At 39.1% G+C, this 471,129-nt stretch overlaps 2 protein-coding genes, 1 long non-coding RNA gene and 2 pseudogenes across 10 annotated transcripts; 2 read left to right on the top strand and 3 right to left on the bottom strand.

Moving 5' to 3' along the window:
* Nucleotides 1–59,021: 59,021 nt before the first annotated feature.
* LOC141516446 (uncharacterized) lies at nucleotides 59,022–74,289 on the bottom strand. The gene is made up of 3 exons (XR_012476709.1): nucleotides 74,212–74,289; nucleotides 70,270–70,428; nucleotides 59,022–59,063 (listed from the first exon to the last, which is right to left on the bottom strand). It is a non-coding gene; the product is annotated as an uncharacterized LOC141516446 (long non-coding RNA).
* A 36,894-nt stretch (nucleotides 74,290–111,183) lies between these two features.
* On the bottom strand, nucleotides 111,184–111,801 carry LOC141516447 (cytidine deaminase pseudogene; annotated as a pseudogene).
* Nucleotides 111,802–161,009: 49,208 nt separating this feature from the next.
* CPLX1 (complexin 1) lies at nucleotides 161,010–268,104 on the top strand. 3 transcript variants are annotated; one of them, XM_074227520.1, is made up of 4 exons: nucleotides 161,010–161,074; nucleotides 164,867–164,976; nucleotides 238,970–239,145; nucleotides 264,350–268,104. In XM_074227520.1, exons 2-4 carry the CDS (start codon nucleotides 164,946–164,948, stop codon nucleotides 264,545–264,547), a joined length of 405 nt encoding a protein of 134 aa, XP_074083621.1. In that variant the 5' UTR covers nucleotides 161,010–161,074; nucleotides 164,867–164,945; the 3' UTR covers nucleotides 264,548–268,104. The 3 variants fall into 3 exon arrangements, with proteins under 3 accessions (XP_074083621.1, XP_074083623.1, XP_074083622.1); XM_074227521.1 differs by lacking the exons at nucleotides 161,010–161,074; nucleotides 164,867–164,976 and adding exons at nucleotides 210,407–210,486; nucleotides 211,059–211,152; XM_074227522.1 differs by lacking the exons at nucleotides 161,010–161,074; nucleotides 164,867–164,976 and adding an exon at nucleotides 210,398–210,486.
* A 14,701-nt stretch (nucleotides 268,105–282,805) lies between these two features.
* PCGF3 (polycomb group ring finger 3) lies at nucleotides 282,806–413,114 on the bottom strand. 6 transcript variants are annotated; one of them, XM_074230106.1, is made up of 13 exons: nucleotides 412,958–413,099; nucleotides 381,332–381,420; nucleotides 367,507–367,581; nucleotides 361,829–361,868; nucleotides 360,870–361,022; nucleotides 339,446–339,563; nucleotides 336,340–336,436; nucleotides 329,782–329,837; nucleotides 317,749–317,859; nucleotides 314,153–314,241; nucleotides 304,672–304,809; nucleotides 301,613–301,693; nucleotides 299,248–299,669 (listed from the first exon to the last, which is right to left on the bottom strand). In XM_074230106.1, the coding sequence occupies exons 6-13, from the start codon at nucleotides 339,552–339,554 to the stop codon at nucleotides 299,622–299,624; spliced, it is 729 nt and encodes a 242-aa protein (XP_074086207.1). In that variant the 5' UTR covers nucleotides 339,555–339,563; nucleotides 360,870–361,022; nucleotides 361,829–361,868; nucleotides 367,507–367,581; nucleotides 381,332–381,420; nucleotides 412,958–413,099; the 3' UTR covers nucleotides 299,248–299,621. The 6 variants fall into 6 exon arrangements, with proteins under 6 accessions (XP_074086211.1, XP_074086207.1, XP_074086206.1 ...); XM_074230105.1 differs by lacking the exon at nucleotides 367,507–367,581; XM_074230107.1 differs by lacking the exons at nucleotides 381,332–381,420; nucleotides 412,958–413,099 and adding an exon at nucleotides 366,773–366,831.
* LOC141518252 (cyclin-dependent kinase 2-associated protein 1 pseudogene) lies at nucleotides 386,738–387,309 on the top strand (annotated as a pseudogene).
* Nucleotides 413,115–471,129: the final 58,015 nt, after the last annotated feature.

A 471,129-nucleotide genomic window follows, 5' to 3' on the forward strand; every position in this document is an offset into this window, starting at 1 on the left:
CAGGATAATGCCTTCATGTCTTGTCACGCTAGAGAAGTTTAAATTGCAGCCCAGAGCCAGGGTAACACTCTCTTCCTGTTGAAATAATTGAAATTATTTCTCCCTTTCAAGCTAAAGAGAGAAGCCCTGCTCCCAGTGTGCTGTCTTAGTGTATTATGTAACATCTTGCCTATGGACAGTCACAGGGGTCTCTATAGGAAATGACAGGTAAACTGAGATTGGGTTTGTCTTCAGGTACAGTCACTGGTAGATCACTGGGAAGTTGGGGAAGGAGATCACTATTGACTTCCACACCAAGATCGACACTGGTCCTACATATCACTCATCCCTGGGCCCCGACAGACCAATGAGACTCCTCAAGGGGGCTACAATTCCTAGTTGATAAATATGACATTTTTCTTCTATCCCCATTAAATTTCTTTTAAATTTTAACCCATCTTTCTAACTTGCTGAGTTGTCTTTAGATCCTGATTCCATCAGCCAGTGTTACAGGGAGAAGTAATAGGACATAGTTGATAACAGGACCCATGAAAACTTGGGTTCATGTCTCACCTCTGACACTATTTTTAAGTAAGTCAAAGTTAAACTTTTAATACCCTCAGGCAACTCTCTAAGTTTTATAAATTATAAAGAAAGAGGAGACTAGCACTGATAGAGGGAGTTTCCTTTCCTGGGAGTACTCTTTTATCCTAAAAAAAAAAAAAAGTTCTTTGGTCATAGGTTCAGTTGTGTCAAATTCTTTAGGACCTCACTAGGGGTTTTCTTGGCAAAGATACTGGAGCGGTTTGTCATTTCCTTCCCCAGCTCATTTTACAGATGAGGAAACTGAGGCAAACAGGATGAAATGACTTGCTCAGGATCACACAACTAGTTTATAAGGCCATATTTGAACTCATAATGATGCATCTTCCTGATTGTCTGCCCACCACTCTTATCTACTGTACCATCTATCTAGCCCATGGGAGCCACTAATAAATGTCCTTATTGAATTGATCATCAGAAATCTTCTCAGTTCCCTACATGCAAGTGAGAAATGGGAGGAAAATACCCAGCATCTCCAGGCCAATAGTTGGGAAAAGGGGGCACTTGGGACTTTTCAGATAAGGAAGCTTGAACTGAGGAACTGGAACAAAGTTCTAGAAGGGAATTTAGAAGTTATTAAGTTCAACCCTCTCATTTTTCGGATAAGCAAGCTGAGGCTGTTACTTAGCTTATAAATATTCAAGGTTAGGATGAGAGGGCTCTTCTTGACTCCAAGCCTAGGGCTCTAGGCTTTTAGGTGATGCAGGGGAATGGAATTAGAAAGAGCTGTGCTCAAATCTGACTTCAAATCCTTACTAGCTGGGTGACTGGGGCAGTCACATTGCCTCATTGAACCTCAGTTTCCTCATTTGTAAAATGGGAAAAAATCATTCTGATCTCACAAAGTCATTGGGAGGAACAAATGAGATACTATCTATCTGTAAGGTGTTTTGCAGAACTTGGAAGGCATCATATAAATGTGATTATTATGTCTGATACCTGGGGGTCAATCTAGCTAAATATGGAAAGGGTCATCATTGGAAAATTGATTACAGGGGAAGAATTCTTTTTGGTCACAACAAATCTCACTATCAGTTATTCTTTTTTTTAAGTCGTTTTTTGAATTTTACAATTCCCTCCCCCCAATTTCGCTTCCCTCCCCCACAGAAGGCAGTTTGATAGTCTTCACATTGCTTCCATGGTATACATTGATCAAAATTGAATGTGTTGAGAGAGAAATCATCCTTAAGGAAAAAAATAAAATGTAAGAGATAGCAAAATTATATAATAAGGTAACTTTTTTTTTAAATTAAAGAAAATAATCTTTGGTCTTTATTTAAACTCAACACTTCCTTCTTTGGATACAGATAGTATTCTCCATTGCAGATACCCCAAAATTCTCCTTGATAATTGCACTGATAGAATGAGCAAGTCCATTAAGGTTGATCATCAACCCCATGTTGCTGGTATGGTGTATGATGTTCTTTCATCTCAGCATCAGTTCATGCAAATCCTTCCAGGCTTCCCTGAATTCCCATCCCTCCTGGTTCTAATAGAACAATATTATTCCATAAAGTACATCTATCACAGTTTGTTCAGCCATTCCCCAACTGATGGACATTCACTCAATTTCCAATTCTTTGCCACCACAAACAGGGCTGCTATGAATATTTTTGTACAAATGATATTTTTACCCTTTTTCATGTCAACTATTTTTTTAAAGGTTTTTTTTTTGCAAGGCAATGGAGGTTAAGTAACTTGCTCAAGGCCACACAGCTAGGTCATTGTCTGAGGCCTGATTTGAACCCAGGTACTCCTGACTCCAGGGCTGGCGCTCTATCAACTGTGCCACCTAGTCTCCCCATGTCAGTTATTCTTAATGCTGCTACTATTCACGATTCCATAATGCTCACTGGCATCTTGTTTGAAAACTGTTGGTGAAAAGACCATCCTGGAGCAAAGTACAAATCAAGGCAGAATTGAGGCCAAACTATGAAGACCTTCAAAATCACATGTGAAAAATGACAAAAATAAAACCAAAGGATTGAGTAAGGCATGATAGCAAATATAGGTAAAATAGCAGGTGTGAGAGGAAGAGAGTAGAATTAACTAAGGAATGAATTATAGGAAAGACATGGGTTAATGGGTGAAAGGGGAACCATTCAGAGTTGGAGCTATCAGTCTACCTAGAATGTGTTCTGCATCAGAGACAGTGTGGTATTGTGTAAAGACTCAAGAGGCCTGGGTTTGAATCCTACATTTACTAGTTTAATTCAATTATTCAGTTGTTTTTGATTCTTCATGATCCTATTTGGAGTTTTCTTGCCAAAGATCCTGGACTGGTTTGCCATTTCCTCCTCCAACTCTTTTATAGATGAGAAAATTGGGACAAACGGGGTTAAGTGTCTTGCCCAAGGGTCACACATCTAGTAAGTGTTTGAGACCAGATTTGAACTCAGGAAGATGACTCTTTCTGACTCTGGGCATGGCACTCTAGCCATTGCACAAATAATTTCATCTCCAAATGCAAATTTCCTTCTCTATAAACAGTTCTACCTCCTCTGCCTGCCTCTTAGGAATGCTCTGTAATTTAAAGCTTTGTAAACTTTTAAGTGCTTTATGTATTACCCACAGGAATATAGGCTTTTAGAACTAAGAAAGAACTCACTGAGTGGTCACCCACTCGCATTCCCTCATTTGACAGATGAGGAAACTGAGGCCTGGATTGAGGAAGTAGGATCACAAGAACAGGAGGTGGCAAAGCCAAGATTTATACTGAGAGGTCTTCTAGATCCAGTATTTTAAAAAGGTTAGCTTGAAGCTTAATATTCGGTAGTAGAAGAATCCAAGGTCAAGATTCCTTCCTCCCTCACTTCCTCATAGTTACTTCAGATGGACTTGTTTTCTTTAGTCTTGGGATTTGAAGAAAGTCAGGAAGTCCACTGTAATGAGCTGGGAAAAAAAATGTTTTTGAAGGAAAAAATTGGCCACACGATGGCGCTACAAGCCCTCAGTTTTCCCAAAGCTATCTTCAGAAATGGGGTAACATCAAAAATTTGGAAGGAAGGATGAAGAATGGACTTGATAAACAACCTCCTCTACCTATACAGATTAATATTCTCTCTCAAATCACATAGCTATTGTGTGGGTCAGAATCAAATCCTCCAGCCACCAAGATTAGTTCTCTATCCACAAGATCATCAGCCCCTTAGGTTTAGTGATTCTTTTTCTTTTTTTCACTCCCTGGCTGTATCTAGATATTCACTGAAATTCACTATCATTTGCGTGTCTTTGTGTTCCATGGAATTTCTTTCATTATTAGAACAACTTTCATCATCATTTAGTACATCATAGTCTCATTGCTTGAGACTCACAAAGTGATAAACTGTGCTTGTTGTTCAGTATTCTATTTTATTCACAAAGCCCAGTGTTCTTCAAACTTTCTTTTAATGTGCTGTTTCCCTAAGGATGACAGCAGCCATCAGTTAAATTACCCATTTGTTTGACAGCCAAAATATGGTCATGAGTTTAGTTTACTAATTTGCTGACAATTATGGAAATTACTTCATAAAATAAAAGGATTTAGAACTGGAACAAAGCTTAGTGATGGTCTTGCCCAATTTCCTTATTCTATAAATGAGAAAATTGAGTCATAAGAAGCCACTAGTCCAAGGTCACACCAAGGCTTGGGTCTGTAGCAGAAAACAATTAGTTGCTCAGTCATCAAATGGGGTTCCCACATTTGTTGTCAAAAAAGGTGGCAGCAGAAAGAACACTGACCTTTGGAATCAGAAGACCTAGATTTAGATACTAGTCCTCTGCCTCTTAATGGGATGAATTTGAACAAATCCCTTTAATTTCAAAGCAAACTAACATTATGAAATTCACAGATTTCTTGTGAGGAAAACACATTGTAAAGTTTAAAGCCCTAAAGAAATGTGAATTCATAATGAACTTTAGTCTGAATTAAACATTCCTACCTTGATTAGGGCTTTTATAGTCCCTGGAAGTAAATGAGAAGGTGTTTAATTTTCCTGTCATAGATCTTTTAGTAGGGACATTGCCTTCATCAATCCTTTCTCAGTCTGAAAGTGAAACTATCTTTACAGCTCAATCTGAGAAATGATTGCCCCTTGAGATAAAAACCATTAACGGGATTCTCACAGTGATTATGCCAATTGATGAGGGAGAAAAAAAATAGACCCTACCTGCAAGGAGTATATAAATGGTGGTGGATGGGTGAGAAGCAAGCTGTGGATTCAAAAGACTCTAATATGCGAGAAGAATAAGGTAAGGGTTGGGGTAGAGGAGGTTAGAGGAGGAGGATTGCTATTTAAGTTTTCACTTGTACAACAGGGGGAGTTTTTGCTCAAATCAGCACCTTAGGAGGGTTTGTAGAGTCTGGAGTTAGCAGGTAATGATGTAATTTTCAGATGAAGACTTAATGGTATGCTTATAAAAATCTGGGGATAATGGAAAACTTGAAAGGATAATTAACATATTGGACAATATAATTAAGATCCAAACATCTTGACAGAGCAGCACCATGGGCCAGATATAATGAGGTTAAATGTAATAGGAATAAATCCCTATTGAGTCATAAATAATCCTTTGGGTTCAGTATCTCAGCTCTACAAATGGGTTATGGGGAAAGCATGACCAATTATTGGCTCCTGTAAGAAAAATACGGAAATCAAAGTGGACCACAAGCTTGATGTGAGTGTGATTTGGCACCCCTCAAAAAGCTTTGTCTGAACTGTTTCATTTGGAATTAAGGATGAACTCATAATAACAAGTTTCTTTGCCTAAAATGGGGAGAAGACAGACACGGAACCTTCCAGGTACAGCTAGTTCCAGACTATCCACAATATCTTTGCCCTACCCCTTCTTCCATGGTAGTAATCCCAGAACACTAAATCTTAGCAAGTCATAGGTAGAAGCATCTCCACTGGGTGGTGGCATCTGAGAGTTAATTTCCCAGTAGACCAAAGTGTCTTATTTTTCAGAACCCTCAATGGGCTCAGAATTTTCATGGAATACTAGGAACTGAACCTCTTCATCCTAAATTAATGATCCAAATCGATCTGGTGTCCTTTACAGTTCAGCTACCTGACTGGCCTTCTTGCTTGGAATATACTTCCATCTCTCAGAATCCCTACTTTTCATCAAAGCTCAGCTCAAATGCACTGTCCATGAGATTTTTACAGATTCCCCCCAAACTACTCATTTTTTTTAACTTTTGTGTATAACTTGCATATATCTGGAGATGTATATCTTGCCTCCCTTGATCACAATTGAGAGTCTTGAGGTTGGGGACTAAAGTTTCATTTTTATCTTTGTCCCCAACAGTTACAATAGTACCTGGCAGATCATAAATGCCTAATAAATGTGAGCTAATTAGGATAATTTAATTTTTTCTGTTCCCTTGGAGAACTGCTGGTATAGAGTTTGCATCATTTTAGAGGCAAAGAGCACAGTGGATAGAGCACTAGACCTGGAATCAGGAAGACCTGAGATCAAGTCTGGCCTCAGACATTCACTAGATAGGTGACAGATCACTGAACCTCTGCTACCTCAATTTAATCATCTGTAAAATTGGAATAATAATGGCACCTCACCCTTTCCCCCTTTTATTGTGAGATAAAATGAGATACTATTTGCAAAATTCTTTGCAAATCTTAACATTATTGTTAATAGTTAATATTTATTTTGCTCTATTGTTATTTACTTTGATCTCTGCACAGAATCACAAAATGTTTGAACTGCTGGAAGGACAAGCCAGGTGCAAATTCAACCCTTTTATTTTTACAGATGATGAAACAGTGACTCAGATTGAGTAAGGGACTGTCCTAAAGTCAAACAGATAGAATCAGGACTAGATTAGATGTCTCATCTTCTGACTCCAAGTCCAGGTTATCTTTCCATAATGAACAACCCTGGGTTTCTCTGGCCCCAGTTAACTTCCTAGGTCACCATATCTTCCTCTTATATCCAGTTCATCTTTCTCTTCTTTCTGCCCCTTAACTGATCTAGAGACCCTCTGCCTCCTCCAGCCTCCAATGCTGTCATGGACTCTGAAAAGATATGACTTCTTGGGCTTAGAGATCATCTGCTCCTTATATTTACTTGACTAAGAAGAGAGCAGTTGGTGTCCCAGAAGGTGAATTAGATGGCGGCCTAACCCCCAGCTTGCAGCTGAGCCTTAGATGGGAAAGAAGACCTTGGGTCCAAATCCTTACTCTGCAAACAAATCCCTTTGTGATTGGGCTAGGTGGCCCTTCTGCTTTTAAATAAACTTGGTCTTGGTCTACCTCCATTATGGGCAGATATTTGGAAGAAGAAAGGAACAATTTTCCAGACTCCAAGTCCTTTGCTTCGTATGGGTGTGTCTAAGTTGGAGTTGCACTAAACTTTTCTCTTCAGCCTTTGGGTTCCCCAAACTTTCTAGACTACAGCTTTGAGATCCTTCAAAGTATAGTGGGAAGAACCCTGGATATGAAATCAAAAGTCTTGAATTCTGATCCTGATGCTTCCACTAACAACATGTTATTTTGGGCACATCATTTAACCTCTGCCTTAGTTTCCTTAACTGTAGAATGAGGGAGATGGATTAGATATCTTCTGAGGACCTTCTAGCTCTAATTCTTTGATTCTAAGGTCATCAAATACTATGATATCTTCCCCTGCCCAGGCTGATTTGGGATTTTTCTAGATGGGTATCTGAGCTGAAACTTGGCCAATTAACATTATATAAAGCCAAGTCAACTAGCCTTTGTCAAGTTTTTATTATTTGTCAGGCCTTGTGCTAAATTCTTGGCATATAAATATAAGCAAAAGGAAGTCGCTACCTGCAAGGAACTGAGGGAAGTCTCCTCATGCCCTGGTAGATGTGGGAATTGTTCCACTGACATTTTTACTTCAACCCTAGTTTGAGAAGAGACAACATATAGTAAAGTAGAGCACTGGCCTTTTTAGAAAGACCTGAATTGAAACGCTGCCTTAAGACATTTACAGTGAGACCCATAGCAAATCTTTTAATGATTTTGTTCCTCAATTTTCTCATCTTCCCATTAACCCATCTCAAGGATTAATGCCAGTTCTCACTCAATCCCTCTGTTAACAGACATACAGAGGACCTAGCTTCCAAGGAAGAGAAGGTAAGGTATCTTGCTCAACCTGAGGTGTGTAGAGGGAAAAAAAAAAACTTTCTATTTTCTATCTTAATGGAAAAGATGGGAGGAACCAACACTTAAAGGGGCAAACTGCACTTAAGGGATGTCAGGGATTGTGTACTAATTGTAAGAACCTCATCAATAAATTAGATTTAGAATTGGAAGAGAACTGGACTCATCTAGTCCCACCCCTTGATTTTGAAGATGAACTGATTGAGTTGTGTGACCTGTAGGATGTCTGATAGGATGAAATGCCATGAGGGGGTCTGCCCTGATGCTGGACCTACCATATCCTGAGATGTTGAACAGAACTATCACCGAGATAGGATCTGGCTTTGTATTGGTGGAATTTTGTATAGGAAATTGGATAAAGAATCAGAAGGGGGGATTCATTCAATCCATTAGCACAGATTTATTAAATGCTAGGTGCTGAAGAGACAAATACAAAATTGAGATAGTCCTTCCCCTCAGGGAGCTTATATTCTACTGTGGGAATACAGAATATCCACAGATAGGGAGGGTTACAATAGGAAGAGAATAAGCATTTATTTATGAAGTATTTACTATGTGCCAGCTTATACTAAGCACCTTACAACTATCTAACTTAATTTCATACCAATTCTTTTAGTACATTAACCCACTTAGTAGTTGAGGAAATTGAGTCAGAGGTTAAGTGACTTGCCCAGGATTTTACAATCTGAGACTGCATTAGAACTCAGATCATCCTGACTAGAGGCCCAGTGCTTTATCCACTGTACCACTTAGTTGCCTCTAGGGTGAATACAAGTTATATTAAAAATATATCATTTTTTTTCCCTCTCTTCTAAGGAGATAATAACAATTGAGTGAATCAGGAAAGGCATCTTGAAGAAGTTGAAATTTGAGCTGAGCCTTTAAGAAAATTAATGGCTTCAAGAAGAAAGAAGCTAAAGTAGAATTTTGATCATGGAAGATAGTCTATGTAATATGGAGCCTAGAGATAGAATGCCATATTTATGGAACAGAGTAGGCCAGTTTATCAGGACCATAGAATGTCTAATAGGATACAAAGCATAATCAGTCAGTCTGGAAAAAAGATAAACTGGAGCCAGATTTTGCTAGGCTTTAAATGCCAAACCGAAAATGAGTTTGTATTTTAACCTTAAAACAATGAGAGGACACTGAATCTTCTTTCACAGGTGAATGACATGATCAGACCTCTTCTTTAGGAATTAGGATTTTAGCAGCTATGTGGATGATGGATTAGAGATGGATGAAACTGGATGCAGGAATCCCCAAAAAAGGATCTGTTGTTGTAGTAGTGGTCCAGTTGTGAAATGATGGGGATCTGAACTGGGATATTTGTGGTGCAGAAAGAGGAAGGTTAGAAGAGATAGAACTAACACTTGTCAACTAATTGAATATGGGGGCTATGAGAATGACTCTTAGGTTAAAAACTTGGGGTTGGTGTTTTTTGTCCTATTTTCTTGTGATTTTTTTTGGGGGGATACAGTTAAATGACTTGCCCATGGTCATACAACTAATAAGTATCAAGTGTCTGATGCCATATTTGAACTCAAGTCTTCTTGACACTAGGACTAGTGTTCTATCCACTGTGCCACCTAGTTGCCGCTGTTCTTTTCTCTCAAAGAGGACCATGACATCAGGGAGGTGATGCCTTGACATTCAAGTGAATTGGATTTAAATGAGGGAGGGTTTTGAAAAACCTCACTTTCTCTTCCAGAACCTTCTGGGTCCAGTGACAAGATATAGTTCAGGAGGACTGGTTGCAATGGGAGACCTTGACCTTTTTAAGCTAAGGTTTTTAACTGAGGTTTTACTGAGCACAACACCTATTCATTGATTAAGGCTAGATAAGAGATGACTCAAAGAATAAGTTCTTTTACTTATACAAAACCTAACAACCCCCCCCCCCCAAAAGCAATCTGGGATTTCAATCAGGATTTCGGACCAAAATAGAAACAACTGCTATTTACCTTCACTCTGAGCCAATCTGGGGCAATTTGGGACCAATCAATGAGAACCAGAGTGATTTGGGTTTAAGTCATGATTTTTTTTTTAGTTTTTTGCAAGGCAAACGGGGTTAAGTGGCTTGCCCAAGGCCGCACAGCTAGGTAATTATTAAGTGTCTGAGACCGGATTTGAACCCTGGTACTCCTGACTGCAAGGCCGGTGCTTTATCCACTATGACACCTAGCCACCCCAAGTCATGATTTTAAAGAAGGAAATCTAGTTGATAAACCCCAAGCTATTTTGTGAGGTTTCTCAGCTATCAAAATTTTTATTCCTTTGGGCAGTGCCCACAAGTAAAGTTGTATGTGAACAGAGAGGAGGAAAGGGAAGGGAAAGGAAAAGAAAGAAAAGAAGAAATAAAAAAAGGATGAATGAAATAAAGGAAAGAAAAAAAGGAAGGAAATAAAGATGCAAGGAAGGAAAAACAGGTGTCCTTGACTGAAAATAAGACTGTTAGAAGAAACATGAATTTAAGAGAAAATTTATTTTTTGGACACATTGAATGAGAGGGATCTCAGACAGACTGTAAGCTCATTGAAAGCAGATTCATTTAATTTATTGATGTATATTCTCCAGCACCTAGCAAAGTGCCTGACATGTTGGAGGGGATTAATAATTGCACACTTGAGTCAGGTGGAGCTGTCCAGAAGGCAGGTGGAACTGTCCAGCAGGCAGATAGGTGAAGCTCAGTAGAAAGATGAAGGTAAGGTGAAAAGTTCTGAGTCTGGGATTTAGGAAACTTGAATTTGGATTGATTAGTGTCATGATTTTGGTCAAATTCCCTTCTCTAAGCCTCAGTTTTCTTCTTTGCAGTGTGGTGGTGGGACTGGCAGACACATACAGACTCTTTCCATGCGTTGAGAGTCCTAAGTATATTCTAAAATTAGACTTTGAAAAAGCATTCTTTAAAGACAGAATTAAAAGTTTAAAACCCCACCTGTCTCTTTTTACAGTTGTCTAAAAAAAGATTGTGTTATATTAGAATACCTGAATAATACATGATCTTCATTTCATGGCTCCCATTATTCCTGGCAGGATGAATAAGGGGGGTATTTTTCAGAAAAGAACAGCTTCCCATTTTTATACTTTGCTATTTATAGAATTGAGGACTTTTAAAAAATAATGAGGACCCTGCATGGACTGGAGAATGGCCATTTATAAGCTGTTCTGGATTCAAACCGTGGAGGCCCTGAAGAAGGCTCCTTCATGCCTTAATAGCCTTGAGCAAAGAAACCTCTTTCAGCATGGGACAATATGCTTCAAGGCTCTAGACTTGGACCAGTGTAGCTTCTGGATGCCTCCCCTCTGTAGTGAGTTCCCTAGGGCTTCCTGCAGGAGCCAGTCACTCTTTAATAATTCATACAACTCCACAATCTGCTGAACTCCTCTTCCCTCTGGTTGTATTTTTTTTTTTTGTAGGGCTTCCTCAGCAGCTGCAGCATCACTCAACGGGGCAGAATTCTCATTTGGTAGAACATGGGCAACCAACCCCTCCTGTCTGGCAAGTCAATCAAATGCCAAGCTCTGTAATTCCTTCATTTACTCATGTTGCCACTATCCTGGTACCAATCCTCAATTCTTTTCTTCTTAACTATTTCAATAGATACCTACCTGCTCTCTCTGTCCCAGCCTCTCTCTTCCCATATCCATCTTGCACAAGCTGCCCTGAGTAATCTATGGACCTCTATGATTACATCATTCCTCTTAAAAACCTTTAATGGCTCCTCATTGATAATTGAATAAAATATAGATACCTGACTCTGGCATTCATTCTGTCTCCTATATACCTTTCCAGTCTTATCTCAGCTTTTTTCCCTTCAAATATTATATTCCAACCAAACTTGTTTTTTCTCCTTTACCGACACAATTGATCCCTCATTACTTGAATTTCTCCCCATCTTTATCTGCTGAAGTGTCCCTAATTTTCTTTAAGGCTCAAATCTGGGACCACCAAATCTCCCTGTTGAAACTGATCACCTCTTCCTCAAATTTCTCATAGTTCATTGATTCTCTTTAGACTCATCACCTTCTTTCTATCTATGATTGTACCTTTTTTGTGTACAGTCCTACTTTAATATGAATTATGACTCATCTAAAGTGTTCACCTGTATTCAAATTCACACTATTTGAAGTTATAATTAGGTAAAATATTGTCTTTGGTTCTAACCCAAAGGAAACATGCAGTGCAAATTCAATTGATGCCACCACTTCAAGGAGATTCATTATTCACACTAATCTCCTGTACTAGACTATTAGCTCCTTAAGGTCAAAGATTTTTTTTTCCTCTTTGAGCACAAAAGCCCTGCACATAGCAAGCACTTGATGAATATTAGTTGAATTGAATTGGCAGAACTATTTTGGCTGAGCTAGGTCTTTTAGAGGGGAGCTTAATTGGATTTATGAGAAATGTATTTGTGTTAAAAATATGTGGTTTTGAGGTGGCTAGGTGGCACAATGGATAGAGCACCAGCCCTGAAGTCAGGAGTGCCTGAGTTCAAATCCAGCCTCCAATACTTAATAATTATCTAGCTGTGTGGCCTTGGGCAAGATACTTAAGCCTATTTGCCAAGCACAAACCTAAAAATAAAATAAAATATATAGTTTTGTATTAAATAATTTAATTGGTTTCATCCATTGTTGGTTGTAGTTCTCATCCAAGTGATACTATTAAGAAAGCAGTAGTTGGTTCCTGAATCAGTAACCTAAGAAGGCTGAATATGGTTGTCTGGAAGTCTTGCAAATCTGACCAAGAAGGCTTTAATTTAATCTGAAAAGGGCAAGAGAAGGAGAAAACTGTCATATAGGGATTGGCAATTATCATATAATGAAAACAATAAACATATCCAGTAATGCAAAAAAAAGAATCCAGTAATAAAATCTGTACACTCAGGTGACTACAGACACATGAACAAAAGAGAATAAATTAACAAGGGAACTAGGCAGCTTAATTCAAACTGGAGGCAAACTGGACCTTAGATGATCCCTGGTGGGAATGTTACTCATGACTGGAATATTGTGATGGAAAGATAAAATTTATTCAAAAAAATAGAATATTAGGGGTGAAGTAGTATTGCACCTTAAGATGATATGCTGTGAGAAAATCCAGGAGTTAGAGGGAAGAAATATAGTGAAAATATTTTAGGTGAAAAATCTTTTTCTTTTTTGCAAGGCAAATGGGGTTAAGTGGCTTGCCCAAGGCCACACAACTAGGTAATTATTAATTGTCTGAGACCAGATTTGAACCCAGGTACTCCTGACTTCAGGGCTAGTGCTTTATCCACTGTGCCACCTAGCCTCTCCTTAAAAATCTTTCAAAGAAGACAGATTGGAATATTCTGGAGCAAAAAGAGGCAGATTGATCATAAGCCTTGCACCAAATATTTCCCAATTATCTAGACATAAATCATAGTTTTCTCTTTGCCTGAAGGAGATCAGCTAATAATTTTTTGACTTGCCTTAATGATGATTTCATCACTCAAACTCTGAAGAAACTAATGGAAGGAATTTCTGTTCTTGATGAGGTTCTTATATTATTCAATCAATCATGCAACAAACATTTATCACAAATCCAAGTATATACCATCATTATGTTAGACACTGGGGATATATAGGCACTAATGAAACAGGCCCTGCTCTCAAGGGAGAACTAGTTGCTAGACTGTATGATGGGAGACTGGGTGGGGGTTTAGTAGGTGGGTGGGGGGGAGATAAGGAGAAGGACTGACCACTCTATATTTGAATTTATAATAAGGAAGGATAAAAAAGTTAGTCTGGCATAATCAATCATGCATCCTAAATTTTTAAAAGCAGATTTCAAAAGGTTTTAAGAAATATTGGGCAAAATTCTTTGATCTAAAATTCTAAGGGGAAGACAGCTAGGGAAGGATGAGAAGCTTAACTCATCAAAAGTTCCCCCCCCCTACCCCACCCCACACACTTTAGAGATCTTCAAGCATTGCCTAGGTGACCACTTGCTGGTAGAGGAGTCTTGTTCAGGTACTTTTTGGACCAGAAGATAATCACTTACTACCCTTCTAATTTTGAGAATTTGTGATCTCATGAAATTTAAGTGTGTCCAGATTTATCTCACAAATTGCGCTGAAGGGGTTATTCCCTTCCTGTTCCTATTTGTCTGTCCTAGTATCTTTCTGAAATAGCCCACAGCCAGCTTAATTTTTGCCAAAATAGAAGGGGTAACCTCAATGAGTAAGGAGTTATCATCATCCCTGGAGGGGTTTGAGCAGGCTAAAGTGGGTACTTCCTGATAGCTTCTGATTACTTTGAAGAGTTTTCCCTGGCTTATAGGGATTGGAACCACCATTTTATTTCCTAGATGTAGAGAAAGGTGTAGTGAACTTCAGGGATGACCTCTTTGTCAGATTGAATGATTTTGAGATAATGGGGGAATATTATCCCATTCACCTTTAAGTATTTCCTTCTTTGTCCCCTAGTGGTCCCCTAAGAAGTACAATGTTAGAAGAAATGTGTATCAGAAGTTCTGTGCTATCCCTATCACTTACTAGCTCTATGAACCCAAGCAAGTCATACATGATGGGATTTAGACTTCTAAGAGATACCACATGACCTAATCCCTCACTCTTCAGATATGCAAAGCAAGATGAAAAATCAACTCTCAATCTCACACCCCTTCAGCATCCCCTGCCCATGACTCCTTCCCACTAATTGGAGGGGAGAGAGGATGGATCTTGAAGAGCTCCTCCTTAATGCTCTCCCATTTAAGGAAGGCAAGCAAAGAATTCACCTCATTTTTCCATTTGGCTGAGCACCTGGACTTCATGATTTCCAGACGCTCATCATTCTGCAAAGTGAAGTCAACCCTGAAATGCACACTTCTTTAGATCATTTTTCACCCTGGATACAGGACCCTCCCCACCTCCTGACCTTGGCTTTTCAGTTTCTTTTTATGGGTTGTCTTTTCCCATTAGCTTGTGATCTCTTTGAGGGCAGGGACTGTTTTATGCCTTTCTTTGTATCTCCAGCACTTAGCACAGTAGGAGCTTAATAAATGTCTATTTACTATGTGAAAAATAGATTCAGTTTTGGGAAGGAACTCGCCCAAGGTTGCATAAATGGAGTGTGGCAAAACCACAGGACTTTCGACTCCAAATTCATGTCTCTTTCCACCCTCATACTGTCTTCCACTTTTGTTCACACATATGTTTCCTCATCCACAAAATGGTGGGGTTGGATTAAGCACCCTCTGAAATCCTTTCCAGTTCTTATAACTAGGAGCCTATGAACCTCTCCAGGCTACTCTATTTCTGAAGCTGCATATTCTCTTTGTTTCTATGGGACTAAACCCTAGAAAATGTATCTTCAGGTTCTGGAGTGTTTGATGAAAGTGGGGAGAAAGGACAGAAGGAAGTAGGTGATGGAAACCATTTATCAATGGCAGGAAAAGAGCAAAAACAATTTGGGATTCTCGGTTGCTCATTTCTGAGCCCCTACATCTGAGCAGACTTAGGGGTCTGGAAATATAGAGAGCAATAAAAAGTAAAAGTAGTGGGATTGAGGCATGCTTCCCTGGAGAGCTTTGAGAGAAAGAGTGCCTAAGAGCTAGGTGTTCCTGAAGATGTCATATGATTGACAAAGGATTTAGATCTAAAAGGGTGCTGAGAGCATTTAATCTATTCTTCTCATTTTACAGATGAGAAATTGAGGTTCAGAGAAGGGAAGGTACTAGCCCAAGGCTTCCCCTTTAACTCCTTAAGCCTAGAAACTCTTTTTGCTTTTCTTGGTTTCCTCATTGCTGGCACAGAGCCTGAACATAATAGGTGCTTATTTAATACATTCTTTTTGACTTGAACCTTGGCATCCTTTACAAGTTAAAGAAAACAAGCTCAGCTATGGTGGGAGAAAGGTACTGGACAAAGCCTTGGGTCTACAAGGGATAGCAGGAGGTGCTATCCTCGGCCCATGGTGCTGAGAGAGGGAGTCCTGCACATGTAGATTTATGACTTAATTGAAAAAAAAAAGCCTCTGTTCTGTGAGAGAGCAAGATTGAATCTATGCCAGAATGTCAGGCTAAAAGGAGCATGGGGACACCTCCTTCAGTTACAAAGCCAGAATACTGTCTGCTGTCTTTAGGGGAAGGTGGAGCAAAGCAGAAAAGTTCCAGGGCACTGCCTTTGTCTCTGCAGAGAAATAAGGCAGCAAAGACATGATGGGTTGGACACCTGGTCATGGGCAATAATAGTAAAAAGATGACAATACCTCACAGCTGGGCAGATTCCACAAAGCACATTACTGCTTGATGAGCAAGATCCTTGCACCCCCCTCCCTACCAAGGTAAACAAGGCTTGTCTGGGGAAGATAGCATGGTGGAATAGTCAGAAGACCCGAGTTCAAGTTCATTTCTGCAGTTTTCTAGCTTTGTGACCCTGGGTAAGTTATTTCCCTCCTTCTCATTCAGTTATACTATTTGTAAAATGAAGATGAGAATATTCACTTTACTTAATTCACAGGGTCTCCTGGTGCAGTGAATATATACATACATGCATATATATATGTATGTATTATTAAAAATTCATTATTCATTTATTTATAGCATTTTTTCTTTTTAAATTTTGAGCTCCAAATTATCTCCTTTCCTCCTGCGCCTCTACTACCCACTGAGAAGGCAAGCAATATGTTATCAATTATACATATAAAGTCATGCAAAAACATTTCCATATTAACCATATTTCAAGAAAAAGCAAGAAAGTGAGAAAATGATACTTCAATTTACACTCAGAGTCCTTCAGTTCTCTCTCTGGAGGTAGGGCAGCAGTTTTTCATCATGAGTCCTTTGGAATTGTCTTGGGTCATCTTATGGATCAGAGGCGCTGAGTCTTTCTCAGTTGATGACCATTACCACATTGCTGTTACGGTGCACAGTGATCTCCTAGTTGTTCTTTACATCAAATCATAAAGGATTTGCTATGTTTTTTTTCTGAAAACAACTCCCCTCATCATTTCCCAAAGCACAATAGTACTCCATCACAATCATATGCCACAACTTGTTCATCCATCCCCCATTGATGGACAACCTTTCATTTTCTAATTCTTTGCCATCAAAAAAGAGCTACTATAAGTATTTTTGTACATATAAATCTTTTTGGCTTTTTCTTTGATCTCTTTGGGATACAGAACTTGTAGTTAATGTTGCTGAATTATTTCCCTATTGGATAAGATAGATTTGCATATATAACCGTGTGTGTTTGTGTGTGTGTGTGTGTGTGTGTGGTATCCTCTGTTTCATTAAATGCCTATTCTCTCTCCTCCCTCCCTCCTCAGAAGGGCTATACTTAGTTTTGCAAGGTTTATGATTTTTTTTAGGTTTTTTTTGCAAGGTAAATGGGGTTAAGTGGCTTGCCCAAGGCCACACAGCTAGGTAAGTATTAAGTGTCTGAGGCTGGATTTGAACCCAGGTACTCCTGATTCCAGGGCCAGTGCTTTATCCACTGCACCACCTAGCTGCCCCAAAGTTTATGATTCTTGATGTAATCTTATATCCTTTATCTTTCAGAATATCATATTGCAAGGGCTCCACTTCTTTAACATGGAAACTACTAAATCTTGTGTGACTTATTGCTTAAATTTTTTTCTCTTTGATATGGGAGCTCTGGAATCTTTTCATTTTGGACTCTTTCAGGAAGTATTTAGTAGATTCTTAAATATTTTTATTTATTTTTCCAACTACATGCAGCAATCTTTTTTTTTTTGCAAGATTTTGAGTTTTACATTTTGAGTTTACATTTTTCTCCTTCCCTCCTTTCCCTCCAACCCCTGACAGAAAGTAAAGTAATATAGGTTATACATGTATAACCATAATTAGTAGATTCTTTCCTTTTCTGTTTTACCCTTTGGATCTAAGATATTGGTATCAGTTTTCTTGATAATTTCTTGAAATAAGATATCTAGGGAATATCTTTGATTGTGGTTTTCAGGTAGGTAAATAATTTTTAAATGATCTTTTCTTGCTCTACTGTGTAGATTGGTTGTTTTTCCAGTGAGATAGTTCACATTTTCATTCTTTTTTCTGTTTTATTATTTTTATTTTTTCATTCTTTTGGCTGTGTTTGTTATTTCTTAATGTCTCATGGAATCATTACCTTCCATTTACCTAGTTCTAATTTTTAAGAAATTATTTTCTTCAGTGAGATTTTGTATCTCTTTTTCCATTTGGACAATTCTGTTTTTTAAGTTGTTGTTTTAATCAGATGTGCATATGTGTCTGTGTGTGTGTCCTTTTTGTCAGTCTATTAATTCTCTTTTCATATCACGTCATCTACAAAAAGTGAGAGTTTTTGTCTCTTTTTCCCCAATTCTAATTCCTTCAATTTCTTTTTCTTCTCCTATTGCTGAAGCTGACATTTCTAATACAAATTGAATAGTAGTGGTGTCTTTCAGGAATTCTTGTTGGGCTTGGGTCTAATTATTTTTATTTGAAGTTTTTTTGCAGCTGTTTTATGTCTTTTTTTTTCTGAGTTTATGTCTTGGTCTTCCTTGCCACTTATAAGTAGTTTTTTTTTTTTAGATTTTTTCAAGGCAATGGGGTTAAGTGGCTTGCCCAAGGCCACATGGCTAGGTAATTATAAAGTGTCTGATGTCGGATTTGAATCCAGGTACTCCTGACTCCAAGGCTGGTGCTCTATCCACTGCGCCACCTAGCCACCCCTATAAGTAGTTTTTTATAGTCAAGTTCTGTTGTTTGCTCATTTTTTTCAGTCTCTTTTTTGAGGTTGAATTTTTTATTCAAGTTGGATTTTTATGTTAAAGTTGTATGTGGTGAGGTTTTTTTCAGGTTTTCTACAAGTTTTTGATGGAGTGATCCTAGCAGAAGTATGGTCACTACTTTCCTGATCTTTACTCTGGTTTTTACCCAGGAAAGGTCCTTATTTCCCCACAACACTAGCACAAGCGCTAGTACTTTCTTTGCTTTGGAATTGCAACCAAGGTCCCGGTTCACTTGTGACCAACCCACCAACCCTGAAACTTAGCTGGTCAATAGAGTTGCTAATTGGTTTAAGCTATACTCAATTCCAGCAAAGGATCCTCTGATTTCTCTTTCTGACTAGTTACCTGACCCCCTTCCTAGGGGACTGAGATCTCCCAAAGCTGTTGCTACTGCTGCTATGGCCACTGTTGTTGCCACTTTATGTGTGGACTTCAGATGGGTTTCTATTTGGGTGTCACAAACTTTTTCTGCCACTCTCCTAGTTTTGTTGGGACAGAAAAAATATCTCACCCCAACCTTTTGTTGATTCTCTCACTCAGAATATTTGCTTTGAAGTATTATTTGAGGCATTATTCACCAGAGAGAAGACCAGGAGAGCAGCATCAATACTTTTCCCAGGATCACACTATCAAAATTTTGTAGACCACCTCCTCTCTCAGAAATAGCTCTGAAAACAGAAACACAAAAAAATCTGAAGCTTGGAACAGTGCCCAGCTTTAACAAATAAAGTTCAAAATCATTAAAGCCATTTGGAGGGAGATGTTGTGAGAATTCATCTGTGTTGCATCTAACCTCCCATTTTGATTATGGAAATATGATAGAGCATCATTAGATTCAGGTCCATGAATTCTGTTACTTTTGAGAGCTCCCTGTGAGGAAAACCCCTCCACTATTACTGATCAGTAACTTTTCTGCAACCTGTGACTTCTGCAACCTGAGAACTCAGAGGCTAAGTGACTTGTGTCAGGGTCAGACAGCCAAGTGTGGGTTAAGGGTGAATTTAAAACTAAGTCTTCCTACCTCTAGGGCCAGTTATACTACACTGCTTCTCAGCTGTCATTATTATACTTAATTTACAGATGAGAAAATCGAGGATCCACTTTTTTTCACATTATCATTCTGAGAGCAAGGCCTTTGTCTTCTTTTTTCTCAACCACACAACATAGCCTATCTTATCACTGGACATTTGATTGGTCTCTTCCTTTTAAGGTACCAAGTACCTGGTAACCCAAATCCTATTTGGTCTAGGAATCCCAGAACTTCCTCTACCATGGGAAGGGATGGAACAGGATTATACACTGCAACTTCAGTGACAGCCTTGCACCATCATTTTATGGATTGAGTATGAGATGAAGGGATCAATTTTCATCCTCACTTATTCCTTGCCCTTCCTAGAAAAGAGACATTTCATTCCCAGGGTCCCAGGCAGAGTTACATCTGTTCTGGCTTAGGGGATAGAGTGCTAGAATAGGAATTGGGATTCCAGTCCTACCTCTAATACTTATTAGCCATGTGACCCTGGACAACAGCGAGTCAGTAGCACTGGAGATATGTAAAAAAAGCAAAAAATAGTTCTTCCTCAAAAGTAACTTCTAGTTTAATGGGGATAATCAACATGCAACTACAAGACATTTAGGGAGTAGATGAAATATGGTCTTGGAGGGAAGGAACTAGCAGTGGGTTTGGGAATGGGAACCAGGAAAGATGGAAACTATCTTCTTCCAGAAGATGGAATTAGACCTGAATATTGAAGAAAGTCAGGAAGTTGAAGTGATGACATAGAGCTTTCCAGGCATGAGAGACATCCAGTGCTGAGATGAGGGATGGAAGGTTCTATGCAAATAATAGCAAGATCATGACATATACAAAGGCAAGTAATGTGTAAGCAGCCTGGAAATGAAGAAATGTAAGGCTTTAAATGCCAAACAGTGTTTTCTATATGATCCTTAAGATAAGAAGGAGCCATTGGAGTTTTATTAAGCTTCTTTAAAAAAAAAGTCACTTTGGCAGCTGAAGGGAGGATAGTTTGGACTAGGAGACTTGAGACGGAGGACAAGCAGAAGGCTAATTCAAATGATTAGACCTATAAATCAAGAGATTGTGAACTTAGAAATGACAAGACTTGGCAATGGGATGGATATGTGGAAAGAGTGTGAGAAAGGGGTTGAAGATGTCAATATTTTGATCCTGAATGACTGGGGAAACGGCAATGTCCTTAACAGTAATAGAGAAGTTTTGGGAAAGGGAGATTTGGGGAGAAAGGTAATGAATTCTATTTGAAGATATCCAGTCCAAGCTGTCTAAGAGGCAGTTGGTAATGTGAAACTAGAGGTAAGGAGAGTGATTAGAAGTGAATAATTAGGACTGAGAATCATCACTATAGATATAATAACTGAAATCACAGGAGGTGAGAAGGTGAAATGAGACATTATAGAGGGAGAGGAGGCATGAGGATAGAATCTTGAGAGGTTTTCAGTTAGTGGACATGCCCTAAAGGAAGAATCAGCCAAAAAAAAATCTGAGAAATTTGTCAGATAGGACATAGCAAAGAACCAGGAGAGATCGATGTTGAGAAAACCTGGAGATGATAGAATATTCAGGACAAGAGAATAATTGATAGTGTCAGTGACACAGAGTGGTTAAGAAGGAAGGACTGAGAAAATGCTATTAAATTTGGGAACCAAGAGATCAACTGGTGACTTTGGAGAGAGAAACTTTAGTTGAGTGGTCAGTATGGAAGCTAGATTGTAGAGGGTTTAAAAATAGACTGCCAGGTGTCTACCTGAAACCATCAACAAGCATTATATGCAATGGAGATAAGCTAGAGGCATTCCCAATAAGGTCAGGATTGAAATAAGGATGCCAATTGTCACTACTACTAGTCAATATTGTGTTAGAAATGTTAACTTCAGCAAGAAGAGAAGAAAAAGAAACTGAAGAAATTAGAATTGGGAAGGAGGAGACAAAACTCTTACCCTTTGCAAGTGACATGATGGTATACCTAGAGAATCTCAAAAAATCATCGAAAACTACTAGAAACAATTAGCAACTTCAGCAAAGTCACAGGATATAAAATAAATCCTCAACTTTTCTATATATTACTAGCAAGATACAGCAGAAAGAGCTAGAAAGAGAAATTCAATTTAAAATACCTACAGAAAATATAAACTACTTTGGAGCTTACCTACCAAGACAGACTCAGAAGCTTTATGAAAACAGTTACAAAACACTTCTCACACAAATAAAGTCAGATTTAAAAAACTGGGCAAATATCAACTGCTCATGGATAGGTAAAACTAATATAATAAAAATGACAATTCTACCAAAACTAAACTACCTGTTTAGTGCCCTACCAATCAAAATTCCAAAAAAAATTACTTTAATGAGTTAGAGAAAAATGTAAGTAAATTCATATGGAGAAATAAAAAGTCAAGAATTTCTAGGAATTTAATGAAAAAAGTGCAAAAGGAGGTGACTTAGCCCTACCAGATATAAAATTATATAATAAAGCATCAGTCCTCAAAACTGTCTGGTATTGGCTAAGAAACAGAGTGGTAGATCAGCAGAATAGACTAGATGCAATAGCAGGAAATGATTATAGTAACCTGCTGTTTGATAAACTGAAAGGGTCCAGCTTTTGGAATAAAAACTTGGGAAAATTGGAAGTTAGTATGGAAGAAACTTGGATTAGGCCAACAACTCACTCCCTATACCAAGATAAAATCAAAATGGATACAGGATTTAGACATAAAAGACAATATTATAAGCAAATTAGGAGATTAAGGAATAGTTTACCTGTCAGATCTATGGAAAGGGAAGCAATTTATATCTAAGAAAGAGCTGGAGAACATCACTAAAAGGAAACTAGAAAATTTTGATTACATTAAATTAAAAAGTTTTTGCACAGACAAAACCACTGTAACCAAGATCAAAAGAAATGTAGTAAATTGGGAAACAATTTTTACAACTAGTATTTCTGACAAAGGACCCATTTCTAAAATATGAAGAGAACTGAGTCAAATTTATAAAAAAAAAGCCATTCCCCAATTGGCAAATGGTCAAAGGATATGCAAAGGCAATTTACAGATGAGGAAATCAAAGAAATCCATAGTCATATGAAAAATTGCTCTAAATCAATACTTATTATAGAAATGCAAATTAAAGCATCTCTGAGGTACCATCTCACATCTCTCAGACTGGCCAATATGACCAGAAAGGACAATGATCAATGTTGGGAGGGATGTAGGAAATCTGGGACACATAGTAATACACTGTTGGTGGAGCTGTGAACTCATCCAATTTTTCTGGAGAGCAATTTGGAATTATGCCCAAAGGGCAATAAAAATGTGCATACCTTTTGATCTAGCAATATCACTACTGGGTCTATACCCTGAAGAGATCATGAGAAAGGGTAAAAACATCACTTATATAAAAATATTCATTCAGCTCAATGGAAATTGAGTGAATGTCCACCCATTGGGGAATGATGGAACAAATTGTGATATATGTATGTTATGGAACACTGTTGTTCTTTTAGAAACCAGGAGGGATGGGAATGCAGAGAAGCCTGGAAGGATTTGCATGAGCTGATGCTGAGTGAGATGAACAGATCCAGAAGAACATTGTATACTCTAACAGCAACATGGGGGTGATGATCAATCTTAATGGACTTGCTCATTCCATTACTGCAACAGTCAGGGACAATGTTGGGGTATCTGTGATGGAGAATATCATCTGTATCTAGAGAAAGAATTGTGGAGTTTGAACAAAGACCAAAGACTACTACCTTTAATTAAAGAAAAAACCCATTATCTTATTATGTAATTTTGCTATCTCTTATATTTTATTTTTCTTCCTTAAGGATGATTTCTCTTTCAACACATTCAATTTAGATCAATGTATACCATGGAAACAATGTAAAGACTAACGGACTGCCTTCTGTGTGAGTGGGGAGAGGGAAACAAGATTGGGGAAAAAATTCTAAGATTTAAAAATAAATAAATAAATAAATTTAAAAATAAAATAAAATAGACTGTGAGAAGAGGAAGTGGAGGTACCTGTTAGTGAAGCCTTTCTCAAGGGGTTTAGCTGAGAAGGGGAGGAGAGCTATAGGACAATATATAGGACAAATAGGGTTGGTAAAATCAAGATAAGATTTTAAGAGAATGTGGGAACGGTGGCTAGGTGGCGCAGTGGATAAAGCACCGGCCCTGGAGTCAGGAGTACCTGGGTTCAGATCCGGTCTCAGACACTTAATAATTACTTTAGCTGTGTGGCCTTGGGCAAGCCACTTAACCCCATTTTCCTTGCAAAAAAAACCTAAAAAAAAAAAAGTAATAGCAGCAGCAGTAAAAGTTATAGTCATATAGCATCTATGTATGCTATCTGTTCTTGGCTAACCATTTTAGGAATACATCTCCCATATTCTCATTTTTTTTTTTTTAGGTTTTTGCAAGGCAAATGGAGTTAAGTGGCTTGCCCAAGGCCACACAGCTAGGTAATTATTAAGTGTCTGAGGTCAGATTTGAACCCAGGTACTCCTGACTCCAGGGCCGGTGCTTTATCCACTGCGCCACCTAGCCGCCCCTGCTGCTGCTGCTGCTGCTGCTGCTGCTACTACTACTACTACTACTACTACTACTACTACTACTACTACTACTACTACTACTACTACTACTACTACTACTACTACTACTACTAAATCATGGCATATTTGTAGACAGCAGGGAAGGAGTCAACAGATAAAGAAATTTAACATTAGAGTGGGCATAATTAAGGAAGCAATCTTCTGGAAAATCTAAGAGGAGATAAGATCAAAGATAAATGTAGTGGGATCTCCCCCCCAAAGAAAACTACCTCTTCTTAAGGGACTTTCTTGAGATTCTGAGGTTCAGATTGAGATAGAGGGAAGATATACTGTTAACAGTAACTGATATATATATATATGTATATATATATGCATATATATATATGTAGATATAGATACACACACATACATAGTGCTTTAAGATATGCAAAGCACTGTATGAATTTTATCTAATTTTATTCTCACAACAACTCTGGGAATTTGTTACTATTGCTATCCCATTTTATGAATAAGTAAACAAAGGCAGGCATGTTTTTAAGTGACTTTCCCAGGGTCATATAGCTAGAATATGTCTTGAGATCAGTTTTTAAAATCTGACTCCAGATCAAGCACTGATACTATCCATTGCAAACCTAGCTTCCTTCACCTGAGAGGGTGAGGGAAAAAGTTCCACGGGTGATTTTAGAAGGAATGAAAAGATGGAATATCTATTGTGGTGAATGAGAAAGCTAAGTGATTAAGGAGACATAATAGCATTGCCTAACTATAATGAGAGCCCAGTGGTGATTTCGTAACAAATTTGTAGTAGACACAGTCATCATATTTTGTGATTTTCTCCAGCTTCATTTGGTAGCATATGAATAGGAGGAAAGGAGGCAGATGGTGGAAGTAATTCAAGAATGAAGTTTAATAAGGCATGACTGACAATAGAAGCAGGGGTCAATGGATTCAAAGGTAGAAGATAGGGTAAGGTTGAATTGATTCATTAAGGCATTGAGATGGGTAAGGGAGGAGATTGCAGCAATGCAGGGAAGGTGACACCCTGGGGAAGAAGCAAGGAAGGAAAGCACTAAAGGTCAGGCAAAGAACTGGGTTGAGGGAGTCATAAAGTAGAAGGAATTATGAGATGCTAAAAGAGTATGATCAGATAAATTTCAGATTTCATGAACATAGATGTAAAATAATAGGAGGAGATGGCAAAATCAAGGGCATGACTATCTCTGTGCAACTGAAGTGAAGTGGAGGAATGAATCTTGAGAAGTGAATACTTTGAAGAACTGAGAACTTAGGCAATTTTGAGGGAGTATCAATATGTATGTATGTTTAAGTTTCCTAAAATGAATTGGAATGGGGGGGGGGAGAAAAGATTGAGCCATCATTGAACTCATTGAGCAAAAAAGAAAAGAGTATGGAATCAAAGTATCTCAGCACTGGAAGATACATTCAAAAAGCATCTAGTCCAGCTCCAACCTAGAACAAAAATCTCCTCTGCAAAGTCCTGACAAGTAGCCATCTTTTCTATACTTGAAAGCCTCCAATGAGGAAGTATCCAATCCTCCAGAGAGAAAATTTCTTCCACCTGTGGGTTAAAAGTTTTGTTGGGTTTTTTTTTCTGAGTTGGAATCCCTTCTCTATAGTATCCTTTCCTGGTACTTGAACCTCTACTTGAAAACTTTTAAGGACTGGGAACTCATTAGTGCTTGAGGTGATAGTATAGTAGAAAGTGTACTAAATTTAAAGTTAGGAGATTTGGGTTCTTTCCATATTTAAAGTCATCAAATTGTTTATAACCGAGGCATCATCTATATGTTTTATAAGGTAACTTAAGGTTTTATATTTATATATATTTATTCTACTGTTCATTTTCCCTTCCAAATCAAATCTGTACTCTTCTCTTCGATGTAATGTGGATTCTACTTAAAAGTAAGATAATTCATGTTTCATAAAGTGGGATAGTAATAATAATTTGAGCTTGAGCTCTCATTCTAGTGCACAAATTCCCTATTCCCTATTCACAAATTGTGCAGAAGCTAAAAATTAAGTAGTAAAGCACAGGAAAGTAAGCAGGCAATAGAATCAATTCTTAGTTCCTTTGTTGGTCAGGTGGATCATCCATTTGTTGCCTGAGTTTAAATTACCAAGTGCAGGCAATGGCTACACAGGAGTGATTATGGTCATAAAGTGAAGTCTATTGCAGAGATACACAGGAACATTTGTCGACCAGTGCAGTCTACTGCAGGCCCTTAATCAGCAGCCCAAATGACCCTGGGCCACCTGAAATGCAGGTTCCTGAGTATTGGGGAAATGGCAGTTCCTATCAATAAACAACTGAGATCAAGGAATGGCAATGGCTACCACTACTTCTAATCCCTTAGTAACTCAATGACCCTTAACCCTTCAGGGAGAAAAGTACTGATAGCTGCATTGTGTTGCTGTTGTTTTTATTTTTTTACACATTTAGGATAGGGTGTGAGAATATAACTGAGCCTGTGACTGAGATCAGGAATTTATAACCATTTCAAGATGAAATACTTTCTAGCTGGGGGTTCAGTAGCTAAGGGAAGCTATTATTTATATCTATATCTATAATTTATATATATATTATATTTACATATTTATGTCTATCTATATATCTATCTAAAGTCTATATATATATGCATATATATGTATATATCTGCCCAATCTTTGAAGGAAAAATCATGAATTAAGAGAATCTAATTCCTGAGAAATCAAAACCCAATCAGAAAACCAAAAGTCAAGACATGAATATCTATCAGAAAATCAGTTAATGAAGTTAGAATAGGATTTAGACCTTGCAAATTGATTTACTGGCCAGTTATAAAATTGGCCACTAGTTTCCTCCCTAAACACAGATGGGTGCTGGTGAGGCAGTAAACCATTCCTCCTGGGCAGAGAAAAGAGGTGTTTCAATGTGAATGCTTATTAACATTGTTGTTGTGGTAAATGAATGTAATGACTTATTATTGCCCCATGATGAAGTTTGTTATTTGTTCTGGAAGAAGACCCTGATGTCAGGGAAAGGTTGACATGACAAGCAAGTCAATTGGATGTGAGTGAGGGGGAGCTGTGCTAAGTCATCAGCCTCACTTTCTCCTCCAGAGCCATCTGGATCCAGTGGCCAGATATGAATCAGTATGACTGGAGATGGACCTGGATTGGAGACAATTGGGGTTAAGTGTCTTATCCAAGATCACATAGCTATTAAGTTCAAGTATCTGAAACAAATTTGAACTCAGGTCCTCCTAACTCAGAGCACTGCACCACCTAGCTGCTCTATAGTAAATGGTGAATATAAAGAATTCAGAGAAACATCTATGAAGATTCAAATGAAATAAATAGGTCTAGGAAAAATATACACAATCACTGCAACAAATGAACAACAAAACAAAAATGAAACTAGAGCCTGAGTATAATGCCAATGCTTAGCACCAGGAAAAAAAAGACAAAAAGGTATACCTCCCATTCTTTGCAGAAATGGGAGGACTTGGTATTGAATGTTTCAAATACTGTCAGATTTGGTTGCTATGCTGATTAGATTTGCTGAAGTACTTTTTTTCTCTTTCCTTTTTAAAGTCCTCCATTACAGAATTATTTTTGGTTCAGAAGAAAGGGAAAATATTCATAAATGAAGATGATGAAAGAAGGTAAAAATTAATAACAACTAGAAACTAAGAGTCACTTGTTTACTGTTTCCTTAGTTTGACCTTGGTAGCCAGAATAGAGATCTGGAGATGTTTTATAGGGACAATTATTTGCCTGTCTGGTACCAAATTCATCAGAGTTCTGCTAGGACTCCTGGTTTTGGGGGTATGATTGCAGCTTCACCTCCATGGCTCCCTTTTCTCCCTTTGGCTAAAACCTCCCTTCCTCTTCAGAATTCTTTCCATTAGCAAGGAAGCTTCATAGTCACTATCATGCTTCCTTTCTATGGGTCTCTCTTCCAATAAAGTCCATTCCTCCAGATAAAATCTGGAGATGCAGACTCTAGTCTCACTGGATTCTGATATCTTGAAATTTCTCTTAATACATGATGTTTCCTTTGCCTCAATCATTATGGACAATGAGGTATAAGTGACAGATCGAATTTCTTTTTTTTAATGTTTTTTTAAATTAAGACATCTTTTTTCCATTTATTTGGGATTTATTAGAGATATTTTATTTAATCATTATTTTGGGATTTTTGGTTTTTGGGATTTTTGGTCTTTTGGTTTTTTGAAAGGCAAAGGGGTTAAGTGATTTGCCCAAGGTCACGCAGCTAGGTAATTATTAAGTGTCTGAGGCCAAATTTGAACTCAGGCCCTTCTGACTTCTGGGCTGGTGCTCTATCCATTATGTCATCCAGCTGCTCCCCACATATTGAATTTCTAAGGCAGAAATGGTAATATGAGTGACTGACAATATCTCCTGACTTCCCTCCTGCTGTGTGGAAAGAATTAGTTAATGTGATATGGTAAACAAAAAGAGTCCTGAATTTGTAGACAGTAGGTGTTGATTTGAATTCCGGCTCTGCTAATCACTTCCTTTTTGACAATGGACAAGTCAATTAATTTCTCTGGATCATGGTTTTTTCATCTGTAAAATGAAAGGAGCTAGACACAATAATATCTAACATCTCTTCCAGCTCTAAATCGTCTGACTAATTAAACTGGAGGAATCCACAGTTGTATAAAGAGAAGGGTATCTGTGAATTCTTGGGGTAACCGACATTCTTGGCTAAAATTGGATATTTATGAGGTGAAGGAAACATGGTTCCTAGTTTTTCCTAAAGATCAAAGGGAATCACCAAAGATTCTTGAGCATAGTGTGTGTGTGTGTGTGTGTGTGTGTGTGTGTGTGTGTGTGTGTGTGTGTGTGTGTGTAGAAGTTGAATTAGGGTAATTGGTGATGAAGTGGAGAGAGTGATGGGTATGGAGTCAGGAAGACCTGGATTCCTATCTCATCTGACACTAACTGTGTGATTTAGGACACTTAACTCTGCCTCAGCATCTTTATCTATAAAATAAACTGGAGAACGAAATGGCAAACCACTTCTTTGCCAGGAAAACTCCCAATGGAGTTACAAAGAGTCAGACTCAACTGAAATGACTCAACAATAAAGAAGGATGAATTAGAGAAGAGAAAGACTGGAAGCAGGACATCTAATTAGGATACTATGACAGTAGTTGAGGTGAGAGGTCTTGATTCCCCAAGCAGGATGAGAGAGTTCTGGGCAGTAGTTGTGTCTTGTGCTTTGTGGTATCCTCCATAGCTCAAGTTGTTCACAAGCAGGATACATACAATGGATACTTGTTGGTTGTCAGATTGAGTTCTGTCAATCATTAAAATTCCTCTGCCACAAGTTTGTGTCCTCAGTTTTATTTTTGTCTTCACTGCAGTTGGAAAACATACATATCCAGATTGATTGTGAACTGTTAGATTCCAGCTGTGTTCACACTCTACTTTGAAATGGAAAGTGAAAAAATTCTGTCACACAGATTTTTCCAAATATTTGTATGATAGAAGCTATTGAATCATCTGGTGGTATTTTCCACTTTGCCAGGCTGTTTGCTGTTAATCCTATTTTTGATGGCTTCATTCCTGCTTCAGAAAGAGCCTGTGCTCTGGAAGATCAAAGGATCAGTGGTTTGGAGGCTGAAATGAATGTTAAGGGGGTTATTATCTAGTCTAGCCCCTTAATTTTACATATGAGAACTGAGATCCAGAGAAGCTGTGCTATTATCCAAGTAGGCAGGTAGAGCCAGGATTTGAACCTGGGTCCTCTGACCCCATATCAAGGATGTGCTGGAGCCAGTTCATAATGGCACCCCAAAGCAGATTGTTCAATTTTCAGTGTGAGCATTTATACTTCAGAAATCAGTAAATGTTACAAATCAGAGCTTGATTTAGTATTTTGTTGATTGTCTAGACTTAAAACAATGGAGAAAGTGTCAAATAATGAAGACTAAACTGAAAAATGTGTCAGCCTCTCTCTCCCATACACACACACACACACACACACACACACACACACACACACACATACACACCTGTACCACACCCCAAACCATGCTTCAATTTATGGGAATAGTTGAGAGGCAATTGGAGGCTTCTAATAATCTGATTTTAAGGGAGAGATGAAAGAGAAGAAAAAGGGTCAAGATGTCAGAGTTGGGCACTAAAAAACTAACAAGAATGATTAAAGTATTGACAACTAAGGAATGAGGTTCTTATTTACAGGAAGTATGAGGTAAGAAGAAATTAAATTATATTGAACAAAGTGCATATTTGTTTTTCTACCTTAGACAAATAACAAAGATAATTATAACTTATATTTATATAGTCATTCACATTCTCCTCTTCCTCATCACTAACATTTCTATTGTCTTTAAGATTTGTAAAATATTTACATTATTTGATCTTTACTGCCATTTTTGAGATAAATGCCACAGATATTATTATACCCATTTTATGAACTAGGAAATTCAAGACCATAAGATTAAGTGACTCACTCAGGGTCACTTAGCTAGTAAGGGTCTGAAGTGAGATATAAATCTAAGTCTTCTTGACTCCAGATTAACTACATCACTGTCTAGAAAGAACTGCTAATTGTAAGCAAAGTGGTCAGGAGAGGTAATGTTCACTTATAGTCCCTGCAGTTTGGAGTTTGAGGGTGGTAGATTGCTTGAGTCTGGGAGTTCTGAGCTTGTGGTGGGGACATTATCATTACCAAATGAGTAGGGTTGCCTAAAGAGTGTAAACCCCCAAACTGAAAGAAACCTCAGAAACAAAGGGTTAAAATAAAATGACAGGGTGGCTAGGTGGTGTAGTGGATAAAACACCAGCCTTGGAGTCAGGAGTACCTGGGTTCAAATCCAGTCTCAGACACTTAATAATGACCTAGCTGTGTGGCCTTGGCTAAGCCACTTAATCCCGTTTGCCTTGCAAAAACCTAAAAAACAAAAACAAAATAAAGTGACAGAAAATATAAGTTAGACTTTTTAAGTTTTATTCTCTAAGATCTTACCTCTAAACTATAGGTAGAGATCATTCAAGATGGTCATACCTTGATTGGGAATTAGATGTTCTTTTAAGCAGAAACAAAGAATAGGGAAAATTATTAACCATCCTTAGTGATCTAACCATGAGATTGCACACTGTCTCTGCCCAAGACTGCTCTTCAAAGATTAACATTAATTCCAGTTATCTCTTCCTGGGAGGACATCTCCTAGCATCCTGCCTATTGTCCTCCCAAGTTTGTAATTAACATAGGGAGAGATATCTTGGAGTGGTAAAGATGAGATGAGGCTGTAAGGGAAGCTAATCTTTTATCACAAAATAGTTTTGAGAAATTATTCTTTCACTAGAGGAACCAGATTGGGAAAGTAAAACAGATTAAACTTTCATACTGACCAATATTGGATTTGGGCCAAAGAGAGGCTACTATGCTTCCAGCCTGGGCAAGAAAGTGATGATGCGAAAATGAGTGGCGCCATCATAAAGATCAGGGTTCTTGGAAGTGAAAAACTCATGGCTAGCTCTTGAGGTGGGAAAGCCCAGAATTTTTATTTCACAAACTTGTGAAGTTCATAAATTAAATTTTTTCCTGAAGAGAGTTGCATGAGGACAGGCTGAAAAACAGAGATCTAGGTGAGAAAGAGAGAAAGGGAAATAGCCATAAGAAGTGACTGGGCCTAGAACTCCAGTGACCTCGAGGGGAATGTAGACCAATATTCTATAGTCTTGTCCACTTCCTATGTAGGGAAGAGTCAGGGAAAATTGAATTAAAAGGGGCATCTACCCACTCTTTGTGACCGGGAGTCAGTTATCCCCTTTGGAAGACTAACTGACAGGAAGCTGGAGGAGGGTTAGAGGGATGCGCTGAAGTTGCTCTTATCTTGGCAAATGTACATTTAACAATGAAGTTATACTGGAGGGAATTTATATCTGATTGGGCTTATGGAAGCCCTTGGAAAATATAGACAGGCACAATTAACATTTTTAATATTAAAAAATGAGAGCAATATTTCTCCTTCAACAATAGGACCAGCCTTAAATAATAACAACCAACACAACAACCGCCATGATGAAGGACAACTTAGCTTCCCCTGTAGAAGAGAAAATAAAAAAACTCATGGAATGCTCAACCATCCTTCAAGTTATCATAGAGAATGATGTGCCTCCATGAAAGAAATGGAAAGAGACCTTAAAGATAAAAACAAAGAAGAAAATTTGAGTAAGAAAAAGGGAATCCTGACCTATGTCAAGAAGCTGAAGATTGTCTAATGCCTAATACCAGAAAAGAGTAAAGGACCACTGAACAATCCAACATAAGTAATGATTATGAAGCTTTTCCCATAGATGAAAGAATAGGATCTCTGAAGAGATGATGATATGGAAATGCTGGTGTTGGCAGGAGACACATCATGCAGTATGAATCAGGGGAAGACAAGATAAACAGCAGTGATTGGTGACTACCTGCAAAGGGGTGTTGAAGAAACTATTTGTCAACCTGTCATTAAAAATAGAGAAGTTTGCCATCTTCCTGGGGCTTGATGGAGAGTTTTCCAAGATTTGTCAAACCTGACGACCACTAACTACTTCAGATGATTCATGTGAAGAAAAATGATACTCTAAGAAGTAACTTAGGAAACATTGCTAGGGATTAGGAAGTTCTGGGAAACAAAAATAAATACCTGATGTTTTCATCAGTTCCAAATCAGACTCTGCCCAGTTTTCCCTCACTTTCTTTTTTTACAAATTTTATTTGAGACCTGAATCTGATTATTTATCAGAGTTTCAGAAGAAAAAGACAGACTAGGAAATGGTGAACTGGTTAAAAAGATGGTATTTTTGGAGATAGTAGCTGGATTTCTAGATCTCAATTTAAAATGTAATGGAGAGGGAGCAGAACCAAGGAACATCATACACATTAACAATGACATTGTGAATTGATCACCTCTGATGGATGCAACTCCTCTCACAGTTCAGAGAGCTAGGATAACCCTGGGAGACCTGTTATGGACAATGCTATCTACATTCAGAAGGAAAAAAAACCCTCCAAAATCACAGAATTTGAATGAATGCTATGTTCACTTTTTTAAAATTTCCTCTTGTTTTTCCCTTCCTATCCCATGGTTTTCTTTCTTTTCCCTTAGTCCTAATTCCTCATATACAAAATGATAATATGTAAACATGTTAAACACAAATATACATATAAAATGTTCACTAGACTACTCACTGCTAAGGGGAAGAGGGTGGAAAGGGAAAGAGGTAGAAAAATGTGTAACATAAATATGTGAGTGGATGAATAATGTTGAAAAACTTTAATAACATATAATTGAAAAAATAAAATAAATTATCAATTGGAAATATATATATATATATATATATATGTATATATGAACATCAAATGAGGACTGGTTAAAATCTATTTGTCTAGAGTACTCTTTGTTGTTCGTCTGAGATTCTCACACAGGACCATGATGGTGATGACTTGACTCACTAGTGAATTGAATTTAAGTGAGACAGAACTATGCAAAGTCATCAGCCTCACTCTCTCATCCAAAGTTATTACAGTCTAGTGGCAAAATAAGAGCCAAGGATGCAGTGGATGACCTTGGCCTTTTAAAATTAAGGTCTTTTTTCAGTTTGTCTAAGGCAGCACCCATTCAATGGCTGAGGGCTAGATAAGAAATGAGACAAAAGATGGTCCACCTTTACCATTCCCAAATTATCAGTCTGAGAGAAAGACCCTCTGAGTTTCTGGCCAGAAGAGAAAATAATTACTATTTGCATACACTCTAAGCCATCAAAACCCAAACAATGAACAATGGAGGCTTGGTCTGGGGGTCTATTATTGGCTTGTCTGGAGTCTTACAAATTGGATCAATAGAACTTTAAGCTGAAAACAAAAAGGAAGGAAGAAAACTGCTTATAGATGCCATGCAAGGTACCAGTTTTAACATGGGAAGAATTATAGTAGAGATACCCAATAACTAAGAAAAGGAGCCAGCCATTCTCAAATCATACTTGAGGATTAGGTGCTTGACTCTGGGGTTTTCTTGGCAAAAATGCTGGGACAGTTTGCCCTTTTCTTCTGCGGCCTATTTTACTGATGAGGAAATTTAAGCAAAAAGGGGTAAGTAACTTGTCCAAGATCACACAGTATTTGTCTGAGGCCAAATTTGAACTCAGATCTTTCAGACTTCAGGCCTGGTGCTATATCCACTATGCTACCTAGCTGCCCCAAGAATGCCTATATCTACCTGTAAAAAGTAGGGGGAAAAACAAGTGGAATTAAAGATATTCATTTAAGAAGGGAGATTTGACCTTTTGAAATATCAGTGAGTCATGGTGAGATGGAACCCATGACTGAAATGTTACTAAGAAAAGATATACTTAAGAAGAAAAGATATACTTTTTCAAAAGAAAAAAAAGAGGAGGGAGTGAGAGCATGGTAAGAACCAGTATACATTAAGAAAATATACTCATGTAAGGAAGTCTAGGAACTGGAATGGGAAATCATGATGGAGAAGATTTGGGTGAAAATCAGTGAAGGAAAAAAATAGAATAGTTGTGGGACAAATGCCACTTAAATTTTGGAGATCTCTCAAGGTATGAAGAGAAAGCTGTATTTGTTTCTCGAGGAACAGGCCACAATCAATTACAGAGACTGAGGCAAAAGCAAAGGACCCAAGAATCACATTTATCCTAAAGTAATCCCCGCCCCCCCCACACACACACTGACCCACCCTCATTAATTAGGAATGTAGTTTTACAATCTAGACATGCAAACTAATCTAGGGAAAAGAGCATAAAATTCAAACCAAAACTAGATTATCTCTAAATCCCTAGGAATTGAATGGTCATCCTGACTTCAACAGATAAGGTGGGGTCAGTTGACTCTTCACCAGTATCCCAGAAATTTGCTTTGTCAAGTGAGGCCATATTGGACTTGAAGGGAACACCCTATGGGTAATGAAAAACTAGTACATAGAACTCCATGCATGGGCATTGAGTACCCTCTTAGCCACTCCTTGCGGATTGCTCTTGTGGTATATGCATTGGAGAATACCTGGAGCCAGGTGCTAAAACCATTCCTTAAGCACCACCCTTGGCCCACCACCATGGAAATGCATTCAAGCATAGATCCAAAGAATGGATCCTCTTTCTGGATCCCTGGCAGGGTTGCCAATCTTTTTCTCTCTCTAAGCTAGAACCATGCCCTCTGGCCTTTGCCACTGGCCTCAATTCCATGTGCCTGGATCTATGTTGATCTAAACTTTTCTTTTCTTTTCCTTATCCCTTCTTCTGAGTTTCTTCCCTGGACCTATGTTAACCTAAGCTTCTCCCTCTTTCTTTCTTTCAATGAAATTACTTTTTCCCCAGCTTGTGATTAACAATATGGGCCCAGCTCCAGACCAGACCTTCTTGGGTCTAAGCCCAGTCATTTCTTATGACTGTCTTCCTTTCCTTCTCTCCTTCCCTCAATCATTATTTTCTTGACCTTCATTATTTAGTTTGTTCTTAAGTAGACCCCTCTCCAGAAGAAGTTTAATCTTTAAACTATTTGTTTTCTATGATATATGTGAATTTTGTAGGCCTGCAATGAACTTCAAAGGTCTGTGAATTAAAGTCTCAAGCCTTTCCCACCTTTGGGGTCAGTTTGTGAGTTTTCCCACTTAAAGAACCCTAATCTTTGGACTCTTTCTCTGATGGCACTACTCATTTCTCCATCATCAATATTATAGGAGCTACCATAGACCACCTGAAAAGAGGGAAGAAATGGACCACAGAGTTCAAGAAACTAAACCCAGTTCTAGCTTGGAGATATACATGGGAGACTTCAATTATCTGCAAGCTAGCTGGAGTTTTTTCTCTGACAAAAGCAAAGCAACTAAAAAAAAATTCTTGGCTTGTTTTTATATGCATTCTTCAATAGGTGGAGGAATAAGGAAACTACAATTCTGGACTTGATTGTGATGAAGAAATAGGAATGTGTTACTGAAGTAGAAATGATAGGAAACTTCATTCTAATTACTTCATTCATAATTACTTCATTCTAAAATTTGTTATAGAGAACAGGAAACAGGGTATAATAATTTGAGGGGAGTCTAGGTGGTACAATGGATAGAGCACCATCGCTGGAGTCTAGAGGATCTGAGGTCAAATTTAGGCTCAGATATTTGATACTTACTAGCAGTGTGACCCTGAACAGGTCATTTAACCCTGATTGTCTTGCAAAAAAGAAAAAAAGACTTGGAAAGGGTTTAGAGAGAGGATATGTAGGATTCCATGGTCTAAAATCATAAAGGGGAAGTTAAACCAAGAAATATGAGAAATTCTCAACTACAAAATTCTGAAAATCCAAAGCTAATAATCTCAATGAAAGAAAAAAATGGGAATATATTAATCAATTTAGATTTTTTTAAAAAAAGATATTTAGAAGATGGAAATGTAGTGAGAAGGAGGATTGAACAGGACACCTCTAGTCAATTGAATCCCAGCCATTTAGTTCATTTGATAAAAATATTGCTAACAGAATCAAGACAATATAGTCTTAGAAGAAAGATAAAGAAGCGCATAAAGTGTTACCTTTATAAGGCTTAAAGAAATTCTTTCAAACATGATGAAATGATAGGGGCTAGTCATTGCCTGGCTTAAGAATGAAGAAAGACCTTTAGTGGTCTTTAACACCCTCTCTTAAAGGGTCAGTTGAGGAGGAAGCTGTCCTTAAGAATGTGCACAATGATGAAGCTGAGGAAGAAAAATTCAGATCTTGAGAGGGGGTTTTTCTTTGCCTCTTGGAAGGTGGGGTAGATATTTTCCCTGACTTTGGCAAAGATTCAGTGAAATGGATCTATTCACCCAATAGGGGATGACTGAGCAGAAAATGGAGCTAGAGAATTTATAGCTGGTGAACCAAGATAGAGTTACACCTGGAACTTAGGAACTGAGCTACAGAGGAGCAGACCCAGGAAATCTTTTTTTTTATTTTAGAGTTTTCAAGGCAATGGGGTTAAGTAGCTTGCCCAAGGCCACATGGCTAGGTAATTATTAAGTGTCTGAGGCCAGATTTGAATAGGAACTCTTACTGAGCAGTTTGCCAAGTAGTAGTGTAAAGACATCATGTCTTTGATGCAGTGTAAAGATAACATGAGAAAAAATAATATTGGAGACCTATTATATCAGAGGCATGAGTTATTATATATAATATATAATATATATATATATATATATATATATATATATATATATATATAATGTGACTCTCAACTGGTATATGCTAAGTATGTTGCAAATTTTCCCACTGACAAACATCATGTGTCTTTGTGAACAGTGTGTCCCAGGTTTACAAGGAACACAGTTCTATGGCCATTGTCCTTTCTATGTAAATACCTTTGCTTCAAGCTAATTACATCAACTAATTTTTAAAAGGAAACACTGGTAGGGGCTCATGAAAAATAGCTTTGAAGTATGGATACATTCTCATCTTGAACTAAAGATCCTTAGGAACCCAATCTTCAAGTAAGATTTGGAAAGCAGCTTCCAGAGGGGTTACCATAGAAGTAAGGACAAATATGAAAAATTACCATAAAGTCTTAGAGTGGTTCTGTAAAAATATCCTAAGGAATTCTAAAGTTCAGTATAAAGCTAAGTATGCTTAGGACAACCAAAGTGGTTTTTGAAAAGATATACTGAGAAAGAGAAATCTACTTCCTTAAGCTAGTGAACTTGACATTGATTCTCGGCAAAATTCCAAAATGCATTTATAAAGGAATGGTTTTTGAATATCTAGAAAGGAAAGCAGTGACCACTTCAAAGTGAATTTGCCTTCATCAAGATTAGGTCATGTCAGATTAACTTCATTTCCTTTTTTAATTTTAATTTTTGATAGTGATAAGACTGACGGGAATTCTGTAGGCATAATTTGCTTTTTAAAAATTCAATTTTATTTTATTTTCAACTCTAAATTATCATCCTTCCTCTTTTCCCTCCTCCAAAAGGGTATACACAATTTAATAACTTTTGGGGCATAGTCCCAGATTATTTTCTAGAATGGTAGGACCAAGTTCAGCAAGCCTTTGACAAACTTTTGTGCTATCCTTGCCTACAAGACAGAAACAAGTGGAATAGATGAATTAGACGGTTTTAGGACTGGCTGAATGATGGAACCTAAAGAGTCTATTAATGGCTTGGTGTCAATTTAGAGTGAGGTCAAACTGTCTTAAAGACCTCTCCCTGGCCTTGTTCTTTTCAACATTTTGGTAAATGACTTGGGTAAAAGCAGAGATGTCATGCTTATTAAATGTTTAAATGCCACAAAGCTGGAAGAGATCATTAACATTTTACATGGCAGATCAAGAAGATATACTAGAACATTGAGTTGAATCCAAGAGGATAAAATTTAATAGAAAATCATCTTTATCAGTGTGGTATTACTATACAAAAGTATGTCTGAAAAAGACATAGGGTTTAGAAAACTCTAAGGGAGGCAATATTCTGTTGTATGGTCTTGGTCAGACCATAGTTGAAGTACTGGGTTCAATTTGGAGTGTGACACTTTAGGAAGGACATTGATAAGCTGGAGAGCTTACTATGAAGGCAGACTCAGATGGTAAGGTATCTCAAAATGATACCATACAAAGATAATAAGACCTGGGGGAGTTTGCCTAGAGAATAAACGATAGTTGTCTTTGAGGATTTGAAGGGTCATCCTGTAGATGAGGGTTAGACTTATTCTGCTTGGTGGCAATGGGCACAACCGGGACCAGTTGTTGGAATATGAAGAGAGGCAGATTTCAACTCACCATGAGGAAAACTAAATTAGAATGCCCAAAATTAGAATGACTTGCTTTTGGAAAGAATAGTTTCCTCTGTTGCTTTAGATCTTGTTGATATCACCTAAAAAAAATAAATCTTTTACAAATATGAATCTTCCCATGGTATCAGCAGTCATTAGATTAGTACCAACATCCTTGGAGGGGAAAGATTCACATGCTTTGTGAAGGTTTTCGCATAACTGATAAGACACAAAGGTCCTTGAGTCCTGACCTTCACAGAAATGGAATTTTTAATATGGAAACCTCTGTAGATGAACAGGATGTTTAATTTCATTATTTACTAAACAGTCAAACTCTTGGAGGTCATCAGTCTTCAAGTGCAAAATAAATGGCCATTTCTCACCATAATGGGAGTCATGAATAAAAAAAATGTTTATTGACTTGACTTATTTTAAGGGATTTATGATCTGGTAGGTGTTGATTTAGATGACTTCCAAGATCCTTTCCAATTCTGAGATTCCACCTGCCATTTTGTTCTAAAAGATCTCTGGAATTGCTTCAGAAAGAACTTCAGTTCTGTTCTTGGGTCAAAATGAATTCTTGATTAAGCTTTATAGAACCATATATGTCTGGAGAAATCAAGGACTAGGTCTCTGCCCTGATTTTGATTTAACATTTATCAAGCATCAACTATGTAACAAGCACCAAAAAACAAAGATGAAATATTCCCTGCCTTCAAGGAGCTTATATTCTACTCATTGTCAGAGTTGGTACAGACCTTATAGACCATGTAGTTCAATCTCTAAATTTTATTTATTTTCTTTAACCTCCAAATTTTGTTGATGAAATTCTATGTAGAGGGGAAATGATTCATCCGAGGTCATACACTGAGTTGATGGCAGACTATAACTAGAACACAGACCTCTGGACTACCTGGTAAGTCAAGATTGCTGTCCTATAAAATTATGAGTTCCATGACCTCTGGTTTGGGTCTCAGCTCTAGCTGCTGTGCAGGCTAAATCGGGGCAGTGCTATTTAAAGACTAACGGATTTGGGGTCAGGGATTCGGGTTCAAATTTTGGGCTATGTGATCATGGGCAAGTCCTTTAACCTCCTTGAATCTCCATTTTCCCATGTATAAAATGAATGGATTGTTTAGGAGCTTTAAATCTGGAGCCCTATGAACCTAACTCCATGGAACACTTCTACTCCTTTTGAGTCTCCTTCTGCATGCTGTCTTCCTCTATTAGATGATAAGCTCCTTAAGGACCAGGGCTCTTTTTCTCATTTCTATTCCTATTCCTACAGTGCTTGATGGTAGGTGCTTAACAAATGTTTATTAGTTGGAATTGCTAGTAATGGACTTTCTCCCACATAGAAGTTATGTAACCCTGGATGGATCACTTAACCTCTCTTTAGAATTCAATTCCCTCCTCTGCAATGTGAGGGGGTTGGTCTAGAGGATCTGCAAGTTTTCTTCCTGTTCAAAATCATCCTAATGATCCTAAGAGGCAGGTCTTATGATAATTGCCTATCCCTGAAAACTCAGCATCTCTCCAAAGACCTAAAATTTCCTAGAATTTTGGCATGATCTGGGAGCCATGGCAAAGCTGGTCCTGGCTAGCTGTGCTGGGAGAACCCTAGAGGGTCCTTGATAGAATCTACTGAGTTCTGAGAGCAGCCCCAGGCTATTTCCACAGTTATTTCAAGAGCTTCAAGCCTCAGGGAAATGGAGACCAAAAATTCATTTGGATGTCAGCAAAGTGATGCTAACCGGCTTTGCCTGTTAGCCGTTGTGTTTCCTGGTATTACAGAGGTTTCAGAGTCATCTGCTAGGTCAGGGAAATGAGAACCCTGAGGGACTTCATCTGTTGAAGGGAAAAATAATTGAAATATACAAACAATGTGAAAGCTGCTATTCACAGCCCCTGAGCAAACACACACAGCTGCTCACCAAGGGCAGAAGGAAATCTCTCCTAGAGTCTCTCTCCCAGGATCCCCCATGGCAGAGACATCTGGACTTCTGTACATTCAGCATTTTTATTTTCCCACCAGCAAAGAGCAGCATGTTGCAGGCTGAGAGTCCTGGGTTTGGAATTTGGACACCTTGATTCAAATCCTGCCTTATCCACTTAGTTTTCTGGCTGTTCTAGGACACTTGTTTCTTTCTCTAAGTTGCTATTTCCTTACTGGTAAATAAAGAGATTGCACCATGTCATTAAGAAAAGTTAATTAGATATTTTTAATGAACAAATATATATATATTTTTTGCAAATTAAAGCATCTTTGAAGTACCATCTCACACCTCTCAGACTGGCCAATATGACCAGAAAGGACAATGATCAATGTTGGAAGGGATGTGGGAAATCTGGGACACTAAAACATTGTTGGTGAAGCTGTGAACTCATCCAACCTTTCTGGAGAGCAGTTTGGAATTACACCCAAAGGGCAGTAAAAAAACCCTTTGATCCAGCAATACCACTACTGAGTTTATACCTTGAAAAGATCATGAAAAAGGGTAAAAACATCACTTGTATGAAAATATTCATAGCAGACCTGTCTGTGGTGGCAAAGAATTGGAAATTGAGTGAATGTCCATCAATTGGGGAATGGCTGAACAAATGGTGGTATATGTACATTATGGAACACTATTGTTCTATTAGAAACCAGGAGGGATGGGGATTCAGAGAAGCCTGGAAGGATTTGCATGAATTGATGCTGAGAGAGATGAGCAGAACCAGAAAAACACTGTGCACCCTAACAGCAACATGGGGGTGATGATCCATTTTAATGGACTTGCTCATTCCATCAATTCAATAATCAGAGATAATTTTAGAGTACCTGTGACAGAGAATACCATCTGTATCCAGAGAAAGAATTGTTGAGTTTAAACAAAGACCAAGTCTATTACCTTCAATTTTTTTTAAAAAGTGTCTTATGTACTACATAATTTTGCTATCTCTAATATTTTATTTTCTTCTGAAGGATGTGATTTCTCTCTCAACACATTCAATTTTGATCAATGTATACCTTGGAAACAATATAAAAGTTATCAGACTGCCTTCTGCAGGAGGGGAGGGAAGAAAGAATAGGGGGAAAATTGTAAAATTCAAAAATAAATACACTTTTGAAAAAATCTACTTTTTTTCTCTCCCTCCTGGACAGTTTTTTAAAGTGATGTGCCTAGTTCAGTGTCCATGAGGGTTCTGGTGCTGGCTATCTCAGTTGTTCCCAGAAGCATCTCAGGCACCAGCCCCATAAACCCAGCTCACTCCAATCCCTAGATGTTTTATGCAGTTCTTCAGGGACTCCTTTCCTTCTGTCTTGGACTGTCAATTTTAGCCTTATAAAAATGACAGTCCCAAGTTTGTTCCAAAAGCAAAGAGTTACTGAGTGGTAGGAGATCAAACAGGGTTTCTGTACTCCCAGAAAGGACCTCTTTCTGGTGCCAATGAAAGAGATTAGACTTACTCTGTTTCATCCAAAAGTAATGGGTAGAAATTTTAAAAAGTAAAGCTGTGTGATGACTCTCATAACTATGTTAAGATGTACAAGTTTCCATGGCAGATACAACCAGTAAATCATTTTAGCATGGATGTCCTATGGGAAAATGGATAGGGTACTGTCCCCTGGTTCTGTGCTATCAACATTTTTATCAATTTCTTGTGTGGAGACATAGGTCTCATGCTTGTTGAATTTGCAGATGACGCAAAACTTTGAAGGATTAACTAAGATTTTGTCCACTAGTCAGAATCTAAAGAAGATCTTAACTGGTTAAAATGATTATCAGAAAGTTGTGAATTGGTCTGACCATGCTGGAAAGTAAATTAAAACCATGTCTTCAAAACTCACTAACCTATACAAATTCTTTGATGTACCTATACAACCACTATGTTTATTCCCCCAAAGAGATAAAAGAGGCCAAGAACCTATGTGTACAAATATACTTTATAGTAGCACTTTTTATTATAATACAAAATTGGAAACAAAAGCAGGTAATCATCAGCTGGAGAATGGCCATAATAACACCATTGCATGTAATGAACTATTATTGTGCCATAAGAAGTAGTAAAAAGGATGAATTCAGAGAACTCTAAGGACTTATATGAACTTCTACAGAGTGAAGCAAGCAGAACCAGAAAAATAATTTATACAATAACACATTGTGAAGAAAAACATCTTTTGAAAGACTTAATTATGATCAGTGTAATGATCAACCATGACTCTACCAAATTGATAATGAACCCTAGACCCTCCCTAATAAAGAGAGAGGGATGCAGATTGAGATAGACATCTTTGGATATTCATGGATTTATTTTGTTTGACTATATTTATTTATAAAAACTTTTTTCTTAATAAGGGGATGGATTTAAGAAAGAGGAGAATAGCAGAAAAGAATGAAAAGAGGGCTATTGTAGCATTTTTTAAATGAACAGAAGAGAATAGAAAGTTAAGGAAATAGCAAGAAGTTCAGATTTGGAACTAATATAGGGAATTTATGTAATTTTGAAATGAAATGCAAGCTGTTTGTAATTGAAGTACATAGTTTCACATGTAACCCTTTTTTCTGTTGTTGTCCTGTACATATGGAGCTGCTCACATTGTTGATGTTTGCAAAACTAAGAATATCTTCCTCCAAAGTAAAAGGGATAAATAAAAAGTTCTACATTTGGATTCAAATGAGTCAGCCACACGAGTAGCACTGTGGAAGAAGTATTGGTAGGGGGTGGCTAGGTGGCACAGTGGATAAAGCACCAGCCCTGGAGTCAGGAGTACCTGGGTTCAAATCCGGTCTCAGACACTTAATAATTACCTAGCTGTGTGGCCTTGGGCAAGCCACTTAACCTCATTTGCCTTGCAAAAAAACCCCTAAAAAAACCCTAAAAGAAGTATTGGTAGACAGAAAAGTTTGTGAAAAAGATTTGCGGGTTTTAGTGGACTGAAAGTTCAATATGACTCAACAGTGATCTGTCAATCAACGCCAAATGTATTAATGGAGGCACAATGTCCAGCATGAGGGTGGTTATAATGCTGATGTCCTCCTCACCAGGTCAAACTATATTTGAAGTATTGTGTTCAATTCCAGGTACCACATTTTTTCAGATGAATTTTGATAGTTCCTTTATTCTATATCTTTTTTTCCCAGTAATTTAACATTTTATTTGTTCTCCAATTATATACAATAGTAGTATCTGCCTATCATTTTTTGTAAGGTTTTGAATTTTACAATTCCCCCTTCCCTCCCCCCCACCATAGAAGGCAATCTGATAGTCTTTACATTGTTTCCATGCTATACATTGATGTAAATTGAATGTGTAAACAAAAAGTAAAGTAAACATAAAAGTAAACATAAACCCCCTTCCCCCCGCCAAGAAGATGAGAGACCTCAAGAATAGTGAGAGAGAGAGAAAAAATGTACTTCAGTCTGTGTTCAGATTCTAATGGCTCTGTCTCTGGGTTGAGTTGCTTTCTTTATCATGAGTTCACCAGAGAAATTGCTTCAATATTTTTCCCACAGTTGTATTACTAGCTGTACCTTCACTCTATTCCTCCCCACTCCCATTTATTCCATTCTTCTCTCTCTCTCTCTCCTTTCATCCTGGCCCTTTCCAAAAGTGTGTTGTATCTGAGTGCCCTCTCCCATGATTTTCCCTCTTTTCTATCATCTATTCCCCCCCACCCCGTTCTCCCTTATTTTATCCATTTTGTCTCATTTTTCTCTAGGGTAACATAGATTTCTATACTATTAAGTGTGAATGTTATTTCCTCTCTGAGCCATTTCTGATGAGAATGTCCATTGAAAAAGCTTTTTCTTGACTCTCATGTGAAATTTCTTAGCTTCTTCATCTCCTTTCCCTTCCTTCAGTACTTTCCTTTATCGTCCATTGACTCCATCTTTTTACTATATTAAATCATTATATTCCGCTCCTTCTATCTATCTATGCTCCTTTTTTTATAATATTTATTTTTATTTTTTTGTACAAATGATGTTTTTTAAACATTACTAAAGTATTCATGTTTAAGAGTAAACATAATACCCTCCCCCCCAAAAAAAATATAGATCCTCATGAGCAATAAAGTAAAGAAAAAAAATAAAATTAAAATGCAGTCACCCAGCTGTGTGACCATGGGCAAACCACCCCAACCCCATTGCCCTGTAAAAACTAAAATAAAATAAAATAACAATAATAATAGGGGCAGCTAGGTGGCACAGTGGACAGAGCACTGGACCTGGAGCCCGGAGCATCCAGACTCAAATCTGGCCTCAGATGCGCAACAACTACCACCTAGCTGTGCAGCCCTGGGCAAACCACCCAACCCCATTTGCCCTGCAACCCTCCCCCCAAATAATAATAATAATAACAACAACAACAATAATAATAATGATGATAAGAAATGTGCTTCAGACTGTGTTCCAACACCACCAGTTCTGTTGAGGGTGGATCACATTCTTTATGATAAATCTATCACAAAAGCTACTTCCATATTTTTCCACTGTTGCCATTGCTTATTTGCAACTCCCTCCATTCATACTTCCCCACTACCATATACTATATTTTCTCTCTCCTTTCACTCTGTCCCTCTTCTTAAATGTGCTGTAGGGTAGCTGAGTGGTGCAGCAGACTGATCCCCAGCTCTGAGGCCAAGAGGCCCTGAGCTCACATACCACCCCCAAGGCCCAGGAACCACCCAACCCTGTGGTCTTGGACAGGCCATCCAATTCCAACCCATTGCAAGAAGTAAAAAAGAAAATGTGTTATATCTGACCACTCTCCCCCAGGGTCCACCCTCTCCTCCATCACTCACATCCCCCCCTTACCCCTGTCCCCCTTCTCTCCTTCTTACTTTAGATGTCTATACCCCATTGAGCATATATGCTGTTTCGTCTCTGAGCCACCTCTGATGAGAGTGAAGGTTCCCTCATTCCCCCTTGCCTTCCTCCCTTCCATATCATTGCAATAGCTCATTGTAATAAAAAAAACTCTTATTATATGAAATATCTTAGCCTATTCCACCTATTCCCATTACATTTCCCTTTTAGCCATTGACTCCATTTTTACAATATATTATATCTTCAAATTCAGCTTTCTCCTGTGCTTCATCTATAAAAGCTTCTTCTACCTACTCTATTAAATAAGAAATTTCTTATGAGCACTATCAGCATCATTTTTCTATGCAGGAAGGCATGCAGTTCACCATTAAGTCCCTCATATTTTACTCTTCTCCTCCACTCTCTATGCTTCACCTGAGTCCTGTATTTGAAGATCAAACTTTCTGTTCAGCTCTGGCAATTTTAACAGGAACATTTTGAAATTCTCCTGGTTCATTGAAAGTCCATCTTTTTCCCTGGAAGAGGATGTTCAGTTTTGCTGGGTAGTTGATTCTTGGTTGCATTCCAAGCTCTTTTGCCTTCTGGAATATTATATTTCAAGCCCTAGGAGCTCTTAATGTAGTTGTTGCTAAGTCCTGTGTGATCCTGACTACAGCTCCACAATATTTGAATTGTGTCCTTCTGGCTGCTTGTAATAGATTCTCTTTGACTTGGGAGTTCTGGAACTTGAGGATATCTGGGCAATTTTCCTGTAGGAATTATTTTAAAATGATGTCAAGGCTCTTTTCCTGATTATGACTTTCAGGTATCCCAATAAATTTTAAATTATCTTTTCTGAATCTGTTTTCCAGATGAGTTGTTTTTTTTTAGTGAGATGTTTCACATTTTCTTCTAATTTTTCATTCTTTTGGTGTTGAAGTATTGTATCTTGACTTCTCATAAAGTCAGCAGCTTCCTTTAGCTCCATTCTAAATCTGAAGGATTTGTTTTCCTCAGAGAGCTTTCCTATCTCCTTTTCCATCTGGCCAATTCTGCTTTTTAAAGCATTCTTCTCCTCAATAACTTTTTGAACTGGTTTTTAACATGTTATCTTCTTCAGCATTTTTTTGGATCTCCTTGACTAAGCTGCTGACTTCTTTTTCATGTTTTTCCTGCATCTCTCTCATTTCTTTTCCCAATTTTTCTTTTATCTTCCTCACTTGATTTTCAAAATCTTTTTTGAGCTCTGTCGTAGCCTGAGCCCAATTTCCATTTTTCTTGCAGTCTTTAGATGCAGGAGCTTGTACTTCCTCATCTTCAAACTGAGTATTTTGATCCTTCTTGAGATCATAGACATTGTATTTCTCAATAGTGTTCCTCTTTTTTCTCTGTTTACTCATTTCCCCAACATGTGCCTGGTCTTTGGGTGCTTCTTGAGCTTTTGAGTATTATTGGGACACCCACATACACACAAGGATCTCAGTGTGTGGCTTTGTCTTCCCTCTTGGTCTGTGAATGACCACAAGTGCACCTCTCTGCCACAGGGCTGAGGTGGGGGGGGGGGGCTGCTGTTCTATGGGGGGCCTAGACTGCGATTAGGATCTGAATGTGGTTAGAGCCCCAGAGTCCTGTTCCAGGGACAGATGACAAATCTTGGAAGTCTCTCTCTACTCCCCTCCCTTTGGTAAGCTGAGTACTCAAGGCTCAGTTGCCTGGGGGCTCCTGCTTATGGACTCCACCTGCTTCCAATTCCTGTATCTAGGCTGCCATGGCCACGCTGAGTGCCCTGAGGGTTGGGCTTCATGTGCTTGCTCTGGCAGAGGTTCCCCACTGATCTTCCAAGTTGTGCCTGGTACTCCCTGGGGTGTAAGTCAGGAAACTGCCCCTGCTGCCATGAGCTGTGGCTCCCAGGTGCCCTAGGGCTGCCTCTGGGAGGCTGAAGTTCCTTCACTCTGATGGGCCACCCCTCTAACCCCATGTAGCTGAGCCTTTCCACTATTTTCCAGATTACCTTGGGCTGGAGAATTGCCTCACTGGATCCCTCTGTGGGTTCTGTCTTTCAAAAATTTAGTTAGAGTCCTTATTTTATAAGTTTTGAGAGAAAACACTTAAGAGAGGCTCTTTTCTTGTCGCCATCTTGGCTCTGCCCCCTGGATTTTATATATGCTCCTTCTAACAACTCTTAGGAATGAGAAAATTCATATGAATTATCAATATCTTCTTCCCATGCAGAAATACAAACAATTCAATATCATTAAGTTCCTCATAGTTAGCCCTTCTCATCCAGCCCCTCTATGGTTCACCAGAGTCCTGTACTTGAAGATCAAACTTTCTGTTCAACTCTGGTTGTTTCAATAGGAAAGTTTAAAAATCCCTTGTTTCGAAGAAAGTCCTTCTTTTCCCCTGAAAGAGGATGTTCAGTTTTGCTGGGTAGTTGATTCTCAGTTGTAACCAAGATATTTTGCCTTCCAAAATACCATATCCCAATCCCTATGAGCCCTTAATGTAGATGCTGCCAGATCCTATGTGACTGACTATGGAGCCTTGGTAGTTGAATTGTTTGTTTCTGGCAGCTTTTAGAATTTTCTCTTTGATTTGGGAGTTTAGGAATTTGGCTATAATGTTCCTGGAAGTTTTTCTTTTGGGATCTCTTTCAGGAGGTGACCAGTGAATTCCCTCAATTTCTATTTTACCCTCTGCTTCTAGGATCTCAGGGTGATTTTGCTTTATTATTATTTCTTGAAAAATGAAGTCTGGGCTCTTTTCCTGATCATGGCTTTCAGATAGCCCAATAATTTTTAAGTTATTTTTCTGGTTCTGTTTTCAAGGTCAGTTGTTTTTCCAATGAGTTATTTCACATTTTATTCTAATTTTTGGCTTTTTTGGAAAAGTTTTATTTCTTCCTGATTTCTTGCAAAATCATCAGCTTCCTTTAGTTCCATTCTGTATTTGAAAGAATTATTTTCTTCAGAGAGCTTTTTTATCTCCTTTTCCAGCTGGCCAGTTCTTTTCCTCATTTGCCTTTTGTTTTGCTTTTTCCATTAGGTTAAACTGGTTTTTAACATATTATTTTCTTCAGTATTTTTTTGTATTTCTTTCACCAAGCTGCTGATTTGTTTTTCATGACTTTTCTGCATCACTCTGATTTCTCCTCAAAATTTTTCTTCCACTTCCCTTAATTGCTTTTCAAAGTCTTTTTTTGAGCTCATCCATAGTCTAAGCCCATTTTCTATTTCTCTTGGAGGTTTTGGATACGGAAGCTTCGATTTTGTCATCATCTGAGTATGTGTTTTCATCTTCCATGGGACCAAAGTAATTCTCTATGGTCAGATTCTTCTTTTTCTGTTGTTTATTCATTTCCTCAGCCCAAGTCAGCACTTCCAAGGCTTTCGTTTTTTTTTGGGGGGGGGACACCCCACTGGGGCCTTTATTCCTCCAAGGTCTTATGCTCTCTTGCCTGTACTTTGATATGTAGTTGACCACCTCACTTACCTCTGTCCTGGAGTTGTAAGGAGGGGTCCTGCTTGGCTAGTTAGCATGGAAGCCCAAATTGAAACCTGGATCTGCATGTAGGCAAACAACAGAGTCCTACCCCAAGGGAGAGCAGAGAAATTTCCAGTCTTCTCTGACCCCCTTACCGCATCTGGGGGTACAGGCTACTTTCTCCAGATTCTTGCTGCAGATTCTGTGACCTGTGCTCTTCACTCCACACTCATTCTGGTGTGACAGAGTTCTCTCACTGCCCCTTCAAGCTGTTGCCGGTGATCTCTGGGCTGGGCTGGGCTGGGCTGCTCTGTGGCTGCAGCTTTTTTCCAACCCCTGGTCCTGGTGAAACACACTTTTCCCGTGGAACTTCTAAGTTATCTTGGACTGGGAAAATTTATCATTCAGTCTTTCTGTGGGTTCTGCCCCTCTAAATTTTGGCTTTTGGAGTTTGGGGGGGGGTAGGAGTTCCCTGGGAAATGTTGCCTTCACTCTCACCATCTTGGATCCCTGGGGTATAAGTCAGGAAACTGCCCCTGCTGCCGTGAGCTGTGGCTCCCAGGTGCTCTGGGGCTGCCTCTGGGAGGCTGAAGTTCCTTCACTCTGAAAGATTTTATTTATTTTGAGTTTTACAATTTCACCCCCATTCTTTCTTCCGTCCCCCCACAGAAGGCATTCTGTTAGTCTTTACACTGGTTCCATGTTATACATTGATCTCAGTTGAATGTGATGACAGAGAAATCATATCCTTAAGGAAGAAAAATAAAGTATGAGATAGCAAAATTACACAATAAGATAATGGTTTTTTGTTTTTCTAATTTGAAGGTAATAGCCTTTGTTCAAAGTCCATAATTCTTTCACTGGATACAGATGGTATTCTCCATTGCAGAGATCCCAGTATTGTCCCTGGTTGTTGCACTGGTGGAATGAGCAAGTCCATCAAGGTTGACCATCACCCCCATATTGCTGTTAGGGTGTACAGTGTTTTTCTGATTCTACTCATCTTGATCAGCATCAGTTCATGCAAATCCTTCCAGGCTTCCCCGAATTCCCATCCCTCCTGGTTTCTAATAGAACAATAGTGTTCCATGACATACATATATATATATATATATCTCACAGTTTATTAAGCCATTCCACAATTGAAGAACATTCACTTAATTTCCAATTCTTTGCCACCACAAACAGGGCTGCTATAAATATTTTTGTACAACAGGTGCCACATTTTAAGAACTATGAAAAACTGGATCAAGGACGGTGAACCAGAGTTGTGAGGAGTCTGGGAGGATCCTGAAGGAACAAGTTTAATTTGGAGAAGAGACTAGGGTGAAGAAGATAGGGGTGGGGAATATGGATATTTTTTCAGACATTATAGCATCTGTCATTTCAAAGAGGAATTAAAGTTGTTTCAACTCTAAGGACCCAGGAACAATTGGGGGGAAGAATCCAATTTGGGTTTGGTGTCTATCATGCATATTTTAAGATTATATCTATTGCAATCAAGAGAAACTTTAGTTCATTGTTCTACTCAGCTGATGTTTCTTTTTCAATTCTTCCAAGGTAGTATATTCTAAGGAGAGGTGTTTACTAATGCTCTGCTTTGTGAGTGACCAGAAGCAGTTTTTTCTGCTCTGGAATTGTAAGGAGGATCCTCTCTCCACTGTGACCCCAAGCTCTGGCATTCTAGTGCTCCTCCTTGCCCTGGGACTGCCACCCAGGACTAAGGTCTGGATCTGAGTATGGACAAAGCAGCAGAGTCCTGTCTCAATGCCCCATTGTTCAACCCCTTTACTGTTTATGGATTAAGAGCCTCCTGATTCAGTGGCTCCTAAGGTCTGCTCCTGGTTGCTGGGGCTCCAATTGAGCTGGATGGAGCCTCCTGGACTGTGGTGGGCTCCTTTATCACCCTGGTGCAACAGACCTTTCCTGCTGACCTTCCAAGTTGTCTTGGACTTGAGAATTGTTTCACTCCATCTTTCTATGAATTCTATAACTCTAGAATTTGTTTGGAGTCATAATTTAAGGAGTGCTTTGGAGAGAGTTCAGGTGAGTCCCTGCCCATTTTAGCTCTGCAACCTCCCTACAAAGATAGCCTTTGAGATCCCTTTCAGTTTTAAATCTATGATCCTAAATGGAAGGAGCTCTGAGGTTGAGGAAAGAAGACTTGGGGAGATATGAATGAATGTTATTGTTGTCTTCAAGTATTTGAAGGATTGTCATAGGAAAAAAGGGATTAGAGTTCTTCTTGGTCCCAGAAAAGTAGAACTGGGATGAAAGTTATAGGAAGGCAGATTTTGGCTCAATGCACAGGAAAAACCTCCTAACTTTTAGGCTATCTAAAAATGGAATGGGTTGTTGCAAGAGCTAGTGAGTTCCCCATGAAAAGAATATGCAAGTGGAGGTAGGATGATCACTTCTTGGAATTATTTTTTTCCATCATGTTCCAGAAACACTTTATCCTGAAAGATTAACTTTAGTCCTTGAATTCATAATTGAATGTACTGTGGCCTCTCCCTTTGATTTGAGGTGATTTGATAAGGGGGGTGTACAGAATTAAGCCTCCCATGAGTTGGAGTATAAGTTTGTATATTTGTGATTATGCTTTTTGAAGTAAATATTGAAATAAATATACATACACATATATATATATAATATACATTGTTATTGTTCAGTTGTGTCCAACTCTTTGTGACCCCATGAACCATAGCACATCAATATGTTCATGGGATTTTCTTGGCAAAGATCATGGATTAGTTTACCATTTTCTTATTCAACTAATTTTATAGATGAGGAAACTGAGACAAACAGAGGTACACACAGTTAAAGAGTCTGAAGCCAGAATTGAGCTCAGATCCTGGCTCCAGGCTTATTGCTTTATCCACTGAACCATCTAACTGCCTACACACACACAGACACACACACACACACACACACACACACACACGCACACACACTTATGTATTTATAAACATACACTCACACATGTGGACAGGTACTGTAAATGGGCAATGAGCTGGGCCTATCAATAAATAGTCAAGTCAAAAAAATATCTATTAAGTGCTTCCCATGTGCCTGGCAGCATGCTAATTGCTGTGGGAAAACAAATAGAAGTAAAAAAGACAGTTCCTGCCTTCAAGGAGCTTATATTCTTTTTTTTTTAGGTTTTTGCAAGGCAAATGGAGTTAAGTGGCTTACCCAAGGTCACACAGCTAGGTAATTATTAAGTGTCTGAGGCCGGATTTGAACTCAGGTACTCCTGACTCCAGGGCCAGTGCTCTATCCATTGTGCCTCCTAATCACCCAAAGAGCTTATATTCTAAAGATGGAAGACAACATATAAAAAAAAGTTGAAAAGGGTAAAAGGGCAAATTGTGGTGAAAATGAATTCAATTACACTTGGGAAATTATAGTGCTTTTGCCTCTAGGTTAAAATAAAAAATTTACTTGTTCAGCATTTGAAATCCTTCACTGGTGGAGCTCCAACCTATCTTCTCAGAACTGATTTTACATTACCTCCCTCAGGCACCCTAAATTTTGGACGAACAAGTCCACTTTATTTTCCATGTACAGAGCATTTTCTCTTCTTTTCCATGCCTTTGTACAGGGTGACTCCTATGCCAGGAAACACAACAAAAAGAAAGAAAAAATAGAAGAAAATGTGAACTATCTCAATGTAAAAAGCAACTGACCTATACAATTAAGAAAGCAGAGATAATTTTTAAATTATTGAAGATCCGTGACCAAAGAAAAAGCCTTGATAATATATTTCAAGAAATTATCAAGGAAAGTTATTTCAATATCTAAGATCCATAGAGTAAAATAGCAATCAAAAGGATCTACCAATTACTTACTGATATATATCCCAAAATTAAAAATTCCAGAACTTTCAGGTCAAAGGGAAAATAATTCAAGCAACAAGAAACAAACAATTCCAATATGTAGAGCCACAGTCAGTATCACACAAGATTTAGCAGCTTCCATGTTAAAGAAATATAAGACTTGGACTATGATATTCTACAAGACAAAAGAGGTAGGATTACAACCAAAAATTACATACCTAGCAAAACTGAGTATACCTTGGATGGTGATGGGGAAGGGATTGGACATTCAATGAAATAGAGAACTTTCAAGCATTTCTGATGAAAAGACCAGAACTGAATATAAAATGTGACACTGAAATATAAGACTCGTGTGAGTTATAAAACACTAAACATGAAAGTAATCATAAGGGTCTCAAAGTTAATTTGTTTACATTCCTATATGGGAAGATGATACATGGAAGATGAAACTCCTAAGAAATTTTTCAACATTAGGGAAGTTAAAAGGCATTTACATAGACAAAGGGCATGGATGTGGATTGATTATCTTGGAATGATCTCCAAAAATAATGAAGGGGAAGAAAGAGCGAGAGAAAGGGGAAGGGAGAGGTAGAATAGGGACATTTTCCTCATATAAAAGTTGTGCTCAAGGAAGAGATTTTAAAGCAGAGGGGAAAATAAGAGCTTGAATCTCATTCTCCTCAGAATTGGTTCAAAGAAGGAAGAAAACATACACACACATGAGCACACAGTTGTGATTAGAAGTATAACATCCAAGAGAGAAATAGGAGGGCAAGGGTATAAAGGAAGGGGAAGATGATAAAAAGGGGGAATTGACTAAGGGAGGCAGTAGTTAGAAGCAAAATGGACTTTTGAGGAAGGTAAGAATAAAAAGAGAAGAAACAGAAGAAAATGGAATGAGGGGAAATATACAATTAGTAATCATAACTGTGAATATGATTAGGATGAACTCACACATAGAGAGACCCTTAAAACAGGAAGACACACACACACACACACACACACACACACACACACACAGAGTTAAAATATCCCAGAATCCAATGTGCTTCAGCTGAACTAAAAAAAGGTATAGATAACAAGCATGATTTCAGAAAAAGCAATGACAAAAATTGGCGAAATCATGGAAACTTTTTCCTAATACATACCATAGACATTTTCCTAAAAGATATCTTAGGCAATGAAGTAATATCACAAAATTTTAAGGGCAACTTTCTCTGATATTGTCCTCAATTCTCAAATGTATATGGTGTATAGAACTGAGTCAATTATAAAAATAAGAGTCATTCCCTAATTGATAAATGATCAAAGGTTATCAGCAAGAAGTTTTTAGAAGAGGAAATCAAAGCTATCTAACAGTCATATGAAAAAAATGGTTTAAATAACTATTGATTAGAGAAAGTCACACCCCATACCTTTGAGAAATGGCAAATGCTGGAAGGGATGAGGGGAAAATAGGTATAGTAATGAACTGTTGATGGACTAATGAACTGGACCAACTATTCTGGATAACGGTTTAGAACAAGGTCTAAGAATCTATAAAACTGTGCTTTCCCTTTAACCCAGCAATATCACCATCAGGTCTGTATCCCAAAGAGACCAGAGAGAAAAATGAAAAAGACCTATATGTATAAAAATATTGATAGCAACTCTCTTTGGGTGGGTAAAGAATTAGGAATGGAGAAGTTTTCCACCAATTGGGGGATATTGAACAAGTTGTGACATAAGATTATGATAGAATACTATTGTGCTTTGGAAAATGATAAGGGGGTGTGATTTCAGAAAAATATGTCAAGGCCTATATGATTATTACAAAGAATTGGGAAGTCATTGTGCATAGTAACAGCATGTTGTAATGGTGATCAACTGGGAAAGTCTCAGCTATTCTGATTAAGAGGATGATCCAAGACAATTACAAAGGTTCCATGATGAAAAAATGCTTCCAACCTCTGGAGAAAGAATTGAGGAACTCTGAGTATAAATTGAAGTATATCTTTCTCTATTTTTCTTGCTTTTACTTAAATTTGGCTAATACGGAAATATGTTTTGCATGACTTTACAAGTATAATTGATATCATATTGTTTGCCTTCTCAGTGGGTAGTAGAGGAGTGGGAGGGAGGATTAGAATTGAAACTCAAAATTTTAAAAAATGTTATAAACAAATAATGAATTTAAATTTTTAACATTAAAAAAACTTGTAGAATTAAGTTGAATTGAACTGCTTTTAGTTATTCTAAGCTCCCTCCAAATACCAAAAACTCACTTTGGAACATTACTTCTGGTGATGCTGTTCGTCATGAATTTTAGAAGAACACAATTGTTGAAACATAACAGTTTTGAATGCCATAATGGACAGTACAGAGAATCACATGATTGCTTCAAGTAGGCTTTAAAAATTTCCAGTGATGACCTAAATGCATAAAGCAACATACAGTGAATGACATTCAGGAAGCACATGATGAGAAAAGGACAAATTGGAGATTTAGTGAGAATGGAAGATAAGACAGTAACAGCCCGAGTAGGACACAGTTCAACCTTTCAGCTGTATTGACATCTGGTTCAGGGGTTCATGAAGTGGTTTAAAAATATACTTTTTGATAACTGTATTTGATTATAATTGGTTTCTTTTTTTAATTTTATAGCTTTAATGAGGCAGCTAGCTGGTATAGTGGATGGATCACTGACTTTGGAGTCAGAAGGTCCAGAGTTTGAATGTGGCCTCAGACACTTACCACTTATTAGCTGTGTGACCTTGGGCAAGTCATGTAACCCTGATTGCCTTGCATCCAGGATCATCTCCAGCTTTCCTGATTCATATCCAGCCACTGGACCCAGATGACTCTGGAGGAGAAAGTGAAGCTGGTGACTTAACATAGCACCCCCTCACTCAAATCCAATTCAGGTACCTGGGATGGCATAACCTCCCTGATGTCATGGTCTTCTTCAAGAATAAAGGACAAAAACAACAACTTATGCTTTTAGAAACCATACTGCCAGGAAAGTTCATGATACATAAGAAGGATGAGAACATGTGATCCATAGGGAGCCCTTCATCATGTTCAGTGGATCCTTAGTGGAGTATCTATAGAAGGACATGGACAAAAATGGTGGGGGAATGAGAAGATGGGGTAGGTTGCATTACACAGGAATGGAGGGGATACCCTCCATCATAGATCTGCTGAACTACAGCAATACATTTATTATGTAATATTGAATCTGCCTAGTAGATTATGAGCTCTACAAGGGATGAAATGGTCTCAAATACAGTCAATACTGTGCATCTCACACAGTATCTGTACAGAATAGGTCCTTAGCACAAATGAGATAACATATGTAAAATACCTTTAAGACATTAAAGAACTATATAAATGTTTTATTATTGTAAATTCTTTTAAATTAATTCATTAATTTTTGATGAATGAATACATATATTAATGAGTCTCCATTTCACAGATGAGAAAAACGAGACCCAGAGATGGAAAGTCTCTTGCCCATAGTTTATGCTATGTAAGATTTCCCTTGGGAAATCTGTTGATGAACACTCTTATTTTGCTGATATATGGTACACATCCCTTGAAGGTTTGTGCAAAAGGATTATGATCCTTATCTTACTGATGAGGATGGCAGAAGTAGAAATTCTAAGTGACCTGCCCTTGATTATGCAACTGATAAGAGTCAGATGCAGCATTTGAACATAGTTCATTCCCATCTACCCATGTAGGGGTCTTTCCATTATATATTAGAGATAGCAAAGGAATGGAGTGAGGAGTAGTGTTAGCTGGAGGGTGACCTCACCAAAAATAGCCTTTTTTTTAAATAGTTGAAGTTAAGTAGGGGAGGAACTGACCTCTCTCTCTCTTTATTCATCAGAGAAGCCACATTCAATGACCATGACGGGCAGGGCAAGGGCATTCTAAAGCACTATTCTATGCAGCATGAGATTTCTTTCCACTTCTGTTTCTAAAAGGAGAGGAGTTCCAAATCGCCTCAATGGCAAATAGCATAATTGACTTTTTCACAAACTTTTCTTCAGGATTTCAGAATGCCAATTAGATTTCATGGTGCCTTCCTGAAAGACCATGGGCTCTCCAAGGAGATGTTTGGGCCTCAGTCCTATCTGCATTGACTCATTTTCAGATTCTCAGATTTGAGAGAAAATGCTTGCAATGCACATGGCCTGCTCCTTACCAACAGCCATCATCAGGGATCATCAACAGGATATTCTCTCTACAAGATCTGGGCAGCAAGGTCTGAATGGTCAAAGGCTGGTTATTTCATGAAGCTAAATAAGATCTTCCCCCAGTCTGTACTGCATACTTCTTTCCCACCTAGTAATCTAAAAACTGCTTTTTTATCTTTCCATTCCTTTGCTCAAGACCCTACAATGGCTCCCAGGTATTTACAAAACACTGAGTCCCAACAGTTCCACCATTTATCTCAACTCATCAAAATGTGACCTTGACATCTCAAGCAATGGCAGCATCATGGAATATAGTATAAAAGGTGGGAGGGTACACTGTGAATAGATGTGCAAGCATGATGAGAATGCATTGCCATTTTCCTAGCAAAACAGGTTTGTATCTAGAGGCTCCCAGGTTTGGGAGGGTCTTTCGAAGTATCTCAGGGGACCTTCTCTTTGGTTGTGCTTGGAGTAAAAGAGCAGAAATACCTGGCTGAGAGAGCAATAATAACCCATGTTTCTAGAACACTTTACAACACATGTAGCACATTCCCCACAACAATCCGGGGAGAGAAGTAGTGCAAGCATTTTATATTTACATTTTTTTCAGGTGAAGAAACTGAGGTTTTGAAGGGGACACATAAACTGCCCAAATTCACATAGCTTGTAAGACTTGAACCCATGTTTTCTAAGAGTGAGAAAACTGTTTTCCCCACTGTATGGTGACCTTTCCATGGGCACAGATGATGTGTACCTACTGAGGGAAAAGATTAAGTTAAAAGACTGTACTTTGGTTTTTGCAGAATCCATGAATCAAAGTTGTTTCCAAAGCCAGAGCAGTAAGTGCATCTAGTCTAAGCTTTTAAGAGCAGTACAATTTTTTTTAATGGAAAAAAAATCTTCACAAAAACAAATCCTGAGTCTATCTCTTGGCAACTCCGGCTTCCTTTGTAGCTGAATCTGAAAGCTATAATTTGAGACAATTGAGGAGATGCTGGCGGAGGACGTCCATTCGCAGTGTGTGGGCAGTGGCACCTAGAACTCCTGGCCCAGATCCTGGTGATATTCTGACCCTTAGGAGCTGCCTCCTCCTCCAGAGAGCCCACTCAGCCTCCTTCTCTGGCTGCTGAAACAGAAGAGTGGATGTCAGACCCTGAAGGGGCCTCATACACTGCCCAGCCGCCTACCTTACCTTAGTATGTGTTCCCTCTTCCTTAATAATAACTAGTATTTATAGAAGGCTTTACGATTTGCAAAGTACTCTACATGTCTTCTCTCATTTGAGATTCACAACAACTTTGTAGAGTATGTTCTCTTATTAGAGTCATTCTCCTTTCCTTTCCTAGTCTTTGTCTGCATTTAAATCCAGACTCAACTGCTCACAGGGAAAGTCCTTCAAATTCTGTCTGCCTCAGTTTCCTTGACTGTAAAGTAATAGTATCTACCTCACAGGGTTGTTGTGAGGACCAAATGAGATATTTGGAAAACATTTCACACTGTCTAATAATTAATACATGCTTGTTCCCTCTTCTCACATATATCTATCTCTTTCTGTCCCTACCTTTATGTATCTTTTTTCTTCTCTTTGCCCCCCTCCCCTTGTCTTTCTTTCCTTCTTTTCCTTCTCTCCCTCCTCCAGAGAAGTAAGCTTCTTTTCTTTCTGGTTTTATTAGTCTTTTGTTTTTTTACATTCTAGCCAATGCCCCCAATATTCTCTTCATAGAACCCCCCCCTTATAACACAAAATAAAATGATTAAGCAAACCCAACAACAGGGACTCTGACAACATAGCTGGCATGTCCTATCTTAGTGCTTTACCTCTCTTCTTGAAATGTAGGAAACGATTGACTTTAAATTGAATGTGACCAGTCTCTTTGGAGTACTTGGATGGCCGACCTTTACTTCTACCTTCTTGGCATAGCAAGTCCCAAACTGTCAATGAAAACAAAGCAAAAACTCCCATCAAAATGACTCAAATGGAAATGCAGAGTAATGCTGAGTCTGGGCTAGTGGTCACAGCTGAGAATGTCATATTCACCAGGGCTGTGAGGACTGTGTTGCCATAGTGATCTCAGGTCTCAAATGAAAGGCAATTGGGCTCCTGGCAAATTCAGGCAAGTTCTGACTGGGGCTCTAATACTGAACATGTAGCTGGGAAGAGGGGAATTTACACACCCATCCAGATGTTTCTAAAGCTCCAGATATTGGTTCTCACTTGGAAAGAATGTCCAGATGACAATGTCTCTGCAGGTCTCCATTCTCACCTGAGCATAGGATTTGGAGTCAGAGGACCTAGGGTATCATTACAGATATAGAACTGAAACAGACCACAGAGGTCCCCTTATTGTATGAATAATGAAAATGAAACCCAGGAAAGGGTAAGTGACCTGCCCACAAGCAGCAAGTAGTAAGTCTCAGAGTGAGGACTTGAATGCAAATGCTCTGTCTTTAGAAATAGTATCATGCCACCAGGTCCTATTCAACCTCCTAATCAGCTATGTGATAAAGAATATTACTTCCTCTCCCTGACCTTCAATTTCCCCATGTTTAAAATATGATTGTAAGCTCTAAAGTGACTTTCTCACTAAAAACCCTTAGAAATATATACTTTGGCCAAAGGTCCCTCTGAGCCCCAATTTCTCTCTCTCAACTTGGATCCTCTTAGTCTTTGCTGCTGCCTCCATTGGGTGGAAGTTTACTTCCTCTCGTCTTCAGGGGCCCAGTTTTCACTTAGTCTCCCTTGGCCAGCCTCCCATCATCTGGTAGAGGGAAATAGAGAGAAAGTTCTCTGCCCCAATGAAGGCTTTTAACCTTCCTAGGAAAGAAATGAAGAAGAAAGAGTGATTTCCAAGATGGATTCCAAGAGAACTGGGCATGTTGGCCAATGTTTTTAGTCCTTGTTACAGTGAGGCTAAAGTTGGTAGGTGGCTCAAATTCAGGAACTATGAGCTAAGGTAGGGCTGAAGTCAATTGGAGGTCTGAACTAAGTCTTGTAATATGATGAGTCCCCAGGACTTCAGGGATTGAAGTGAAAGTGTGACTGCTTGGATACCCATTCAAATTAGCCCTGGTCAAAAATGGAGCAGGTTAAAGCTTCCTTGGTGATGAGCAGTGGGATTGGCCCTTGAGTGGTGACTGCACTTCCAGTTTGGGTAAAATAAAGGAGATTCTTAGCTCCCATGCACCCCTCCACTCCCTCCCTCCCTTCTTTCCCTTCCCCTCCTCTTCTCTCCTTTCCTCTCTTCTCCTCTCCTCATTAAAATATAAGCTCCTTGGGACCAGGGGCTGTTTGCTTTTGTATTTGGACCTTCAGCATTCAGTGTGTTGGTTCATGTTTAGATGCTTATTATATGCTCATTCACACATCTGATACTGTAGGGGACTCTCATTGAGAAATTTCCTTTGACCATACATTTTAGGACATAGTCTTCAGCTTAATGCCCTTGTGTACTGAGAGGTACCTTGGACACCTGGATAGCGTGACTTGCCTAGGGTCACACATCCAGTTTGTTCTAGAAACAGGGCTAGGACTCAGATCTTCCTGCTTTTGGTTCTCTTCCTATTACACTATTCTGCTCTCCTGTCTGGGACCAATAGTAGGGAATGAGCCTGGGGATGAGCCCTTACTGTGATGTTGGAATCTCAGTCATAGCACTATAGGAGGCTGGCCTAAGCCTGTCGTTTGGGGACAAAACAAATGACCTAGGTCAGACCATGTGAAAGTTTGTTACAGAAGATTCTGGGATTCAGGAGACCTGGTTTCTACTACTGGTTCAACCCCCTTGGCTAAGTCTATTCTTTCCTAGCCATGTCTGAGACCCCAGGTTAATCTTTGGTAAGACTGGGGATTCAATGGAGTGATCTCTGAAAGCCTCCTAGTCCTAATGGTCCTGTGAACCTTTGCTAAAATAACAAATCCATCAGCCTACCTTAAGTGGGCATACTCTGCACCTTTCAATGCTTGTAATCATGGCAATTACAGAAAGCTCAGCAATTTCTGTAATTATAGGTAGTCCTAGAGTTTGGCGCAGACAGAGTGAGAGGGAGGGAGGGGAGAGAGAGAGAGAGAGAGAGAGAGAGAGAGAGAGAGAGAGAGAGAGAGAGAGAGAAGAAACAAAGGAGGGAAGGAGGGAATAGGAGCAGAGAGAGAGAAAAATAAGGAGATATGGAGGAGAGAGAGAGACAGAGAGACAGAGACAGAAAGAGAGACAGAGATAGATGGGGGAAGGAGGAGAGAGGAAGAGAAAGGGGGAAGAAGGGAGGGAGGAAGAGAGAGAAAGAAAGGGTGGGGGGAGAGAGAGAGAGAGAGACAGAGACAGAGAGAGATTCAGAGAGAGATATTTGAAAGAGCTCACTTGTTGATCCAGAATACCATGGAACTGAGACATATGGTCTCCTCTAATCTAGGAGGACTGGGTGGGTTCTCATTCTATGATCCAGTATCTGAATTCTAGAAGAATCCAAGGGAACCTACTGAAATCCTCTGATGTTCTTTCTTTGGGGCTTTGCCATTTTGCCAATATTATGTGAATGTCTCCTGTGAGCCACCATATGGACACAATCTCACTGACATCTTACACTTCTTTCTCTAACCAGGAACCCACTTGTGCCTCTGCTCCTAACTCCTGCCCAACCAGGCTCTACACCAGGGTTGTGTCAGAAAACTGGGAAGAATAGTTAGCACCTTAAATAACAGAATCAGCATTCAAAAAGATTTCCATGGACTAGAACAATGACCCAAATCTTACAAGATAAAGTTTCATAATGAAAATCACTAGTGTTTACAGAGAGCTTTAAGGCTTGCAAAACGTATAAGTTATTTCATTTTATCCTTACAATAATGCCAGGAGATAGGTACCATATCAACCCCATTTTATAGATAAGTAAAGGAAGGGCAAACAAGTAGTGACTTGGTCAGCATAGTGTTTAAGGTTAGATTTGAACTTAGTCTTCCTGACTCCAAATCCAGTGCTCTATCCATTGCACCACCTAATAGGGATTGATATAAATTATTATACCTGTGTTGAAAAAAATCAAATGAACATGCACCCAATGCGGCAGCCCTGACTAGAGAAAAATCATATGAAAAAGATTTGGGGACCTTAGTGAACTGAAAGCTCAAAAGAAGTCATAGGAAAGTACAGTTCTTTCTACCCTAAGGATATAAGTAAAATTTGGTGGAGAATCTCATAATTTCCCCAGATGACTTTGGTTTTTCTAGTCCCTGAGCCTCACAATTTATTTTTATTTTTATTTTTATTTTTTTGCACTGGAGCTGTGATGTTTTTTTGAAATATGGAATTTCCTATGAGGAAAATCCCTCTGCCAAAGCAGAATGCAGATCTATACTTGCTTTGTGGACACTGAGATCTCAACTGCCTTCTCCAACGTGGTCCAGAGAAAGGACTTAAACACAAACCTTTCTGACTCTGAGGTCATCGGTAGCTCACAGGTCCTCAGTCCACAAATGCACCAGGCTCACTCTCACCTCCACTTTTTTGCTTATACTGTTCTCCCTAGTTGTCATATCTTCATTGTCCTCTTTTCTACCTCCATCTCCATCTTTTGGACCCAGATCAAGTTCCATCTTTCATGAAACCTTCCCTGACTGCTGTTCCAGCCTCCACCACTCTCTCTATACCCTACTTCATTCTTTGTCACCTGCTCCTTCTTGTTGTGGCAGAAGGATTGAATAAGAGAGATGAAGCAGGTGTCAGAGAGAAGCATTTATTATGTATCAGGTCTTATTCTAGGTACCAGAGTATCTATTCCTGTCCTTAGGCTCTTACAACCTAAAGGGGAAACTGTGAACATTTATAGGAAGAAAAATATGTACAAAGCAGATACAAGACAACTTTGAGGTGGAAGAACATCAAGAAATATTAGATCTATCTTTTAAGAAAAGACTTTCTGCAGAAGGTGGCAGATGAGTTGAGTGTTGAGGGAAACCAAAGACTCCAAGAGTCAGGAGTGAGGAAGAAGAACATTCCACTTCTGGTGTTTAGCTATCTAGAGTGATTCATATTCACCAGTAGATGGAGGGAAGTAAAGTGCAATAAGGTCACTAAGAAGTGCTGCAGGGGATGTAGTGCTTGGCCTGAAGTTAAGACGACTCATCTTGTTGAGTTCAAATCTGACCTCAGACACTAGTTGTATCATAATTTAACCCTGTTTGCCTCGATTTCCTCATCTGTAAAATAAACTAGAGAAAGAAACAGCAAATCACTCCAGTATCTTTGTCAATTCTTCAATATCACATTTCATCTCCTCATTTTTCCTATAGAGAACTTATATTCTTCAGGGGTAAATCTCACATAAATATATATCTATATGTAGATATATATGTGTCTATATATACATCCATCCATACATACAGATATATGTTGTACAGAATCAATGCAAGGTAATTTTTCATGGGGAATTAAGAAAGTTGTCTCTCAACTAGGGATTGCAAGGTGGCGCAGTAGATAGGGTGCCTGGTTTGGAGTCAGGAAAGCCTAAGTTCAAATCCAGCTTCAGATACTTATTAGTTGTGTGATCCTGAATAAGTCACTTAACCTTGTTTACCCCAGTTTTCTCATCTGCAAAATGAGCTGGAGAAAGAAATGGCAAGCTACTCCCAGTATCTCTGCCAAGAAAACCCCAAATGAGATCACAAAGAATCTGACACCTTGAAAGCTACAAAGGATTCCAGGAGGTGAAAGTGAGAAGGGAAGACCTTCCAGGCCAGGGAATATGAGATGGGAAATGGTCACATCCTGTCCAAGGAATAGAAAGATCTGCTGCACTGGAACCTGGAACCTGCAATGTGTAAGGTCTAGAAATATGAGATCTATTTTTTAAGGTAGACCTTGAAGAATGCAAAGTATTTACATCTCTAAGATTATTTTCCTATAAATCACATTTGCTTTTTTGATCTGGATTTCTGGTTTCATTGATGAGGAAATCCCCTCTACAAACTCAGAAGGGCAACTACTATTCTGTGACGTCTGGGGTCATTGGAAGAAGATAAATGACTTGTCCAGGGACAGAAGACTAGTATGTGTCATAGTCATAACTTGTCCCCAGGGCTTCCAGATTGACTCTCTCTAACTATTCTATGGTCTCTCTACCTACATTGCATAGTCTCTTTCCCATGGATGATACTTAACTACATTTCTAATTACAGAAAGGAGAAGGGCACATTAGTTAGAATGGCAGCTCAGACTAGAGCAGGAGGAGTAGGGGCCTGCATCTCCGAGGGCTTCCTGCATTCAGGGGGCAGGCAGGGATGGAGCCCTCAGCAAAGAGAACCTCTCCCTTCTCATCCCCTGCCAAAGGATGAGACTGGGAGGATTTCAGTTCCCTGGGGCATGGCGGAAGTGCTGGGCTAGTATTTCCAAACATCTCCTAAATGCTCCACAAAGCAATCTGCTGAAGGTCTTTTTGTTTTCCAGCCCACGCAGCACTGTGCTTTTGCAGAAGAGTTTATCTCTGAGATCTTTGTTCCTCCCCTGTCTTCTTCTGTCTTCTCCTGTCCTGTCCTTTCCTTTCCTCTTCTATCTCTTCCTCCTTGCCTTACTCTCTCTCATCATCTCTTCTCTCCTCCTTCTCCTCTTCTTCTATTTTCTTATCTTCTCCTCTCCAGCTCCTTCTCCTCTTCTGTCCTCTCTTGCCCTTTCCTTTTTCTCTCTCTCCTCTTTTTTCTCTCTTCTGTCCTTTCTTCCTCACATCTCCCATCTTCTCCTGTCCCCCTTTTTCCTTTCCCATCTCTCTCCTCTTTTCTTTCCCTCTTTTCTGAATCCCCTTCTCCTCTGTCTCTCTCCCCCTCTTCTCTTCCCTTCTCCCCTTCCTCTCCTCCCTTTCTCTCTTTCTTACCAAAGAGCTCACGTGAGTGGGTGGACTATTAACAGTGATTGCTGCATCTAATAAAATGCACTGGGAATAGTAGGGTCTAAAATACCTATTCCTGCAGATTTAAAGACCTGATTTACAGTCATAATTATCCTCATAACCATGACTAAGACAACCCACTATTGAGAAACAAGGAAGGCTTTGACCTGAATTACTCTGACTTTTTTGGACAGAATGTTGGAGATGAGAAGGAATCTTAGATTCTCTATGCTCCACTCCCCTTATTTTAGTCAGAGAAACTGAGGTCCAGAGAGGCAGTGACTTGCCCAGAGCCAAAGAAATAGAATGAAAACCAGGATTCAAATCTAACATCTCCTCTCTTAGGCAGGTGATCTTTCCCCTCTACAGTATCAATGCCCCCATCCCCCATTTTATTCAACTTCTTTAGGTGTGGCCTAGTATCTTATCCTAGAGGGACTACTGCCTCCTTCCCAGTACACACACACACACACACACACACACACACACACACACACACCACTTCGAGAAAAATGATACAAAATCAGGGTCCCTGTCCTTATAACTGTGCCACACTGGCAGAAATAATAGATTTGGATTCAGGTCTCAGATCCTTTCTCTTCCACTTACTATCTGGGTGATCTTGACTGTGTTATTTGAATCTCAGTTTTCTCCTCTGTAATATATCCAAGGAATCTTCTTGTGGTAGATCCTGTGGTCTGAAGGGTCTTGTCTAGTGGCTGCTGGGATAGCAGGTGAGTCATGGGGTTGTTTTCTGAGTTCCTCTTTACTTCCCTCCCTTTCTCCCTGCCTTACAGAAGGCTTCAGATCCTGCATTTCCAGAGGTAGCCTTACTCTTGAGACTGGGAAAATCTCTGGTCTGAGATCAGCATCCCTGCCTCTGCATTCAGGAAGCTCCACTCCTCCCCAATAAGGTGGGTATCTCTAGGAGCATCCCAGATCTAAATTCTATGCATATTAGGGAGAGAGCAATGGGTAAATGTTCAAAGAGCCTTTTCCTGAGTCTCGATGACTCAAGTAACTTGTAATAATGCACGGATGTAAAAGGAAATGAGTTGATGGATGGATGAAACCTGGATCAAGAGACCTTTCTAATACTTGAAGCATTCTAATACTTGAAGAGATTGATGCTGGGGAGGAAACTACCAACACTCCTTGGACAATGATTGAAAGTGAGACTCGGAATGGGAAGCCATCTGGCAGTCAGACTTGTATTGACTAAGTGCTCACTATGTCTTAGGCACTGGGATAAGCTCTGGAAATACAAATAAAGAGGGGAAATAGTATCAAGTTGGGGGAAATCAGTAATATATGCTTGTGCCTCTAGCCCATGACCAAGTCCAACATTCTCATGAGCCCATATTTGGCTAAGAAGAAAGTTACAGAAAAAGAGAAAGGAGCTGAGAACCAAAGTCAACGAATGCATTACCCAGTTGGAGGGGAATGTGTGAGCCCCTCCAAAGAGCTCTCTCACTGGAGCCATCTTGGTTTGGGAGGATTTCTGGGATTTGCCCTTATATAATAGGAAATCCATATCTCATCATAAAGGACAGGACAATGTCATTTCTGGAATTTATAATCAATGCTCCAATTCAATCATTCTTTCTCAGAAGAACCTACTGCATGCCTATTTTGTTCCTTGGCAAAAGATGATACAGAATGCAGGCAATATGTTTCCTTGAATATATCACATTCACACATATAGATAGATATAAATACATATATCTATCACCTTGATATATATCACCTTGAATACATCACCTAGAACTTTGGTAAAGGCAGGCTAGACAAGTCCAGAGAAGGAGAAGCTGGATTCAGGAGTTCCATTAGATCAGAGAACTCCTTAGATGTGTAATGAATTTCTGCCTATCTTTAAAAAGTCAAAATCAAATATTTCTCCAAGAAGTCTTTCTGGGCTCGTCCTTTTCTCTTCCCCTCTTCTCACTCACTTCAACATCTCTACTTTTGCTCCCTTGAGCCCTAACTCATCCCTCTTCACCTTCTAGCTCTCCTACTCCCATCCAATCATCTACCTAGTCTTCTGACTTTGCTTCAGGGCTTTCTCAGAGAGTACCACAGTGGCACTTCCCCTGCCCTGCCACCTACCTCTCATTCCCTATCTTTGCTCTCAGATTCAGGGCTTTATTCTTCCCTTCCACTGTCTTTGACTTGGGACCTTTTCTAATCAGGCCACCCCTTGATGAAAAACTACTCCCACTTCCTTCTCCTGCCTCCCTGTTGGGACTCCCCTGATTGCCCTACCTTTGCCTGTTCCTGCCTACTATGAGGTAGACCTCTTGGTTCCTGTCAGACACAATATTACCACCTGACACAAACTTGAACCTCAAGGGAGGTCTTATCATCAAGGAACAGTCTTATCATCTGGCTACCTCAACAGATCTGAATTACTGAAACCTGTCTAGACTCATTCCTCAATAGTTAACATACTCTCACTGCATCACCTCTCTCCATCCCAGTGATTCTAATCTCTCTTCCATGTGTAAAACACGACCCTTTTCCCATCCCTCTAAATGTGACATTTTAGATCTAACCACCCCTTCCTTTAAGGTTGCCAGAATTTCTACTTCCTAATTAAAAAACTTGCTTTCATCTGCTAGTTCATTCCCTGTGAGAGTGCCTTCTGTTTATGGTGTATATATCTTGTATTTCATAGTTATTTGCATTGTCTTTCCCCATTAGAATGTGAGTCTTTGGCAGAAGGTTACTATATGTTTGCCTTTTTTTGTATCTTTCTTTATATTAGTCCAGTGCTGAGGGAAAATAGTAAGTGCTTAATAAATGCCTATTGATTGATTGACTAACTAGTATTCAGTCACCTTAATTGCCATAATTTGATTAGCCATTCTTCATTTGATGGGTATCTATTTTATTTCCTGTTCTTTGCTAGTGTAGATATCTTGGTGCATGTGGAACTTCTCTTTCTATTTTTGACTTCTTTGACATGTATTGTCTGCCTAACAGAAGGCTCTCTGGCTCAAGAGGTAAGAACATTTTATTCACACATTTCCAAATTGCTTTTTGGAATGGTAAGACCTTTACTTCTTCCCATCTTTATCAATTTTTTTAGGTTTTTGCAAGGCAGTGGGGTTAAATGTCTTGCCCAAGGCCACACAGTAGGTAATTTTTAAGTGTCTGAGGCTAGATTTGAAATCAGGTACTCCTGACTCCAGGGCTGGTGCTCTAGCCACTGCACCATCTAGTTGCCCCCCTCCCCATCTTTATCATTTTGCCAGTTTTTAACAAATATTTATTGAGTGTTTGCTAGGTGAAAGGGAGATGGAGTGCAAAACTGAGGAACTATCAATAGGTCATTTTGGTAGGAATGTAAAAGTCATGGAGGAAAATAACATGAAATAAATTTGAAACAGTTGGTCAGGGTCATATAGACTTAGAAGTCTATATTTTATTTTTGATGGAATAAGGAGTCATTGAACATTTTTGAGCAAGGTAATATGGTTAGACCTCAACTTTAGCTAGATTATTTTGTTGTTTATATAGAGGATAGTTTGGAAGGGGCGGGAAGAAGCAAGGAGACAAATTGTAAGATTATTACAATAACATAAGAGGCAATGAGGGACTGAATTAAACTGGAGACTGAGAATAAAGAGAAGGGAAAGGTATAATATATGTAGAAGTACAATATGGCAACTGATTGTATATTGGATAAGGGGAGGAGAAGCATCAATGACAACTCTGAGGTCACAGACTTGAATGACTAGAAGGATGGTGATGTCCTCAACAGAAACTGATATTTTAAGGAGGTGGTGTATTTTGGCAAGAAATGATGAGTTCTTTGGGGGATATGCTGAGATTAAGATTCTGATGCAACATCCAGGTGGAAAAAATTGATGAACAGTTGACTATGGAAGTCTTGAATTCAGAAAAAAAACAGATTAGGGCTAGGTGTATGGATTTAGGAAGTATCTGTGTAGAAATGATCATTAAACCCTTGAGAACAAATGTGATCACCAAGAAGAAAGCAGAGAGAGAAAAAAAAGAGAAGAGAAGAACAGGATAGGGGCTTGGAGGGCACATAGGGTGGAGGGCAGAAGATGGATGTGGATCTAATTCAGGAGACTGAGTAACAATCAGATAGGTTGAAAGTTCAGTGTCATGGAAGCCAAGGGAGGAGAAAATGTCCTGGAGTTAAGGGTGTTAGATGGTCAAAATCTATGGTGAAGTCATGGAGGATGAGAACTGGGAAAACAAACCCATCTGATTAAATGATTAAAGGATCCTTGACAATCTTGATGAGAGCAGTTTCAGTCAGAATGTAGGATCCAAAGACAAACTACAAGAGATTGAGAAGAGAGCAGGAGATGAGGAAAGGGAGATGACGAGTAGAGACAACTTTCTTAGAAGGTCATTTATGAAAGGAGAACATGGTTGTAGGTAGATAGGGAGGAGTCAGTGGATAAAGAGAAATAGAAGATGAGAGACAGGGAACAAAATGAAGAAGCAATTTCCTAGAGGAGATGGAAAGTCAGAGGATGAAGAGCAAAAGTAGAGGAGATGAGGAGATGATCTAGCCTCTCCTTTGGAGTCTGGAACAAGGAAGGATACACGGGCTAAAAGGGTTTTGTGGTGTGGAATAGGGGAGAAAAGAGAATTCATAGCAAATTGTCTTGGCTGTCTTTGAGTTCCCTTGCTAAGAGGGAGGGGGTAAAAGGTGACATAAGGCTTAAGGAGAGAGGAGAAGGTTTGGAACAGTTGCTGGAAGGAACACCGCAGAAAATCAATAAATAGAGAATAAAAGGATTGCTGTGCAGTAACGGGGGCCCAGCTGAGCTTAGGTTATGGACCTGTGGTTTCATTTGTGTGGGAGCTCCCTCTGACTGCAAATTGCAACCTTTCCATAACTTAGAATCTTCGAGAATTGCTTAAGGCTTAGAAAGGAAAAAAATGAGATGTTTATAGTTGCATAACTAAGAAGGATCAGTCGGAATTTCTGCCTCTAAGTCTTGTATTAGAATATGTTATCTCTAGCTGATTAGCTAGTATAAGCTTATATATGTGTGTCTACATATATGTATATATAAACTTAAGTCATCTAACCAACTATATACATATATAAACATGTTATCTAATTAGCTGGAAATATGTACATACACATTTATTATATACAAAAACACAAGTTAATATAATAAGCAACTATAGTCTGTCATCCAAGAATAGGATTGGTAACTGATTTGATATAGGAGGTGAGGAGAGGAGAAGAGTAAACGACAACTCTAATGTCACTAACCTGAATGACAAGGAGGATTGGTGTTGTCCTCAGTAGAAACATATATTTGAAGGTAGAAGTGACCTTAAAGAAGAAATGATGAGTTCTTTTGGGAATATGTTGAATTTGAGATACTGATGCAATATCCAGGAGGGTGAATTTTGATGAGCAGTTAGTTGGCTATGGAAGACATGAATTCAGAAAAAAAGATTATTTATACATATATGCAACTTGTATATTGTGATGGGTAGTTTAGGATTGGGACTTTGGAAGTATATGCAGCAGTAGACTAGAGGGGGTGGTGGTTGCAATGAAGACAAAGGATGGGTTTAGAAGGAAAGAGGCAGAAAGAGAGATGGAAGGACTTGAGATTATGACTAGGAAGGAGAATTTTAGGATCATGAAATAGCATAGCTATGAGTGATGGTGAAATCTAAGGTATTTCTATTGCTGTGGGTGGCTTGCAGTTGAAGATGATAAGTAGAGAGAGGTCAAGAAGCAGAATGTTTTAAGGGACATTGAGATATTTAAGGGGAGAAGATTGTGTGTATATATGAAAGCAGAAATTGAAACTAGAGGAAGACTGTAAGTCTGTACTGATTTCCTTGAAAAAGGAGAAATGACAAGTTGGGACCATCTGTTGGTGTATGTTGTCACCAAATCCTCTTGCAAGTATATAGTTCATAAGGTCCAGAGAATGAATAGTTTTATTTAGTGATCAGTAAATAAATGGTGCTCAGACATTTGTCTGACAAGAACATGACAAGACTTACCTGTCTATAACCCTTTGCAGAGAGGCCTATAGACCTTCAATCTTTTACAATCATGTCCTGGTAAAGGTCCTAGCAGTGTGTGGCTACCTAGGGTGGTCACCCTTCACCATGTCTTCTATCACAGTTTTTGTAGTCATTCCTCATTGGTGTTCTCTTTCATAGTTCCTTTCACCATCTGTGGAGTATAGCTTTTAGCTCTGCTTGTAATTCTCTGGAGCTCCCAGGGGGTAGTGGACTTTGTGCTGCCCACTCCTACTTCCTACCTTAGATTCTCTTGGTTCCTCTGTTCTTTGTGGTATCACTTTGCCCCACATTCTCCAGCAGATGGTGTCAGTCCTCTTTTGCAACTTTTTGTTGGAGTTGTAGTCAGAGGCCAGTCCCAAAGTAGGAATGGAGGAATGGAGATATCTTAAAGCTTCCTTATCTTGGAAGATTATCAATCTTGGAAGTATTTGACTTCCTTGCATTTAGATTTTATGGTAGGGTTGAATTTCTCCCTCACACACATTTGATCTCTCAGAAATATTTTCAGTGATTGAGGACATACACCCTCTTATATTTTTGAAGTGGGTCACCATTCCTAAGACTGGACTGGGTCAACATGAATTTCACGGTCTGATGTTCTGTCTCTTTCAGCCTCATGATGGTACATCTTCCTCAAGCCCAGGAAATTATGTTACATGGGTCGAGAGATTCAGCAAATTCTCCAAGTCCCACTCCCATTTGCCTTCTGGCTACCTAATCCTCTGAGACCACTTGGTTTGAGTTTATTAAATTACCTACTTCCCTCAAAATGCAAAGTAGAGGTATGGGGAACCAAGTGCCCCAATTTTTATTATCTCCATTCTACTTTCATCATATGCTTCTCTTCAGTTCCTGCCCCAACACCCCCCTTTCTCAACATACACATACACTTCCCCCTTGTTCCTAATTCTCTCCTTTGGGGTCAAGGAGAAGAAGTGTCATTTATCTTTCACATGACAACTTTCCAAAGGATTTATTCAAAGTAAATCAAAGAATAAATATATAACTGAGGGGGAGAGGGAAAAGACTATATCAGAATCTATGTTTTGCTAGTCCTACATCCTTGTGAGGGGGTGGGGTTTCCTGGCCCTTTAAATACCAACTGCAGAGACAGAACAGCTGTGTTTTCTTCCTGTAGAGCAGGGAGGGATGGCTCTCTCCCACATCAGGATTCCCTAAGCGTCTCTAAGCTTTGAATCTAAAAGGTGCTGGTCAAGTATTGCTGTCTCCAATCTGTCCATCTTTCACTGAACTCATAATTTAACAATTAAGACTATAAGTTGGAACTTCTTAGCCTGGAATTCAATATCTGCTACATTGAGATATCCATGGAGTCCTCAAAGCTTCTCTTTTTGTTTCCCCCATTTAGAACAGTATCTGGCACAATCTATGTGCTTAAAATGTTTGTTGATTGATTTCTTTCCACCACTTCTCCAAGGTATACCTTGTCCTAGCTAGGTCAATTGTATCACTCTCGCCTTGAAATCAAGGTTTATTCCAATCCCTGCTTCTTTATCTCTCCACTGATGGAACCACTGGGTCCATCAAAATCTTGGTGTCATTTCGGAGTCTTTCTTCTCCCTCCCCACCCTCATAACCTCTCATTTCCATAGGTCCTCACCAAATATTTATCTAATCTTTACCATAGGCAAGTCATTGGGGATACAAATACCAAAAGGAGCTTCCATTCTACTACTAACCTGGTTCAGATCCTTACTGCCTTTCTCCTAGCCTATTATAATAGCTTCTTGACTAGTCTTCCTGAATCCCATCTCTCTACTCCATCAACCTATCTTTTGCACATCTGCCAGACTAATACAAAGAATTCTGACCATATCAATTTTCTCTATTGCCTATGTAACTTTGTCCCAGGGTGCTAACAAATCAGGGTAGGGAGTAACTTCATTCTTCATATTAACTCCAGCCCCCAACCATCATTTTCTAGTTCTCCAATACAGCTGTGCATCTTCATTTGGCTGCACCTCAGGTGTGACCAGCCTTTGTCCCATCTCTCTTTCCCTCCTAGCCTCCTTCCATTTTTTCCCAGGCTCTGCTACAGTTGCTGCCTTGTTGTCCCTGAGGGGAACATATGTCTCCGTAGGAGTGGATGGGCCATGGAATGCAGACATTCTGAGTCTTAACCTGGTGCTGAGCTTGCTTTAAATCATCCTGCTCCCACCACATCTGTCCAAAGTCTCTCTCTAATTAGGGCTTTTGCTGGCTCTCAGTATTTATAGTCGACTCCATCGTCACCCCAGAAAGCTCGCACTCACAGTGCCATTACTTTGTTACAGGAGCCTTTGGAAAGCACAGACGTGTTTAGCACTCTGTAATTTAAACCAAACTCACAAAGTTGAGAAAACCTGGGCAACTTGTAGATTGTTTTCACCTGTGCCCCAGGGGGCCGGGGAACAGAGAAGAAAGCAGGCCCCACTTGTTTAGGAGTTTTCCAAGCTTTTCTTTCACAATAGTGAGGGGGGTGTCAGAAATATAAGCATTGTTATTATTATCCTCATTTTAGACTCAGAACATGTGATTTTACCTAGAGTCATAAAGCTACCAATTAGTAGCTCCCAGAACTTGAACCCAGGTTTTTTTTGTGGTTTTTTTTTTTTTTGCCTTAAGAGTCTACTCTTTCCACTTCATTAGTCTGTCTCTCTAGGTTTGGCATTCTGGATCTCTATAATCTACTCTATCTTTATCTACTGATCTTGGATGCAGAGAGACCTGGGTTCAAATCCTAATTCTCACCCTTATTAGCTGTGTGACTCTAGGCAAGTCACTTCATTTCCATGACCCTCAGCTACCTCATCTCTAAAAGAAGGGAGCTGAACTAGATGTCTTCCAGAGTCCTTTCTAGTTCTGGATATAAAATCACTTGACTCCCAATGGGGGAAGAGCCTTTTTCTCCATGGCAGAAACTTCCCTCCCACCCTCATCAGAGGATTCTTTGTTTTGTCTAGCAGGAAACTCTCTATAAGGGGTGTAGGATGCAATTCCTCCTTTTCTCTAGTATGGACTCCCATCTATAGATCTTAGCTGGTAACTTCCCTCACATCTCTGGCAGGATATGGGGAGAGTGGGCTGGGGATTGGTTATCTTGAGATTTCTTTCCTTTGGAAGTTGATGGAAATAGGGCTCAAGAGGTAGACTGAGTCCTACATACCTGAGTAAGGTCCTCATTGGTTATCTCTGAAGGAGGGACACTGAGGTTGGATGCTATGGTCTGTGCAGTTTGATCTTGTATTTAAGGAATGTCTAGAGTTTGAGTCTCTGGACTACAGAGAGATTTCAGGGCTTCTGTGAACTTGGACAAGAAAGAAATATTACAAAAAAAGAAAGAAATATTACATCTCTATTTCAATATAATTGATTTCCTTAGTAGTCCTATATATTTTCTTTTATGTATTTGTATTTATATATATTTTCTTTTATGTATTTAAGAACATTATGCTGAGAAGGTGACTGCTAAAGAGGCCCATGACACAAAAGATTAAATAGTTCTGGTCTAAAGTTAAGGCACAAAAGTGGAAAACTTAGGCTCTAGTGGGGGAGGGATGATAAGGGGATGGCCTGATTGGATAGACCACAACTGGAGTATTATATTCAATCCTTGACAATGCATTTTAAGAAGGACATTGATGCATGTAGTATACCCAGAAAAAGTAATCCAAGATGGTGGACTGATGACCAAGCCATACAAGATGCGTTTAAGGAACTAGAGATGTTTAGTATCATAGAGACTGACCCATGGAGTGTGCTTGAAGCTATCCTTCCTGTCAACCCTATGAGAGCTTGGGGAAATAGTTCCAGCAATGTGGTAGCCCAGTGTGAGGAGATCCAAAAAACCACTAAGGGCATTCTACAACCTCCCCAGTCCTAAACCCCAAATCTTCCCAGTGCCAGGACAACTGGAATCAGAAAGGTCAATTCTGGGTATACTCTGAGGGATGTTCTCCCCTCCCCATAATACTATATAAGACTCTGTGATTCTATATTTCAATTCTTATGGATTGGTTAGTGTCAGTTGCTCCCTTATTCAATTACTGATCAACATTTATTAATGTTGTTCCCCCCTAGATTGTTGCCTTAACATGGTGGAAGTGTTCACAAAGCTCATTATGAAACTATGAGCTTTGCTGTGTAGGGTCAGACAAAAGATGATTCACTGTAGAAGGAAAATAGCCAATCATTCTAGTATCTTTGCCAAGAAAACCCCTTCGATAGTATTATGGTCTATGGAGTTATGAAGAGTTGGACATGTGTCAGATACCATGCAAAGTGCTGATGGCATAAATAAAAACAAACTTGCCTTCATAAAGCTCATATTTTACTGAAGGAAAAACATGAAAACAGGTAAACAAAAACAATACATATATATATGAAATAAATATGAAGAAATTCTGGAATAGGGTAGGGAAAGTATTAATAACCTTGGGGATCTGGAAAAGCCTTTTGTAGGAGATGGTACTTGAAATGAGCCTTGAATGGAGCTAGGAATTTCAAAAAGTAAGCATGGGGGGGGGGGGGGAGAACATTCTAGACCCAGGGAAGGCAAAGGAAAGCTTACAGGAGACCACAGAAGGAAAGTCATTTTGACTGGAATGTAGAGTGAAAGGAAGTGGTTAAATACATCAAGAAATAGAGGCTGGATCCAGATTTTTGAAGGGCTTTCATCATCCATTTCAGGCACAGACAGATTGACAGAGAAGCCACTGCAATTTGGGCTGGAGATTTAGCCTCAGTTACCCTGAAAGATTCTCTGCTCATTTGTCACTGTATTTGACATTTCCCTTTAAAAGCCTGCAAGGTGATGATACTTTTGTTTGGCTGATAGCCAAGAGATAAATCTAACATGGTGGTTAGCTACATCAAGCTTGGTTGAGGTCATAGGAGCTAGTGATCAACACCAATTCTTGGCTTCTATCTGCTATGGTGGTTTGCCTGGGATTCTCTCTCTCTCTCTCTCTCTCTCTCTCTCTCTCTCTCTCTCTCTCTCACACACACACACACACACACACACACACGCACACACACACAAACACACATTCTCTCCCTTACCCCCCCCCCGAATTAAACTATCCAGTATGGACATAAGGTGGGACATAGAACAAGTTCTTTCATTCTCTTATAGAAACAAAATGGCTATAGAGATCACATCACTCATAACAGATGTTTAAAACTGAATTCAGTAACACATACTATTTCTACAAGTCAATCTGAGAGGTCAGTACATAAACTTCTTTTTGAGAGGCTAAATTAACTATGTCATCACTGCACTAGCATTGTCCCATGGACAGGCAAGTGTGTATTCTGGTAGTTTCTCTGCAGATGTCTCTTTCCTTTCCTGACCACCACAATTGCTTTAGGGCCACCATTCTGATGATGGTCTACTATTGTTGATGAGTAATACTTGGGTGCCAGGGAAGATGCCAGTGTTTTTTGAAAAGGGAAAGACATGGGAAGGAGGCTATCCCATGTAGTAGAAGGGTGAGGAATCCAATGAGTCTTCTCTACACAGCCCTTTCTCACATTTCAAAGTTAGAAGTAAGAGGAATGGGGTGGCTAGGTGGCATAGTGGATAAGGCACCGGCCCTAGAGTCAGGAGTACCTGGGTTCAAATCCGGACTCAGACACCTTATAATTACCAGCTGTGTGGCCTTGGGCAAGCCACTTAACCCCATTTGCCTTGCAAAAAATAATCTAAAACAAAAAGAAGTAAGAGGAACACTATGAGTAGTTTTTTCCCCTTTATTCTGGAGAATTCCAGTTTAGCAGCTAAAAAAACTTTACCTTCATTCTGTACAAACCCCTCAGTCATGGTGGCCAGCTGGAAGTGGTCAGAAGACACCTATGCATGTTCTAAAGGAAGAATCCATGAACTTGACTGCTAACTGAGCATACCTTAAGAAGAGAGGAAGTGGTGGGGGTGATGAAATATAAAACTTAATAACAAGCCTATCTAAAGGCAACATCCTAGACTGGAAGTAAAAAACCTGGGTTCTAATCCCCAATTTGCCTCAGTTTCCTCATCTGTAAAAGATTCAGTGGCTATACTCAGTGGCCTCTGAGGTCCCTTCCAGGTCTAGATTTTTGATCCTACAACTCTGAGTACCTTTCCATTTCTGAATCTCAGTTTCCCAATTTGTCCATAAAGGTAGATGGACCAGATGATCTCTAAGGGTCCATCAGATTCAAATGTTTTGAGCTGATGATATTTGAAACTGATGGTTTGCCAAAAAAATGTTCAAAGCTGTGATAGAGAAAAGACTTCACTTGAGCTGTGCCTTAGGCATCTCTTGGGGCAGCCAGACCTTGATTAGAACCATTGCTCACTGTGGTAAGCAATGCCATAGTTATTGCCCAGTGTGAAAGGTCATATTCATCACTGGGGGCCCTAAGGAAATTTTGAGAAACCTCAGAGAATCATTTACTAGACAAGGATATAGATGAGTGCTAAGTTACTGGGGCTGATCCAGAAAGCTCAATTAGAAGAGAAGGTCTCTCCTCCTCCTCTCTCCACCCCTCCCCCCATGCTAGCATGGAGAAATTGGAGAAGGAGGGAGGACTTCTATTCCTCTCCCAGCTCAGAAATCAGTCCATAGGAGGAGTTGAGAGGGTGTAAGAACTGGTGTCTTAAAACAGCATAAGCCATAGTGTTTACAAGTGGAAGGGAGATCATAGCCAGCCACAGGATCATAGATTAATGGCTGGAAGAGACCTTAGAGGTCACTTAGTACTATAATCTCATTCTATAAATGAGAAAACTGAAGCCCAGAAAGGCTATCCAACTTAACTAGAATCACATAGTGAATACAAAGGTGCACAAGTTATCTGGTCTCCCAGCATTCATTTTAATATGGTTTGGGTTTGTGACAGCAGTGATCACGTCTGGCAGGGATGTGCTGAGCCAGTTCAGACAGGCCCCCACAAGATGGCTGAGCTGGATGACTAGAACATGCATAGGTGTCTTCAGTGTGATCATTTACAACTCACAAACCTGCAAACATTACAAAACAGGACTTGATTTATTTATTCTTGATTGTCTAGCCTTAAGAAAATGATAGGGAAATGTCATTGATGTATGTGAAACGTTAAAATTTGTTATGCAAACATTCCCTCCATTCCCCACCCCAGAAAACTGGTTGGTAAACATTCACTAGCATACCCCTGGTGTGTGTGTGTGTGTGTTATAATAATAATAATCATAATCATAATAATATTGATAATGATGATTATAATGATAATGTTTGTACATTTCCAAAGAAGACTACAACATCAGGAAAATGAGGTCATGAAAAGCATGTGAATTGGATTTCAGTGAGTGGCTCTATGCTAAGTCCCCAGCCTCACTTTCTCCTCCAGAGCCATCTGGGTCCAGTGACCAGATATGAATCAGTATGACTGGAGATGGCCCTGGATGGAAGGCAATAGGGTTAAGTGACTTGCCCAAGGTCACACAGTTAATAAGAATCAAGTGTCTGAGGCTGAACTTGAACATTTGTCCTCTTGTCTCCGAGGCCAGTGCTCTATTCACTGCACCACTTAGCTGTCTCCTACCTTTTGTTAGTTCTTTGTTAAGTAAGGATTCCATTTTGTGGCAAATACAGAGTTTTTCAGAGATCTCTTTGGAGTGATTTTAATTCTTTTATTAAAAAATGGATATTACTCCAAGGAAATGTGAAAAAGTTGAGGCTCTTAGAATACTTAAGTAATTGAGGTAGGAAAGTCAAGTGTTTCAAGAATGGCTCAAGTCCACAGTGGAACAGAATTAGTCTCATTGAAGTGCAAAGAAAAATGAAATAGAAAGCAAAAATCACCACCAAGAACTAACGAACTATTAAGGAAGAACAACTCAGAAAAGAAGCAGAGCTCTTCAGAGGGACCTGGTGGTGGTTGGGATTGCTGTTGATTCCTCTAATTTGTGGCTTCTTATAATTGGAATAACAATGAAAGGTTGGTTTAAAAAAAACTGCAAACCATTGCTATGAGGCAAAAAGCTTGTTATGGACCAGATTAAAAAAAAAATGGAGAGCTGAAGATGGGGCAAGGTAATTTTTACTGATGAAACTCTGTTTCATTGGCGACTCAACGAAGTCATTGTCAGAAGACCAGATGAACCTGTCAAATCTGGGCATCTTCATCAGACTGTAAAAACTTATACTTAAAAATACATTTGAGTGATTTGCTTTCACCTCTAGTGGGCTTGTTCCCATTGAGAGAATTATGAAACTTGTTTAACGTATTCATCTACTAAGAAACAGAATTGTTCTAAAATCACAGAAATGGTCAAATAGAAATGGAATATGCCATCCTTATTTAAACCTTGTGATGTCAGAAAATGGTAAGAAATTTATTTAGGAGATAGATTAAGAGCATGCTTCTGGGATTTAAAACCCATTGAAAATCTGATTGCTATAATCAAGGCTAAACTTGAGAAAATGGACTGTTTGTTAAAGGCATAGTTAATATCCCATATATTTTAAATGGAAATCAAGTCAATAGGTATTTATTAAATTCTTATCATGTTGTTAAGACCCTATGTTAAGCCTCAAATTACAAATTACAAATACAAAGACTATCCCTGCCCTCAAGGAACTTACATTCTAATGAAGAAAGAACGATACATAAATGGGAAATAAGAGTAAGAGAGAAGTGCAAGTAGTAGGCCTGTAGGAATGTTGTAGAGAAGGTCTGAAGGGGATAAGAATGAAGACCTGGTTTGCCTGGACTTCCTCTTTAAGATGGAGTTTCAGAGAACAACTAGCCAAGCAGACAGAGAAAGTACAGATGTGGACTTCTAGAGAAGTAGTCCAAGGATGGAGTGAGCGACCATGGATGGAGAGGTTTCAATGGGCATGGCAGAGCAAATCCTGTAGAAATGAGTCATCGATGCAGCCTGGGGAGGAACAGTTAATGTGATCAAAGTGTGACTTCATGAGAAAGAATTAAAGAAGATGTGTCAAACCTTGTGAACTCAATGCCAAATTGCATAAAATAAGGAACTGCAGCAAAAAAAGACATATGGCAGATTGAAAACATTTTTAAAGATGTAAAAAGTTGTAAGGTTTATTGTGTCAATAAATTGAATATTTTATTTAGCCCCAGTCAATCTTCACACTATTGTAAGTGGCAGAATTTGAATTGGAATATGATTTTCTGACTCTAAAGGCAGAAAGCATCCATTTGGCCCCTAAGAGAGGGAAGTGAATAAAGTTGCTCTCCTGGAGTCTGGAATTCTCATCTTCCTGAGTTCAAATCCAGGCTCAGACATTTACTAGCTCTGTGAGCCTGGGCAAGACACTTTACCCTGTTTGCCTCAGTTTCTTCAACCATAAAATGAAATAGAGAAAGAAATGGCAAACCCCAAATTGGTTCACAAAGAGTTGAATATGGTTGAACAATAAAGATAGATCATTTAGTGAAAGCCTTTCATTAAACAGATGGGGAAACTAGAGCCCAGAAAGGAGATAGAGATTACCCAAGGTCTAAGGGTACAGTGGCAAATATTTAATTACTACCTCTTCCCTTCCCCCCAAAATTTAATAAGGACACTTTTAAGTTTAATCTGTATTATTAGTATTTCTTTCATTACTTTCTTAAGTCAAGAAACTAATCAAGCAAGCTCTGATTTGTGCCAATTCCTGATTGCAGAGGTATATATATATTCACACACTGAAAATTTAACAATCAGCTCTCTTGAGTCTGGAAAGCTAGTTCCAGTGTACTGCTTTGGGACCTGACAGACCATCACTTTCACAAAATGAAACCAGGTCAAAATTGTTGCCTCTCTCAAGTAATTTGTACACCACTATATTAGCTATATGTTGCACAGCCAGGTAATAAAACGTTTCTGGGCTTCAGTTTTCTCACCTATAGAATGATATGGTGGGCTAAATGGTTAAGTTTCCTTCCAGCCCTTGATTTATGATTCTATGCCATCTTTTCCTCTTCCAAACTTCCTTATTACTGTCCAGGGTACCGACATCCCTCTGCCTAAAAACTTCAGTGTTATCCTTGATTCCTCACTTTTACTCCATATATACAATCCATTGCCAAATTTTGTGATTTTTGCCTTTACATCTCTTCTATACATCCCCTTCTCTTCATTTACAAAGTCACCTCCCTAATACTGGTTTCCATTGCCTCTGGCCTTGACTATTGGAATCACCTACTAATAGGATCCTTCCATTGTAAGAGAAGTAAATCTTGCAAAGGGATGGAATCTTCTAATGAGTCTCTTCCATTCTAAGGGAATGGAACCTTCTAATGGGTCCTTTCCGTTCTAAGGGAATGGAGTTTTTCACTAGGGGATGGAGCCAGAAGCTGGAGTGTTATGTTTGAGGAATGGCAAGTCAGTTAGGAGGGATGGAATACAGAGAATGTACAAAAGAATAAAGTGCATAAGGTAGAAATTAAAGGACAAACAGGATTTTACATTTCTATTTGATTTTTCTCCACACTTGCTGTCTTCTCTGACATTATGGAAAAAATTCTAAATTTTGGAATCAGAGAAATTGTATTCTAAACCTAAATTTGTGATTTACTACCTGGATAACCTTGGTTAAATCCCTTTGCTTTTCTTTATTGGGACTTGGATGACTAATCTGCAAATGAGCAAGTTGGATCAATGACATCTAAAATTCTTTTAGACTCTAAATCCTATCTTCTAATCTCCCTATCTCCCATCTCTCTGACTCCAAGACATCCTATACAATTCTGTCAAATCACTCTTTCTTTTTTTCACTTAAAATTTCTTTTAAAATTTATTTTAAGGCAATGGGGGCTAAGAGTGACTTGCCCAAGGTCACACAGTTAGGTAATTATTAAGTGTCTGAGGCTGGATTTAAACTCTGGTCTTCCTGACTCCAAGGCTGGTGATCTATCCACTGTGTCACCTAGTTGCCCCCCCAATCATTTTTTCTTAATGTGCAGTTATGACAATTTAGGGTGTTTGATCCTGCTCAAGCACCTTCAATAGAACCCCATAGTCCAATAGATAGAATGATAGGGTAGCTAGGTGTTGCAAGCAGCCTTGGAGTCAGGAGTATGGGAATTTAAACCCAGTCTCAGACATTTGACCCTTACTAGCTGTGTGACCTTGGACAAGTCACTTAAACCTGATTGCCTCCCATCCAGGGCCATCTCCAGTTGTTCTGATTCATATCTGGACCCAGATGGCTCTGAAAGAGAAAGTGAGACTGGTGACTTAGTACAGTACACTCCACTCCCCCTCCTCCCCGCATCGAATACACATGCTTGTCATGGCATCATCTCCCTGATGTCATGGTCTTCTTTGAGAACAAAGGACAAACATTTTCACTAGGTAGAATCCAAATTACTTATCCTTTGTCATTCAAGACCCACCATAATCTGTTGCCAGCTTCCCTTTCTAGCCTTATCTCATACTACTCTTTAATCCTCTGACCAAGACCTATGTTGAACCAGAGAAGTACAACTGACAATGTAGCAGGCAATTAGGGCCAGAAGAGATGTACAATATAAACAAAATATTTGGGGGTTTAGGGGAGGACATGAGGAAGTCTTTTCTGACAAAAAGCAATCAGGGAAGACTCTGTGGAGGAGCATTGGAGCAAGATCTTTGGGTCAGATTTTAATGAAGTCAAAGAAGACACAATTATCAAGTTTACAAATGACACAACAAAGGGAGGTAGAATCAGCTCATTGGACCTTAGAGTTGTCCAATAAGGATAAATGGAAAATCCTATGCTTTCTTACAAAAAAAAATTAACTACCCAAATAGAAGATGGGAGCTAGGAAATTTTTTTCTTTGTAACTCTAGCCTTTAGAATACAAATTTTAAAAATGTTTGTTAACTGCCTATTTGACTAAAAATGCTAGCTCAGTCTTAGGCTGCATTAAATGCATTAAATGAATGCTCAAACTAGGGAGCCAATTGCCCCATTGTCTTCTACTCTGATTTGTCCAATTATATTTTAGAGGGCCTTAGCTAGATAGCTCAGTGGATACAGTGTCTTTTCCTGAGGATAAATCTGAGCTCAACACTTAATAACTGTGTGACTCTGGGTAAGTCACTTAATCCTGTTTGCTTCATTTTCCTCAACTGTAAAATGAGCTGGAGATGGAAATGGTAGACCATTCCAGTAGCTTTGCCAAGAAAACTCCAAAAGGAGTCATAAAAAGTTAGAAATGATTGAAAAGCAACTAAATAACAACTTCATTGACAAATTGGAATGTGCCTAAAAGTAGGGCAAACAGAATGATGAATGTAATTCAGGTCCTTCTATCTTATCTCCAAGTCAGAACCCACTGGTCAGAAAGTACCATGATTAAATGCCAACTTAAATCATTTAAAGCATTCTTTAAAGATCCAATTATAAGAATCAGCATGATTCAGTGGCTACTGAGCTAGCTTGAAGTTCAGAAAACCTACTTCTGTTGAATTATTACTACTTATGATTAATTAATTTATTATTATTATTATTGACTATTGCTATTAACTGTATTATTATCTATGTGATCATGGGATAAGTCACTTAACCTTTTTTTTTTTAAGATTTTTCAAGGCAGTGGAGTTAACTGGCTTGCCCAAGGCCACACTCAGGTAGGTACTCCTGACTCCAAGGCCAGTGCTCTATCCACTGTGCCACCTAGCCACCCCCTTAACCTCTTTTTCATCCAAGAAATTCTATAACTCTCAAGTGACAGATGAAGTCCAAATATATATCTGTGGAGGGAGTTTCCTTATGAAGAGTTCTTCCAAAGTTGATAAAAATCACTGGTATAGACCAAAGCCTATAGGCACACACACACATACACTACACATATACATATATATGCACACACACATACAGGCTAGAAATATTAAAGTGTGTGTGACTACTATTTTTATTTTTCTGTGGAATGTCTACAGGGTTCATAGGCCTCAGGATTTGTCAATTAGTTTGGTTTCCCCAATGACTCTAGGAGAACCCAATTAGCCACAGTCAAGTTCCATGCAGGAAGCCTCTTTGCTGCCTGAGAATTTCCAAATCCATCCTTGGTCCCCTCATTGGGTGTCTAGGGCTGCTTGGCCTAATATTTTTCCTCTGCTACAATGATGGAAAGTGAGTCACGTCCTTAAATATCCCCTTCCTCCTTCTCCGCCTTTGGGACTTTTGTTACAAGCTTTTGTTTTTTAACAAACCAAAGTCTTACTCAGCATGAAAAAAAATGATGATTTCAGGGGTTTACTTAAGTTTTTGCAGTACAGAGATAAAAAAGGTAACATGTATTCATTCTGGCAATTAAGACTTCAGCCCCCGGCTGGCTGCTTAGGTTTGAACATGAATGCTTCAGAGGCATGTGGGTTTGGGTTTGCACACTGGCAGAGTGGGCAACTCCAAAGAATCAGTGTTTGTTCATGCCTTCCTTAACATTTATTGCTATGCTTCTCCAGGCCTCCCCTATTGAGTTTCTAAAGAAATTCCTTAGATTGATGTCCTCTACCTAAAGGTGGTCTATTTGTTTGGGGCATATTCAGGCTTATTTCAGAATTTTGAGGCTCCAATTCTTATTTACTCTACCTCTGAAATTTCATCATCTCCTGTACCCCAAATCCCATTATTTTAAATCATCCTATAGGTCCTATAACTTCTTGTCTAGATTATTAAGCAGTCTCTTATCTGACCTCACTACTTCTATTCTCTTTTCCTCTAATTCATTCAGCCAAAATATCTGTACAAGGTACAGCCTATAACTTCAGTTTAAAAATCCATAATGAGAACTGGAGGTGACCTTAGACTTCATTTAGTCCAATCCTTGCATTTTACAGATAAGGAAATTACAGTCCCGGAAGGTTCATTTTCTTGCCCAATGTCACAGAGATAGTAAAAGTGGTGGCTTTTGGGTCCAAGTTCTTTGAATCCAGTCAGAGCTTTTTCCAGTGGACCTGTTTCACATTGCTCCTGTTGCTTAAGAACTCTCCAGAATTCCCCATTGCCTATAGGTTTTAGTACAGGTCTCGCTCCCTCACATTTCTCTACAATCTTATCCATTCTCCATTCAGCTCCATTCAGAGCATAAGTCTGATCATGTCATCCCCCTAGTAAATAAACTCCAGTGGTTCGCTATCACCTCCAGGATCAAGAGCAAAATCCTCTATTTGGTTTTTAAAGCCTTTCCTAACTTGGTCCCTTCCTACCTTCTCAGGCTTTTATACCCTATACTCCCTGGGATCCAGTGACAATGACAACTAGATACACAATCCCCCACTGGACAGCCAGGTAGAGTCAGGAGGACTCGAATTCAATTTCAGATGCTTGAGACTCACTAGCTGTGTGACCTTGGGCAAGTCACTTAACCCTGATTGCCTTGCCTCCAGGGCCATTTCCAGTTGTCCCAATTCATGTTTGGCCACTGGACCCAAATGGTTGCTTGCACAGCACCCCTAACTTAAATCCAATTCATGTGCTTGTCATAACATCACCTTCCCTGAGGTTCTCTTTGAGAACAAAGGACAAACATCATCACTGCCTGTCTGTTCTCTGGCTATCCCCATGCTTGGAATTCTTTCCCTTCTCATCTCTCCCTTCTGGCTTCCAAAACTTCCCTAAGTTCTCAGTTAAAGTCCCATCTTCTCCAAGTCTTCCATGACCTTTAGTGTTTTCGTTCTGATTCTGCCCTGAATTATCTCTCTATATCTTTTTTTGTACTTGGTTATTTGCATGTTATTGCCTCCATCAGATGGTGAGCTCCTTGAGAACAGGGACTGTTTTTTGCCTTTCTTTTTATTTCCACAGTTTTCCAATCAGAGCCTGGCCATAGCATTTAAGAAATGCTTATGAGAAAGGGATATCTGGATATAAGAGGCTTGGTCCAAACCTGGACAGCTACTAATGAGACAAATCTATATCTGTGGGGGGAGTTAAATCTCTACAGCCCTTCCCTGAGCTACTGAGGCATCTGGGGATGAGAAGTAAATCACCTGCCTCAGTGAAAGGAAGGAACTGATGCAGACCCTCCCCCCTCCCACTTCTGATCCAAGGTCTATTGGCCTGGGGAGGGTGAAGAAAGGGAATGGGATAGTAGATTGAGGGTCCTGAGGGAAAGGAGATTGGGAAGGTGAGATGGGGCTCTCTGATGGGAGGCAAAAGTAGAGACATCCCACAGTCTGACAGTTCAAATATTACACCGAGTTGGTCTCTCCTTGCTTTATAGTCAGTATAAATCCATTTCATTCTTCACTGCACAGATTCTAATAATAACAAATCCAGAAATTCTCCCTGATTCATACAAACCTCTTGTGTACCAAACTGCTTGTTCCATTCAGAGAAGGGGAGAGGAAGGAGATGGCAGGATTTTTTTCCTAATAAAAATAGGTTATTAAAGTACTTTATTTTTACTGGACACTGGAGAATGACTAAATGAGTAAACTCACAGCTGAAGCAGAGTGTCAGAATGTGATTTTGAATTCCTGATAAATTTGTCTAGAAACACAATAAAACAAAGCTAGCTGAGAAAGGATAGTGTGTGGGGGGAGGGGTAACCAGAGCTCATTCACTGGAAGTAAAGCCCACTCAAAGACATACACACTCAAGAAGGAAAGAGGTTCCAGGAGCCCCTGACATCTTTTACTTTTAAATTTTCATCAACCCAATCAGGTCAGCCTTTAGCAATTATTTTCAAAAGGTAATCATTATTTATAGATTTTTCTTTTCTCTTTTCCTTGGCTACTGCTCTGTTTTAAGAAAGTCAAGATTCAAATTAGGTAAAGGGACTAGGACTGTGATTTCACTAATAGGATGAACTCCCCAAAAAGTCCCCCTATCAATGGCTCTGCCCGCACCTTCTCTGCAGTCTGTAATTTTAGAAAATTGCCTGTGGTATTCAGAAATCAAGTGACTTGCTCAGGGTCTTATAACCAGTATGCAGTAAAAGCAGGTCTTTTTGACTCTGAAGCCAACTCTATGATCACAACATTAGACTTTTCTAACACTGTAGTTCTATTATGCTAATTTTACCTGTTAACTTTCTTTCTTTCTTTTTTTAAATAATTGGGACTAAGTGACTTGCCCAAAGTCACATTACTAGCAAATGTCTGAGGCCAGATTTGAACTCAAGTTCCTTTCCACTACCCCACCAACTTTCCCTACTTATTGACTTTCCTAGGGAACCTTCTAGAAGATTTCACCAAAGAGAAGACTTCTACCTAGTACTTCTTCCAGAAAGAGAAGGAAAAGTTGGCCCAGGGCTACCCTGTGAATAAGCCTTCTTTTCTATAGTGCTTCCAGGTTTATATAATGGTCTCTTTGTCAGGGTCTAACACTCTTTGGCAAAGATTGCTAAGAGAACATATAGAAGGGCAGAAAAAGTTAACGAATCAACTGCCAATGACCTTGTGACACAGGATGCTCACTGTCCATTTCTGTGACCCCAGGCAATTTACAGTAAAGTCAAATACACAACACAAGGGAGGAAGACAAACACAACTACACAGGAAAAGTTGCTCAGTGAACTAAACTCCTCAGAGATATATTGCTCTATCATGCTTACTGTCCACACATTAGAAATACCAACCTGGAAGATTGTGCTTTTGCTTCTTTAGATTGGCTGCCATAGAAGGGGAAAAGTTCATACCTGTCTCAGGGCTATTTAGCAACTGATACCACCTTCCTACTTCACAGACCAATTATTCTACCTTTCCTGACTGTAGTAGAATTTCCTTTATAACAGGTCCCCAAGGAAGATAGCACAAATATTATCACTCTCATTTTAGGGACAAAGAAACTGAGGCTCAGAGAAGGGTTATGTAATCCAATGAGAATAATTTGTTTCAGTGGCCACGAGAATGGCTGAAGCAGGTGCTAAGGAGTGCTTAGAGCTTGGTCAAAGGTGGAAGATGCCAAGGTCATCTATTGCATCCCGGGTTATCAACAGTCATCTTGATGCTTTAGAGGAGAGACTGAAGCTGACAACTTTGTGCAATTATGCCTCACTTAAATCCAATTCATTCTTGTAAGTCAAGACATCATTCTATGATGTCATCAATCTTCTTTGAAAATGAAAGACAAAAATAGTAATCATACATGTATGATTTATCAGAGCCAGTAGGGATTCAAGTTCATATCTCCTCATTCCAAGTCTAAAACATTTCCCACCAAACCACAAAGCCTCTTAGATACTGTGAGTACTTCTCGATCTCCTTTGTTTCTTCAATTGGGTCATGACTAATGGGGGTTGGATACTGCCCCAAGTCCTCTTCTCTTCTTCCTCTTTCTATATCTCTCTTTGTGATTGATCTTGATAGCTATCATGGGTTTAATGATCATTTCCATGCCTCTCTCCAGAGTAGTATAGTCCCACATTACCAGCTGCCTCTAGGACATCTTGAACTAGATGTTCCACAGACATCTCAAACTCAAAATGTTCACAACAGAATGAAACATGTTCACCCCAAATATCAAATCTGGGGCAAAACCTTGTGTTTTCTTCCTTTACGAGATCTCTTTTATGTATCCCTTTCTTTGCATTCATATGACCATTACCCTAGTTCAGTTCTTGATACTTTTCAGTTAGACTTTTATAATAGCCTTGTAATAGCCTTCTAAGTAGTCTTCTTGCCTCAAGTCTTTCCCACTGTAATCCATTCTCCTCTCAACTTCCAAAGGGATTTGCTTCAGCATGAATCTAACCATGTTAGTCCCCTTGTTCAATAAACCAGTCCTCTAAGATTAAATACAAAGTCTTTTGGTTAGCAATTGAAGCTCTCAAAAATCCAATTCCTTCCCACCTTTCCAGTCTTCTTTTATTTTACTCCCTCTTATGTACTCCACAGTCTAGCAGCAAAGTAATAGTTCCTTAGGCATGATCCTCCTTTTTCTGTCTCTCTGCCCTGTCTCTGCCATACTTGATGCTTGTTCTTCTCCTCTGCCTCTTCCTTTCTCTGACTTTCTTCAAGACAGTTAAAAATCTGTTGCAAGAGGTCTTTCCTCCTTCTTCCAGCTGCTAGTACCTTCACCTCTGAAATTACTTTCCATTTCCACAGTATTTGTTTTATATATACCATTAGACATATCAAACACTTGCTCATAACAGCCCAGAATGCTCTTGGGTGTTGCTTAACCCAAGCTGTAATGTAATTGGGAAATGTTTAACAAAATAATAAAAATACAATAAAACATAAATAGTGTTAATGTGTGGTTTCCTAAGTCAATATGTACCTTCACAAGGATCCTTCTGTATTTAGGATTTAGCATTACCATCTTTCTTTAGTTTGACAACACCAATTTACATGTAGTCTTTACCCTTAGAAAGTGAGCTCTTTAAGGCCAGGGACAATCTTTGCCTTTCTTTATATTCTAACATTTCACCCAGTACCCAAGCACATGGTAGTTAGAGGGCAGCTAGAAGGAGAGAGTTCAAATTTGGCCTCGGACATTTGCCAACTGTGTACTCTTAGGCAAGTCACTTAACCCTGTTTGCCCATTTCCCAGTCTATAAAATGAACAGAAGGAAGTAGCAAATCACTCTATTATCTTTGTCAATAAAACCACAATCATGGGATCATGAAGAGTCACATACAATTGAACAATGAGCACAAAGTAAGCATCTAATAAATGTATGCTGACCTGTTGTGGTCCAAAGGAATTGTAGAATCATGATGCAGGAAAAGACATTTTCTGAACAAGTATCTTCAAGTAAATTCTGAGAGATCATATTTAAATGATCTAAAAGATGGTTTAAAGTCTTCACTTGCAAAACAAAATGCAATCTTAGAGCAGGAAATGCCCTCTTATTTTATAGAGAAGAACCTTAAGCTCTCAAAATGGGAAGTGATGTGTCTAAGGACACAGTGATGATGGTAAATGAGAATGCTAGGATTACAACCTAAGTCCTCTAACACTGAATCCAGAAATTTTTCTCCTAAACCATCCTAATTCATTGCTTTAGGGTGGGTTGGCATGAAGGAGATAAAGGACTCTTTAGAAAATTTGGTCAATTCAAAACAAATCAAAACATGCAGAGGATATCTTTCCAGTATAATGATCCCCATTTCCAAAGCTCTTTAAAGTTTGCAAAATGTCTTCTTTAGAATAATAACCTTGTGAGAGAACTAATGCATGAATTATTATTATCTATATTTTACAAATACAAAGCAAAAATAGATTGTACATAGGCAGTGGACAGTTTCTTGTGGGCATGATGGAAGATGTGGGCTAAATGGTTGTAAACTAAATGAGTTAAAGGCTGGTAAATGACTTGAACCAAAGACTGATCATTAATGGATACATGTTGTATGGAGAGAGGTTTCCCTCTTAGTGGGGTACCTTAGGATCTGCCCTTGGTCTTGATACAGTATTTTTATCAATGATTTGATAGGAGAAAGAGATGGCATACTTGTCACCTTTGTAGGTGACTCAAAACTAGAGAGCTTAGTTAAAACACACTGGATGTCTGTCAATGCAAAAAGCTCCCTTGCTCAGCACTGGTGATAATGTTTTGTCCTTCATTTTTGAAGAAGACCATGACCTCAGGGAGGTGATACTATGACAAGCTCATGAATTGAATTTGAGAAAAGGGGTGCTATGCTAAGTCACCAGCCTCACTTTCTCTTCTGGAGCCATCTGGGTCCAGTGGCCAAATATAAATCAGAATGATTGGAGATGGTCCTGGATGGGAGGCAGTCATGGTTAAGTGACTTGCCCAAAGTCATACAGCTAGTGAGAGTCAAGTGTCTGAGACCATATTTGAACTCCCATCCTCCTAATTCCAAGGCCTTCAGCACAATGAAAAGCAATGAAAATTTCTTTCTTCATGGAGCTTGCATTCAATTGGTAGAGACAATATGTGAATGTATGTACACACATACATATGTATGTATTTATGTATGTATGTATGTGTATATATATATATATATGTTTAGACAAATTAGATATAAAATAAATACAAGTTAATTTGGGGCAGAGAGCACTTGTTGAGTCCCTGTCTGGACTCCCTCAATCTTCCCAGCAAGCATTGGAGAGGCGGGAGACAAGGAAGACAAGTTCTCCCTTTGTGCACCAAGGTCTCCAAGGTCTCCAAGGTCTCCAAGGTCTCCATTTATTGAACCAAATACCAGTGCTTAAATATCCTTCCCAGTCCCTTAATCCATTCCCATTCCCATGGCACTTAGCAAAATAAGGCTCTGGTGCTCAAGGACACCAGGTGATGATAGTTTACAGTGCTTTCTCACACACAATAGTCCCTAACATATCCCCCTCCTTGTCTTTTTTTGAAACAAAATTATTACATAATGAATGCTACATAAGTTGTAAACAAAAGTTCAGAAATAGTACAAATAAATGTCAAACAATAGTAAACCAATATTCCCAAATTCCTTGAAATACAATTTATCCCCAACTTACAAAGATTACAAAGTTTTTTCTTTTACCAACAAAAAACCTTTCAAAGAAATCAATTTCAAAACTCAAACTAAAAGGAGTAACATTTAACTTTACCTAACTATTTCAAATTTGAGTTACACACACACAGGAGTTTAGACACTAATATAAACACAAAAACAACTCTTTTGTATTACATTTACCAAGCTGAGACTGATACCCTAGCCGGTACCAGATCTCAGAATATGGAAACATTTTCCCACCTCTACAGGCCAGTAGAGAGATGTAAAATGTCCTATAGATGTTTAAATACACATATACACACATAACACCAAAATATTAGCCACAAGCCTAGGCTTCATTCGAAAAACAAAATCTAAATTTCCCAATCCCAGAAAAAAAAAGTTTTTTTCCTAATGATGTTGGTTCTCTCTCCTTTGGCGATAATGCAGACATTCCTTTCAGGAACCCAGATTTTTCCATCTCCTGTGGAAATATAAACATATCCTGACCCTCAGATTATTACCTGGTCAGGTCCTTTCCATTTTTCTTCCCTATCTTTCCACATTAGTTTTTCTTGCATAGGGTATTCACTCTTGAAATATCCATTTATTTCATTTGCACTGCTCAGTTCCCCAAAACTTCATAGCCAGAGTAAGCCAATTAGAATTAAATTTCAAAAAATTTATGATATAAGTTGCATAATTCAATCTATTGGCGGGTGTATCATGTATTCCCCCTTTTTGTTTTTGAAGCACCATTTTAAGCATCTGGTTCATTCTCTCCACCACCCCTTGCCCCATGGATTGTAGGGAATTCCAGTAATATGTGTGATAGAAAATTCTGCACAAAAGTTTTTAAACTATTGAACCAGATAGGCTGGACCATTATCAGTCTTCAAAGTCTCAGGAAGTCCACCAAAAGAAAAGCAACTCAATAAATGATTTCTCACATGTTTACAGGCCTCCCTGGTTTGTGGAGTCACCCAGACAAAGCCTGAATAGGTATCAACACAGACATGAACATACTTCAGTCTGCCAAACTCGAATACATGAGTGACATCCATCTGCCAAAGAGAATTTGGACCCATCCCCTTGAGATTCACGGAATCCCTTGATGTTTTCGGGAGAAAAGGCACACAATGAGTACATCATGGCACAATTTTTCTAGCTTGTTCTTTAGTAATCCCATACAAACTTCATAGTGATTGCACCAACAAATGTAATTTATCATAAGCCTTCATGACTTCAAAAATAGGAAAGGTTATCAGCAATAGTATTTCCTTTAGCTACAGGGCCTGGAGCATCAGTATGAGGCCCAATATATAAACAAAAATAAAGGAAAAGTGCATCTTCTAAGCAAAAGTTGCAGTTCCCGAAATAATTGAATGATATTCTGGTTATTAGTGTGTCCTTGATTCTGGAAGTTTCTAAAGAACACCCCAAACATATTTACTATCTGTGATAATATTGATGGGTTCATTAACTGTCACAGCTTGTATTACTGCATAAAGTTCATTTTGTTGAGTGGATTGAAATGAAGTAATAAATAGATCCCTTCTATTTCTATCTGGAATATAAAGGGAAGCTCTGTTATTTTTTGTTGCATCTGTGGAAACATTTATACCATCTACAGGCTCCTTTTTCACTATCTGCTCCACAATCCATGGCCATGAAGAGAAAAACTTACTAAGCACCAATGGTGATTTAGATGTTATTGGCATATTCACCAAAATCTGCCATTCTTACAAGTGCTTAGTACGTAAATCTTAAAGGTCCTTTTCCAAATCACCCTATTACTCTATTTCTAGCCTTTTTAATTAAATGTACAAGCATTTGCAAGTATGTAATGAATACATTCTTTCCCTGTACACTTAAATATATCCATTCCACAATGCCTTGCCTGGATGTACAATTCCAGTAGGACATTCTACTGTGTCCAAAACAGTTATTTCAAGGTCCTACAAATGATGTACTCTTATGCTGTGTTGATCATGAATCAATCACATAATGGTTTGAATGCTAGACTTTGCTTCTGTAATCCATTCCCTCTTTGATAACAAATTCTTGTCTCCTCTCAGCATTTCATTCAGTGGTTTCATAAGACCTTCCAATGATACCTATCATGAGGAGCTCCAAGATTTGTGTTGGGAATAGAAAAGGCAAATTTCTCATAGTCTTGTGGGTGAATGGGAATAGAATAGAAATAATCTTTAATGTCAATCACCCATAATGGTTGCTCTTTGGGAATCATGTTAGGGTAAGGTAATCCCAGTTGTAAAGCACCCATGTCTTTCATAGTCTCATTGATCTTTCATAAATCTGTTAACATCTTCCATTTTTCTGATTTTTTTTATAGCAAACACAGGGGAGCTCCAAGGGCTGTGACTTTTTTCAACATGCCCTTGTTCTAATTATGCCTTAACTATATCCTCAATGGTGGCATCCCTTCTTAAGCCAATCCTTGCTTTCTGACAATCAGCATTTGCATTAGCCCATGCTAATTGTTTTATTAATACATATGTTCCTGCTATATCTCCTAAAGTTCTTCCTACTACCTCCTATAACTGAGCAAAGAAATCTACAAGAATCTCATCATTTCTTTGTCTAACAAGTGCAAATAGTTTTTTCTTATCATTTTGTATTAGAATATGTCCCCAAGCATTCTTCACACAGGTAGCAATTCTTTCATGAATCTCTAACCCATAATTGACCTGTGCCACTTAATTGTTCATAATATGTGGTGGCATTGGGACCTTGTGTATGTCTCAAAGCCATCTGTCTAGATTGTTCTATAAACTTTGTCATCCAAAAAACAGATTGTCTGGGTGACAAACATGCTTTATCTGCTTCCAATCATTAGATGATAATATGGAGTATGCAAGAGTACCCAATTGTAGCCAGACAAAAGGTGATCTTGGTCTATATTGCCCCACTGCCTTCTTTAAATCTCTGACTGTTTTTATATCTAGTGGCTTATGTCTTCACCTAAGGTTTCCTGGATTAAAAGGATCTGGCTGCTCAATAAGAGGATATTACTGAAACTCAACTCTTAGATCCATCAGTCTCCCTGATGTTTTGCTTTTTCGATGGCCTTTTGTATTACTGAAGTCTCTTCGCTAAGTGCTGTAGGGCTGATCTTAGGCTTTTCTTGATAATATTTCTTTATTTCTTCTGCTTCAGACCATGGATGTGAATACACTTTCTCTTTACCTTCACTTTCCTCCACACCTCCTTGTACCAACTTCTTTAACATCAGCCCCATGGTAAACTTGCTACCTTCTCTGAAGTCTTTCAGATGTTGCCTGGAATTTTTCCTTGATTGTATCTGCTGGTCCTTATCCCAGACTTCACTCAGATAACCCTGCCTTCACGTCCCTGTATGAGTGTCATATGTTGAATCCCTGTCTGGACTCCCTCAATCTTCCCCCAGGTGAGGGGTGGAAGATGTGGAAGACATGGAAGATGTGGAAGACGTGGAAGACATGGAAGACAATCTTTCCCTTTGTGCACCAAGGTTTCCATTTATTGAACCAAATACCAGTGCTTAAATATCCTTCCCAGTCCCTTAATCCTACTCCCGTGGCACTTAGCAAAATAAGGCTCTGGTGCCCAAGGATACCAAGTGATGATAGTTTACAGTTCTTCCATACACAACAGTCCCTAACGAGCATTAGCGGTAGAGGGATCAGAAAAGAATCTCTTTAAAGTTGAGTTTTGAAGAAAACAAGAGGTAGAAATGACTGACAAGGGTATTCCAAGCATGAGAGAAAGACAGTGCTAGGAAGTGGAAATGGGAGATGGAGTTTTGGGAGCTTTGATAGAACTGGGAGACCAGTTTTTCTGGACTGTAGCATGCAGGTAGTCTGAAAAGGTAATATGGTGTCAGATTTGAAGGATTTTAAATGCTAAACAGAAAAGTTTCTATTTTATCATTAGTTCACTTGTTGAGCAGGAGAATGACATAGTCAAATCTGCACTTTGGAAAAATGACTTCTACAGCTGAGTGGAGAATGAATCAGAGAAGGAAGAGATTTGAAGCAGGAAGATCAATTGATAGGCTATTGAAATAGACTAGGTAAAAGGTACTGAACTAGAATGGTTACCATATGATTGGAGAAATGAGAAGTCATGGAGGCACAATCAATAAGATTGGGCAACTGGGTGACTAGAAGGACAGATGGAGGTATCCTTAATCAACAATCAACAAGTTTTTATTAAGTGCCTACTTAGTGTCTTGACTGTGCTGTGTTGTTGAAACAAAGACAAAAGTAAAAGAAATAGGGAAGTCTAGAAAGATAATGAATTATGGCATATATACATATATTGTTTGAAAAACCTGTAGGATATGTCTAATAGACAGTTCTAGATTTATAACTGTATAAATAGCTCAGGAGAGAGAAGGGGAATTGAATATATAGATCTGGAAGACAACTATATTGTTTTCAAGTCATTTTTCAGTTATGTCTGACTCATCATGACCTCATTTGGGGTTTTCTTGTCAATACAGGAGTGGTTTGCTATTTCCTTCTCAAGCTCATTTTATAATGAGGAAACTGAGGCAAACAGTTCATTGATTTGCCTAGTCACATGTTTAGTGATTATTTGAGGCTTAATTTGAACTCCCTGTTCCACCTGTTTCAGAAAACAAGGTAAGACCCCTAGCTGTAGAAGGTTCATATGGAGGGTGAGGGGAGTCCTGTTAGATAAATCAGGTAACGTCAGATTGTGGCAGGCTTGATAACTAGGATGAATATTTTCATGCATAGTTAATACTGGCACAAAATGAGTTGGGAGGGAGGAGAGGGAATTGCCACAGCAATTCATTAAGAAGATAAATCTGGCTGCTCACACAGGATGGATTGGATAGATGGGGGATGGAGGCAGGGAGGTTTGGGAGGAGGCTTTTGGAGTAGCTATCCTCTAAGTGGGACTGAGATCACACTCTTAACAGCAGCTGAATGGTGGCTGCCCAGGCATCACCTCCAGGTTTATTTTGGAAAGGAAGAAACCTTTCCCAATCCATCAACAACGAGATCACTCATTAGCAAAGCCGTTCACTCCCCATGAGCCACAGTGGAGGCAGGAGCTAATCAGGTGTAAAGCTCTGTTTCTTGGATTTCTCTCTGTGGCATCCCTGTCTCCCTCTATCCTTCCCCCCATCCTTCCTCCCCACTCTGCTACTGCCTCATGCTGGGGAATACATCTATTTCTTCACACCTGCTTTGCCAAGAAATATTGTTTCATTAGAAATTTGTAAATGCAATTTCTGCTATTAAACATACAGGCAGTAAATAGGTATCATAATATGAATTCAATTAAACCAATTTAATAAGTTCTGTTATATGAAGAACACTGCTCAGCAGTGGGAAAGAAGCAAAAATTTAGCTATGACAAGACCCCCTGTGCCCCAGGCATTTTATAGGGGCAAAGCATAACTATAGGACTATAATATAATGAAATGGGGGTAATCAGAGGAGCCTCTCCACATCTACTATACTGGGGGGGGGGGAGTCATCCTATGGAATACCTCTTTCTGTTATGCTAAAGTATATGAAGGAGATCCTGTTTGTTTCCCATGGTTCCCATCACTGGATAGTGGGTAGGAGTTGGGGGATTGGTGCTATATGAAGATAATGGGCAACTGAGCAGAAAGAGCTATCACTAAACAAGCACAAAAGGACAATCAACTTCTGCTCTACCTCTCTTCTTCTCCTTTGGGCATGGGACTTAGGTCTTTACTAGCTTTCCCTTGAATTTCTAGGAGAGCAGGGAAAGAAGATTTTTTTCCCCTTCCCTTCCTCCCTCCCATCAGCAGCTTCAGTGTCTGTGAGAACCATTTACTTGCCTGGATGTTCCAAAGACAGGCTCTCAAGTCCATCATTATCTTTTCTTTCCTTTTCCTGAGTATAGATGACCAAATAGCCAGACCGAGAAGATGCTTCTGACCCCAGAAGCTTCTTTGGGAGTGTGAGAGGTCTAGAGTCACTGAGAAGTGTGGCAGCTGGGAGCTTAATAAGAGCTGCATCTAGAAACCCCACCCTTCTTGGAGGAGGAGATGACTACTGTCCAGAGAATGAGCTGGGCTCTGGCTTAGATGACCAGAACAGCTGCACATTGAATAAGATGTTGTTTGGGCACAGCTGAGATGGAGTCAAAAGCACGGACCAGTGGGAGACACCCATGACAATGTCAGAAGGTGACAGACTTGTGAGTGAGCCCTTTGAGTCCTGTTAGATTTCTGTTTCTATGCTTTTGTGAGGCCTTTGTTTTGGGCTTCATTTTTTAAGTATTTGCCTAAATGTTCTTTTTTTTTAAGGGTTTTTGTAAGGCAAATGGGGTTAAGTGGCTTGGCCAAGGCCATACAGCTAGGTAATTATTAAGTGTCTGAGACCGGATTTGAACCCAGGTACTCCTGACCCCAGGGCCAGTGCTTTATCCACTATGCCACCTAGCCGCCCCACCTAAATGTTCTTATAAATTTTTTGTTTTAAGCATTTTGGGGATGTAAGAAATAATTATACTATATTTGATATATGCATTGAATTAGTTTTCTAGAAAAACTCTATTCTTTTGGGGAAGACCCCAGTAGTGATCCTATGATATAATATGCTATGTTTAAGGCATAATAAGTTAGAGTAGAAGAAAAGTCTGATTTCTCTTTGGACTAAACCCAGTATATATAGATCCCATGAACAAGCCCTTTTCTGGAAAAGTACATCATCTCATCTGGACTGGGAATAACAATAACAGAATACATGTGTTTTAGAAGGAAAAGCAAAGTGCTACAAGGGGGAAGAAAAGTTGTTACTAATTGAGAAATCAGGAGAGGCTTCCTGGAAGGACTTTTTTTGGAGTTGAATTTAAAGGATGGGTTGGACTTAAGGAAGAAGAAGATGGGGAGGAAGGGTAATTCCAGGGGCAGGGGAGGAGCATGGAGCTGTGTGGGAGGGAGGGGACAGGGAGTAATCAAGGTGAGCTTCGGCATAGAGTTCATGATGGAGCAGGATGAGAGGTAAGTCTAGGAATGTAGGGTCACATCAGCTTGTAGGAGGCTTCAGGAAAAGGTGGTATAACATTATGTGGTAGGTCATAAGGTAGCTACAGAAAATCCACTTCTCCTGAGCAGTGCAGTGACCTGGCCAGGTCTGGACATAAGAAAGGTTATTCTGGCTAAAGTATCAAAGGATGGATTGACTGGGGAGAGAGAAGGTGGGAAGAACTGTTAGGAAACAATGGTCTTAGCCCAAGTTCCTACTTCAAAAGTTAGTTCTAAGGATCAAATGAGATAATATTTATAAAAAGCTGCCTAGTATGTAGTAGGCAATATATAATTGTTGATTCCCTTCCCTCTTTCCTTCCAGGCTGGTGGTGCATTATGTAAGAGCAGTGGGAATGAAGAACAAGGCATGTTAGAAAAATGTTACAAAAGTAGAATCAAAGCCCTTGGCAACTGATTGTCTCTTGGAGGTGGGAGAAAAGGAAGATTCAAAGATAATCACCAGGTTTATGAACACGTGGAACAATAAGAAAGGTGGGCCTATTGAATTTGACATACCTATGGGAATAGTCTATAGGACAGCTAGAGCTCTGGCCCTGGGGTCTGGAGGATCTGAGTTCAAATCTGTATCAGACACTTCCTAGATGTGTGATCCTAGGCAAGTCACTTAGCCCTGTTTGCTTCAGTTTCCTCATCTGTAAAATGAGCTACAGAAGGAAATGGAAAACCACTTTAGTATCTTTGCCAAGAAAACCCCAAAATGGGGACACAAGTCGGTCACGACTGAAATGATTCAACAACAAATGGGACATGTGATAGAAGAATGACAAAATCTTGAGATATATCCAAGGGAGACATGAATTTGAATTCAAATTTGGGGTCCTACATTCACTTCTAAAGGTGTTTGAAACCCAGAAACCCTGAAATTCAAAAAGAGTCTCACTAAAGTCTAAGGAGCCTGAATGCATCCCAGGACAAAGTCCTAAAAGGTTGGGATAGAAGCTTCCCAGAAGACCTGCAGTTAACTTGAGACTTCATTATCCAAGAGACTGGTGTTCCAGATCCTAAATGTTTAGCAGGAAGATGCAGCATTTCTTTTCTTTTTCATGTAATTCTCCATACCCACCATAAGTTCTTTCCTCCCACTCTCACTCTCCTTCCCCAAATTCAAGGAAATTCCTTTACAAATCTTAAGCATTTCATCAATAATTTCTAAATCATTCAAAATCCATTTAAGCATTCAAGAGGTCCTAGGACAATCCTTGCCTTCGATGAGTTTACAATTGACAGTGGGAATTAATAAACAAATAAATACAGAATATATAGAAAGTAATTTGGACTGGGGTGGGGAAGCCCTTAACAATTGGGATCATCAAACAGCAAGTTTCCAATCTGGCTTCCAAACCAATAACCCATGACCCTTTCATTGCTTCTTCATCCACCCCAAAGTCCCCAGACATGATCAGAGAAAAAAGTGGAACAAACCCTGAACATTCTTGACAAATTGCCTTTCCTAAAAGCACTTAAATCAAAACTTCAAAATATCCATGACTTCCTCAATGGGGTTGCTCTTTCCACCAATGCAGAGAGTGGCCTCTCCATGTCTTTGTAGATGCTCTCAAGTGCTGCTGTCATGGAGACTGGTCCTCGGATGACAGACATACAGTCTATCGACTTCAGTCTTCATTGACTTTTCAGGGAAGAAATCATGCTTGAAACTGACGGTCTGAGCATCCCTGGACCTAGTAAAGGGGGGGGGGCTTTCTCCTGGTGGCAGCCCTGATTAGGTCACTCTTTTCAATTTCAGTTTGAAAAATCAGAAATGTCATTTTGGAAAAAATATCTTTATCTAGCCATTTTTCTTCAGCTGTTAGATCTGAAAGGTTGCCTGACTGTGATGTTCCTGGCAAAGCAAAGATTTGTTCCAGCTCATTCCTGTTTATTCTTCTAAAACCTAAGTACCTGAGTTTGTTTCTCACTCAGCCTTTGTTATCAGCTTTGTCACCAAAAAAAATTTTTTTCTTCCTCCTTTTTTCCCCCTAACCTCTTCTGTATCTCCTAATAGCTTAACTTTTCTTACAAGGATTATTTCTGGGCTCATGCAGATTGTAGAAAAAAACATGAAACTGTAGCAGAGACTATTAAATGCTAATAAAGCCCTGGATGTTATTATGAAACAAAGCCCCGAGTTCAGCCAATTAGTGGCTCTTTAATCTGTAGCTGAGCATACACTAGTAATCTACCTAAACAGGAGCTGGAGGGCTCATGTCTCACAGGACTCAGTGTCAGAAAGGTCCTATTGAAATGAGTGCTAGATGCAAGGCAAAACCTCATGTGGAGTCCCGAAACACCCCAAAGGGGTGGCACCCAACCCCTAGTGAGTGCTAAGACCACCAATTGTGACTAGGCAGAAGGAAGGGAACAGCCAGCCCAAGGTAGTTATCTGCAGAGAGCTGACAGATCTATCACAAAGATCAGATCTTGTATCATTGATAGCAATCTCCCAGGGACTCTCATTTCTGTGGGGAATCAGGAAACCTTAGGTTCAAATCTTGCCTCTGAGCGTGGCACTGGTGGCTTGGGCAGCAGTGTGGGATAGTGGCTAGAGCTCCAGACCTGGAGTCAGGAAGATGTGGGTTTGAGTCCTGAGTCAGACAATTTCTATCTGTGTGTGATCAAGGAAAAAACACAAACTCTCTGGGCAGCAGCTTCATTATTTATAAAATGAAAGGGTTGAATGGTTGACTTGGAAGATTCCCTAAATCTCTGATCTGGTCATAAAAAATTTCATTCATATTTTGGCCTTGAAAAATAAGCTTCTGGGGCTTGACTAATTACTTTGGAAAGTCCGTCTACAGAATCATAGATTTAGAGCTGGCCAGAACTTTGGAGGTTATTGCATTTCATACCCTCACTTCAGGATGAGGAAACTGAGACCCATAGAGATTTTTTTGGGGGGGGTCTTTCAGGCTTGTGTCTTTCTTTGTAACACTAGCCTTAAGCACAGGGGCCTGGAACAGGGTAGATTTTTTAATAAATCTTGTTATATAAGCATAAAGAGCCTTAACTTGATTGCAAAGGATGCAGATGTTTCTGTTTCTGCATCACCTCAGTAATCAGTCTGATCAGATGAAATTGGAAGCAGGAGAAAAGAGCCATGCCCAAGGCTGCTCCCAACCTAGAGGCAGCTTCCCAATCCATTCTGACCTCCTCCTCCCTTTCTCCCCACTCCCTGGAAAAATCATGGGCTTTAAGGCTGGAGGAACCCTTAGAGATGGTAATATGTCAAGAGCTTTGCAACTCATAAAGTACCATATTAAAATGCTAACTTATTTTTTCTAGCCTAACCTTTTTCATTTCAATCCTAAATCATAATTGATAAGTAGCAGAGCCTGGATTCAAATGCTAATCATAGGATCATAGAATTTTAAACACAGAGTGGAAAGGGATTTTTTGGTTACAGTGGATAGAATATTGAAAGACCAAAGTTCAAATCCTGCTTCAGATACTTGTTAGCTGTATGATCTTGGGCAAGTCTGTCTTTCTTTGCTTATAAATGGGGATATTTGTAAAGCACATTGAAAACTTTAAAGGGTAATATAAATGCTAGCTATTTTTTTTAACAATTGGGGCAACTAGGTGATATAGTGGATAGAGGGTTGAGTCTGGAGTCAGAAAGATCTGAGTTCAAATGTGACCTCAGTCACTTATGAACTGTGTGACCCTGGGAAAGTATATAGTTGTTTTATGTTGTCTTTTCCAATGTTCCTGAGTTCAAATCCATTTTCAGACACTTACAAGCTTTGTAACCCTGTTTGCCTCAGTTTCCTCATCTGTAATATGAGCTGGAGAAGGAAATGGCAGAACACTCCTAAACCTTTGCCAAGAAAGCCTCAAATGGAGTCACAGAAAGTCAAACACAACTGAACCAACAACATGATTACTATTATTAGTCATCTAGTCCACTCCCTCTCTATATTTTAAAGATGAGTAAATTGAGGTCCAGAAAAGTTTAGTGATTGCCTTTGTCAGTAAGGGATAGGATTCAAACCTAGGCTTCTGACTCAAGGCCCAATGCTTGTGTTGACTCTTGGCCCTTCATAAGCTGGGTCATCCTAAATTCTAATGGAAAGTGCCAAGGGTAGGGACTTATTTCCTAAGGGAAAGATCTTGCCTACTCTGGATTCTGTTTGTGATGTTTTCTAGTTGCATTTACCCCAAGAATTTGGGCATTCTTATCTGTAAGTAAGGTCCTTTGGAAACTGTCTAAATAAACCTACAGGTTGTTATTGTCACTGCTGCTGCTGTTTGTCCTTCCTTCTCAAAGAGAACTGGTTGGTTTCTGAATGAGGAAATAGAAAGGGAAACCTTAATCTTAACTTAGTAATTGATTATTAATATAAAATAAAAATAATCATTTTTCTTGCTAGTGTATAAAGATTGATTAGCTGACTTTGAAGACCGGCTGCAAATGGACAGGCTGAAAGGGAGTTTATTGGTCACATGGCATCACTGGACACTGAAATGAGTATGGTAGGACACATATATTCTGATAACGAAGTCCCCCAATGCCTCCATGGGAACACTATGACAGACTGTTGTTGGTAAAAATTAAAGCCATGACTCATCCCACAAATCTTTCCTGGGAGCCATGGGAGGTAGCTGGCTCCCTGCAGAAAAGGGAGGTATGAAGTTGGAGAGTGGCTGATCTAACCTGAGAAGACTGCAGCAAGGGCAGTGGAGCCACTGGAGATGGGAGATGGGAGGAGGGTGGACTGCCCTGCTCATGTGTTCTTGGAAGCAATTATATGGGATGTCAGTAAAGGCAGTATGTCTTCTTTTCAAAATCATCATTCTCTCAGGGAGAGAACCAAGATGAAACATGGGCTTTCAGTTTGTTTTCTACAGCAAGTAGGAGAGGTAATCTCTGGAAGTACCCATGATAAATGTGCATATCCAGCCTAGTCTTCATTCAAGGATTATTTTTATGTGGACCCCAACCTTGGTCATGGAGATAGAGTCATTGTGTCCTTCTCATCCATAGCCAGGCTCTAAACAAACTAGTTGGGGACTTTGTTGATTCTCCTTTTTGTGTTCCAGTTTCATGATCACTAAAATGATGGAGAACAGACTAGATGGTCTATGAGGTTTTTTCCCAGTTCTAAAGTCTTTTGATTTTATGAAATGTTAATCTCTAGGCTAGCCTAGGAAGAGTCACATAGACTGTAAGTAGCTAAGTCGGGGTTTGAAAACCAGAACCTCTGCCTCTATTTCCCACAGGATCCTAGATTTAGAGCTTGTAGGGACCTTAGAGGTCATCAGTTGCAATTCCCTCATTCTACAGATGAAAAAACTGAGGCCAAGAGAGAGGAAGTGACTTGTCCAAGGTCATACATACTGTAAGTAGTTGGAAATGGATTTGAATCCAGTTCTTACTGATTCCAGTTTCAATGTTTCCCAATAGGTCATGCTGCCTCAGAGTCAAAAGAGCTGGAATCAAGTTCTAACTATAATAATAATAATAATAATAACTAACATTTATATGTGGCAACTAGGTGACAATGTATCTTGAGTCAAGAAGAACTGAGTTCAAATCCCACCTCAACATTTATTAGCTGTGTGACCCCGGGCAAGTCACTTACCCCTATTTGCCTCAGTCTTTTTATCTGCAAAATGAGTTGAAGAAGGATATGGGAAACCACGCAGGTTCTTTGCCAAGAAAATCCTACATGGGGGTCATGGGGCCATGAAGGGTTAGTAATGTCTGAACAACAACTATAGCCATTGATATGGTGACTACTGTTGCTGTATATCTTACTAAGCATTTAAAAAATTTTATTTCATTTGAGCTTCACAACAACCCTGGGAAGTAGGTGCGATTTGCTGTTGGGAAAACTGAGGCAAATGAGTTGCCCAGGGTCACACAGGTAGCTTCCATGGCTTTATTTGAACTTAGATCTTCCTGATTCCAGGTCTGGTGCTCTATCCATTGGGAAACGTGGCTGCTGAGTTCTCGTCTTTTCTGGCTGTGTGACTCTGATTGATCCACTTGTCCTTTCTGGGCTTTAGTTTTCCTTAATTGCCAAAGGCAGAGGTTGTGATTTCTACATGACAGCGCTAAGAGTCAGTGGTCATATGAGGGAGAGTTGTTACCGTGAATGTATTTGGAGGGGGTCTGGGAAGTTTTTTTATCCTAGACATCTGTGCCCCACGAGCTAGCCTGTCATGCACATTTTCAAACTATGGCATAGAGGCCAAAGATGAACATGGGCAAGTGGTGACTGTCTGCTGAAGGTGGCGCGTGTGCACACACACACACACACACACACACACACACACACACACACCCTGAGGGCTTATTACTGGAGAGCAGGGCATGAGACCCCAACTGCTAATGATCTGCATCCTGAGCCTAGCTGAGACTCCTCCAATTAAAGGGGAAAACCTATTGTGTCCCTGGCAGAGGCTGCTCCACCACCAAGTCCCCTGGGATGTCTCTACCTGTTCTCTCATATGATCTTGGTTATTCCTGATACCCTTACATTCCAAGAGGAGGGATACCAGTGTGGGGGGATGCAGGGGAGGTTGGGGAACTGTGAGAGACAGAGGGACAAACCACTACACCACAGAGGACTCATGGTCCTCACTGTCAAAGGAGCTGAAGTAAAGTCTTAAATGATCTAATTTGAGACTTCTTCGAGACTCTTCCACTCTCCAGGTCTTAGTTTCCTCATCTGTCAAATATCAGGGTTGGTCTAGAGGGCCCCCAATAATTCTTCCAGTTCCAAAGATTTGGGATTTTATGAGGAAAGAGTGGAGGGCTCCCTTTCTCAGAAATACCAGTAACATTAGACTATCCCACATACAGGATCAGGGATTCCAGTGTGAAAGCTTCCCTCTTTCAGGTTAAGTATCACCCCTTCCATTCTCCTTTAATGGGGGGGGATGAGGGAGGGGATGAGGGGGGAGAGGAGCAGAGATGTCACATTCAGGAGCGAGACCCTCCGCAGACCAAGGTATTCTGTCTCAGGACTGAGGTCTAGTTGGGGCTGGTCCGACAGAGGGGGAAGGTGAAGTTAAGGAGCTGGCCTCCTCCTGGCCCCCAGACTCACCTATCCTGCAGATTCTGGCAGAGTCATCTTCCTAGGGTCTGACTCTGATCCTCTCCCTTCCCCCCACCCAGTGGCTGACACCCTCCCCACACCAGGGCTCTCCCTAGGGCCTAGCAGCCCCAGGGTCTAATACACGCGTGCACACACACACACACACACACACACACACACGCTCCTTCTGCAGGAGCAGACTCCAGCCCTGGCTGCTTCTCGGCTCTGTTCCCATTTCTGGAGCCTTTAAAATCTCCAAAGTGCTTTCCTCCCTATAATCTCCATAATCTTTAAATACCTGAAGCCCCAGCTCAACTGGGGACTCAGCTGAGTCATCCAAATCATCGCATTCTGTCTGCGGGTTGATCTCTGTTTTTTGCCCCCAGTTCTCCTTCCCGGCCTCAGCCTGGAGATGCTGATCCCACCAAGGAACCCCTCTTTCCTGCCCCCATTCCCCTACCCCCAAATGCAGGTTCTTAGGAGATGTCCCATCTGTAGCTATAGTCACAGAGAGAAAATACAATTACTAAAACATTACAGGTCATCAAAAGGGCCGAGCAGAGATGCACTTGGGCTAGCCTGGGTACATCTCTTCTGGGCAATCAGAGAGGTGATGCACCTGTAGGGAATAGGATGCAGACCTGCTTCCCCACACTTAAGGGATTCTCAGCAAATCATTTAACCTTGAGGAATGCCAGTTCCCTCTTCTGTAAATTGGGGTGGATTTCGTTTGTTTGCTTGTTTGCTTGCTTGATTTTGACCTGGACCAGTGATTTCATGACCATAGGGATCTCCTGGTTTAGAAGACTCCCTCTACCAATATAGAATGCAACCCTATGAGTTTTAGAGAATTGGCAGGGGACCGGAGACATTGAATAGTGACTAGCCCAGGCTCAAACAGTTAGTGTTTGTCAGAAGTGGGCCTTGAACTTGGGTCTTTTTGCCTCTTGAGATTGGTTCTCTAAACCCTGCTCCATGTTGCTGATCTCAAATGGAAATAATAGGTGGAACAATGGACAAAGTATTGAATTTGGAGTCTGGAAGACCTCAGTTCAAATTTGACCTCAACCTCAGTTTCCTCATTTGTAAAATAGAGATAATAACAGTGACTACCTAACAGGGTTGTTAGGAGAATCAAATGAGATAATATGTGAAAAGAAAAGTACATTGCTATTATTATGAGCATTTATACTATCTAACTCATAGGTCTGATCTAAGTAGTTTGCAAATCTTAGAGTAATATAGTTTGACATATATGTAGGCTGTGTGCACATTTAGTGGGTGTCCTATCAGACAGGATGAGATGAGGTTCTACAATGGTGCAGTGGATGGTGTCGGCTTCTGTTGGCCTAGAGAAAGGCAGGGCATTACTTTAATTAACTAACCAGCAAGAGTATGTGTTATTTAATGTGCCTACCAGTCCAGGGAGTTCATCAAGGTCCCTCTGGCCTATGAAGAAGGTCCTCTCTCCTTAGTACTCATTCCCAAGACTCTCATATTTCCACATGAACAGTTTCCTTTGATTCTGATGATCTCTTGTCTTTGTTATAATTGTGTGATTGTAAGTCCCATCTCCTATGCTAGACTGTAAACTACCTCAGGACAGAGTGTAAATTTGGCTCTCCTCTCCCTCAGGCAGACTGTGAACTCCGTGTTCTTTCTGTTCCTTATCTACACCCTCCCCCCTTTTTGGGAGGCTGTAGTAGATTTCCTTTTTTCCTTCTTTACCAATTTTAAAAATGTTATTGATACTTCTACTTTTGATGATACATCCTACCCTAAAAACAAACTAAATAAAACTGCCCCAAAATAGTAATGACTGTTAGTACATGACGACTTCTACTTTTATCCCTTGCATATAATTTGTGAAAAGAAGTAAAGCTCATTTGTTTCAACAGTAATCCCTTGGTACCAAATTTGTCCAATTGACTTGAGTTTTGTTCTAAGTCTTGGTATGCTCATCCTTTTCCTTTCTGCTTCTTAGAAGATCTAGCTTCCTTTAGAGCTCAGCTCATGCCATCCCCTTCCTGATTCCTCTACTAATTAATGCTCCTTCCCCCATACACCAATTCTTTCTATATGATTTATATTATATGCTTATCTGTGTATATGTTGTTTTCTCTGGTAGAATGTAATCAGTGGATCAAAAAAATATGATATGTGCAAATTTAGAACCATCTCTATCCCATGAGTTCATTTGGATTATTTATATCTGATCTGTGGTAGAGACTTCCAAGTTCATATTAGTCTGATCAGCCACAGTTGGACACACTGTACATTGACCTCAGCATAGTGATGCCATTTTAGTCTTCTTTAATTATATATTGTCCTCAACCATAAAGGACAATAAATGTACAGTAAATGGGATGTTAAATGAATGAATGAATGTTTAGCAACACAAGAATTGTGCACATTGTTCTTATAACCCTGCTTTCTTCACTGGGTCCTGCTGTTTCCCATGGACTGTGACCTCTTCAAGATAGTGAGGGTAGAGCCTGGACCTCTCTGTCTTCGAGCATCTGTACCATATTGTCAACAGTGATTGTAGGAATTGATTAGTTGATTGGATTCCCCAGAACTATAGATTCTCTGATGTAGGTTTTCTTTTTAAGAAGAGAAGAGGGGTTCAGTTCTGACTATCCCTCTGCCCATGACCATCACAAGGTTAGTAATCTGAGAAATAATAATCACCTCTCCCCTAGGTGTTCAATTTTTTTAGCCTTCTTGCATTCATCCTGGAAGCATTCAGTTATTCATCCCTGAGAAGTCATTGGAGGAGTAAGACATCTGTTGTCCTATTTGATGGTCTCAGGGATGTTCTGATTCTTGATTCACCTCCTGACTCCCTCCCCCCAAATTTTGATGGCAAAATCTAATGCCAAGCACTTGCCCAATCACAAAATACCCCCTGCCATCACCACCATGTCTTGACAGGACATTGGCTCCAGTGGATTCAGTGGGGATTATTTTGTGTCCCACAAAAAGAACTGGATTAGACATAAGGATGACTCTGGATATCTGGAGTCTAGTCCTAAATATACCTCAGGGAACTGGGTACCCAGCTGGGGGAATCTGATTGATCCAGAGGCTGAATTACACCTAGGTTTCCAAGATTGAAATACTTGGATGACTGGGGGATACTTGAAAATACTGAAGGGTTTTCCAGACTTCCTAATCCTAAATAGGTTAAAAGCAGGAAGTGAGAAGAGCCACAGATCCAGAAACTCATATTCTCTAAGTTTGACTCTGAATCATGATGTGACTATAGGAGAGTCAACCCTTCTTGGAGTCTCAGTTTCCTTACTTGTACATCAAAAGTGACAGAGTAGTTTCTCAGGTATTCCTGTATCTGAGAATCACTGTCCTGTGACTGGGAGGATGGGTGGCTAAGTGGAAGAGCCTCATTTTTAGACAAGGTGCAAACACGACCAGCTCCTGTTTGCTGCTGCTCCAAGCTGCTGTCGGGGTAGAAGCTGACATTTAAGCTTATTCATTAATTACATATTCCTTGTGTTGGGAGGTGGTGGCTGTTCGGCTGCTCAGGACGCTTTTCATTTTTATTATCATTTTTGTATTTGCTGCAGGCAGTGCATAATTAAGATGTAGATGCGAAAAATCATTTACTTATCCTGGTGATGAAAAGGTTTCCTGGGTGAATTCTTCTCTGCTGTGGGGGATGAAGGACGCTATGGCTCACGGGTTCAAGTCCCCAGCCTACAGGAACCCCAGACTGAGCCAATACAGGAAGCATAAACTCCATCATTGCTGTCCTGGGAGAGTCTAGCCCACTGGAATGAAATGAGCGTCATCCAGGGTTCTAGATCTGGTTCAGATTTCTTCTGAACCTGTTTCTTCATTTGTAAAGTGAGGATATTGAACTAGATCATTTCGAGGGTCCTTTTCTGCCTGCTCTAATATCCAGTGATGCCAAGATTCTAATTCACTTTGAAACCCTATTTCCTCATCCTTTGAACCATCCATTTCCATCATATAAAGTGAGGTAATTATTTCTGAATTATTTCTAAAGTCCTTTCCTGCTTCAATATCCAATAATCTCAAGGCCAATAAATAACAGATCAATGTGTCCAGGAGAACCAATGATGGCATGTCAAACTTTCCATCCCCCCTCCAGGTGATTCTGGTACAAACAGATGTTATTGGATTGCTCTAGGCCTCTGCTAAGAAGCTTCCCACTACTCAATAGAAGTGAAAACAGATCCAAGTAGATGACTGTCAATGTGAGGTGCATTTCTGGGGTTATTCACATAGTAGTGAACACCGTGGACTTCCCATTCCAGAATACCACAGTCACCAGAAACTATGATGAGCTAGACCAGGTCTCCACCATTCATCCCTTGTTATTTATCCCGTTATCCAGGGATCCCACCTTAGTATGGATCCTCAAAATTTTTCTTCATTGAACTATTTCAACAGTCTTCTTAACCAGGCTCTCTATCTCTGATCTGAGCTACATGGGTTGTCAGACTTCTCTGATGCAAAGTTCTAATTTATATGGCTGAGATGTCTCCCCACTAACTAAGCCAGGGTTTGTTACCCTTTTGTGAGTTATGGACCCCTTGGACAGTCTGATAAAGACTATGGACCTTGTCTCCAAATCATGTTTTTCAATGTTTTTCAATGCATACAATAAAAGACAGGGTTATGAAAGAAACTCATTTTATTGAAATGCAATTTTTCAAAGTTCATGGATCTCAGGTTTGAAAGCCCTGCTCTAGAGGATAAAACTGGGAAGTCTTTCCTGACATGAACTCATTCTCTTTTGAACCTCACCAACCACCTCCTTTTTTTTTTTTTATTTTGGATCTTTTGTGACACATCCTGTCTTGATTCCTATCATTGTTCCATGCCTCATCTCCCTCAATAGACTGTAAGGTCCTTGAGTTCAGTGACAATGGCCTTCATTTTTTGCATTACCCATAGTGTAATCTAAGTCCAGGGCCTGTACATAGGATCATAAATCTAGAGAACACTGAGTCCAAGTTCTTGTTTTACAGATGAAGAAATGGAGGCTTTGCCCAAGGACATGATGTAGTCAATGACAAAGGCAGGATTTGAATCTCAAGTCCTCTGACTCCAAAGGGAGAGATCTTTCTACTCTATCATGCTGATATTCAAATATAGAAGGAACTTAATTATGGCTTGTTTATGAATGAATGAATGAATGAAAGAATGAATTTCTCCTAAGTCTTCCTGAAAATTTTGTCCCAATAGGAGGCAAACATGCTTACAGTTGATGATAATAAATCCAGAAGGATTTGTTAATAAATTAATCAATCCAGAAGGCCCTCTTTGACTATGAGTAAGTTTGTAGGGCTTGTTTTTTTCCTGACCATATTTTCTTTTTTTTTTTAATTGGTTTCCTTTGTAATGGTATGTATTTTATTTTGTACATTTAAAAACATTCTTATGAGAAGGGCTTCAAAGCCTTCATCAGAGTGTCCCAGGAGAGTCTACGATACAAACAAGTTTAAGAACATTTGTTTTAGGCCAACATTATGATTTGACAGAAAAGGAAAGTGAGGCCTGGAGAGGCTAAATAATTACTGTAAGGTCACATAGGAAGTTAGAGGCAGAGCTGAGAATAGAACACAGGTCTCTTGACTCCCAGACTGGTGTTCTTCCTTCTATTACCATGTAGCAGATTCAAGGCACTTCAAATATAAATGACTTAGAGGTTTCATAGGTTGAACAGGAGATTGAGAAGCAACCAGCACTTTGGGCCTAGTTAGCCCTGGGGTTGATTCATATCAATATTGCTCTGGGGATGGCACTATTGGACAAGATACTTGAAAAGGCTCTCAATTGGACAATTCCATCTTCAGGGTTCACTGGGGCTTCTGCAGGTCATCTGGTCCAAATGATCTAGGCAGTAGTTCATGGACTGTCTTGACTTCATACGTACCATCTGCTTTTGTCATGTAGACATGCCAGTATTTTCCAAACTCTCTCATTACTTGTCTACAGGCTCCACAAGATGAGATAAAGTCATTCTTCAAGTTACTGGTAATATCAATGACCCAGAACTCTTTATACCCTTCTGAGCTGGCCTTCTGAATGGCAGTATGTTCTGCACAGATGCCTAGTGGATAGGCAGCATTTTCTATATTGCATCCTGAAAAAAATCTTCCCATCCAGGGTCAGGAGAGCCACCCCCACTGGGAAATTACTGTAGGGACAATAGGCAAACTTCTTGGCTTCTTGGCCCCTGCCAATGAGCTTCTGAATCTGAACTGGATCTAAAGGCCCTGAGGTGCTTGGATACAGGGCCAGGTCAATGGGTACTTGATCCATGGCTTGACCCTGAGGGTCAGCAGTAGGCTGGAAGCTGGCAGGCAGCAGTGGCTGTCCTGCAGAGAAGGGGACCTAGACACCAAAGGGTGTTGGCTGGAGCAGTCAACTGGAGCCTGGGCTTGAGGCCATGACTCCACCCTCCCCTTCTCCCTCCCTTTATGGCTGTGCTCTCTGACCATATTTTCTGATCCTATCTGAAACTTGAAGGGTTCATGAATACACAGCTTATCAGGCCCCAGAATTCTGGCCAAATTCGCAAAGCTAGTCCTATCCATAGGTGCTGAGTAATGTGATGTGTGACCTGAGGAACCCTGGAAAGGACCCCAACAAAGATCCTATTAACCCAATGCAGAGTGAAGCAGCCAGAACCAGGAGGTCAGTTGACAAAAGGTCATGATAAAGGCAATGCAGAGAAAAACAACATTGAAAGAATTCATAAATCTGATACATGTAGTGACTAGCTAGGATCTCAGAAGACACAGTGAAGCATGCCTATTAAAGAGGTGGGGGCTACAGTCACAGAAAGGAATGTGTTTTTGAACAGGGTCTATGTATTGATTTATTTTTCTTGACAGCATTTATTTGTTACAAGAGAGAATACTACTGTAGGGGGATCACTGGGAAGTGAGAGTAATGTTTTAAAAGAGAGCATTAAAAAAATAAAGAAACCCACCTTCCCTCTTCTCCATTCCAAAACATGATAGGGCCAGAAACCCTGAATTAAGGCAATTCCTTTAGGCTAAGGTTTTCTCTGGTGAAATGAAAATTCCCCTGGGAAGAGGAACACAGTTATTAATTAACACCCCCAGAGTGAATTAGTCTGAAGAGCTAGGAGGGAGATAGACCTCAGTGGGTAAGGCCCCAGGCTTCACTCAGACCCAGAGCAGTAGGTTTACCATGGGCTTAGCTGCTTACAAGTCATTCCTTGGCCCCCCTGGAAGCATCCTTTTCATCAACAAGGAGGGAGCCACAGCCATTTTAGACCAAAACAGTGAGTCAGGGGCTCTGGGTAGACCCAGCCTTCCCCAACTGCTGTTTGACAAACATAGAATGGCTCAGAGCAAACAGAGGGGGCCAGTTCTGAGGCTCAGAGGAGCTGAGTCACCCAGAGAAGAAAGGAGGGAGGAAGGGAGGGAGAAGGAAAGGATGGAGGGAGGGAGGCGGGGAGAGCAGCCATGCTTCTGCCTCTTTGGATGAAAACACAAAACTAGAGAGAATGAACTCATTTGCAATGACCCTTCCCTTTTCTCCAGTAGCTTGATAGTCATGGCCCCCTGAGGTTATAGAGAAAGAGCAGATCCTGGCCCTACACTTGGTGACTCACCCAGGGACTGGAGGAGAAAGGAGACTGCATCTCTAGGGCTTCCCAGTCTGGTGAAGACATATGCCCAGAGTATACAGCTCAGGAGACCTTTAGTGTATAGAGCAGGTGGGACTTACCCTGAGCTTCTGAAGGTGTGTGACCTCTAGATAGTTAGAGAAGGAGACTGTAAAGAATTATCTGAGGTTGGAAGGAACCTAGTGAATTCGGGACACTAGATTTTCTGTAGCAGAATGCTGTTACAGGGATCCCTAGGAAATAAGGCTCGAGCAGACGGGTGGCTCTAAATTTCAGAATTCCTCTGCAATGAAAGGGGTTGTCTTTTGTAAAATTTGGAAATAAACTAGGGTAGAGGTGGGATATTCTCTGTTTTGGATGATGGGAAAACTAGGATTCCTTAAGATGGGGAAAACCTACCGATTCTTGGTTTTCCCTGCCCTCTTTAAGTCCAGGGAGAAGGGAAATATTTAGGCAGACAAGTGATTACCTGGGATTCAGGGAGAACACTCAAAGAGCCCAGCAACCAGGAAGCTTCCTAATTGGCTAAGAGTGAAGCTGGCAAAACAGACCTAAGAATGAGCTCAGTCCAGAGCATCCAAATAGGCCGATCCTAATTTAGGGGGGTGTTCTAAGGTGGGAGATACCATTTTCTTTGGGGGGATAGGTCGAAGCAGAGGATAACAGAAGAGTGTAGGGACCTTGGTCAGGAAAAGAGCTCTGATGGCTGAGATTTCAGTTAGGGGAACCTCGGTGGGGGGGGAAATTAGCATATTGGAAGCTGATCGGTCTGGGCTAAGGAGAATTTTTTATATGAAAGAAGGAAAGAAAAAGAAAGGCAAGAAGAAACAAAAGAAGCAAGATAGGAATAAAAGAAAGAAAAGAAAAGGAGGAAGGAAATGAGAAAGGATAGAAGGAAGAGAAGGAGGGAGAGAGAGGATGGAAGGAAATATTCTTAACTCTTTCAGAGTGAGGTTGGCTATATCTACTCCTCAGAATTCTGGGGGCTACTTCTGAGGGATTGAGGTGTCTTTCTTTATCCAATTTACACAAATTAGTTTTCACAAAGGGATATTTACTTTGAAGATTTTAAAAAAATTAACAAATATCCCCTCTACGCTAACATCTGTGGAGGGTCACACTCTTTCCTAGGTCATGTTAGTCCCTGGAGAGAGAGAGAGAGAGAGAGAACTCAGATTTAACCCAATTTCAACATAACATTCACCCTACTAAGTTTACTTCCAAATATGGCATCTCTGATGGATGGATAAGTCTGCATCTCTGCTATTGCTGGGCTAGGTCAAGCTAGTTCACTAGGGACTTCTCTCCTTACGTCTGGCTTCTGGTAAGTCCTGGCATGGACTCTAATGCTCAAAGTGGTTTGCTCTCCTGACCTTCTGAAGCTCACAAGGTTATAGCCATCACTAGTCTCCTCCATGTAAAATATAAAGGAACAAATACAGAGACTAAGAACAGAGGCTTGTATTTCTGAACTACATTATAGCTAAGGATGGAAAGGCTCTTGGACCTTTCTCCTTATAGCATTGTTGCTCTACTCAGGATGAATTAAAGGCCAGAACTAAGGGCAAGGTTCTGGTTGACTAGTACTTTTTGAATGTATCTCTGTTCTAACTCTATAGTCAGTCTAAAAGAGTCCTCTTCACCTTGTATTTAGCTAACTAGAACCAGTTAGAGAATTGGCCACACATGTTCCAAAGTTCACATAAGGATTACATCAGGAATGGGCTTATTTAGGACAGAGAGAGAGAGAGAGAGAGAGAGAGAGAGAGAAATGGAGAAACAGAGAAAGACAGAGATAGATATAGTCAAAGACAGAGACAGAGAGAGATGAGGGGCAGGAGGGAGAAAGGGAAGAAAGGAAGGAAGGAAGGAAGAAAGGGAGGGAGGAAGGAAGGAAGGAAGGAAGGAAAGAATAGCTCAAGTCCCAAGGTCTATCAGTATGGTGCTTTCTCCTCATTTATGGACACCAATGTCTCACACCTGTATAAGGAACAAGGTGAGAGTGGAAGAGAAGAGAGGTCTGGATCCTTTGAGTCTCTTCAGTTTCCTGGGTTCTACAATGGCTTTGGGCTCTTTCAGACTTTCAGCTTTGAGGCAGAGCATAGGTAATGCCAAACCTACTCTAGGTTGCTGAATAGAGAGTAAGATTCTGGAAAGAAACCAACACTGGAGGAGCTGGCAATCTCCATTGTTTCCCTATCCCCAGTTTACTACATTAGAGACTTCAGGAATTTCTCTGGGGTGAAGTCTTTTGGTTTCACTGAGTTACTTTCCTCTCAAGGAGAGCATTCTTTCATACTGTATTATCTGGTATATATTCTCCTATTTATACTTTCTCTGACTTGTTTTGAACACATGGATTTATTTGCTACAAAAATCAAGACAATCCCTGACCTTAAAGAACTTACCTTCAGAGAGGGTGAGACAATGGCATATAGAGGAACAATGGTCAGGGAAGGATATTTTTGTTTGGATGTTTATAGGTCTAAGGAGTGTATCCCAGTAAGCTTTCTGAAAAGGTCTGCCTGGCAAACCATATTGAAAGGGAAAAGTGAATGCCTTCACAAGAAATAAATAGACATTCTCCTCTCTAGGAAGGAAAGGTGGCTTAAATACTTAATTCTATAAGAAGAGAACAGCAAGACAATGAACCGCCAAGGGATAGACTGCTTTCACATTTTTGGCCCTAACCACTCACCACTCACCAACATAAAATTATCAAAGGAATATGATGACTGAACTAAAGCAAATCACCCTACTGCAAGGATGATGTGCTGGTGGTAAATGTTTAACAACCAGTTCTGGGTGGGGGTGGGGGGTGGGATGTGCATGGGATGTACTTTAAAATCCAGTCTTCACTATTAACATTTTCTCCATCACTTTCTTAAATCTAGACAGTCAGCAAAACTATTAATCAACTTCTGGTTTGTAGCTTTCTAATTTCTGATTTGGAAATGCTCACTCTGAAATTTTAACAATTAGTTATTTTTTGAACTGACTCTAGGATCTCCCTGCAACCTAGGCAACAAGGAATGGATTATATTACAAAGGAAAAAGGATTTTGAGTTAGGAAGAATTTGTTGATAGTTAAGGGCAAGACTTCTCTTATCTTCTTTCCTGGAGGTGACAAATAACCTTAGAGTTAAGGATCTGAGGAAGTCAAAAGGAAAAGCTTCTGTTGATACTAAGCTAAGTTTTAGCTGAAAGAACTCAGTAATACTATAATTGAAGAGAGAGTTGTACTTCCTTAGACTGGTAGCAATTGCCCAGCAGCTCCTCTGACAGAGGGGTCAATACGGACATAGAGGAATCTGCTTGACTCAGCCCAGCAGCACACTGATAGAGACATTGCACCTTAGAAGAAGCAACCCCCAGCTGAGCTATTTGTCCATCAAAGACTGCCCTACAAATTGCCAGCCCAGTTAAACAAGGGGTGACTTGAAGTGAATTTTATAAAGACTCTCCAAAAAGGGTATTGGGGCCTGGACCCATGATTACAATGTATTTTAAGTTAAAATTTAAGTTAAAATTTTAAAAATAATTTAAAATTCCTTCCCTATTCCTCAATTCTGAGTGTTTTTAGTGGGAAAATGTGCCCTTAGTAGTGGAGGAAATGCCTTGTAACTGTTGATTTTGCTATGTAATTTGAATAAATGCCTTTATTAAATAACTGTTGTCTCCTGGTTGATTGTTAAGGGGGGAGCACACTAGTGGTGGCTTGTAAGGTAGAGTATAGGAAGTTAGGGTATGTAGGGTGTTCAGGGAGAATTAGTAGCTCTAAAGATAGGAATCCTGTGCCCTTTTCAGGACTGCTCACCTATCTTGGTGATCATCCATCTCATAACTCTTATTTGTAATGCTTAGGAAGCTGTAGGATGGGGGCAACCAGGTAGACAGACCACCTGGCTCTAAAGTCAAAAGGGCCTGAGTCCAAATCCAGCCTCAGACACTTAATAATTGCTTAACTGTGTGACCTTGGGCAACTCACTTAGCCCTGTTGACTTGCAAAACATAAAAAACAAAAGAAGAAAAAGAAGAAAGAAGAAGAAAGGAGAAGAAGAAAGAAGAAAAAAGAAGAAAGAAGAAGAAGAAAGAAGGAAGAAGAAGGAAGAAGAAGAAAAAAGAAGGAAGAAAGAAGAAGAAAGAAGGAAGAAGGAAGAAGAAGAAGAAAAAAGAAGGAAGAAAGAAGAAGAATAAGAAGAAGGAAGAAAGAAGGAAGAAAAAAGAAGAAAAAAGAAGAAGGAAGAAAGAAGAAGGAAGAAGAAGAAAGAAGGAAGAAGAAGAAAGAAGGAAGAAGAAGAAGGAAGGAAGAAGAAGAAGGAAGAAGAAAAAACTGTAGTATGCACAGCTATTATACCCCAGTAAAATTGTCTTGGCTAAACAAAGTTGAGGATAGCTTTCAGGGTTTAGACCCACTGGTGAGTTAGAGGAATGCCTAATCCAAGCATGAAAATTCTTCTGGTAGAACGTATGAATTAGAACAGTTGGTTTCAATGACCACGGAGACAGCTGAAGCAAGCACTGTGGAGCTTAGTAAGACATATGCCATGGTCATCTACTGTTCCATCTATGTTCCATCATCGTTCATCCTAAACTTTGCTCTTGCCCCTGGATTTTGATGACTGGAAGAGAGAGTCAGACTGATGAGTCTGTCCAGTTCTGACTCTGTAAATTCAATTTACAAATCATGGGGATTACATCAGGAATGGGCTTATTCTGGAGAGAGACAGAGACACAGAGACAGAGAGACAGAAAAAGACAGAGAGAAAAACAGAGAACGAGGGAAAACAACATAGGAAGATAGTCAAACATACATGAGGTTGCCTCTAGTATACTGGGAGTAGCAATAACCATCCCTTTGGGGACCCAATCTACTATTGATGTGATAAGCTGGGTGAGGGAGCCCCATAGAGAGCAATAAGCAGGAAGACTGAGTGGAGACACAAGAAAGTGGATTGTGACATCCATTCTAGTAACCAGTGACAGTATTAATTTGTTTATAATTCTGGAACTGGAAATATTGGGGTGGGGGAGCCATGCAGAAATTGTTAAGCAAAATTTCTCTACAAGGCAGTGTTATATGATAATTCTGGACTCTGAATTTATTTCACCTGTATTCCCTGTCTCTCCTAAAATCCTCTTGAAAAACTCATCTCAATCACATGGAATTATAATTTAAAATCCCTTGTTGTAGCAATTCCACAAAGAAGTCAAAGATAGAAGGAAAGGTCCTATATCCTTCTATCTTTGACTTCTTTGTGGAATTGCTACAACAAGGGATTTTAAATGTATATATATATATATATATATGTATATATGGAAATATTTATAGCAGTAATTTTTTGTAATAGGAAAAAACTATAAAGGAAATGGGAGCCAATTGATTGAGGAATGAGTGAACAAATTGTATGTGGATGGAATATTACTGTGCTGTATAAAATGATGACTAGGAGGAATTCAGATAAGTAGAATACTTAGATGAAGTGCTTAAATATACAAATCCAGAAGAATACTTTCCACAATGATGACAAAAAAGTAAAGAAAAGCAAAATAATTTTGACCAATACAGTGACTAACATCAGTGACTTTGGGGTTCTTTGTTAATGACAGAGAAATGGTAGACAAGAGATACAGGAAAAAGTTATATATTCTTAGGCATGGTCAAAGTGGTTTTTTTTGCCCTTGACTAATTTTTAACAAGGAAATTGGGGGTGGGGGAATGGGAATCATTGGAAGGGACAACAATATAGAGGAAAAAAAGAAAAGAATATTAATAAATTTTTTAAAAACCCTATGAAACACTCCCACCCTCACTGTTTGGTGTACCCAAAGGAAGAAAAAAAGAACCCACACTGGTGCTGAGGTCAGGTGAACAGATTGCAGAAGGAGTTCCATGGAGATAAGGGTTTCCATACTCAGTAGTATCTGATTCTAGAAATAGGAAGGCCCCAGAAGAAGTTTCAAGAACTGATTCGTAGTTGACTTAAATATTTTCTTCCCACCAGATATTCTTATCCCTTAGAGAGGTCGCTGAGAGCAAGGTTCAAGTCTGCTCTTCTTCTTTCTTCTTTAGTCTGTAAACACCTTAGGGAAAGCTCTTGGATCTATTGTTTCCTTTCCCCCATCTTTCCTTCCTGCAATAGCCACTCCCAACACAATCCAACTCAGGGCCTGGCACACCACGGCCCTAGGAGTACTGGCTTCATTGACTGATTGATTGATTGTCCCCACTCAGCCTACAGAGGCTGTCACTGCTCTAATATTTAAATCCCATAATAGTTTGGAGGAAATCTTGACAGAGAAGAAAACTCGAGTTGGAAGAGCCCATGTTACAGTCACAAGCAGTGACATGCTCATTCATTCATCCAATAAATATTTACTGAGTGTCTACTCCTCCTGGGCATATTGCAGAGAACAGCAGGGGCATCAGGGAGACATAAAAAGCATCTCTGTTGTTGAGCAAGAATAAATCCTGCCAAAACTCCTGCCTGGTCTCCCCATTTCCAAAGGTCTTCAAGCAGAAGCTGACAAGAGGGGAGGCTGACAAGCAGATTATTGCTCAGGTCTGATTGGACTAGACACCCTCACCCAGAGGTAGTTGGGACCAGTAGAAAGAGGACCTGGGGTCAAATCTGATCTCTGTCACTTTCTGTGTGACTTTGGGTAAATCATTGAACCTCACTTGGTTCAGGGATCCTATGGTTTCCCAGAGGTCAGTTGGCTATGATGCTATGATTCTAGTGTACAGTCACCCCAGTTGTGAAGCAGGTTCCGTCCCCCTTGTACTCAATTGGGCTCATGTGGCACTTCTCAGAGATGTTCCATGCTCTGACATAATGTGTACACCCCCAAATATTAGGCTTGGCTATGCTCCAGTACCTCTCCTACAGAGCCAGGATGATTCCTTCTTTTTAGTCTCTTTTTTTCCTAAGCTACCCAAGTAGGCTCATGTTTGCCTTTCTGTCCAGAGTTCAGAACCACCCTTTCCAGCAGGACCCCTCCCTGACACCCTCTGGTCCTCTGTTATAGCCATCAGATGAGAGTGGTATGATGAAGTTATTTTTACTAAGCTTTTAAAGAAGGCAAAGGACCCCCCCCCCCAGGCTCTTGGATCAGACAATATCTTTCCCCCTGAGGAGGAAGGGTTCAACTGGGTATTTTTCAGTGACCTGATGGGAGCTTTTCTCAGTTTATAACAAAAATGTAAGTGCCTATTGTCTCTGAGTAAGCCCTTACCTTTCAACCCTTAAGAAAAATTGAGCAGTTAAATTTTCCCTTTACTCCCCTTTTTCTTTGCACTATCCCACCTTAGGATTCAGAACTGACAAGAAGCAAGAACACTGGGGTAGGGACACATTGCTTATTAGCTTTCTAGTATTTACCTCAATTTTCCACCTCTAAAATGAGGATAAGATTGTCATCCTAGGTTGACATTGGACCAAATGACATTGGACAAAACTAATAAATAAAAACAAATGTTAAATTAAAGTGAATATCTGTAGTAAATGACCTTTCACTGTTTTCCTGAAAGTAAGATAAGAAAATATATGAAAAGCACTTTACCTAAAGGGCTATAATATTCTCAGTTGTTTTTCTGGGAGCAAAAGCTCATAGGTGAGGTCTTGTCTGGTCTGATCCAGCCTGGACTAGACAGTGTCTATAAATGAAGTGGCTTAGGACCTGTTCAAACTGATTTGGTCTATTCAGGGAAATATGAAAGAGTTCATCAAATCTTAGGATGTCAGAGCTACAAGGGACCTTAGGGATCCAACCCTCTCTTACTCAGTTTGATTAACTACACCAAATATTTATTAAACACCATCTGAATGCAAGGATCTATAGTAGGCATTAGGGACATAAAGACAAAAAACAATAGTTAATAATCAAACTACTGGGGGACATGACATTAAAAATCAATAAATGGGCAGCTAGGTGGTGCAGTGGATAGAGCAACGGCCCTGGAGTCAGGAGTACCTGAGTTCAAATCTGGCCTCAGACACTTAATAATTACCTAGCTGTGTGGTCTTGGTCAAGCCACTTAACCCCATTTGCCTTGCAAAAACCTAAAAAAAAAAATCAATAAATGTTTTACAAGGTGAGATGTGACTGGATCAAATGAGATGTCAATGATATTAATTATTTGTTTAATAATGACCATTATTGAAACTAGCATTTATGCAACACTGTCTGCAAAGCACTTCACAAAAATATTGTGCTAGGAAAATTTGAGGAGAAAAACAAGACTTTAATCTGGGGGGAAAATCAGGGACATCTTTTCAAAGAATTAGCAGGTGATCTGTTGCAGTTAGTCATTTTTTTCAGTTGTATCTGACCCATTTAGGGTTTTCCTTCTCCAACCCTTTTTACAGCAAGGGAAAGTGAGGCAAACAGAGAGAAACAGCGTGCTAATGGTCATACAGTTAGTTAGGATCTGAGGTTGACTTCCTGATTCCAGGTCTAGTGCTCTATTTGCTGAACCACCTAGCCACACAAATAAATGAGCATTTCCAGCCAAATTAAAATAGAAAGAAGATTGCATATGAAACCATTAATCTTCATTTCCTAAAACTCATATTAAAAGAAACATAATAAATTCCTGCATTACTTTCAAAGCTGTCTTGATCATCTTTTTCCCTCAACTTAATTCTGTTCTCCTTGGCATATTTTCTTTTAAACATTTTAAAATTTTAATTTAATTTTTCAAATAAGAAAAATCTATTTTCTCTTCCTTCCACCTCTTCTCATTGGTAAAAAGAAAAGAAAAAGAAAACCCTTTTTAACAAATATATATAATTCAAAATAAATTCCTTCATTGGCCAAGTAAAAAAAAAAGTCATTCTGTCTGTTCATTTTCTTTTCAACGCTTCAATGATCCATTTTTTTCCTTTAATTTTTTGGTAGATAACACTGTCCACTAGTTTCTCCCTCCCCTCTACCCTGACAAAGATCAATCATTGTTGAATGATTCCTTGGTTTCAATGAATAGCTATGAAGAAAAAGGAAATTCCAATTGTGGAGGACAGCTTGAAGGAGACAGGAAAGGACAAAATCAGGAAGGGCAACTAGTGAAATAAAGCTGAAAAAGTAGCTGAAAATCAAATTGTGTGGAATCCTAAATATCAGGCTAAGGAGATAGTTGAAGATTTTTAAAATAAAATTTTATTGATTTCTTATTTCTTACATTATCATAGTTTCCCCAACTATTTCTCCCCCTCCTACTTCTTCTATCCCTCTTGTCTATAATAAACATTTTTAGAGAGGAGAAAAATCAGCACAGCTGATGAATACATTGAAAAGTCAGAAAATGCAATGGGAACACTTGTAGACCTCCCACTTGCTTGAAGGGGAGGTTGGGGGTATCCTCTCATATTTTTTCATTCTTGTTTGTCTTGATCTTTATAATTTTGTCACATTTACTTTTGGTTTTTTTATTATGTGTAGTTATTTCCTCCATTTTCATTGTTGTAGTTAACGTGTATACTGTACTCTTGGTTCTTCTTGCTTCGGTCTGCATCAGTTCATTTAAATCTTTCCATACTTCTCTGTATTCATCACACACAACATTTCTGACAACACAGTAATATTCCATTATATTCATACACAATCATTTGCTCAGCCATTCCCCAACTGATAGGCATCTGCCTTGTTTCCAATTCTTAGGTATCACAAAAACATGCAGCTATAAATATTTTGGAGCATATGGGGACTTTCTTCTTATCAATGACAATGAAAGATTTTCATGGTAGGGAGGAGAAAGAGGAGTGATATTCAACTTTTGCTTTAGGAATATCATTTTGACAACTGAGTGAAGAGTATATTGGAGAAGTGAGAGATGGAAAACCACGGGAAGATATTACAACTGTCCAAATAAGGAGTAATGAATGAATAAATGAACATATCATTGTTAAGGGCTTACTCCATACAAAGTTCTAAGAAAAGCCCTGGGAGTAAAGATGGAAAATAAAATAGCTCTAATTTCAGTGAGTTCAAATTCTAATGGGGGATACAATGCATATGGAAGGTTTCAGCCACATGTCAGATGGAAAGGTCCCCTGAGCTTTAGAGTACAGTGGCAGAACAGATGGGAATGTCTCCTCTGTAATCACATTTCCATTGTGAAACTGTACCAATTTCTGATGTTGGACTATTTGGCAGTACCAAGGACTTTGGTAGCATAAACTTTATTAATGAGACCCTGAAGCAAAAGGGAGGGGGAAAATATAAGAAATATAATGAAGGAAGAATCTACAGGATTCAGAGCAGATGGCCTCTAGGCAATGAGAGACAGATTCAGTGAAACAGAACCTCTCAGAGTTGGACATGACTTCATCTAGTTCTACTTAACAAGGAAATGTTTTTATTACATCCATATTATATCCATAGTATATCTATTGTATATTCTATTATATCCATATTATATTATTATCCATATTTTATATATATAATATATATTCTATTATATCCATAATATCTGATCAATATTGAAGACCTCCATCAAAGGGAAACCCTACTATCCTCCAAGGCATCCCTTTCCATTTGTGACATCTCCACCCAGTAGGTGGTCACTCCTGCCATACATGCTTGATGTCCTTTGCAGCAATGCTTCCAATGATGCAGACCTTTTGCTAACTTCTATCCAGCTGATACTATCTTGATAATATTTCTCTTTACTTCCACCAAGGCATCTATTCCATATAGAAAGGTTATTTTGAACACTTGGTCTCATCAGATATGATTATAGTTCATAAATATACCTCCAGTTCCATCCTTTTAGAACCTGCTGTCATCCACAGTTCTTGCCTTCCTACTTCAAGGGATCTCAAGGTATTATGGGAATTTTCCCCTGTACATTTTAGAGGGGGGAAAAACCCTGTTTTCCATTCCCAAATAACACAGGGTGAATCAGTTCCATTTTTCTCTATTCTTAACCAATATATGGGTGGTATGCTTCTTTGCATTAGTACCTCCTAACTCCTAATTCCTAACTGAATCTCGAAATTTGGAGAGGGCATCCTACTCTTCCCAATCATCTTTCTTCCATTTTCTAGGAGAGAAAAGTGTGAGTTAATGTAAATCTGTTCTCAGAGTCAGTAAAATCTATCTACCCAGACAAACACTGGCTATATGATCCTGGGCAAAGTATTTCACAGGGTTCTAGGAAACTCCCTAATACTACTATGAGTTACAGATAAGGAGTAAACTTGCATCAGTAGAAGGAATTTTTTCATCCAGATATTTCCTATGCCAACAAAATTGGAGGTTCAATCATTATCCCTTTATTCCAGGTTCTGATCTATTCTGAGGCTGCTTTATTTAAACTGAGGGGAGGGAGGAGGGAGGGAGGAAGGGAGGGAGAGGAGAGAGACAGACAGACAGACAGACAGACAGACAGACAGACAGACTGACTGACCTTGGTGACTGGTCCCAGTGCCAGAGTCTTTGCATAGGGAGAGGAAAATTCTAGAGCTCCTGTTCCATAAACATCCCCATTTCTTTCAACTAATCTCCATATGGCAGGCATCCTTGTTATCTTCCTCTGACGGTGTCCCTCCTAATTTGTGGAACCCAGGACCAAATACGAGGCTCTAGATGTGTTCTGACCAGGATAGAGAAAAGGAGGGTCATCTTAGCTTTTGCTTTAGACACCTTGCCTCTCTTAATGCAGCCCAAAATCTAATTAGCTTTTTTGAATGCTAGAAATGCTTATTATTGACTTCTATTGAGTTTGCAGTGCACTCAAAGCTCCAAATTCTTTTTTATGTAAATTTATATCTAGCCTATATTTTTCCCATTCTGTACTAATGCAGTTAATTTTTAGAAAGTAAGTGCAGGAACTTATATTTACTCTCAGTAAATTTCATTCTATTGATTTTGTTCCATCATTCTAGTCTGTTGAGATATCTGGGAATCATGACTCCACATTCCAAAGTGTTATCCATCCTTTCTAGCTTTGTTTTATCTAGACATTTTATAAACATGACTCCTCTGACTTCATAGAAAACACTGATAAAACTTTTGATTAAAATAGGGTGAAGAGCAGATCTCTGGGACTTCACTAGAGAGCTCCAAGTTTGTTTATATCCTTTAATGAATATTCTGGTTTCATATTTGCCTAGCAGTACTGTCATCTAGCCCAGCTCTCTTTATCTTGTCCACAAGGATATCAGGAGAACATCAAATGTTTTTCTAAGATCCAGTTATACTAAATTTAGACAATATTACATACTCTATATTAATCATAATCTACTGAGCAGCTAGATTGCACAGTGGATAGAGTGCTGGGTCTGGAATCACAAAGACTTGAGTTAAATAAAACAGTCTTAGAAAATCTGGCCAAGTCACTTACCCCTTTTGCCTCAAGTTTCTTCATCTGTCAAATGGGAATAATAAAAGCTTCTACCTCTTGGAGATGTGGTTAGGATCCAGTGAGATAGTGATTGTAAAGTGTTTAACACATTACCTAGGACACTGTAAGTGCTACTACTGTGTGTTTTTTTTCATATAATAGTATGGTATGATACAATAAATATAACTACTATATAACTAAATATTCCCCTGCTCTACCTATCTAGTTACTATCTTTCTAAATGGAAATTAGGTTAATCTGACATGACCTGTTTTTGATAAATCTAGACTGGCTTTCAGTAATTTCTGCTTCACTATCTTTATGCTTAGAGATCATCCCTTTAATAATTTGACCTAAAATTTATTTTTTTTATTTTTGCAAGGCAATGAAATGAAGTGACTTGCCCAAGGTTGTACAGCTAAAAATTTGAACTCAGTTCCTCCTTATTCCAGGGCCAGTTCTCTAGCCACTGCACCACCTAGTTGCCCTAAAATTTTCTAAGAAATGAAGTCAAATTCATTGGTTTGTAGTTTGAAGGCTTTAATTTATTTCCTTTTTTAGAAATTTGGGCTAATATTTGCTCCTTTACAGTCTTATGACACCTCTCCTAAACTCTTATATGATTTAGCCATCGTATCCAACAGTTTGTTTAGTATTCTTGCATGTAGTTCATTGGGTAAGGGATGTGAATGCAAGGAGGGCAGTTGGGTGTTCACCTATCTTGAGTTTCAACCACTTGTTAGCCATTGTTTTCCTAAAACCAAAGATCATTCTCCTAGACAGAGAAAATGGGAGTAAACTAAAATTTGAGTAGTCTTGTCTTCTCACCATCATCCATCATCATAATTCCATACATGTCAGGCAGATGTTTTATCTCTTTGAATTTCCTTACCTCCAACATAGCTTTAAAAAAAATCTTTTCTCCTCTGTTTTTTTAAACATTCATTATCAGTCTCAGCTCATGCATACACTACTCTTCTGTATTCATGCTCATGCCATTTCCTTCTCCCTCTTTCTCTCCCTCTTTCCCTCCTCCTTCTTCCTTTTCTCTCTCTCTCTCTCTCTCTCTCTCTCTCTCCCTTCCTTTCTCCTTCCCTCCTTTCTTTCTCCTTCTCCTTCCTTCTCTCCCTTTCTCCCTCTCTCTTTCTCCATACATATATCTCTATATGAACATATGCTTATACAATACACACATATAAATGTGAGTGAACCAGTGAGTTCCTTGTGCATCCATACTGGTCTCTTTAGGCAACTCTTCCTTTTTCTCAGAATCCTTTCTATTTGTGTCTTCAGAATTTTATTCTTGAGAGTTTTCCAGCTCTCTTGGATTGACATCTCTTTTAGAATTGTAGGTCATTGTTTTCTATGTATTTCTCCACAAACCTAGGATACACATAAAATAATACCCAACTTTCTCCTCCTTGTCCTTCACAGACTTTATGATGGAATAGTCTTTCCATGGTATTTCCCATCATTTCCACTTCAACAGCCAATACCTCCTTGTAGTATCTCTCTGGTTTTTGAAGAATTAAATTATCATCAACATAAATTAAGAATTTATTTGCTGCTCTGCTTCTGACACAGAGAAGGGAGAGAGAGAGAGAGAGAGAGAGAGAGAGAGAGAGAGAGAGAGAGAGAGAGAGAGTTGAAGGCCCCTATCACTACAGTACTGTCTTTCTGTTTCTAGACCTCTTGCTCTCATTCCTCCTTCTGTCAAGGTGGTCTATAGTATAGTCCTACTACAATATTGTTTCTGTTTTCTCTTCTCCAAGCTTCCTCTCTCTTGTTCCTGGATCTCCTCACATGAAGATGTCTCTTTAATACAAAAGGCTACTCCTTAAAAAAAGTTATTATTAAAATAATTTATGTTCCTTTTATTTAAGATCCATACTGCCATATTTTAGTCATAAGTCCCTAAGTCTATAAGTAGGACCTATTAAATCAAATTCTCCTCCTTGAAAAAGGAATTCTGGTTCAAAGATGATGCTAATCTTGGAGCCTGGGGAAAGTAGGGAACAAGTATGGAATCTAGAAAGCATAACTTTACTTTTAATAGGAAGGAAGTTGATTTGAGTTCCATTTGACATGTATCCAGCATATGTCATCCAGGAAAAGATGCTTAAGTGTGGACACAACCTAAGGATATATCCCCATGATAAACTAATTGTTTAGGAGGGAAAACTTGGTCCTTGTCGTGTGTGTGTGTGTGTGTGTGTGTGTGTGTGTGTGTGTGTGTGTGAGAGAGAGAGAGAGAGAGAGAGAGAGAGAGAGAGAGAGAGAGAGAGAGAGATGGTGGGATAGGATGCAGTGCCAAATGGTTAAATTTGAGTCACCAACTCCCTGTGATTTGTCTTCATTAGGAATGGAGACCTCAGTTGCATGGATCATGGATACTAGAAGGAATGGAGAGCTCAGTTGCAGGATACTAGAAGGTCTCATCTCATCCTTCCTCCAGCCTGGCCTGGCCTCCTAGGGCTCCCCCAGGGTATTCCCTGACAGGTGTGGCAGCAAACAGTGCAGTGTGCCAAGGTAAACACCCCAAGCACTGGAGTGTAAACACAGGACTCCCCACAGCTTCTAGCCCATCTCCCTCTGCAGATTCAGCACCTGGGAGTAGGAGGGGGTGGGGAAAGCATGACAGGAAATCCGTGAAACCAACACCAGTTGTCCCTTCTAGTTCTAAATCTAGGATCCTATGACCTTCAACCAGCAGAAGGAATCTGTCACAAACTATATATTTGTCCTTCAAGGCCCCTTTCAAGTACTTCTGCCTTCAAGAGGCCATCCTTGAACAATAGAGTCATAAGACCCTAGATCCTGAAGGTGAAGAGATCCTAGAGCCTATCTTCTCAGTTTCCTTCATTTTTCCAACTGAAGAGAGACGGTGCTTCTAGAGGTTAAGTGACTTGCAGAGGTTTACGCGGGTTAGGAACATAGTGAATGAAGGCAGGACTTGAACTAAGACCCTCTGACTCTAAATCCTGAGCTTCACGCTTATCTTTTTTGGAGGTCCCTTAGAGACAGACCTGCCCACCCCACCTCAGGCACAGGCTGTTTATTTGAGGCTTAAATCTTATCTTCCCAGGCAGACCAAAAACCCCATGGGCAGGACCTGGCGCTGCCCCTTTTCTATTTTCCCCAAACTCTGAAATGCCTAAGGGGAGGGTCCATGGGAGCTTCTTTTAGGCTTCCTCTAGATTGAAAATCCTGAGGGCTGGATCAGATTCTTTGCTTCTCTGCATTTCTACAATGTAGCCTCACGTTGATTAGAGTAAACAGGCAGGAGACCTTCCATAAATGCCTAATGATTGATTCTTTAGAGGAGCTGAGAGTCAGAGAGATTGGTGTTGACTGGAATGATCAAGGGAAAGCTTTCTGGCGCCCACCCATTGGTGGGATTTACGAAGACCCGGAGGACATTCCAGGCAGGGGATAGTGGGCACAAGACTTGTTGGGAGAATGTCATAAGGGAGGGAGAGGGACAGATTGGCAGATGTTGGAGAACCCCTGTTCAGGAAAACCTTCAGGTCACTTTTGGGGTTCTCAGAGCTGGAAGGTACCCTGGAGACCATCCAGGCCAGCCCTTCTCACAAAGGGGGAGAGATTGGGAGTGATCTGCCAAAAAGCACAATTAGGACTAAGGGAGGGGAGGCTAACTAGAACCCAGGTGCCCTGCCTGTCTCCCTCCTTCCCTCCTTGTCAGAGATGTGTCTACCGCAGGATGGGCTCCCCATCTCCTACCCCTGCATTGCCACAAACCAGGCTGCCCAAGTTCCTGGAGCGCTTCCTGCTGATCAGATTAATGATCAGGAAAAAGCCAGCCTTGGAGGAGGTACTGGTTGGGAACCATCCGGCAACAACCGGCACAGGGGAAGATGCTAATGAACTGCCTGGGAGCCAGGCCCAGAATGGGGAGGGGGGAGAAGGGGGAGTGCAGAGGGGTGGGGGAGCTGGCAGCAGAGCAAGAGGCTGGAAAAAAACACACCAAACAATACAGTCATCGGACTCAGGTCTCTCCCCTGCAGGGAAGGGGGAGGGAGGGAGGGAGCTCAGTTCCACCCCCTCCTGTCCCTGCTCTGCAGTGCAGAGGTTCAAGGTCTTCCAGGAAGCCCAGCCCAGTCTACCCTTAGACTGGGCCAGGCTGGGCACAGGACCCCGAATCTGTAACCTGGAGCCCAGACCCCCACACCGCCCTCCAAAGCTCAATACCTGAGATCCCCTTTGGAGTTAAAAAGGGTTTTAGAGATTAGATCCCCTCTTGTTATAGATAAGAAAACTGAGATCCGGAGAGATGAAGGGACTTCCCCAGAGCAGTCAGGAAGCAGCCACACTCAGCAGGCACACACAAGCACTCTGGCATCAGGTCTGGTTCTCTTTCTGCCTCAATTCCCTCGACTGTAAAATGGGGATAATCATAGTAGCTGCCTCACATGGTCATTGTGAAGATCAAATGAGGTAATATTTGTGAAGAAAAAAAGCAAGCAAGCAACATTTAGACCTATGCCTCTTAAACAGTAGGTACCTAATAAATGCTTCCCCTCCCCACCTTTTCTGTGATGCTACAGGGTTTCCCACTCAGAGTCCAGAATGCAAAGCTCAACAGAGGGGTTGAGCCAATTCCCCTGGCCTCCTGGATCAGGGAGACAAGTTTATTAGAATTCGGTTTCCTAATTGATTCCTCCTTTCTTGCCTTCTCATTGAGTGGGGGGAAAGAATTCTGAAGTCAATTAAAAAATGAATTTTTAAAATAAGTGAATAATAAATTTAGTTTTTTAATTTAAAAATTGAATTCAATTTCCTCTTTGCTCTGGAGTTTCCAAACCACATTTTCAGTGGTCAGTCTCTGAAGGATGGACAGACTCTCCAGAGAGAGGGTAGCTGCCTTCCTTCTGCCCCATTCCATATACCTTCTAACCTGTAGGTTGGATCATTTGAAGAAATCAAGTAGTCATCTAGCCAGTAGTGAGCTCTGCATTTCTCTCCAAGTTCAGTCTGAGGGCAGACCTCAGTAACAGGGAGGAGGTAAAGGAGTAGTAGCCCCAGGCTAGTCCCTTAGAAGCCCACAGCCTGCAGAGAAATGTGATGGACAGCATAAGAATCTTGAGAATTTGGGAAAGAGAAATATTGGTGTGATCTGGGCTAGTAAGGCAAAGGTGTCTGGGCTGGGACTGGAGCTAACCTTGAAGGATAACAAGATTATCTAATGCATATAGCATTTTAAGGTTTGGGAATGACTCTACCCTCACTCTATCAGTCCATTCTCCTTTTGGACAATTCTAGATATTGGAAGCATTAAGTATTATACAAGACAGATGGTGATAAGAATAAAAGGAGAGAACTCAATCCAGAGAATTGAATAGGAAAAGGTCACTTTCATCTGGGGAAATCAAGGAAGCCTTCCTAGAGGAGGAGATGCTGGATCTTAGCCCTGAGAAAGTCGGATGAAGGTGGACACCAAAGGCAGATGAGCAGCTCTTAAAAGGGCTTGGCAAGCCCCTCTTACTGGAACTACTAGTCCTCCCTGAACACTGTAATTCTCATCTGTGACTCTAAGAAGCTGTAGCATGTACATCCCCACACTGCTAAAACTTTCCCCATTGAGCACAACAGACAGGCCTCAAACTCATTGGTGAATTAGTGGTTGAAGAGTTCCCCTGGCAGAATGACCAGATGAGAATAATTTATTTCGATGTTCAAGAAGGTGGCAGAAGCTTAGAATTTGGTTAGACAAGATACCAAGGTCATCTACTTCATCTTGCACTAATCCCAGATTTAGATTTTTGTTTGTTTAGATTTTTGTTCTGCTACTGGACTTCAATGACTCTGGAAGAGAGAGGGAGGTTGACAACTTTGTGCAACTCTAACTTAAATCCAATTCACTAACAAGTCAACACATCACCTGTGATGTCATTGGTTCTCTTTAAAAATGAAGGACAAGGTGGGGCAACTGGGTAGTGCAGTGGATAGAGCAGTGGCCCTGGAGTCAGGAAGACCTGAGTTCAAAGCCTGCCTCAGACATTTAATAATTGCCAAGCTGTGTGAACTTGGGCAAGTCACTCTTAACCCCATTGACTTAAATAAAGTTTTCAAAAAAGAGATCTCCAGGAGGAGCTTTAGTTAAAAAAAACTGGACCAACAACAGCAGCAGTAACAGCAAATCAAAAATTGTTCCCAGAGAAAACAGAAGGGAGATAGGATAGAAAGGGAGATAGCCAGATAACTAGACTAAGTGGTCAGGGGCCAACTAAATACAGAGGGTTAAGTAGGTTTTCCCTCTCTCACTCTCCAATCAAAACAGATCAGCATCAGGCAAGAGTTCCAGTGATGAATATATTAATTCAGACAGTTCAAATTTGTGTATTAGGAAGATTATTTTGGTAACTCGATGAAGATTGGATTGGAAAGCACAGAGCCTAGGGAGGCCAGTCTGGAGGCTATTACAATAGTCCAAATGAGAGAGATGAATACTTCCTAGGACCTTACAACCCCCTCCTCAGACTAGTTCTCATTCTTTCCCTCTCTAGGTTCTTTGTTATAGCCTGGCTGGGAAACTATAATGCTGGTAAATATTTAACAACACCCCTCTGGTGGGGAAATGTATACTGGGCCTATGCTTAACTCTGGCATTATTAACATTTTTATCTATCACTTTCGGAAGTCCAGACAATCAATAAAAAAATAAATCAATCAGGGGCAGCTAGGTGGCTCAGTGGATAAAGCACCAGCCCTGGAGTCAGGAGTACCTGGGTTCAAATCCGGTCTCAGACACTTAATAATTACTTAGCTGTGTGGCCTTGAGCAAGCCACTTAACCCCATTTGCCTTGCAAAAACCTAAAAAAATTAAAAAAATTAAAAAAAATTAAATCAATCACTGGTGTATAGTGTTTGCCAATCTCTAAGGTGTAAATGCTCACTTGGGGCAGCTTGGGGTACATTGGATAGTGTGCCAGACCTGGAGTCAGGACGACTTAAGTTCAAATCTGACCTCAGATACTTATAAGCTGTATGACCCTAGATAAGTCACTTAACTTTGCTTTCTTGTTTCCTTGCCTGTAAAATGAGCTGGAGAAGAAAATGGTAAATGCCAGTATCTTTACCAAGGAAACCCCAAATAGAATTGTAAATAGTCAGACATGACTGAACAACAACAAAATGCTCCCGCTGAATATTTTGTAATCTACTTTCGGGAGCTGACTCCAGCACATTATCGGGTGCAATATATATGATTCTATTTGATCACTGACTTCTTTTCCATCAGAGTGAAGCAAAAACATTCACATATTCTATCCAGCCCTGTGGGGGGTGGAATTAGAGACTTGGACACTGATGTCAGATTCGAGGGAAGCTCTCTCCCATCAAAACACTGAGACCATTCAGTGCTCAGGGACTGCTGCATACCACAACCAAGCTCCTGAATATGCAATAGCAGCAGCACTGGGTTAGGAGCCAGGACACCTGAGTCCATAGTTTACTTTGCGACCTTTTCATCTCTGTGTCTCAGTTTCCCCATATATATAAAAGGAGAGAGACAGACCTAGATCGTCTTTTGGTCTCACCTTCTGCCCTAATACTTATAACTATACAAGAAGATCCATAGAAGATAAACTTTGCCAATTTTAACTGCAAAATGTCCTTTCTACCTTGATTTCATTTTGCCTCATCAGCAATGCCAGAACTACTCTCCCCATTTAGCATGTGGGTTAATTAGGGTTTCAGTGAGGGTCAATGGCCTGTGAATAGCACAGTTGGGGCTTGAAGGCAGGTCTCTTTATCCTAGTCTGGCATTCCTTTCCCTAAATCAGGGTTCCACAGAGCTGTCCTGTGGATCTGGTCTGAGCAGTGCCCACTGATAACAAAGATGCCTGGAATTCACATGCCAGTCACAGTAGGGCAAGATGTCCCACAACAGTTTGAGATTCCTTATTGTGGGAATAGTCTGTTTATGGGACATAAGATTTAAGAGAGGTAATAGAATTCAGAGCTGGAAGTAACTGTAATTCTATATCTAGTCTATCATATATATGGAAAGTGAACTGGTTAAGTGTCATTCCCCAAGTTACACAGTAATAGCTGTCTTCAAATTTTTAAAGGGTTGTCTTGTGAAAGATGGATTAGATTTTTGCTTGTGTGACCTTAGAAGATAGAACAAGGAGTCATGGGTAGAGGTTATTGGAAGACCTTTTAGTTCAGCATAAGAGAATTGTCAAAAAAATGGAACGGGAAGGGAAAATGAGTTCTCCATCATCAGAGATGTCCATTCTACACATGAACCCCATCCTCACACACCCAGCATATAAAGCATAGACCACAAGGAGTCTTGATGACATCTAGAAAGTACATGTCTCAAAAAGTTGAAGTAGGTCAAACAATGCTTTGGTGTTAGTAGCCTGGTTACGCAGCAGGACCAACATCTGTTGATCAGTGGGTGGCTCTGAGGAAACTAACTGCTCAGGAAATCTGTTTGGAGCAAATCCAGGTCTCAATGCCATAGAGGAGACTGGATGCAAATACCCCTGTTTCCGAAGTCCTTTGTCCAAATCTATCCCCGAGAGCACATTAACCTTTTCTATCCAACTCTTCTTTCCCCTCTTTCCAAACTATCTCTCTTGCAAACTTATCTATTTCTTTGAAGGGTATCGCCATCCCTCTCACTACTTAGGTTCACAATCTCAGTCATCCTGCGAAATCCATAACCAGTTGCCAAGTCTTTGTCAACTCAGCATCCACATCATCTCACATGGCCACCATCTTAGCTTAGACCCTCTTACCTAAATGATTGGAAGAGTCTCCCCATTGGTCTTATTTCTATTCTTTCTCTTCTCAATCTTTTCTTTACATCACTAACAAATTGCTACTTTTTAAAAGACAGATCTGACCATATTCTTTCTCTATTCAAAGGATACTTTACCACTTCTGGGGTAAAATAGAAAATCCTTTACCTGACATTCAAATTTTCTGGTCCCTTATCTACCTTTCCAGTGCTATTTCATAGAAGCAGTGAGGGTGGCCTAATGGATGGAGCACTGGGCCTGGTTTCAAAAAGACCTAAATTCAAATCTAGCCTCAGATACTCAGACACCAAATATTTTTCTTAGAAAGACACTTAACTGATGTCTGTCTCAGTCTCCTTCTCTGGTAAAATGAGAGTAATAGTATCACCTTGGTTGTTGTCCTATGTTCTCAAGGAGGACCAAAATGATGTCATTATGTTAGAATCAAATTGCAATGTGTCTGACTGTGACAGATCAGATCAATATGAGCTTGGAATGTTCTATCATAGATGGGGCACAAATAGTCCTTGTAAACAATTGGGGTGGGTTCTCTAAACTTGCATATCTAGAGATAATTAGACTGTGCAGTGGCCCTGGGTCTGAGATTTGGAAGACACCTTCCTGAATTCAAATCTGACCTCAGATCAGACATATACTATTTATGCAACCCTGGGTAAATCACTTAATCTCATTTGCCTCAATTTTCTCAACTGTAAAATAAACTAGAGAAAGAATTGGTAAATCACTCCAAGCATCTTTGCGAAGAAAACCCCAAATGGGGTCACTGAAAGCTGGACATGACCGAGACAGCTGAACAAGAGCAGCAATAATCTACCTCTCAGAATTGTTATGTGCATCAAATGAGATAACATTTTTATGTCTGCTTTGCAAACATTAAACCACCATCTAAATGCTAGTTTTATTATTATTAATTACCCTTATCAGTGAAACATTCTAATCTAACAGCTCTCCTAAAAGTTTCTCAAACTTTTAGATAGAACAAGGAGTCATGGGTAGAAGGTTATTGGGAGACCTTTTAGTTCGGCATAAGAGAATTGTCAGAAAGCGGAATGGGAAGAGGAAATGAGTTCTCCGTCACTGGAGATGTCCTTTCCGTACATGAACCCCCTCCTCACACACCCAGCATATAAAGTATAGATTATCCTAAAGGTTTGGAATATATTTCTTTCTCATTTATTTCTATTAGAATCTCTAACTTCCTTCAAAGCTCACAGCAAGTGCTATTTCTTACATAAGGAATACTCCAGTTTCTCCTTGTTGGTAGAGCTCGGTACCTCTTGAAATCACTTTGTCTATTCTTAATATTTGCTTGTCTGTGTATAAATTATAGATGGTAGAATGCAAGCTTTTTGAGTCTGGAACTATATTTTTTTTGGTTTTTGTATTTCTAGTACTTAGCACAGTGCCTTCAAAGAGTTTAATAAATATATTTTTTTGTCCATTAACTTAACATTGGACAGGATGCTTCTTGCCCAAAACTTCATAGAGAATAAAAGGCAAGAAGGGACCTTGGAAGATGTCTTTTCCAGCCTCTTAGTGTTGACAGAAATACTCTACTGTGTCTTTGACAAGTGATTGAAAATTGCCTCATTCCTGAGGCGGTCCAATTTACATTTGGACAGTTCCGATGGACAGAAAATGGACAGAAGTTAATATTGAGCTTCAAGCTATCTATAAACAGTTGCTTGTGTGAGCCTCAGTTTCCTCTTCTGTAAAATGGGATAATAATTCTTGCACTCTCCATCTCACAGAGCTGTTGTCAGTCAAATGCTTTGTAAACCTTTGAGTCTATAGAAATGAAAGGGTAATTATTAAGGTTATTGTTAATGAACCTTCTTTCCCCCTCCTTTTTTAGATAGAGGAGAGATTTCATTATCCTACAGTTATACAGGATGAGCATAACCTCCCCCCCACATCAACCCACAAAGACTTTGCAAGGTTTCCTGATTAACTGAGAAGGATGTTGGGCTTTTAGAACTGTAGTTAGGAAGCTGAAGGACTGTTTAGTCTGGAGCTGGATAGCTTTCTTTTGTCTGCATGTCTAATAACCTTTCTCTAATGTGTTATTTCTGAATCTGTAGATTATCTTCCCTTTGTGAATAAACCTTCAAAAACACACTTATGTGGCCTGGAGTGAGTGGAGAGAAGGAAGAGGGGAGAGTGGTAATAGGAAGCAGGCACTGGGAGATGGTGGCAGTCACAGGAGAACACAAGAAGCCACATGAGAGTGGTCAGGTCTTCAAACTGGGGCTCAAGGATCATAGAGAGATCAAAACAATGGGAAACTTTGCCATGTGTGAGGTTCCTTGGATTCTTTCAAAATGGTGCCTCTAACCTTAGAACTAAATCCTCCTTAATTTTCATTTGCCTCTCCTAATTCTGCCTTCTGGGTCTGAGAAGAATAAATCCAATTTTTCACATGATAGCCCTCCAAAGATTTGAAGCAGCTGTCATACCCTCTATCCTCTTTTTCTCCAAGCTAGACATCCCTAGTTCCTTCAACTTCAATTAGAGGTTCCCTATCACAAAACAAAGAGTCTGCAGGTTGGTTTACTGGGAGCTTTCATATTTAAGAGCACCCTGAAATTGCAAGATGGTACATGAAAGATTTAGACATAGACTTTGCCAGGCTTTGAGAGGATCACTAAATTCAACCTGCCTTCCTAAAGCAGGTAAGCTGAGATAACCTGCCATCCCAACAAGTACATTAGGACTACCTGCTCTTCTGATCACTTGCCCTCTTAACTCAAGTGCATTGAGATCACCCATCCTCCTCAATCAGGTAAACTGAGATAACTTATCCTCCTAACTCTGGTGAGCTGAGACCACCTGTCCTTTTAACTATGGGGAGCTGAGACCACCTGCCCTTCTAAAACAGGTAAGCTAAGATAACCTGTCCTCCTAACATCAGTGCACTGACCACCTGTCCTTCTGACTACCCAGCTCCCCACCTCAGGTGAGTCAGTGAAGAACTGTGCTCCCTATATTAGTTTTTTGGGGGGTGGGGAAGAGCCTGGATATCACTAGGCGCCAAATGCAGAGCCCTCCCTCTCCCCCATTGACCAGACCCCTTCACAGATCATCACAGAAGCAGCTCTGTTTCAGACATGGTATGGTTTACCCCTCCTTTGACAATGTTTTAAACATCGGATTTTATTGGTGGGTAAGACATATAAAATGTCTTCCTATCCCTCCAGGCATAGAATTGTAGATTTAGGGCTAGAAGAGCTCTATCTTGTCCAACCCCTTTATTTTCTAGATAACTTGCCCAAGTCATTTAGGCAATGAATAGCAGAAACAGAATTGGAACTCCAGAACCAATGCTTCTTCCTGCTTCTCCCCACTGTTCCATGGATTTAAGTCTCCTGTCCCTCTACTGTAATGCCATGCCTTGGGCTCCTGGCTGGATCCTCCCCAGCATCTGATCCCAGCACAGTATTGACTTAAGACCCTTCTATGTGACATAGTTGAAGACTGGTTTGGTGAAATCCAAGACTCATAAGATTCTAAAAAGAAACCTAGAGATCACTTAGCACAATCCTTTTTTTTAATTGATGGGGAAATTTAGGCACAGAGAGGGAAAGCATTTTCCCTAGGGTTACAAAGAGTGGCTGAGTTGGCAGACTCTCCTCTGCATTATACTGTGGTGTCATATTCCTTGCCTGACTCTCATTTGGACATCCCCGAATGACTTGGACTTTCCTGTAGTTTTCTACCATAGCTCTCTGAAGTCTAGGAATTTGTCTAGACTTCATTACTTCCACAAAATCTGTGAGTTCTCCAGTGTGGATGTGTGGCCTCTCTTCTAGCCCAGGTCACATGGGATTGAACCTCCTGGAACCTCAGTTTCTTCTTCTTTAAAATGATCTCTAAGGTCTCGTCCACCTCTAATTCTCTGATGCTGTGGTCCAGCTATTGAAGTAATTTGCTTGGTCACATAAGAAATAATTGTTGAACTCAGAATCATACCCAAGTCTTCCTGCTGTAGAGCATCAGGGCATCAGCTCAGCCTTCTTAAGCCATGCTCCTTTACCCAATCTGGTTCAAGATTCCATAGATTCATTCCTCCTTTTCCACTTTTTATTGTTAGTTACCCTGTCACTAGGTCCTGAACATATAGCCCAACAAACCCCATTTAAAGATGAGGAAACTGAGGTTCCCAAAGGTTTGACATCTTGCTAAGGTAACATTGTGAGTCAGTGAGAAAGGTGGAACTAGAACCCAGTTCTTGCAGTTTCCAGTCGAGGACAGACTTGGGCAGCCTGATCTCTATTCCTCACCATCATGAAGGACGGGCAACTCTGTGGACTCAGGTTTAGGAGTGTGTGGGTGGAGGAGGAGGTAGCATCTAGAAGAGCCATTCAGGCTGTTTGCTTTCCCTAAGGATTTGGTTTGGAGTGTTTGATGAGACTCTGGGAAGTGAAACTTCACCTAGGGCTACTCTCATTAAATGAAATCAAAGGCTGGTAGAGAGCAAAGATTCCCCAAACTGTCCTTGTGGTGAGAAAGGCAGAACATTCATCGGTCCTAACTTTATATTGCCTCCAGCCTCCACCTGTTGCATTAGTTACCTGGGGCCCTCAAATCCAGATGTTTCTGGGTTTTTTATTTATTTTGGTTGGTTTGTTTTGTTTTCAGAGACAAAACCTAGATAACCCCTAGTCTCATTACATTTCACTACAATATGCCTCCCTTTCCTTTTTTCCCATACCTTTCCGTCCCCCCCCCCCACTCCAGTCCTGGTGAACTCTTCTCTTGCTTCCCTTTTCCTCCTTGTACACAACTCCCACTGCTCCCACCGGCAAGGCTATGGACCAGATAGAATTGGTTAGGGTCTCCCAGCAGCCCTTGGTGTATTCTCACCAAAAATTGTCTCTTCATGGTAACATGAAGCATCCTAAAAGGCAGACTGAATCCAAACAAACTAGACAACTCGTTATCCTCCTTTCCCCATCCCTTCCCCCGCCTCACCTTCTTCCTTGTCCCTCCCACCTAAAACATTCCCCTTTGTCCCTGTCTCTGCCTGTTGAAATCCTACACTACCATAAAGACCTGGTTCTGGTCTTATCTTCTCTGTGAAGTTTTTGTTGATCCCTCCGGTTATCTTTTCTCTTTCTCCCCATCCTCATGGAATATTCTTTTTATACCTCTCACTTGTTTCATTTTGTGGTTCCAGTTATTGCCTTATCACTGAGGAGATTCACTGAGGGAGGGTACTTAGAGCTCACATCTGCACAATCAGGGCAATGGGGGAAGGAAGTAGCAAACTTGACAGTGACCTTGCTGTGGTGGTAGGGACAAGGAAAGACAGACAGAGATGCAGAGACAGAGATAGAGACAGAGAGACAAAGAAAGAGATAGAGAATTGAAGAGAGTCAGAGATGACAGAGATTTGGAGAGAGACAGAAAGATTCAGAGAGAAACAGAGATGGAGTCAGAGAAAGGCAGAGACAGGGAGACAGTTGGAAAGAGACAGAGGTAGAGACAGAAAATCAGAGGGAGAGAGAGACAGAGAGGTAAAAAGAGATGGAAAGCTAGAGATAGAGACAGAAAAGAGAATCTGAGGGAGGGAGGGGGAAAGAGGAAAGAGAGAGAGAGAGAGAGAGAGAGAGAGAGAGAGAAGAGAGAGAGAGAGAAATACTCTTTATGTGGTTCCTATATGTATGTTCCTGGGGAATTCTTATCGTCTGTGCCAGCCTGTGCTATAAATTGCTCAAAATGTTGGAAACAGATAAAGAAGGCTAGTGACAGCTTTGTCCTTGCCAATGCCTTTTGAGTCATTCTCTCTGTTCTGAAGAGTCTGTGGCACAGGTCATGGGATCCTGGCAGTCAGAGATTCCAGGATCCTATCATTATCATCCTGCATGGCCAGTACAGTGTCAGTATTTGATATTTATTTGCTGAATTAAAATGAATTGAAATCTGTTACCACCTAGTCTGGATTGTACCCATATCTATTGACACCTGTTATCAGTCCCCAGATGTGACCAAAGTGCACAGTTAATCTGAGATTCCTATGAGCAAAGACAAAGACATGGACATTTGGAGCACCCTGGCTCCTTGGGAAGTACCTGCCCCTGCCCCACCCCCAACAAGAATATAGAATTTGAAGGGGGAAGCACCAATTTGGATTGATTATCCAATGACATCTCCACCTTTCCTCAAGGATTTCTCCTGCTTCCCCTGGAGCTTTACTGGGCCCCAGAGAGGCTGAGAGAAGAGAAAAACTATCACAACCTCAAATGGGTCCAGATGGGGCCATTGGACAAGTAGTGCTGAAGTAACTTCCGGGGATGGATGCCTCTGCTGCCAGGGAAGACTCTGGTTCTTGGGAGTTTCATAAAGCAGGAACAAGCAATAAAACTTTTAGAGGTGCAGGTCAAGTTTGTCCAGTTGGTTTTCTCTTCTGTTACTTCCTCTTATGGCTACTGGTTGTGATCAAATCTAAATTTTGCATGTTTTCAAAGCTTTTTAGAAATTATCTGGCTTTACAGGGATCTTCCATTCCTGTTAAACCTATCTCCTCATGGTTTGCAACATGCCAAGGAAATTTCCATTTCAGTTTTCTGCAGATTATATTCTCAGATCTTCTAGAAACCTTAATAGGATGCTTGCTCTCCTATTCCCCCTTGAACCAAATCTTGACAGTTTTAAAAGATCTCACACATTCTCCTCCCATCTTCAAAGCCTTCCCTGATTGATTCTAGTCAACATGGGGCCTTCCCTTCTCTGAAGTCTTATAGCTCCTAGAATTTAAACCCTGATTTAGACCCATTCAGATCAGATTATGTGTTAATCTTAAAGATGACCTGCCTCTAAGCTCTGCCTCTCCCTATACTATAGGGATCCAGCCTTGCTCCTCTGTCTCCTTTGAAGCTGTTGCTGTGTTCTGGGTGGGTTACATAGCAGATTTAGCAAAACTCCAATGATGATGATGATGATGATGATGATGATGATGAAGATGAAGATGATATTTTTCCTTCATTCTCAAAGATCATGACATCAGGGAAGGTGATGCCATGACAAGCACATGAATGGAATTTAAGTGAGGAGGTGCTATGCTAAAATACTAGCCTCATATTCTCTTCTAGAGCCATTTGGGTCCAGTGGCCAGATATGGATCAGGATGACTGAAGGTGGCCCTGAATGTGAGGCAATCAGTTAAGTGACTTGCTCAAGATCACCCAACTAGTAAGGGTCAAGTGTCTGAGGTTGGATTCGAACTTCCATCCTCCTGACTCCAAGCAAAACTCTGGCTAATGGATTGATTGCTATGGGTCTTTATCATCCCTCTTTTTTTAAGGTTTTTGCAAGGCAAAGGGGGTTAAGTGGCTTGCCCAAGGCCACACAGCTAGGTAATTATTAAGTGTCTGAGACCAGATTTGAACCCAGGTACTCCTGACTCCAGGGCTGGTGCTTTATCCACTATGCCACCTAGCCGCCCCTTATCATCCCTCTTTGAAGAAAACCTATATCTCACTCATCTGGTCCAACACTCAAAGAAAGGAAGAAGCTGGCTTCTTAGTTCTAAGTCTAGGGGAAACAACCCCCCCCCCCCCAAGGTAAATGGAGAGCCTGGATTCTCAGTCTCCTTGTAGGCTGGGAAACAGACATATTTTTCATCATCCTCATGATTCAAGATTGGTCTCAACTTCATCAGTATTATAATAATAGCTTCTTTGGTCGCAGAGATTTCAAGTTCACAAAGCACTTTTTCCATATTATAGATGTGAAAACTGAGGCTCAGAGAGGCAAATGATCAAGCAACAAGGAAACATCTCTCTAAGACTGTTCTTTCCACTGCCCCAGAAGTCTTTCTGCCTGCTGCCTCTTGTTAACATCCTGTTCCCGAAACTGGAAGACAGGTTTCTTTCCTCTCCTGTGCAATTTGGAAAGAGGATGGCGTCATGTGCGCGAGACGAAGTATTTCTGGGTGCGCTTCTCACTCAGGGCGGGCGGCACCAGGAGGCACGAGGAGGAGCTATTTTGGATTCCAGTGACACACCGCCCTCGGGAACTTATGGGGGGGTAGGGGGAGGGAGAGAGGTTGTGATATGCTGAGGGGGTGCCCTTCTGCATAAGGTAGATCCAGGCTATGGAAGCTGCTCAAGTGGGATAACCTCAGAGTCATACTTGAGCCCCATGATACAAGGATCCTTGGGTCAGTATGTGCTCTGGTCCAGATTCACTGTGTGGCTGTGGATAAGTCCCTTAACTGAAATGAGCCTCAGAGTCCTCTTCTGTAAAACAGACATGATAAGACCACTCTACTTGCTTTTGAGGTTTGTAGAACTTTGTGCTGTTCAAATGTAAGCCACAGTAAACATTGCCATACAGAACTGTGATTGTTTCCCTAAACCTTGTTTTACCCTATTTTTTACCCTGCTGCCTAGGAGGTAGGGCAGAGATTATTACCTAATTTTCTTTTGTTTTGTTTTTGTTTTGTAAGGCAATGGACTTAAGTGACTTGCCCATGGTCATACAGCTAGGTAATTATTAAGTGTTTGAGGTCCTCCTGACTCCAGGGCAGGTGCTCTCTCCATTGTGCCTCCTAGTTACCCTGATTATTCATTTTAAGGAGAAAGAAACCATGGGCCAGAGAAGGACCTAAGCAAAGGATGCATAGCCTAGACCACAGCAAATGGTCAAGGTCTTTCCTCCCTTTTTTCTTTTAGGTTTTTGCAAGGTAATGGGGTTAAGTGACTTGCCCAAGGCCACACAGCTAGGTAATTATTAAGTGTCTGAGGTGGGATTTGAACTCAGGTACTCCTGACTCCAGGGCCAGTGCTCTATCCACTGCGCCACCTAGCCGCCCTTTTCTTCACTTTGCATTGGAATATGATTAATGTGTGTGGACTTATATTTCATATTCTATTCATATTTCATATCTATAGATATTCTAGTTCATAGAATTATTTTGCTTTTTTGCCTTTTGGTAAGGCAATGGGGTTAAGTGACTTGCCTAATGTCACACAGCTAGGCAATTAAGTGTCTGAAGTTGGATTTGAACTCAGGTCCTCCTGATTCCAGGGCCAATGCTCTATCCACTGGGCCACATAGCTGCCCCCTATTTAATAGAACTATAATCTCATCTCTGCAAGAGTCCTCAAATGTCATGTGGTCCAACCCTTACCTGAACAGAATATCCCTGAAAAATGACTATTTAGTCTCTGCTTAAATCCCTCCAATGATGGAAAACTTACTACCTTTCCAACCAACCCATTCCATTTTTTAGACAACTTTGCTTGTTAGTGAGTTTTTCCTTATGTTTAGCTGAAATCTGCTTCCCTTTAATTTCCGCTCTGCCCTCTGGTACCAAGCATAACATGAAAGCTCTGCAAGCATTTAAAGAATGCTGTTTTATCTCTAAGTCTCTACATCTTCAAGAGAAACAACTCTCTTTTCTTCTCTCCATCTCCCTATGACATGGTTTCTAGTACCTTCACTATTTTTTTTTTTGCTTTTTGTTTTTGTAAAGCAATGGGATTAAGTGACTGGCCCAAGGTCACACACCTAGTTAATTATTAAGTATCTGAGGCTGGATTTGAACTCAGGTCCTCCTGACTCCAAGGTAGTTCCTCTATCCACTGCACTGCCTAGCTGCCCCTTACCCTCACTCTTGATTCTTTTTCTGGATGCTTCCTAATTTATCCGTGTCCTTTCTCAAATGTGGCACATTGATAGTTGATCTCCTTGAGTTTCAAATCTTGGATACCCTTTGAATCTCAGAGCTAGAAGAGAACTCCAAGGTCTCCTGAATATTGAATATGTGAATTCCAGTCCATCTTCCCAGACACTAAAGAGATTTTCCTAAAACAAAGATCTAACCATGCTACTTCCTACTAAAGAAACTCCACTGGCTCCCTATCACTTCTTTTTTTTTTTTTTTGCAAGACAAATGGAGTTAAGTGGCTTGCCCAAGGCCACACAGCTAGGTAATTATTAAGTGTCTGAGATCAGATTTGAACCCAGGTACTCCTGACTCCAAGGCCGGGCGCTTTAGCCACTATGCCACCTAGCCGCCCCTCCCTATCACTTCTAAAAATAAATATGCAGTCCTCTTTTTGATGTTAAAATCTTCCATAATCTAGTCTTTTATCCCTTCCCCCTAAATCAATCAATCAATCAATCAATCAGTCTCCTTACAATTTATTCCCTTTCATATACTCTTTGATCTGGTGCCACTGGTCACCTTTCTGTGCCTGGAACAAGTTATTCCATCTTTTGACTCTGCATTTTCAGTCTGTCCAATGCACCTGGAATGAATTTATAATCTAATAAGAGAGCCAGATTGCAAATAATTAATTTATTTCTACATAATACACATAATATAATTTCTACATAAATCCCTTTAGATTGGGAACTCCTTGAGGGCAGGCACTGTCTTTGAATTCCCATCACTTAGGAGCTTCAGACATTCTTATTGGCTGATTGATTCATATACATCCATCAATCAACAAACATTTATTAAGAACCCAGGATGAGCCAAGCCACTGCTACTAAGTACTCAGGATGCACAGAAAACAGCAAAACAGCCTTGACCTTAAGAAGCTTATATTCTAAAGGAGAAGTCAGCCCATTCATATATGGACATATAAACAAGTGTATGATAAATATAGTGCAATGGTGGGGGAGGCCCAAGTAATTAAGGGATGGGCATGGTTAGTGTGGGTTTCTTACAGAAGGGAGGCTTGAGTTGAGTCTCACAGAAAATGAGAGATCCCAAGCAATGGAAAAGGAGGGCATTCCACACATCGAGATTATCCAGACAAACACATAGAACTGAGTATCCTATGTTAGGGTGCCTATAGAAGGGAAGTAATGTATAGAAAGACTGGAAGTATTAGGCAAGATGGAGGCAGACTTTGCAGAGATAGGTGTTCCAATGGATAGAGAGCTGAGTCTAGAGTCCAGAAGATCCAAGTCCAAATCCAGTCTCAGACATTTACCAATTGTATGACCTTGGGCAACTTCCGTTTGCCTCAGTTTCCATATCTGTAAAGTAGAAATAATAAGGGATCTTACCTCCCAGTGTAACTTGTAAGAATCAAATGAGGTAATATTTGTATAGAGTTTTTCACACAGTGCCTAGCATAATTAATAAATGCTTGTTTTCTTTCTTTCTTAAATGTCAGATAGGGAGTTTGAATGTTACCTTTGAGATAATGTGAGAAGGATCTGGGGATTTTGTGGACCATAAAATCTGTGTGAGTCAACTATGTATCATAGTGGCCAGACAACTAATTTGATTCCCAGCAATTTGAAGAGAAACAGTGACCAGAGCAAGGGGGATGTTTTTCCTGCTGCCTTCTTTGTTGGGTGAGAACCAAAAAAACCTTTATTAAATCTATTTTCCTCACTCCCTTTGTCACTAAAACAACTGGGATGATCTCATGACCTTTCTATCCCTGTCTTTCTCTTGAAGCTCTATAAAACTTCTCCTCAACTTCTTTGCTCTTAAACAATATATTTTATAAATGTCTTTTGTTTTAATATATCAGAGTCACCTCGAAATGTATTCTGTCGACCTAGCTTTGTAGGAGAGATGGCAATGATGATTCTTGTTCAAGTATGGCTAGGGCTAGATGACCTCTACCTTTCAAGGATTTGCTTGGGGAGTGATGGGAAACCCACCACCTGCAACGGCAGTCTATTATATTTTTGAACTATTAGGAAGTTCTTTACATCTAGGATAAATATACTTCTTTGTATGACTTTCATCCTTTGCTCTTGGTTCTATCTTCAGGGACCAGGCAGAATAAATTGAATTTCTTTTCCAGGTGACAGTCCTTCAAAGAGTTGAATACAGCTATCATGTGTCCCTTAAGTCTCCTCTTCTCCAGGCTTAATAGCCATAGGTCTTTCAAACAATCCTCTTATGCCTTGAATTTCACAATACTCATTACTCTTTATCTTTCCTTCAAAACCCTCCCTGTCTCCTACTTTTCCTGTTACTGTTAAGGGCAATATCATCCTCCCGGGTCCTCAGGCCATTCAATTAGGAAAGTGATTTCCTTGGGCAAGTAGCCGGTGTAGTAGATAGAGCACTGGCCTTGAAGTCAGAAGGACAAGAGTTTGAATCCAGCCTCAGACATAGTCACTAGTTGTGTGATCTTGGGCAAGTCACTTAACCCTGATGCCTTGTATCCAGGGATATCTCCAGTCAACCTGATCCATATCTGGCCACTGAAGCCAGATGGCTCTAGAGGAGAAAGTGAGGCTGGTGACTTAGCACAGAACCCCCACTTCAAATCCAATTCATGTGCTTGTCATGGCATAATCACCCCCTTCATGTCATAGTCTTCTTCAAGAATAAAGGGCAAGCATGATCAAAGTGATTTCCTGGGGGCAGCTAAGTGACACAGTGGATAGAGCACCAGCCCTGGAGTCAGGAGGACCTGAGTTCAAATCAGACCTCAGATGTGACCTTAATAATTACCCAGCTGTGTGACCTTGGGTGAATCATTTAACCCCACTGCCTTGCAACCCCCCCCCCCCGAAGTGATTTCTTAAAGCAATAAGGTTACCCAATAAATTCTGTTGGCTACCTATTGCCTACAGGAATAAATATAAAATTCTCTATTTGGCATTCAAAGCCTTTATTACCTAGCCTTTATACCTTTCCAGATTCCTTGATATGTACTCTTTGATTTAGTGACGCTGGTCTCTTGGCTTCACAAACAAGATACTTCATTTCTCTGCTCCAGGCATTTTCTCTGGTTGTCCCCCATGCCTGAAATGTTCTTCCTCCTCTACTCTGATTACTGATCTTCCTTAAGTCCCATTTAAGTCCCATTTAAAATCTCACCTTTTACAGGAAGTCTTGTCCAAGTCCTCTTAGTTCTAATAACTTCCCTCTGTTAATTATTTCTTATCCTGTATATTTTATATATTTTATATATTTTTATATATTTGATTGCTTGTTCTCTCCTCATTAGATAGTAAGCTCCTTGAGAACAAGTACTCTCTTTGGCTTTTTCTTGTATCCCCAGCACTTAGGACAATGGCTTGCACATTGTAGGTACTTAATAAATGTCTATTGACTGATTGATTATCTTTCTCTATATGCTTTCCAACTTATCAGTTTCCTTTCTATAAGGTGGCACACAGGACTGAACACAAGAGTCTAAATGTGCTCTGACCAGTACAGAAGACAATGGACTAGACACCCTACTCCTGGGCTGCATAGCTCTCTTAATGCAACCTAAGATGACATGAGTTTCCTTGACTTCCTCTGTTGATTCTATCTGAGTCCATTATAAACCCAAGATCTTTTTCTGACAAATTGCTATTTAGCCAAGCCTCCCTTATAACTGAGACATGAAATTGATTTTTTGAACCCCAGAATAAGACTTTACATTTAACCTTATTTAAGTTTCATCTTATTAGATTCAGCCCACTATTCCAATCTGTCAAGATCCTTTTGGAACCTGATGTCGCCATTCAATAGTTTTGCTATCCTTCCCAGCTTTGTGCCATCTGTAAGTTTGAGTAAAATGCTGTTCTGCCTTTAAATATCATTGATAAAAAATGTGATATAGTATAGTATTATGAAAATAAAATACTCCATTAGAGATCTCCTTCTAAGTTTACCTTAAACCATCAACTCTCTTGAGTCTGACCATTCAACTCATTTCAAATCCACCTAACTGTATTATCATCTAGCCCCTGAGTCTTTCATCTTTCCTGCAAGAACAGAATGAATGACTTTGTCAAACTCTGCTAAAATGTAGGTAAACCATATCACTTTTCCTACTCGCTGGTCTGGTAATCTTTTTAGAATGGTAAATATTATTAGTATGATATGTTCTATTCTTGATAAATTTATGATGACTTTTGTGATTGCTTCCTCCTTGTCATTTGTCATGCCTTTAATAATACATTCTAGAGTTTTACATGGCATCAGGGTCCAAACACTTTAGCCCCTAGTTTGCAGACTTTGTTCTCTTCCCTTTTCTGAAATTCTAGACCTGCTTTTCTTCAGTCTTGTAGTACTTCTTTCAGGGCAGCTACATGGTGCCATGGATAGAGCATTGGCCTTTGATTCAGGAGGACAGGAGTTCAAATCTGCCCTTGACACTTACTAGGTGTGTGACCTTGTGCAAGTCACTTAACCATGATTGCTATCCAGGTCTATCTCCAGTAGTCCTGATTCCTATCTGGCCGCTGGACTCAGATGGCTCTGGAGGAGAAAGTGAGGCTGGTGACTTAGCATAGCCCCCCCCACCCCACTCAAATCCAATTCACCTGCTTGTCATGGTATCACTTCCCTGATGTTATGGCCTTCTTTGAACATGAAGGACAAAAACATTATTAGTACTTCTCCCATTCTCTATAATCTTTCAGAGATGATAGACAGTGGCTCAGCATTTACATGGATCCATTTTTCCAGTAACTATCAATATGGTTCTGGATGTGGGAACTTGAACTCACCAATGTCACTTTACTTCCTTGAACTTTCTATTTACCATAGATTTCAACTCTTCACTAATAATTTTTGTTCTGTCCTTTCTAGACCAAAACTCATTTGCCTTGGCATGGAAAATAGAAGCGAGATAAGTTGACAGCTCTGTCTCCTCTCATCATCCTATCCCAGTTCTCCCAGAGCTTCATCACAGAGAGCTGACCCTAGAAAGGCACTGACAAAAATAACCCAGCCATAAGATCAGAACAATTGATAATGGTCTACTATATGACAACCCCTCCCCAAGGGGAATTTAGATTTAACCCCAGACTAGGTAAGAAAATACAAAACCCAAAGGAATTATGAACCAGTGGCACTGACACAGTGATAAACTGCTAGAAAGAAATTTGGGTTTTCTCAGCAGCCTCTGACTTCCTGTTCCTATAGATAAACCTACAGAGACTCGGTGGAACTCAATGGACAAACCATATTTTTTCAAAACTATAAAAAGTCAGATTTAAGAGGTATCATGGGACTGAGATGAAGTTATGCTTAGTAAATCTGCTAGAACCTTTGAGACAACCTGACTGACCTTGACTTCTTGATTCTTCAGGTCCAATTCTCCCTCTAAAGATGTCTCCACTTCTGTGTCAGCCTTCTCCTCCCATTGATGAGCACCTTCCGGAAACATCTATTTGAAGATAAGCCAGAGTCAGCCACAGTTGGGGGTGAGAATGGAGATTTACATTCCCCTTACCTCATCCTCTTTTCAGTCCTTGTTCTTTATTATCTTCCTCCATTAGCCTAGTAAGCTCCTAGAGGGTAGGCACTGTCTTTTTTTTTTTTGGCTTAGATTTATATCCCAGTGTGTACTTAGCACAATGTCTGAAATATGATGAATATTTAATATATATGTTATCTATCTGTCATCTATTATCTATATCCATTATATCTAGCTATCTATACCTATATCTATTATAACTATTTATCATCTATTTTATCTATACTATCTATCTATCATCTATCTATCTATCTATTTATCTATCTATCTATTTAACTATGTCTCTATGAAAAACCCAAGATAATGTGTCCTAACAAAAGTCTGGGGGGACTTCAATGTCTTGTACAATCACTGCTGGGGAGTTGGACACCTAATACTATGGCCTTTGATTTGAACAGGAAAACACCTGAATTGAAGGATTCTGCTTCATAGTACAAAATGAGCTTTGTGGACAAACACTCTCCCTCTCCATACAAATGCCAAATAACCACCTGGGGAAGGGTTTCCTGAAGCCAGGGCTGAATAGCTCAGCAGGATGGGTTCCTGTTGTTAGTGAAATCTTAATGCCAAATTTTACATAAATGCTTTGAATTAATGATCATCTGAATGCATCCGCAGTGCCTGCCATATGTTTGCAAGGACGTGTGATTCAACATTGTAGGAAAGGAAGTCTTTTTTTTTGTTTCCAAAATATAGTTTCCTCAAACACTCCAAAGTATCAGCCTTAACAGACACAGCTTGTACCAAGGATGTAAGTGTCTCTAAGCGAGGAAGAACACAAATGGGTGGCATGATCCTGTGTTATGAAAGGGTGTGGAGAATACCAAAACCCAGAGCAAGCTGAGGCTGAGGATCCATAGCAAGGACAGGGACAACAAAAAGACTTTTTTTTTTTTTTTAAAAAAAAGCTATTTAGAGCTCTAGAAGAAAATAAAAAGAGGAATAGACCTACTGCTTAAGGTGCAATAGAAATAATAGAGGATAAAGAGAAAGCAGAGAGAGGTACTCTATCCTTATTTTGTTTCTGTTTTCTTTACCAAAAGAAACTGGAGCAGATAGTATTAAAATAGGTAGCAGGGAGCTGAAACTCATAAGGAAAGAAATGATGAGAATTCCTAGCTACCCTGGGCAAGTTCAAGTTGCTTGACTCAGACGAACTAATAATCCTCCATGGGGAAGGAAGAAAGGATCCTTGTGTTATAATACAATTCAACAAATATTAAGTACATACTGTGTGCACAGCTCTTTGTCCCAGAGGATATGAAGAAGGCACTGAATGAATTGGAAGCTATGAATGTGGAAGCCCTCACTATCACCGACTTTGTATAATCTAGAGAACAAGAAGTTCTCTATGCCTCTTGAGGCCAGACAATTTCAGGGGCTCATTATGTAGCATCTGAACTATTGAACAAACTTTCAAACTGGCCCCTCTCATTAGTCCCTCCTCACTGCTCTTCGTAGAGAGCTTGAAGGATCTCCCCAGTGCATAGATTTGACCTGTCATGCTTCTGTTTGATTTCCCATGATTCCCAAGATGAAGTCCATTTCTTTAGCATGGAATTCAGAACCTTCCAAAATTTACCACCAACCTATCTTGCCAGTTTCCTATCATACAATCACAAGACTGTAAAGGGGGAAATATTCTCCATTTTTATTTTAAAAGGTAGTGTATTCTGGAACCTGTAAATCAGTGAGCTTGTTATTAGTTCCCTATTAAAATTCTAAAATAAATGTTAAAGGAATAGTTTGAGGACACATAGAAGAGTGACAGTGATCCCTGTGATCCAGTGTGGATTTATTGAGAAAAAGGCATGAAAATCAAATTAAAATTTATCTTCTTAAGACAAATTGAAGAAATTGAATAGGATAATAGTATGGCTAGATGAATTTGTAGCCAGTTGAATTCAGGAATCAGTGCCTACCTGGATGAATGTTACTATTCAGAAATGAAATGATCATGTTTGTTGTGTACAATCATTATCTGTGAATTATATCATCACTACTTTGTCATTAGTATTGTAGTTGTCTGTGTGCTTATATCATTATTATATGTTACAGTTATCTGTTTCTACAATATTCCCCTACTTGACTGTGAGGTTCATGGGGACAGAGATCATGTCTTCACTAAACTTTTTATCTATTCTGGGTACTTAATAATTATTGAATAGAGATACTAAGATCTTTTCTTCCTTCCTCCCTTCCCTCTCTCCTGTCCTCCTTTCTTCTCTTTTGCCTTCCCTCTCTCTTTCTTCCACAAACATTCTTTTGACAACTACAATATATGTGTGAGGTAATATGTGATCTTCTGGAGAAAACACAAAGATATTATAATCTAAGAGGGAGGATAAGAAATGTCTACAAAGAACTATTACACAAAATAGGACATGATCAGCATAGCAGATAAAATAATCATTGGTCAAATAAAGAGAGCACTCCTTGATGGGCTATTTGGGCTCATATGTATATCATGGAAGACTTCATAGAAAAGGTGAAACTTTATACTCCATATGTCTTGCAGATGAAGCCTCCCACTCATACATATATATACATATATGTCTCCTGCATTAGAATATTAGTTCCTTGAGAACATGAACTGTCTTTTCTATTTGAATCCCCATTGCTTTGCACATAGTGTATAATAAATGTTTCATTCATTCTCCTAGACATAAAGGATCATTAGGACAGGTGGAGAAAGAGGTTAAGGAAAATGCATTTCAGGCATAAGTAAGCAAAGGCATGAAACCAGGGAAGCACGGCAATTATTTTACGATGGCAAGTAGTCTGCTTTGGCAGGAAGAAATCGTTTGAGGGTTTGTAGTAAGATAGGAAGCTGGATGAACAGGTTGGAGTTAAATTGCAGTAGGCCATGAATTCCATGCCAAGAAATATATTTTGGACAAATGAGGAATCAAAGATTTTTTTAGCAGAATGACAAGGTTGAATCTGTGCCCTAGAGAAAAATCCTTCAAGCATTCTATGGAAAGTAGAGTGAGAAGGGACTAATGAGGGGCCAGATTGAAAGTTTTTGGCAATAGTTTAGATGCTACAAAATAAGAATCTGAAATAGTTTAAGACAAAGAACATGGGTGTGAAAAAATACTGTGAAGGTAGAATGGACAGGATGTGATAACTAGATATTAGCTGACAAAGGAGAGAGTAATTGGACTAGATGATCACAGAGGTCATTTCCATATCTGAGACTCTGCTATCCAATTAACTTTTTTTGTTTACATGGTAACACCTAGAGAAGCATAGAATTTTAATGTGAAAAGGACCTTCTCTTATAGAGAAGGAAATTGAGACATAGAGTGGATAGGGTACTTACTCAAGGTTATACATCTCAGAAGTGACAGTTAGAACTTGGGAGTCCCCGTTCTGAAATATCCAGGAACTGGTCTGACTCCTTGGTCTCACTGAGCTGATGTTAAGTTTGACTATATTTTGCCATCCCATAGAGCAGCATGGAACTCCATCTGTCTTTCCTCCTTCACCAAGACAAGGAGGCAAAACTGTCACAATATTCCCTCAATACTGCCCCAGCTGTGTTATTTATGCCTGTGTTTCCAAATTTGTCAAAATTTAAAGATGTGAGAGGAAGCTCTGGGAGCCAGTCCCCAGAAAAGACTGTCTTCTCATAATACCTTAAGAAAAATTTGTTGACCCAAAGGGCAAGAAAACTGGGCATACCCTTTGATTCAGCAACACCACTACTAGATCCATAACTCAAAGAGATCACAACAAAGGGAGAAAGACTCACATGTACAAAAATATTTATAGCAGCTCTTTTTGTAATGGCAAAGAACTGGAAATTGAGGGGATGCTCATCAATTAGGGAATGGCTGAGCAAATTATGGTATTTGAATGTGGTGAAATACTATTCTGTAAGAAATCATGAGTAAGCAGACTTCAGAAAAGCAAGGAAAGACTTTCATGAACTGAGACTAAATGAAGTGAGCAGAACTGGAAGAACATTGTGTACATTAACAACATTTTGAGATGATTAACTATGATGAACTTAACTCTTCTCAACAGTTTAATGATCAAGGGCAATCCTAATAGATGTGATGGAAAATGCCAAACACATTCACAGAAAAAATTATTGATTTTTTTGAGTCAGAACAAAGATATTATATTCACTTTTAAAAACTTGTTTTATGTTTTTTCTGTTTTTCTCATGGTTTTTCCCTTTAGTTTTAATTCTTCTTTTACAACATGACTAATATGGAAATATGTTAAACACTATGTCTGTGTACTACATATATGAGAATATTCTCTGCTGTGAGGAGTGGAGAGGGAAGGGAGGGTGGTAGGAAAATGAAGGACTCAAAAGCTTACAAAAAGATGAATGTTGAAAACTACCTTAGCATGTAATTGGAAAAAATAAAATATATATATATAAGAAGAAGGACTCATTGAATTGAAATTTGATTGATTTGAGATGTTCTGATGTTTCTAAAGCTTTGACTAGAGTGGAAAGAAAATGTCACCCATGTAGCTTTGCAGAAGAGTGTATCTGTTGACAGATTCCAAGTTAACACCATGTTTGGGACTGAAAGAGAATTTTGCTTATCAGAAGAAATGTTTTCTACTGCAGTTCCTAGAAGGTGGGACATGAGCCTGACAGCTTAACTATGTCACTCAGCATCTACTGTGATTTAAGAAGAAGGAATGATTTCAATATGGGCAACTTAAAAGAAGATATGAAAATTTCAGAGTTGAATAGGGAAGTGTTGATGCAATGCATGTTTTTGGTATCAACCACACATGTAATCCAGGGAGAGACAAGGAAAAATGGCAATCACATCTATATCATATTGAGGGCATTGACATGGATTAAAAGAACCAAGATGACTCAGGTAAAATCAGATGCCAAGGAGCACTAACTTGATTCAGATATCCTAATACTCCAGTTTTCAAAGGGGTGGAACTTGCTAGCATTATGCCAAGAAGGAAAGAAAAGAAAAGTGATTAAAAAGAGAAACTTTTTTAGAAGTGAATTTGAACCAATGTGTCAGAGAATCAGAGGAACTAATTGGGGGAACATTTATGCTCTGATTCAGCTTCTTGTTATTTACCTTACATTGTTTTAATTAAGCATCTTTTGCTCTGATTCATTGTCATCCAATTTGGTCTCAAAAAACCATTGGGTGGGAGTTAGAAACTTAGGTTTTGTATAGACGCTAACTTCAAATAGCACACCCAAATGAGAAGCATTGGCAGATTCCAATGCTACATGGGGAGGAGGTGGAGGTGGGGGTGAAGGTGCTGCACTACACATTTATTTTAAAGCATTAACAATATTGTTTGTTTATAATATGTGGTATTTCTGTCATTTCTCCAAGAACTTTCATATTTAATCTTTACAACAAAGACTATCCTTATCTTCTGTTTATATATTCCTTTTCCCAGAAATATCCTGAAGACACTTTTAAGTTATGTGTGAAATGAGGTGATGCTACAGTAGACACATCTTAGTGTCCCTCTAGGATATCATCAGTACCTCCACCATCCTTGATGGTGCCTGGCAAGCAAGTTCATAAGAGGTTGATGATAACATCTTCACAAATGGAAGAAGCACTAAACAAAGAAAACAAGTGTTTTTTAGTTATATTTTCCTTTTTTTCTTATGGCACCTTGTTCAACACAAACAAACACACAAATATAAGCAAAGACTCACTGAAAATGCTGAGACTATTCCTTATGTCTTGGACTGACCTTTCTTCCCATTCTCCTGTACTTTATATCTTGAATTCCTACCCCTCCTTAAAAACCCATCTCAAAACTACCTCCTATATGAAGCCCTATAGTGTATAATAAATTTTCCCATTAGACCTCACAGAAAATTTTGCAAGGTATAGTCTCTCTCTCTCTCTCTCTCTCTCTCTCTCTCTCTCTCTCTCTCTCTCTCTCAGACACACACTCACACACACACACACACACACACACACACACATACACATTCATCCACATTCTCTTAACATGTAATTGTGCATTATGATGATATGTGATTATCTTTTCTCTCTTAGATTTTGGGGTTTATGAACTCAGTAACCTTATCTAAACTGAGCAAAGGGCTCTGCACATAGTAGCCACTTAATAATTATTTGGTTGAACAAATGAAAGAATGAACCAATTGGAAGGCACTGAGTCAGCACATCTCAATTGTTTGATGAGTAGAGCCAGCTATGAATAAGGACAGATCCTATTGTTTCTCTCTTGTCAAATATGTAAAATCTTACCCTCAGATAAAAAACTTTTTTTAAAGGGGTAGGGGCATTTTTAGTGGTTTAAGTGGTAGCATAATTTATAACTTCAAGGCCCTAGTAGCCAGATTCTCAGAGACCATCTTCCCAGCTCGATATTCTGTTTTACCCCAGTTCTGAGCACCACATTTTATTTTATTAATCATATTTTTATCAATCTTTTGTTTTTATATCACCTTCTGCTCCAAATATGTTCCTCATCCCTTCTCTTTCCAGAGTAAGATCCTTTGTAACAAAGAACAAAAAAGAGAAAGAGGTTCAGCAAAGTTAAACAAACATATAAACCAAGTCTGACAGAATAGGGTATTCCAAAGGAGAGTGCAGTTTAAAGCTTTTTGGGATTCCCCATATTATTCATTATTCCAAACCTATAGTCTCCTAATTCTATAAAAAAATTTTAAAAAGGAAGAATGAATACCTTCTTCTCTTTTCTTTGGGGTTAATCTTACCAACTCAACAATCTTAAGGTCATAGCCAAAGAACCTTGGATCAAGTACAGTATTATAACCACTTTGAATGAGGAGAGCCTTAAGATGAACTTAATCCCTAATCATTTGTCCCTTACTCTTTCACTTTCATCATAACTGTCTGGCCTCTATTCTCTGTGTAAGAAAAGACTTTAGGCCTATGAACTTTGAGAATATTCTGTATATCAGGCTGAATTATTCTGATTTTTGAGGTGATGGCCTGACCCTGAATTGGAAATGAATTCTGAAGGCTCCTGGGGCAACTTACACAATGAAATATCCACATGGTTGATTTGCTGGCCCAAGTATTTTTGAAAGATATTACAGTTTCTTTCTTTGCTTTTTTTTTGCAAGGCACTGGGTTAAGTGACTTGTCCAAGGTAATTATTAAGTATCTGAGGATGCATTTGAACTCAGATCTTCCTGACCCCAGGGCTAGTGCTCTTTCCATTGCACTGCCCAGTTGTCCCTGATATTACCAGTTTCTAGATGACCCTGAGTAATCTTAACTATTTTGCATGCCATACCTCTCAGCCTGATCTATCCCAAACTCCAGAGATGGGCCAGTTGATACTTGGAGTCTGCTCTACATAAATTAGGATTTTTCTTAGAGTTAATGGACCCACCCTTTAAATGGGCTATTTAGGCAAAGGAGCACATGTGAAGAGTGGGCTCCAACTCATTTCGTGGTTGGTGATTACTTTCAGAATGCTTCTCTAGTCTAGGGTCAAACACAAGGGATGTCTTCCAGGCCAGTATTCTTCTCCAATCATATGCAACAGTTTCCTTGTTTTTCTCTAATACACTTTAGGGAATGTAGCATTCTGATGGGGGGAAGCTTGTTCTACCAATGCAAAACATCAACTAGTCTGTAAATTATAGCCTCAGAGAGTTAATTTGGTTGCACTGAATGATTAGGTGATTTACCCACACCTGGGTCTCCTCTGTCCACAGTCAGGATGCATCAAAGAAGGGACTTCAACCAAAACTGTCCTGACTTCATGTCAGTTCTCTATTTGTTATATCATTCTAATATTGTGTATTATAACTCATTATGTTTGTGGCTTATTTCTCCTATTCTTCTGTGAGCATCATGAAATGAAGGACTATGGAATTGTGAGAGCATTCTGGAGAGCAGTTTGGAACTTTGTCCAAAGGGCTATAATATTGTATGTACCTCTGATCCAGCAATACCACCCCTAGGTTTATATCCCAAAGAGATCAACTACATTTCAATTTAACAAGTCTTTCTTTTTATATATTATTTTATTTTTTCAAATTACATGCAAAGGTAGTTTTCAATATTCATCTTTCTGAAAGCTTTCGAGTTCCCCATTTTCCTACCACCTTTCCTTCCTTTTCCCTTCCCCATGGCAGAGTATTCTCATATAGGTAGTCTATGAGCATGTATTTAACATGTTTCCATATTAGTCCAAAATATTTGTAGCAGCTCCTTTTGTAGTGGCAAAGAATTGGAAACTGAGGAGATGCCCATCAATTGGGAAATGACTGAACAAGTTATGGTATATGAATGGGGTTTTTTTGTTGGGTTTTTTTTTTTAGGTTTTTGCAAGGCAAACGGGGTTAAGTGGCTTGCCCAAGGCCACACAGCTAGGTAATTATTAAGTGTCTGAGACCGGATTTGAACCCAGGTACTCCTGACTCCAGGGCCGGTGCTTTATCCCCTGCACCACCTAGCTGCCCTGGTATGTGAATGTTATGGAGTATTATTGTTCTTTAAGAAACTGAATGGTTGGGCTCTAGAGAAGTATGAAAAGAATTGCACAAACTGATGCTTAGTGAAGGAAGAAGAACCAAGAAAACATTATACATATTAACAACAAAATTGTGAGTTGATCAACTGTGATGGATGCAGCTCCTCTCAGCAATGCAAACATCCAGGTTAATCCTGGGAAACCTGTTATGGACAATGTTTTCCGCATCCAGAGGAAACAACAAAAACCAAAACCCACAGGATACTATGTTCACTTTTTAAAACACTTCCTATCCCATGGTTTTCTTTCTTTTCCCTTGGTCTTAATTCCTCACACACAAAAATGACTAATGTTGAACATGGTTGTACATGCAAAACTTTTACCAGGGTGTTTGCTACTGGGATGGGGATGAGAGTGGAAAGGGAGTGTGATGGAAAAATGTGCACCTTATGGATATGGTGGATGAATGTTGAAAGGATTTGGTGACATGTAGCTTGAAAAATAAAAAATTAAAATAAAAAAAATACCAGAGATATAAAAAAAGAGAAAAGGGGGCAGCTGGGTAGCATAGCAGATAGAGCACCAACCCTGGTGTCAGAAGGACCTGAATTCAAATTTGACTTCAGACACTTAATAATTACCTGGCTGAGTCACCTTGGGAAAGTCACTTAACCCTATTGCCTTTCAAAAGAAAAAAGAAAGAGGAAAAGACCCAAATATATAAAAATATTTATTATGACTCTTTTTTTGTGGCGACAAAGAATTGGAAAATGAGGGGATGTCCAACAATTGGAAAATGGCTGAAGTTGTGGTATATGAATGTGATGGAATATTATTGTTCTATAAGAAATGATGAGCAGACAGATTTCAGAAAAAACTTGTGAAAACTTACCTAAACTGATGCTGACAGAACCAGAAAAATATTGTACACAGTAATAACAACATTGCATGATGATCAAATATAATAGACAACTCTTTTCATCAATGCAGTGATCAAAGACATTATCTAAAAGATTAAAAAGACAATTCTATGTAGTCTGAATGCAGATCAAAGCACACTATTTTCTCTTTTTTATTTTTATTCTTTCTTTCTTGTGGTTTTTTCCCTTTTGTTCTGACTCTTCTTTCACAGCTTGACTAATATAGAAATGTGTGTAACATGTTTGTGCATAAATAACCTATCTCAGATAACATGTCATGTTAGGGCAAGGAGAGGGAAGACTGGGAGGGAGAAAACTACACAAATGAATGTTGAAAATTATTTTTACATATAATTGGAATACTTAATTAACTTTTAAAAAATGAAGGACCACATCTTATCTGAATTCTGTAATTCTCATAGCTCCTTTCATAGTTCTTTGAAGACAATGTTGACTATAGTATGTAAAACAGGATGTAAAAAATTTGTAGGATTGGAAAAGGAGGCAGAATCCATGTAGCAGATTTAGAGAGAAACATTATCCTAAATAGTACATTGGTTTCTGGAATATCCTGTCTCTTACTACCTGCATGATCATCTGTAAGTTGAAGAGTTTAGAACTGATTCTGTGCTCTCCAAGGTCGCTTTCAGCTCCAGCTCCAAGATTTCATGAACTTGTTGTCGAACAGGAACTGAGAGCAATGCTGCATGTTGGAACTACTTTTGGTAGATTATTTATGGAAGATAAGTGAGCAGATATGGATAAGGATCACCTTGGTATTTGCCAGATAGGTCATCTCTACTGACAAAAGCCTAATCCAATGAACTACACAGACCCAAAATATTTAGTTTTTTCCAAAGATTTTATGGGTGAATTGGAAAGAGGTGGAACTACTCTTGCTTCTGTACATAGAAGCTTCCCCCCCCCATAACTTTGAATTTTCCCTGAACCCAACAGTAGCCAATAGATTTCCTACTGTGCTGAGGTATACCCTCAAAAATGCACTGTTGTGGCATAGAGTCTGCAGAGTTAGAGGAGAAAATAGCAAGAGGGAGATGAAGCAAGAGTCCAACTTCCAGTGTTGGAAATGGGAGAAGGGAGAGGGTAATTAGAAAGCAGATAAAGTATATCTTTGAGTCAAGGGAACCAGACAGGTAAAGAAGTTAGGGGATGGCATTTGAGACCTTAATGTGGTTCAAATTTAGAAATTAGGAAAGGAAAAAGTCTTAGAATCAAAAGCAAGGGTAATCAGAACTTGTTTAGGGAGAGAAACTAAAGTGCCCTGAAAGCTGATAAAATAAGCAAGGCCTAAGGCAAAGGGCAGCATCTATACTGTACAAACTGCATATGCTATCTCATATCCCACAAATGGATCTGTGAACTAAGGGGATTCTTCCATACATCCAAACCCTGGGTTAAAACTCCTTGAAGGAGGCAGTGAAAGTATCAAGATTTCTGCTTCTGGCTTCCCTGCCTCATTATTCATCAAACAAGGATATATTTAGAACTGAAAGGAACTTTAGAGGTCAACTGGCTCAACCCCCCTCATTTTTACAGTTTAGGGAACTGGAGACTGGAGGGATAAAGTACCCTCCATTCTCTTGCTTCTTCTCTTCAGTGTTTCCTCTTTCCTCAATGACTTTCTCTGCTCTGTTTCAGTCTTTTCCTTTCCCCTCCTATCTTTCTCTGATTTTGTTTCTTTTTTCTTCTCTTTCTGTTTTCTTCCACAATTTTCTTCATTCTCTCCTCCTTTACTTTCAATCTGCCTCTCTCCTTTTTTTTCCAAGCGCTTCCCAGGTTTATTATGTGTGTAGCCCATCTCTGAGAATATGTTTCGACTCTCTTTATTTTCTCTTTCCCTGTTAGTCTCCCCTTCAGTCTTTTCCTCCTTACTCCCTTCTCTCTTCCTCTTGTGTCCCTCCTGTTTTTCCTCTCAGTATGGCTTTTCTTTGCTTTTTCTCTTTTTCTCTGTACCTCTCCTCCTCTTTTTCTCTGTATGTGCTTCTTTTCTCCCTTTCTCTCCGTGTCTTTCCCTCTCCCTCGTTGTCCCCTCCCCGGCCCCTCCTCCCTTCCTGTCATGCTCGGACGCGGGAGGAAGGAGGGCGATAACTTCATGTGACTGCTCCTTCCCCGAACGCCCTTCAGCATCGGCTGCGGCTCCGGAGACACCACATGGCCCGGGCTCCCCCGAGAAAGCTCCGTCACTGACAGGACCCACCAGGAGCCCCCAGCACCGCCCGGGAAGGTAACCGACTTTTGCTGTTTATTCCCTGGCTCTCCTTCCCCCATCTGGAGCTGTCCTCTGTCCGTGGTGCTGATTCTGGAGCCCTGAGGAAGCTCGGCTTTCCCCGGGTCCTGGGATTTCCTTTACCCGCTCCCCCTCTACTTCGGGTCCCCTCTGATCGCTCCGCTAAGTCTGGGGGCTTCTCTTCCCCGCCTGGTCCATCCCTAAGATCTGCCCTGCCTCCCCCAACCCAGCGTGAGCTTCGCCCACATCCCCAGTGTCTTGGATCCCCTCTTTCAGCGCCCTCTGCATCCAGGGTTCGCTGTTCCGAGGGACCACCCTGTCTACTCCCCTTGCACTTCTACCTCAACTGCCCACCCGGAATCCACTCTCCCTGTGCCCCCAGTATCCCGCGATCGCTCTGTTCTCTACCCCTGGGTCCCGGGGCCACTCTGCTCTTACTCTGCTCACTCCCCTCCCGACCTCGGGTTCTTGTCTTTCACTCTGTCCACACCTCCTGTGATTGTGGTCACTTCACTAGCATCCTCTGCGCCCCAAGATTCCTCTCTTCTCCCGGAGTCCCCCATGCCCATATCCCTCTTTGCTTGCACCCAGGGCAACTGGGTCCCCAAGTCCTACTCCAGGTCCGCCCGGGAGAACACAGAGAGGGGAGGGGTTCGGGAGGTAGGGTGGAAATAGGCTGAGCGAAATATGAACGGATCCGTCCAGGTTTGGTCTGCGGGGCAGCGTGGGTTTTTTGGTTGTTGTTTTTATTTGGGGTAGGGGCTGGGGGGAGGCGTTCTGCCAAAGCCGAGCTCCACTATCTGGGTCGAGAATCTCAGAGAGGAGCTCTGTTTGGAGGTGGCTACTCGCGGGCTTCTCTGCTTCCCGGAGGACATGAAAGCAGCGGGATCGGAGAAGTTTGGGAAGAAAAATACTGGACTGCAGCATAGGGCACGCGTCTGGGGGTGCGCGCGCACGTGTGCCTCAGGGGCGCGCGCGCGTGCGCGAGCAGGAACCAGAGCGCGCTGCGGTCCGCTTCTGGCCCCGTGCTTCTAAGCTGGCTCCTGTTGGGATGCGACTGCGGGGGGCCCAGCTTCAGCCAGGCTCCCCCATTCCTTCCCTTCTGCTCCCCCAGGTGGAGTCTCTGCAGGAGGGAAGTCCCCCCAGTAGTACTCCCATGCCCCAAACACCCCCGTCTTGAGTTTGGGGTCTGCGGCCAGGCTGGGCAGCGTCGGGGCCACAAGGAGGGACCGCTTAGGAGCAGGGTCAAAGAAGGGGTAATGGTTGGGAAGAGAGAGTTTGGCGCCTTGGGTGGGGACCCGAGGCGGCGGAGACTAAGCTCGGAGCAGGCGATGGGCATTCCATGACCCCACCCACCCTGGCCTCGGGAGGATGGCGACCCTGCTACTGCGCCCCCTACCCACTGTGCTCACCCCTCCTCCAGCATCCCTCCCAGCCCGGCTCAGCTTAAGGCAGGGAGCTTCCCTGGAGGGGACCCCTGGGCGGGGCGCCTGGGATCCCGGACTTCCCCGGACCCTAACGCCCACGTTTGGAGAGAGGGTCTCCAACGCGGACGGCCCTCCACTCCCGGTCCTCGGGGGGGGGGGGGTGCAACTCGGTCCTTGCCCCTAACTCGGCTCCCCAGATCGCCCAGGAGACTGAACACCCTAGAGCTTCCGGCACCCGCCGCGTTTCCCCAAGCGCAGCGCGAGTCACCTTCAAACGCCCCTTTCGGCACTTCCTCCCTGCTCGCTGCCGCCTCTGCCAAGCGGGCGCGCGCTCCTGGCTCCCTGCGCAGCCCCCGCCCCAAAGCCCCCCCCCTCCAGCTCAGTTCCCTAATCAATGAACCTCCCGGAGCATGCATGGGAAGCCCAAGGGCCTTTCAGGAAAATTGACATTCAATGAACCTGAGCTTGCGGGTAGTTTCTGCCGCACTGAAAAGCCCGACTCCCGCCCCGCCCAGGACACCTCAGAACACCCTTCTGCCACCCCACCGGCCACCGCTACTGACCCTTTCCCCATCCACTCCTCTCTGATCACTCCAAGGGCCGATTCTCCTCTCATTCTCCCCACCAAGCCCGAGCCCACTCTCCTCTTTTGCCTACTCCTTCCAACCAGAGGGCTTCCTTCTTAACCCCAAACCAGAGTCCGGCGAGTGATTCCTTTCACTTTGGCCCCAGAACTCTGCATTGGGAGTCAGAGGGACGTGGCTTGATTCTTCCACTTATTACCACGTGTATTAACTTTTTAAAGTCTCAGTTTCCTTATGTGAAAAATGAGGAATTTGGCTAGACGACCACCAGCTCTAACCTATGGCTCCGTGATCCTTAGATGTTGTACCCGCTAGACAGAGAGACCCCTCTCCGAGTCACCCCTTCTCTCTGATGCCCCAAAGCAGAGTCTGTCATCGATGCCCACCTTTCTGACCTATGCAAGCCCACAGAGACAAATTAGTATGTCAAAATTAAGTGGATGCCTTCACCTGCTCTCCAATCTGCAACAAACAGCGACCCCAGTGGCCAGCCAGTGGTGACTGAGTGCTCTACCTTGTTCGTTCGTTTAGTGACCGAAGCCAAGGGAAGGGACCTCGAACCGGACATCTGACTTCCCAGCTTTGTCTGGAAGCTCGTTGACCTTTGTTCTTGACTCCAGGGCTTTATCCTCTCTCGGTCCTTTCCTTCTCTGCTCCCCCCACTCACTTCCCCTTTCACTTGAGGTTCCCCCTTCCCAGTCCTCTGAAACCTCTCTAAGCTCAGGTCTGACACTCTTTAATTGCCCGGATTCCTAATTACTTCTTTCCTTCCGCTGCGGCTGAGATCATTGAATACCAGCCCCGATTTCGGCTCCGTCTTTCTCTTTGTCCTTTTATGAAAATATATATCTATATCTATTTCTCTCTCTCTCTCTCTCTCTCTCTCTCTATATATATATATATATATATATATAGTCTATTTTTACATATCCTCGTAGTGAGTTTTCTCAGGTTTATTCACAGGAGAAAAGAGTAAGCAGATTCAAAAATAACAAGGGAATATCATTCGATGGGCATATAAAGGCAGGAAAGTGGAGTGGAGAGTTTCTTAAACCAGGAATCAAAAAGGTATGGCTCCTAGTTGGCCCACACTGTGTCACCGTGGGCAAATCCTTTAATCTCTTAGTGTCTTGATGAACTCTCTAAGAAACATAATTGGAAAGTGGTTTCTATACCAATAAGATCAAAATCTCCTTCCCCCCCCACCAAAAAACTCCCCCCACTCCATCCCAGATTAGGTAGCCCTTAAAATTTCTAGATTATTTTATTGAATTTTGACTTCCCAGGTCTGCCTTGGCTCTCAGTAAATCCTTTTAGGTCCACAGGTTACAACTCTTTTATAGACCCTGAAGAGTTCTTCCCTAATACTGTGAGTTGATCCATTCAACAATGGTAGGCCATCAGAAAAGGTGTGACAAGCTTCGTCTTTTACTCAAACTGTGCACTCACTAGTTAGAACCCCTTCCCTCCCTTCCTGCCAAAGTGGAGAGGAAAACAAAACAGTCACCTCAATTGTAGGTTTATATCATCACCCCGATATAGAACCCAGTACCCTACAAAAGAAAGAAAAGATGGTGTATCCTTTCATGTTACCCATTCCCTTTTTTTTTTGCAAGGCAAATAGGGTTAAGTGACTTGCCCAAGGCCACACAGCTAGGTAATTATTAAGTATCTGAGACCATATTTGAACCCAGGTACTCCTGACTCCAGGGCCAGTGCTCCATCCACTGCGCCACCCCCCTTTCTTTTTTGATGACATTTTCCCTTCCACCTCACAGGGTACAATCCAGGACCAGTGACCTGTGAAAATTGCATGTAAAGTCTGTACCAGCCTCATACGGGATCAAAGCCATCATCATGGACTTCGTTATGAAGCAAGCTCTGGGAGGTAAGGGGGGTGGTAGCAATTTAAACACTCTCCATCTCTCTGGGTTTATTTTCTCCTAAATGAGCATCTCTCTCTCCCTCCCTCTCTCTCCCCTCCCTTCCTCCCTCCCTCCCTCCCTCCCTCCCTCTCTCTCTCTCCCTTCCTTCTCTCTCTCTCTCTCTCTCTCTCTCTCTCTCTCTCTCTCTCTCTCTCCCTCCCTCCCCCCAGCCTCGTGCACTCAGACTCAGCCACATACCTTTTTGATTATGAGGCATTGGCACAAACATTCAAACACTCCCATCTTTTATGAGAGTACACCATTAGCACACTCAGAAATACATCATGCGCTTTTGTTACTGGGCACTGGGCACACTCATACCAACCTCCTGTTATTTTTTACACTGCATTGACAGACATTCCCACCGACACCTACCTTTGTGTGTGTGACTACAGTCCCTCATTACAATCCAACTGAACCTATCTCATATTTGGAATGAATATTGACACAAAAGCCTCCACCGGCCTATTCTGTGCAGAGATGATGGGATGTCAGACACTCCCTGATCAATTTACAGTAAGGAAAAGGCAGCAATGGAGCATGCTCTTCAGTCTTTTGGCTTCTCTTTATCAGTGTCTGTGCAGTGGGAGGGTAGGAGTAGAACAGTAGTGAAGGGAGGTTGAGAGAGAGAGAGAGAGAGAGAGAGAGAGAGAGAGAGAGTCTGAGTCTGTGTGTGTATTAGACAGCATGTGTGAATTGGGGAGAAGGTGGTGAGGACAACAGATGGCCAAGTCTTCAGACAATGCAGAGCACCCCCTCCCCAGGTTTGGGGGATGATGGTGGTGGAAGGGTTGATCTGGGGCTGAGGAAGGTTGGGTAAGGTTCTAACTGCTGGGTTCTAACTGGTGCTCTAACTTTTTAGGAGAGAAAGCACTGAGAGGAGTGGGCCTGTAGGACTGAGAACTCAGGCTATGGCTATATCTGGGGAAGGACAAAACTAAAATCTGGTTATTATAGCCCTCTAGAGAGATCCTTTACCTGCACCATACACTCATCCTATAAGGAGAATGGTTTGGGTCATCACCAGTTGTGGAGTGGTGGCATCTCCAGTTCCCAAAGAGTTTGCTCTCTCATCTCCCCTTTCCTAATAAATCCCAGAAAAAATTTTCTGAAAATGTATTATATCCCAGGTTCTGTGATCCAGTGGTGTCTCTGCTTCCTGTGGTGTTTTCTCCCTTCTCTCCTTTTCCTAGCAAAAACCTGAAGAATTTTATGAAACTGAGAGCTCAGCTGTTTCCTAAGGCTCAGTGACACTGGAAAAGCCAAGACAATGGCCCTTGAAACATCACTCCCTCCCTCCTCCCAGTTCCTTTCAATGGCTGATTAACATAATGACAAAAGGCCAGCTGTCTCTGGGCCTCAAAGTTATTTGCCTTTTTAGGTGTGAAAAACCAAGAACAAACTTCCTTATGATGAAAGAAGAGAATTGTCTCATTTTAAACTTTTTCTTTATTTTGTGTGTTATTTTGACATATTATATATATATATATATATATATATATATATATATATATATATATATATATATATATAAATACATGGTTTTATTGAGGAGGGGCCCTTGTCTCAGTGAACCCAAACCTATTCTTAATACCTCCCAGTATATACCCTATATCCATCCTCCCTTTGCAGTCAATTTTCTTTCTCAACACCCAACCTCACCTGACCTCCACACACCCTCCTCTCCAAACTGGGACCTAGGATGCACAGTCAGTCACAAGACAGCACAATAGTTCAATCTCCCCTCCCAGTGAATACCCTGATTTTGAGCCATTCCTAAAATGTTCAGAGCAGTTATTAGATTGTCTAGGCAGAAGGCCAGAGAAGAATGGGAAAGAACAAAGGCTTTGCTCCCCTTTCTGGATTTTCTTTATTCTGTAGATTAGGATTTAGAGATGGAACAGATGGTAGATATGATCGAGTATAACTGCCTTATTTTACAGGGTAGGAAACTGAGGCCCAAAGAGGGTAATTGACTTGCAGCACACAAAAAGTAAATAGGAAAGCCTGGATTTGAAACAGGTGCTTTGACTTCAAATACTTTGACCTTTAAATAGCTTCTTGAGGATACTCTGGTGCCAAGTGGCTAAAGGCTGAGTGCGGTTGTTCCATCCCATCTAAGCTTGGGCAGTGAAGTCCAAGTATCAGGTCATGGGTAAGAGATACCTGGACCACAAACAGTCCATCCACCATGAAGCATACTACATGCCAAATACTACACTAAACTCTGAGGTTAAATAGGAAGACAAAAGACAATTCCTAACTTCAAGGAGTTCACAATCCAATGAAAGGAAAGCAACATATAAAAAGAAACTGAAAAGGTGTAGGGAGGAAAAGAGGACAACCACCTTACTTCCTAGCTTCTAGTTGTTTCGGGGGTATCAACTCTTCATGACTCCTTTTGGAGTTTTCTGGACAGACATAACTGAAGTAATTTGCCATTCTTTTCTGCAACTCACTTTACAGATGAAGAAACTGAGTCAAAAAGGGTTAATGACTTACCCAGAGTCACACAATAAGTATCTGAGGCTAGAGCTGAACTCACAAAGATGAGTATTTCTGGTGCCAGGCCCAGCCCTATTCACTGCATGACCTACCTGACTTAACAATAATAATAACCAGCATTTATCTAGCACCTTCAATGTGCCAGTTATATTGGTGTAGTGGGTGGAGTCAAGAGGACCTGAATTCAAATATGACCTTAGATACTTCCTAGCTGTGTGACCCTGGGCAAGTCACTTAACCCAAATTGCTTTGTATTCAGTGCCATCTCCAGTGAGCCATCTCCAGTTGTCCTGATTCATATCTGACAAATGGACACAGATGGTTCTGGAAAGTGAGGTTGGGGATTTAGTACAGCAACCCCCTCATTCAAATCCAATGTCTAATCAATGTCTAATCCAAAAGCCAATACATGTCATGACATTATTTGTTTTCATGGTCTTCTTGGAGAATAAAGGACTAGCATCTACCCTGGAGGGTAGATGGGATATTCTTCCCATTTTTGAGTTGAGGAAAATGTACAATACTGATTTATGGGAGATAATGTGTTCTGTAAACCTTAACATAATATTAAATGTAGCCCGTTATCTCTTAAGGTCCATTTCTGTTCTGACATAGGTCCTTGCTAAGTCTAAAGGGCTGGGGTTGGCCCCATGGGATGGCTTAAGTAGGTTAACTGCTTGCAGAAGGCATCTAATTTGAGTGGCATCAGAGACTGCACATCTCAAAATCTCTCTCCATTGCCTGAAATGGACTGGAATCATAATTCTATGCAAGAGCTCAGCATTTGCTGTGGACCAGCTCCAGATGGGTGCCAGACTCCACCTGCCCCAGGGAGTGCCCAGTGATTGACATTGATCCACAGTATTCCCCTTCTAGCACTTCCCTCTCTTTGCCTGCCCTGAGGCTCTGCAGATTTCCTCTCTAGATAGAAGGCCTGATATGGAACTGATAGGGACAGAGCTTCTCCATGGTCTTCAGAGATAATTTGATTCATCATGAATAGTGGCATTTCTCATCTACTTTAATTAATTCAGAAGATTTCAAACCTTATATCAAGGCCTCCCTCCTCTGCAAATTTCCTCAGGCCAAAGGACATGGAGATTTCAGATTAATTATGAATACTTAGGATCATAAAATGTCAGAATTAGAAAGGACTTTAGAGAGTATCAATCCAACTTCCTAATTTTACAGATGAGGAAACTGAGGCTCAGAGAGGGTCATGCTGACTTACACAGAAGTCTTCATCCTTATGGTTTAAATCTGGTATGGTCAAGCATCTCTCCTAAAGAATCTCAAACATTACAATTGTCATTCAAGTGATTTATAATTGAAACTTCTTTTGGAGGTTTTGAAAAATCTAACTTTGGTTTCCCCACTGTGGAGATAAATAGGGTAATTGCCTGGAGTTTTTTTTTTTCATCTTATGTCCCAGCATCAGAGCTGTTTCTCCAAATAAGGAGAACCACAAAGGAACTCCTTGGAATTTCCAAAAGGCAGTGTCCCTTCTTTATATATTGACATATGTTCTAGGGATATGCTTTAAGATAATCAGTCATCAAAGGCATTTATTAAACTCCTACTATATATCTTGAACTGTGTTAAATATAAGTGATGAAAAGACTGAAATGAAACAATTGCTGCCTTCAAGAAATTACCTTTGTATCAAGATATTTGCACACACACACACACACACACACACACACATAAATCTATATATAGATTACAGATATATTCATACACAAAGGAAATAAAAAATTATTTGGGACAGGTGTGTGGGGTAGGAGTGGGAGAACAGGGGGTGGCTAGGTGGTGCAGTGGATAGAGCACCTACCCTGGAGTCAGGAGTACCTGAGTTCAAATCTGATCTCAGACACTTTGTAATTACCTAGCTGTGTGACCTTGGGCAAGCCACTTAACCCCCATTGCCTTGCCAAAAAAAAAACCTAAAAAAAGAAAAAAAAGAAAGGCATGGGAGAACAGGAATGGGACTACCAAATGGGTGATACCAGCAGGCAAATTCCAGTGAGTATTGTGGATAACACTCTCCAGGATCCATCCCCAGGAAGCATTGAGTTATAGAGGCTGCTATTGGATACCAGGCACTTGTTTCTGAGGCATGAATTCAAATCCTGATCTGTTCTTGAGTTACTATGTGATCTTGATACATCTTTTTTTTCTTCCCTGGACTTGTTTCTCCATTTGTAAAATGGAAAAGTGGGATTAGCTGAGAGGTCTCTAAAAATCCCTTCCAGTTCTGATGGTCTGTGGTCAATATCCCACATTGGGACAGTTGCTGGTGTTGGTATTGTGATGTAGGTGAGTTGTGCACACCCACAATCTGTGGAAAGGGAGATACTGGAAAGCTTGGAAATACTGGAAAGCTCAACTCTTTCCATCAAGAGACTGAGGGTCTCCACCATCACCCTTAAAAAATCATCTGCCCTTCTGGTCTGCATACTAGCAAATGAGCAGAAGGGAGAACTATTATCAAAAAGAAAATACCACCCAAAACCCCAACAGTTCCCTATCAGGGTACCTATCCCTTCCATCATTTTCTTCTTCTCAGTTCACTAGTCTGTCAATAATCCTTTAAATTCATCGGTCATTCAGGAGAACTGTTGCTAAGGAAGTCTGAGAGCACAGGTCATAGAGCTCTTAAAAAAAAGAACTATAGCTATGAGTTGGAATCTAGTTTGGGCACCTCCCCAACCTATGTTCCTGTTGATTGGTGGCCATCTCTGCTAAGCCAGCTGAAAGGAATGAAACAAGTATTTCATTTAACAAGCAGGTTTTTAAGTGCTTCTTAAGTGAAAAAAGCTTTGGGGAGGAAGTGGACAAAGTCTCTGAATCCATTTACTACTATAGTAGTAAAAATGGGTAAGACACAAAAATAATTCTAATTTCATAAAAGTGTATAAATAAAATGCCCTTTGAGGTCTAAAGAAGATTAGGATAGAAGGTGGGTTTAATGCAGGTGCCAATTTGTGCATTGACTGAGATGGAGGGAGACAGAAGGGTGGACTGTGGGGCTTCAAAATTGCAGTTCCTCTCATTAAGACTGACATGAAGATTCATACAGCAGGTGAAGGGGTTGGATATTTCAGGCTCCTTCTATCTGTGTGACTCTGGGCTAGTGTAGACCTCAGTTTCTCCTCTGCCAAATGAGATCATAGGAGCTATAGGTAGAAAAGACCCTCATTTTACAGATGAGGCCAAGGAAAGTTAAGTGACTTGTCCAAGGTCATGCAGATGATAAGTATGAGGAGGGGGATTTGAATCTAGATCTTCCACTTCATAGCCAGAGTTCTTTCTGTGGTTTTACAGAGTCCCATCATGTTTATGTCCTGTCATTTTATACTGTCTTATAACTAGTGTTTACTGCCAGTGCTATACCTCTGCCCTGTAAAACAAAAAAAAACTCACCTTTTAGTTAGTATATAAGTATAGGGATAGGATTGAACTTGCGATTTTATTACCATAAGGAAATCCCTAGATAAAGAAACTTCCTTCACCAATCAAGACAACACCTTCTCTTATTGACCTATCTTTGTGCTTGTTTGTGAGCAACTAAATGACACAGTAGATCGAGGGCCTGGAGTCAGGAGGACCTGAGTTCAAATCCAGTCTCAAATACTTGCTAGGTGTGTGACCCTGGGCAAGTCACTTAATACTGTTTGCCTCAATTGCCTCATCCATAAAGTGAGCAGGAGAAGGAAATAGCAAACCACTCCATATCTTTGCCAAGGAAACTCCAAATTCGGTGGCAAAGAGTCAGAAATGAATGAATAGAATATCTGTGGGGTTTTTTTGAGCATATGGATTGTTTAGATTTTTATCTTTGCATCCCCACAATCTAGCAAAGTGTCTGCTGTATATTAGGCATTTCATATATGGTTCTTGAACAAATGAATGAATGAAACCTTGTGAGGTTCAAATAAAATGACTGGTGCGCTCTCTTCTTCCAGTGGGAACCATAGGTGTGGAATGTTTTATTTTTCATAACTTTTTTCTTTGTTTCAAGGAAAGATTCATGAGGAGAGGAGGGAGAGGGAATGGTAAGGAACCACTGTGATATAAAACAAAAAAGCATAAATAAAACATTTTTAAAAGGGGGACAATTGTGTGCAGACGTTTTGAATACTCAAGATACAAGGGTTGTTCCTGACCAGGCTTCCCTTCGGGAGGAATGCAGACAGAAAAAGCTCTTGGGTTGTTCTCAGCTACAGCCAAAGATTTCCACAGTTTTGCCTAGCTCCGGTCTTCCTCCCAATACACATATAGCCAGAGGCGATGTTCAGCAGGGAGGCTGCTGAACAGCTCCCCTAGTACCTTGAAGCTATTGGGTCCATGTTTGTTACATTGAATTGAATTAAGTGAGCTCAGACTCACATAGAAAGTAACGAGGAAACCTTTTCTTTATGGATAGCTTAGTTAGAATGTAAACTTCTTGAGGGCAGGCCTGTTCTATTTTGGTTTTTGTAACTTTTGTGGCTAGCACATAACACTCTTAATAAACATTGATAAACTGTTCCTTTTTTGAAGTCTGTAGCTGCTAAATTGTTTCAGTTCCAGATACTATTTGTATAGGCATTGCAACTTCTATCCTAGGACAGCGTTGTTGTACGAAGGAATAAGCTGAGGCCCCTGGGCATCAAAGCATCCTGCTTCTGCCGCAGCCCAGCCTGACTCCTGCGCTATTTATTCAGTCTGTTTGTTGTTCTGAGGGGAGGCTTGGGCTGATCTTGCTGGCTTATATCGGCAGAGCTACCGCAAACATCCCAGGCCCCACTGCTGGAATTCTCAGACTGGATGGTTTTTGTGTGACTGGGCCACTCCATCCTGAGAGTTCCACCACAAAAGACAGGATGAGAAAGGGTAGAGACTGAAGATGGAGAGAGGAGGTAGAAAGGGACATTTCATCAAAGGGGCCAGATCCTAAGAAGTATTTGTGGAGAGAGAGGAAAGAAAGGAAAGAATGGAAAAAAGGAAGGAGGGAAGGAAGGAAGGAAGGAGGGAAGGAAGGAAGGAAGGAAGGAAGGAAGGAAGGAAGGAAGGAAGGAAGGAAGGAAGGAAGAAGGAAAGGAAAGTGGCCCCAAAAGAAATCAGCAATATGAATCAGGTATGAGTGGACCTCACCTCAAATCCATTGACCCCTTTAAACTGTTCATATGCTCTAAAAACAAAGCAGTATCTCTGGGAATGTGGATATAAAATTTTTGCCTGTAGTGAATACCTCTTAGGGTCATAGAATTTAAGGGTAGAAGGGACATTAGAGCTCATCTAGTCAAATCCCCTCATTTTACGGATAAGGAAACTGAAACCTAGAGAAGTTTACCCAGAGTCACATGAAATTAAGTTTAGATTTCACCCTAAGTCTTCAGATTCAAAATCGAGTATTTTGTTTTCTTTGTGCTATATTGTACTTCCTTAAACATGCAGAACTATGGTCAAAAACCAGACAGAGGTGCTAATCAACTACTTTAACTCAGGTGTCAGGATGACCAAACCTTCATAAGCTAGTCTGCTGATTTTTTTTTTTTATCTTTTATGGTCAGGTCATCTCAGAAAGTTCAAATGTCCCATTAAGATGTCTATCCAGCTGGGAATAAGGAGGGTTAAAAAAAAAGCCTCAAATCTAGGTTATTACAGCTGATTCAGATACAATTCATTTCTCTCCTACTCCACATGTACATACACTTGCATGTTTTCTATTGTTCCACTTCCTGCAGAAGATTAGATAATAACTCTCTTGAGATTTGGAAAGATCTTGGACCTTATGATTCTCTCAAAACCTGGACAATTGACCCTTAATAGAATTATTCATGCAGAAATGTACAGAAGGGATGAAGGATGACATCTGCTGCTCCAAGTGGGCTTTGGCAGGCATCAGTTCTGTAGTAATTTCTGGGACTGTAGGATGTACCCCCCTAGTCATCTTCTCTGGGACCTTTCACTGGAAGGTGGTCTCCAGAATTTGTGGCTGGGGGTATTTTCAACTTGGTATTTTCCAAGTGGATGAAGAAGACGGCACACTTGAAGCTCATAGGATGGATATCAAGAACAAAGTTTGTATACTCCGTTACTGCATCTACCTATGTCAATCTGACTTCTTCTGCCAGGTTTATATTTCCTGGGTTTTCATTTATGAAAATAACAGACTCCACCTTTATGTCTGGGACTTTCTGTCTCATCCTTTTCTATCTACCGTCAGTCATGAGAGCTAAATTGAGCAGTAGGGAAAGCTTTCTCCTCACTGATATCATTTTGGACCTTGCTTTTTTCTAGCTTTCAGAATGCTGAAGTCAAAAGGGAAGGGGCCTAAGGTCTGGGAATGACATCAGCCATTTTGTACAGGGAATAGAGATTTTACTTTTATTCAAATAATATTTAAAATGTACAGACAGGTATTATAATTGTTGTTAAATAATGATTCATTTCAGAATTTTCTGATGCATAGATACTGGTAATAGTAAAGCATGATACTATGAATATAAAATACACACATATATATAAAATAGATATGATATTCTAGATATTTTAAATAGTTCTCTAGATATTTATATACAGATGTATATTTAAAGAGATAAATATATAGATATATTATTAAAAACAAAGATAAAATATTTTATAGTAATGTGTCCTCTATAGGATAAAAAAACAGCAATTACTTCTTGATTTAAAGAATAATATCATTATGGGCACAAGTACAAAGGAACTTTCTATTAAGAGGTTTGGTACTATTGAAATAGTTCTAATCTAGATTTGAATTCTGCTTCAGATGCTTACTAACTGTGTGACCCTAGACAAATTACTTAACCTAAATTTCCATTTGCTTATTTGTAAAATTCCATTCAGTGTTGCCTATTGCATATAAGATACTGTAATAGGTTCTCTATCTATAAACTTCATATGGACATTATAAAGATCAAATAAGAGAATAGAAAGCCTTTTGAAAATGTCAACTTTCATTCATCTTCTGTCTGACTAAATAATTGACCAGAACATAGACCTCTAGCATGTAGTATCAGGAAGACTTTTGTCTCTTCTAGACCTTTTGCCCTTGCTAGTTCCTCCCATCTTCTCAGCTTCTGCCTTTTCCAGATGGCTACCATTCTTTGCAAAAATTTGCCCTCAATGAATGGGAACCATGCCATTTGTGTGTTCAGACTTCTCTACTTCCTTTGACCCATGCCACCCTCAGGAGACTGGACTGGCTTTAAAGACATTTGACAGATGGTCAGATGGACCCATTGGAAAGAATCTGTCTTGCCTCCAGATTCCCAAATCAGATTCATTTTCCTTAGCAAACTTTAGAACACATCTTCTCTCAGAAGCTCAATCAGGACATGACTTTACCATTTTTTAAAAATTTGGTTAAAATTCACTGAACTGTAGCAAAAATGGGTTGATTTTCCATGAGAAAAATACTACTCACCTCAAATATTTGGGACAAATAATAAAAAAAAAATAAGTGAGAAATAAACTAGGATGCCAGCAACCAAACACTACTGAAAATCACTTCCCTTCCTTGGGATCTGATTAGTTTTGGGGCTCCATCTTCCAGGAAAGAAAAGATCATAGAATCTTAGAACTGGAAGTGATCTCAACTGTTATATAATCCAAGCTCTACCTGAATAGGAATCTCTACTATAGTGGTCATTAGACTCACTTGAAAGCCATCAGTGATGGGGAACTCACTAACTCTCAAGGCAATGCCTTTCCACTTTTTGGACAGGTTCAGACAGCCTCTCTGTACTTCCCCTCTTCTTATTCTCCCTCTTTGCTCTTAGCCATTTTTATTTCTTTTTGTTTATTCTGTAGCTCCTCTGAAATTAATGGGGACCTAGAATGTGGAACTGATTTCCTTGAGGGTACTAGATGGCTAGGAAATTGGTCATCCCTTCCACAAGCCATTGATCATGGCTTTGACACAGAAAGAATGAGTCAGTCAGAAGACTAGGGTGAATTTAAGCAGATAATCTTTTTGGTCTTGAATTATACATGTGATTACTTTGATCTCAAATCAGACTTGAGTCTAGGATTGCTGAGATATTTGAAATTCTTTTCCATGTCTGGTTTTGCTTGGACCTTAATGTTCATCCCAATTTTTTTTTGTCAATTCCCTTTCCCATCCTTGCATTAAGTGCACAATTTTTTCCAAACCGGTCTAGCCCATCCCTGATGTTTGTAAAAGATTATTGTGAAAGGCCTGTCATCCAGGAGCTATTAAAACTAATGCTGTTTGCTTAATCCTGACTATAATTTCTTGCCAACCAACAAAGCAAAAAATAAATGACTTTATCAGTTGAAGTGTGTTTCATCCACTCTATTCCCATGTTGGAGCTAAAACATTTATAATTAAGTTGCAATTTAATCAACTAATACTCCATCTCTGCAGGAGAAGTGCCATTCTTCAGGGCTTCACAAGAAATGATGGCTTTGTGAAGTGTTCTCCCACATCAGGGATCCAAGTTTTAGGTAAAAAACTCTCACCTTCTTTCCCTTCCACTGCTGCTCACAAAATTCCCTTTTCAATGGACTGGTGTCTCATCTTGTTCTCTAACATACATGACCAAGTCAAATAATTGAATTAAAAGAGTTTCTTTAAAGTTATGAGCTTTTAATGAGTTGCCTTAGAAATCCTTGTTGAGTTTCTTGTGTGCTCAGTTCTGTTCTCTGTAGCAGACCAAAGGAACAGGAAGCAGAGAGCATTCTTAGGGAGGAACTCACATGATGCTCATGAGTAAATACCTAGCTTTTCCAAATCAGGAATGGGCTTTCTGGACTTTTGGAAAGAGAAGTGGCAATTATTAAGATTCATCAAGACATATCCTATGTTGTCTGTCCTTTATTCTCAAAAAAGATCACAACATTGGGGGGGGGGGGTGATGGATGCTATGACAAGCACATGGATTGGATTTGAGTGAGGGGGCACTGTACTAAGTCACCAGACTCACTTTCTCCTCCAGAACCATCTGGGTCCAGTGACCAGTTATGAATCAGGATGATTGGAGATGATCCTGGATGGGAGGCAATCAGGGTTAAGTTACTTGCCCAAGGTCACATAGCTAGGAAGTGACTAGTATCTGAGGCTGAATTTGAATTCCTGTCCTCTTGACTCCAAGGTTAGTGTTCTATCCACTGTGCCACCTAGCTGCCCTTATATACTCTATGCCAAGATAATGTTTGCATGCAAAATGGATACATGATTTAGACATAAAGTGTTATACTATAAGCTAATTAAGAGAGCAAGGAGGCACAGCTAGATGGTGCACTGAATAGAGCACTGGTCTTGGAATTAGGAAGACCTAAATTCAAATCGGACCTCAGACACTTAATAATTACCTAGCTGTGTGACCTTGGGTAAGTCACTTAACCCCATTGCCTTGCCAAAAAAAAGAGAGTAAGGAAAAGTTTACCTGTCAGATCTAGAGAGAGGAGAAGAATTTGTGACCAACAAGAGATAGTCAACATTATGAAATACAAAATGGATAATTTTGATTACATTAAATGAAGAAGGTTTTGCACAAAGAACAGGTTATGCCACACTAATTTCATTTTCTTTTTTGACAGAGTTAATAGACCTATGGATCAGGGCAATGCTATAAATACAATATGCCTGGCAAAGCATGTGACAAAGTATCATCCTGATGGGACAAGATGGCAATGTGGAATAGATGACAGAACAGTTAGGTAGTTTCAAATCTGGATGAATGACTGACTCAAAGAGTAGACATTAATGGATTGATTTCTTCCTTGAGGGAGCATCTCTAGTGGAATGCCATAGTATATGTCCCTGGTCCTGTGTTGTTTAAATATTTTTATCATTGATTCAGATTAAACCATAGATGATATGTTTATCAACTCTGTAGATGAAAGAAAATGGAGAGTAGTAGCTAACATGTATATTGGATGTCAGAGAAAGATCCAAAAATATCTCAGTGAACTAGAATGGCAAACTAATTCAATATGATCCCAAAAGTCTTAATGAAATTTAAAGCTTATTGGGGCAGCTAGGTGGTACAGCAGATAAAGCACTGGCCCTGGAGGCAGGAGGGCCTGAGTTCAAATGTGGCTTCAGACACTTAACTTCATTGCCTTGCACCCCCCCAAAAAAAAAGAAATTTAAAATTTATCTTATATTTAATAGCTTAAACCAACAATAAGATCTTTGGGACACATTATAGTAATGAATAATGTAAGGTTGGAAACTTAAATTCAAAAAATTAAATGCACAAGTAAAAGGTGGAAGTAATAGATTACATTCCATAGATTCAGTCTCCTCCTTTGTAAAATGGGAATACTAGTAATACCAAAGACATTCTTTCACAGACTTGTGAGGGTTAAATGAGATCATATCTGTAAATCACTTTGGAAATCTGAAAGTATTATATAAAAGAAAGCCATTATAATCACCTAAGAATTACACCTGAGGGGATTCAGTATCAAAAACACTAAAATGCAAATTCATAAGATTAGCCTTCAAGCTAAATTATAATAAATATGCTAACTCATTATTACCAACATTTAAGTGAATGTTTAAGGAATGGATAAATGAATGGTTCTGAATTCATCAGATATATATATATATGTATATATATATATATACATATATATATATATATTTAATTATTTCTCTTTGTCTTGCCCAGAAGTGAATTCATTTTAATTCAATTGACTGGTTTTCTGCAAAAATGAATCATTCCAGAGCTGCTTAGGAACATAGGAACACTGTGTATGAGAAAGTGACATATGATTACAGTCACAGGTTGGGTGGAGTGGACAGTGTGAAGGCTTTAACTTTCTTTTTCAACATCTGAACCAGCTGAGTTTAATTTTGAGCTCAGATGCTTATTAGCTATGTGATCCTGGGCAAGTCAATTAAACCTCTGCCTCAGTTTTCTCTTTTGTTAAAATGGAGATAATAATAGTACCCATCTCACAGGATGACTGAGAGGATCAAGTGACTTGGCAAAATGGCTGCCAATCAGTAGGTGCTAAATGCTTAGTCTCTTCACTTCACTACACAAATGTAGACTCAACCCAAGCATCGTAAACTATTATGGGGGATCAGGGCTGGGAGAGGAGAGGAGAGAATGTTATGTAGTGTTTTAGATGTAACATTTGGGCCCTGCTGGCAGTTTTTTTGAAGAAGTATTATAGTTATTTGTACATATGCCTTATTTCTCCTACTGAACAGTAAGCTCCTTGAAAGCAAGAACTATTTCTTATTCAGTCTTTACTACCAATGTCTTGTACTTATTAAATCTTAATTGAATTAATGAATATAGTAGATACATTTCACTCCTTCCAAGACAAGTCTTGTGTGTCATACAGATGACTGAGGAAAAGGGTATATGGACAGAGCCATAACTATGTCTGATCAACCAGAGTTTTGCCTCAGAGCACTGAATTTGGAAGGCATTGACAGCATGCTTTTTAGTTTTATCTAAACTGAAACTGAAAACCAGAAAGGAATTCTGATTGCCAGCCTCAGGGTCCCCATGGAGCAGCCCATGATCTGAGTCACTGTAGGCGACTTCCAGGTGACCTTGCCTAAATCATTTCTCTTCTGTTCTCTATGCCTTCTGTCCCATTCAGGGAGATAAGGAATGAAAAGTGATTAGCCTACCAATGAAAGCACTTTGCACCAATTCTCTGCCACCACCTTCCCAGTTTAAAAAAACTATTTAAAAAATATTCAGTTTAAAATTGGAAAGAAGGCATTATGTAGGGTCTATTTTCTAGGACATGCTTAAACTTAACTCCATTACTTATATTATTTTACTATTATCTAAATATATTCACCCACAAAGCAAGGGCATAATTAAAGAAGATGATTGATATATTCTGTTTTGGAACCATTTTAATTTTCAGATAAATTCCCATCCTTCCTCTGCCTAGCAAGGTATGCTTTGTAATAAGGAAAAAAGAAATGGGGGGGGGGGCAGTTTAGCAAAACCAACCAAGCCACCAATCAAGTTTTTGACAAATTCCACCCCCTTTCTGCAAATAAGACAAAGGAACATTTTCCTAACTTCTCTAGGTGCATGCTCATTGTAACTAGGTAGCCTGTAGTTCCATTTGTTTTGTTCTTTCTATTTACATGGTTGCATTCATTGTATATAGCAGCTTCCTGCTTCTATTTACTTCATTCTTCACCAATTCTATGCCCCTGGTGCCAGGGCCTGAATATTGACAGGTACCATTTTTCTAGTCTGAATCACATGGACAGCCGAGTATGCTCAGCAGGCAAAGAGGCCTGGCACTGGGTCCGGGCATCAACCTCAGTACCTCCCCCTATCCTGACAGCACCAGCCTCCCCTGTCCAGCCCGTCCTAATCGTCCTGCAGGAATTGTCCTTGCCAATGCTCCTGCACTGCCTGCAGTAGGCAGACTCCTTGATGTCTCCTGAAAAACCATTTCATCTGTGCTTTTGAGGGGTGACATCAGCTTCAGGAATCCAACTTTGTTCTTAACAGAAATCAGAGATCCAAGTTTGTTTCAAAGATAGCTAGTTACTGAGTGACAGGGGAGTGTAAAGAGTTTGTGCCCTCACTGTAAAGGACCTCTGGTGCCACTGAGTTCATTCTATACTCTCACAAGGATTTCCATACTTTGTTTTCTCATACTTCTTTAAATTGCTCTTATGGCATCATCTCATGGCACAATAACATTCAAAGGATACTTCTATTTTCTGTTCATTCATTTCATTCATCAGACATTTATTAGGCACTTTCTATGAACCAGTAATTGTGCCAGGTACTGGTGATGCAGACAAAAACTAAAGAATTGAACAAATTATTAGGAGGAAACATGTATACAGGTAAGTAAAAAGTATATAGAATCTATTGGATCTGTAATCTCATGGAGGTGGCCATTGCTTTCAATGATTCACATCTCATCCATCGGCTTACTATACAGAGTATACCCAATACCCTTGGGGTGGGAGTGAGGCAAAAAAACTAAAAGCAACTTCCAAGAAATCTGTACTCATCTTTATTCACATTTCTTTCAGAAAGGGACTGAGCCAGGTTACTTAGATTTAAGGACAAACAAAAGTTGGGGAAAATCAAATGTCTATGATCAATACTCTCAGAAAGCCAAGATGCTCCAGGTCCACCAACTGTAGCCACATGATTGACAAGGGGACCAACAGCAATTGGTGCTATTTCATGCAGATGTGAATGCCACTAATTCTGAAACAGTTTTTTTTTACTTTTTTTTAGCACAGTACTTAACACATAGTAAATATTTAATAAATGTTACCTAGAAACTGAAAAAAACCCACATTTCTCTTGGTTTCATAGTTAGGGAATGACATACAAGAGCAATCTGACTTTCCCTTTCTCTCAACATGTTCCTTAATTGAAAAGAGAAAGTGTATACACAATAAAGATCCCCCTTTTTATTTTACTTTTAATTTTTTTATTATGTGTATATATTTTTTCCTTTTCTTTTTTCTGAGGTTTTTTTTTGGCTAGGCAATGGGGTTAAGTGACTTGCCCAAGATCACACAGCTAGACAATTATTAAGTGTCTGAGATCAGATCTGAACTCAGGTCCTCCTGACTTCAGGGCCTGCTCTCTATCCACCTAGCTGCCCCCATAGTGTGTGTGTATATATATATATATATTTTTTTAACATTTTTATCTTTAAAAAAATTTTAGTTCCAAATTCTCTCCCTCCTTTCCTCCCACCCCTCCCCATCCCATTGAAAAGACAGGAAATATAATATCAATTATACATATGAAATCATGCAAAACTTCACAATACAGATTTCTAATAGATCTCTAAAAAAAATCTTAGTGAACAATTAGGTAGGTGTGTAGCAGATAGAGTGCCAGACCTGGAATCAGGAAGACCTGAGTTCAAGTCCATCCTCACACACTTACTAACTTATGTGACCTTGGGCAAGTCACTTTCACTCTGCTTGCCTCAGTTTCCTCATTCATAAACTCAGCCAGAGAAGGAAATGGCAAACCACACCAGTATCTTTGCCAAGAAAACTCCAAATGGGATCTCAGAGAATGAGATGACTGAAAATAAAATAACCAAATAACAAAAAAATCTGTTGTATTGATGAGGATCCCTAGTATAATTGCAAGGAAGGGCGAGGATGAAACTTTTTTCCCCAGGAAGAGATGACCAAAGAGAGGATATTAATGAACACTATTTCATGAAACTGCCCCTTTTCTTGAGGACCCAAGAGCTGTAGATCATAATTAAAGCCAATTATGGTCACTCCAGACCACTAGTTATCCGAATAGTTTCCTGGTGCTGTCATTTCTCTTCTCTGAATGATCTCACATTATTCTCAAGTCATGGGGAACATAAAATGTTGATAAGAGCTCTGGAAATCAATCCCTAATTGACCAAATAGATGTTTATTTCATGCAGAGAAATTTTAGAATGTTTTTCTCACAAAATATTTTAAAGAGTCCTTTCAGGTCAGTGAGTTCTTAGTACATAAGGCCTTGGTTTTTGGTAGTTGCTTTATGAAGGAACCCTAGTTTGAAAATCTATATTTACAGAATCAGCCTTTGTTTACCCTAAGGGAAGTAATTTGGATTTGATGTTATGATGTTATGATTTATTTGAAGAATTAAGAGAACTATGTTCAGTTTTAGATGTCACACTTTAAAAATATTTTGGACAGACTAGAGCAAGTCTAGAGGAAAATGAGTAGGTCCTGCCCTCAAGGAAATCACAGACTAGAAATGGAGTAAGAAGATTGGAGACCAAGATCTATGAGAATCAGTTGGAATAACTAGTTATATCTTAGACTGAAGGGGGGGGGAAACCACCTTCAGAGAATATGATGTCTTCTGTTTTCAAGTACACAAATAAGTGCCAAAGAGATATTTAGACTGTGTTCTTTTTGACCCTAGAGGATGGAAGGAGGAGCAATGGGTAGAAATTGCAGTCAGCTATTGCTTCTTTGTAGAATTGAGTCAACAGGTATAAAGTCCCACCACTGGTAGCCTTAGAAGGTCAATATGTCAATAAACATTTATTAAGTCCCTCTGTATATCAGACATTGTGCTATGGGAGGCTGGTTGACCACCTTAAGAGAATAATAGAAAAGCTTTATATTCAGGGTTCATTTAGTTCAAAGAGTTTTAATTTCTTTCTAATTTTGAGATTTTGTGAAATTGGGCTGTAATCAAACTCAGGTCTTTCAACTTCAAAATTTTCATCCAACATGACCTCTTTAACCCATCTGCAGACTAATCCTTAGAGAAGGATAGTTATTTACTCTTCTCTATCCAGGACAATGCCTATCTCATCTCTGCCTGTTGTTAGCTGTTTTTGAATCCTGTGGGGGAAAAAAATTTAGATCCTCTCAATCCCAAGGAGACTGAATTTTTAAAATCATCTTTGGTTGAATCTCCACATTTGCAAATGGGCCAATGTTGCTAATGGGCAAATGTTGGCATGTATTTTTTACTTTGAATGATTTAGGATGATTTCCATTTTGGTGAAATTATTCACCAATGCAAGAATTATTGCTTCAGGATACCAGATAAAGAGTCCTTGAATTTACCAGGTGAAGGGAAGACTCAGCAATTATTGATCCTGATGATTTAGACTCAGTCAAGCCATAACATTTAAGTCAATATATACAACTAAGACTCAAAGAATCACCCAGGAATTGCCACATCATGGGGTATTATGTGGTGAATATTGAATTTGAAATCAGACAATCTGGGTTCGGAGACAATGTCCACTTTCTACCCATGTGATCTTGGAAAAATTACTTAATATCTCTGAACTTTAGTTTTCCTGATCAGTAAATTGGGGGATGATGGACTTTATCTCTAGGATCTTCTATAATGTTGGCTCTACTGCTTCCTTGACTAGATTTCAGACCTTTGAATGGCTAAATTCTGCAAAGTTGAATTAATAAACCTTTTTTTTAAAGTACTGACTGTGCTAAGCTCTGGGAATATAAAGAAAAGTAAAATTTAACCCCTGCTTTCAAGGAATTCATAGTATAAGGGCAAACCACATGTACCATTTACAAATACCAAATACCATTTACAAATATGATTTAGTTAAGGAAATAATCTCAGAAAAAGGCACTAGCATTAAAAGGGATTGGAAAATGCATCTTGCAAGAAAGTGGGATTTAGCTAGAACCTGAAAGAAGTCAGGGAAGTCAGGAAGCAGAGATGGGAGGGATTCCCAAGTATTCCAGGGATGAGGGATCAACCAGTGAAAATGTCTAGACTGGAGATAGAACATGGTATTTGAGAAACAGCTGCAAGATTGCCTAGACCTTGACATTTTGCTTTGATTGTTTGCACAGATGATCTAGATGAACTGAGCAAGAGACCTTTACATGGTAAGCCTTTTGTAAGCAGTTCAATTATATTTTTCAGGGACAACCCAGCTTTGTATTTGAAAAAGTATCTACCTGTTTTCCTATTGTCTTATCCTTATCACTAGGCAGAAGGAAAGGCAGGAGTAGGAGGGGAAAGAAAAGAGGGTGGGGCTGATAGAAGAGAGGGGTTGGTCAGAAATAAAACACTGGTGAGGAGGGTTAAGGTAAAAGGAGAGAAAAAAGTATAAATGGGGAAATAGGAAGGAGGGAAATATAGAGGAATCACAACTGTGAATGTGAATGGGATGAACTCTCTCATAAAACAGAGTAGCAGAGTAGATTAAAAACCAGAATCCTATAATATGATGTTTTCAAGAAACACATCTGAAGCAGAGAAATACACACAGAATAAAGATGAAAGGCTGAAGCAAAATATATTATGCTTCAGCTCGAGTAAGAAAAAGAAAACAGAAATCCTGTTCTCAGGCAAAGAAAAAGCAAAACCAAATATAATTAAAAGAGATAAGGAAGGATACTACAAAAGCACAATAGATAATAAAGTAATATCAACATTAAATGTATATTCATTAAGGGCATAGCATTCACATTCTTAGAGGAGAAGCTAAGTGGGGTACAAGAAGAAATAGACAGTAAAATTATACTATCAGGGACTTCAATATCCCTCTCTCAGAATTAGATAAGTCTAACCACAAAATAAGCAAAAAAGAAGTTAAGGGGGTAACTAGAATTTTAGAAAATTTAGATATGATAGACCTTTGGAGAAAAATGAATGGAAATAGAAAAGAATATATCTCTTTCTCATTGGTTCATGGCATGAATATAAAAGTGACTATGTATTAGACCATAAAAACTTCACAATCAAATGCAGAAAGTCAAAAATATTAAATGCATCCTTTACAGCTTATGATGCAATAAAAATTGCATGTAATAAAGGGTCACTGAAAGATAGACTAAAAAGTAATTAGAATCTAAATAATCTAATCCTAAAGAATAAATGAGTCATTCCTACCTATACATCTCCAGATGAGTGACTAATGAAATTAATTTGAGAGGAAGTACAGTTGGATGAGATAGGATCCAGGCATATCCCTCAGGTTTTACAATATTTATCCTTTTCATTAGCACTGAATGCTTAATTCTTCTTTTTTCTTTTTTTTTTAGATTTTTCAAGGCAATGGTGTTAAGTGGCTTGCCCAAGGCCACACAGCTAGGTAATTATTAAGTGTCTGAGGTCAGATTTGAACCCAGGTACTCCTGACTCCAAGGCCAGTGCTCTATCCACTGTGCCACCTAGCCGCCCCCATGAATGCTTAATTCTTTCTTTAGACTGGGGTCATCTCTCAGACTCTGATGAGCCTAGATCACTCCACCTCTTCCAAACCAGTGCAGACTAATTTCTTTGTCAGTCATATCCCATTACATAGGAAAATGGAGGTTTGATCACTTGAAGTACCCACCCTCTCATTACTGGGACCTGAAAAAAGATAGATGTAATTCTGGGCAAGGAGAAAAAAATCCCTCTTCAAAATATGAGATGCGTCATACTATGATGAATAGGAATCTTGTATAGAAAATTCTCACTTTAAATTAATTTGCATTATGACTTTTTGCAAAGAATTTTGAAAGAAATCTGCATGGCAAAAAATAATATTTTCCTTTTTCTGTGCATACTTTGCTCTCTTGGGTCCTGCCCCCTGATTAGGGACTGCCCTCTCTTCCTCTCCCCCCCAAAAAACCCTCTAAATAACCTCCCTCTAAGTGAAAAGAATAGATACACAGACAGACTACTAGATAGGGGACTTAGCTTGATTCCTCAATCCTGAAAAAAGAGATCTTTGCCTATTTTACCCAGCTGCCAGTATGTCTGCCCCTGAGTGTCTGTCTTCTGCCCATCCAATGGGGTGCTGATCATCTGTCCTCTCCTATCTATGTCCACTTCTCTGTCCTCAACCCCTATGTGTCCTTGAGCTGTTTGTTCCCTCCCTTCTTGTGTGGCCTGTTCTCTTCCTTCCTCCCTACGTCTCTGCCTTACCTACATCCAAGGACAAATCCACTTTATCTGTGGAACGATCCCTTTATGTAAAGCATAAATCAACAACTGACATTGGCTTGCGGTGTGACTTTTGAAAAATTACTTCCTGCTGCTAGCCCTCAGTTTCTTCATCTTTAAAAATAGGTGCATGATAACACAGTTCCAGGATTTTAAGACAACACCGTGTTCTGGTGTCCTTGGGCAGATGCCCCCAGTTGCCAAAAATACCTCAACTATGCTGTTGATGGATAAAGAGAGAAAACTCTCCAGGTTTTGATGATTGTGACTTTTCATCTTGTAATTTCATAACATGGACAGGATGAAGCAATTAAAGAGAAATTAGATCCCAAAGCTACAATGGGAAGAGGTTGCAAAAGAAAAAGAAATGCAAAACCTTTTTGGCCAATACTATCTATACCTCCAGCCTACAATGGTCTAATTATCTGCATAACTCCTAGTGCTCTTGGTCTGCCTAGATGGATGCAGGTGATGCTAACATGAAACCAAGTAATCAAAGTTATCATGCATCTTTGACTTGGAAGTGACTTGCAGTTAGCCTCAGGTCAGAATGTGCCAGATCAAATCTTTGTGTTTCCTTCTCCCTAATAGTTTGATGCTGACTTCTTAAGATGATTACCTGAAGTGGTCTCCCATAAGCCAAGGTATGCTAAGACTGCCCTTCACTTCATCAATGAGGAGAGAGAAGTCTTTGTTCTCTCTGCTCTTCATGCCAATCCTCATTCCCTCACTCTTAACTCTTCCCCTGTAGCCTTTTTCTAACCTACCTAAACACTGACCAGGTGAACCCAAACCTCTATAGTCAATAGAAATTCAAAGAAGAAAAGGAACTTTGTTGGTGTCAAGCAATAAATTACTCTTAGTCAACAGGCATTTATTAATTTCCTATTATGTTCCAGACACTATTCTAGGTTCTGGATCTATAAGTTAAAAAAACCAAAACTTTACCTGTTGGGAAGACCAGATAGTTATATCTATCTATATACAGTCCAAATAGAAAACAAATAAATATACTTCTATGCAGAGCAATTAGATGCAGGGTCGTTTAGGGGAAAGGGAACTAGAATGAGGGGGGGAGAGGTGGGAACAGGAAAGTCATCAGCTCAGATGTATTTGTACCACATCTAAAAAGAATGAACTAGAAGTAAGGAGAGAGGAAGGGCATTTTAAGTATGGGATGATGAGAGATGGAATGGGAAGCACAGAGAGAAGGACAGTTTGTAATAGCCTCTTAGCTATCTTCCTGGTTCAATTCTCACCCCACTCCAGTTCCCCCTACACAACTAAGAGGCTATTACAACCAACAGGTGAGAGATGATGAAGGTCTAAATTAAGGTGGTAGCAATGTGAATAGAGAGTCAGAATCAGATACGAGAGATGTCACAAAGGTCGATTTGGTAATGATTTATTAGCACTCAATAAACAATCAATAGCAACAGTCAACAATTATTAAGTGTTTAATTGCACCTGGAATACTGTGCTAGGTGCTGGGTATACAAAGACTAAAATAAAGCAACCTTTGTCTTCAGAGAGTTTCCATTCTTCAGAGGAAGACAACACCCAATCAAACACATCTCAAGGATGTTTCACCTATCCAGCTTTCCTTTTTTGACACTTCTATAGCTCCTCCCCCAATTCAGGTCTTCCCCATAAATTTCATCTATATTATTCTAAAGTTTCTTAAATGGTCTTTAAATAGTTTTTCCTTTTCCAATCCATTCTATACAAGCTGCCTGAACATACTTGAAATCATCATGTCATTCCCCTGCTCAAAAATCTTTGATGACTCCCATTGACACATAGCTACTTAATCTAACATTCAAGGCCTCCCACAACTTTTCTAACTTTTCCAGTTTAGCTCACATTTTTCTTCTTTTTTACATGCTATTCTCTAGTCTGACCAGTCTCTCTACTATTCCTAAGTATGCTGAGTGTCAGTTCTTATCTTCAGAATTTGTCTCCTGCCAATTTCCCCTTGCTGGAAAGATTTATCTTCTACTCTATGACTATTCATATATCAGGTTTTCGTGGCCCCATTCAAGTTCCTATCATTTTCCCAGGCTGTTTCAGTCCAACCCATTTGGTCCCTGCCTACACAGTAAAGCTACATCAGTTCCCTCCAGTTATGCTCATCCATGCCATCTCCTTTTCTCCTGCATCCCTTGTTTTTTTGAAGAGCTCACAACCATTGGCTTGAATAAAGACATTGAAGAATTTTTTAAATTCAAGGCTGACATGAAACGTAGGGACATAATTATCATACTGGAGAACAGATTGGGAATCCACAAAGACCTAGACAAACTAGAATAATGAGATGAATCTAAAAAGATGAAATGCAATTGAGATAAGTGCCAAGTTCTATAATTGGATTCCCAAAACAGGTATAACAAGAGGGAGGCATGATTAAATAAAAGTTTGATTAAAAAGACTTGAGAATTTTAGCAGATTGCAAGGTCAATATGAGTCAATGGTAAGGGATGTCATCTAAAATAAAAACCCACAATCAAACCCCATAACAAACCAACAACCAAACCTCTAAACTTATAATGATAATTTCTTAATGATGTTAATTTCTTATTTTAAATAATTCTTCTTGATAATTTCTTAATAACATAAAGAGAAATATCATTTCTGGAACCAAGAGAGTGATAATTCCATTGTCCTCTGCCCTGGACCTTATCTTGAATATTTTTTGGTTCTGGTTTAGAGAAGACACTGACAAACTGAAGTATGCTTAGAAAAGGATGATCAGGATGAAAATGGTTGGGAAAACATGATAAACAAAGATTGACTGACAAAACAGGGGAGGGGATTTAACCTGAAGAAAAGATTTAGGGGAAATATCTTCAAGATACCTTAAGTATTGAAATGAATATCTGTCATGTGGAAGAAGCATTTAGATGTGTTTTTTTTGGCTCTGGAAGGCAGAGAAGTAAGTGAAATAGTTACAGGTTAGGGCATGGGAAGATTTCAGCCCAGAGTAAATTCCTAACAATCAATTTATCTCTCAAAGTGGAGGTTTTAATTGGAGTCCAGAAGACCATTTTGAGAGGTGGGTTTTATCAATAGGACAAGAATGGTTGAACTAAATACCTCTGAGGTTTCTTCCAATTCTTTGACTGCTAGTTTGCATAGTCCATTCTACTCTGTCATAGTGCCTTAAAATAACTTAGGTCTAATAGGGCAGTGAGGAAGGCAGATAGTGAAACTGAGTCACCTGGAAAAGGTAACAGTGCAACAGTGGATGTTAAGGCTCAGAATTGTACTACTGAATCTTTGGGCTTCAGTCTGCTTGGAGTTAGGTCACTAATAAAATAAATAACCCAGCAGTGAGGCAATTTCTTCATGATAGACTTTCCCCCCATTAAAATGAGTTCTGGAGTAGCCTAAATCTTGGAGAAACTAAAGTGTTCTGGAAGGTTCCACTTTGTTTCTCATAGAAGTTAACTTCAATGCTTAGATTTTATACTTGACTGACTTGGGGATTTTCTTCCCTGACTTCCCAGGTTGGACCTAACATAAGGGCCATCCTTAGCTCACCTGTACTTCAAATTGGAGGCAGTTGAAACTCATTAGTGTTCCTGACCTTAAGAATACATGCTCTACATACCAGAGCACTTGGAAGACTGAGTTTCCTCCCCAAGACCAATGTTGATTTTACTATACACAGCTTTATATAAGATGTCCCAAAAGTCTTAGTCCTACTTTAAACTTTAATAAAATTTCAAGCATACCAAATTACAAAAAACATTCTTCTAAAGTTTAATAATTTACGTTTCTTTTACAGCTATTGGTTTTGTGAATTTTCAATAATAAATGTTTAATTTTAATTTTAACAATATGGAGTACCCTGTCATTTTGCACTGTGTAGGCAACAATTTCTGGATGAAATCTTCTCAGACCCATAGATTGGGAGGGGAGGTCCTCTTGTTTGACATCCTTGGTCTCCATTCAACTTCCAGAACTGTTGTGCATGAATTAAACCTCATCTACTGGATCATTTTAAGACTAGAATTATAAATGTCAACATTGTTGTCACTGAGCAACTATTGAACTTTTTACAAAGTTAAAAAATCAGCCAGAGTAATGTATAGTACAAAGTGGTAGTTTTGTTAAATTTTAACAAGAAACATATCAATATTTTAAAATTTTTTAATAATGAGCCTTTCAACTATTATATTTCTGAAGTCATTGAAGCTTAAAATGTATTACTTTGGCTATATACAGAACAGAAGTAACTGAAGTCCAAAGATTCGATATAATGCCCCCAAGTTCTCACAATAAGGTAGGGACATAATAAAAACTAGGTACCCCAATAAAACCCCCAACAGCAGGTTCTCAGAGGCATGGAGTTGGACCAGACTCCTTTTAGGGATACACTAGTGGCCTTCTCAGAGGTCCTCGGCATTGCCAAGTTCCTGTTCAATGTGAAAACACAAATGAAAAAAGATCTAACAAGCAAAAATGTCTTGTGTCAGGAGTGTTGAAGAATGTGACAGAGGAGGAAGGGAAGATGTGCTATTAGAATGTATTAACATAGAGGAGTATCTTTCAAAGAGGAGGGGCAGAGAGCCTCTGAGGAGGAAATAGCTTCATGTTCTCCAAAGGATGGTGACTTGAATCTTCAGTGGGGACCAAGCAGTAATGGTCAGCAAAATGGTCAGCAGCCAGTATTGGAGTCTAATGACTCCCTGATGCTGCAGATACTGAAGCAGCTATATGTTGATCACATATTAACCAAAAAAATAATCTGCTCTTTTTGAGGAAGGTATCCAGCACATGAGGGAAAACCAACCATATCTTGGCACACCTGATGGCTATGATTTACTTCTAGGAGATTTACATGAGTATGAATAATACTGCCAAAAGAGAGCTAGAAAGCATTGCTAAGGATTGCAGAATCTTAGGCCAGAAGGAAAGTGAAGGCCCCAAGAATGCAGGTGACATTTTCATTCTTATCATCAGCTGAAGGAAAGGATTTCAGAAAAAAGTTAGATTTGGCCAGTGAATGGCTAGTTAAGAAGATGATGAATTAAAATTAGGATGGAAACTGCTGTGCTGTTTAAAATGTAGGAAGGACAATATTAAAGCCAGGAATGGATTGCTTTTGATAATTAATGACAAAAATGTATTTTTCCTGGAATCTTGGAAATTTAGTTAAAAGGAACATCTAATGAAAAGGAAGGAGGAGGATTAAAGCTGCCTACACATAAATAGTGGTTATATTCCATTAAAAATGTCAATGAAGAAAGAAGAGAATTAGGAAAAATACCTATGGATTCAGAGTAGATTCAGTCCAAGAGAGAAGCAGCAATAAAAACCATGGTCATAGATGTCAGTACTCAAATACACAAAACGGGGATATAATATAGGGTAAACTAAATATACTAATGCAAAAGGGTAAATTTGACCTTACAGATATGATTAAACCATGGTGAGATAAGGATGTGGGACTGGAATATGGCCTTAGAAGTATCCTCCTTATATTAAAGAAGCAGGATAGATAAAAGGGAGAAAGACAGAGTAGCATTTTCTACAAAAATTTCATTTTTCATTTGAACATTTGTGTAGTACAATGAGTACAAGATTTGGAATATGAGCATCTGACTCTCTCCAAAGTGGAGCAATGAATATTTTTCCTTAATAACAGTTTCATCCTTCAAAATATGGTGAAATCACCAAGAGGGATGAGTATTCTTTATCTAATACTAAGAATATGGAAGAGCCAGCTGACAGGACTCTTCTGAGATCCATTTGGTAAATATTCAATGTGAAAATTACTCCCTCCAGAATTGGTAAGTCTGGGTTTGAGTTATTGTTTTATTGATTGTCTGTGCTTAAAAAAGTGTTAAGAATACAGATTACATTCAAAAGTTTGTCATAATTCTTTTTTCCCCTGGAAATTCCAGTTTTTAAACATTTGCCAGCTCACCCCTACAGAGACTCACTGGAAAAGAGCTAGTTGGGAGGGAAGCAGGATTGGGGGGAAAAATGTAAAACTCAAATAATATCTTTAATAAAAAAAATAAATTTAAATTAAAAAAAGAAAAAGAGCTGGTTGCTGGGACAGAACTGATGGGAATGTTGGAGAGGGTGTGTAGAAGGAAGCCTGCCTCTTAGAATTTGGGATAAAGAAGAAGAGTAATGCCAAGACTCATCTGACATGAGCCTAGATGTTGGGAGAAGAGATATCAATGAATTCAGAGTAACATTAGTTAGAATCCCATGAACTAGGGGCAGCTAGATGGTGCAGTGGATAGCACACCATCCCCTGGAGTCAGGGAGACCTGAGGTTCAAATCCAACCTTAGACACTTAATAATTGCTTAGCTGTGTGACCTTGGGCAAGTCATTTAACCTCATTACCTTGCTTAAAAAAACAACAAAAAGAATCCTACACACTAAATTCTAGCTTTATTTTTTATTTATTTAAGGCAATAGGGTTAAGTGACTTGCCCAAGATCACACAGCTAGGCAATCATTAAGTGTCTGAGGTCACATTTGAACTCAGGTCCTCCTGACTCCAGGGCCAGAAATCTCTCCACTATGCCACCTAACTGTCCCCAAATTCTATCATTTGATTGAGTAATTAGATTGGTAGATCAGGGAAATCCTCAAAGTATAATTTGCCTTGATTTTAACAAAATATTTGATAGTGTTTCATATTCTTGCAGACAAGATGACAATAGTACAGCTGGGGGTTTTCAGGACTGCCATGTCCTTCTCCAGCTCCAATCATTCCAGTTGAATGACTGGACTCAAAGAAATTAGTTAATGGATTTATGGAGACTCAAAAGAAGTCACTCATAAAGGGATCTATTTGGATTTGTACTATTTAATATTTTTGAATAGCGACAAAGATAACCCCCACTCTGGAGCTATCCCTTCTCCAACATCGCACTCTCGTGATGTTGGTGAGGTTCCCAGAAGGGCAACAACTACTGTAGCTGCAAAGGTGCTCCTGAAGCTTTAAGCCATGAATTCACTTCCCCCACTGGTTCTCTTTCCTTTAATAATTACCTACTGGATAGAATTAGCTCAAAATAAAAATATTTACCAAGATGTCAAAATCAGAATGGTAGTTAAAAATGAATTCTCTTTATAAAATTGGGGTCTATTCTTCCTCGAATGTGCATATCCTCAAAGGGGGAAATGGGCATAAACTTAGAATGCACCAGTAAATGTAGGAAGCACTTGGAATCAAGGTAACACATGATCTCAGTCCTACACTGACCTTTCCCTTCTAGTAATATCTTCATATTGCTCCTCCTGGGGTACAACATCTCTGCTGAACAAGTTGGGTTTCCAGCACTTGCTTTTCTCCACAGCTCAGCTCCCAAAGACCAGAACTCTCTTGAATTCATAGTTGACCTTCTTCTCTGCCTCCAGGGGTCACACTCTTTGGAGTCATCTTCTTCAGTTATTCTAGTTATGTCTGACTTTTCATGACCCCATTCAGTGTATGTTTTGGATTGGTTTGCCATTTCCTTCTCCAGCTCCTTTTACAGATGAGGAGACTGTGGCAAACAGGGTGAAGTGACTTGCCCAGGGTCACACAGCTAAAAAAGTGTCTGAGGTCTTATTTAAACTCAGGTCTTTCTGACTCCAGGTCTGCTGCTCAGGTCATCTTCACTGACCTTCAATTCTCTGTCTCTCTCTCATACCTCACTCCAACCCTTATTAGTAACTACCTTCCAACTATTAAGGAAAAACTTCAAACTTTAAAAAGGGAAGGGGGCACCTATTTGTGCTTCACTTAACACATTAACATCTTTCTGTGATTTTAACAACTGAGCTGGGGGAGAAGGTGGGATTAATTGTTCAGCGACATCTCTTGACCTCCTTCTTATAAACTCTTAGATATAGGCATGCATCAAATTTGCAGATGACACAAAGCTAGAAGGGCTAGTAACACAGAGAGTAGAAATCAAAGCCCTAAAATAAAATCTGTCCTGGTTAATGAAAAGTTGAATCTAACAAGATGATAAGTATATGATATATTCAACTGGGTAAAAAAAACAGCTTCCTAAGTACAATATGAAAAAGACATGGTTAGATGGCATTTATATGAATAAGATTTAAAAAGCTGATTGCTCCATAAACTTCATGGATCAGTAATGTAATGTGAAATCCCCAAACCCTAATATTCTTTTTGAATATGAAGAAGCACAGTGTCCAAGTCTGAGGAGGGTATAGTTCTATTGTGCCCTGAAATGATCAGACAACATAGGAAGTGTTTTGTTCACTTCTGGATAATATTAAAGACCTGAAAAGCTTCCAAAAGAGTTTATTTAGGAGTTAGGACTTTAATTTAGTAAGGTGATGGGTTCAAGATGAGTATCTTTTCAAGGAACTAGGGATGCTCAGCTTGGAGAAAATTATTGCTTTTTATAATTTTACTTTAAATTTTCCACTTAATAGTATTTTATTTTTTAATTACATGTAAAAATAGTTTTCAACATTCACTTTTATAAGTCTTTGAGTTTTTCCTTCCCTCCTCCCCAGCACAGCAAGTCATCTGTTATACATGTACAATCATATTAAACATATTTCCATATTAGTCATGTTGTGAAGGAAGAATCATAACAAAAGGGAAAAACCATGCATAGAAAAAAACAAAACAAAGTGGAAATCATATGCTTTGACCATCTTTCTCTGGTTATGAAAGACATTTTCAATCATAAAGTTTTTGGGATTGTCTTGGATCATTTTATTGCTGAAAAAAGCTAAATTTGATATAGCTGATCATCATGCAATATTGCTGTTGCTGTGTACACTGTTCTCTTGGTTCTTCTCACTTCATTCAGCATCAGTTCATTTAAGTCTTTCCAGGTTTTTCCTGAAATCCACATGCTCATGATTTCTTACAGAACAATAGTATTTCCTTACCTTCATATGTCACAACTTATTCAACCGTTCCCCAATTGATGGACCTCCATTCAATTTCCAATTCTTTGCCATCAGAAAAAGAGCTGCTATAAATATTTCGGTACATGTACATCTTTTCCCCCTTTTTATGATCTCTTTGGGATACAGACCTGATAGTGGCATTGTTGGATTAAAGGGTATGCACAGTTTTATTACCTTTTGATTATAGTTCTCAGTTGCTCTTAGAGAATTTAGGTGGGACATGATAATTGTCTCCAAGAATTTAAAAGATTGTTCTGTAGAACAGAGATTAGACTTGTTCCTTCACATTTAGAAGGCAGGACTAGGAATAGTAGATGGAAGGTGCAAAGAAGTCTATTTAAGCTCAAAAACTTTCTGCCCAATGAATTCTATTTCCCAAAGTGGAATGGCCTGCCTCAGATTGCTGGAGCCACCACCACTTTCCTCCCCACCCCCCCAAAAAAATAAGTCTTCAAATAAAAGCTGGATGAACATGTAGAAGGCAATCTTCTGCACAAACAGATTGGACCAAAAGTTCTCTGAGTTCTGGTTCTTTCAGATTGGAGATTCCATCATTTTCAGGAAAGCACAGAGTAACTGAGGCTATGGGGCTGCTGGGGACAGCTCTGCTGGAAATCTCACAGGATAATGAGACAAGCCCACCACCTGCCAGCCAAAGCTTTGAAAAGTAACTGAGCCAGAAAGAAGATTGTTGATTCAGAGCCCAGGAGGCCAGAGCACCAGACAAAGCATTCTGCAGGATCTGTCCTCCAGATACAGTCTAGACAGGTGCTCTGGCTGCAGGACATGTGTCCAATACCATTTTAAAATACCTTTCAGTGGGAGATTGTGTTTCCTCTTGGTCTCTTGGTGGGATATTTCAGGCTTTAGAACTGGACAGACCTTAAAAATTATCCTTATTTTCATAAAAGGGAAAACTGAAGCTCATTGTCACATAGTACCAGGGCAAGACTTGAATCCAGATGCTCTGGCTCCAGATCCAGTGGTTTTCCCAATACATGATCCTGCTGAGGGGTAATAAAAGACCTTCTCCTGGCTAGATTCCCAAGGAGAGTGACCTGAAATCTGTATTTCTAATAGCCTGAAGTGAACTGGCATTTCATTTGGATGACATTCTTAGAGCATTCAGTCATTACCTACATCTATGTTAAATGTAAAATTTTTGCTGGAAGCTTGTTCTTGGCTTGGAGGACTCAGGGTAGCAGGCAAATATAGAAAGAAAATACAATTCCATTTTAAAATGCCTTTTCACAAATGTTTATATCTTGTTTTTTAGTAGTGGGAAAAACCTTGGGTTGGATATCAGGGGACCTGAGTTTATAGTTGATGTTTGCCAATTACTAACTGGAGAAAGACTCTGTGAGTCACAGATTCTCCAGCTGTAAAATGAGTGGCTTTTCCTCGATAATCTCTGTTTAGACTCTCTATGAAGCCACATTTGTAGTTGACTGGGTTTCTTCAGTACAGTGACATTCCAACAAGGCTTTGTAATCTCCCTTTAGGCAATGATGGGGAAGCAAGTGCCATCAAGCAAACATCCTAGGCATGATAATTCAGAGACGATGTCTAGTTTCCAATTTGGTACAGACGTGACCAATGTTCCAGATGCTTCCATTGGGAGGGTAGCACTGGTGGATGGAATTCTTGGGGGAGGTGTGAGCAAAAGCAGGGAAGCAAGATGTCACTGTCTATATTCAAGAAATGTCCAATTATTCTGTTAAGATAGAGCTCAGAGTATAGAGACAAGAGAAATAATGTGGAATAATACTAGAAAATGAGTTGGGGCAAAAACATGGAGGATTCTGAATGTCAAACTGAAGAGTCTGGATTTTACTTAGTAGAGAAAACTGAAAATTTTTGAGCAAATGGGGTAATGGAATCAGAGAAGCATTTAAAGGAAATTAATCCTGGCAGCCTAATGAAGAACACACAGGAGAGGGGAGATGCTAACGGTAGAAAAGCAAATTCAGAAGCTGTTACGATGCGATGCATGAGAGGCGAGATGAATTTGAACAAAAGTGGTTCAACAGGAGTAAAGAGAAAGGTACATATAGGGTAACTATTGTAGTAGAACCAACAGGATGTGTTGACTGAATATAGTCTATCAGATGTGCAAAATTAAGCCTGCAAAGAAGCAGAGGCCTGAAGGAAAGAAAGATGGTGGAATTAGAGAGGAATTATGTCACAGCTCAGTTCATCTTCTGATGAATCTTCTTGATTTTAGATGACAGGAGATGTAAAAATGATTCATGAAGTATATGTTAATGACAGTGTCACCAACTTCCCCTCTCCGCATATAGCTTCTAGATCCTCTCTTTAAAACAATGCTCATCTATTTTGTACACAGTTTTCAACAGTGGCATTTTCTAAACAAATCCAAGGTTATAGACTTAGAACCAGAAAGACTCCCAGAAACAATTTAGTACTGAATGAGGACCCTACAGAATTTCAGAGTTGGGAGGGACCCCAGAGGTCTCTTTTCCAAAGTGAATCTGACCAGTTATCCCCTCTACAATATCCCTGAGAAGAGTGATGTATAATATCTCTTTGAGTATTTCCAGTATTTCACTGTCTTTTGAGTCAACTCATTCTATTTTGGGGCAGTTCTAACATAAAGGATGTTCATACTTCCTCTGAACCTCTTTCATGTTGTCTTGTTATAAGGGGAACTTTCTGCACTCTGCAAAGGGGGCCAAATATTCCGATGACACATTCCTCCTTCTGGTCATCCTTCTGTCTCTTCATTTTCCTCAGCAGCTTCTCTTCCTCCTCCTCCTCCTCAAATGTGGACCTTCCCCAAGGCCCAGTTCTTAACCTTCTGCTTTTCTCTGACTGTACCACTTCTCATGGAGAGTTTGCTACTTCTCACCACTGTGCAGTGATAAATCATCTCACTTCTCCAGTTCTGACCTTTCACCAGTATGGCCCTTGCTATAAGACTTTTGAAACTGGAATACTTACATTAATAAGATAACATTCAAAAGAGATCATTGTAAAAATCTATTGTCAGGGTTCAAAAAATCAATTGCACAAGTTCAGGATAGAGGAGATATGCATAGATACCAAAGCATGTGAAAAGAAATGAAGGTGTTAGGGTACCACTCATTTGAGATGACTCAGTAGCAGTGTGACTCAGAAGCCAAAAAGAGATTTAAAGGTAATTCTGTAGATGTAAAATATTCAGAGTAAAATGCTGTTCTTTGCCCTGTTGGTACACATCTGAAGCATTGGGGTCAGTTTTGGGTATCACATTTTAGGAAAGACATTGATAGACCAAAGTCTGCTGTCTAGATAACAAGGAATGGAAAACATGAGGAAAGGTTAAAGGAACAAGGGATGCTTAATGTAGAAAAGGGAAGACTTAGAAGAGATATTCAATTCAACCAATATTTATTAAATACCTATCATGTACAAGACATTGTTTTAGATCCTGGAGCCATAATAAGAAAAATAATTGCCCTTTAGAAACATCCATTCTATGGAAGATATCTTCATGTGAGAGGCTCTCATATGTAGGACTGGTTCTGCTTGGTGAAGGGTAGAACTATGAGGACTGGATGGAAGTTGCAACAGCAGAGTTTGAGAAACAGCTGCCTGAATGGAATGGGTGGCATGAGGAAGTAGTGAATTCCTATTTGCTAAAGGTCTTCCAGTAAAAACTGGATGCTATTTTTCCTTTTTTCAAAATTTTAATTTATTTTATTATTTTGATTTATAGTATTTTATTTTTCCCCGATTACATGTTGAAACAATTTTTAACATTTAAAAAAGTTTTTAGTTCCAAATTCTAGCCTCCTTTCCTTCTTCTCTCCCCATCTGCTCCCTGAGATGGTAAGCAATCAGATACAGGTTATACATTTGCAATCATATAAAACATGGGTGAATATTTTTCAAAGCTATTGTAGAGGAAATTCTGTATTCAGGCAAGACTTGGGCTAGCTCTCTTCCAGCTCTGACATCTTTAGTTCTAAATGAAAGCTTTCTTAGAAAGAAATACAGGGCAAGTCATGTTTTCTTCAATTTGAGGCTTCATTTAATAATAAATGCCCCTTCATTCATGGAGTGATCTTGGCCTTCCATAGCATACTCCTCAGTGCTCTTGAAAAAGATAAGAATTGCTCTGTATTGAAGAGACCAGTGACTAACCTTTTGATAATAATGTTTGACCTTTGTTCTCAAAGAAGACCATGACCAGAGAAATCTGATGTGGACCATCAGAAAACTGGATTCAATTAATCTTCCCTAGGAGCAAGGAGAGTTAATCCCTATTTTATGCATAGGACAACAAATCCTTCAGAAAGGAACTGGAGTGGCAGCATTTACTTTCAGGAAGGAACAAAAGGCATCATTCTGTGAACATGAGTGGCAAAAAGAACTGTGACAGCTTTGTCTTAGGAGTGCAGATTCACATCGAGAAGAAATGGAATATCAGAACAGAGCCCTCTCTGCCATTTCTGGAGCTGCAGGGACTAGGGATTTCATCTGCCAAGCAGCTCTCCCTGCTAATCACAGCAAGGTTTTTCAAGCAGACTTTGTGGGGAACTTTGATTAGCTCACATCTCATTTTCCTTTGAAGGCAAGCCTTCAGGAAAAGGGAGCATTGATGATGCATTGTTAGCTCCCTCCTTCAGCAAGTCTTAGACTCTAACGGCAGTGTCTAGGAGTGATCTTTGGTTTTAGCCAGTGGTTTCATGTCCCATGAAGTCAAATCAGTTTGCCCATCCAGTCATCTAATATGATCACTGTCAAACTTATTTGGATTCAAGCTTTCATTGTTCATGTCTTCATTACTTAACTTGCCCAAGGAAGCCAGAAACACACCACAGAGAAATAGAATAGCCACTTTGAGCCCTTGGTTACTGTGACTCCATCCATCCATCCATTAACTCATCCATCTATCCATCCATCCATCCATCCATCCATCCATCCATCCATCCATCCATCCATCCAACCATCTATCCATCCATCATTCTATCTATCCAGCCAAGCATCTACACATTCATCTTTTATTCATTCATGGAATCAATATTTCACAACCACTCATTAGACAAAGATTAACTGACTGTGGTATGCAGGCCTTGTGCTGGGCTCTTAGTCTAATGGGGGAAGGGGTCAACAAGCCATAGGGACTTTCCATATGGAAAGTCATGATAAACGCCATATTTGGAGAGGTGGATTGGTCAGAGGGATATGCAAAGTATTTGGAGTTTCTGAAGTTAAGGCAGGCTTTATGCATTAGGTGAAATTTGATCTGGACAGTGAAGCAAAGTTAGGATTATAATAGGTGATTATGGTGGATGAGGCAAATGCTTGTGATCTCTCTCATGAAAATTGTGAGTAACCTGAAAAGAAGAAACTGTCTTCTGCCTTTTTATCTCCACTACCGAGCATCATGCCTGATCCATGGTAGGCACTTATTAAATGTTTATTGGATGATGGACTGAATATTCTGGGCATAGGAAATTAGCACAGGCAAAAACCTGGAGCAGGAGAGTATGGCTTATAATTAAATTTGACTATAGGACTGAGAGGTGTCAGAGAGCAGGGGAAATAAGACTTGGAAGATGAGCTAGAATTTAAATTGTGGATGACCATGAATGTCTAGCTAAAGCATTTAGATTTTATATGAGAAGCAACAAAGAGTCTTTGGTGATTTCCGAGCAAGGAAGCACATATCAGTAACAACAAACAATTAGCATTCATACAGATCCTATTAGGTCCTAAATGCTTAACAAAGATCTCATTTGATCCTCACACCAATCTTCGAGGTAGATGCTGTTATACCCATTTTATAGCTGAGGAAACAGATAACAAGGGGTTAAGTGACTTGCCAAGGACACATAGTCCGAGGCTGAATTTGCCCAGGACTCTATCTACTATACCAGTTAGCTGCCTCAGGATATGGTCAAAGGTACACTTTAAAAGATTCTCTCCCCAAAATTTTTGCTCTTCTTTCCGAGTTGACTATTGGTAGGGGGAGGCATTATCATCCTGCCAGACAACCAGGCTTTGATAAAATGCTATGTGGGGTCTGAAGGTCTGAGCATCTCCAGGTGGAGATATCCAGGCAAGAGTTGGGAATGTGGAACTGAAGTTCATGGGAGAGTAGGACTAAGCATGATATTTGGGAATCTCTGCTTAGAGGGGATAGCTGATGTTATGGCTAGGAATTAAGAGCAGGGGGCTGCGTGGGTATATATGTAGACAAATTAAGGGAATGGAAAGAGGACAAGAAGTCCAACCCTCTGCTAAACTTTACCAAGGATTTGGGGAGGAGCTGACCTCAGAGACTTTAGAGTCTATCTGAGGAGAAAAGACTCAAACAACTTTGAATGAATGCATCAGAGATGCTGAATTCTGTAGTATGGACCACATTGAATATGGGAGTTCAAACTACGCTTAGTTTTCTATTCCTCTTTGGCTAGTCATTGAAGGTTTTCTGGAAGCTCAACTGTTCATTTAATTATTGGATGTGTAAGGTAATGAGTTCCTCCCAAAACAGAAGTATTCAAGTAATAACTTAGAGAATGTGTAAAACATTCTGGGTCTTTTATATTCTCTACTTTATTTCTGACCATCTGAGTAAAAATCCATATATTTATTTGCTAATTGGATGATTTGTTACCCATTTCGATGCTCTGTGTTTAGCAATGGCTTAAAAATATTGGATTATGTAGGAAAGACCACAAAGGAGAAGGATTAATGATGCTCTTGAGCAGACACATTATTTGTCAATAGTGTATGTACTAATTAGTACTGAGTATTATATAGAGAGAGGGGAAAGGAACAAACCTTTCCATTGGAATATTGGGGTGAAAAGTTTCTTACATTTGGAAGCACAGTATCCCCCCCAAAAAAAGGGATTTCAGTGACCATCTAATCCAACACATGCCTAACAATTGTCATTCAGTCTATTTGAAGACCTTCACTGGGGAGGAATTCTTTACCTCTTGAAGCTACCTTCTCCACTGTGAGAGATCTCTAATTGGTAGGAAGATTTTTCCTTCTTTCAAGCCTTTTGCTAACTTTCCCTGTTGTTCCTGGTGCTGTCTTTTAGGGCCATCCCTTTAATAACCTGTTCTAGAACCTTCCCAGGAATCAAAGGCATTTCCCATTCCCTAACTCCCACTGGGTTCTCATTTCATTCCCTTAGTTTCAATAATCAATTCTATGCAGAGGATATCCATGTTTTTAACTCCAGACCTAACCTTTTCCCTGAACTCCACTCCTGCCTCTTCAGCTAGAAAATCTTCACTTGTTTATCCCACTAGCACCTTCAGTTAACATGTTTAAAAACAAATTATTTTCCTAACTAATCTATGAGTTAAAAACTGTCCTCTTTACTTTTTTGGTGTGTCCTTTTATTCTGTAAAGTATATGGAAATGTTCACTCGATTTGATGTTTTAACAAGTTCAGAATGAAAAATAAAGTAAAAAAGTGGGGGGGGGGAGAAGCCCAAGAAGCAATGTAAAATATAAGCAAATATATGCAAAGTACATGAAGGGATAAATAAGCAATCGCCAAACAAATGAACAGTTGGATAAACAGATTGATAGATAGATGATAGATGGATAGATAGATAGATAGGTAGATAGATAGATAGATAGATAGATGATAGATAGATAGATGATGGATGGATGAAAGAGTTGGACTAGAAGATCTCTAAAGACAGTTCTAAATATAGGCTCCAATGATCATTCTTATTATATTTAGGAATGCATCCAAGGCTATGGGTAATACTGGTGTGCTGTAACAGTTAGTAATATCCTAGATTGGACTCATGTAGCATGGTTCTGTGTGATGGAGACCTTGTTTAAGGACACTGCTCATGTGATTGATTGAACATTCCCATCGAAGAAGTGAATGAACTCCCCTTGCCAACCAGTGGTGACTAGCCCCAGTAGGACACCAAGTGCATGTAGGTGACAATCAGGTGTGTTAAAGCCCCCATGTGATATGGAGGTTGGCTCACCTGTCAGAGTTTGAAGACATATTGAAAATGGCATGTTGGGGGGCAACTAGATGGTGCAATGGATAGAGCACCGACCCTGGAGTCAGGAGGACCTGAGTTTGATCCAGCAGTGATAGACTTGGAACAGATACATTTTGGCAGAATCTTTGAACCTCAGGAAGGAACCACCTTGATATACCATTGACTCTAGTCTTCTGTACTGGATATTAGATATCATTTTAAGATCTCAAGGGACCTTTACTTGGGACATTGCCTTAATTTTTACTCTCTCTCTCTCTCTCTCTCTCTCTCTCTCTCTCTCTCTCTTTCTCTCTCTCTCTCCAATTTCCTATGATTTGACTCCACCCCCTCCCTTTTCTGCCACTACTCAACTGCCAAGTGCCATCATCTATTTTTTCTACTTTTGTTCTCTTTGACCTCTCTGAAATTCCTGCCACTGACTACAACCATATCTGAGATAGTCTTTCTTACTTTGACTTCTATCACACTATACTCTTAGGGTTCTCTGCTTAGGACTATGAACACTCCTGTCTCTTTTTTGAGCTATTCATCTTCCTCCCATTCATTCCTGAAATATTAAAGTCCCTCATGAATTTGTCTTCAAATTCTCTTTCTCTTCTTAGTTCTCTTTTCCCTACTCCCCTTTTTCTCTCTTTTCCTTTCATTCCCCCTTCCTTTCCCTTTTACTCTTTCATATTCCTTCTCTCCCCCCTTCCCTTCTTTCTTTCTCCTCTCCTGTACTCCTCTCCTCTCTTCCCTTCCCCCTTTCCTCCCTCCCTCTATTATCTTAATCACACCCATGGCTTCAATTATCACTGCTATCTAGATTACTTCCAAATCTGTAACTCTAGACCTAACCTGCCCTCTAATGTCCATTTCTCCTAAATCATCTAAGTTTAGCAATCTCAGTATCCTTATCTCTTCCCTCTTGTCCTCACAACTAATTTACCTTCACAATCTCTATCCTAGTCCATCCGGTTGCCAAATCCTATTGATTGTAAAGAATTAGCATGGTTTATCCAATGGAGATCTGGACTTAGAATCCAGAAGACATGCATTTGAATCCCCCTCAGACACTTTTTACTAGTTCTGTGACAATAGCAAGCTACTTAACCTCTTTGAGCCTCATTTCCTCATCTATAAAAAAAGGGATAACAAGATCACTTGCCTTACAAGGTTATTGTGAGATTGATTATATGTAGGGTTTTACAAACTTTAACCTGAGTATGAATATGAAGTTAACTTCATTATGGTTTTAAAAATATTTTATCTGTTTGTCCAACTACATGCCACAGTAGTTTTTAGCAATTTTTTTTGCAAGGTTTTGAATTTTACATTTCCCCCCCTCCCTCCCTCCCCCCCACAGAAAGTAATTTCATATAGGTTTTACATTTATAACCCTGCTAAACAATAGATCTATATTAATCATGTTGTGAAAGAAGAATCAAATCCAAATGGTAGAAAACATTTAAGAGAGGGGAAAAAAAGACATAATATATAAGACAACTTTTAAAAATTGGAGATAATAAGCTTTGGTCTTCATTTAAACTCCACAGTTCCTTCTCCGGATATGAATGGTAGTTTCCATCATAAGTCTTTCAAAATTGTCTTTGATTATTGTACTGCTGAAATGAACAAGTCCATCATATTTGATCACCCTCCCCATATTGTTGTGGTGTATATTATGTTCTTCTAGTTCTGCTCATTTCTCTTGGCATCAATTCATGCAAGTCTTTGCAGGCTCTTCTGAAATCCCATCCCTCATGGTTTCTTGTGGAACAATAGTGTTCTATCACACACACATACACACACACACATTTATACATACACACACACACATATACATATACATATACATACATACATATATATGTGTGTATATATATATATATATATATATATAGTTCAGTTCCCATTTGATGGGCATCCCCTCAATTTCAAATTCTTTGTCACTACAAAGAGCTGCTATGAATATTTTTGTATATGTGGGCTTGTTACCCTTTTCATGATCTCTTCAGAAAATAGACCCCCATTAACTTCACTATGTTTGTTATTCCCCCCTCTCCTTTCCAGTCTCAGTGCCATCACCCTAGGCTTTGCCCAACCCAGAACAATTAAAATAACCACCTAATTAATTTCCCTACCTTTAGCCTCTCCTCTTCCTAATCCATCCTTCCCTAAGCTGCTAATCTGCCTAATGTCCAGCTGATGATTAGTAATGATAACCCAGCATGTACATAGTGCTTTAAACACTTCTGTACAATGCTTTACAAATTTTATCTCATTTTACATTTGTAACAGCCCTGGGAAGTTGATGCTATTATCCCCATTTTACAGATGAAGAAACTGAAGCAGACACTGACTTGCCTAGGATCACACAGAAGCAAGTGTCTGAGTCTGGATTTGTATTCTGGTCTTCCTGACTCCAGGTCCAGTAGTCGATCCATTGTACTATCTACCTCACTGCCTCTCTAATTTCTCCTATCTCCCTATGTCTTCTCTCCAAGGTTCTTAAAGAGATTTGAACTTCTATTAATTGTGTGAATTGTCATTTCTCTGTGAGACTGGAGGCTCCTCAAATGCAAAGATTGTATTGTGGGCATCTCTGTTTCCCCAGGGCTGAGCATGAACTCTTATATAGAATATGCATTCCATAAATGTTTGGTGAATTGCTGTAACTCTCTAGGGATGAAACCATTTTCCCTAGAAGAGGAAAGAGGAAGGAGAAAAGGATGTGGTCTGAGGTGGGAAGAATAAAAATAAGAGTAGTAAAGAAGTGAAGTAAGGAAGAGAGAGGAATTGAGAGGAGGGAAAGGGTGGGAAAGAGAGGGGAACTGAAGGAAGAGGGATATATGAGTGATGTGGATTAGAGGTAGAAAAGGGGTCTATGAGGAGATTAAAGGGATTGAGGAAAGACTAGAGGGTGGAGAGAGAAGAGATAATGAGGGAATGGAGGAGGGGAAAGGGGAGGAGGATTAGAGAAGAGAAGGAAAGGATAAGGGAAAAGGTTGTAGAGAGAATGGAGTCAAGAAAAGAAAAGAGACAGATTGAGGCAAAAGGAAGAAAAAAGTGAGGGGCAGAAGGGAAAGAGGGCTGGTTAGAGTTAGGAGAAAGAGCTGGAGAGAGGTCAGGGGAGAGATGACAAAGAACTGAGGATCAGAGGAGAGAGGGTAGAGGCATATCAAAGGGAAGAGAAGTGAAGGACAAGAAGGAGAGAAGTTGGAGAAGACAGGAAACAGGGAAAGGGTTAGAGAGAATGAACAAGGTCAAGGAGAGAAAAGGTGAGAGACAAACTCAGGATAAAAGGAGAAAGGAGGAAGAAAGAAAATGGAAAAGAAAAGAGGAGAAATGATTAAAGAGAAATCATATAAGGAGAAACATGAGAAAAAGACTTGGGACAGAAGAGAACTCCAAACTAGAAGGAAAGAAAGAAAAGGAAGGAGGAAAAAGGGGAGAGAGGCAAGAAGATAAGGGGAAAGAGAGGTAGGAGAAAAGGGTCATGGGACAAGAGAAAGGATTAGACAGAGAGGTCAGGAGAGGAGAGGAGGAGGTGGGGGTGGGCAAAGAGAGGTACAGAGAAGAGTTGATAAGACAAGGAGGGGGTGGGGCAGAAAAGAGAAAGGTCAACTATGAATGTCCCAGTTCCTCTTCATATCTCTAAGCTCCCTTAAACTCCCTCTCTTTGCTCTTTTCTCACTGACTCTCCCTAGCCCCATCATTAGGGTCCAGTGATACTGTGACTCCCTGACATCCCCACCAGGAAAATGAACTTATTCATTGTAGCCCAGGGAAGACAAGCAGCTCAGAGGGTACAGCAAGGGCTGAAACATATAATTGTGAATGGAGCTTACAGAAGTAGGATTTATTCAAGATGGAAAAGAAATTTCCAGACAAGCTAACAAGGGAGTTTCAAAAACCCTGAAAAGAGTCAGTAAAAAGGGATGAAGAAATGTTTTTTGTGCCTTTGACTGTTTTTAAAGACAAGGAAAAAACCACAGAGAATGGAGCTACTTCTTTTCCTTGGAATCTTGCTTATGTAGGGAAACTGAACCTAGCAAAAAGGCAAGGCTTGGATTTCAGACCTCAAATCCCACCCCCCTCACCATGAGAGAGGTTGGGAGAGGTGGGGTAGTCCTTAACTTGGGGGTTGGGGCAGGGCACATAGTTTCATTCAAGGAGGGAAGGAGAGTTGTGTATCTTCTTATGGTGTGGTAATCCAGAAACACCTCCAAACCAGAAATAAGGAGATTTGGGTTTGGGTCCTGTCCTAGGTTACTTACTAGCTAGGTGATCTTGCCTCATGAAGCTATGATTAAGAAAAGCTTTGTGATATGAAAAGTACTATAGAAATGAGTTAATATCATCATCATCATCATCATCATCAATATTATTGTCAGTCTAATCCTGAGTGAGAGGTAGACTTTGAACCTGACCTCTAACTTGGGAAACAACACACACATTCCACCAACAGGAAATACCTGCAGACTTTCCTGCATAGTTAAAGTGTTTTGTTTTGTTTTGTTTTAGCTGTCACCACTGAACAGAGTCATTGGTGACCCTAGTCTTCTCCTTTCCCAGCAGTCCCCCATTTGAAACAATATAGATCCTATGGTGATAGAGACCAAGGGAGGGGAAGGATTTTCACATTTCTATTCTCATGGAGTCTCCCTCCTTCAGATTTTCATCATTTCCTGGATCCTGGCTCTGTTTCCTTAGCTATAAAATAAGGAGGCTAGATTAGATGACCACTGAGATCTCTTTCAGCTTCAAATCTATGCTCCTAGTTAGAGTGACTAGGATCTTAGAGATCTTCTGCTCCAACTCCACCATTTTACTGATAAGGAATGAAAGGCAGAGTTGAAATGACTTCCCCAAAGTAGTATGGTGGCAGGGTTAGAATTTGAACCCAGCTCTTTTGCTTGCAAACAAATGGAGGTACTGTAATACAGTGGCAAGAATGTTGGAGGGGTTATGTTTAATGATCTCTAAGACTGATGCCAGTTCCAAATCAGTCATACTTTGATCCTCTCTACTCACCATGCTTACTACAGGGTCCTTTCAAATCTGAGAATTTGTGATGCTGTGAATACCATTGTGTTCTTAAGACAGAAAAAAAGAACAGTATTTCAAGTCCTATTGTTATTTGAAAGAAATAAGACACAGGCATAGTTTGGACCCTGCTAACAGTTAGTTTCTATATCTGCCTAACTTTCTTTTGGTTTTTCCCTTTATGAGAATAGAATTAGGACTGGTGGGGACCTAAGAGACCATATAATCCAATCCCTTCCTTTTAATCATGGGGAAATTGAGGTTCAGAGGCAAGAAACTCGCTCAGGTTCACATAGGTGAGCCTCCACTGCCATATCCAGGTGCCTTTTCATTTACATTATAATACTTTCTGTCAGTCAACAAGTATTTATTAAGTTCTTATACATATACTGTGTTAAGTTGAATACTGGAGATTCAAAAAGAGGTAAATAGCAGTTCTTGCCCTCAAGGAGCTTACAATCTAATGGATAAGATAATACACAAATATATACAAAGTGTGTGTGTGTGTGTGTGTGTGTGTGTGTGTATACATACATATAAGTATATAATTGTATGTATATTTATATAAATAAATATTGTGTAAATGATAAATATGAGCAGGGCATTCTTCAATCTTCAATTTCCTCAAACTGTAAAATGGGGATAATCATACTTGCCCTTCAACCCTCAAGATGACCTCACAAGGTTGTCATTACCGAGTTCTTTGTTAAAATAGTCGATACTGTCATCTAATGATCTAATGATCAGGGTAACTTGATCTACTCAGGGACCTCTGCTTAGCCTTTCACTAAACACCCCTTGTTTCTCTAACCACATTCCCTCCACAAGGAATTGGGTATTTTGGTTTCGTTCTTCTCCTAAATTGGAGAAGAAACACCTGTGCACCTCATCCCCCCCAACCCCCCCATAAGAGCTTCCTGCACAGTGTTTCTGAGATGTTTTCTTTCTCTCTCTATTTCTTTGTCAATTGTTCATTCAACACTGAAACTTCTCTGACAGTTCTGCATCTTCCCTAGTGGGGGCTGACAGCAAAATCTCTTAGTTTCTTTTTGAAGGGACCAGTCTTCTTCCCGTTTCCCCTTCCAAACACTTCAAACTATTTTGGGACACCATTTCCTCACAGCCTCTGATAACGAGAGGAAGCCTTGAAAATCACTGACTTTGAGGTGCTCCAACATTGAAGTTTTACCTTCTTCATTAACTCCCTTGGTTAACATGCTCTGTTCTGTTGCTGTCTTTCAAACACAGTGCTGAATCCCACATGCACATGGTGGTCACCTGTGCTTGTTGCCTTAGCTCTTGTCCCATCAGGGTCCAGCAGAGCAGTCACCTCTGGCACAAAGCTAATTATCACTTCTTCAGCAGCCCAAGTGAGTGTGGATCCAGAAATCTAAACAGCTGTCACTGGTACAATATAGTCTGTTCCCATGGTCACTTCATCTTTATCCTGCTTAGTCTTGTGTATAGTGTGATATTGTGAGGAGAGAAAAGGAGGAAGGAACACAAAAAGCCCTCTGTTTTGTTTGGGAACTGGCATCAGTCTTAAGAGGTCATTAAGTATAATGTTCATATGAACCATTGAGACCCACTTCCCCAGACCAATGAACCTGCTTTCTGAATCAAAGGATATCCAGTGGTATATTTTAGTCCACTTGAATACTAGATGTTCATTGAAATAATTTTGACCAGTTTGAATTCTAGAATGATACCCTGAAATTTAAGTTACTAGCTATCTAACTTGGATATAGACATAGTTGCACTATTAACCAGATGAGTATGACCAGGATTTTGTCTCACAGCACCAACATCAGGGAAGGGAGAGGTTCACTTCTTTCTTGTACTGATCACACTTTGCATCTCTGTCAACCCATGGCTCAATTAATCCACTCCTCCTGACACCGGAAGTACCTGTCCATTACTTTTTCTGGGTCCTCTTTCAAGGACCAATGGCTATAATACTAGATGGGGCTGGGAATCTTGGGGAGAAAAAGTTGCTTCTCTCCCAGCACACTTGGGTCTTCCAACCACCGATTGAATTTCTCCTTGGTTCAAGAATCATAGTTATACCTCTGACATGGATCACTTTAGAAATCAAATCTAAAATTCTGTTACAAAGCATATACTAATTTCCTTATTGACTTGATTCTTATTTAAAAATCAGATCTAAAGTGTTATTTATTCTTATGTTAAGAATGCTGAGCTCATATATCATTTCTATTGCACTTTAAGATTTGCCACTTTAAGATCTTAATATCTGGGTCATGTAGATATTTGTCTTCCCATTTTATTGATGAGGAAATGAAGACTTCCAGAGGCACAGTTGACTTGCTTCAGGCCTCTTAGCTAGTAAGGATCAGAGCTTGGATTTGAACTAGACTCTTCTAACTCCAAGTCTCTCTCCCCCCAGTCTCTATTACTTCATCCTGGTCTTTGAAAGTCTTTCTCAAGACCATGTCATACCTACTTTTTACTCAGGTAAACCTCACAATAGCCTTTGACTGAATACAATGACTTTCAATCTGGAAATTTGTATTAGTAAACTTGGCTCAGTGTGGGCTGAAAGGATAGGAGGTTGGAAGGATGTTTTATGAAGCTTAGCTTGACTTGGACATAGGAGAGAAGGCATTGATCTAAGGAAGGTACAGAGAATATGTTCTTCTTTTCTCCTTGTCCCTGATGGGTGCCAAGTCCCAGGTTATATGTTTTCAGACTCTTAGTAAATATAATTAGCTAGCAGAATCAAGATCCTAAAAGACCCATAATAGGTTGGAATAGTCAAAGTTTATGAGATTCAATTTGGTAGAGATTAGTGTGCCAGCACTTAGAAACAAAAACAATTGTACAAGTTCAAGATGTGAATAGTGTAGACAAATAATAGTTCATGTGAAAAAAAGTCTGGATGTTTTAGGGAACTGAAAGGTCAATATGAGTCAACAGCATGACATGATTATCATCAAAGACTGGAGAGATGACACATAGTCCTTTTGTCCTCCTCCATATCCAGACAGGAAGTATTGATTGAGTATAGTTCTGGGTAAAAGTTTTAGAATCAAGCACGAATCAACCAGATGGATGTTGATAAACCAAGAAGCAGCATTTGTAGCATACAAAGGGCTGACATGGACATTGGGAGGACCTGGGTTCAAGTCCAAGCTTTGATTCATATTGGTTGTTTAACCTTAAGCAATCATTTAACCTCTCAATGTCCCAGGTGACTCTAAGATCTAAGTTGCCAAGCAATTGCTGATCTTTATTGGTTGAAGGGATTTCCTTGCCAAGGAGATGCCTCTTCCAGTGACTAACAGGTAAGAGATTTCCATCTTCTGTCCTCCACAGTCCCCAAATCATCAAGCTAGAAAGCATTCAAAGGAGTGTGATCAGGATAATGAGAAACTGGAGACAAGCCCATATAGTGATCATCAGAAGAATTAGGGATACTCATTTTGAAAGAGAGAAGACTCAAAGATAAAAGAATATATATCAGGGACATTAGAAAAAATATTTTTCCATTCAGAAAGAGATCAAACTAGGTATCCTCTAGGTCCCTTCCATTTATAAGTGTTCCATTCTATGAATAACTTCAGATTGGCAAAATCTGGCCTCAGTTACTACTGGCCTTACCAGCCATGAGCTTATAAAATCCCCTTTTGGATTAAATCAAAGACAGAATAGTCACACGCTGACCCAGACTAGGGCTTGTGTGATTGATTAAATCACTGATAAAAATTGACTGCTGCCAAATCAGGAGCCCATATTTAGGAGAGAAGGACATGAAAATAGAAGAAACTGGGCATCAGGCAGGATCACGCAGATTCCCTCAAGGCCTCTCTTCTCCATTCCAATAGCACAGAAGTAGTAACCCTAGATCTGAAATAAGCATTCACTGCTAGTCCCAGTGTTGATAGAGAGGGAAGTGATGGGGTGGAATTTCAGAATCTCAGAGCCTGAAAGGACCAAAGGGACTGTCTACTCTTTCCTATAACTAATTATTAATCTCTTCTATAGTATCTCTGATAGTCACTCATTCACAACTTGAAGACCTTAAGTGAATAGAATACATTATTAAAATTAGAAAGAGTCTCAGAGAGCATCTATTGCAATGTCCTCGTTTTACAGATGGGGAAACTGAAGCTTAGGGCACTTACTCAGAGGACCGATCTGCCTAATGTAAGGACAGACATTATCATATACTGGTGATGAAAGTGCACACTTCAGAATGTAGGATGAGGAAATGTACTTGACCTTGTCAAGAACAGGGTTAATTCTGTCAAGATGCTGAATGGAAATGTGTCTGTGGATGACGACAACAGCAGCACTGTGGTTTCAGGGAAAAGCAACAGTATCTCAGAAAGCCCATGGCTAATTAGATTGTCATCCAGCCAGGGCCAGAACTGAAGGCAAATTGCAGAGGGCTCCTTGCCAAGCAAGGTGAAGTAGGCTTGGCTGGGCTATCCTGATTCTGTTCGTTTCTGCCACAGATGAAGTCTACCCAGGACCATGATAATGCAGCAATATCACAAATCAGCTTTTTTAATTTTATAGAAACCTGTCTCTTCTGAAGTTCTTTGTCCATTCCCATCATAGAGTCATCATTAAAACTGAGTAATGAATTGGCTTGCTTTCTCCCTGGGGATGAATAAGCTGATTCTCCCTCAGGATTAATGATCTCAGTTCTCCCCCAGGATTAATGAGCCTCAACTTCCCACCCCTTCTTCCCTCCTGCAATTAATGAACCTTATTTTCCTCCTCTTCCCCCTCTCATTAATGATTCTGATTCTCCCTTGAGGTTGAATAAGTCTGAATTGCAGACTTGTCCATTTCAGTTCAATTTAAGGAAAAACAAATCAAAATGTGCCCCCTCCCCTTAAATAGAATAGGTTAGGTAATGAGTTTCCCATTCCTGGGGGTCTTCAGGCAGAAAGATTTCTACTCAGGTACTGGTTGGACTAGAAATCTCTGAGGTACCTTCCATTCCTGAGCTTCTGTGATTTTATGAAACTCAAATCTGGGCTTTATGGAAATGAAGCATGCATCCACCATCTCTTTGAGCTTCATATTCCTCGTGTATAACACAGACAATACTTTCAGCCTCAAATCTATTTTCCTATAATCTCACTTATGTAGATATGTGCAATACCACCCATCCACTGGATAAATACACTCATAATCTTATGAATATATCTCTCATCACATGAATGTGCTCACGTACACAAATATACACCCCCACACATGCAACTCTCACGGAACCATTATTTTGTTGCCAATGATAATTTGCTTTGATTAGTACTTGTTTCTAGGGTCTTCTATTTTGAACTCAAAGAAAAAGAATAGTCTAGGAAAAAATAGGATAGCTTTTGAAGCAAGACTTTTCCCACAAATCAGACCATCAGATTCCATCTGACTCCCTGACCCAGAAGCATCAAGACTTGTCTCCTATTGCCAGCCCCAGGATGTTTCTGTGTCAGAGCATCCTGTCCCCAGTCCATGGATATCTCAATATATTTGGGTATCCTGTTCCCAGTCCAAGGACAGCTTGGAGTATCAAAGCTTTTGTCTGTCTCTAAGTCTAGCACAGTTTTCAGAACAATGATAAGGAGGAACTACTTCAAACCCAGCAAGGCCAGATTCAGAATGAAGCAACTTTTATGAATTGAGGTTGATGCTAACATTTATCAGATTCGCTTCTATAGATCTGAAACTTCTAACTCTAGTCAGTCTAAAATATTTAAAATATTAGAGTGAAAAAGCTCAAAGGAACAGTCCTTCAGAGGTCACTAGACCAACCATGATATTTTAGAGATAAGGATATGAGGAGTCAACTTGTACCTGCCTTCAGGAACTCACAGTATGAAAGAGACAAGGGATACATACTTGAACCCTGACATCAGGGACCTAGTTCCAGGTCCAGGTTAAGCAGAAGAAAAGATTTAGATCCTGCTCTCAAGGAGCTTACAATCTAGGACTAGTTAGAAATTCACATATTGTAAAGGTAAAGAATAGTGACCATTCATCTGAAACAAATTATCAGTATCAGTCAAATATATCATTAAAAAACCAAAACAAAAAACAACCTACCTTCACCTTAAAGGTTGTGATTTCCAAAAGGATGAGCTTGTCTGAAGCAATTCACTTAACTCCATTCATCTAATTTCAACCTGAAGGTTGTTAAGTATCCATCTTTTACCTGGCCATGAACCAGATTGCTGGAATGATGGGGAATGAGGAGATCCCAGGATCACAGAATCTGGTTACTGTTCAACCCCCTCAATTTGCAAATGAGGAAATTGAGTCTCAGAGAAATTGTGCTTTACCCAATATCATTGCATTTGGCTAAACTGGGATTAGAGGTCAGGTCTTCTGACATCAAATCCCTGATGCTTCCTAATGTACATTCTCTACCCATCCCCCACCCCCCAAGACAACAAATACTCTCTAGTCCAACCTTGGCTGTCTCCTCACCTTCCTAAGCAGCAAATTCAGAATTATGCTTGCATAGACATAGGTCCAATTCTGGTCCAGAAAGACTGCTGCTTCCCCTAAATGTTATAGCGTGTCTCCCGAGATATACCATAGGATACTTTTGAGATTTAGCATGAGAAATAGGTTCCTGGACCAGAAGTCAAAGGGTCTACAAGTCTAGTCCCAGTTTTTGTCATTGTGTTCCCTTCTGAGACTTGCTTCCTATTTGTAAAATGAATAAGACAAATTATAAAAATTGTCTGGATGAACACTTTTATTGGAGATGTTTGGCATTGAAAGTCCTTTATAACTCCCCTCCCTGCTCCTTCCCCAAATCATTGTTCCAATTCTCTTACATTATAGACTGCTTCTTATTCTTTGATCCAGTGACACTGGCCTCCTGGCTGTTCCTTTTCTGAGACCCTCCATGACTAGGTTCTGGGCATTTTTTTGGATGTTCCCTTTACTTAGAACACTCTCCCTCCTTAATTGACTACTGGCTTCCCTGGTTTCCCTCATGCCCTACTAAACTCTCCTTCCACAGGAAACCTTCCCCATATTCTTCTTAATTCTAGTGCCTTCCCTCTGTTAATTATTTTTCATTTATCCTGTGGAATGTTTTGTGTGTATATATTTGTTTGCTAGGTTTCTCCCTCATTAGATTGTGAACTCATTGAGGGCAGGGACTATCTCTTAAAGTCTTTTTGTTCATATCCTCAGTACCTAGCATATACCTAATAGATACTTAATAAGTGACTACTGAGTGATTCACTGAATGTGATTCTCAATCAGCAATGACTGGACCAGATGCCATCTGAGATCACTTTCCTTACTGACATGCTGGGATTCTGTTGTCTCCCCTTCCATCTCCGAATTTTATAATTCTGGAACTCCCAGAATTCTCACCCAAATGACTGGGGAAAATTGAGATCTTGGTGGAGGAAAGATATGACAAGTCTGGATTGGGCCAGTTGAGCTAGAATTACCAGCGGGACAATGGAGGAAATGCCCTACAAACAGCTGGCAATGTAAGTCTGGAGCCTGGGAAGGGCTATAGATGAGGATTTGGTACTGGAGGCACTGCTTGCAATCTGAAGGATGTCTCTGCCTCCTTCACAGAGATCACAGAGAATCTGCAATAGAACAAACTGACGACCAGGAGGTTGCTTTGGCCATGGGCTGTCAGATGAGTGCTGACTCTCAGTTGACTTTCCGGTACCCACAGCTGAGACAGCTCTGCATCAGACTTCATTTGATTCTAGTCACTCTGATGACACTGCAGAATCCTAGCCACCCTCTGCCTGGCAGCGATCAGGGAGGTGGGAATGGATTTCAGTTTTAATAAGAGGGTGTCAACAGCAGTTAAGGCTGTCAGTGACAAATCCTAAAGGAGTTATAGTTGGATATTGGGGACTGTTTGTTCTCCCATCTCCTGGGAACTTAGCACCATTGCTCCTAGTTTGCAGTTCTTCTTATTCATGAGCCTCCCCTTCATTTCTAGATTGCTTTTCCAGCTCTCTCAATTTATCCTTCCTTTTTCTAGCTTCATATATCAATTTGCCTCGGGAAGTAATCAGTTTTCCATCATTTGGGGTATCCAAGCAGAGGTAGGATGGCCGTTTGTCAGGCATGTTCTAGAGGGAATTCGTGTAAAGGTATGGGTTGGATAGGAGGATATATAGTTCCTTCTAACTCTGAGATGCTATGAATCTGTTATGCTGCCCATCACCTCTCTGCCATCCTTGTGGGCTTCTTGACATGTATAGATATTTTAGCTAAATATACATCATAGGCTAATTTTTAAAAGTAACAAAAATCATTATAAATGGAACATTCCATGGGTCTGTGTCTTCAGTTCTATTTTGAAGGGTCATGATTTGTCACCTTCAGGACTCTGTACCCCTAATATAGATGTAATAAATGAAAATATTGGCCAAAAAACAACCCCGGATCCCTGCTGTGAAAATTTTATTTTGTTTTTCTTCATTTTATTTTTTCTTATTTAATAGTACTTTTTTATAATAATATGTAAAGCATTTTTCAGCATTCATTTTTTGAAAGATTTTGAGTTCCATATTTTTCTTCCTCCCTACCCTCCCCCACCTAAGATGGCAAGCAATCTGAGATAGATTACACATGTGCAATCAAGTAGAACATATTTCCACATTAATCATGTTATAAAAAAAGAAATAGAACAGAAGGAAAAAATGAAAATTGTATGCTTTGATCTACATTTAGATTACATCAATTCTTTCTCTGGATGTGGATGGCTTTTTCCATCTTAACGAGAGGTCTCCCAGAGGGGAATGGGCTTCTTCACAGGGTAATGGGTTTCCCCTCCCAGAGAGTCTTTATTCAAAGGCTGTATGATCACTTTCTGTCATTGCTATCTTCCCCTTCACATGGGCTTGTAACCTGGGTGATATCCTTGACTACAGACTCTCTCCCATGCCTTCCCCCAATCTACTCCCCAACTCTCTGATTGCCAAGACTTGTCAATTTAAGTCAATTCTATCTCTCTACCATCTCTTGAATAATTCCCCATTCTCTTCCCTGACATTACCACCACCCTGGTGCAAACTCCCATTATCTCGTACCTGGATTACTGCAATAACCTGCTGGTTGGTCTTCCTACTTCAAGTATATCCTTATTCTAGTCCATTCCCTACTCATCTGTGCTTCCTTAAGTGCAAGTCTGACTATTCTTCTCTTCTCCCTCCTCTCATTTAATAAATTCCAGGGGCTTCCAATTACCTCTAGGGTCAAATCCTCTCTTTGACTTTTAAGGTTCTTCATAATCTGCCCCTTCCTGGTTCTCCAGAGTTTTTTCCACCACCACCCCTTATTCTTCACTCTAATGATACTGAATTTCTTTTTGTTCCTTGCACATGATACTCCATATCTGAACTCTGGATTTTTTAAATTAATATTTTATTCTATTTTCCAATTACATGTTATGGAAGTTTTTCAACATTGATCCATATGCATATGCATATTTTTAAATTACATGATTTTCTCCCACCCCTCCCCTCCCCTCAGAAGTGAATAGTCAGGTGAATATTGTACATACATATTTGTGTTTAACATGTTTACAGATTAATTATTTTCTGTATGAGGAATTAGGATTAAGAGAAAAGAAAGAAAATCATGAGATAGGAAAAATACATAAGAGAAATTTGGGGTTTTTTTTTGGTTTGTTTTGTTTTTCTTCCCCTGGATGGGGATAGCATTGAGGAGTTGCATCCATCAAAGGCGATCAACTCACAGTTTTGTTGTTACAGTGTACAATGTTCTCTTGGTTCAGTTCCCTTGGCTCAGCAGCATGAACTCTGGACATTTCTATTGACTGTGTTCCATATCTGTAATTCTCTCCTCCCCCAATCTTCATCTCTTGATTTCCCTTATCTTTTTTAAATTCTAGCTAAAAGTCTACCTTCTTCAAGAAATATTTACTGATTCCCCCTTAACGTTATTGCAAATTCATCCTGTCTACATCTTGTTTGCACATAGTTACTTGCAAGTCATTTCTCCTGAGAGCAGGGACTGGGTTTGCCTTTTTTTGCATCACAATCACTTTTTTAAAAAAAATTAAATTTTATTATATTTTTAGATCTACATTTTGGTAAACTCTTAATAGGGGCTTATTGGCTCGATTACAATAATAGCTAATATTTATATATGCAAGGCACTTTCCAGTTACGGTTGAACTGGATGGGTACTGGGGTGCCTTCTAACCCTGAAATTCCATTCTTAGGTGAAATGTGAATATTAGTAATGGCACTGCAGGTGACAGCAGGTTTCAGAGATGAGGCAAGGAGCCAGAACCCTCCTAACCAGAGGGAGATTGATTATGAGCTTTAGTAGAGAGGTTAGACAGAGAAACAGCTGGACCCTGTGCAAGAGCCAAGGTCAACAGCTAGGTGGGCCATCTGGAGTCTGGGGCATTTAAGTCATGGAGATCAGAGCAAGGGGATGAGTTGAAAGCAAAGAGTTATCAGAGGGCATCAGAGGCAGAATTGAAGCCAAGTAGTGGGGCAAGACCAGGCAATGAGAAAGACCACCCAGCTGGTGAAATCAGACACATCAGGAAGGGAGTCAGGAACCAAAAAGATGAAGAAGCTGAAGAGAAAGACCATTTCCTCCTCTCTTCCCCCTAGACTAGAGTAGACAGGCAGGGATGGAGTCCAGACAACAGACCCAGGCACCTGGAGCAAGAAGACCTTTGAGGACAAATTCAGCCCCAGTAGAAGTTGCCTTCCTGATACAAATTCCTCACTTGCCTTACAGCTGCCTTATATCAGAGAAGGTTTGAGGGAAAGCTCAGCTCATACTCAAGCCACCCCACCCTATCCCTAGAGTAGTCATGCCTGGTGGGTCCTTGACCAGTCTGGAACAGCCAAGTGGGGGGGTGGGTATGGCAGCCTTCTATAATGTGTCTAGAAAAAAATTTTCCTCTCAGGGGATGGGTGCCCAGTGTCTCAGAGTCATCATGGACACAAGAATCATGGAATGTGAGAGGAAGAAGGGAGCTTAGAGGTCATCTAGTTTAACTTGTGCTGAAACAAGAATTGCCCTTACCATCTTCCTCCTTATCTCAAATGTAAGGATCTAAACTTTGCTTGGGATATCTAGCATGAGTTCTTAACTTGTTTTTTTATCTTGTATATTTTATTAACTATATTGTGATATTTTTGGTTTCCTTTGTAACCATATATTTTTATGCATTTTAAAATGTGCATTACTTATAAATAATATATCATTATAACATATAATTGCATAATTATAAAATAATATGCATTATTTTAATATTATTCTGGAATAAAGGTCCATAGGTTTCACTGGACTGCTCACGGGGTCCATCAGGGTTATTATCCCTGATAATAAGAGGCAACTCACTAACTGCTCTAGGTGTCTATAATAATTGGGGAATTTTTCTTTTTCTTTTTGAGCTTTTTGTTTGTTTTTTCAATGAACAAATGTTTTTTTTCCATTCCCTTCAACCCACTTCCCCCACAATGGAAAAAAAAATAGAAAAACAAAACCTTTGTAAGATTTATGCAGACTCAAACAAAATAATTTAACTCATTTATTGAGAAGGTTTTTTCTTTCATATCTTTGACTTTCACAAGTTACTGTTGGTCCTGCCTTTTGAGTCTAAGCAAATGAATCATCATCCTTCAGTTGTATGACAGCCCTTCAAATTTAAAGCTAATTATTCTGTTCTTCCTTCTCCAGCTCTTATCTCCAAACTAACATTCTACTTCTTCCAATTTTTCCTGTTATGACAAAATCTCCAAGCCCTTAGTATTCCATTATCTTTGGGTGCTCTCCAGCTTATCACTATGCCCTTCCCCAAAAGAGATTCTTAGAAGAGCACCCACCATTCCAGATGTGATTTGAACAGGGCAGAGTAACAGAAAATAGATCTCTCTCTCCTACTTCTCCCTAATGTAACCGAAAGTTTATGCTAGTTTTTTGGTGGCTTTGTAACATGATTGATAAAATTCTGCTGGGTATTCTTCTCTGGGAACCATTGCCTAACCTCACTTTCTCCGTCTCCTACATAGGAAGTTGATTTTTTGAATCCAAGTGCAGAATGTTACATTTATCTTTATTAAATATCCTTTTATCAGATTTGACCCATTGTTTTAGCCTGTCTTTTGAATCTCCAAACTGTCATATAGTATGTTGGCTGCCCCTTCTGCAGTCTGTGGATTTTATAAACATGCCATCTATACCTTTGGTCAAGTCATTAAATGTTAAATGGTACAGAATCAAGGAGTGATCCCTATGGCATCCCTATGGAGAGATCCTTTCCTCCATTAATGGACTAATAATGGCTGCTCTTGGTCCAGCCATTCAATCAGTTCCAAAGTTCACCTTATTGCCCAGGCAACATTTTCTTATATTTTTCACAAGAATAGAAGGAGAATATCTGACAATTGTTCTCCTTGAAGTATAGGGATGCTATCAAAAAGAAAATACAGATAGTTTTTGTTTAAAAAAAATGATTCCTAATCAAATTCCTTTGTTTTTTCCATCACCTACAATTCCCTTTTTCTCCTCTTCATCTCCCTTCTAGAGAGTAGTTCCTCTTCTTTTTTTTTAGGTTTTTGCAAGGCAAATGGAGTTAAGTGGCTTGCCCAAGGCCACACAGCTAGGTTATTAAGTGTCTGAGATCGGATTTGAACCCAGGTACTCCGGACTCCAGGGTCGGTGCTTTATCCACTACGACACCTAACCACCCCAGAGTAGTTCCTCTTCTCTAAGAATCCTAGAACATGGTCCATTTGAGATAAATGACTCACATACTTGGTAAACATTAAAGCCCCAATTATATGTCACCTTTACTTAATCCTATTATTCTGTCTTCAAAGCCCTTTAAAAGCCATAAGGAACCTGAGAGATCATCTGATCCACTCTACCTCACTTGTCAGTTAAGGAAACTAGAGCCCAGAAAAGTGAATTTATTTGCCCAAGGTCTCACAATAAAATAGTGTCAGACTTGGGACTCAGGTCCAAGGTCTGGGTAATCAACCAGAAGGAAGACCATTGGCTTTTTTTTTAGTGTTTTTTGCAAGGCAATGGGGTTAAGTGGCTTGCCCAAGGCCACACAGCTAGGTAATTATTAAGTGTCTGAGGCCGGCTTTGAACTCAGGTACTCTTGACTCCAGGGCCAGTGCTCTATCCACTGTACCACATAGCCACCCCAAGACCATTGACTTTTGAGGCAGAGGACCTGGGTTCAAATTCAACTTCTGACACTGACTTACTTTGGGCAAGTCATACAGCTTCCCTGGGCCTCAGTTTCCTTAAATGAAAAAGTTAGACTAGATGACCTCTAAAGTCCTTTCTAACTCTATAAACTTCTGATCTTTTGACTCCAAATTCAGGTCTGGTTCTGCCTCACCATACTTATAAAACTATATAGTGACCCACTTGACCACCTTTATGTACTACTGAATTGTTTGGGGACAATTATTGCTATTATTGGAGCAGTTAGGTGGTAACATAGTGCACAGAGTGCTGGGACTGGAGCCAAGAAAATTCATCTTCCTGAGTTCAAATCTGGCTCAGACACTGACTAGCTGTGTAACCCTGGACAAATCATTTCACCCTGTTTGCCTCAGTTTCCTCTTCTGTAAAATGAGCTGGAGAAGAAAATGGCAAACCACTCCAGTGTCTCTGCCAAGAAAACCCCAAATGGGGTCATGAAACATCAACATGACTGAAATACTGAACAACAATATTTTTATAATTATCTAATTTTTTATTATTGTAAGAATTTATAAAGTACTTTCAGGTTTATAAAGAATTTTATGGTGCAGCTAGATGGTGCAATGGATAGAGCACTGACCCTGGAGTCAGGAGGACCTGAGTTCAAATCTAGCCTCAGATATGGCCTAGCTGTGTGACCTTGGGCAAGCCACTTAACCCCATTGCCTTAAAGAAAATTTTTTTTTAGATTTTTTTTTCCAAGGCAATGGGTTTAAGTGGCTTGCCCAAGGCCACACAACTAAGTAATTATTAAGTGTCTGAAGTTGGATTTGAACCCAGGTCTTCCTGATTCCAGGCTGGTGCTCTATTCACTGTGCCACCTAGCTGCCCCAGAAAAATTTTTAAAAAGAATTTTACATATGTTGGCTTATGTGATACATCAGTCTTGCGAAGTAGGTTCTATGGTTAGATGAAGAAATTGAGGCTTAGGCCCAGAATTATACAAATGACTAATAAATGATGAGTCAAGATTCAATCTCATTTCTTTCTGACATTAAGTTAAAAGTTTTATCTTCTCCTGGTCAGCATGTAACTTGGGAAAATACATATTTGAGAATCAACAACCACTAGTTGTTTCATAGACATATAGACACAAACACATACACACAGCAGAAGGCTGCTGTAAAGGACATTGATTAGAATGTGGGTCCCTAGATGCAAAGAACTAGTGATGGAGAATCGGCCGGGGTGGGCTTCATTGTGTTCTGTCCAGCCCCGCTTCTCCTTGGCTGGCTTGTTCAAACCCCCAGGGGCCCATGGCAGGCCAACAAGAGTTGGCCACCTTGAAGAATCCTGATGAAAAATTAGCTTCTCCTTAGGAAGGGAAGCTGGGAGGCATTCTCCCAGGGAATGGAACTCTCAGTAAAATCCTTCACACATTCATTCGGTCAGATGTGGGTTGTCTCTTCATTACAAAGTTGTAAAAACAGTTCTGGGAGTCCTAGCTTCTCAGCCAACCAAAAGAACAGAGATGGCAACATCAAACAATCCCAGATCTAGAACTGTAAGAGACCTTAAAGACCATTCAATTTACAGATAAGGAAACTGAGGCTCTGGTGTTCAGTGCCCAAGATTACATAGTAAGCATGTCTCTGAGTCTGGATTTGAACTTGAGTCTCCCTGGGTAGAGGGCCCAGGGAAGTGAGGGGGTTGTAGGTCCATCCTGGCAATCCACAAAAGAGATAGGAAAAGGACCCTCCACTCCTTTTTATAATCCAGGTAGATCTAAATGTCTCTCCCTGTCTCCTTACTTCTTATGCCCTTGATGATGATGTTTGTTCTTTGTTCTCAAAGAAGACCCTGCCATTAGGGAGGTAAAACCATGACTTACAAGTGAGTTGGATTTGAGTGATGGGGGCTGTGCTAGGTCACCAGCCTCACTTTCTCCTCCAGAGCCATCAAGATCCAGTGGCCAGATAGGAATCAAGACAATTGGAGATGGCACTGGATTCCAGGCAATCAGGGATAAGGGACTTGCCCAAGGTCACACAGAGAGTAAGGACCAACTTTCTGAGGCTGCATTTGAACTTGGGTCCTTGTGACTCCAGGACTGGTGCTTTCTCTCTCCACTATACCACCAAGCTGGTGGGAACTTAAAGAAGTGCCTCAAATAGATTCTCATCTGCTTCCTTATCATCCTCTTACCAGTCACTGATCCTCTGTCTCCCTGTACTCTTTCCTCAGTGATTGGCATATTCCTACCTCATCATCCTCTCCTCATCCCAGGGATTCTGAATCCCCAGAAGTGTTGTACAAACCCTGACTCTATCCCTCACTACCTGGGCCCTTACTCCCATCCCCCTCAATCTTACCTCCTACAATCCACACCCCTACAAGCAGGTAAGACCCTTAAGGCTGTCTTCAACTTGGTCCTCTTGTCGGCAGCCAAGAATTTGGGGTCAGTGTTACACAGAGATTGCTGAAGGGTTAGGATAATAAATGTTCCTCTGTTGTCCATAAATAGCTCCCCAACTGCCTTTTCCTTCCTGAGTTTCTTAAGCCAGGGCAGACTCAGCAAGGGAGGCCTCTCCAGACCTGCCACAGAAATGCCCTACATACGGTGACGGCCCCAGCAGATGTGCTGACTTGGAAGGCTTTGTGAGCTACTTTAATGAGCGTTGTTATTTTTAAAGTTATGTTTGGGGACCAGGAATGACAGGTGATCAATAATGCAGAAACTTGCTTCGAGGCTGGGAGCACAGAGTGTTGGAGCTGTCAGGAGGTTTGATGGGTTGAATTTTCTCTATGGAGTTGGAGAGTGGTGCCATGTGGGGAGGGAAGCGACCATCGCCATGGCCCTCTTCATTCATATTGTGGGTTAAGCACTGTGGATGGGGCAGAGGACTATGTCCCAGGCCCTGCCTTTGAGGAGGAGGCAGTCAGAGGAGACAGAATAAGCCTATTCCTAGGTCCTTTCCTCCAGGATCTCACAGTATGGAAGAAATAGAATAATTCCACCAATGAAATCTTCCCCCTTTTTCTAACCAGATCTGCACAGGGGGTGAGAGGAAGCATAGAAGACTATAGGCTTGGCCTAATCGACTTGCCCCTTCAGAGCCAGACCAGGATGCTATAAAGTATTTTTGTAGACACAGTAAATGTTCTGGTCCACTAACTTTAAATATGAAACACTTGAGTTCCTTTTAAAGATATTAATGACAACATCATTCACTTCTCCAAGAGGGTGGATGTTCATCCATCCAGCTCTCCATCCAGTACTTCTATTTAACCCTTTGCTGGGGTCTCCATTCATTCATTTGTTAAGTACCTACTCTGTCTTAAATGACAGGGAAACAATCCTGGCTCTTAAGGAGTTTCTATTCTTTGGTATGACTATAAAGAGAGGACAGCGGCCAGCAGGAGGGGTGGCCAGGAATGCCAAATACTACAGAGGTCAAGGTGGTGGAGAATGATAGATGAGCACTGGATTTGGCCGGGATGAGGTCACTTCCTCTGCCACCTGCTATTATTCAGTGGTGTCTGACTCTCTGTGAGTCTGGGGGTTTTTAAAGACACCTAAGTGATTTGTCATTTCCTTCTCCAGCTCATTTTACAGATGAGGAAACTGAGGCAAAGAGGGTGAAGTGATTTGCCCAGGGTCACACAGCTAGTAACTGTCTGAGATCGAATCTGAACTCAGGTATTCCAGACTCCAGCTCTGGTGCTCTTTACATGGCCCTTCCTAGCTGCCAGATGACTAGTCTAGGCTTGCGTGGATCTTAGAAACAATTTCATCTGCTCCCCCCTTCCCTGCTTTTTCAGGAGAGAAAAGGGAAACACAGAAAAGAGAGGTGAGTTAAAGGATAATAGATATAAAGATCCTAAGAGTTCATTAAGTCAAATCTCATTTTACACATGTGTAAACTGAGGCACAGAGTGCTTAAGTGACTTGCTTATGGTCACCCAGCTAGGAAGTATCTGCAGTAGAATTTGAACTTCAGATTCCCCAGGCTCCCTCCACTACTTTGCAGCCACACAGGGCTGTATGGGAGACTGAGGCCTGAATTTCATACCTGGGACTCGTTTTCTAGCCCCAAACTCCCTCTTCTTACCTGATTTCATTTGAAAGTGGAACGTCATTCCTAATGTTTGCTTCTGTCTGAGTCTGCCTCTACCAGATCGTTCCGGGTCAATGGGTTTTCTCATTGGAAACAAGGCTTTGCATTTTCCCCCTACATTAATCTTTTCAAGGGCACTTGGAAACAGCTTTATTGATAAAACAGTCAGGGCTGACTTCCATTAGGAAGTCCAGAGGGAATGTTAATCTTGTTCGATAAATGGAAAGCGTAGGATCTGATTCTATTCTTCCTGATGGTTCTGCCTGGCTGAGGAGCATGGGATAGGTGGTATTCAGGGGGTGCCTACCCCAGACAAGGGGTAATTTGGATGGGAGGGTCCTCAGGCCGGACACAGAGGTTTTGAGGTTTTCCCTCAACTTGACTGTTCTTTTTTGCTGAAATTCATATCTGCTTCTACATACAGTAGGTTCTTAATATTGTTTAACAAATGAATGTATTCCTGTTTTCCATTGAGGTTTCTTTGCTTTCAGAGCTCCCAGGTTGTTATCCCATGAACTGTCTTACATCTTTCTTGCCTTTGTTTTTATCATATGAGATCATATTTATAAGTGTGTGGCACACTGTCTTACAATAGTAGGTGCTTAATTAATGCTTATTCCTTTCCCCTTTTAATGCCTTTGTCAGCTCTGGGAGTCAAATAGGGTAGATACTACCACCAGGTATTTGAAAGCCAGACATCAAACACCTCCCAAGGGAGACACCAGCTATATAGTTGGAGCCACCAAGAACCTTGCACTATGAGTGGAAACCTAGGGAGAAATCTGTCTCTGGGGTAGGCAGGGCCAGCTTCCTGGAGGAGCTGGGAGAGTCTAGAGTGTTTGTCTCCTGAGTGAGCTCCTCATCCTGTCTGAACCCCCCAACCTGTCCTGTCCATATTCGGGCAACTAAGTGGTGCAGTGGTTAGAACACTGATCTTGGAGTCAGGGACACCGGAGTTCGAATCTGGCCTCAGACACTTAACTCTTACTAGCTGTGTGACCTTTGGCAAGTCACTTAACTCTGATTGCCTGGTATCCAAGGCCATCTCCAGTCATTCTGATTCATATCTGGCCATTGGAGCCAGATGGCTGTGGAGGAGAAAGTGAGGCTGGTGACTTAGCACATCTTCCCTCACTCAAATCCTATTCATGTGCTTGTCCTGGTGTCACCTCCCTGATGTCCTAATTTTCTTCGAAATGAAGGACAAACATTGTTCCTGGAGAAATTAGAACCTTCATAACAAGAAGGAATCTTGATGTTTCCCACAAGTTCTTATCTTCTTGCTATAGGACCTTGTATTTGCATATATCTGGATGCAGTCCTATGGGAAGTGTGCTGACCATGGGTAGTGCCAGGAAGGTCAGCTTGAGAGGAAACCTGATGGATCATTCTCACCCAATCAGTGATTGCAGTGAGATAACTGTTGTTGAGGGAGGCAGATACTCAGATGTTGCAATGATAAGGGCTGAAATTTCATTCATTCTAAGTTTTCATAAATTACTTGAAGCTCCTTGAGGTTTGGACATAAGTCAGACATAGCTTAGTGCAATACAAGCCTTAGAAAAGGCATTTCTGAAGAAATAGAAGCTAGGACAGGGGATAAGTCCTGGAGGAAGAGATCAGCATGGATGAAGCCCTTCCAGACCAAGGAATAAACTTCATTGAGGAAAGAAATAAGAATTCCTGTCTTCTGGAAGGTAGTGCCATTCCAGATCACTTGTTGTCTTGACAACTGGCAAGTTTCTAAGGGACTCCTGCCTCAAATTGCATCCCCAAGCCAATTCCCAATCTATGCAAAGACTCCTAAGATAATAGCAAAAGGTGAATTCTTTTTTTTCTATTTCATTAGAGGTATTTCGATGGGTACTTGGAAGAAAGGATTTTGTCCTGCTAGAAAATCCTAAAACAGGGTGAACTGGAAGATATGGGAACTGGACAGCATGACTTGTAAGGAGAGGTTGAAAAAACTAGGTTGTATTTACCTAGAAGAAGAGAAGGCAGCATAACTGTCTTCAAAGAATTCTAGACATGAGTTGCTCTTTGGCAAAATGTCTGAAAGACTGTCTTGGGAAAGAGGGATTTAATTGATTTTCTTGGTTCCAAAGAGTAGAACTAGATACGATGGGTAGAAGGCTTCAGATAGGCTCAGTTTGACCTGGCAAGAGAAAGATTTCTGACAATCAGAGCTATCCTCAAAGTGAATTCTCCATCTCTGAAAGGCTCCAACCAGCAGCTAGGTGATCACCCAATAAGCATGCTCTAAAGGAGAGTCCTACAATATATAGGTGACTTGGGGCAGCTAGGTGGTGCAGTAGATAGAGCATTGGCCCTGGAGTCAGGAATTCCTGAGTTCAAATCCAGCCTCAGACACTTAATAATTAACTAGCTGTGTGACCTTGGGCAAGTCACTTAACCCCATTTACCTAAAATTAAAAAAAATTTAAAAAAATCAAAAATATATATATATATAGGTGACTTCTTAAAATATGGAGGTGCTCTAGTTTGCCAGTATTTTCTTACAGCATAGCCAAGGAAACACCACTAGATTCCTAAGTGTTGAGGAGACAGTGGAGTTTCTGGCCAAATATAATGGTAATTTTAGACTTCATCCTTTACCAGCTACTAAATATGATATTATTAGCCACCAGATTTTTCCAAAATACTTTCCAATCTCAGCTTATGTGACCTTTTGTTCACTGGGTCTTCTCATGTTTCTGAGAGATACTTCCTCTATCTCCCTCAGGGAAATAGTATTGAATTTGAAGTCTGAAAAATCAGGATTCTAGACCCAACTCTGCCACCACTCACACTGTGTGACCTTGGGAAAGTCACTTCCTCTCTATGGTCTCAAGTGCTCTTCTAGATACTTGTTCCACAATCAAAGTGCTTATAGTTTTATTATTCAATGCAAAAAAAGTTTCTATTGGAGAAAATCAAAACCAGTGGAATGAGATTTATAATGAGAAGTTTTTTAGTTGACAAGAGTTTTTCTGATGTTGGGAAGCTGAACCCAGAAGACAAGGCTTTGTTGGGACACAAGGTGTCTGAAAGGGAAGTTGTTTTTTTTGCAAACATTCATTAGGCACCTGCTCTGTGCAGAGCCCAGGGAGATAAAAAGATAATTAAGACAAAATCTTGCCTTCAGGGAGCTCCCAGTCTGGCTGGGGAAATAATCAGGTGGGTTAGGCACCGGTGCTCTGATTTTAATTCCAGAACACTAGGAGTGACTCATATAGAGACTTAAAAAGCCAGAGATGTTTATTGAATGTTGCATAGGAACAAAACAGCCCTGTGGTCTATTCCACCGAGCCCTGATGGAGCTGCTCCCACTCAGCACAGCCAGCCCCAACTCTCAGTATCTTTCATGCTGAGATGTACTGCAGATGCACAGAGTCAGAAGTACCTAACAACGTAAGGACATTGTCCCAAAAGAGCCAGCCTGCTATTCATTGTTGCCTGGCCCTATTATAGTCTTCCCGATGAAAAAAGTATTCACAGTAATTCAGATCACTTTTTTAAAATTATATTTTATTTTTTTTTTCAACAAGTACTTATTTCCTTCTAACAAGAATGCATAATCAAAGAAAATAAATTCCCATGGTTACCATGTCCAAAAATGTTTGTCTCATCCCAGGTCCAACCCTTCATTATAACATTCATCATTGCTCCTCCAGAATCATGATTGGTTTTTTTTTTAAGAATTCTTGTTCCCCCCCCCAACTTATTCATCAATATGGGATTGTTACTATGATATAAATTGATCCCTTAGTTCTATTCACTTCACTTTGCATCAATTCATACAAGTCTTCTCAGGTTTTTCTGAAATGATCTTTTCCATCATTTCTTATGGGATAAAAAAATATAGATTTCTATACATAATTTTTTCATCTATTCCCTAGTTGATGAGTAACACCCCCTACCCCACCTTAGCTTTCACTTCTTTGCTACCACAAAGAGATGCATATACATGCACACACATATAAATGTTAGTCCCTTTCCTTTTTATTTGATGTCTCTGGGAGGGATATTCCAGATCACTTGTTGTCTTGGCAATGGGCAAGTTTCCATAGGGCTCCTACCTCAAGTTCACCCCCCAAGCCAAACCCACATTAGAACTCTATCCAGCCTATGCAAAAATTCCTAAACCAATAGCGAAAGGTGGATTCCCTCTCCTATCATTAGAGGTGGTTTGATGGGTACATTAATCAACTAATTATGAGGTTACTAATTAACAGGAAATGAGATCTATTTAAAGGAAAATATCATACATCATATGAGTTATCATTCCAAGTAAGGGTCCACTGATAACTTCTTGGTGCCAATAAATCTTCCCAATCTGAGTATATGATTTCTCTTTCCCAAGACAGTCTTGTGGGATAATCCCTAAATGGAACCCACAGTACAGGAGCTGGAGATAATTGGGAAGTGCCTCTCTCATAAGGGCACAGAAGAGACTAGTTCTAGAAATGGAAATCCAAGCAGAAAATAAAAACTTAATGGAGCATATGTCTGTCACATAGACAATAAATAGTCAGTAGAGGATTTGGGTTTCCAAATCAATTCACTGGTCGAATATTACCACCCTATCCAGACATGGGTACAAATAACTGTAATAATAATAATAATAATAAAATTATAAATAGCAGGAATTTATATAAGACCAGGCACTGGGCAAACTCTTTATAAATTTAGCTTCTTTGATCCTCACAATAATCCTAGGAGATTGGGGTTGTAATTATCCCCATTTTATAATTGAGAAAACTGAGGCAGATTTAGGGTAAGTGATTTGCCTAGGGTTACACAGTGAATACAACTAAAGATTTTTTTTTTAAGTGAGGACAAAGTGCTGCTTGAGACTTGTTAATGGTCCCTGAAGCCCAGACATAAGGGATATCTGATCCATTTGGAAACATCACCCAACACATTTTGGAGAAGGTAGTATTCTGGTCAAATCAGTCAACAACATTATTGGATGCTAAATCTAATTCTATTCTAGGGACACACTACAGGATACTTAGAATTAAGCTCATGAACTAGTTCTTAAAGAACCCTTCTACTAGGTGCTCAGGAAATATTGATGAAATTCCACATAGACTAGACATCTATGATTCTACCCCAGATTATGAGTTCCCTAAACAAAGGGCTTTGGCCTCCTTTCCCTGTCTTCTCCATACTCTGCTCCATTTCTAGCTCCATCCAAAATCAACCCTTCAGTGTCATGACTCACATCTCTTCCTCTCCTCTTCCCTCTCATCCAATGATTTGACAAGTCCTGTCATTTCTGCCTCTGTCTGTCCTACCTTCACCCTTTCTGCTCACAGGGCCATAGTTCAGTCTCCAGAGACCAGCACTCTAGTCCAATCTCCTACCATCATTTCTAGTTCCGGAATCTCATCTTTCAGATTGCTGCCAACATACTTTTCATGGAGCATAGAGAAGTGATGTATAGAAATGAATAGGTCACCCTCCTGCTCAAAAGTCTTCAATGACTTTTTTTTTTAGTTTTTGCAAGGCAAACAGGGTTAAGTGGCTTACCAAAGGCCACACAGCTAGGTAATTATTAAGCATCTGAGGCTGGATTTGAACTCAGGTACTCCTGACTCCAGGGTCCGTGCTCTATCCACTGTGCCACCTAGCCGCCCTATTCAATGACTCTTCATTGCCAGCTGGATACAATTCAAACTCCCTGGCCTAACATTCAAGGCCCTCTGAAATCTAGCTCCAATCTACCAGTCTTTCTGGCCTTATCAGACTCTTCTTACATGTTCTACATTACAGTCAAATTGCAGCACCACTGTCTATCCTGGAATCTCATTCTGAATTCTCCCCTGTCTACACATTTGTACAGGCAATTCCCTATATTTAGAATGTTCTCCCATTCAAAATTAGTATCTTCCTTTAAGGCCCAACTCAAGGGGCACCACATCCATGAAGCATTTCCTGATCCATCTTCTTTCTTCCCCTGCCACCCCAAGCTGAAAGAAACTTCCTATTCAGTTTTTCAACTTAGTTGGTCATGTCATCTCTGTAAAACAGTCCAGAGTCATAACTAGTAAAGCAGAGGAGTAGATAGAAAGGATTGAGCCCAGAGTCAGGAAGTCTGAGTTCAAATCCAGACCCAGTTTCCTCATTATAAAATGAATATAGTTAAAGCACTTACCTCCCAAGTTTGCCATGAGGATAAAATAAATTTTTACTTATAATGTGCTATAAAACTTTATAAAAATAAATGTTGAAAATTACATATAATTGGAAAAATAAATGTTTTTTTTAAAAAGAGCTAAATAAATGTTGGCTATTCTACAGGATACCCTAAAAGTCTTAGTGTAGTTTTTAAGTTCCTAAAGCTCTACAAGTCTGGGATTCTCCATATGGACCAGATTGAGTCTTTCAGCTTTTTCAATAATAAATATTCTTTGTCTCCTTCCAGAGCTCAAATCTTGAGGGAAGGGGGTATTGAGAATATAAATTTGACTCTGGAGGGAAAAATTCTAAACTAGGTTCATTTCTTGCCCCTTTATTTTAAGTATCTCAAATTCTCTTGCAAGTACCAAGTTAACAAGCTAAAATTGAATATAGGATAATTTTATTAAATACTACCAGGATATAAAAAGAGCTTTTACTTGAACTCATAGATAGTCAAAAAAATGTTCCTGTCCAGTGGGTTTCATCTTCTCCAGAAAACTAAAATCATTCTAGACTAGTACTCCCTGGACTTGAGACCCCCTTTCCCTATCATCCATCCCTTGCCAAGTAGAGAAAGACCTCAGGGCTACTAGAGAATGAGTGCACAGTCCATATGACTCACAGTACCAGAATCATAGCTAATACTAGTGACAACAATAGCTAGCATTTACACAGTGCCAGGAACTATGATCATTATCTCATTTAATTTAGTATGGGACAAGGTCCAAGTTCAGCCTTCATAGTGTAGCTCTGAGCCTCATTGCTTCCCACTTCCAGCTTCTGAAGCTCCCAGTTGGCTCCACAAACTCATTGCTTTGCTTCGGGAACTTTGTGCTTTTCCACCCAAAATCTGAGGCCTCAATTGCTGCCATCTGCTTCCCTTTCCTCAGGGAAGGGCTATAGCTCTTCCAGTGAGAGACTCAGATCCCACATACCTCTGGACCATTTAACAGAGCTCAGCTGCTTATCAAATGTAGGTAGTTTAGCTTATTTGTGATAGTCTAAATGTTTGTGCTTGAATTAAATCAATCATCCTGAAGATGTTTTCTGTAGCTGACTGGCTATCAATGTCGTCTATTTTTTTTCACAGATTTTAAACTTTGGGTCTCAGTGTCTCACTTTTGTGATTGTGTCCAGTTATCTAGGCTCCTGGGAACCATTTCCTGATAGGTAGCTTTTGGTAGAATACTCTCTGATGCTGTGCTCTGGGAATCAGGAGAACTCACTTCTAGTTTGGGTCCTGCCCCCATTAATTAGTCTTCTCTGTACCCCAGTTTCCCCGTCTGCAAAATGGGGATTATAGGCCCTGTGTTGCTTGGTCCAGGATCTTCTGAGACCCTTCTAAGGTGTGAGAGTGTTTCAAGAAGCCAAAAGACCAATATAGATGTGCAAAGTAACTTCTATTAATTACATGCTCATGGACCAGCTGTGACCATTGAACTCATGGCCCCATCACTTGTGGCTACAACAAATATTACCAGTCCTGAATTAGGAAATCTGGGCAGATTTAGAGCCTCTGGGTTGAGCTCACCTCTGCAATGGAGATGCATAGCTGCCCATACACCTGGGATATATTTCTATCCTTGACCCTGATGATGTGTTTCCAAGGTGAGGAAGGTGTGGGGTGGAGCAGGGAGGAGGGAATTTCTCTTAACCAGGTGTATATGAAGTTTTCAATAACTGTTCCTTTGGGGTCCCAGAAGCCTGGGGTAGCAGAGCCCCATCTCTTCCATCTGCCTGGCACCAAGCATTGAGTAGGCCAATTACTTTTAAAGGACACGTGAATAATTGGGGAGATAAAAAGACTGTCAGCAGACTATTCTAAGCAAACCTGGTTGGGTTCTGCCTTCTTGAGTCTCTGCCACACAGCATTAACATTTGAAAGACCTCTCTGTACTGGGGGGAGGGGCTGGAGCTGGCATCACCCCAGCACTGCTGCCTGGAGACCAAATGGAACATTAAGATTTTGATGCCAAGAAAATGTTTTCAAGTCATTGGGGTTTCTATTATTTTCTGTGTTTACTAATTCTAACTCCCCAGCGACTTCTCCAGTACCATATGAGCTCAGGAATGATAGATGTATGTTGGTGGCTTTTGGTATTGAAGCCACAAGAAAACTTGAAGAAAGAATCTTTGTAATTGTCTAATAAATCTGTCTCCTTGAAGGCAGATAGGATCCTAGAATTTCATGCTGGAAGGGTCCTCAGAGAGTTTTTCATTTTACAAATAAGGAAGTTGAGACCCAGAGAGAGAAGTACAGGTCCCAAAATCATCTAGAGATCTGGGATTTATTGACTGCAGAATCTGGGAAGCCCCGAACTTCCATAGCAACCCAGGGATCGATGCCTCCTGGGCTCCAGGCCTAATCCGCAAACCTCCCAGGCAGGATTCCAGATGTCTCAGGGGCCATAGAGCTCATGTAGCATCTCAGAGACAACACTGAGTCTGGTGCAAACAAAACTGCTGAGAAACAGCCAAGACGGAGAAGACAGAAACCAGGCAGCTGGTGTGTTGAAGGGAGGAAAGAGCCCTGAGCTTGGATTCGGGAAACCTGGGTTCTCTGCTCAGTCAACAGCTTGTGAGAATCCCTTGGGAAAGTCTCTTTTTCCTCTCTCTGAGCCCCTGTTTCTTCAACTATAGCATGACTCTGTGTGCTTCTCCCACCTCTGAGCATGTCTTGAAAACAAGGTGAAAGAGATATGGGATTCATAATGGAAATAGCCACTTAACTAGTCTCCCTACCTCCAGTCTTTTCCCTTCTAATTCATCTTATACATGCTATTTATAAATAGTCTTAAGAATAGAGCATTTTGATCTTATCACTTTCCTATTCAAAAATATTCTGTGGGTCTCCAACATTCCTCATTGCCTACTAAATAAAACAGATCCAAAACCTTCTCTAAGCTGGCTCAAATCCTACTTTTTAGCTTTATCTCACACTGATGTTTGTCCTTTTTTCTTGAAGAAACTCCATAACATCGGGGGGTAAGTGATGATGATGATGATGATATTTGTCATTCATTCTCGAAGAAGACAATGACATCAGGGAGGTGATATAAAGACAAACACACGAGTTGGATGGGGGGGGGGCTGTACTAAGTGACCAGCCTCACTTTCTCCTCCAGAGCCATCTGGGTCCAGGGGCCAGATAAGAATTAGAATGACTGCTGATGACTCTGGATGTGAGGCAATCATGGTTAAGTGACTTGTCCAAGGTCACACAGTAAGAGTCAGATTTGACCTCAGGTCCTTCCACTGTCTCAGTTATGCCACACTAACACTGCCCCCATCTCTCCATGTCCTCTACTTTGCAACCAGATTGAGTTATCCACTCTTTCTTAAACATACACTGAATTTTTCCTGCTCCTGAGCTTTTGATCACAACGATTACCTCTGCTTAGCATGCCATCTCCCTCAGCTGCCCTTATTGAAATTCTTGTTATCCTTGAAAAGTCTAGACCAAAAGGCATCATTTCTTCACTCCTGACACACCTCAATTGGAAGTAAACTCTCCTTGTAAGCCACCATATCCATTTGTCAGGTCCTCTCTAAGTACCAAACCTTATAAGTACCAAAGACCCAGGGACTTTGAGCCAGGATCATGGTATCTTAGTCATTCAGGAGAGGGAGTCAACAAGATAAATTGGGGCTTAAAACAGAATTCTGAGGATGGATCAGGAACAGAATCTGTGTCAATGCAGGATCAGAAACTACAGGCGGTAAAGTGGGTAGGCGGATCCCAGGTGAATAAACAAATTCAATCTGGTACAAGCAGAAATTTGAAAGTGGGTAGGGTGAGACGCAAGATGTTATGGAACTAATGAGATTTGTACCTGAGGATGTCAGCTGGGCAGCATCATGTCGTAGAAATGGGGCTGAACTTGGGACCAAGGGACTTGAACTCCAGTCAATTTCAACTTGTATGCTTACTACCCATGGGACAGCAGACAAGTTGAAGCAGTGGCCTTGGAGCTAGAAAGTCCTGGTTCAAATCCTACATTAGGATTGACTAGTAATTTTTTAAAATTGAATTTTATGTTATTTTCAGAACTGTATTCTCTTCCTCCCATCTCCAATCCTTCATTGAGGAAAACAAGAAAAACAAAATCTATTATAAACAGTAGCTAAGCAAAGCAAATTCCCACATTGGCTATGTCCAAAAAAATTGTTTTTGAATTGTCTCCATCTGTACCACCACCTACCTCTCTATTTGGAGGTGTCGCATGTTTTATCATAAATAGGCATGTCATTAACCTCTTTGAGAATGTTTCCCCTGGAAAATATGACTAATAATAGCACATTACCTAACAATGAATGCCATTGCAAGGATCAAATGAAAAAATATATATGAAATATTTTGTAAAATTTAAAGCAATATGTAAATTTAGGCTATGATTATTAACTCTGTAAGGCTCAGTTTCCTTATAGTAAAATAAGAGTGCTGGCTAAAATGTTTTCTAGGGTCCTTTAGAATTCTAAATCCTATAATTTTCTGATCTCTTTCATCAGTCTGCCCCAAATGTGCTGTTGTAAGGTATATACCCAGTCCTTTATTTACCCAGGACCCACATCTGCTCCTTCTCCATCTACACCTTGAAGTGGGGTGGGACCTTCCTCTGACTCCCCTAATCTGAGAATTCTATGTGTTCTGAGTCCTTTCCTTCTCTCACCTCTCCCCCATGGGACTAAACTCAAGAGTTTGGTCTATGGGGACTTAGTAAAGATGTGCTAAATGACTATCTGTATATCCATTAAATTATAAGCTTCTTGAGGGACTGTCTTTTGTCTCTTTTTTAATCCCCAGGTGGCTTGGTACGGTGCCATAATAAGCACTTCAAAAAATATTTATGGAATTGAATTAGTTCACGTAATCAAAAATTATAGAACCTGGGTCTCCCAATTCCTAACCATTCATTCACACAAAAGGCTTTTGCATAGGGCCCAATACTTTATTAGACCAAGGGGAGAAATAAACCAGACCTGGCTCTCATCCTCAGAAAATTTCTCATCTAGAAAGAAAAAGAAGAAAGGTAAAGAAGCAATGGGAGTGTTATATAGTGAAAAGTTCTGCCTTTTGCTGTGTTGCCAGGAATAATAATAATAATAATAATAATAATAATAATAATAATAATAATAATAATAATAATAAATGACAACAGCAATAATAATAATGGAGTATTTATGTAGCCAGATACTCTGTTAAGTGGTTGATGTCATTTGATCCTCACCACAACCTTGGGAGGCAGGTATTATCATTATCTCCATTTTGTAGATGAGGAAACTGAGGCAGAGGTTAAGTGACTTGTCCTAGGTCAGATAGCTAAAAATATCTGAGGCTAGATTTGAACTCAAGTCTTTCTGACTCCAGCCTCAGTACCACCTACATGCCTCAAGCTCTAGAGCATGGAAGACCTAGGCTGAAATTCTACTTCCAATGTATACTAGTTGTGTGACCCTGGGCAAGTTATAAGCTTCCTGAACTCTAACTTCCTCAACTGTAAAATGACCCCCTCCAAGGGTCTAGACCCAGGACCCCATGTGTATATGGGTCTCTTCTTCCCAAAGGATTGTTGAGAGGATCAAATGAGAAAAACAAAAAGCATTTATTATCCTCCTGCTGGACATGAATAAGGCTGAGAGCTTGGGATCCAAGTGAAACTCGTCTTGCCCTCAGAGAGCTTACAATCTAACTGTATAGTTGTAATAAGAACTCAAAATCAAATAGATCTTAAGAGCTTTTGAATCTCATAAAGAATGGGACTTGCCCAGGTTTATATACCTGGCAAGTGTTAGAGGAGGAATGTAACCCAGGTCATCTTGAATCTATCCACTTTGCTCTCCACATCAACTATTATATGGACAGAATGGTACCTGGATCATGATGGAGGTTCCAATAGGGTTTGGGGAGGGGGTGGGGGGGTCAGAAAGAGACAGATTCCTATTATAGGGTTTGATAAAGGCTTCATGGAAGAGGTGGCATTGGATTTTGCCCTTTAAAAGCTGCACAGTGTGGACAGTGGCACAGTGGGAAGGGTGCCAGGCCTGGAGCCAGGAAGATTTAAGTTCAAATCTAACCTCAGACACTTACTAGCTGGGAAAATCACTTCACCCTGTTTGCCTCGGTTTCTTCCTCTGTAAAATGAAGGAAAAGGCAAAAAAAACTCCAGTATCTTTGCCAAGAAAACCCCAACTGGGGTTACAACAAGTCAGACACCACTGAAATGCCTAAACAACAAGATTTCAACAAACCAGGTTAGGAAATGGGCATCTCAATTGGAGCCAATAGTACAAACAAAGTCATAAGAGCAAGAGATCACAGCGAGTAATTGGGGAGCAGAAGGAGATAATGTTAACTGGCTAGGACTGCATCAGGTGACTGGACCCTCTTGCTGGGGTCACTCGAGGCAGTTGTCCCCCTCTGGGAATCTGGCCCGTTTATTCCTGGCCCTGGGGATCCAGTTCTGCCTCTGTAGCTCTGGGGGAAGGATTTTCCACATCTCCCAACTTTGGTCTCTGGGGGGTAGATTCCTCCAGACCTCCCTGCTCCCAGGCAGGGGATTTCCTGAGCCAAGAGGCTGGGCTGGGCCTTGGCTGAGCCATGGAGAGGGGTGTAATTATTTGACTACAAGGAGGGCGTTGAGGGCGGCGTGCAAGGGGCCTGTGAATCAGCTGTTCATTGGAAAAGTGGTGGCTGGCAAAGTCAGGGCAGGAGTGAGGACTCTGGCACCAGCCCCTGCAGCCCCCCCTCTACCCCCCAACAGGCACAGCTCCCAGAGTCCTGAGGCTAGGCTCAGGCATGACCCAATCCACCAAGCTCACTAAACCACATGGCTGGAATCTGGAGGGTGTCTGCTCCTGAGCTTCCTATCATTTCCAATCCGGTTCTCTCTGCTTCTCCCAAAACACAGATGTACACGATGAGAAAAACACACACACAGATAAATATACTGAGTCACAGACATATTTTCACACACTTTCCCTGGCCCCTCAAATATACATATTCATACCCATCAATACACAAACTCTCAGCTTGGTCTGAAGGTAAACCAGAAGGGTAGAGTGAACAGGTAGTTTTGGCATACCAAGGATGATGGAGGGACAGGAAATAATCCACTATTTTGCAGTGATGCAGCAGAACACTGGATTTGAATTCTTGAGAACTTGAGTCTTGCCAATTACTACCTAGGACAAGATCATATGTTTTCTAGGCCCCTGTTGTCTCAGCTGTAAAAAGTGAGGGGTTCCCCCCATATCAGGGGTTCTTAACCTGGGGTCCATGGATAGATTTCAGGGGAATCCCTGGCTGAAAGGGGGGAAATTATATTTTTATTTATTTCAATAACATTGGCTTCCTTTGAGATCAGTCCTATGTATTTTACTTATACATCCACAAACATGATTCTGAGAAATGGTCCATAGGTGAGCCAGGATGGGACTGTTATCAGAAATCTAGATTGGCATTAGGTTCCAGGAACCCGTCTGATATCTGTTGGTCACCAGTGTCCTTGCACTGATATGAGCTCACCCTAAACACACAGTAACGTTTGTGTTCATTTTACCCTGAGCCCCCACTAACCCATGCTAATGTTGCTATTATGGTTGTTTGTCCTTTGTCCTCAATGACTCTGCTCCTTGTCCTCAGGGGCCACCAAGGACATGGGGAAGATGCTTGGTGGAGATGAAGAGAAAGACCCTGATGCAGCCAAAAAAGAGGAGGAACGCCAAGAAGCTCTCCGGCAGGAAGAGGAGGAGAGGAAAGCCAAGTATGCTAAGATGGAGGCTGAGCGGGAGGTCATGAGACAAGGGATCCGCGATAAGGTGAGAGGGTCAAAGACAGTCGAGGCCCAGCCCTGCCCTAGCTAGCCTGCCAAGGTCTTGAGGAAAGAGTCTAATGGGATGGCTTCAGCTAGGACCCTGGCCTCACTTCTCCCAACAGTCTCACCCAGCCTTGCCCTCTGGATACATGATGCTCAGGAAAAGAGGGTTCCAAAGACAAGATGTAGCTTCGCCAGAAAGCTAGAACAAATGTTGCTGCCAGAAATGGAAGCTCCCTGGAGAGCCATCACTCACCCAGCTCCCAGGCTGATGTCTCTGCTCTCTGTTATTGGCCCCCAAGGGACACACAGAGCTGAAACCTGGAAATGGGGGTAGGGTGGGGAGATGGATCTTGTACTTTCTGCATTAGGAAATGCAGAGTAGGATAAAATTAATTTCTTAAATACCGAATGATGAGCGTGTCTATATACAGAATAGAATAGAAAAGAGGATTGTACATAAAACTACAGATCTCTGTTATGTACAGCTTACTTATTTTATTAACTATATAGGGTCAAACATGCAGTTTTCAAAGCTATCCTGCTTGTCTGGGCTTATTTCTGGTTTTCCCTCTTTCCTCTTTTTTCTTCCTTTTTGTTTCTTTTCCTTTCTCCCCTTGCCCTTGCACCTCCTACCCATTGCACTGTGTGAGAGACACATCAGGTTAGCTCTCCCTGACTAAAAGGCTAACATTTTTTAATCCATCAACCAATTTTATAAACACATATTTACATTTATATGCATAACAAGATTTTAATACCATATAAATATATTTATATATACATAAATATGCATATATTTATATACTATAAATAAATTTATATGTATAAGTATTAATTATATGCCTGTTATATACAGATAAAATGCATAACATTATTTCTATGCATAAGTATATATAGTATATATATATATATATATATGTCTATATACACATACAGAGAGGGGGAAATATAACTAAAACTCTCTATCTCTACGTCCTCTTCCAAGGTCATGACTAAAGCTGCTTCCATCATGGCCCTGTCTCTAGCTTGTTGAGCTGGCTAGCTATTTTATTGGAGTTTTCATAAATATGACTAAGTCTCTTACCCCAAGTCCCCAAGCTTTTCTGTAGAGCATTATTTCATCAGATTCAATGGCTATCCCTCCTCCCCAAATGACTAAGGACTTGTGGCAGCTGTCCAATGCCTTGCATTGATTGATTGGATCTCTAAAGGTGGTACCACTAGTGCAAGGTTGGAGCAGTAAGTAGGGCATCTTAATTACTTTCATCAGAGGAGGGGATGATCAAATGACTAATTCATTTGACCTTACCAAAGAATGGATAGGAAAGGTAGATTTGGGGCAAGTTTATGCAGGCCTTTGAATGTTAAGGCTATGGGCTTTATTATATGAACTGTGGGAGCTCTGCATGTTTATGAGCGATCAGAGTCATATATTATTAGGAAGATTATTCTGGCAAACATTGAAGGTTGGACTGGATGGGAGAGAGTCTGGAGACAGAGAAATTAGGAATTAATTTATCCCTTAAACCAGGCCCAGACTTTGCCTGATTAGGACCATTAACCCTGCAAGCTTCCTCCTGATAGAACAGGATTAGTGCTTGTTGGCAGAGGAAGCCAAGGACAGGAGTCGGCTGCTGGCATGGCAATGACCTTTGTGAGGGCTGCACATTTGACAATCCTTTCCTTAGCAGGGCTCCTGGACACTGAGCAGTTGCCCCCTTCCCCTTCCTCTCCTGTCTCCTGCCTTGCCTTCTTCTTCCAAGCCAGAGTGTGTAATTAGGGAACATTTTCTTAACAACCTCACCCAGGTTTCTCTGGCCCTCACTAGCACCGACTCCTCTAGGGATCACATCTCACTGCTGGGAACAACATCAGACTTCCTGTTTTATTTTTTAAGCTATTCAAAAAATAACCAGGAAAACATCCACCAACCACCACATGCAACAAAGAGGGCAGATGAAGCAGAGCCCCTGCCACCGAGAAAGTCGAGGTCAGAACAGCCCAGGTACAAAGGAGACTAGAAATGGAACAGACAGCCCCAGAGAAGAAAGCTTTGTGTTTGCACACACATCCTAGTGTGAGCTTGTGCATAGGGGAGCAGATGAGGGGTGCCCATTTGTGTGTATGTTGGCACACACAAATATCCTTCTGAGACCTGGTGTAATGAAAGAGACCTCTCCCAGGGCACCTGCAGTGGAAAGAGCTCCAAGAGCTAGAGCCTCCAGGGGAGCTGGGTCCAGGTCTCCAACTGGGGTGGGGGGTGGGGCGAGGGGTGATTTGGGCCTTAGGAAGCCCATCGTGGTAGAGCCAAGCCCCAGTTGGGAGACTGGCCATTTTCGGTGCTTATCCTATTCTGCTCTGCTCTTCTCAGTCAAATTAATCAGCCAACCAATGAGCCAACCCATCCAGTCCCCATTTGTTAAATGCCTGCTACTGAAACTTGCTTTCACAATGAGGGGGAATGGGGTAGGAGGAAAAGAGAGAATTCAGAATTGAAGGTTTTTGATGTGACTGTTGAAACTTATTTTTGCATGTAATGGGAGTGGGGAGAATAAAATACAATACAATACAAGAAAAAATAAAAATAAATACCTACTATTGAGCTGGGCACTGTGGTAGGGTGCTAGGAAAACACAGTTCAATCCCCATTCCCAGGCACCCCACATATCCAGTTACAAAAGAGTTGGCCTAGATGGCTTCTGAAGGTCCTTTCCCTTCCAATTTTCTGTAATTCTATCTACCCCCAAAGCAGTAGAAGTGATGTCAACTGAGGAGGGAACTGATCCTGCCGATTGACTTCATCCTTTTGTCTTACGTAACCAATGAGGGTAGTTGTCAGTCAGTCAGTCAGTCCACAAACATATTTATAATGTTCCAGTTACTATACTAAGCAATGGAGATTCAAAGCAAAGCTGAAAAAGTAAATAAATAAATAACTATCCCCAAACATCTGGTCCTTTAACTCCTCCTCAGAAGAGCTGTAGTGGATGGAGAAAACCAAAAGGCTACAAATCTTTTTGCTCCGACAGTTGTTCTGTCTGGGCTCTAAAGGGCTCACCTCTCACTGATTGACCAAAGAGCTGTCCAATGACAAAGCTCCATTCTCCTAGTCTTCAAAATATAGCCAAGGATAGGGTCAGGGCACATGGGCAACTTAGTAGAAACAACCAGACTCAATTGAACACAGAAATGTTTAAAATTCCAACTTGAAAATCAGCCGGCTCTAGTGACAATTCAGACTGTTTAATTGCTGATATCAAAATTCAGTTTACTTTGGATATGTGTGGTGTGGCCATTCTGACATCTAATAATAATAATAATGATAATACACAGAGACAAGAGAGGAACCAAGTTTTGATTTTTTGGAGGAGAGATTAAAATGGAGAAAGGTCACCAGGCTTTTTAGTGTTCTCTAACCATGCCAATCATTAGGCTTTTCATAAAAGAAAAGAGCATGGAAGGGGGAGATTAGAAGTCAGTTCCTTATCATCGTTTTATTCAGCTTCTTCTCCGGTAGAAGTGTTACCCTGGGAATACTTATCACAGGTGGGAAATGTGACAAGTAGTAAAATGGGCTTTTAACCATAAGTCAGATGTTATTTTTTGAACAAAAATCAGAAGAGTGGAACTAGAAGAATCAAATAAGACAGTATAGGAAAGAAGACTTTATAGAGTAGATCTGACCTTATCCTGGGTATCTGTTAACTTCCAACTGAGGGTAAATAGTTTATGACCTTAGGCAAACAGGACCACAAATACTCCCCGGATGAAGATGGCCTTATACAGTATCCTTCCCCATTGGATGGGGATACAATAGCAGATGACCCTGCTTTTGTATCAAAGACTACAGCTAAAATTTAATAGGAGGTGGAAGAGTTGTCTGCCTACGACCATAGAGGCTTACTATCCACAACATAATTATGGAATGGTGAATAAAGAGAGTATGAGAAGCCTTTGGGGAGGATAGCCAGATTACTGAAGATCAACTCAAACCGAGTGACACTGAGTAGGGAGCAGGAGGGAGCAGGGGGGAGCAGGCACCAATGGCCAGTTGATGGCAACAGAGAGCAACACCTGGGAAGGAACAGGCTCAGCCAATGCTAGCAGCTTCTACTGGTTTGATGTTGGAGATGCCCCTCATTGCCTGTGTCCTGGCCAAATGGGTTCCCCACATACATCCTTATCCACTTGGACAGTCTGGCCACATGTATTTCCCATCTCTATATAACCCATGTCTTTATGCATGCCTCTCTTCCCACTGAGGATGGATAAATGTGTAGGTGAATAAGCTCCAAATTTTGTTTTGATTTTTTTTTGGGGGGTGGGGGCTGGGGAAGAAACTATGCTATTTCATTTAACCTTTACTTTAAATTGTGTGTCCCCCGACTGAAGTCAAAGTAAACCTTTGGTAGGGGCTAGTGAGCCATCATTTAGAACAGATTCTGATACACAAAGTACCTAGTATCTTTCAGGGAACCACAAGGTAAGGTGACCCCAGGTGTTATAATGATAAGGTGGTCCTATACCACCTGGTTGCCCTAGGTAACATCTCTTACCTCATTTGGGTCTCATACCAATACTATGAAATAGAAAGGATAAGAATTATTTTATAACTGAAGAGATTGTGGCTGAGGGTTAGAATGGGCACAAGAGTACATAGGGATGGAGCCAGGATATTTTCCAATGTTCCTTTTCTATACTGCACCAAATTCCTACCTTTGTGTAATCTAGAAGGGGGATAGCCAGGTGTCAGGAAAGCAGAATCCTGTCTTCTCCCTTGGGGTTCAGAAAGGAAGGCAGACAGGGATCAAGGTTTAAGGCAAAGGACAAGGAACTGAGTTGGATCAAAGTCAATCAGCAAGTACTTAGTAAAAGCTTACTAGGAGCCAGCCTGGGGATGCAGGAACAAAGAGTGAAAGCAGCCCTCCTTGTAAGTGGCTCATATTCTAATAGGAGAGCTGGCAAGCAGAGAAGTCAATAGACCCACCACAAATATAAAGTGAATACATGCAAATATCCTCAAAGTAATTAAACACAAGACAGCTTAGGAAGGAGGACCCTAGTGGTTAGGGAATCGAGGAGAAAGAGATACATGGTCAGACAGGAGCTGATTAGGTAGGGGAGTCATATGGGCAGATCTGTGTGTAAGAAGTAGGGTTCAAAGAAAGGAATGAGAAAGAAACTGAAGAGCAGGGCAAATGACATCAGGTATGCTTGCTCATGTGCTAATAGGATGCTCGTTAGGACAATTCAAGTTTAAGAGTCAGGGGACAACTAGGGAGTGCAATGGATAAAGCACCTGTCAGGAAATCAGGAGGACCTGAATTCAAATCAGCCTCTGATACTTCCTAACTTTATGACCTGAGCAAGTCACTTAACCCCACTGCTTTGCCAAAAATTAAAAAAAAAATGACCCACCACAAGGGGATTTGACCACAAGTCAAATTTGACCTGTGTGTCAAGCAAAACTCTGAGGAAGAATCTTGTCTACATAAATAATGGAGAGCATGGAGAACTTTGTAGTGAACTGTATAGAATGTGGTCTAGCCATGTCATGGTCATGTACGCTGCTTCCTTCACTCTCTGAATCGTTAAGACAAAGTAGTCTAGTCCTTTAAAAATAGATGAGAATGAGGCAGCTAGGTGGAGCTGTGGATAGAGCACCAGCCCTAGAGTCAGGAGGACCTGAGTTCAAATCCGACCCCAGACATTTACTAATGACCTAGCTGTGTGACCTTGGGGAAGTCACTTAAGCCCATTGCCTAGCCAAAAATAAAGAAATAAATAGCTAGATACAAAGAAGGAGAGAGAAGGATTTGAAGTGGCAGAGGGAAGTCCTTGCCCCATATCTGGAAGTTGGAGGATAAAACAATGAGGCATCTAGGAGAAAGGGAAGATGGGAGAACACTGAACATGAGGATCTCTTGAAGAGGAGCACACTGGATCCTCTGAAGAGAAAGGGGCTGCTTGTCCAAACAAGGAGTGAAGATGTGGGTCCACAGTGATGCTATGGATCCGTGGGTGTTATTGGCTGGGAGATTATCCAATAAGGCTTAGAGGGAAAAGAAATGTACTAACACAACTCTGTTTGACCTCACATTAGTAACAGAGAGGACAAAACATAGCAACAGATCTACCAGTGCCTACCAAGTAGCAATTTACCAGGTCACAACTGCAATTTTTAAAAAGAATATAGAAAGTCCTGCTAAGGGTTATGAAGTCTCTGGCAAAAATAAATGGAGGACCTTTTGGTCCTTATGTTATAAAAGACCCAGGGGGTGGATATTTTTTATTGCTTTTGTTGCTTCTGATTACAGGCAAAGATTCCAGAAAAGGAAGTGAACTCTAGGAAGTGAATAACTAGTGAAGAAGATAAATGACTTTTGGAGTTATATATAATGACAAAATAGGAAAGTGATGGGTAGGACATAATATACCTACATAATACTAGTAAAATATATATTTACCTGGAGTCTTGTGGATTTTGTCAAAAGAACCTCAAACTAAAAAATAGGAGGACAGGAAAAAACTGCCCATGAAGATCTGGAAAGCCTGGTACCACAAAGAGTAGGAGGTTCAACATAGGAGGAAAAGAAGCAGAAGGAAATACTGGTGATTCAAGAGTGATAAGAAGAGAGCCAATAATAAAACCCAGGGCTATAGGTGTCTAACCAAATGCACAAATTATGGGTAATATATACAATGAACTAGAGATCCCAATGCAACTAGGTAAATTTGACTTCATAGGTGTCACCAAAACTTGGTGGGATAGGAACTCATGACCAGAATTTCTCTCTGCAAGGGTATATCTCTCAAAAAGAACCTAAATAGATAGAAGGAGGAGGGGAGATGGAATAGCATGATTTATTAAAAAAAAAACACGGGGCAGCTAGGTGGCGTAGTGGATAAAGCACCGGCCTTGGTGTCAGGAGTACCTGGGTTCAAATCAGGTCTCAGACACTTAATAATTACATAGCTGTGTGGCCTTGGGCAAGCCACTTAACCCCATTTGCCTTGCAAAAAAACCAAAACCTAATATTAAAAAAAAAACCTAACATAAAAAAAACATGCTCATGTGAAAACATTCAGGAATCTCAGGGCAGAAACCAGTAATGATCATTGGAGAGAGAATTAAACAGGCGGAAATAAAAGAAATGTTGTTGTAGGAGTATATGCTAGTTCACTTGGGAAGGAGGAAGAATTAGATAAAAAAAAATTGGGAAGCAGCTTGCAAGTTTTCCCTGAAATCATGATATTGTAGTGATAGGGGAATTCCAACTACCTTGATAACTACTGATGTTCTCTCTGGAAAAAATGGAGCACTCTGATAAATTCTCCACTTGGCTCAATAATTATTTTCTACTTCAGAAGGCAAAGGAAGTCACAAGGGAACTGACATTCTGCAATTCTCAACAATCATCAACAGAAGAACTAGTTGATGAAGGAGAAATGAAAGCATTTAAGGGAATGTTGTACAAGCAATTCTTGGTTAGATGTAGGCTGGACTTAATGACCTCCAAAGTACCTTTCCAGTTCTTAGATCCAGAGGTTCACTGTTTCTGTGAGTAAATGAGATCCACAAGGGAGAAAGTCAATATCTAGTGTGAGGAGTGATAAGGGACAGGACCATGGGGAATACTCCAAACTTTGGCTATAGAAGGCAGAGAATGAACCAGAAAAAGAGAAAAGACAGAATAATTAATTAGGAAGGAGGGAAGGTTTGGAGAAAAGTGACATCATGAAAGCCAAGGGAGAAGAAAGCATCCACAGAAAGAAGGTTGTCAATAGTATTAAATGTCACAGAGAAGTCAAAGTGAATGAAGACTGAGAAAATTTTGGTGGGTTTAGGGATGAAGTGACCTTTGGGAAAAAATGTTTTTGTAATGGAATTGGTTTAGAAACCAGTTTGTAGAGGGCTGCGGAATAAGAAGTGAAGAAAGGGAGTGTAGATGACTCTTTTTACAAATTAGATGAAAAAGGGAAGAGAAATGAGAAATATGATAAAGTCAAGGAACTTTTTTAAAAAATTGTTTTTAGGACAGGAGAAGTGTGATTACATTTGTAGGCAGAAGGTAAAAAGCCAGTGAAGAAGAAATATTGAAAATAAGAAAGAGAAGGAATAGTAATGGATAGATGAATCAGTTCTAGAAGGAGAGAAAAAGGAATGAGATTAAAGGCAAGAGAGGAAGTGGTATTCTTGGAAAGGAGCACAGTTATTTCATCCTCTGAAACTGGAGGGAGGGAGAGAAAAGAAGGAAAAAAAAACATGGAATTTTTGATGTGTGAAGGAGAGAGGAGGGAACATATGACCTGTGACCTCAATCTTCTCAGCAAAGTAGGAGGTAAAGTCAATGAAAGTTTAAGACACTTAAATTCCACTTGGAACATCTCAGCAGAAAGGAGTCTGTAATCCTCCTGAGCAAAACATGTTGGAAGCCAGAAGTAGGTCATCAACCTATTAGCCTCCCAACAATTCTATTCACACAACCTTCTGCAGAGCTCTCAAAGTCTCTAACTTTGAACTCAATTCAGTTCACTTCTCTAAGTCTACGGCCTCCTTGTCCAGGACTGCTTCAGGCTACATTACTCTTCTGCCCTCCTCTCAGGAAACTTCCAGTTTTGAGACAAAGAAGGAATAAACATACCCTACCCTTAGGGAGCCTACAGTCTAAGAAACTGGGGTAGGAGGGTAAGGAAGGAGGAAAAGTTAGGAGAGAGACTGGACACATTTGCAAGGGAAAGACAGCACATTGCCATAAACAATCTAAGGTTAGAAGGTTTTTTGGTTTTTGGTTTGGTTTGGGGCTTTTTAGGGTAATAAGAGAGGGGGGAGGACATCTCCATAACTTGGAGTATGATTCAGCCAGAACATCATCTGGTCATCCAGGTTCATGATCATAGAGTCATCTCCCCTTCTCCACATTCATTCAGCTGCAAAATCTTGCCCTTTTTTCCTCCACAATTTATTGTACATCCATCTCGTTTTTTTTCACTTGTATATCCATGATCTTAAATCAAGCCCTTATCACCCCTTGCCTGTGCTATTGTAATAGCCCCCTAATTGGTCTCCCTGAGCCCAGGCTCTCCCTTCTCTAATCCTTTTTATCCACAGCAGCCAAAATAATCTTCCTGAGGCACAAATCTTGCAAAGATGCTGCTCTCTTGCTCAGAAAGTTTCAGGCTAGCCTCCAGAATTAACTACAAACTTTTCAGCTAGATGTTGAAAGTCCTGCACAATGTGATTTTCAACTACCTTTCTAGATTTAGTCTTCATCACTCCCCTTCATAGATTCTTAGGTTCCAAACAAACTGACCTCCCATCTCTGTGAATTTGCACAGGTGTGCCCCAAGCCTGGTCTGCCTTCTCACCTCTACCACTTAGAATTTTTAATGTTTTTCAGTCTGGCTCAGGTCCCAACTAGTGAAGTCTTTTGCAACCCCTGCCTGACCAGAGCACCTTGAATCTGTGATCATCTATTTCCTACCATCCATTCCAGTAGAAATGTCTGCTCTTTGAATAGGAAGACATAGTTTTGCCATTAAACCTAATCTTGCATAATTTTTTGACAGGACAACTTAGAGTCTTTGAGAATGACCAGGAGCACCTGTGTCTTGTCCAGGGTCATACCATCATTTTGGGTCAAAATCTTGGCTTTGTCCCAGTCCATTTGGATTGTCACCTCTCTGTTTACTGCTGGCTCCATATCTGTGCTTAAACAATGTTACCTGAACTCAATTGAACGGGATGATAGCCAGTAGTAACAGTATCCCTGAGCTAACCATTTCTCGAGCCTCAAAGTTTATCTCTCTCTCTCTCTCTCTCTCTCTCTCTCTCTCTCTCTCTCTCTCTCTCCCCTTATGCAGAGGGGTTTTTGGTTTAAGGAAAGAGCCCTGGATTGGGAATCAGAAGACTGAAATCTAGTCCCAGCTCTGACACTAATTCCCTGTGTGAGTTCCTTCCCCTCTCAGGGCCTCAGTTTCCTTCTTTGTAAACTGGGAAGAATAACAATAGTTTGTGTTTGTGTGTGTGTGGAGACATGTACTAGCTGTCCCTTCCAGCTTCTTAGCCTCTATAATTTTAATAAGTTTGTGTCAATTAATTATATATTTATAAGTAATATATAATTTATAACAATTCATATTTAATTAAGCTTATAATAAGCTCCACCTTCATTGAAGTTATCAATAAAAATTTCAGGACAGATTAGAGCCATTGATAGATCCTGGTTTATACACACATATAGAATGATTTGCAATTTTCAAAGTGCTTTTTAATTGGCATCTCATTTGTAAGAGAGTATATTATGAGTATTATACCCATTTTACAGAAGAAAAAAATTGAGGGTCAGAAAAGATCACTTGGGTAGTAGAGCAGAGATTTGAACATGGATCTCCTGGTCCAATTTCTCCTTTTTTCTATACCATTCTGTATGCAGATTATAATGATGTCTACCTTACCTAGCTCACAGCTGTTGTTATCAGTGGCTCACAGGGTCCAGTGCAAAGCTCTCTGGGAGATGAAGCACTTTGGAAGAAACAAAGCCCCATACCCTGCTTTTGTTCAGTGGGGCGGCAGCCACAGCTTAGTCCATTGTCTGCTCCAGCCGGGGCTCCTAGTCTTGCCAGCTGCTATCTCCATCCCTGTGCTCCCCTGCAAGAGGTCCGGGCTCTGAGAGGCCAACTAATGCATGCCTGGGCAAAGAGCCCATTATACCCTTAGGAAATTCTATTTCCAATTTTATTTAATGCTATTCAAGTGTATTCCTGAGCTTAGAGAGTTGATGCAGTTTGAGAAATCTAAAAACACTAGGTTTAATGAGAAGTAAAAATGCCAAAGGATGGATGCTCAGGTCTGAAGGCCCTTGTTAGCAGCATCCAGCCTGGAGTGGTTCATCCAGGGGAGGAAATATTCACTCATAGGCAGACACACAGGAAAGTTCCCCTGGGGCTGCCAGATTCTTTAAGGGTTTATTATTTTCTTTGAGAATCATTTTTTTTTTGGTATGGCCAGGTGGTGCAAATGAGAATAAATATTCAAATCAATCAATCAATCAATCAATAAATAAACAAATAAATAAATAATATGATGTTCTCAGAACAGCAAAATCACTTTCTGAATGCTGGTCTTGGAGTCAGGAAGATCCGAGTTCATGTCTTGCCTCAGACACTTAGTGGCTGGGTGACCCTGGGCAAGTCATTTTACCTCTCTTGGTCTCAGTTTCCTCATCCATAAAATAAAAAGATTCTAGGACATTCAAGGTCCCTTCTATTTCTACACCTATGATCCTATAGCCCCACTTGGTTCTTCACTCATTCACCTTTCATTTTCTAACCTGAAGCTGGTTCTTTTGAATTGCCTGTGAGTTATCTCTAAGGGTCTTGAGTGATCAATGCAAAATCACACTGCTCTCAGGGTTGTTGTCCATTAGTGACTCCCAAGGGAGACTGAGCCAGGCTAGCCTGGCAATTGGTGAGACTTCTTCCCAAGGGCAGTGATATCCATGATCATGGCATTTGGAGAGAGAACCCTAATAAGGGACAGAGAAATCCACAGGGACCCCACGTGGCAAGTTTAAAAACATGCCACTTTCTATGACCATTTTACCCAGAAAAGTCCCAAATATAGCTAACAATATCAGCTACAAAACAAAGAGTTTTTGCCAAGTTTGCTTGTCATCCTGGGGGTTTCAGCACCCTTCTCTTTCTCTAACTACCAGAATACCCCAAGATCCATCTTCTGTCTTATTCTCAAAGGACCTGGCTCTGGGCTACCCCCAGCTAATTCTTACTGAAGTGTTAATGGCTAATAATAACTGAAAGTGTTTTTCCTTCCTGTCTCAAGGGCTATTGGAATTTTTGTGGGGGCCTCTGAAAAACCAAAACCCCATGTAGAACAAACTCTAGCAAGGGAAGAATACAGTTGGAAGGGGGAAAGACTAGAGGTAAGGAGACAATTAAAAGACTGTGTCACTATGGTATAGGAAAGAAGAGATGTTGGCCTCAACTACTGTGGAGGGCACATTACATTAATTGGATGGAGAAAGGAAAAAACAAAACAAAACAAACTAAGAGATGTTACCCAGGCTAAGGAAGAACTAAAAGAAGTTGATACCTAATTAGATGTGAGGGTTGAGGGAAAGGGCTGAGTCAAAGATGAACCTGATGGTGCCACCATCAAAAGAAACATGAACATTTAAGGTCAGAGGCAGCACTGGAGAAAGGTAATGAGTCCAATTTTGGAAACATTTAGTTTTAGAATAGAGATAGCTTCATGATAGTGATGATGAATTCCTGGGAAAAACATAAACAAATAAGCAAACAAAAAGCCCTGAAGGTGAATTATGCCTGTTTTCTCTCTCCTCCTATTCCCCATTTTTTTTGCCTTGTCCTCTTCTCCCCTGCACTCATTTTACTTTCCAAGTCATTATAGTTAAGGAGGTGCTTGTCCCTGCTCCTGAATGATAAATTCCTGGGGAGTAAGGTCTGTATTTTATCTATTGATACATCTCCAAAACTATTTAAAATGATTAGATTGAATGGAAGACATGGTGGTGTTTTCATTGCAGACAATGATTCAGGGTAGGCACTTCATAAATACTTGTCTCATCAGCAATTGATGGATTAATTGATTGAAGATAGGGATTGGTGCATGATCCCAATATCTTACACTGATCTTTAATGTTTGGAAAATACCATCTTTACAACAAGAGGTAAGTGGTGCAAATATCACATTGCCTATTTTATAGAAGGAAACTGAGGCTTGGGAGGTCAAGAGATTTACTTGTTCAGGTATATATAGACTACTAAGTCACAGGAAGGAAGTATACAAAACCACATTTTCTGGCTCCAAGTCTGTAATATGTTTGCCTTTGAAAATGAGAAAGACAACACGAAATGATTGAAAGAGCTATAGACTCAGAGTCAAAAGCCTGGTGTAGAAGCTTTGCCTTTATGACTCTGTAACCTGGTGCAATGATTTCACCTCTTGGGACCTCAGTTTCCTCTTAATTAAGAGGGTGGATTAGATGTTTTCTAAAGTCCAGTCCAGTTCTAACATCTATGATGCTAGGTACAGTGCCAGTTAATGATGTATAGGGTTTTTATATATAGGAATGATAGTATGTCTAACTATGGAATCGCTCAGAGACAAACTTCTAATACAGATGACTTTAAAATGAAAAAGGAAGGGAGAAAATATTCTAGATAAATACCAAATCAGATACTATAGATAAGTATTTCATGGAAAAGAAAGATAAACATTATGGTTACCTTACACATTGCAGGAGGAAGATGGATAGAAATTATACTTATGGTCTCATACATCTATACATCAATGTGTAGAGTATGGATAATGAATAAGGGAGGCTAGAGATCTGAATTCAAAGAGGGAAATAAAAAGTGAGAATCCTATCAGTGATAATCTAAAAATATCACTGAGGTGACATGGAAGTCAGTTTATAACTGGTATATGACCATTCAAAAAGAATAAATTAGCTCTTCCAAAATTAGAAGAAGGTTAATCTGGCATGACTTTTTTTTTTGGGTTTTTTTGCAAGGCAAATGGGGTTAAGCAACACAGCTAGGTAATTATTAAGTGTCTGAGATCGGATTTGAACTCAGGTACTCCTGACTCCAGGGCCAGTGCTCTATCCACTTTGCCACCTAGCAGCTCCGCATGATTTGTTTTTAATGATGCTATGTTGCCACTTTTTAATTAATACTTACTTTTCTTTTTGTGATTGTCCAGTCATTTCTTCAGTTGTATCTGACCCTCTGTGATCCCATTTGAGGTTTTCTTGGCAAAAATATTGGAATGGTTTGCCTTTTTCTTCTCCAGTTCATTTTACAGATGAGGAAACTAAAGCAAGCAAGGTTAAATGACTTGCCTGGGGTTATATTACAGACACATACGTGTCTGAGGCCAGATCTGAATTCAGGAAGACTTATCCTTCCACATCTCAAGCTCTATCCATTGTGGCACCTAGCTGCATTCTTCTTCCAGATGTTCACAAAGCATATCTCTAATGATTCATTTTGGAATTTTCTTGGGAATTGAATCAAGTTCTTGGAACAATAGTTTACATTCTTCCCCTTTCCTTTTTTGGAAAATTGAGTCATTTACCCTTCTCCAATCTAGGGACATCTCTCCTTTTTCCATGATCTTTCAAATATTACTAACAGTGATTCAGCAAACATAGCTGCCTTTTTTATTTTTTTCAAGAGCAGAGGGTATAAGCCTTCTGGGCCAAGTCTTAAATTCATGAAGAAAAACTAGACATGCTTTTACTATCTCCTTCCTTATTTTGGGTATCAACTCCCTGTTAGTCATTTTTGTTCTGTCATTTCAGATGTAAAGGTCATTCTTCTTGGAGGGAAAAATTTCCCCAATATAGTTTTTAACAAACAAAATTTTTTGTTCTCCTGCCAAAAGTCTCATCACATTATGAGTTTTAGCATTACTGATACTATTTTTATAGAGTTGTGTCATTCCATTATATTCATCTTCTGTTACCTGACCTTGCTTCTACCCTCTATACATAAAAAAGTCTGTTTATGAATACCTTGCCCATCCATACTGACCTCTCCAGACAAATCACATTTTTATCTTCATTGGAATTATTTCCCTTCATGTCCAGAATAATCACATTCCCTTTTATGGACAGGTTTACTAGACTGGTAGTTTATCAAAACCTTACTTGAATACTTGAAGTCATATGGTCCCTCTAGCCAATTCTGTGTCTATGATCTAAGGACTGGTCTGGCTGGGCTTCGAGGGACATCAATGGCAACTTGGCCACTTGCTGATGAATTTTTTTCAGCCATAGAAATTTGTAATGATTTCCCACAAAGATGGAAGTGTGATTTATATTAGAAGAGGGAATTCCTACATTAATGAAACGACAGTATCTTGAAGTATTGGAATCTGAACTAGAATGATATCTCTGAATTTCACCAAAGTATCTAACAGAATCTTTACTAATATTAATATGGACAAAATGGAAAGATGTGGATTTGATGATCCTATGGTCAGATGGATTAGGAACTAGTTTAATGATTTGACTCAAACAAGAGTGATCAACATTGATTTGGAGGAGGTATGTCTTCAGAGGGTTTATCCCAAGGTTGTCTCATTAGCCTAGATCTGTTCTGACATTTATTTTTATTAATAAACTGAATGAAGACAGAGCTGACCAAGCTTATTAAAATTGTGGGTGGCAAGAAATTGAGAGGGACAGTTGGTACACTGAATGACAGTCAGCATATGAAAAAAATCACATCAAAATAGAACAATGGAACAAATCTAATATGATGAAATTAAATAGAAATGAATATAAAGATTTATGCTTAGGTTAAAAAAATTACCATTCCTAGTAGATATGGTAAGGAGTGGAGGGGGGGAGACTTGTTTATCACACAGTTCCTATGGAAAAAGTCTGTAGCTTCGATGATCTTCCAGTGCAATATGAATTGGCTGTGGTAATATGACAACCAAAGAAACTTAGATCTCTTAGCTGTATTAAGAGAAAGAATGTCCCAAACCAACATGTTGGTCATTCTGCAGTCTTTACCCAGGTCAGCCCACAACTGGAATATTGTGTGAGGAGTACACTTTAAGAAGGATGTTGAACACAAGATAGTGAAGGGATTGAAGACCATGCTAATTTAGAACTGTGTGGAGGGACTGGAGGTGTTCGAGCCGGGCTCAGAGGATGCATGTTAGGTATTCTTCAAGCAACTGAAAAACTTTCCTATGGAACTGGAAATAGTCTTTCTCTGCTTCTGTTTCCAGAAGACAGAACTAGGTGTATTAAATGGAACGTAAAGGAAGGCAAATATCTCCTCCAGTAGAAGATGCTGCCTTTAGTAGGTGATGAGTTCTTGGATACTGGAGGTATTCAACAAAGGGTAGATGACCATTTGTTAAAGCTATTATAGATGACGTTCACATTTCACCTGAGGGTTGGACTAATTGACCTTTGAAATAGGGTTATTCTGGAGCTTGAGAGAAAGGCCAAGCTCTTATGAAAAGACTAGCAAATCTGTTGCAGTGAACTGGAGTAGAATGTGAGAAGGGGAGTAGATTGAATGGGAGTAGAGTATGAGGTGAGGTGAGATACTGAATTCTTCCTTAAAGGAATGTAAAACAAAGTCACTTCTCTGTCTCCCTCCACACAATTAGGTTGGAGTCAAAAGATGTGACCAACTTAGATTCTTGGGAGACAAAGCTCTGTGGGTGGAGGAGGTTGGCTGATGGTCCGTGACCATATTTTTCTGATTTGGGGAAAACATTTAAATTTCTACAATATTTTTTTGTGTTCTAAGTAAGATTCAGGAATCCTGGATTTCTGACATTCCTCTTCCTCTGCATTACCTAACCACTTGAGGTAGTTTTGGGGGAGAATCAGAGAGGCCAAGGTGTACAACTGACTTTATCCAGGGACTCTGTCTAAGAGACCTGAAAGATTCCCCCAAGGCCCCCACTGTGATCCATTTTGCCAGCTAAAAATTAGGGGAGAGTGGTCACCCTAGGGACCAAACTGTTCTGACAAAAACCAGTCGAGTCTTTTAGAAGCTTGAACCAAGAAACATTAAGACTCCCCAAATCTTAGAAGGGGGTGGTTTTAAAACTGGGATAAATAAAAGTCACTTCCAATGGATCTCTTAGAGAACAAACTAGCCCTGGGGCCTTAGTGTAGTTGCCACTTCCTATTGTTTCTGCCTTTCTTTCCAGAACCCTGAGAGCTCTGCATGTGGGATTGGGGGTGGTGGGAAGGAGACTATGTTGCCTTAGTCCTACAGCTGCTGCCCCTTCCTCTCCTGGCACAAAGAAAGCCCTTCCTACCACTCTCCCTCTCGCCTGAGGGAGACATCCGGGGAGCTTTAAATAGATCTCCCTGCTTTCCACTAAAGTAGGTCGGTGAGGAGGAGAGCGTCCCATCCATGCAGATGTGGGACTGGCAACCCCCAGATGCTAGGCGCAGTGGAGAAAGGATGTCAGCCGGAACTGGGAAGTCTGGGCCATGAAGGGATACTAGCAAAGTGGTGGCTCTGTGTACTAAGGACCACCCACTCTGACTTGATTTTCTGCATCTTTTCTGTCTGTATCTCTCCTGGCCCAGCTGTCTCTGCCTATCTTCTGTCCCATTGATCTCTCTCTCTCTCTCTCTCTCTCTCTCTCTCTCTCTCTCTCTCTCTCTCTCTCTCCCTCCCTCCCTCTCTCTCTTTCTCTCTCTCTCTCTCTCTCTCTCTCTGCATCTCTGTCTCTCACCACTGAACATCCTTTCCTGTCTCTTTTCAGATCACAAATAATTCTCCCTTATTCTCTCATGGCCCTGAACATTTCTGTCTATCTCCTGGGTCTCATATGTATCTCCTTGTAAATTCTAACTCATCTATGATTTAGGTAAAAGATGGCCTGCAAGTCACAGTTAGTCCTGGTTTACCTGAGCCTCAAATTTCCATTATCTTTATATCCAGGACTGAGTCCAAAATTAGCAGTAGAGTTGCCATCAGCCTGTAGATGAGTTACCATCATAGTCTCACAGAATATCAGAATTAGAAGGCCCCATGGTGGTCATCCAGTCTAATTTCTCATCCAGTACACTGATTCCTGCACATATATTTATTTGCAATATGGCAAAAAGTCAACCCCCACTACTCAATCCCACATGTAGCATTCTTAGAGTTCCAGAAAAAAAATACAGAATATTAAAACAAAATCAATGAGGTGAGGGTGGAGAAGAAGGACAGAGAAGGGGATTAGCAGTAATGAGGTATCATTTGAGTATCAGTGAAATCTTTGAGTTCAGGGCCTGGGGCAACTGAGACATTGTGACCAACTCCATGTGGTCTCCAAGACATCCATGTTTGCAAATGGGCTGGCAGATGGTTTGGGCCGACACTCACTTCTGGCTTAGCAAATTTCAGACCTGAATTTCTGGGGCTAAGCCAGAGAAGAAATGTATTTCTCGGGCCACCAACTGATACCTGGCTGAGAGAGCTCAGGCACAGTATATAGCCAGAAACATTTGTCTGTCCCCCTGCTAAGGATACAGCCTTGGGCTTTATGTTTCTGCTAATCTGGGTCAACATCTCAGGGGACACAGGTCTTCAGATCAACCTAAGAGACCTGTGCTCCCAGCCTAAGGCTTTCTCCTTCATTAATTTTAACTACTAGATGCCAGATAGTTTTACATATATCTCATATTAGTATAATTGCCAATGTTATCTCATTGCACTAATCTTAGATTTTGATCCAAAGTCCAGTTAAGGTCTCAAGCTCCCTAGACCATCCAAGGTCCATGGTCCAGCAGGGCCTTTTGAGCTTAGAGATCTTTCCCTGGTACCTCATTTTCTTTCTCCTTCTCATATTGGTGCTCCCATCACAGGGAAGGGGGGGGTCAGCGAGGAGGGCAGAAAGGGGAGTGTACAATTCTGGCTTCTGTTCATTCTTTTCCTTTGCCCTCCTAACTTTACATGTTCCAGACCACAGAATCTGTTTTCTAGCATTAATTTACAAGGGAAAAGGGAATATACAAATACAGAAACAATAGACCAGAGAAAGGATATTAGATACTGGGAAGGTTGGGGGAGAGGGGTAGTAAAACTATTTAATCCCATTCAAAGTGGCCCTTGACTTTCATGTTCTATCATGATTCTTTCAAGGTCAATGTCCACTGCCAGATAACATTGCTCTGTCTCCACTCAGCAGGGTGCTCACAGATTGATTTTCCAATCTCAGGCTTCCTCTCAGCTAATCAATGAATCAATAAGCCTTTATTAACTGTGTTAATCACTAATCAAGAGAACTCCTTAATTAGAGGTTTAGAGGTGTTCTACTCCCTTTCTTAACCAATCATGGCATTTTGCAAACCTTAAAATGCTATTTAAATGTAGGTTATTACTGTTAGCATAACCAATTTCCCTTCCCCAGAATAAAGGAAATGAAGACAGTCCCCATCACCTTAAATATCAGAATAATTCTACCCAGCTCACAAGTTACACCCAAGACCTCCATAAAGACCCATTTTCTTTAGGTCCTGGCCTCTGTGGCCAGGCCTCCCCACCACCTGCAGGCTCATACAGCTTGCTTGGCCAAGTTTCATGAGCCATGAGGCAGAGTCAGTGGGAACCATGTACTTCTGTTCATGTGTACTTGTAATTGGGGAAGCGGCCTTTTGCCATGAAGGCTTGCTGGCAGCTCTGGGTTCTTACCAGGATGATTACAGAGCCAGCCCGCCTCCGCTCTGGAGGAGGGGGCCTGAGGACGGTGTAAGGAAAGAGCTGGGCAGAACACAATTGACTCCTTTTGTTTGTCCCCAGAGACTTCACTCTGCTTATCCCAAGCATAGAAGAGTCTTCCCACTGCTCAATCCAGATACAGGGGGATGTTTTTTGTTGTCTCATGGTACAACTGAAGAGAATTCATTCTATTTATCTTGAACATAGAAGAGTCTTCACATTGACATCTCTCTACCCATCCCCAGCACTAGGAATTTTTTTAGGGGGGGGGAGGGTAGGAGTGATTTTCTTAAGACACAGGGTTCTGTCTTTATCCTAGGCTAGAAGTATTCACACTGATCTTCCCAAGCTCAGCGGTGCCTTTTTCTGGTCATTTACCCAAGGCATAGGGGAGTCTTCATTCTATTCACCCTAAGGTAATAGAAGCATCTTCACACTGATCTTTCCATGCCCAAGGGAATGTTCACTTTCTCCCATGGACAGAGGAACATTTACTCTGCTCCTTCTATGGAACAGGGGGATCTTACTCATCTTTGCATCCAAGATCTTAGATTTACAGGTCACCTATTCCAGCCATTTCCTTTTAGAGGTGAGCATATTGAAGACCTGAAGAGGTTAATTGAGTCTTCTAATTTCAGACAACTATCAAGTGACTGAGCCAAAATTCTCTTTTTGTGACCTGTTCCTCTATGTCAGTCTGATAAAAACCTCTGGACCCCTTCTCCAAACTGTTTTTAAATGCATAAAATAAAGGAAATTATATTAAAATACAATTATCAAAACATATTCAAAAAAACCACCTGTGCTAACCTGTATGGTACTAAAACCATATATGCCCTTCACAGGCAAGGGAATCTAACATACATGATACCACCAAACTATATAGAGTTCTGCTAATACACATATCAATTAATCAATAGACATTAATTATCTACCTACTATATACTAAGCTGTAGATACAAAAAGAGGAGATAAATAGTCCCTGCCCTCAAGGAGCTTACAATCTAATCAAGGAGACAATATAAAAACAAATATATTCCAAGCATGCTATATGCAGGATAAATAGGAAATAATTAATAAAGGAAAGGCACTGAAGTTAAGTAGGGTTAGGCAAAGTTTCCTATAGAAGGTAAGACTTTATTTGAGACTTAAAGGAAGCCAAGGAAGTCATGTGAGGAAGAAAAAGCATTCCATAGATAGGAACCAGCTTGAGAGAATGCCTGCAGCTGAGAGGTGTCTTATTTGTGGGACAGTCTCCTTGACATCATTGGATCAGTGTCAGAGGAGAGAAGGAGGCATATTCAAGAGATGATGCAATGATGAACATGACCAGCCTTGGCAACCACTCGGACATGTTTGTAGGCAGTAGGAAAGGAGCCAATAGAGAAAGAGAGATTAAAATTAAAATGATAGAGGTAATCAGGAGCAAGGGATCAGAAGGAAGGATGGGGTAAAAAGAGAGGGAGAATAGAATAACAGGGGGAAATAGGATAAAGAGAAATACAGTTAATAATCATATCTGAAAAAATTTTGAAGCAAGTTTCTGGAGTTGCTCCTGTCATTCATTAAACCGTTACCCCAACTTTCTATGAACTCATCTACTTGTCGAGGCTCCCACTAGACCAAAGTTTTTTTCAGTGTCTTCCATGTTCCAACATTCTCCTGCCAGGATGTACAGGTTCCCACCAATCCATGCACGATCTCACCAACTCATATATAGTTCCACTATCTTTCTGGGTATCCATTTGCCCATATGGGTTCTCACAGCCAGTTCATAAATGGTTTTACCAGTTCATGCAAGACCCTACCAATCTGTTTGTGACCTTGCAAACCCATATATTATTCCAGAATGCCATACGTGATTCCACTAATCTGTTATGTGATGCCACCGGAACATACAAGATCTCACCAACTCATACCCCTCCCCACACACACACACATACACACTACCCAGTCAGAAAGAAATTCTCTCACTTTTGACTGACCTAGTTTCCCCGAGGTGTCCCCCCCCTCCACCACCCACACACAGCTACAGCCTTAGAGACAGCTCAGCCAAATGTTCTGCCAAGGGCGTCTGATTCCTCCCCCATCCAAACAATGGGAGGAAGGGACGATGATTCCTCAGGGAGCTCCTGGCCCTGTGGCTGCCACCTGTCCCAAGGACAAATAGACCTTCCTGCCCATTTACACAGCAGTATTCTCCTTAGTGCTCTCATTAATACCTCCATTAATACCCTCCTGGTTCTTTCCATCCACTCCCTCTTTCCTGTTCTCATTATCACTCTCCATAATACCCTCATCAATGTTCTTATTAATACTCTAGTTAATGCCCTCATTACTGCTGTCATTAATACTCTCATTACTTCATTAGCATGGTCTATAATGGTTTCATTAGCATTCCCATTAATACTCTCCTTAATGTTCTCATTAGCATGGTCATTATACTCTCAATAATTAATCCTGCTATTAATATTGCCAAAAGCCAATCCCAATTTTATGGTACTTTGCCATTTACAAAGTGAGAAGTAGTATGGAGGTGGTGGGTAGAGCACTGTCCTTGAAATTAGGAAGACCTGGATTCAAATTCTACCTCATGTACTAACTAGCTGCCATGATCTTGGGCAAGTCACTCAAACATTTGTGCTTTAGTTTCTCAGTTTTTTCATCTGTACAACGTACATAGTTCCTTCAATTTAAATTCATGATTTCTTTATGTGATAAGCTTTCTGCTAGCTGCTTTGCAAATATTAACTCATTTGATCCCCCAAAGTCTGGGAGATAGGTACTAATATTATCCCCATTTTACAGTTGAGGAAACTGAGGCAAACAAATTAAATGACTTGTCCAGGGGTCAGTGGCTTTTACTCATTTCTGTCTTAATGTTTTCAATGCTCTAAAATCACTAGCCCTGATGGTAGTTTTTTTTTGGGGGGGGGCGGACTCTCCCTCAGTTATTTCTCTATATGGAGTTCAGCTTGTTTGATTAACCCTTCTCATTTCTGGGTGCTTAATCCTTTTCTATAAGGAATTATGGTTCAGGAAGGAGAGGATTGGATTAAATGGTTTATGAGGGCTGTATTATGGTTGGGTGAAGCTTGTTTGTGGTACAGGGGAGATAAGAGAGAAAGAAGGAATGTGAACAGTATTATCCATTTGTTGGAAACTGAGAAACTATATTCTTGGAAGACCAACCAGCACTAAAGAGACATTATTGGATTTGTGGGACTACTGCCTACACCCATTTGATTGGAGTAGGGAGTTGTTGGGTTGGTCAGGGAGTTGTTATTTAGATTTTAAGGGCCTACTACCTGGGCACAAGATGGGATTTGGGGCTGTAGAAGCCCAATTTATATCCTGAATAGACTAATAAGACTCCAAGCTATAATTACCATTCAAACAGCAAGGGCCTTGGACTTGTTGGCTGACCAAACCACACAAAGAAGAGAGGCCATTATTCAACAAAGATTGGTGTTAGACTACAGGTTGGTTGGCTTAAGAAGGAAGAGTCTGTGGTAAAAAGAATTTACCAAATTGTTGTCTAAAGATAGATGACAATGAGTAGGTGATAAAGGCGATCACCAGGGATATCAGAAAATTGGCACATATTCCAATCCAAACCTGGACAAGCCCATTTAGTATCTCTTGGATAAATCAGTTTACTGGTTCATGGTGGAGACAGTTGCTAGGTATCTTACTATTGGCCCTAAGAGGGATAATCCTATTACCCGTGTATGTCTCCTGTGTATGATCCAGCCAATAACTGGAATAGTACAAAATTCTATCAGTAAATGAGGATGGGTATAGGCCTCGAATAATAAAGAGGTAAAAATATTGATAGAAAAAGTCAGTAGTCCTATCAAGGATGAGGATTGTGAACTAATCTGAGGAAGGCACTGCTGGTGAAGTGTGAAAACCAAGTTGTTATTAAAAAGAAAAGGGGAGAGTTGTGAGGGATGTATGGTGTTGTTGGTCTTAACAGGGTGGAGGCTTCCTCTGAAATCCATTACAAAGTGGGAATGGCCCCAGCCAATCACAAAACTGGGAGAGTTCTCCTAATCCCATTCCAAAAATGACAAACTCAAGATTAGAAGAAGCTAGTCCTTAACCAATCAAGAGTGACCTATAGATCTTGACCTAATGCAACTGAGTTTGCACAATTAAGTAATTCAATATTATCCTCCACACTCCCTGTGATGATTAGGGTTCATAAACATAACATGTGTCATATGATGTGGGGGGAGGATCATATTAGTGACATGTCATGGGATGGGTGGACCTCTTAGACTGTGACTCAAATTCTGAGAGCCTATGAAAATCCTGATGGGAGGGGAAAGAGTTTTTAAAGACTATATAATGCCTGATGTAATTACTCTACCTTGTGCCTCATGCTAGGTGAGGTATCCATATTCTGCAGAATTCATGAATAAAGTGTTCAATTTTTCTCTCTTAAAAAAAAGGAATGTGGAATAGAAAAGGCATGAGGAAGAGACATGTGTACATATATAGGGGAATTTGGGGAGATTAAGACCTTGGGGACAAGGATAGGCAGAAGAGGGGGAAGAAAGGGAAGAAAAGAGGGGAAAGAGAAACAGAGACAGAAATTATGAAAGGGAGGGAGAAAAGGCAAGAAGCAGAGAAGAAAAAAAGAAAAAAGGAAGAAGAGAGGAGATGGGGAGGGAAGAAAGATGAATGTTGTTGTTCAGTGAAATCCTAAGGTCCCAATCTGTTGCCAAGGCCTATGAATTTTGTCTTCCTAACATCTCTTCCATATTCCCACTTCTCTCCATGGCACTGCCACCATCTTTGTGCAAGTCTTCATCACCTCACCCTTGGACTATTCAATAACCTGATTGATGAATTACCTGCCTTACATCTACCCCCCTCTAGTCAAACCTCCCACTCAGTTCTCAGAGTGATTTTCCTCAAGTATAGGTCTCCCCCACCCCACTCAATCTCAATGACACTCTTCTAGGAACTTCTCTAGGAGCAACGTAAAAACATAAAAGTCCTCTGATGTTCAAAATCTTTCATATCCTGCCCTCCTTCCCATATTTCCAGTCATTTTACACTTTACACTCCCCTACTTAATCTTCAATCCAGCGACACTAACCTCCCTTCTGTTTTTCTTTCTTTCTTTTTTTTTGCAAGGCAGTGGGGTTAAGTGACTTGCCCAAGGTCACACAACTAGGTGATTATTAAATGTCTGAGGTCAGATCTGAACTCAAGTTCTCCTGAGTCCAGGGCTGGTGCTCTCTCCACTGTGCCACCTAGATGCCCCCTTCTGTTTTTCAAACAAAACTCTCCTATCTCCATCTCCTGACTCTGGGTATTTTTTCTGACTGTCCCCCCCTTTCTGGAATGCTCTCTCCTCATCTCTGTCTCCTGGTTTTCCTGTCTTCCTTCAAGTCCTAGCTACAATTCCACTTTCTGGGGGAATATATATATATATATATATATACAGGACCAGCATTTTTTACCTTTCTTTATATACTCAGTGCTTTGCACAATGTCTGGCAGGACATTTGTTTTATAAAGAACAAACAGGTGCCTTAGTAAATGTGTATTGAGTAACTGAAGGGTAATAGCTTCCTGGTGTCCTCCTGAAGGATGCTTGTCATAGTCCTTGGGCCTTCTAATTCCTAGGTCTTTCAGAGGTTCTACTCTGAAGGGACAACTAAAGCAACCCAAGGGTGGGAAGTTATTCTCTGGGCCATAGGAACAATGGTTGGAACCATATCAATCCCAGGGTTGGCTCTGGCCCCAGGACCACAAGGTCCCCACCCCTACCAGAGTAAGTAGCATCTCTGGTTTATCTTTAGATAGGAAGACACATTTCAGGGAATCTTGCCATCGTGGGTCCTAGAGAGGAGAGAGGAAGAGCACCTCCAGAAGTTCAAGATGGTAGATGGGATGCTGAAATACTGTATTTGACCCTAACTCTGCTCCTTCTGTCTTTACCATAGTATGGGATCAAAAAGAAGGAGGAACGTGAGGCAGAGGCCCAGGCTGCCATGGAAGCCAACTCTGAAGGCAGTCTTACTCGTCCTAAGAAGGCCATTCCACCAGGTTGTGGTGATGAAGAAGAAGAGGAAGAAGAGAGCATCCTGGACACCGTCATCAAATACCTCCCTGGGCCTCTCCAGGATATGTTCAAGAAGTAATTCCCCATGAACTCTCAGACTGTTTCTACTATGAACAGCAAAGCAATGCCGTTCTCACCACTTGGTGGGAGCTCTCAATCTCGCCACCCATCATGCACCCCTCTGCTCACTCCATCTCCCTGCCCCCTCCCTCCCCTGGCTCCCCAAGGTCCCTTGGCCAGGCCTATTTGTACATAGCCCCTCCTCCCCACTGTCCCCAGTAGATGCCTCCCATCCATCAGATGTCAGGAGCAGAGTGCCGCAGTCTACTCAACTTTAATTATAAGCCATAGTACTAGGTGTGTTAGGAAACTCAGCTAATTGGGCACCTCTACACTCGACAGAGAAAAGGGGAGACCTCCCAGTGGTTTCTGGCCCCAAAATAAGCAGTATGACCTTCCCAGAGAGCAAGCAGGGGCTTCTTTTAATTATCCATGGGATATTTGCCATGACCACCAATGGGCCAACCAACTGGCCTTGGTCACATGGGGCTTCCCCCACTCCTGTAGGTGTCTTTTCCATCACTCCCCTCTCCCAGGGAAAAGGGAATTCGTCTCTGTTCAGGGACTCTTTGGAAAGGCAATCATTGGAAATGCAAATTTCCCATAGGAGGGCCAAGCCTTCCCAAGTTTTTCTTGTGTTAATACCACTGCCACTCAGATCTCAGAATCCAGCCTAGGGTCTTATTCCACGTAATTAAGAGGAGAGGAAAATATGCAAGGAAATGACCAGGGAGAAGGGAGAAAAAAGGTTCTGGGGGTATACCCTGTAGTTTGGTGTCTTCATGTATAGAGCTTCTTGGATGATCTGGGAAAAGAAGAGGCTACTCCTTCTGCCTACACACACACAAACACACACACACATACACACAAACACACATACATACACACACACACACACACACACACACACACACACACATACACACAGATGCCCCTTAGGTCATAGGCTGTTGAACTGTCTTCTCCCACTGTAGACCATATGATGTTATTTGATCTTCAACATTAGCATCTTATGGGACATTTCCCCATTGCCCCAGGGTTTGGGACAAAGACAAACTGTCCTTTTTGTTTTCTCATACTCTTCTACAGGGACATGAAGGCACAGAGGTCAGAGAGCAATTGATAATAGCTAGCAAGATCTCAGAACAAATATGAAAGGCCAAAGTCCCAAAGTCACATCATTCTTCCTCCCCTGCATGAAAGATGGCTCTATGGTTAGAAGGAGGAACTTGGAGCTCATTGTTCTGAGACCCTAATGTCATGGGAACCAAATTCAGAAAAGTAAGGATGAAACTGTCCCCAGAGAAAACTTCCTTCAGGGAGGAAACCTGTGTAGGTGTTTTGCCTCTCTAGGGTAGATTCAGGACTCAGGACTCTCTTCCTGAGCAGGGAATGCTCTTCAAGACAGATTTAGGATATGATGGGTATCATGGTCCCCATCCTGTACTTCACATTCTAGTATCCCAGTTTATTTTTCTTTTTCATTGGACTTTTCAATTTTAACAAATGATCTAAAACTGTCTATCTTCCCATCATCTGCCTTTCTATTTACCCATTTATCTACCTGTGTACCATCTATCCATCTATCCATCCATCCATCCATCCACCGAATTCATCTCTGATTCTTTGTCTGTCTCTCCTATATTTACCTCTTTATCTTCTCTCTTTTAGAGGGTTCTTTCCATTCGTGCCCTAAGATATTTCAGCCTGGAAAATTATTATGACAAATCTCTTCTATACTATGCAGGAAAAATAAGTATTTTTAGGGGGGTGAGATGGGAAGTTGATAAGGGAAAGAAATCAGCTCAATTATACTAGTAACAGGTCGCACATTGGATATTTCCAAATTTCTTTCTAGGAGATTGGCACTCATGGTTGGAGAATGAATTGTGTTGCTTTTGAGAATGAGATGGTGCAAAGGAGACCTGTTTGATAATCTATTAGTAAGGTCTCTCCCAAACTCCAGTCCTAAGGCTATTTTTTCTTACTTTTCATATTTCTCCTAGTAGAGGGGGCATTTATCTTCCCTAGGAGGTCAAATCAGACCATATGTACCAGACAGGTGAGGATAGGGGAAAGGGAGAGGTTGGTATTTGGAGGCTCAGAGTGAGGATACATTGTTTCTGTTCTCAGTTCTGGATTGCTGAGACCAAGAATGATAAGGTTGAAGTGAATGGCTGGGGTCTGTATTGGACATCTTTTCTTCAAACAAGCTCAAGAATCACACTACAGACCTCCTGGGGCTTGAATTATCACTGTGCCTTCTGGGACAACTTGGAGCTGGGAAAGGACAGTTTGTGCAGAACATCAATCATGAAAGCTATTAGTGTCTCCCAAGTTAGTCTGGATCTCACACTGTTCAAGCTTCATTTTCTTCCCAAATGCTCTCTATCTCTTTGTCTCTTAGTCTCTTTCACACACAGACACACAGACACAGACACACACACACACACACACACACACGTCTCTCTCTCTCACACACACACACATATACTGTCTCTCTCACACACACACTCAGACACACAAACACACACACACACACACACACACATATACAAACACACCCTCTGCTAGAGCTTAGTAGAATGTTATTCAACATTCTCAACAGAAGAACTGACCATGTGCTAACTCACTTTGGAGTTTCTCTGTAAACTTTTCTTTCTCCCATCCTTTCCAGAAAGCAAATCTGGATCCACCACCTCCCTTAGAAATACTAATCTATTCCTGGCCTCTTAGTCCCCATCCCTGGAGAGTGGGAGAATATGACGGTGCATAGAAGGGATTTTGCCTTGTTTTAGTCAAAGAATTGACCAAATACATCACCAGATCCCCAAAATGGGCCATCCATGATGAAATAGGCCTTTGGCTCCTGGAATCAAGCTAATTTGACCCACTCCCCCTGTTGCCTTTCTAGAATGGCTAAATGACTAAATCCATCCTGGTGCCCTATTCCCTGGCTCTCACTCTCAATGACAGACCAGAGGCCAGCATGGCATTCCCAGGCTGGATTCTGACCCTAATTTTGTCCTCCATTTTTGTTTGGTTTTCATATACTATGTTGAATCTCAGGTAAGTGAGGTCTTCTGTTTTTGGTGAGTCTTTATTCAGGCAGTTGGGGTCCAGCCATGGTGGGTGATCCACCAGACATCTGGCAAAAGCAACCTCTCTGTTGTGATAAAGGCGCTCTCAAAATCTCTACTTCTTGGAGGGCAAATCGTTTAGTTTGGCACTGACCTTCATGACCTTACATCGATCCTTAGAGAAAGCCATATAAATCAGACTGCAATATTAATTACGAATGCTACTCTACATTACAGGAGAATAGACCATGTGCTAACTCAACTTTGGAGTTTCTCTGTCTGTGTTTCTGGCTCTGTGTTTTAGCCAAGTATCTCCCCCACCCCCTCCCTCTTTCTAGCTATAGGAGGGAGAGACATAAGAATGCTGCTGACCCCTGTGCCGCTCCCTTGTGTGTGTGATGTTTTTAGGAACCTGCTATTGTGACTGGCCGTGGTTGTGACAGTGACATGTCATCTTGTGTGTCCGCACTCTATGTCTCTGCGCGTTTTATCCTGTCCCCCCCACCGAGACGAAAATGCATCATGTCGTCAGTCGGTAAATCATGGGGGTGGGGGGGGTGGGGGGAGGGGAATGTCTTTCCAAAATGCTTGTTTTCACAAATGCAAACTCTGAGTAGATGGGGCATTTCCCAATAGCAATGAGCTTGTCCTCCCAGTTTCCAGATGCATGGAACCCCTCCTGTGCACGATGGGGGGACCAAGGACCACCCGTGCATAGTGGAGACATGTGGATGTCCACCCCATGGTGCTTTGCCTGCTTCTCTTCTTGCATGATGTGGTGACTAATGTGATGTTCTTTTCCAATGGAATCGCGGCCAATAAAGAATTATATGATCTCAGTCCCCTGTGACTTCTCTAATTTTCTCAGAAATGGGACTTGGGGTGGGGGGAAGATGGAAATATAGTCAACCAATTGCTGAGGAGCCTGTATGGTTGATCAAGACCTTCCTGGACATGCAATGGAGGAGGATTAAAGGATTATAGAATGGTAGAGAAATTTTGAGTTTCATCTAATCCAACTCCTTATTTTATGATCAAACAACTGAGGTACAGAGGGCTAGCAGGAGGAGATAGGGGTCCTGGACTCAGAATCCTAAAATCAAGGTGGGAGACAGGATTCACTCATGAGAAGGATGAAGAAAATGGGATAGCAGCTGATCAGTGGGCTAGTGGGTAGACCTTGGTCTTCTGTGGTAGTGAGAGGGAGAAGGGCTAAGGAGAGAAGAAGAATGTAGGATAGCCTATACCATATGAGATGCAGAATCATGGAATCCCAGAACCCAAGGGTTGAGAAAGACCTCATAGGACATCTAGTCCAACCTTTGGAGAGCAGGACCACCACTTCAACATTTCCGATAAAGACCTCTTCTGATGACCCAAGAACATTCACTAATGAGTGAAAATAGATTTTTCTGGAACCTGATTAAAAGGAATTTAAACTAAAAAGAAGGGGGGGGGAGGAAGGAAACTAGCCACAATAGTCTACCAAAGCAAATACTGTGAGGTATAACAAGTAAATGTAACAAGTAAAAAAGCAGGTAAAACAGAAATAAGAACAACAGTAGAGAGGCCAGTAATGCCCAAAAGACGATAACCTAGGAGAGAGTCAGCAATAAGACCCTTGGGCTCAGATACTGTCTTAGATTCAAGGTGCTAATGCTAAGAGTGGAGAAAGTGATCAATCTCTCTTGCCCATTCCCCAATAGTGAGCAGCAAATGTTCTTTGAAAAGATATGGAAATATGTTTAATATGGTTGTAGATATATAACCTATATCAGATTACTCACTGTCAAAAGGAGGTAGAAAAAATAAGAAACTCAAAATCTTACAAAAAAATTGAAATTGAAAAATTGAAAACTATCTTTATATGTAACTGGAAAAAGATTTAAAATGAAATAAATAAAAGGATAGTTCTATGGTAAACATTGCTATTAAACCAAATAATAGGTAAAAGTCAACTCAATACAAGACTCGTATACACTCCAGCTTTGGGGCCTTTTATAGGATACTAACACTGGCCATATCTTACATGGATAGTGAGTTCAGAGAAACTGGAAGCTTCTCAGGTTACCTTGGGTGCCACCAGCTATGGATCAGTCTTCTGCCCTATAGAGCTCCTGGCCTTATATCAGAGATCAGCACACTGAGATAAGTACCACTATTTATATGAAAGCCAACAATGAATCTTCAAAAGCAATGCAATTTGAGGTTGGATGACTTGTAACAATAGATAATTAGATAATAGGTGACTGACAGAGAACTGTGTTTTAACATATGTAACATCTCATACAGGAAACTCCCCTCTTTGAATGTAGAGGGGAAACTATTCTGCAACTTTTAGTTTTAGGTAATTATGAATTGGTCCTGAGAGTTTAAGTGTCTTGCCTGGAGTCAAAAATTAAATTTTAAAAATATCTAGCTTTTTGATCAGCATTAAAGTTTTGGGAGAGATAATTGGAATGGGTTTACAAGTGTGAACCACAGATTTTTCTGATTTTCTAATGGCTTTGAGTGCAGCTCAATCTTTAATTCAACCTTTTCAGGGACCTAAGAAATAGTTGCCTTTTACCAGGAGGAACACCTTTAGTGGGCAAATTCTCATAATTAGTCAAAGGATGACATACATTCAGTGACCTTTGGAAGTAGCTGTTATATCAGGGTAAGCAGCTGACCCAGTTTAGGTACTAATAATTATCCTGAGAATAACCTAAACTCAGGACTTTTGCTACTATAATTTAGAGTGGTGGGAATTGGGACAAAGTCAGACTGCTTGCAAAGAGATACAAAAGAAGAGAAAAAAACCAGAACTTTAATGAAAGCTATAAGGTTACAAACAGTTATGCTATAAAGAAAACTATTAGTTTTAAAAATGAAAGTAAAAACTGATTAAGATAATTTATGCTCAGAAATGTTTCTTCTCCTTAGGGAAAAAAGTCTCCCCCCAATGGAGTTGGACTTGGATTCCCAGGATCTAATAAGAGATAAATGAATCCAAATCCCAGGTTGGGGATTGATGGGTCTATTACTTTTGCAAGCAGAAATTTCTACAATAGCTTCTTGAATTGTAAAGGGATGTGGGTCACAATAGCCAAGTTACTGGCCACCCAGGGCAGATGTTTTCTTATAAATGCACGAAGTATGGGTAATGAGTGGAACAGTGAATCTACAACAAGGAGACCAATTTGTCTTTATAGATACCGCTGAGATTCATGGGATTGACTCAGGACTAAAATAACTATGGAAAGGGTAAGCCTATCCAAAAAAAAGAATAGAATGTGGTTGGTGGAAAAGTCGAGTGTATTTAGAAGACAAAGTGATGATGAAATCTAGCATCTAGGGGAACATGGTAGAGCTCATCTGGGTGAGGATCAGTTAGGAGTCAGAGCAACCTTAGCTCCCTCTGTTCTGTACAGGTCCTTTAGCATTTCTGAATCAAAACTGGGCTCATATTGAATCCTTATTTCTTGTCCCACATATTTTGCCTTCTTAGGAGGAGACACCTGGGTCTTTAAGCTAGACTTTTCCAAGGCTGCCTTGGTCTAATTTGTACATCCTAAAAACTCTCCCTTAGGTCCAGATATCCCCTCTGAACCTATGTTGGATGTGGATGGAGGGTAAATCTCAATGAGCCAATTCAGAGCATCATCCCCAAATAGCTTCTCCTACCAATTGAACTTCTTGTGTTTAGCTTTAAATGTAAATAAATCCTCCTGGCATGATGGTGCCTGCCTCTAATCCTAATACTGGGGAAGCTGAGTGGGTTTCTTGAACTTGGGGGTTCTGAACTGCAGTGGTCTAAAGCCTCAAGTCCAATACCAATAGGATGAGCCTCCAGGGGACTGTCAGGCTGCCTAAGAATGGGTAAACTGGCCTAGAGAGAAAATGAAGCATATCAAAGCTGCCATGCTAATCAGTGATCATGAGACGCTTGTGTATTTCCAGCCTAAGTGAGACAGAAAAAACAAGTCTTAAATTTTTTTAAAAAAAACAATAAATCATCTGAGTTTCCAGTGGAGGCAGAGAAGATTCAGTGTCCCAACTTGCATGATAATTAAAACCTATCACTGAAAAATTGGATTGGAAACCAATTCCTCTCTTCTTGTCTATTCTTGTCTATTCTAAGTCCTTAGGGACTTAGAAATTTCAAAAGAATCACTCTTTCATCAGAGTTGGCCTGTATCTTTATTGATCCAGGCAGGAGCTTTTAGGACAGATAAGTGATGGAGGACTATCTGCCTTCACCAAGTGGGATTGCATCTTCAAACTTCCTCTCCAACTAGCAATCCCCTATTAAGGTCACTTCTAGCCATCTCCACAACTACAGTCTGATCATCATCTCCATCTCCTCTACTCTGCAACCTTGGATACTACTCTGAGGACCCTGGGCTCTGACAGGTGAGTTTTCATCTTGTCTTGCTGGGAACTGGTCCTCCATGCCACCTCTCTCCTACTGACATGTTTAGTTTCTCATTATGTCTTATCTTCTTTTATAATGTAAGCTTCCTGAGGACAGGGACAATCTAGCTTGCTTGTATTCGTACCTTCAAAGCTTAAACTGTTAATAAATGGTACTTCCATTTATGTATCCATCCCCTGGGTCACACAACAGTGATCATTTGATTTGACTGAAAATAACTATTTCCTAAAATGGATCTGAGTGAGCCTTGTTCCTCCCTTTTTCTCATCCCATCCCCAGGGATTTTCCTACTTCTTTTAAGAAGTTGCCAGTAAATCAAAGCCAGAAAGAAAGGCCTCAGATATACTTAAATATTTATAGTGGCATTTTTTTTGAGAGAGTCAAAAACTGGAAACATTAGGGATACAAGGATAAAAATATTGCCAATCTTCTCTGTCCTCAGGGAGTTTACACTCTAATGGATGGAGAGACATATACACAAATAACTATGGTACATGGGAGAAAGATAAGTGAGCCAGAGAGATGCAGGCAAAGTATGATAAGAAATTTAAGGACAGAGAATTCACTAACAGATGGTACCCACTCACAGCAAAGAAAGGGTCATTTCATCCCAGGGCCTTCTAGCCCACTCCTATTGGCACAGTAGCTGTTACCAAGACTGCCAGAATTCTCTATCAGAGGTGCCAGTGATATTTCTTATCAAAATCTCCAGCAGATTGCAAATCCCCGGGTCTTTCAGATGTTGGCGTTACAGCGGCAGATGGTATCTGGAGAGCCACACCCCCACAGATTTCTTCTTGAAAACAGGAGTGTAAATTTGTCAAGAACACAGGGCTAGAGTACACACTTATTGCTTTAGGGAAGTTTTTACTCAAAAACAGACATGCTGCTCTACCAGAAACACTTTTTTGGTGGAGTTACAAGACAGATGAGAGGCAGCTTGGCAGAACAGATCACCTTGAGGTCATGAAGACCTGTAGGCAGCTATGTCCTAACCTCCTCATGTACTGTCACTGTGACCTTATTCAAAGCCACTTAACCTCTCAGTTAATACAGAATCTATAGTCTCATCTGCATTGGTGGAGGCAGTTTCCCCAGTACTTACATAATTGCAAGACCCAAACAAAACCCAAATCAAAATGCTAATCATTAACCTGGTATTTCTGCCCACTTGTTTCCATCCTGTGAATCATAGACAGGTTAAGGGGTAGGGGAGAGAGGATAACAGAGTTACTGCAAAGGGGTATATAATTCATAGATTAAGTATCCCTTTGGTAGACTGAATAATAATGTGTCTTATCCAAAGAGGTGTCACTATTTTTCAGATATATGTATTTGCTGGTGTGGTTAACAAGGCAGAATATGATTAATTCACTTGAAGGTGTTACTTCATTCATAGTAGTATTCATTAGAAAATGTCTTCCCCAGTCTCTGCAGTTTTTCCTCAAAGTCTGGTCTTTCTGCTACCCTTCCATAGACCCCTCCTCAGAATTCCAGTCAAAGCTCCCCAACATGCTATACCAGACATATTTCCATAGAAATATGAATACTCAGTCTGGACATAACCATCCCATCATCTCTCCCATCTCTTCCTTTGATTTCCACCCCCCCCCACAAGAATTAACCACAGCATTTAGACCCTCATTACCTCTCACTTCACTGCACCTCCTAAATGGAGTCCCTGCTTCCATTCTCTTCCCCTCACCAATCCAGTCTCCACAAGTTTGCCAAATAAATATTCCTATGTGAGAGATTTGAAATTGTTGTTCCTCTACTCAAAATCTAAGATGAGTTCCTGTTGCTTCTGAGAGAAATGCCTGGTTGGGAATTTAAATTGTACCAATCTGTACCTATGTGACATCCCCAGGAAAATGTAAGCTCTTTGAGGACAGAGATAATTTAATTTTTGTTTCTACTCTCTAGGGCCTGGGAAAGGATTGGCATATCCTAACTTTGTTGAATTGAATTGCAAGAATAGCATTCTACATTCCAGTCAAACTGCCCTCCTGGCTGTTCCCACCATTGTACAGCCTTCCCCCCTTTCTTGGAAAGGCACTTCCTCTTCACCTCTGCCCTTTCCTTTATCCATTTTCCTCCAAGTTTCATCTTCAGTGCCCTTTTCTGAGGGAACCCTTCCCCAACCTCCCCGGGCTTTAATGTTCCATTCTTCCTCAAATAGCACTGCTTTAATTTTCTTTGCTTTCTTGTTGTATCTGTTCAGTAGAAAGTCAACTCCTTGTGGGCACTCAAATGATTGCTTTATTGATTTGAATTGCTCTTACCTTTTGTAGAGTCTTTTTAAAGTTGAAGCTCAGTGGGGAACTCTTGTTAGCCACAGAGATCTCTTTATGCTCTCTCCTTCCTTTTTCTTCTTCTTCTCTGACATCACCCACAAGTGAATGAGTTGAAGGACATTTTTAGTTTTTCATGCCCTCTTTGTAGTTCTCTGTCCTATGATCAAGTCACTTTTTCTTTTTTTTTGAGGTTTATAAAACACTTTCTTTTAAACAAATGCTTTAGTGCTACTTTAAAAAATGCTATCATGTCCCAATAAACCCAAGAAAACCCTCTTTGTTATTAAAATAAAGGGATAACTAACATATTGACCGCATTCCACAATCATAGCCCCTCACTTTTCTCCCAGGATGAGGAACACATATTTCAATCTTTGTCCTCTGGAGTCAAGACTGTTCATCATATAGACTTGAAGTCTTTGGGGGTTTGCATATTGTTTTCCTTTATATTATTGGGGTCATTGCACATTTTTCTTTCTTGGTTCTGCCTGTTCTGTTCTGAATTCCTCATAGTTGTTTTTATAATATAATAACAGTCTGACGTACCTGCATACCACAATGTTCAGCCATTTCCCCAACCAATGATGCCAACTTTATTTCCAGCGTTTTGCTACCACTCACAAAAAAGGCACTTCTGGACTATTTTGGTTTGTAAGTGACCTTTCTCTCCACCTCTGACCTCATTGAGTTATGTGCTAAGTAGTGATATTGCTAAGTTAAAGAGTATGAAAGTTTAGTGTTTTTTCTAACATAGTTTAAATTTGTTTTTCAGCAAACTGAGAATTTTTCAGAATAGTATCTCTCTGTGAGATACAAAGTCAATTTGGTTTGAAAGTAGAGAGCATGAAGGGAGTAATATATAAGGCTAGAAAGGTAGGTTGGAGCAGAGAGTAAATGAAGGAGGGTAAATGGTTAGAAAGAAACAGTGTGTAACGGTTTTAATGCCACACAGAGGGATTTTTAGTTGATCCTGGAGGTAAATGTGGAGCCATTGGAGACTATTCAGCAATGGAGTGATTTGGGGAAATCATTTCATTAACTATGAGAAGAATGGAATGGAGAGGGAAGTCTTGAAGCAGGGAGATCCATTGAAAGATGTTTTTACTACTCTGGGGAAAGGGTAATGAGGGTGGTTGTGTGAGTAGGGCGAAGGTAAAAATGAGAGCAACACTGTGGAGGCAGAAAATACATGACCTGGAAACTGATTGGACTAGAACCTCAAGAAGCTTACACTCTACAGGGGAACATAATATAGACACAAATAAATTTGACACAAATGCGGATATATCATATACCATCTAGGTAGGGTGACCACTCTCATCTGTTACTGGCTCATTTTCTTTATTTACTCTCATTCTAGGCTGTTAGGGTAACCATGAAATATATTTGGATATCTCCTTATTAATAGAATTATAAATCTTTCATTAATCAGTTAGCTGTGAAGTGTCTCTCTAGTTTATTAAACATTAGTATTATTTAATAGGGTGGAGAAAAATTTTCTCATAAGCTTTTGTCATCTCTTCCACTGTATTGAACTCCCAGATAAAATGCTCTAGAAAGCTTTGAGGGAGGGCAATGAGAGAAGGCTTTGTGGAAGAGCTGAATCTTGAAAGAAAAGATGATTCCCGCAGGCAGAAATGAGGAGGGATCACATTCCAACAGGAGGAATGACCTGTCCTAATGCAGAGGTAGGAAAGGCTAGGACAAGATCAAGAGAACAGCAAGTGGTTTGGTTGAATGTAAAGAGAATTTTTTGTTGTTTGATGTCTGACTATTAAACTCTGGGGTTTTATAGTATAATTTAGGGTTTTCTTGGTAAGATACTGAAGTGGTTTACCATTTCCTTCTCCAGCTCATTTTACAGATGAGGTAGACAGGGTTAATGAGTTGTCCAATCTAGTTAGTGTCTGAGGCCAGATTTGAACTCTGAAAGATGAGTGTTTCTGATTCCAAGCCCAGAGCTCTAACCACTACAACACCTGGCTGCACAATCTATTAGAAGCATTTAAAACAGTTAAGGCAAGAGGCAATTCAACAATTCAACCCAACAAATGTTTATTTAAGCACCCAAAATAAGCAAGGCACTGTGCTAGGCCTGGAGAAATAAAAAGAAAAAATAAACCCATCCCTGCCCTCAAGGAGCTTACATTCTACATACAACACATGTTCAAGTGAATAAATACAAAGTAATTTGAGGAGAAAGAGAAGTCACTAACAACTGCAGAGATTAAGGAAAGTTCCATGAAGGAAGTAGCCCCTGACTTGATCCTGGAAGGATGAGGATTCTGAGAAGTGAAGATGAGGAAGGATAAGTCTGCTTAGATATGGAAACCATCTAGTATTACAATCTAACTAAAATGTAAGGTACATAAAAAGAAATCATATGAAATAAGTCTGGGAAGGTAGGCTGGATCCAGATTTCCTTAACAGGGAAAAAGCTTGCAGTTTATTTTAGAAATGACAGGGAGACATTGAAGGTTTCTGAGTAGGGGAGTGACATGGTCAGATCCATGTCTTTGGCAGCTCTCTGGAGGACAGATGGGAAACAGGAGAGAAGAAAAAGAGAGATTTATTAGGAGGTTCTTACTATAACTTAATTAAAAGATTTAAAGTTTATAGGAGGGGTAAGTTTGGGGGAGATGATGATGAATTTTGCTTTGGATGGGCTAAATTTGAGATTTCAATATAGTTGGAGGCATCCAGCAGTTAGTTGGTAATATGAAAGCAGAGTCTAAGAAAAGAAATTTGGGTTAAAGACATAGACTAGGAATCATTTGAGTTTAGACAATTAAACCTATATGAGCTGATAAGGTCACTAACAGATAGAGTTCAAAGAAAAATGGGTCCAAGACAGAACTTCAAGACATCCATGCTTTTTTGCAGTAACATGGGTGATGATGAAATAAAGAATAATAAGAAACAGTCAGACAGGTAGAAGGAGAAACAAGAGAGAGAAGAATCATGGAAGTGTGGAAGAAGAAAGTATTCAGAGAAAGGGAGGATTTGAAAATGTCCAAAAATAAAAAGAGTTTGTGTGGATTGGTGGGTCAGCAACCAGTTTGCAAAGACTTGTGAAGGAAATAGATGAGACTGGAAGAAGTGAGGTTAGATAAGCAATCTTTTCTTGGAGTTTGACATGAAAGGGACAGAAGGTATGGGATGGTAGCTTAAGGGGAATGGCAATGTCAACTAATGGTAGTTTCATTTTTTTAAGGATGAAGCTCTGGGTTTGTTTGTAGACAATGAGGAAAGAACCATCAGATAATGAAATATCTATGTTTGATGATACATGCTACTATAGGAGACGAGTTAGGATTGAGAGTATAGATAGAAAAGTTGTTTTGGTAAGATGAATGGCTACTGCTTCTCAGAACTAGGAACAACAGAACACCTCAGCAAAGGTGCAACTGTTACTTTGAGGTGTGGAGTAGAGAAGGAAAGAATTTGCAATAGATGGCCTGAATTTTCTCAGTAAAGTAGGAGACAAGGTCATCTACTGAGATTGGGACTTGGTGGGGTATAATAGGTCAGAGTTCATCAGGTTGATCTGGTAGCACAGCTCTGAAATTGTAATCAAATGAGATACTTGGGATCCATCAAATAGTTAACAAAAGGAGGTGAACTCAGCCACAGCAGGCAAAAAGAAAAAGAAAAAACAGGCAAGGGACAGTCAGGGAGGAAAAAGGATATTTACTGAGGTTGCAATTGTTTTCCCAAGCCACTGTTGGTCATGTTGCTGGTCTGTAGGCTGAAGCTTGAAGCCACAGTCTGCCTTGTCCTGGTTGTTTTTGTACTTGGGTGACCAAGAATCTACAACAAAGGCCAGAGCCTTAGGTCCCTGAGTCAACTTAATCTTGAAAAAAGTTTCAATAGCTTTCAACAAAAAACAAAACAAAAAAAAAACCAAATCAAAGAAACCAAAACCAAAAACCTACCCTGACCTGCCCAGGGTGGGGCTTTAGGATATTGTTTCTGAAACAGAAGTAAACTGGGGGCATAAGAAGAGAGTACATAGGGATGACAGAAAATCAATCAAGGAAGGGTAAAGATTTTCTCATAGTCACATGGGAGCTGTTGAGATTGGCTAACCAAATTTGTAAAGGACCCACTGGACAATTGAGTGATCTGCTCTGGTGCAGTTTAGTAGCATGATAATGGGAAGGTGAAAGATGGAGTGGTTCCATTATTGAGAAGACAAATGATGAAAAAATGGGGAGGAGATTCAAAGGTAGAGAATGGTATCTAGTTAAACTGGTTAATTCTGAAGACAAGATTATTATAAGGGGGGGTGGTAGAAAAGAGAAACCTAAGAGATGATGAACTGGAAGATAAGGAGGTCATGAAGAATAAAACAGGAGTGAAAAAGAGGGATAAACTGACTATGGAAGTGTATGCTCAGTGAGGGGAATTTCAGAATCAAAATCATGGAGGTAACAGTTTTGGGTTGATGGTCCGTTTGAAGGAGGTGACCCTCTGGTGGGTGGTGGAGGTGGAGTGAAAGTGTAGATCAGAGCTGCTGAAGAGGTTGAGAGGCCAGAGAGTTTGATAGAACACCAATGCAAATATTGAATCTTCAAGTATGAGAGAAAAGGCAGGGGGTAGAGAGGAAAATTGTGTTAGGTCTTGACTTCCTTGAGAAAGAACAGAGTGGCTTAAAGGTTGGTAGATTATAGCAACAAGAACTGAGACCTTGGTGTTATAGACAGATAAAGTGAATTTTTTAAAAAAAGGAAAGGTTGCAAGTATTTTACTATCTTGTAACTGTGGACTTATTTCACCTTTGTAGGGGTTGAGGGTCTGTGAGCTCCCTTCCTAGTGCCTGGGCACAGTGCTGGCTTATAGTAGGCGCTTAATAAATACTTAGTTGACTGGCTCTAAATTTTGCTATATGATGTTGGCCAGGGGAAAGTCTGGGGGACTTTGATTCCAGTAGGACATGGTGGAAAGAGCAATGGATTGGGGGTCAGAGGACCTGGTTTCAAATTTTGTCTGTATTACAGAGGCTTTTTTATGCCTTTAGACAAGCCACTGAACCTCTCTGGGCCTCAGTTTGATGTGTAAAATGAAAGCATTGGATGTGATAGTCTCCGAGGTCCTTACCAGTTCTCAATATTTGACTCTTTTTTTTCCCTAAGAGGGGTGTGTGTGTGTGTGTGTGTGTGTTGGGGAAGAAAGGCAGTCAGGGAAGCAGTATAACCAGATTTTCCTGAGCACAAGATGGAAAGAAGATAGAAGGAGGGGAATTTAGATGTAGGAGGTTCTGTTTAGGATAGAGTATGGAATTCCAGAGAGCATCGAAGAAAGAGAAGAAGAAAGTACATGATGCCAAGGTGGACAAAGATGAGACACTGAGATTTCTTTATTCCTTCAACAGGCTACTTAATCCCAGAGATCAGAAGACTGGGAGATAATAATGTAGGAATTCATATAAAGGTCAGAAGTTAATCCAGTGGCCCCTCTCTGTTGAGTCCTGTGATAACAGAAGAACTTAGGAGAAGGGTTAGGGCATCTTGATCCAACATATTCTCTCCAAAGGCAATGTGGGAGTGGGGACAGATGGACAGGGAAGAGAAGTGGAATGTCTGGACCAGTAATCACCCAGTGATTGGGTCCCCAAGGACACTTGTAGTCATGATTACATGAAAAGGGAAGGGCAGAAGGGCAGAGGAATTTCTGAAGTTGGTAATGGTAGTGGTGAAGGCCCCTTAAAATTCAAGAACCATGTTTTATTGGGTTTTCTTTCTGGTAGTGGATGATGTTGGTCCTTACCTTACTGATGATGTGAGGATAGAGGGTGAAGATTCTGAAGATGTAGCCTGAGCTAAGGTTGTGGAGGCCACACAAATGGAAACTAGGCAATGGAGAAAGGTGATGGAAAGAGAGTCAGTGGGATTTGGCAACTGATTGGATGTTAGGGTGGTGGGTTAGAATTTAGAATCTAAGAGGGTCTCCTGGTTTGGGGCCTGGATAACAGAGAAAATGGTGGTACCATCAACAGAAATATGGAAGTTGGAAGGAAGAGTGTGTTTTGGGGAAATGGACTAGTTATCAGTTGTTTTTCCAAGAGACTTTTCTCAAAGAGGTCATTTCTTTTGTTTCTCCCTTTTGGACATTTTAATTGCATATTAAATCAAACCCAGCACAGTTGTAGATTTATACAGTGACTTTGTACAAGTCACCCATTGGTTCAAACTAGGGAGCTGAGTGCCCATGAGGTAGCGATTCCTTAACTCAGTCCCATGGTTGTCAAACACACTTCCTGGTAACCTTGTTATCTCCTTTCCACAATTCCTATTTGACCTTCTTGTCCCTGGGATGGCAAAATTATCTGGTTTTGGAAAAAAATTTTTTAGGCCAGAACTATGATTTGATTGGGATAAGAAATTCAATATTTAGATAACCCACCTCTGACAGTGAAGAGTGACACAGTGAATAGAGTGTTGAGCCTGGAATCAGGAAGACCTGACTTCAAATCTGATCTCAGACATTGACTAGCTGTGTGACCCTGGGCAAGTCACTTAACCCTGTTTGCCTTAGTCCACTGGAGAAGACAGTGACATACCACTCCAGTCTCTTAGCCAATAAAACCCCATGGACAAGATTGGAGTGCTGTAATATATAGATCCGACGAAACAACAATGAAATTTGTTCTGTAACTTAAAGAGTTTGCTTGAAGCATTGAGTGGTTGTGACTTGTCCAGGGTCACATAGCCAGTATGTCTTTAAAGCCAGGTTTTCAGACCAAAAAGCTGGCTCTCTATCCACCACACTATACTGTTTCTTAGGTCTTAGTCCTAGGAATATTCCCCTCCACTAGCTCAGGAAATCAGAGGAGGACTAGACTTGGACCCATGACCTTGAACTGATCAGACCTTTCTGACATCCATCATCTGATATCCATCTCCCAGTGGGTACAGAAGCCAGAAGGATCACACTGATGAACTAATATTAAACTCTTTATCTATTATGGGAGCAGCTGTGGTTTCCACCCTAATTCCTGTACTAAGTACATTTCAATAGAAGGGCTGGTTAAAATGGTGTGTTTTAATGATTAAAAGAGCTAAATCTCTAAGAATTCTAATAGGAATTGAAAGGTCTGATGATTCATATTCCCAGTTATGCTGATCCATCACTCAGAGACAAACCTGCCTTAGAATTGCTTCCCCAGGAGCAGAGAAATACAATTAGCACATTGCTGAGAATTCCCCATGACTCAGTCAGGGTCGATCCCTGTCCATTCTCCCTCTTCCCTCCCCTCCTTCCCACCAGCATTGGAACAGAGATTCATAAGTGACCTTTACAAACACCTCCCACCCCTGCTGCCACCCTGGTACCCAGGAAAAGAAGGTGCTGATCATCAGGCAAGAACAGAGGGCCTGTGCAGTATCAGCTAGGTAAAATCTGGGATGGTGAGCAGCTCAGGTCAACCTTGCCTGCCATGCTGGGAGCTGAGAAAGGAGCAAGGAGGAGAATTGGAGGGGAACATGTTACTAATTTTCTGGTCAACGTGTCCAACATGGATCAAGATGATGAGCCCAAGACTTGAGTCACTCAGGACGTGACCCAGAGGTCATGAATGCCTTTCAGAATCACGGAATTCTTGAATCTCAGAGTTTGAAGAGTTGTCAATGGCTATCAACATTGTATTACAGAGTATAAAACTTCTCAACTGCTGGGTCTAGCCAAACTGATCTTAATACTTCTACAAAATCTCTCATTGCCTGGAACATACCTCTTCTTCACTTCTTATTCCATTCATTGAATCTCAAGTGTGACAAGTCTTACCAGAGCCCTCCCTCCTGCATTCATCTTGGATTTATCCTTTATATACTTACATAGGTATGAGAGGCAGCATGGGATAAAACATTGAAAGAACTGGCTGGGGAGTCAAGATCCTGGTTCAAATCCCCTTGTTACACATACTGGCTGTTTAAATAATCTCTCCTTGGCCTCAGACAACTCTAACTCTTTAGAGAGGGGGTAGACCTGTATTTGGTAGAAAACACAGGTCTAGTTGCATGCCAACCATTCTGACAGGGGTGCCCATCTGTCTTGCTTTGGACTTCTTGCTTGAAAACTGTAATATCGATATTAGCATTGTTTCTGTAAAGGCTGATTCTTGTCCTTCGTTATTGAAGACCAAAATGACATCACTACGTTTGGGACAAATGATGGTATGTCCAATTGTGACGGATCAGACCAACAGGGCCTGTTACCTGACTGCCTTATTGCTCCACTCACCATCCCTGTAAATCTGGAGGCTAAACTCCTCTTGGCCTAGCCCCCTTACTGTATTTGTACCAATAAAACATGAGCTCCCTGATTTATAAAATCTTGATTTTATAAATTTGTATCCCCAACTTAGCACAGCACCTAGAACAATAGTGCTTATTAAAGATAAATTCATTCACCCATTTCATTCATTCCTTTCTTTCCTTGCCCCCCCATTCCCCCTCCCCCCCCCCCACCTCGAGGTTTCAGCTCACTAAAACTCCTCTATCTCTGTCAGATGAATTTCTGTACTTGGAAGTAACCTTAAAGATCATAATGTAAAAAAAATATCCAAAGCTAAAATATTCACAGACATTCACAGTCATGAACGTGACATTAACTTGACCTTTTGAAGGTGTCCAAGCAGTAGCTTGGACCTGTTTACACTGAGTCCACCATGACCCGGGGCTAATGCTGACATTTTGTGGGACAAAGAGATGGATGCATAGCTGGAATATCAATGAGGTAGGCAGGAGAAATCCTTTGAAGGGCTCCTGGGGTGCCTCAGCTAGGTCTCAGATTCAGATTCCTCAACCACAAGAGATTAGGACTATATGTATTCAGTTCCACAAAGTACGATTCCTCCTGTAGGGAATGATTCTAAATTTGTGTTCTGCCCAGGGATGTGTTCATCAGACTTGGTCCTATGGTGGTTCTAGCCCACCTCACCTTTCTCTCTCATAACCTGTTTCTGGTACTTTTCCGATAGCTCTCTCAGTTCACCAACCCTTCTCTGAATGAAGCTCTTACTGTATTAAAGGAAATCCTCTCTTAAACTCATGCCCCCTAAACCTGTGGTTTTCCACAAGAGGGTGGGGTAGAGTCACATTTTAAAGATGAAAGAGAGTAATGCTTAACCCAAAGGAATGAATCTCTAATGATGAAAGGTCAGTAACTAAAATGGCACTGGAGCATTTGGAGAGTAATAACAATACTTTCTGTTTCTATAGTTCTTGAAGCTCCTTCCAACACCCTATTTGCAGATCATTGCCAGAAGTTTTCCTATTTTGTCACTTCACTGTATTCCTTCAGCAACCTGGGGAAAGGGTCTGGATTTCCTCCCATTTTCCCATCTACAGGTTACCCTCATTTGTGTATATTTGGTGTCAGGGAACCATAAAGAGATAGAAAGGAAATGCACAATATTCAGAAAAGCGTAATGTCATGAAGCATAGACCCCATATGTGCAAGAGAGATAACAGTGCACAGGATGATCCTGGAGTAAGTGTTGGGGCAGAACTCAGGCAAGACTTATTGGGATTGATTCATTCCTGAAGTTTGTACCAATAAAACATGAGCTCCCTGAAGTTTCTGAAGGAGGCTGAGGGTTGGGAATCCATGTCTCATTAATTAGAAACACAGAGGATAAAATGTTTATTTTTTGAAGGAAAAAAATCTCCCCAGGTAGATGAAGCCTGGCATCTGTCTAGCTCAGATGTGATTAAGCTATGGATTAGCCCAGTTCCAAAAACATCCTGCCAATGTTTGCGAAGGAGTATTCTTGGCACAGTGGCAAACACTGCTCAGACAAGGCTGGCTGTCTCAGATCCTGCAAGGCAGGAAGAGCAGGGATTATCCCTATTCCACAAAAGAGGAATCTGAGCCTAGGTCCAGGGAAGTGACTGCCCCCAATGGTGAGGCAAGAAGCTCCTGGGGCTAGAAATTAAACAACCTTCCCAAAGCATCAAATCTCTACAGTAGAGGTTGTCCATTTGGTCACTTGATCTCCATCAAGAACCTTGGCATAAAGGAAAGATCCCTGGATTCTGGGGAGATAGGACAATGAGAGTAACATCCTGGCTCTGTCACTAACTGGCTGTGAGACCCTAGGGGATTCATTTTGTTTCTCTGGACCTCAGTTTCTTTTCATCTGTAAAATGAGTAAGTTAGAACAGACTGCTTTGTTGTTTTATAAAAACAATACCATGGACCCTTTGGCAATCTTCTTGTGTCTCTGGTGTAGACACTGAGTTTCTGAATCTGTGCATCACTATCAGATATCCCTGGTGCGTGTCTTTGTCATCTGTATCACTGACATGTACCCCTGGTGTGTGTCTCCAGCCCAATGTTGTTGGTGTTTGTTCAGTGGGTTTCTATCCATTTGTATCACCAGTGTAAACCTTGACTCCTATGTTTGTGCATCAGTGATAAGTGTGCCCTGAGCCCCTATGAGTGTGTATGTGTGTGTGTGTGTGTGTGCTGTGCATATATGTGTGTACTAAGCCCATGTCAGTGTACTTTACTGATGTGCAACCTGCCTCTGTTGTTCTTCTTGCCAGTTTCCAGGGTCCTTCCTCAAGCCATGGTCTAAGAATGGTGTCCTCATCAGACTCAATGATACCTTTAGCCCAATCATGGCTTCCTGTAAACGAGAATCTACAGTGAAGTTTAGAACTTTAGGAACTGCCGAGTATTAGCAGGCAAGTCCTAATCCCTTTGTAGCAAAAGGACAAAGTGAGCCACAGCTTGCATCATAGACATCAAGGTGGAAGACCCTCCCAGAGGCCAATGAATTCAACCCTCTCATTTTATAAAGGAGGAAACTGAGGCCAAAGAAATTAACTGGCCTAAGGTCACATTGGAAGTGACAGGCACTTGTTGCTCATCTCTGTAACCTGTAAACTCTGCCTTCCCCATTCAAGGAGCCTACAAAACCCTAATACCTCCCCCCCACCAACTCCTGCCAAGTTGTTGCTGTCTGCAAACCCTAAGAACAATTATCTTGTGTTTTATGTCTTAAAAAAAACTTTCCCCAAGATCATCCTGAAGGTATGGGAGGAAAGGAATGCATGTAAGTGGCCTGCCCATTTTACAGATGTGGAAACTAAGCCCTGGTGGTGTTGAGTGACTTACCAATGGTCACTTGGCCACTTAGAGCATGTACTTGAGCCCAGGACCATTAGTACGCAGTATCTTCTCCCATGAATAATTTCCTAGCAGACAATGCAGAGCCGGTGTTGTGGGACTGGTCAGAAGAGGCTGCTAGAATGACAAGCATCACTTTGGTGGGCTGAAGAGATTTGGACTTGGTCTAGGTTTAATTCATCAACTCATGGATTGGTGGCCTTGGGGCAAGGTTGCCTGGCAGGCAATTCATTTTCAAGGCCCACTAGTAAAGGGAATGCATGGGGGGAAGTGGTAGAGGGAGAGTCCCACCCAACACACAAAACATCCACCATGAATGGAGAACATTTGAGAATACATGTTACTGGACTGCATACACCCTGAAGGCAACTGTCCCTTTTTCCTGATTCCCCAATCATGTAGTGCCATTGGCAAAACTGCCATATCCTCTGGGGTAGGAGGGACTGATAAGAGCAGGTAATTAGAGCTATGAAGGGGAAAGAAGGCAACCCAGTCTAAGGGCAAAAGGGGATGGGTCTTCATTTAGAGTTTAGGTGAATTATCCAAAAGACCCGGTGAGTCAAGTGTCAACCTCAGAAATATTGAGATAGAATTGGGAATTCCAGTACTGGATGGAGAGACCAGGAAAGCGGGTAGACTGGTCTATCTCATCAGATCCTGGATGGTCTATCTTTTTATCTAAACTATGCATCTCCACCCTGTTCTCCTGTTATCAGTAAGTAAGGAGGTTCCCTTGGGTCTCCAGAGTTTTCTCTGTACCACTTTGTGTATAGGGGTTGGGGTTGGGGGTGGGTGTGAAGTTCCTCCCTTTTGTTCTTCTGTGAATAGTTATGATCATAGACAGGGATTGGAGGACAAACAACACGCCTGCATCCCCTAGAAGGCGCAACAGAGGTGGGGAAGGTTTAGAGAATGGTTTTAGGGGCAGGGGTATATGTATGTGTGAAGAGGTAACCCTATGAGGGTACCACAGGAGGACTGCTTACAGTAACTCCATCTAATCTGTACAGATCCCGAATGGTGACTGCCCAGCAGAGTCAGCCCAGTACTGGTCTTAGCTTAGCCCTTCCTCATAGGAAAGTTTTGTTTCATCAAAGCTTAGAGGCCCTAGAGCTAATATGGGCACAGCAGGCATCTAATAAAAGTCTGTTGAATGGAACTGAATTTGTTTTTTGTGATAGCAGAGAAGTAGTTATGGGATTTGGTTGTCAGAGGAAGCCCACACTCAGTATCTGGTGGTCTAGGCCCTCGTTCCCTGTCTTGTGTATCCTGGCTCTGGTCCAGGGGAGGAGTGTAGGGTCTTCTGTATGCCCTGAAGAGCAGGGGCCTCTTTGCAGGCCCCCTGGCCTATGTGTACTGATGAGGGGGTGGAGAAAATTGAATTTGGCCTAAGGTTAGTTCATTAACTCATGAGTCGGTGGCCTTGGACCAAGGTTGTCTGGCAGGGCCCCCAATTCCTGGCTTTCTGCCTCAGACACAATACTCTTAGGCCCACAAGTAGTGAGAGTCCATGAGGAGGTGGTGGGCAGTGAGTTCCAGCCATCACAAGTTGCTGGCTTTGTTCCCTACACAGTCTGGGATCCTGCCCATGCCTGGGTTCCCAAGTTCTGTTCCATCACTGGATGAGAATGCTTTTGACTCTTGTTGTTGGTCTTAGCTTGTGTCCGTCCCTGGTGCTTGATTCCACTCTGTTCCTTGTGGCCTGTCAGCACTGTGATAGCAGGACCTCTTTGGGTTTCAGCATCCTCAGAGTTCATGGTGGCCAATCCCAAATTCAGCAGCAAGGCCAAGGCAGGAGCACCCTGCAGGTGGAACAGACATATGTTCAAAGCATCTTCCCCTCATCTAGGGCAAGAGGAAGGGCAAGAGGTCAAGAAAGGACCAGAGTAGTTAGCAGCATGATGACATGCTGTACCAAATAAGTCACTGGTTTCACATTTCTACTCTGATCCCACCTGTTTAGAATTCCTCCCTGATAAGGGTATGATTGGAAGACAAGAAACCCAATGTATCCTAAAAAGTCTGGGCAAGATGGAGCTATGCTGTTTAGTGATAGCCTTGGAACTGGCTGGATTTGAGTTCTTTTCCATTAAATTACACCCAAACTAATTTGCAAATTACTGAGTAGAAAATTACTCAGAATTGTGAATTCTGAAGAATGTCTGAGAGTTTTAAAATGAAATATCCTAGAGAATATGATTTAATCCAACTTCAGCTCTGCAGCATTCAAGGAAGTAGCTGAGGAGTGCATGCACAAGCAGAACTATTACAACAGTGAGGAAAGCACAGGAATTCTGCTGCATTGGTCTTTCCCACTCAGAAAAAAGTAAGGTCAGTCCAGGCGGCTGAGTTGGTGGTCTATCTTAACTGTGGAACCAAATGTGTTCACAAAAAAAAAAGAGTTGTTGGGACCTCATCATTTCAATTAACAAGTATTCAAGATGTGCTGAGCAGCTGTAAAGGGGTTTTGTAGATTCTGGAGATACAAGACAAAAAGGATAAGATGTCTGTCCCCAGGGAGTTTACATTCTTTTGATAGAATACTGCAACTTCAGGAAATCCTTTTATATACATAGAAAATGGTTTGGGTATCTAAAACACCCAACTCTAAATTCCATTCATTTCTGGGAAGATCATTTCCCAGAAAACATGGCTAAATTGTGTGTATTTAGTTTTCTGTGTAGCCTTAGGCATCTTTTTGAATGTCCTAGGATAAAAGTCTAATGCAGCAGGCTGAACCATGAGCTACCTAACATCTTGGACACAGAATAAATACATCAAAGAACTGGGCAGGGTGGAGAGGGAGGTGTGGTGAGAACATCTTGTCATTATTTCAATGGTAAATGCATCCTTTTTGAATGCTTCTCTACCCTCTTGGGACTCCAGCAGTTAGAAGTCATGGAATATAGGCCTGTGCCACAGCAGGAAAACCTGTGACCCCAATGTATCTGTCAGATGTCCTTTGAAGCCTTAGCTGAAGGCCAGAAAAACAAATGAAAACACATGCAAATATGCCTAGCATGCGATTTTTCAAAGTAATTTCCAAATAAGGCCACATTTCTAAATGCTATTTCTTGAATTTGTTGAAGAATTAAGATGAACACTCTGTGGAGTAGATATTGGAAAGTCAATGATGAGGAAAGACAAAGAAAAGCTTTCCTCCCTGTGAGAGCAACTGTGTAACTACACATTGTATTTCTTTGACTTTGGCTGCTAGGATAAAACACTGTTCTGAGGGACAGGAGTTCCCCTCTTTGGTCACCCTGTGTTATCTGATGTTGTCAGCAGGACCCTGTGTGATGACTGGCTGCTCATTACAAAATGTGGAAAGCATTCTGTATAGCCTAAGTTCCCAAAACAATGAGCTTAACCTGAGGCTTTTACAAAAGAAAGGACTGAGCAAGGCAAGTTCACACCTTGGGTCCCAAAAGTTCATGCAATCCATGATTTACCCAAACTCTCCTGTTCAATGTTCCCCACATATGACATTGGAGTTCACTTCTCCAGGTCTTTATCCAGGCTTTCCAACACCTGCAATGGGCTTCTTCCTCACCACTACCTCACAGAATCCCTAGCTTTCTTTAACTCAAGGGTAACTTTCTGCCAGAAATCAATTCTGATCCTCCTCATTTGCTAGTGCCTCCTCCTTGTCCCCCACTGGTTTGCTCATCTGTAAATGTAAATGATATAGCACCTGAATTACCTACCTCAGGGCTGATGTGAAGATCTAGTGAGATCAAGTATGTAATATACTTTACAAACCTTTGAGTTTCTTATGATTATGAAAAGACAAGTTTTTCATGGAAGACTACCAGAGAATTCAGGAGCCATGACAGATCTTATAAGCAGAGCCTTGAGAGCCAATCAGTAATAGCCCAAAATCCAAGTCCAAATTGGAGAAATCATGCAAGTGCCCAACCAAATGGATTTAACCATTTCAACTTGGTCAGCACCCTTGACAATGTTTCTCCATACATGCCAAAAGTTTGGGACATAGTCAAAGTATTTATCAAGTGCCCACAATGAGCCAAGCACTGGATGTAGTAGACAAGTTCTACCTCTTTGTTGCCTATGCCTCTCTTTTCCTCTATCTCTTGGGTGTTCTCTGAAAAAATATTAGAGTGACCTTTAACTTTAGCAAGGAAACAAATCTGCTTAAAAGCTATTCCATCTCTTGCACACTTGCCTTTCCCTTCACTGATTTGTCCCTGAAATCAGATGGTTTTGTATTATACTGGTATGAATTCCCATAACCCTCCTGTCTGGAACCTGATCTCTGTGCCCATACTCACAATGAAATCTCCCTGGGATCAGCATGGCTCAGGAACCCCACAATTTTCGGTCTAGCCTGGTTTCATTCTAGCTTCTGAGAAAATTGCTTATGCTCGAATGTAAGATCTCTGAGTATTACAGTATACTTAGAGTCTAGAATAGTATTTAATAAATTCTTGAATGAAAAAATTCTAGAGAATCTATTCAAATTCTAGGTGGTATACAGAATTATGATTTTTTTGAGCTAGAAAGGAAACTTGCCACGATTAAGTTGAAAACTCATTTGATATGTGAAGTAACAGATCCCCAAATGAAATTTGACTTACCTGCTACATAGCTAATGGCCTAGAACTCAGGCTGGAGTTTTTATCATACTGCCTCCTTTATATATGCTTCAACATATATAAAAATGATGGCAACAGTCACTATATTTCCAAAACAACTAATAATGAGTGCCAAGGTGACCAACCATCCTAATTGCAAATGAATAAAACTACTGGAAGATTATTTTAATCAACTTTGAAATTGCTCTTAGAGATTTCAGAATATAGAATATGGAAAAACAAAAGATGCAAGAAGAGATACTCAAATGACCTCCATATTCTGCCTCTTGTCCTGGGTCCTCTTCTCTCTATAATCTTGATGAATTCAATAGCTCTCATGGGAGATAACACATAGATTTATATAACTAACCCCAATGTCCCTCATGAACTTCAATCCTGAATGACTAATTCCCTTTATTTCAAACAAGTCCAAAATATTACTCATTATGTTCCCCAATATCCTCATCCCTCTTACTCCATAAATTCCAGTGGCCTCATATTGTCACTAGGATCAAATATAAACTCCTGTTTCTACACAGCTCTCCATCTCCTATTTTGAGACCTTTAAGCAGGCCTTCACCACTTCTGGCACTCCCTCCTTACTTCGGCCTCACTGAATCCCTTCCTTCAAGATGAAATTCAAGTACTACCTTTTCTACACAAAGCCTTCCCTTATACTTCTCCAACTACTTGTACAATCTTTCCCTATTCTTTATTTTGTACTTATTCAAAATACATTTCCATGTGCACATTTCTCCCCCAGTAAAGTCCTTGATAACAGGAATGGCTTTATTTTTGCAGGCTGGCACAAAGTAGGTATTTAATGCTTGCTTATTAATTGTGGTTCTTAAGTCTTATACCTAGGCTAAAAATTGAAAGTTTAATATTGAACCACATCAATAGCACTTTTCTTGGTTTCCTTAGTCAAGGGAAGTACGAGTTTAGGAATGAGATAATACTTATGCTGGAGACTTCTTAAAAAAGTTTTCTTTAAAAATGCTATAAACCTAAAGATAATATCAGGGTAGTTCTATATTATATATATATATATATATATATATATATATATATATATATACACACACACATATATATATACACACACATACATATACATATATATGTTCCAGAAACTGCACTGTGCTACACAGTAATGTGAGGAGTTAATTCAAACAGATATTTGCTAAGTACCTATTATGTACAATTATTTCTGCATCCTTGTGGGATTTTCTATTTGTTTATTGGCAGTGGTAGATACCCAGGGGACATTTAAAATACTGAAAACTCCTCCAAAAATTTGTCAGATTACCCATCAATTATGCCTCGATTTTAAAAAAGTCTTTCCTTTTAGTAAAGTGCACCCTAAATGCACACTCTTTGAAGCCTCTTAGATTGTAAGAGACATTCCATTTTTCTGGGATGCTTAAAGTCTAGCAGTAAACACCAGGACTACCATATTGTTCCCTAGTTCCCATAAACTTAAAGAAGCCTGGCAGCAATACAGGGAACACTCTTATCCACTTGAGATATGTTCCATAACCTTACTATACTTCTTTCTTTACTACTAATCTTTCTTCTGAACAGCTCTGAAGGCACTTTCACCAGTTGCCTGATAAAGACCAAAAACTTTGACATTGCCATTCAGAGCTCTGCACAATTAGCCTTTCTAAACAAACAATCCATACTAGAGGCAAACTGGATTATTCATTATTCTTTGTTCTCTAAATGTCTCTATCTCAATACTTTGTTTTTGCCATTCCCGACACCCCACCCCATCTCCTGTAGCTTTTAGAGCTCCTCAGATATCATGACTTTTCATGAAAGTGTTTTTTCTCAGAAGAAACTGATCTTTTCCTCTCAAAAAAAAAGAGCATCCTAGTTTCTCCTTGGCATATCTCACATTTTAATTATAATTCTAGCCTATTTGGTGACTGAGTCACTTCCCTCACCAGACTGTAAGGTCCTTGGTTTTCATTCACCTTTGCATCCGTTTCCAAATAATCAGATTCTTCAGAGCTGCAATTTTAGCTTGATAAATGATAAAATATCTTCATATCCTTCAGTATTTAGATTCTTTGGAATCAAATCAAACCCCTCAGTGTTCAACAGAGTGCCTCACAGAGAAAAAATACTTAATAGTTGAATTCAGTTATTAGAATTTTGTGCTATCCAAGATCTCTTCCCATTAAAGACTACAAGTTTTCCAAAGTCTATAGTTCCTCCCCAATATTAAGTGAACTCTTTTCTCTAAAGACTTAATTCTTCTGTGACACCAAAGTCAAATTCAGACTTCTCCCACTTATAACCAGCATAAAAATCATAGAAATAAAATGCAATGGTCAAAGAATTTATTTTTATGTCCAAATTAAAGCCTGAAAACAATTAAATTGCTACATTATATATTATACACAAAGCAATACAAAACATGAACTCATAAAACATGGGGGTTTTTTGTTTGTTCTTCTCAATGGGGTACTTCAAAGGTCACAACCACAACAATTGCTGCGTGGTGCCTTTATCCCTTCCTGAAGTGAGGTATATATATAAGCACATCATTTCTACTATAAACCTGAGCAGATTTCGTGCCAAAGACAAGGAAAAAACTGCCAACAAATATGCATTATTAAAAGTTCATTTTATTTCATTTTTTGCTGAGGAAATGGCTTGTAGGTCATAGACAAAAGGATTTAAGCTGATCATCTCAGCAACAAAGGGAAATTATGTGATTTATATGGCATAGTTATACTACAATCCATGACACATGCATCACAACATAAGTATATCTGGGTGTGGGTGGTGGTCATGTCTGCCAATCAGAAATGTAAATTTCTACACTGATGTTTCTGTCCTCAGCCCAAGGGAAGGAGTCCAACAGTACGTAAACTGAGCTGCTGATAGGTGCTCTCCTTAACTTTAGTGTCTTAGGTCATTGAAATAGAGTTCAATAATTTCTCTTGAGAATCAGCAAAGTAAAAATATATCACCTTCTAAGATTCAACAAATGCCATCATGGATCTTAACGGCAAGAATATGGAGTGAGATGGTAGTAGACAAGGACAGAGATGAACCCCTTACAGTCTTGGTGCGTACAGTTTCAAAACTTGACCCAATATTAGACTACTAAGCTAGGCTTTGACCAAAGGTAGATGTTGTGTTGTGGGCACATACTATATAAGAGGGTTCTATTTCCTACATATAATTAAATATCTTATACACACTCTGAATTGTGCTGGATCAATAAAAAGCTTCCCACATAATAAAAAACACAGTGGTCTACAAGGGAAGAGTGAGTTAATGGCTGCAAAACAAAAACATGGGAGATGGAAGAATGCAGTATTATACTAGAATGATGCTAAATTTGAAAGTTGTGATCTTTCCCACACTTCACAACAAAAAGAAAAACAAAAATATTTTCAGGGTCATTTCTTTGTTTCCACCATTATCTACTTGAGTAATTAAAGGTAAATGCCTGACAACAGATCCATTCTCTCTTTGCACATAATCAGTATTAAATGTTTAATAGATGTTATGTATGTATATGTGGTGAGGGAAGGGAACAGAATGTCTAAAGACTTAAGACCATAGCGGTGACCATTTTATTTTACAATAGCAACTCAGTAGCAGAAAATAAGCTCTTTTGAATCTCCCAATATGAAGAAAAGCAGCAAGTGATATAATTTTGAAAATTTACAATGCTGTATGCAGATACTGCAAAGAAATACACCCCAGCGTCACATCTGCTTTGTAGTTTTTACTATGATATCCTAGAGCAACAAATTCTCTTACATAGAATTTCACAAATAAATCTTGATAATCTTAAGAGCTAGCAAAGAATTTATCAAAGCAGGCAAATGAAAGCCATATTTCAAGCCAATTCCTTGATGCTAAAGTTTAATTTTAACTCCAGTTAATGGCCTTAAACCCTTTAGAAGGCATAACTGACCATTATAATCTTTCTTCCTGCTAAATTCACTGTTTTACAATTTTCTGGCAAAGCAACAAGATGATTAAATTATTAACCTTTGAAAATTAAGGATCTGGTCTGAGTACTTTCCCCCTCTCCTTTGTTCAGTGTAGGTGACAGAATATTTCATTCTAATCAGACTGCACACCTACAAGAACAAGCAGAAATGCTATCATTTTACTGTGTTTGAGAGTATTTTCAGTGGTGTACATAAACTGAAGACCACAGTATCCAAATTCAATTTTTTTCTCTATATAACTGATGAAAAACTTTTGTTGCTCTATGTACAGTTTCTGCTAAGCTTTTGGCACAAACATTTGGCCAAGTTAAATGACATTTTATATAGCATATGACATTTTACAAATATCAGTGAGCAGCAAAGGACCGAAAAAAGGACTGAGATGTGTGATCACAGAGGTGGGGAAGATATATTAAATACTGGCTGAACTCTAAGACGAGGCTCTAGGAATGATCTAGCAGCTAACAGTTTTTCATATCACCACTGTATTATCCTAGGAATTCATTTCTGTAATACTCTTATACAAATTTTGGATAATAAACTTCCAGCCTGACAGAAATTTAGTGAGCTTTTTCTTTTGCTTTTATTACAAGCATATAATATTAATTGGCAAAACACTGAATACAAGCTTCACTATCATAAAATCAAAACATTAAGCAATATTCCAAAAAGATTTTGACAAAAAAACTAGCCACCAAGAGTACAAAAATTACACAGCAACACAAAGCATAAAAAAATGTAAACTTTCAAATGAAACAGTCAAAAATATCTGTAAGTCTCATTTCTCTAGACTGCGATTATTTCAGGTCTTTTGTTTGCCACACAATGATGTTAAAAGGCTTAGTGGTTGCAATGTCTATTGTTCTCTAAATCTAAATCTGTCTCATCTGAGAAATTGCTTTCCTTATGCCCAATTAAGTTATTGGGATACTCATTTACACCAATGCTTTACATACATTTTGAGCTAAATTCAAACTTTAACCCATTCTTCAAACATAAAGCTTGTATATGAAGGAATTAAATGCAATGATAGCACGAATAAAATGTAATTCCCCACAACTTTTTTTGCCTTAATCATTTGAGAGATGAGAATTTACCAAAACAAACTAAAATTCCAAGCCAATCTAATGTTCAATTTGTGTAGAGTTCTCTCTCTCTCTCAACTTCATGATTAATAAATAGAATAGAAAAAATATTTAAGACCTAGGCATAATTTGGATTTATAAATCTTGAATTCCAATTTCCTTTAAAGCAAAGAAACACATTAGTTATGTTAAGGTCACACCTGTGAGGTGGTGGAACTATGTAGTTACCTGAGGAAATACAGAAATGTGGATTTTTTTCTGTAAAATAGACAGTTTAGCTGTCTGCATTAAGTTTCTTTTAAAATACTTTTAAGTATAAATTTATCAAATATTCATATATGTTGATGTATAAACTGATTGGCTTGATCCTATATAGCATTTAGTTCAATGGTAAATTTCAAATTATGGTAAAATACAATTATATTTATCTTCCATTAGAAAAAAGTCCAATGAATCTCCAAAGATTAATTATGTTGTTATAAAGACAAGAGCCAGGTAAGCTTTCAAAGGCTTGTTGCCTACTGGAAAAAAAATAGCACCATCATCCTACAGTCTGATATTTTACATGGTCCCATATCCCCAGAGGTTGTAGGCGTTGTGTGTACGTTGCACAACCAATAAGACAATATTCCCATGTTAGATGGTACACAAGATACCAGACATAACAATGGCACAAAGCACTGTCAGACATGTCGCCAGTCTTGCAGAACACGTCCACACTTCACATTAAGGTTTCTTGCCCAATCAATTTATTTTTAAATATTGCTGACAGGTAGTTCTTTCACATGTGTATGTGCACATACTACTTTAATCTCAAAATGTCATTCTTACAATTAGAAAAAGAAATAAAACATAGGGGAAAAACCCCAAGTAGCTGGATGTACACACTTTCAAATTCCACCTACAATTAATTACCTTTCAGTTCAGCAGTGAGTAGATGCTACATTGCCATTTCAACATAGGTCTAATAAATGCACGTTTGAACCTATTGCACAGAAGCAGAAGTCATGCTCTTTATCCATATAAACAAAAACATACAAATCAAAGGCTACTCAAGGTAAAAAGAAGCTTGTAAAACATCTCACAATTTCATTTTATATGCCCGTAAATAAAGCTGGATCACGGAAAACAAAATATTTGGATGGCAAATTATGATAGAAGGCTTAAAATAGAATAAATAATTTTATAAAGTTAAGTTTTCTTCTTTTTTTTAAAACCCCCCAAATCTTAAATTCAATATTATATATTCTATCTGAATTCTCTATTTTCAATCAAAACTCTATATCTAGTGAGACTAATGCCTGGGGGAATCTGTCTCACTGCTGCTGAAGATAATTCAACAAGAGAATTGAGCTGCAACTATTTGACCAGCTAACTAGTGGTGAAAACTACTTCACAGTAACTTCACCTGGATGAAAGTATTGAACAAATCTGAATGACTATCCAAACAGAAAGTGAGCTTGGCTTTCATTCTGGGGAAAAGCATGTACAATTTAACCAATTCCACCTTGAATGAAATGGTTTTTATTTTTTTGAAGCTCCACAGAAGGGAAACAGAACTTGACTGAGGCTTCCCTCTTTCAGTGACATTTACTTAGGCACAGCTCCACTCACTACAGAACGCTGAGCCAAGTGGAGCAGAAAATTCCCCAGGGAAAAATCGTCCTGTTGTGAAGAGATTTTTGACATGATGCAATTTTAGAAAAATAGGTACTTTTGCCACTGAGGTTTTATCGAGTTAACACACTTACAAAAGCAGAGTTAAACACAATTAATAATCAATAACCAGTTGGAGATGTTAATACTGGCTTCCATATATTACCTACATTATCTATACATAGATTACCTATATTTAAACATATTGACATAGCACCATAGCAAATTCAAGTGATTTTAAAGATAGCTACAAACTTACAAATATGTATAATGCAGATTGTTATGAGGCCAAGTTACAACTGACTGTGAATTGTTTTTAACTGAATTTGCATGTCCATACTGTTTAATCCTTTCTCAGTTTCATCATACAGGAAACTACCCAAGTTTTAAAAGGTTTGCTTAAAATTGCATTGCAGTAATTTCTGGTCTTGCAGAATGCTTCAGCAGATTATGTATTTTGAGGTAGACAGGTAACATTTATTATATATACACATATCTAATCATTAAACCCTTACATGGTTCATCTGATTTGGATGGGGCATTAGGCTATGAGCTTGGGTAAGTCAACAGTTCAAACCGTATTTGAAGTGAACTTAACTAGTCTGTATAAATTAATTGATTTTAAATAGTCTGAATTAATAGTTTTATGTTTTGTCTTATTTATGGTTGAATGGATTGAATTAATTTAATTAGCTGTTCTTACAACTAAGATGAAGTTTCATTAATTATTAATTCTTTCCATTTCATGCATTTGAAACATGAAATGGGAAGGAAAAAAGGGAGAAGTATTAAAGGAGCACAATTTTACCTTCAAAAATGAATTCATGAACTCAGTCACCAAAGAAGTATGTGCCAACAAAGCTACAGTTTCATAAGGGCTCACATTGCCAAAGACACTATGCTGGACCAAACATCCTAGAACCACAGGCTTCTCTTCAACCCATACTCAGTTTCTATTACAACTGAGGGGAAAGGTGAACCATCCAAGTTCTCTAGATTCTTTGAGGATGATGTCATTAATGATACATTTCAATGTTTGCTTAGGTAGCACATATACTAAAACTGGTATGTTTTAAACTTGATTCCTCCAGTTCATAACATAAGAAAAAGGGGAAGTAAGGAGGGAGGGATGTATCCAAAAGTGCATTTGAATGGTTCATTTGGTGACTTCGACTTGAATTACTTCAGTAAATTGCTCCATTCTCACTCTTTCTTAGTCACACTCCAAATCATTATTTAAAAGAACAAATGTTTGTGTGTTGGAAAATAGGGGATACTATTCAGCAAAAAAACCCCAAAGATACCCATATTTTGAAGAAGAAAGGGCTTAACAAAACCATATACTGACTGGTGTTTTCAGCTTATCAAAAAAAAAGTCATTTCCATTGGCCAAAAACAATTAGGATTCATTCTAAGTCCTTTTTAACCTTTCTATGCCAGTCAGCAGTCATAATGTGTAGCTTGCAGAAATCATTCTAGATAAATATTTACCATAGAGAATGTAGGCTAGATACACAAGCATACAGGCAAAGATAGGAACCAAGACAATTATGGGGGCAAATCAGATAAAAAATTTTGCCTTTTTAGGCCCAGAATGGACAGAAATTGCCTTATTTTTCCACTTCACTTTTGTGTAACTGCATACAGCCTATAGGAGGTTTTTTTTTCCCCCTTCAACTTGATAACTACTAGCTCAAGCTAAGACCTCAATGAAGCTTTAACTACTCAGTTTGGTAGTTATTACACAAAACACTATCAATTAAATTGGGCCCCTAAATAAGAAAAAGAATGCCATTATATCTCCGGATTGCTAAAGCATACGTGAAATGAAGGGGAGAAAGGACAAGTAGACAAATAATGGTATCAACATATTATATAAATTTTTTTCATAGAAATGATTAAAGGAAAACTAAAATTGTTCTGTAAGCCACTGTCAAAATTACTAAAAACAATATATAACACAGCTCTAAGAATGAAAAAGTTTTCTATTGCACTGTCTTCATGACTAGTGAGATATTTTTTAAAAAGTTACCTACCAAATAACAGATTTCTGCAAGCTCTAACTCTGTATGACACGTCTACCTTAAAATAAGTTCAAGTAACATATTAAGCACTTGTGAGTATTCTTGTTAAGTGATCTGATGATATTTTATGATACATAGTAAAATATAGAGGCAAACTGGGGGAACTATTATCTTCCTTTTTATTTAATATGGAAACTTTAATGCCATGATTAAATTATAAAATTAATGGAATTCCCTATTGATATTCTATTAAATAAAACTTTAATAAAAATCTTCTAAGTCTTCAGGAAGTTAAAGGCAACATAAATATAGTCAATCACCACCAAAAAGGATTTGCAGTGGCTTTGGAAGGTCTGAATAAAAGCCAAAATATTGAGGCAAACAATGAAATCATAAAATATACTGAACTTAATTCCACTTTTCAAGACATGGAAAGCAAGCAAAAGTAATTTGGTGTCAGGAAAGTGACATTTATATCACTATTACATTTATTAATCTGTCTTGTGAAATCGCAGCAAAGAGACAAATGCTATTCAGCTACATAAAACTGTGAAGTGTTTTCATAATCTGTAAACTTAGTGCTGGTAGTGTCTTGTTGAGTTGTGAATTCTTTTTTCGTACAAAAAGGTATAAATATTCTCTTTCAGAAATCTGGTTCCCACGTCACCCAGAAGAAAGATTCTGAAGTGTGGTGTGCTGTGAGATCACTGGTCCTCCAGAACAATTCTACTGGGTCATGTGACGGGAGTTAAGTGACGCACTGAGAAGGTGCCTGGTGATAGTCTCTGCAAAAAACTCTGTCCCAAAGGACACTAAAGGTCTCTTACAGCAAGTCCATTTTGGGTCTGTAATGTAGCAGGAGAGGCGCTTTCTGTAAAAACAAACCCCCCCAAATAGCTAGGTTATTAATGGAGAAGATAACACAACAAAAACACAAAATAAAAAGATCTAATTGATACATAATGTAAGAATAGGCTAAAGAGCTTGGTTTAAAAATGCTTATCCTATAAAGAATCAAAGATGGCACTAATAAGAAATGACCCCTTTGTTTTCTCTGAAGCCCCACAAAGTGTGGGAGGAGAAGAGATCATCTCCTTTGGACCTTCACAACTAGCCCCCCCCCCCGGTGATTCCCTGTGGCCCAGGAGCTCCCAGCTGTGATAATCACAGGGTCACAGACTGAGACTTGAAAGGGAACTAGCAGTCACCTAGTCTAATACTTGTGTTTTACAAATAAAGAAATTGAGGCTTAAGGTGAAAAAACTTGCCTAAAGTCACATGGGAAGTAAATGGCTAAGCCAGGCTTCTAACCCTGGTCCACCCACTGGCTGCTGCAGACTCCACCATTCTGACTCTTCATCCTGGGCTCTCTATGTCACCTGGTTTGTCATCTCTGCTAGAAGCAGTAATCCTTCTTTCCTCTGCCCAGGGATTAACTACAGGAGGGCAGCCAGGCTGCCTGTCATCACAACCTCAGGAACTCCTCTCTCTTTCCTGGATATTTTTAGGGTGACCCATGCTACACCTAGAAGCTTCCTATATTTTCCCTCTAACATGTCAAAAAGACTGCAGTGGTAGAATTTATTCCAGGAATTAGTGACATTAGCTGTCTGAATGAGGTGAGAAAAAGACAAGGTTGGAAGGAGAGAAGTGAGAGATTGTGTGTGTGTGTGTGTGTGTGTGTGTGTTAGAGACAGATAAATACACACACACACACACACACACACACACACACACACACACAAATGTGTGCTCCTCTTCCAGGAGAAACTTTTTTAGGAGAGGTGGGTTGTGTGCCAATGAGGTGCAAACTTGTCCCCTTGCTTGAGTCTTGAAAAATGTGGGTGAGGTTCTCATGTAAAAGGTGAGGAATGACTGAAGAAGGAAAAGGTCCTACTTGTGCCCATCCAGTGCTCTTGGCTCCTACTGAGGTAGACAAGAGACCGAGGAATCTTTACTGGTAAATGTTTTACTCTGGGTTTAAGATTCCTGAACACAAACCGCCCTTGGGAAAATAGCTGTAAATATGTAACCACTAATGTGCCTGGCAGCTATTTCCTGTGTCTGAGAGCAATCCACTGCAGATCTTGTCACTGTGGTGGTAGTAGCACCCCCAGAATGCCTCTGGACCACAGAACACAGGGAGATCCCTTTCTTTGGTTCTAAATCTCTGCAATAAACAGAAGTAACCTTGACTAACCTTTGATGCCCCCTAGGATAATGCACCCAATAGATACTTATCTCATGGAGGGAACAATCCCTGTCAGCTACAACTTGCAATACTCCAAAGATAGAAAATTATCTGAACCTGTCAGTTCCCTTACTGGAGAATTCTGCTGTCAATAGTGATGAGGTACCATATTGCAAAAGACCTCACTCTTTCACAGTGGGAATTCCATGCTTCTACAAATAACTCCCTCTATTTGTCCTTTCTATGCATATTTCTGATGTTTAATCTGCCAACCAGGATGAAAGAAATGGAAAAGGCCAGACAGAAATCCGCTATAAATTTAGCCTTGTAATTAGCCCCATGACTAATGTTTTATCAAGTTCCCACAATCTAACAGCACTAATTTGGGGGCTCAAGTAAACTGGATGGGTTCAGCAGAATTCTGACAATGGTTTTTGAAAACCACCTAAAATGCCACTGTGAAATCTCCTATTTTAAAGCAACCCTTTATTTGAATTTAAATCATCATTCTAATACTTGCAGACAGGCTTAACCCCTGAGAGGAATGAACTACATAAACACACATGACTATTATTCATAGAAGAGACTATAAAACACCTTGTTACAAAACAACTGGGTCATACCTTAAATCTCCATCTAGTAACAACTACAAACTTGAGTGTGTGGTCCTTGCCAAGAATTTCTTCATTGCATAATATATCCAGCTAATAGAAGAGGAAGAAATACTTTAATTTAGGATGGAGTAAATGACAAAACACACCAGTCAACGAATACACATTACTACCCGTTGTAAATAAGTTAGACTAAATCTATCAATGACAAAAACTCTCTCTGTGTTAGAGGACTTTGAAGAACACAGTCTTTGAATGACGAAGATGCTAAGGTTTCTCCATCATATAATGTGTAAGACATTATGACTTCATGTCTCCATCATCAGGGTGATTTGCAACTTTCTTTTCAAAGGTTCAATTAAAGTCCTAATGCCCTAATGCCTAGAGATAGGCTCAGAAGGTTTTTTTCTGCAATCCACAGTCTAGGCCTCTGACTGAGGTGCAGAAGGTGCTTTAGGTGAAGAAACGCCCTCACCTAATGCATGTCAGAGACTGTTGTTCACTAGAGCTGGGGACTTGGGAGAAGGGGTGGTGATAGGGGGCATGGATACGGAGAGCTTTAAGTGCCTTCTCCAGAGTCATAGGGAAAGCCTGTGTCAGAGGCAGGACTTGACCTCTGATGACCCTGACCAGTTAGCTCTTGATGCACTCTATGGGATACCAACAGAGAAGATGAAGTCATTCCTTTATATGGAGAAGGATGTTTATCTCCTTAATATTCAAGAGGGGTCTCACTAGTATTATTTATGGGAATGATAAAACTTTTGATGAATTTTCCTTTCAATCTCCCCTTTATGTGGCTATCTTACAAATATAAAGGAATACTAAGCTACACATAAATGTCTCTGCATTACTTAGAGGGGGAAAAGAAGGCAGAAAGATGCAAAGAATATATTTAAACCCAAATTTTGCTTTCACAGTAAAGATTGTTTTCCAATTCTCCCATAAGGTCTTTTCCCTAAGTGTCACAATGTGTTCTGTATTTGATGAACATTTAACATTGTTGACAAATGCCTCTCTTTTACAAAACATGCTTTCTAGCTTTCTTACAGGAGAGAAGGGTTTCCTTTAGCTCACCACTCTTCCTTCTATTTCTTGTAGTTCCTACTTCCTTAGCATCTACACAAAGAACTTTTGACTTCCTTTAAGAAACAAGACCTTTGCATGTAAACAAGGTCTTGCATATAAACTTTTGCAAATAATCCTTTCTTCAGTAAAATCACAGAACAACAATCATACTATTTAGGGTTGAAAGTATTGTTAAGAGTTCATCTGGTCCTAATATCTCATTTTGCAAATGAAAAAACAGACCTTGAAAAAAAGAAATTGATTCATCTGAAGTCACATTAGTAAGTAAAACTAGAACCCAGATTTCATAATGTGCAATAAATATTCTCATCACTACACTATGCTCTAACATTCTATGTTAAGCAAATAATAACAATACCAATACTAACTCGCATTTATATAACACTTTAAGGTTTGCGAAGTGCTTTCCTCACAACAACCCTGTGAGGTAGGTAAGTAAATAGTAAAAAATAAAAATTTTACTCAATTTTAACCCATGTAAGGAAATGGAAAACTGAGAAATTTGGGGTACTTTATTGCCAAGGCTCTCTTAGGAATCTCCCCAAATACTTAAAAAGAAAAAAAATGATTAGTCATAATATTTGATGACACACGTGAGTTTCAGGAAAGAAAAGAATTTTTATCATGGCTAAGTATTTGATTCTTTTTAAAGAGGCATGAATTATGTAATGATAAGATGAAAAAAGATGCCAATTATCTCTGAAATTTGGGGGGGGGGGGTCTCAACATCTCAGTTTATACATTGCCAATACTGAGTGGAGAGCCTAGGAATAATCTTTTAAAATAGTTAAGTTCTTTCATTTCTAGACTGACAGGTTCCTAGAATGGGAAGGGCCCTTATAGTTAGTTCATGGAGGCAAACTTGTATCTTATTATATTCCTCACAGATTCAGCTTTTGCTTACACTCTTCCAGTGATCTGGAAATTACTACTTGTTCCAGAAGCTCACTCTTTATTATTAGCTAAATGCAGCTGTTAGAAAGGTCTACTGAAGGGCGGCTAGATGGTGCAAAGGATAGGGCACCAGCCCTGGAGTCAGGAGTACCTGAGTTCAAATCCGGCCTCAGACGCTTAATTACCTAGCTGTGTGGTCTTGGGCAAGCCATTTAACCCCATTTGCCTGCAAAAACCTTAAAAAAAAAGGTCTACTTAAGAGTGAACTAAAATATGCTTCTTGGGAAATACTTCAGCCCTCCAAAGCTTTGGGTTAGTGAGTATACCCTCCCTACACACTTATATCTTCAGTCTGATTTTTTCTAGGCTAAATATCCAAGATAATCCTCAAACAGTCATTCTTTTTGTATAGAATGTGGTTCCCAGACTTATCGCTATTATAAGTCATGGCTCCTGAGATAAAATAACTTCAATGCTTTATGACATAAGTATTTAGTATAGTTTATTGGTTACTCACTGAGGAAGGGGGTTGCTGGGTTCCCAGTTTTGCTGAACCTTGCATGGATCCATATTAAACACCTCCCCCAAGTACTTCCTTGTCCTTTCTTGATGCTCTGTCCCCTTTTGTCCCAATTAGATCTTGTTCAGACTAAGTTATTATGTAAGTCTTAAAGATTTAAAAAAAACTGGAGAGGTGGGAAGGGAGACAGTTTCCAGCCAATTACTATATTACTTAACTATAAAATATATCAAGTCCTCCTTCAGTGGATTTAAGCTTGAGTTTTCTTATAAACATGCGGCCCTTAGACAATGAGTATTTATTTCTTATCTATTGCCTTATTTGGAGATGCCTCTTACTGAAAAGTCCTTGCACATCCACTGAGATCAAGCTTATACCTATAACTGTAATGTTGGGAGCAAATGTAATGCCAGAGTGTATATGCCTGTTATAATGGCAAGGAGAATGCAAAGCTATTTACATTGTTTCAAAATTTTCTGGTTAAAATTGGTAACAAAATAAGAAAAAGCTGTTTCTAAAACGTATCTGCATTTACAAGTGTTGTCATTTACTTAATTTCCCATTTTACCTCATTGAAAGATGAAAGATTAAGTTTTTTGGCAATGAACTTCTTTAGATGCAAGACTGTTGCCTGTGCTGAGCAGCGGATCCATTTTCGTTTCAATCCACGTAATTTGCTGCTATTGCATTCCAGGCAGATGCTTACCTTCAAGAGAAAGTGCACACATGTTGGCAGAGCTCATTAAAAGGAATTCCACTGGGCTCTCCCTGGAAATGCTTTCTGAACTATCTATAAATGAAATTACACCAAAGAACTCTGATATCCATGAAGACTACAACTTTCCTTTACCTTATTAGTGAAGCAAAGTAACTCCATCTGTGCTGATTTTATCTATTCATTTAGTGCACTCAAGATCTGTTTATCAACTGGAAAAACAAAATCCAACACTTTTCCTGTTTGAACATGGCTTATCATTTCATACTAAAGCACAATGCTTTCCTACGTCACTATCACTGCAACAAAGAAACTAAAAAAGAGTAGAGCACAGCAAAATACAAGTTAACCCTGCTTCCTATTGTCTCAGTACAAGTTTGTTTTTTGGATTTCAGTAAAAAGATTGAAACAAGAAAATAATCATAGAATTTACAGTTGAAAGGTGTTGCCTACTATGCATACTAGCCAGATAGTATAGCACTCAGGAAACTTTCTGAGTGGGTTACAATTGGCTACATTAGGTAGAAGAACTACAAAAAATTTTTTTTATCTATTTCAATGTGTCCTTTCACTGGCACAAATAATTAGGTGCCTCCTCAGATGGCTGCTTTAATGTCTTCTACAAATGGGCAAAAAAAATGTGAGGATGATTCAGGAATCAGGATTAACCAAATGGGTTAGGATGAAGGAAATAATGTATTGGCAAAGGGTAACAGGAGGGAACCAATCAACAGATGAGAAGATGGTTCAAGAGCTGTTAAAAAAATATGAAAGAATATATTACTTTGATTACCACCCCCACCCCCCTTCACTTCAAAAGGAAATGAGGAAAGATCTTCAGGATGTCAGAAAAAAACAGATCCATTGTCTCCCCCATGTCTCGTACAGAACCTTGAAAAAGCAATGCCCTAATAAGTACTGAATGAATTAATGAACCTATGTTGAGCTGAAATATATGAGATATGAAATGGATCAATTAACACCTGATGGGGTTTCCTAGGAAGGAGGTCAAAATCTAATCTTTATGTGTAATAAATAACAGGAGAGAGAATAAAATTTTGATGAACAGAAATTTAACAAAAGTAGAAGATACATTTGGAATTTCTTTTTTTTTTGGAATAGAATGAAAGGTATACAAAAGGAAAACATATTAGGTGAGTTGAAGTCTGCTTTGAAATGGTTGCTAGCCTTTCTACTTTGTTGAAGAACACTATGTTAATTAAATGGGACAAAACAAAAAATATTCTAATGTTGATTTGTGAAGAAAATTCTGTAATACATTTTCATGATGCAGTATTCAAAGCCTATGTGTATATAACTGCCCTCTCCTCCCCTCATGCATAATATAAGTCAATTTTGTAAGTTTTAAAACACATAAATTTTCCAAAATGGAAGCTGACTCAGTTTGGACTCAATGGCAGCAGAGTTTCTTTACTCAAGCAGGCATGAAGGAATCCTTCACCATATTTGTGACTTTTAATAGAGTCTGACAAGGTTTATCCACTTGTATTATCTAGAGACTTCCTATCAGCTCCTCGAGTGCTACTGGATGAGAAAAGAACCTAGGATCACAGGCTTAGAACTGAAAGAGAGTCCAGCATTTGACACTTTGGTCTTACAAAAAAGGAAAATAACCTCCTACAGGTAGTAAAAAGTTGAGCCAGCACATGAAACCTGGGCCAATAATTCTAAATCTGGTTCTTTTTTCCTCATGACACCACTGAGTTATGTGGCATCATAGCTATGAAATCTCTCTTGTGAATATGTGTATGCTAAGCTGCTTTGACCTTTGTCACATACCTCTATAGATTACTGAGCTGGGAGAGATAATAGCAGCCCTTACCCTTCTACCATTTTAACATCAGATTTTTAAATTTATAAAAAAATGCCAAGAATTTAAAAAATAGTTTTATTTCTTCTACACATTAAAAAGAATAAGAGTTCAGGGCTTTAGGAACTCATTTCTAAAACCTTAAGATATCTTCAATTTTCTGGCTTAATTATTTAATGTAGAAAAACCAACTTGGAATTTGCTCTGGTTCTTGTTTGTAATACAGAGATGCCAGGCTGAATGGAGTAGCCCTGATTTAGTTAGACTTCAGCACATACGAGGAGAAAAAAACAAAGAAAATGACATAGGGTGATATTTTTCAGTGGTTTCTGGTTCTACTGAATCCATGTGGACTTCCTTTGTAAAATGGAAATCTCTAAGTTGGTCATCTCACAAATGATTTCTAAGGATCCCTTTCTAACTTGTTCTGTTATCTTTTTGGCGTCATAAATTATTCTACTGTTCTGAGTTATCTTTTCAAATAAAATACTATGCTTTTACACATAGGCAAAACAAGAATGGGTAATCTGCAGGCATAACTGAGGTGACAAGGAAGAAAAATTCAGTTTGAAACCTAAACTGTGTAATTTACCTTAGAAAACACATGTATATATTGTGCTGGCCTTATTAAAGGAGGAGACCAGATGAAGTGCTCTAGGAGGCAATCTTCCCTACCCTATTTGCATGTGAATGCTCTTAAATAATGGTTAAAACTAGAAATAGTATCAAACCTGTTTTTGTGGTTTTACAACCTCTGTACAATGGGCTGCTGAATTTGTATTTTTTATAAAGCACAAATCCATTTATGAGTGCTGTTACACTGGTCTACCTGATATACATTTTCCTAAAAATTCCTAGATATGCAGCTTCATTCTTAAATGGGACTTAGATTTTTCATTCTTAATTTACATTTTGCATTTCAAAATAGTTTATATCAGTCTATTTTGTACCCAGTAAAGGCATACTGGAGAAAGCTTCATTAGTATACCAGTGGGCTTGCTTTTTTCATAATTGATATTGCCATATACTTAATATCATACATAACTCAGAGTAATGATATTTTAATATTCATTACTGATGTGAATTATTTCTAAATTATTTCTCTGTATAGAGTCAGGTCACAACTCAGCAAAAACAAAATCAGTATTAAATTTTAAAAAGGATAAAAATGAGAAACTTTGGCAACTCATAACCCATTTAAAACAAATTAATGTTCCCCAATTGACAAATGGTCAAAGGATATGCAAAGGCAATTTACAGATGAGGAGATCAAAGCAATCCATAGCCACATGAAAAAATGCTCTAAATCATTAATTATTAGAGAAATGCAAATTAAAGCTTCTCTGAGGTACCACCTCACACCAATCAGATTGGCCAATATGACCAGGAAGGATAATGATGATTGTTGGAAGGGCTGTGGGAAATCTGGGACACTATTATACAGTTGGTGGATCTGTGAACTCATCCAACCTTTCTGGAGAGCTATTTGGAACTACACCCAAAGGGCAACAAAAATGTGCATACCCTTTGACCCAGCAATACCACTACTGGGTCTATACCCTGAAGAGATGATGAAAAAGGGTAAAAACATTACTTGTACAAAAATATTTATAGCAGCCCTGTTTGTGGTGGCAAACAATTGGAAATCAAGTAAATGTCCTTCAATTGGGGAATCGCTTAGCAAACTGTGGTATATGTATGTCATTGAACACTACTGTTCAGTTTTGGGCTGTCTGAAAAGGAGAGTGCCATCTGTATCCAGATAAGGAGCTGTGGAATTTGAACAAAGTTCAAGGACTATTCCTTTTAATTTAGAAAAAAAAAAGATATCTTATTGTCTGATCTTGTTACCTCTTAGACTTCTTGTCTCTTCTTTAAGGATATGATTTCTCTCTCATCACACCCAATTTGAATCAAGGTACAACATGGAAACAAAGTAAAGACTGACAGATTGCTTTCTGTGGGGGTGGGGGGAGAGGGAAGTAAGATTGGGGGGGAAATTGTAAAACTCAAATAATATCTTTAATAAAAATAAATTAAAAAAATAAAACATTAATGAGGCCTCAAAATGGGAACTGGAAAAAGAAAAGGCAGCAACCTAGACATTTACCATTTCCTTAAAAAATTTAATCAATATCAATAAATGTACAAAACCAAAACCAAACAAACAAAAACAAAAAACCCAACCAACAACAAAAAGGCCTACAAGTTACCTTGTTCTCCTTGCAAATAATAGAGATACACTCACAATCACTAACAACAATGCTCACTTATAGAATAGAACTACATGTAAGATCTTAGAAAGATGATTTAAGCTTAAGAGAAGCACTGCCTCATAAAATGCAAGAATTAGTGGAGGGCATTCAGAGGAAAAACTATGGGGTCTGTAGATCAAGTATACTATTTTTATTTTAAAACCTTTTTTTCTTTCTCATGTTTTCCCCTTTAGTTTTGATTCTTCTTTCACAATATGCCTATTATGCAAATGTTAAACATGATTGTGTGATATATATGAAACCTATAAGATCATTTGGGGAGGGGGAGACAGAGAGAAAAATGTGGAACTCTTAAAAGCTTATAAAAAGATCAATGATGAAAATTATCTTTGCATGTAATTGGAAAAAATAAAATTAAATAACATTAAAAAATTTGTTGGAGAGGCAAACTTTAGAAAAAGTTTGGTGAGAAATCCAACTAAGCATAAAACCATTTAAGGATAAAACTGAAAAGGAGCTTAAAAAAGTAGATAAAAATGCAAAATAGTAAGAAAGCTTTTTAACAATGTAAAGACTGGCAAATTGCCTTGGGGTGGGGCAAGATTAGAGGGAAAAATTCAAAATAAACCATATCTTTGAAAGGGAAAAAAGGATAGAAAAAAAGACATCTTATTAGTTATGAATTATTTTCACTGCAAAAAGCCACAAAGTTTAAGATAGCCTTTAGATGTGCAATTACATATGAAAGTGTTAATATTAATAAAGAAAATAAGCAATCTGAGTGGATCATCAGGTACACAGAGTGTTAAGCTTGACATAGCTTGACAAAAATTTCATCTTTGTTATGTAAAAAATATAAATGAGAAAATATTATCAACCATTGATCTGTGTTGACTTCTTTTCCATTTCTACAAAATTTTTATGGAAAGGGGCATCCTTGATGAAAAAATGAATAAACAGGCAAGCTTTTATGAATTACATTCTAAAATGGAATATGTTCTTATAACCTCACACTTAACTGAATATCATAAAGAATATAACATTCCATTAGGTTTATTGTTTATTAACTTTATTTTAAAAGTAATATGGGGGGCGGCTAGGTGGTGCAGTGGATAAAGCACTGGCCCTGGAGTCAGGAGTACCTGGGTTCAAATCTGGTCTCAGACGCTTAATAATTACCTAGCTGTGTGGCCTTGGGCAAGCCATTTAACCCCATTTGCCTTGCAAAAATCTAAAAAAAAAATAAAATAAAAGCAATATGATTCAGTCAAGTAGTGGCTTAAATTAAGGTCTTTCCTCCAAAAAGGTCGCCTGAATTAAAAAATATTACTTGAAAAATTTAAGAAGTGATAACTTCATTCTAAGACCCTAGGGTCACTAATGTTAAGTACAGCATAAAAGGGGGAAACATGTTCAGTTCATCAAAGATATTTTGCCACCATCGTAAGTGATGTAGCGTGTAGAGGACAATGATGATTCAGGTCTTCCAGATGTTCCTGTCTGCAAATGACATGACATCCTACTAATTTCATCAAGCTAGAAATATTGTACACAGTCTCTTAAATTAGATCCATAATCACTCAAGAGAATCTGACCAAATTATATACATAGGACAAACGACACAGATGAAGAATACTATTGTCCAGACCTTGTTTGCAGTTGAATGGACACCTCTAATGCAGGCATGGGTTCAGGTACTAATAGGAGGAAGAGTGCCTTGGGAAACTGCACAGTTCTTATGATGACCAAAAGCTTCTCTCCAAACCAAAGCTCATTTTAAAAAATAATTTATTGTAGGTTTTGTTTTGACACGATATTCCCTATATACCCACAGGAATCCCCCACCTTCATCCTCCTCACTCAGATAGCGTTCCTTTATAACAACCAGTCAAACTACTGACATGTTGATCATATCTAAACACACACATGACATTCCACAGCCACAGAGTCCTAACATTCTCATAAAAGGAAGGTAACCTAAGATCCTTCTTGTTAACCACAGTGGTACTGTAGGGTCACAAGTTTTGGAGTACACAGTCTTCAAAGAACTGAAGTGGAGGGTTACCCAAAGAACGTTGGGCTGAATAGGTTTCAACACATCCCCAACTAATAATCATCTAAGAAGTGGAAAAAGAAGTCAGCAGGAAAAAGATGGGTTGGTTTCACAGTAAGAACAAGAGATAACTGAGGTGGAATATTTTGCTTTATAGAGACTCAAGATTTGAAGCACTATAATATTGTCCTTTATGATTTACACAAAAATCACAATCTTTCCTAATTTGGATTTCTATTTCTTTGTATATCACTAGAAAATGGACGACCAGATAAAGGAAAATAACAAACAAAAACCTTCTAATTTTGAAAACAAATCCCTACTTATAAATTTTTTGTAAGTTTTTTTCTTAATGAAGATTGATATGCTTTTAGCTTTCATTATGCTGCTCATTAATTCAAAAGGCTATGTTTATTTCACAAAAGAAACCATCATTTTCTGTATGCATGCAATACAATATGCATATTTGAAAAATATGGATTTCTGTACACTCTGATCATGTTTATAATCACATGAATTATTTCCCAGAGCAGCCTTTCCCTTGACCATTGAACACTGTGGGACTTGAAATGAAATATATATTGAGGGCGTCCATAAATACAGGCGGTTTAGGAGTAAGGAATACTTCTAGGATAAACAAAAAGTTAGGGAAATCTTAGAGAAAAACAAAATTCTACTTCTGTCCCCCCCCCAAAAAAAATCACCAAATCATATTTAATGAAAAAGTACACTAAAATCAAATTGTCTTACAAAATCCTTACTTGTATAATACAAAACAATAGGGTCCACGGAACAATTTGGGAAACCACATCTGAAGGTAGCAATAGCTCACAAGCACTGTACATACGTTATATCACTGGACCCTCACAACAGCCCTGTGAGGTAGGTGCAGTTGTTATGCCCATTTTATAGAGGAGGAACCTGAGGTTCAGAGGGGTTAAATGACATCCCCAAAGTCAACCCATTAATAGATGTCCTAGGTTAATTAAGAACCCAGGCATTCCTAAGTGATATACAGGCCAAAATTATGGGTCATGATTTTATCTAGGATCAAAAGAATAGATCAATGTTGGTTCCCAGTTTCCTTACTCCTCCTTTCAAAAAATCAGCAGGAGATAGAAGGCATCCCTACTCCTCCAACTATATCAATGATTTCTTTCCTCTCACCTCCTCTAAGATGTGGTTCCAACAGTCCTCCTGTGACTCCACTCTTCTGATAGCAGCGCCTTCATTTCTGACTGCAAGAACATGCTCAAGTCCCTCACAACCTAGCAAAGACATCCTCCTAGCAGATGAACTGGCTGCTAATTTAGCACCATACTTCCTTCTTTTATTGCTGAATATGTCTAACTCCTTTCCTTTCTGATATACTCTCTCTCTCCAACCCCCTTGCCCTCATGCTCTTTTCCACCATCCTAATGACATGGTGGTCTACAAGGTCAGCAATGAGTTCTCAACACCAATTGTCCTGCAGATCTCTATAGCTATAAACACACCAGTGAGAGCCTTGTTCCTCAGTTTCCAAGATCCTATGCTCTGTCAAGTCCTTCTAATCTCTCCTTTGTCTCCTTCACCAGCTCATCATTTTCTTCATGGTTCCTTTATATATCATGAGTGTTCCTCAAGGGGCTGACTTCAGTTCTCTTCTTTTTCTCTGTACTTTCTTCCTTGGCAACTTTATTTTTAACTACAACCTCTATTTAGTTGACTCACAAATATCTCCCATTCTCTCCAGAAATTAGATTTTCATCTCAAAGTATCTAAAGAAAATCTTTTCTGGTATATTCTACTGCCTACAGCAACTCAACATGGACCAAACTGAACTTATTTTCTTTCTCTTTAAACCTACTGCTCCTTATTTTTTGATTTCTATCTGTGTAAGTACCACTCAGATCTTTGTATCTATAATTCTGGAATTATCTTTCAGGATTTCCTTCAAAGATTCCTTAATTTTAGGGTCCTATTCATTCAACTTCTGTGTGTTGGTAAATGTTTAGCTATCAGCTATCAAAAAACAAAAAACATAAAAGAAAAAAACCCAACTATGTATGACACACCTTTGAGTTTAATTTGTAGTATTGACATTTTTCCGCCATCATGTTCATAGGTCTAGAGAATCAACAAAAACATTAAATCAAGTCCTGATTTGTAGCATTTGCCAATTTCCAAAGTATAAAACTCACACTGGAAATTTAACAACTGGCTCTTATTTTCTAAACCCAAGATAGTTTAACAAGCTGGCTTAAGCAAACTCCTGAATATCTTGCATTAAAGCCCTCCTTTTCTATTCCCACCTCAGCTGCCCTTAGTACAGATTCTCTACCCTTCCGGACAATGATAACAATCTCCCAACAATTTTTCCTGACTCTGATCCAACAAACATTTATTAAGTGCCCATTATGGGCAAGGCCTCCACCATGCTTTAAACAGACATCAGGATAATCTCGTCTTAGTTACTCTAGATCAGGGTTCTCAATCTGGGAGGGGGAAGCAGGGGGTTCCTATGACTAGTTAAAAGCTTTAAAAAGTGCATTTCAATAGCCTAGTTTTCTCTGGTTATCCTACATTATTCTATTTCATCCATTTAAAAATGCTGTTCTGAGAAGGGAGATCATAGGTTTCAACGGACTGCCAAAGGATCCATAAAATAAGGGTAAGAATCTGATCTAAAACTTTATACACCCCGCCCCTTGTATTTTTGTTCTCCAGTTGTGCACATCTAGAATGTCTCCCTTTTCTCTCAACACCTGAATTCTTATTCCTTGTTTAGATGTCAATTCAAACATCACCCCTTCCAGGAAGCCTTTTCAAATCCCCCAAGGAGGCACTCTTCTTCTGACCCGAAACAATAAACTAATGTGATTAAATCATGCAATGTTCAACATCATAGTTATCTCCATCACAAATTCTTTTACTATAGCGTAAGCTCCATAAGAACACCTAAACTTGGCACTTCAAATCAGAGAAATTCTAAAAGATCTTAGGAAATTCATTGAGCAGCTAATTCTCTTTAAAATTTGAGTCTAGGCCTAGTGATGGGATAAAATGCTTTTGTGAACCAACATACAGATGGCTTTATGTCATTATCTGTTAAGAATAAAATATAAAGTAAATCCACAGGCTTCCAAAGTGCTTATGAACTTTAAAAATGTGCTAAATGTTACATGTCCAGAAATATAAATTACCAGAACAAGAGCATTTTAAAACATTAATATTGATGGAAAGATAAACTACCTGTTCATCACTTCTGTGATAGTCATTATCCTCTTCTTGTTTTTCTTCTGATGTTTCTTTGTTGGAACTGTCATCGGCTTTTGTTTCACCTTTTAAGACAAAGGTAAATTCTTTACTGATAAAAATTCAAATTGTCTTGTTCATTACTCAAGTCTATGCACTGGAAATCAATATATCAAAACACTTAAAAGTCTAAATAAAATAGTAGGCAGAATATCTAAAAGTGGAATGCAAGCAAAGTCAAAGGCTTTTAGAGTGCAATGGATTCTAAAAGAGCAGTCTTCCTTAAAAGTAGATCATTTACCAGACTTCAGTTAACTTAATATCAGTAAAGAGGCCTCCTGATTGAGTTTGTGTGTGTGTGTGTGTGTGTATTAACACTGAAAATGTGGACATGCTCACAAATAGTGGACACAGGTATATCACCCTACATTATTTTAAAAAATTATCAAAGTTATACTAATATCTATCTTATCTTTTCTACATTGTGAGCTCTTAAAGCATCTAAATAATCTTAATGTTTAAGAGGAAATCATTGATTTTTTTTATCCTAAGTCCAACATTTCTCTTATAAATTAAGAACTGAAAGGAGAAATCATGTCTTCCCATATTTATCTAACAACTTTTTAAAAAAAATTTATTACTGATTTTAAAAAATAGAATAGAATTTTTCTTGTAAAAAAAATCAAAGTTATACCCTTTAAGAATAAAACCATACACATATGTACACCTTAACAGCAACAAGAGGTTGATGATCAACTTAATAGACTTGCTCATTTCATCATTGCAATAATCAGGGTATGTGAGATGGAGAATACTATCTGTATCCAAAGAAATAATTGTGGAGTTTAAACAAAGACCAAAGACAATCACTTCCGATTAAAAAAAGAAGTTATCTTATGTATTATATAATTTTGCTATCTCTTATATATCTTTTTTTAAGGATATGATTTCTCTCTCAAAACATTCAATTTTGATCAGTGTACAGCATAGAAACAACATAAAGACTATCAGATGGGTGGCTAAGTGGTGCAGTGGATAGAGCACCAGCCCTGGAGTCAGGAGTACCTGAGTTCAAATCTGGCCTCAGACACTTAATAATTACCTAGCTGTGTGGCCTTGGGCAAGCCACTTAACCCCACTGCCTTGCAAAAAACAAAAACAAAAAAACAAAAAACAGCCCCCCCCCCCAAAAAGCCAAAAATCCTATCAGTCTGCCTGCAGGGGGGGGGGGGGGGGGGCGTGAGGTGGGGGGGATTGTAAAATTCAAAAAAATTTTAAGAATTAAATAAAAGTTTGAACAGTGGCAAAAAAAAGAATAAAATGTTCCAGGAATTAATATTTAACTAAAGCAGTCATTATTCAAAGGGCAAAAGAGTTAAGGGGAAAACTATTTTTAAAAATTAAGTAATTTATTTCATTTGTCAATGAAAATTATTAATGCATTTTTAGTACTATAGTAACTGGGGGAATATGTGAGATAGCAATCCTTCAATGAAGGCTAAGTCAAATTAATGTTTAGACTAAACTATCTGAGAAGGGCAGACTTCCTTAGTGATAGACAGGATGATAGTCTCTCCTCAACATAGTGAAATCATAGAGACTCATATCTAAAAATCTATCCCATTCCCTTCACATTCACCCTACTGCCCAGACAATTTTTAAACACTTTTGTTGATTTTTTCATCTTCTTTCTCTTTTTATTTAAAAATTAAAAGAACAAAAATTGTTTATCTTATGGGAGGGTTCTCTTGGAAGAGGAAAGGTAGAGATATTGGGAGAAATTTTTTTGATATAAAAACAAAGGATGTCAGTAAAACTTTCTTTGAAAACAAAGTGACTTGTGTCCATTAAGTTGTATAACTGCCTTTTATGAGCTGAGTCATAGGTTAATGTGAAATATTTATTTTAGAACAGCAAGTTGATATATACAACTGGAAAAACTACTAAATCCATACTAATATTCTTGAATCACAGGAAGGACTCCAGATATGGGGTGAATCCTCTATAGAGAATTTATGGAAAAACAAAGAATAGTACCAGATGAAGTGGAATAAAGGTTTGTAATCTATACATAGATGGTATCCCAGAATTATCTATAGTTCTATATGTATCTTATTATCTATAATTTTGACGTGATGGGAACATGGTATGTGATTTATATTTATCCAATTTCCTCTTTGGAGAAGAAAGGAGATAGTAATTAACTAAGCTCTGGGTATCCTGTCTGACTAAGAATGAACTGGTAGTGTGAAAATGAACAATTGGATAAATCCTTAAATTGGGGATTTCATGCTAAAGAAAAGTAACTATTTTCATTTGGGGTCATGGAATAGAAGGATGAACTATGCCTATATTTGGAGAAAATTAAAATGAAAAGGTGCCTCTCAGCCTGAAAGAGAAAGGTGTTTTTCCCCTCTCACATATGTTTAATGATTGTATCTATTCTCTTGTACCTTGAAAATAAAGGCCAGATCACCTAGTGAACAGAAGGATGTTGAGAAAGGTATTATTTTTAAGACCAGGATGGTGACAGTAAGTAGTTTCCATTAGTCTCTGCCTCAATCAGATATTTAGAGTATTTAGGCACAATTCTGGGTACTATATTTTAGGAGGAACATTTCTAAGCTTAGAGTATCCAGAAGAGTAATCAAGATGTTTAAAGGTTTCAAGTTGAGCTAAAAGAACTGAGGACACTAGGCCCACAAAAAGAAAGACTTGAGGGTAAAGAAAAAATAACTGTGATCCTTAAGTGATATCAGAGAAAGCAAAATTATGACAATTAATATTAGTTGATAAAGAGATAAATTTGGTCTTGAAAAAAGATTCTCAATAATTTAGCAAAATCACAAAGTGCAATGGGCTACCTTATTTGTATGTGTATGTGCATGGGGAGGGGGAGGGTGGAGAGTAGGTTGACATGGGACAGTCACTTACAAATTCAAATACAACAGGTCAAATCAGATCAGGGAACAGGCAAATCCAAGGAGATTAGGTCTCAACTTGGAGTTCAGAGTTAACTGAGATCAGTGAAACGTGAAAATTAAAGTGTAAAATCACCCAGACCAGTTCAGAAAAGATATCTGATTCCCAGAAAGCCTGGGACTGTTGACTTGTATTGCCTCAGGAACCAAGGGTACAACAGATACTCTTCTCTGAGAATGCTTCTTTTGGGGCAGCTAGGTGGCGCAGTGGATAAAGCACTGGCCCTGGAGTCAGGAGTACCTGGGTTCAAATCCGGTCTCAGACACTTAATAATTACCTAGCTGTGTGGCCTTGGGCAAGCCACTTAACCCCATTTGCCTTGCAAAAAAACCTAAAAAAAAAAATAAAAAAATAAAGAGAATGCTTCTTTTGCACCATGCTTCCCCAGGGCCCCCACCAACCCACTTCTGAACATTTCCTCTTCCTGAGATATGGGCTCAGACTGTCTTCTTCAGCCCCCTCTCCACAGATCATGCTTCTGTGACAGTGACTACCCTAAGGTTCTCAGGGGCCCATGACTATTCACAGAAGTCAGCCTACTAACAAGCACAGGGTCTGAGCAGAGGACCCAGCCCAATGACTTCCAAAACCACTACTCAGAGAGGACTTACCATTCCGGTGTGAGTCTAAGTGCTGCTTGGCGGAGCACGTCTCGCCTTTGATGTCTCCTGGCACTTCCATGCCTAATTTGTGATAGAACTCCCTCTGTTTCCTCATTTCCGCTATTAAAAACAACATATATCTTTTATTTTAATATGACCAACAGAATGTTTTTATAGCAATAAAACTCTGCCCCATCAACAAACGCAAACTGAAGAAAACTGCTCAGTTAGGACATTGCTCTAGGGTTAGAGAAACAGCCTGATGAATTGAGACAAATCCTGGATTTGAAGTCCTCAGGAATTAAGGGTTCCAGTGCTGATTAAGTCCCTCCTGAGTGGGTTTGGGTTTATTAACCCTAAATAGGAGGGGATGAAGGAAACCAAAGGCCTGATGATAAAAATGAATAACCTGCAAGCCAGCCTAAATAAAAATAAAATTCTCTGTGGTTGTCCATGGACAAGTCTCTTGGAACATAATGGGGCTGGTGGGGTGGTCATTAGGAATACAGAAAAAAAAAACCCTAAATCTCATGGAGATCAGTCAGAGAACAATTTATCCTTAAATAAACTGGTAAAAGGATAGTTCACAGATGGACGTCTGCAACTCATGTACATGTCAGTTTATAGCACCATGAATAAGGTCTTCCACAAACAAGAAAAATTGAATTCATGTTCATCAAACGACTTCAAGGTAACTTCTGATGGTTGTTCAAGGATTAAAGTCAGCAGCACAGCTTGGAAGACAAATTCAATTCGAAGAAACTCTTCACAAATCATTATAGAATACTTTAAATTGACAACAAATCAGATCATCAAATTTAGTTACTAGCTAAAAAATTTTTTGAAAATTAGGATCAATGGGGGCGGCTAGGTGGCACAATGAATAAAGCACCGGCCCTGGAGTCAGGAGTACCTGGGTTCAAATCCAGCCTCAGACACTTAATAATTACCTAGCTGTGTGGCCTTGGGCAAGCCATTTAACCCCATTGCCTAGCAAAAAACTAAAAAACAAACAAACAAAAACAAAACAAAAATTAGGATCCGCGGAATAGTCTATATAAAAGAGGGAAAAAAATCGAACTTAATAACCCAGTGTTTGATAAACCTGAAAACTTACTGAAATAAAAATTCTATATTTCATAAAAATTGTTGAGAAAACTGAAAAGTTAGCCAGAAATTAGGTTCAGAAAGACATCTTACACCAAATATGCTTAACAAGCTCAAAATGAATGAGACCCGAAAATTAAAGGTCATACCATTAAGAAATTAAAGAATCTTTTACAGTAATGGTGACTAGGGAGGAAAAATTCTTTCTCCAACAAAAGATGGGAGCTATAAACTAGTTATTCTGGAAAACATTCTGGAAAGAAATTTGGGACAATGAAAAGCTGTCTAAAATATCCATAACTCTGACCCTAGATATTTCACTGCTAATCATATATCTCCAAAGTCAATGGTAAAAAGAAATACACATCAATATAGTAACTCTTTGCGTAATTGCAAAGAACTGGAAACAAAGCAGATGCCTACCCATTAGAATGAAGTAAAAAAAAAATCATGGCACATGAATAACAGGTTATGATTTGTACTAGAATACCAAATATGATGAATATAAAGATGTATGGGAATACTTATAAGAACTGATATAAAGAACCAGAAAAAATTTATAGAATGTACAATATATAATAAAGAAAAGAAAGAACAATAACAGATAAGCTCTCCAAGAAGAGATATGAGAATGCATCTCCCTATTTTGCAGAGTACTGAGTTTGGTTAACTATATATAAATATCAATTTGTTGATATATTGGTCTATTTTGCTGAACTATTTTTTGTTCACTTTTAAAAGCTTTGCTATATAGGATAACCCCAAGACAAGAAAAAGAAGAAAATAATGTAGATGACATAAAACAAAAAATAGCAATTTCTTTTAAAATTATAAATCTATAGCAAAATTTCTCTTCTCCACCTGTGAGAAAGATCAAAGGATGTCAAGTTATAATTTAATGGATGTAAAGTAACACCTTTCCTGGTGTTCTGAGGTAAAAATCAGACAAAGAATATCTACACACCTTCCTCCTCTCCTCCATCAGGTCCTTTTTTTCTACCTCCTAAGTCAAGGATCTCTGGGGCAATGGACAGTGAGATCATGGCCTTAGGAGATATGGAAGTTCCATAGGGGAGTAATGCCAAGGATGGGCCAGATGCAAGACCAGTTGTTAAAGATAGATGGTATCCAAAGAGATGATTTCAGAACAACTTATTCATCTTCTAAAGTTTAACTCATGACCTTGGCACTGCTGACCCTTGGTTCCGATTTTGTTAAAACCTATGTTCATTTATATTCTTCTCTGTTGGGATTTGTATGGATTGAGATTACACCTTGGTCAATTCTAGTTGCCTACTGATTTCTTTTGGGTAACCCTTAAAAGTTCATTTCTGATTCCTTACTCTCTCACTACTTCTACCTGTATTCCCATCCTATCTTTTTGGCCTCAAAGAGGAACTACAATTGGCCATAGCTGTGAAGCTGCTAAATCTGTGTCCTAGGTATACTCAGAGTCCATGGAAATGTCCTATATACAGCAAAAAGACAGATTGTTTCCATTCAAGTTAAAAGAATTTTAAAATAAAACACTTTCTTGTCTATTCCTAAGGAAACTTCCAAAAATGGTACTTGTTACCATCTCAAGAGTATTGGCTTCAGACCAAAGTCCTGGGTAGAAACCCAAAGTCTATTATTATGTAGACTGTGTTTCAAATTGAATCCTTTGCTACTAATCTTTGCTGTCTTCAACACAAACTCAGGAGAAGACAATAAATAAAAAGGAGCTGAAAAGCAAGGGTAGGGTAAAGAAGATGTAGTGACTTGGAGGTGAAGACCAGAGAATAAAGGATGGCTGGAGAGCTCAAAGAAGGAAAGTCACAAGGGTGAATGGACAAGGCAGCCACAGAAAGAATGGGAGAAGATATGTGAAGCAAGAATATGAGTTTGGAATGAACTTACATCCAGATGTAAATATGCAGGATTCATCAAAGTAATTTATAATTAAACAAATCTCCATATCCTGCTTGTTTTCATAAAATAGCAAGACTTACACAAATCTTCATTACTTACTTATGAGTCTTTTTTATGCTTCTTTCTCTTATCAATCCTCCAACTTCTCAGATTCTTTTCCTTTATTTACAAATGACTTTGCTATCTATCTGCCAGAAAAAATTAAATCCAACCAAGGTAAGATGCCTTAATTATTTTCTCCTCCAAACAATTAACATCTCAGGATCTTCACCTCTCTTACTTTCTTTTTTTGTCTAAGTAGCTTCTGTTTTTCCCCCTCTATTATCAAAGGAAGACACATCACTGATTCCATGGCAAACTGTGAGGCAGTTGTGATTTTTTTCAGTATTAGAAAGTTCTGATATGGGATCTCCCTTAACCAAATACAGGTAGATTATAACCTAGCTATACTTAGTAGTTAGCTAAGATTTAGGGAGTTACACAAGGGAAATGCTGAGATCCATACAACTAGCAAATACTAGGTCCAGAATTCTCTCAACTGAATCAAATTATTTCTATTCCTTGAGCTTTGTCAAGATTAGACTTTACCTTCATCCTTAATCCATGCCAGCCTACCTTCTCCAAAATTCTCCAAATTAGAAACCTGCTGCATTCATTTCTCATTCATTCATAAGCTTTCTCCCCAATCTTTCCCTTTTTAATGACTTTTGTCATCCACCTACAAAACTGCTAATAAAATGTTCCCAAACCAATTAAGGTGTCTTCAAACCTACTATGTGTAAATTTTATTAATTTTATGAATAATAGTCTTAAACGCTTCCAATATCTTAGTATTTAACCTTTGCAAAGTGGATTCTGTCCCTATGTGCAGAAGGCAATCTTTCAAAGGACATTAATGATTTTTTTCTAACCAAATCTATTGGGGTTTTTTTGTCCTTAGTCCTTATCCTTCTTGTCCTATTTTTGATTCAATCAGTATCTATTCAAGCACCTATTATAAGACAGGTACTTTGAGAAATGGTGAGGACAGAAAGAGCATCACAAGACAAATCCCTGCCCTCTGAAAGAGGAGACAACATGCAAACAAGTACACACAGAGGAAAGGCATAGCACTGAAATGAAGAGAGCTGAGTCCAGGTTCCCTCTAGAAGGTGGACTTGGAGTTGGAAGCCCAGGAGATCAGGAGTCAGTCCTGTTCATAGAACACATACCTAGGAATCCAGTGACAATGAAGTGAAGAGCATGAGTCAAAGAATAAAGTGAAAGAAGTCTGGAAAGGGAGGAAAGGGCTAGATGATAACAGGGTTTGAACACCGAGTAGAGCATTCTGTTTTTGCTCCTGTAATCTCCCCCAAGAAGTCACTGGAATTTAGTGAGTAGGAGGGTCACATGATCAGACCTATTTGTAACAGGGACTATGGCCCCTATTTGTCTCCTCAATATGCTGTTCTGTCCCTGAGAGAGCATTCATTTATGAAGTATCTCCACCATGCTGAGCACTAGGTCTCAGAGAAGACCTGTATGGACACTCGGAAGAACTTTACAGCTCAAGTGCTATACTACATAGCCTCCACATACTTGCTAAATATTTAAAAATAAAATCAGACAATATCTGACCATGTCATTTCTCTACTAAAGAAGCTTCAAGATTTTATTTGTCTAAAGGATAAGGGACCAGCTACTCCTTGCCAGTTTCTTCTGTAAGCTACCTTTCTAGGCTTCTTTCCTATTAATCTTTTCCATGCACCCTATATTCCAACCACTTACTTGGCTTACTTAATGTTCTTCAAATTTAGTATTCTATCAGCCATCTCCATACCTTTAGACAAACTGTTTTCCAAATATGGAATGTAACTCCTTCCTCTCCTTTGCCTCTTAAAAATCCTAGGGTCCTTCAAGATTTAGTTTAACTGCTTCCTTCAATAGGAAGATGTCCTACATATCTACCTCCATTCTCTTACTCTTACTGTTCTTCCTTCCTTAAGTTAGTATGTATGTAGTGGCATAATTTGTGGGAATTAAGAACTGGAAAAAGGTGGATGCCAATTGACAAAGGTATGGAAAAGTATGGAAAAACCATTCATTTGATGGAATGTGAGAAATTCAAAGAAAAATGGACAGACGAGTATTAAACCAATGCAAAATGAAATAAGTAGAATTAAAAAAATATATACAAAATGACTTAATAAAAGTTCCTATGAGCAGGTAATAAATTACATTTCCTTCTTGGCTGGGAGGTTGGCAACTTCAGGGTGCAAAACTTGTTTTTTTCCTTAACTATTTTCCTTTGTAAGGTGGGTTTATTTACCAAATGAAAGAACTCTTCTACAAATATTATAAGACTAGGTATTTCTGGTATGAGTTCTTTTCTGGGCTGCTTTCTACCTTTTTGTCTACCTGAGCCACCTAAGTCTCAACTGTGGTTCCAAGCAGCTGTAGCATGCATAGCAACCACACCTCGGTAAATCATTTTGGCAAACAGGTTAAATCAAGTTGAAGGTAACCAAAAGGATCTCAAAGACACTAATTTCATCCAATGCATCTCAATCTATTACCAATTATCTCCACTTTGTCTTATCACCAGACACTTATGACTTTGAGAGAGCAAGGCTGATGACTTTATACAATTCTGCCTAACTTAAATCTAATTTACACATGAATCAAAAGACAATCACTTATGCTATTTTAGCATTCCTACATCAAAATCGTTTGGTGACAGGCAAGTGATCAAGCAGCAGGTGTGAGTATACTGGGAGCTATAGTCACAACCCTACACAAAAGTGGTACAAATTGTAGGGTTGTTTCTCCACTAAAAACAACAGCAGGATTCGGCAGCCCACTGAGAAGGCTTTTAAATAACGCACTGCTAACTTCCTGGTGTGAGGAAGGGGCTAGAAAAGTTGACTTAAAATTGTCTGCTTACCCAACCTTGGGCCTGGTTACCAAGGCAGGCGAAGAACCCTACACTGCAGTCTTTTGACTCAAAAAAAAATCTTCAAAAATGTCTTCAAAGAAGATCCCACTCACCATCACAGTATAGAATATGTGGAAGGTCATACTCAACACCAGATCCAATAGACCTGAATGACGAACATTTCATCTTACAAGAGACCGCAGCAGGTATCATATCCAAATAGCAGCCCTAAGTGAAACAAGGCTGGCAAGGCCAGATAACTGACATTGGAGCTGGACTCATTTTTCTGGCATGACCACAGTGAAGGGGAGTACTGTGAAGCTCAGGTAGATTTTGCAGTCAAAACTAATCTAGTCAATAAGTTTGAATACCAGCCAAAAGGAGTGAATGGGCACATGACAATGAGATTACCATTAGCAGGAAAATGCCATGCCATAATTGTAAGTGCCTATGCTCCCACCCTGAAGAACCCTGACAATGTCAAACAAAAATTTTATGAAGACGTGGATACCCTTATCATCATCAACGTGCAAAAGAGAACAAGTTTAAAATTTTAGATAACTTTAATATTAGAGTAGGCTCAGACTAAGAGACATGGCAAGGAGTCCTTGGGAGGAATAGAGTTGGAAAGAGCAAGAGCAGTGGACAACTACTACTGAAGGCTTGCACATCTCATGATCTTCTCATCATGAAAACTGCCTTCCATTTATCTAAATGCAATGAAACTTCCTGGATACACCCTCATAACAAGCATTGGCATCAAATAGACTATTATGACTGTAAGGAAAAGAAACACACAAGATGCGAGAGTGACAAAGGCAATATGTGTGGTGTAAAGTGCTGGATTGATCACAGACTCATCCTCTCTAAGTGAATATTCACATTCAATGAAGTGGCAGCCCCAAGGAAAATGACAACCAGTAGAATTAATGTCAACAGAGCTCTGTCTTCTGTCCCTGGAACAGGACTCTGGGACTCTGACCACATTCAGATCCTGATTGCAGTCTAGGTCCCCCAATAGAACAGCAGCCCCCCCCCCCACCTCAGCCTGGTGGCAGAGGGGTATGCTTGTGGTTATTCACAGACCAGGAGGGAAGACAGAGCCTCACACACGGAGATCCTTGGGGGGGGGGGGTCCCAATAATACTCAAAAGCTCAAGAAGCACCCCAAAACCAGGCACAGGCTGGAGAAATGAGAAAGCAGAGAAAAAGGGAACCACCACTGAGAAATACTTTGAGCCCAAGAAAGATCAAAATACTCAATCTGAAGATGAGGAAGTACAAGCTCCTCCATCTAAAGACTCCAAGAAAAACAGAAAATGGGTTCAGGCTATGACAGAGCTCAAAAAAGATTTTGAAAATCAAGTGAGGGAAATAGAAGAAAAATTGGGAAAAGAAATGACAGAGATGCAGGAAATGAAATCAGCAGCTTAGTCAAGGAGATCCAAAAAAATGCTGAAGAAAACAACATGTTAAAAACCAGCACAGGTGAAATGGATAAAACAGTTCAAAAAGTTACTGAGGAGAAAAATGCTTTAAAAAGCAGAATTGGACAGATGGAAAAAGAGTTAAGAAAGCTCTCTGAGGAAAACAAATCCTTCAGATGTAGAATGGAACTTAGGGAGGATGCCAATTTTACGAGAAGTCAGGACACAATACTTCAAAATCAAAAGGATGAAAAATTAGAAGAAAATGTGAAACATCTCATTGAAAAAACAACTGATATGGAAAACTGATTCAGGAAAGATGATTTTAAAATTATTGGAATATCTGAAAGTCATGATCAGGAAAAGAATCTTTACATCATTTTCAAAGAATTGCCCTGATATCCTAGAAGCAGAAGGCAAAATAGAAATAGAGAGGATCCCTCGATCTCCCCAAGAAAGAGAACCAACCCCCACTCAGGAATATTATAGCCAAGTTCCAAAACTCCCAAGTCAAAGAGAAAATATTACAAGCAGCCAGAAGGACACAATTCAAATATCATGGAGCTACAGTCAGAATCACACAGGACTTATCAGCAAATACATTAGGTCTTGGAATATAATACTCTGGAAGGCAAAAGAGCTTGGAATGCAGCCAAGAATCAACTACCCAGCAAAACTGAACATCCTCTTCCAGGGAAAAAGATGGACTTTCAATGAACCAGGGCAATTTCAAGTGTTCCTGTTGGAATGGCCAGAGCTGAACAGAAGGTTTGATCTTCAAATACAGGACTCAGATGAAGCATAATAGTGGAGGAGAAGGGGAAAATATGAGGGACTTGATGATGAACTACATGTATTCCTGTATAGAAAAATGATACTGATAACAGTCATATGAACCTTCTCATTTAATAGAACAGGTAGAAGGAGCTTTTATATATGAAGCACAGGAGAGAGCTGAATTTGAAGATATAATATAGTGTAAAAATGGAGTCAATGGCTAAAAGGGAAATGTAATGGGAGAAACAAAAAGGAGAGGTGGAATAGGCTATCTGGATGAATAGGATGGCCTGTCTGGGACCATAGGGTGGGGTAGATGCTGGGCCTAAGGGGTGGTATGTATGTTCTGGGCCTCTTGGCCCCAGGGCCAGGGATCTGTCTGTTGTGCTACTCAGATACCCTACAGCACATTTAAGAAGAGGGACAGAGTGAAAGGAGAGAGAAAATATAGTATATGGTAGTGGGGAGGTATGAATGGAGGGAGTTGTGATCAGCAATGGCAACAGTGGAAAAATACGGACGTAGTTTTAGTAATGGACTTATCATAAAGAATGTGATCTACCCGTGACAGAGCTGGAGGTATTGGAACACAGACTGAAGCACGTTTTTATTATTACTGTCATTATCATCATCATCATAATTATTATTATTATTATTATTTGGGGGAGGTTTGCAGGGCAAATGGGGCTGCGTGGCTTGCCTGGGGCTGCACAGCTGGGTGATTACCTGGGGTGCTCCAGGGCCAGTGCTCTGTCTGCTGCGCCATCTGGCCACCCCTACTATGACTATGATTATGATTATTATTTGGGGTCTTTTTTTTTTGTTTTTGCAGGGCAATGGGGTTGGGGTGGTTTGACTGGGGTCACACAGCTGGGTGATTGTTGAATGTCTAGGGCCAGATTTGGGCTCAAGTGCTTCTGGCTCCAGGGCCGGTGCTCCGCCCACTGCACCACCTGGCTGCACCTATCATTATGATTATGATTATTATTATTAGTAGTAGTAATCTTAATTTTAATTTTTTTCTCTTTCCTTTATTTTATCGCTCATGTGGGTCTATATTATTTTGGGGGGAGGGGGTATCATGTTTATTCTTAAACAAGAATATTTTAGTAATGTATAAAAACTATTTATACAAAATAAGAATAAACAAGTTTAAAAAGAAAAAAAAGAATTAATGTCAACAGATTAAAGAGTGCATCTCTGAGAGGTAATAATTAGTTGTCAAATTGGTGGAAAAATTAAGCCAAACACAGTTTGTAACAGTGGAACAAAAAAGGAGTGGGCAAGTCAGAGTTTTAATGAAAACACTGTATTTTCAGAGTACTCACAAAGATCAAGATTGGTTTGATAAAAATGGTAGGGGAATACAGAAGCTGCTAAATGAAAAATGAGAACTCCAAAGGGTTTACCAGCATTTCAAAGAAGTTAACATTTAATTCCATCAAAAGTAGAGTACGAGTGAAGCTTGGAGATAGGCAAGACTCTTGCCTCAATAAGAGAGGTGAAATTCAGTTTTTGTTTTTATGATGCCCTAAAGACTAAAAGAAGTATGATGCATCTCAACTATTCAATGCTGACAGAGCAACATTGATGAGTGATAGGGACATGATCCTAGAGAGATGTGCTGAACACTACCATAGTGTTCTTAACAGACCATCATCAATCAATGAAGAAGCCACTGACCTTTTACTTGAAGTTGAAGTCAATCTATCCTAAATAAAGTTCTAACTGAAGAAGAGGTTTTGAATACATTAGGGTCTTTCACATAGCAAAGCACTTGGTGTTGATTCTACTCCAGTTCAGATTTACAATCCTCATCCAAAAGTTGACTGAGATTTTCCAGGTTATATGGCATGAGGAGGAGTTCAAGGATGCCTCCAATTTCTATCTCTATAAAGGTAAAGGGAATAGATTGTCCTGTGAAAATCACAAGGGTAATTTTCTTTCAGTCATTGCTAGCAAAATTCTTGCCAGTCCTTCTCAATATACTGACCGTTCATCTGGTAGGTGATCACCTCCTTGACAGCCAGAGTGGCTTCAGAAAGTAAAGGAGCAATCAAAATGCTATTTGCTGGCCACCAACTCCAGGAAAAATGCCAAGAAAAGAACAAAGGTCTAAACACAATGTTTGTGGATCTGAACAAGGTCTTTGAGGGCTAATGGGAAATTATGTCAAAATGTGGTTGCCCAGAGAAGTTCACCAGTATTATATGTCACCTTCATGATTATGCACCTGCCTAGGTTCTGGATGGTGCATGATGCTCTCAAGATTTCCTGGTCACCAATGCAGTGAAAAAAAGGATGCGTCCATGCTCCCATGCTTTTTTTAGCATGATGCTTTCAGCCATGTTATCAGATGCCTTCACTGAGGATGAACACAGCAACCACAATGATGTCAAATTCTTAACTTGAAAAGGCTACAAGTGAAAACCCAAGTGGAGGGAGTGTTGGTGCATGATCTTCAATTTGCAGATGATTGTGCACTCAGTGCAGCCTTTGAAGTTGAGATGGAACAAAAATGTGGATCTGATTCTTTGCTGCTTGTGCTAATTTTGGCCTAACATTTAATACCAAGAAAACAACAATGCTCCATCAGCCAGCACCACACCATTCATATGTGGAACCATTGGTTACAGCAAATGGAGGAATTTTGAGTACTGTGGACAAGTTCATTTGCCTTGGCCGTGTACATTTCAGGGAGGGACGTATTGAGAATTAGGTGGACACAAGAATTGCCCGAGCTAGCAGAGTTTTTGGGAGACTCCAAAAGAAAGTGCAAAAGAGAAGAAGTATTAGGCTAACTATCACAATGAAGGTTTACAGAGCCACTGTGCTGACTTCATTGTTATGTGCCTGTGAAACCTGACAGTCTAGCAGCACCATGCCAAGAAACTGAAATGCTTTCATTTAAATTGTTTTAGGAAGATTCCTGAGAAGATACCAAACACTGAGGTCCTTTCTTGAGCTAAACTGCCAAACCCTCAATTGTTGCTATAGAGAGTACAACTACAATGGACTGGCCACATTATTTGAATAACAAATGTACACTTGCCAAAAAGAGTCTTTTATGGAGAACTCACACAGGGCAAGTGCTCACAAGGAAGTGAGTAAAAGCAATACTAGGACACCTTCACAGTCTCTCTGAAGAACACTGTAATTGATTGTGCAGCATGGAAGACCTCTGGCATAGGAACACTCAACATGGCATATCCTCATCAGAGAAAGTGCTGTGTTCTATAAGCAAGGTTGAATGGAAGTAGCTTATGACATTTGTAAGTTTAGAGTACCGACTCTGAGTGTTCACAGACTATTTGTGCCCATCCTGTGGTAAAACCTTCCAAGCTCATATTAGTCTGATCAACTGCAGTCAGACACAAATAGCTGTGTCATTTTGGTCTTCTTCCAATAATGGACAAAACCCAAGTGTACAAACAAAAGGCACGAATAACTAATATATACAAACACACACACAGTCATGTTTGTATGTCAAACCTCCTTAGGACTGAGTTTTTTAAGGACAAGGACTCTTTTTTCAAGCACCTTACACAATGTCTTGAAGACCTCTCTGAGAACACAACCAAGCTGACCTACTGGGCTCAATCAATTACACCGCCAGGTTGTTCTAGGATAGGTGGAAGTCAGATTGATCAGAGGAAACCTAAAAAAGAACATTTATGTGCATATACAAAGTGATCATAAATAATGTCCTGCAATAGAAGGGAGATCATGCTGGAAAAGTGGCAAGCTCTAGCTAAATGACAAATTATAAGAGTTAAAAAAATTCATTTAATATCAGACATGAGGGATACACAAGATTTGTAGTTCTACAAAAGGAAATTCCATTGACATTTCTGCTATTAGTGTTATATCTATTTAATAACCAAATTTTGACATACTAAGACTCACCTTCTTGAAGGCCTGGTACCAATTTGTAAACAATATCTTGCATTGTCCTGTCATGACTGCCAAAAAAAGCAAAAAGAAAATTAAAATTAAAAACATCTGAATTTATATTATGTTGTCACCTTTAGTGCTCCTTTTGAATATACATTTCTATTTTGCATTGAGGAATACACAAAATGGAAGTAGTTATTTTTTACACTACAGAAGAATCTAATTGGATGTATAATTATTTTTCATTTTAAAAAAGCTAAAAGCCACATAAACACGTTTTTAAAAATTGTAATTTGTTCAGAATACACTTTGTTAAGTGAACATATTATTAAGTTAGGGATATTACATACATGAAAATTTATTACATTATGACAAGGTAAAAATATAAGCATTTTTATCATCTTTATTTCTAAATTATTCTCAGTTTCTAAAAGGAAAAAAATTTGCCTAAAAATATGTATATAGAATCATTTCATAGATTGAGTTAGAAAGTCCTACCATAATTTTTAATATTAAAGTGTAAGGGAACAGCTAGGTGGCATAGTGAATAGAGCACCAGCCCTGGAGTCAACAGGACCTGAGTTCAAATCCAACCTCAGACACTTAATACTCACTTAGTGGTGTGACCTTGACCTTGGACAAGTCACTTAACCTCATAGCCTTGAAAAAAACAAAAAAAAAAAGCACCAGTAGTCATGACCTAAGTTAAGTTTTGCAATAGCACTGGCTAGACATGTGTAATGAGGTCTTTGATGTTCTCTAATGATCATCAGATGACTATATAATTACAATGACTATCTCTTCAACTTAGGAAAATCTCTGAATACTTATCTATGAAGAAAGATATTAATTAGCATTTAACTAATTTCAGTGATGAAAAAGGCCTCTCTTTGACAGAGGACATTGAATACGTTCATATTTTTTTGAAGAATTGTTGTTTTGCTGATTTTTTTCCTCTTCTTTTTTAACTTTTTTCCTTTTACAAATACTCTTTCATCTATATAATTGGGATGATTCTCTGAGAGGACAGGAGAGATACCAGGTGAAATTTTAGTATTGTTAAAAAAAACACCTGTAAGGTATCATCAAAAATTTATTTTAAAAAATAAACAAAAAGTCATGATGATCTGGGAGATTTCCATTGTAATTTATAGAGCTCACTTTGTGTCAGGCCATATGCTAAGTGCTTTAAAATTAAGAGCTAATTTTATCCTTGCAACAATACCATGTATTGTTATCATCCCCATTTTACAATTGAGGAAATTGAGGCAGAAGGCTAAGTGATATTCTCAGGGTCACACAGATCCCAATTGTCTGAGGCTCTCTTTGAACTCCCATTCTCCTAATGCCAGGCTTGGTGCTCTCTCTCCACTGCACCACCTAACTGCAAATGCTTGTAAAAAGCCAAATAATTTTTTTTTTTTTAGTATTTGCAAGGCAATGGGGTTAAGTGGCTTGCCCAAGGCCATGCAGCTAGGTGATTATTAAGTGTCTGAGGCCGGATTTGAACCCAGGTACTCCTGACTCCAAGGCCGGTGCTTTATCCACTATGCCACCTAGCTGCCCCCCAAATAAATTTCTTAAAAGACAATTTTGTGAAATATAAACATTTTAATGACAGCAAAAACTTTGTATTTGGGCAACATGAATTCACACCTTGTTCTCCTTCCAAAAAACCATCATCAATAAGCTACTGTTATCCAAATTCTGATATGCACAAAATACTCTGAGCCTTCCTTGCAAATACTGTCAGAAACTTAAGAAAAGACTCAACTTGAGTTGGGCAGAACCAGAAAAACATTGTATACCCTAACAGCAAAATGGGGTGATGATCAACCTTGATGGACTAGCTCATTCCATCAGGGCAACAATCAGGAACAATTTGGGGCTATCTACAATGGAGAATACCATCTGTATCCAGAGAAAGCACTGTGGAGTTTGAACAAAGACCAAGGACTATTACCTTTAATTTAGGGGGAAAAAAAAAACACTGATATCTTATTGTCAGATCTCGCTCTTATACTTTATGTTTCTTCCTTGAGGATATGATTTCTCTCTCATCACATTCAATTTGGATCAATGTATACCATGCAATGTAAAGATTGGCAAATGCCTTCTGTGGGGGGTGAGGGGAGGGAAGTTTAGGGAAAAAAATTGAAAAACTCAAAAAAAAATAAAATCTTTAAAAAAAAAGATTCGGGGTGGCTAGGTGGCGCAGTGGATAAAGTACCGGCCCTAGAGTCAGGAGTACCTGGGTTCTAATCGGGCCTCAGACACTTAATAATCACCTAGCTGCGTGGCCTTGGGCAAGCCACTTAACCCCATTTGCCTTGCCAAAAAACCTAAAAAAAAAAAAAGATTCAACTTGAGAATCTGATAATTATCTCAAAAATAATAGCTACTGGGGCAGCTAGGTGGTGCAGTGGATAGAGCACTGGCCCTGGTGTCAGGAGTACCTGGGTTCAAATCCAGCCTCAGACACTTAATAATTACCTAGCTGTGTGGCCTTGGGCAAGCCACTTAACCCCCATTACCTTGCAAAAAAAAAAAAGAAACAAAAAAAATAGCAGCTGCCATTGGAACCAAAAGTCTCAGTCATGTTCCAAAGAATATAAAAGTAAAGCGACAAGAATAGTATGGGATCGACTTTTAGTTGAATCAAGAGTACATTTAACTTAAATAAAAGGCTTTATTTACTTGTTTTTTTTTCATAACACCAAAATTTACTTTCAGAGATTTATAAGAAAATTTATATGTGAAAATTTGCAGACAAAAGATTTGATAAAGTCTTCTCTTCCTCCATAACCATCTATCAACCTTGTAGAATACAGGAATACAAATCTGATAGTTAATGGAATCTAAAAACCTGAATCAACAGTTCATTGTGTAGAGTAATCCCTAATCTTTTTAAAAGAAACAGAAAGGTTTCTGCTGACTTCCTTAGATTATTCGATAGTTTCTGTCCTGCTGTGAAATGCCTAAAAACTTTTAAATGCTTAATTCATCCAAAGATTTGTGAATATATTTGTGCAGAACCTCTCCAACAATGTTAAATTGAACTTCTCCATTGCTAGACTGTCTTCTTTGAGTTGATAATAGCCAAAAAATATCTACCACCAATATTTTAAAGATGAACCCTTACAAACTACATTAGTCCTCCCAATGCCAAACACATTGCTGGGTTCACACTTGAAGATTTTCCCAAATGGTGAGATCTACCAAAGTTCCTTTCTCCCCTTTTGTGCTCCCTTGTTTGGAAGAATTAACTTTACAAACAAAGAAGAGGAGGGGCATAGCTAGATAACAGTTCATTTGAAAAAAACTGGGGTCTAGGTTGGGACTGTCAGTGGAAAGCTCAGTGGGTAAACAGTGTCAACTGTTACATTACATTAATTAATACATTACATTACCTCTCACTAAGTCACAGCATAGAACTTAGAAAAGTGGCAATTCATTTCTGTTTTCCAAATTAAGGCGAATTTTAATTCTCTGACAGAACTCTAGTCATCCAAATTTCTGATCCCTTTAAACGGAGGTAATCCCTCATCCTGTATTGTCCTACCCAGATGTTGTTTCCTTAAGACTTTAGAAATATTTCATTACTCAGTTCCAATAGCCGTTGGGGCTCAGTCAGTGGTCAAATATATGCATAGGATTAGGAAAATAAGCATAGTCAAGTCTTCTCTTATAACACCTTATTTTAAGATGCAACTAGTTTCCAAGGAGCCATTATATATTTAAAGAGAAAATAGTTGGATAACAAAAAAAAAAATTCTACTGAGACTGAATGGAGATTTACTAATTTTACATATCTACCATCTTTAGTTTTGATATATTATCTTCTTTCCAATTCTCCATCTCTTCCTAAACATTTCCACTTAAAACTTTGTGGCAAAGTTAGGCAATCCAGGATCACTAAGTTCACATCATATTGGGACAGAAGTCTTAGCAGTTCCATATGATTAATGGCTGGCCAAATTCACAAGGCAAACTCAGGAACAGATACAGTGGTGTTAATGTGAAGGGGCTTCAAATAACTAAAGAGCAGCTTTTTCCACAGCTGCCATCCTGAACACCTGAAAGCACCCTTCAACAAAAACCTCATTTGTGTCTGAGCAGACATGGCTTCCTCTCAGGAAGTCTCACCCTCCTCTCTTAGCTTTCTCTTCTTGTCTTTCTCCCTCCCACTTTCTTCCTCTTATGTCTGTCAAAGGACTCGGAATGCAAATTAAAGCTTCTCTGAGGTACCACCTCACACCTCTCAGATTGGCTAGTATGACCAGGAAGGATAATGATCATTGTTGGAAGGGATGTGGGAAATCTGGGACACTATTACACTGTTGGTGGAGCTGTGAATTCATCCAACCCTTCTGTAGAGCTATTTGGAACTATGCCCAAGGGGCAACAAAAATGTGCATACCCTTTGACCCAGCAATACCACTACTGGGTCTATACCCTGAAGAGATGAGGAAAAAGGGTAAAAACATTACTTGTACAAAAATATTTATAGCAGCCCTGTTTGTGGTGGCAAAGAATTGGAAATCCAGTAAATGTCCTTCAATTGGAGAATGGCTTAGCAAACTGTGGTATATGTATGTCATGGAACACTATTGTTCTATTAGAAACCAGGAGGGACGGGATTTCAGGGAAACCTGGAGGGATTTGCATGAACTGATGCTGAGTGAGATGAGCAGAACCAGAAAAACACCGTACACACTAACAGCAATATGAGAGTGATGTTCAACCTTGAAGGACTCGCTCATTCCATCAGGGCAACAATCGGGAACAATTTTGGGCTGTCTGCAAAGGAGAGTGCCATCTGTATCCAGATAAGGAGCTGTGGAGTTTGAACAAAGTACAAAGACTATTCCCTTTAATTTAGAAAAAAAAACCAGATAGCTTATTGTGTGATCTTGTTACCTCTCAGACTTCTCTTTAAAGATATGATTTCTCTCTCATCACACCCAATTTAGATCAAGGTACAACATGGAAACAAAGTAAAGACTGACAGAGTGCTCTCTGTGGGGGGGAGGGAGGAGGGGGGAGGGAGGCAAGATTGGGGGAAAATGTAAAACTCAATATCTTTAATAAAAATAAATTTAAATTTAAAAAAAAAGGACTCTAATTCATTCCAACCAACCTGGTCAACACTTCTGTAGCTACTTCTCTAAATTCACTACTGCAGGTCAAGCTTTAATGGCTCCCTATTGCTAGGATAAAATCCAAATTCCGTATAATATTCAAATGTCTTGTTGATATGTTTTCTGCCCACCTTTCCAGCTTTATTTCTTACTCTTCTCCCTCAAAGCTTCTCTGTAGTTCTATCCAAAATGGACTATTCCCCATTTAGTCTTCTTCCTCCAAGTACTCACACAAAAGCTTAAACTTGATGGCTAAAGATAATCTCTTCCTTAAGATCTAGTTCAGGGGCCATCCTCCATCCTCTTCCCAGATCTCTACTTGTTAAGTGTTCTCCCATTTGGCTTCATATTGTGCTCCCATAGCAGACTGTAATTTACTTGAAGTCAAGGATTCTACTATGGTTTTGGTTTTGGCATCCCCAGGAGCTGGTTATAAGTAAATGGTTGTGGAATTACAGGCAGGAGCCTCATGTGTCTTGCCCTGGTACCTCATGAACTATTCTTTGCCTACCAGGTAAATGCTGACTGATTAACTAAATAGAGATGTGAAGATGCTGTCACTCCCCATTCTTGAAGGGAGGACCAGGAATACAGGACAAAGTTTTCAGAATTATCCACTTTCTAGGGTAGAAGAAAATATGTACAGGCAAGTCTAATTATTGAATAACTCTTATAGAATTAAGGGCCTCTCTGGGCAACATTCTTTAAGTAGATCAGAACCTTTTATATTAATTTTAAAATATTGTATGGGGCAGCTAGGTGGCACAGTGTTTAGATAAAGCACTGGTCCTAGAGTCAGGAGTATCCAAGTTCTGACCTCAGACTCTTAATTACCTAGCTTTGTGACCCTGAGTAAGTCACTTAACCCCACTGGTTTGCAAAAAAAAAAAAAAAAAAAAAAAAAAATATATATATATATATATATATATATGTATATAGTGTAAACATAAAATATATTACCAAAAACAGTTATTCATTAAATTTCTGAAAAATAATCAATTTTTTTTCAATTTCTTTCAAACTGAAATCCTACATCATCCTAAGAAGTTCCATCTTCCAATTTATATTGTTATTCCATCTGAACAAATATTTGTGGAGTATGAACACAGATTATTTCATTTTAAAGGGAGAAACTGTGTAGTTCTTTAGGAAGTGTCATCATAACCCACAGTAGCAAGCCCTTAAAGCAGCAGAACAGAAAATGGGCAGTTAGCATATGCATGAAAACCAATATTTTAATTTACAAAAGAACATAATATTAATCAGTATAATTAGCCTCAAAAAATTGTGTGTGTGTACATTAAATAGGAAAAAACATGAATAATAATTTTATCATACCAATATACAGTTACCACATCAGTATCAAAGTTATTTATTTTCATGCATTGATAGTTTCATATTTTCTTCTTCTCTTATAATGCATACTTACCCAATGTATTGCAGCGGATGACTCTGATGAATAACAATTCTACACGTAGGACAAGTGTTATTTTCTTCCAAATACTTTACCAGGCAACTTCTACAGACTGTTTTCAAAAGTATATTTAAAGTTAGAAAACCAAATTCCTGTATTAGATAGTGCTAATATAAGCTATTATGAATATCTATCTATCTTTAAATGCCTAAAAATAAGTTACTATCTACTTCTAAAGATTTGAAAAGTTTTCAAATTTTCTTTAAATTTTGCAAACCCTATTCCTGTCTCCAGGCAGAATATATTTAAAGTTAGAAAACTAAATTCCCATATTAGATAGTGTTAATATAAGCTATTATGAATATCTATCTATCTTTAAATGCCTAAAAATAAGTCACTATCTACTTCTAAAGATTTGAAAAGTTTTCAAATTTTCTTTAAATTTTGCAAACCCTGTTCCTGTCTCCAAGCAGAAAATGATTTGACAATGGACAAAAAGTCAGGGGCAATATCACAGCCCTCCTCATGCCTTCACTCAATCTACTTTGCTTGCTTTTCTGTGTTTTGAAGGATGAAAGGTGAAAAATGGAAAACAAGGGCAAACTAATCCTGATGTAAGAAGGAATGCCAAAGGCTATGAGGTAATGAAACTGAAGTTTCAGAATCTAAACATTTTCACTTTAAGATTATTTTTAAAAATAATTTTTATTGAATCAAGCTTAAAAAGTCATAGCCTCTTCTTTGAACTAACTAACTAAAAACCAAATAAATCTTTCATTGATGTGAGTGCTGGCTCAATTGACCAAGCCTGCAACCCATCCCTACTTGAGCAGACTGGGCTACAGAGACTGCTGGGGGCAGGGATGCACTTCTTGTAGTCAAGCTGATCCTTGGTGGTCTTGTATGGCCAGACCTACAAGCTCTGTATAATACTGTACGATACTACAAGACACAGACATCAAAATATTCTGCACTAGTTAAAGCTGAGTATAAGTCAACTGAAATCATTTTGAATAAGCTAATCCATATTAAAAATATAACTAACCTATATCTAAATGAATTTTATTTTCCTTATCATAATTACTGAAAAACATTTCTAATTTGCTTTTTTTCCATTTTCACTCTCTGCAGAGTAGGGGTGGGAGGTAGGCTTTCAACATATTTCAAAGATTCCTTTTAAAAATCAATATTTTGCCAAAATACTTAGATTTTCTATCACCCACTAGCATGTTAACAATCTAGCGTCTCAACAACCCTTAATACATATACCACATTTAAAATGCTTATTATAGAACCACATTCTAAAGTTAAACAGTGACACCTACCTTTCCATTAAGATAATGCAAAAAAAATATTAAAATTGTAGTACAAGTTGAAATTAAGTGATCAAAACAAATAGGCTTATTAATCATTAAAATACACATATGAACATGATACTAAAGAGTATTTATTTGAACATAATACTAAAGGATATTTATATCCTAGTTTATGTCCATGAGAAATTGTCAGGGTCACCTTGATATAAAATATTAACTCCTGCTGATTATGAGATATGTGGCACTTTGCTATCCATTCAAGTTGAGTGCCAATAAAAGGTGTGATAAGCAGTTATGAGTTTTATGATGCAGATGTTATACAGAAAAACCAAGGCAAAAGGTCAACTGCTGCTAGTACAATGATGTCAAGTTCAAGGCTCTCCAGTACTGTCTCTATATGCACAGTTTAACAGAATTTCCTATCTCCTATGTTTTCCATGACTTTTCCTGGAACCCCAGAGAAGGCAGGACACATTATTTCTAATTAGTTTTTGACATTATATAATAAGTTTTACTTATTATAATTAAGATGATATTGAGGGGCGGCTAGGTGGCGCAGTGGATAGAGCACTGGCCTTGGAGTCAGGAGTACTTGGGTTTGAATCCGACCTCAGACACTTAATAATTACCTAGCCGTGTGACCTTGGGCAAGCCACTTAACCCCACTGCCTTGCAAAATCTTAAAAAAAAAAGATGATATGGAGGAAGAAATATTGCCAGTGTTGCAAAGCAGTGGTGTCAAAAGCAAACAGAATCTAGGGCCATTAAACCTTATATACAGGTATACACTGGCTTAGAAAACCACACACTAGCATTATCTATTTCAAACTCCTGAGGAACCAGTTGACCATATGAACCTGTGGAGTTCATGAGAGAAGTACACTGACTTGCAGATGAGTTAGGATTAGAAGCTGGGAATTGTAACTCAGTCTGGTGGCTTCTTCCTCCTTGGTATTTTTAATAAATTTTTCATAGTATCTTCATTTGGCCTCTAATCCTATTTAGACTGTATTAATTTAATACATGAACTCTAATTTAGAGTTCATGAATCTTAGGTACCAATTACCATGAAACATTAAAAAATATTATCACAGTGTCCAATATTTTCATTAGTAACTAACAGTAAAATAAATATAAACTTTGATTACTCTATTGAAGGGTATGTCAGTTCAAAAATATTTTGGACATATTTTTTCTAATACATCAAATTTGCCCATTTTAAAAAAATTGGTCATAGAATGTTCCTTAATGTGTTCTATAATAAAGAACTATGTTTGTTAACCAGTTTTGAAAGAATTAGGTCTCTCTATCTCCCATGTGTCAATTCCAAATGTAACCTTCTGTATGTACCAGGATAACTAATTGGTCTAACTGTCAGTGGCTGACTTCTTCCCTTAAGTAATTTATTTGGAAATTGTTTAAATACCAAAGGTTAACTAACTTTTTAAAAAATCTAATGAGTGTATAATTTCTGCCCAATTTTTAATTTAAGCAACTTAATTTCTCTACTTTCTAAATTTCTGCAATGATTATAAAAGCAAATCTTGCCAATACAGAATTCAATTTTTTTTAATATATTACTTCAGTTATTTTTTATTTTCCCATTTTCTGCTTCTACTACAAATAACAACTACTAAAATTCCAAATGACTAATTTTAGTCCTTTTTCCATGCCCTTCCACTTTCTACTTTGAAATTAAAATGGTTCAATTTTTTCATTTTTGACTCAACTATCTCCAGCACAGAATAATCTTCATCCAGAAATTTTTAAATTTTTTAACATTCTAAAATAACTTCTATACATACAGGTATGCAAACACTCCGTTACAGTGGTAGCATCAATTAGGTATCCATTGCACAGGCGACATGTGATATGGGCATTTATATCCCAAAGCTTAATCTTTCTGGTCAACATCTTTGGTGTCTGTAAGAGGGAAAAGAAAAAAAAAAAAAACACTGTTAAGATCTGAAAAAAAAAGAGCATTATTAAAAGTTCACTTTTTGACTGTGAATCAGCCTTATAAATAAGACTCAAATGCTTCTTGACTTGATTTCATTTGAACATTAGTCTTAGAATGCTAGAGTCCTCTATCACAAAACCAGAGAAACAAGCCTAAGTCAGGTACAAAAAAAAATGAACAAACCTCTTTTGGCAGTACTAAAAGAGGGGGGGCATTTTATCTGAGATACACTGGAAAAAAGAACATTGAAGGTTGTTCTTTGTCTCAAATGTAACTGAAATTGTCAGAATATTCGTTTTTTTCTTCCATTAAGTTTAGGAAGATTCATGCTCCTCAATAAACTTTGGGAAAGATTCAAGTTATCACACTATTTTAAAAATCACTGGATATAATTTAGACTTACTAATTTAAAATCTGCTTAATTTCAACAAAAAGCTATGGAATAATTTTCAAATGGTATGTCAGAAATTTGCTTGTATGCTTTCTTAATATACAAAAAAAATGATTGAAGTTCATAAAATACATTCATAGAATGATTACTCCAAGAGGGATATGGCTTTTAGGCTGAACTATCTCTATAACTGACAACCTCTTTCCTGATCCTCTTGTAATCAGCGGCATTTGATAAAGATAAGACTCATAATCAATGGTAGGGAAATTAATTTTTCCCCCTTAGTTGATAGTTAAGTGGCCCTCTTGCAAAATGAACCCATTATTGTAATGACCTATTTTTATTCAGTTATTTAATTTAGATCTATAACAATTAAACACTGGTCCAGGAGGAAAAATAGGTCTTCTTTTCATAATGTCCATCTATGATCATTTAAAAACCTCCTTTAAGGTTCCATTCAATCAAACTAGCTCAAAACTGTCACCACTATCTATGAGCCTTCCAGATCATTTGCCCTCCTTTCTTTTCTCTCTCTCAAAAAAATAATCTCCTGTTTTTACATTTCCTAGATTTCTTTTTTTTTTAAAGGTTTCTTTGCAAGGTAATGGGGTTAAGTGGCTTGCCCAAGGCCACACAGCTAAGTAATTATTAAGTATCTAAGGCCAGATTTGAACTCAGGTTCTGACTCCAGGGCCAGTGCTCTATCCACTGCACCACCTAGCCGCCCCTACATTGCTTACATTTCCAAATAAATCCCCCATTACGCTCTCCTCCACATGTAACATGAAAGTCACCAACATGAATGGAGAATTGCAAGAAGAAAGGAAAGACAGGGTAGAGAAGACAGATCAAACTACATGCCAAAGTACTTGATAAGGATGGAAATCTTGGAAGATGGCAACATAGTATGGTGTAATAACTACAGAATCTTAAAGTTTAAAGAAACTTCAAAAGTAACCTAATTCTGATCATAATTAGCAAAAATTCCATGTATGGCAGTCTGAAGAAGTGACTTCCTCTTGGCCTGCACTTGAAATTTTCAGTCATGGGAAATTCACTCCTCCCATGCTAAGCAGGTGATTCTACCCTTGAGCAGTTGTCTAGAATTGTATTACACTTTATGTTTTTTCTCAAATCACTTTTATATACAGACACAAATTATATTACAAATTGTAATTTTATACACAAATTATAGATGAAGGAATAAATTAAGTAGACAGAGCAGTTATTATTGACTCCACTTTAGAGATGAGAAAATTAAAGTTGAGCCTGTTACAATAGTCAACCCAGGAGAGCAGCAGGGCTTGAAGACAACTGGTTGACTCTAAACCCAGGATCCATCCTTTGTCCTCTGTTGCCTGCAACATAGTGCCACCCTTCATTCAGAAGGCATACCAGCAACTCTTCTTGGCTTGAATGAGGGAAGTGAGGAAAGAAATAAGAGTCTTTGGGAAAGGTTTCAAGGAATACAGTATCACAGAAGAAATAAACTTCAGTTTAATTTAAAGAGATACAAGAAGAAAAGTATGAATATGTATGGGAAATGAGCTTATTAGCACAGTAGAAAGCTATACCTAAGAGGAGCTGAGAAGGGAAGATTCCAATTCCAGTTAGTTCCGATGTGATCTTAGGTTTAAAAGGGTTAGACTAGATAACAACTCATCTTTATACAAAGCTTTGGGATTTACAAAAGCATGTCCCTCTCAATACCTCATCATCCTGCAAGATCACCACAATCTTGGTACTACCCCCTTTCTCCCCCACAACTCTGACAGGAGGGCAGGGTGGTAGAGCTCTGAACAGAACCCCATTTAAGGAAGCTGCTCAAGCCAGGCATCTCTTCTCCTCCTCTGGATTTCCCCATCATGGTCTAGCACAGGCTGGGATCTTCTTCTTCCTCCCCTCTCCCCTTTCCAGTTTCCTTTTGGGGGTTCTCTTCCCCCATTAGACTGTACCCTCCCTGAAGCCTTATCTGTGCTAGGTTCACAACAGGCACTTCTATGCTCAAGTATTTTTGCAGAGAACATGTCAAGTCCATGCTCAGGCAGCTGGGAGTACGGCCAAGATCTGAAACTGTCTCCTGATTATTTTATGAGGCTTCAATTATCACTAAGATCTTTTCAACTCTGAAGTCCATGGTCCCAGTCTCTCACAAGTGAGGAGTAGAAAAGAGGAAAGGTCTGGAGTTTAGAAAGGGTATTGTTGCTAAAGTGCTTGATGGTTGAGTAATTTAACTATTTGTCTATTTTTCAACTAAAAGATTTTCTACTTTTCTAGAAGCAAATGGAAAGGCTTACATTATAAGTAGGTTTTGATAATATCTGAAATCATAGAAATTGTTTTATTAATTATTTTTCTAATTAGCATTAGAATATGAAGCATGTCTAAAGTTTGGTTCTGTTACTTAATCCCTGTGTGATCTTCAGCAAGACATGTTTCCCCCGCCACCCCCCAAAAAAAGGAGGGGGGCAAAACAAAAAGCAGGGAAGAAGAAGAATGAGAGACAAGGAAGGACAGAGAACAAAAGCGGGTAGATGAAAACAGAAGCTAGGTAAAGATTCATTCCTTCTGTATAAAATGCCCGAGTAATACTAGAAAATCTCTTAAGGTCCAGTATGACAAGGTGATCCAAGTAAAAGACAACTAGATGAGACAAATAAAAATTTATTAAGTTATCTCTGATTACTATATCATCATCTATTTATTTGTTTGTTTGCTTATTTATTTATTTGTGTTTTTGTTAGGCAATGGAGTTAAGTGGCTTGCCCAAGGCCACACAACTAGGTAATTATTAAGTGTCTGAAGCTGGATTTGAACTCAGGTACTCCTGACTCCAAGGCCAGTGTTCAATCCATTGTGCCACCTAGCCACCCCACTACATCATTATTTAAAACAAAACAAAACTGAAGCTCAAAAAGATTCAGTGATTTTTTCCCCTTCTTGCTTAAACTATGAGAGAGAATCAAGTCTGGTCAGTAAGTTTTTTATACCAAATTCACTGTTCTTTCCACTGTGCCAAAGTTTTTGAAGCAGAAAACAATTCATATATTGCTATTGCTACCTGGCTTTTCTTCCCTAAATTAATCTTATACAATAATGTCTAAAAACTATACATTACAAGGATTTCTTCTTTCTGTAAAAATGTTATATATTGGCAAAGCCCACTAAGGCTAGGAGTCAAAAGACCTGGAAAGTGTGAAGATTTCAACTTCATCTCTTTACAACTACTTCCCAAATGTTCATATCCAGTAAATTATTTCCCTACAGAATTCCAAAATCCTGGCCTAATCTCCATCAATTACAAAACATCATCCCTACATGAATTAGACTTCTTCCACTTGATTCCAAAGAGAAGAATAAGACATAAGAAGATATAAATATAGAGCTAAAATGTCCGAATAATGAAGCCTACCTAGTTGTAACTAGTACAAGGTATCTTAGGTGACAAGTTCCCTGTCATTGACGGTTTTCAAGCAGAAGGTGAACTACTTGCTAAGAATGTTATAAAAATTCACAATCTGGATAAGGGGTTGGGAGTTGAGAACTGAGCTCCTTTTCAAACTATCAGGTCTGAAAATACCCAATCTCAATTTCAATTATGGACTTCATGTCATTTAGGCAGAACAAAAATACATAACTACAGAAGTTTAACTACTATCAAAGGGGATATAAAGCACAGCACATGAGATTTAAAGAAAAATTTCCTAATATAACTGTTGAACAACAGTATAGTTCATTGAGGAAAACTGTGAAATCTCTTAAGTCTTCATAAGATAAACACATAGCTTTGTAAATTTGTTTACATAAGCTATTGAAGCAGGAAGATTCCAGTCTAAATTTCCTACCAAGATCCTACCTATTCTAATGATTCTATAAACAGTCCCAGGGATTCTTCTTAAAATACTAAAAAGCACATTTATTTCAATTCTTAAAACAATAATAATCTCTGACCACAAGAGGGCAGTTTATATTAATCTGAGTGTTCCTTGCCACCCAGAGAAAACTTTCAAGGATATTCATTTCACGAAGTTCTAGATTTATGCTACTGTTCTCATTTGGTTGTTATTCATGTTAAATTTGTATATAGGTTCAAGGTTATTTGCATTCTATCCACTGTACCACCAAATTGGTATATGAGGAGACATTGTTTATGTCCAAAAGGCATTGAGGAAGGATCCTGTTACCATGAAACATTAATGTTTGTTTAAAATAAGAAAAATATGCTAGCCATATTTTAGGAGATATATTAAAAAAAACATATTATCCTGTAGTCTAAAATTCTACAAGCTCAGTCAGCCTGAGAACACTGGAACAGAATATCCAAAGAGATGAAAGGAAACAAAAACACAAATGAATCTCCCATTTACATACTTAAATGGATCTATGACTTCATTTATTTGTAAGTCTCCTCAAAAGATGCAGATTGCAACCAACCCATGAAAGTCCATCCTGTATGACTCCTGGCCATGGCCTCTCATAAGTTCAATTCAGGTTTCATGCACCATAATGGAAATTTTTCTCAATTTCTTCTGACATCACTAGGATACCAGGAAAACAATGACTATCTGCCATCCCGTGTTCTTTATCCAGTTCATATTCTTTTTTATTTATTTATTTTTTTATTCTCATTTTGTACAAATTTTTTTTACATTAATAAAATATTCTTGTTTACAAGTAAACAAAATACCCCTCCTCCCCCATGAATATAGATAGACTTGTTTGGGCGAAAAAAGTAAAGGGGAGAGAAAAAAATTAAAATAAAAAAAATAATAATAGTAATAATTGTAGGTATGGCCAGGTGGCGCAATGGACGAAGCACCAGCCCTGGAGCCACGAGCACCTGAGTCCACATCCAGCCTCACAAACCCAACAATCACCCAGCCCTGTGACATGCAAGCCGCCCGTTCCCCACTGCCCTGCAAAAACCAAAAAGAAAAAGAAAAAAAAGACCCAAAATAAAATAAAATAGTAATAATAGTAGGGGTGGCTGGGTGACAGACAGAGCATTGGCTCTTGAGCCAGGAGCACCTGGGTCCAAATCTGGCCCCAGACACCCAAAGATCACCCTGCTATGTGGCCCCAGGCAGGCCATCCAGCCCCACTTGCCCTGCACCCTCCCCCAAATAATAATAACAAAAAATGTGCTTCAGTCTTTGTTCCAACACCAACAACTCTGTCATGAGTGAATCACATTCTTTATGATAAGTCCATCACAAAAGTTATTTCCATATTTTTCCACCTTTGCCATTGCTGATCGCAACTCCCTCCTTTCTTATTTCTCCACTACCATGATGTACTCTATTTTCTCTCTCCTTTCACTATGACTCTGTTGTAGGGTCGCTGAGTGGCGCAGCAGACAGATCCCTGGTCCTGGGGCCAAGAAGCCCTGAGACCCCCTACCATCCCTTAGGCCCAGAATCCACCCGGCCCTGTGGTCCTGGGCAGGCCTTCCATTCCCAGCCCCTTGCAAGAAGTAAGAAAGAAAATGTGTTATATCTGGCCACTCTCCCCCCATGGTCCATCCTCTCCTCCTTTATTCACACCCCCACCCCTTCCCCCTGCTCCTCCCTCCTTCTTACTCCAGATGTCTATACCCCATTGAGTATATTTGCTGTTTCCTCTCCTAACCATCTCTGATGAGAGCAAAGTTTCCCTCATTCCCCCTTGCCTCCCCCCTTCCATATCATTGCAATAGCTCATTGTAATAAAAAAATCTTATGTGAAATATCTTGGACTATTCCCCCTCTCCTTTTTCTTTCTCCTATTCCATTTGCCTTTTTTTCTATTGACTCCATTGTTACACCATATTTTATCTTTGAATTCAACTTTCTCCTGTGCTTCAACTATAAAAGCTCTCTCTACCTGCTCTATTAACTGAGAAGGTTCATATGAGTATTATCAGTGTCATTTTTCTATGCAGGAATACATGCAGTTCATCCTCATTAAGTCCCTCATATTTCCCCCCTCTCCTCCAATCTCCATGCTTCACCTGAGTCCTGTATCTGAAGATCAAACCTTCTGTTCAGCTCTGGCCATTCCAAAAGGAACATTTGAAATTCCCCTGGTTCATTGAAAGTCCATCTTTTTCCCTGAAAGAGGACATTCAGCCTTGCTGGGTAGTTCATTCTTGGCTGCATTCTAAGCTCTCTTGCCTTCTGGTAAATTGTATTCCAAGCTTCCAATGTAGCTGCTGCTAAGTCCTGTGTGATCCTGACTGCAGCTCCACGATATTTGAATTGTGTCCTTCTGGCTGCTTGTAATATTTTCTCTTTGACTTGGGAGTTCTGGAACTTGGCTATAATATTCCTAGGGGTTGGTTTTTTGGAATCTCTTTCTCTGGGGGATCGGTGGATTCTCTCCATTTCTATTTTGCCCTCTGCTTCTAGAATATCAGGGCAATTTTCCTGTAGTAATTCTTTGAAAATGATGTCAAGGCTCTTATTCTGATCATGACTTTCAGGTATTCCAATAATTTTTAAATTATCTTTGCTAAGTCTGTTTTCCATATCAGTTGTTTTTTCAATGAGATATTTCACATTTTCTTCTAATTTTTCATTTTTTTGGTTTTGAAGTATTGATTCCTGATTTCTGTTAAATTCATCAATCTCCCTGAATTCTATTCTTTGTCTGAAGGATTTGTTCTCCTCAGAGTTTTCTTATCTCTTTTTCCATCTGGCCAATTTTGCTTTTTAAAGCATTCTTCTCCTCAATAACTTTTTGAACTGTTTTATCCATTTGACCTAAGCTGGTTTTTAGCATGCTATTTTCTTCAGCATTTTTTTGGACTTCCTTGACTAAGCTGCTGACTTTCCTTTCTTTTCCCAGTTTTTCTTCCAACTCCCTCATTTGATTTTCAAAGTCTTTTTTGAGCTCTGTCATAGCCTGAGCCCAATTTCTGTTTTTCTTGGAGTCTTTAGATGCAGGAGCTTGTGCTTCCTTATCTTCAGACTGAGTATTTTGATCCTTCTTGGGCTCATTTGCAGAATATTTCTCAATAGTCTTCCTTTTGTTTCTCTGCTTGCTCATTTTCCCAGCCTGGGCCTGGTTTTGGGGTGCTTCCTGAGCTTTTGGGACACTCCCACAAGGGTCTCAGTGTGTGAGGTTCTGTCCTCCCTCCTGGTCTGTGAATGACCATAAGCGCCTCCCTCTGCCACGGGGCTGAGGTGGGGGGGCCCTGCTGTTCTATGGGGGAGCCCAGACTGCAATCAGGATCTGAATGTGGTCAGAGCCCCAAAGTCCTGTTCCAGAGGCAGAGGACGGAGCTCGGCAGTCTCTCTTCACTCCCCTCCCTCAGCTCAATGGGCTCATGCCCTGGGGGCTCCTGCTTACCAACTCTGCCTGCTTCTGTTTCCTGGACCAGGGCTGGGGAAAGACCATGCTGCTCGCTGTGTGCCCTGAGGGCTGGGCTCCACGTGCTTGCTCTGGCAGAGATCCCCTGCTGTTCCCCCACTTTGTGCCCAGTGCTCCTTGGGGTGCAGCTCAGGAGATTCCCCCACTGCTGTGAGCTGAGACTCCCAGCACCCTGGGGCTGCCTCCGGGAGGCTGAGCTTCTTTGGCTCTGGCCGGCCACCCCTCTGGCAAGCCGCCTCTCCAATCCCGAGGAGCTGAGCCTTTCTGCTCTTTTCCAGGTTACCTTGAGTAGGAGAACTGCCTCACTGGGTCCCTTTGTGGGTTCTGTCTCTCGAAAATTTAGTTAGAGTCCTTAGCTGATGAATTTTATCAGAGAGCTCCTAAGACTCGATCCCTTCTTGTCGCCATCTTGGCTCCGCCTCCTCTCCAGTTCATATTCAATGAAAATATATTTTACTTCTCAACTTCAAAGTTTCTTATTTGTTATATGTTACAGCCTGCTCACACCTACCTACCATCTGTGTGGTAATCATTTTTTATTCTTCAAAGACTAATTTTGCTACAATAGCAACAGGAAAACGTTGGTATTAAAATGGGCCCTTCTTGCTTTCATGTCAAGGATCATTAAAGGAACTCTACAATTTCCTGAAGGCAATTGTTTTATTCTCTTCTTGATCAACTCTGAAACCAACTCACTGTCAACCAACTGTCTAGCAATGATATATACACTGATGTCAAAATTCAATAAGTTGTTCTTCCAAATGCATGTTATAATCTGGACAACAAAGACTCTCCATCCCCTTATCTTAGTCAGACTCCTTTAGGCAATTACAGATCTTTTCCCAGAGGTTTTACTAAGGCCTGGGGTTTGACATAATCAGCTGTTATCATGTACAGGGAGGATTATCTTTGGAGGGACCCCACCATCCATAAGAAATCTCTGTTCAAGCTGAACTTCACACTGAATATCCTCTATTCAAACATGTTTGGCAAACCTACATTTCCCCAAAATTTGACTGAATGTTTTAATCACTGAATAGAATTATTTGTGTTATCTTCAAGAAATCTTTAATGATTTTGATAAAAGGATGGGGACAATTTATTGGGGGGAAAAGCTTAAAAGACAGCATCTTACAATCAAATGTGGCTTGGTTTTTTTCCTCTCATATTTAGTCAGTGAAATGTAGTAATATCTTTATCTTTCAATTAATAATAAAATAGTAACATATGATCTTTACAGATAGGTGGTATAGTGGATGGAATGCAAAGCCTAGAGTCAGGAAGACCTGAGTTCAAATCCAGCCTCAGACATACTGCGATCTTAAGCAAGACACTTCACTGCCTCAGTTTCTTCATCTGTAAAATAAGTTAAAGAAGGAATTGGGAAATCAATACAATATCTTGGTGAAAACTCCAAATGGGGTAATCAAATACTACTAAAATGCCTAAATAACAATGTAGTCTACTATTGAATATCACTTGAAAATAAGTCATTATAAAAAGTGTTCTTAAGCTATTTTGAAACTTGGAGGTCTGGTGAAGATTATGAATATCTTGTTGCATATAGTCATAAATGAAGGAAAAACTAATTTTTGTGAGAGGTTAGTGAAAATACTACTAGGTCTATATCCAAAAGAGTTCCTAAAAGAGGGAAAGCACTTACAATTGCAAAATATTTATAAATAATACCTTTTATGGTGGCAAAGTATTAGAACTTGAAGGAATGTCCATCAATTGGGAAATGTCTGAATAAGTGATATTTGAACATAATAGAATACTCTCTGCTATAAGAAATGATGAGCAGGCAGATTTCAGAAAAAAACAGAACATACATGAACTGATAAGTGAAGCAAGCAGAAAAAGCAGAATTATTGTACAGTGTAAAAGCAACATTATCCAATGATCAACTGATAGAGCAATCCAATACGATGATTCACATGATAACAAAAGACTCATGAAAGAAAATGATACTTACATTTAGAGAAAGAACTATGGAATCTGAATGTAGATCAAAGCATGTTATTTCACTGTGTTTGTTGGTTATTATGGGGAGTGGGGGGGATACGTGCTTTTCCTTTGTTCTGTTTCTCCTTTCACAACATGACTAAGGTAGGAAAATGTTTAACAAGACTGCACAAGTATAATCTATGTCAGATTGTTCACAGAATAGGAAAGAAAGAGGGACAAAGAAAAAATTGAAAGTCTTAAGAAAAATGAATGTTGAAAACTATTTTTACATGTGATTGGAAATAATAAAATATTATTTAGAAATTTTAAAAATAGTTTTGTGAAAATAAACCTAATTTATTTTCCATCCAGTTTCATGGAACCCCTGAAACCTATCCATAGACAACCACACCCCCCCCCAAAGTCTAAAGATTCCGGGTAAAAGATGTTTGTTTAAGGCGTCATAAAATTTTTATGTAACTTACAAGTCTTTGGCCTGTCTAATTTTGTCTTCATGAATAATGTTTTCTTCTCCATACTCATTATTCCCTCATTAAAGCATCAAGGTGCATATTCATTTAATTTGGAAGGTATTATCAAGTTCTTTGTAGAATTTCTGTAACTTTATATCATCATCAACCAATCTCGGTACAAAATCAATAATGATTTTCAATATGTCTTTTCAGAAATAATATGGTTTGACAAATAAAGATAAGAGCAGGATTCAGACTTAAGAAAGCCTGGGTTATAGCAATGCATCTGACAAATAGTGGCTGAGTAATTCTGGGCAAGTCGTTAGACCTCTCAGTTCTCTAAGCAAATTCCTAAAACACTAAAATTGCAGAGAAAAAATAAAGGTAGTTTCCTCACCTGAGAATTTAATGTATCAACAAAAACACATGGTCTCAAGCCAGTCCCTATTGTGAATAAAATATAAATGGTAACTCAATATTCCACTGTTCCTTGTAACCACTAAGTGTATGATAAAAATCTAATGTCAATGCTTTTCTTTATCTCTCCACAGAGCACCAATGAACTACCTTTTATATAATAGTGTATTCCTTATTTTTGTTATTATGAGCAAGAATATCAAAATTATTGTGATTTGGCTTATCTAGCAATATGTCTACTATGTCATGAACAAAGGTCTGATTTAAAGTACTCGGAATCGGGGTGGCTACGTGGCGTAGTGGATAAAGCACCGGCCCTGGAGTCAGGAGTACCTGGGTTCAAATCTGGTCTCAGACACTTAATAATTACCTAGCTGTGTGGCCTTGGGCAAGCCACTTAACCGGTTTGCCTTGCAAAAAATAAAAATAAAAATAAATAAAAATAAAAATAAAGTACTCGGAATCAGGGCGGCTAGGTGGTGCAGTGGATTGACTGGCTCTGGAGTCAGGAGTACTAGAGTTCAAATCCTCAGACTCTTAATAATTACCTAGCTGTGTGGCCTTGGGCAAGCCACTTAACCCCATTGCCTTGAAAAAAAAACACCAAACCTAAAGTACTCGGAGTCAAATTTCAAGTTTATAGGCAATCTAAAACCTCATCATAGTCTAAATATGATTCTGAAAAAGGAAGAAAAATGGAAGGTAACTGAAAGAGATGCAACAACTCCTAAACCAACTAGCTTAGATTTTTAAAGATACTCATGAAAGATGGAAAAAGATAGGAATCCCAGGTCCAGAAAAAGATAACTATCCAAGAATATTGAGAATGACTAAAAGAAAAAAGGGGGGGCAGTGAGGGGAGAGAAAAGATCAGGAAAGGCTTGGTGGTGCAGTTATTGCTGTTTAAAGCATCTCTTTATTATATTGTTTGTTAACTATTTTGATTTGTTCTTCCCAAGTCGAAATTCACCACCAAGCTACCCAAGTCATCATTAAGTCAGATGAATTATATCCCAAAGTCCTAAAATAATATGCAGATGTGATTACCAAAAAAAAGAGATAAAAGATTTCCCGATTTTTAAAAAAGGAATAAAGGACAGCTAGGTGGCACAGTGGATAGAGCACCGACCCTGAAGTCGGGAGGACCTGAGTTCAAATCTGCCCTCAGACACTTAATAATTATCTAGCTGTGTGACCTTAGGCAAGTCACTTAACCCCCATTGCTTTACAAAAAGAAAAAAAGGAATAAAGAGATTCATCCAATGACAGGTCAATGAGAGAGAGAGAGAGAGAGAGAGAGAGAGAGAGAGAGAGAGTATGTGTGTGTGTTGTGGTGGGGGGGATCAAGAGCAGACTATTAAAGGTTAGTTTACTAGGTATTGGGAATACAAATGCAAAGAATGAAATTATCCCTATTGCAAGATGCTGATAGTTAAAGGCAAAGATAGTTTCATGAAAAAGAGGTAACACCACAATAATCTCATTTCTTTATTTAATAGTTAGCCCATTGACATGAACAAAGGCTGCAAATATTCTGAATTTCAGTATGATTTTGGACAAGAATTTCATACACCATCACTACAGATAAGATGAAAACATATAGATAGGAATGATAACTCATTTTGTACAACTGGACCCAAAGAGTAATGTTTAATAGACCAATTTCAAATTGAAGGGCTATCATTAGTAGAGAGTCGTAGTGTTCTCTGGTTGGTACAACATTTACTTTAATGATTGAGATGGAGGTAGAGATGGAACACTTATCAAATTTGTGAACAATAAACATGCTGGGAGAAATAGAATATACATTGGATCACAGAATCAAAATCCCTAAAGAGCTGAACAAGCTGGAATGATGGACTGACAATTTAATAAGGGTAAGCATAAAAAGCCCTGCTCTTGCATTCAAAATATCAACTACATTAATACAGAATGAGAAACATCTCATTAGACTACAGTTAACAGAAAAAGGAAAATTTCAGTAAACTAAACTATAAGCTGAATGTGAATCAATTGTATGACATAATAGCACCAAAGCCTCCTAGATTTTAACTGAATACCTCAAGGATCACTATGGGTTTGGGGGTTTTTTTCAGCTATACAACATGTAATGGCTTTTTTTAAAAAGTCCATCGTGGGGTGGCTAGGTGGCACAGTAGATAGAGCACCAGCCCTGTAGTCAGGAGTACCTGAGTTCAAATCTGGTCTCAGACACTTAATAATTACCTAGCTGTATGGCCTTGGACAAGCCACTTAACCCCATTTGCCTTGAAAAAACCTAAAAAAAAAGTTTATAACTCAGGGAATAACCACCTGGGAATAAGCTTCTCTAGTAGGTCGATGGGGATAGACAATCTACCACAAGATCTATATCTAGAATGCTGCATTCAGTTCTACACTTTGAGAAAGACACTGACAAATTGGAATGAACAGGAGAGAAAACACTTAAATTGCACCTTATAAAGACTGGAAAAAGTAAGTTTTCATATGGAGAAGAACAGACTTAGTGGTGGGAATGACATGCTTTCCAGTAATGGATAGAAGAACAATTAAGATTCCTTTGTTTGCTTTCTGAGGACTGAAGTAAGAACACTGAAAAGTTGCACTGAGATTAAATTTGGATAAATTTAAGGGAAAGCTTACTAAAAATTAGGAGCAGTCACAAAGCATTTATTACTCAGAAGAGAGAGAAAACTATCAATGAAAATTCTCAAACAAATGTTGAATGACCGTTTTTCCCCCCTCCTTGGAGAGGATGTATAGGGTGTCAGATGTGTGAATAAATAGATAATCTCTCAGGGTTTTTCGATTCTATCACTATCAGCTAAATTATAACTTAAGATGTAAAAACAGGCACACAGAAAATAGGGAACTCACAAAACTTATAGGAAAATTTTGCTTAAAAACACAAATATCCCTGAAAATGAAATGGAAAAAAGAGCTAATGAATTCAAAGATATTTTTCCATTTCTTCTCCCCAATTATTCCTTCCCCTTAGAAGGCCTTGGCACTTAAGATGTAGGGGAAGAAATAAATGGGGAGAAGAAATGGAAAAACTAATTACAGGCATGAGAATGTCTCACTTACACCAAAAATGCAGGTTGAACTCTTACAAGAGGAGGACAGAAAAGTAAAAAAGCTTAACTATCTTCAAGGAAGAAGGGCAATTATTCTAGGATATAAAAATACACTGTAACAAGAAAGCCTAGAAGTCTAAGCACCTTTCAAAAGACCAAAAGACTAACCAAGTAGCCGGAAGATGGCACTATAACTGTTTGCATAGAGAGGAGAAAGGACTGCTGAAGGCTTATGAAACAAAGGGCACTTTAACTAGATATGCCTTGTGCAAAAGCTGACATTTGAAAATTAGAGAAAATGATATCTATCAAAGAGCTGGAAATTGCTATTGATAATAAACAATAACAGTTTAGTTATTCCCCTTTTAAATGAAATTTCTGGACAGATTCATTTAGTGTTGAATGAGACACAGAGGAGTGGCACCATGACCTATTGCAAATATTATCTATCACAACTTAATTCTTCTCAAAAGCAGCCCATGATCCCTTTGATCTACAAATTTTACAAAGTTCTGAGTTATGTGCTCAAAAAGTTCTGTTGACTGAATCAAAGAATCTGAGAACCAGAAGGAATCTTAAGATTTCAAGCACTCCTACCCAACCTTCCAACCCAAAGCAGGAATCCCTTCTAAAACTACAGACAGATGATTATCTAAGGTTCTAATAAAGAATTTTTAGAAAGCTCTTCTGTATACAGACACAAATCTTCTTCCAAATATCTGAATCCTCTTTCACATAATTCCCTTCAAATATTTTAAGATAGATCTTAAATCTCAACCTAGTCTTTTCTTCTTCATCCCTTCAACACAACCTCACACACATGGCTTTCATGGTTGAAATTCTCTATGCAAATTTTTGTTTCTCAATAACTTGTTTTACTTAAGTTTTATAAAGTGAAAAACTTTACTGTGTGGGATCTAAGATAAATTAAATTAAAAAACAAAACAATCCTTGTTTCAAAGGAGTCTACATTGTATTTATATGGAGAGAATAAAAGGGTGGAATGAAGGTACATTTGAATATATTTGAGTATAAGCAAAAAGGAGGATGCAAAGCACTCCTAAGAATACTCAAAAATCAGCTGTGTTCAGTTAGCACTTCTGCCCATATGATTACCTATCAAACTAGATATAGTCTCTCTCTTGAACTCCAATACCAAACCTCCAATTTCCAATTAGACATCAACACAATGTTCATTTCAAACTCCTCATTCAAAATAGAAAAGTATTATTGGTCAGCCCCTCCCCTACACTCATCCTCTCCTCCGGCCATACTCCACTATCGCCTAAGTTTTCCATGCTCAAAACTTCCAGGTCATCTCTGACAGCTAATCAGGTGCCGAGTGCTGTTAAGTCAACCTCCATAGTTTTTTTACATGATTAATCCTTTTCTGTCTATATAGTCACCATCAAGCTAGTTCAGGGTTGTGACAGGACCATTATTATAACCTAATATAGTCTCCCTGTTTTCCAACCAATGAGAAAACTAAGATTGAGAGAGGTCACAAAGTTAGCTGATGGCAGAGCAGACTGATACGCAGGACTCCAGACTCTTAGTACAGAGTTCATTCCTTATACTGCCTCCCCCAAGCCTATCTGCTCTAGTCTCCTGATCTGCACTGAACATTTTCCTCAAGTATGGATGTGTCCACTGACCATATTTAGGTATGTATGGCTTGATCCCTAATCCCACTGGAACATGCATGCATCCTTTGATCTCTTACAGCACTTTGTCTATAACTTTCTTAATTGAATTCACTGACTCCTGACTCCCAGTGCTTTTTTGGTCATGTATAATTTGGCTTTCTTTTTCCTCATCTATAAACTTTATAACATCTCTTTAATAAGTCATTCTCCTAAGTTTTCTTAGCTGCTCTAATCATAAATTTAAAAGGTTTATTAATATCCTTAGTATTTTTTCTCTAGTCTCAAATCATTATGGGTTTTGGTTTATGTCTCTCTTTTACTACTTCTGCTGCTACTAAATAATATTAACTCCTTTGAAAGCCCAATCCCCAAGAAACTATGTCCCTGGGAGTTGGGTTTGGGAGGGATCACAGTAAAATAGAAGAATGCCAGTCAGAGTGATGTGCTTTCACAATTCTATTATATATAGAATTCAGGAACATCCTGCTGTTTCCACACTCATTTGGGAATTTACAAAGTTCCCTTCCTGATCAGATGCTGATTCTTTTTCTTTCACTCAATATTTATTGACAGATATTTGGACTTAGTGGATATGAAGGGTTCAGTCATTTTCCCCCTTCTTTTTTCCCTCACATTCCTCTACTGCTTGAGGGGAGACAGAGCTGGCCTACCTGGATATTGGGTCCTTCCCCTCAGGCTTCATGGAGTGCCCCACATGCTGGAATCCTGTCCCACAGTTCTCTAGCTGACCTCCGCACTGCAGCAAAGATCACTGATATGATGGGAGTCCTAGAAACTCAACATCTACCTTTTGTTTTTCAAGGTCAACAAGATAATGTCAAAAGCAAATACTGGAAAAAAATACTGGAAAATATATTCCTTATATAAGGGGCAGTTAGGTGGTGCAATGGATAGAGCACTGGCCCTGGACTCAGGAGGACTGGGATTCAAAACCAGCCTCAGACACTTAATAATTACCTAGCTATGTGACTTTGGGCAAGTCACTTAACCCAAAAATAAAAAAAGAAAATATGCTCCTTATGGTTCTGTCTAGCTCTGAATCCATTATCATCCCTTCACAACAGAATTAAATATGGTTTCCAAGTTAAAGGAATAGCTTTAAAACATCTAATTTATCACTTGATATGCAAGGATGACATCAAGGTATAATAAAACTACATTAAATGGTTTCTTCATTTTCTGGAATCTTTCTTCAATGACATAAAAATGGTATTTGGGCTTTATATTTCAAAAGAATAAATACTTAATTAATAAAGAAGCATTTATTATACAAATCTTTTTTTGTCACTGTCCCAATTGCTGATAATGACAAAATGAAAAAAATAAAACAGTCCTTGTCTCAAGAGATGGTCATCTATTAGAGGAAAGAACATGAAAAACATATTTATATACACACTCATACATGAATGTATGTATATTTAGTGCCTCTTTGTAACCCTATGAACCATAGCAAACCAGAGTCTTCTTCACTATCTTTCAAAGACTGTCTAGTTTCATCTTCATTGTTCCCATGATACTATCCACCTCATCTTCAGTCATCCCCTTGTATCTACATAAAACAAACAAATAAATGCAAAGTAGTTTCTTGAGGGAAATCAAAGGAGGCTGAGAAAGGGTAGCATAAAATGTGACATTTGAACTGAGTTTTGGGGAAAAAAAACAAAAATTACAACAACTCTACAAGATAAGCAGGGGGAGAGGGAATTCCAGGCATGGGAGAGACAGTGAAAAAAAAATCATGGAGAGGGACTCTAAGAGGACTGGTTTGAGTGAGTAGTAGAATATATGATCAATAATGAGTCATAAGAGAAGTGGAATCCAGTGATGAAAGGTTTTAAATACCAAACAGAAAACTTTCTATTTACCCCTACAGAAAATAGGAAGTCACTAGAACTCACTGAATAGATACATTAACATGATCAAACTTACACTTCTGAAAAGGAGAAACCTGAGCTAAAGAGACTGATCAATAGAATAAGAAATAGTCCAGAGGAGAAGTAAAGAGGGACTGACAAAGATGGCAGTCATGTGAATGGAGGAAAGGGTATGTCTAGGAGAAATGTGAAAGGAGAAACACCATTTTATAAAAGTTTAGATGTGTGCAGATCCAAGGAAGGGCAGGCTCTGCTAGGACCCAGGCTCTATACTAAACACCTAATAAATATGATCTCATCAGATCCTCAAGACAGCATCAAGTGAGTGCTATTATTATCCTCATTTTATAGTTGAGAAAACCAAGGCAGACAGAGATAAACTGACCTGCTTAAAGTCTGAAGCAGGACAGTCTAATATGTCTATTGTACCACACAGCTGGCTAAGTGAAAGGAAGAGTTCGAGCTTGTAAACGTGGTGCCCAGGACAGTAACAGAAAAGTTATGAAGCTGAGGTTGGACAGAAAGATACTAAATTCAGTTTGAAGCATGCTGAGTTAAGATATCTACCACATACATCCAATTCAAAATGCCCAATGGGCAGGTGGTGATGGCTAGGTGTCATCTGTGGAGAAATGATCACTGACTCTAAGGGAATTAGATAGATCATCAAATGAGACAGAGAAGAAAGAAAAAAGAGGAGGGCAGTCTCTCACTGACTTAAGGTGAGCAAGGAAGATGAAATGATAGAGCCTTTTATGTGGGGAGAAAGGCTTTTATCTCCCCAGTCAGGCTGAAATGACAAAACTCTCATGTTGCTACAATCCCTATTTTCTATTCTTATCTGCTCTTAGGCCATGGCTTTCTGAGCTTCAAAAGTTAAGAGCTACCAGGGTTCCAGGAAGTGGAATCCATAGCAGATGGCTAGAATAACCCCAAAGATAATCAGCTTGACAAGCATAGCAGTGAATGAAACCAATGATAAGTTGCCTAAAGGGAGCATCTCATCCAGTAGTTTAGGTTGCGCTGGGAAGTAAGCTAGGTGAGGGCAATGCTTTGTAGCGACTGCTTTAATTCTGTGCCCATTAACCCCAAAGACTGAGGTGGCAGAAGAGAAAACATGTCCCTGATTTTTCTGTATTTCTGTTCTTACACTATCTTCCCAGTAAATATATAGAAGGAAGAACAAGAAGGGAGATGATCTGGGACAGAGCTTTAGGATGCTCTTAGGGGGAGGGATAGTAAGGATGACCCAGCAAAGTAGACTGAAATGAAACAGTCAGATGAGGAGGAGAAACAGGAGACAAAGTAGTGCTATGAAAACCCAGAGTAGAAAGAGTAACCAGAGAAAAGGATTGATCAATGGTGGCAGTTGCTGCAGAGCTGTCAAGAAGGGTTAAGGACTGAGAAGAGGTCAATTAAGATCTCACTGGTAATTCTGAAGAGAAGAATTTCAACTGAATGATAAGATCAGAAACCAGAATGCAGAGGGTTTTGGAAAGAGTGAAGTAGAATAAGAACCAAATGTGGATGGCTTTTCAAGGAGTTTGGCTGAGAAAGAGAGGAAAACCAGAGGATAACAGCAAGCAGAAAGAGTATTAGCATCTACCGATGGATTTTCTACTAAGGCACAATCTATTAATGGTATCTATTGAGGACTGTTAATTGTTTTATAAATAATTGAGTATATATGTAGGTAGCAGGGAAGAAATCAGTAGATGGAGGTGATGGGGAGAGAAATCAGTGTGAAAAGATAGTATAGGATACTATATACAGTGAGATTAGACAAAGAAAAGCTAGTAGCCAGAACTGAATTAAAAAGAAATAGTGGGCAGGAAGTGAAAAGTATGAGTTGAGGAAGTATGAAAAGAAGATGAGGGAAAATGGGAGTTTGAGCAAAGTCTCAAGTTTGAGGAATACTGTGAAGGTTTCTGCTTGAATCCAGGTCACTTTGAACCAATGAGCAAAGGCAAATTTACCTTGAGCTCTTCCAGTCAAGGCACAGCCATCATAAAGACTCACTAGTCATCATTTCAAGACTTACTGGCATCCTGGAATCAAAGTGTGGGAAGAATACAAAATAATTATACCTACATAACACCAATCTTGACATTTACACTTTTGGTACTATGAATGGGTCCATAACAGATATGGAAAGTAATCAGATAAAAGTCATGAAATATTAAGGATATAAGTGACTTCTCACCCTACAGAAACTATGAAAAGATTAATGCTAACTAACAAAAACAAAAAAACCAAGGAGGAGAATTAATAGACATTATCAGTGCACAGGATTAACTGTTTAAAACTTGGGAAAAAAATTTATGGAATCAGGAGATAACAAATTTCAATGAAACAATAAGAACACTAACAGGTACACACTCTTGAACTTATTGAATATGTTGTGAAACTGCTGAGATCTGAAAGAGTGTCATCAAAGGTGATATCCATATGAACTCAAGCAAAACTATGTTGGATAAGAGATATTCCACAAATTACTGTCATGTGAATTTGTATAAAAAACTAAAACACTATAATGGTCACTAAGAATCAGGTTATGACCACAAAAATTTATAAATGGCTTAAGCTTGAAGATCTAAATTTCAGTTTATGCAGGCTGCAAAAATTTAACACCTATGAAATGAATACTAGCAAGAAATGACCCAACAGCTAGAAGTAAATATCAGAAATTCAGTATCTTTCAGAAAGTAACAATGCACAAATATGCACAAATGAGGAGACCTCAAAACATTCTTGATGATTCAATAAGTGTACTGAAATGAGACCATTATGAAAGAACTATAGTCTAACATTTCCATAAAAACTTAAGAACAATATTTTAACAGATGGCATCATACCAAATGCTCATAATCCCCAAGATAAAAGAAACAAAAACTTCTGAGAGATCCAGAAGGAATAAGAACAAAGTAGATACTTATATCTGCTATTGCAATTGCGCCAAATGTTTTCAATCAGCTTAGGTTGCGCTGCACCTCTATGCTTTTAGTCAATTATAAAATGCAGTTAACTTATCTACCACTGCAATAGTTGATGAATAATATATATTAAAAATCATAGCATGATGACATGCCTGCCCCAGGACCACTGTTGTTCCAATCCCCAAAAAAAGATAAGAACAATGATGATGACAACAACTCACACATAGAAAGCACTTTACAGTGTAGGAAACCTGAAAAACCAGGTAGTTCAATTTGAATGTCTCCATTTTACAAACTGGTGAATTGAGTTTTAGCAAGGCTGAGTGACTTAACTAAGATCACATGCATATGCAAGGGATTTGTTTCCCAAGTTCAAGACTTCTTGTTTCTCCCAAGTACCACTTCTTGTTTCCGAAGTACCATAGCTCTACCTCTCTACAACACTATCTCCCCTTCCCCCCCCAATAAAATGAGACATAGCTCCTAGTATAGGAACCTTATACTCCAAAAATGAGATAAAAGAAGTACAGAAATAAATATAAGAGAAGGAAGAATGTGAAGAGTGGTATACTGTAAGAAACTTGGGGAAGGATAGGACATTTTCATTTGGGAGAATCAAGATATATTCACAGAAAGAGTAGCACCTGAGTTGGACAAATTGCTTTAAGTTTTGCAAAGTACTTTACAGATATCTCATTTTGTCCTCACAACTATGACAGATAGGGGGCTGTTATTCTCCCCATTACATAAATGATGAAAATAAAAGTTACAGGAGCAGAGGTTCAGTGACTTGCCCAGGGTTACCATAGGTATTAAATATCTGCAGATTTATTTGAACTCAGATCTTCCTAAGTCCAGGTCTAGTGTTCTGCACTGTGGTGCCATCCAGCTATCTGATCCTCACCATGTCGCAAATGTAGAAGGAAGGGAGAGAGAAAGATGAGACAGTAGAAAAGAGGGGGACAAAACTGAGAGGGAGAGAATAAAGGCAAAAAAATCATCTGAAAAGGTTGTGTTCTTTTTGCTCCCTCCAAGCCCTCCCTCCCACAAAAAGAACAAGAGGAATATTCCTGCTTTCCTGTTTCTTCCCATCACCCTCTGCATGTGTTGTGTGAGTGTGTAATATTGTTTTTTTACCTCTTCTAGATGTTTTCTTTGTCTTCAGTCTGTCTTCTCATTGGGTTTTTATGCTACTGGCTTTACTCTGTTATCCCAGGGAGTCTGTCTTAGTTTGTATTCTGGCTCTTCACCCTTGTTCTTTTCCTCTGTCCCTTGTATATTTTCCATTTTCTAACAAAGACATTGACCCATTATTTTATCTCAGTTCATTTAAGTTTTAAGATACATCACCACAATTCCAAAATTTTCACTTCCTTGTGTACCGAAGTATTGACCACAACCATTACTTTAAGCTCTTTAGGATTGGTGCAATCTATCTCCAATATTTAGAGAAAACCAAACTAAAGTAGCATATCTCAAACTAATTTGAACAAGGAATACTTCCAAGCTTGAGAAATAGGAAAAAGGAATTCACGAATGCTAGTCAAGAGGGTCATATAATCAACAGTGTTAGAAAACACTAGATGTTAAAGGGAAGTTTTAAAATAAAAGTGTTAGAAAACACTAGATGTTAAAGGGAAGTTTTAAAATAAAAAATAAGGGTCTTCCTTACCAAAAAAAAACCTGGCATATATAATAACCATTTTTGGCACATGCACAATGCCACACTTAATAGAGAGGGAAATAGTATTTACAATTGAAATTTTTCCTGCAGTATCTTTATTTACACTTTTGTAGAACATAATTTAGATATACTTATTTAGAAAAGAATCCAAAAGACAAGCAATATGACTTTCGGGTCATTATTAAATTTATTTTCTGTTAAATAAAACTGGAGATATATTATCATGGTTCAAGTCCTTAAATATATACAATCAGAAGTTGTATTTCCTCTAACTAAACTTTAATCAGAAAGGTAGGTCCTTCCTTCCCCTTTTCACCTCCCCCAAAAGTATGCTTAATCCAATCATAAGCATTCAATTAAAAGAAGAATAAACCTTGAAATATTCAAAGTTTATTTAATTATCTATATTTACCTAGCAGACAGACTGGAATCTCATGCTACATTTTGGAAACCTGTAGAAAAGCACAATACAAAAAAAACATATTTTAGACTTCACATACTACATAACTTTTAGGAAAATACATGGCAATTATGCTTATGATAAAAATGACTGATAAAATTATGATAATAATATCCCAAAGTTTATGCCTCCAGCAACCAATTAGATTTAAATCTGATTTAAAGGTGTGCGTATTTCATTTCTAAAAACCCATCAGACAAAAATAGACAGTCAATGAAGGGCCTGAAGAGCTCTAAAACAGTCTTATATTAAAAGAAAAAAAATCAGATACTTTTGTTTAAAAATGAACCACTTAAGGGGCAGCTAGGTGGCGCAGTGGGTAAGAACACTGGTCCTGGAGTCAGGAGTACCTGAGTTGAAATCTGGCCTCAGACACTTAATTACCTAGCTGTGTGGCCTTAGGCAAGCCACTTAACCCCATTTGCCTTGCAAAAACTAAAAAAAAAAAAAAAAAGAGAGAGAGAGAGAGAGCGAACCACTTAAAAAACAAAGAAGTCCACTTCTTCAGCTCAATAACAATATTCATAAATATGGCTATTTTTTTCAACAATGCAGGTTACGTCTAATACATATTTGCCTAACCTCTGTAGTTTTTCCTTACCAGCCTCTCACAAATACAGCACAGGGGTATTTAACCTTATGTACTAGTAAATGCTCCTCAAATTCTGGATGTTCATTATATCACAACCAAAGGAGTTATCAATAGAGTTGTCCATCTCTAAATATCTATGTGTTGAAGGGGAAAACATGCAGAACAGGAGTGAGAAGGGGAAAAAAATCAGATTTTATATGTCTTCTTAGAAAACGAAAACTTCCTTATCTCTATCACAATCTGCTAATTTATATACATGTAAAAATGCTCCTTGAAGCCAGGGACCGACACAAAAGCATGTCTGTTAAACAGAAGGTAATTAATGAATGAATTCTGTATTTATTTCAAAAAGAAAGCAGCTTCCCTTCACAATTTCTGTCATTTACCTAAATATTGATACTAAATTCTCAAAAACTTCTTTGATCAATCAATAACTATTTTTTAAGTTACTGAAAATACTGAAAGGATCAAAAAGTAGACCCACTCTCAAGGAGCTCAAAGTCTAATAGAAAAGAAAAACATGCCAACAACTATGTATAGATAGATAAAGCCAGGTTAAGCTGTAGATAAATTCAAAGAAAAAGCACTATAATTAAGAAGGCTTCTTGTGAATGGAATCTGAGTTGAGACTTGAAGGATGCCAGAAAAGCTAGGAGGGAGAGATGATGAAAAGGTGTGGGGGTGTGGAAGGAAGGGAGAGAGAAATCCTGGAGAGTCAGGAGATGGAAAATATTGTGATAGAAACAGCAAGGAGATCAGTGCCACTGGATCTGAGAGTACAAGAGAGTTAATAAGTTATAAGAATACTGGAAAGGGAAAGGCCAGGTTGTGAAGTGAGAGAATTTTATATTTGATTCCAGAGCTGATAGAGGGGCTCTTAGAGTTGACTGAACAGCAGTTGAGGAATGGTAAGACATGACTTAGGAAAATCAATTTGAAAGCTGAGTTGGTAGTAGACTAGTGAAGAAAAACTTAAGAAAGATCACCAGGCATGAGGTGATGAGAATTTGCACCAGGGTGGGAGCAGGTTTTGTAGGAGGAAGGGGTACAAGAGATTTTAAGAAGGTAGAAACCTACAGCACTTGTTAGTTAATTAGATATAAGAAGTGAAAGTGAAGAGTCAAGGATGACACCTAGGTATAGGAAGCCTGAGAAACTGGGAGGTAGGGATATCCTCAACAGTACCAGGGATTTAGGGAAAGGGGAAAGTTTGGTGGGAAATCAAGTTTAGTTTTTGACATTAAAATGTCTATAGGACATCCAAGTCAAGGTATCTAAAAGGTAGTCGTAGATATGAGATTAGAGGTTAGGGCTGTACAAATATCTACATAGAGATGATAGTTGAATCAAGGAGCAAACAAGAATGGATTAGATCAAGTAAGTCTTTTTGAGAATGGAAAAAACAAGGGTGGGTTTACAGGCAGCAATGAAGCAGCAAATGAATAGGGAAAACCGAAGATTAGTGACAGGGAGATGATAATGGGGTCATCTGTGGGAGAAGAGATGGAATAGGATCACTTCTGCATGCAGAAAGGTTAGTCTTGGCAAAAAAGGGTAATATCTTGTGAGATAATGTTAAAGAGAAAGTGTCAGCCATCATCAGATTGATGTGAAATGAGAAGTGAAGAAGGGAGATCCAGACAAATAGCCTCAGTTTTTTTCAGTGAAATGAGACAAGCTTCTAGGCTAAGAGGATGAGGGGAAGAAGACTCATAAGTTTAAAAAAAGAGGTAGAAAAGCTACAACTGATGAGTGAGAGTGTAGGTGAATTAAAGAAGTATAGAAGGATTGCCTTGACCAGTGAGACCCCAATTGAGAATGTTACATAAATTTCTAGGATGGTTTTACATAAATTTACATAAACAAAATGTTACACAAATTTCTAGAGGAATAGTTTCATGATTTTGTGTTTTTTCAATGTGAATAGAAATTCTGGCAAAAAATAGTGGGAGTAGTGCAAGGTTGAGGAGCAGTATAGAACTGAACACTGTAAAAGTTATTAAAGTATCAAAAATAGAAAAGGGAAAAGTGTGTAGCTAATGCAGGCATGATAGCCTGACAGAAAAATGAAGGGAAGAGGAAATTTTCTCAATAAGGACAAAAAACAGGATTTTGGGGGGTGTAAGGCAAAAAGAGAGGTGATAATCAGATAAAGGAATTTTAGGGTTCATGAACATGGATGTGAAATATTTATCAGTAATAGTAAAATCAAAGATATATCTGTGAAGCTAATGTGGAGAGAAATAAGAAAGTTGAGGAACTGAGAGATTAACATATTATTAATAGGCTTGTTAAAGTCCCCTAGTATGAGGGCAGGTGTTGAGGAAGAAAGAAAGACTGAAAGTCACATACTCTATTCAATGAGGAAGAAGGATATCCCTAGAAGCTGGGAGACAACAGTGAACAGAATCTTGACTGAGTGATAAATACCGATTGAATGAACTTCAAAAGGAGGATAAGTTTCTGAGTGTTAGTAGCAGAGGAGTCTGGAAACTGCAATGGGGAGTAAGGAATAATTTAACCCTCATCCATAACCAGATCTACCTCCTCAATATTAGTAAATTATCTTGCTTCATATATGGATAAGAAATGAATCATAATTTCAATTATATAGGGAACTTCTAGATAAGGAGATTCTGTCATTCAAGACATTCAATGACACAATTCACTGCCACTTAGAAAGTTGGTTCAGACTAAACTAAAGAGGTTCAGACTGGCCAATATGACCAGAAAGGACAATGATCATAGTTGGAAGGGTTGTGGGAAATCTGGGACACTAATACATTGTTAGTGGAGCTGTGAACTCATCCAGCCTTTCTGGAGAGCAGTCTGGAATTATACCCAAAGAGCAATAAAAATGTGCATAGCCTTTGATCCAGCAATACCACTACTGGGTTCTATACCCTGAAGAGATGATGAAAAAGGATAAAAACATCACTTGTACAAAAATATTCATAGCAGCCCTGTTTGTGGTGGCAAAGAATTGGAAATCAAGTAAATGTCCTTCAATTGAGGAATGGCTTAGCAAACTGTGGTATATGTATGTCATGGAACACTACTGTTCTATTAGAAAGGAATGGACTGGAATTCAAGGAAGCCTGGAGGGATCTGCATGAACTAATGCTGAGCAAGATGAGCAGAACCAGAAAAACATCGTACACCCTGAGATGATCAACCTTGATGAACTTGCTCATTCCATCAGTGCAACAATCAGGGGCAATTTGGGGCTGTCTTCGATGGAGAACACCATCTGTATCCAGAGAAAGAACTGTGGAGTTTAAACAAAGACCAAGGACTATTACCTTCAATTTAGGGGGGAAAAATGATATCTTCTTGTCTGATCTTGCTATCTCTTATACTTTATGATTTCTCCCTCATCACATTTAATTTGGATCAATGTATACCATGCAATGTAAAGACTGGCAAATTGCCTTCTGTGTGTGTGGGGGTGGGTGGGAGTAAGATTAGGGGAAAAATTATAAAACTCAAAATAAATAAAATCTTCAAAAAATAAAAAGAACACTTAGAAGTTAAGTGACTTGTCTAGGGTCAAACCACCAGTATATGTCAAAGAAGGGACTTGAATCCTGCTCTTCCTTGTTTTTTTTTGTTTTAGGGGTTTTTTTGGTTTTTGAAAGACAATGGGGTTAAGTGGCTTGCCCAAGGCCACAAAGCTAGGTAATTATTAAGTGTTAGAGACCAAATTTGAACTCAGGTCCTCCTGACTCCAGGACCAGTGCTCTATTCACTGCACCACCTAGCTGCCCCTCTTCCTTATTTTGAAGACAACTCTGTATCCAGTATACCATATTGCTCAAGTTAATGTTAAAAATGAGTTGAGTGGGAGACCACAGAAATATAGGTTAGAGGTGAATAGTGTTCTAGCTCCTCCTGAATCAGGCTTTCATCACAAGGTTCCATATATTTCTCTAAATTTAATAAAATGAATATAAACTAATACTCTTTTTCTCTCTCTCACTCTCTCTTAAGACTGCAAAACCAAATAGAAATGAAATGTTAAAATAATCTATATTTGCATGTCCCTTTAAGAGTTGAAAAATATTTACTTTCAATTATTCTGTGAGGTAAAAGCAGTCTAAGTTTATAGTATAAAGTTTATAGTAAAGTTTATAGTATACAATGTAAAACTGATGAAGTTGACACTCTCAATGTAATTAACTTCTCTATAGTTCCTATTAGATAGTATATGAAACAGGATTCAAACTAAGGTCTCCTGCTTCTCAGTCCAGGGTTTAATCCACTACACCATGATGTCTCTATAATTTATGAGTATTTGGACTTACCTCCATTCTTTCCTTCCCAATCACTAGAGGGGTAATCAAGAACTGACTGTTGTTCCCCACTAAAAGGCAGATAGCAACATCATATATGACTTTACACAACTATGGAATATGTTTAACAATTTACAAAAATAACTTTTTGTATTGATTTTCAGTTGTGACTGATGTTTTGTCACATAAAACAATCTTTTAAGTTTAAAAAGTTTCTCCCATAATAGGACCAGCATACCCTCCAGCAAAGTGTAAAATTTGAAATGAACCAATTCTAGTTTCCAAATAATTGACTTTGAACCAATTTCCTAGCAGCAAAGGCTGAAAAATTTCAAGTGAGGAAGATGTCACCAAAAGTCAAAGTAGATATTGGTACTGAGACCAACATTCTCAAAATGACTTAGTGTTAAATAGTTTTACCTGAGTCTGTTATTATAGTGAATGAAAATGTTATAGTTTTAACTATCTACACAGCCCCTTTCTCCCTTCTAAAAAGGACTTCAGTCAGTCTTCTCCCTCATCTCATTCATCAGCACCCTTCCAGGAGCAGCTTTAAGCCATTCTTTCCACAATGTTACCACCAGAAGCTTACTCAGTGCTGGGAACTATGTTAAGCCTTGGAGATCATCACTGGATGAAAATTATTATTGAAAAGATGTACCTTCGGGAAGAAGGTCTTCCCTGATTGAATAATCAATACTCTATATTAGGAAATAGTCTATAAATAGGAAAGTTTTGAAACTTACTTATTGAATTTATTATAAACTTAAACAATAGAAATGGAGATTCAGTTTCATGTGCAATCCTTTTTCTCTTCTATGCTGTAGAAAGAAAATGTTCATTTTGCTTATTGCTTGTTGAGGTCAGAAAAAAAAATAAAAAGCATATAGTCGGGTGGCTAGGTGGCACAGTAGATATAGCACCGACCCTGGAGTTAGGAGTATCTGGGTTCAAAACCGGGCTCAGACACTTAATAATTACCTAGCTGTGTGGCCTTGGCCAAGTCACTTAACCCCACAGCTTTGCAAAACCTAAAAAGCATATAGTCATACTGGGGGGACTAAAATACCCTAAGTTTATGCCATAAAAGCAATTTCATTGCCCATAGTTTATCAGACAAATTTGTACTGCCTTGGGAAAAATTCTAAGTAGAAAAATAGATCATTCTAGCAGATGCCCTTCTAAAAGGGAAGAATTACTTACTTAACGAAATAAAAGTTGAAGAAAATCTAGGCAGAAACAACTGAAATTCAAGATCTTAAGAAAGAAGGAAACGATTAAACAAGACTGGCAGATAGGAAAGAGAATGAACCTGAATGAAACCTTGGGTTCAAATCCTACCTCTCACTTCTTAGATGGACAATCTAAAGAAACAAGAGTAATTAATGGTGATGAAGATGAAGATGATTACAATGATGATGAATTACCATTTAAACAGGGCATTTAAATAGCCCTTCCTTTAAGGTTTCTTGGCACTTTAAAAAAATATTACTTCATTCTCTCCTCAGAGAAGCCCTAAGAGGTACTAATTGACTTCTTATACATAGGCAGAAACTAAGTAACTCACTCAGGGTCACATAGCTAATAAGTACTGAAGAGTGGATTTGAACCTGGGTATTCCACATTTCAGGTTCAGCTCTCCACTGCACCACCTCACTGCTGGATGTTACTTAACTTGAGTTTCAGTGTCCTCATCTATAAAATGACTACATTGTCTCTAAAGGCTCACCCAGCTCTAAATTCCTGCAATTAGGAAAATGACCTGTAGGAAGGTAAATTTTCACAGATTCAAAGCATTAATTAAAAACCTAAGGAAAAATCAGAGATAGGAGAAGAAGCTAATGATTTCAAGAACATAATTCTATAGTCTCAGGAATAATCTTTGCCTAAGAGATCAAAGATGAATAAATTAGTGGCCATAATTTGACCAAACAGAAAACTCTAGAATGAAAAGATAAATGAGGTAATAGATATGGTATTTAGGTTAGACCATTTAGGATGAATATATGAAGAAACAATAAAATTATATAGAAATGATTCAGTTGAACAATAACTGTGATAAGGAGCTTAGGAAAAGAATTAGGGCTAAAGGGGATCTTAGAAACAATCTAGTTTAGTAGTTCTCAAAGTTTTTTATCTTCAAGAGCCTAAAAGACTCTAAATTAAAATTGATGACCACTATCCCAAAAAACTATTTGTGGAGGTTATATTTATTGATATTTATCATTTTATAAGATGTCTTTTTCTTATGAAAGCAGTTGGCCTCAAAGACCTCAGGGGGTCTTTGAGAACCATTGATCTCATTCAACCAGTTCATTTTACAGATGCCCAAAATTCCTGGAGAGGGAAAGGGATTTGCCCAGTATTATTATAGTGACAAGATGGAAATTTGAATCTAGATTCTCTAACTCTAAAATACTATTCAACATACATTCTTTGCCTACTCTGAACAGCCTCTACCTATTCTAGATATTAAGAATTAAAGAATACTGTTTAAAAAATCTAATTGTAAAAAAAAAAAATCTAATTGTAGCGGTGGCTGGGTGACACAGTAGACAGAGCACTGGTCCTAGACTCAGGAGTACCTGAGTTCAAATCTGCCCTCAGACACTTATTACCTAGCTGTGTGGCCTTGGGCAAGCCACTTAACCCCATTGCCTTACCAAAAAATAAAAAAAAAAATCTAATTGTACTCCTTATTACCAAGACTGGTAGCATATACCAAGATATAAGAAATTAATATATAAGACTCCAGAGTAATAAAAGGTAGGTCAGGGGTGAGGGGGGTGGATGGGGAATAAGATACCTTTTAAAAAGGAAAATGCTTACCACAATACCTGGAAACAAGCTAAACTCAAAAAATCAATCTATTTGTAAGTTCCTAAAAAAGTAAAAGTCCTTGCCAGAAAGTGGCTCTGGCATTCTGAACAACCATATATACAAAGAGATTAAACCAAATGGGCAATAAAGTAATTAATTTTTTAGTCATAGCACTTCTCAAAGTTCATTTACCTAAGTTATAAAGAGAACATGATCTATGCCATCGAGAGAGAATGCCCACAAGAAAATCAAATACTCAAATAAAAACAAAGTATCTTCAAGATGACTCTGTGAAGAAAAAAATTACATGGGACTCTAATTTTAAAATAAGAAGCAACTGATAAAATCATGATTTCAAAGCTTTAAACTCTATTCATATGGACAGTTTCACAATTTAAAAACTATGACCTCCAAAGGAGAAAACAACTCATTACTCAGATAATAGAAGAGAGGGTGCAAGAAGGACAATGACTGTCTCAACTGTCAGGATTCAGGAAAAAGTAGAGCAGAACACTAGGTGCTAAAGTGGATGGAGTGCAGGGCCTGCTATCAGGAAGACACAAATTCAAAAAACTTGGCCTCAGACACTAACTACTTAATCCTATTTCCCTCAGTTTCCTCATCTGTAAACTGAATTGGAAAATGAAATGGCAAACCATTCTTTGGCAAGAAAATCCCAAATGCAGTCACAAAGATTCAGCCATGACTGAAATGATTAAGAAGAAAAGTAGAAAGCAAAGAATCAGGACTGAGACCCATCTTTCCAATATCTAAATTTAAGAGCTGAATAAAAGAACCAGCCTCAGTGAATTTCAAATTATACTGATTTAGATTGGTTTTAATATTGCCAATAAAAGAAAAAAATTACCCGATCAAAACTTCAGAGTCACAGGGTCAAATATCTTGAAATTAAATGAAGAATGTTTATAATTGCAGAGATTGGATTGCTTTCTGTTAGGGGAAGGGGGTAAGGAAGGGGAGAGGAGGAAGGAAGAAAAATATAAAGCTCATTACATTGCAAATAAAAATTGGTAAAAACTACTGTTGCATGTATTTGGAAAAACTAATAAAATATTTGAAAAAATTAAATGTAAAATTGGCCTCTTAAAGACAGAAAATCCATAAAACAAACACAAGGCAACAACTCAAGGATACTTTATAGTTAGGAAATGATTGATCATTTAAGTCAGGTAGTGCAAGTATTATTATCCCCACTTTACAGACAAGGAAATCAAGGATCCAAAAGGATAAATGATTTATCCAGGCTTTCACAACTACTAAGTGGCAGAGCCAGGAATTTACTCTAGGTCTTCTGACTAAAAATCCCAAATTCTTCTTACTACAAAGTATTGTAAACCCAAGAAAGATTGGTTCTGTATGTGGGTTTGGGTGTGGGTGTGTGGTAGATAGGTGTGGTATATGTGGGTGTGGTGTATATGTATGTGGTGTATGTGTGTGGTGTGTGTGTGTGTATGTGTGTGGTGGGTGGGTGTGTTTTAAATCAATCTGAAAGGTCATGGTCAACCATAATCTGAGTGTGAGTCATGTTGAAAAAAAGCTAACATGATACTGAGACATATTAAAATGAGTATGATAGACAAGTACAGGGTAAAAATCCTATCTTATACTCTCTTTCATAGATATTTAACAGAGCTTTGTGTCCAGTTCATGTCACTGTGTTTTAAAAGAGAGGCAAACCATATTGCTAGAAATTCCTAATCTCATAACCAGACCTCATTCCTCAGCTGACCTCCCTTCCCACTCCCCTCATTTATCAATGAAATAGTATGAAAAGACCAAGAAGACATAGTCTACCCTCTTATTAAGTGTCCACCAATAGGGATTGCCATTTGCTTCTCAGGAGAGGTCTTATCAGAAAGGAAATACAGAGATTTAAGGTGACACAAGAAATTGCCTTTTCTTCTTTGTTCACATCATTGATTATTGGCTGATTTAATTAATAAATTGATTTTTAACCTGGAAAAAATAAATAAAAGAGAGGCAAAGAAACTTGAAGAGGATTCAGTAAATACTGACTGTTCTCTCCTCCTTTTCCTTTATTTCTATGCCGTGTTGACTCACATCTCTTCACAATCTTCTTCCCCCAACCCTTAGCCTATCACCTACTGCCAAATACCAACCCTAGATAATACCCACCAGACACTTTTTTTTGTGCCTATTCAAGTGCAGGCGGCATGGTGGTAGAGTTAATCAAGGAACTGGATCATCAAGGTCAACTACAAATTGATGTTATTTAATCCCAGTTGGTCCCTCATTACCCCACTTTACTCCTCTCTAATCATTCTGCTGTCTCCACAGCAGCTATTTCAAATAATCCCATCTTTCCTCCAGCCTTCTGTGACAATACCCTTTGCACCTGGCTAAGAACCTCAACCTATACATCTCTGAAAAAATTAAGGTTGTTCCTTAATGAATTCCCTGTCACATCACTCAGTTATCTTTCCCAACTTATGCACTTTCAATTTGGTTTAGATGACTGAAGAGGTGGCCCTTTAACTTGACCAGACCAACACCTCTCTATGGACCCTTGATTCCATTTCTCTATTAAGTCTCTTCGGGTAAATGACTTCACTTCACTAGTATCTTTATACTCTCATCTCTAATCTCTCATTACCTACCAGCTGCTCCCTTGTTACCCTCAAACTTGACCATGTCTCCCTCATCTTTAAATTGTTCTATTAGAAACCAAGAGGGATGGGATTTCAGAGAAGCCTGGAAAGACTTGCACGAACTGATACTGAGTGAGATGAGAACAGAACACTGTACACCCTAACAGCAACATAGCAGTGATGATCAATCTTAATGGACTTGCTCATTCCATCAATCCAATAATCAGGGACAATTTTAGAGTACCTTGGACAGAGGTATCTCTGTATCCAGAGAAAGAAGTGTGGAACTTAAACAGAGACCAAAGTCTATTACCTTTGATTTTTAAAAGTCTTATGTACTACATAATTTTGCTATCTCTAATATTTTTTTTCTTCTCAAGGATGTGATTTCTCTCTCAACACATTCAATTTCAATCAATGTATAGCATGGAAACTGTTAAGATTATCAGACTGGACCCAGAGCAAATTGGAAACTGAATAACCTCATTTTAAAAAATGAGTGGACCAAAAAACAAATTATAGAAAGAATTAACCATTTTATCCTAGATAATGATAATAATGAAACAACATACCAAAACCTATGGGATTCATTCAAAGCAACTCTCAGGGGATATATTATAGCTCTAAATGCTTATATGAATAAATTGGAGAAAGAGGAAATCAATGAACTAAACATGCAAATAAAAAAATTAGACAAAGAACAAATCAAAAATCCCCAATCAAATACCAAATTAGAAATTCTAAAAATTAAAGGAGAAATTAATAAAATTGAAAGCAAAAAAAACCTATTGAATTATTAAATAAAACCAAAAGTTGGTATTATGAAAAACACAATAAAACTGATAAAGCTCTGGTCAATTTGATTAAAAAAAAGAAAGAAGAAAACCAAATTGCTAGTATTATAAATGAAAAAGGTGAACTCACCACCAATGAGGAGGAAATTAAAGTAATAATTTGAAATTATTTTTCCCAACTCTATGCCAATAAATTTTATAATCTAAGTGAAATGGATGAATATTTACAAAAATGTAAGTTGCCCAGGTTAAATGAAGAAGAGATTAAATACCTAAACAACCCTATCTCAGAAAAAGAAATTCAACAAGTCATTATTGAACTCCCTAAAAAAAATCCCCAGGGACTGATGGATTCACAAGGGAATTCTACCAAACATTTAAGGAACAATTGGTTCCAATCCTATATAAACTCTTTGGAAAAATAGGGAAAGATGGAACTCTGCCTAGCTCTTTCTATGAAACCAATATGGTACTGTTACCTAAACCAGGAAGAGTTAAAACAGAGAAAGAAAATTATAGACCTATTTCCCTGGTGAATACAGATGCAAAAATCCTAAATAAAATCTTAGCAAAATGATTACAAGTCATCACTAGGATAATACATTACGATCAAGTAGGATTTATTCCAGGAATGCAGGGTTGGTTCAATATTAGGAAAACTGTTAGTATACTAAATTATATCAATAACAAACCTATCAGAAATCATATGATCATATCAATAGAAGCTGAAAAAGCTTTTGACAAAATACAGCATCCATTCCCATTAAAAACACTAGAGAGTGTAGGAATAATTGGACTGTTCCTTAAAATAATTAGCAGTATCTATCTGAAACCATCAACAAGCATTATATTCAATGGGGAGAGGCTAGAGGCATTCCCAATAAGATCAGGAGTCAAACAAGGGTGCCCATTATCACCACTACTATTCAATATTGTATTAGAAATGTTAGCATCAGCAATTAAAGAAAAAGAAATTGAAGGAATTGACAAACTCTCACTCTTCGCAGATGACATGATGGTCTACCTAGAGAATCCCAAGAAATCATCTAAAAAACTACTGGAAACAATTGGCAATTTTAGCAAAGTTGCAGGTTATAAAATAAACCCTCATAAATCCTCAACTTTTCTATATATGTCTAACAAGAAACAGCAGGAAGAGCTAGAAAGAGAAATCCCATTCAAAGTAACCTCAGACAGTGTAAAATACTTGGGAGTCTATTTGCCAAGACAGACTCAGAATCTTTTTGAAAACAATTATAAAACACTCCTCACACAAATTAAATCAGATTTAAATAACTGGGCAAATATCAACAGCTCATGGATAGGGAGAGCTAATATAATAAAAATGACAATTCTACCAAAACTAAACTATCTGTTTAGTGCCCTACCAATCTAAATTCCAAAAAATTACTTTAATGAGTTAGAAAAAATTGTAAGTAAATTCATATGGAGAAATAAAAAGTCAACAATTGCCAGGAGCTTAATGAAAAAAATGCAAACGAAGGTGGCTTAGCACTACCCAATCTAAAATTATATTATAAAGCATCAGTCATCAAAACTGTTTGGTATTGGCTAAGAAATAGAGTGGTGGCCCAGTGGAAAAGACTAGGTGTAAAAGCAGAAGAGGATTATAGTAATAATCTGCTGTTTGATAAACCCAAAGAGTCCGGCCATTGGGATAAAAACTCCCTCTTTGATAAAAACTGCTGGGATAATTGGAAGTTAGTATGGAAGAAACTTAGATTAGACCAACACCTCACACCCTTTACCCAGATAAGATCCAAATGGTTACAGGACATAGACATAAAAAACAATACTATAAGCAAATTAGAAGATCAAGGACTAGTCTACCTGTCAGATCTATGGAAAGGGGAACAGTTTATGACTAAGGAAGAGTTGGAGAACATCACTAAAAACCAATTAGATGATTTCGATTACATTAAATTAAAAAGCTTTTGCACAGATAAAACCAATGTAATCAAGATCAAAAGAAAAGTAGTAAATTGGGAAACAATCTTTACAACTAATGACTCTGACAAAGGACTCATTTCTAAAATATACAGAGAATTGAGTCATATTTTTAAGACAAAAATCCATTCCCCAATTGACAAATGGCCAAAGGATATGCAAAGGCAATTTACAGATGAGGAGATCAAAGCAATCCATAGTCATATGAAAAAAATGCTCTAAATCATTAATCATTAGAGAAATGCAAATTAAAGCTTTGCTGAGGTACCACCTCACACCTCTCAGATTGGCCAGTATGACCAGGAAGGATAATGATCATTGTTGGAAGGGATGTGGGAAATCTGGGACACTATTACACTGTTGGTGGAGCTGTGAACTCATCCAACCCTTCTGGAGAGCTATTTGGAACTATGCCCAAAGGGCAACAAAAATGTGCATACCCTTTGACCCAGCAATACCACTACTGGGTCTATACCCTGAAGAGATGAGGAAAAAGGGTAAAAACATTACTTGTACAAAAATATTTATAGCAGCCCTGTTTGTGGTGGCAAAGAATTGGAAATCAAGTAAATGCCCTTCAATTGGGGAATGGCTTAGCAAACTGTGGTATATGTATGTCATGGAACATTATTGTTCTATTAGAAACCAGGAGGGATGGGATTTCAGGGAAACCTGGAGGGATTTGCATGAACTGATGCTGAGTGAGATGAGCAGAACCAGAAAAACACTGTACACCCTAACAGCAACATGGGAGTGATGTTCAACCTTGAAGGACTTGCTCATTCCATCAGTGCAACAATTGGGAACAATTTTGGGCTGTCTGCAAAGGAGAGTACCATCTGTATCCAGATAAGGAGCTGTGGAGTTTGAACAAAGTACAAGGACTATTCCCTTTAATTTGGAAAAAAAAAACAGATATCTTATTGTCTGATCTTGTTACCTCTGAGAATTCTGTTCTCTTTAAGGATATGATTTCTCTCTCATCACACCCAATTTGGATCAAGGTACAACATGGAAACAAAGTAAAGACTGACGGAGTACTATCTGTGGGGTGGGGGTGGGGGGGAGGGAAGCAAGATTGGGGGAAAATTGTAAAACTCAAATAATATCTTTAAAAAAATAAAAAAAGAAAAAATAAGAAAAAAATAAATAAATAAGAACATATGTGACCATAATAATAATGGGGCTGGAAATAGCTGGACAAGCTGAATGATACACTGATCTCCATGAAATATTAGAATGAGAGGAAAGTCTTCAGCATAAGGGTAAATATTACCTTACATTTAGGATTCACATTAAGATCCAGAAAAAAAAATGGCACAAAATGGGAAGTTGTGAATAGGTTGCAGTCTGCATATGTGGAGGGGAAACCACTATTAATATGTTGGGTTTTTGAGTTATTGAAGTAATATGTAATAAAAGTCTACTGAAAATTATAAAAAAAAAATTATCAGACTGCCTTTTGTTGGGGGGGGGGATAATTGTAAAATTCAAAACCTTACAAAAAACCTTACAAAAATACTATTATATAAAATTGGAAAACAAAATATTAATTAAAAATTTTTTTTTTAAATCCATCACCTCTGTCAAGAGGTGAGCAGCATGCTTCATCATGTGTCCTCTGGAGACAAGGCTGGTCAATGCATTGATTAAAATTTTCAAGTCACTCAAAACTTTTTTCTGATGCTATAGTGCTTTTATAAACTGGGCTTCCTCAGGAAACCCCTCAGTACAAAACTGTTCAAATGCAGGATGAATGACAAGTTGTCAGGGATGTCTTAAAGAAGATTCATGTATCAGGTTGGTCTAGATTATAGGTCCTTAAACCCTTTTATGTTACAAACTCCTTAGGCAATCTGGTGAAGCCAATACCCCTTTCTCAGAACATTTTTTAAAAATGTATCAAACAAAATAAGAAGGAATTTAAGGAAAACTGTTGTTGAAATAACTATTGAAATACTTTTTAAAAACAAGTTCATAGATCCTAGGTTAAAACTTCATGATCTAGATAACAGCTTCTAACTCTAAAATCCAATTAGTATAGTCTTTTTTCGAAACAAAAATCTGATTTCAATGTTTGTTCATGTGTGGAAGTTACCCTGGGTTCTCCCAAATTCTACCAGCAAAGGCTTTAAATAGACCTAAAGAAAAACTGTGCTGCTACTTTAGGACTAGCACAGATGCATGCAAAGAGATTCATTGGCAAATTGGTCACTAGACTGACCACTTTTTTGGTCACTGAATCCATAAAACAAAATAACACACAAAATAGACCGCAAACCTATAGATCTGATGAGCTTAATTTAACTTTTGACTCTTTGACCAAACAATCAACAAGGAATTACTAAGTACTTACTAAAACTAGGCCCAATGCTAAACATTTGCCTCAAGGACTTTAAATTCTGTGGAGGGAGACAATATGTACAAATAGCTTTATTTGTACCATAAAAGATGGTATCCACTAATGGAGGCAGGGGTAGGGAGAAGGAGACGAAAGGTTCATGTGATGTTTGAGATGAGCTCTGAAGAAAGCTAGGGATTGTAAGGACAAAAGTGAGGTGGGATTGAACAATCCTCAGGGAGCAAGTAAAGGACTGCAGAGTATAAGGAGAATCTTTCATCTTGCCAGAAATAAGCAAGAAGGCTCCCAGGTTCTCTTTAGAGAAGCAAAGTTTTAACATGCATCTTTTCAGGGACCAATTTGGTCATTCTCACCACTTTGCATATGCATAACCAAGCAAACATACAATTGCAGCTCCTGCAGTAACATTGGCTTTAGAGGAAAAGTCTATAAATAACTCAATAAGCATCTCTAAACCAAGTCTACATTAGACATACCTTAAAAAAAATAAGACATACCTTAATATTCTGTGACTTCACTGCAAAGACAAGAAGAAGGGTAGAAAGAAATGGGAGGGGGGAAGATAGGGGAAGAATAGGAACAAAACTGAAAGAGGCCAAAAAACTTGTAGATTACTAAAAAGTCTCATGCCTGCAGATTATGAATACTTTATTCAAGAATAAGCATGATTAAGCATAAACCCCAAAGAAATAGAAGAGGGAAGGGATCCATATGTACAAAGTTATTTATAGAAGCACTTTCTGTTCTAGCAAAGAATTAAAAATAAAGTCAGTACCCTTCAACTGGGGGAATGGCTGAAGAGATCATGGGATATGAATGTAATAGAATATTATTATTACACTGCAAAAAAAATCATAAAAAAGATAGATGAAATTTGAGAATGCTTGTATGAACTAATTCATAGAGAAGTTAGCAGTCAGGAAAACTACATAACGATAGTATGTAATAATCAACTATTCATTCATGGAACTGATGATGAAGTATACTACCAGATCCTGGACTTAAAATGCAAAAAGCATTGTACAACAAAATAACAAAAAAACATTGTACAACATAGTCAACATGGTAATTATATTTGCTTGAGTGTTACAAGGTTTTGTTTTGGGTTTTTTTTTTTAATAAAATCTGAAGAAGTGATGTTTTTGGCTGGAAATTATATAACAACACAATCTTCAAAGAATAAAAAATCTGGATGACCAAAAGGTCACGACATCTTGATGATATAAATAAATGTCTTTTCTTTTTCTGGTATCCCCTTCAGGGCCTAGTATAGTACTGGAATATATCAGCCATTCAATCAATCTCTGAATTATCATTTTGTGCTGGCCTATTATAATCTCTCTCAATCCCAGAGATCTCACTATTGCCAAACTACATTCATTCAATATCTTCCTACTCCTTCCACTTAGCACAGTATTTGGCAGGCTCTGAAATAAAGTATGGGAGAGAAGAGGTATTAGACTGACTACCAAACTGAAGGTCTCCAGAGCCTTTGTGCTGACCTCATTGTTATGTGCCTGTGGATCCTGGATAGTCTACCAGCACCATGCTGGAAGAGTCTGCAGATCACCTGGCAGGAGAAGGTACTAGACAGTTGAGGTCCTTTTTTGAGCTAAAATGCCTAGCATTCCAATATTACTACAGAGAGTGCAACTATGATGGAGTGAACACACTGTTAGAATGTCACAAGTACACTTGCCCAAAAAAAAAAATCTATTTTATGGAGAACTCACACAGGGCAAGTGCTAACAAGGGGGTCAGAAGAAGCGATACCATGACACCCTGCAGGTCTCATTGAAGTACTTTAGAACTGACTGTATAGCATGGGAGACACTGGCATAGGACCGCCCAGCATGGTGTGCCCTCATCAGCGAGGGGGCTACACTCTATGAAGGAAGGCAGAATTGAAGCAGCTCATGACATCTGCAAATTTAGAGTACCCACCCCAGGTGTTCACACAGACATGTTCACACAGTAGGACACACTGTCATTCATCTCAAACAAAGGGATGTCATTTTGGTCTTCCATAATGAAGGACAAGAACCAACCAACCTCCTGACTCCTTCCACTGTGCTTTCTGGAAGTCCCAGTCTATATTTAAGAAATTTCCCCTCACCTCTCATGATTTTCAGTCCCCAGTAAGAGAAAGGCTTACCTCAAGTCTAGTATCACTAGTACTAGTGATACTTTTGCTCATACCCTTTGAATTTCTGTTTTCAAGTGGAGAAGGCAGAATGTTCCTTAATCCCCAATGTCATTTCCAGACTATCACTTTGCCACAATCACTCAGCAATCTCTCCTACTCTGAGGTTCCTAATATCTGTACCTATCACCCAATCTGCATTCCAGAGCTAATATTTACTGACTCAGGCATACTTTCCCTATTTTCTCAAGGAATTCAATACTCGGCTCATAGTATTCATCTCCATCTCAATTCCTGCTCTCATACCGGGGGACTTCAACTTCTATATTAATGTTTCCTTAAACATCCTAATTTTCCAATTCCTCAATCTGCTCAATTCCTAAATACTCTTCCCACTTGGTCTCAGCTTTCATAAAGAGATGGTCACACAACTTTGAGCTTGCCATGATCCAGGTGTTCCACATCCCTGATCAAGAAATCTGAAAATTCTTTGACTCATTATGGTCTCCCATCATTCCATTTCTCCTTGAGCCTCTCAATTCTCAAACTTACTCTGTGTCTTCAGTGAAGCTATCTTTCTACTTGTTATTATTTTGCCAGGTCATCACCCTTTCCATGGTTATCTACTTCCCTTCCCTGGTTCTCCTTTCTGGTTCACCTATCTGCCCAATCATTCCATCTCAGTCAGCCTCCTTTATTGATTTAGCATGTTATACACAATAATTGTTTTGTACTCCAAGACTCTGCCCTATTTTCTTCCTCAAGCACTAGGGATTTCATAAGAGGTCATGGATTCAATTACCATCTCTATGCCAGTCATGCCCAGATCTATAACTTCAGTTCTCATCTCTCTTCTGAATTCAAGGCCTACATGACTAACCACTATTAGAGAATTCATCTAGAGATCAGCATGTTCAAACAGAACTCTTTTCTCTCCCTAAACCCACTCTGCCAACCAAGTTTCCAATCTTGCTTTCATCCTTCCTCTTCATTCCTATTCATTCAATATACCCAAATCAGGTGATGAATCTTGTTCTTTCCATCTCTAGAATATCTCTTGAATTCATACATTTACCCCACTCACACAGATCCCGACCCAGTTCAGGTCCTCAGGATCTCGTAGAGTAGACTAGCTAGTCCCCCAGTCTCAAGCATCTTCCCAGTCCAATAAATGCTCAATGTAGCCATCAAAGGGATTTTCTTAAGATACTCCCTTCAACAAACTCCATAGTCTTGTAGACCAAAAAGAAACTCCTCTGTCACTTTTAATCTCTTCATAGCCTAGCTCCCTGTCTTTTTACACTTAACTCTCTCCTCTAAACAATCCACTCATACATGTCTCTCCCTGAAGTTCACACATGACCTTTCCCATCTCCTTGCTTTTCTTCTGACTATTCCCATGCCCAGAATAAACTCCCACTTCCCTCCTAATTCTTGGAATGCCTAGTTTCCCTGCAAGACTGCCCTTCATGTTGACTTGCTACTTTAGGTCCTATTAGGGCTTTCCTGGTCTTTTTTTCCTCTTCACCCTCAATTATCTTGTATTCACTGGGTCATTACTTTCTCATTCTGATAAATGCACTTACCTCCCTCTTTAAAATTTAAGTCCTGAAAGGAAAACAGTGATCTCACTTGTGCCTTTGTGTCCTTAGTACATGAAGGGTTGGCATACAATAAGTGCTCAATAAATGCATGCTGCCTAATTAGGCACTTACCTCCTTCTGCCAGGAGCAATACTTCCATCACTATAAATGTGCTGAACTAGATTCTAAGTTTTTCAAATGCATGCTACATCACATATTTCTATTTTACAGATGTTTAAATTGTTTCAAAAAAAAAGGAAAGTAAACTTACTTTAAAAACTAATCTTCATTTTACTTGTAAAAATACTGATGATTGTATCACTTCGTTCAACTTTGTGATATCTTGTGCAGCTTCACAAGCTGAAAGAGATTAAAATTATGATTGCATAAAATAAATGACAATATGTCACAAACTATAAAAATATTCTCAAATTCTTATAAATGTGGGTTTCAAGTTAAGGATAATTTTTCATGTTAGAACAAATAGGATAGCAGTTGTTATATATACTTGATTTCACATGTCTATAAATGGTTCAACAAGCATTTAAGCTTAATAACCGACTAATCTACCGTACAGTGCTCACTTCAAGGTCCAGAATCTCAAAATTAGAAGGTCTATCAGAGGTCAACTAGTTCAATCTGTAACTGAAGAACTATACCCTTCTTTATTACATAGCTACAACAAATGATCATCCTTTTGTGTAAAGGCCCATTGTAGGAGAGAATGAATTACCAACCAAGGCAGTTCACTCACTTCACTTTGAGATCTCAAGTCTAATTCCATTACTCCTAGTTCTGCTCACTGCAGACAAGCAAAATGAGTTTAGTTCCTTTTCCACATAACAGATTTCAAACCTGAAGACTAGGAGTTTGTCCTCTTCCTCCCTCCAAGTATTCTATAAAGTAGTAGAAATATCCCTAAATAAACAAAGTCCACTGTGTGACCTTGGGCAAGTCACTCTTAATCACAGTGCCTTAAATAAATAAATAAATAATTTTCAAAAAAAGAAACAAAGTGGACCATGATCAACTTCAATCAGGGACAATGTAGAATGGCAACCACTACAGGCTCTTTACCAAGAAAACCCCAAAATGGGGTCATGAAGAGTCTGACATAATGAACAACAACTATACAACAAAGCAAATTAAGAGTGTGATGAGAGTAGAAGGAGGAGTCTAAAGACATCATGAAGTCAGATGTTTAAACAAAGACCAAAGACTTTCTATGTACCTTTATTTTTAAAAAAATTGTCATATTATGTAATTCTGCTATATATCATACTATATGTTTCTTCTTTAAGGATATGATTTCTCTCTCATCACATTCAACTTAGATCAATCCATACTATGGGAATGATGTAAAGACTAACAAACTGCCTTCTGTGGGGGGTGGGGGAAGGAAGGAAGATTTGGGGCAAAAATTGTAAAACTGAAAATAAATAAAACCTTTCTAAATTAAAAAAAAAGAAATAAAATTCTCCAGGTAAAAGAAAAAAAAATTTCAGAAGAATCAAGTCTTACACCATATCAAAAATGCACAGATATGGTCCATACCAGAAGGGAAACAAATGAGGTCACTGAGAGAGGGACTGTTAAGATAACAGAAATAATGGAAAACATCTGGGGGGGGGGGGGGGATCAGAGTTTATTACATACAAAAAATAGAAAACTATCAATAAATAGCAATTCATGTCTACTTTCTCATCTCTACAAAATATTTATGAGTAATCTTACACACAAATTGAAGATATCCTTGATGAAGAATTTAAAGGTCTCAATGAAGGAACAGGCAGATTTTGACAAACAATATTTTACAAGAATCTAAATATAGTTACACAGTGACAGACTGGTCATAAAGAAAACAAGATCTCATTGTGCTTAATTTTTTAATAAGCAATTGATTTGGTAGTGCACCTTTTAAAGGCTCTCAGGGTCTCTTCCATGACCTTTGTCAAAATCAAACAAAATTCCTTCAAAGATGTAATTTTGAGACATAAAAATGGGAGAGGTATACTGCTAGATACATGCTCATCTAATCAAATGAATAAAAGTTTCCAATACAGAGCTGAGACCCTGTTTGGAAATGACACTGTACTTTTTCCATCCCAGTCTCAGAACACAGGTAGAGAATCCTAAATGATATCCATAATCTCAAGTGACTTTGGCCTATGTACTCATGAAAGGTCAAGGAGAGGAATAATCTTTACAGTCTAGCCAGAGGGTTCAAACTCCTGGTCACTGTACTGGCTAGTCAAATTAAAATGTAAAATGTAAACACTTATGCTTTACAAAGATTTGTGCTAAGTGCTAGAGACATAAAAAGAAAAATATGACAGTCCCATATTCAAGAAGTTCACATTCTAATATGGCAAGATACAAATGTAGGAGATTTCAGTTTAAATTCAGATGTAATATATCTGTAATTCTTGGGGTATGGCAGTAAATCAGATTATAATAGATCTTCTTTAATGCCTTACCAATAATAAAATCTTATCAGTTTCTGATGTTGAATCCATGACAATGCACCAACTTGTATCTTCTGGGTTTTTAAGAGTTGTGGGTGTGTAGTAGACAGAGAAAGTTATTAAGTCCCATCTCTAATTAGACAGTGGCTTCCTTGCAATGGCTTACAGAGGCCAAGACTTAAGCAGTACTAGTGGTCTGGGTGGTGCTACTGGTTCCCAAAGTTCTTGGATCTACCTGCCTGTTACTAGCAGTTGGTTAGTGGTCAGAATTAAGTGGGGATGTTGGGCTCCTTTCCCACAAAGATTGCTGTCCTCAATGGTGCCTAAAAGGTCAAAAGTGAAGACAAGGTCAGTGGTCTGGAAAAACTGTAGTTCCTAGGGCTCTTGGGCTTATAAGACTATCACCTGGTCTGCAGATGGTATATCTCAATACTGACTCACTAAATTTGGAGTCCATTAAAAACACTCACTTCTTTTTCTCATTAACTTTCTCCCATTCTATAGTTATAAAGTTAATTTTTTTTTTAATACCCAAGCAAAAGTTTTGGGAAAATATACCTAACATTCTATTCTCTTATTCTTCCACCTCTCTGTCCTGAGAGGTACTGCTATAATAATCTGTTCTCCAGATAACATGGTTTTCCAGTTTCTATGATAGCTTCATTTTCATTCTAATTTTAAAAGATTTACAAAAGATGGAATAAAATTTTACTTTATTAGAGTTGGCCCAGTGTTCTAGCCTTATGAGAAGTTTCATTCAGCATATTACCTATTCTGTTTAGTTTTATGATCCCTGCAAATCTAAAAAAAAGTATCTCTTCTTGACATGCTTTGCAATATAGACTTTTTTGAGATCAGGCATCTTACATTTTCTTCTATTTTCTTTCTAAAAGTTTTCTTAATGTGTTTTGTCTTTACATTAGAAACATTTGCGCATTACTGCCACTCTATGAGATCTTTTTTGGAACAAAGTAAAATAACTAAAAATTAACAACATAACGGCAAACAAAATATTTCACATCTGTAGCATACTCCAATTATTTTCATTTAATAGAAATCCATTTTCACTTTATATATACCATTAAAAAAGAATTTAAAAAATTTCTTCTTAATAAGCAAAACAAGTTCCTTTTTGCATCCTAAATATTTCACCTCTTTGTCGGGAGGTCCCCAGGAATCACAAATATTCCCTCAAGAGAGTTCTTACAGCTTTCAAAATTGTTTTTACAGTATTATTATATAAACAGTTCTACCAGTTCATCTTCTTATCCTTCTGTTTATAAAAGTCTTCAAAATTATTTTTATAATGTTGATGTTATAGTATCAAAGATGTTTATGCCATGCTTAGTACAGTGCCTAGAACATAGAAAATGGTATGTAAATAATAGCTATTACTAATAGTATAAGTTGTTCTCCCGGTTCTATTCACTTCATTTGCTATATCATTTCATACAACTCTTTCCAGATCTCCTTGAAATCATCTATTTCCTCAATTATTACAAGGCAAGAATATTCCATCACAACCACTTAAAACTTATTCAACCATTCCTCAACTGATGGGAATCCCTTTAGTTTCCAGTTTTTGCCACCACAAAAACACTGCAAAAAAATTGTTTTGTACAATAGGATCTTTTTTCAGTGTCTATGATTTCTTCAGAGTATAGGATTATGAGTGGGAGAGCTGGGTCAAAGGGCCTGCACTGTTTAATAACATTTTGTGTATAATTTGCACCATTCACAGGTCTTCCAACAATATCAATATATGTTTTCCCACAGTCTAATATTAATTATTTTCCTTTTTTTGTCATCTTTGACACTCTGGTGGGTATGAAGGGGAATTTCAGAACTACTTTCATTTGCATTTCTCTAATGAGTATTGAGTCGGAATTTTTCTTAATAATATGGCTATGGACAGACTGGGTTTCTTCACATGAAAACTTGCTTACCATATCTTTGGACCATTTATTAACTGGGGAATGGTGCTTTTTTAAAAAAATATGAATGTTCCATATATATATAAATTTGACTTATTTAAGTACTTTGAAAGAGACACTCCATCTCTGGATTCCATGCCTGTCTTTGGAATGTCGTTTCCCCTATGCCTGGAATGTCTCCTTCCCAACCTCCAGTCCATCCATACTCAATTTCGATCCCATTTTCTGTAGAGGGTCCTTCCCAGGTCTCTCCCCTGTAATTGTGCTGACTTCATTGTTATATGCCTGTGAAACCTGGACAATCTATTAGCACCATCTCAGGAAAGAATCGCTTCCATTTAAATTGTCTGAAGATCACCTGGCAGGAGAAGATACCAGACACTGAGGTCCTTTTTTGAGCTAAAATGCCTAGCATTCCAATTACTACAGAGAGTGCAACTATGGATGGACTGGACACATTGTTAGAATGCCACAAGTACACTTGCCAAAAAAAAAACCCCACTATTTTATGGAGGGCTCACACAGGGCAAATGCTAACAAGGGGGTCAGAAAGAAGCGATACCGTGACACGCTGAAGATCTCATTGAAGAACTTTAGAACTGATTGTATAGGATGAGAAACACTGGCATAGGACCGCCCAGCATGGTGTACCCTCCTCATCAGTGAGGGGGCTGCACTCTATGAAGGAAGACAGAATTGAAGCAGCTCAAAGGAAACAGCATCCCTCCATTTGCATTCCAAGCTGGTACTAGGGAACAGCAGGCCACACTGTAAGTTGTCTCAAAACATAATGATATCCGGTCTCAGACACTTAATAATTACCTAGCTGTGTGGCTTTGGGCAAGCCACTGAACCCTATTTGCCTTGCAAAAACCTAAAAAAAACCATAATGATGTCATTTTGGTCTTCTTGGATATCGAAGGATAAGAACCAACCAACGATTCCCTAGAGAGTGCTCACCCTCTGAGGCTACCTCCCAAATTACTCTCTATCTCAAATATCTAGAGCTATTGGCATGTTCTTTTCCACTAGTATGTAAACTCCTTCAGAATGAGGTCCATAGTAGTAAGCTTTTTGGTAAATGGTGCTATCTTACTGATCTCTACTGCGAACCAGTGGGATCCTTTATGTTTTTCCACAAATATACCACAAGGGATCCATTCAAAATATTTTGGGGAGGAGGAGGAGGAGGAGGAGGGCCGCACCGCCCCCGCCCTGCCGCGGCCCTCCAAAGTTTGCTGCTGGGCCGTGTTGCGGGGGTCCCGCCGAGCCGCCAGCATGTCCTACAAGCCCACGGCAGGCGCCCCCCTGGCCCCGGCTGGGAGTGTCCACTCTCCTTCCGCCAGCATGGCGGCATCTACCCAGTACGGCGGCTGATCAATGACTATGGACCCCCATCTCTAGGCTATATACCCAGGGTTCAGGGAGCAGCCAGGTACCTCAAAGCAGATGTGCAGAACTTGTAGCTATCATCGAAGAGCTGGGGAAAGAGATCAGACCCACATATGCAGGGAGCAAAAGTACCACGGAGAGGCTAAAACGAGGCATCATTCATGCTCGAGGATTAGTCTGGGAATGCCTGGCAGAGACTGAACGCAATGCAAGATCCTAGCCTCCCACTTCACTTCCAAAGTTTTCCATTTCTTTGTGAAGAAGAAAGACTAACACTTATTCCTCTGGTGACTTTCAAAACATTCATATCAATCTCTTCTGTTGAATGGTCCAAAAGTTTGGGTTCTTTCCCCTTTTCTTCTTCCCATCCCCACCACAGTCTGTAAGAATAGGAGGTCATTTTGCAGTTAAGATTTCCATTATATGTAGTTAGCAACCTAGGTCACTTTTTTTAAAAATATTGAGTCCAGACCATGCACGTAGAAAATTCTGCTTCTGTTGCTGCCAACTCTAATTTACTGCCCTGCTAACTTAACCCCAATCTTGGATTTTCTTCCTTTGAATACACTTAAAACCACCCACCTAAATATCATTCTTTGCACCTTTTCCAGAATCTCCAATAACTCTTTAAAGATTTCTTTCACAAATCAATGCCAACTGCATTGACATACCCTGACAGTTGGGTATCTCCCAGTTAGGGCTACATGATAATCCCTGCTTTAAAAAATAAAGAATGTGGGTTTGTTTTTGTTTTGTTTTTGGTGTGTGAGCTTTTGCATGATTGTTCGTGCTTTGAAGTCAATTTAAAATGCATGAGTTACAAATACAGATGATTGATCAGCCTACTAAAAAATGAAGAACCCAGTTACTTTTCAGACAGACTGTAGATTTCAGATCTTGAGTTTGCCATAGAATGATTTAAAAAATCTGGATAAATGACTAAAACTGTTGTGTGCATCTTTGTATGTATTTATTACTTGATGTAATAAAGCTTATTTTCATTAAAAAAATATTTTGGGATCTTTTCCTCATTTTTTCCCTATCAATAGAGCACTGAAAGCAGACTGTCCATTGATTTTATCTGTCTTTAGCTGACTTTGCTTTAGCTGACTCACTCTCTCTCTCTCTCTCTCTCTCTCTCTCTCTCTCTCTCTCTCTCTCTCTCTGTTCAGCTAGGTGGTGCATGGCCTTGGGAGACAGGAGGACAGGAGTTTAAATCTGGCCTCAGACACTTGACACATTACTAGCTGTGTGACCCTGGGCAAGTCACTTAAAACTGACTACCTCACACTCAAGGTCATCTATAATTGTTCTGATCCATATCTGGCCACTGGATCCAGATGGCTCTTAAAGAGAAAGTGTGACAGCACAGCCTCCCTGCCACTCTCCTTTTAAATCATAGGTATGTCATGGAATCACCCTCCCTAATGTCATCTTTTTTTTTTTAGGTTTTTTTGTTTTTGCTAAGCAATGGAGTTAAGTGGCTTGCCCAAGGCCACACAGGTAGGTAATTATTATTATTAAGTGTCTGAGGCCAGATTTGAATACAGGTTCTCCTGACTTCAGGGCCAGTGCTCTATCCACTGCGCCTTCTAGCTGCTCCCCTAAAGTCTTCTTTGAGAATGAAGGACAATAGGGGTAGTGAGGAAGTGCAGTGGATAAAGCACTGGGCCCTGGAGTCGGGAGGACCTGCATTCAAATCTCACCTCAGACACATCACATTTACTATCTGTGTAACCTTGGGCAAGTCACTTAACCCACAATGTCTTGCGAAAAGTCAAAAAAAAATAAAGACTTCTGGCATTTTGTATGGGTTCTGCCAAACTGATGAGAAGATATAGATAGGAATCACACAGTATGGTAGGTATGGAGAAAGTATCATCTGTATCTCTGAAGAGAATTCTCCAGCACTCAGGATAGAGTCCCTTGCAAGTGCATACTGAATTGAACTGATTTTTGGAGCACAAATTGAAACAATTATCTCAAATGGGTCTCTCAAAAACCCTGTGAGGTAGGTCTCACTTCCCATCGTTTACAGAGGAGAATGTGACTTAGAAGGACTTGCTTGTGGTTACTCAGTAAAAGTTTCGAGGGCAGTCAGGATCCAAAAGCATCTTGCAAAGCTAGAACATTCAGCTGAATTTATTAAGATAAAATTCAGTAGGGATAAATATAAAATCTTGCTCTTAGATACTAACAAGGAGGCATGAATAGACAGCAGTTCTGAAAAAACATCTGAGGTTTTGAGACCTGTAAGATTAATAGTAAGCTATAATATGAGGCAGTCCAAAAAAACACTCTTGGGCTGCCTTAAAGAATCTTAGGAATAGGAAGGTGATAATTCCAACATACGCTGCCCTCAAGAGATCTCATCTGGTATATTTGTGTTTGTTCTGACACCACAGTTGAAGCTAGAGTGTCAAGAGGACAACTAGGATGGAAGGTCTTGACACAACAGAAGAATTGGTTAAGGAATTAAGCATGTTTAATCTGGGTAACATAATAGCTGTCTTCAACTCTTACTTTGGAAAGTCAATCCACTCTTGGGGATCATGATCCCCCACATCACCTCTTCTTTGCTATTTCCCATATATACACACACACACATACACTCTTCCTTATTGCCCATACATGATGGCGGCTCATTCTGCAGCTGCTAATCCCCTTAGGGATCATTCATTTCCATGTCCCAGTTAACTCTACCCTTTCTCTCTCTGAGCTTCTGCTAACCACAATGTTACATAAATAAACCTTTTTTTGTTCCTAAATAAAATCCAAAGTATTTAAAAACAAAAATATCCTACCTGAGAAGTGGCAGTGGCCTCCATCTAGGAGGAAGACCTTTTAAGCAGAGGAATTATATTAATTTATAAGCATAATACAGTAGATTCCTATTGTGTGTGGTTTGGCTACTGAGTTCTCTTCCAGGTCTCAAATTCCATAATTTTTTTGTAGTTGTGGTATCTGAAAGACTTGGTTTCAACTCTGTCCTCTGATACTCAATAGTTGGGTGAGTTCTGAGCAGGTGATTTAACCTCCCAGTTCCCCAATTCCAACAATGGATAAGTCACTTAACCTCTTTAAGTCCCAATTTCTTCATCTATAATATAAGGATATGGACTAGCCTCTCAGGCCCCTTCTACCTCTGCTATAATCCTGGGACTAGAGTTCAAATCCCATTTCTGACATCTATTGAAGGGACAATGCTTAAAAAATCATTGAACCTCTCTAGACCTCAGTTTCCTCATTTATATGGGTATAGATAGTAAGTTTACTGGTGTTGGCAGATAGCAGACTCTTAAATGCTGACTATTTTATTTTAAATTTGTTATATTTCTTTTAATTAAATTTGGAAATTGTTGGGATTTTGAGTTTTTACTTGGAGATTCTACTTGATTATTTATATTTGTTAAGAATGATAATAAGGGACGGCTAGGTAACACAGTGGATAAAGCACTGGACCTAGAGTCAGGAGTACCTGGGTTCAAATCCGGTCTCAGACACTTGATAATTACCTAGCTGTGTGGCCTTGGACAAGTCACTTAACCCCATTTGCCTTGCAAAAAAACCTTAATGATGATAAGATTATAGCTTTAGGCCTTGAAATTGAGTCCAAATCCCTTTTTAAAATAAGAAAATAAGTCTGAGAGATTGAAAAGCCATAAATCAAAAAAGTAAGAAGAGTCCAGTATATGAACTCAGGTCTTATGTTTCTAAAGCCTGTCCACTAATAGTGACTGTATAAAAATAGCAATTTCTGCAAACAAAAACAAAAAGAATGATCTTTTTTAAAAAAAGGCTGTCTTTTTGTATGCCTAAATTTCCTAGGAAACAACAGAACTAATCAGATCCATTACTACTTATTGCATTTTATCCCCAGAAACAGCCTTAGTATGAACACTGGAGTTGAAAATTCTAATGCTGAGTGTGACTTTCTAGACTTAATGATGAACTAACTTTACTGGATAAGGCAATTAAATTTAATAATTTTTAACTCTACAGAGATGATACAGATCCATAATATAACCTGTGCTTACTCATTTACAGCTTTTTATAAAAGACTTAATCTCTTGTCATACTGTTTGATTATAAATTATAATTACTATTTCACAATTATTTTGATTGATATCTATCTTGGTTGTTTTCACTAAATTTAATTCAAAAATCTTTTGAAGAACCGTATATGTATAATACATTTTGTTAGCTATTGAGGATACAAAATGAACTAAAACTTACTATCTAATGGGAGGCTCATACACAATTATCATACAAAACATAAGAGGTCAAAATGAGATGAGAAAGTTGAGGAGTTGAGGTGATCACTTTCAACTACACGACTGAGGGAAGACTTCAAGGAGAATACCTTAGCTGAACTGTATCATAAGGAAGGGAAGAATTTCAACAAGGAGAGGAGCACATATTCTGAGGTTCCTGCAGGAACATGAACAACCAGGTAGGAAGAGGCAGGAGGAGAAGCAAGTTACCAAAACAAATCAGTGGTCTGTGGATTATCAAGAGTGTAAAAGGGCAGTTGGTGGGAAATAAGGTGTTACAGGGAGGTTTGTTTGGGCCAGTTTTTCAGGGGCTTTCAAAGCCAGTACTAAGAGTTATATTTGGTCAGTAGGAAGTGAGTGGCTCTTGCAAGTTTTCAAGTAGAGCAATTATACAAACAAAATGTTATGTTATGAAAATTATGCAGATGTGTGAAGGATGAAATGAAAATTTGATAGGACCAAGGATTGGAGGGGGGATGTATTTTAAGTCAACAAAAACAAAGGTAAAGAGAATAGGAGCTGGAATGGCTTTGTAGAACAGAAAGCTACAAAAAGAATGATGATGATCCTGATAACATTTGCCCTTATTCTCTGAGACTACCACATGCCCATGAATTGGATTTTTGGGGGTGGGGAGGGGCCCTGTGCTAAGTCACCAGTCTCATTTTCTCCTCCAGTCATCTGGGTCCAGTGGCCAGATATGAATCAGGACAACTGGAGATAGCCCTGGACTGGAGACAATCAGGGTGAAGTGACTTGCCCAAGGCCACAAAAAGCTTAAGTGTCAAGTGTCTAAGGTCAAATTTGAACTCAAGTTCCCTTGATTCCAGGGTTGGTCACTCTCCATTGCACCACCTAGCAGCCTTTACAAAGATATATGCTGTGGAAAGGAAATCTAGGTAGAGAGTGTTTGGGTGACAATGAAGTCAGAGCTTCATTTAATCACCATATTTCCCCATGTATAAGATGCACCCCTTTTCCAAAAAAATTGAGAACTCAAAACTGTGAACCACTTGGCTTATACAGTGGTTATATATTTTTTTACTTGCATTTCCCATTTTTTTGTGTTAATTGGAGATTTTACTTGCATTTCCCACTTTTTCACACCTGTCTGCATTCATTGTTTTGCATGTTACCTGTATATTAGTTTACGTTTTGCCACGTTCTGCCCAGAAATGGCTCAGAAAAAATTTTGTACAGTGCTGAATTCCAAAGGGCCTGATGTAGAGAGGGAATTGAAGAGTAGGATTGAAGAGCAAAGGGCCAGTGGAATTCCTGGGTCCACAAAGATGGTTCATCAGGAGACTGGAAGAGAGGACAAAATTGGTGTTTCCACACCCCAGGCTTACCCAGGGAGTGCTTGTGGTCAACCACAGACTAGAACACAGGCCAGAGCCTCTCCTAAGACACAGATGAGGACAAACTAAAGAATTTTTTTTAGTTGTTTTTTTTTGCAAGGAAAATGAGGTTAAGTGGCTTGCCCAAGGCCACACAGCTAGGTAATTAAGTGTCTGAGACCGGATTTGAACCCAGGTACTCCTAACTCCAAGGCCCAGTGTTTTATCCACTGCACCACCCAGCCACCCCCCAAACTAAGGAATTTTTGAGTGATAAGGAACTGTATGAATTTTATGAATAAAACTTGAGTTCAATAAGTATTACATTTTTTTCAAATTTCAGGCCCCAAAATTAAAGTACAGCTTATACATGGAAGTGTCATAAATGGGGAAATATGGTAGGTAAAAAACCATGTAGTCTATTTAGCTCTGGAAAGAATTAGAAAGAGAAAATGTAGCTTAGAAAGAAACACTCTTTGTGCAACAGACTTCTTGAAAACTAGAATAGACTCAAAAGAAATCAATGATTCCCTGAAACAGTGAAAAACAGAAGATAAAAGACTAGAATTAAAATTAGAAGAAAATTGGGGTTTTATTGCTTTTTTAATATTTTTAGTTGTGCTCTGAATTCATTGATCTAGTCTTTCTCTCTTTTTCTTAATAAAAGCTCTTATAGATATAAATTTTCCCCTAAGGACTACTATGGTCACATTAAAAAATTCAGTTATGGACTGCTCATGGATAGGTAGAGCTTATATAATAAAAATGACAATTCTACCAAAACTAAACTATCTGTTTAGTGCCCTACCAATCTAAATTCCAAAAAATTACTTTAATGAGTTAGAAAAAATTGTAAGTAAATTCATGTGGAGAAATAAAAAGTCAACAATTGCCAGGAGCTTAATGAAAAAAATGCAAACAAAGGTGGCTTAGCCACAACAAATCCAAAATTATATTATAAAGCATCAGTCAGCAAAACTGTTTGGTATTGGCTAAGAAATAGAATGGTGGGCCAATGGAATAGATTAGGTGTAAAAGCAGGAGAGGATTATAGTAATCTGCTGTTTGATAAACCCAAAGAGTCCAGCCATTGGGATAAAAACTCCCTCTTTGATAAAAACTGCTGGGATAATTGGAAGTTAGTATGGAAGAAACTTAGATTAGACCAACACCTCACACCCTTTACCAAGATAAGATCCAAATGGTTACAGGACATAGACATAAAAAACAATACTATAAGCAAATTAGAAGATCAAGGACTAGTCTATGGAAAGGGGAACAGTTTATGACTAAGGAAGAGTTGGAGAACATCACTAAAAACCAATTAGATGATTTCGATTACATTAAATTAAAAAGTTTTTGCACAGATAAAACCAATGTAATCAAGATCAAAAGAAAAGTAGTAAATTGGGAAACAATCTTTACAACTAATGACTCTGACAAAGGACTCATTTCTAAAATATACAGAGAACTGAGTCATATTTTTAAAACAAAAAGCCATTCCCCAATTGACAAATGGTCAAAGGATATGCAAAGGCAATTTACAGATGAGATCAAAGCAATCCATAGCCATATGAAAAAATGCTCTAAATCATTAATTATTAGAGAAATGCAAATTGAAGCTTCTCTGAGGTACCACCTCACACCTCTCAGACTGGCCAGTATGACCAGGAAGGATAATGATCATTGTTGGTAGGGATGTGGGAAATCTGGGACACTATTACACTGTTGGTGGAGCTGTGAACTCATCCAACCCTTCTGGAGAGCTATTTGGAACTATGCCCAAAGGGCAACAAAAATGTGCATACCCTTTGACCCAGCCCACTACTGGGTCTATACCCTGAAGAGATGAGGAAAAAGGGTAAAAACATTACTGGTACAAAAATATTTATAGCAGCCCTGTTTGTGGTGGCAAAGAATTGGAAATCAAGTAAATGTCCTTCAATTGGGGAATGGTTTAGCAAACTGTGGTATATGTATGTCATGGATCACTATTGTTCTATTAGAAACCAGGAGGGATGGGATTTCAGAGAAGCCTGGAGGGAGTTGCATGAACTGATGCTGAGTGAGATGAGCAGAACCAGAAAAATACTGTACACCCTAACAGCAACATGGGAGTGATGTTCAACCTTGAAGGACTTGCTCATTCCATCAGCGCAACTACTGGGAACAATTTTAGGCTGTCTGCAAAGGAGAGTACCATCTGTATCCAGATAAGAAGCTGTGGAGTTTGAACAAAGTACAAGGATTATTCCCTTTAATTCGGAAAAAAAAACCCCAGATGTCTTATTGTTTGATCTGGTTACCTCTGAGAATTCTGTTCTCTTTAAGGATATGATTTCTCTCTCATCACACCCAATTTGGATCAAGGTACAACATGGAAACAAAGTAAAGACTGACGGAGTGCTATCTGTGGGGTGGGGGTGGGGGGAGGGAAGCAAGATGGGGGAAAACTGTAAAACTCATAATATCTTTAATAAAAATTTTTTTAAAAATTCAGTTGTGGGGCAGCTAGGTGGTACAGTGGATAGAGCACCAGCCTTGGAGTCAGGAGCACCTGGGTTCAAATCCAACCTCAGACACTTAATAATTACCTAGCCGTGTGGCCTTGGGCAAGCCACTTAACCCCATTGCCTTGAAAAATCTAAAAAAAAATTGTTTGGATGGATTCACAAGTAAATTCTATCAAACATTCAAGGAGCAATTAATTCCAATATTAAACACTATTTGCAAAAACTGCAAAAGATCCTACAAATACCAGCTATGAAATATAGATCTGATCAATAAATCAGAGTTAAAATGGGGAAGAAACTATAGACAAATACTTTTCTGTTTCATGCAAGAGACTCTTGCAAGGGGTCCATGAGGTCAAAATTATTCTCAGATTTTAATCTTTGCTCGAAAATAAAATTTGATAATAACTAATGTTATTTGACTATTAAAATATTCCTTTTTCCAACCATGTATTTATTTTCTTCAAATACTTCAACCAAAATAACACACTAACACATGGGAAAATACTGATGTAGCAGAAGCATATCAAGCCAGATAATAGATTAGAAAAAATATGACTCTTCTCACAATTTTTAGGGGGGAATAAATACTTTTCATTAAAAACATCATTTGTTAACATGTAATGAATTTTTAGTGTTATTTTTATGAATTAAATGTTTATAAATTTATCAGTTTGAAGTTTCAATGATAAATATTAATATATAGAATCCACATAAACAAAAGTTGGGTCCTCAATAATGTTTTAGAGTATGAAAGAGTCTCCAATAATTTTTAAGAGTGTAAAGCGGTCCTAAAACCATAATGGTGAGAATTGCTACTACAAAACAATATCCAGAATGATCATTGTCACGAACATTTATGTAGAATGAGTTGGAGAAGGAAATGTCAAATCACTCCAGTCTTTGTCAAGAAAACCCTAAATGGGGGCAGCTAGGTAGCACAGTGGATAGAGAACCAGCCCTGAAGTCAGGAGTACCTGAGTTCCATTTGGGCCTCAGACACTTTATTACCTAGCTATGTGGCCTTGGGCAAGCCATTTAATCCTATTGCCTTGCAAAAACAAAACAAAAGGAAAAAAAACCCTAAATGGGATACTAGAATCCTTTTTGATGACATCAGGAGAGAAACAAGTGACTACACTATCACAACTTCTATTTAACATAATACTAGATATGCTGACCACAGGAATAAGACGGGGGAAATTATGTAAGGAAAAAGTAGAAATTATCATTTTTTTCAACTAAAAGTTAACTTAAACAGTAATTCAGCAAAATTGAAGCATATAAAATAAATCCACACCAAACATTAGCATTTTTAGATGTTCTACACAGAGTGCCCTAAAAGTCTTATCAGCTAAGGGGAGGGACAGTCTGAAGCAGGGCGAGACTTGAGACAGACATACCAACCAACAGGCTGTTGCAATAATCTAAGGATGAGGGGGCGGCTAGGTGTTACAATGTATCCACAGTTTAGCCACAAAAGGGAGGAGAGGTAGGGGATGATAGCTACTAGAAGTGGAATAATCAAATTCATCAGTATAAAGACTGACTATAAGTAAGGAAGAAAGTATGAAATGGTTTTCACATGTAAAAGTTTTGTCTTGGCAAAAAGGAAGGACACCTCTTTGTGTGAAACACAAGTAATGGAGGGCACAGGACCATCTATCTAGGTGACATGAAATGAGGAGGAGGTGAGAAAAGAGCTCTCAATTAAATGGCCTTGATTTTTTCAGTAAAATAAAAAGCAAGCTGAGAGAATAAGGGGAAAGGGAACCAGGAGAGGTTTGAGAAGGAATGGAAAAGAGCCTGTGTGATAAGTGGAATAGTGAACCAAAGTACAGCCTCTTGCAGCAGTAAAGGGGCCCAGTTAAGTAACAAAAAATTACAGTGGGCACAGCAGCAGGTGCTGAGTGATCTAAGGCTGAGACTCCACAGGGAAAGTTCTGTAGCACAATAATGAGTCAAGGAACTCAAACGAAGAAAGCAGATAAAGTTGAAATGTTGATTAAGGGCTGAGATGAGGAATGGAGGAGAAAGTAGGGTCAGGTGATAGCCTGAGAAAGAAATGAGGGGTCACCAGCTTTACTGGGAATGTTTCTTTACTGTCTTCCAATTTCCTTCTTCTATTGCTTACCTAAATATCCTTCTTTCTGTACCCTTTATTCTTTCACCTTGATTCTCTTTAATCTCTAAAGTGTATTTTAAAATTTATTGCATTTATTAAATAGTTTTCCATTCCATGTTTTATTTTTTAAAGCAAGTAAGTTTAACTTTGAATGTGACTATCTCTCCCCTGGGGGGGTAAAAAAACCCTAATTAAATTAAGCTGCTTTTTACTTCCATAGTTTTCTCTCAATTTTTTAAGGGACTGTGGCTCTACTCAAAGTAGCATCTTTCCCAGGGGGTTCATAATAGAGATCAATCCTAAAACTAGTTCTAAATTACAAAAATATTATTAAAGCTATATTTGACAGCAGAAATTCACTTTATTTTATAGTTTAATGTAATAAAAATTATTAAATCAAAGCTTATTAACCAGTGATTTAAATTATGAATCAAATCTGGATATAAATCAATTAACTTTAAATCAAATCCACCCTGATTGTATTATAGGCAAATATAACATAATAAGCAGTTAAATGTAATCCAAGGGTCAGAAAACTACAACCAGCAGGCTAAGTTGTGCTGCTGCCTATATTTTTGCTGCCTAACTTAAGAATGGCTTTTACATTTTTAAATAAGTGTTATTGCATTAAAAAATGTAAAGACCATTCTTAGCTTGCCACTCATACCAAACCAGATTGCTGACCAGATTGAAACCTCAGTTGCAGTTTGTTATCTAGCTACTGTTCCAGTGGTCAACAAAAAGGAACTCTGAATCAGAAAGACCTGTCTTAGTCATTGAGATGATGAGCATTTATTAAGTCCTCACTTTGCAACCGGTATTCTTCAGGATTAGGGATACTAAGAAAGGCAAAAGACAGTTTCTGTCCACAATGAACCCACAAACAAGTTAAAATGGAAATAATCAATAGTGGGAAAGCACTAGCATTATGAAGGATGGGGAAAGGCTTCCCATAGAAGATAGGATTTTAGGTGGGACTTAAAGAAACCAGGTAGAAGAGTATCTCTGGCAAAGGTAATAACAGGTGAAAATATCTAGAGTCAAGACATGGTACATCTTAACAGAGGAACAGTCAGGAGGCTGGTATACCTGGATCTGAAACAAACTGGCTATATTACCTTGGGCATGTTACTTAACCCTAAAAGAGGAAGAAAACTGTCTAAGACTATCAATGTCAGAGGTCAGAGGTCTGTGGATAGACTTTCTAGAGTCTAACTAAGAACCTGGATTGGGTAATTTTTCACTAATGTCTAACTGAAATTTAGCATTTCCTTTGATCATGAATAATCACGAATAAAAGCAACATACATCAGTAGCATTAAGCTTTACCAGATTCCCAAAGGAGGTCCATGACACACAAAAAGTTATGAACCCCTGGCATATGTGAGAAAATCCTATGGAAAGTCATAAATCACCTTCTGGTTTAAAAAAAGGGGGGGTTCAATAAAGAGAAGTGACATGGTCAAACCTGTACATTATAGCAAGATTATTTTTACAGCCAAAGAGACTGAAGAGAAAGGGAAGAGACTGGACACAGACTAGTTGAAATAGTGCCCATTTCCTGCAATTCTTGTTAAGCTGGTTTTTCCTATCTCACTTTGGGCAGCTAGGTGGCACCCTGGATAAAGTCCTGGGCCTGGAGTCAGGAAGATCTGTATACAAATACTGATTCAGACACTAGCTATGTGGCTCTGGGCAAATCACTTAACCTTGTTTGCCTCAGTTTTCTAATCTGTAAAAAGAGCTGGAGAAGGAAATGGCAAATTCCAGTATCTTTGCCAAGAAAATACAAAAAGAGGTCATGAGTCAGATGCAACTAAGCACCACAAATTCTCACTTTACCTTCTTTCTGAGATTACAACAAAAGGCAGGGGCAACTTTGTCTCAACAACTGCTTTAAGCTGTAATTGCTTTAACTGGAGTATTACTATAGATAATGTTTTTAGGAAGACCACTAAAATGAGGTCACAGCGTTTAAAAACTTTGGAATGTGGGGGTGGCTAGGTGGCAAAGTGGATAGAGCACTGGCCATGGAGTCAAGAGTATCTGGGTTCAAATCCAATCTCAGACACTTTAATAATTACCTAGCTGTGTGGCCTTGGGCAAGCCACTTAACCCCATTTGCCTTGCAAAAAACAAAAACAAAAAAAACTTTGGAATGTGGATATATATCATACATGCACATCCTTCACAGATGTGTGTCCTTATGTACACATACACATATCCTTCACTCGGGTCCTACTTGTTCTTTCTTGTACTGTGTTGCTGAGTTTTTGTTCTTGAAGGCTCTATTAGTGGACTGAAAATCTTTCTAGGTCTTAGAAAGCATTTATATATGGTAAGGAACAAGTATCTCTTTTTCTGAGCAATTCAAGGAAGCTCATTATCGGAATTTATGATAAATGGGGTAAATATGATGATGATATTTTTTAGCCACCACTCTCACAACCATTTACAAAATTATGTAAAAGATTCACTCTGATGAAATAACAAAACATTTGAAAATAAAACATATTTGGGTAATAATTGCTTCATTTTTTTGAATAAGGACAAAAAATGACTGCACAAAATCTCTCTGAAATTTACTTATCAGAGAACCTGAGCCTTGACAAAATGTGTAAACCTGTTATGGATTTCAATTCAAGAAGTAGGCTCTCATTGCTGCATGACAACCCTTTTTTATTCATTCTTCCAAGAAAATTAACTCTCACTCTTCCTCAACATTCAAATTTTCTTTTTTCAACCTACTTATACACTCCACCTTACCCTGATTCTAACCTCTCTAACCTAATATCTCTCTTCAGCAGATATTCTTGCCATAAACTTCGATGAAAGGAAAGAGAATCAAGAAAGTGTAATGATAAAAACCAAGTGACTAGGATGGCAATCAGGAATTTGGGAGACAGTTGCTTCCAGGCAGACATAATCCAATTACTTCTAAACAGAAAATGGAAGCAATATATTTAGGAAATTGTCATATATATGTATGAGATATAACAAAAGTCATTCCCTAATAATACAAGTGGTCAAAGGATCTGAACAATTTTCAAAAGAAACACAGGATTAACAAAATGTGAAACGTGACTGCCAATTAATGCAACCCTGAGGCTTCCATATTGTACCCAACAAAAGACAAAAATAATAAAAATAGACATAGTCAATGCATATGAGAGAAGTCAATACAAGGAGAGGGACCAGTATTGTAAAGGGAGAAAAGCTGAATATGTACAAAGTGTAGGAAGGTAGGGCTGGGAAGGATAGTTTGGGTTAGTCTTAGAGAGCCTTATATATACTAGGATACAAACTACAGTCTTTATTAAGTAAAAGATGAAAATTAGCTAAAGGAGAGTGAAAAGATTAAGATCCTATGTGCACAATGGATTGAATGGAGAAAATTAAAAGATCAGGTATGAGATAATAAATGAATTAGGATAGTGGCAGTGGAAATGGAATGGTTCAGTTGCAGAAATATCTTCAAAAGAAGAATCCACTAGGTGTAATGACTCAATATTCCATACAGAGTGGGCACTTGAAATATTTGTTAAATTGAAGTATATAGGAGAAAAGAAATGTAACTGAATAAATACTGATGACTTAGAGAACAGCAATACCATTGACATTCTGGGTTCAAAATTTGTGCCCCACAAATGAGTGGAAATGTCAAGCAGGCACTAACGGAGGTGAAGTCCAAACTGAAAAGAGCTGAATGGGAGCTCAGACATCAAGTACAAGACATTCAGTTTTAGAGATGAAAAAGTGAGGCCTTGGGAGTTAAAGTGATTTGACTAACCTCACACAGGTATAGTGGACTGTACTTCAGATTCAAGAGGATCTCACATTCCACCCTTGATGTTCAAATCCCTTATATTGGAAACAGTTTCTGACATAGACATTCTGTAAGAATCCCTATCCAACTCTTAATTTCTGATACTATGATCCTAAAAGTCAAAGATGAGATGTGAAACCAGATGTTTTTTAAGATATTCACTTAAAGGAGAGATATGAAGGAGTTATTCAACAATCATTTATATTTACTACTTGCCAAGCACTGTGCTAAAGGACTGATCGATAAAGAAGGCAAAAATCTCTGTTCAATACACTCAGGAGAATAAATACAAAGAATAGAACAGGGTCAAGACTTAAATAATAGCTCATATTTATACAGGATTCAGTAACACTTGCCTCCCTGTTAGGGAGAAAGTAATTTTGCAGAATATCAACATTTGAAGGGAATGGGAAGCAAAGAGATTCTATCAAATGCAACAAGGGAGCAGAGCCATAGAAGAAAAATGAAAAAAACATAGTATTAGGGAAACCAAAGTAAAAAACTTTTTGAAGGAAGAAGGTGACCAAGTAGCAAATGCTATAGAGAGTAAAGAGAATAGGGCAAAGAGGGTAAAAAGTCCATTGTTCAGAAAGTTATGGTGGAAGTGTACTGGAAAGATGCAGAATGAGACAAAAGATGATTAATGGAGTATGATTAAGGAGAAAGCCAAAGCCGATAAGGGAAGATGGTTATCTTCTGAGTCAAAAGGAGAAAAATATACTGAGATTTTAGGCTCTCACTGGGAAAGTCAAAAACAGTGGGAAACTAAAGTGGGGCCAAAAAAGTGGTGAAAGGGATACAGAGGCATAGAATATGTGGATGTGGGGATGGAATGGTGAAGGGAGGCAGGGGGAGATATTTGCACAGTTACCCTGAGATATTCTGTTCAAAGGAAACCAAAGATGAAATGTCCTATTCCTCAGGGCAACTGTGATAGTATAACCTTCAAGAGATATTTCCTTTTTTTTGGTAATATTTGTTTCAATGAACAAAAACTATCCTCATTAATTATTCCCTTCCCCAACTTGAGAATAAAAGAAAAACAAAACCCATTACAAACATGTACACTTAAAATAAATTCACACATTGGTCATGGCCTAGAAAAGACTTATCTCATCCATCATCATCCTATTTTCTAATAGATGGGCAACATGCTTCATTATTATTCCTGGAGTCATTATGTTAATTATTATGCAAATAAGAGTTCCTTATTACAACAAAATTGCTGGCCTTTACCATATTGCTGTCAATGTACAAACTGTTCTAATTCTGTTCACTTTGCATCAGTTCATACAAGTCTTCCCAGTTCTCTTCAACCATCTCCATTTCAAAAGCACAATAGTATTCCATCACATGTATATACTATAACTTTTCCATCTGCTCCTTAGTTTAAAGGCATCCCAACTCAAAGAACTTACAACTACTTTAGTATATCCATAGTTTATCTTGCTTAGAACTAATCACCCCTTGATCTATTCTCCTTCTACCTTTTCTCCTCTTCTCCTTTATTCCTATTTCTATGTTGTATCTGTCTTTTTTTTTAGGTTGGTTTTTTTTTTTTGCAAGACAAATGGGGTTAAGCGGCTTGCCCAAGGCCACACAGCTAGGTAAGTGTATGAGGCCTAATTTGAACTCAGGTACTCCTGACTCCAGGGCCGGTGCTTTATCCGCCCTGTATCTGTCTTTCTTTTGAAGGGAAGTTCAGATAAGATTAAGATTGAACTGTCAAGAGCTCCCTCACCCCTCCTCATTTGTCAACCTGCATGGATTATATTTTTCTCTAAAGTTCTTGTCTTTCCCACTCCTCCCTCTCTATGTCTCACAGTTATTCCTCTTCCCCTCTCCATTCTTCTCTAAAATTATCTAAACATAAAAGAACCACTTCCAAGTTCTTTCCCCTCTATGACTCCTGATAATGAAAAGATACATATTTCATCTGTCCATATAGGATTTAAGCATTTGTCTTTGTTTAGTCCTTTATCATTGTTCAGACATGTTTACCTTTTGATGCTTCTCTTCACTGTTGTGTTTGAACTTCAAAATTTCTACTTAGCCCTGGTCTTTGCATCAGGAATGATTGGCAGTCCTCCATTTTTATTTAAGGTCTATTTTCTTCCCTGTAGCATTATAGTCAGTTTTTCTGAGTAAGTTATTCACAGCTATTAACCCATATCCTCTGCCTTCTGGAATATTGTATTCCACATTCTCTATAGTAGTATATCATGTGTGATTCTATGCTGTGGCTCAAATTCTTTTTTATTAGCTATTTTCATGGAAATTTCCATTGTCCTGGAAATTCTGGATCTTGGATATGACATCCTGGAAATTTTCTTTTGGGGGGTTTCTTTCAGGAGGTAAATTTTTTCTATTTTTAACAGTTTTCTCTTGAAACAGAAAAGTCTAAGCTTTATTTAATTGTAGCATTCACACAGTACAATGATTCTTGCTTTGGGTTTTTTGTTGCTTTTTTTTAGTTTTTGCAAGGCAATGGAGTTAAGTGACTTGCTCAAGGTCACAGAGTTAGGTAATTATTAAGTGTCTGAAGCAAGATTTGACCCGAGTCCTACATTTTTCTACTCAAAAGCTTACAAAAAGATGAAATGTTGGGCCGCTAGGTGGCCCAGTGGATAGAGCACCTGCCCTGGAGTCAGGAGGACCTGAGTTCAAATTCGACCTCATACACTTAATGATTACCTAGGTGTGGCCTTGGGCAAGCCATTCAACCCCATTGCTTTGCAAAAACCTAAAAAACAAACAAAAAAGATGAAATAATGTAAACTATCTTTGCATGTAATTGAAAAAGTAACATTCAAAAAATATTTCCTGTGGTCTCACGGAGTCAGTCTTATATTTGGTCCATTCGTACTTTTAGCAAGGTTTTGTACCTCTTGTGACAATATGTTAATTCCTTTTTTAATTCTTTCTCTCACATATATCATGTCTTTTCCAATTTTTCCTCAATTGTACTCATTCTATTTATACAATTTTTAAAAACTCTTTTTTTCATCTCTTCTAGGTATTCTAGCCAAGTTTTTTCTCAAGTTCTATTTTTCTCTGAAGCTTTGATTATAAATGCTTTTGGAGTCATTCTCTTCTGAATTTGTATCTTGGCCTTCCATTCTTCTTTTGGTAGGATTTTGTTTGTTCGCTTTTCCAGATTACTTCTTGATTTTAGACTTGATGTTAGGGCTCAACTCTGTAAGCACTTCTGGAACAAAAGTCTGGACTGGTCTCATTGCTGTTTTCTGGGGGTAATGAATGCTGTTATTCCAGGGGATCAGGGACATCTAGGAACATCCCAAAGTGAGCTAATCTGAGGCAAAGTTTATGTGCTTTCCATGCCAGTCTAAGCTATTCACATTCCTGTTCTAGGTTTGGATTTGAGCAAAAGTAGCCTGGTGCTGGACTTGCTTTCAATATGTTGATTCAAAGAGACATAGAATTGTCTTTGGTCTGGGAGTCCTACCCTAGTTATTCCTCTATAGGCTGAACTAGGAGATAGAACAGCTCTGTTCCTGATGTCTGAGCCACACCACTGCTGCTGCTCTTTCCAAGCTTCCTCCTTTCTTAGTGCAGTGCGCAGGTCCCCTTCTCAGTTTGTCATTGTTTAGTCATTTCAATTGCATCCAACTCTGTGACCCCATTGGGGATTTTCTTGGCAAAGAAACCTTCACTAGCTCATTTTACAGTTGAGGAAACTGAAGCAAACAAGGGTTAAAGAGACTTGCCCTGAGTCATACAATAAATGTTCAAAACTGAATTTGAACTTGGGTCTTCAGACTCCTGGTCTAGCCCTCTATCCCTAACTACCCAGCTGCCCCTACAATCCTCTCTACTTGTAGAAATCCCTAGTCATTCAAACTGGCAAACAAAAACTACCAGGAGAGGACTTCATCTAACTTATTCCTTATTCAGTCAGTCAATGTTTGTTCCAGGTACTGTGCTAGGAATGCAAAACAAACAAACAAAAAAACCCCACAAAACCATAAAAATCATCCTTTCAGTTTTCCCTGATTCTAAGAGCCAGTACTGTGTAGTAGATAACAAATCTGCCCCTTGGCACCTGTTTCCATCATAGTGCCCCAGTAGGGTCTGGTAGTAGCTCAGTATTGGTATGAGATGTACTGCTGCCCTGGTGAATAGCTCCCCCCACCTCTCCACCAGGAGCTGGAATGCTCCTCCTGCTCTGGGTCGAACCTATTCCAAAGTCTACCGGAGTCTAACCCAATCTCTAAAGACTTTTTTATCTTCCTATGCCAAGCTGGACTGAACAAATGACTTGCTGTGATTTTTTTTCCTAGATTTCCCCTTCAGGATTCGGTCTGGTACATGTTCTAGATCCATTTAGAGATTTATGGAATGAACTTGATGCTTTTACAGCTTTCTCCAACTGCCATTTTGGCTGTACTTCCTCAAAAAATTTTTCTCAAAACTTACTAAATACTGCTGTGTTGCCCATATCTAATGTACCACATTAGTATCATAAAATATACTGAGAATAGTTTTTTTTTATAACTAGATTAACAGCAAAAATTATGAGAAGTCATAAGAGAGTGACTAGGATTAAAAATTCAAGTTGAAAGAAAATTTAGGGATCAATTTTGTCATGAGAGGATAATTGCAATTAGGTTATCAAAAAGATTACAATTTGAATGAAGCAAACCACAGGTCATAATGGCTAAATATGATTCACTAATTAACATCACTTTTACCTTTTAAGACCTGGCCAAAATCTTTTCTCATTCCATCTCTCTCTCTCTCTGCCTTACAACCCCTAACCCTGTGCTTCTATCTCTCCAGTACCTCAATCACTCAGGTCTTTCCCATACTATCACCCTTTCACTGGCTAAACTCTCTTCTCTCCCCCATCCCAACCCTTTGGTGAATCATTTTTAACTATATTATATTCTTGTTAAGTCCTTTTCCCCCTTATTCTACTGTCAATCTTGCCATATTAAGCCTAGTCTTGGAATTATTTTCACCATCCTCTGCCTCTTATTCTACTTTCATGATGCTAAATGAAGCTGGGGGAAGGGGAGGATCACTGAAACCAAGTTGACTGGAACTACTATAATCTCAACTACCTGAGTCCTCACTGGGGTAAGGTAAACCTTTTACTTGTCCCATTCACCACAATGGCTTTTCCTTTAAGTTCTCCTCTTTCATTTAAGATGAAAATCTTGACTCATTTCACTGGAAAAAAAAAAACTTAAGCCATTCAACTGGCAATCCCTCCTTATCTCATATTATTCAAGATGTCTTCCCCCACTATCTCTTGCTTTACTCATGTTTCAGATAAAGAAGTAGCCTTTCTCCATTGCAAGGCAAACCCCTCTACCTAATGGGATCTACTAGATCCCATTCTATCCCATTTTCTCTAGCAGATTTTCTCACCCTATCATCCACATTCTCTCACTTATCTTTAATCTCTATCACCCCACTCCCTCACTTATTCACAATCTCTCCCTATCTACTGGTTGTTTCCCTGCTGCCTACAATGCATGTGGATAAAATATGCCTTTGTATCCATCTTCAAAAAAATCCTCATTTGATCAATCCATCCCTTCCTTGAAAAAGCAATTTACAACTGAATTTTCTACTTCCTTTCCTCTCATCCTCTTAACTCTGGATGCAGGCTTTGTAATTTGGCTGAAACTGCTCTCTTCAAAATTACTAATAATCTCTTAATTGCCAAATCTAACAACCTATTCTCACCCTTCTTGACTTCTCTGCAATCTTTAAAACTGGTGTTCATCCTCTTCTTAATTCTCTCTTCTCCTTAGGTTTTCATGACACTAATCTCTCCTGGTTCTCCTCCTACTGGTCTAACCATTCCTTCTCAATCTCCTTTGATAGGGCTTTATTCAGGCCATATATATTAAATGTGGATGTTCTCCAAGACTCTCTCTCTCTCTTGGTTGTCTTTTCTTCACTTATACAATTTCTCCTGGTGATCTTATCAGCTCCCATCAATTTAATTACCAACTTTAAGGTGATGATTCTTTGATCTATTTATCTGGTCCTATTTCTCCAGACCTTCAGTCTCCAAACTTCAACTACCTCCTGCACATCTCCAAATGGATGTCCCATTGATATCTTAAACTCAATTACATCCAAAATTCATTATCTTTCCCTCAAACCATTTCCTTCTTTCTAGCTGGTCAAAAGTACCCAGGGCTCACAACCTGTCAACCTCAATTTCTCAATCACATTTACCAGGCTCCACCATGCAATCAGTTGTCAAATCTTGTTTATTCTACCTTGTCAATATTTCTCCTATACATCCTATTCTCTCCTCTGACACTACAAACACTAGTGCAGGATCTCATTAACTCATGCCAGGACTACTATAATAGCCAGCTAGCTAGTCTCCCCACCCCAGTCAGATTTAATTGTATTACCTCCCCATTCAATAAACTCTGGTGGCTCACTTTTACTTCCAGCATCAAAAAAAAAATTGTTTGACTACTAAAGTCTTTCATAAACTGACTTATCCCTACCTTTCTAGCATTCTTATACTACACACTCTCATCTATAATACTCTCATCTATAATACCTCTCATCTATAATTCCCCCAAAAAAGATCGTATTTCCTGAGTCAGTGCATTTTCACTGGCTATTTTGCAAATATTAAATTTTCTCCCTAACCTCTCAAGTTTCAGCTAAAATCCCATTTTCCACAAGAAACCTTTCCCAGCACTCCTTACTGCATCCTTCTCTCTGAAATGATCTCCAAATGATCTAACAGAAAATTTGTTTATAGAGTAGTTTTTCTCCTCCCTCCCCATTAGCCTGTGAACACCTTGAAGGCAAAGACTTTGGTTCTCCAGAACTTAGCACAGTGCTTAGTTAGTACACAGTAGGCAATGAATTCTTTTTGACTTACTGGATTAGTTTACTGTATATTTGCAAGCAAAGTGCTTCACTTAAATTCTTTCAATGGATCCTGTAAGATAATCAGGGAAAGGTATGATTTTCCACATTTTACAGATGGGGGGGAACTAATTAGTCCAAGTCAACTAATTAATAAATGTTTATTAAGTGTCTACTAGTTCAACTAATTAGTCAATGTTATTACTATGATGCAGTCATTCAGTTGTTTCAGTCAAGTCTGCCTCTCCATGACCACATTTGGGGCTTTTCTTGGTGAAGATACTGGAGTAGTTTGCCATTTCCTTCTCCAGCTTGATAGATGAGGAAGTGAGGCAAACAAGGGGGTTAAGTGACTTGCTCAGGCACACAGCTACTGAGTGTCTGAGCTGTATTTGAACTCAGGTCTACCTGACTCCTGGCCCATTGCTCTACCTCTCTGTGCCACCTAGCTAAAAGTAAGTATAAAGGATGAAATAATCCCTATTCACCCTAAGCTTACATTCTTATGGAAGACATTAAGTACCTATGAAGTTAATAAATATATAACTCCTGAATATCTATGGTAAAAGGAGTTGTTTTTTAAGTAGTAATTTAAATTCACAGAAAAAAAATAGTATATCTACTAAGTGGCAAAAACAACTTTTCTTAAGGATATTAACTTCCTCCTACCACAGTAAAGCTTTTACCAGTTCTGCTTTGAATGTCAAGATGACTAGGAAGTTTCATTGGCCTTCCCTATCTCAGCAAAGAAAAAATTGTGAAATAGTTAAGAGTTTAATACTATTTCTCTTCTTCTCCACATCCCCCCAAAGAAAAATCAAGTATTAACTGTGAGGACAATATGTGTAAATGTACACATATTTAAACACAAACCAAAACACATTTTTCAACTTCTCTGAAATAACTGATTTTGGGCTCTCCTAATGCCTAGGACAAAACAATCAAATCTAAGAGCTCTTGAGAGACACTATAGCCAGTTTTCAATTCTTGTTTTTACAGGAACAGGTTTCAGGGTGTGTTTTCAAATAAAAATTCCAATTAGAGCATCCTTCCCAAAAGTTAGTTTCCTAAACCCCTAAGATTCATGAAAAACATCATTGATTATCTTTGAATGTGCCCACTATAATGGGCCAATTTGAAGAAAGTACATCCATGGAACTATAGTATTTTAGTTTAATGTCCAACTTAGCCAGAAACTTACCAAAACACTATTTATAAACTATTGCTTTTATATGTTTATCAATCCCTTATTCTTATTATTCAACTTCAAGAAACAAAAATGTTCATCAGTAAGGGTGTTTTTAGGGTTGTTTAAGTCCACTGGGTTTTAAAATGAGTAAAATATTAACTTAAAGGCTCAAGTTATGTTTCAGTGCTAAAAGAACTTTAAACAAACATAAGAGAACCCAAATCAAACAAATTTCAATTTTTGAAATACAAGTTGGGGAACAACAAAGATCCCCTAAATTAAGGCAACCAGGTCAAAGAATCCCAACTTATATAACTAAAAAGATATCCCTTCTTTAAGGAAAATGACAACAAAAGGGAATTCTTGGCACTTTGGAGAGTATTAGGAGCCTCCTATTAAGATCCTGAAACACAAGGGAATCTCTTCCCAATACCAGAGATTTAATGAAGGAGATACCTAAGTTATTATGAAGGTAGGTGGTCTTTGGAACACTATACAAAAACCTGCAGAAGTGGTCACCTCAAGGAAACACATGGTGTCTAGTACATATACTTCCCCTGCCCCACAATTATATCCCAGAAAATTCCAAAAATAAGATTGCAGTAGCCAGAGAGAAAAGAATTCTAGCAAGAGGAGAGGAAAGGCCTAAAATCTATAGCAATTTTTCCCTCAAGTCAAAAGTGAAAGAGCCTTCAAAGAGTAGAATTGGACTAATTGGTCATTATGACCCCTTATCTGTGAAATCAATAGGGAGATAACATTGCATGTCACCAAGTCACAAAATCTTTTTCTATGTCTAAAACACACTTCTTAAAAGTCTCTAAAGAACTCTCAATTAAGAATCTGTATCTACTCTGATAGGCACTGTGGGGGCCACAGCACCCCAACCCAGAAGCCAGAAAACCTTGGATTCAAATTGCACCTCTGACAGACTCTGGCTCTATCACTCTGAGCAAGTCACTGCAGCTTTGGGTGTTTCAGGTGACTCTCTAAGTAATCGTAAATTGCAGACAAAGTATCAACTTCTATTGGTAAAGACCCCAGGAGCTGCCTCTACCAGGGAAATCACTGGCCTAATTCTGATTCTTAAAAGGTCTTAGTTTATTTCCTTACCAAGAACTCAAGTTTTCAAATGCTAGCCATTTATTTTTCTAAGAAACATCAATATTCTTTCAAGACTTTAAACAATTTTCTACCAACAGATTTCAGCCACTCCCAACTCCATGGCACCGTACCACACACACTCCACCACACTTTGGTGGTGGCCAATTTTCTGGTAAGCAAACTTTACTAAGCTTCTTTGGACAAGTGACAATAATTCAAGCCATGATTTCACTGATACAGGTCTAGAATTGATAATTAACCCATAAGTATTTATTAAATACCTCCAATATTCCTAGAACTATGGTAGGAGTAGAAGTATAAATACAAATGAGGGAAGGTTTCAGAGAAGATATGGCATTTGACTTAGGCCTTAATTGACTGACAAGAAGCCTAAAAGTGAAAAGGGACAATATTCCAGAAATAGGAAATATTGCACATTGAGAGTTGCTTTGCACCATAAGAGTACAGAGATTCTCTGGAAGCAGAGTAGTCTAATTTGGCTCGAAATTAAGAGAAGCTGGATAAGTACTAGTTGTGAAGTTAGGGTAACACTAGATTTTGGGCAGCTTTGGCGACAGTCACACAGAGGAGCCTAAACTGTAATTGAGATAATTAATACTTAATCACTGAAGAGTTCTGAGCAGGGGACAGGTGGAGAACAATTCTGAGATGGAGGGAAGAAGGGTTAAGGCAGGAAAAGTAAAGGCAGAAGACCAGCAACAGTGTGGAATATATACTCAGAAAAGGAATGGAAGGAAGCCTGAGCTGATTCAAAGGCAGATTCCAAGGGACTTGACAAATAATTGAATAAGAAAAGTGAGGAAGAAAGCATCAAAGGCAAGACCAAGGTAGCAACATGGGAAACGAGGTGAAAGGATGTGCCTCAAAGTGAAACAATGAAGTCAGAAAGAGCAACAGTTTTAAGAAAAATTAGCTTTCAACATGTTGCACCTGAAGTGTCTGTGGGATACTAACAGGACCTGCCAAAGTCTGCAATCTGACCAAATTAAATCAGAAAAGAAATTTAGCTGGGTTGGAATAAGTTTAACACTTCAGGATAAAAATCATCAGATGGAAACAAAATTTATCCTTCTGATCTTTTCCCCTTTAAATCAGAGGAAACGAGGGAAAAGTGAAAACTTGTTTTTAAATTTGAAGTCACAACATTGACATCATAGACAGAATGCTAGTTACCTAATCAGGTTTCATTTTGCTGTATGTTTTCTAAAACTTACACATTAAAATATCACAAAATAAAACTAAACATCATGAGAGGCAGTGTGGCACAGTAAATAAGGAACTGGTTGGATAGTCTACCTCCTGACTTTTAGTAGCAAGCCAGTTCATTCCCTGGGGCTCAGGATGCCTCATCTTTAAAAATGAGAGGACCTAGGCTAATCTAAGTTCCTATCCATGATCCTATACTAACTTCAAACTGAGAGCAGAGTTGTCCCTTCACATGTAGTGTGTGTCAAACCTCCCAATAATAGTGAAAGAACAAAAGGAAATCTATAGGCAAATTTAATGAGAGCTATGACACATTAATGGCAATTCAATAATAAATTTGGTAAAAGGTAATATTGTAGCTGGAAATTTTAAAGTATATTCTTAACCCTAATCCCCTAACACTTAAATGAGGGGGGGGGGTTAAGGCTGGATGGTTAATTGAATTAGAAGGTTTTTGTCACTGTCAAAAATCAAGTTAGAAGACCTATTTCCCAACTCTGGATTCTTTTTGCTAGATTGAAAATATGAAAGAAAACTAAAATTTTAAAAGGATGTTGCAAAAATGAACTAAAAATGTAAATAAACATGTACAAAAAGTTCTGGATCTTGTCAAGTCAAGTTATAAGAATCAATTTTCCTAAACTATTTCTCAACCCACAGGGTACATGGTTCAGATAAAGAGTTCTGTTCCAGTGAAAAGATAACTGAAGAATCTGAAATAAGGATTTCTCCACCAGAAAAGTGAAGACTTTTTTTGGCACCCAGATCCTCCTGACATTCTGAAGGCTCCAAAACCAGTCCCCAACTTTCCTATCAGTCTTGTCACCCACTGAACCCACTGTGCTCATATCTGATACTTTCAGAGTATTTCCACAAATGAAGGATCAAAATCACCCCCCCCCAAAAAAAGTCATTCCCACCCCCACCCTCACTAGGGGGTTTGACTACCTGCTCTCTAATCATCCAACAAAGGGGTAAATGTTCTATTATATTCTAAGGGATTGGGGGGCAAGTTCAAGGGAAACTTGCCCCCCACCTATAATTCTTAAGTATTTTCCCAATTAAGGGGGAGCCAGGATAAAGAAGCCCCGCGATCCACCCACGAACCCCGGAAAGCTGCACCTTCCCCCCACCAGGCCAATTTTCACCTCTAGAGCGCGGGGGCACCCCAAGCCGCTCGGGCCCGGGCACCGGCACCACCAGCCCCTCATGTTTGGGGACCGGGCAGCCCCCACCCCCGCGGCACACGCCGCCACGCAAGGCCCCCACGCGCGCCCCCCACTCCCACGCGGCACACCGGGGCGTCCGCTGGCCCCGGCCCGGCCCTCGCGCCCCGGCGTCCTTGGGGAGCCGCGGCCGCGGCCCCCACAAAGTTGCGGCGCGGCGGGGCCTGGCGGGCCAGGGCGGCCCCGGGGGCCCGGGCGCCGGGGGCGGCGGAGGCCGCGCAGGCCCGGGAAGGCCGGCCGGGCCCGCGGGCGGAGCGTTTAAAGGGACGAGGGCCGGGCCGGGCCGCGGGGCGCGCCCGGCGGCCGGGGGGCAGGGGCAGCGCGGCCCCGAGGGGGGCGCCGGGCCGGGGGGCGGCGGGGGCCCGCGGGGGCCGCGGCCGGAGGGCCCGAGGGGGCCGGCGCACTGACTGACCTGCGAGTCGCCGATCGGCGGGGCCGCGCGCGGGGGCCGCGCGGGGAGGGGCAGAGGGGGAGGGGGCGCCGCTCCCTCCGGGTCCCCCCGAAAAGGAGGAAAAAAAAATCCGTCCGGAGTTTAAAACAAAGAGGCGGAAATGCCCGAGCCCAGCCGAGCGAGGAGTCGGGGGCGCCGCGCCGCGAGCATGCGCACTGCGCCGGCCCGGCACCGGGGCTCCCCCCGCCCCTCGGCACGCGGGGGCGGCGGCGGGGCCGGGCCGGGCGGCGCGGGCGGGGCGGGGGCGGGGCGGGGGCCGCGGGGCCCGGGCCCGGGGCGGGGGCCTCACCTGGCCGGGCGGGGAGCCGCGCGGGGGGCGGGGCCCGCGCCTGCCCACCCGGCCCGCCCCCGGCCCGCGGGAGCCTGGCAGGGAGGGCCTCCCAGCCCCCCCCCCCGCCACACCCACGGGGCGGCGGCCCGGCCACGCACCCCCGCCAGTGACCCCCCTCACAGGGCCCGGGGCCCCCCGACATGCGAGCCTCACCTGCTTCTGCCCAGGTGCAGGGTGGGAGCGCCGGGGAGGGGTCCACGCCCCGAGAGGGCACCGAGCTGCCCGAAGTGTGCGGGGGGCACAAGGGGCTTGCCTCCAGGCCGAGGACCAGCCAGCCTTCCAACTCTTAGCTGCTCCTGAGCACCAGCCCGAATGTGGCACCAGGGCGGCCAGGTGGACCCCGAGTCAGGAGGACCTGAGTTCAAGTGCGCCTCAGACACTTAATGACCTAGCTGGGTGGCCTTGCAAAAACGAAAAAGAAATGTCGCACCCAGTGCTAAAGAGAGCATCCCAAATATGGCATTATCCCGTCCCGCTACTTCTGGATTTCTCTTGGTTTTTAGGTTGTTGCAAGGTAATGGCATGAAAGTGACTGGCCCAAGGCCGCACAGCTAGGTGATTATTAAGTATCTAAGGGCGGATTTGAACTCAGGTACTAAAGACTCCAGGACTTGTGCTCTAGTCACTGAGCCACTTAGCTGCCCCCATTCCACTACTTTTTTTTTGTTTGTTTTTTTGCAAGGCAATGGAGTTAAGCGGCTTGCCGGAGGCCGAACTGCTAGGTAATCATTAAGTGTCTGAGGTCGGATTTGAACTCAGGTACTCCTGACTCCAGGGCCAAGTTCTCAATCCACTACACCACCTAGCCACCCCCACTACTTCTTAATGCAGGGTTACTGGAGGGTTTTTTTTGACTGCCAGATTTTGTCTCATTGAGCTCACAGCCCACTAAAACTCCCTGATCATTTTTCACACTAAACCATTGGCTAGTCACAGCTCTGCATCTTGTTCTTGAGTCATTGATTCTTTGAACCCAGGTATGGGATTTAACATTTATCTCTACTAAATTTCCATCTTTTTTTTTTAAATCTGACCATCATTCTACACTACCAAGAACTTTGTAGAGCTTCATATTCTCACCAAATGTGGTAACTGTCCAGCTTTGCATTGTCTATAAATTTGAGGAGCATATCAACTGTTACTTTCTGGTTGAACAGTTTAGAGTCAACAGCAGATTCATGGAATACTCCATCAGAGAGCTCCCTCCCAGTGGTTATCAACCTATTAATGCCTATTTTTAATAGTTGTTCACTCAACTTATTCTGAATCCTCCTAATGATACAATTATCTAAGGGGCAGTTAGGTAGCACAGTGGATACAGCACTGGCCCAGCAGTCAGGAGGACTTGAGTTCAAATCCAGTCTCAGACACTTCATAATCACCTTGCAAAAACTAAAAAATAAAAACAAAAAAAATACAATTATCTACACTATATCTCTCCATCTTCCACAAATATAGCTTGAGAGATTTTGTCAAATGTTTCCCTGAAATCTACATAAATTACATCTACATCATTCCCTGATTTACCAGTTTAGTATCCTGTCAAAAAAAAAAAGGAAATGAGGTTTATCTGGTACGACCTGTTCTTGACAAACCACTTCCCTTCTAAAAGTTCACAAACCATCTCTTAAACAATACATTCTAAAACTCTGTTACATCACCAACCTATAATTTGCAGGCTTTACTCTTCTCTGGTTGAACATTTGCCCTCTAGTTCATTCTTTATTGTTTTTCAAAGACCATTGTCAGTAGCCCAGACATCACATTATCAGTTCCTTCAGTACAGTGAGATGTAGGTTATCTAGGTCTGATGACTTGAACCCATGATATGGTCTTACCATGGGCATGACCTTATATCTTACGTTTTGTTTCCCTATTCACGATTTCTCCTTGACAGGAAAAAAAAAAGCAAAATAAGGACTGAGTAGTTCTAGCTTCTCTCTATCATCCATTGTTGCCCACCTATATTCAATTTATCCCTTCTTTGTTTCTCTTCTTTTTTTCCAACAGCCAGGGGATTTAAGAGAATTCATAGGGTAGTCTATATCTAATGGAAGAACGGGAATAGGAGTGGCAGTTAGCAAATCTTTTTGTTTCTTGCATTCCTTTGGTATGGACCTTCTATATCAAACCAGTCACACTGGAAGATGATGACAGGTTTTCGTATGCAAAAGCATTTTGTAAATGCTAGTGAATCAATCAGTGACTATGTATTAGTTGCTTAGTATGTCTCAGGCATGGTGCTAGGAGACAAAGAAAGACAAAACCATGGTCCCTACTCTCAAGAAATGTCTTGCAAACAATGACACACATGCAAAATACTGGGCAGCTAATTGATGCAATGGATGGAGTACCAGCCCTGGAGTCAGAAGGATCTGAATTCAAATTTGACCTCAAACCCTTGACTACTAGTTGTGTGATCTTGGGCAAGTCACTTAACCCTGATTGCCTCACATCCAGAGCCATCTCCAATCTTCCTGATCCATATCTGGTAATGACTAGATGGTTCCAAAGGAGAAACAAGACTGGTGATTTAGCACCACACCTCCTCACTCAAATCCAGTTCATGTGTGTGTCATGGCATCCTCCCTTTGAGAACAAAGGACAAACATAATACATACAAAATATATGCAGGATGGATGCAAGGTCATTCCAGAAAGAAAGCATGCACACTGGGGGAAGGGACTGGGAAAGATCTCTTGCAGAAAGTGGAAATACAAGCTGAGTCTTGAAAAAAGACAGAAGGTGGAGGTGAAGAGAGAGAACATTCCAAGAATAGAGGCAGAAGGGGGTGGGGGAGGGGTCGAAGATACACTCTGGTTGAGATAGGAGAGTCAGAATACTCCTTTTTGCTATTTACAGGAACTTCTTCTTTGTAGTTCATTCAATCCATTTTTACCACCAATTGAAATTCTGCTGTATGTTTTCTACAGATCCCCTCCAAAACATTCTCATTTCATCCTCAAGGATTTGATGTTTTCCTCCAATGAGGGAAGCAAAATACAAAACCAAGGCTCCAGTGGGTCCACTAGAAATTTATGTTAGCTAATCTCAACCCCACTGCAACAAAACAATCTTTATAATCCTCACATCTCTTTGTTCTGAATCTTCTCTCCACAAACTACCTCCAGAATTCCTCCCCCCAACCTCTATTCTAAGGATCTTAAATCATACTGAACTGTAAAAATTGAAGCCATTTAAAGAGAGTTTTTCCTTCTCTCCTCCTAAGAGGATGTCTTCTCACTCCACCATCTCCTCCTTAGCTATGGTCTCAACTGAAGAGGTGGTCCTTCTAAGGACAGCCTAGATCCCAGCCCCTCCCATCTTCCTGAGCAGATTGTCCCCACAATCATTCCCTCCCTTTCTTTTATCTTTAATCTCATTCAATATACTTGGTCCTTCCCTAGAGCCAATAAACCTGCCCTAGTCTCTCCTACCCTAAAACAAAACAAAACAGAAAAACCATCTTTTGATCCTACCATTTCTAGCATCCTATATTTCTCCTTCCTTGTAGAGATGTGACTTGATCTCCCTTTATGTAGGTTCTACAGTTCCTGTCCTGAAGACTGAGAAATGCTACTGAGGAAATGCCATTCTTACCACTAAAAATCCTTGGCAATAGCAAATAGTTCAAAATAAAAGAGAAATATGATTGTCAGTGGAAATGACACTAAAGAAGAAAAATTCCATATACACCAAGTGTAAGGCTGGAGTTCCAGGATTTCTTGATTGAATCAGTCAGCATGTGAACAAGCCTTTATTTCCTTTCTTCTTTCTCTTCTAATCTGAAACTCTTAGGGTCTTCCCCTAAAATATCTTTGTGATGGCCATCTTTTGTCTCAACTCTTTCCTAGATCAGATTGCCTTGCATCCAGAACCTTTTCTAATCATCCTGTTTCAATGAACCCAGATGGCTCCACAATAGAAAGTGAGGCTGGTAACTTAGTACAGTTATATCCTTCACTCAAATTCAATTCACAGCATTTCAGTTTCACCTTCCTAGTGAAACTTCTTCAAAAATAAATACCATCATCATCATCATCATCATCATCATCATCACACCTAGACCTAAGTCACTAAATAGATGAGGGCTCAGACAAACTGAGATCTGGTAAAGACCAGAGTACCCACTGCATCAAAGGCTATTTCATCAAAGGCTATTAATGCTATTTCACCAGTAACCTTCACCTTTGTCTTGTCACTGAACTACAATGACTAGAGAAGTGAGGGTTAAGATTGTTCACAGCTCTACCTAATTCTCAATCTAATCAAAACACCGCCCTCAGGATGCCATTTGTACTCTTCTGCTACAAAGGACAAGCAACAACAAAGAACCAGATTTTAAAATCTCTTTGAATTAATCAATGCCATTGACAGAGAGCCTTGGTCATGCCCTAAAAGATGTTTTTTATAAGAACAAAACCATCTCTAAACTAGAGAGAGAATCTTAGGTCTAGAAGCAAATAAGTCGAGTCAAGTAAAGGAGTGGGGATGGAGGGTGCCATACTGGAAGAAACAGCAAAAGAAGAAAAAAAAGTAGGCTTGAGCTTCAGTAAATAAGAGAGATATAGAGGAAGGCCATGTGCTTTATTGATATCTCAGAGAAAGACCTAAGCTGATACTGCTACCTGTGAGCAGACTAGAGACCAGAGATTCAGCACACCTACAGTTTAATTTCAGAATGAGAAAATAATGCTTGCACACAGAAGCCCCCACTCCCTCCCAAGAAGGAGGATTTATCTTGCTGATGGAAAGGCAAGGTTTATATATATAAATAACAAGTGAGTTAAACTATGACATAATCGTTTCTTAAGTTAATCACCTCAAGTCTCGGGGTCATAATTACTCTAAATGGTACAGAATCAGAGTTCCGTGACAGGATCAGGGGAGAAGTGTGAGCATGTCAAGAGAGGTGAAAGATGTTGGCTCTCAGGTTCCTAGGAAATAAGGGAATACCTGGTGCTGATAAAATCAATATTCTTTGTCAGGGGGTGAGATCATCCAGACAAGTTCTGAGCACAGGCTTACTTCATCTTATCTCTGTGAAACAGGGTCTCTCCAAAAGATTTTGACAGCATGGATGCAAGTAAAGGGCTATGCAAACCTTAAAATGCAAAGGCTAGTTATGATAATAATTATTGTAATCCAAGTTCCAAAGTCCTTTGATATGGGGCTCTCTTTATTGGTGGATATCAATGCTCCTACCTATGCATGTGAGAGGCAAAGAGAAATTGGTAAGAGCAAAAGAGAAGAGATCTTATCAGTCTTTTAAATTTCTACAGGTTCTTTGGCATTTCAGGTACTTCTGACTTCCAACTTTGAGAAAGTTGAATGATACCAACCACACTCCAGATTTCTGAAGGAAGAAAAGACTAGGAATAGAGATAAGATAAAAACTACTAGCTCCCTTCAAGTCAGCTTCTCCTTTTTCATTATGATAAGGTTTCCAGGAACCTGATTTTTGCTTCAACCACAAAGAGACTGAGGATAACTTGAGATAAGTATAAATGTAAAGATAGGCAGAGAGCTCAACTTTTGACTAAATATTAGGAATTTAATCTAATAGGATAGGAAAGCTTATGATTAAACTCATAATTTTTCATCTAAATTAAACTCCTCCAAAGAGGGGGGAACCACAGGACCCTAGAGGTCATTATATTGCTTTCTAGTCTTAAAATGAAGTAATTATTGTGACAAAATGATACATAAGGACAAAATCTTTTCATCTTACTTGTAAGCTGAAATCTCTTACATGTGTTATCTTCTCCATTAGAATTCCTTGAGAGTTAAACTTAGAGGGTTTTGTTTAATACTTTTTCATTCATTCATTCCTTCAATTTCTCTGATCAAGTAGAGAAAGAGGTCAACAGTAGTTTTTTTTAGTATTTTTTTGTTGCAAGGCAATGGGTTTAAGTGATTTGCCCAAGATCTCACAAAAGGATTTGACCTCAGGTCCTCCTGCTTCCAGGGCTGGTACTCTATCCACTGCACCACCTAGCTGCCTCCCAACACTTAGTGTTGACTAGTTTCTCTGATCTCAGTTTCTTTTAAACTTGGCAAACTGACTTTTTATCACATTATTCAACTAAAGTCAACTAACACTGCTTTCTCCAAAATTATAAACATCTCAATTGCTAACTCTAATGGTCTTTTCTCAGTTCCCATCCTCTCAACCTAGCTGCAACTTTTGGCTCTACTAACTACCTTCTCCTCCTAAATGCTCTATAGCGTCTCTAGGTTTTTATGAAACTGATATTACCTGGTTCTCCTACATATTTAATCAATCTTTTTCATCCACCTTTGCTAGATTTTCATCCAGATTATGCCCCCCCAAACATGGGTGTCTCCAAGGGATCTGTTCTATGCCCACTAACTGTGGGGGGGGGTCCCCAAAGACTCTTTCAATCTTTGACCTTCTTTTCTTCTACTTCAATGCTATTTCACCTGGTGCTTTCATCAGCTCCCATGGTTACAATTATCAATTCTATGTAGTTGATTCTCAGATCTATTAGTCCATTAGTAAAGTTTCTCCTACCTTCAATATCTTCAGTATTTTTTTTTGTATTTCTTTCACCAAACTGTTGATTTGGTTTTCATGATTTTTCTGCATTGCTCTCATTTCAACTCCCAATTTTTCCTCCACCTTCCTTAGTTGCTTTTCAAAGTCTTTTTTGAGCTCATCTATAGTCTGAGTCCATTTTCTATTTCTCTTGGAGGTTTTGGATACAGGAGCTTTGATTTTATCATCATCTGAGTATGTGTTTTGATCTTCCATGGGACTTAAGTAATTCTCTATGGTCAGATTCTTCTTTTTCTGTTGTTTACTCATTTCCTCAGCCCTAGACTAATTTACAGCACTTCCAAGGCTTTGGGGTGTTTTTTTTGGGGGGACACCCCAAGAGGACCTTTATTCCTCCAAGGTCTTATGCCCTCTTGCCTGTGCTTTGATATGTAAATGATCACCTCATTTCCCTATGCCCTAGAGCTGTAAGGAGGAATCCTGCTTGGCTATCTTAGTATGGAAGCCCAAACTACAACCTGGATCTCAGTGTAGGCAAACAGCATAGTCCTACCCCAAAGGTGAACAAAGAAATTTCTGCAGTCTTCCCTGACCCCCTTACTGTCTGTGGGCTTTGCTCTGGGGGTGCAGGCTACTTTCTCCAGATTCTCGCTGCAGGTTCTATGACCCATGGTCCCTCATTCCACACTCATTCTCACACCAGCAACTAACCTAATATAAGCTCAGCTTATCCAAAACAGAACTCATTATCTTTCCCCAAAAATTCTTCCCTCTTCCAAACTTCCCTGTTACTGTAAAGGTACCACCCTCTTCCCAGTCACCCAAGTGACTAATCATTTAGTGGCAACCAAGGTGTCATTCTTCATTTCTTACTCCAACTTGCCCTACATATCCAATCTGTTGCCAGGTCCTTTTCATTTCACCTTTTCAACTTTTCTCTTCTGATGCTTCTATCAATCTCATACAAGCCCTCATCACCTCAAGCCTGGACTGTTAAAGCAATCTCTTCCCTGCCTCAAGTCTGGATCCATTTTAGGTCATCTACTTAGCTGTTGCCAAAATGAGTTTTGACCATGTCATCTCCCAACTCAATAAATTTCAGTGGCTCCCTATTAACCCAGGATCAAATAAAACATTTTCCATTTGACTTTGAAAGACATTTACCTTATCCACTGTCCTACTTCCACTCACTCTATAATCACATCTTGCTATTTTTTTTGCTATATTTTGCATATGGCCCTCAATCCCTAGACTTCATTCTTTTTCACCAACTGCCCCCATTCTTGAAATCTTCTCCCTCCTTACCTCTGCCTCTTGGTTTTCCTGAAGTCTCCATTTAAAGTCAATCTAAGTAAAAGCCCTTTCTCAGACCTCATCAATGCTAGTGCCTTTCCTCTTAGATTACCTCCCATTTATCTGATCTACTAAATGTCTTTTATGTACATAGTACATATTTGAGTGCCATCTTGGCCATTAGAATGTGAATTCCTAAAGGGAAAGGGCCATGTTTTTGTCTTTCTTTGTACCCTCACTATTTGATACATAGTTACATAGTAGGCACTTAAATCCTTATTAACTTGAATTGATTTGTTTTCTTCTTATCTGACCATTCCTTCTTAGTCTCTTTTGCTATTTTTGTAACCCACTAACCATGGGTGTCCCCCAAGAATCTGTCTAGGACCTTCCCATTTTTTCCTTTATATTCTCTCTCAGTGAACTTAACAGCTCTCATGGGTTCAATGATAATCTCTATGAAGATGATTCTTAGATCTAAGTATTCAGCTCTAGTCTCTCCTGAGCTACAGAGCCATGTCACCAAATATCTTTTGGGTATCTCAAACTGTATATCTGCTAAGCATCAAAAACTCCACATGTCAAAAAAAACCTGGTGTCTCCCCACCCCTCCAAAACCTTTCTTCCTAATTTACATATTACTACTGAGGTCATTCTCACAGGTACCCATACTCAAAACCTTGGTGTCATCCTTATTCTAGATACCTCACTACACCCTTCCCCAATATTCAGTTATTGCTAAATTTGATTATTTCTCCCTTTGCAACATTTGTTCTACATGTCCTCTTTTCTATTCACATGGCAACCACCCTATTTCACATCCTCATCACTCTTTTTTCCTTTTTTTATTATTCATTTTTCCAATTATATATAATTTTCAACATTCATTTTTGTAGTTTTCTCCCTCCCACCTTTCCCTCCCCCCCACCCTAGGATGGCAAATAATATAATATAGAAATAATCTGATATAAATTACACATGTACAATCATGTTACACACATTTCCATATTAGTCATGCTGTGAAAGAAGAAGAATCAGAACCAAAAGGGAAAAGCCAAGAGGAGGAAAAAAAATTTTTTTTAAGCAAAAATAGTATGCTTAGGTCTGCATTCAGATTCCATAGTTCTTTCTCTGGATAAGTATGTTATTTTCCATTTCAGGCCTTTAGGATTATCTTTGATTGCATATTGGGGAAAAGAGCTTAGACTATCATAGTTGAACACTGCACAGTGTTGCTATTAAGGTGTACAATCTCATCACTTCTCATCTAAACAATTACAATAGCTTTCTAATTGGTTTCCCTACCTCTAGTCTCTCCCCACTCCAACCCACTCAGCTGCCTGATTAGGAATTTTCCTAAAGTCAAGTCTGCCCACATTATTCCTGTACTCAAACTCCAGTGGCTCCCTATAAAGGGATTAAATATAAAGTTTTCTGTTGACATTTAAAGCTCTTAATAACCTGGCCTTTCCTTCTACTTTTCTGGTATTATACTTTATTTTTTTCAGCACACATTCCATATTCTAACTACATACTGGTCCACATGCTGTACCTTAACCTCAACAATCCATTTTCCATTTCCATCTTTCTGTACAACTGTTTTCTTTGCCTAAAATGTCCTCTCTTTTCAGTTCCACCACTTGACTTCACAGACTTTCTTCAAATCTCACCTTCTGGAGGAGGCTTTTATGGGTCCCTCCATTTACCAAGCTATCCCCTCCCTTTAGTTGACCTCCTACTCGTCTGCATCATCCTTGAATATACCTAATTATGTACAAGTTGTCAGTTCAATAAAATAGATATTCCTTCAGGAACTGTTTTTGTCTTTCTATCCATAGAGCTTAGCACATAAGCTCTTAATAAATGTTATTTAAATGGTAGATTGAATTCCCTGTCCCAATTAGAAATCTACCCTTAAAATAAATATGTTTAGTGAGAAAAACAAATAAATACATTAGCCTTGATGGAAGACCTGACTCAATCTTTACTTCTAATTTATCTCCTCTCTTCTGCAAGGTGGGAAACATGCTTCATCATTAATCTTTATTCAAGGTCATTATGTTGATAAGAGTTCTAAAGTTTCAGTTTTTCTTTGTATTATTATGGTCATAGTGTAAATTTTCTTCTGACAGTGTTTATTTCCATCTGCTTCATTTTATACACATTTTCTCCAATTTTTAAGATTTTTTATATTCTTAATTTCTTATAGGAAAATAACATTCTATTATACTTTTCTACCACAATTTGTTCTTTCAAGTCTCTAATTAATGGATACTCATTTTGTTTCAAGTTCTTAGCAATAAGAAAAAATAATATCCTGATATAATCATGATTGTACATATAGGCCCTTTCCCTCTGCTTTCAATTAATAAAGTCAATTTAAATTAATTTATTACTCTCTTTGGGATATATGCCCAATAGTGGTTTTGCTGACTCAAAGGGCATATATAAATTTTGTGTGTAGTGAATTTTGAAGCATAGTTCTGATACAGAGATTTATGAATGTAGCTTTAATGCTGTAAGATCTTGTTAATTGTGGTAGGGCTGTTTGCTCCTGAGATGTAAACTGATCCCCTATTGATTGTATACCTCTCCCCTTGACCCTGTTGTTTTATATCTTCTCCCTCATTTTCCTCTCCACTTAACAGGAAGGACCAGTACAATGTGACTAGAAATGTCTTTTTGAACTTAGAGGTCCACAGTTTGGGATAGGAAGGGTCCTGTTTGTAACCTTCCCTTGGAAGATACCTGGTCCAAGGTGCAAGACCACTCCCCAAGTGCCACCCCTTGACTAACCTACCACAGAAGAGTAATTAATAGGAAGTGGCAGCCCTTCTGGGCTCTTCCGCTTCATGATTCTGTCTTCTGACCCTGCAGGATATCTACATTTCTCTTTCCTTCCTAGGCCATGTATTCTCATGCTAGGCCCTGGTGTCTACCGTGGGCTCCCATGCCATGTGGCCAGCTGGGGCTGTTTCTCTCTGACTCTCTCTGCCTCTGTCTTTCTCAAACTTCACCTAGCCTATTCTTTTTTGTTTATTTGGGTTTTTTTTAAGGTATTTTGATTTTGGTTTATTTATTTTATATTATTACAAGAATTTTGTTATAATAGTAAAAATAAACCCCCCCTCTCCCCCCACCCCCAAGAAGATGAGAAACCTCAATAATAGTAAGAGAGGAAAAGAATGTACATCAGTCTATGTGCAGATTCCAATGGCTCTGGCTCTGGGGTGAGTTGCCTTCTTTATCATAAGTCCACCAGAGAAGTTGCTTCAACATTTTTTTCCCACAGTTGCTATTACTCACCTGACCTATTCTTAATGTGGTTACTACTTTCCTAGGAATTTTAACCTGTATATTTGTAATAAATTGCTATTAAAAAATCCTAGCAGTTTTAACATCCCAGAAAGCATGCAAATTCTTTTGCTTTTCAGTGATCCTAAAATTCTTATGCTTAATTGGTGATTCCCCCAAAATCTCAGCAGCAACATTTCCAAATTGTTTTCCAAAACATTTGCTCCAATCTACAACTTTACCTTTGGTGCATTACTGTTCCTGGCCTCCTACAGTCCCTTCAACATTTGACCATTTTCATTCTTATGTCATTCTTGACAAATTAATAACGTTGAGGTGAAATCCCAGAGTTATTTGAATTTGCATTTCTCTTATTATATGTAATTTGGAGCATTATTTCATGTGGATTTTTTTTAAGCTTGTGTTTCTTCTTCTGAAATCAGCCCATTCATATCCTTTGACTATTGATCAGAGAATGACTCTAATTCTAACTTTTGGATGTCCCAAAAGTCTTAGCATGGGTTTTAAGCTTTGCTAATAAAAAATTAGTTTTTATAACTTAAAACTGCCCTGAGATTTTAGTATCACCTTGTTAGTAGTATCAATTCTCTCCATATTTTGGTTACCAAACCTTTTTCAGAGATACTTACAATAGAGACTTTTTTTTTGCCAAACTATTTTCTAACTGAATTAATTTAGGTTGTACAAAAGTTTTTGCATTTCATGTAATCAAAATTATTTGTATATTCTATGATTACTTTTATCTCTTGTTTTCTTCATAATTCTTTCCCTCAGCATTGCTCTGAAAGATTTCTCATTGTCTCCAATTTTTAAGGGATATGACCTTTTATAATTTAGAGCCTTATAGGGATGGCTAGGTAGCATAGTGGATAAAGCACCAGCCTTGGAGTCAGGCCTTGGAGTCAGGAGTACTTGGGTTCAAATCCAGTCTCAGACACTTAATAATTACCTAGCTGTGTGGCCTTGGGCAAGCCACTTAACCCCATTTGCCTTGCAAAAACCTAAAAAAAAAATTTAGAGCTTTATTAGTCGATAACCAAAAAACATTAAGTACCTTCTATATGCTGGGTATACCAAAAAAGACAGTCCCTGCCTTCAAAAAACTCACAATGCATTTATTATGACTACTAGATTATTATTATTATGGGCTTATGATCCCTCCTTATCATCTCTATCATGGGTAGCCTTTGGGTAGATCACTTCAAAAAGACTCTACTTTGATCTGTTTTACTAGAAGATACCAAAACTGAGTAGTCATGACATCATCATATAATACTGATCAAATTAGGCATGCCCTGGAAGAAAGTACTCAATATTTTACCACTAATCATCACCAGAAAATGGTAGTAACTTTAGAAATGTGAGCTATATATATGAGCTCTTCTCAGATTTGTCAGAAATATTTTAGAGCACTGGGACAATCTGCATCATAAGATGTCACCCTCTGGAGATCACCTTCTATTGAGCTCTAAAGATCTTTTCTCGTCATCTATAGTTCCACAGACTTGGCTTGCTCCCACCCAGGCATTCTCCCCTCGTCCCAGTTTTCAGCTGTTCATAAAGCCCAAAGTCATATAGCAAATGATAAGTTCAAGAGTCATAATTTCTGGGTAATTTAATCATTTTATTTATAATGCCAGCATTTTAATAAAAGGATAATCATTTGGCCATTTCTCTTAACCCAAAGACAATCATGGTAGATATGCTCACAGTTTATAAAACCTTCAAGAGTAGGTGTTCTCCAGGGTGGGAATCAACCCTGATTGGTTAATAATGAGAAAAAGAATATTACAAGGAAGGTTTGGGAGCAATTTTAGTCACACTAGTACAGGCCTTGGGCAAGTTAGACAAAAGGATATCTCCACCCAGTGTAGACAAAAGGATCTATCTCCACCTAAACTTGATTGAACAGAGTTCACCTTAGATTAGAGATTCCCAGTAAAATTGGGTAGAGTCAAATAGAGATTAGTTATGGAGATTTAGATCTTGAACTGAATCTCCCCAAGTCAGTATTATTAAAAACTTCTTTTACCTACATGAACTCATTCCTTACTTAACATATTTCCACTCTGTCAAACCCACCCCATTTTACTGCTTCTGAATCCCCAGTTACCATTATTTAAATCCTATTCTCTATAACCCACTGTCTGCTCCCTTATTCCCATTCCCCTCAATTTTCCACCCTAAAACTATCCATGTCTTCTATTGAGCTTTCTATAAAGTCTGTCCATAGATAATAAACTAGATCTTATCTTAAATCTTTACCTTTCTCTTCCCTTCATCTTGAGTTGAGGCTACCTCCTGTTGATATCACTTTCCTTGTCAAGCTTTCCACCATTCATGACATTTTCACATGGATCCCTGATTGACTGATTATGGTAATAGAATTGAATTACTTTTTGCTCCCCATTGACATTTCCAGGCTATTTCTCTACCATCATATATCACCAATCTCTCCTCCTTTAAGATTAAATCAATCCCTATTTATCACCAAATCAAATCAGAATTTTGTATGCAGTACACACTCCTTTTCTCAGAGTTCAGCACCTTGCTCACAGTTTTTCTCTCCTCCCTAACTCCTGCCCTCATACTAGGGGACTTCAATATACATATTGATACTTCCTCAAACATTCTTGATGTAGAGAATTGTGAATGTAGCAGGAATAAAATCTATAATCTTTTTAATGCTGTTAAAATCTTGTTAATTGTGGAAGGTTGTTTGCTCCTGAGATGGAAATTGATTCCTGTTGATTGTATCCTGTCTCCCCTTCACCCTGTTGTTTTGTATCTTGTCACCATTTTCCCCTTTGTCTAACCTTGGCCATAGAGGCTGGTGTGACAGGAAAAGACATGTTGAATTTGGGGGGTCTAGCACCTTGGGACAGGAAGGACCAGTATGTAGCTTGCCATTGGAAGATAGCTGGCCCAAGGGATAAGACAATAGTCCAAGGGCTACCCTTTGCCCAACTACCACAGAAGAGTATTTAACAGGAAATGCTGCCATTTCTTTCCTCCCCCCCCCCCTTCTTCTTTGACTCTTCAGGATGAGTTTTTCTCATGTTTTTTCTTAGGCCACATGGAGCACCATGGATTTCCCTCATGTTGGCCAGACTAAGCCAAGCCTCATGTCTACCTGCCTTCTCTCTCTCTCTCTCTCTCTCTCTTCTCTCTCTCTCTCTCTCTCTCTCTCTCCTCCACTCAAACTTCACCTAGACTATTCTTTTATAACCTTTTATAATTCTGGGTTTGTTTGGGTTTTTTTGGAAGGCAATGGGGTTAAGTGACTTGCCCAAGGTCACACAACTAGGTAATTATTGTCTGAGGCTGGATTTGAACTCAGGTCCTCCTGACTCCAGAGCCAGTGCTCTATCTACTGTGCCACCTAGCTGCTCCCACCAAGTCTATTTTTAAAGTGGTTACTGTCTTTCTAAGAGTTTTAACCTGTATATTTGTAATAATTTGCTATAATAAAATTCTGAGCAATTTTAATATGCCAGGGAGCTCAAATTCATTTGTCTTTTCAAAGGTCCTCAATTTCTCAGTTATCCCAAATTCTATCTTTAATTAGTGACCCCCAAAATTCCAGAGGCAACAGCCTTCTAATTCCTCAACTTTCTTATTTTTCATTGATAAAAGGTCAATAAAAATCATTGAAGGACCTTGTCCCCTGACCAGGACTCAGAAAATTCCTGTCCCCAAGCACAAGATAACTCCCAATCAACAAAATAATCAATCCCTGCCCCAACTGGAAAGTCTCTGAGCCTCCTCTGCCCCTCCTCTACAAGTCCTTCATTATCTCATCTCTCTGCTCTCTGAGCTAACACGAAATAACCCTAATTAACTGATCTCTCTACATATTCCTGATTACCTCATTTCTGCCTTTTAAAAGCTCATCCTCTCCTCATTTGAATTGCAATCTCCCTCTGGGAGACCAGTTCAATCATGGGGAGTATGATCCCCCAAATAAACATCTTTACTGAACTTGAAGATAGTCTGAGTCTTTGAATTATTTGGGACATCTTGCAACCCACACCTGACACCATGACCTATTCTGCATCACCCCAGAAATGGTCATGCCTTTAATCTGGTCATTATTACAAAGTATTCAACAATCATGTTCTTGAATTCTGAAATTCCTTTATCTGATCATAATCTGTTCTTATTCCATCCCTGTCTCTGCTTTGCTATCCTAAATTCTATCCAAAACCCTCTGATACTCTACCCCTAAGTTTTTTCCTGGGCCATCATTCTGGCACTAGTTATCCTTTTTTTTTCCTTTCTTCATCTTATTCCTTAGTGAACTAAATTCAACTCTGCTCTTTTTTTTTAGCTTTTTTACAAGGCAGTGGGGGTTTAGTGACTTGCCCAAGGTCACACAGCTAGGTAATTATTTAATTTATTTATTTTTAAAGAAAGATTTTATTTATTTTGAGTTTTACAATTTCCCCCCCATTCTTGCTTCCCTTCCCCCACCCCCCACAGAAGGCATTCTGTTAGTGGTTATATCAGTTCCATGTTATACATTGATCTCAGTTGAATGTGATGACAGAGAAATCATATCCTTAAGGAAGAAAAATAAAGAATGAGATAGTAAAATTAAATAATAATATAATGCTCCCCCCCCCCCTAATTTGACAGTAATAGTCTTTGGTCTTTGGTCAAAGTCCATAATTCTTTCTCTGGATACAGATTATATTCTCCACTGCAGATAGCTCAAAATTGTCCCTGGTTGTTTCACTGAAGGCATGAGCAAGTCCATCATGGTTGATCATCACCCCCATGTTGCTGTTAGGGTGTATAATGTTTTTCTGGTTCTGCTCATCTTGCTCAGCATCAGTTCATGCAAATCCCTCCAGGCTTCCCTGAATTCCCATCCCTCCTGGTTTCTAATAGAACAATAGTGTTCCATCACACACACACACACACACACACACACACACACACATGCACACACACACACAGAGACATATATACCACAATTTGTTAAGCCATTCCCCAACTGAAGACATTCACTTAATTTACAATTTTTTGTTACCACAAACAGGGCTGCTATCAATATTTTTGTACAAGTGATGTTTTTACACTTTTTTTTTATCATCTCTTCAGGGTATAGACCCAGTAGTGGTATTGCTGGGTCAAAGGGTATGCACATTTTTTGTTGCCCTTTGGACATAATCCCAAATTGCTCTCCAGAAAGGTTGGATGAGTTCACAACTCCACTAACAATGTATTAGTGTCCCAGATTTCCCACATCTCTTCCAACATTGATCATTGTCCTTTCTGGTCATATTGGCCAGTCTGAGAGATGTGAGGTGGTACCTCAGAGATACTTTAATTTGCATTTCTCTAATAAGTAATGATTTAGAGCAATTTTTCATATGACTATGGATTGCTTTGATTTCTTCAACAGCTAGATAATTATTAAGTATCTGAGGTCGGATTTGAACTCAGGTCCTCCTGACTCCAGTGCTCTATCTACTGTGCCACCTAGCTGCTCCAACTGTGCTCTTTCTTCTCCTCTTGAGTCCCTTGCCCCTTTGACCTATCAGCCTTAGATTATTTCTACTCTGTCTACTTTCTCTTCTTCTCATATGCTATTGAACTAATCTGGAAAAAAATTATGAAATTGATGACTGGGTCCACTGCAAGTTTATTTAACATGATTTCAATTGGACTGTAGCAAGGCCATCCATTTATATCTCTTTAATTGATTCATTATTCCACTCACCACTGCAGTTCTTCCAAAACTTTTCATGCCTTCTCAAGTCTCCCACAGCTCCTGTTACCCCAATCTCTCATCAGAGAACCTTGCATCATATTTCACTGAAAAATAGTGAAGCCGTTCTCTGATTTCCTTCCTCTTCTCCCTGTATAAGCATCCCACATCAGCCAGCTGCCCCTTTTACCCCCTCTTCACATCAAAAAGTGACTTTTCTACTTGCCGAGGCAAATTCCACTATATGCCCAAGGAATTCCATTCCAATCCCTCTTCTCCAGAAGTCTGTGCCCCCTATCATCCCTACCTTCTTACTGATCTTAAGTTGTTCCATATCTACTGATTTCTTTTCTACTGCCTGTAAACATGTCTAACTTTCCCCCAACCTCAAAAAAACAAAAACAAAAACCTTTACTTGATTCCTACATTTCTGCTAGCTATCTGCCTATATTTCTCCTCTGTTCTGTGGTTAAAATTCCTTGAGGAGGTCATCTGAAATAGATGCCTCCATTGACTTTCCTCTCATTTCTTAACTCTTTGTAATTTGAGTTTCTGACCTTATCATTCAGTAGAAACTGGAGCTTTTTGCAAAGTTCCCAATGATCTCTCAACTGCCAAATCTAATGATCTTTTTTCAAGCTTCATTTTTATTGATATATCTGCAATGTTTGACACAATCATCCTCTTCTCCTTGATATTCTCTATTCTCTAGATTTTCATAATACTATTCCCTCTCTTAATTTTCTTCTTACTTATCTGCCCATTCTTCTGTCTCCTTTGCTAGCTCTTCATCTAGGTCAAGACCACTATTTAAAAGGTTCCCCTAAGTTTCTTCTCTGGACCATTTTCTCTTCTCCCTCAATACTATTTGATGCTTCCATTGTTTCAGTTATCTATGCAGATCACTTACAAATTTACTTGTCCAGTCCTAACCTTTTTCCCAATCTCCCATTTTTTTTATCTTCAACTAATTATAGACATCTCAAATGGAATTGTCCTGTATACTCTTAAATTTAAATCTTAAACTAGACATGTTCAAAAATGAGTTCTTTATCTACCCCCACCCCTAACCTTTTCTTCTTTCAAACTTTTCTATTACTTTTAAGAGTACAGTCATCTTCCAAATCACTCAGGCTCACAACTTCAGACTTATCCATGACTCCTTATTGTCTTATCCCTCCCCTCCCTCGTATCTGGCCAGTGGTCAAGTTCTGTCATTTCTACCTTCTATCATCTCCTCTATGTACCCCCTTCTTTCCTTTGGTACTGCAATCACTCTGGTGTATCACCTCATGCCTGGACTATTGTAATAACTTCGTTGGTCTATTTGACTCAATTCTGTCCCCAATCCAATTCACCTTCCACTTAGCTAATCATATTCCATAAACTCCCATGGCTCCCTATTGCCTCAGGCTCAAATAGAAAGTCTCTGTTTGACTTTAAAATCCTTAATAAACTAAAGTTTTTCTACTTTTCCAGGCTTCTTGCACCTTATGCCTTCTTCCCCCCTGGACTCTTAATACTGCCTTCCTTGATTTTCCTCACATAAGACACTCCATCTCCCCATATCAAACATTCCCACTGGTTGTTCCACATACCTAGAAATCTCTTCCTTCTTTCATCTACATTCTGGCTTTCTGGCTTCTGTCAAGTTTTAAGCCTCCTTCTGAAAGAAATCTTTCCTAGGTCTCTATAATCTTAATACCTTCCCTCTTATATTTATCTTTATTTATAATTTTCTTATTTTTAAATTTTATCTGGTTTGAATATAATTGTTTTGTTTGTTGCTGCTCCATTAGTCTGTGAGCTCCTTGTGAGCAGGACTGTTTTTTGCCTTTCTTTGCATATCTAGTGCTTAGTTTACAAAGTTGATGCTATTTGACCCTCTAAAACTAAATAATTATATTATTATTATTATTCAGACTAAAGGTAATAAGAACTTATAGAAAATATTTTTACATTTAATTTTTATTTACTTTTCTCAATTACATGTAAACATGTAAAACATTTTAAATATTTTTTAAGTTTTGAGCTTCTCTCTCTTCTATCTTCCTTGATAAGACAAGAAATGTGTTATGAAATCTACATTTACAGTCATGAAAACTACAAATAATAAAGAAAATAAAAAATAAGTATGCTTCAATCTGCATTCAGATTCCATCAGTTCTTTCCTCTGGAGGTAGATAGCTAGCATTTCTCATCATAAGTCCATTGGAGTTGTCTTGGATTGTATTGCTAAGAAGAGCTAAGTCATTCACAGTTAAAAATCATACAGTGTTGCAGTTGCTATGTGCAAAGTTCTCTTCATTTTGTTCATTTCAATTTGGAGAAAAAAATTTAAATATTTTTTAAATTTATCTTTCCAACTTCATGCAACAGTAGTTTTTACCAATCATTTTTTTTTTGGCAAGGCTTTGAGCTTTACATTTTTCTCTCTCCCTTCCCTTCCCCCCCTCCCCCTGACAGAAAGTAATCTAATATAAACTCTCCATTTATGACCATGCTAAACATAGATCCATATTGATCATGTTATGAAAGAAGAATCAAATCCCAAATGGAAGAAGAAAAATTAGAGAGAAAAGATGACATAGGGCAGCTAGGTGAGGCAGGGAATAGAGCACTCGTCTTGGAGTCAGGAGTACCTGGGTTCAAATCTGACCTCAAACATTTAATAATTATCTATTCCTGTGACCTTGGGCAAGCCACTTAACCCCATTGCCTTGAAAAATCTAAATAAACAAATAAATAAATAAATAGAAAAGATGACATAATACATAAGATAACTTAAAAATTGAAGATAGTAAGCTTTGATTTTCATTTAAACTCCACAGTTTTTTCTCTGGATATAGATGTTATTTTCCATCACAAGTCTTTTGAAATTGTCTTTGAATATTGTAATGCTGAAATGACAGAGTCCATGATAGTTGATCAACACCCCATATTGTTGTTACTGTGTTTAACATTCTTCGTTCTGCTTACTTCATTCAGCAATCATTTCATACAAGGCTTTTCTGAAATCCCATCCCTCATAATTTCCTACAGAACAATAGTGTTCCATCACAGTCATATACTACAACTTTTTCTGCCATTCCCCAACTGATGGGCATCCCTTCAATTTCCAATTCTTTGCCACTACAGAAAGATGCTCATCATTTCTTAAAACACAATAGTATTCTAACAAAATCATATTGTTCATCCAGTTGTTAAAGATTTGCCAGCACAACCCCCGGATAGAAGCCTTGCTCTCATGTCTGTGGAATGGGCTGCTTGTATACATGGTACTACTTGAAAAGAAATAACTGTCCATATTTGAAAATTTCACTGGTTTCTTCCACAGTTAGAAAAAAAAATCAGTTAATTAGTTAACCATCTAGGAAATGTAGTGAATATATTTGACCACAAAGTGGCACTACTCTTAAGCTGTCATCCTCTTAGTTTCTTCATATTTATTGCACAAGTGTTGGCTTTCTCAAAAGCTAAATGATTCCCTCTGCCCACCAGAAGTTACTCATCTGGAATTTTTAGATTCCCCATTCCCCAATCAACTACTTCAAGTTTGCTAGATTTGTGATGCTTGAGCACTAATCTAGGGGTATGAGAATGCATTCTCCCTCCTCTCCGATTCCACTTTTGAGAAATTCGTTCTCATCAACTAGTCTGGTTTATAAGTCAAGTAAGGTCGACAGCATTTATTAAGTACCTGCTGTACACCAGGTATAGTGCTATGTGTTGGACCTAAATGACTGGCTTTTAGAGGTCACACAATTTATAAAAAGTACCATACTGTTTCATACCTTTACAAATTACACAGTGAATAACATAATGGAACAGTTTATATAGCAAAACTGTAAAGAAACATTATTATCATTAATCTTCACCAAGCTGGTGAATATGGGAAAGGATGATAGAAGGAATTGAATATTTGGAACTCACAGAGATGGACTCTGAAAACAGTTGGAGAAAACAGAAGAGGGATCTTGATCAGTCTCCTTCCCAGTCTGACCTCTGATGAGATTCCATTCTTATCCATTCTCATTCTGATCTAATCTCCATCCAATATCTGGTACTATACTCCTGTTTCTGTGCTGTTTTACTACTCTAGTTCTCTCTACTCTTATTAAAGGCCTAGAAAGTAGACCACTAAACTCCTTCCCAAGCTTTCTTTTACAGGGGTAGTATTTAGACTTGCTAGCTTGCTCCACAGCCCATCTGCATGGAACAGATACCAGAACGCAGGGTATCTTGCCTTATTTTTTCCAGTTTCCTTTTGTGTATTTTCCTCCTTTAGACTGTAAGTTCCTTGAAGGTAGAGGTTGTCTTTCTTTTTCTTATTTGTATCTCCAACACTTAGCACATAGTAGTCATTTAATAAATGCTCATTGAACTGAAATGACTCAGTTTGTCCCTCACTATGCCCAATTTGGACTCTAACTGGAAGTCCTAGATAGTTTCAGCTGCATATTTATGCCATCATTCTTCTCTTGGCTCTGTTCTTGATGGTGTGGAATTCTTTCTTTAACAGCACTCTTATGTGGACATATTCTCTCCACTACTGTTGCTTTTTCAGCTTCCTTCTATGTGTTGGATGCCTTCATGAATATATAAGCTTCTTGAGGTCAGATACTATCTTTTTTTCTTTGCTTTGATTTGTATTCCTAGGGCCTAGTATGTAGTAGGGGCTTAATAGATGCTTGTTGACTTGACTTAACTGATCCCACCCAACACAAGCTCCCACTCTCTGAAGTCTTTCTCCTCACAGTTAAATGTAAAGAATAGAATGGAAAGGTGGATTGGAAGTTTCTTCTAGGACAAGAGAGGAGGAAATAAGGATGTTGGGAAATGTATGCATACAGGCACACACATGTGCATACACATACACACACACACACACACACACACACACACACACACACACACACACACACACACCACTTTCCTATCCTTCCATTTTCTCACTGTTCTATTTCCCCCAGTGAAATTCTAGGAGATGTTATGAACACATTACACTTTCTTCTTAGATTTGGCTTCAATCTCTTGGCAAGAGAATGATGATGAAAAGGATGAAGTCAAAGAGAGCAGTGATAATAAAATTTAAGAAAGCATCTTTACCTGAATCGAAAAAAATATTAAAAAGAAACTTTTATAGTAAACTGTACTATTTACTCTTCCTCTTTCTTCTTTTGTTTGATTCTATGATTTTGTTTATATAGTCTCTTGTACCTAAAAAGGACTTCTATGTGCCACTGCTACCCTCAGGCTTGTCAGTTGGAGTCCCTTTTTTCCTTAAAAGATTCCCTAACCTGATTCATTCCTACCTCAAAAGAAAGTGATCTCTCTTAAATTTCTCACAAAACTGGCCTGTATTTATCCTTTGCATGGATTTCCCTTATATCTTTTTTTGTGTGTATTTGTTATCTCCTCTCCCATTAGATGACAAATCATTTGAACATAAAGTCTGTATCATATCTCTTGATATATCCACAACATCAAGGTCCTATGCATACAGTAATTTGTTTAATTGATATTTGTTTATTTTAAATAAATACTAGTATGGTTATGAATGGATTCATTTTCAACATTTTTTTTCTTCACAGATATCTAATTTTAGGGAGTGGTCTGTACTGAGATCAATATAGGATTATAAATGAAGGCAGTAGCCCTTAAAGTTACCCAACCCTCTTTGGTCTGAGCTTGTCTTTTCCAGACCAATTTTTTTTTAGTTTTGTTTGTTTTCTATTTTCTGACTGAATATCCAAGTCAGGCAATTTCTCCTTGAGGAACTAATACAGTACTTTAGTTTATAAATTTACACAGATTGAATCAGTCCAACAGATGTCATTCAATCTCTGGGTAGGCTGATAAAAGCAAGTACCTGAGTCTGCAAAGGTTAAAAGAAAAAATAGACCTGGTCTATTATTATTAAAGTTTCAGGGACCTCAGGGGTTCCTTTCTCATCTGTACATCTCTTTTAACTTAAAGCAGCACTGGATCCAGAGTCAGAAGACCTGGATTTGAGTTCTATTTTTTTACTATGTGTGGCCTTGGGCAAGTCATTTTTCCTCTGAAGCTTAGTTTCCTCACTTGTAAAAGGAACAGGTTGATCCAAATAAAATATATGAGAATATACTTCCTTCTGCTCCTTTTGCAGAGGTTGGTGATCTACAGGTGTGAAACATTATATATATTTTCAGATTTGAGTGGTTGTTTTAAAAGATTATACTGATTTTTTTAATAATCCTCTTTTATTTATAAAAAATTCTTTGTTATATGAGATGATTCTCTGACAAAAAAAAGGAGAAGGCAAGGATATTGGGAGAAATTTGGGTGATATAAAATGAAATATAACAAAAACATCTTATTTTTTTAGCTTAATAGTATTTTTTACAATTACATGTCAAAATAATTTTCAACATTCATTTTTGAAAATTTTGCATTCCAAATTTTTCTCATTCCCTTCCTTCCCTCCTTCCTCCCCAAGAAAGAAAGCAATTTGATATTGGGTATACAACTTATTTTTTTTAAATAAAAATGAAAATCAATTTTCTTTTAAAAAGTAGGCTGAATTAAGGTCTATAAAGTCCCAAATTCTAAGATTCTGTGAACAAAGTTTTTGTAATAGGCCATAGCAATATTTCCTAAACCAGATCCAATATAATTCTTCCAAGGCCAGTAAACAACCCTTTTAGTCCCAAACAGAAGGCCTTTTCAATATAGCTGAAGTGATCAGGAGAATTGCATTTTCTCCTGAACTGGGGCACCTTCCTTGGAGTTGGGTATAATAATATTCACTCTATGAGAAAGGATATATGTTTTGGATTAAGCAGCGGTTTTTGGTTGCTGTTTCTTCTTTTTTTTTCTGTTTGTTGTTGGGTCCTGTTTTTGTTTTTGTTTTGTTTTGTTTTGGTAAGACAATGGGATTAAGGTCACACACTAGTATCAAACTTCTGAGGCCGCATTTGAACTGCACCACATAGCTGCCCCCTCTTCTTGGTTGCTTCTCCTGTTACCTTGTGAGAAGTTATGCTAAAGAGGATTGATGACTGAGTGAAGTTGCCTATTGTGTGTGGGTTATAGAGAGAAAAAAGAGGTATATTTCTGTTATCTTTTCAAGGCAGCCTCTTTGGATGGAAATAGTTAATGACAGTTCTTTAGACTTACAGAGAAGATTCAGGGAACAGATTTCTCTCCCTTCTCTGTTCCTCAAAGTAATGACAACCGAACTTTTGTGTTCATAGGTATGCCCAAGCAAATGTGACCTTGAAAATTGAACTTTTCTGGCCTTAACAGCCCCAGCACTAATTAGGATGCAGTTGAAAGGTCTAAAGAGTCATGCTTCACTGACCAGAAGATATCCCATAATTCTGATTATATTTTAGCAGGTAAATTTAACATTGTAGGACTGTTCTATGACATTTCACATTTGCCTCTAGTCTGTCCTCTGGATTGGCTCTGCTTTTCTGGACAGTCAGACATTTGTTTGATCTCTCAAATGCAGAGTTGTCCTGGTGAGAGTGTCCACCTCTAAGAAGATGTTATATTGGGCTTCTGTCTCCAGGCTTTTGGAGTTCCTGATTTTATTGAGAAGGCTGGGAATATATATTTCAAGGTCATAGTTTGATGCTAAAACAGAAGAAGATACTAGAGTCTTGAGGTCTAATTTCCAGTTTGTCTAGGCAAGCATGTGACTGTTTGTTTTGCTTTGTTTAAATATATTTTTATTTATTTTATTAAATATTTACCAATTATGTTAAAAAATTTCTAACAGACTGAGGAAATGCTATGGCCTATTACCAAAAAAGAACTTTAAAATAAAAAAACTACTATAAAATCAGAAGACAATAATGTAAAATCATCTTCAAACAAAACCTCAAAGAATAATGCTCATTGGACCCAAATTAAACAAGTATTCCCAGAAGAGTTAAATGAAGAGTTAAAAGCAGGAGAGGAAAAAATGGGGTGGGGAATGAGGGTGATGAAAGAAAATTATGAAAAGATGATTAACAGTTTGGTGAAAGAGACACAACAAATACTGAAGAAAATAAAAAATTGACTTAATGGTAAAAGAGGCACAAAAAAATAACTGAATTAAAAACTCCTTTAAAAGTTGAATAGGGGGGCGGCTAGGTGGCACAGTGGATAAAGCACCGGCCCTGGAGTCAGGAGTACCTGGGTTCAAATCCGGTCTCAGACACTTAATAATTACCTAGCTGTGTGGCCTTGGGCAAGCCACTTAACCCCATTTGCCTTGCAAAAAAAAAAAGTTGAATAGGTCAAATTGAAAAAAAAAGGTACAAAAATTCATTGACAAAAAGAATTCCTTAAAAAGCAGAACTGGTGAAATAAAAAAATAGGTATAAAAGTTCACTGAAGAAATTAATTCATCAAAAATTAGAATTTAAGGGCAGCTAGGTGGCGCAGTGGATAGAGCACTGGCCTTGGAGTCAGGCATACCTGGGTTCAAATCTGGCCTCAGACACTTAATAACTACCTAGCTGTGTGGCCTTGGGCAAGCCACTTAACCCCATTTGCCTTGTAAAAACCTAAAAAACAAAAAATTAGAATTTGGGGATGGTTAGGTGGCAAAGTGGATAGAGCACTGGCCCTGGAATCAGGAGGACCTAAGTTCAAATCTCAGACACTTAATAATTACCTATCTGTATGACCTTGGACAAGTCACTTAACTCTATTGTCTTGCAAAAACAAAATAAAAATTAGAATTTGGTAAACAGAAGCTAATGACTCCAAGAGACATGAAGAAATAATAAAACAAAGTCAAAAATGATTAAAAAAAAAAAGAAAATATGAAGTATATCATAGGAAAAGCAACTGATGTGGAAAATAGATTGAGGAGACATAATTTAAGGATTATTGGACTATCTGAAAGCCACAATCAAAGAAAGAACTTAGATATCAATTTCAAGAATTTATCAGGAGGCAGAGCCAAGATGGCTGCATGAAGGCAGCATTTCCCAGAAGCGCCTTCCCCCCAAAACTCCAAAAGCCAAAATTTAGAGGGACAGAACCTACAGAAAGACTGAGTGATAGATTTTCCCAGTCCAAGATAACTTGAAAGGTCCATGGGGGGAGGGGTGGCTAGGTGGCACAGTGGATAGAGCATCGGCCCTGGAGTCAGGAGTACCTGAGTTCAAATCCGGCCTCAGACACTTCATAATTATCTAGCTGTGACCTTGGGCAAGCCACTTAGCCCCATTTGTCTTGCAAAAAAAAAGGTCCATGGGAAAGGTCTGTTTCATCAGGACTGAAGTTGGAAAAAAGTCCTGGCCACAATGCAGCCCAGCCCAGCCCAGGGATCACTGGGAACAGCTTGAAGGGGCAGTGAGAGAACTCTGTTGCACCAAAATGAGTGTGGAGTGAGGAGCACAGGCCACAGAACCTGCAGTGAGAATTGGGAGAAATCAGTCTGCACCTCCAGAGCAGAGCCCATAGATGCTAAGGGAGTCAGGGGAGACTGCAGAAATCTCTCTGCCTTCCCTGGGGCAGGGCTCTGCTGTTTACCCACACAGATCCAGCTTGCAGTTGGGCCTTCCATACTAAAATAACAGGGTCTCTCCTTACAGCTCCAGGGCAGAGGGGAGTGCCTGAGGTCATCTACATATCAAAGCACAGGCAAGAGAGCATAAGGACTTGGAGGAATAAAGGTCCCAGTGGAGTGTCCCCAAAAAACCCCAAAGCCTTGGAAGTGCTGTAAATTAGTCTTAGGCTGAGTAAATGAGCAAACAATAGAAAAAGAAGAATCTGATCATAGAAAATTACTTTAGTTCCATGGGATATCAAAACACATACTCAGATGACAACAAAATCGAAGCTTCTATATCCAAAACCTCCAGGAGAAATAAAAAATGGGCTCAGACTATGGATAAACTGAAAAAAAGACTTTGAAAAGCAACTAAGGGAGATGGAGGAGAAATGAGAGTGTTGCAGAAAAATTATGAAAACCAAATCGGCAACTTGGTGAAAGAAATACAAAAAATACTGAAGAAAATAATATGTTAAAAACCAGTCTAGGTCTAATGGAAAAAACAAAACAAAAGGCAAATGAGGAGAAGAATGCCTTAAAAAGCAGAAATGGTGGAGCCAAGATGGTGACAGAAGAGTCTCTCTTCTAGCTGTTCTTTCCATAATATTTGAAAAATCTTAAAATTATGATTCTAACTAAATTTTTGAGAGACAGAACTCACAGAAAGATCCAGTGAGGCAATTCTCAAGGCCAAGGTAACTTGGAAAATAGTGAAAAAACTCTGCTCCACGGGATTAGAGTGACAGCCCCACCAAAGTGAAGAAACTTCAGCCTCCTGGAAAAAGCCCGGGGTGCCTGGGAGAAAAAGCTCCCACAGCAGAAGCAGTTCCCTGACCTTCACCCCTGGGAGCACCAGGCACAACTTAGAGGATCAGCGGGGGACCTCTGCCAGAGTGAAGCCCAGGCCCTCAGGGCACTCAGTGCAGTGGCAGCAGCTAAGGCAGCCCAGATCCAGGAATTGGAAGGAGACATGGAGCAGGCAAGCAGGAGCCTCCAGGCAACTGAGCCCTGAGTGCTCAATCCACCAGTGATAGGGGAGGGAGACTTCCAAGGTCTGTCCTCAAACAGGACTCTGGGTTTCTGATCACATTCAGATCCTGACTGCAGTCTAGGCCTCCCATTAAAACAGGTCCCCCCCAACTCAGCCCCATGGCAGAGGCATGCATTTGTGTTCATTCACAGACCAGGGAACAGTCAGAGCTTTATAAACTGAGATCCTTTTGGGGGGGGGCATCCCAATAATACTCAAAAGCACAGGAAGCAGGGCGGCTAGATGGTGCAGGGGCGGCTAGGTGGCGCAGTGGGGTGGCTAGGTGGTGCAGTGGATAGAGCATCAGCCTTGGAGTCAGGAGTACCTGAGTTCAAATCCAGCCTCAGACACCTAATAATTGCCTAATAATTGCCTTGGGCAAGCCACTTAACCCCATTGCCTTGAAAAAACTAAAAAAAAAAAAAAGCACAGGAAGCACTCCCAAACCAGACACAGTCTAGAGAAATGAGTAAACAGGGAAAAAAGAGGAACACCATTGAGAAATACTTTATCTATGATCCCAAGAAGGATCAAAATACTTTATCTGAAGATGAGGATGTACAAGCTCCTCCATCTAAAAATTCCAAAAAAAATGGAAGTTGGGCTCAGCCTATGATAGAGCTCAAAAAAGATTTTGAAAATCAAGTAAGGGAGACAGAAGAAAAATTGGGAAAAGAAATGAGAGAGATACAGGGAAAAGATGAAAAAGAAGTCAGCAACTTAGTTAAGGAAATCCAAAAAATGCTGAAGAAAATAACATGTTAAAAACCAGCATAGGTCAAGTGGATAAAACAGTTCAAAAAGTTATTGAGAAGAAAGGTTTAAAAAGCAGAATTGGCCAGATAGAAAAGGAGCTAAGAAAGCTCTCTGAGGAAAATAAATCCTTCAGATGTAGAATGGAATTAGAGGAAGGACAATACCTCAACACCAAAAGAATGAAAAATTAGAAGAAAATATGAAACATCTCATTGAAAAAACTGATCTGGAAAACAAATTCAGGAAAGATAATTTAAACATTTTGGGGATACCTAAAAGTCATGATCAGGAAAAAGAGGCTTGAACTCATTTTTAAAGAATTCCTACAGGAAAATTGCCCTGATATCCTAGAAGCAGAGGGCAAAAATAGAAATGGAGAGAATCCACCGATCTCCCCCAGAAAGAGATCCAAAAAATAAAACAACCCCCAGGAATATTATAGCCAAATTCCAGAACTCCCAAGTCAAAGAGAAAATAGTACAAGCAGCCAGGACACAATTCAAATATCATGGAGCTGCAGTCAGGATCACACAGGACTTAGCATTTAAGGGTTTGTAGGGCTTGGAATATAATATTCCAGAAGGCAAAAGAGCTTGGAATGCAACCAAGAATCAACTACCCAGCAAAACTGAACATCCTCTTCCAGGGGAAAAGATGAGCTTTCATTAAACAAAGGGAATTTCAAATGTTCCTGTTGCAATGGCCAGAGCTGAACAGAAGGTTTGATCTTCAAATACAGGACTCAGGTGAAGCATAGAGGTAGGAGAAGGGTAAAATATGAGGGACTTAATCCCGATGAACTGCATGTATTCTTGCATAGAAAAATGATACTGATAATACTCATATGAAACTTTACATTTAATAGAGCAGGTAGAAGGAACTTTTATAGATGCAGCACAGGAGAGAGCTGAATTTGAAGATATAATAAATTGTAAAAATGGAGTCAATGGCTAAAAGGGAAATGTACTGGGAGTAAGAGAAAGGAGAGGTAGAATAGGCTAAGATATTTCATACAAAAGATTTTTTTTTGCAATGAGCTATTGTAATGATATGGAAGGGGGAAAGAAGAGGAGGAATGAGGAAACCTTCACTCTCATCAGAAATGGCTCAGAGAGGAAACAGCATACACACTCTATAGGTTATAGACATCTAGAGTAAAAAGGAGAGAAGGGGGAAATGGGGAAGGGAGGATGTGGGTGATAGAGGAGAGGGTAGATCATAGGAGAGAATAATCAGATATAACACATTTTCTTTTTTACTTTTTGCAAGGGGTGGGTTTGGGTGGTCTATCTGGGACCATGGGGCTGGGTGGTTGCTGGGTCTCAGGGGTGGTATGTGGGCTTGGGGTCTCTTGGCCCCAGGGCCGGGGATCAATCTGCTGAGCTACTCAGCTACCATAAAGCACATTTTAGAAGAGGGACAGAATGAAAGGAGAAAGTACAATATAGGGAATTGGGGAGGTATGGTTGGAGAGAATTATAATCAGTAACAGCAACAGTGGAAAAATATGGAAGTAACTTTTGTGATATACTTATCATGAAGAATGTGATCCGCCCGTGACAGAGTTGATGGTATCAGGACACAGACCAAAACACTTTTTTTCTCTTACTTTTATTTTATTTCTGATGAGGGTCTATACTTTTGGGGGGAAGGGTTATTATGTTTATTCTTAAACAAGAATATTTTGGTAATGTATAAAAAAATCACTTGTACAAAAATAAAAAAATATATTTTTTTTAAAAAGCAGAATTGGCCAGCTGGAAAAAGTCAAAAAAGCTCTCTGAAGAAAATAACTCCTTCAAATGCAGAATGCAACTAAAGGATGATGATGACTTTGCAAGAAATCAGGAAGAAATAAAACTCTCCCCCCCAAAGCCAAAAATTAGAAGAAAATGTGAAATAACTTATTTTACAAAACAACCAACCTTGAAAACAGATCCAGAAAAAATAATTTAAAAATTATTGGACTACCTGAAATTCATTACCAGGAAAAGAACCTAGACTTCATTTTTCAAGAAATAATACAGCAAAATTGCCAAGATCCTAGAAGCAGAGGGTAACATATAAATTGAGGGTATTCACCAGTCACCTCCTGAAAGAGATCCCAAAAGAAAAACTTCCAGGAATATTATAGCCAATTTCCCAAACTCTCAAGTCAAAATTCTAAAAGCTGCCAGAAACAAACAATTCAACTACCGGGGCTCTATAGTCAGGATTTCACAGCATCTACATTAAGGGTTCATAGGGATTGAAATATGATATTCTGGAAGGCAAAAGATCTTGGTTTAAAAACCAAGAATCAATTACCTAGAAAAACTGTACATCCTCTTTCAGGAGAAAAGATGGACTTTTTTTTTTAGGTTTTTGCAAGACAAACAGGGTTAAGTGGCTTGCCCAAGGCCACACAGCTAGGTAATTATTAAGTGTCTGAGGCTGGATTTGAACCCAGGTACTCCTGACTTCAGGGCCGGTGCTTTATCCACCATGCCACCTAGCCACCCCAACCCCTGGACTTTCAATGAAACAGGGAACTTTCAAACTTTTCTGTTGAAACAACCAGAGCTGAACAGAAAATTTGATCTTAAGTACAGGACTCTGGTGAATCACAGAGGCAGTTAACGAGAAGGACTAAATATGAGGAACAATGATATTGAACTGTTTGTATTCCTGCATGGGAAGAAGATATTGAAAAATCATAAGAACTTTTTCATTTGTAAGAACTATTAGAGGGAACATATATAGACAGAACACAGGAAGGAGCAGAATATATTGGTATAATATAGTAAAAAGATGGAGTCAATGGGTGATAAAGGGAAGTACTGGGAAGAAGGGAAAGGAGGGGAAGAAGAAGCTAAGAGATTTCACATAAGAGTCAAGAAAAAGCATTTTCAATGGAGTGGAATGGGGGAAGCCAAAGGGGAATGAGTGAGCCTTCATTCTCATCAGAAACGGCTCAGAAGGAAATAACATACACACTTAATAGGGTATAGAATCTATCTTACCCAAAAGAAAAATGAGAAGAGAGGGATGGGATAGAGGGGGATGGGGGGAAAGGAATTGGGGAATAGGTGATAGAAGATAGGGAAGATTGTGGGAGAGGGTACTCAGACACAACACACATTTGGACAGGGCTAGGATGAAAGGAGAGAGAGAATAGAATAAATGAGAGTGGGGAGAAATGGAGTGGAGGTACAGCTAGTAATTGCAACTATGGGAAAAATATTGAAGCAACTTCTCTGGTGGACTTATGATAAAGCAAGCAACTCACCTGAGATAGAGCCATTGGAATCTGAACATAGACTGAAGTAATTTTTTTCTGTCTCACTATTCTTGAGGTTTATCATCTTCTTGGGGGGGGTTATGTTTACTCATATAACAAAATTATTGTAATAATATAAAAAAATCATACTTGGGAAAAAATAATTTATCAAGTAAAATTGCCCCCAAATCTCAATTGTGATAGGACGATAGAAACTGAAAGAATCCACTTCTTGAAAGAGATATGAAATTGAAAATTCCCAGGAATATTGTAGTCAAGTTCCAGAGCCCTCAGGTCAAAGAGAAAGTATTGTAAGCAGGTAGAAAGAAGCAATTTTTTTATTCATCTCTGATATTTTCATCAGGAATGCTTGAAAGCCCTCTATTTCATTAAATATCCTCTTTTCCTCTTCCCCCCCCACCCCAGTCCCACTCCACCAAGGATTTTACTCGCTTTTGCTAAGTAGCTGATTTTTGGTTGTAATCCTATCTCCTTTGCCTTCCAAACTATCATATTTCAAAGCTCTCTATTTCTTTAATGTGAAAGCAGCTAAATCTTGTGTGATCCTGACTAGTTCCCTGATATTTGAATTGCTTCTTTCTAGCTGTTAACCCCATTGCCTTAAATAAAATAAAAATTAAAAAATTAAAAAAAGATATTGAACATGTAGATCAGTAGCTTCTTTCAATTTCTATCTTTCCATCACAATTGAGATTTTGTGGCAATTTTCCTTGATGAATTCTTGAAATTAACAAGTGTCCTTAAGAAGTACCTGATCCAAGGAATACTATTGACTTCATTTATAACATGATTAATCTATAGAATAATGTGATGGATCAAACATTGGACTTATAGTCAGGAAGAAATCTGAGTTTGAATCTCGCCTCAGTTATTTAATTCTGTGAGTGTGATCAAGTCACATAACCTGAATAGGACAGAATTAGAACTGGAAGAGAATTCAGAGACTATTTTGGTTCAATTCCTAATTTTACAAATGAATAAACTGAGATCCATAGTGGTTAAATGCCTTTCCCAGTCACATAGGTAGTAAGTCCCAGAGGCAGGTTTTAAAAGGCTGGTCCTAGGGGGTGGCTAGGTGGCATAGCGGATAAAGCACCGGCCTTGGAGTCAGGAGTACCTGGGTTCAAATCCAGTCTCAGACACTTAATAATTGCCTAGCTGTGTGGCCTTGGGCAAGCCACTTAACCCCATTGCCTTGCAAAAAAAAGGGCTGGTCCTCGGTGGAGCCAAGGTGGCAGCATGAAGGCAGCATTTCCTGGGAACTCCTTCCCCCCCCAAACTCCAAAGACCAACAAACGATGACTCTAGCCAAAATTTAGAGGGGCAGAACCCACAGAAATACTGAGTGATGCATTTTCCCAGTCCAAGATAACTTAGAAGTTCCATGGGAAAGGTGAGTTTCACCAGGACCAGGGGTTGGAAAAAAGTGGCAGCCACAGTGCAGCCCAGCTCAGCCCAGCCCAGAGATCATCAGCGACGACAGCTTGAAGGGCTGGTGAGAGAATTCTGCTACATCAGAATGAGTGTGGAGTGAGGAGCACCAACCATAGAATCTTCAGTGAGAATCTGGAAAAAGCAGCCTTCACCCCCAGAGGTGGTAAGGGGTCAGGGAATACTGCAGAAATTTCTCTGCAGTCCCTCGGGGTAGAACTCTGCTGATAGCCTACACTCAGATCCAGGTTTCAGTTTGGACTTCCATAATAAGTAACCAAGCTGGATTCTTCCATATAGTTCCAGGGCAGAGGGAAATGAAGTGGTCATCTTATCAAAGCACAGTCAAGAGAGCATAAGACCTTGGAAGAATAAAGGTCCCAGTGGGGTGTCCCCCCCCAAAAAAACACCCCAAAGCCTTAGAAGTGCTGTAAATTAGTCTAGGGCTGAGGAAATGAGTAAAAAACAGAAAAAAGAAGAATTTGACCATAGAGAATTACTTAAGTCCCATGGAAGATCAAAACACATACTCAGATGATGATAAAATTGAAGCTCCTGTATCCAAAACTTCCAAGAGAAATAGAAAATGGACTCAGACTATGGATGAGCTCTAAAAAGACTTTGAAAAGCAATTAAGGGAGATGGAGGAAAAATTAGGAGGAGAAATGAGAGTGATGCAGAAAAATCATGAAAACTAAATCCACAGCTTGGTGAAAGATATACCAAAGTAACCTCAGACAATAGAAAATACTTGGGAGTCTATTTGCCAAGACAGACTCAGAATCTTTTTGAAAACAATTATAAAACACTTCTCACACAAATGAAATCAAATTTAAATAACTGGGCAAATATCAACTGCTCATGGTAGGTAGAGCTAATATAATAAAAATGACAATTCTACCAAAACTAAACTATCTGTTTAGTGCCCTATCAATCAAAAATCCAAAAAATTATTTTAATGAGTTAGAAAAAATTGTAAGTAAATTCATATGGAGAAATAAAAAGTCAAGAATTGCCAGGAGCTTAATGAAAAAAAGTGCAAAAGAAGGTGGCTTAGCCCTACCTGATATAAAATTATATTATAAAGCATCAGTCATCAAAACTGTTTGGTATTGGCTAAGAAACAGAGTGGTGGCCCAGTGGAATAGACTAGGTGTAAAAGCAGGAGAGGATTATAGTAATAATCTGCTGTTTGATAAACCCAAAGAGTCCGGCCATTGGGATAAAAACTCCCTCTTTGATAAAAACTGCTGGGATAATTGGAAGTTAGTATGGAAGAAACTTAGATTAGACCAACACCTCACACCCTTTACCCAGATAAGATCCAAATGGTTACAGGACTTAGACATAAAAAACAATGCTATAAGCAAACTAGAAGATCAAGGACTAGTTTACCTGTCAGATCTATGGAAAGGGGAGCAGTTTATGACTAAGGAAGAGTTGGAGAACATCACCAAAAACCAATGAAATGATTTTGATCACATTAATTTTTTTTTTAGGTTTTTGCAAGGCAAATGGGGTTAAGTGGCTTGCCCAAGGCCACACAGCTAGGTAATTATTAAGTGTCTGAGACCAGATTTGAACCCAGGTACTCCTGACTCCAGGGCCGGTGCTTTATTCACTATGCCACCTAGCCACCCTGATTACATTATATTAAAAAACTTTTGCACAGATAAAACCACTGTAACCAAGATCAAAAGAAATGTAGTAAAATGGGAAACAATCTTTGCAACTAATGATTCTGATAAAGGACTCATTTCTAAAATATGCAGAGAACTGAGTCATATTTTTTAAAACAAAAAAGCCATTCCCCAATTGACAAATGGTCAAAGGATATGCAAAGGCAATTTACAGATGAGGAGATAAAAGCAATCCATAGCCATATGAAAAAATGCTCTAAATCATTATTTGAGAAATGCAAATTAAAGCTTCTCTGAGGCACAACCTCATACCTCTCAGATTGGCCAATACGACCAGCCAGGTTAATGATCATTGTTGGAAGGGTTGTGGGAAATCTGGGACACTATTACACTGTTGGTGGAGCTGTGAACTCATCCAACCCTTCTGGAGAGCTATTTGGTACTAAGCCCAAAGGGCAACAAAAATGTGCATACCCTTTGACCCAGAAATACCACTACTCAGTCACTTGTACAAAAATATTTATAGCAGCCTTGTTTGTGGTGGCAAAGATTTGGAAATCAAGTAAATGTCCTTCAATTGGGGAATGGCTTAGCAAACTGTGGTATATGTATGTCATGGAACACTATTGTTCTATCAGAAACCAGGAGGGATGGAATTTCAGAGAAGCCTGGAGGGATTTGCATGAGTTGATGCTGAGTGAGATGAGCAGAACCAGAAAAACACTGTATACCCTAACAGCAACATGGGAGTGATGATCAACCTTGAAGGAGTCGCTCATCCCATCAGTGCAACAATCAGGAAGTTTTGGGCTGTCTGCAAAGGAGAGTGCCATCTGTATCCAGATAAGGAGCTGTGGAGTTTGAACAAAGTTCAAGGACTATTCCCTTTAATTTAGAAAAAAACAGATATCTTATTGTCTGATCTTGTTACCACTTAGACTTCTTGTCTCTTCTTTAAGGATATGATTTCTCTCTCATCACACCCAATTTGGATCAAGGTACAACATGGAAACAAAGTAAGGACTGACAGATTGCTTTCCGTGGGGGTAGGGGGGGGGAAGTAAGATTGGGGGAAAAATTGTAAAACTCAAATAATATCTTTAATAAAAATAAATTTTAAAAAATCAATAAAGAAAGAAAGAAAGATATATCAAAAAATACTGAAGAAAATAATATGTTACAAACCAGTTTAGCCCTAATGGGAAAAAAAAATAAAACAAAAGGCAAATAGGAATAGAATGCCTTAAAAAGCAGAATTGCCCAGCTGAAAAGGGAGATAAAAAAAGCTCTCTGAAGAAAATAATTCCTTCAAATGCAGAATGCAACTAAAGGACGCTGATGGCTTTGCAAGAAATCAGGAAGAAATAAAACTCTTCCAAAAAAGCCAAAAATGAGAAGAAAATGTAAAATATCTCATTGAAAAAACAACCTACCTGAAAAAACAGATCCAGAAGAAATAATTTAAAAATTATTGAACTACCTGGAAGTCATGACCAGGAAAAGAGCCTAGGCCTCATTTTTCAAGAAATAATACAGCAAAATTGGGGCAGCTAGGTGGCATAGTAGATAAAGCACCAGCCCTGGAGTCAGGAGTACCTGGGTTCAAATCCAGTCTCAGACACTTAATAATTAGCTGTGTGGTCTTGGGCAAGCCACTTAACCCCGTTTGCCTTGCAAAAAAAAAATAATACAGCAAAATTGCTCTGAGATCCTAGAAGCAGAGGGGGAAAATAGAAATCAAGAGAATTCACTGGTCACCTCCTGAAAGGAATCCCCAAAGAAAAACTTCCAGGAATATTATAGCCAAATTCCCAAATCAAAGAGAAAATTCTAAAAGCTGCCAGAAACAAACAATTCAACTACCAAGGATCCACAGTCGGGATCACACAGGATCTGGCAGCATCTACATTAAGGGCTTGTAGGAATTGGATTATGATATTCCGGAAGGCAAAAGATCTTGGTTTGCAACCAAGAATCAACTACCCAGAAAAACTGAACATACTCTTTCAGGGGGGAAAAGATGGACTTTCATTGAAACAGGGGACTTTCAAACTTTCCTATTGAAACAACCAGAGTTGAACAAAAAGTTTGATTTCTAAATACAGGATTCTGGTGAACCATAGATGGGCTGGAAGAGACGGACTAACTATGAGGAACTTAATGATATTATACTGTTTATATTCCTGCATGTTAAGAAGATATTAATAACTCATATGAACTTTCTGATTTATATAAGAGCTATTAGAAGGAGCATATATAGACAGGACACAAGAAGGAATAGAATATAATGGTGTAATATAATAAAAACATGCAGTCAATGGGTAATAAAGGAAAGTACTGGGAGGAAGGGAAAAGAGATAAGAAATTTCACATAAGAGTCAAGAAAAAGCTTTTCAATGGAGTGGAAAGGGGGAAGGCAAGTCACTTAACCCCATTGTCTTAAATAAATAAAAATAAAAAATAAAAAAATGTTGAACATATTGTGAAAGAAGAATCAGATCCAAACAGAAGAAAGAAAACTTTAGTGAGAAAAAAATGACATATTACATAAGACAACTTTTAAAAATTGAAGATAATAAGCTTTGGCCTTCATATAAATTCCACAGTTCCTTCTCTGTATCTAAGTATAGTATTTTCCATCACAAGTCTTTTAAAATTTTCTTTGATCATTGTAGTATTGAAATGAATAAGTTCATCATGGTTGATCATCATCCCATGTTTTTGGTAGTGTATATAATGTTCTTCTGGTTCAATTCAAGTTTTTCTCATTCCAGCTTAATTCTCTAACAACACCATCAACCATTTAATAGATGCTTGTTGACTGACTTTGTATGAAATATTGTGGTAATCATTCATATGATTGTTCTTGCCCTCAGGTAGCTCAGTTCATTTGGGGGAAAGACAAAAATACAGGTAATTATAATATGTCCTGAAAATGTTTTTTATGACTTCTCAATAACACAAATTTCTCACCTAGCAAAAGTCTTCTTTAGTCTTTGATATTTGCACTTAACTTTTTTCAAAAATCTATCCATTCAAAGGCATGCCATGCTTTGATTTTAGCAAATCTAATAGATTACAACCCATACACCATTAGACATGACCACAGAATGGAATTTTTTTTGAAAGAAAGATTTTATTTATTTATTTATTTTGTTTTATTTATTTATTTTATTTATTTTGAGTTTTACAATTTCCCTCCTCCCACCCTCCACAGAAGGCAATCTGCCAGTCTTTACATTATTTCCATGGTATACATTGATCTAAGGTGAATGTGTTGAGAGAGAAAGCATATCCTTAAGGACTAAAAATAAAGCATAAGAGATAGCAAAATTACATAGCAAGATAACGATGTTTTTCCTCCTAAAATGAAGGTAATAGTCTTTGGTCTTTGTTCAAACTCTACAATTCTTTCTCTGGATACAGAGATACCTCTGTAGAAGGGACTCTAAAATTGTCCCTGATTATTGGATTGATGGAATGAGCAAGTCCATTAAGATTGATCATCACCCCTATGTTGCTTTTAGGGTGTGCAGTGTTCTTCTGGTTCTACTTATCTGGCTCAGCAACACTTCAGGCAAATCTCTCCAGGCTTCCCTGAATTCCTGTCCCTCCTGGTTTGTAATAGAACAATAGTGTTCCATGACATACATACACAGTTTATTAAGCCATTCACCAATTGGAGGACATTTACTTGATTTTCCAATTCTTTGCCACTAAAAATAGGGCTGCTGTGGATATTTTTGTACAAATAATGTTTTTACCCTTTTTCTTCATCTCTTCAGGGTATAGACCCAGTAGTGGTATTACTGGATCAAAGGGTATACACATTTTTGTTGCCCTTTGGGCATAATTCCAAATTGCTCTCCAGAAATGTTGGATGAATTCACAGCTCCATCAACAATGCATTAGTGGCCCAGATTTCACACATTCCTTCCAACCTTGATCATTGTCCTTTCTGGTCATATTAGCCAGTCTGAGAGGTGTGAGATGGTATGTCAGAGATGCTTTAATTTGCATTTCTCTAACAGTCATTTAGAGCAATTTTTCATATGACTATGGATCACTTTGATCTCATCTGTAAATTGCCTTTGCATATCCTTTAATCATTTGTCAATTGGTAATGGCTTGTTTTTATGAAAATATGACACAGTTCTCTGTATATTTTAGAATTGGGAGATCCAAGAGTAATCTACATGTCAGATCTATGGAAAGGGAAGCAGTTTATGACCAAGGAAGAGATGCAGAATGGAATTTTTAACAATTGCATTAGAGATATTTCCCTCTCTGAGCTAGGCTTCAAATATGGACATTAACCAGAATATTTGAAGACCTGACCTGATAAGGAAGTGAATAGGACACAATCCTCTCTTTTTAACCCAAGAGACAGATGGAAGAACCTAGTCCTAAACCCAAAGAAGAAATTCTTTTGTCCAGTCAACTTCTTGATCTATAGAGCTTAGTATTTGTACAATGAAGGTTTATATGGGGATGTTGATCAGTCCATCTGCCCAGTGTTTAAAATCATTGACCAATCAAGCTCGGATATCCTTTGGATTTTGGCTATCATGAATAAACTCAATTGGTATTCATTCATTCAGTTATTCAATTTTAATGTGGCTCTATAATTTAATCATTTTAGAAATTCTCTCCAACTATGAAGATTGGCATCACATTGATAATTTATAGTTTTAGGTTGGGGAAACTGAGAGATTGAAGGACAAAGTCAGATAGTATGAACCAAATTCTAGACTTGGACCTGTGCCTTCTTGATTCCATAGTAATTGGAATCACTATGCTTCTCTTCTATATGTTAAGAGAAACTGATCTTAAAAAGTAGCAAAACAAAATACTATGTTTAAAACAGGAAACAACAGCAAAACAATAATTAGTATTTTTATGACACATTAAGGTTTGCAAAGTACTTGCATATGTGAACTCATTTTCACTACAACCCTGAGATGTTGTTATTATTATCATTTTATAGATGAAGAAACTGAGGCACAGAGAGGTTAAATGACTTACCAGAGATTAGACTAGGAAAAGGGACTGGCACTAGATTTGAAATGAGGTCTTTTATCCACTGTGCCACCTAGCTATTCCACTCTTTTTTGTTTGTTTTTGCAAGGAAATGGGCTAAGTGACTTGCCCATGGTCACACAGCTAGGTAATTATTAAGTGTCTGAGGTCAGCTTTGATCTCAGGTCCTCCTGACTTCAGGGTGGTGCTCTATCCACTGTGCCACCTAGCTGCCCACTACTTCACTCTTAAAATATAGGATAACAGAATCATATATTTAGATTTGAATGTATAATCTATATTGAATTAATTGCTTTTGGGGTGGCTAGGTGGAACAGTGGATAGAGCACTGGCCCTGGAGTCAGGAGTACCTGAGTTTAAATCTGGCCTCAGACACTTAATAATTACCTAGCTGTGTGGCCTTGGACAAGCCATGTAATCCCATTGCCTTGCAAAAAAAAATTATTTGCTTTATCAATATGGGGTACAGGGTGTAGGGAGAAGGAAGGGAGAAAATTTGGAACTCAAAGTTTTGAAAACAACATTAAATTTTTTTAAACATGTATGGAGGGAGGAATGAGGGAGGAATGACATTAAATAGATAAAAAAGAAATCTAGATTTAGAGCTGAAAGGTATTTAAATATCATTGAGAACAAGCCCATTATTTTGCAGATGAGGAAACTGAGGAACAGAGAGAGCATGAAACAATGAAAGGAGCACTAGATTTTTAATTAGAGGACCAGCCTTTTAAAACCTGCCTCCAGACTTACTACCTATGTGATTGGGCAAGGCATTTAACCACTATGGATCTCAGTTTATTCATCTTCAAAATGAGAGGTTGAACTAAAATAGTGTCTGAATTCTCTTCCACTTCTAGCTCTGTCCTATTCAGGTTATGTGTCTTGACCACAATCACAGAATTAAGTTAGAGGCAAGATTCAAACTCAGGTCTCTTCCTGACTATAAGTCCAATGTCTGATCCATCACATTATTCTATAGATTAATTGGGATATAAATGAAGTCAATAGTATTCTTTGGATCAGGTATTTCTTAAGGATACTTGTTTCAGTAAATCAAGAGACCTGTGTTCTGATTCTCCCTAATTTTTGATGAGTCCTTTTCTAGCTCTGAATCTTAGCTTCCTCCTGTAATTTTATCTTCTGCCTGGCCTATGCTTTTCCTTTCAGCCTGAAATTTAACACTTCAACAAAGCATTATATCATCATAGGGTAGAATTGTAAGGATTTTATTGGATTTCCTTGCTCAGACTGAGATCATAGACTGAATTAGCTCAGTGAAGAGAGGAAGGAAAGTATGATTTAATCTAAATTATAGACTAAAAAAATCACTTGTCTACTGTAGAAAAGTTCTATAAGACATACCTTCTATAATTCTTTCCTTCCTAGTGAATTCTCCATGTCTGTGTGCTGATTTTCTCGGCTTTGGACTCCAGCTGATAGATTAGTTTCCTAGCTTCTGCCTATTCCTTTGGATTTGATTAACTGTGATCTTTGGCTAGATTGGCATAGCATCCTGTTTAGGGTCATCAGTCGGTACTTGGACTGAGTAATTTTCCCCCCAAAAGTTTGTTCTCTTTGTTCCTATTAATTGCCTTCTAATTGGTGCCTCACATGGATACCAACTAGAGGGCCTTGAATTGATAAACTCCATAACATATCTGTCCAAAAGTTATATGGGTATGGAGTTATCCCCTTTCCCATATGATCAACTTAATAACTGAGAGGGGCAGAAAACATCATGTGAGTTGGGAAAAAATGACAAAAATCAACTTAAATGACTACTCAGATAAAGATATTATAAGGGGGGTGGCTAGGTGGTGCAGTGAATAGAGTACCGGCCCTAGAGTTCAAATCCAGCCTTAGACACTTAATAATTTCCTAGCTGTGTGACCTTGGGTAAGCCACTTAACCCCACTGTCTTGCAAAAACCTAAAAAAATTATAAGGAAGCATTGGTTATTTTGAGGACTAGATGGAAGATTCCCCTCAGATATTGAACAGAGCTGTTTGAAGGCAGAGCAATGGTTGAGGCATGGTTACATGCAGGACATTATGGTCCATTAACTCATTTGCATGTGACTTTTAAAAAGAGTTTTGCAGATTATAACTGACAAAATTATTTTGGAATTATGTTAATATTATATATAAGTACTGTTGAGTTCCCACTTGGCAGGAAAATGAATTTGTTTTCTTTCATGAGAGAGGGCCTCTTAACCCCTCAATTAGTTCCATTGATAGATTTCAGGAGGTCCTGAGGTCTAAAATTTGAGTTGTCCTCGGCATATAAATTTTGATTAATTTAAATTTTTCAATTCAAAAATATTTCTACCATCCCACTATGAAAAAAAATAAAAGAAAAAACCTTATAATGAATACATAGTCAATCAAAGTAAAATATAATCTATACTGGTCATGTTCAGAAATGTGTATCTCTTCCTGCATATTAGTTTATGTCCTCTCAAGAGGTGGGTAGCATACTTCATCATCAGTCCTCTGGAATTATGGTTGTTGACTAGACGCAATAGAATTGCAAATTCTTAAAAATCTGTTTGTATTTTTTCAGTATTGTTATTACATAAATAGTTCTCCTGGTTTTGCTTACTTTGCTCTGTATCATTTTATACAAGTCTTACCAGGTTTCTCTGATATTGTCCTTTTCATTATTTCTATACCACAGTTTATCTACCCATCATTTATTCAGTTATTTCCTAATTGATAGACACTCTTTGAGTTTGAGGTTTTCCATCTTACACAAAAAAAGAATTACCACAAAATCTATTGTACATATACTTTCTCTGGGCTGTAGTGATATTTCTGGGTCAAAGGGTGTGCACACAGCTACACAAAGGGTGTAATTTTCTGGACAATGTTCTAAACTGTTTTCCATAGAGCCTTTCTGTGAATTTTGTCACTCATATGTGTCCCTAATAATTTTCCATAGGCATATACTAATTCTTCCCCATGGAAACAGTATATATTGGTAGAAGGGTATATGAGTGAACAATTATATTTTAAGTTGTTTTTTGCTATTGTCTTCTGATAATTAAATGTTACGATTATTACTGGTTTTTCTTGATCATTTAGTAAAAGTCATAGCACTTAATTTTTCTTTCTTTTTTTGTAAGGCAATGGGATTAAATGACTTGCTCAAGGTCACATAACTAGGCAATTATTAAGTATCTGAGGTCAGGTTTGAACTCAGGTCCTCCTGATTCCAAGTCCAGTGTTCTAATCTACTGTGCCACCTAACTGCACCGGCACCCAACTTTTCCAGCTCAGGACAGCTTCAGAGGACATAAAGAAAGTTCTACAAATACTGGGGTGGGAATTGTGTATGTGTATGTGAGTATATGTGAAGGACCAGTACCTGGGTCAACAGGCAGCAGAAGCATCAGAAGTAATGGTGAGCAGCACCTCTTTTGCCCATTTTTCAAATCTGGGGTCATGGTTCCAGATCAGAGAAGATCAGTTACATTCTGTGGTCCTGAGGGAGCAAAGCTCCTCCCTGGGGAAGGACTAGAGCACAGAAAGATAGCAATCAGAATTCTCTATGTTTCACATCATGTTGTAAGGCAAGAATTTATTTTAAAACTGAAATAAGAGAAGTAGAGGAAAATTTAGGTAAAGAAATGAGAGCAATGTAAGCAAATTACAAAAAGATAATTACCAGCTTAGTTTTTTTTAAAAAAGCTATGAAAACCTTCCAAAGAAAACAATTTTTAAAAATGGGAATGACTGGGGTGGCTAGGTGGCACAGTGGTTAGAGCACCGACCCTGGAGTCAGGTATACCTGAGCTCAAATCCAGCCTCAGACACTTAATCATTACCTAGTTGTGTGGCCTTGGGCAAGCCACTTAACCCCATTTTCCTTGCAAAAACAACAACAAAAAAATGGGAATGACTTCATGATAGATATCTCAAGAAACAAACAAAAAACAAAGTTAAAAGTCTGAAAGGATAGAAGAAAATGTGAAATATCTCGTCAGAAACACAACCACCTGGAAAATAGAGCAAAAAGAAATAATTTAAGAGTTACTGGTATAAGGGGGCAGCTAGGTGGTGCAGTGGATGAAGCACTGGCCCTGGAATCAGGAGTACCTGGGTTCAAATCCAGTCTCAGACACTTAATAATTACCTAGCTGTGTGGCCTTGGGCAAGCCACTTAACCCCATTGCCTAGCAAAAACCTAAAAAAAAAAAAAAAGAATTACTGGTATACCTGAAACCCATGATGGGAAAAAGAAAGAGCCTAGACAAAATTTTTCAAGAAATAAAAAAGGAAAATTGCCTAGATACCACAGAACCAGAGGGCAAATAGAAATTTAAATTGAAAGAATTTACTAATCATTTCCTGAAAGAGAACCTAAGATGAGAATGCCCAGGAATTCCAGAGCACTCAGGTCAAGGAAAATAAACAGTGCAAGCATCCAGAAGGAAAAAACCAAAACATTAAAATATTTTATAGCCATAGTCAGGATCATATAAAAGTTAGCATCTACCACTATAAAGGAATAAAGGACTTGAAATATGATATTCTGGAAGGAAAGGAGATAAGATTACAACTAACAATAACCAACCCAGCAAAACAGAATATAATCCTTCAGGGGGAAAATGAATGTTTAATGAAATAGAGTACTTTTGAACATTCCTGATGAAAAGATCAGAACTGAATAGAAAATCTGACATGCAAACATGAGACTCGAGAGAAGCATAAAAAAGTAAAGATGAAAAAAATAAGGGACTTAATAAGGTCAAACTATTTATATTCCTATATGGGAAGAAGATACATGTAACTCCTAAGAACTTTATCAGCATTGCAGTTAGAAGCATGGGTGTGAGTCTGTTATATTAGGATAATTAAAAAGAAAAGAATAGAAGAGTGAGGAAAAAGAGATGCTTTGGAAGAAGAGGAAAAGGAGAAAAGAATGGGGTTTTTATCTCACATAAAAGAGGTGCTCAAGCAAGAGTTTTTATAATTGAATTTTCCCTTCCATTGGAGGAGGGAGAAGGCAACATTTGAATCTCATTTTCATCTGAACTGGTTCAAAGAGGGAACAATATATATATGTATATATACCCACACAGTTGGTTATACAGATTCATCTTACCCCAAGGGAAGTAGAAGGGGAAGAGGTAAAGAGAAAAGCCTGAGGAGTGGAGGTAGAGTAAGAGAGATAATAGATTAAGGGAGACCATGAATTTTTGATGAGGCAAATATTTTAAAGAAGATAAGAAGAAATAGAAGAGAATAAGATAGAGGGAAATATACAATTAGTATCATTACTGTGAATATGAATGGAATTAATTTACCTATAAAATGGAGGTAGACAGAAGAAAAGATTAAAAACCAGAATACAATAATATATTGTTTGCAAGAGACACACTTAAAACAGAAAATCATATAAACAGTGCTAAAATAAGGAAATTCAGAAAAATCTTTTAAGCTTCAGCTAAGGAAAAAAAGGGCCATCAAACATGATCTCAGACCAAGGAAAATAGACATAATATAAAGAAATATTCAAAGAAGCTACATTTTGCCAAATAGTAACATCAAATATCATTATCAATACTGAACACATATGTACCATTTGGCAAAGCATCCAAACTTTTTCTTTTTTATATTTTTCAAGGCAATGGGGTTAAGTGAATTGTCCAAGGCCACACAGCTAGGTAATTATTAAGTGTCTGAAGTTGGATTTGAACCTAGGTACTCCTGACGCCAAGGCCGGTGCTCTATTCATTGTGCAATCTAGCCGCCCCAGAAAGCATCCAAATTTTTGAAGGAAAAGTTAACTTAGTCACAGGAGGAAATAGAGAATAAAACTTTACCAGTGGTGGACCTCAGTTTATCTCCTCTCAGACCTTGATTAATCTAATGATAAAATAAACAAGAAAGAAGTTAAGGAGATGAATAGAATTTTAGAAAAATTTGATATAACAGATCTCTAGAGAATATTGAGCGATAATAGAAAAGATTTCATTTTTTTTCTTAGCTGTATATGGCACTATCACAAAAAGTGACCTCATATTAGGCATAAAAACCTCAAAAACAAATGCAGAAAAGCAGAAATATTAAATTCACTCTTTTCAGATGATAATGCAATAAATCTACTTTCAGTCAAGAGCCTTTGAGACATTTAAAATTAATTGGAAACTAAAGATAATACTATGAATGAAGGGGGCCAAAGAACAAATCATAGGAAACAATCAGTGATTCCATCAAAGATAATGACAATAGTGAAAGAACATACCAAAATTTATGGCATGCAGCCAAAGCTGTTCTTAGGAGAAAATGTATATATCTAAATGCTTACATCAATAAAAGAAAGAGCAAATCAATAAATCTGGTAAGCAAAAAAATGGAAAAAGATAAAATTAAAAATCTCTAATTAAACATCAAATTAGAAATCCTGGAAAATAAAGCAAAAGTTAATAAAACTGAAAATTAAAAAAGAATAAAGAAAAGAAGGACCCGAATTTATGGGGGGAATCCAATTAAATAGATGAACTATTGGCTAATGATTAAAAAAAATGAAAAAAGTACCAGTATTAAAAACAAAAAAGGTTAAATATATAACCAATGAAGATGAAATTTAAACAATTCTTAGAAGCCATTAACCTAGCCATATACTAATAAAGCTGATAATCTAAATGAAATGGAGGGATATTTGATATAATATAAATATCCCCAAATGAGCAGAAGAGAAAATAATACTTAACTAGCCCAATCTTGAATTTGAAGTCCAGTAGCAAAAAGCTGAAAAAAATTCCATTTAAAATAACTGTAAATAATCTAAAATACTTGAAAGTCTCCCTGCCAAAACAAATCCAGGAACTATTCCTATAGCTTACAATTACAAAGCATTTCACACAAATAAAGTGAAATCTAAACAATTGCAAAAATATCAATTGCTTACAGGTAGACTGAGTCAATATAATAAAGATGACAATTCTTTCTAAATGAATCTACTTATTTAGCACCATGCCAATCAAACTACCAAAAATTCATTTACTAGAGGGGGAAAAAGTAATAACAAAATTCAACTGGAAGAATAAAAGACCAAGAATATCAAAGGAATTATTGGGGAAAATGTGAAAAAAGGTGACCTAGATGTACCAGATCTCAAACTGTATAACAGAATGATAATCATCAAAACAATGTGGTACTAGCTAAATAAGAATTCCATCTATTTCCCCTCCTCCCCAGACCTTTTTTTTTCATCTCTTTGGAATACAGATCAAGTAGTGATATTTCTGGATCAAAGGGCATACACAGCTTTATAATCCTTTGGGTGTAGTTCCAAATTGTTCTCCAGAATACTTGAATCAGTTCACAGCTCCACCAATAGTGCAGTAGTGCCCTAATTTTTCCAGTTTCTCCAACATTCATCATTTTACTTTTCTATCCTATTAGCCATTATGATAGGTGTTAGATGATATCTCAAAAATGTTTTAATTTGCATTTCTCTAATCAATAGTGATTCAGAACATTTTTTTATATAACTATAGCTAGCTTTAATTTCTTCATCTGAAAACTGTCTTTTTATAACCTTTGATCATGTAACAATTGGGGAATGATTTATTGGAAAGGCTTCTGGTTTAATTACTTGCTCTGGATTTTATGACCTTATTTTTAGAAAAACCCCACTTATTCTTATGTTTTCTAGTTTTTTTCCCTAGTAGAAATTGGTATTGTATTTTGTCAAATGCTTTTCCTGCATCTATTGATATAATCATGTTTTTTGTTTTTGTTATTCATATGGTGAATTATACTTTTAGTTATCCAAATACTGAACAAAAATAGAGAAAATAAACTATAGACCAATTTCCTTATAGATTACTAATGCAAGCAATGTTGAAAAAAATTTAGTATTATCTGTAATGGGAATAAACTAGAAGCTTTTACAATAAGATTAAGGGTGAAATAAGAATGTACATTTATCATACAACTATAGTTATAAATATTAACTATAGCAAGAAAACAAGAAAAAAGACATTAAAGGAATAAGCCTAGGCAATGAGATAACATAACTATCACTTTTTGCAGATAATATGATGATCTATTTACAGAACCCTAGAAAGTCAACCAAAAAACTAATTGAAACAATTAACAAACAAAACTTTAGGATATAAAATAAATCCACACAAATTATCAGGATTTCTCTATATCAGCAAAACTCAACTGGAAGAAATAGAAAGGAAAATTCCATTTAAAATAATTGCAGACAACATAAAAAGAATCTACCTACCAAGACATATACAAGATGAATAAAATTATATAATAATTTTCACACAAATAAAGACAGATCTAAACAAATGGAGAAATATTAATTGCTCATGGGTTAGCTGAACTAATATAACCTCAATTTATTTACTTATTCAAGGCCATACCAATCAAACTACCAAAGAGTTATTTTACAGAGCTAGAATAAATAATAACAAAATTCATCTGGAGAAACAAAACATCAAGAATCTCAAAGGGAGTGGGGCAGAGTCAAGATGGCGACAGGAGAGGACCAGTCTCTTAGGTGCTGTGGATCAAAATTTATAAGCTGAGGACTCTAACTAGTTTTTTGAGAGACAGAACCCACAGAGGGATCCAGTGAGGCAGTTCTCCAACCCAAGGTAACCTGGGAAAGAGAGGAAAGGCTCTGCTCCCTGGGGTTGGAGGGGTAGCCTGCCAGGGGTGGCCCACCAGAGTGAAGGAACTTCAGCCTCCCGGAGGCAGCCCCAGGGTACTGGGAGCTGTGGCTCACAGCAGCTGGGGAGTTTCCTGACTTACACCCTAGGGAGCTCCAGACACAACTTGGGGGAACAGCGGGGGAAACCTCTGCCAGAGTGAGCACTTGAAAACTAGCCCTCAGGGCACACAGCAACCAGTTCCAGAAACCAGAAACAGGTAGAGCTGGTAAGCAGGAGCCCCCAGGGCATGAGCCCTAAGCCTAGGGAGGGGAGTGGAGAGAGACTGCCAAGGTCTGTCCTCTGTACCTGGAACAGGACTCTGGGGTTCTGACCACATTCAGATCCTGATTGCAGTCTAGGTCCCCCATAGAACAGCAGGGCCCACCCTCACCTCAACCCCATGGCAGAGGAGTGTGCTTATGGTCATTCACAGACCAGGAGGGAAGGCAGAGCCTCACACACTAAGATCCTTGTGGGGGTGTCCCACTAATACTCAAAAGCTCAAGAAGCACCCCCAAACCAGGCACCGGCTGGAGAAATGAGTTAGCAGAGAAAAAAGAGGAACACCATTGAGAAATACTTTGCCTGTGATCCCAAGAAGGATCAAAACACTCAGTCTGAAGATGAGGAAGTACAAGCTCCTGCATCTAAAGACTCCAAGAAAAACAGAAATTGGGCTCAGGCTATGATAGAGTTCAAAAAAGACTGAAAATTAAGTGAGGGAGATAGAGGAAAAATTGGGAAAAGAAATGAGAGAGAGATGCAGGAAAAACATGAAAAAGAAGTCAGCAGCTTAGTCAAGGAGATCCAAAAAAATGCTGAAGAAAATAATATGTTAAAAACCAGCTTAGGTCAAATGGATAAAATAGTTTAAAAGTTATTGAGGAGAAGAATGCCTTAAAAAGCAGAACTGGCCAGATGGAAAAAGAGATAAGTAAGCTCTCTGAGGAAAACAAATCCTTCAGACAAAGAATAGAACTCAGGGAGATTGCCGAATTTACGAGAAATCAGGACTCAATACTTCAAAACCAAAAGAATGAAAAATTAGAAGAAAATGTGAAACATCTCATTGAAAAAACAACAGATATAGAAAACATATTTAGGAAAGATAATTTAAAAATTATTGGAATACTTTAAAGTCATGACCGGGAAAAGAGCCTTGACATCATTTTCAAAGAATTATTACAGGAAAATTGCCCTAGATATGCTAGAAGCAGAAGACAAAATAGAAATGGAGAGAATCCACCAATCTCCCAGAGAAAGAGATCCAAAAAACAACCCCCAGGAATATTATAGCCAAGTTCCAGAATTCCCAAGTCAAAGAGAAAATATTACAAGCAGCCAGAAGGACACAATTCAACTGTCATGGAGCTGCAGTCAGGATTACATAGGACTTAGCAGCAACTACATTAAAAACTCATAGGGCTTGGAATATAATATTCCAGAAGGCAAAAGAACTTAGAATGCAACCGAGAATCAATACCCAGAAAAACTGAATGTCCTCTTCCAGGGAAAAAGATGGACTTTCAATGAACCAGGGGAAATTTCAAATGTTCCTGTTGCAATGGCCAGAGCTGAACAGAAGGTTTGATCTTCAAATATAAGACTCAGGTGAAGTATAGAGATTGGAGGAGAAGGGGAAAATATGAGGGACTTAATGATGATGAATTACATGTATTCCTGTATAGAAAAATGATAATGATAATACTCATATGAACCTTCTCATTTAATAGAGAAGTTAGAAGGAACTTTTATAGATGAAGCACAGGAGAAAACTGAATTTGAAGATATATTGTGGTGTAAAAATGGAGTCAATAGATAAAAGGGAAATGCAATGGGAGAAAAAAAGGAGAGGAGGAATAGGCTAAGATATTTCATATAATAAGATTTTTCTTTATTACAATGAGCTATTGCAAAGATATAGAAGTGGGGAAGACAAGGGGGAATGAGTGAATCTTTGCTCTCATCAGAGGTGGCTAGGAGAGGAAACAGCATATATACTCAACAGGGTATAGACATCTGGAGTAAGAAGGAGGGGGGGGAGGGGGTGATGTGAGTGATGGAGGAGAGGATGGACCATGGGGGGAGAGTGGTTAGATATAACACATTTTTTTTTACTTCTTGCAAGGGGCTGGGATTGGTTGGCCTGTCCAGGACCGTAGGACCAGATGGATGCTGGGCCTAAGAGGTGGTATGGGGGCTCAGGGCCTCTTGGCCCCAGGGTTGGAGATTTGTTTGCTGTGCCACTCAGCTACCCTATAGCAGAGTCAAAGTGAAAGGAGAGAGAAAATATAGTTCATGGTAGTGGAGAAATACGAATGGAGGGAGTTGTGATCAGCAATGGCAACAGTGGAAAAATATGGAAGTAACTTTTGTGATAGATTTATCATAAAGAAAGTGATCTACCTGTCACAGAGCTGGTGATGTTGGAACACAGACTGAAGCACATTTATTATTATTATTATTATTATTATTTGGAGGGGGTTGTAGGACAAATGGGGCTGGGTGGCCTGCCTGGGGCCACACAGCTGGGTGATTGTTGGATATCTGGGCCAGATTTCAACCTGGGTGCTCCTGGTTCAAGGGCCAATGATCTGTCTGACACCTAGGTGCCCCTGCTATTTTATTGTATTTTGGGTCTTTTTTTTTTTTTGGTTTTTGTAGGGCAATGGGGTTGGGGTGGCTTGCATGGGGTCACACAGCTGGGTGATTGTTGGGTATCTAGGGCAAGATTTGGGCTCGAGTGCTCCTGGCTCCAGGGTCGGTGCTCCATCCACTGCGCCACCTGGCCATACCTACAATTATTATTAATTTTTTATTTTAATTTTAATTCTTTTATATCCCCTTTATCACTCATGCAGGTCTATATTTTGGGGGGAGGGAGTATTATGTTACTCTTAAACAAGAATATTTTAGTAATGTATAAAAAAATTATTTGTACAAAATAAGAATAAATGAATAAATCAATTAAAAATTTAAAAAATATCAAAAGGGAATCAATGAGGGGGAAAGTGAAAAAAGACATTCAAACAGTATCAGATTTAAACTTTTTTATAAAATGGTAATCATCAAAACAATCTGGTACTAGATAAGAAATAGAGTGGTTGAGCAATGGAATAGATTAGATACATAGTAAACAAAAGTAAATGACTGCAGTAACTTAGTCTTTGATAAACCTAAAGTTCCAAGATATTAGGGCAAGTATTCACCATTTGACAAAAACTGTTCAGAAAACTGGAAAGCAGTCTGGAAGAAAGAAGGCATAGACCATATTCTCATACCATATACCTACATATAAACTCAAAATAGGTACTTTATTTTTATACACAAAGGTTAATATAAGCAGATTGGAGGAGCATGGAAAAAAATTACTTGCTGGATCACTGCATGAGGAAAGAGTTCATAATTAATGGGAAATAAAAATGAATAATTTTTATTGCACTAAATTAAAAAGTTTTCATAAATTTTTATGGAGATGAAATTAAAAAGAAAGCTGGAACCTGGGGATAGGAGGAGAATTTTTTAAATTTAGTATTTATTCTCATTTTGTACAAATAATGTTTATTTATACATTAATAAAATATTCTTGTTTAAGAGTAAATGAAATACCCCTCCCCCCATAAATATAGACTCACTTGGGCGATAAAGTAAAGGGGAGAGACAAAAATTAAAATTAAAAAAATAATAGTAATAATTGTAGGTATGGCCAGGTTGTGCAATGGACAGAGCACCAGCCCTGGAGCCAGGAGCTCCCAAGCCCATATCTGGCCCTGTACACCCAACAATTACCCAGCCGTGTGACATGCAAGCCACCCAAACCCCACTGCCCTGCAAAAACCAAAAAAAAAAAGAAAAAAGACCCAAAATAAAATAAAATAGTAATAATAGTAGGGGTGGCTGGGTGGTGGACAGAGCATTGGCCCTTGAGCCAGGAGTACCCGGGTCCAAATCTGGCCTCAGACCCCCAACGATCACCCTGCTATGCGGCCCCAGGCAGGCCACCGAGCCCCATTTGCCCTGCACCACCCCAAAATAATAATAATAATAAAAAATGTGCTTGAGTCTTTGTTCCAACACCAATGATTCTGTCGCAGGTGGATCACATTCTTTATGATAAGTTCATCACAAAAGTTACTTCCATATTTTTGCACCATTGCCATTGCTGGTTACAACTCTCTAGGAGGAGAATTTTTATAGCAAATTTCCTCTGTAAAGCTTTCATTTCTCAACTATATGAGTCAAATTGAAAAAAAAAAAGAGTCATCCTGCAATTTGTAAATGGTCAAAGGATATGACCCAAAGTTTTGATAAGTGAAAACTATCAATAGTCATGTGAAAAAAATGTTCTAAATCACAAAAATTAGAGAAAAGCAAATTAGAAGATTTCTGAGGTACCTTCACCTCATAGCCATCAGATTGGTTAATAGTACAGAATAGGAAAATGGCAAACATTGGAGATGTGGAAAAATAAATACATTAATGCAATATTGGTGGAGCTGTGAATTGATCCAATCATCCTAAAGAACACTTTGTTACCATGCATAAAGGACTATAAAACTGGGTATAACCTTTGACCTAGGAATATTGTTATTAGGTCTGTATCTTAACAAAGATGGGAAAGGACTAATATGGACAAAAATAAAATTATAGAAGTTCCTTTTGTGGTGACAAAGAATTGGAAACTGAGGAGGTGCTCATCAATTGAGGACTGGCTGAAGACAAGTTGTGGTATATGATTGTGATGTAATACTATTGTGTTGCATGAAATGAGAAGGGGATAGTTTCAGAAAAACCCAGGAAGACTTAGATGAATCAATGGAAAGCAAATTAAACTAAAATGCAACATTTTATACAGTAACAGCAATATTGTAAAGACAATCAACTATTAAAGACTTAGCTACTCTGATAAATACAATAATCAATGACAATTCCAAAGGACCCTTAATAAAAAATGCTATTCACCTCTAGAAAGAGAACTGATGAATTCTGACTGCAGATTTAAGTATTTTTTTTACTTTATTGGCAACATAAAGTGACCATTTAATTTGCATGACTTCAAATGTAGGATAAATATCTTTTTTTTGGTCTTCTCAATGAGTGAAGGAGGGAGGTTCTAGAGGGAGGGAGAGAATGTAAAAATTTAACACCAACCATGACTGTTCCAGTTCATAGTATGATCTAGCATGAACTCAATAATCTTTTTTTTAGTTAGTTTTTTTTGCAAGGCAGGTGAGATTAAGTGACATGCCCAAGGTCACCCCAAAAATGTAAAAATTTAAGAAAAATTATTGTGGAATGTATTTTTTTGGCACAGCAAAGGGGTTAAGTGACTTGCCCAAGGTTTTTTGTTTTTTATAAATTTGATTCAGTTCTCTATATATTTTAGGAATGAGTCCTTTGTCAGAAACACAAGTTGTAAAAATTGTTTCCTAGCTTATTTACATTTCTTCTAATCTTGGTTGCAGTGATTTTGTTTGTGCAAAACCTTTTTAATTTAATGTAATCAAAATTATAGAGTTTGTTTTTTATAATATGTTCTCTATCTTTTCCATAGGTCTGACAGGTAAACTCTTGTTCTTCTAATTGGCTTAGAATAATATCTTTTATGTCTAAATCCTCTTACCCATTTCAACCTTATTTTGGTACAGCTGTGAAATATTGATCTATGCCTAGTTTCTGCCATACTATCTTCCAGTTTCCCCCAGCAATTTTTATTGAAGACTGAGTTCTTATCACAGAAGCTATAGTCTTTGGGTTTATCAAACAGTTGATTACTATAGTCATTTACTGCTGTTTCTTTTGCACATAATCTATACCACTGATTCACTATTCTATTTCTTAGCCAGTACCAAACAGTTTTGATGACTGATGCTTTATAATATAATTTTAGATTTGTTGTGGCTAAGCTGCCTTTCTTTGCATTTTTTTCATGAATTCCCTTGATATTCTTTAACTTTTGTTCCTCCTATGTTTTTCTAGTTCACTAAAATTAGTATGGCACTGGAAATGAAATTTAATTTAGGTAGAATTGTTACTTTTATTATATTAGCTCAACTTAACCATGAGTAATTGATATTTGTTCAGTTATTTAGATCTGATTTCATTTGGGTGAAGTGTTTTATAGTTGTTTTCATATAGTTTAGTCTGTCTTGGCAGGTAGATTCCCATGTATTTTATGTTGTCTACAGTTAACCTTAAGTGAGATTTTTGATGCCCCTTTTCAACTGGGATGGAGGTAGCAGGGATGAATGGGGTAAAAGGAAGGGCTATTGGCTTCCAGGGTTTCCTGAAAGGGCCTAAGAACTGCTTTGCCCTGGTGTACCCAACTATTTGTCTTCCTTTATTTCTTCCTTTCCTTCCTTCCTTTCTTCCCTCCCTCTTTTCTTTCTTCTCTCTCTCTTTCTTATTTCTTTCTCTCTCCTCTCCTCTCCTCTCCTCTCCTCTCCTCTCCTCTCCTCTCCTCTCCTCTCCTCTCCTCTCCTCTCCTCTCCTCTCCTCTCCTCTTCTCTTTCTTTTCTTCTCTCTCTCTCTCTCTCTCTTTCTCTCTTCCTTTCTTGGTTTTTGTGGGGCATTATGGTTAAGTGACTTGCCCAAGGTCACACACAAGCCAGTAAGTATCAAGTGTCTGAGGTCACATTTGAACTCAAGTCTTCCTGACTCTGAGGCCTAGTTACCCCCTGTTTATATATTTTTCCAAAGGAACTTTCCATAGATTCCCTGTCATTTGGTACACTAGCTGAAGTTGCAACCAGTCTTCTGCAGTCACGTGTTGTCTTTTTTCTCTCCTTGAAAGCTGAAATATTAACTCAGCCTGGGGGTTGGAAAGGTAGCTTTCTGAGCCAAACCACATTTGTTGAATTCTGCTCTGAAGGGCCTCCCAGCTCTGGAAGTCTGAGCCTGTGACTGTGGAATTTCAAGCCTCAGTGACTCAGAAGGGAACAGCAGCAGATTTCTAGGTTGTTTCAACAGGAAAACAACAATTCTATTTCCTAAGGAATTAGTGTAATGGTGGCAGTACTTGTTAGAAAAGACCTGTAATGTCATGGTTCCAGCTGATTTTGACCTTGAAGGACCATTGATAAAGTCCTGGTGTTCTTTCCTAATTAGGCACCAGGGTTTTCACAAAACCTTGGTCTTAAATCTTAGTGTTACTTCAGACCCAGAAGCTAGAACTACCCAGCTTTCCCTGCCTGGTATGTCTTGGTCTTCTCCCTGAAGACCTGCTCTGCTTGCTCATTGTCTAGGCCCACTTTGGGGAGGGATGGAAGGGCCCCAACTGACTCTGGGCTAGGTAAACCAATCACTTGGGGTCAGCTCACCTTGACTCCCTCCTCCCTCCTCCCTGAAACTCTGGAACTAGCTAACTCCTCCCTATATCCTTTCCTTTTCACCCAGATCTGCACCTCTACATTATCTTGGAACTGTTTCCCTTCTCAACACAAGATGGGAGTAGGAGACTAGTCAATATGGCAAATCAACAGCACTTAACTGATAGGTACAATGTTATAAAGAAAGGCAAAAACTTGCTCTCCCTTCAGGGAGAGTGCATTCTAATTGAGGAGACAATGTATAAATGACTGTCTTTTTCTTTCTGTATATCTGTGTCTATGTCTGATTCTAGGATCCCCATCTCTGTATCTCTCTTTTCAGGGTAAAGTGAAGGAATCTCAGAGGGAAAGTGCTGGTATGGGGAGTGAGGAGAGATCATGAAAAGGCAAAGACCTTTCTTTAATGATGTATACGGTCAGTGGAACTGATTACTACCTGCTGGTCCCTCCTCCCCTCCTTAGTCTGGGGAAGAGAAAGACTCTCTCTCAACTCAAGGAAGAGGAAATACATTTCTTCTGCTCTCAAAATGGAGGACTAGGAATAGTGGGTATAAGTAACAACTGAGCAGATTTGGAGTTTGTGTAAGGGGAAACTGATTGTCTAAAAGTAGAATGGGTTGTTTTCTAAAAGTGGGCAACCCTCTCTCTTACTTGAGGTCATTTAAGTAGAGGCTGGATGATTGTTAGCCATGTACACTGTAGTCTAAGGGAATTCCCTTTTCACTCTAGGCTGGATTAGGTGGCCTGAGGTCCCTTCCAATTTGGTAATTCATGTGTTCCAAACTTAAGTGATCAGAACCAAGTCAAACTGGATTGAGTACCAGGCAGTCTGCCTACTGTGCTAGTCCCATTCAATTACCCAGATTGGAATTTGAACTGATAGGAATCCCCAAGGAATCCCCAGGGAATCCCCAAGTAGCTCCCACCTGATCAGTGGGTTTTGGTGGAAAAACACAATCCCAAAATCACTTCTTTGTTTCAGATCCAAAAAATTAAGATGAATTGCAGGGAACTTCCCATCCCAATTCACAGTGTTAGGATTATTCAACATTTGCATTTAGCAATCCCCTACTAGGTCTATATCCCAAAGAGATTATGAAAAAGGGTAAAAAAAAAAACTCATATGTGCAAAAATATTTATAGCAACTTTTTTGTAGTGGCAAGGAATTGGAAATTGAAGGGATGCCCATCAATTGGACATGACTGAACAAACTGGTATATGAACTTGATGAAACACTACAATTCTATAAGAAATTATGAGAGATGGGATTTCAGAAAAGCCATGAATTGATGCAGAGTGAAATGAGCAGAACCAGAAGAACATTATACACACTAACAGCACCACTGTATGATGATCAACTATGATGGAGTTATTCATTTCAGCAGTACAATAGTCAAAGACAGTTCTAAAAGATTTGTTCTATTTTTTTCAGACTAAAGCTTATTAATCTTCAGTTTTTTAAAAGCTGTCTTAGATACTATTTTTTCTCTAATTTTTTTTGTTTCAATTTAATTCTTCTTTGACAACATAAGTATAGATCTAAGCTTAGCATGATTGTACATGTATGGTCTATATTAGATTGTTTTTTGTCAGGGGCCAGGGGAAGGGAAGGAAGAGAAATGTAAAACTCAAAATGTAATAAAAAAAGGGTTGCATATAGCTGGAAAAATAAATAAATTATATTAAATTAAACATAATTGGCCCAAAGCCCATTGGTGTGGGACCCTCTTCTGTCCTGGGGTGGGGGTGTGGGGTTGTAGTGGAGCTGTCTAGAAATGAGAGGACTCCAGCCTTAGCCAGTCCCCTCCCTTTCGACTGGGGCAATTATGTATCAAAGTAGATAGCACACTGGCCTTGGAGTCAGGAGGATGGAAGTTCCAATTTGGCCTCAGATACTGTGCAACCTTGGGCAAGCCTCTTAATCCTGATTGCCTCGAATCCAGGGCCATCTCCAATTGTCCTGATTCATGTTTGGTCACAGGACTCAGATGGCTCTGGAGGAGAAAGTGAGGTTGGCAACTTAGCATAACACCCACTCACTCAAATCTAATTCTTGTCATGGCCTTCTACTAGAATGAAGGAAAAACATCATCAGTCCCTTTGGAGACTTGGAACAGGAGTCCTTCTGGACTCTCCAAGATCATAGCGTGGAGTCCCAATGAGGAGAGTCACACACTGAACACCTTTTGTTTTTTTTGGCAAGGCAATGGGGTTAAGTGACTTGCCAGAGGTCA

The sequence above is a fragment of the Macrotis lagotis genome, chromosome 3 (assembly GCF_037893015.1).
Source record: "Macrotis lagotis isolate mMagLag1 chromosome 3, bilby.v1.9.chrom.fasta, whole genome shotgun sequence".
NCBI classification, from domain to species: domain Eukaryota; kingdom Metazoa; phylum Chordata; class Mammalia; order Peramelemorphia; family Peramelidae; genus Macrotis; species Macrotis lagotis.

Coding starts and splice junctions, on each gene's coding strand:
- CPLX1 (XM_074227520.1), top strand. CDS start 164,946: ATGGACTTCGTTATGAAGCAAGCTCTGGGAG. Junction 164,977..238,969: donor TATGAAGCAAGCTCTGGGAG/GTAAGGGGGGTG, acceptor CCTTGTCCTCAG/GGGCCACCAAGGACATGGGG. Junction 239,146..264,349: donor GACAAGGGATCCGCGATAAG/GTGAGAGGGTCA, acceptor TCTTTACCATAG/TATGGGATCAAAAAGAAGGA.
- PCGF3 (XM_074230109.1), bottom strand. CDS start 339,554: ATGTTGACCAGAAAGATTAAGCTTTGGGATATAAATGCCCATATCACA. Junction 304,810..314,152: donor ATCACAGAAGTGATGAACAG/GTAGTTTATCTT, acceptor TTTCTCTTGAAG/GTAAGCATCTGCCTGGAATG. Junction 299,670..301,612: donor TTACTAGATGGAGATTTAAG/GTATGACCCAGT, acceptor TTGTTTTTACAG/AAAGCGCCTCTCCTGCTACA.